The following is a 576716-nucleotide window of genomic DNA, read 5'->3' as shown; positions in this document are numbered from 1 at the left end:
CCAGATTGCAGACTACTAATAGTGCCCATGTTACTCTGATGCACAATCTGCTCAGGCACAAGGACACCAGTGCCCTGCCCGGAAACCATAACTATTTTCTTATCCAGAGCCTGCATTGCCTTCTGCATCTTCTGCTCTTCCCTCTCCAAGGTCTTAACCTTACTCTCCATATCCCCAGTGGTCATCATCCTCCGGCACAGATCAATATTATGCCGCAAGCCCAGTGCAAAAGCCAACATGGCATCAACTACCTCCTTCTCAGAAATTCTCTCCATGGCTTGTGACCATTGGTTGCAAATCACAAAAACAGGAGGTGCACCCATCCTACCTGGAGAAAAGGGAACTATTCCATCAGGTGTTTCTTCTGGTTCATAAAAAATACATTTCAGAAGCCAGCTGTTCAAGGCTGTGATATAGCCCTTCTGGGCGCCAATCCAGTTGGAGAAATTGGAAATCCAATTAAGGACTTCATGTTCAAGCTGCATCGCAGCTTCAAGATTAGCAATGCTAAACTTTCTGCTAGATACGATGGCATCTAAATTTTTCGCCTCTGTTATAGCTTGGCACTGATTCCGATGGCATTCAAGCATAAGTTTCCACATTCTAACTAACCTGAAACATAAAAGAAGATACTGCAAATTACTTCCAAAAGTAAATGTATAAACATCAGCAGAGAAAGAAATCAACAAATACATAGAAGGATGCAAACCAGAATCATCATCTAAGTCCCCTATCTTCTTAAAACAATTATCATTATCATTATTTACATTATTCAAACTATCTGGGTCTTCACCAAGAATAAATCAGATAAACATCAACTGATTTTCCTTGTCCTAGGTAGAATGCTTAAAAGTTCCATAGGTAATAATAATACACAAGGTTAAACATGTATGTGGGATTGGGATACTCCCATACGCTTCAACCATCAGATGTAAAAAGGACTGCTTTTTCTTATATAACTTTACAGATATATGGCTGTAAAAATAAATAAATAAACAACTTGAAATGATAAAAATAAACGAATCAAAATCCAAAGGTTTTTTTATGCATATAATTGGAAAAGGAGAAATGCATTCCTCATACAAAACCAGGTTTATCAAAAACAACTGTGATAGCAAATAATGGACCACTGGTTCATCCAAAGAATTGTGGTAAAAGGAAACAGGAAAGGTTCTCAAAGATGAGAAGAGATGTTCTGACGAAACCAAAAGTATATACAATCTTTCACCTAGCAACTCCCCGCAAATAAAAATGAATTTCCCCATTTCCAGCCCAAGGTTTGCCTTTTAGACTTCCCTCTAAGTACTCAACTGGCAGGGGTAAGCACATAGTAGACTAATCCTTACTCCAACTATAAGCTTCCAATTATTTAGGTGACTAGCATCATTGTACAACTGAGAGGCTTATAGAAAAATGTTATCTCAACCACATCAAGAACAAGCACCATAGGTTTCCAATAAACTGTCCTTGTTACATGGCAATTTTTAACAGAACAAAATGATTTTCTAATCTTTGTGTACATTGTATAATATTACCAAACAACAAGTCAGTGACTACAAGCTCTGTCCTGGAAACATCTATGCCGCATTGATAGGCCCGCCACTGATAAGACAGATACCCAACACATCCAATATGGTCTACGAGGTATTACAGGGTCCAACCCCAAACTACCAACTTGATGCCAATAATTGATCAAGTATGTTTTAGGAAAGGGTTCACTCCATGGTGTGGGCATTATTCCATATGACAGCTTAATTGGCATTCAACCCAGTTGGACATGTCTGGCGACTTCATTCCGGTGAGGTGGGATTTGATCCCAAGACTTGCCTACAACCAGCCGAGGCCCTTAGCAGGTCCTCTGCTCCGTAAAAGGAACCAAATATTATAATGCTAAAAAAGCTCACCTTATCACAGTGACTAAGGTTTCAAAAGAAGCTATACTGAACTATCATCCAAATTTCTCTGGGCGTTATTAAACTATCAAATTTATAATAAAAAAAATTTGACAAAACTAATAAGAGGATCTCTATATCGTAAAGCAATATATCTGGAGTCTCACAATCAGAGCTAGAGAGGGTTCATTATGGCACCAAAAATTCACATACCCATGAATTAATTCATTAATCTGAGGCCACAACTCTTCATCCCTCAACTTATTTATCGTGACCGATATCTTATCAACAACCTGAATTGCAATTCTTATTTTGGTAGATAAAGTTCTCACTAAAGTTCTCGTGGAATCAACTTTGTGAGCCTCAGCACCCTTCTCGTCCAATCTCTTGAGTCGCTGGCGTTTCCTATCATGTAATACCCGCATTTTTTCCTCAGCCTGAAGAAGCAAAAGTTGGAAGTGCATTAGCAAATGATTTAACAAGCTTGAGGAATACCCCAGATATGGTAAGCGACAAAAAAGTATTATAGTGCCAGACTACAGACTTGGATGGTCTCAACAAATCAACCTTGATGCACTTTTGAAACATATAGAGGAAGCCTTACAAAACTGCTTTAAAACTATAGAAGTCGACATAAACAACTAATCAAAAACTTAGAAGAAAAAGGTAGAAAGGCAAGAAGTACTACTGATGTTGTAGCAAACCCAGCTAATGAGCACATGAAAAGGACGAAAACAATATAGCTATTCACATGGTAAAGATAGGTTAGGAAACAATCGAGAAGGTTATAAGTGTAACCCGCATCTAATCACATTCCTCTAGGAAATAAGAAATATTAAAGCTGCAATGAAATACTCTCACATCCAATCAATCTCCTTTTCAGTTTAGAAAGATTAGCAAAATTCTGAGTCCCGAACCAAGTTTCTAGACTTCTCTCTTTGACCTGCAAAATCAAGTAAGTTTGGTATATATTCCAAAATTCCCTAATATATGCTATTTATAATTTTAAATGGTTCATGGAGATGAATTAAATGGTGGTGCTGGTGCACCCCCCCCCCCCCCCCAAAAAAAAAAAAAAAAACAACAGGCGAGGATGTCCTAATGCTAACCAACATAAGGAGGCTTTATGTACTAGAATGTACACAGGAGAATTACAATTCGATGTACCCTCTTATAAATAATACTCATGCGAGAAAGATATTGTATTCACTATGAGAGTACTGCTTATAAGCAATTGCTAGTCTACCACGGCAAACAAAGTAATCTCATATTGACACAATGAAGGTTTTGGTGGGGTGGCATACAAATAATCACAAGTAGAGAGAGAACCCATATAGTTATTCTTCAGTAACTTCTGCACTAAGAATTTGATTGCAGAACTCTTTTTATTTCCTTTATGTTGATCTTGCCATGTATACTTTTCTCCACTAAGCAGAACCAGAAGACTATGTTTTCAGCTCCCATACCTCCTATGTAGCCATCAACCTACTTCCCCCTCCCTTGTTTACTGTGTTAGTGTCGTTGTCCCTGCTTTTGCCCTCTTTAATTTTCTTCTCAGTGATCCCTTGCCTTGTTCAGAGGCTCTTGCATCCTTTCTTTTTAACTCATTATTTGATTTAGAAGGGAAATCCCTTCCTCAACTGAGGGGTGTAATTTTCTTGAGTAACCCACGAAGCCCAAAAAGAAAAAAGCAACTGCTGAGAAAGGAAAGGATCTCCCCTTTGTACCATAATATAAGGGTGTAAAATGGGACAGTTCTGGGTAATCGGTTTCAGTCCCAAGGGGCCATTCCTAGAACTGTCCCATTTAGCTAAACGGTTCCAAACCAGGGAACCAGAACTGATTATTAATTGGACGGTCTGGTTCTGATTCCTAAATGGTTCCGAGCACTGTTAAAAGTGTCCAAAATACCTTCTTAAGCATACAAATAATCAAATATATATCCTTTGCATACAAATGATTAAATATCAATTCCTAAGAAAAAAAAACACTCAATATCCATTCATACGCATATAAACTAATAATTAAAGAGGAAATCTCCATTCCAAAGCATACAAATAATTCCAAAATTCCACACTTCCAAATCAATACCCCAAATCATTCAAATAAAAATCTTCCATATCCAAGTCAACATCCCAAATCACCAAAATACATCCCAAATTCTCATAAACCTTATAACTTACCTTGTATATGACTTTTAAACGGGTCCTGGCGGTTCTGGTTCCAACTAGTTCCTAATTGGTCTTTTGGTTCTGAAACCATTGGGAAACCCATCCCGTTTATTAATGGGACAGTCTGGCTCCAAGTTTTAGCAGGACAGTTCCCAGTTCCAATCCCAAATTGACACCCTTACCATAATATTCTGAATAGATTATGTGAAATGATGATTCATGAATCTGTTTACATCCCCTTTAAGTTAAACCATATTAAAGTTACAAATCTATTCAAATTTTGAGAATAAAGGAGTCTCAGACAACATAATTTAGGATGCAATTTTTACAGTCCCAATTTTGATTTGATAAGTAATACATTCATACCGGAACAAAATCTAGAGCAAGTGTTCCACAAATAGAACAATAAATATCCACTCCCCCCCTCCCCCAATTAAAAAAAGAGGGAAAGAGGTAGCTGTAAGTCCATCTTTTGAGAGCTTACCCAAAGACCAAGATCACACTGAAGTTGAATATACATTAAAAAATAAGGCTACTCAAAAGGTCCTTTGTCTACAATCGAATAACAAGATAATGTCCCAAGATATAGAGCATGAATCACCAGAAGTGCTTAGAACGGAGTATAGCTTTTAACAGACACTGTATATCCCTTAAATCAATATGAAAAGGAAGAATATACCAGAACCTGGTGTTAATAGAAATAAAAACACTTCCGAGAAAGAAGAATACATCAATAGCCAAGCAGAATGTGTGGAAGTCATTTACTACATTGCAAACTTTGAAAGCTTTCCAACCAATTCAGTGGATTTACACCAACCCCAATTAATTGAGAAGAGAAAGGGTTATTCACAAAACCAGTAGCACTGATCAAGGAACAGCGAATCATACCTTAACTTCATCATAGAGTTTCTTCTCCCAAATGTTAAGCTTTTGCAAAGTAGAAGATAGATTTGATGACCTTGTCCCCGTGTCCTCGTTAAAGGCCAAGTAAGCAGAACCACTCTTCTCGGTGGAGGATGATGGCTCAGAGCTTTTAGAAGTGGAAGGCTGTGAAGATGCCGCTACCGACAGAGAAGGCGTAATAACGTGCAACATCTTGGAGGAAACTGCTTTAGAGAGATAGCAGCATTAAAAGATGCAGTAGCTCAACCGAAATCCGATAGCAATTAAACACGAGCAAGTGAGCAGGAAACTCTAAAGGTTATGAGAGTTCCCAATGATCCACGTACCAGGATCTGAACAACCTACACTAGCTAGGAAAACAAGAAATAGTGGCAAAGCAAGTGCAGATCAAGATGGTCCAGGAACAGTTTAAGTAATTTGTGACCCCAGAGACGAAGGAGGAAAAGAAGAAGTCCGGAGGGATGGGGGTAGCAAGGGGGTTCAACCTGTTGTACTGATGGGAATATCAACCTATCGAGGTTATCTGATTCATTGTGGCCACGAATATGAGAACAAGTCTGGAAATTTGAACAGAAAAGAAAGAGGGGAGAAATCTCATACCTTGATAAACTGCATTTTTCCTGTGATAAGGAAGCTTTCCAGCCTCGAGCATCCTGGATACCTCACTGCCGGACTCTGCAGCTCTCTCAAACTGAATCTTGATTTCAGCCACAACCTCTGATGCACCACGCAAACGAACACGGGCCTTATATGTAGCCACATTGCCCTGATCCTCAGAGCGCTCTTCATTAATAACTACATTCTTGTCGACCAAATGTGCATCATACTCCACCCCCTTCTCCACTGATGAGACACTGGGCCTCGTTTGGTAATGTGTGGCCTCCCCATCATTGTTTCCGCTCACATCCTCGTCATTGGTCACCTTCTTAGGACTGCCATCAACGAACTTACGGTCTCCATGGACTTCTTTGACAACTTCTTGCTGGTAATCTTCGTCCTCCAAATCAGGAATCCCTTCTTCCTCCCTCACTTCCTTGGAGTCGCGGCTGGGAGTGTACGGAGGGTAGTACCTCTCAAAAGTTCCGAAAGGGTTCAAGAAATCCCAAGGGGAGTTCCTCGGCGGTGAAGGTGGTGGCGGAGGAGGTTTGGAAGACGATGCGGATGAAGAAAGTGGAGCCATGGGCGGCGGAGGAGAGGAAGAACTACCGTAGGGGTAGAAACCTTCATAGTTAGAGTAAGCGTAGTAGGGAGGAGGGGCAGGGTTCTGGTTAGGATAGGGGTAAGGATAGTAAGAGGAAGAAGACTCGTCCATACGTACGATGTCGGGACTCATGGGCCGCTGCTCGTAAGAGACGGAGGGCGTGGGACGATTCCTCATATAATTCATTGTCATGAACCCACCTGGGAACGAAGAACCCAAGACTCCCTGATCCAGTGGATAACCCTGGTGATCCTCGTGAGTGGGCTGATAATGATGATGCAAGGGAGAAGAATGGCCGGAATGGTGGAGAGATCCGGAATCATAGTCGTCGTCGTCGTCGTCGTCGTCTTCTGAATCGGAATGGAAGTGAATATGAGAGCCTGAATTTGAGTTGGAATCACGAGCCAGAGCGGGAGCAGCAGCAGAAGCGGCTGAGGCGGCAGAAGGAGGGGGAAAGATGGAAGGCTGTGCTGCAACGGCGGCGACGGGATCACCCTTCCTTTGAGTGGGGAGTGGAAAAACAGGGGAAGGTGGAGAAAAAGTAGAACTGTCGAGATCTTGATCGAAGACACGGTGCAAGGAGACTCCAATCCCCTTGAGAGAGTGGATGTAGGCAACATGAGCATCGGCGAATGCGTAACGCTGCCGGATTGCCACTTCGAGAAAGTGGCAGCGCTCGCGGCAGAGAGCGACGGCCGGGAGGTCGTCCACCTTTGAGCTAGTGCAGCCCATTTCCCGGCCAGGGAGGTAACAGAGATATTACAATTTACAAACCCACCAAATATAAATAGAAATTAATTAGATTTAAAACAAAAAATGAGTGGGTTAGGAAGGAAGAGAGAGGATGAATCTCTCCCTCTATCTCAAGTCTCAACTCGCCATCACAAGTCACAAGCAAAGAAATTTGGCAAAATTAAAGGGGATGAGAGACAGAAAGAAAGCATGGGGTTGCAACTAGCAAGTGATTTGAGTGAGAAGAATTATTCTATAAAGTTAGGGTTTTGGGAAGGAAGAGAGATAAGGAAGACAGAGAAGAGGGGAAAGAGAATGGGAAGGACAGAGAGGGGAATCTTGCCAGCGCGGATTCTGTCGTCGGGTTGTAGAGCTGTAGCAGAGAGAGAGAGAGAGAAACACCGTCGTTTTAACATTTCTCCTGCAGAGCAGAAAGATTAAATGGAGGATACCTGTTTTGCTAAATTGCTAATTTGCTATTGCTGTTGCCATTGCCATTTCCTGCAGAGAACAGACCTTTCAGTTTGTACTTAGTACACTGTCGCGCAACTTCAAATGGAAGCCATAGATAGATAAGAGAGAGAGAGAGAGAGAGAGAGAGAAAGCAAGCGAAGGTTTAAAAAAAAAAAAAAAAAAAAAAAACAAAGGATTGGGCATGCAGATGCAGTGGGAGGAGGCGTGTATTGTGTTTTTTACTTTGTTGGGCTACGGGACTCTTAACGCTCGCTCGTTGCGCTTTTTGGACTTTCTTCTGGATCTGAGATTTATCAACTTTGATTTATAATACCATAAATACCCTTATGACGTCAAGTGTCCTATATAACCTTGATACCTCTATCTAACTGTGGAGACTGGAGACTGTGGTCCCATCCTACTACATTTGTTTTTTTACCCTTCTCTTTTCCCCCCACCGCGGAGCTCTCCTCCTACATTCCGAAGCAGGATTCCATAGCCTGCACTGGATTAGAATGGACGGTCAACCACGGAGCTTCTCTGTTGGTACCTGGTATGACCCACAACACGTGTATGAGGAGAAGTTGATCTGGGCCAGAGAACCGTTCTCTTTTTGGTTTGATGCCCAACTTATTTGAATAGTAAAAATTTTACCAAACCCCCCTTCCCTCCCAAAAGAAGAAAAAAAAGTCAGGAGGAAAAAGTAAAAACCTAGTGATCCTAAGTTATATTAATAAATAGCTTAATATAATAAATTAATAGGTGCTACTACTACTACTACTGTTATAGTCTCTTATATTAGCCTAGACAAGTTAGACTGGTCGAGCCGCCTTCCCCTACCCGAGGTTGTCGGGTTTGGCAGATAACCACTGGAAACTTAAACTAGGAAGGGTAAACAAAAATTGGTTTTCTATGATGGGAGAGGGCAGTTTCGGTATATAGAAGTGTTCTCATAAGACAGACGGGCTTATATAACTCTTGTAATTAAGAACTAGCAATTTTGATTCATTCACTTGTTCATCAAAATGAATTAGAATTCACAATTGGGATTAGATTTCACCACAGTTCTCATTATAAAAATAATAAAAAAATGTTGAGTTAGCATTTTCTGTGTTTCTATCTCTCTTCCTCTTTTTTTGAAATGATTCTCATGTCTCTCTTGTGTGATGTTTCGTCTCATCGTCATTGGTGCCACCCATAAGGATGTTACTACCCCATTTCTGAATCTTCCCCCAAAAAAACATTAGATATCAAAGTCTTTAAATTTAAGGGAAAATTTTCATACATGACTATGTAAGCTGCGGATGTGAGAGGGTAGGAATTTCCAAAGAATAATTAATGGGTGAGGATTTATGATTTTTCTAACTCTTTGTGAGAGGGGATACGATCGTGCATGCTTACACGGCCGTGTATGAAAACTTCCTCCTTAAATTTAATATAGAGATCCTTTTACCCAAAAGAAAATAATTTAAAAATAAAACATATTTTAAATGGAAAAAAAAGAGAATGGGAAAAGATTGGGCACTACCAGTACCACAAGCTAGTTGTGTTTGTCTCTCCTCCACCTTTGACATGATTCATCAACCCCTCCTATATGATGCTCCATTTGAATCCCTCTTGGTGACACCCACCAGTTTACCACCGGCAAGCAATGTGTTTATCAAATCCCCCCCCCCCCCCCACAAAAAAATGAAACCTAAATAAAATATGGGAGATCGTTTTCTGTAGGGGAGCGTGGCCCCTATGCACACATGAGGACCAATGAGAGGGATTTTCGATTTTCATAGGAGGTAGACGGTCATTTCACCTCCCCACTGTCTGTGCGTAGGTGATACACTCCCCCACGGAAAACTTTTCTTTATAAAATATGGACTTAGGGGAGAGAATCTTTACTATTGATTTGAACCCTTCTATTATAATGGATAATAGTAGTTTTGACTGAATACAATAAATAGTGAAAAATTAACGATGATATTAGAGTCCAATTACAAAGTCACATCATCCAACTGTGAAAGAATTATTCCTTCTATACAAAAGAAGAAATAAAATGTTAACAATAAACAATGAAAATGTGCTAATCCTTGAGTAAGCTAGCATCATACATCAATCACAAAACTAAACACAAAACGGGAAGAGAGTCTTTTCTAAAGAAGAGCTGAGAGAATGATTAATACTATTTCCATTCTTTACAAGAAGGTTTACTAGAAAGGTCAAGAACACCGACTATGTATATCATGGTTTGAGGTATCGGATCGGATCAATTGATTTTGGTCGGATTGGATTGGTATCGATTGAGATCGATCTTGATATCGATCCGATCCAACTGTACGGATAAGGATAAAAATATAAAAAAATTAATTTTTTTAATAAAAAAACCAAGGACAAAAACTGAACCCATATAATATATTATGTTAAAATTTTTTAAATTTAGCATCGAACCGAACCCACCACCCCACGAGTGCATGGGAAGATGAGACTGGAGGATCCCAACTCCCAAGGAAAGTATAAAAGTATTATTATGGTATTTTGTAAGATAGATAGATGTCATTAGGTAAGAGTGTTTGACGTGAGTGTCATGTAGTAAAACAGTCTTTCTCTTTCCCCCAATATGGAAAGTGTCTAAAGTGGTTGGATTGGCAAAAGATTAGAATACCATTTTCCTAACTAATCTCTACTAAACTTTAAAAGGCTGATTATATATCTTTAATTACCGATTCATAGTTTCAATGAAGGTAGTTACGACGGTTAACATAAGCATTTTATACAAGTAAAGTGCCCTACACGTTTTTAACAATAATAACTAGGCAAATAGGTGAGATAATTTAGGGGTTATATGTATATTTTGTACTAAGATTACGTCCATAGATTAAGCTTTAATTAGCTATTAAAAATACTAAACTTGACCGTCAAAGCTTGGAAAATGACCTTACCCTTCAATCATTTTTATGTATTAATCAAGTGAGTAAAAAGAATTTGTTTGTTTGATGGTTTTTTTATTTTTTCTCTTTCATCTTTTATTTTATAGGTTTTGATGTGGGGGCCATCCATTGTGAGATGTTCATATAGGACAATTTGGTCACTCATCCACTGATCGTTTGGGTTAGCATAACTCTTTTAATATTAGAAAATTAAAATAATGTTTCCAATACTTTGAGATTAGTTGAGCAATGTTGAGAAAAGATGGTTTAGGGAAGTCACATAAGTGTCCTTGATGCGAAGTTAACAAACCCTAATAAATTTGTTAAGGTTGAGATTTTATGGTCTATGCAAATTATGTATTCCCTAGAGGCCTTTTGGAGATAAAGAAAGATATTCATGGTTTAGGCCTTTTATCAAATATGATCTTAAACAGAGTTAATTTGAAGGTAAGGATACATGTAGCTAACCACATTTAGTTGGGATAACATTACGATTATTGTTAATTCAAATCATGTATGCTATGTTTTCTACGCCCAATGTTTGTCACGTGGTAGTTTGAATGGGATCAATTGTACTTGCCAAGGGGCGAAACAAAACATTGAAAAATCTAAATCTTAAATTACATTAGACGATAAATAATTGAGTTTGAAACTGAAATTTGACATTCAAACAATCCACATATTGTTTTTCTTGGAGAAAAGTTCCCTACATGGGACGAGAGGCCACGCCCAGATACATTATTGTGGAGTGGAAATGAGCGCCTGGCCCCATGAATGACGGAATTTCTACCCCCAACGTGCCAATGCGTTTTTATTAACTGCCACGCGTGCGTGGCCTGCACTCCCATTCATAAAATGGTTCCCCTTGATTCTTATATATATAGTTGTCAGAATTGTTACATCATCATTTTACAGGATACAACAAAATGAGCTGACCATGTCAATTTTTGTAAAGGTTTTATGATCTCGGTAGACTATATAACCTTTTTGGTTAATTTTTAAAAGAAATTAATGAAAGATAAGTCACCATTAAGCGATGTCATTATCAATTCAGATCCTCTACAGCGCAGTTGCCTGTAGCGATCTGTGCGACGCAGACTGGGCCATGCACACAATGACCACCTTACCCTTATTCTGGCAAGGCGTTTGGGCAGGGGTAAGACAGTCTTTGCATGCATGGCTCAATCTACGTGGCTCAAATCGCCACGGACAGCACGCCGTAGAAGATCTATATTTATCTGCCATGACAAATTTATAGTAACCGACATTGTGATCGCAAGGGTCAAAGGCACGTGACATTGAAACAAGATTTGTAAAAATGGAAGAAAGTAATAATTGTTGGGTGGGTCATTAGTCGGACAAAATTAAGTACCTAAGCCCTCATTCAAATGTCCAAATTTGGTAATGGGATGGGTAATTCCTTCATCCCACCATTTTACTTACTTTAAGATCGGTTAGAACCTATAATTTAATTTAATCTCAACCACTAAAATAGTGGTGGCGGTTACCATCCTTTCCACATTGTGATTTTTTGAATGTTTGAATCAGAAATCTCCAGAGTTTGGTAGTCAGGGTTTTGGAATCGGTATTGGTGTAGGATCGGTTGTATCGGTCTATCTGTATCAGTATTGGCTGTCCGATATCAATACATGATTGATAAGTATCAGCGAATCAAAAAACTGACTTTTTTATTCAGTATCGACTTGATACAGTTGCTATGGATCGGTATCAGCAATGACTGATACTGTGAACTAAAACCATGGTGGTGGAGTCCTCATCAGGGTCTTAAAAATTGGGATCGAATCGGTTGGATTGACCACCATCCTGATTCTCACCGATGTACATCAATTGATTCCATTAAAAAATGTTGAGTTAGGGCAACTTTGGGTCGATTCTGACCAATTTTGATCTGAGTCAAATATAAATAGGTTGGAATTGACCAGATCCCGATCCCAATTTAAGGGCCCTGATCCTCATTTGTAATTTGATCATAGTTGGGAAACCATGTTTTTCGACTCACGTAGTCATTTTCAAAACCTAGTGATTCAGGTGAGTCATCTTTTTTTTTTTTTCTTTTTTTTTTAATATTTTCTTTGTTCTCTTTCTTAAGTAAGGAGGGACGAGATTAAGATTGCTTCATAGGGAGAAGAAAAAAGATGCTAATATTGAAAACAACAAACCAAAATTTTAGGGTTTTATTTAGTTGAAGACCAAACGTACGGTCTGTGAATAATATATGACCCAATAAAACAATAAGGGAAGAAGAACGTTGCATGGTCGTGTGGCCCCTACACTAGTGTGGGGTGGGGCCAATGGGAGGGCACACAGGGGCATCAATTAGAGAGATTTTTCATCCTGTATAGAGCATAACGGTCATTCTAAGGGAGGCTGCGTTTGGGCACATGCTGCACACGATCAAGTAGCATTCCTTTTCCCAAAAAAAAATAAAAAATATCAACTTGATGAATTTCACATGACTTGGGCAAAAACACAGAATCAATAAAAATTCGGATTGACTCGGACCATCATTTCTTAAACTTGAACAAGTCTTCATGACTCCTGCCTATGTTCCATGTTTTTTTTAACTTAGACTCGAATAACTTGTCCGAGACAAAACCTGATTTCCCAACTATAAACTTGTGTTCATTTTTAAACAATCTAAGATTCTAGAAGGAAACTAACCACAAATTGTCTCCATTGTTTTTCCTTTCCCCTTCTGAATGTCTTGACATTAATTGAGTGGTTGAACCATACCATTCAAGGAAAAGAAGCAAACCAGAGAATTAAAACCACTATTAAATTACTTTAAGGGAAGGTTGGTGGTGGAGTGGATTTCCTTTAACATATTCCCACGTTTGTCCAAAATTGAAATGCAAAGTACAGGGATAAAAAGAAATTAAGCTTACCCTTTTCTTTTTCCTATTATTTTTGTTGGAACTTGGCTGAGAAGTCTATATAGTTTCCTACCATGGCAAGTAGTTTGAGATTGGAAACCAATATTAAATTGGTGGTTGATCTACCTTTCTCTCATTCCTTTCCTTAATTGGTGAGTGTCTCTATTTGGACCCAACTTTACTAGGTTCTCGATCTAAGATTACATATCTAAATTCCTAGAATTCAAAATTCTTCTCAACACAATTCTCTGATTCCAAGCAAGACTTAATAAGCAAAGTCAGACCCAAATTGTCTAGAAGAACTCCCTATCCAAACCACTGCCCAGATAACCAACGATTGGATTTACCACATTTTCCTTCCATGTGCCACAACTAACTGTGTAATCTAGAAGAACTCCCTAGACTCTGCAAACCAATAACCTCAAAGTATTTTTAGAAAACTTCTCTTTATCTTATTAAGAAACCTCTTGATTTCACATCAATGTGGTTATAGATTCATTATCATTCATCCAATGACCAGAGCACCTAAGTCCTGAGGCATGAAACGTGTTGCATCCTCATTGGCACTGTGGACACTAGACGGGGGGAGTGTGCTTGAGTTATTGCTTTTGGAGAAATTTTTTCTTTATCTACGATGAAGCAAACACCCATCCATCTAGGATCATTATTACTATCACTGGCATCCATCTTAAAGCTAATGATGACCATCGATGAAAAGATTTCTCGTTCATCGTGGTTTGAGGAAAACTCGGTCTATTGGTAAGACTCTGCATGAGATTTCTATGATTCTCATGGGCCTCAGTTTTTCATGATTTGGGTTGTGGACTTGAGGGGTCTTACATGGGCCCAAGGTTTGCATTGGTCGCATATGAGTTCATTTTAGGAAACCCTAAAAATCAAAAAACAAAAACAAAAAAAAACTGAAAACTTCAAAATCCTACAGGGAAGGAGGAGGGGGGGGGGTTTTATGTCAAAGGCAGATAAGATTGTTCCTTTGAAATCTGAGAAGAAAACTCCAAAATCTAACTGAGACAAGACATTCGGTGAATATTTAAGCAAGCCCAACAATGGAGTTGTGTAGGACAGGTAGCTTTCTCCTATTTGGGTTCTGTGAAGAAATCCTGAGCTAATACGACATTTGCTTCAATTTTTGTTTCTGTGAACAAGAATGCTCATGATTTGTCGTCACAGTAGATTCTTTGATTTTATACATTTAATAGACTTTCACAAACCGATGACAAAATGGAACAATGCCGGCCCTAAACAGTAAACACTCCACAATCTACTATTCTACTTGATCTGGTCCCCCCCCCTCCCCTTTGTTTTTACATTGGATTGCAAACTTGGATTTTTCTACAGTCCTGTGGTAGGTACTTTAGCCTCATTACCTCAAGAGCTAAACACACACTAGATAACTATTAAGAATGCGACCTAGAATGCATACCAAACGCTGCCTTAAGGACAATAAGAGCAGTGACTAATTAATCGATTAATTTCTCGAGTCCTCGAGATTGTCAATAAACACATGAGACACATGTCATGCAGTGGCGCTTGGACCCCAGTGCCATAGCTCCAATCTATTTAACATTGTTCATGGGAAAATCATGGACAAAATGTAAAATTGTGGTTAAAATATTGCACATTTTGGACAAAAACTTAAAATGTGCATTTCGATGGTCAAACATTTGAATTTTGTTCTAAAATTTCATGAAAAAACCTTAATTTTAATTAAACAGGTCAACACATATTCAAACTTCTAAATTGGAAAAAAAAAAAACTAAGGTTAACCTTGTGGGATTGGTGTGTGGTTTGTGTGATTACACTTTCAACAAAAAATTGAAAAAATAAAAATTGGTTACTACTGGACGTTGTAGCCTACAATATCATTTCTCTTATATATAAAAGAAGTTTGTCTAGGAGCGTGGTCTACACCAGCCCTCCCATGTGTCTATCTCTCTCACTCCCCCTATGAAACGACATCCATGTCTCTTGTTTGGGGAAGAGTGAGATAGACACAAGGAGCACTGTCATAGTCCACACTCCCAAACAGAGAATCACTTCCCTATTTGGATTTGAGGCTTTGAGCTTCTTGGTTAAAAATAAGTTTTCTTGGGGAAAAAGAAAACTGCTTGGTTGAATGGTTCCTGCGCCTAGATACATGAATGCATGAAATGATCATTCAACCCAAATAAAATAAAAATGCCCTTACGTATGTTCTTATTGGCCCCTATACTAATGCAGAGACTACACATGTGCATTCTTATTGGCCCCTACACTTGATGCAGAGACTACATGACCAAACATCGATCTTTTAGTCTTCTCCTAATACAATCTGATGACAACAATGACCACGACGAAAGAACTCCTTCATGGTTTGAAGGAAACTCAAAAACACAGACCAAACTGAATGGAAGGTTTGACACCATTTACTTGAGAGAGATAGGCATGAATCATTCATATAGATCGAGGGTGATGAGGATCCAGCTCCTCTCCACTAAGTGGAGGCATGCATTGAGAAGTGTGTAACACAGCCCAACTGTCAGATACCTCACCTCATTGGGCTCTCCACTCAGCAGAGAGGAGAGCAATCCGGGTGATGAACATTTAAACGTACAATGCCTTTTGGGTTGTGGCTTTGTCGGTGGGGGTGACAGTGTGACAAAAACTCCTTTTGAATTTGAAGTGCAAATCCAACTCAACCAATCTTGTCGTATCATCATCTTCCTTTTATTACTAATAATTTCTTCTCACTCCATAACAGATATTCGATAATGTAGTGGCACTAACCCACATGAACCAGTACTTAAAAGGAGTGAACAGGACTGGAGAGGAACCGTGACCAATCTTCTTTGGAAGCGCTATAAAATAGTATGTACGGTTATTTGGAACTTGATATGTATCTCTTTGTAATTAAAAAACAAAAATGGTTTCTTATAAAGACACTGTAAGAAGGAATCTGCACACTTCAATCAATGAGGGGTTGAAAAATGATATCATTCATATGAAATCCACGTGATCAAAATAGGAGAGAAAAATGTCGGTGTTGCTTCTTATAGTGTCTATCTTCAACCGGATCTGGATCCTCTACTTTCGAGTTGCCCCTACTGTCGTGCTCCCTAGACACAGCAAGGAGGTAAAGGCCGCCTTACCCCCACTCGGCCAAGGCGCTCGGGCAAGGGCAGGGCGGTCTTTTCACCGCTTTGCTGTTTTTGGGACGCACATGACAGTAGGGGCAACTCGACAATAGAGAACCCCGACGCCTCTTCAACTCTCACCAAACGTTTATTACCTTTAACCAGAAAAAAAATCATTTATTACCTAATTAATACACACAAAAAAAAAAATTGATCACGTGACCTCTCAGCCTCTGTGACTATGCACCTCGAAGCAATGGGCTTTTTATTTTCCTGATTCTTGTCTGGTTAGAGACGTCGTTAAGCCAACGTTCAAGTAAGTGGAATCTAAAAACCCAAATTATGATGATAGTCTACTTGTCCAAAGGAGGAGAGGGGGTAAAAAGAGTGTCTCACGACATAAGGTGAAGACAAGAGAATTAAACCCATGCCCTTCTGAAAGTCTACAATCTATTGGCAAGACATCAACTACCAACAAATTAAACAAGCAATTGTCTTCAATTTATGATAACACAATGAGGAAAAAAAATCCCCACATTGACATTAACCAGTTCCCACATATCAATTGATATGGCAATAGGGCATGCAAGGCTCCCCCTGCCCACACTAGCAGCATAGGAAACCGCTACCGTACTACTATTCAGGCATGGATTAAGGTATCGGGATTGGACCAACCATATCAGTGGTGGTCACTACCAGATCGGTAGCTAGTACAAAGACCATGGAGGGAAAAGTACTAAAACAGTATCGGAATCTTTAGGGGTGAGGGCAAAATCATCTGATCTGACTTGATATGGGCAAATCGGTATGCTAGTATTGCATGTTGCCCAATCAAGTTAAAGGGTGAAGCATCTTTCCCTCATAACATAAAATCTTATTCTGTATTTAGGCGAATCATTATTGCCTCCAATTCGCTGTCCGCTCCATTTCCTACAATTCCTCTCATAGGGGGTAGAAAAGACCACTCTACCTCCTTGCCCATATACATTGCCCAAGGTGGGGTCCACTCCCCCTATTGGAGAAATTGCAGGAAATGAAACGGACAACGAATTGGAGGTGATAATTTTCCGTATTTAGGCTTTAACAGACCATCCCATTTGGCTGTTGCCATATCCTCCCTATATATTTATTGGGACCATGTTTTCTGTCCGTGAGCATAGCTCTCACACCTGTGCGAGACCCACTCAGTGACCCCCTATTTGGTTCAATCCATAGGGGGTAGGGAGGGTATTTTACAAAAAGGAGGAGAAAGACATACAAGGGGGCTGGCAGAGGAGCTACACTCCCAAACAAAAACCATTTTCCCATATTTATTTCAAGTGTAACGATAATGAGTCTTCCACTCTTCCTAGGTACGTAACCAATGGTGTCTTAGGAAGATGATGATCATAATAAAGCAAACAAAGTTAAAATAATAGAGATAACAAATGAAGGACCGAGTTTCCGTCTACCCACTGTGAATGAGATCTCATTTACTACAAAGTGGAAGAGGGTAGGAGAGGGCATCACGAGGGTCTTTTGGAAAAATACTAAAACATTGTTGGTGTTTGTAATTCCTAGGATAGTGGATGATGTGTTCCCTGTAGATGGAGGAAAATTTTGTCCAAAAAATAAAAATATAAAAAGAGAAGTAAGCAAATTTGTCTTCTATTTATAGAGTTTTTCTTCAGCCACGATGATTGGAAATCCATTCACTGTAGGGTTCAAATGCATACGAAATGATATTAAAATATCAAGAGGGTATTTTAAGGAAAATATTAAAACCCTATAAAGGTTTGTAAACCCTAAGATGGTGTGGTGAAAGAAAATCTTTCTATACATGTTTTGGACTTATTAAGCTGCTAACACATGATCACAAGCAGAAGTTGCAATGCTCATCCACTTCACTTCACTGGGCTGATGGACCCCGCAGATTTTTAATGGTGTCCCACTTCTTTGCGCTCTTGTCTTTAATCAAAAGGTACATGAATCAAGTAAAGAGAATCCAATGGGCCCCCCCAGCCCATGTGCATGATTGGGCTTATAGTGAAAAAAAAGCCAAAAATAATTTAAAAAGACAGACGAGAGTGGTATTCTCTCCAATTTTACTTGGGGGCCCAATCTCTGCCAAGTGCCAAGATTGAAAGTGACATCCCAACATCTCATGAGGCCTTGTGTGGGCCTGTGGGGTTGGAGAGGTACATGATCAGTGTTTAGGGTTGGAGCAGAGGAACTAGTGGTGGGGGATTCATTTATTATGGATCTGTATGGTATGGGCTGAATGGTATGGGTTCATTTTAATCTCTCCTTAGTTTTTTTAACTCTCCAACCCCACAAAAATTCCAGTGGTTGAATCATGGGTTGATGCTAAATCGTACAATTTAATAATGTTTCTTCATAATTGAAGACAGCTACTAGTAAAGTTGGTCGTACTTGTAACACTCTCAGGAGGTCGTGGTTCAAAATAAAATATAGGGAAAATGTTCTCTGTGGGGACACCACGTCAAGACATAATGGGCGGGAAGTAAAATGATCGCTTCTGCCCCCAGATGTCAGTGAGCACACTCTCATTAGCTGCTGCGTGTACGTGGCCTTGCACTCCCCACAAAGGATGCTCTCTCATAAATATAATATATATGATTATAAATGTGCACAACTAACATTTATTTTTGAAATCACCAACCTGTTTCACCTTTTATTAAGTTAGTCTTTTTTTACTGCAAAAGATGTGCTTACTATGGGACCATATGAATCATTCTACAGGGCTGTTTTTTGTCTTGAATGTATATAGGCACATAGCCCCATCTTTCTTTCCCTTATCTTAGCCAATTGAAAGGATTTTCTGCATAGTTTGTTTTGATTCCATTAATAATGAGAGATTCGTAATGTCTCACATTAATCAATCAAAGAGAGATTCAAAAATTAGAAGAAATTTCGATTGTTTGGGATCCTTATTTTTTTCAAATTGAATGAATAGAGATAGTATCTGACTGACTCCCAAATTGCCTTTTTAAAAATCATTAGATACAAATATACATATATTTAAAGGGAAAATGTTATCTGTGCCTAGACATATTAGGGTGGGCGAAATGACGACCCCACTCCTTTGAATGGTAGAAATACAGACCAATCTGTCTACACACACAGTTTATGCTGCAGCATAGAGAACATCGACCCATATTTAAATGACTGATAGAGAATTCATGTAGTGGTGGGATTGCCGCATCCAGTGTTGATTAGAAATCTGCATGCCCTTTTTTTAACTATCATGTGGCAATTTAGATGGGGCTGAACATTCATAGGCTAGTGGACCTTAAGGCCTCTTTGCTCACATGCAAAATTTCATATTATTATTGTGTTTGGCACGTGATAAAAAAAAAATATTAAAAAGGTTCGCGGACTTGGGACTGTTGAAATTGTATACAAGACTACAGTAGAGGTGTCTGGACACACACGGGGTATGTCTACCTATCAGAGGGTATATTGAATTTTAGTCTAAAATTTAACACGTAACTAATCCACATCATGGCCTAAATATCCAATGGTTATAATTGTCACATCACTCTTCTATGCTGTGAAAAAAAACGACACCTGCATTCAACAATGGTTACTTAGACTATAAGGCATGATACCGAGTTGGTATCTCGTTTTCGTACGAGAACGCCTCACAGGTGCACAGATGAAATCCACTATCTGTACTCTAATGAGGCGTTCTTGTACAAGAACTCGATCCCGCCTTTATGATGCGTGGAATTTTTATCGTATGTGGTTCCTGACCGGTGCGGTTCCCTAGTGCCTCTCATAAGAGGAGGGTGGACCCCACCTGGGCAGAGTGTTTGGTCAGGTGCCCCGGGTGGGTCTCACCCCCCTCTTGTGAGAGGCACTAGGGAACCGTAGACGATAACGATTCTGATGCGTGTAGGCTAACCCTTTTTTGTTTTCTAGGGTACCAAGTAACTAATCCCTTGCAGGCAGTCCCTTTACGAGGCATCAATGGTGCCTTTGTACGGGTTTTTTCAAATTTTCTGTGGGTGGGGTAGGGGTGTAATCGAGCTGGTTTCTAAAAAATGTAGGGCAGCTCAGGTTTCTGGCCCAGTCCTGCCAAGCTTAGGGAGGGCCTGGCTTGACCCCTTTTTTGATGTTTTTCAATATATATAAATAAATTTTAATTTAATTATATATGTTATAGATGTAAGTCAAATTATATGAAATGGAGGATAGCGGACCTTACCTGGATTATTATCCTCTCCAATTCCCTATAGCTTGGCAGTGCAGCAGTGCTAGTATGGATGTCCAACACATGGCAGTTCGGACATCCAATGGTCTGAGCATAACATAGTCAATGAGCTCGAACCATTAGGATCGATATTCTGCATGTCTATCCAACATTATGATTATTTTCTCCGACGACGGCGACTACAATAACGATAGCGAATATGGTACTTCCGATCCCTTGTTTTCTCAGGCATATGGAGAGATGGATACCTCTACTTCTTATAGAACATGGATCAAACCCAGTATCTTAATACCTCCCTCTTGTAACCACTTCTCATCAAAGTGGTTTCGTGGTAGTTATCCAAATCCCACTCAACTGTTATTTGTAATTGATGTTGATGTGGGCCAATGCTTACATTCTTCCATTTGACCTATATTACCACATGTCAAGCAAACATGATAAAATTTTGATTTAATGTATAGTCATATCGAACTTAGCTTTTAAGGAGTATTGTACATTCGATTTTGAAATTTTCTACTTGTCTGTACAAAAAACATTTCCTTTCATGTATCATGATAAGGTGTCCTCGTCAAGACGAATCTTTATATGGTGGGTACAAAGTACAAACCTTATAGAATTAACATCATAGTTAATTTCAAGTTCAAACTTTTTAACCCTCATAGGGATCTCTCATCCCTTCAAATTATATATGCACGAACAAAATGACAAAAATTACAAAATGGCAGACAAAAAAATATAATTTGGAATTGTACATTCGTTTATAAGAAGAAATCTCTCACCTCCAGATCTTTATTTGCTCCAATTCCCTGTTCGACCCAATTTTCCAGTTTCCCTACCAAGAAAGATACAATGACCACCCTACCCCTGCTCAAACACTCTCCTTTTTATTAGTATGTATTAATGCGAAGCACAATGACTTCATCATTCAGATTTTGAATGAAAGGTTAATTAAAACAGTGAGAGACTTATCCTCTCTTGCGTTGTGGGTGAACATATGGAAGTGAGTAAGTGAGTGAGTAATTATAAGTGAAATATTGTTTGGAAATCACATGGCCAACACAATCATGTGAATCATGCAACACTGCACTCACAGTCAGTCATTCAGTTTGAACAAAATCTTCAAAGTCCACCACCACCATCACCCATCACTTTCCCCTTTGTTCTTCTTCTTCTTTTCTCTCTCTCTCTCTCTCTCTCTATCTCTCAAATCTTACCACGAGAGAATGTTGGGTAGATATCACATTCGATCTTAAAGACTACCAGTAGAGGACCCCGACGCTTCCTTCTGTGACCTTTTCTCTTTCCAATCCCCCCCCCCAACACCTCTCTTTTTGGGCCGTACTATTCCTTGATGGAATTATTTTTATTTTTGGTTAGCTTTACTCACCATGTATGGATTTTGTTCTATGATTTTTCAATGCTTCCCAATGAATTTGCCTCTTTAAGACTTCTCAAACTTCTTTTAATTACCTCTAATTTAAAGGTACATGACAATGAATTTTTCTCCTCTTAGGATCCCTGTCCGGTCAGGTTCGTAGGTTCATCTCATAAGGAGAATGTTAGGTAGATATCACATTCGATCTTAATATTATGGGAGGGGGATCATTGTCTAACTATGTGGTCTGTGCATCAACATGGGGACTAATGAGAGTGCATGTGGAGGCATCAAACAAGGGTAGGATTTTCTAGTTCATAGGGGATGAGGTGGTCATTTCGCCCTTCCTATGTTTGAGCATAGACTCCTCGCACTTTGACAGTCTTCTTTTCCCCTAATATTATTGGCATGCTTTGTATGAACTACACAACTTTTTTTATTCTAGGAAAAAGATTCCTAATTGGGCCAACCATAACTCCTCGTCACCAATGAATGCTTATAGAAAATGATCTGGACTGAGCATATATCAAATTTATTCATTTAATATCCTCCCATGTTTGTCCATACATCCCTACATTTATTTGTCAAGCCTTCAAGCAAGCTATATATGTTTGAGTTGAAATTTGACATGCAAGTAAAAATTGAAAGATCTACAGTTTCACAAACTACTATCAGCCTCATACGACTTATCGGATGGTAGAAATAAGTCCACCAATCAGAGATCCCTTCACCCCACTCCCATTTTGTATCAATTGGTCATTCAAATTATTTGTTTTTTTTTTTTTTGGGTGTAAGGTCATTCAATTGACTCGGATCCTGTCCAGCTTCGCATCCGAACACCCGGGCATGCACCCCAAGTGCCTCTAGCCGTTGGATGCACATTGGAGACCGGGACTGGCGCGCTGGAGAGGATCTCATTCCTCCCAAATAGGCCTTATGGCTAATTGTAAAGCATATGCAATAATAGCATTCTCTTGTTGGTTTAAGTGTAAAAAACTGAATTCTAAAAGATAAAAATAAAAAGGGAAAAAAAAAAAACTTCTTGGTCACACGTCCCTACACCTATTGAAAAGATAGAAAACCTCATGATTGGCTACAAATCTAATCTAATAATAGTGAAAATCAATCATCTTTCTTTTTGCCCCTAGTCTGCCCTAGATTATAGTCATATCGGAGAATGTTTCCTGCCTGGGGACGTAGCCTCAGGTGGCAACCCCTCTCTCTTTCTCTTCTCTCTCATCATATGAAATGATTTCTCTTCCCTCGTATAGATGGAACTGATAGGTGAGCCCTCATTGGCTATCGCCTGTCTGCATAGCCTCCGTAATCGGATAGAAAACACATTTTTCATAATCATATAAGATAAAATATATATATATATATATATATATATATATATATATATAGAGAGAGAGAGAGAGAGAGAGAGAGAGAGAGAGAGAACTACTAAATGTAACAATGAATAAAGATTGGAGGCAAGGAATTTAATGGAACAAAAATGGGTGATCGTCATCATCAAGAGAATGGGATCCTAGAACAGTTTAACATGCTTGACATTTTTCTCATTTCTCAATCTATTATTTGTGTGGGACCATTCCATGTGGGATGTCAAGATTGATCTTTTTGCCTAACAGAACTCTTTAATAAAAAGGTTTATAGAGAATTGACATAAAGTTTATCTCTATTATGCATCTTATGATAATGAAAATCTGCCAAAGGAAAGAAACCTAACAGAGAATATCCAAGCCTTCAATTTCAAGCATAAGATAAAAATGATCTAGTAAATAAACATATGGGTAAAAGATTTGTGCAACATCAATTTAATTTCAAAATTGCATGTTAGCATCCTTCATGAGAATTAGATTACTATTTTTTTTTGGTAAGTTAGACTTAGATTACTATTACAGCACACCTCCTATAAAATGTCTCATATGCCTCCCCCTATTTTTAATGTTTTCCCATAATGTCCCTCTTCCAAAGAATGAAACTGAATACTGTCCGTGTAACAAACTCTCCCCCTAAACATATATACATATAAGATGCATCTTGTTGTCACCAAATAGGTGAATTAAGAAATTATAATTTTACTTTTTTACCCCTTATCTTATTCCTAAAGGTTAATTAATAAATAAATAATTTTGTCATTTCACATGGATAATAACAATTTTTGAAAATGACATGATGATAATTGATAAATCACTTTCAACTTATTTTGAAACCCTTTTTGATCTGCGACTGGAATAACTTTCGAGAATAAGAGGATTAGAGAATGGGCAAAAAAAAAGTAAGATTACAATCTTGTTGTAACCAACTTTGGTGACAGCAACAAGATTCTCTTATGTATTTTCAATACACACATATTTATCCTCTATGTTTACATTTCATGATTGAGAATTTGAAGACTATGTCTCTTAATTTTTGGTTTTTATATTATAGAAACGTCTAATGTACCTTTCTTCACAGAAAATAATGAAAAGAGAAGTATTTTATGCCCAAAATAAAAGAACAAAAAAAAAAGAAATGTTAATATAGGGTGGCTGATAAGGGTCAGCATCCATATAGCGTGGATCTGCTTTTGGTGCTGATTACCTTTTTTTTTTGTTCTTTTTGGATTGGAAGGCTTAAACTGTAAACAATCATGAAAATAATCTCTTTATGAAACATTTGAAATGGTGAAAGATAAGATTTGAATTGAATGGAATCAGGGATTAAAAAATCTGATCGGATCGGTTGGATTGAGCCGGACCGATCCTTTTATGGAAATTGCCCTAAATACTACAAGCCGACTCTAGGGGCAGATTCAGGCCATTCGATCTGGATCTCAATAGGTATCGATCACCGTGATCAATACCAATATATTTTGATACGGTTAAAAAGTGTTTTTTTTTTTTGGGGGTGGGTGTAAAAAAAGTAGTTATTTGTACGAGAATCAACCTGATACAAATTGATACAACCTATTCGTATCGATATTGGTATCACCAACACTGAGACCGTGAATGAAAACCTTGGGTCCGATGGAAAGTAACAAGAAATTAATAGTGGCTTCTAGGTAAAGGTGTCAAAACCAAATCGAAAATTAGTCACCAAAATCAAACCAAGTCGTTTACATCAAAACCGAGAAAACATTTAACAAATGACTCGATTTTGGTTTAAAAAACAAGACCATATAGTTAAATGGATCAGTTTTGGTTTAGAAAATAAAACTGTTTAAACTTTAAACTTATTAAAATCAATTAAATTTTGATTTATATATTAAGGGAAAAGGCTAGGTATGCTAGCGGTATACCATATGTTAGCACCTATGTGTCTATCTCTCTCTTCCTACTTTCGAGGGGTAAGAGAGTCACTGGTGTGGTTTTCCATTTTGGTGTCGTGGAAAAACTCTTACAAATGAAAATTAACAAAAACTTTTCTCCTTGGCAGAACTTGTACCATTTCAGCCTAATCAGCAGTCTGATGGGTCGGCCCATTTAAACATAACTTGGCCCTTTCTTTTTTGGGGTCTGTCCTACTTAAGGGTCCATAGGCCAACTACAAGCTAAGGGGGAAGGCTAAGACAAGCCCACAATCTACAACTCAGTGGGGGGGGGGGGGGAGAGGGGGGAGGGAGGTGCCTTTTTGGCACAATATGCAATCCAGGAGAGTCGATCCCTTTCCCTCATGGGGGGCATGCACTCAACTGACAATGCCTCCAGCCAACCAATCTAGCGGTCGTTTGCATAACTTGGCCTTTGGAGTTAGGATGACTGTAAAGGTAGAATCATAGACAGAAGAAATGCAAAATCCCAACAGAACCAGTCCAAATTTTTTTCTTCAAGGTATTGGAGGTTCAGCAAGGCCTGTACTTGCCCTAACACCGGTCAGAAGGGTAGCTGGGCCTTAACTCATTAGTACTTACGAGTATCTGGCCTTGGAATGTGACTTCAGTAAAGAAGCTAGAGCCCCAAAACGGATCGAGTAATTGGGTGCAAACCGTGCAATCCTGTAGATAAGTTCAAATATGAGGACTGGTTTTGTGTTGTGCCAAAGTAGGCCCACCAAGCCACTAGTCTTCTGTTTGAAGTTGGGCTGGGCCAGGACAAAAGGGCAGGTGAGCATACCAAAAAAAAAAAAAAAGGCCCAAGTTGTACCTCTTCAATATCTCCTGGTTATGAACAATACAGCAAGGCAAGATGAAGGCAATAATGGGACCTGTTGAGAGCAGAACCAACCCCGAATTCACCTTCAGGATGGAGAGTACCAGTCTGGGCTGGTTAGGGATCAGGCCAGAAAAGCCCATATAACATATTCCCAGTTGTGGGCTTTCTTTCTCTGTGGATATATTGGGCTTTCGCTAGTCCAACCAAAAAATGATAGAAACACAAAAGATAGAAGTGATACACCCATTTTTTTTGAAAAACAAAGAGAAAGAAAAAAGGATACACTGATCATTAAATCATCATGAATGATTGATTAACATATGCATATATATCACATGATATGGTCAACGCATTCCAAAGAATTAATGGTTTAATTATGTGTTCTTCTTTCATTCATTAAATTAAACAAGGGCAAGACAACGCTAGCTAACTGGTCGCGTGGCCCTGTGCGTAGGGGCCAATGGAAGAATGTGCGCAAGCATCAGGGGAGTATGATTTTCGTCTTTTCATGGGTGGTGGGGGCAGTCATTCCATCCGCTGTGTCTAAGCGTAGGGGCGACAAGATCTGGTAGTGTTCTTTTCGTTATAAGGGAAGGGGTTTGTTGCCAGTTGCATGATCTTGCACCAACCTAGGCCAATGGAAACGCATGCACAAGCATCCAGAGGGAAGGACGGATTGATCATTTCACTATCTCATGTGAGAGGACAGTAAACACAGCCGGGCAGGTTTTTTTTTTTTGGTTGGGGGGAGAAGGGGAGGAAGTATGTTTACATATCTACCCCCTAATTATTATTTTTTTATGTGAAAAAACAAAGATCTACCCCCTAATAAGCGCAAGAATGAATGAATGATAGATTAATAAAAATGGTTTGAATTGACATAAAGTTTATCTCTATTAAACTTTGCATGTCTCAAATGGGTCTCGTGATGGGACCCAAAAGTACAATTCAGGAATTTCAAATTCTTCTTTTATCTTTTTTTTATTTTTAGGTGCACAATTCAAGGGCCCACCGGCCATCAACCTCAATAGGACCCCACAAGGAGGTAATGAGGGGACCCATAAGGGGTCAAATATGGTACTCAAAGGCTCCACTTCTTGGAAAGCAATTAAATGTGGACTAGATGTCGCTAAGGAGACTTGAACCACTGTTCAAGCGCCTGACACAATTCTCCCAAGGGAGTTGCGAACCATCAGGGCAAGCCCTAGATCGACCCTTTTATCTTTTGATGTACTCTATTATCTCCACTATGACGTTTTTTTTTTTGGTAAACCACTATGACATGTTTGGGAACAAGTTTTTTAGGTTCACCGTACCCCGCAAATATTAAGGTTTTTCATTGTATGAAGTAAGCCGTTGTTTGTTTTTCTCCATTGTTTCTTGATATTTTTTTTTTGGGTACGCATTACTCTTGGAGAGTGCCTTTGGATTGTACGAATATACCAATGCTATGTTTGGTTGCTTACCTCACAATGTGGAAAAGGAAAAGCAATAGAAAAATAAGATGTGATTGTTTGGTTGATTAGGTGAGAAAAGAATATTTGGAAAGTAAAGTAACCACTTTTGGAAAGAGGTTATCTCTAATTTTGTTTCTTGTCTATTATAAGAAAGAGCTCAACTCAACTCAACTCAGTCTTATCTCAATTAAAAAGGATCAGTTAGGTGGATTTTTTTTCAACTTGGATGTTTAAAATTTTCATTTTATGGCATCTTTGCATCATCAATTTTCACCATTTTCCTTTTTACTACAATTGTTATTAAAGTTACACCATATAAGGAAAAGAGCATAGAAAAATAAAATTGAGAGAGAATTGGTCACACTTCCTCTTTAATTCTCACAATGTAAGAATTAATGAACTATAGGGTCTGTATGGCAACATTCAAAAGAAACAGTTATAGTGTTTTTGTGTTTTTATTTAGAATAAATTTAGGATAAAACATGTATGTGACGTTTAGTTTGTTTGTTTGTTTGTTTTTTTTTTTGAAATAAAACGAATAAAAATAAGCTCACATTTGCCCATCATTAGAGAGACAGATTTGATGTTGTTTACAAAAAACACAAACAAAAATTTGTAACAAAAGCCAACTCAGTTAAACTGAGTCTCGAGCTTGGCTCTTTCTACTGTCACTACCTCCATCATCAAAGAACAGAAGATACACTTCTGTTAACATGCATTTCATATGGGTTTCTGTTCTTATTTAGTAGGAAAAAAATGTTTTTTTTTAGTTTTACCATAAAACATTTTTTGCACAATTGTATTCTAAATGAGTAAAAATATATTAAAAAAAAGTATTTTTGCTTAAGAAATGATAGTTTGGAATACAAATGTTGTCATACATAGCCTAATTAACTACTATTACACAACCTAATTAACCACAATTCTTAGAATATTATTTTTGGATAGTAATACTAATACGGATTATCCCGTATCCAGTCCAAATCAAGCAAAATTTATCGGGCAATATCTAGTCCAAATCGAACGAAAATTCCAAAAAAAAGACACCTTTTGGCAAATACTTCAAATCCGTATCGTTATTGAATACCTACATTACCAATATCATAAGAGAAAAAATTCCTAACGCAATTGATAGAGTGTGGAGTATAAAAACTCATTCTTTCAGAAGGTCTTGGAACAAGTTTCTTGATTCTCACTTCTCTTCCGCTCCCACTCCAATAGAATAAGAATAAAAAAGAAGAAACCAATATAATAAGACGGAAAACAAGACCTTTGATCCATGCATGGTTCCAACTTCCAATGGAAGTTTGAAGCGTGTAAGTTGCAGACATTATCACTATTTTGGTATAGCAAATAATTAGTAATCACGTGACCCGAAAAGAAACTAGCCCACTAATTAGGGAGTAAGGGAGGGGTTTCTACCCAAAAAAATAAAAAAAAAAGCCTACAAAGTCAGAGGCCCAGAATAAAGAACTCCATACATAACAGTCAGCTTTGTCTTTTTGGTTGTATTTCCGATGAACTTATAAAGAGGTACGTGGAGGATACCCCCATGATCGTCGGTCTGGCTTCTTTGCCACTACCTCAACGTGGAGGATACCCCATAATCGTCGGACTGGCTAAGGTTTGGATTCTTTGCCACTTCCTCAACATGGAGGATACCACCATGATCGTCGGCTGGCTTCTTTGACACTTCCTCAGTGTCTCATGTACTTGTAAGAGGTAATCACATGTCGCATTTCGTGATTCATAGTCTATACTGACAGATTCATCCAGATCTTCTACGGCGTGGGTTGTCCGTCCTACACATAGACACAAGGCAGTATGCATTGACCGCCTTACTCTTGTTCAAACGCTTTATCCGAGTGGGAGTAAGACGATCATTAAATTGCGTTTGCGCAGCACAAGACAATGCGTAGAAGATCTGTGTTGCTATACTGACTCCTCTCTTTGCAAGCAATGCTCTGATGATGACACTCGAGAATTCACAGACATGTACATAACATAAACTTTTAATTATTTTTATTTTAGAATATCTTCATATCCTTGGGAGGATAGAATGGAAATGTTGTGGGACTCGTCCAATAGTATAATGGGTTGCAGGACAAGGATGGGATTTTTATTTTTTCGATTAATTGAAGTTTTTTGTTTTTTTTTCTTTTATAGAACTTTGAAATTTGAATAGCATAGAGGTGAGATCATATATGGGTGGGATTTTCAGGTGCCATGGCAGTTGTTCCTTAGCTTTTGTAAGTTCACCATCCTTGGATTAAACAAACGTTGAACAAACAAGACTAGAGTGAGATTTTTTTTTTTTTTTTGATGAAAGTAGAAAAAAGAGATATATTAGGTATGGAGTTGGGGCAGGGTCAGAGTACAAGCGTTCCTTGCCAAATTTTTGGCAACATCCATACAAAACGTATTAATTAGTTATAAACCTAAACTGTACATGTTAAGTTAGATCAGAAATGTGTAGTAGACTATTAAACAAGTTCTATGGCCATGGGTATTTGGCTGGAATGGAATTTTGAAATGTTACATCAGTACTTTCTCACTCCACCTAAATCCCGATCAAATAAATGAATGGATTAGGATTGAGGAGGGAGATCACATGGGATTTCGCATAGTTCCAAGGAAGCAGCGGCGATATCTTAATTATCAGAGTTTACACTCACTCAATCACGTATTTTACTCGCTTAGGCACTAATTAATTAAGCAAACTTTAGTCTGTTTAAAAGATTATTATAAACATAACACTGCGAGTAATTAAGAACCAGGTGCAAATTTAAAAATGAAAACGTAAGAACCGTTAGGGATTTACTTGAGATGTTATCTCAACATGAGGACATCAAGGGAAATTAATTATCATGGCGAAAAAGAACCATTTATATATATATATGGGTATTTTTTTAACAGTGGTTGTCATTTACATAAAATTAAGACTATACACTGTAAAAAACTTCTCTTCACAGAAAGAAGAAGAAGTAGAAATTATTGAGTGAGGATGTTGAGCAGAGAAACTCTGGTGTTCATTAGACTCCTAAACACTTTCTCACTTCCACTTTCGATTCCTCCAATACAATCGTCCAACGCTTGCAATCTACTAATCAAACTCATCCTCACCTCCTCTTCATCTCCCTTTTTTCTCAACCACCTTAGGCTCTGCAATTTGGCTTCCTCGAACTCCCAAATTCCCTTCTCTTTCTTTATTTTCTGTGCCCTCCATCCCGTCATCCATGACCCAGATGAAGACGAAATTCCATTAAAGAGGGTTACCGAAACCGAAACCGTGACCTGGTTCACATCCCTAAGAACAGCTGCCAACTCAGAATCAGAATCCGATGACACCGACACCAATGCCGGCGAAGAGCACTTTCCGATACGTCGGACGATCGACGCAAGCTTTCTCATCTCCTTATCCTTCCTCTTACTTGACTTCACGTAAGAGGCTATATTGGATTCATCTCTCCTCCTTATGGATACCTGAGCTGCTAAATGTTGTTCCTTGAGAGACAAGAGTGCAGCTCGAAAGATGCCGTAGACATCAACGAAACGGAGGAAATCTTCTAGAAGGTTCTCGACCCAATCAGATCGACGGCGGAGGGACTCTTGTGTCTGGGGAAGATGTAGGAGATCGTCGAGGCAGTCTTGGACGTTCTTAAGGTGGCTCAACCCGTTACATAGACAGGCTGATGAGGAGAATCCAGTGGTGGTGGCGGCCGCCTCTGATTCTGATTCCCATTTCCTAAGCTCGTTGATCTTATCCTTCAGCTGGGAGATCAACGGGTGAGATTTGCATGGAAGGCTGATGGATCTAACGTGGTAGGATTTCTCCGGCGGTGGTGAACGTCTGGGACTTGGGGTGGAAAACGAGAGTGAGCGACGGAATCCGGCAACCATCTTTTTTTTTTTCGTTCTTCTTAATTTCGCTGTATACTGCTCGCTTCGATTTTGGTGAGAAATCGAGGGTGGTGGCTTTTATAAAGGGAAGGAAGATTAAAGGGTTAAGTTGGATCGTCAGATGAGTTGAGATGAGATCCTTGCCGTCAATTTTGTGTATGTGGGAGATTTTAATATTGTCCGCATAAAACAAGCAGTTCTGTTAATGATAATAATAGAAAGATGCACACGTGGGGGTTGGGGACAAGGGAGAGAAAGAGAGAGAGGGGTAAGACCGTAAAATGATAGAAGGGGGGAGGGAGCGATCCCGCGAATTAATCGAGAAATGCCAGCAATTCATTCATTCATGAGCATGTGGGCGCATTTAGAATGACTTTTCGAAGTTTGAGGAGCTTTCTTTGTTTTTCTTTGGTGGCCTGGGAGGCGGAGACAACGTGCTACGGACACCCTGGCATCTCTCAGTAATGTGGAGAAAAGAAGAGAAAAGATTCTCTCCACTCTTGTTTTTCAAACCTAAACACTCTCAAATCGGATGAGATGAGGTTTGCAAGAGAAGGAATAAGGAGGTTGACTTGAGAATAGAATTTAGCAAGTAGTTACCAAGTGTTACTAGCTGGTTAACACCTGTATTGACTTAACCCGGTGGATGGATCCGTGTTGGAAGGGTTGACGTGCTGGAGAGGATCCGGGTCTAAGTAAATATTACAAGAAGTGTGAATAAAACACTACCGTGCCAGGATAGTTGGAAGCAATGGCCAGTTGGCCGGACACCCATATTATTGGGTTTGGGTTTAATTTAATTTTGGCCACCCATGGGGATTATTATTTTTCAGTTACTCGGTAAGGGAAACAGTTAGCGGTTTAGCACTAATTAAAAGTTCTAAAATCCAAGCATTCTCATTGGCCCGCACATGTGGAGGGGTCACGTTCTCCCACACAGAGATGAAATGATCAGTCTGACCCCATGAAAAGTGGAAATTCCACCTCATATGCATTCTCATTGGCCCACATTTGTGGAGGGGTCATGCTCCCCTCCACCTAAAATGCCAACCCATAACTCTTATATTTTGTTGGCCATTGTTGACATCGGGTTCTGGTACCGTTACGAGGACTGAGAAACAATTACTATGAATAGAGAATTGTGCTCAAGGTGTGTAGTGTTGCAATGGAGTCCATAGATCAGGATCTTTATCCTCCCCAGTTCCCTTGGCCTTTTGCCTGAGTATTCCCAATGGTCCAAGCGATCCCCATAGCTACAGTCATTCAAGGATTTAAGTGAAAACCCAACTAAATCCAAGGTGAGTGGCCCAAGTAGATAAGAGGAGTCGAACACAGATCACATGTCAATTTAGACCATCACTCATACCAACTCTGCTACCAATTATGTTGTTTCCATTGTAGTCAATATCCTCCCCCGTGAAACTCTGTCAATAGCATGTAAGACAACTTGTCCGATTTCCATTCCGTGACCTCATCGCCGTTATCAGGGTTAAATTCTTAGCAGCAGCCCATGCACATTTTTTTTCCCCTTGATGAAAGGAGCCCATTCACATATATATTTTTTTCTTGGTTGATGAAAGCAGCCCATGCATAATTGATCGTTGTTTCTTGGTTGATGCAAGCAGCCCATGCATGGGTTGGGCCATTACCCATGCATGCCATGCCATGCAGGCGTGTTGCTTTCACCAAACCGGTTTTGATTACGCTGTCAAGCGCACGCCTTTAGTACCCTAGGGTTTCAAATATCGGAATTAATTAATTATAATCAGGCATACCTACAAATTATTCTTAGGTGGACACAACTGGCCCTAGCTGCTACCATGCTTTTAGTATCGGTGGTCCTCAATCCTCATCAAGGGCGATTCCATATTAATATTATAGGTGAATAATATGAATGGCTTAAGGGTAAAAAAGAATAAAAATAAGAAAAATAAAAACTTATTTTGATTAAAAAACATGGATAAATCTGTCTAATCCGGATCAATATCGACAAAGACCGGGAGCATAGTCGCTACCGATGATTCCTAAAACCCTAGCTGCTATATCTTAGAGAAAGGAAACTCTTTACCCAATTGGAGAATTATTCAAGTCAAGAAAATTCTTTTGCTCACCTCATTCATCCAAAAAAAGAAAAAGGAAAAGATTAATGTGATATAGGATAATGTGGGTCCAAATGACCAAACAACTTAAATTTAAGGCATCGTCACCTACCCCTTTATAAGGAACAACCCCCTAAAGTAACATATTTTTATTTTGTACTTCAAATTAATATATGTAGGATAAACCAAACAAAGACACCCCGGCCCACAAATACTTAGGTAGTCTTGTTGGAACTAAAATCGTGGAAACAATGACCCAAAAGAAAAATTATTAACTATAGAAAATGACGATAAGGATGATTAAAGCTTCAATAATGAAGAGAAAATTGGGCGGCGGAAGTAATGTTAAATTAACAGGGAAAAAGAGAGTAGTAATGAGTAATGACAAGCTCTAATCAACAAATTAAATGACTCCCTCTCTCTATTACTTATTTTATATGCATTTGGTGAACATACCTGTCAATCATGTAGACTCCCACGTCACGCTTGATAATGATCTTTTACAGGTTCTGCTAGGCTTCTCATGGCTCAAGATGATTTACGTCTTTGTCCTACTCTCTCTCTCTCTCTCTACCTCTACTTATCTCTATCCACATTCTGGGACTGGGAGGGACCAGGGAAGGGGGGGGGGGGGGGGAAGGGAATCCAGAGAGAATAGAATAGAGGTAATTAAAAACCGCCTACACTTCATGTGAAATGGGATGACTGTAGGGTTTTGGGCTTTGGGAGACATGACAGATATGTGTAAATTGAAATTGTCGAAATTAATTATAGAAGAACCCTAACTCAGTCCCACGTTTTTTCCCGCTAAAACTCTCAGTTTTTGACTTTTGATCCTCTCTTGCATAAATAATTTTGGGAATAACAATAAAACGGGTATATATAGTTATGTACAATAATTAATCTTGTTAGACTTTAACAATACTTTTCAAAAATCCATCATAATAAAACGAGTATGGTAATACTACGATGTGTTTAATATGATCACATTGTAGGCAAAATTATAATAGCATGTAGACAATGATTTTATAAGGAACAAACTTCACAATTAAAATAAATATTCTATAATATCCTTTATTCCCATTCAATGCTAAACTTTTAGTATGTACTATGAAAGATAATCTCCTAACCTGCTCAAATTTGAGCCTTAGATGTAGACTCGTTGGTTACCCATGAACTCAATTGAGAATGGAGACAAAGAAGAAGGGGGGGGGGGGGGCAATTGCTAGGGATTTTGTGTTTTAAAAGCTGCAATCGGGAAGAGGCCAAAGGGTGAGGGATTTGGGGTTTTGTTTTGATTTTTATTAAATGTAACTAACCCAAGTAAAGTAATATGAAAAAAAAAATTACAAGTATTGATAATTAATATTTGAGTAAAATTGTAGACTCGCCTCAAATGTAAAATGTGTATAATACGCAAGTACATGTCGCACTACGTGACCAGTTAGCGTTTTTTATCCCAATAATTAAATATGTTACGGCTATGAGGCATCCTATCTTTTCCCTATCTAGAATTCCAAATTCCACAAGTTGTGAAGAAAAAAAAAAGTAAGATCACTTATGGCTGATTTAAGGGTTTTAGAACCAGAAACCAGTGACAACATCGCCAATTCTGATGCAGATCAGTGCAAAAAATTCCTGAGTTGGTTTAAAACGATAGAAATCGGAGGAATTTAGGCATGAATATTTCGATTTAGAATGAAAAAAAATAATAATTAGAATCGATTGATTGACATGGTAGATTGGGAGATCCTTCCTCATGAGTCCGATAATCAATATTTGAGTTAAACGTTGGTATTTGGCGACGACTACACTGAGTGAGAGTCTAATAGTAAACAAGATATAGAATACATAGTGCCAAGAAAGTTGGAAGGTGAAGTCAGTTAGTTTTGTTTTGTTTTTGTTTTTGTTTTTTTTGTTTTTTTTTTTTAAATTAAGAATTAAGAACTTGTATAATAGAGGGATTTAGAGAATGGGGATAGGCCCCAAGGTGGTTTGAACTCATGATCTCTTATTTGAGGAGTTGGTCTTTTGTGACCCCTTGAGGTCACTTAGTTAGTTAGTTGTATGAGCATGAATGATAAGGTGCCACTGTGCAGTCCGCATTGGGGTCCGTACCCATGGATTATTATATTATTCTTTGCTATAATATTATTTTGGATTAATTTCCATGTAATCAGCCCGTGATTAGAGGGAATTGTCAAAAGAAAAAAAGACAAAATAAGTAAATAAATAAGTTTGAATACCAAAAATATCTCATATTGTAAAAAAATCGAATTAATGTTTATTATATTAATTTATTAGTGAGGGTTTCTTGCAACCAGTGCTTAATTACAGTGAGCAAAACCTAGATCTAATCATTTTTCAAGTATTAGGGGAAACCGTTCACTCTCCTTTATAACTCTATTAGCTACTACTAACGTCGGATTTGGTTTCAATTAGTTTTTATCAATCGAGTTATATTTAAACCAGACTGATATGATATAGTTAAGGCTGTGTTTGATAACTCTCCTAAAGAACAGTTTTCCTGTTCTTCTATGTTGTGAGAATAGGAAAACACCATAAAGATGTTGGTAAATTGATTCATTCTTTTATTTTCGTTAGGGGTGTAAATGAATAGCCGAAATCCGTTTTTGTATCCATTTAGCACTATCCGAATCCGTCCGAAAGTTAAACGGATGCGGATATGGATATGGATAGGTTATAGCTATCCGAAAAACTATATTTACATGTAAACGGATAAAATATCCAATCTGTATCCGTGTCCGTATCCGTTTAGCACTATCTAAATCCGTCTGATAGCTTATCAGATGCGGATGCAGATATAACACTATTCGAATCGAATCCGATCCGTTTACAGCCCTAATTTCCGTGGCACAGACCGGAGGTCAAATTGTGCTTAAGAATACTTTTTGCAAAACAAGTCAGACTTGTTTTTCTATGAAACAACACCCAAATTATTACGGACCAGTCCCGATAAAACAACTCATTCTCTTTCTTTGAGGTTGCTCGATTGCAACTTCGAGCTCTCTCTCTCTCTCTCTCTCTCTCTCTCTCTCTCTCGGGTCTCCCTGAGAACCGTGATCAGAAAAACTCTGAATCTTCGAGCTCCCTTTGAGTGTTGTTGGACTTCATCTTCGAGCTCCCTTCGGTTGTTGCTGAACTTCATCTTGTACTTCGGAAAAACCTTCAAATGTATGGAATAAGTTGAAAGCTTTTGATTTTAGGGCTTTTGTTTACAAACTTTGAGTCACTCTATCAGGTTTTAATTTTAAGGTTTTTGTTTTTAAAATTTAGGGATTTTAACAAGAACAATCCACGTCCATAGTTGTTCTCGGCTGCCACTTCATCAATTTTGAGTTTGAAGATATGAGCGCCAATCTCAATTCTCTTTCCTTTTTTGGTTTTCCTGAAATATTATATGTGGTTGTTATGTTACTCAGTTACTGTGACTGAGTTTTCCAAATTTAATGGAGATATGCTAATTGGGAACTTGGCCAAAAGCCTTTCAATAACATTATTTGGTTTCCAATTCTCTATAAATTATGTCATCTTTGGTGATGTCTTAATTTTATGGGGTTTCCACAAGTGTGTGTGTGCTCTTCACAATCGTTGGCACCTAGATAGACTCACATACCTGCAGTTGCAGATGTTACAGAAGGTGACGTGTTGATATCCAATAATTGAAATTGCCACATCATCTTACGACATGATAAAACTAGTTTTCTAGTCCAAGGATTCCATTTTTGAACTGCCACTTAGCAAACATGTGGCCATAATTATATAGTTCAATAATGGAGAAAACATATTTTTTATTTAGATAAAATTATTACAAAGTCACTTTGTTTTTTAATTAGATTAAGTTATATCTGACCTGAGCTTTCTGTAACTTATCAACTACTCCTTGCATCAGTTTCTAGAACCTCACTCAGAACATGTTTTGTGTTTATCTTTGTAAAAAAATCTATTTATGCATTGAGATTCAATGAGTCCAACAGTTGTGACACAATATTTTGTCCTTTATAGTAATACCATATGTATAACTTTAAGTTGGTAGTCTATGAAAGCTATTTAATAATGGATATCAAATAGTATGTTTTCTTGATAATGATCTCCATCGATGACTACCAAAAAAAAATCTCCATCAATGACATAGTTTCATGGTAAAATATGAGGTGTTTGAGGAGGTCATACATCTGGTAGAGGCGTTAGAGGCTAATGTGAACTTCTCTTTTAGGGAGAGCAATCGTGCGGCGGATCTCTTGGTTAATTGGGCCTGTGGTACCCAAGGTAATAGTGTTTTCATGTCGCAGGGGGAGCTTCCGCCTGGGCTTTCCAGCATTGTTAGAGAGGACAAGGCAGGTCTTCCAGTGTTTCGGTTTTAGGGAGCTTCAGCTTTCTTGGTTTCAGCTATAAGGGTAAGTGGCTTTGTTTTTCTTTTCGTGCAGGAGTGGTCTAGTGAGAGGTATTATCTTTTTGGGTTTGGGGTAAGGCAGGCTACGTCCCCCCCCCCCCCATGTTTCTTTTGATTTGATTTTCTAATAAAATTCTAGGGGCCAGCCCGGGTCCCAGATAATATTCAGATTAAAAAATAAATAAAAAAAATTAGAAGTATATCTTCAGTGAAATATGATTATCCAAAACATGTTTCATCCACTGTGTTATGCTATATGATTAACTTTTAATTCTTAACACTAATAATGTGTCTCCATCTCTTTGAAGTATTACTTTTAGGTTGTGTGTGGTATCCAACCCAATCATGCCTCTCACCTTTTCCATCCATAACCTGTTACATGTTGTCCAATAGAGACATTTCTTTTTTTGGATGGTTGAAGGAACTAGTGTGAGACTTGCCATTTAATCTAAGCTTAAGTATCTCAGTGCTTGTCAACTTTATAAGCATTGTGTTAGAGTTTGGATGATAGATTGCAATAAAGGATCTGTTGGAGATAATGACAGTGCCCTTGATTTAAAAGTCAACAAAAATCAAAAGAGCAAGTGATGAAGTAGGCATAGTTTGAATTTGATTAATCGATAAACCTTTTGAATGAAAGATCAATAGGGTGAGGCCTTGTTTTTCCAAGAATCAAGCCACATGTTCATTTGAGGTTTCTGAGACTTCAACATTTGTGTCTACTCTACCTTCAACTGAATTTATCAAGGGATTCTTAAAAAGAGCAATTACAGACTCCGAGAGTCATACAATGATGTTAAAAGATATCCTTGATGTTGTTACCAAGTTTGATTTGAACAGAGGTGGAGAGTGATACCAATTTTCAAAGGATTAATAAAACTTAATTTAATGGATGAATTTTTTTAATTATCCACATGGCATGTGAAATGACCTTTATATGTATTATATAGTGGCAAGAAAGTTGGAAGTTGAGATCAGTTAGTTGCAAGGGGCAGCGGCGATTGATAATGTGCCAATTAAGAGTTGTGGATTTTGCATAAGGTGTGTGTACTATGGATTATTATTTTGGATTAATTTCCTTGTAATCATGCCATTAAAAAAAAAAAGACAAAACAAATAAATAAACATCATTTAGTTTGAATACCAAAAATACCTCATATTGTATGAAAATCAAATTAATTTTTATTATGTTGAGTTTGTTAGTATGAATTTCATGTAACCAATGCTTAATTAGACTAAGCAAAACCTAGCTCTAATCATTTTCAAGTATTAGGGGAAACTGTTCACTCTCCTCTATAACTCTATTGGCTTCTACTTACGTCGGATTTGGTTTCAATCAATTTTTATCAATCGAGTCATATTTAAACGAGACCGATTTGATGCAATTTTTTTTCACACCCAAGAGATTGTTGGTATCAAGCATGAGGCAAAAGCCCAATGAAATTAAAGAAGTTCAAAATAGCTAGAGAGAACTTTGAGTAATTATAGAGCAAATATAAGAGACTTAATTATAAAAATTCTCTCTCCAAATTAATTTTTTTAATCAAAACTAAAGATTCCCATGACTAGCTAACTAGTTAATATAGTTGGAATTAAACTCGTGGAAAGAATGATAAAAAATGAAAATGAAGATGAGGATAATAATGGAGGTAAAAATTTTTAAAGAGAAACTAAAGTTAGTGATGAATAATGAGACTAGCTAGCATTAGCAAGCTCTGTCCAACAAATACATTAGTTAGATTAATCTAATTAATTAATTAATTAATTGCATTTGGTGAACATGTTAGTCATGTAGACTCCACGTCACGCTTGACCCAATTCGATCAAAGCTTCTAAATACTCATCATTAAGATGATTCTTTCATAATTTTAACACGTCTTGTCCTACTTAATAAAAAATTAATTAATTTTTGACTCTTTGTTTTTAAAATTCTATAATAAATGATGGATTCCTCTTGCCTTGTTTTCTTGAGCACAACCTGCATTTCCTAAGGCCATATATGGTGAAGAAAATGAATGAGTTGTTAAAAATGAGAACAGAAGCTCAGCTGGCTTCCTTTGAATCTGGATAAAAATCCCATCTAAATTGTGATTGGTTTGATCTGAACTTGGGAAATTTAGGAAGCAGGAAGGTGGGGGTTGAATGAATTGAGGGATGGGGCTCCTCTGTAGCACGATATGGTGTGTAGCGCACATTCGACGGCCTGCAGTGCATGGGCACGCAGTCCAACACCCCACCTATGTGTTGAGATTAAGATCTTATTCCCATCTTGAAATTAGGTTGCGAATATGAAAAAGGTTGGATTTTTTCTTCCTAAAAATCATATTGTTCCATGTAATCCATAAGAAGTTAAGGACCCAATGCAAAGGATTAATGCTTTGCCATGTTTAGAAATGACTGGTTTAGTGGTGATTAATTTTGACATCAAATAAAAATTAACTTAAACCTTGAAAATTTTTAGTTTTAAGACCATAAGTTCCCAACAACCCAAATCCTTTTGGAGAAATTACAAGAGAGAAAAACATGCAAGTATGTTTCCATATCTGATATATGAACACAAATAGATCGATGCCCCCTATATCATATTCATTTTGGCATAGGATTCAATGACGTATCAATTCAATCTAAGAATGAATCGACAGGATCTTCTTATATTAGGTCCAATTTTTTTTTTATTGATCAACTAAGTTTTATTTAGCTGACGTATTCCTTTAGAGTTTAAAGGAAAGATCTATAGGACTGTTGTCCGACCGGCTATGATGTATGGGGGCGAAATGTTGGGCACTTAAGAAATGTCATATAGAGAAGCTATATGTAGAAGAAGTAAGGATGTTAAGATGGATGCGCGAAAAAACTAGGAAGGATAGAGGAAGAAATGATCGTATAAGAGCTGATTTGAGAGTTACCCCAATTGATGACAAGCTCTGAAAAATGTCGTTTCAGGTGGTATGTCAATGTTCAATTGTGGCTTGAGGATGCCCCTGTATGGAAGAATGATCTGATCCTGATTAAAGGAGCTAAAAGAGCTAGGGACAGACCTAAAATGACTATAGGAGAGATTGTGAGGAATGACATGAGTAGTCTGGGTCTTGTACCAAGTATGACCTTGAATAAAGCCTATTGGAGGGTAAGGATCCATGTTGCCGACCCAATCTAACTGAGATTCTCCTGATTTCTTGGGCGGTGCCTCTCTCCTCTTATTTTTTATTCTTATTTTCCACTTCTCTTCTATTTTATCTTCATTTCTTCATTCGTTTTACTTCCAATCAATTTCCCCTTGTTTTGCAAGGATCCATGTAGAGCCGACCCCATTCAATTGGGATAAGGCTGAGTTTGTTGTTATTGTAACTAACTTCTATTTGACCACTCAAGGAGCAAGCGTTCATGGGCATTATGGAGTACCAATCAAACTATTCAATCTAATTAAAGACTTAGTCAATAGACACTGCACTAGTAGTGGAAGGGAATTAAGATGTCTTCATAGTCCTTCGACGGTGGTATGACATCGATGTTTTTGAGGGCAAAACAGTCCAATACAGACCGTTACCGATATCTAAAACCATGGTTGAAAGGTCTCAGCCTCCAGTCATGAACAGAGGTCTTCAAGTTGCGCCTGAAATTTGCATTGAGCCCTTGTTTTCCTGTTCGAACTATGCGACCAAGTATGGAGAAGTTTGAGTTCTCCTAAATAAGGTTGCAACAAGGTGGATGAATCTAGTGTGATGGGTTATAAACAAGCCCCAGCGGGCCCATCTACAAAATGGGCTCCTGTTAAGCATGCTTTAGCCCAGCTCATCTATAGTTTGGCACTTCAAATAGCCTACCTAAAAATCAAATTTTAAAATGAATAATAAATTAGCTTAATTTATCTATCCAAACCATTCCATCCTAACAAAAAGATGTTTAACAGTCAATCCATCAGGTTCGGCTTAGGTTGAGCCAGAAATAAAAATTCTTTGAACACAAAGGTACTAACCCATTGGGTCCGGAACCCATGCAACGTACTGGCCCATCTAATAATTGGGCTAAGGTCTCAAACACTATAGGGAACTTATAAAAATAAAGAAATGGACTGAGTTTTCCTTCAGCCATAGTCAAGGGAGAATCCCTTTACCGAGGCCTTCGAATGGTGTTAAGATGGTATTGCGCAAAAGTGGAGGTAATTTTGACGTCGTAAATAGGGGCAGAGATTTATGACCAATGATGGTTGTTCGGTTTCTTCATGCCTGGTGAAGAAAACTTTATCCTAAAGAATTTGGGAGAATTATGATACATCTGACTAGGGAGTAGGGGTGCCAATTTGGCCCGACCAACCCAGACCCACCCTGAGCCTTGAGAACGCCTATACTGAGCTTTTCAGCCCATAAGGTGGGCCTTAGCTTAGATTTTCAGGCCCAAGACTCGGGACTGAGCCCGGCCCAACCTGGCCATATATAATATGTATATACACAAGTTATAAATACATATTATATACACGATTCACTCACATTCTTTGGTTTTTTAATCACAAACATACACAACACCCACTCATTTTTCTTTTTTAAAAGAATCAAAGTCATCCTAAAGACTACAAGCCCATCCTGTTCCTGCCCAGCTCAGCCCAATCCATGTCAATCAGGGTTAGACTGGGTTGGGCTGAGCCTGGGCTGAGATATCCTAGCCCGATTTAAGGCTGAGCTGGATCTAGGCTGAGTTAAAAAAGTTGAGGGTTGGGCTGTTGTTTAATAAAACCGGCCCATCGCAGCCCAATCCATGTCAATCAGGATCAGACTGAGTTGGGCTGAGACTTGACTGGGATATCCCAGCCCATCCGGGTTTTGGGTGGGATTGTTTACCCCGTGAACTGGACTTGGACCCAAAAATATACACCTGAGATTGTACTGGGCTGGGCTGGGCTTCTGGTTGAAGGCCCCAGGTTTGGCCTTGGCTAGACCCATAAACTTTGTTGAGATCAGCTATTGGTATATACATATCACATAGGGGGTTCAAGTTAAACAGTAGAACTGTGGAAATTTATTGAAGGTTAATGGTTCCTATGATTTAAATGCGAAATAAGCATAGCCATAATGCAACTCAACCATTTAAAATTGTTAATCCTTATAAATTGAAATCTTTGAAGCTTCCAATGGTTGGATTTAAAATCAGATTGTATTAATGTGTTTGCTGTAATCTAAAATGCAAATGACTGAACATGATTCTTATAATAAAAAAATTTTAAATGATGAAATATGATTAGTTGAGTTGTATCATTTTAATCGGAATCTTTCAAAAGAAGTATACGTTTAGGGTAACTTAGGTATTTGATCATCAACTATTAGTCTAGACTAACACCATTTTTGTATGGGGGCATCGCAAACATTAGATAACATATATATGCTTAGTGGGGCCAAATTCGCTATACTTTTATGGGAGAGGGTGTCCCACGATACCAATGTAGAAGAATCTACACGCCACACTAATGGTAGTATAGAGAATGGTATTATCCACATGGATCAGAAAAAAGAGAGAATACCAATATGGATTCTACGACTTATCACATAAGTGGGCATATGATGAAATCTACACTATGGTGTCGTCTACTTCCTTAATAAGAGACTTATTAGACGAAGAACAGGCAAAATGCCACATGGATCAGAAAAAGAGAGAATGTCAATGTAGACTCTATAGTTCATCACATAAGATGGTGTATGATTAAATTGACACTATGAAGTCGTCTGCGTCCTTATTAAGAGACTTATTAGATGAAGAGGCAAAAACACCAAATTGCAACATCAATACACATAGCCCTTCAAATATGAAGCACTTGCTTGTCTAGTAGACAAGCAAATCATTGGCTAAGGATTTAGTAGAAAAATCGATAAACTCAAGGCAAATTTTTTGTTGTCTTACGAGGGTTCTTAAAATTTTTTGAGAATTTCTCTCCATATATATCTGGGAAAAAGAACTCTATTTAATCGTCTAACTACTACATCAAGACACAAGAACGCATAAGCATACCACCTTATCGCTTACCCCATGAAATAAAAAAAACACATCTATGTTGATACCTCTGCGTACGTTCTCATTGATCCCGTACTAATGCAAACACTACACGACCAAACAGCCATCTCTTGCTGGTGCGTATATATATAAAGCTTAGGCAATATTGCAAACACTACTTCAATTTGTATTGTTTGGTACTCACTATTTCAATTTATGGAGGCGCGTCAAAGACTTTCTGGTCAAAGGAGAACGACAAAAAAATTAAAGGAGTACGAAATAGGTGAGTTTTCTTTATCGAAGTTGGAAAGGTGGCCCCACAAACTGAAGGATAATAATGGATTTAAAGAGAAGTATATTAATTGTGGTTCTCTAGTACAGTGGTACAATGCCTGTACGTGTTGCAATCACCAAACCTCCATTAAAATAATAAATAATGGGGAAAAGGCTAAAAACAGGAAGTCGTTCTCTCTGGTCTCTAGTGTCTCCCCTCTCGTAAATCTACTTGAAAAAAATATTTTAAAATTGTAAATAAGTGGGCTGTGAGGTCGCCCCACTCGCCACTCCATCTAAAAGCCCTAAATGCCCCTTCTCTACTTCTCTATTTACAAAAACGAATCTTTGAAAGTTGGCTCCTCTAGTTGCGATCCAGTCCGAGTTTACAGATATCACCCGCCGGTGGGGCATCCCAATTAACGGTCCGTCTCTTCATCTCTTCTAAATTATTGACGCATTCCGTTAACTTTAACACCGATACTCGTTTCCTAACGGCCGCAAGCTTCTTACCGGCGACGCGGTCGAAGATTTTCTCCCAGCCTTTTTCCCAATCGCCATGGGCGTCACAAAGCTGAAGGGTCCCATTGGACCAGTCGGTCCAACTCCAACCCTTGTACAGAGTCCCCATCACGTCAGCCACGCATGGTCCGGAACAAACCGGTTTGCACGGCCTGCACTTGGCCCCACTGAGTGGACCGGGGCTGGAAAGCGAGGCAACCGGAACGCCGAAGCGCATTGGTGGGTAGGAGTACTTACGGTCGCTGACGATGCAGAAGGGAAGGCGTCTGGCGAAGTGGCTGACACCTTGGATGATGAGTTGGGATTTGAAGGCCGTCTCCGAGTTGAGGCGCCGCAAACCGGCAGCGTCAAGCTGCGGGATGAGGGAGAGACGAGAGAGGGCGACAGTGGAGGTGTTGAGGTCGCCGATGCCTAGCCTGTCATTGAGGCCGCCGAAGCTGGAGCCAGGGGGAACCAAGTACCGTCTGGGTTTGAAGTTTTCGGGACCGAGTGGGGCGGACCAGTAGCCGTCGACTCGGGTCCGGACGATCCAGTCGTATGTGAAGTTGTTTTGCACCTGATACTCCTTGATCATCGTAATGCACCCTTCTACCAGGTTGAAGTACTGTATCAATCCCTGCACAAATCACAGCCATAAGCAAGCAACCCATTAGTTAGTAGATAAAAGCGGGTTCATCGGTTTTGTTTATAGTTAAATCGTTTGATTTTGGTTCGGTTAAGTATAAATCTAAACCAAACCAAATCCTATTTGGTTATTTTAGTTACTCAATTTGAATCTAATTTCATAAGTTCTATAATAACATTGAGGAAAATCAAATTTATAAAATCATTGAGATACCCTTAAAAGGTATAAAGAACGCTAACCGATCATGTTTAAGGCAGAAATTCCAGGTGCCATGGTCTGGGCGGTCATTTCACTCCCAACTGTGTCTAGGTGACGTGACCGAATGGCATTTTTTAACCCAATATTTAAATTATAATTAATATATTCAATACCATACAATCACATTAGAAATCAAAACTCTCAAAATCAAAGAGATTTTCATTGAATGTAATTTTTTTATAATTAGTCCAATCAATGTTTGATTTTTATTTGATCTTTATGCACAATTTATTCGATTAATGATTTATTCTATTTCTATGAGCAAGAGATCACGGGGCCAATGAGAGCGAGCATAGGGGATGGATTATTATCCTCTCCAATTCCTAAAATGCGGCAATGCTAGGTGGGAATCTATTGAAATGGAAGTTTTAATTTCATAAGGGAGTTGAACAGTAAATTCACGCGGTCTTGTGTCTGGCCCAAAACTGAACTGTTTAATTTTGATTTGGTCCAAATTAAAACACTAGTTTTCGGTTTCGGTTCATTTTTTAACACACGCACTGGAAATGTGTCTGTTATACAATTATCCAAGAGGGGCATTTGGGGAATCTTAATCTCATTTCCTAGACGTCCGAGTCCAACAAACAAAAGGGAAGTGCAGAGAAGACCTATCCTAACAAACGCGTGCTTGGTAATAGATTTCAAAATTCATAATTCTGGCCCCACAATTGCATCCACGACTTGGGACCCACTCCCTTGCACAAAACAAAGACTAGGGACCCACTCCCACACAAATTTTGGCTAGGATTAGAGTTCATAATTGCAAGCTACGACTACTTCGTTATGAGTTACGGGGTAAAACGGAAAACGGAAAACGGAAAACGTAAAACACATCGTGTCAACGTCTGCTACAAAAGGACCGGAACAGAACTAACGTACGCCGGTGGAACATCCGAAAACTTGCGTTTCGATCGACACCATGGAAGAGGAAGAAGAAGATGATGATGATGAAGATGAAGAACCATCATGAACGGAAAGAGATGAGATTGAACAAGACTGGTACGATTGACACTTGACAGGCGCATATAATTAATTAAAGGATCTCTTGCAGAATGGTATTAAAAAAAGGGATAAGCGTGCAATTCTATGTATAATATAGGGGAATATAAAGAAAATTTTTTAAAAATCGCAAATTTCAGTATAATCTTCCGCAAAGAGATCAAGAGTAAAAAAAGACTGGAGAAGAGAAAGAGACTGAGCTACCTGAATCCCGTTGGGAGAGTTGCTGGAAGTGAGGACTCTGAGTTGTGCCTCTGTTTCGGGCAAGGGTTTGGGTTTGAAGATTCGAACAGAAGCAAGCCTGGGAGCCACCTTCAATAGCGAGAACTTGAAGGCATCTTTGTCCAAGGGACTGTGCAAGAAAAGATCTGCCTTGTTGTACACCTTCAGAACCTTATCTATGATCGAAGGCCCCGTGAGCTCGAACCTCCTGGCACCACCTACCAGACAGATCGCGATTTTTGACCGGTCCAACTCCTCTTTCCTCTTCCTCCTCTTCATCTGCTCCGCCGATTCTCTGGGATTGGGGGATGGGATCGGAGACGAAGGTGGAGGAGGAGTGACGAATGGGAGCGAGGATTGAGGTGTTTGGGGAGAAAGAAAGGATTTGAGAGGATTGAAAGAAGAGAAGAGGTTGTAAGGGTTTATAGCGAAGGAAGAAAGAGAAACGAATACGAGGAGGGATAGAGGAGTGAGGATCAAGAGGAGGAGACGCCAGTCCAGATCGGAAGCCCATCTTCTCAGAAAATACATGCTTTTCTTCAGGATCTTCAGCATCTCTTCCTCCACTTCTGTGTCTTGTTGGTTGGGAAGAAGCCTTCACCTTCCGTTTCGCCTTCTCCCATTAAAAACTCAGGAAACTAAATTGAAATTGAAAAGAAAGGTTGTTGTTTCTGGTTTGCCTTTCTCCTTCGCCTTCTTCTCTGTTTCTTTTTTGGAAAACTCTCTCTCTCTCTCTCTCTCTCTCTCTTTCAACCGGGAAGAAAGTAAAGCAACACGTATCTTTGCGTGAAAAGTAGACGAGCATCATCAATTCAATGCTTCGCAGCACACGGCATTACGATGCTTGATCTAAACATAATCATTAATATATGATCAATGAGAGCCGTGATGTAGGAGATTGGCCAAGTGTACGGTTCGTTTTTCTCTTACGTGACAGCCTCATGGTACACTTAGCTTTACAGTTTAGTTCCCCGCTTTAATAACCGCTGCCGGATATTATTCCTTAATACTCGTTTTTTTTATTAAAGAAACTGGATTAGTGATTTAACCATTTTCACCACGTGGCAGTTGAAGAAGATATTGTCTTGTGTTTTTTTTTTTTTTTTTTTTTTTTGCCCTTTATAATGGAGTGGGAAACTGGGAAGGGGAAATCTAGAGCCGGGATCGTTATCGCGTCAAGTACTTTATGTTGTTCTATCAACTCCACTGCCATATCTGGAATCCTTCCGGAAAACGTTGATAAGTCAAAATCAAATCCCTTATTTATTTTTTTTTTTTTTAAAAAGGGACAATTATTATCACTACCCTATACTTAACCTATATTTATTAAAACTATCCTACTTTAAACTTCTTTTCTAGTACTACTCAGCTTTTAAAATTTTACATCTCCTTCTACCCTCATGTTTTTAAATACCTAGATTACCCTTCTTTTTCACCTGGTAACCTGCTAATCTATTTGTCCAACAAAAAATGACTTTTTACCTATTTATCCATGATAGACCCCACGATTTCTCTCTTCTTCTCTTCCGCTTCAACGCTATTGGATTACCTATTTATCTCTTTTACCTCATCTATTTGATCCATCAGTCTTGCTTAAACATGCAGTGTCTATTCGATTTTCTCCTCAATTGCTCTTCATTGCTCTTCGCCAGTGACCAACGGGTCATTAGACCTAAATTGGATCTGAGATGTAAACTCCCCAAAGAATATATAATTAAACGAAAAGTAGCAGTTAAAAGACCAATCTCCACCGATGCAAAAACCACCCCAAAGAATGCTCCTACACAAGCAAGGAAGTCTAGTTTATCAACCTTCCAAATGTGGTAAAGGCCCTGCATATCTGGTCATGATGGCAGGAGCGTATCTCGCTCTTCTGTATCCAAGTCACTCATCCCACCCACCCAACACTGTTAAACTCTTGAAACAGAAAAAAGAATCACACCCAACAAAATAGATCTCTAAACTTGCTTCATTTCATCTCTCATCAGTCCACAAAAGAACCTCCTTTCTCCTTTCTCGTTTACCCCTCTCCTCTATTACTCTTCATTACCCTACCTTCCAGAGTCAAGCCCACACTCTTTGAGCTTCAACTCTTATGCATTACTCACAAGAAATCTCATATAACACAAAAGAAAATTAAAATAAAATAATGGCTATAAAACTCAACGCAGAGAACGAAGAAATAGACAAACCACAAATCCCCGAATAAAATAAAGAAAAAAATTAAAAAAAGACAATGAAAAAGTTCTCCATCTGTCCTTATTCCTTCGGCGATCTGTTTTCTCACAATTGGGGTCTCTCTCACTGATATGGCTGATGTGATATCGACCCGTTGTTTGCTAGCGAAGAGCAATGAAGAGCAATTGAGGGAACAATCGAATAGACACTGCAAGTTCAAGCAAGACTGATGGATCAAACAGATAAGGTAAAAGAGGTAAATAGGTAATCAATCCAGCCGCGTTGAAGCTTCAAGGCGTAAGCGGAAGAGAAGAAGAGAGAAATCGTCGGATCTATCATGGATAAAAAGGTAAAAAGTCATTCTTTTTGTTGGACAAATAGATTAGCAGGTTACCAGGTGAAAAGGAAGGGCAATCTAGGTATTTAAAAACATGAGGGTAGAAGGAGACGTAAAAGTTTAAAAGCAGAGTAGTATTAGAAAAGAAGTTTAAGGTAGGGTAGTTTTAGTAAATATAGGTTAAATGGAGGGTAGTGATAGTAATTGCCCCAAAAACAAGAAGAACGTTGATTGGTTCGTGATGCCCTGCGACTTTCTCATTAGCCCTCGCGTTAGTGCAGGGTCTTCGCAACCCAACAGAATTCTATCCACCTCCCTGCCCGGGCTGCATGGGTAGTGTCAGACTTGGTGAGGTGTAAAAAGACTGCCATACCCATGCTTGGGCAAGGCATTCGGGCAGGGATGAGGCGGTCTTTTCACGCCTCACTGTGTCCAACGCTGCACATGCAGCCCGAGCAGGGTGCTGGATAGGAGCCAAGTCCTATCGCGACCAGGCATATGAATTAGGGAGAATGAAATCTCCATCCTGCCTCACATGAGATCACTGCTTATGTATGATGGCCCCCCTTCAACTCCATTAGGTGTTTTGGTTCATTCAATAAGGAAAAGTATATATAATCGATCAAACTAAATAAGCTTATATGTTCAATCCAAAAATTTGTCATAAGATCTAAATTTCGTGGGACAGATAGACCTGGGGTTCTTTTATTCATTTCAAAAAAGTTATAAAATTTTCAATACATTTCTTTATATTTAAAGAGCCAAAAAGAAAACAAAAAAAAAAAAAAAAAAATTCTCTAATAATTAAGGGAAAAGGTTGGGTACACCATCAACTTTTAGTAAGCTAGCGACATACACCAGTCACAGGATTTGGCACAGGAGGGCAAGAATATCTTTTTCACAAAGGAAGGAGAAAGGATGACACATGATGGGTAAATTGAATCCCCTCAACACTACCATCGGGCCATCAGATAGGACTAGAGATATGAGTATTTTCGACTCTATACAAGATATGTGAGAGTTTATGATGACACAGGATCCAATCACAAAGTTAAAACACCATTGGTGAGGGATTCTTCCTTTCTGCACTAGTGGAGGAAAACTTTGTCCATTAAATAAAGGCCCTTAAAGAAAGAAAGATATTTTAGGTAGAGATGGGGGACCTATAATGATGGGCATCATCTGTTTTTTTAACTTTTCTGTTTGAAAATTATCTTCTACGACAGAATAAGAATATATATAGTATGTTGTTTTTATACGTTCAAATGTAACATCTAAACAATTAAAATTAAATTGTTAGGAACTTCCATTCCCTATTAAAAATCCTAAAATAACTAATAGTTATTAGACTTTAGGGGGTTCTTCCTACTTCTTATGTCATGCATTATATAATATCTATTTTGTCGGTTTCCTCAATTTATTATTTATTAAGACTAGTTGTTATTATCTCATTAAAATTTCCATCATTAGATGGCTGATAGTGATGCTAAGCTTGTCCTACAAATTGCACATATACTGTAAACTAAAGCTGTGTTAAGTATGCAATTTAGGTCGATTTTGTATTCTTGGACGATAAAAACAAATTCTTGAATGATAAAAATAGTTGTTTTTATCGTCCGAGAATACAAAATCGACCTAGAATGCATACCAAACACAACCTAAATCATTTCATTGAATCATTGGTTCTGGAATCGGCCCAAAATTGATGTTTTCATGCCCTAACCCTAGTTTCCATACAAGAATTGAACGACCTGGACCTTTCAATCCATTCGATCTGAACCTGATTCTTGAAACGTTGGTTGGTGTATGAATTATGGAATCGGCCAAACAGCCCTCTTAGATTGTTTAGCTTATCAAAGATATCTCCATAACCACACTTTGGAGGCCCAAACCAAGAACCGTTTCAACCTGGGTTCATTGGTCCAACAAGGGTTAGAAATAGTTTATTATTTTATGTTTTTCAATTTCTTACGTTTTTTTTTATTTTTATGAAAGTGTAATCACACAAACCACACCACACTCACACACCCGATGTGGGAGTAAACCCACACACCCCTTCTTTTTTTTATTGAAAGTGTAATCACACAAACCACACCACACTCACACACCCGATGTTTTAATTTCTTATGTTGCTTGGGTAAAATATGTAGGAATGGGTAAGTTAGTTATTTGATTTGAACTTTCTTTTATTTTCGGAGTTGGATTAGGAGTTAAAGAGTTTTATATTGCCATTAGAATTCACTGCATGTACCCAACATTGGACACAAATTGAGTATTGAAATTGTTGGTTTGCACAAGAGTGGTTGTGCGTGTGTTTTCTCTCCTCTCCCTCCTTGCAGCTCTGAAATCCTATCTCAGGATTATTCCTTCTCCCAACAGCCCTCCCCCACCATCCATTAGTTGGTACCTAATCATATTCATTTCCATCTCAAATTTGTGAATGCGTTTACAAGGTAAGGCCCTATTTGTTCAAAGGGGAGTATTGAATAGGAAAACCTAACGAATGGATTGTAGAAAATTTCATTCCTCTAAACGGTCAAAGGTTTGGTTGGCTCCATTGAGAGAGGGAGATGGAGTATTGAGGAGCACATAAAAGTAGACTTTTCCATTTCGTAAACAATGCAAAATTGGTGGGACTTTGAAAAGGGTGGAATTGAGGACACGGAACAGACAAGAAGTTGTCTAACATTTCCACCCTAGCTAACCAAACACACCTCAATTTCCTGTGGGAATGAAAAAATAAATACAACTTTCTCATTCCCTTTTCCTTGAATCCCAATAACCCCCCTCCCCCATCAAAACACCTCTCAACAAACAGGGACAGGGTTAATAGAGATACATTGGCAAGGGGTCTACTTCGATCTTAAACTGGTTCCTCAATTTCTGGCTTCTCATCAGATTGATGATAAAAGCATTGACATGGCTCAACCATGATCCTTAGAAAGGATTCAATCCAACCTTTCATTGATCTATTGAAGAGAAGCCAGATGCTTCATACTAGAGCACCTGAAACCATTATCTTCCATTATAACGGCCAGCCAGATGGTCCAACACACAAACCCAGGCAGAAAATAGGCGTATTCACCTCTCTGACCAACTGGAACCACCAGATTGTTGAGGTTCACGCCAATTTGAAAATAGGCGTATTCACCTCACTGACCAACTGGAACCAGATTGCTGAGGTTCACCTCAATTTGAAAAGATAGATCGACCATTTTCATTGGGAAGCTGTCAAGAATAACATTCTTCTTACATGAATACACTCAGATGCTACCCAACTGGTCATTTGCTTCATAACACCTGCTATTGTTCTTCTTAATCACTTTTCCTTCTTCGTAACATTGGATTTGAACATTTTAGATCATCACACCTGCCTAGAAACACAAAAGGTCCATAGTACCAGTTACAAGAAAATTTCCTGGGAAAGAAAAAACAAAAAACAGTAAATTATAGACTGAAACCAGGCAGTTAAATATGAAGGAATGGCTTGGTTCCTATGTCATAGAACCCATTCTATAGTACATGTCAAGGACGCCATAACATGCCATGAATACAAGTTTCATACAAAGGGGTCCCACATAAAAAATTAATTCAGAAACTAGCATGATAATCTTTTCCAATCATCCAATAAACATGGTAAGAAGACATGGTTCTCGTAGTCCAATTAAAATACAAACTTTTAACCAAGCAATCCACTGTGTAGGTTTGAGGTTGCATCCATCCAGGTCAACACAGAAATTCTCAATCCAATTGTAGAAAGATTTTTAATCAGCTTCAATAATGCCAGCATTTCACATTGCTTGCTCTCAGATCTCTTTTTTTTTTTGAGGGGGGAGGGGGGAGGGGGAGGGGGAGGGAGGGTGGGGGAGGTGGGGCAGTTCAAAGGCTGGACTTTTATCTCATGTCTCCGCTGTCAACAGCAGGGAACTTTACCACCGGGCCAAGGGTAGCACCTCAACTTGCTCTCCAATTAACCATAACCATATAAAGAGGATCCCAGGTCTCCCTTGGTTTTTGTTACCTTGTTCACCCCCCCCCCCTCTCTCTTGCTCTTTGGTAGAAAGCCCTAGTTCGGTTGTTAAAAAAATGGGGGAGGGGCATGCCGCCAGCTTTCCATAAGCTAGCAGTATGCACCAATCACAGGGCTGGACGCAGGAGAGCAAGGGGGTCTTTTCCAAAGGGGGGTAGAGGTTGACACATGTTGGGCACTCTGGTGGTGTGCCTAGTCTTTTCCCTAAAAAAAATATACAAAAAGGAAAATCCAAGATATCCATTTGAGAAAAAAGGTGTATCTTGTTGAAACCAAAATGGTGAACTGAGAAGTCATGACCACCTTTTCATTGGCCCTTGTCTTATTTCCAAAAGTTCTCTAAATTAGGGGTAAAAAAGGGTTTTCAAAATAATTTGAAAGTGACTTGTCATTATGTTATTTTCAAGAGTTGTCATTGCCTTGCATGCTTTTTGAGTATACATGTGGAATTACAGGATTTTATCCTCATTGAAAGAAGAAGTGTGTCGTACTAAAAGGGCAAAAAAGTAAAGTTACAACTTCTTTTTCACCAACTATGGTTACAACAAGATTTTCCCTTAGAAAAAAGGTTAGTCGAAGCATTACATACCTCCATAATCTCTCTTTCATCAGGATTACATGGCTTTCGAATTGTCCATATGAACAACTTCAATACAATGCTTACAAAAGGCTTTTTTCAAATGTAGAAGTCAGATTGCTTTGATTGCGCCTTCAGATCTTTCAATTTCTTCAAGATGTTTGTGAAATAATCCTGCAAATATTTCTCTAAAGTAATAATTTTTTTTGCATCCACCCCAAGAAGATCATATGTCTCAGTCATGGGAGCCGAGAAAACAGTATCACTTGAAAGAACCTAGGAACACCACCAGGCACTCGTTAGCCAGGTTTTTTCCCCATAATCCTCCAATAAACATTTCGACAATAGAAAAAAAACAAGGGGGTGGGGGGTTGCCTATATTACAGATATGGCTGTCCTATAATTGTGCAAGATCAGAAGGACCAATAAACAGGAAAGTATAAATAAAGAAACAATGACATATAATATCTTCAAAGAAAAAATAGTTAGATAATTTGTCAACAGATTTGGTTTATTGTATGCTGTTTGTTTGAATATGTTACTCTATTTATTTTTATTTTTTTTTGGGGGGTGGGGGGGTAGATCTCCATGTTGTTCATTGGATTGTCTCTCATGGAACATGCATTCCTGTACATACATAGGAAAAGCCACCTCTCCTAACTGTGCCTTATGCCTGATGAGAATAAGGAACTGGCTTAACATTAATGCTTCACCTTAAAGAAGAAAAGGGGTTGGGGGGGGAGCAAATAAACCCTCTTTGGAGTCATAAAATAATCCAACTGCTGAATTCTTCGAATTCCAACCCACCCCAAATTTAAAAAAGGGAAAGTGTTCTCTGTCCGGGAGCATGGCTCCTCCGTGCACGTGGGAGCCAATGGAGAACACATGGGAGCATCAAGCGGGGCGTCATTTGCACATTTCATGTGGGCAGGACGGTCATTTCGCCCCCCCCAATGTGTCTGGGCACAGGGCGCACACTCCCAAACAGAGCTCTTTTTCCCTTAAAACAAAAAAGACTACAAGAAGGAGAATAAGTAAAAGGGGCTAAGGAATTCTATAGAGGATATGGTTCTCGATGTTCCATTAAATTAATTTTTATGGGAGTTATAATGTTATCTTCCAGTAGTTCATGTTATAACCAGTTCTGCACATGTGAAGTTACCAGTCTGGCCTCCTCAGTATGCAGAGATTCATATAACTCATGGGCAGACACCAACCTAACAATAACATTATCACCTTCAAATTATTTTTTGTTTGGGCCAGTAAAACAGGAAAATAAGCATGGTAACTGACTTCCTTGGATTCCACATGAAGACAGAACACACGTTTTGGACTGTCCTTTTTCTACCATCACTAACTGCAAAGTTGCAGGCCCAGAATGTGTGACATTGCACTTCATTCTGCTAGAAAAGAACACCCAACAGCCTACCCCAACATCTTTTTCTTTTGGAAGCAGCTACTTGTCTTATGTATTGAGTGCGACTTTAAACAGGTTAATATGACAAACCAGGATTCATGGCTCAGTCATACTTGTCTTAGGCATCCAGCCATTAAACATATATATTTGACCATGCAATTGAAGGAACAAAGAGGAAAGAAAAAAAAAAATGCATGCTCTTAATACATTGAGTACTAATACCAAAAAGTGGAAAGGCAGGTAAAAAAAACCAAATCATCACCTCTGAGAATGCCAGCCGATCAGCGACATCATTGGTCCACTCAAAACAACGAGTCAGCTGGCGAGTGAATCTCAAGACTGAGACCGGGACAGTAGTTACATTTGCATCCTGCCCTGCAAGCCTCTCACATAGTGTTATCACCTACCAACCCACCCCCACCCCCAAAAAACACACACACACACACAAATCAGAAACAATTTGCATGGAAGCACTTGCTGACTTGCAACCATTGTGTATTGAAGAAAAACACTAAATACTATTAACAAGAACTGAAATAAATGGAGTTATGATCAAAATCATAGCCTAAAAGATACAACTAAATTCAATTTCATCCGAGAGCATGTTCGTTGGCCTTCAAATACCTCTTGGGTTGTCCATGCACGAGGCCCGGCAAATGTGAAAAGTTTCCGGTTAATTTTTTCATTTCGTAAAGCTATAAATGTCAAGCGAGCTATATCCTGGGGAAAAAGGACACCTATTTAGATACATATGGATAATATCACACAAGGAACTATATCTTAAGGAACTAAATGAGGACCAATGAATTATGCCCCAATATCTTAAGAAACTAAACAAGGACCTATACAGAATGAAACTTTAACCTGAGTGTCCATGTAAGCAACTCTAGTTGGGGCATCAGTTCCCCATACAGACTTGTCTTCTAGTATAGGCACTGCATACTGCCCAATCAGGCCCTGCACAGGAAGATTCATTAGTGCTTCCTACCCAAGAAAAGCACCACAGAGAAACAAGCAATGGGAACTAGAAGGTGAGGAATATTGTTAAAGAATGTGCTTTTTTATTTTTCCTTTTTTAAATCAGGAACAATAACTGTTGAAAAGCATAAAATATTTAGAGGGATTTGTTAAAGCCAATACAAAATTGTTTTAGGTTTATTAAAGGGGAAAATATTATACTGAAATGCAATACAAAAGGTTGGGGAAAAATTTTTCATTTCAAATTTCAGGATGTTGTTTTCCCGAAAGGGTGGTGGTTCTTGATCATTGATACACTTGGGGCCCGTGGAGGACTCTACCCCTATCATATGGCTGGATTCTCTCTCCTTTACGCATGCCCAGATGTGCTTCCTTGCCATGACCAACCAAGAAATTGACAAACAGCCGAAAATATAAAACAAAATTTATAGATAATATTTGATTCTCTAGAAAGATATTTTACGTTTAGAAGAATGGAGCCATAGTAGTAATAATTTGTTTACTTGGTGGTAATTATGTTTGTTCACCACCCACCCCCAACCCCCATTTAGGATTACTAATATTTCAAATTGGTCTCAGCTAAATTAGGTTTTGCCCCCGAGTTTGGGATTTCGTATGAACAATTTTCTTTTTCATAGTAGAAGTGTGCACGTGCAGTACCGCACATGCTTAGAGAGAGAGAGAGAGAGAGAATGAATGAGATGGGGAAGAAGGGAAAGAGTATGTTGTTTGAAAGGAAATGTTTATTTTTGTAACCAATCTAACTTTATTTTAAGGTAGATTTGGTTTTGCAAGTAATGGATATATTACTTTTAGTAAGAGGGTGGGAGATCAAATTACTTTACTATCCCTAATTTTGTCTATTAAAACTTCATTATCAAGGGCAATATGGGAAAAGAAAAAGCGCTGGCTTCACAAAGCAATCATGTTTTGCTTAATAAAGTAATATAGGTGCTCACATATGCATCCCTGCATCAGTATAGTTGGCTTATGAAATTCAAGAAATAATGTGATAATTATTTACTTTCTCCCAAAAATGTTGCATTATAACGCAAACCACCTATTCTAGAAAAGCCAGAATTGTCCAGGAATACTTTAATTTCATAATAGTCGGATCTCCGTGAAAATATAGACAGGCACAGAAAATTAACTGATATATATATATGTGTGTGTGTGTGTGTGTGTGTGTGTGTGTGTGTGTGAAACAATGAGCTTGTAAACTCTCTTACTTTCAGACTTTTGAGAAACATCAACATAAAAGAACATGACCAAAATTTCACTGGATGGCCTACCTGCATGAAACCACATAATCGGATGATAATGTAACTTAGGCCCGAATCCTGAAGAAACTTCTCAGTGCAGTACTTGATCTCCATCAAAGGAACTTCGGGGTGCTTGTCACAGTTATGAATAGAAAAGAATACATACTTTTGAATCCCCATTGCTTTTGCACATTGTATTAAAGCAACTTTACCTTCCCAGTCTACCTAAACAGAAATAGTGGATTAGAACATGCCACCGCCATTAAGAAACAACATGCGAGGAGAAAAAATATTATGACACACAACAATAGAAAACTACCTGTGGGCAATGGGCCCATAGAAACGGACCAATTCCAAACAAGATAATATCCTTGTTAATAAACTGAAGCGAACAATAATAACTCAATGTACCTCAATAGTATGGACTGTATAATGTTGGAGCATCTCCACAGCCCAATTGAGTGGTCCAGATATGCTCCACAAAGCATTTGATTAGTTTTTGGAGATTGGGAACATTGCATTGCAGAGAATTGGATAATTTCCATCACTTGTCTTGGGGCTAATTTTTGGAAGGTCAAAACTTTTTGCATGATATTGGTGTCATTTGAAAATGTATTGAGTTACTTATCCAATAAGACCAAGATCTTGCAATCCACAGAGTGTTGGGAAAGTTAAGACCAATTTGGTGATCGTGTATTGATCTGTAATGGGATTCTATTTTAGGAAGGAGTGCTAATTTAAGTCTATTGCTCTACTTAGTAGTTTTATTCCATTATTTGTTTAAGGAATAAAACACTCATATGAGTGCTATATTGTAATTAGAGTCATATTAGGAGTCTTTATTATTAAATAAAGTCAGTTTCCTAATTTTTTTAGGATTTTCTTTCAGAACCAAAGTCAAAGTTCATATATTAGGATGGGTACTTGAGTAGTCTATATAGGGCTGTAGACAACATTAATTGGTGTCTTGGGTTAATCAAATAGGCCTTAGGGTAATGCTTTGGGTATGGAATAAGAGTCATGGACGACTTCCCCTTATTGCTGTATTCCCAGCTGCAGCCTGGTGACTTGGTCTTCTCATTGCTGGCTTGGTATTCTAGCTTGCTGTTTATTTTTTATGCTATTCTATTTCACTAGTTCTGCTATTTATCTTCTTTTATCCATTAATCACATCGTGTCTAGATTTGTTTTGGTACTTTCAAATTCCCTTGGGCCCGATACCCACAGGCATAATAGAGAATTCACTAAACAAAATAAAAATAACAATTGAAGTTAGCGTAACAAATCAGGATCTGAAACCAGGACCTGCAAAGAGAGAGAACAATGGGAGAGAAGATGTGCTGAGCGTGGACAGGGAACCTTTATTTATAATGTTTAGTTACAGCAAATAGAGTCTAATTAAAACTCCTACTTAGAGTACAACGCAAGTTATAAACCAATAAGAAAACTAAAACAGAAACATAAGTATACCTAAACTCTTTAACTCAACATAACCCACAATAGGGACACTCCCCCTATCGTGAGTAACCTTTAACAGTTAGTAAACTTATTTGTTCTCCAATGATTTTGTAGTAGAAACACAACAAAGAAAAGAAGAAGTGAAACAAAACCCTCAAGTTTCATCCAGTTCCAATCACAAGACTGGGATGGTTGAACCATTGGCAACCCTCCCAGTTATATTTTTCATCATTATAAAAATAAACTATTAGTTGTTCCAAAAGGTTTGAACCCTTGATCCAAAATTTTTGTTAAAGATACATAACCACCATGGGAAGGCTTTAGTTGTGGCTAAAATTGGCTCTTTTCATCATCTATTTTAATAATTAATTCTTTATTGTTCTTTAAACAAATCCATTTGACCTGATAATGACCCATAGGTCAACTTGGTGATCCATCACCTGGTACACAAAACAAGTGGTGGATGATCCAGTTTTGCAACATTGATATCAATTCTTCATCAAATCTTCCTTTTTTTTTTCCTCGTTATAAGCAAACACATAAGTCGACTTGGTGACCCATCACCTGGTACCCATAGTTGTCATGGCATCTAAGCGACCCAAGGCGTTGGAGGGGGCTTGGATACAACATCACACCAACAAGGCGACCAAGGCGTTTGGACACCTTGACAACTATGCTGGTACCCAAATCAAGTGGTGGATGATTCAGTTTTTGCAACATTGACATCAATTCCTTCATTAAATCATCCTTATCATTTTCCAATTAAGCAAACAAATAGATCCCCAAAATCAATTTAACAAATCCTATTTGGATTCAATGTCAACCACTTACACTAGGACTCAAATACTCAAATTGGAGAAGACAAAAACCAATTGAAATAGTAAAAGTACACTTACCATAAGTAGTTAAGCTTGATATAAATAGTAAAATAAGTTACGAGAATATCAAAATTGCTTGATCACTAAACATAGTAAATTATCAAAGCACTCGTATCATGAAACCCACATACATTACAATATATTTGTGCATACACAACCAGTTGTACTATGAAGAAAACATAGTTGCTTGGAGCAGGACATACTCCCGTGTCAAACTAACTAAAGATGGAATAAATGTTTTATTTTTTTTATTTTTTTTATTTTTTGGGGGGGGCAGGGGGAAGGGTTGGGAATTCAACAGTCAGAATGTTTCAGAGGGTATTCAATACTAGAAACCATCTTCAGACAATCCATAGCGGAAGCCACAGGTAGTTGGTCGCTTGAAGCTAAATTGTTATACGTGGCATACGATCATTTGAAAACAATTTTTTTGCTCCTCTTCTCTGATTAATGGAGAATATAGAAATCAAAGCGAGGGGATAAAGCTCTTAACAAGAAAAGAGGCTCTACCCGATATTGGCCGATACACACATTACTTGGGGTCTAACTACCTAAATCCTGTCCCATCATTCAACTTTTATCTGGGGCCAAATTCATCAAATTATAAGCATTGGCATCCATTTTCACCTCTGCAATCCCCTTTTAATGTTTTAATTTGCACCTCATCACTTCTTCCTAGAATTTCAGTCATGAGTGAACCATCTTAGTTGACTTTCTCGTCTGCTGACCAATTGATTCTACCCCTAAGTTCTTGAAATTGCATCCCTTTCTAAATTCTAAAGAGACTAGGGCTGGATTTTCTGAGCACATGAACCGGTTAAAAATCTGAGCTAGGTTATTGCATCAATGATACAATCATCAACCCAAGAAACTTGTGAACTTAAGTCTTAATTTATATAAATGGCACACACGAATGTCAGTGCCACAATGGAGGAGAAAGAGTATATGTGCGTAATAATAATATCAAGGAGAGGGTTGGGGTGGAACCAATTACAAACAAAATCCGAGTAATTTACGACCGAAATCTGACAAAGCAAACTTCAATATTAATGAAGCTGAATGTTTTAACTCAGTCAGAAAGGGGGAAAAAAAAAATTCAAAATAGGAGACTTTATTGCAGTTACATTTTATTGATCCCTACACTTCAATGGCACAAGCAACCACACAAAAAAGATGCCCTAAAAAGATAAAAAGAAAAAGTATTACATTCATTGCTTTTATAATGGTTGATTCCTCTCAAAACTACTTTGCATTATGCATGACTCAGAAACCACATTTGAATAGAACCTGACAGAGAGAGGGAAATGCAACCATAATAGCGCTGGGATTGACAGATTTGTTTGTATGTGAAGATAAGTTCAGTCACATAGTTTTTCATTGGTCTGCTGGAACATGTGCGTAATAATAATATCAAGGAGAGGGTTGGGGTGGAACCAATTACAAACAAAATCCGAGTAATTTACGACCGAAATCTGACAAAGCAAACTTCAATATTAATGAAGCTGAATGTTTTAACTCAGTCAGAAAGGGGGAAAAAAAAAATTCAAAATAGGAGACTTTATTGCAGTTACATTTTATTGATCCCTACACTTCAATGGCACAAGCAACCACACAAAAAAGATGCCCTAAAAAGATAAAAAGAAAAAGTATTACATTCATTGCTTTTATAATGGTTGATTCCTCTCAAAACTACTTTGCATTATGCACGACTCAGAAACCACATTTGAATAGAACCTGACAGAGAGAGGGAAATGCAACCATAATAGCGCTGGGATTGACAGATTTGTTTGTATGTGAAGATAAGTTCAGTCACATAGTTTTTCATTGGTCTGCTGGAACATGGAGGGGGCATAATTTTCTGTGTCACCAATGATAATGTTCACTGTACATGAGAAATAGAGGAGCTTGACTACAGAAACTGGAATAGTCAGAAGTGGATATTCATAGAGAAAACATATTCACTTAATCAAGTTAAGCTTCATGAATAGTTGTTTAAAAGTATTAAATGCGCTAAAAATTACATATTGTAGTCATTTTGTACTTAGAATTTCATCTGCATAACCAAAAAAAAAGGCTTTTACATAGAATTTACCGTTTTTATAGGCTCTTCTGGGCGTCCTGTGGCACAATCAATAACTGTATGAATGCCAACCAGTGTTGCAGGTATTGTCTCTGGTTTGCTTAAATCAGCCTGCTCAAGCATCATTAAATTCATTAGACATTTCAGCAAAACTCCAACAGGTGATTAAATTAGAAAAGAGGTACAGGCATGCTAATGTCTTAAGTTAACCCAAGATGCTGTCACTGAAAAATAGCACAAATGAACTATTGCCAGACTATTATTGCACTCTACAAGACTACTGCTATGAAAATGCAAAATATGAAAAAAAATAAAGAAAAGAAAACTGCTATTAATTCATTGGTATGAACAGTTCAGTCAGACCAAGTATCGGCACCAATTATTTCTTCAGTAATGTTTAATTGCACAATCAAATCCCTGACAACCATAATGTAGTCAATCTAATCCGTTAACAATAGAAGTTCTAATGTAGTCTAATTAATTTAGCCATTAACATCATTACACGCTGAATGGGAACCATATCATTTGATCCCCCTTTAACCGTGGTTTCCTAAGTTAAACTTTATTGGTTGCAACGATCTTCAAATCCACCATTGCACACAAGAAGTGATCAAGTTTTGAAATATTCAAATCGTTGAGTTATTGTAGTGTGATTTTTGGGAACACATCAGGAGAAAAAGGGTTCTCCTCAAAGTTTGTCCTTCACAACATTTTAGCCCCCTAGGGGCCTCAATCTTTACTTGACAAGAGCCCCACAACACCATTTGATACAAAGGAGATAAAAGAGCAAAAAGAAAAGAACCATAAATTCCATCATGATATTAGTATGAACACTTCAAGCAAGCCAACCTCTCGAGAGCTTTGTTGCACTAATTACTTATCTTTGAAGCTTGAAACCTACATTGACAACTGTTGCACCCCAATCACGAAGGAAGTCAGCAGGAGCTGGTCGAGGCCTTACAAGACATCTTACATCATAGCCTTCATCCAGAGCCCACCTCACCACTTGCCTCCCTAGAGTTCCAGTAGCCCCAACAACTAGTATACTTGTAGACCTAACAGGGGTCCCTGGAGCCAGATTGGTAGTTATTGCTGTTTGAGCAGTACATGTTACCACTGTGGGTATGTAAGATCTTCCTGAGGAGAAAGAATGGAGAGCTAAATTTTAGATTTATCTTATATGAACCACATCAAAAAAAAAAAAAAAACAAATGGGAAGTCCACAAGAAAGAGAACACTTTAAACATTTTTTGAAGACTGATCTGAACTTAACTCTGTTTTCTTAAACATCTCATTCCTACATTGAAGGGAGGGGAGCAGTGAAACAATAAAATGTGCAAGTTGAAGTATCCTTTTTTCCTTTTTTTGGGTAGTCAAGTTTAAGAGTCAAAGGTTGAAGTTGTCTTCAGTCAATTAAATGCCTTTTTTGCACCTCAAATGGTATCAAGGGGGGACTAAGATTTTGTTGGAGGAGAAGCGTTTCCAACCCCAACATCCAAACAATCTAACTTCTAAAACCCAATAAAAGTTGTCACTTTCCTTTGCTTAGCTCCCCAATCCATCAAGTCCTGAAAGGGCCTGAGTGAGTCAATTAAATGCCTTCCCGGCATTGACAATCAAATAGAACCAGCATAAGGTTGGGTTCCAAGGGGGGTTCTCTTTTCCTTTTTTTTTTTTTTCTTTTTTTTTTTTTGTTTTTTTGGTGAGGGGGAGGGGGGAGAGTGGTGGGGGTGGGGAGATTCTAATCATAGGGAATTCAAGGCGAAGAAACGCAAAGTCGAGAGAGAGAGAGAGAGAGACAGAGAGTTACTCGCCTAGAGAAGACAAAGAAGTAAGCGTGAGGAGTGGAATTGCAGAGGCAAGATGATCGTATCGTGATAACGAGCGCCTCCAGCACAGCGACGCATGTCGGCTGGAAGATGACTTGGGCTGACAGAGTTGATGATGGTGAGGGGTCGCCGTCGCGACATGGGAAAAGAGAGCGATACTGCTACATCTTGACGCCATCGTCCCAACTCTCTTGCGCTCTGCGGTTATGGTGCAGGTGCGAAACTCCCAACTGCCAGAACGCGCCCTTTTCCGTGTCCAGGGGAAACTCTCACCAGTCTATTTCCTTTCTTTGCAGGTTAGTTTCAGACTAACAAGCGTGAGGGAGAGGCTAAGGACCAGTCGAACTCGATCTTGCCACGTCACTCTGGAAATGGATCACGCATTTGTTTGTCCAACTCATTAACTCCTTTATTTTATCAAAAAAAAAAAAAACTCATTAACTCCTTTACTTGCTAACATGCTCCAATGTGCTTACTTAACACACCGACGCGACAATCTCATTCACGATCACAGAACGGAAGGTCGGACACACTCTCCGTCTACTCACACGTAGGGATAGATCTCTACGTGCACATGCTATACTGTCGTATGGGAATATGGGATATTATCCACCAAATCTGTGACATATATATTTAAGCCTGCAGACATTATGATTCTCCTCAGACCTCGCATTGATGGGAGCCTTGTGCACTGGATATGCCTCAATTTCATGGATGTTAAGGGTCTCTTTCCAGATTTTGACTAGAACGAGTCACCTGAGCAAATAAAAAAAACATGAAACCTGATCAATAGTAATGAAGACTTGCCTAGGTTTAAGAAATGATCAGTCCATATCCAAGTTATTCTGAGTTTTCATCGATTTAGTATTTTTGCCCCAGTCATGTGAAACTCACAAGTCTAACTTTTTTTATTATCATTGGGTCATATACACCCTAAAATATTTGTCCATCCCTTGCTTTTAATACTAGTTTCTTTTTGGGTAAAATACATGTATCTCTTCATAATGCACCCAATATTCCTCGTACCCCCTAAAGTTTTAAAAAGTCCACGTACCACCTTTACTTTACCCCCTAATTTTAGATAAGTCCAAACCGATAAGTCCAAACCGTTAAGTACTAAAAACTTGATAATTTTACCCTTTCTTCTATGTTTATAAATTTGAAAATACCTAACTGTCCTGACCTATTTGTTCATAATATGAAAAGACATTTTTGCCTTAACCTAATTTGATAAGACCCTTTTACTCCTACTATTTGTTCTTAAGAACCTAATCCAATCTAATTACCAAAATACCTTCGTCTTCCCCAAATCTCATCTTCCCCAAAATCAAATCTTCCATTTCTGGAACTTCTCTCAAAATCCAACACAGACTGGTTTTTGTTCTCTGATTCCCTGTTTCTCTTCTTTATTCACTCTTTTTTTTCCTTTTTTTTTTTGCTACTGGCGAAACACGAGGGCGAGGGTGGGGGTCGAAGAAATTGCAGAGAAAAAAAAAAAAGGAAAAAGGAGGTGGGGTTGAGGTTGCAGTTGAAGGTGATGGAATGAGGTAGCAATATTAGTAAATACCCACTCTCAAGAATCATAAATAAATGTAAAGACTCATTAATTCCATCCAACGCTCTAATGCGTTTCCAGTTCCTCGAATCGATCAAATGCCCACACACGCGAAGCTTCTATTCTCTGTATCTATAATTAATTAGCTTCTTTAGTGGTTTAGCTTCCTTGAAGTGAAACTCTGAGCTTCTCTGTGAGCTGAACTTGGTTTCTTATTCTGTTATAGCCATTGCTGCTGTGACTGATTCTTTTACTTCTTTCTGGGTACTGGGTTCAATGGAGATCACTTTGTTTCGCTTCTTTTATTAGTTCTTGAAAATGTGGGTTTTGTTTGATAGGTGGTTGTGGTGGAAGAATTGGAGAAAGAATCATCAGAACCAGATCTCTGTGATTTTTGCTTAGTTTTTAGGACTCAGAAGAGCCTCCCCACCAGCAACATGCATGGGCACAGCAATCTTGGCAACGGGAGGGCTTCTTTGCCGGTGTCTTGTCCGACACAGACCTCCACAGAGTCTCCTCCGTGGGCAAGATTCCGCCATTGCCGCAACAAGAACACTGGATTTGATCACCTTCAACTGCAACCTCAAACCCACCTTCTTTTTCCTCTTTTTTTCCTCTGCAATTTCTTCGACCCCCACCCTCGTCCTCGTGTTTCGCCAGTAGCCAAAAAAAAAAGAGTGAATAAAGAAGAGAAAGAGGGAATCAGAGAACAAAAACCAGTCTGTGTTGGATTTGTAGAGAAGTTTCAAAAATGGAAGATTGATTTTGGGGAAGATGAGGGTATTTTGGTAATTATGCTTTAATAAGGGCATTTTAATAATTTGATTGGATTAGCTCTTAAGAACAAATAGTGAGGATAAAAGAGTCTTATCAAATTAGGTTTGGACAAAAAAATCTTTTCATATTATGAACAGATAGATCAAGGCAATTAGATCTTTTCAAATTTATAAACATAGAAGAAATGGTAGAATAGTCAAATTTTTAGCACTTAACGGTTTAAACTTATCTGAAATTAAAGGGTAAAATAGAAATGGTAAGTGAAATTTGCAGGGGTTAAGGGGTATGAGGAATATTAGGTGCTTTATTGGGGTACGTGTACTTTACCCTTTCTTTTTTCTTTTTCACTTGTGAAGCAATTATAGCCTTGCACTTCCTTCCCCATTCCAATAAAAAGAAGAATGAAGATATTAAAACAAAGAGGCCCATCTCTTTGACGTTTCAAGTGATCCACTTGGCGACAATTAAAGGGTTCAGAATTGCTTTGCCACGTACCTCAGGACACGTAATCTCACCATTTCCCCTTGTGATAAATCCATTTCTCCTTATTCGTTTACACTTATCCAGACCTAGATCTGAAAGATGAGTCAACACATACAAAAAGGACAAAATTATAACAGTGCTTTCTTTTTCCTGTTTTTTTTGGTAAAGATAACAGTGCTTTTGGATAATAAGAAACTTGAGAGTAAGAATTTCTAAAGGGATATTGTGACATTTGTCTCCGCTCCTCGAACGATTCTAAATTCAGTCAAGCTAATGGTATCTATTTATCTTGGAATCAACCAAATTAAACTGAGGCTCTTACAAAGTCGACCTTACTGGGGGCGATAATATTCCTTTCTTTTAGCACGATATTGTCACTTTAAATCATAGTCCGCGCGATATTAAAACACATTAGGAAATCATCATATATATGTGCATTTCATGGTACATTCTAGGCAATGTGAGACTATTTTGTGATTTCATGGTTCTACACGAACTCTCTCCTTGAACAAGACATGGGGAACATATATGCCCTTTATTTCAAAGAGTGGATGCTATCCCTTCTCATACACTATAGAGAGGGAGAGGCCCGAGACACTATAGATTTTAATACATTGGTCCTCTATTTTATGACAGATTTGAAAAGCTAGCAATAATTCTTCCTTAATATACGATCCCCCAACCTCCCATCCACCATCGAATGTTTCTATCGAAGGTTGAGGAGGGTCGCACCAATGCCATGGCCAAGACCAAGGTAATCGTGGCATACGTATATCTGATGAGGGAGATTTTTTCCTACAAACTGGGTACTTGTATTCGCAGGCGTTGAAATGGAATAATCCCCTTTCCCAATGGATTTGCAAATATACCATTAGGTTTTCATATTTTTCAAAATATCCTTTTAATTGGAGTGGGATTCCATTTCGATGCCTACGATTTTGGGCAGCAGGAAAATTCCTATTGCCTGATTTGCAGGGAATTTTTGTCCATTAGAGAAATGCCAACATGAGTATACTTATCTCCAAGTACATGGACATGAGGCCCCTTGAAGAAGGTTGTGGGATACGCCAACACTCTCCATCTCTATCTCTCCTCTTAGCCACTTGTATACGAATTGGGGTACCCACTACCCCTCTCTTGCATATCCTAATATCCTATCTCGATTGCTTAAGAACCCTTTCCCACTCCCTAAAGGCCTCATTTGTTTAGAGGGGATTTAGGTGAGATAGGAGAATTGGGATGAGAAAATGTCGATGTGACACTTCAAAATCCCACTCCAATCATATTTGGTTAATTTTGAGGGAAAAACTTACAAAAGTTTATGAAACATCATTAATTGTTTTATTTGTTGATGTGATACTTTATAATTTCATCTCTTTGTTGTCTAAAGTCCTACCAATTTGATGGGACTTTGATTACTATTCATGTGAAAAAAGTAATTTTATATGGACTTTATACCTAAACAAAACTACATCAACATATGAGTCTCATCTTTGCAACCATCGTACCCCACTTTTCCCTCTAAGTGATGCACTCTTCTACATCAGAGATAAAGAAAAGCAAAAGACTAAAGATGTCAAGGGTGCATTTTTCTTTAATCTTCAATTATTTGTCACTACGAGGTTTTAAAAAAAATTTTGTTGTCACGAGATGCTCCATCTCATAATAATAATTAATATATATTGATAATGATGGTAATGAAATAATTGATCATCATCATCATTTTTATCAAAAAAAATAAATCATCATCATCATTTTTATTTGACAAAAAAAAATAAAATCATCAGCATGTTTACTAGAATTTGATTGGTTAAGCTTTGAGCATAAGCAACAGCGCTGGTCCCGAGTTCCCTACTGAAGGCCGAGTGGGTCAATTGGGCAATATAATTGTGGGCCAACTAGCAAACAACTAACTCTGAACGGATTATCCCGCTACTGATTTAGGTAAAATTGGACCCAATGAAAAAAAAGAGTTTTTATAAATTTAAATTTAATAATTAAGAAATGCGTGTCTAAAGTCCTCTCCGTTGTTAGATGAATGATTAAAAAAAAATTAAAAATAATATTTTTTCGAGTTCCATTCGACCATTCTATTTTCATCACAAATTCTAAACCGATCGATCCGTCCCACAGAACATGCTCCATCTCAAACCTTTTCTCTGATAGGCCCGATTCACAACTCATCACCGACGACGAAAAAGATTAAAAAATAGAATCTTCTGGTCCAACGAGGCAAAGGAATAAGGAATCACCAACTCCACCCCCGCCCCGCCCCCCACTGAAAACAAAGAAACTCGCTCGCTCTCCTTTGGGCTTTGAGCTTCCAACTTCGAACCAGAGTTCTCTCTCAAGCACTGAGTGAGAGTTCAGCTCGAAGTTGTTTAACGTAACAGGAGGGTTTCTTCCTTCGGATTCATTAATCCTTCCATGGCATTGTCTTAATAATGGCGGCCGGTTCCAGAGGCTGGGCAACTGCTCCATTTGGCCTTAAAATCCGTAGGTCTGATGTTTCTCCTCTCCATCTCCATGGGTTTGATTTCCGGAAGAGGAGAGGCAGAAGCAGAGTAGGTCATGGCCATCGACTGAGTCGAATAGTCAGCTGTTGTTTCGACTCGGTCCCCTCGATTCGTAAATATTCGAGCTCTGACAACAATATGGACAAGACTGTGGTGTGGCGGTCCCAACCCAGGAAATGCTCTTGTAGAATCCGAGTCCAAGCCATACCTGCGGTGCCCTTTGCCTCGCCCTGGTACTCTCTTTATCTTCTTCTTCTGAAAGTTCTAATCAAACTGGCTCAATGCTAATATAGTGGATTAGGTGTTCTTGCCTTCGTTCGAAAATGAAACTATAATCTGAGAAATTCTGAGCTAGATATAGGTTTTCGAAGGGAGGAAAAGCTTTTCTTTTTAGTTTCCTTGCTTACAATGACCGACTCGGAACATCATTCTTATAGCAACAACTGTGAATGACAAGTATTAGTGGTTATCTTGATGGGATTTTAGATATTTGATTTATGCGGTTAGCTAAAATGTTCCCTTTATCGCCCCAAATCATACAGGCACCTGGAGTTTGGTTAGCTACGAGGAAAGTATAACAACCGATTTGAATTTTGAAGTGCCTGAAGTAGCTCCTCCTTTTATGGAGTGTAGAGGGTTTTGGTGATCCTTGGTCTTGAATGTAAGTTTGTCAGGATATAGGTCTCATTTCTATCTATAATGTAGTGCTAATGGAAATGAGGTGGATTCACTTTTTCCAAACTAACGAATCGTACACAGATCAGTAGATAAATAACAACAATGGTGGTGCTATGTCTTGTGCCCTAACCAAGGCACTAACCCCCTGAAAGAAGTCAGTCCTATGTCTTGTGCCCTTATCTGGAAAAAGTTTTTCTGAAGTTTCTTTTGTTGTTTGAGTTTCCATTACTGCAGGCTTCATGGTACTTCAAAACTAGAAGACTTCTATCCTCGGTGTAGTTCAGGAAACTCTGCACCACAGTCTCGTGATACTCCACCCAAAAGAGGTAAACTACAATGGCTAACCAGTTTAGTTGCTATGTGTATCTAGTTCTGTCATTCTAATTCCATGGTATGGTCTAATTTTAAATATAATTTTTATATATAGTGCTTCCAATAAGGTTGTAATCCTCATATATGTATTTCCCAAAGCTCATTAGGTGCTTCCTTATTATTACATTCCAATGAAATAAATATTATTCGTAATCATGGCTTTGCTTCATTTCTGATGTTGAATCTTATTTTACTCTGAAGAGATTGCTGTATGTACTAAATCTTTCATTATAGACACTGGCATTGCTAATGAGAAGGACTGGGGCATCAACTTGCTAAATGAAAACAACAATGAGTCTGGCACAGATGAAGATGGAACTACTTGGTACCGAGAAAGTAGGGAGGACCTCAGGGAAAATGGATTCAGATGCCGATGGACAACGATGGGAGGTCAAAGCCATGATGATTCCTCAGAATGGAAAGAGACAGTATGTTTTTGCTTTCTAATTACTCAACTTTATTATTTTGCTTTTTTTATGTAATCGAGTTCTATTTGTTGCTGATCTATTGGACTGCAAAAGATATTGTAACATTAAACAAGATCTGTGGACGGCAGTTTGAAGGTAATCGTTATATTTTTTCATTGCTTTGACTTCACTGATATTCTATTCTTTTCTATGACATTACTTTATACAATGATTTTGCAATATTTTCCTGTTCAATGTTTGAGAATCTCCATAATCCAGTTTATCATTATTTTGAGACTCAATAGATTTCACTTATGTGTCTATATGTACCCCACAAGTAGAAATTAACTCAGAGAGCCTCATCCTGATCCTTATATATGTTGGGAGAAGCTAATCAATCACCAAGAATCCTTGTGTATTTTGTTTATCCACTTTATGTTCTTCTATATACTCAACTCAACTCAGCCTTATCCCAACTAAATGGGGTCGGCTACATGGATCCTATTTCTCCAATCAGCTCTATTCGAAGCTATACCAGATTCCAGTCCTAAGCTATACATGTCTTTCCTCACCACTTCTCTTATGGTCATTTTAGGCCTACCTCTAGCTCTTTAAGCTCCTTCAATTTGAAATATAACATATCTCCGTACTGGAGCATTCAAAGGCCTCCTCCATTGCCCATGTCTATGCAACCTCAATCGAGTTTCTCGCAACTTACCATGAATAGGGGCAACTCCCAAGTTTGCTCTAATTTGTTCATTCTCTATTTTTTTTCTTTTCTAGTTTTACCACTCATCCACTGTAACATCCTCATTTCAGCCATATTAAGTTTGTTTAAATGGTTTTTCTTTACTACCCAACATTCAGCCCCATACGTCATTGCTGGTCGTATAACTGTTCTATAAAATTTTCCTTGAGTTTTAAAGGGATACGCCGATCACACAACACTCCGGATGCGCCACTCCATTTCATCGACCTTATTCTAATTCTTTGTATAATGTCATCTTCTATTTTACTTCTTTATTCATGATTGAACCTGAGTATCTAAAGTTTCACTCTATGTTGTTCTTAAAATGCCAAAGAAAAGTAGGAATAGCAACTCAATCTTGGGAACTTTTCAGAAGGAACATGAGCTCTTTGAAATTTTGAAATCTAGTAACAACATATCCTAATTGATTGTGGAAAAAAGAACAAGGTATCAATTGGAGTCGAGGAAATTTTTGATTAATTTGTATAATCATATGAGCAACTATGTTTTTTTTTGGGGTGAGTAGGTATTCATTACCAAAAGAGAAAGACAAGAAAAGCTCCCAAAGGGGGAAACAATTTATATTGTTTGTTCTGTTCTTCCAAATTTCATTGAAATAACCAACAACGTATTCTATTGTTATTGAAATCTACCATGGAAGAGTGGCATAAGCATTTTCAATCTTAGCAGAAACATTGTATAATAACCTTGCTCTTTTCAATTTCTCAATACCAAACGGTTGTCATTCTTTTCAATTTCTCAATACCTATTGGTTGTCAACCAACTCTGATGGGTAAGTTTTGAAGCATTCACCATAACAATTTCCATGAATGAGCAATTAGCATTTGGACAAAGTTGCAAAGAGCAGTACAATGGAAACAAGTTAAACATCAAATGGCAATTAATTTGAGACTAGACTTGCTTTAGGCTACGAATTTGCATGGAGGATTGAATTCTTCATGAACAGTAGTTCTTGACACATGCGGGTAAAGAATTTTGCCCTTTCATAGTTTGGGCTTCCTTGTCCTGTCACTAATGCTTTCAAAGAAGGTTAATGGAATTATCACAACTGCATGATCACGAAAGTTCATTTCTTTTCAACATTGTCAATCCATAGATGGTTGGTATATGTTTTTGCTAATTTCTGTTTTTCTTGTGCTATACCTTCTAAAATTGAAATTTAGTAATGATAATGTATGAGAGTTTTTTTTTCTTCTTCTTATGGATGAAATTCTGTTCTCGAAATGTTACGAATAGTGATATTAGTGTCTCTCTGTCTATGCAACTTTAAATTTCAGAACTTACATATATATGTAAAATTTTCAAGCCTTCAGTTGAGCTGAACTATTCATCATCCAATGAAACCTTTCTTTTTGGACAGTCACAAGCTAAACCTGTTTTTGAGTTTCTGTCTGAAGAATCAATCTCCATGTTAAAGTGTCTATTATACTATCCTCAGACTTCTTTGTTGAGTTGCTTGTATAACACTATAACCCCAATAATTATCTGTGGTCGATGCATTTAATTTCCTTTTTTGATTTGATTGACAGTGGTGGGAGAAGAGTGACTGGAGTGGATACAAAGAGCTAGGTATATATATGTACTTTTTCCTTTTTCTAGAATGTGCAACCTATTGTTTACCTTGACGTTTATGAAGATATGATGGTGATTGTTGCCCATGCTTGTCAGTTAGAACTGCTGCAGCATTTTAAAACCCGCTCCTTTGGATCCAAATATTTATGCCAGGTTGCTGTTTGAGTTGTCTTGGGTTCTCATTTCTATGGTATTTCCTTTTCCCTTTTGTTTGGGATCCATTTGTTTCAACATAAATTGGGTGGAATAAAGAAAAAGCCAAAATGATACTTTTTGGCATTTTTTCAATTCAAGTTGCGGGGCGGTGGGCGGGAGAGAAATGTAAGATAAGGGTTTTTTACAATTACCAACCCAAAATCTTTCATATGTACTATTACCCCCCCCAAAAAAAAATTTGAAACAACTGTTACCCTCCCCTGTTGCATACTAATAACGAAATGGCTCCCACCGTTACAGACCTGTAACGGCGGGGGTTAGTCGTGAAAGTGTGCCGTTGTCACAGATTTTTTAGGACCAAAATGCCCTTTTTGGGGTGGTAATTGTAAAAAACTCCCACCCCATCACCACCGTCCCTTCTCCTCATCCTCCTCCTTCTTCTTCTCCTTCTTCTTTGAGTTGCAGAGGCACCAAGCCAGCGTCAACGCCATCGCCTGGGCTCTGCACAGTTCCACGCTGCTCCCTTGACCAGATCCTTCACCACTTCCAGGCGCTGGCATTCTCATCCCCTTCAATAACGACTCTAACACTGTCATCTTCTGCGTATACGCTTTCAAATAGGTTTCGTTCTTGATGGGGTTCAGTTTCATGGTCGCATTGCCCACCTGAATTCCACTGTCCACCACTAGAGAGGGAAAAAAAAAACCCCTTTTTAATTTATTTTTAATGGCGAGGATCGTGGAATTTATATTTCATTGTTTGCTCAAAGTGTCAAATTTACCTGAAATGTGAGGCAGAATAGCCCCTGAAGAAAACCAGGGTCTTCTTAGGACTTACATTGGCATCAACCCATCTTGCCCAAGTTGTTAAAGCTCTTCGAAATGCCTCGACATCGTTCGATTCGTCATAGATATGGCTACCTTCTTGATAGTAATCCTTTCTGCAAGTTGTGAGTATTTATTTCCCTTTTTTTATTTAATTTGTTTAAAAAACAGAGGTTTCAATTCAGAATACCAAATCTATAAAGAACACAAGGAAAGGATTCTGAAGATATACCCTTTTGAAGTCTTCTCGTGAGTCCACCAGTGTCCTGTGTTGAAGACGATGTTATCTGCATTCTTGTATTTATCTAACGATCTCTCAACTATGTCGAGACGAAGTGTTTCCTTCTTTGATCCATTCGTGTGTGGCATTTCCCATTCTTGAACTAGGAAAGGCGATCGGAAGAACTCTACGGAACAGTTGAAATCCTATAAATCAATCCAAATCAGAATATTAACAAGAAATTCTGCAAAATTTAGGGCTGTCAACAGAGTTAAAAAAAATGTCTTTTTCTAAGAACTTCTAAAAATGGCTAATATATTCGATAATTAAACCCTAATTCAATGCAAGAAAGATGTCTTTTTCACAGAACTTCTAAAAATGGCTAATATATTCATCATTAAATTAAACCCAAGACCTTTGCCAATGTTCTTGCTTTGTGGCTCCATAGCCTGGAAGTGGTGAAGGATTCGGTCAAGGGAGCAGCGTGGAACTGTGTGGAGCCCAGGCGATGGCGTTGACACTGGCTTGGTGCCTCTGCAACTCAAAGAAGAAGGAGAAGAAGAGGATGAGGAGAAGGGACGGTGGTGATGGGGTGGGAGTTTTTTTACAATTACCACCCCAAAAAGGGCATTTTGGTCTTAAAAAATTCATGATAACGGCACACTTTCACGACTAACCCCCGCCGTTACGGGTCTGTAACGGTGAGGGCCATTTCGTTATTAGTATGCAACAGGGGAGGGTAACAGTTGTTTCAAAGTTTTTTTTGGGGGGGGGGTAATAGTAAATATGAAAGATTTTGGGGTGGTAATTGTAAAAAACCCTAATTTTTTTAACCACAGAACCATTATTTTATGCCAAAGACCATAAATTTTGATAGGACATAAAACATTTAGGCTCATTTTTTTTATTACCACCAGGCATGAGAAATTTAACTATCATCCCATAGCATCTCTGTAATGGTCATCTCCATTCATATCCAGACTTCTCTTTTTTCATGTGTTCATGACCATGATTTTACACTTCACAGTGGGTAAACAAGCCTTTGAAGTATATGGCGATGGCCAGATTTTCTGGCAGATGCTCCAACTCTTTAAAGTGGGTAAGTAGCCCATTGAAGTACACAGAAAGGGCCGTGGTACCCTGCCGATTTCCAATGCTTTGATCTGGGTAAATAGGCAGTTAAAACAAATGCTGATGGCCATGATTTTTGGCTGGTCTCCAACAGTTTGAACTGGGTAAACAGACTATTTAAGTACATGGTGAGGGCCTGAGGGCCAGAACAAAAGCTTTATGACCAATTTAACTGGAAACCCCCCTCCCTTCCTTTTTTTTTCTTTCTAGTCCATACTTCTGTAGCCTTATTTTACAACATTTCTTCTGCATTCTGAACAAAATGAAGCAAAGTTTTCAAGGGTAAAAGTTTTAACCCCAGAAATTCTAGCTCCACTTTTAAAAAAATAAAATTCACGGAGCCTTGATAAATCCCTATTTATGCTACTCAATCATTCTTTTCCATTTACTCAGTGCTCATTTCTGTCGGTCTTGACATTCCATAGGTGTGGAGAAATCTGGAAAAAACGCTGAGGGGGATTCATGGTGGGAAACATGGCAAGAGGTTCTTCATCAAGATGAATGGAGGTATGATCCAAACAAGAACTCCTTTGAAGGTGCATGCATGTGTAGAGGAGTCAAATTTTTCAACCATTAACGACTAGGATATAGGACTTAATTGACATGGGTCCACTTACTGTGTACGCCTAGATATAAATATTATAAGTTGCAACTATATACAACTTTCAAATAAGCAAGCAATCTAGTAATCTATATGCATTCATTATTTGCATCCAAATACCAACAAAGGTAAGCAATTATGAACTTGCAACTTGACATTCAGCATTCAAATGTGATGGTATACTAGAAAACTATGGTAATTAAAGGGAGGATCCAATATATCCCATATCTGTACCCATGTTTAACATGGATATTTTAGGTAGAATGAAGGGTCCAGGTAGTTAGATTTTAGGTTTAGGAGGTAAGAAGAGAGAAGGAAGAAGTTAGAGGAGGAAGAAGATAGCAAGAGAAGAGAGAGAAGAGAGAGAAGAGAGAAGAGAATATTTGGGTTGTAATCGATTGTGTTGGAGAGGCTTCTCCATACATCTATATTAATTCAATCATAACAAATAGGAAATTACATCCACCTCCCTAGGGAGGTACAAGGGAAATAAAGAAGAAAATCATAATTACATAATAAGGCAACTAGTAATGGGACTAGTTCCTAAACTACCCCTATTACATGACTTCTAACACTCCCCCTCAAGCTGGAGAATATATATCATGCATTCCCAGCTTGCTTAGGAAAGAACTAAACTGAGGAGAGCCAAGAGCCTTGGTGAAGATATTTGCCAACTGATCACCAGTCTTCACAAAAGGAGTACAAATACAGCCAGAGTCTAGCTTCTCCTTGATGAAATGCCTATCAAGCTCAATGTGCTTAGTCCGGTCATGTTGAACAGGGTTGTGAGCAATACTGATGGCAGCCATGTTGTCACAGTACAGTCTCATGGGTCCTTCAGTGTCGAATCCCAGTTCCTGAACAAGTCTTTTTAGCCAGATGAGCTCACACACTCCATGTGACATAGCTCTAAATGCTACCTCGGCACTAGATCTAGCCACAACATGCTGTTTCTTACTAAGTTACCTCCCACAAAGGTACAATAGCCGGAGGTAGATCTCTTGTCTGTAATGGAACCAACCCAATCGGCATCTGTGAAACCTTCTACTCTCAAGTGGTTGTGCCTTGCATACAACAGTCCTTTCCCTGGAGAGGACTTCAAATACCTTAGAATGCGATACACAGCATCCAAATTGCCACTCTTGGGAGCATGCATGAATTGGCTGACAACTCCCACTGCATATGAGATATTTGGCCGAGTCATAGAGAGATAGATAAGCTTCCCCACTAGCCTTTGATACTTCCCTGCATCAACAAGAGAAGGACCACAGTCCTCTCCTAGTTTGTGATTCTGCTCAATAGGAGAGTTTGCTGGTTTGCAGCCTAACATCCCTGTCTCTGTCAACAAGTCAAGGATGAACCTCCTCTGACATATGTTGATTCCTTTCTTGGTCCTTGATACTTCTATTCCTAAGAAGTACTTCAAGGGACCCAGATCTTTGATCTCAAATTGCTGTGCCAAGTAGCTCTTCAATTTACCTATCTCAGCTGTATCATATCCTGTGACCACGATATCATCAACATAGACAATGAGAGCTGTGATAGTACCATTACTTCACTTGGTGAAGAGAGTGTGATCAACTTGGCTCTGGGAATATCCATTCTTCAGAATAGCCTGTTGGAAGCGCTCAAACCATGCCTTTGGTGACTGTTTGAGACCATATAGAGCCTTCTTAAGGAGGCACACTTTCCTTTCAGCTGAAGGCATCTTGAAGCCTGGAGGAGTTTGCATGTACACTTCCTCTTCCAAATCACCATGAAGGAAGGCATTCTTCACATCCAACTGATATAAAGGCCAATCTTTATTGGCAGCCAAAGATAAAAGAACTCTTATTGAGTTATGCTTGGCCACAGGGGCAAATGTCTCCTGGTAGTCAATTCCATAGACTTGACTGTACCCCTTGGCCACCAACCTTGCTTTGTATCTCTCAATACTGCCATCAGATTTGTAATTGATTGTATAGACCCATCTGCATCCAACTGGGACACGTCCCTTGGGAAGGTTTACAAGTTGCCAAGTACCATTCTTCTCAAGTGCCATCATCTCCTCAGACATGGCTTGTCTCCACTTTGGTTCAGACATAGCATCAATGATATTCTTGGGAATGGAAACAGTAGAGAGAGCAGTAATAAAGGCAGGCCTGTAGGAGAAATTGCATCATAGGAAACAAACTGGGATATAGGATTAGTACAAGTTCTTTTCCCTTTCCTAATAGCAATAGGAAGGTCCAAATCAGATGGAGGAGAAGAAATGTCACCTGATTGAGAAGAATGAATCTCAGGATGTGGATCTGGATCTGAAGAGGACTCTTGGTAGGTTCTTTCTTATATTATGCAAGCCTGCACCTTTTTTGTATGTAATGTGATAATCTTTCTCCTTACCAGAACCACTTTCAACAACCAAATCTGTATTCCCCCCTGGTGGTTGGTCATCAATCTCAACCACATCTACAGTCCTGTGTTTCCCAATGTCAAGCATAAAAGGAGATGTAGGTAGAGGAGAAAGAAAGAAATCATCAGTAGCCTGTTCACTCCCACAATTCTCCCCCTGAAGAGGATGCTGAGAAGGGACAAAGAAAGAGACTGACTCAAGAAAGGTAACATCCTTGGAAATGATACATCGGCGGGAAGAAGGATGATAACACTTGTACCCCTTGGTAGTAGAAGGGTACCCAAGGAAGAGACACTTGAGAGCTTTGGGGTCAAGTTTAGTGCGGGCAGATTTGTTAACATGCACATAACAAACACAGCCAAAGACTCTAGGAGGAAGAGAAAAAGCAGAGGCCTTGGGAGATAAGATGTCCAAGGGAGATTTGAAATTATGAAGCTTGGTAGGCATACGATTGATGAGAAAGGAGGCAGTGAGAAGAGCTACGGACCAGAAGGTGTTGGGGACATGCATGCCAAACAATAGACTACGGGTGACCTCCAGTAGATGGAAATTTTTCCTCAGCAACCCCATTTTGTTGGGGCGTGTCAACACACGCTAGCTGATGGATAATGCCATGAGTAGTAAAGAAGGTTTGAAGGCCACCAAACATGTACTCTCCCCCTTTATCAGATCGCGCAATTTTGATGCGGGTCTCAAATTGAGTAAGGATCATTTGGTAAAAATTCTGAAAGGCATCACAAACATCACTCTTATGCTTCAAAAGTACAGTCCATGTGGCACGGGAAAAATCATCAACAAATGACACAAAGTAACGAAAGCCAAATAAAGAAGTAGTAGGGGAAGGACCCCAAACATCAGTATGCACAATATGAAAAGGAGCAACAGTTCTATTACCATGATAAGGATATGAAGACCGACAATGTTTGGCAAACATACATGGTTCACATTGAAAAACATAAGAAGAGGCAATAGAAGAAAATAAGTGAGGCAATTGTTTCCTCATTACAACAAAAGATGGATGGCCAAGACGACGATGCCATAACATAACAGAATCCACAGAACTACTATCATTACGTCCACACACATAGGAATGAGCTGTGGGCAAAAATGGATAAAAAAAGTAGAGGTCTTGCTCCTCATGTCCATTACCAATAATCCTCTTTGTCACCAAATCCTGAAAAAGACAGTGAGAAGGAAAAAATGTGACACAACAGTTGAGAGATTTAGTCAGATGACTCACAGATAAAAGATTCAGTGTAAGGTTAGGGACATGAAGAACAGAAGAGAGGGAAATCGATGATGTCACAGGTATATTACCCTTACCAGATATGGAGGAAAGGGAGCCATCAGCTACCCTAACCTTGTCCTTACCAGAGCAAATGGTATAGGAATCATAATAATGAGACATACCAGTAATGTGGTCTGTGGCACCCGAGTCAATGACCCAAGACTGGACGGCAGTAGAAGCTGAGGTGGAGACCTGCAAACCTGAGGATGATGAGGATCCAGCCATATTAGATGTAGAAGATGTGCTCAACTGTGACACAACCCTGCGAACCACTGCATCCATGAAGGTGGAGTCATCCTGTGGGGCATCAGCATCAATCGCCGCCGCGGAATGAGCTCGAGCTCCCCCTCTACGGCCACCACGACCACGCATACCAGGAGGACGACCATGGAGAGACCAACACCTATCCTTGGTGTGTCCAATGCGTCCACAATGATCACATTTAAATCTGTCTCGCCCAACTCCATTGGCACCAACTGTCTCCACAGTACTGGCTTCCTCACGGTTAGCCCCTGGGCCTCTACCGCATCCACGGGTGTCTCGAACAGAACTAGAATTGAGGGCTGACCTCTCAGATGATGCTGGTGGGGTGCCATAGTAAGCCGCCTGGTCTCTTCACTCTATAAGTAACTACAGACTTCACTAAGAGAGGGAAGGGGAGACCGGCCTAACAGCTGGAGTCTAACTGGCTCATAGTCAGGGTTCAGACCACCAAGTAAAGAGAAGACATGTTCCTTTTCAAGAGTCAGATACACTTTTGCTTCATCCTCTGGGTTGGTCAAATGAAGGTCCTTGTAGTGATCATACTCCTCCACAAGATTAAGGAACGCACTGTAGTACTCAGAAATAGTGCTGTCACCTTGTTTCAATAAGTGAATTTTTTGATGGAGCTGATAGACCTTGGCAGTGTCACCTACTCTGTCAAAGGCCACAGAGACACTATCCCAAATAGCTTTGGCTGTTTCCTTCCTTATAAACCTTCTCCCAATCTCTGGCTTCATGGAGAAGATCAACCATGTCATAACTGTAGAATTTTCAGTCTCCTATTTATCAAAAGTAGGTGAACTAGCTATGGGAGCCTTGATAGCACCTGTGATATATCCAAGTTTTCCCTTACTCCTAAGAGAAAGTCTCACAGAATGTGACCAATCTAGGTAATTAGTACCATCAAGCTTCACAAAAGAAATCTGTTGGTGAGTACTCTCATAAGCCAACCGAGGGACAACAGTAGGAGGCTGTGAATCAGCAGTGCCAAGCACTGATGCATTTGAAGCTGCCATGATGGAAGGGATTTGACAATAAACAAGAACACCAAAGACAAGTGGGGAGTACACACTCAACCCAAACAAGCAAAAAGTCCAATAAGCAGCCTAGGATAGCACACTGCTGAAGCAGTCCTAGCAGCAAATCTCTAAGATGACTTAAATCAAGCACTTCTAGTGCATTCCAACATCAGTCCAGCAAGCAGTCCCTTATAATACTGTACCACAAAGCTTGCAAGGAGTAGTATCAACTCCAAACAAGAGGAAAGGCCTCACAAAGGCTGTGCATACACATCCCTCAACCAAGAGAGCATCAAACTGTAGCTCAAAGCAAGAAAAAAGGGTAAACACTCTCGGGGTTACCTGGGCAGAACAGAGGATCCCACACAAGAAGCAAATCTGCTCATATGGCTTCTTCAATCAGCAAGAAAGATCATAGCCATCCTCAAAAGTGTCCTAGGGCGATGCAAATGAGCCTGACCAAGACACAAAAGCAATCCGAGAATAGCAGCAGCTGCAACCTGAACCTGAACCTGGCGGAACTTGTAGCAGCAGCAGCTGTGTGAGATCTAAACCTTCAAGAGAGCTTCAAAAACAGCTCAGGTATATCCTTCGATCATCAAAAGAGGCTAGAATGAGCTTATTCCATACCCTTTAAGCAAAGCTGTACACAGGAATCTCCTCTTTGGAATCCTTAGACCCAAAGGATTTCAAAGAGAAGAGAAAGAATGAAAACAGGGACTGAACACGACTCTCAAACCTTGAGCCTGCTCTGATACCAAGTTAGATTTTAGGTTTAGGAGGTAAGAAGAGAGAAGGAAGAAGTTGGAGGAGGAAGAAGATAGCAAGAGAAGAGAGAGAAGAGAATATTTGGGTTGTAATCGATTGTGTTGGAGAGGCTTCTCCATACACCTATATTAATTCAATCATAACAAATAGGAAATTACATCCACCTCCCTAGGGAGGTACAAGGCAAATAAAGAAGAAAAACATAATTACATAATAAAGCAACTAGTAATGGGACTAGTTCCTAAACTACCCCTATTACATGACTTCTAACACAGGTATCACAAGAAGGCTGTCATTAGTTGGGATACTTACCTTGGATCAATTTATGGCACATTATTGTTTTATATCCTTTTAATGTTACTAAATTCTTTTACAACGAGCTCCAGTTTGGTTTTTAAAAAAAGAAATATCTTGGTATAGTTTTATATTGTCATTTATTCGAAAATAGATTGTGGCAATGATTCAAGTCTTTCTCTAATTAGGATGCCATAATTCATAACATCTACGGTTTGGTTTTGCATAGTCTTCTGCTGCTGTTGTATGGCCAGCTTGTCAACTACTCACATTATGTAATGGCTTCCTTTACATCCAGTTTGCCCCTCTTATATTCTTAAACAGTGTGTCCACTGGGGTCAGACAAAATAAGCAAACAAACATCGAAACCTGAAGCTCTCCTTACAGTTTATGTCTATATTGTGAGATATGTTTCTAATATAAGCTAGTTCATGGAAGTGTGCAGGGCAAAAAGAATCAATTTTGAATATTTATGTGCATCAAAATGCCATCATACGTGTGATAAATGAATACAAAGATGCTAGGTTTTAATTATGCTGAACCCGTCCTGTTGCCCGGTTAAGTTCTTAGTTTATCATTAATACTTCTCTGAAATTATATCCTTGTTCTGCTTTCAAACTTCAGTAATTTGGCAAGGATAGAGAGAAGTGCACAGAAGCAAGCAACGTCAGGCACTGAAAATGCTGGATGGTATGAGAAATGGTGAGAAAACACTTAGGTTCATCTTGACCTCAATTTGTGTGTTTGAGTGCTTCTCTCTCTCTCTCCTGCATGCTGGTGTCTGTATCTGCACTGAAAATACATTTATTCTTCTTGCTAGGTGGGAAAAGTATGATGCAAAAGGTTGGACAGAGAAAGGGGCACATAAGTATGGTAGACTCAATGAGCAGTCATGGGGGGAGAAGTGGGGAGAGCACTATGACGGAAAAGGATCCGTTCTGAAATGGTTTTTGACACATTCTCTACTCTCCTACCATTAGATTTAATGTACTTTGTGCTAGTTTTTCCTACAGGTTTAATTTTCTGTTAATTTTTTATCATGACTCTGACCACAGACAAAACCAAAATATTTTCATGGTTTTGATTCTGACCAAAGTCACTGTAATTTTCTTATGGCTTAAGTCAGTTTTGACCAATTACACTGAGTTGGTTTCTGTTTCAGTACCTGTTGAGACTTGAGACAGGAATCTTTTGGCCAGAATCACTGAAATTTGTCCAAAATTGAAATGGTAACATCTCCTAGAAATGAAGAATTCCATGTTAAATGCAGGGAAGTTACATTTAATGATACTATCTACATAGAATTATTGATATTCATGCTGGCTAACAGTACGATGGGACATATATTCAGTGAAACATGTAAAAAAACTCCCCCAGAAAATGAAAATGAATTGCAGTAAATTCCATGTGTATTCAAAGTTCAAACAAATTAATAATAATAATAATCAGATATTTTATGGGTATTATAAGTATTCTCCTTATAATCTAAACCATGTACAGATGCAACGCAGGACAGCCCATTAGAAATTCAGGCTTAAATTTGCACTACATTAGGCTGGTCCTTGGGCTCAACCTTGTCAATGCCCAACCCCCCAACCCTAATTGCACCACCAAAACTTTATATGCTGTTATCAACTGTTAATCACATGGTTTATGATAATACCCTTTAGGCCTGTATTAGAACATAAATATACTCAAGAAATCGTGAATAATCCTTTTTGTGCAATAGAAATGCTATTATTCTTGGTTTGCTTCTCCATTTCTAAAAGATTTGATGACAAACATCTTATTTATGCTGATACTTTTTGCATAAGAATGCTCTTATAACAGTATTCCTTGAGCGTGCATTAGTTTCTTTTTCTTCCTTTTTTTGGGGTGGGTGGGGTGGACATATGTAGTGCAGATTACTAGTTGCCGTTATTTTGGACTTTCATTGGAGTTAAAACTTAAAAGTGCTAAGTTATTACTTCTAGTTATTTTATGCTTTTGTAATACTTTAAGTTTCAGAATCCAGGTTCATTATTGTATGTTAACTTCATGGTTCTAATCTCAACGAAACTTGGTACGAGTCAGGTTTCGACCATATTTCGTACATTTCGGTAGTTTTGACCATAGTTGTCAAGGCGGCAAGGCGACCCAAGGGGGTGGAGGGTGGCTAAGCGCTTAACCGACAAAGTGCCCAAGTGTTATTTTTTTTTATTTCCCCACTTTTCTAACATTATTTAGTATGCTACAATATATACTTTATATCATCAAAATTTAACATTAAGCCACCTCAAGTCATCAAAAATCAACATTAAGCCGCATCAAGTCATCAAAAATCAACATTAAGTCACATCAAGTCATCAAAAATCAATATTAAGGTACATCAAGTCATCAAAAATCAACATAGAACTAGAAGACAGCAGAACTGAAGAAGCAAGCTATTGGAAGTTTGAAACAATCAAAACATGCATTTGGTTTATACTGTTCTTAGAAAATATGATTGTATCTATAACTAATTAAATTGCTCTTGATTTAGAAAAATGTTCTTATTCTCTAAGAAGTTTGACTACTCAATTGATATTATTTTTACACGAGACTTTTTGTATTAGGTAGAGCACAAAACCAGATTTCCAACAAATCCAAGATTGCTTATATCTGATTTATATTGAAGAAGTTATGTTCCGGTCAAGCCTTATTTGGTATGCGCTAATGTTGTTAAAGTCGCTCTGAATGAAAATATTTTTTTAGATATCAAAACAAATGAATATTTTACCGCTCTTTTGTTTTTAGTAATGTTTTACCATATTAAGATTTATAGAATTTTTAGATTTGAGAAAAACCCTAGCATTTGAAAGTTAAAAATTTCACCTACCGTCGAAAATCCAGTTTTTGTTCTTGGACTAGGGGGCTTGATTTTTTATCCTTTTGGAATTTGATTTGTTAATTATTTTTATTGGATTCAAATAGGGGGGTATTTGTTATTTATTAATAATAACGAATATAAAAGCATTTACTTAAATGATATTTGACATAAATAAGTGCCAGAACTAGGTTCGATACCACTAAAACCAGTGCAAGGCACCTTGCACTAAAGGCGACAATCGCCTAGACCCCTACAAAACCGCCTAGATGCCAAGGCGGCGACTTGACAACTATGGTTTTGCCCCAAAAATACCAAGTTTCAACCAGATTTGAGCAGCCTAGTTTCAACCAGTTTTGACAGCACATGACATGTTGAGTTTTGCCCAGAAAAGTACCAGGTTTTGACCTGGTTTCAGTCGACACCAACCTCGCAAGATTTAGAACCTTGGTTAACTTTCTCAACTCAACTAAACCTATGAACTACTTGGGGGTCAGCTAAGAAAATACTATTCCATAATCCCTCTCTATGTATGCCCTTCTAAGTGACACAAAGGAACCAGGAACCCCTTACAGTTGGAGGGCAAGAAGGTGGGATCTACCATGCTTCATACAAAAACATGTATTTCCCTTGCCAAGTCTCCGTCGATGAACCCATGACAAAAGATCATTGCCAAGGGAGTACTTTCCAGCCATGAATTTATCTAATGACTGTTGCCTATAACGCCACATTTTTAAGTGGGACCTGACACAAGACTCTACCAGAAATGTCAGTTTAATAACAAACTGGTATTTTGGTTTAATATTTCAGTTGTAATTCATTGAAGTAATTAAATTTTTACTTATGTACTCAGAGGGATAGTACTGGAAGCATCTTGAATTCTCGTATCTTGAGTACCTAAACACCAAACATCCATCCAGAAGCACAAAATCCAGACGATCCCTCACACCTGTAATAGGTGAGCCCAATTGAGTAGGCTTTGCCTAGAAAAAGAAAGAGTTAATGTGTTTTGCTCTCTGGGTTAGTACATAATGATTTCTCCTCTTGTATTCCTACATCCAACATTCCAGATATTTGTGACAACTTCTTCACCTCTTAATGTGCAACTCAGTACCAGAAAATGCCTTCCACAGTTTTGACTGGACTGTCAATGTGATACAAGCTGTGAAGAGGGGCATTTCAGTTTTTTAATATCTTGGTGAGAAACTCTTCTCATCCATCTCCAATATTCTATGTAGGCCTGTCTAACTTATGCAGTAGGTTCAATGTCAGACACTATTTTCTTGAACACACCTTTATCAGTAACCTTAAAACAAAGATCCAACATCTAGTGGGCAACTATATAGTATTTGTTTAGGCAGTGAGAAGCCCCCGGATTGCTACATGGCCAAATTGACTGACTCTGTGCTTGGCTTCTGAATGCAAAATCCACTTGATTTGTTATTAAGATGGTAAAAGTTGATCACCAAGCTTAATTCTGCACTGACCATCAATATTTCTGTTAAACTTCTCTCAGGACAGATAAATGGGCAGCAACTGAACTGGGAACCAAATGGGGAGACAAGTGGGAAGAGAAGTTTTTTGCTGGCATGGGTTCGCGCCAAGGAGAGACGTGGCATGTATCCCCTGCTGGTGATCGTATGTCCATCCTCTTATCTTCTGATTGTCCCATTGTGAATATATAGACCATGTCAGTACCAAAACAAAAAAAATTAAACAAGGCATTATATAGACTCTCTAGTTCTTATGAAGTTCTAAAAATTCAATGTGCTCTTAATGTTTTCATTAATTACAAAATGTGATTGATCAAACAGTAATCAAGACCGTTTACAGCAATTGATATCCATTAATGAGGGAGGGGGGGTGTTATGTTCTTGGGCATATGATCTTGGATTAGGTGGTAGAAAACATAGAAATAAATGCTGAGAAAAGGAAAAGACTGAACACGCTATAAAGAGTTGTAAGAAGCTGGGATGTTTGTTCTTGGGGGTTGATCATTTCATGCACCTGAGATTAAGGATCTTGATTTATTTCTTCTTTCGTTAATGACTCGTCAAAAAGAGCGATTTCATTGTGCATTGTCCTTGCACTACCAAGGGGCTGTCGCTTGGTGTACTGGTAAATGCTTGGGCTCCCCCCAGTGTTGAGATGCAGGCTCACTTCTGAGGGCACCCACTTTGTGTAAAAAAATCCCAAGGTTAGGACTGATTCCAGACCACCCCTCTGGGGACCTTATTAAAGTGGAACTTGCACCAGGTTATTGCCCTTGCACTACCACAAGGTATAGTGAGATGTCAAAAGCCAAGGACTAAAATCAACTCAATGTCATATTTGCCTTACAATTCTTGGCTGCTGCTCAAATTTGCAGCTGTTTTAGGATAACTATTTGTTTGTGCTAACCACCACTATGTTTGTTTCGTTTTTCAAAAGTTAATGTATCTAATTTGAGATATTTTGTTCATTCGTGTGCTATATCATGTCATTTCTAGGTTGGACAAGGACATGGGGTGAAGAACACTTTCAAGACGGGTATGCAACTTGAACAGCAAGAACATATTTCCGAGGGCTCCTTTTAAGATGTATTTAGTATTGAATGTTTTTACTTGATTTTCACCTTGAAATGCACTTGGTGAAAATTAGTCAGCTGGATCTTTTTTTTTATTAACAGAAAACGGAAAGAACTCCACATATGGTGTTGAGTTCTTTCCCATGGACTAATGTGCCTGAGCTGTATGTATCAGGAAAGTACACAAATATGGTAGAAGCACTACGGGTGAAAGTTGGGATATCATTGCGGAGGAGGAAACCTTTTATGAGTAAGATCATTTTATTGTTTCCAGTAAACTTTTTCTCTTCTAATTGATATAATTTGCGTGTAAACCTGGATACTGCATTGCTGCATTGCTGCATATCTGCATATGGTGAATTAGCAAGTCTGTATGACAACCCAAAGAGAGATGGAAATGTAAAATCAGGATAGACAATTTCAATTAAGTCTACCACAGTTCTGTTTCTATTTTAGCGAAATCTACCGAAATTCAACTTAATATAGTGTTATCTTTTGATTGAAGGGCTGAGCCTCATTATGGATGGGCAGATGTTGTCGGTGATTCAAGTCAATTGTTAACAATCCAACCGCGGGAGAGGCCACCCGGGGTATACCCGAATATTGAGTTTGGATCCTCTTCACCGCTTCCACCAGATGAACCACCAGATACTCCTTCCCTCTCTTAACAGTGAACAGCTGCTTCTCAAGTTCCATGTTTCTTTCAGGAAAATAAGGGATTGCTGCTTGATCATGTGGCCCTGCACCAGCACGGGGTCAATGAGGACATGCGCAAAGTCATCAACATGGATGGAATTTTTTATTTCATGGAGGGTGGGGTAGTAATTTTGCACGCTCCTATGTATGGGTGTTGGCTCCACGTGACCTGGCAGCGATCTTTTTTGTGGAAAATGATATTTGAACTCCATTTTTTTTATGTTACTAGCCTCCTGTAGTAACTAGTGGAACCAATGGCTTTTCAATTTATTTATTCTTTTGATTTTGCGACAATTCTGAATTTTTTTTCTACCATAAAGCACTGTTTAGAAGCATTAATATGTACTGATGGAAACACAACAATACCTTCGGTTGCCCTAAGAATCTGGCAATGTAGCATTTAAAGCTGAATTGTTGCTCTATGTAGTTTTATGCTGAAATTTTTAGGATGAGAGCAAGTTTTTACTGTACCACTAGCTCAAACATAAGCTATGCATTAACAGTTCCCCCTCTTCCCCCCTTATTTATTGTTAAATGTTTAATAAGTGATTTATTAATGTTATGCTTAATGCCATTCTTTTCCTGAATTATATGATGTCCAACTTCTTTCGCTGCATCATTAACTAATTAAATAAAGACAGTTGTAATGATAGCTTTTTTATTTTTCTGGTAACATTTGGTAAGCTCAAGGTGTAATTTTATCTATTATTCCAAGTATCGTCACTTGTCATAGTAGTGGATCATCAAGAACTTTACGCCCAGGAATTCCAATCATTGAACAAAATTCTTTAATAAACAATTCTTTGGATTTTTGTTTTTCAGGGTGAATGTCATCATTAACCCCTGCAACTCTGGGTGCAGCTCGGGTTCACATACGAGGACGAGACCCACAAAGTGGATTTCATATCGTCAGCTCAAGCTCAAGGGTATACGAGATGGTTCTCGTTACATGAACCTGAGCTGAACTCTGCAACTCCTGCCTCATATTTTTGAATGTCCAAAATTCCATCAACGGTCAAATAAGGGATCAGATCCTGTTGATGAAGAGATATACCGTTTATCTGAGAGTTTTCCCTTATTTGGAAAGAGCTTGGCCGCCCACCTACCTGAGAAAAGCATCTCGTTGGACCTAGAAAACCAGAATCAGACATTCAGATCAGACCCCTTTTTCAAAGTTTGCCATTGGGTGGATACCCTTTTTCAAAATAGGGTTAACATGCGACCCAAAAAAGGAAAGTCCTAGTTGCTCTTTTGTTGATAATGCCCTCTTGCTCATCCAACAAACAAACAGAAAATTCCTCTTAACAGTTGCAGCTATTACTAATCAAAGATATAATATTGGCAAAGAATTGATGTAAAGTAGAACACTTGAGCACATATTGCAACCTTGAACTATTTTCTATTTCTAAATCATAGGAAAACATGACTAACATTCTGAACCAAATAAGCATTCTAACGTTCACAGATTCAGAAAAACCATACAACATAAACTCAACCCTACATCCCCTCCTGCTTCCTCCCTCTTCAGCCCCGTTTTCTGCAAATTTACACTAATAACCTTTTAAGGCATGTCTAGAATACTTTTTTTTTTCAACTATGAAACCATAGGACGCTCCATTGATGTACAAGGAAGCTCTGAATTTGAAACATGCAGTTTGCCTTCAAGGTCCTTGAATTTTAATTTGTTTCGTTTAAATATGTTGCTGTACAGCTCTTTTGCCATTGCTCTATATACAAGAGTATCACTCTCCAGGCTCCAGCTCTGGTCAAAAGGTTTTCTCCAAATAAGCAGAACTGTCAAAAAAAAAAAAAAAGGCCGAAGTCCCAAAGAATTTAATGAAAAAATGGGTTAGGAACAAGCAAAATTTTTTTTGTTTAGGTACCAAGCAGCTTCATCAATCTGATAGCATTTCTTCCAACTCAGGTTCCTCGGAATTAAGGAACAGATCATAGTCCAAATCTGTCCTCTCCCCTGGCCCATCCTGATTCTCACTGTAATCTGAATCAGAGGAGTCTGGCTCATCATCAGCAAATTGATTGCCAGCAACTACACCAAAATCTTTGATTGCTTCATTGCCCTTCCCACTTTTCTGGTCAACCTTAGACTGACTATGGGAAATTCGATCCCATTTTGCCTTTGCCTCAGAATCTTCACATATGCATGATGATGGGTTCTCATGAAATTCACCCCTGCCTGGCCTTACCTCATTTGGCTCTCCCATGAAGCCTCTCTGACGAGTACGAACACTAGATGCAAATGCTTCCCAAGTCATGTTAGCCCGACTCAGAAACAAAGAATACAGTTTTCTAGCATTTGGACGAATGGTACGTTTATGTCTGAAATATCTCCTGCAATGAGAAAAAGGCAAATGTTGTGTCATTACCAGTTTGGATAATTTGGGTACCCAGAAGAATAAAGATCATTTATCATTGTACCTCCGACCGGCTAAGATTTTGGCCATGTTGCCATTGTTGTTGGTTACAAATACATCACTCTCATCGCAAACAATAAAATCAAGTGCAGCCATGCGAGAGGAAAATGAGGAGAATGGTGCCAACTCCTCCTTGCTCGCTATAGTATCCTTTGCATGGAAATTTGGGAAGAGGGCTTTAAGGGGAGCCAATGTTTCTTCCCCTCTGTATATTTCACCAGATGCCACATAGATGTGAACATCACTGCCAAATCCCAGCGCTCTTAGCATAAGTCCAACCTCCTCTGGAGTGAGGGGGCATCTTCCATGCCTCCGTTCCTTGTCTGGGTTGTTCTTCTGCAACGCATTTAGAAAACATCAAAGGCATGATTAATATATCTCAAAGATTTGTTCACTAATGAAACAGAATTAATAAACTCACATGCAATGTTTTCCACCTCCTACGGATAGCACCAAGTTCTTTCTTTTCCTTCTCTCCTCCACCATAATAGCATCCAGAGAATGCAAGCATATCGGGTTCAAACCTGTCACAGGTGCATGATGCATCAACGAACATCCCCACTGCCTCCCTTATCTTAATGCAAATTATCAGGAGAGAATATGATATTTTGCCTTCAATGCTCCATTTGTTTTAAATTGTTTCTGACATTATGTCGTCGCTTCAATATTATGATTTCTAAAAGCTATTTTTGTAGAATAGAAGAAGTTGAATTTATATTAAATCTTACCCATATACCTGACGATGTTTAGCTAGGTGTAGTGTAAACTAATCTTCAGAAAGCATTTTTAAGGTTTAATATTATTACAAATGATGCATACAATAAAATTCAGTTGAGCACCTAATATTTTTTTTGGAGGGTGAAATTGAGCACCTAATATTCACTAATAATAGAACACAATGTTTAGTTACAGAAATTAACCATTACATTTTCTACAGAACTTTCATGATTAACTTTATTGGATGAAAATATTTTCAAGCACATCTGCCAAGCATTTCACTTTATTCTTTCTGCAAGGGGAAGATTTTAGGATATCTCTGTCTATTACTTCTCTGTCAGGTAAAGTGTTGCTCAATGTAAGTTATGGGATAAGTAGGTGTATTGGCATCAAGCATTAAGAAATAATCATTTAATTGCATAACCAAGTTGATACTTCAACAACCACTAGGGGGGGGGGAGGGGGGCAGAGAGAGAGAGAGAGCCTATGATGGATTACTGTTTTAATTTAATTTGTTATATAATTAACTCTAGCCCAAAGTTTCACTACCGTAAATAAATGCAGAAACATGGAATCTGATGTATTGGCAACATACTGAATCACACATGACTCTAAGTTCAACAGAACCATCTTACTCATCCAATCAGCAGATATTTTTATCCACAACATCCTTAACTGTTCCAAGCTTATGCATTCGGTCAAATATTACCACATCAGGTTAGTCCTGGAGCCAGCTTTTCCATTGAACAGTCCAAGTCACTGAAATGAAAAGGCTTGAGGGGAAGAACCAAAGTATGCCTTTATATAATTTCCTTTTTGTGTCGTTGCTTATCCAACATTGAGAAAACAGTGATATACAAGATGGTAAGACAAGGCAAGGGAAAAAAAAGAGGACAGCACCATGGCCATGGATGAAAATTACCTCAAGTGAAGGGTGATAAAATGCCTGCTTCTCATCCTCATCCTGTGGACCAATGCCATGCCCATTTCATATATAGGATCAGTAAACTTTAAAGCATGGTAATTAACTCTACATCTCAGCTTTTGTAAATCAGTATCCAACTTATTTGCAAGCCTGTAATCGAACTTGGTGAGCTGAACAGCCTGTGTCAAAAATAAAAGCACATAATATTTCAACTGAGGTATCAAATTCTACAGTACAACTCTCTGCAATAGAATTGTTTGTTTTAAAGGAAATTTCTCCGAGTTCACAACTGAAGGGTTATTTCTTGGTTTCGATCAATCAGTACCTTGATCATAAAAGGAAATCTAAAGTCTTTGAATCATATGAAGTAAACGTAAGGTCTGAAGCATTTTCTAAAATCAAGACCATGGGCTCCATGAATGTCTCAATGGCAAAGGTTTCCAAATAAAATCAAATCCAGGGATGGCTAGATGAACCATATTTGAATATGCGATGACCCACATTTGAGTGTGCATTGTATGCGATAAACCACATTTGAGTGTGCATTGTAATGGACAAGAAGAATCTCAAAATATGCAGAATTATTAAAAGCAATCCTACATTTGAAAATCCATTAAGGAGGAAAGGTACATCCTATGTCACTTAATGAATAATATCCACCTATAATCTATCATAAACCTATCACAACTGTATGATTGAAATTCAACCCACCAAAATTCACAATGCAGCCTAGGCCCATCCCCGTAGGTAAGAAAAGAAAACCATGGGCTCAATGCACAGCCCACCTTATCAGGGTCACATTTCTAGACCAAGCCTGGGTCTTCATGTGATCCAGGAACCAACATGAGATTTGGTCAATGGCCCATTGCCACTCAATCATTTTCTAGCATTTACTGTCAGAGAGATAACAAGAGAGAAAGAGGCGAAAGGACTTGCATTGTGGAAGAAATAATAGATAGGGTTGGGACATTCTTCACTCAGCCAACAAGTTTTATTGTGCTACAGGATCAATCTCATATGTTTCACAGGATCCTTCAGTTTGTTATTCCCCAAAAAAAAGTTAAAAAAAAATAACCAAAGGGTAAAGAAGAATATTTTCTTCTAGCACAACCCGACAACCATATTAGGAAAGAAAAATAATTTAAAAAAAAAAGGATGATGAAATGAGGATTCATGATATTCTGTGTTTATAATCTTTTGGAAGCAACTATTTACAATGTGCTAATCACATTTTATCCCTTCTTGTGCACAACCAAAGTCTGAAACCGCCCAAGGCCCAAGCATTGGAGCTTGTAGATGAGAAGAAGGAATAGTAGGTTGCCCAGCGACATCAAGAAAGAACAAGAGAGTAATGCAATATGAAAATTCAGATTATGGATCTCAAATGCAAACAGGTCTAATGATCAAATTTGTGATAAGATCTGAAATGAAGGGAACATTGCGTTGTTAAGGAAAGAAATCAGATTGATGGAAGGGGAGGGAAAAGATATAAGATCGATCTGTTTAGGAAAAAGAAGAGGGGAGAGGAAATCAGGTTTGGAATACCAATCCCATATGGCACTGCTCAACAGCGCCAAAACTCTTAAAAGAAACTCATATTCTTACTCAAATCATCTCTAATTGATGGAGGTGTATAATAAATATAAGGGTTTTTGTCAAATGCCCCCCTGATAAAGCCCATTTGTCCACATGCACCCCTACAACTTTACAAATTGCAAACTCCACCCCTACTTTCAAAACACTGTAACACTTTGGTCCAATCCGTTAGTCTGAGACGTTAGAGGTTAGTTTTAGGGAATCTAATGACCAAAATGCCCTTATGATAAAAACCAACCAAAATTAAAGAGTAAAGTGACCAAATTGCCCTCATCTTCCCCAAATAGTTTAGGGTTTGAAACTGAAAATCGAAAAAACACTAAAATCATCCAAAAAACCATTCTTCCAGTAATGATCTCTTTGAGATTGCAAATGGGCAATTCTCCCACTCTCTGGATTCTTATCGAGTTCTCTATCAGAAGGGGAAAGCGATTACAAGCTCTCTCTAGAACCATGTCATTGAATTACTTCTTGTTTCATTTTCCTTCTTCTTCTCCACAACCATGACTGCTTCAAGCTTCATCTCAGGTGATTCAGAACTCCACATAAATATCACTCTGACACTCTCTCAATAAGTTTAACTTTGTCTATGTCCTCTGTCTTCTGATTATTTGGTTTCAATTCGATTTTTGCAGAGACTGTCTTAGAATCTTACAGATCCACCGGCCGGAATCTCTTTCAGGCAAAAAAGAGTTAGTTTCTCTTTTCTTTAATTTTTATCCATTCTTGATTTAATTTCTCATTCTTCTTCAGATTATTCGAATAAGAACCTTATTTTTGTTCCAATTCTTGAAAAATGGAAGGATTAGAAATTAGAACTTTTCTGATATATTTGATAGAAACTTGTGGATATTTAGCCCAATATTCTTCTAAGTTTTACTCTATTATTATGTAATTAAAAGACAATTACAAGCCAGTGCAAAGGGCCACAATATCTACCCAAGCTCTGTTGTGGAGCCTTTAAGGAATTTGCATGCCCTTATGCAACTGAGTTGAATGACCTAACCAACGATTGTGCATCAACCATGTTCAGCTACATTAACCTTTATGGAAAATAACCACCTGGTTTGTTTTCTAGCGAGTGCGGAGATGGTAGAAAGGGCTTACATGCAGTGTTGCACCACCACCGGCTGAAAATGCCAAAGCAAATGAAGCTTGGAATTTGAAGACAGCACCGCCACATTTTCCAGTGCTTTTAACTGCAACATCGCTAATAATACTACTTGTTCAGATGTTATGAAACCCTACTGTGTACAGGCTTCTAATCAATGCAAAGGAGATTGCTAAGGATTTGGGGAAGATAGTTTTTTGAATGATTTTAGGGTTTTTTTCGATTTTCAGTTTCAAACCCTAAACTATTTGGGGAAGATGAGGGCAATTTGGTCACTTTATTCTTTAATTTTGGTTGGTTTTTATCATAAGGGCATTTTGGTCATTAGATTCCTTAAAACTAACCTCTAACGTCCCAGACTAATAGATTGGACCAAAGTGTTACAGTGTTTTGAAAGTAGGGGGAGTTTGCAATTTGTAAAGTTGTAGGGGTGCATTTGGACAAATGGGCATTTTCAGGGGGGCATTTGACAAAAGCCCTAAATATATAGACCTTTTAAAATTCCTAAATTGACTCCTGATTCACGTTAACACACTCAAAGTAATAAACTCAAAACTGAACTTTATCCACTATTTAAGTATTCTAATCTAACTCAAACACTTAACGTAATTACTAATCCCATGTACCCACTTTATAGATTAGGCCCATTACAATGAAACCCAAAAAAGTTAAAAGGCTCAACCTACAATATAACTATGTAACGGTCAATTCCAGCACATTGGACTGCCACCAGCACCTTATGAGCCTCCCAAACTTGGACATAGACTTCCTTATGGGATTAACGCCTAATGCAACTGCATCAGGGGGAGAGAGAGAGAGAGAGATCTCACAAATCAAAGAAACCACAGAAACAGAAGTTACTCAAGTGAATAGATCTTTTTTTTTTTCCTCCCTCTTGGTACAAAAGTGAAGAGATCAGTTCAATAAAATGTCCTTCATCATGAATTACTCATCTTGTCACCAGAGGTCAAGTCAGACTCAAAAGATTAATATGCTCATCTTCAGTTCATGTTCCATCCCTTTCGGAATGGTTATTTAACTCAACTGTACCATATCCAGTTATTCCAATTACATTAGGTTTGCCACACAGTTCCTGTTCCATCATTCCACTATATCTAGGATGTATCTTCTATCAAATAATCAACACCAATGCCTTTGCCCCCTCCTTCAACCTAAGTCATGTTAGGACTTCTCCCTCATCCTTTTTAACGCTTTCAACTTGCACTGTATCACTCTTCACTCATGCAGTCAACGGTCTTTGTTGTCACAGACTCAAACTCTGCCCTATAAGCTGCATATGTGGGTGTGCCTTTTTTTTTTATGATGGCACGTATTCTAAGCATGGACATCAACAATAAATGAAAGATTATTTATGTTGACTCAGTCACTCAGACTTTCAGAACTTTACAGGCCAGTACAAATTTTGGCCAGCAAGCCGAGTCTAACAGAACAGGACTCACCTCTGTGGCGGATGAAACAATGCAACAAATGACCCTACAGACAGACTAATGAACATAAAATTCAGCAACGCGGTACACTGTGTAAAACAACCCAGTTTCAGCTAAAAGAACCAGAACCCCAGAACGTGAAATGCAACAAACAAAAGTACACTTGCAAGAAGCTTCATAGAAAATTAAAGCATCCAACTTTCCAGAAAGTACTTACATGCTTTTTCAATAGGACTGGTAGTACACGATTTTGATAGCATCTTGCAGTGCACTTCCTTGGAACACGCATGGTATATGGAGTCCAAAGTTTCCCTCGCCTTCTTGGGAGCTGTTTTATGACTTTAACATCGTTTGAGAGGAAAGAAATAAACCAATCCACATCAAAGATCTCACTAAATTTGCTGCAGAGGACATTCTCTCACAAATAAATATACAATCTTTCACCCTTTGTATTAGCAAACTTGGAGCAAGTAACAAAGCTAACTGTAAAATGTTACACTATGAATTGTTTCGAATTGCTCATTAACAAACCTAGCATCCTTCCAGAAAGATTTCTGGTCCAGCTTAGGAACAACAAGAGTAGCGTTCAAGATGCGGGCGGCAACAACAGCATCTGTTATCTGCATAACATAATTGGTATAAGAATTTTGGCATCTCAAAGATTATTGAAGCTTTTTAGTACCAAGTAATTACATCATGAACAAAAATAAGTTCAATAGCTATAGTATAGCCTCAACAATGGCAAACGATGGAATTTGTGCAGTCATTATGTAGGAAAATGCATTGATTGATAGTATTGCCAATGGCAACACCAGTTGCAAGCTGTTACAGGAAAATGTAATCAGCATTTTTGCTGCAAATTTTCCAAGTGGAATTTCAAATTATTGAAACAGTTAAATGTGTGGCATGCACATTAGCCAGGGTTCTAAAAGTTAACAGGCTTACTGAAAGAACTCCAAACACACCATGAATTCATTTGAAACAAGTATTGTTTCTTTAAAGAAAATTTCCAAGGTTCACTCAACAATGGTCATAAAATTGTCTGACACTACGCTTTGAAATCTTGCTCGGTATTCAGTACACATCTAGCATTTGAATTTCAAGTAAAATTGCAAATTCATTAAAAAAAATCGCAAATGATGTTAATAAAGGGCACTTGATGTGCCTTTCTGTAAATCAGGGCCAAGGATTACATATTACATACCAATTGATAAGGAAGATAATAACATATATTATTCACCAAAAAAAAAAGAAGATAAGAACATACATTACTTGAAATGTTAATACTCAACACTCATGGACTCCAATAACTAGTATTTTTGGCAATTAAAGTGACTTCTGTGTTACCTAATGAAAATGAAACTTATGTTGAATGATATATTAACAGAATGAGTTCTAGACTAAATTGAAGAAGACAGAATCAACAGAAACTTATGGGACATGATGACAGGAAGCCCAAACAACCCACAATACCTAACAGCCATGCCTAGCTCCATCCCTAGTATTTTATTCGAGCTCCTGCCAGAAAATGAAATTACAAGTAGGCTCGTCGGTAAGAAATGGAAGTTTTACCAAACAAAACTTCTGAATGTTAGAGATTTCACCTTTTGGATGACTCAAGGAGCTGATCTAGATAAAGTACTTCCATTTCCTTCATTTGTGAAGTTTTTTTATTCCCATTATATGAGATCATTCATTCAGATCAATGTGTAGAGTGGGAAAATTCATTGGTTATGTGCTACTTAGACAGAAAGTTTCTAATTATGTGTATAACCTAACAAGAACCCCAACAATAGAGAGTAAAAAGCATCAAAGATCAGTCTCCAAAGTTGGTAAATGGTATTGCTGGTTTGAAGGCTAATCTCTTACTTTGTTAGGAACAACAAACTAAAAGATTACCAGTCATTTCTATGGTAGTCGTGATGCTGTTTAATATATAAACCACTTAAAGCTTCTTTATTTAAAAGGGAGGAAAAAAAAGAACCTACAAATAAATAATGCACAAACATTTTACATAGACTTGGACAGTTGATACCCCAAGGCAAATAAAGTATTCTTCCAAGCTCACAAAACCATTAGCAAACGTGACCAAGTCGAACCTGAACCAAACTGAGAGCTCAAGAATCTCACCCCTGTCCTTTGTTGATTTAAGCCTCCACTGGTTGCGATCGAGAGATAACGATTGGGTTGTGTGATAACTTCCGGTGCTGTACCATTGAATATAAGCAGTTCACATCATAGACTTAAACCAAACTTAATTTAGACATAAAAGGAAAAACACCATAACAGTGAAACACTTTACAAAATGAATCACAAGGAAGCCCAATTAACAAGCAAAGGTTAAACAGGGTCAACAAATATTGTGTATTCTACTATTGGAAGAACAAATTATTCTCTACAATCCCATAAGAAGACAAATCAAGATTCCATTAATTTCCAATAAGAACGATCCCCTCTGCTCTACTTCTACGAAGTATATACTCATCAAACCTGCAGAGTTACTGGATCTAAGAAATCTACAGCCTTAGGAACTACGAATAAGAAGAATAAAACATTTTTTGAACAGGTTAGATAGACAACGATATTGGATAAACAAAAGAAAACAAAACATCAGAAACAAAGAACAGAGACGCACTCGCAAACTCATTGCTGGCATTACTGCATCCGTAATAGAATCTGGACAATGTTGAACCCCAGATATCATGGCCTAAACTCCCTCCGTCCATCTAAAATGCAAAGCAAAAGAGAAGAGAGGGGAGAAAACAAATATCAAATCAAGCTAGAACTGAAAATAAGATCCAGACAAAGCGTAGTGATCACAACACTATAAACACGGAATAGAGTCACAGAAACCCAACCGGAACACGGAAAACACCACTCGAATTCGCATCGTCGTGAACTCCAATGTCATTATCGAACTGAACACCACAGAAAGAAATGAAAAGAGGAGAAGATCAAATAAGATGAAGAATGGCAAAAAAAGGTAAAATATGGAAGAAGAGAAGGGTGAAAAGTTTTACAGAGAAGCGGTGGAGGTAGCGGCGGCCGAGGGGGAGATTATCGACTGGAGCAGGAGCGAGAAAAGAGAGAAGAGCAAGGAAGATGAGGAGAGCGGCGGAAACGATTGAGATTGTCGGAATCAGGCAGCGGAGGTATTGGTGCTGATGTTGCTGCAGGTGGTGGCGCCGCCGCTGGAAAGCCATTTACCTTAGGGCCGTGGAGAGCTGCCCCACTAGCCACCAGCGCCTCTTTTTTTCTCACTTTCTATTTATAATAAGGGAAAAAATTCTCTATCCGAGAGTGTGGCCAACGCCAGCATTCACATGAGGAGAAAAGAGATAGACTCGTGGAAATGCGGGCATAAGCTATACTTCCGTACAGAAAACTGCTTTCTTTATAATGAATAGAATAATTCCTACTTCCCAGGCCCATCACAGTCTGTGTGTCTCTAGTCTCCCAAAGCCCAAAACATCAGTTTCGAAGACTCTGCGAGGATAAGTCAGCAATTAACAAACAATTCAATACTCTTCGTTCATTCTTAATTCTCTTTGTCTTTTTAATCTCTCCAGACTCCACTCCAGCGCACGTATATTACACGTTATAACTACATTTTAGATAAATATAAAGTTTTCATACACAGTTGTGTATGAAAACTACAATCTAAGATTAGATTTTTGTCCTCTCAAGTGTTGTAAACTGTCAAGTACACCTATGTGATGCATCGGATGGTACACCACATAAGGAGAATGATAGATTTTATCCTCTCAAGTGTTGTGCACCGTCTGATGCGCGCACTTGAGAAGATAAAGATCTAGATTGGAGCACTCTCTTCATCTCTCGCGTGGTGTTTAGGCTTTGTTTGGAAGCAAGGAGGGAAAATTTTTTAAATGATATAATTTTCCTAAGATTGAAATTTTATCCTCTCAAGTGAAATGCAGTGCCCAGTGCACCTATGTGACACATCGGATGATGCACCACACAAAGAGAATGATGGATTTTATCTTCTCAAGTATTGTGCATTGCCCAATGGAAGACTCTCGTCATCTCTCACTTGATGTATAGGCTTTGTTTAGAAGTCGAGAGGGGAAAAAATAAAATAAGATAGCTTTCCTAAAAAGCAAACAGACACGTGAAATAGTCAAACTATCTATTTTCTTCCCCTTATGTTCCAAACATAGACTTACTTCTTTTCATTTTTGGCCTCCACACGGGCCTTATAGTGCTCAATTGACACCTTTGGTTGAGATCACAATTTTTTGACAAGACATCCAAATCGTAATCTATTATCTTGGGTTGTTTCAATATGATTAGATTCTTGTATATAAAAATGACAAATTGATTTAAAGTATAAATTCGCAATGTAACCATGATGCAACCTTAATATGATATATTTTACCCCTAAAAAAAAACTTAATATGATACAGTTAATAAACAAGGTTTAAAAAATCATAATTGGATGCTGATCTCCATAGATTCCAATTTGAATCATTCCAAATTGGTCAGACTTGATTGGAGTCAGAATTGGCATTGATCGATTCCAAATCGAATTGGCATCTATCGAATCAACCAATCCTACCAATTTAAAAAACATGTAAAAAAATACAAATGTAGAGGTCCTTAATATGTTGAGTCATACCACCTAAGGGGAAGTAGTTTTCTATCCGGGAGTGTGGCGTACGCCAACACTCCCATGTGTCTATCTCTCTCCTCCTATAAAACAAGGGGGCAGAGGTGTCTTTTCATATGGGAAGGATAGAGAGAGATTCATGGGCATGCTGGCGTAGACCACACTCCCGGACAGAGAACTTTCTCCCATATCTAAAACTTGACATAGGGCTAAGCTAAAGTTGGACCTTCCTAATGATCAATTTAACCAAGAGAGATAATCTTCTACGAGTCCTCTAGAATAGTCCGTGTAGAGGTATAGAAGCCACAAGGCCTTCATAATCTGAATATAATGTCGTGTTTGGTATATATTATTTGAATACATTCTAAATTGATAATGCATTCCGAGATGCTAAAAATAGGATAACGATGGAAATGTACCAAGAGATGATCCAACCAACCTCCTCCCCCCCCCCACCCCCCCAAAAAAAAATGCAATTTTCATCCCTCTCTATCAACAAATGTGGTTGTTTTGGGCAATTGACGACAAAGAATAAATTATTGGACCAAATTTCCTTAAGCCACAATGAAGGGGAATACCTTGACCGTGATTTTCAGAGGGGTGGGAGAGGATATCTCGCAATAGTGAGGGGTATTTTGACCAGTCATAAATAGAGAGATGTTTTAAAACCCTAAAATGGTGGTTGAACTCTTCCGACATGATGATGAAAACTTTCTCCTAAATTATTTCTTCTTTTTAAAATGTGTAATGTCCTCGAGAATCAATATCTACATTTTGAATTTTCTCTACTTCTAAGGTAAATTTATTCAAACAGATACATTTGTATCTAACTATTGACAACTCAAATAGCACTTGCCATGTCTTCTACAACAGAAGTTCTTTCCTCTTACTCCAAAGTCATTGCCCCACATGGTTCAATGAATCGGGAGTGGATAGGCCAAACCAATCAATTCCAATAGAAATTGAATAATCTTTTCCTAGGGTTCAAGAGATTCTTGCTGATTCCCAAATAATTATAGCTGGGTCAGTTAACAAAAAACTTAAAGGTAGTTACTTATGAGTTCAGTTCCTTTGCACGTACACGTGTGTAGGTGTACGTACATGTGAGAGGCAACCAACTATTCTATTTTTACCATCTAATAAGGAAGAAGGGGTATTTATAGAAAACAAATAAATATACGATTGACTTTGCCCCACCACATGGTTAAATGCAGCTCAAGAAATTTGCCCTTTCTTTTTTCTCAACTCAATATTGATGAGAAAGACAGGTCAGTAGGTATAATAATTAGTGCAAATTTACTTGGAAAATTAATATTTCACTGTAACTCATTTGTAGACTATATAATGTGGGAAAGCGTCAAAATTTAAAACTAAAGTTTGTAGTTAAAACAAACACACATTTTTTATAAATAGAAAAAAAAAAAAAAGTTGGTGAAAAAGACATCCCAAGTTTCACCCTTTACTTTTTTGGTATAATGCATTTATTTTTTCAATAAGAGTAAAATCTATTTTTTAGGGGTTATAAAAAAAAAAAAAATCCCTCTTTCCAAATTTTTTTTTTAAAGAATGATAAAACCCTTTCATCTCATGCATGCTTGCACTACAAGAAAATGAGAGTGCTTGAAAGTGATATACAGGCATGACATTTTAAAATTATTTTAAAACCCTTTTTTACCCTCCCCTAGAAGAAAATTTGAAGAAAAGACAATCAAATAAAGGATTCAATTTCTCAATTCATAATTTTTGGTTACAACAAGGTTCCATCATACCTTATGTTATGTGTTGTGTTTCTTCAAGAGATTTGTTGTAAATTAGATTCTATTCGGCAAGAGATCGGTGCTTCGTTATGTAGTATTAGAATGGGGTCAATGAGAGCGTGCATAGGATATCAACATGGGATGAAATTTTTGATTTTATGAGGGATTGGGAGGTAATTCCGTGCACTCATTTGTCTTGGCATAGGAGCCACATGACCAAACAACGTTCTTTTTCCCTAATATATAATATACAATTGAGAGAAAAGAATGCTGCTACCTGCTAGGATGCATACCGCATACTAGCGCCTCCTTGTGTCTATCCCTCTCCTCCCATAATAGGGGCATATATATCATTTCATACAAGGAGAAGAGAGATAAACACAGGGAGGTGGTAGCATACACTACGCAGCTTGGCAACGTTTTTTTGCTTCTTTTCTTTTCTTTTTTCCTCCCAATTACATCATACCCTAGACCAGGAGGGACTGAACTAGGGTCAATTAAGGCCAACCCGACCAATTCCAGCCCTGATATAGCCCGGTCCTTGGTCAGGCTGAGCTAGGTTGAGCCCGATAGGGCTGGGCTTGGGCTCAATTAATGGAGTCCTTGGGTTGGGCACAATGATATCGTCGTCCTTTGAAGAATAAAGAGGGAAAGTAATCTCATCTTTGTGAGTACCGCCGGCCGAGCCGTTCGCTGAACCAGTTGTAGCCTTCCCTTCAACTATCCTCACTCCAGCAGTCCAGCATTGCTCTTGTTAATGGAGATCGATGGGAAGCATTAGGAACGAACAATAACACCTCGAATATTATTAAGAGGTAAGCTATTCACATTGATTTTGGGGCTCCAATGTCTTTGTTAGCAGTGAAGACAACCTCAACATCGCCATCTCCGTTGCCACTTATCTCCACCTATCGTTCTCGCTTAATTTATTCACTGAGCTTCCCTAGAAAGATCAATAGAAGATGCGTTCTGAGAACTCGCGCTTATTCTTCCGATGACAATAATTCCAGAGCCGGTGACTCGAAAACCCCTAACGGTACTCTGGTACTACCTCTTGTTCTCTCTGATCAATTTTTTTTGTTTATTTCATCATTTGCATCTTTCTTCTCGCTTAATTGTGGATGAACCGGAACTTATTACATTAAATTTTAATGAATTATTGAGGGAAGAAACAAAATTTCATCCTTTAGTCTGCTCGTCCGTCTTGAAATTCTGAGGATAGCCTTTTGGGCGATTCTTGGAACGAAACCCATCACAGGTTGAATGGTTGATAGGCATAAACTACCTGCCGTTCTATCAATTTATGTTTTTTCAAACGTTAAGTGCATTATTAGCTTCTTTTCTTCTGGGACTAGAGATTCCCCAGTTGGAAGCCACAGAGTGGTAAATCTTAATAACCTTATTTCAAACCCTCGTACCCTGAGTTGAGCATTTGTTATGTGTTTAGGAAACCCGTACCTTATCATCTGCACAAGTCACTGTTTTCTTTTCCATCTAAAACAACAGGCTAAAACTTTATGTTCTAATATACTTGCAAAAATTTAAATCAGTTTCAATCCTTGAACAAAATGGATCTCCATATTAAGCAAAACATGAATCAGTCAAGCTGGGAAAACCCTTTCCAGTAACGAGCCCAGTGCAGTAATAATCGCCCCTTGCTCCACACGACCTTCTGTTAGGCATGCTTTATCTTTAAAGTTTCTTTTGTTTCTTACTTTCTATAAACCCCAAACTATTGCAAAGGTATCAATATTCATAAAACCTGCCTGTAAATCCAAATCAATGGAAGACAGATTAACAAAAGGCACTTCTGTTGCTAATACTACTTTTTAGCCAGCCATGTACTTATGAGTGATTTATTTGTATTGCTTTAGCCTACTGGCCATTGACTGTAACTTAATTTTGTAAATCTCTAATTATTTCCGTTGCTTTAGAATAGAGACAGTGTATCAAGGATTGTTCTTCAAAACTGGAACCAAGGGGCTGACATGACATGTTTATTATTGCTTAATTATTACTTGATCATTCTATCATTCAACTGAATAGATTTTATTATTGATGTTTGGGGACATGAGCATTTTCCTTATGTGACCAGCCGAAGAGCCGGAGAGAAATTCTTTTGGAGTATGTTAAAAATGTGCAGCCAGAATTCATGGAATTGTTTGTGAAAAGAGCACCTCAGCAGGTCTGTTATCTTTGCTTATTGTTTCTTTATGGATATCTTTGTGTACTGTTTCTTTGTTCAGCATTGCCATGGATACAGTCTTTTCCTATGAACATGTTGGACTATCCTACATTTAGAATCACGGCAACCATTTGAAAAACAAATAGAAGAAGAAAGGAAAGTAGAGGCAGTACCATCCAAATCATGGGGAAGTTTCCCTAATGTAGTCCTATGTAGGTAGGAGGCCTACTAGGAGCCAAACAACAGGACCAAACAGCCAAAGGGGTTGCTGGTTCGAATGGACAGCACTAGGATTTTGGTTAATTCTAGGGTTTAGGAGGGGAATTTGGGAATGGGTCTTATATAGTTTTAATATGCAGGTCTAGGGGGTTATTATGGGATAACAATAATAGGATTTGGTTAAGTTTGAAAAATCTGCAGAATTAGGGTTACGGTTTCGAGTTTTAGGTTTTAGATTCTAGGCTGAAACTAGGGATTTAAGATGGGATTTTGGACTCAGGTTTTTGGTCGAGTTTTCCAATGAGGGGGAAGAACACTCGATCAGAATATGGAGGGGAATTGATGGGCAGTAGTGACTGATCTGGGAACCCCAGGGTTTTGGGGTTTTAGAGGGATGAGGGGATTAGGGTTTAGAGTTGTAAGTTGGGGCTGAGATGGCAGTCGAGTGGAGGGTCTGCTGTGAGGGGGTTGTGTTTGAAGTTTTAAAGGGCTTGACTGTGAAATTTGGGCTGGACAGACTCTACATGGAGTTAGGGTTATGGGGGTCGATTAGGGTAAGCTGGAGGAAGAAGAAGAAGATTGTTAAATAGCAGAAACTATAAAATACTCACTGGGTTTTGTAGATCTGCAGCAACAATAGCTTGAAGAAGCTTGAATGAAGAAGAAGAAGAACCTCCCGGTACTGGACAGACGCAAGGAGTCGTGAGAGTCCACTCACCCTAGCACCTTGAGATCCACAAGGCAACACTCACACAAAGGGAGAAATGGCAGCAGCAGCAAAGGCAGCAAAGCAACAAAATATTTTTTCAAAATAAATTGTGGGGGAGCCTCTCCCACGATTCTCTTATTAATAAGGGCCTAATGGCCAAAACAAATTACAAGTCAAACTCTCCTTCATCAATCGTGGATGGGAGTAGCTAGATTAAAATAACTTAAACTTAAAAGGAAAAGACTCATCTACCCCTAATAACTTAAGACAACTTAAAACAACTTAAATAAAAGATACTCTAGGAACCAATAAGAATAAAACAATCTCAGCCAATAGGATTAAGTCCTTAAGGCTGCTAAAAAAACTAAGTATAGAACTGAAATAAACTATCGTAAGGCTCCTACTAAAACCCTAGGTTTAGGGTGGCTTCCTTAATTCGAGGAGGCTTGGATCTACATCATCCCCCACCCCATCTTTATTCATCTTACTGATTCGTATTAAACCATATTATCGTCTCAGATTAGATGTGCTTACTTTTACATGCTGGGGTTTTTCTAGCTGAAATTATTCTTGCGGATACTGCTGTAGGTGGTTGATGCAATGCGACAGACAGTTACCAATATGATTGGAACACTTCCCCCACAATTCTTTGCAGTAACAGTTACCACAGTAAGTTTATTACAATATGTTTGACTGACTGATCTCCTCCTCCTCCTCTCTCTCTCTCTCACACACAGTTTTTTTTGGGGTAAAAATCTCACACACACAAGTGCCTACACCTACACCTGCATCTATCTATGATAGCGTATAACTCCGCATACATTATACTTTCAGCATGCGCTATAATTGTGAAGCACTTGGTTTTTGATTCAGGTTGCTGAAAATCTTGCACAGCTCATGTACAGTATTATGATGACTGGTTACATGTTTAGGAATGCACAATATCGTTTGGAATTGCAACAGAGTTTAGAGCAGGTTGCTCTTCCTGACATACAGGATAAAAAGGTGATGTATGTCTCTAATGTATTTGGAATCATGTTCTTTTACCATTTTTTTTAAAATACTCTAAACTCTCTACCCTAGACTTGGCATAATATATGGAAAGGGGAAAGGGGGGCCTGCCTGGGCCTCACAAGAAGGTTTTAAGTAAGCTTATTTTCCAGACCTTTATTGTTCTTTTACGACTTTGAAAGACATGTTTCTCAACCATCAATCTTAGCTGTGGATCATGACGAGGATATTCTGGGTTTAGTAATTCTTTTATTATTAATGTGATGAATGGTGTACATTGTTGGTATTGGGATTGATGGATTAGGTCATATTATGTAGATGCTCCTCTATAAGTAAAATGGTCAAGGAGTAGCTTAGATCAAAGAAACCCTGCTCTGGTTAGTGTTTACAAGGTCTCAGGACTTGTATCATCTACTTTTAAGCCCCATATTTTTTATTGGGGATTTCATTGTTATATTCACCTCCCAGATTAGGATATAGTGCTTAAATTATAATTCCAAAGGTATCAATCTAACCAAAAAAATTGTTTTAAATTTCTGCCTAAAAAGCCAGAAGGAATTAGGCATTTTTTTTCTGTAGTTAAACCTGGTGTCTACTGGTCACATGAATCTTATTTTGTACTTATCCAATGAAGAGAAATGTGATAAAATATCATGTGAAGCTACTGATGATCCATATCAAAGTCAGAATAAATTGAGGGGAACAGCCCCTTCCCCACAATAAAAAGAAATAATAAATTTGAGAACTAGCTGGGATTGAACTAAAACAATGCATGCCATGCAAATTTGGGGTTCCGATCCAATTTTATGTTTCTTTTGAAGTTTTCGGTATCTATAAAGACTTAAAAAGGCTTCAGTGTGGTTTGCTAGGGGATTGTTGTGGCTATGTAAGGAAAGAAAAGAAAATTTTATTCAGTGAGATGGAAATTGGTGTGCAAGCAGAAGCAGCTTGGGGGTTTAGGATAAGTCTAGCATTGATGAACTAGGCTTTCACTGGGAAGTGGCTACTCAGAAGTATGTGTTATTGGTGAAGCCTGATTTTGGTCCAGAATGTGCGGTTGAGATCTTCGGAGGGCCCGTGAGTTGTGTTGGGCTCGTCAAGATCTTCGAAACGGTATATTTTGGGATATATGTTATGTTTTGGTCCGACCCTGTCCGGTTTGGCAATTTCTGGGTCCAGGGGTATTTCTGTACTTCCTCGGGTTAGGGCTTATCTATATAATGTTCTTATCTCTGGGAGGGCTGTAAAAGAGGTTTTGTAACATTTCCAGAGAATAGTGAAATTCGTTTTGTTGCTCGGCCGTGGATGTAGCTTCCATTTTGGGGGGTGAACCACATAAATCCTGTGTGTTTGTGTGTACTTGTTCTTCTCTGTTTTTCGTATTTCTTCTGCAAATCGCCACTTCTGGGCGTTGTTTTCTTAGCAGAATGCATTGGTCGTAGGGGATGGGACTCCGAGTGACTTCTTTTCTTTGCATGGGGGGAGTGAGTAGATCATCTTTTAAAGTGGGGTTGGGAAAGAGATTCCCCCCCCCCTTTGGAGCATGATTTGGGCCTCGGGGAGACGGCAGTAGTATGACTTTATCAAGGGGATTGGGTGAAAAGCTGTATGTCCCAAAGATATGGGGATCAAGATGGAAGCTTTTGTGGTCAAGTGCATAGCGCACTTGGTAGCTAGTGGTGCGTAAAGGCCCATTGCTATCAGGAGGTCTTGAGTTCAAGTCTCCTGGTTCACATCCTACATCCCCCCCTACCTATCAAAAAAAAAAAAAAGATGGAAGCTTTTGCTTGTTATTGCTCTTGGTTTGAGTCTTCACCCTGTGTCATCTGGTAATAAAAGAAATAGTTTCAAGCTTGGCGACTAGATGCTACATATATCAGACAATGGTAAAATTGGAAGGCAATTGTCTTTTGCATCGCTAACTGCGAAGTGGAAGGGTTTGGAGGAGCTATTATCTTCTACTGTCTGGCATGAACAGGGACAACAAGAGAAATATGCATGTTTTTCACATCCTAGAATTTTATTTTTTAACTATTTTTATTGGATTCAAATAGGGGGTATTTGATTATTTATGAATAAAATCTTAAGTAAATGAAATAATTTTATTTTACTTAAATGATATTTCGCATAAATAAGTTCCTGTCCTGGTTTCGAGCCAAGTGTCTTCAAGTTTCGATGGGGATAAGTGAATTTATATAGGTGTTTATGTCGAAACTCGCAAAATTACCGAAATATAGCCGAAACAGTGTCAAAACCGAGCGAAACCAGATCAAATTTAAAGTCGACTCATATCTCGTCTTGGTAGGCTGTGAACCGAGACAACTTGCAGTTTCGACCAAGTTCTTCTTTCATGTCTGTAACTTTATTATCGTTCGCTCATCGCTGCAAACCGAGAGTCCTACTCGACAGTTCTTCTCTGGAATCATTGAGATTGTATTTACTAAACTTTCTAATTAATACATATGCCCTTTTGTTTCCCTTATTTCAATTAACTTAAAAGCATATTTTTTACTATACTCATGAATTCCTCTTTATATTTATAACTAAGGACTTAAGTCTTCTATATTATACATAAACTCCTTACCCTATTTACATACAACCACTTTGCGCATCTTCAAGGCACCTTGCTACCGCTTTGGCTTGCCTAGGCGCCATGACAACTATGCCTTGTAGCAGAAAATGCATGTCCATTGAAAGAACCTTTTTCTAAGAAATAATAAATATGAATAAGATGAGCTTAGTTGTAGCTTCCTCAACAGTTGAGTCCTGAGCACAATGTCAATAGCATAGAGGAAAATGCAAGCATCTATTGGATTAATGCTTTTACAGAGAATGTGGTTTTGGGCTTTATGAGAATGACTACAAGGATCTATTTGAGTATTTGTTCATGTGGCTGAAACTAGGTTATTTTGGGAAATGTGTTACACCAGGGGGATGATTGCAAACCTGCACAAAGCTAAATATGATTCACCACAATCCCATATACACGTGAGCAATGTTATCATATTCAGAATACTGAAGCCCCTGTTGACCATAGGTCAGGCGACTCGGGCCATGGCAAAATGAGGTCTGTACACTAGATTGGAACTTCCCTGCCCAATAAACATGAGGTCTGGAAAGGCAAGGGCAAACCAACTGGGAAGTTAGTCTAAGGTTGAGCCTTTCCCGAGTTGTTCCTGTAGATGTAGACTTTATGGAACTCTCACAGCCAGCGAACCAGTTTTTTTGACTAATGCTGCAAAACCTTTAAGGCTGAATTACTGGTTATTAACTTGTCCTTGGACAAAATATTTTCTTTCAATTATTACCAATTTTCTCTCTCTCTCTTTGATAATTCAACTATTAAAGCCTCTTCCATGTAAATGTTACTGATGAGCACTTCTCTCATTCTTGTGGCAATTGCCCTGCGAGCACCCATTTAGTTGCTTCATATGTTCAGCTCCCTCCCACCCACTTTTCTATGGAATCCTGTTTGTCTACTATTGTATCTGTTCTCCATATTACCTTTGTAGTTTTTGGAAAATCTTAGTGGTTTTCATGTGAGTGTAAGGTTAAGAGATTACATCCTGCCATATGGCAGCCTAGGTCCATGTGATGGAGGGCCCAACATCCATCTCACTTGTAGAATTTTGTCACAAAATGAGGAGAAGAAGTGGCTCAACCTTAGAAAGATGACATTTAGAACTGTTATATTCATTTTACTTGTGGCAATTTCATAATTTTTTGAAGTTTCAGGTCTGACTTTGAGCTACTTTCTGTACTCACTTGGGACTGCATTGTACTGATGAGATGGGTTTGAGGTTTTCTATCATGTGGGCCCACCCATGTACTGCCACATGGCTTGTTATCTCTTAATGCTCACTATTTTCACTAGGCATAGTGACCATTAAGGGGGCCCTTTTTTTAGCAAGTTTTCACATACATAACTCAATTGAACTTTACTTCAACTATCTCATGTGCCAATCCATAGTAGTTGTTTGAGTTTTCCCTGGGTCTGGTTGAGTTACATGCAAGTTTTCTCTATAAGAGGGGGGGGGGGAGAGAGAGAGAGAGAATGATTTTGCTGGAGTTTGACCTCATTTTCATATATTTTAATGGGATTGGGTTGTGGGCAAGGATGTGAAACTCGGTATTAGAGATGGGATTTGGCTGCAAGGTGCAGAATTTATATTTTGAATTTTGGTCAAATTCGACCGAAATCTGATATATTTCGGTTGGCCATTTTGGTGGTCAAATGGTCATATTTTGGCCCGAAGCTTCAGGGAAACCTAGTTAAGTATCTGTAAACATAATTGGACTGTTAGATTGTCAAAAAACACCCCCAAAATGATAGTTTGGCTTCAGACCCTAGGTTCCTAGTGCACGTCATACTCTGCTATACTCTCTCTAATATTAGCTTGTTCTACACATAATTTAGTTGTAGAACACAGAAAATTACATTAAAACAAATAAAATATGCATTAGGATGAAAAAACATAATATCGGAAAGCCTTTCATAATTATCAATAGCATCACATGGTACATATGACATACTGACATGGTACATTTTACTTGTTACATATTACATAAACAGTTTCTTAATATGGGGTTTCTTCTCTCTTCCTGTTGAAATTGTCAAGTCACAAAATGTGTCGAAATTTGGATTCATTTCGATTGAAATGTTAAATTTATAACATTGCTTTGTATTGTTTTGCCAAACATTACCGAAATCTCGAAACGAGATCAAACAAAATTTCGGTCGAAATCTGGTATACCTATAGTGTCGACCCTTGTTTCATTTCGAGGCTTCTCGAAACTGAAAAATTTCACGAAATTTCAAACTGTGTTTGGCTGTACTAATGCTGATGCGGCCCAATATTTGCCCAATCCTGTGAGAGGAATGAGCTTGTATTGGCTTGGTTGGTGTCAGCCGATCTGGCTAATTCAATCCCAATTCTGTAATCCTTGGTTTTGATCCAGACCTTGGAAAATATAAAAGCAATGAGAAATGATGTTGGACATGGTCTCCCTGATAATGATTATATGTATATTCATTCTAATCTGCAGCATAATCTGCTAATCTTTGTTGTTGAAATCTAAATAGCTTCATATGTGCCTTCATTTCAATAGTTCAATTGTTACTTGTTAGGTGACATGGCTCTGTGACTGTTGCAGGATTCACCAGATTATGCACCAGGCACACAGAAAAATGCTACAGGTGAAGTTATCAGGTGGAACAATGTTTCTGGTCCAGAGAAAATAGATGTTGTCAAATACATTGAGTTACTTGAAGGAGAAATTGAGGAACTAAACCGTCAATTAGGAAAGAGATCTGCCAATGGACAGAATGAACTGTTGGAATATCTTAAATCCCTTGAGCCACAAAATCTTAAAGTATGTACTTTTGGCCACTTGTTTTAATTTATTTTGGTCTTTGGAATCTGTCCTTTGTAAAATGCATCTGCATTTTGTTTTGACATCTACTGACTGATTCCTTGTATTGCAAGATGCAATTGATTTTCAGATTGAATTCTCTGCTTGTTTCAATGTGTTTTAGCTGATTCTGATCAAAGTTTGATTTTAGGAATTTCTTATCTTTTCTATGTGGATTTTAGAATATTTTAGGAATCCAAGACTGTTTGTGATGGAGAATTAACAAAATATGGTTGCAGCAATGGGTAGAACATCAAAAAGGAGCTTGTGGTTATTTTCGGGGTTTGTTAAAAGGAATTATACCTTGAACTATGAATATCTTTCTAGAGTTAATTAGTTGGACACTCTTATTGTTGGGTCGAGGTAGTCTACCATTTTTTCAGCTAGCTGTCTGATGGTTGGACTGTTAAACTGTGTCCAACCAGAGGCAAAAACTGACTGAAATCCAGTTTGGTTTTACAAATATTTAGCCTAACAACTCATGAATAGGTCTTCGAGGACCGCTTACAACTCATACTACATTTGGTGCAAATTCAGGGTAACAGGATGTGCCATTTAAGCAATCCTACTTAGATCTCGACAACAAAAGTTGACCTTATTGAATGCCAGCCAGCAGGAGCATTTCTTTCAGGTTTTTTTTTGGTGTGTAATTCTGTCCATCAATTTGAATCATCTCAACTGAACCAATTTTTACAGTTCAAGGCTGGTTATATTATTAAGCGTCAGGTGTAGTGATTGTTGAGGAAGTTATTTGTTCTTCTCATTTATAATCTGTGTTGATAATTTGCTTATGTGCCCAACTTATGTAGGAGCTAACAAGTACTGCTGGAGAGGATGTTATGTTGGCTATGAACACATTTATAAAGCGACTTTTGGCTGTTTCAGATCCTGGCCAAATGAAGGTTTGTCTAGTCCACCATCTTTTTCAAGTTTGCAACGGCAGCCATATCCTAATTTCATCGTCCACTCTTCATTCTGCATTCCTGGTTTAAATGAAAATAAATGAATTAATAAAGTTGATATTTTCATGATGTGACATATTCTGTTCTTGGAAGTAGGAAGTGCTCTAGGATTAGGTCAGAGAGGTCGACCAAAACCCTACAAGTAATGGGCCTGATTCTTAAATAACTTCACACCTTTTGGTATTTAGGTAAAGCCCTAAGCAACGCAATGAGTACTAATAGATTCTAGGTGCAAGTAGAATTAGAAGGGAGAGGAAATTAGGTGAAAGACAATATAGAAGGGAGAGGAAATTAGATGAAAGACAATCTTAATTTAGGGTTGTAAGCATGGGGGGGGGGGGGATCAAATAACTTGAGGACTATTCACTCGAATGAAATAACATTTAGAATGAAGCATTATTAGGAAATAACCTATCCATGCAGTTGAGTGGGATTGGGTTTCAAATGGAGGCAACAGACTGTAATATGGGATACTTGAGTTACTGAAATTGGAACACAATAGTACAAAACTAGAATTGTTATGAATTAATTAAGAATTTGATGAAGATTGATCATTTTCTTCGACACATTTTAATTTTGAGAAACTAATCAGAGATCTTAAAAGCTATGCAATCACGACATAGAAATATCACTAAGCAAGCATTTGTTTGCCTGAATTTCTGTTGCATCAAAATAATATTGGATTGATTGCATGCTCATGACTTTTTAATGATGGTTGCAGACAACAGCAACAGAGGCTAGTGCACCAGAACTTGCCAGGTTGCTTTATTGGCTTATGGTAGTTGGCTATAGCATCCGCAACATTGAGGTGCGTTTTGACATGGAGAGAGTACTCGGTACTACTCCAAAGCTTGCCGAGTTACCACCAGGGGAAAACATCTAGTAATGGGATAGTACAGTAGTTGCCTAAAATTGACTGGTGATTGTCGAAACACAGTAACTTAACAGTCCAGAGGGTGGTATTCAGTGATCAGTTACTGCCTTAGTATGTTGATACAATACCATATTTTGAAGTAGGCAGAGAAGGCAATTTGCTTGGGGATGGCTTCGTACTTTGGAAATTAATTGGTTTACTTACTAAGGTTTTGATGCAGTAAAGTCGTTTATTCCATTCTTTTGTGCTCCATAAACTCTCTGGCCCATAATATCTTACCTAAAGAGTTTGATGAAGTGAATACTTAAGAATTGGTTTTTGTGGTTATTGTGTGTCCATATGTGCATCAGTTGCCCTAAATGGATGGATGGGGTGGGCTGGTATGGTCATAAAACCTAGTTAGGTAATCACATCATCTAGGTCCATTTGGAACATGGAGAAGTCATTTTTCATGGTTGCATCATGAGATCAAATTACGGAAAAAATTGCAGCTGTGGGTTCAGCAGAGTTCGGGTCAGTTTTATATTGGGCCATCCACCTATTCTTTTTCATTTCTCACAATACAGTACTTTTATCTGTACTATTGAGTTTTCACAAAAGTTTAAAAGCAGGATAGTTTTAGAAAAGAAATTTAAGATAAGATAGTTTTAATAAATATAGGCTAAGTGTAGGGTAGTGATAATAATTATCCTTAAAAAATATTTGTGGGTGATTAGTGATAGTAATTGTCCTTAAAAAATATTTGTGGGTGATTTGACATTACGTGCTCAGGGGAAGAAGCTTACATCCATGGTCCATTCCTTTTTTTATAAAATCCAATGGAAGTTTCTTTGGTCAAAGGAGACCTTTGAATGGGATCTGCCTTCCCGCCCCGTCCCCTCTTTCTTCTTCTTCCCGTTAGTCATGCATTGATCTGATGCTTTATATGACTATCGTGTGTCATATTATCAATAGCATCGAGTCATGAATTAAGAAAATCTTATTGTAGTAAAAGTTGGTGGAAAAGAAATTGTATTTTTTTTTTTTTAGTATGTTTCATTTTCTTTTTTTCATAAATCTTCTCGACATGAAGGTGTTTTTTTGGATAGGGACATGAAGATTAGAACACTTTGATTAGTATGGGCATGGGAAGAGTATCAATAATGACGCAAGAGTCCAATCATAGGGTCATATCATATTAGGAAATGATCATTATCAAGACGAAATAAATAATAAAAATGGATGTCAGTGATGACGGTTGGAAGATGTTATAGAATGGTAAACCATTTTTAAATTGTTTTGAAATTTGATTTTTTCCATCTTTGAATTAAAGAACTTGAGGAATAAGATAAGAGACATCAAACAAGGGTTACAAGTTCTCATTTCACAACTTTGGTGACAACAAGCTACACCCTTCATATTTTTAATGAGGGAAATTTAAAGTAGATAAAATTAAATTTTCAATTAATTTTCAAAAGTATACATCTTTATACTGAACTTTTCATGCAGATAAATGATGCAAAAATATTCACAAAATTTAAGCGGCTGGCATCAGTTTCAAACATGGACATTGATGCAAGTTCTCAAACCAAATTAATTCCTACATATCCCCATGTAAGATCAGGAAGTAGAAACTTGTCATTGCAAGTCAAGGTTCTTTCAATCTTAAAATATGAAAATGAGGAGACAATCCTAGATTCCCACTATTGAATCTGGACTCTAGAGCAGGGTTTTAAGTATCCGTATCAGATGATCTGATACCGATACTTGGAAAAAATCCTTTCCAATTCCTTAAAAGTGCAGTACGGTGCAATTTGAGGTGGAGAGGTTGACACTTGACAAATGTGACATCCAACGATGCTGAGCTTGAAGAAAAAAAAAACTAGGTCAATGAGTTCAGTCCGTTGGATGTTGTGCTTGCCAAGTGTTGACCTCTCCACTCCGAACTGTACTGCTCTGCACCATTGAGGAATTGGAGAGGATTTAATTCCTTGATACTTGGCCTATATCAGATCAAAACATAGTATAGGCATCGGGTAAAATTGTAAAAATATAATATGACATTGATATCTTTGAGGGCAAAATTGTCCGATACAAACCGTTACCACTATCTAAACCCATGCTCTAGAGTCGGCCTATGAAAGAAACACACGTGTGTATATATATATATCTGACTGACCTAGTTTGTATTTGGGACTGAAAAGGCTTTTTGTTTGTTTGGAGTGTGAACTTAGTGCTCATCAACATCTTGTCCTCCGTTCTTCCAGAGTGTGTGAACTGTGAACCCTGAACTTGGAAGACTTTATGATTCTTTATATAAGAGGGATGAACCCACGAAGGAAAAGGAGAGTGGTATATGAAAGTGATATAGCTAGTCTGTGGGAATCATTTCACCGCCTAATTGCTAATTTGCTTTACGAAACTCCCTTAAAGGAGTGAGGATATAATAGGAAAGCACTGGTTTGGCATCCTTTGTAAGATAAGGAAGCAATTTCTGATAAGATCATAAGACTGAGTTGAATAATTCATCCAAAAATATTTAAAAAGAAAAACAGTCGTCTTCTAAATGATGACCCAATATAAAATATAAAATATAAATAAATAATTGAGTTGAATTGATTCGTATCATAACTAGCGTTAAAAAAAATTGTAATCAATTTAAAATAAGAGAAAAGTTAGGTACACTAGTGGAATACAATAAGCTAGCACCCTATATGTGTTTTTTTCTATTTTTTTCCTTTTGAGAGGTAATAGAGTTATTTGAGGGGGAAGGGGAGGGAGAGACACCGAGATAGACACATATGGTGCTAGCATACCCATCCGTATCTCTTAAATAATTTCAAAAACAAGTTCCTTTTGAGCTGACCAGATTGGAATAAGCCAAAATCAAGATCAATTTCAACTGAATTCGATCCGAATCAACCGATTCCACTAATTCAAATTCATATTCTTGATTTCATGCAACTTCAGAGCTAAGTTTTTTCGAGGGTTAACAAAAAAATATATTCTTAGTGTCTTACAAACATGGTTTTAGGTACCGATATCGATAACATACCGATACCATACTACTAACATAGTACGAATAAGAGGTAAATTTATAAATAATTAAAAAAAAAAAAAAAAAAACATTTTTAAGGAAAATCAGGAACAAATTTATCTGATATGACCTATCCATACCGATACCATAACAGTTTCCAGATTGAACGATACCCGTTACAATACCAATACCGTGCACTAAAACCATACTTAATGGGATAACCTTCACTTAGGTCAAAGGAACACTAGAGATGAAGTCAAGTCAAAGTCATGCCAATACCAATTTTCCAGGGATGAAGTCAAAGAAAGTCATCTCTTATCTTTCTTAAATCTTAATTCATCTTCATTCTTTCTTCCTTCCTTCTGGTAGGTTTGTGTGAAACTCTGCTGTTACCAATTTTCCCAGTTTTCACATTCTCAATCCCTTTTGACCTTTGCCTAACTTTTCTCTATTGCCGTTCCTCCCACGTGACGCTGCAGTAATCAATATTCAAATATCGGAATTATCTCAATTCCAATCTCAAAATCTGTCCAGACGTACTACTGTACCTCCTTACCTCCCCCGAGTATTAGCTTTTATAAGACCTAAGTGGAGGGAGGAGACCAGAGACTAGAGAGGGAGAGAGACACAGAAGCAAAAACGATCATGGCGATGAGGAGGAGTTTATCGCTGCTGCTTTTCAGTCTCATGACCTTGTTCTCCGCCCTAATCGTTCCATCGACGGCGGACTTAGGATTCAATTGCAGCATCCAAGCCACATGCAAGTCTGTAATCGACTACGTTTCTCCCAACAAAACAACCCTCGCCCACATCTCCACCCTCTTCGGCGTCGCAAACTTTTACGATTTACTTGGGGCAAACTCCTTAACAGTCTCCACCAAATCCAATTATATCGTAGAAGCTAAAGCCACCATCAAGATCCCCTTTCCCTGCAACTGCTCCAACGGTACCGGAATCTCAAATAGGGTTCCCTATTACAAAGTACAGCTAGGTGATGGCTTGGATCACATCGCTAGGAATGTCTACTCTGAGTTGGTGACGTACCAGCAGATTGCTCAAGTCAATAACATCTCCGACCCAAATGTGATCCAAACTGGGCAGGAGCTGTGGATTCCGCTGCCCTGCAGCTGCGTTGAGGTGGGCGGAGCTCAGGTCGTTCATTATGGACATGTGGTGACCAAGGGGAGCACCGTGGAGCAGATCGCCGAGGAGTATGGGACCGATCAAAACACCTTGTTGAAGCTCAATGGAATGGCCGACGCCAACGCACTTATCGCCGGCCAGGTCATCGACGTTCCTCTCAAAGGTCTGCGCCTCTGCCCTTCCTCTCTTCTCTTTACCTTCTCTTCTCCTGGCCCTCACTTTATTTCTGGACAAAGCTTTAGGATTTTAATCCAATGGACAAGGGATGTGGATCCAAGAGTGTAGCCTACCCAGCACTCTCACGAGTCTATCGGATTTAAATCATCTCCCATTCCTAAGGTTGTGGAGTGCGACATAAGTCAATGAGCTCGAACGATTGGACTGTTGAGTGTCCGATCTGACACATGTCAATATCTCCACCTAACACTGTTGCACTGCACAACTTTAGGGAATTGGAGAGGATTATGAGTCTATCCCTCTCCTTCCCATATGAAAAAATACCTCTATCCCTTGTTTTGAGGAAGAGAGATAGACACATGAAAATGTTGATTTCCAAACATAAAACTTTTTGGAGTAATCTGTGTGGGGGAGGCCAAGCACCATGTGAATGACAGCTCACATTTTGTTTGAGAAGGGTGTAAATGTGAGGGATCTTTATCACCTCCAGTTTGCTGACCGGCCCAGTTCCCCAGTTCCTCTAACAAAGGGGGGCTGAAATGACCTCTCTACCCATGCCCAAACACCCGCCCGGGTGGGTCCATCCCCATTAGAGGAACTGGGCTGGGGTCAGCAACTGAGGTGATAATTTTCCAAATGTGAGTCAATCTGATCATGTCAATATCTCCACTAACACTGTTGCACTGCACACTTTAGGGACTTGGAGAGGATTATGAGTCTATCCTCTCCTTACCATATGAAAAAACCTCTATCCCTTGTTTTAAGGAAGAGCAATAGACACATGAAAATGTTGATTTCCAAACATAAAACTTTTTAGAGTAATCTGTGTGGGGGAGGCCAAGCACCATGTGAATGACAGCTCACATTTTGTTTGAGAAGGGTGTAAATGTGAGTCCGATCTGATACATGTCAATATCTCCACCTAACACTGTTGCACTGCACAACTTTAGGGACTTGGAGAGGATTATGAGTCTATCCCTCTCATTCCCATATGAAAAAATACCTCTATCCCTTGTTTTGAGGAAGAGCGATAGACACATGAAAATGTTGATTTCCAAACATAAAACTTTTTGGAGTAATCTGTGTGGGGGAGGCCAAGCACCATGTGAATGACAACTCACATTTTGTTTGAGAAGGGTGTAAATGTGAGTCCCACAATTTATGTGAGAAGAATTTCCGATCCTGGACTAAGCTTTTCAGTTCGTGATCCAGGCTGGGGTTGTGACTTCTGAGCCCTAGGTAGGGCCGGGCTTAGCCTCGTACAGTGCCTAGCCCAACGGCCTCAATCCGACCTTATCTATAAAGATATAATGGGCAAGAGATCGTTGCTTGGTCGTGAAACCCTTGCATCATCGCAGGGACCAATGAGAGCGTTCATAGAAACATCAACACAAATGGAAATTTTTATTTCAGGAGGGATTGGGTGATAATTTTGTGTGATCGTGTCTTGGAAGTGGGCACAGGAGCTATGCCACCAAGCATCATTTTTTTTTCTTCTATATATATAATATATAATTATAAATAATAATATCTTACATACTATAAAAAAAAAAATAGGACTAACTCGATCTTGCTTAGCCCTAAAATGACAAAATAAAGATTACTAGCTCAATCAAGGCCAACCTATCCCAATCCGTTTATGGTCAATTAGGGCCTGAGTTGAGCTGGGTTTGAGCTGCGATATCCTAGACAATTACTGTCGGTGTTAGAATGTTTAGCTATTGTTTTGACTGTGGACCGTTGATTGTTGATCATTGACCGTGGATTGTTGAGGTTAGATCTAAGTTTTGTTACTGATGAAAAGACCCACTTTTCAAGTTTGTTTTGATATAACAATTCAGATCTTCTACGGAGCAGATGCCCGTAGCGGCTTGTGTGGCGCAGACTGGGCTGCACACGCAATGATCACCTTACCCCTGTTCAGGCAAGGTGTTTGGGCAGGGGTAAGGCGATCTTTGTATGTGCGATTCAGTCTGCGTCGCTCAGGCCGCTACGGGCAGCACGCCGTAGAGGAGCTGGATCCTTTATATAAATCCTGTTAATTAGTAAAGAGTCTAAAATTAGTATTAATGACATCCAACCTAAAAACCCAAGTTTAAAATCTCTCTTGTTTGGACCTGCTTTTATTTTGTTAACTAGTCAGATGGTGATTTGGTATGTTTTGTGTTTCAATTATATCCACAGTTTGTTCATCCTCAGTCAACAAAAGTTCAGAAGATTACCCAATGCTTGTTCCTAACGGAACTTATGCCTTGACTGCTTACAACTGCGTCCAGTGTTCATGCCAATCTTCTTATCACAATTACACGTAAGTCTTTACTACTTAATTATAATGATCTTCACCATCAAACCGTCAAACATAAACTAACTCTTCATCAATTTCCTACTACTCTTCCTGCTCCTTATAAATCAGTTTTAAGATATCTAATCTAATTTCGTTTGCTTCTTCGTCTTCTATTATTGATTGATCATTACTATAGATTACAATGCAAACCATCTGGGGTTGAACCAACCAATGTTACTCAATGCCCTTCCATGACATGCCAAGATGGTTCTCTCATTGGTAATACCACATCAACTTGCTCTACTTGCGCCTATGCTGGATACCTCAAAACAAACATATTCACAACCCTTGACAACCACACTTGTTCCGGTTAGTATTTTTATTCCTTTCTTTCATTACCAATCTTTGTACAGTTTTACTAGCTAGAATGGTTTCTAATCTGATGTGCCACATTACCTTCAGGTAACTATGCACCAGCAAGGATGGGTTCACAGGGTTCAAGTTGGAGGATTCTTCTCATCACTATTCACTTGGGCTTGCTTTGTTTTGGCCTTCTTTCTTAGATATATGATTTCCCTGTCTCCCTATGATTTTGTATTCGGGAATAAATATTGTATAAGCAGAATAGTTTTTATGAAAGAAATGATTCTTTCTTTTTTCACTAGAAAATGCTCATCAATCGTGGCTTGGCAATAAATCAAATTGGTTTCTAACTCAAGTCTATATATTAATGTTCATCCATGGTTCAATATACTGCCAAGTTGAGCTTGCTATAAGCATCGTTTACTTTACATGATTCAAGGTGCTGCCTTGTCAATGAATTTATAGATGAAATTAGATTGTGAATCTTCCAAGAGGGATTGATTTGCTTTTTAATACTCTGAATCACTTCTGAGAATTACTGAACAGAGAAAGAAAATCGCGATTGACAATATAAACATTAGTTTCTTTGAAGAACAATGATCGAAGAAACAATTAACTATGACAAACTAATGTTCTATGGAAGGTGGGTATGGGTGAGACGACTAGAGTTTGGGAAGATAATTGGATCCCGTCTTAATTTAGCAAATTTCAAATTCCAGTTTTCTCAGTCGCAAGGTATAGTATGACGGTATGGGAGTCTGAATTGATTGACCAAAGTAATTAGGTGTGGAATGTTTCACTAATTGAATCTCTCTTTCACCCATCTGAGAGAGCAGGTATTTTGCGAATTCCACTTGCTCTTTTTCCAATGGAGTGTTTGATATGGGGAGTATAAAGGGACAATTCAGATCGTCTACGGCGCAGTTGCCCGTAGCGGGCTGTGAGGTGCAGACTGGGCTGCGTGCGCAATGACCATCTTACCCCGCTCGAACAAGGCGTTTGGGCAGGGGTAAGGCAGTCTTTACGGGCACGATTCAATCTGCACCACTCAAGCCACTATGGGCAGCGCATCGTAGAGGATCTGGATCCATCAAGGGATGGTTCTTTCTTAGTTGAGTCGGTTTATCATTTTCAATGTAATCAGTAGAGATCAAGGGAGGTTTCTAATCCTTCATCATCAAGGGTTAACTTTTGGAGTAGTACCCTGACTTTGGTTTGGAAGAAAATTTGAAGACTATAAACAATTCTAAAAATCAAGAATTTTATTTGGTGCCTTGCCAGTAAACTGTAAGCTCACAGGAGGTCATGGATTGGAGATTCTTATCATCACCTTGTGCCATAAGGCACTTGTTCCCCCTCCCCCTTCCCACTCTTGTAGGTGTAGTTAAATCCCATGACAGTTAGATAGGAAAAAAATCTTCGGCAGTGCTTTAATCTGGTGGTGCACGGCTCATGGAAGATGTGACATCTAACAGTTCCAAGCTCGAAAAGAAAAAAAAAAAATGTCTAGCATCAAACTTGTACCATTCGATGAAACTTCTTCCACGTGTCAAGCTCTCAAGGCCACACGACAGAAGATTTTAATCCCAAATAGATAGGATAGACCGAAAAAAAATTCAGACAAAAGGAGTAGAGTTGTGTGAGTCGGATTCAGCCCCTCTCCTTCGACTTGCCTCACTTCCCTCCCTCCTACCAAACACAAACAGGGGTAATCCGATTAGGCTGTTCGCGCAGGGGTAAGGCTCTCAGTTTGCTGATGTTAAAGAGGAGTTGGACGCGTGTCACTATCAATTTTGCTCATGTATGAAGTTAGAAAAAAGACTTTTCTTTGTTTACCCCTCTTCTGGGCTGGAGATCAAAGACCAGACACCAGAGACCAGAGACCAGAGATTAGAGACGGAAGACACAGAAGCAGAAACGACCATGGCGATAAGGAGTTCTGCAGGCGCAGCGTTGCTCCTCAGTCTCATAGCCTTGCTCTCCGCCCTAGTCGTTCCATCAACGGCCCTAGGATTCAATTGCAACAGCAACGGTACCACCACATGCAAGAGTCTGATCGATTATGTTTCTCCCAACACCACGAACCTCGCCCGCATCTACTTCCTCTTCGGCTTCATCAAATTCTCCGACTTAGTTTGGGGCCTTTGGGCAAATCCCTTCGCACTCGCCAACCATTCCTACTATACCTTCAAATTCAAAAGAATCATGATCCCCTTCCCCTGCAGCTGCTCCAACGGCACTGGAATCTCTAATAGGGTCCCCTATTTACACTGTACAGCAAGGGGATTACAACCTTGATCACATCGCCAGGAATGTCTACTCTGGGCTGGTGACGGCCCAGGAGATTGCCCAAGTCAATGGAATCTCCAACCCCAACAACTTTATCGAGATTGGGCAGAAGCTGTGGATTCCACTGCCCTGCAGCTGCGAAATGGTCAACGGAAATCAGGTCGTCCATTATGGACATGTGGTGGCAAAAAGGAGCTCTGTGGATCAAATCGCCAAGGAGTATGGGATCCACGAGAAAACCTTATTGAAGCTTAATGGAATGTCCAACCGAAATGAACTTCAGGCCGGTCATCTCCTCGATGTTCCTCTCAAACTCGAAGGTCTGCGCCTCTGGCCCTACTCGTCTTCCACTAGTCCACTCTTCTCTTCTCTTTTGCCTTCCTAGGTCAGACTTTGAGATCTTAAAAATCCAATGGACAAGTGGTGTCTAGCTAGGACTCTAGAGTTCTTTACTCTGCAACAGCTTTCTTTGTGTTCGTGAAAATGCCTTTGGTTTTGTCTAGCTTTTATTTTGCTAACTAGTCGATGATTTGGTATGTTTTGTTTTCCAATATGGACAGATTATGAACACTTATAGTCAGCAAAGATGCGGAAGACTACCTTTTGTTTGTTCTTCCTAATGGAACTTATCCTTGGACTGCTTACAAGTTCCAACAGCCTAAAATGCAGATGCCAGTCATCTAACAATTGGACGTAAGTCTTTACTACTTTATGATCTTCACCACCATCACACATACATTTTGATTTTTAATAACTAGGGCTTAACTTTTGTCATCAAATTGGTGGAATTTAATTTTTGCAATCATGGAGGGTGGGCCTTGGTGCAACGGTAAGGGTGCTCTATTGTGATCAAGTGGTCATGGGTTCTAGTATGGAAATAAACTCTTTGCGAAAGCAGGGGTAAGGCTGCATACATTATGACCCTCCTTAGACCCCATAGTGACAGGAGCCTCATGCATTGGGTACGCCCTTTATTTTTTTGCAATCATGTATCATCTCTATCAGTATACATGGGAGGGTATGACATTATGTTGGAATTTTTCCAAATAATAGATGTGGGATTTAGTCCCACATCGGTTATGGAGAAGTGTTTCTTTTGGTTTATATATGATTGTGTGCTATTATCATATATTATGTTTGGAAAGGGTTGTACGGTGCATTTGCGAGTGAGGACGGTGATCGTCCGAGCGCGTACGCATGTGTGTGCGTGTGGCGCAATATGACGCTTTGATAGATCGACGGTGTCTGATCAAAGGGTGCTTAGGTTCGATCCAACCGTTGGATCGGTGGCTGATCAAAGTGGGGGTGCAACCCTTGGTTCAACGTTGAGCCCAATGGTTGCAGCCCACACGTCCAGCCATGAGAGCCCAGCCCAATAGACATGACCTGTCAGGGGTCAAGCCATATGAGCCAATGAGTGTGACCCATCCGAACAGGCCCTGTGGGCCTATAAATGGGCCACGAATTCTCTCAGTCCAGGATTATGAAAAAACTCTGATAGCTTCACAGTGTTACTGTCTCTGCAACCAGTAACAGTCCGCCTGATTTATCTTGGGAGGCAAGTTTGCTGTAACCATTTGCAGGAATAGGAGGGTGCAAATACTGTCTTAAGGACATAACGACTTCGTTCGACTCAGGCCATCTTTCTGTCCTCTTCCTTTTTGATTCCAGATTCTTAACACATTACATGGAAGGGGAAATGATTGAATTTGACATATAGCTAATCCTCTCTCTCTTTTTAATTCATATTATCTTTTATTGGTTCTATGATTAAAAAATCCTAACCTTTCTTTTCATTGACCCTACTCTTATCGTAGATACTGTTTTATCATTGAATGACTAACAAAGGCTACCATTTGTGGATCGACCCGTTATTATATGTGATGACAATTTTGATCCAAGTATAGGGGTGTTTGGTTGAGCATCTGTTTTATTTTTTAACTCTCAATTTTTTGTGGCCTATAAATTCTAAGAAGTGCTCATAATTCAAAAATCAGGGGAGCTAGTAAGGATTACAAGGAGCGCATGAGCATGATCAAATGAAGTAGAAATTTGGACTGATTGTAAAAATATGATATCTTAATTGTCTCAATGGAATAAAACTGGTTGATCGTGGAAACTATTTTCACTTCTGATGTTTAATGTATCTAAATATTCTCAAGAAGGATAAATCTCTTATTTCCGTGACCAATCGATTGGCCAAAGGGGTGAGGCTCCAAAGACTAAGAGACGAAGTTATGATCGACGTACATAAAACTTTGTTTTATTAATATTATTTTTCTTTGTCCATATCAATTGGTTTGTGTGTCTCTGAACCATCTCTGAAAGGAATGACTATTGGATTCTTAGGCATAGGAATGTGGAATAATTATCACCTTCAATTTGCGGCTACCTTCAATTCCTACAATTTCTCTAATAGGGGAAGTGGACCCCACCTTGGGCAGTGTTTTCGGACAGGGGGTAGGGTGATCATTTTCACCCCCATGTGAGGAATTGGAGGGGATAAGGAATGTGAGGATAAAAGAAGGGAACCATGCATTTTGGGTTTCTGTACCAAACATTTTTTTGTATAGTATCATTTATACAGCTCTTTCTCCCTTCAAATAAAATCCACCATTTTAAGAATCGTTATCCCCTCCAATTCGCTGCCCGCTCTAATTCCTCCGATTCCTCACATAGGAGTGGAAATGATCACCCTACCCCCTGCCCGAACACACTGCCCAAGGTGGGGTAGGGTGGTCATTTTCGCTCCTATGTGAGGAATCAGAGGAAATTGGAGCGGACAGCGAATTGGTGGTGATAATTATTCCCATTCTAACTTCTAAGCCACGGGATAGTGGTTTTGGCTAACTAACCATTGAATTAGTTATATACTTTTCCGCTAGTTATTAGTCAAATTTTTAACTCAAATTTAATCAAAAATATTCTTTCATGTATATCTATCCATGCATTGTTTTATTTTATTTTTTTCTTATTTTTTTAATCATTCGCATTATATCCATGCAGCCACTTATAGAATTTCTTTTTGTAAAATTAAACCCAGACTTTAGTAATTAGATAGTATATCCTAAATTAATCACCGTCCATAAGGCTTTGTTTGGTTGCAAGGAAATTAGAATTTTAAACCTAAGAAAGAAACTTTTGTAATTATTTTCTCACATGATTATATCATTAACTCAAAATTGTTCTATATTTTTTTTTCAACTAAAAAAAATCATTTCATATTTGTTTATTAAAATTGATTTTTTTAAAAAATTAAAATCCCTTGAATTTGAAAAGTACAATAAAAATTACTTATAAAAATATCATAAATATGGTAACAATTTTACAAACTTTATACAATCATGAGAGGTAATGATTAAAAACACGGCCAAATGATCTCTATGCCAGAGGCGCAGGCTGCGCCCATATACATGGGGGTGGGCGAAATGACCACCCTGCCCCGCTGAATGGCAGGCCCATGTATCTAGGTGCAGGCTGCGCTGCGGCACAAATAACATATGCCCTAAAAACAATTACTTTTTAGGTACGAAAATTTCATTTCCGCTCCCTTTAATTTCGATTGTGCAATACTTCACTTACATGTATAGGGATGTTAAACAAGTGAAATTAAAGTATTAAATTTACATTATTTTCAAATAAAACAAAGTTATTCATTGTTCAAAACATTTTAGCGTTTTAATTTTGGATAAAGGATTTCTCACTACCCATGAAGGAAATATTTAGTGATCGGCATCTATTTTTTGTTACATGAAGTGAATTAGATAATTGGCCAAATGTTCTCTGTGTAGCAGCGCAGGCTGCACCCAGACACATGAGGATGGGCGAAATGACCACCCTACCCCCCTGAATGGGCAGCCCATGTGTCTGGGCGCAGCTTGCACTGTTGCACAGAGAACTTTCGCCCTAGATAATTTTAGCAATTGAATGTATGGGGCATAACCGCAATAGCTTTCTTTTGGTAGACACGCAATAGTTTTCTTATCAAATCTAGTATCCCATCTCAACCGTATGCCTTGCCAAATATGGATCGCTTTATGACTTTATCCAAAATTTTCAATGTTCCAATTTGGCAAAAGTAATTTAAAGTATGCATTATGTGTTCCTGGAGCAATTAGTCGATGAAAAACGCTAAATATACTGCAAACTAAATCTGAATCATGCTGTGTAGGGCAGTCATTGTGGAGTTCGGATCCTCTCCATCGTCATTGAAGTGGATTCCTCTCCAATATCGCTCTCCTAAGGCCACGTTTCATATCCATTCACGGAGACTTAACTCTGTTTTCCTCATTCTTTTTCTTCTCTCCCTCTTTTTTAGGAATCCATAAAACGACATTGAAGAGGAAATAAGTAATTAAATCCAGAATATAATCTCAAATCTTTCTCTCTCTCTCTCTCTCTCTCACACACACACACACACCTTATGCGAAACAATCCTGCAACTCACATTGGTTCTGATGAACAACTACCGATTTGGTTTTGCATAACGATGGTGAGGAAATTATACTGTCGGAGTGGTTACTAATGCTGAATCGGGTATCGGTCACTTGAATTGGATTGGATATCGATCACCTGTAAAATTGACACAATATCGATATGGCATCGACACTGATCGGTTGTATCAGATAAGTTTACCCCCTAATTTTCTTTAAAAAGAAACAGGTTTTTTTTTACTATTATACCCTTTGTCCGTATCATCTCACCAATATAGTATCACACAATATCAAGATCATGGTTTGAAGAATCAGTATCGGATTGGCGCATCAATATCGGTTGAGACCAATACCGATTCTTAACTGATCCAGTCTCGGACGGTGGACCAGTACAGACAATGGTAAAATTTTAAATTAAAAAATATAATTTGTTTGAAGGAAGCAGGGGTGAACCTAACCGATCTGGATTGGTAGAGACCCTTATCGATCACTAAAACCCATGGTTTTACTACATGTTATTGGATCAGGTATCGGTCACTTGCAAAACTAATATGATACCGGTACAGTATCGACAAGGATCGGTCATATCTGACAAAATTACCCTTGATTTCCCCTTAAAAAATGATATTTGACTGTTTTAACCCTTGTCCTAACGTATCACCGATATAATATTGGCACAATATCGAGATTGACCACAATCGAAACCGTTACATATTGCCCTGATACGAATGCTATAATACCTCAGACCAGGAACTGAGTTGCAGGATTGTTTCGCATAAGGAGAGAGAGAGAGAGAGAGAGAGAGAGAGAGAGAGAGAGAGAGAAGATTTTGGACTTAAGAGAGAGAGACATTTGAGATCAGATTTACCTATTTCCTCTTCAATCACGTATTATGGATTCTTATAAAAGAGGGAGAGAGACGAAAAAGAAAAATATAAAAAAAACAAAGAAAAATGAAACGTGGCCATAGGAGAGTGTTATTGGAGAGAAATCCTCTAGCAGAAGATCTGGACTCGTCATTGTGTCCCTGCCTGTGTGAGGAAGCACATTTGGATCTAAAAGCAACTTCAGGACTTATATCGTGCATCGCTATTTACCCCACGAAAAATTTTTGCTGCTACACTTATACCAAAATTTCGTTCTTTACCCCAAGAGTATACCCACCAAACATAGGTTCCTATCTGTACAGAAACTTCCTTCGGACCCATGACGACAGGGATACCCGGGTGGTCATGTGCCCCTACCAGTGGGAGGAAGCACATTTGGGTCCTCTACTGACTCCTCTATCGTCACCTGCCCGTCCTGCTGTGTGAAGACGGGCAGGCGGCAGTAGAGAAGAGCACTCAAAGTCTCCAACTACCATGCAAAACGATCCTCGAAGGTGAAGGTGCTTCCACTATTTGTCAACCACAAATGTGGCACATCAGATTAGAAACTATTACTCTAGCAAAATGGGAAAAAAAAAAAAATATTTAGAAACTATTTTAGGATGATATCTTATTTGATGTTTAATCAATTAATCACGTTATTAAACGCAAAATGCAAAAACTTATTTGCTGCTGTTTGGATTATGGACTTTAAAATCCAATAACCCAAACAGACACTGGTTCGCCATGACTGCTATTTATAAGGATTCCCACCGTCTGAAAACTGAAAACACCGCAGCGAGCCAAATCCGAAACAATCGCCGACGTTGTGTTTTACAGTTCTGCAGGTCATCATTCGTGGCATCCTGTGGGATTTCTTCATGATGGTAGGTGATAGAACGCAACTATATACTCTTATGGTAGCTCCAAACAACCAAAGCAGTGAGGAGGTACTGTTCTGCTCATTTTTGTGTTCTTCTCTCTACGCCATTAAACCATTAGAGTTTCTATTTTATTGAACTTAACCTAGAGTTGGCTTTCAGAATTTCTAGGTTGCATCTCGAATGTGGTTCCTTATTTCTCTAAGTTTTCGGTATTTTTGGATTATTTAATGCTGTAAAATTTTCACTTATTTCGCATTCTGATTTTGAAATATGTCTCTCCCCTTTCGTTATATCGATCTGCTTGGTTAATTAATTAATTGGAGATTTCTGTCAGATAGTCTTTGGGTAGAGATAATTTTCAATTGTAATCGTTCACACGTCCGCTGCATAATTGCAGGGATATCTTGGACCTTGGATATGAATATAAAGATATAAGCAGTGTCTCCTACAATGGCATTTGCCCAATTTTCCTCACCGCAACCTATTATTGGACTGACAAGTAGAATCCGTGAAAGGAACCCGAGGAGTAAAATGATTTGGGCACTTGGTCCCAGTAACTCAAATGTGGTTTGCAATTGCCTCAGGCAGCAATCAAATGATAAGAGTAAAATACGCTCTGTCAATGCTGTTAAGCATTGTCTTCGTTCCACCAACTGTATGATGCTGTTCTCCTCGCCAGTCACAACTTGCAGAAAACGTGTTTTCCCCATGGTCTATAATCAGTATATTTCAGATTGTGGGATGGATTCTTCCAACGTCGAGGAGAGATTCAATTCAAACAAAGGGCAAATTCTTAGCACTTTGAGGGAGAGAATCTTGTTAGACTCCACAACTACCATGCACTTCCTCTTTACTGGTTCATAAATTTTCTTAGCATGCCTTTTTCTTGTTCTACTAAAACACACACACACAGAGGTAAATGATTGTTATTTATATACTTTGAATCCCAACTGTTCTGGGGGAGTCTTATCTGTGTATTTCCTCCAAAGGTTGTTGTGCCATCCTTGATGCTCCGCACACACAAACACTGGCACAACAACAAAATAGTTTAGAAAATACACAGGAAAAAGAAAAGGAAAAACAAAGGCGAAAGCAGCAAGAACCAAAGGGCTGGAACCAGCCAAAAGGACCCAATAGCAGTGGCCCCAAAAGAGAAACAAGCCTCCTCACCCCCCCACACCCCCCCAAAAAAAATAAAAAAAAAAAAATTTATCATCCTCATATTTTACTAGAGACATAATCCTGGGGAAGTAGTTATGATTCGCATCCTCTTTAGCAGAATTCATTCCTTTTTAAATTGTCATTCTGCATGTAGCTTCATGGGTGAGAGAAGTTTCAAAACAAATTTTGAGAGTGACATGGACCTTTGAGTGGCTGAATAGGCATTTCCCTCTTCACATCTCAATAACGATGTATTCTCGAGCCCGGAAAACAGGGTAGGTGCGGACCTACACAGATCACCAGTGCTCTGTAGAGATCTCCTGCTGTGGTTTCTCTGATCAAAAGACAAATAGACCGTGACGTACCCCCATAGGTAGGAAAGGTAAGATAATGTTTAGGGGAGGTTTCTGGAGGGTAAAGATGAAGAGACTCCCTTCCCTTTGATTGGCCTGACAGATTAGGTTTCTTCTAGACATTAGGTGATGGTTTACAAAGGTGTACCGTTATCATCATCTGATGTTCCTTGGTTTCCTGAAGGTCTTTGGTAATACCATAATGGTGGGAGGATTAGTGTTTGTTTTACCAGAATGGACCATTTATCCCTTAATGTTAGGGAATGTTGGCTACTCGTAGGAGAAGGAATAAAGTCGGAGGTTCCACACCACTGTTTTTCCCCTTCTACCCTCATGGATACCTCGGTTATTTGTCACGAGGGATGTTCTTGGGGTTGATTGTCGCGGCATGGGAATATCAAGTTTCCTCATGATATAAGAGGCCACGTTGCCTTTGAAGCTAGGTGGCAGTATCGAGAGCATTGGCTGTCAAGATGAGATATTGGCAATAGGATGCACAGTGCCCCGCTTGTGTCCCTGATCTCGAAACCACAAATATGAAGATCTTACTTCATTGCATCGATATTAATGCAAACTTGACCTCAGACCAGGGAGGAACCAGTGGGAGATCGATTGCAGCAGGATCAATAAAATAGGGAGAACAATACTGAATAACTGAATTTTATATTTTTCTTTTCTGATTACATATGAAAGAAGAACATAAAAAGGTATGGAAGAAGAAGGGGATATGGAAGGGGGATAGAGGACTCTCTCAATCCAGGGTCTCTCACCCACAGCCTCTCACCGTTGCTGCATCCCACAGCAACTGCCTCTCACAGCTTCAAGCCATAGCTCTCTGTTTTCTTCAATCTTCAATCGTGCCCTGTTTTCAGCCTTGCTCCTTATTTATATAGAAGAATGGGTTACAAAAATAGAAAGTGTTTGCTAACAAGTAGCTTACAACCAAAATAGAAACTTCCTATAAAAATCTAGTTGCCATACATCAAAATAGAAACTTCTATTTTAGAGAACAAAATAAAAATAGTAACAAACTGAAATTAGAAACTACCTAAGATTCTATTGCAATGAAATAAAATCTACTTCCTAAAACTGAAAATAGAAACTAAACTATGGCAGCATTAGGATAGAATCTTTCTCCACTTGATGGGCCCAAAAGATCTTCTAAAAAGCTTCCCCACACAAGGCAAATATGGGCTGTGACACTGTTCACGTGAACAATACCGTAAACAGTGTTTTGGTCTTTTTTTCTTCATATTTCGATCTACATCAGATATTGAGAGACACTTGATGGTCTTCTGTGCTCTGAAGAGTTGAAGTGACTGCTGTTTTGACAAGATGCTTGGATATTTTACTAATGTGCGTGGGCCTTCTATCTTCCTGGGCTGAAGATGTTTTAGAGCGCACAGATGCTTTCCGCTTGGATGGTTTACGTCCCATCACTTGAATGATTCACTAGCTAGAAGCCCATGATCCCTCAATCGGTGGAGATCCTCGTAAGGATGACTCTGCCTCTGGTGTAGGATTGATCTGGATTTGGTGTAGCAATCTCTTTAGACCGTAGATCTGATGATGGATTGGGTCATAGAGAAAGGTCTGGATTGTGCCACATGGTCCTCCTTTTATCGTCCATTTGTCACCCAATGCCTTGCTGTATGTCCAGTGTTCCTAAGACCTTTCCTACACCTTTGTTTAATAATAGCTGTAAATTGTTAGTACCAAAAATAAAAAGAATTTTTGGTACATCTTTTATATTTTTGTCCCCCTTAAGTTCTGACCATTACTTTGAATGGACCTATGTCATAGGTCTTCACATACCCTTTTTCTTCTTCTAGCAAGTTTGTGTACATCTTTCTTGGCGTTCCTAGTGCCCGGCTTTTGATAAAACCATCAAACGCCGAAGTTTTCTTTTTTGCTTCTCTCTTCGCATCTTTGTACTTCCTTACATTTTCTTGATACTTATGGGTTGTCATGCCTTAAAAAAAGTCAATTTTAAATAAATAATTAGTGTGTGCTTACTAATTATTGTGAAAGTTGTGATCTTTAGATTAACTCTTCATGTTTCATGCTTCATGCTTACTCTCTCGAGTACTGTAAACTGTACATTTTTTTTTCAAACTAAATAATTACTTGTGAGTTTTGATTATGTTTCTTATTGGCTAAATTTTTTTTCCATGGTTTCTTTTTCATTTGTTTCGTAGTGAGTTGGTGGGGACTTCTAGTAGCCAGTCACATTCTCAAAGTGTCAAAAGTGAGCTCATAATGCTTGCTTTACCAGCACTTGCAGGACAAGCAATTGAGCCATTAACACAACTAATGGAGACTGCTTATATTGGTAGATTGGGTAATTTCGGTGCTTCATGTTCAGTTAACCAAAGCTTATAACAATAGATAGCTACCTTTTCTGTTCTGGTTTATTTATCCTACTTGGTTAAGTAGGTCTTTATTCAGTTTTTGGCAACTTTCACTTTTAACCCGATTCACCGCCTACGTGCCCTTTACGCGCCGTCATTCCGAAGAACACTCCCCTCCCCCCCCCCCCCCCAACTTTTACTGTGATGAGCTTTGGACTGTTTTCTGGACTTCAACCAATTACATTACTGCTGACACTATCTTTGTAAACCTTCTTTAGGACTATTTTGCTTTGTATGATTAGTGAGCTTCTCAATTGTTTTTCTTAGAGACCATATTTTACTTGTCCCTTTTTCCTTTGATCTTTTTTTACTTTAATCAAGTACCTGAAAAATCATATCTTAATTATTTTGATTTGTTTTGTTTGTCATTTCATTTATTGATTATCACTTAGTTTGAACCCTAAAGTTAAATGCCATTGAGAGCGTTTTCTTCACCATTATGAAGAGGTCTCAACTCTCAACCTTTTTGTTGTGTTCAAAAGGTCCTGTGGAGTTGGCTTCTGCTGGTGTTTCCATATCAATCTTCAATATTATATCAAAGCTATTTAACATACCTCTGCTCAGTGTTGCAACTTCATTTGTTGCTGAAGACATTTCAAAAAACACAGTCAAGGAATCTTCTTCAGGTAAAAGGCAATAAATTGTTGAAGGGATGATTTTTGGTAATTTATTTCATGGCATAAAAAAGTAGTGGGCCTGCAGTTCTATTTTACCTGAATATGGGCTGATTGGTATACAAATGAAGGTTTCCAAGAACAAGGGAGTGATGGTAAACCACTTGGTGAACTGGTGGAGGAAAGAAGGCAACTCCCATCTGTTTCTACCGCCTTACTTTTAGCTGTTGCCATTGGCATCTTTGAGGCTTTAGCCCTGTACTTTGGCGCTGGGTTGCTTCTCAACCTTATGGGCATATCATCAGTAAGTGATATGTATTTTGAATTTTCTAAGAGGTCATCACATTCCGGCATTTCTCTCCCTCTCTTAATCACATTTACTATGCTCTTCAACCAAGTATCATCTGTCAACTGGTTCTAGTTTCTTTCTCCAGCATATTAATTTTTGGAAGAGCTCTGTTTTCAATTTTCCATTGCATCATCCCCCCCCCCCCCGGTCATTTTACATATATGTGGGACAGGACGGGATGTCTTTTACCTAAACTCATTTTCTGAACAGGCTTCATCCATGCGCATTCCAGCAGAACGATTTCTCTCCTTAAGGGCCCTTGGTGCTCCTGCAGCAGTTGTTTCTCTGGCTCTTCAAGGCGTCTTCCGTGGATTTAAGGATACAAAGACTCCTACATTATGTCTAGGCAAGTGTTTTTACCTTCAAAAGTTGTTAGACTATAGACTAAGGAGTTTGTCCTAAATTCGTTGACAGTATCCCTCGCCAAGAAGTGATGCATGCTATTAATCTCTAAAATGCTATGAGGACATGGGGGGGTTATGTCTCTCCTTAAAAGATTTCCCAATTATTACACTTCATGGGCCGGCCAGCCTCCATAGAAAAACAGTAGGTTTTTATCAAGTCTGGTGGTACTCAGTGATGTCAGTTGGATATGTGTTGGACTTTTTATTTAATAGGTTTAAGTTGCAAAGATCTAGTTTGTAAATCCATAATGGGGTTAACTGCTCCAAACTAATTTTTATTAGTGGTTTTTGGTGCTTTTAATTTTGAAGTCTAACTACATGTTGAGGGTTCAAGTAGGAGTCCATTAAAGTGTTAGGGTTCAAGTCACTTGACTTCAATTGCTAGTAGGAATAAGAAGCTTTGGAAATTAGGCCTGGCTGGCTGGTCTTTTGTTGAGTTCGGATACTGATTTTGAGAGTTGAATGAAGATTATTGTGCAGTATTCCAAGTTGATTGTTTTTTTAGATGCTGTTATCTGCTATTCTGCTTTTCCTGCTACTGTTACTGAGAATTTTATGCAATTTTAACACTGTTGGATTATTGAGTTTTCAGTTTCTTCTCATGATTTTCATATCTGCAGGTTCTGCACATACAGACCTGTCAGTTGGATCTGGCGAAATCGATATCTCATTCTACTTTTATATTTGTCCTGCCTGCATATATTATACATCATATTGGATCCATCAATTGCTATTTCTGGCCCACCTATCACCTCACAAACTATTATTTAGATTTTTATCTGACCAGTGACCAGAATTACATTCCTTTTTGTTCCCTCACTCAAAACCCTTGAGATTTCAGTATTTAGGCTGCTCCACTCTTCATTGCATCCCACAGATCATTGTGCTAGGATTTTGGGTTAGTTTTAATTTTATTTGGACACTTTCACCCTTAGTTCTATTCTAATTTCTTATTGCTATGTGAATTAGGGCTCAGCTTTCCTTTCCCTTGCCTGTAGGATTGGGGATTAAGTTTTCCTTGTTCTAGTAGAATTAGGATTATACTTATACCAGTGGGATCAGGATACTTTTCTATTCCTTGTGGAGCTAGGGCTCCTATTCCTGGAAGTAAGATTCCTGTTACTAGGACAATTGGACTCTGAAAGTTCTCTCCTTACATCACTATGTTATTAACTATAATCTTGAATGCATTTGGTTAAGACTCTTGGTTCAACCCTGGGTTTGAAAACCCCATTTGGAATCGCTTTGGGCCATAGTTATCACGGTGTCCAGTTGACCCAAGGTGTTGGAGGGGAACCTGGACGCAAGGTGACACCAACAAGGCGACCAAGGCGTCCAAAGCGCCTGGACACCTAAGCAACGGCGACACTTTGACAGACAATGCTATGGTGCAATTTAAAGAAATCTAGCCCAATTATAAGGAGATAATGACAATCTGGCAATTAACCAGAATTATCAAGGGGTCACTTGGTATAATAAAAGAGGAAAGGATACAAGAAGGAATTGCAATTATTTATCAGGGACAAACTTGGAAGGGATGTTAAAATAAGGACAAATTAGATAGAATAATCATGGGGAGGGTAATAATGGAGAGAAGAAATATAAGGGACGGGATTTGTGTTATGTCGATGAAGTTATCTTCAACCTCTCGACCCAAATAGAAAGGCGGATAGCAAGGTTCACTGTGAAGAAGATAACTCCCTCATTCGATCTCCTACGGTTTTGGAATTTTGGGGATTGGTTTTTAACCCAAAGTACGAATCCTCCCAACAAACGGGTTCCAGCAACAACAAAAACAATTGAGAGAGAGAATCTTGTATCAAATGGTCCTTGTCTGCACTCTAATCATTTGTAGCAAGAAAGAATCTTGCATCAAAGAATGTTTTCTTTACTCTTGTTCTTTCATATTGTTGCCTTCAATTACGTGCTCTATTTTCATGGCTTATATATATATATCAAATATTGCTTTCATCAAACTTTCTTTTGCTCTGATTTCCTTCCTACCAACTGATTGAGTTTATCTTTATGCAGGAGGGGGCAATTTTTTAGCTGTATTTTTGTTTCCCATACTAATGTACTACTGTCGCCTGGGTGTAATTGGTGCAGCCATTGCCACTGTTGCTTCTCAGTATGTTCTTCCACATTCTGTTGACTTTGTTTCTTTGCTCTTCTTCATTGTATTCAAGGTCAATAATGATCTTGCTATTTCCCATTTCAAATATTAGGTATATTGTTACCATTTTGATGATCTGGAATCTTAATAAGAGAGCTGTGTTACTGCCTCCCAAGATGAAAAATCTGCACTTTGGTGTCTACCTAAAATCTGGTAAGTGTTTATTATTCGGGAGGAAGGTAAAGTCAAGTCCAAAATTTATTTAAATTGTCCTAATTACAATTAAAAGAATTGGATTAAAACTTAAATCTCATTGTTAGATAAAATATGTACGAGGGAGGAACCTTAAGGTTTGTTTTTATACCTATTTGAAATTAAATTAATAACTTTTTTTTTTGTTATTTGTTAGTGCCTTATTACCTTTTGCTGACTCAATGAGAGACTTGAATGGCACATACTTCTAGGTAATGTTGACTTGGATTTGGGTTTCCCAATCCTTTGTGGTGATCCAATCTTTTTCAGAACATGCTAAAGGGTGAGTCAATTGAGGAGACATAATCCCTAGTGTTTCCATGTTTTGTGATTCTAACAGAAATCAAGGTCGTCATCTCCTTGGGCAGTTAAAATTCTCAAGGGAAGGTGACAACTGATTCTAACATATTATCATAATCCCAAAAGATCATCTTCAATTCAGTTAGGAAGTTGTTTGTCCTCGTGCTTAAGGGGGCCTTCTATGTTTTCTGAGTCATAGGCCTCTGACATGGGACCAGAGATTTTCCAGCAATTTTGTCTTCACATCAAGCCGCAAGACTAAGGGCATGCAGAATGAAAATGATGAAAGTCAATTTACACTTAGGATGCTGATACATTTGGTAGTTTGTGCTTGTTGTGAGTATCATTTGCAACCAAATTGATGTTTTGGTAGATGTAAAAATCTTATGTAGCTGAGGACATGTGGGTAGAATTGTGAACTTGGATCTAGTACCTTTGTCTTTTCTCTTGAGTTTGCTTAGCCCTACATGCCTTCCTGGGGCGTGACAGTCAAAAGTGTTAGAAGATGAGACAAATAGTTTAGAGCTGAAATGCTTGAATGTTCTATTAGACCATCCAAGCTTCTATTTATAATAGAAGCCTCAAAGAGGAAAATTACACAGGTACCCCCCTACTATGACTTACTCTAAATAATAAAAGGAAAATTATATAGTAAAGTACCCAGTATACCCCCACGGTATACGCCATACAATCCAACACTCCCCCTCAAGTTGGAGCATAGATATCTATCATGCCCAACTTGGATACAAAAGGATGAAACAGTTTTCCACTCAATCCCTTAGTGAACACATCAGCAAGCTGATCTTCAGACTTCACGTAGGAATATAAACAAGGCCACTCAAGCTTTTCTTTAATAAAATGTCTGTCAATCTCCACATGTTTAGTATGATCATGCTAGACTGGGTTGTGGGCTACGCTGATTGCAGCCTTGTTGTCACAGTATAGTATCATGGGCAGAGAAATAGGAACACCAATGTCTTGAAGTAGCCCACGAAGCCATAATAACTCACAAATACCTTGGGACATTGCATGAAATTCAGCCTCGACGCTTGATCTAGCCACACCACATTTTGCTTCTTGCTGCGCCATGTGACTAGGTTGCCACCAACAAAGGTGCAATACCCTGTAACAGACTTGCGATCAGAAGAGCCAGCCCAATCAACATCCGTATAGGCTTCAACTCGAAAGTGATCATGTGGAGATAGGAGAATTCCCTTTCCTGGTGCTGACTTTAAGTATCGAAGAATGCGAAGAATAACCTCCATCTGAGTAGAATAGGGATCATGCATGAACTGGCTTACCAAGCTCACAACAACAGGTTCAGGTGTTGTTGTGGCGGTGATCTCAACTTGCATTTTCTTTAACTGCCTATGAAAGACTTTGAGGTTGGGAACATCAATCAGCCTTTTAACCTGGGAAGTAGGCTCCCCCTGTGTTGAAATATCAATGTCTACAACATTGTCACCGTGGACAGGCAAGGGTGAAGGAACAGAAATAGGGAGAAAAGGTTCCTGGACAGCCACATCTTCACTATTACACTCTCGTTGAAAAGGTGGCGAGGAATCATAGGGAACTGATTCATGAAAGACAACATTCATACTCACCACAGTACGGCGAGCAAGAGGAAAGTAACACTTATAACCCTTACGTGTGGGAGAATAATGTAGTCCTAGAATAGGAAATAATCCTACTAGGAGCCAGGTAGAATCAAGCTCTGGTTAAGCCTGCTGTTTAGGGCTGATTAGGGGCTGTTTTAGGGAAAAATTAGGGTTTAGGATGGGAATTTGGGAATGGGGTTTATGGGGTTTTAATCTGCAGGTTTAGAGGGTCATTATGATATAAAAATATCTGGATTTGGTTAGGTTTCAAAATTCTGCAGATTTAGGGTTAGGGTTTCGGGTTTTGTAATCAAGAAAAACAACTAGAACTAGGGTTAACGGTAGGATTCAGGGGCTGGGGTTTAGGTCGAGTGTTAGGGGTTCTTGGGGGAAGGTTCGGTCCAATTATGAAGGTAATCTGTCGGCTGAGACAGTCTAGACAGAATTTGGGCCAATTAGGGTTTTAATGGGGAAAAAGAATTTAGGGTTTGTGATGGATGGATGGGATCCAAAGCTGGATCGAGTGGAGGGGACATAGGAAGGGGGCTGTAGCCTGATTTTGATGGTAATCTAATGAGAGAACAGGTCTGGGCAGAGTTAAGACTGGCTAGGGTTTATGGAATACAAATAGAAATAAAAAGAGGATCGAATGGGGAAGGGGAAAGAAGGATAAAACAGAAATTAATAGGTAGACTTACAGCAGATATCCACGGCAGTAAATCTAGCATTGAAGGATAGAACCACCTTCACAAAGAGCCTCCCAGCCGTCACGGCGTAAGGAGTCGCAGGATTCCACCCCACCCTTCCACCTTGATGTACCCACAAGGATGCAAACACTCTTGAAGAGCAAGGAGCAGCAGCAGCAGAATCGCCAGCAGCAGAAAACAGGGTTTTTTTTCAAATTTCAATTGTGGGGAGCCTCCCACGATCTCTTATATTTATAATAAGGCCATAGGCCAATTCCTACTACAAATTAAATACCTCTCCTTCACAAAAACGTGGAAGGGAGAGGTTTAAGTCTAATTAATTACTTAAAACAGTGTAATGACTTAACTACCCCTACTAACTTAAAAATAAAAGAATCTAACTTAGAACAATTAATTTAAGTGAAGATTCCATACTAGCCAATAGGATATAAGAACCTATTAGCCAATAGGAACATTTCACTTAAATTAGAGCCATTGAACCAATTGGATGCAACCAAATCTAAACCGGTTCAATCTAAAAACATAAAAATAACTAAGTATTGGGCTAATCCCGTATGGAACCTAAGTACCCCTAGTTTAGGCTCATTAAAGTGGCTTATTACATAAAAAACCCTTGGGAACAAAGGCCCAACATGGATATAACCCAACCCTAGGCCTATTTCTAAAGAAATAAGCCCTATTTGGTGATCATTCTGCATCAGAATACCCAAGCAATATGTACTGTAAACCACGAGGTTCGAATTTTCCAGGGGAATGTGATGTCACGGACATAACACACATAACTAAAAGTGCGGGGAGGGACAACAAAAGAGGAAGACCCCTCCAAAACCTCATTAGGAGATCGAGCACTCAAAAAACGAGTACGCATGCGGTTTATTAGATAAGCAACAGTGAGGGCAACATTACTTCAATACTGTGAAGGAACATGACGAGCAAACATGAGTGAATGGCCGACTTCCAAAAGATGGCGGTTCTTTCTTTCGGCCACCCAATTTCGGGTAGGAGTCTCAACACAGCTGGTTTGGTGAATGAGTCCATGACCAGCTAGATATTTCTGGAACTGGCCCTCAGTGTATTCAATATCATTATCACTCTTAAGAATTTTAATGGTAGCTTGATACTGGGTCTGAACCATTTTATGAAATAGTTGGAAACAACGGAATACTTCACTCTTATGTTGCATCATATAAACCCAAGTGATACGGAAATGACAATCTATGAAAGTAACAAACCAACGATGACCAAAAATGTATCTACTTTGAGTATGTAATCCAAGGTTATTATATAAAGAAGTTTTGCCTGTGGGGTTAGATTATTCCAATCTACACACAGCTCTTCCATCCTCTCGGGTCTCCATCCTTCTTCTCTTCTCTCTATTCTCTCGCTCTGGTGTGTTAGCTACTGATTTCATTACATATCCAAAATCGTTTGAGGTTGAATTTGCATCTGATCATCCATTCCTGCTAGTAGACGGGCAATCCATCCTGATCTGTGGATTCAAGATGCCTAGACTGATACAATCCCTGATCTAATACTTGAAACTGTGCTCAACATTTGGATTGGTATACCTGTGCAGATGCATTGGACTATTGGACTGCTGTACTGGTTTCGGGATTCTGATTGAGAAAGAAAATATTTTTCAGTCTTTCAATATCAAACTATGAGTGTTGAATGATTTTATGATTTCCATGGGGAGAAGAAAAGGTTCTAATATGTAATTTCTTGTTTCATTACTATGTCTGCAATATATATCTTTTATCGAACTATTATATACAAACACAGCCAGTTGCATTGAGTTGACTACTCGATTAAATTTATGGTGAAGTGTTGCATTGAGTTGACTACTCAATCAAATTTGTGGTCAAGTGTTGCATTGAGTTGACTACTCGATCAAATTTGTGGTTAAGTTTTTGGGATTTTAAATATGCCTGCAATGAGCATATTACAGTCTATTTTAGTAGTTGCTCATCCAGTCAGCATGATTAACAAAGTAGTTTCATTTCATTGACAAGTCCTATATTTGCTGGTTTGAATATATGAAACATCTTTCAATGCTCTGCCTGAGTTGTTCTTCCCGAATTCTTGAAAGTTTTAATGTCTTGCCAACATTCTGTTCACATAATATAATTTTTTCCTGATTAGGTGGTTTTCTTCTTGGGAGAACTCTAGCTTGTCTAGTGACCATGACTTTGGGGACATCAATGGCCGTTCGTCAAGGACCATTGGCTATGGCAGCTCATCAGATTTGTTTGCAAGTGTGGTTGGCAGTATCTCTCCTCACAGATGCACTTGCTACATCTGGTCAGGTAGTCTATCACAACTTCTTGAATACTTTCTCAGTTTCGTTCTCTCATAGCTTGTGTTTAATCCCCTCTCCACCTATGTTTTTGCTGTAACTCAAGATTTGTCATTTGAAGAAAACATAATATCAGCAGTGTGGCATAGGGGAGAGAATGTACTGGAACTTACATATTTAGCTTTTGTAAGATTAATAACTAAATTGTACTCATTTGTTATGATGTTTCATTTTTTTCTTCCTTTTAGCAGGAAACGGGGATTACTAACGCAGATTAGATGAATTTTATTACCTTTCTACCCTTGCTTGTTGGTTATGATTCATAATCTGTAAAAATACTATATTGGATATTTTATGTGTATATGTTTTGTTTTCTTGTTGTATGTCTGCAATGTAATACTATGACTTAATGAGTAATTTCTGTATATTGTGGCCTGAATTTCACTTCGTAATTAACAATTGCACATCTTTAATATGTATTGCTATTCTTGATTTCTTCGTAACTGTTTTTTGTGTAAGATTTTTGTAGCTTTTCCTGCACTGTGCTCATGTAAGTAATCTGAAAAATCCAACTCGGTAATGAAAGTTGGATCTACAGAAAATTGTCAAGTACTGCTGCAAATTCTACGCATGGTTGGATGATATACTGCAAAACTCCCGCTAACAGGGAGGCTGTGACAAATGACTCCGACAACCCTGTTACTCTCCATATGAAGAAACATGAACATCAGCCAATTAATTCCATACTGTTATCCGTGGTTGGTTTTCCTATAATGTTAACAAGCAGGTGCTGTAGCTTAGAAACATTCCAGTAGGCCAGGACTTAACCAATCCCCTTACCTTATTGTATTGGGAAATTTGTTTTTGCTAATTTTCCCCCTTTGCTTTACCTTATCAGTGGGAAACTTATTTCACCAGATTAAATTTGATCTTGATTAATGAACTGGGATCAGAGTAGGCCTGTGGGCTTTACTGCTACAGCTGCCAGGTTTAAGCCTACCTTCCAGTACCCATGCCCCACTTGACTCTTTTGGACTCCCTGTATGGTGCGGCTGGCTTTGGTGTGGGTTCTGATTCCATTAGCGCATGGTAGCCTCTAAATATTATTTCTCTTGGTTATTCTATAGCTACCTAGTAATAACAGGGGCACATGTATTGGTGTTGGGTATGGATACGTGCTATTTAACTATCTCTATATAAATGTATTTGTGTAGGCAATCAGCTAGGTGCGTCTATTATTATGTATTCTTTCCCTGCCAGTACGTCAGATTATCTTTTTCATATTTACATTGTAGAAAACTGCAGGTTCTGTTCATATGAATTTATATCTATGTTTTTGTGGATATTCTGTGATAATTGTATATGCGTGTACTATATTTTCATGTGGTTAATTCTTTTTTATTTAATTTGTAGGCCTTGATTGCAAGTTCTTTCTCAAAGGGTGACTACAGCACAGTGAAAGAAATCACCCGTTTTGTCTTAAAGGTGAATTTTCCCTTAAATAAATTGGCATTTATTTTCAGTTTATGTTGCATCTAGAGTTACAATGCATCTTACAATTTCCAAGTCTCTGAGCTTTCTAATGGATGCTTCTTCAGGTGGGAGTATTTATGGGGATTTCCTTAGCCTTAATATTGGGTGCATCCTTTGGTTCTCTTGCTACATTGTTCACCAAAGACGTGGAAGTACTAGGAATTGTCAGAACTGGGGTACTGGTATGTAATTTAAAAGCAGTTTGGGCTTTTCTTTTCCTTCCCCCATCCCCCTTATGTTCTGGGGTCAGTGGACACCTCTCTGATGCGCTACCATTTGAATCTGTAACAGTTTGTAAGTGCCAGCCAACCTTTCAATGCTCTGGCTTTTATTTTTGATGGTCTCCATTATGGTGTTTCAGACTTCTCATATGCAGCTCAGTCTATGGTAAGCGGTATTAACATGATATGAACTCTGATATCTTAAGATTTCTCAATCAGAATAAGCTGTGGAATGAGCATTTTGCATTAATTAATTATTTTTGTAGATAGTGGTGGGGGTAATATCTTCTGCAGTTTTGCTATATGCTCCTTCTATATTTGGTCTTTATGGAGTTTGGCTGGGCTTGACTCTTTTCATGAGCTTGCGAATGGTGGCAGGATTTATCAGGTAAATTTTGTATGCTTGTTACTCCCCTTTCTGGCGGCTTCTTATTTATTAATTGTAGCTTCTTTTCTTTTGGGGGGCTTGTTGTGTTTGTTGTATATATTCCAATCCAACAAAACCACTTTATTTATGTTTTAATTTTTTCAGATTGGCATCAAAAAATGGTCCATGGTGGTTCTTGCAGGAGGACTTCCACAAAAATGAGGTTGGGAAATATGATAGTTCAACTTTATTATCAATCATGATTGCCTGATTTGCTAGTATGTACAGGATCATTCTAACTATTTGCCTATATAGATTTGAATGCCTCTGTTAGTTTATTGCTTGACTGGGGTAAACAGATTTTTTACGATGTCAGGTTCAGAATTCTTCTTCCATCATGTTTTGTTTGTTATTTGCTTTCTCATCCCTTAGTTGTATTGGCAACAGTTACTAATGGAGAAGCCTATTAATTTTTTTATTTTCTTTTTGGGTACCATGAGAAACCTATAACTGATCATATTCATACATGGTCTCCAGACCCTCTAAAAGTGACTTGACTTCCTTGCTAAGAAGATAATTTTCTTCAGAGACAATATGCTTCACTTTATGAATAATTTTTTAGGGGCAAATGAGGGAACCCCCTTTGGAATCTGATAATAGGGGGAGGGCCATTTATGACATATCACCCCCTAACATGAACAATGATGTGAGGGGGTGTGCAATTTAATTTTTGAGCTGGCATTGTGCAAATCTTTTCCCCAATTTTTTAATATCAAAGTTGTTCCTTTTGTTTGAGTTCGTGAAACAAAATTCATAGTTACTTTGTTGGTGTTTTGTGTTTTGCTAGTTTGACTTTAAATCATTTAGAGTTGTAAATGCTGGATTTTTCCCCCTTGTGATGCATTTTTTTTTTTCTTCGTCCCCCCCCCCCCCCACACCTTTTCGGTGGTCGGGGGGGGGGGGGGAGAGGTTGAATGCTTTTGATCTTTGTATTGGGTTGAAATTCCTGACCCACTTTGATTTGCAGGTAGCAGGTTGAAATTGAAGCCATCTGGATGTCAGACATGAATTGCCAAATGCAAGTATGAAAAACCTTGAACTACATTTTATGATATGTTTTCCGGGCCTGTAGATGATTCTCCTCATCAATTGATCAGATCTAGTTGCGAAAAAGGCCATCTCTTTCTTGACATATGTCATCCACTTTTTTTACTTTGTTGACTTGGGAAATTATGCCTTTTTTGTTGGGGTATCCTGTTTTGTTTTGCTTTAAATATATTTTGAAAACCCTATAGGGGCTGCTGGCAAGGATCAGGACCTCCATTGTATGGGCGAAGGCAACACAAGATGCTCTTAGTTTTGTCACAAGCTGATTTCGACTCACTTCTGAGGAAATCATGTCATCTGATTATGTTTTGGTCTCCAAATGGGCATAGGTGCTGAATCCCTCCAAACAGGGAGGCACTGGCACCATCAGATGGTTAGGGGTGTTAATGGGTTTGATCTCGGACACTCTCCAGTTCATGAGGTAAGGGTGCAGACTTGGGGAGGGCACCAGGGAACCTATTCTCAATCCTAAGAATGGAAAAATCAACTGATGACCATTCCATCTCAGGAATGAACTGAGGTCCTTACCCCCATCTGATCTTCACACTTGACTTATCCTAATTTATGTTCGGTTGGGTCAGACTAAGTGGTGTTAGGATTTGGTTACGATATCATTTAATCAAAAGATTTGTTGCAACAAGTTATTTTGAGGGGGTCTACTTCTAGTAGAGAATTTATTTTTCTAGAACAAGCACTTTTGCCTGATTGTAAATTTCATTTTGAATAGGCCAACATATCTGAATGTTTTTTGTGGAATGATGTAAATGTCCATGAATTCTGTTTTGCGGTAGTGCTATGCCAGTCCATTGAAGAAAATAAATTTGGTTAGTTTTGGTCAGTTTGACCTTTTATTTTAATTTTGGAAATTTCATTCGAAACGAACCCTTTTGGCTGTTCACAACCATATCTGGAGTTGTGTTTTATTTATTGATAGTACTCCAAAAGAGGCTGGTTTGAATTTATGTTTTTGAATTTAAATGGATCTACTGGACTATTTAGTTCCGTCATTTTTTCCCCTCCTGAATTCTGATATTTGGGGCCTGAAAAGTTGATTTTATGTTTTTTTTTTTACGTTGATAGCAAGAATTGAGGTTAGCTATTCATTGTTTATATTAATTGTATCATATGTTTTCTTGCACAAAAAATTATTCTTTTAATACAATCTACTGATGATTTCAAGTGAAGGGATTTATGGATGTGACATTAAGAAGGCTCACTTGCCATTTCTAGGTTTGCTTTTAACCAAGCCTTTTGTTTTTTTACTTGGGCTCCTTTTGTTTCGATGTAAAGGAAAATTTTACGTGGTAAATATTACTTCGTAAATATAAAATTTTGCATGTTGAAAAGTTTTCCAATGTTTGTTTCTATAAAAAAAAGGATAAATTACACGTCACCCCCTGGTTTTCAAGTAAAACTCAGATCACCTCTTGATTTTTGAAAAAACTCAAATCACCCCTTCTATAGTAACGGTATTAGTCTGCTATTAGTTATTGGTGTGAAAGGATTATTTTACCCTTGTACTAAAACTAAATTTACAATATTACAAGGATTATTTTACCATTGTACTAAAACATTAGAATTAAATTTACAATACTACCCTTCCTTGATCTTCAACATTGGTCAAGGATAGTTTATGGATTTAAATTTATTTAATTGGTTGACATCATCACTTAACAGTATAAAACTACCAGTAGGGAGGAATTTGTCATATTGGGGTCTAAACCAGGGGGTGATCTGAGTTTTGCTTGAAAATCAGGGGGTGATGTGTAATTTTTCCACACAAAAACAAGCATTGGAAAACTTTTCAACATTTACAATTTTACAAGTTAAAATTTTGAAGTAAAATTTTATGCCGAAACAAACAGAGCCAAGGGAAAAGGTTGGTCCCACCGCCAGGGTATCCAGCATGTATCATCCTCTCTCCTTCCTCTTTAGAAAAGACCCCCTTGCCCTCCTTTGTCTAGCCTTGTGATTGGTGTATTCAGTTAGTTTACCAAATGTTAGCAGTATATCCAACCCTCTCCCTTTATTTATTCTATGAGGGAGAGTTTTTGTCCGAGAACACAGCTCTTGCTCCAATGTGGGGGCCAATGGGAGCGCACATTGAATCATCAACAGGGGTGGAATTTTTGTTTCTAATTGGGGCAAGGCAATCATTTTGCAGAGGACTACGTCTAGGCGCAGGAGCCATACTCTTGGATAGACTTTCTTTTCCTTTATTCTATCATAATTTTTAGTTTTTCTTCTGCAACTCCCACCCCACTTCCACCCGCACCCCTCTCTTGCTAGCCCCACCTCTGACCAGCCCTCCTACTCCCTCCACTGTTACCGTTCCTTGTTCTATGCCAACTCCGTTGAAACCTAACCCACCTTGTCTGTTCCTCACTCCCTTCTCCCGCTACCTAAGGGTGTCAAAATGAAACCGAAATCGAATACCAAAATCGGAACCGGTCGTTTACGATCGAATTGAATCGGACTGCAAAAAAATGGTGCGATTCTGATTTCACATGTTCTCTATCTGGTTCGGTTCGGTTTAGAACCGGATAACCGTCGGTTAACCTCCAATTTTGAACCGAATAGAACCGGATAGAATCCAAGAGTCCATAACTAATGTATAATACCTGTGGAGAGTTAGCTTGTTCAGTATAGGTACCAACTTACGATTTCTTCATTTATCTTTTATTACACTTAAGAAATTAACAAGAAAAATTTACATTCACTTTGCATAACAGAGAGGTGTTGGAATCTCTGAAGCAGAAAATTCTAATGGGTGGAAACGGGAACATCTAAGCTCATCTTTGTTGCGTTGGAACTCTTAGAAGAAGCTAAAGAATGCAAATTAAAGTGATGTGGATGCATCTTTGTAGAATGTCTATGGTTAATTATGGACGGTTGGATTGAGAATGGAGCTTGGAAGCATAACATTATAGAATATTAGATTATTCAATCATGTTGATGATTAGAACTTCTTTTGTTTGCTTGATTTTGGTGGTGTTGGAAACCTTATGGAATCATCTTTTGAATAAGATCAAGATCTTTTATTTAATGCTCGGTGTTAATTTTTTATAGGATTCTATGTTGATTGCTTATATTCTGATTTGTTTATGAAATGGGTTAATTGAATTAAAGGGTACAAAGGTGGAAAGTTGACTATTAATTATAAGGTTTTATTAGTGATATTCTGATTTGTTAATTGTATTCTAATTTGTTTATGAAATATACAATTTCTCCCACAAAACAAGGAAATGGATGATAGAATTAAAGGGTACAAAGTTGAAACCATATGTGAACTGGTAGGGCAAACCGCATGTAAACCGGTTGTTAGCCGTATAATAAAAACTGAATAGAAACCGCGAAAATCGCACCGCATATAAAACGATTTTGATTTTGGGTGATTCTTATTCGGTGCGATTTTGATTTCTACCTTGCAAAATGTGCACCGAACCGAAACCGCACCGTATAATCAAAACCGCACCATTTGACACCCTTACCGCTACCCCTTGTTCTTCAAGAAAGGATCAACTACATGTACCAATAGGTGAACGTACATCTCAGAGCCAATCACATTTTAATTTTTTTTCTATATAAACCCCTCCTCCCCTTGTAAATAGCAAAAATAGGACAGGTGGTTGGCTCTCACATGTACGTTCACCTGGTTGTATGCAGAGGAACCGAACTCATTTTCTTCCATGTTCATTGTCCTCAGCCCCAACCCTGTGCCCACCCCGCCCCTATCCCTCACTCCCTCCTCCCTTGTCCCACCATCCCCATACGCAACCCAGCCCTTGTTCTTCCCCCAAGACCCACCCATCCCTTATTCTTCTTCCTGCCTCACACCCTGTTCTTCCTGCCGCACCAATCCCTACAGCCGTTCCGGCCCCCACCCCATCACCATATGTGCTCACCCCCTATTCACAACTTTGCAGAAGAAGTAGAAGAAGATGAGGGATAAGTTAGAAGAGAAAGACTATAGAGGGATAAGTTAGGAGAGAAAAAGGGAGGGCAGTGTTTAATAAAAAAAAATTAAAAATATCATGAAGGGAAGACGAGGTAACCGGTATTTAGATTGCCACATGCCATCCTTTGGATACATTGGATCTTTTATCCCCTCCAGTTCTCTATTCGGCCCAATTCCCTAGTTCCTCTAACAAGGGGGTCTAGAATGACCATCCTACCCCTGCCCAAACACTCTGTTCGGATGGAGTCCACCACCCCCCTATTAGAGGAACTAGGGAACTGAGCAGGGCACGGACTGGAGGAGATAATTTTCTAGATATACCTCTAGAATAGTTATTCTGGATGTTCATCCAAAGGATTCATACTAGATTGTAACAACTAGTAATCAGTTGAAGCATTTTAAAAAAAATGGCAAGAAATCACTGCTTGGTTGTGTAGCCCCTGCACCAGCGTTAGGTCCAATGAAAGCTCGCGTACGAGCATCAACACATATGAGTTATATTTCAGAAGTTGCTGGCGTTAATTTTGTGGGCTCCTAATTTTTTCTTTTTCCCTAAAAAATCTCTCTCTCTCTCTCTCTCTCTCTCTCTTTTGCACACTTAAAAAAGATATACTATCTCTCTCTCCTCTTCCTCTGTTGCACACTTAAAAAAGATATACTAATTCTCTAATTAAAGGTTTCTATTATACATGGCACTTGGCAAATGCTCACACCCAGAAAATTATCATCTCTATTTATCTATCGTTCCATTTACTCCATTTCATTTAGTAGGAGGAATGGACCCCACCCGCACAGTATTTATTATACATGGCACTTCCAAAAATTATCGTCTCCATTTATCTATCCCTCCTTTTACTCCATTTCATCGAATAGAGAAATGGACTCCACCATATTTATTTTCTTGTCTTCTCCCGCATTGATTTGCTCAAATTCATTTCTATATGCTTCTCGCACTCTGTACGAGCCATCCATAACAAATCATAAGCCTCCTGCCTCCCTCTAGAGTAGGCCTGTAAACGGATCGGATTCGGCTCGGATACGGATTGGATGTAATCGGATTCGAATATTTCTTGGTCGAATTCGGATACCTCTAAACGGATTCGGATGTGGATCGAATTCGGATTTTCGACCATCCGTTTACACCTCTGCGTTCTGCAATCCGAACCTTCCTCCTCCTAGTGGATACAATTCACTCTCAATCCATAGGCCCCAACCTAATGAGTAGTGACACAAACCATTTTCCTATAAATAAAAACTCAACTCTATCGGCATTCGCCAGCCGGCAGCGACCAGAACGAGGAGGAGATATTCCCATTCCCATTCCCATACCATAATTATAACCACCGATGTTGCAGTCTCCAATCCAAATATTCCATCGCTACCATATGGCCATTTCTAAAACCATCACCGTATTACTGGTGCTGATAGCGCCAGTGGCCGTCGCAGATTTGCTCTACCGACTCGCTGAATTCGATCCTACCTCGCTACCGGAACATGGGTTATCTAGACCACCCATTGTGCCGGCGGAGCTATATGGTGGAGTGCTAGAATCGGTGGAGCTTATCGGGGAGGGTAACCTACCAGGCCCCGAAGACCTTGCTTACGACTCCGAGACAGGACTCCTATACACAGGTTGCAGCGATAGTTGGATTAAGCGTTTGAACGTGTCTAAATCGGCTGATGAGAAAGCCCTAGTTCAGGTCGAAAACTAGGCTTTCACTGGCGGTCGACCGCTTGGTTTGGCTTTCGGACCCAACAAACAACTTATCGTCGTTGATGCTTACAAGGTCTGTATTGGATTCTCTAATATTGTAACGTTAAATTAAATTAGCTCTATATCATACTTAAGCAGTGTTTGATATGTATTCTTGAAATACATTCTAGGTTGATTTTACATTCTCAAGAAATAAAAACAACTATTTATTTTTATCATCTGAGAATGCAAACCAAACGCTGCCATGATTAATATTCCAACGAAGAACCAGTGCATGATTTTTGCAGGGCCTATTGAGGGTGAGTAGCAGAGAGGGACAAGAAACTCCAAAGGTTGAAGTGTTGACAGACGAAGCGGAGGGATTAAAATTCAGGCTAACGGACGGCATAGATGTGGGAAGAGATGGAGTGATATACTTCACGGACGCATCGTATAAGTATAATCTTGAAGATTGTATGATGGACATGCTCGAAGGTAGGCCCTATGGTAGGTTGATGAGCTTCGATCCATCCATCAATAAGACCAAAGAGTTGGCACGCCATCTCTACTTCGCCAATGGGGTTTCCCTCTCGCCCGATCGACCAGGATTTCCTCATCTTCTGCGAATTAGTGTTGTAAGTCACAGTCTTGGAATAGATTCTATGGGTCTACAAGGCATTCTAAAATTCAGTTTTTTGCTGCTTTCTTGCTTCAGAATGGGTTGTATACCCAGATTCTATTGCAAGATACATATCAAACACAGCCTAACTGTTGATTTTACCACATCCATTGTTAGACATTTGAGAGCTGAGGAAGTTATGTAGAGGTGTACTTAGATTATTATGACTGACGATTGATTAGCTCACAACCTAACTGTGAATTCAGGTGCTACCTTGGTTTGGTGGGAACTGTTAAGGTCTCCAAATGTTAATAGCCAAGAACATGGTTTGAATCTCACCCAATGGAGGGGGAGAAGGGGGGGGGGTTCATGGGTTATGGAGTGGGGAACATTTTTTTTCTTTTAGAAAGAAAGAAAAGAAGAAAGGTTTTGAATCTTCAGCAAATCTGTATATTCGGAATAGATCTAAAATAAAATGGAATAGATGTATCTAGGGGTGATTCACTTTCAAGCGACCATTCCCTAGATACATACGTCATAGGATTTTATTTTATGGTTGAACTTGTAACAGTGTTGACACCTCCCCCCACCCCACCCAAAAAAAAAAAAAAAACAAAAAAACTGAGAATTGTTTTTGTATAATTATTAGTTACTAGGTCAAAGTATATTAGGGAGGTCTAAAAATTTGTCAGATGACATATGGGTTTGGATCGCAAATCCTAGGTCCTCTACTCATATGTCAAGTTTTTATTCAAATAAATAAATGATTAAGAAAAAAATTTGATAAAAAAATATATATGATATCTAAACCCCATCTCGCATTGGCAGGAGCCTCGTGCACTGGGTGCATGCGTCTTTTCTTTTTTTTCTTTTTATATTATATTTAACCACCCCAAGCCCCTCCCTCATGATAGTGGAACCCATGACCTCTTGGGACGCCTATTACCTATTGGCAGGGAAACTACTTAGCAATTATCTTCATAAATGATTGAAGTAGAGTCTAAAACTTGATGAGTGGCTTATTATCAAATGGTCAGAATTCTACATGGTAAAATTTTTAAGATAGTGACTAGTGAGGGAAAGCTTATTTTTGTAAAATCATGAAGTGCCATTGCCTCTAATTCCTAATGTAAGATTCCATTTCTGGGCAGGCGAAGATGTAGCAAATATCACATCCAAGGTGAAAAGAAAGGAAGCGTGGAGAACTTCATCGACAATTTGCCTGGTTTACCAGACAATATCCGATACGATGGAGAGGGCCGCTATTGGATTGCATTAGTCACGGTAATTCACTCATCCAGTTGTGGTACTTGAACAATATATAAATAGAGAAAGTTTTCCTTCACCACATAGTGAAATTTCACCAAACCATCTTAGGATTCACAAACCCCTATGGGTTTTAGTATGATTCCCAAAGTACCCTCCCGTGCACATCTAAAGCCCCATGGTGAATGGATTCCCATTCACCTTGCCATAAGAAAAACTTGATCCTCAATATATAATTATATGGGAAAAGTCAGGGCACATTGTGGGTGTACCGCAAGCTAGCACCCTTTGTGTCTAATCTCTCTTCCCCCCCCCCCATCCCATCCCATCCCATCCCATCCCATCCCCCCCCCCCCCCCCCTTTGAAATAACTCCCCAGCTTCTTATATGATGCCCTATCCCGTGCCCCATTGGTGTTGCCCACTAGGTTACCATACTTGGGTAGTGTGCCTATCCCACTCCCTAATTATATATAGAGAGAGGGTTCTCTAAGCAAGCAGGTACTCTACACCCTGTTATACTTATTTTATAAATATTAATTCTCTCTTTAAAAAGATGACAAGAGATCGTTATTTGGTTGTGTAGTGTCTGCACCAGCACGGGGGCCAATGAGATGAGAATGCACATAGGGCATCGACAAAGATATGAATTTTTATTTCATGGGGGGGGGGGGGGTAGAGTGGTACTTTTGCATGCTCTTATGTGTTTGGTGTAAGAGCCACACAACTAAGTAGCGTTTTTTTTTTTTTTCGATGAGGTGCATCAAAACGTAGCGTACATGGGAGGGCAACAAAGTCATTTCATGTTTGAAGGAGGAAGATAGACACAGGGATGCTAATGTACCCTACCTACCGGCTAGAAAACCTTTCCCCAAAAATTATCAAAAAATTATTTGTTTCTCTCCTATGAAATGGTCCAGAGTCCAGAGTCTAGAGTCTGCATACTTAAAACTGTACTTCTTCCTTACTTATTACACCAGTAGGTGCCTAATATTATATTTATTAGGGAAAAATAACCGTGCGAGAGTGTGGTCTACACCAGCACTCCCATGAGTCTGTCTCTGTCGGACTTAATTCCTCTCAGGTTCCTTGTCCGATTAGGTTCGTAGATTTCTCTCATAAGGGACCGGAAATGACGACCTCACCACCTGACTCAACTCCTCTCCTCTCCATTTGAGAAGGCACCTCTGTCCCCTTATTTTAAGGAGGAGAGAGATAGACACATGGGAGTGCTATAACAGACAGAAAACTACTTCCTTTTATATTATTTGGATTGATTCAGATTTTACAATAACTTATCAATGTGGTGGACTGGCAGGGAAGGACGGTCTTCTGGGATGCACTAATGAGATACCCAGCAGTCCGGAAGGCGATGTGGATGTTGGAAAGAGTGGTGAGACCCATTCTTATATTTGCAGGGTAACGGGGGACTGATGCCCGTCGATTTGAAAGGAGAAGCCATTGAGCTCTTTTCTGTACCAGGTTTGCAAGTCATCACCACTGGCCTCAAGATCCGCAACCAACTCTACTTCGCTTCTATTACCAACACCTTCATCACCCGTCTCCATCTCACCACCCAACTTGCTTAGAAATTAATTACATACCTAGTAATATAAATGTATTGTCATTAGGATATTTCCATAAATGTATTATCATTAAGGTATTGTTATCCTCTCATGTTACAGTACGGTACTGTAACGCATCACGCGGCGCTACAAAGGTCATGTGGCATAGCGGGCCCTACATGGTGTACATGGCCTCTGCAGCTGCCGCACGATGCGTTACAGCACCGTGCTGTAACAGGAGAGGATAAAAATTCTATCATTAAGTCCTTTGGTTCTCCTCTGCTGGTCACTCTCTCTCTCTCAAACTATGTGATGCCTTGGAAGTAATTTATGGGGAACAGACGTTACCCAGTCGTGCGCCTTGTGTGGTGACCACGTCTAGACACAGAACCCCCTTGAGATGTCCCAAAAAATCCACCTTTACATGGGGCAAGATGATCATTTTCAGGTACCCTAAGGTGGTTTTGTGTCCAAGCGTGGTCGCCGCGCTAAGCGCATGACCAGGTAGTGTTCTTTTTCCCCTAATTTATTAATGGTCAAAGGTTTTATGGACGGTAACACACAAGATGTGGAATGGAGACAATAGTGGGTTCGAAGCATGGTTTTAGTGCATGGTATTGGCAACCCGCACAACCGATATGATACCGATGTGGTATCGGCATGGATCGGCTGTATCGAATAAAATTATCCCTGAATTTTCTTTAAAAATGAGTATTCTAACCATTTTACCTCATGTTTGTACCATGCTACCGATACAGGCGATACAATACCTATACTTAGAACCATGGTTCGAACTGACCAATCCCCCCTCCCCTTATTTAAAGAATGGGAAGCATTTTCTGTCCGAGAGTGTGGCCTACACCAGCATTTCCATTTGCCTATCTCTTTCCCCCTCAAAGTAAAGGGACATAAGTGTCTTTTCATATGGGGAGGAGAAATATAGACTAATGAGAGTGCGGGCATAGGCCACACTCCCGAATAAAGTTTTTTTTTTCATTTTAAAGAATAGTTGGATCCCATATTGGACCGTACATGAACCCTTTTTCCCTTTTATTTTTTTATTTTTTGTTTTTAGAATTTGTTCAACATGTTACAATGTTATTGGCTAATACCTAAACTTGGTATTTATTGGGTAAAGAACACCTGGGGTGCCCAATCTTTGTTAAAAAGACTTTTAAGGTATCACCCCTGTAAATATACAATATATGGAATAAGAGTTTTTTATTGAAATTATTAAAGGGTAAAATGGATATTTTAACTTTAGATTTAGCATCAGAGGAAAAGTTGATATTTTGCCAAAGTTTGGGGTGTCCTCACTTCTTAGATTCTGATTTTTATACTTGTGAGGATAGCATCTCCGTTGGGAGTTCTTTAATTGCACTCTCTTTGGCAGTTACCAAATAGTGTGCTCGCATGTTCTTGATTATTTCCCACTCCAATGGTGGTGTTGGTATTGAGCATTTCACGGTTACAATTGTCCTTATCCCACTAACTCTAATAGTGGAATTTATTTTATTGACCGACCTTTGACATTTTGAAACTTGATTGACCTACCAGTAACATCATTGTAATGAACAGATGTAGAAATTGACAAGATCTATAGGGTAGGGCATGGACACTGGACAGGTTGCACAACACATACACCGTCCATTTGCTGCTTTATCTAATTACATTCTTATTGACATTAAAGCTGCTCGTCTGTCCAAATAGCTTGGATTGTTGGTAACATCAGAGTATGTTCGTGTATGCAAGTAGACTCTTATCACCAAAGTAATAAAGCATTAATCGCTAGAAAAAGTTTTACAACTCGGAGCTCGACCATTTTCTCTCAACTTTATAGTTTATCACCTTTTTACATACAAAATGCTACACAGATTCACATTTATATGTGGCCTTGTACTAATTAGGCCTGTTTAGAGGGCTAAATTAAGTCCATCTTCATTATTCATTTCCCGAAAAAACAAGTTAAGACCATCTTTGATTCATGTGAATTTTCGGGAATCAGAATACGATTTGATTCTCATGGCACCAAAACTTTGGCAAAAAAATACCTTTCCCAATAAACTTCATCTAAATTTGCTTATATCTATGGCTGCAAGCAATAGACATCGATCCAGGTCCAATGGTCCCTTCATGGTCTGAGGCAATGTAGGCTCATAGTAGGCGACTTTATTACTAAAGAAAATGCTCTTAGTTCACCTTTCTCAGATTTTCCAGAGCTGGCATCCATAGGGAATACCACAAACCGTTCTACTGGTTCCTCCTTATGGGAGAGGATTGGCACTGTAACCAAGGCTTAGAAACATGCAAACTGATAGGGATTAACATTGATATTATATAGAACATAATCCTCTATGATGTACCAGTTCTCCACAATGGTAAGTTCAAGCAAAACCTCACTTAAATTTCTTAGACTAGAATCTTGTCCACTTCACCCTGTTAACATTGGACTTGGGAGCAGTGCGACATTAATGTGAACACAAAGTTAAAAACACAGATTAACCTTGATTCAGTATTTATCCTGACAACCAGGGGAAAAAAAAGGGACAATGATGAATCTAGGGAAATTGAAACCGACTCGGTTTTCATGACCTAATAACAGTAATATTCACTTCCAGCCTTGCACCAGTGACAAACTATATTGGATACAATATATGTATAATAAAATTAAAAGTGAATAAAAATAAGGCCAGTGTTGAGGAGTACAACAATAACAAAACAAGCAAAATTTCTTCCTCTCAATGAATTGAGAAGTTGTACAATGGACTCAACCACATATTTGCTTACAAGCAAACATGAGATTGTCCCGTCAATCTGAACCAAAGCTTCATCCCCACCAATGACACTCAGATCTCGTCTGTGACCAGAGAGATCAGACCACACTTCCACAATCATGTAGTGATATGGAAACCACATCAGTGACAATGCTACCATCACCTATCAAGAACTGGAAATCTCTGTTCTGGCCACTTGGGGAACACACGTTTGTACAAGCTCATGCATACAGTATCGTGCTGTTGAACAACGCCATCAAATGTGCACTTCATTGGCCCTGAAAAGAGAAAATGTGAATGATTATGTTATAGCAAATACCAACAACCTCTAAGACAGAGTGATTCATGAACATGGCATGAATGATCCATCTCCACGTAGGTAGCTTAATGGTTCTAGAGTAGAATGCCCATTATTCAGGTCCAGGATGACATGCAACAAGGATGCAATTATTGCCTATAATTCTGACAATGGATGACTAGATGGTATTAGCAGCTCTAAAGAAATTACCTAATTCTCCTGCCAATTAGTTCTGCAATCATTTAAATATTTATTGTCACCCCTATGAACCTCTTACTAGATATGTTAATTTAATCTTTACGCTCTCTATTTTGAAAAACTTGATTTCCTTTGTAATGGCATATAAAAAGTGCAATAAATTTCACCTTTGAATACAGAAACTGTAACAAAACAAAAGGTTATATGGATCCATAACCATATTAGACACATTTTATCATATAAAGAATAGGAACATCCTCTCTTATCCAGCCAACAAAAATTGCAAAAAAATTACTAATAGACTCCCATCCAGACTACAAAAACTTCTCTCCTGAAAGAAACATTTTGTAATTTGCACATCCATCAAACCCAAGGACCACAAACACCTAAGATGTACATTTCTAAAACCGATACCGTACCGATTTGGTACGGTTTCGGTATGATATATATACAGTACAGAAATCGGTATGTATTTGGTACAAAAACGGTTTAAATTCGGTATTGAAATTCGCGCAGGTGGAGTAACCCACTCAAGTCACGCAGGTCAGCAGGTGGAGTAACCTAGATAACCCGAAGAGAATAAAAAATAAAGCCAGACCCAGACCCAGACCCATTCAAAGCCAATAGCTCAGTTCACAGGAAATTCAAAATGCCTAAGAATTGCTTGCTCGAACTAAAAATATTTCAGATAAACTGAGATTGAAGAATGGACAAAAAAATCTCAGGAATTAAAGCCAGAAAAATGAGCACCGTCCCAGGTTGTTATTAGGGCAAGTGGAGGTTGGGAGCTTCTACTTGCTAGGGACGATCGACCATACCTAGTTGCAATTCGGGCAGATGGTCACCGTATTCTTCAAATCCACCGGTGGGAAATTTAATAGCATATGGAGGTCGGAAGCTGCAACTTGTTAGGGACGATCGACCATACCTGGTTGCTATTAGGGAAAATGCTCCTGTTTTCTTCAAATCCATTGGTGCCCAATGTTGGTTTTCGAACCTAAAATTCATCGTCTCTACAAAAATTCTGATAAGTTTGGTCGACTCAACAACTCCCCCCACTAGAAAGAACTCCAACAGAGAAGGGATTTGATCGAGTGACTGAAGAGAGTGGAGAAATAATTTGCAGAAACATTGAACCTTTTTCTCTAATATCAAATTTATTGAAATACGGTACGGTATCAGTACATACCGAACAGTTTCAGCTCTAATACCGATACCGTACCAAAAGCAATACCATTTTCCGATACCGTACCATACCATACTGAATTAGTAACTGTACAGTTTGGTACGGTTTTATGCAATTTGTTTCGGTTTCGGTATACGGTTTTGATTCCAAATTGACACCCTTACAAACACCTCTCTTGACCCCTAACTCAAAACTGCAAGTAGTAAAATTTTCTCCTTTTTGAATGCTTGGGTGACCAGATAGCTGTTAGAAGGGGGTAAAGAATTTAATGTTTTTCCTTGCATGGCCCTGACATGTACAAATTACACCTTTTCTTTCACCCCAGCCCCAGGCCTCGGGAAAACTTTATCTAAGTAGTTGTTAGGCTACTACCTGAAAGTATGCTTGCTGAATGCTGATCACAACAATACGGTTGCAAAGTATATCCATTGACTTGCTGAAATGCTGTGTTTTGTGATGGAGATGAGGCTCTAGGAAAAATCTATCCCCAGCCACCATCCAGAAGAAATTTCACCTTTGTAGTCCCTTGGTTGCATTTATTATACCCTTGAATTTAGGTTAAATGAAAAGATTCATGACATGCTTCAGAATTCATAAGACAGTATCCAACATTGTGCTTTTACTACAACAACAACAACTCAGCCTTATCCCAACTAAATGGGGTCGGCTATATGGATCCTTTCAAAAAACAAAGTAGAGAAAAATGAGGTCCTCACAAAGGGAAAGGAAAGTAAGAGGAATGAAGATTAAAAATGAAGAAATGGGCTAAGAAAAGTAAGTAATGGGCAATGAAAAATGAAAGTAAGAGGAAAGAGGATAGCCCAGGGATTCCGGAAAATCTTAGAGACAAGGCGTCGATAACGTGGATCCTTGCCCTCCAATAGGCTCTATCTAAGGTCATACTTGGCACAAGACCCAAACTAAGCATGTCATTCTTCACAACCTCTCCTATAGTCATTTTAGGCCTGCCCCTAGCTCTTTTAGCTCCTTCAATCGGCATCAGATAACTTCTCCTTATTGGGGCATCACCAGGCCTCCGTTGCACATGGCCAAACCACCTCAGGCGACATTCTCGGAGCTTGTCACTGATCAGGGCAACTCCCACATCAGCTCTAATACGCTCGTTCCTCACTTTCTCCTTCCTAGTTTTGCCGTTCATCCATCTTAACATCCTCATCTCTGCAACACATAGCTTTGCTATATGGCACTACTTAACTACCCATCATTCCACCCCATATATCATAGCAAGTTGGACAACAATCCTGTAGAACTTTCCTTTAAGCTTTAAAGGAATGTGTCAGTCACATAATACTCTGGTTGCACCTCTCCACTTCATCCATCCTACCTTAATTCTTTATGAAACATCATCATCTATGTCACCTTCTTTGTGTATGATAGATCCCAAAAATCTGAAATAGTCACTTGGTGGTATCTCTCTCTCAATTTTCACCATGTCATCATCCATCATAGTGCGACTAAAGTTACACATCATATACTCCGTCATCGATCTACTAATCTTAAAGCCTCTTGTTTCCAAGGTCGATCTCCACAACTCTAACTTAGCATTAATCCTTGCTTTTGTCTCATCCACCAAAACGATATCATCGGCGAAGAGCATACACCATGGTACCTCGTCTTGAATGTTCTTAGTTAATTCATCCATGATAAGTGCAAACAAATACGGGCTTAGAGCTGCTCCTTGATGTAACTCAACCGTAACTGGGAATTCCTTGCCTTGGCATCCCACAGACCTCACACTAGTCACCACACCCTCATACATATCTTTAATTACCTCTATATACTTACTCGACACCCCTCTCTTCGCAAGAACATGCTGGATTAAATCTCTAGGGACTCTATCATAGGCTTTCTCCATGTCAATAAAGACCATATGGAGATCCTTTTTGCTAGCTCTACATCTTTCCATGAGCCTCCTCAATAGGTAGATTGCTCTTGTCGTGGATCTACCTAGCACAAAACCAAATTGATTCTTCGAGATATGAGTCTCTCTTCTCAAACGGGCTTCAATAACCTTCTCCCAAAGTTTCATAGTATGACTCATCAGTTTTATGCTTATTTCTATTTATAAAAATGCAATTCCAATTCTAAAAATCCTATTGGTTATGGTTAAAATGAACAAGGCTTGGTGTTGGACTCTAGAACTACTCATATCAGTGAAATGAAGGACTGGCATAGCTTGTGAATCTTACCATCTGGTGACTCCTTACTGCTTCTAACCACTACAAGAAAACCTTCTTGACAATTAGACTTGTTAACATAAATCTTTTTTTATCTTTTGGAGGGGGTGGGGGGGGTTGGGAGTAGTAAGGACTATCACAATGCACACAAGTTGGTTTCACTAACCAGAAACTGATGTATGATAACACATTGGAGGCATTACGGTGGAATCATCCATGATACTAAGAAATCTCTGCTGCCCTCTGCTGCCACCAGGAGCCACATGGCCCACATCTGTTGATTTATTATTATTTTTTCTCTTTTATGGGTGCTTACAACTTAAGACTCCCTGCCACTGACATGATGACAATTGCTTTCCCTTTAAGCAATTGAAAAGAATGTGTACAGTCAAGGGCAGGTAAGTAGTTAGGATATTAGTATCATTCATATTATTTGCTTTTAAGGCAGTCCAAACAAATGAGCATGTGAAACAATTAGGTATTAAAACATGAAATACCAAAGCCTATGAAGTGCACAGCATCATCCACCATCTTTTGGAAGATTAAATAGAAATATATAAGTGTCATACCATGTGTCCCAACAGGTTCCTTTACTCGACCACGGCGACCACATTTTGTCCATACTTCAACAGGCTGAATAACAAGTAACCACATCAGAAATCCCAACCATTTCTATTAGGTAATACTTTTAACAAGACCTATAGATAGTTAAAGAGAACAAAAATTTTTAAAAATAGGCAAGAATAGTTCTCTGACCTTGAACCATCTCACGTCCTCAGGATTATGAAACATATATCGGACTGTGGCTTTTAATTTCGACACTCGTTGGGGGTATCTGCATCAACCAAAGTTTGAGGTTTCAGTTAGTAGTAAGAACTGACATAATAACGTATCAAAAAACTAATAGTTGTAAATTGGTATCTACTAATTCATCAAAACCAAGTAGAGCAGGCCAATAATACTTAAAATTGTGCTCGAACAAACTTTTTTTTGTCCAAAAATATCTAGGGTTGAGAAAGAAAAAAAATCTGCAGCATTAAATATGATAAAAGCATCATTCTAACCAACAATTAGAATTTAAAAGCGTATGGACTGGCGGGTTGGTACAACTTGCCACAGTCGTGGACAACCTTAGTCAGGCTAATCCAATTCCTACATAGTACATACATATCAGAACCAAATTGACCAATTGAATCATACATGCCAATCATCTCAGCAGGCTTTTCACTCAGGTCAGAGATGTTACTGGTTTGGATCAGGCTCTATTCCACCAGTCCACCCAGGTTAACTAACCTCTCACATCGAAAACATTGGTTAGGAAAGATCATTAGATTAAGAACAGGACCTAAGAGGTTCCTATAACCATGCGTTAAGAACTTCAAATGGCACAGCAATATTATTCTTAAAACCAAAAAAAAAAAAATTCCAGAAGTCAAATGATGAGATGTTGACTTTTCTGAAACCAATTACTCCCTTGAATATCTTACTAAACTTAAAGCTCCACATTTCCTCAATCATTTAATGAACAGTTCATGAAGTGTGACTTAAATCTTAATTGACACGAGGGCCACTTCAGCAAAAGAAGAGGAAACCATCCTCCTTGCTGGTGGCTTTCAGTTGCAGAAGCCCACATGCATTGGTATCCAACATTCAAAAGCTGCACCTAGGAGATCGCCACAGTAGTAAAACAACCAGACTAGCTGATCCTCAAACACCATCAATTTTATCCTAGGTCTCGCTAGTGGAACTGTTGAATGGTAAGTCTCGTTACCTACATGCCACAAAATGCATGTCTGCATGGCATAGTACAGTTGGACACTTTTACCCAGTTTCATGAGTAAAAAATTTGACATCGACAGATAATTTACAAAAAAACAAAACTGATTATGGCAATGTATACAAATCAGTTACAAGTAGGAATTTCTAATCGAAGGAGAAGGAACCCACCCAGTTAAAATGATTTTCTTTAAAATTATCCTATCCGGGTCAATACTTTTTAATGATCCAACAGCAGCAACAGCAGTAGGACTAGCCTCTCCTTGCCCACACTTCAAGACTATCAGAGGCAGAGGAGGAAATGAAATTGGTGCATAAACTGAAGCAATAGAAAAACGCCCTGCATGTAGGAACCTCTCCATTTTGTGCTTGTCTGAATTCATATTATCAGAAGAAAATATAGGCCTGCAGAAAAAGAAAAAAAGAACCCCTCAATCATGACACTCTAACCAAATTGAAGAAACCAGAAAATGTATCTGATACTTGTGTCAGTATACATTACCTAGCAATAAATTGGCGGAAGCCGACATGAAATATCAATGATTCTTTAGCTTTAATAGGAGCACTATAACTGTCATGCTTCCTTATACTGCAAAAACATAAAGAAATATCAAAACTTTGAACAACAGAAGAATGAGCCTTTCCAAGCCTTGATTATCGGCATACAAATTTTATAAAAACAACCAAACACATGTTATTATAGATATCTTCAATGCAAGAAGCATGATCCTTTCAAAACCATCTCATTTAACTCTAGCGAGAAAGCAAGTAACAAAACAAATGAAGAAGATTTAAAAGCTCGTCCATTCAAACAGAATGTAACAACATTATAACCCAATCAATTAGCAAATTCCTCCCACAATTAGCTTATAATGAAGGCAAAACCTAAATACAATATAACAGCTATTCAAATAAGTTCTACATATTACCCCACATAAGGACAATTATTGAAAGAGAAAAATTTCCCAGTCCATAAGCAAGGGACTTCCTAGATGGACATTTGATCTCCTATAATGGGCACTACTTTGACATGTGACAAATTCAATGGGGCTGAAATTTTGTGAACACCTGTTCAGAACAGAGTTCCCCAAGCAACGAAGCATTGAAAAATTTAGGACCATGGAGGGGGTGCACGGACAGACATGGGAGTGTTACATACATATACAGGTGGCTTTTGTATGTTGGTTTTTTAGGACCTCATTCCCATGGCAGCCCCAACAAAGATGCCCGTCTTTGTTAGGTAGGCGCCATGCATTAGACAAATCACATGGTAAGGTCAATGACTTCCACTACCATGGTAACTAATATGATAAATTGCAACCAAGAATTATAATAATAAAAAAAAACAGAAGAAACGGACTACAATAAAAAGGCATACCTGAAATGCATGACAGATATCTTGGACTCATGCTGGAAAAGTCCACATGCTAGCATGGGCGATGTCTTTGCCAACACACTAAGTTTGGAAGCAACATCAACTTGCACTTCCTTGATAAAAAGCCTTATGTACGAGCCAACTGACACACAATCTTCCTTTATCCCTTGATCCATATCTAAAGCTTTGGATAAAATGAGTTTCCGTGTTCTTGCGAAATTATCAAAGGCAAAAATTCTCGCATATTCGGGAGGAAGAGACTCCTGCAATTCATAATAAAGGCATAAGGTAAAGCTCTTCCCTTCTAGAGAAACACATTACTGAAGAAAATCAATGGTTATTATGAAGATACTGACTTTTGGATCCCATGATGAAGTCCTAAAAGACTTCAGCCCTCTAAACTTCGCAAAACGTTTCCGAGCAGGAACATCCAAAGGAGTATCCACTTCATCTGGGTATTCTGAGCCATAACAACTAACATTTTAGTAATTCATTGAAGAAAGGAAAAAAAAAAAAAAAAGGTGGGAGAGGGGGGGTACTAGCTTTAAGTAGAAAGAATTCAAAATAGAATATAAGGTCAATTTAGGCATGCACTGTTAAGTGACCATCAATAACTAGAGATTTACGCAAGAAACTGTCTATGGGTGGCTGCAAGAATGCATGAGTGTGTTGAGGGAGAGAGAAGTACGCTAATATTTAGACATTTGGAAAGGAGATTAATACAAAGAAAGATGGATACCCAATAGCATCAAATTAGCTTCCAAAGACCAATGATTTGGATCTCAAGTCATTTAAATTCAAATCTAAAAGACTAGTGTATATTAAAAATAATTATATCTAAGATATCTCTAGTTATTAAGAAAAGGATAAGCAAACAGAAACTATTTCAAAGCATTTGGAATGAGATAAAAAATGAAACAATTTCCCAATAAGAAAACTATAAAATTAATACTTTATAGACTAGAAGAAGAGTACCCTCATCTTCTGCATGTGCATCTTTAATCTTCCGAATCTCATCTTCTATCTGCTCTCTTGTCAAGTTCTCACCTTCCTGAAAGGAGAAATAAGCATTTCATACTTTCACAATTCTGCGTTCACTCTACCAAAAAAAAAAAGAGAGAACTCTGTGTTCACAACTTTCACAAGTCTGCATTCGAATAAAAATGAGAAAATCCCAACAATGAAAACATGCCAAAATGTCTAGGAAAACAGAGGCATCTGAACACATACTGAAGCAACCAAAATGCAAAATCAGCAGAGCAGTTATCACTCTCAAACGAGTCCATATGTGGAAATTGAGCCCCGGGAATAAAGAAAAAGCACAATGCTATGACGACTGTCTTTTTGTTCAAGTTCGATTTATTTCTTTCTTTAATTACCAAAAAGAAAAGAAAATGTTACAACACAAATAGACTCTTCTTTCTCTATAACAGCACTTTCTATTCAGATCATGGCACTAGAATTCTCTCTTTAGTATTTTTGGAGACAGTGTAATGTCCTCTTTTATGTTCCATCTGTCATTAGGAAAAATTGTACAAGAAAGTAAAAGTAATGGACTAAATATTTAACAAATAAAACTTCAAAAGGTTTTTTGGTGACCCATTGACAAGGTTAGCTTTGAGTCACTTCATAATTTTAAATAATTAGAAAATCATTTGTCAGAGGTCAAAACTTCAAGAATTTTCTCCACATTTTTTAGTTCGGTTCAGATCCAGAACAAATTATTCATAAAGTTCGGCCTAGAGGCCCTAGACTGAAATTATTCATGAATTTTTGCTGAATTTGTCAACTATGGCCACTAATCCCAAACCAGAAATAAGGTTATTCAATCAGCATATTGTGAACTCACCCAAACCTGAACTCCAAATAAAAGAATTTTTACAAAGACATTTGTTAGAGATGACCAAGTGTGCAGTAGAATGAAGACTTACAAAACAACCCAACCACTATTAAGTCTTAAATTTGTAACTATAAAATTTAGTTCATTGAACCACTGAGAAACAATACACACACCCACACACAAAGCATGTATATGCAACTATACAATACTCACTCTTCGACAGTCAGAGATCATGTGAAGAAAACAGCAGTCAATTAAAATAAAATTAAGATATAAGCAAATAGATGTCAAAACACTCACAGTCATCGCCGTATCAGCTTCAGTTTCATCATCAGAATTTCTCAAGTCCAGTGAAACAGCATGATCTTCATCAAGATCTGAATAATTGCTTCCTTCAGGGCCAGAAAAACCATTTTCTTCTTTGTCTAGTACCATACCATCAACCTCATCGTCCTCACTCCCTGAAACCTCCTCATCTGTATCATCCACAATCCAGGCAGCCTGAAATATTTTAAAGTCAAGAAACGCTTATTATCATTCTGTTGGCAACAATTTCAAAATTTTAATAAACAAATGTAACAAAAAACCTGGTAGTCTGAAGTGCCTCGAGGAAGAATCTTCTTCTTTTGTTCTTTCTGTTTATGAATCCTATCAGCCTCAGCCATTTCTGCTTCTGTTGGCCATGTCTGAACAGAGAGAACACAAGCACTAATTACCATCATTGAATGGCCACATACTTAACAATACAAATGAAATCAAATTGGAGACAGATAAGGAAATCTGTAAGGAAAAAAAAGTAATTAATGAAAATTCAGACTACAATTTAGAGTATGCAATTCCACCTCTCGACTGGCAGATCTCTTCATATCTTCTTCACAACTAGATCTAAGTCATCTAAAAGAATTAAGTGACTTGGAAAAGCTATTATTATAAGTAGAATCAAGCTCAAAGCTAAAGCTCACAATGGATGCCGAAAGAAAACAAGTAGAACCCCATCAAGGTCTTGCACACTTTCTTTTTTTCTTTTTTTTAAAGTGGGGTATGGCAAGGACCAGCAAAGAAATGGGAAATCAGATAAAGCATATGAGGAACTTATCATAAAATAAAAGTGTAGGTCTCTGCATGTTCCAACTTTGAAAGTTCAAACATGTGAATTACACATTATACTGTTAAGATATATGTACATGATAACAAAATGTACACCATAATAACTGTATTCTGCACATTCCAAAAGAATAACTCCAAGAGAGTAATAAACGAAGAATTCTAGAATGAAAAGAAACCTGTGAAACAAATAACAAAAAAGAAAGACGCAATGTCAGAGAAGCAAAACTGCATTTATACAGAGAATGGATCTAAGTAGACATGACTTTCGCTGGGAAATCCTGTTGCGATGCAGTGGGGAAATTAGCTGTTGAGGCTGCTATCTCCCATATCAGGGTAGAGCGTAACCTTAGAAGTTAGACCTCCAAGGCTAGATCTTTCCAGCAGATTTGGAATTCCATTCTCCTTGAAGTCAAATACAAGATATCAGGGTCTCCAGCCCGGTGTAGATTCCCCTAGAAATAGACTTACTGTAAATTCTTGGGGACTCTCCCCTTCCATTTTAAAAGCCCAGGCCTCTCCCTTTATGTAAAGGTGTATTTGCTTGTTCTCTCCTTTGGTAATGAAATTTGTATTCACCCAAAAAAAAAAACTGCATTTTTACACAAGCTTGACTGATTGAAACCCCCATTGGCTAGGACAATGGCTAACCTCAATGGAAAGGGAACCAGATTTACATTTTTTAAGCCAACTGGCATATTACTTGAAAAAGCAAGTAGATCTCCAAAGACATTTCTTGATGATCATCACTACGAAGATAAAATTCTGAAGATGGCACAAGTACAAACAAAGAAAAACAGAGAAACTAAATGATGAACATAAACAATAAAACATATGAGGACATTTGGGGTAATTATTTTCATCACAGCAGTAAATTTTGCAGTAATATGAGAGGCCAATAAAAAATGTAAATCGCAAGGCCTTCAAAGCTCATTAAGCTTACTTGTTCTCCAGCAAGAGGATCTGGAATATTTTCAACAAGTAAAGGCTCTTGCTTCAGTGGATCAGGGACTAAAGAGCGGATAGCCTGCAATGATTTAACAAGAAACATTAGGAATGCAAACATGTAACAAATAAACTATAAGAAATGCCTGGAAATAACTAGTAAAGGGAATGAACAATAAGATTGTCAAACCAATAGCAGAGGAAAACCGCACGGAAAGACACAGAAAGTTCATTGATGACTTGAATATAACAAATGAAAAGTAGAAGAGAGTAAACATAAAACAAATTGGAAAGCATCGCAAAAAAAAACTCCATACAACTACAGATATCATCCTTGAAAGACTTCCTACCTTAAGAGAATTGCCTTTTAGAAAAAGACTTTGGGGGAGAGATTTCAACTCCCGAAGACATAGGAAACAAAGTCACAGACAAAAGGTACCAGTGTTTGACACAGATACAGAGTCCCTGATGACTACTGTGAAAATTATATAAGATTAGGGCAAGAAATCGCTTCCTGATCGCATGGCCCCTGCACCAGCATAGGGGCCAATGAGAGCGTACAGAAGGGCATCAACATGGATGGGATTTTTTATTTCACAGGGGACAGGGTGGTAATTTCGCACGCACCTCTGTCTGGGCACAGGATCCACGCGACCAGACAGCATTCTTATCCCCATAAGATTAACTGGAAAACATAAGTGTCCCTGTGCTGGCACCTCGGTACACACAAGAATTTCGAAAAATGGTGTGTACTTGTTACATAGTCAAGTAATAGTAACAAATCTTTTCATAGTAGAAGTCTCCACAAACTTGTTCCCCTATCTGGAGCCTGACTTAAAACCATGGACAAGATCTTTCTCCACAAGTTTAGCCAGATTCCAACCTTAACAGATGGGAGCTCATACTGGTCAACATCAGACATTGCCTTACAACCAGGAAATACTCAGAAATAACCCAAACCATCTAAAACAAGTGAACAGGAGATAAGGGAAGATCAAAATAACAATCCAATACTCACCCAACATATCACTGCCATTGATGTGGGATCCTCTAGTTCTGTACCAACGGTTTTAGAGCCTCTTTCTCACAAATTATTTCTCCGGTTTCTCATAAAGAAATTTAACAATTCCTAAAATAGAAAGAGAAATTATTTGGTAGGGATCCAGTGGTTTATGGAGGGGGGGAAAACACTTATTCTGTCAATTTTTTGGGCAAAATTATGGAGAACCAATGAGTATGGGTGGAAAAGCAATCCAAGAAAGGAAGGGAATGGGAGGGCTACGCAGTGGAGGTGGGGGGTGCAGGCACTGCAATCTTCTGTGATGGAGGGCTAGATAATGGAGGCAGTAGACACTGCAATTCTGTCACAGGAGATAGAGGGCTAGATGGTGGAGCTAGAGGGGTTAGGCCCGTTAGGGACTTTCTTCATTGGGTGAAAGGCAAGATAAGGGTCGTCAATCATTCCTAAGAATCAAAAAAAACAAAAAAAAAAAAACTGTAGAGAGTTTTGAGAAACCATTCATATGGATTTGTAGAGATTCTATCTTGAGAGTTAGTGGATGGAGAGAGAGAATTCTATGAAATGATTAGGTGGATCTGTAAAGCACAGTGATGGGACCAGTTCATCTCAGTTTGGATTTCCAGATCGGGGTCATGCCAGTCTAGCCATGATATTGCTACTGCATCAGAAATTACGTAAGAAAGAAGGCTAGATGTGAGTAGGAAATGGGTGTCAAGGATTCAGAGATTGCAATTGGAACCTGGAGTTCCCAACTCAAGGGTACCAATCACAAAAGCAGCAAAGTAAAGCAACAACTCAACTTCGAGCAACTAACTACTCAACCACCTGCTTGAGCCAGCCCCCTTGCTTTTACATAGGCTACAAAGCTTAGAAAAATAGAAACTCCTCGAGTTACCAATTCCCAAAAACATGTTGACTTCCTTTTCAACCAAAAAACCCATCTATGCTGCTAGATTTCTTTCTAAAAAACTAAATTCCAAGACCGCCATATAATCCTCTAAACTACTTCACCCCAAATTACCAACTCATAAGCAAGACTCCAAAAAGACAGAAGCTCACCTCTAACAAATTAGCTAAACAACCTTCATGTTTATTTTATTGCAAAATACCTCACTAGTGACAAGGAAATTACCAAAAAAAAACTGATATTCAAACTAACTAAAATACCCCTGGCACAGGAAACTTAAATCTGTCTCTCCCACAATGCAAATAGAACATTAACTTGGCAATGACCATAAGAAAGGTCTTCTAATCCTTTTACAAGAAGAAAATTGGGAAAATTGGGTTTCAGCTGTTTTCCATGCTCCTACAACAGAATAGTTCTCATCCTTCATGTTTATTTTATTGCAAAATACCCCACTAGTGACAAGGAAATTACCAAAAAAAAACTGACATTCAAACTAAATAAAATACCCCTGGCACAGGAAACTTAAATCTGTCTCTCCCACAATGCAAATAGAACATTGACTTGGCAATGACCATAAGAAAGGTCTTCTAATCCTTTTACAAGAAGAAAATTGGGAAAATTGGGTTTCAGCTGTTTTCCATGCCCCTACAACAGAATAGTTCTCATCCAAGTGTGAACAGTAAGGATGGGAGGCAATCGAAGGACGATAAGCAAATGACAGCCAAGTTGTCATAACCTACGATTCCGAGGATATTTACCTTGAGGAATGAGGAAGGGGTTACACGCAGATAAATGAAGCTAAGGTAACAAATAAGTTGTGCTCAACTCATCTAAATTTACACTTGTTTTGCCAATAAATAATGCACCAAAAGGAACTGAACAATACCTGCAGATCATGTAATTCATCAGAATCCATTAATTCTGGCCCCTTTTTGGCATTCAAGGGGAATGGATCTTTGAGAAGATCTATTTTGCAAAGTTGAAAATCACCTATTCCTGACAGATGGACCTAATTCGAAGAAGAGTAAGTACATAAAAGCATCATTGCAATTACCAAGATCATTGCCAAAAGCTAAACAAGAGTTACCAGCTGATTTACTGAGAGACTACGAGCACGAAGGTAACCAGACAGTACAAGGGTACACTTTCCCGGATTGCAATCATCACTTACCAAACCAACCTGCACATTAATAAAAACATAAGAGAAACAAAGAACAGAACTAAAATACCAGACATCAGATTGCAAAGACACCGAAAATGATGACATTGACATGTATCCCATGGTCCCTTTCTATTAAAAAATAGCTGATTAACATTTATAATATGTAGCGTTTAGATTCCCAAGAAACCATCTTGATATACATGGAACAGGTGTAAGATTTTAACTATGTGAAGGATGAATGCATGTAAGGTGCTCAATATGCTCTGTATGGACTCAGGATTTTAGGAACCCCCCCCCCCCAATAAAACAAAAAAAAACACACACACATATAAATATGACAAAATCAAAAGAAACAATAGATGGCTATTGTGAAAGAGAAGAAAATGATACTAGGAACACATTACACACAAGTCAACTTCCCTGAGCACAGGGATTAGTAGAAACTAAACCTAATAACTTGAGCTTAGTTTTGAAAATAAATGTGGGTATTTCTAATTCCCACCATATTTGAACGTATCCAGCATTTAAATGTAACAATGCGAATTCCCATAGAGATATTTGAATCCCTAAACCAGAATAAGAGGACACAAGTGGAAAGTAAGAACTTATTTCAGGTTCCAAGCCACACAGCCCCTTGATGTTTAAATAAGCCTAAGAGGAGAGTTGAAAAACTATTCAAGTTCATAAAATCTAACTTTATGGAATTTTTACCAACAATTACTCCAAAAATTTCAGTTGGTTACCATATTTCTAAGTAACTAGAACCTAAAAGGACCTAAACAAAAAGGATGACAGAACTTCAAACATGAAAAAGAAAAAAACTAAATGCACCCACGCAACACCATAGTTGTCAAGGAGCCCCCAACACGTCCAGGTGGGTTTCCAAGGGCTGAGCAGTCGCCCGCCTCATTCTAACTTAACAAGGCAGCACCTTGGGCGGTCAACTTGTTGTTCACTTACGTTTTTTTTCCTCCCTCCAAATAATGTAGTTTTTAACATTTTTATTAGATTGTGTACAAGTTTGTGTATAGGTGATAAGCATGGGATCATTTATTACCCAATAAATTAATTAATTAATGGGAGGGTTGGGCACACCACTGGCTTTCCTGGAGCTAGTGGCAGTGCCCAATGGAGAGGGTAGGATGGGGAGGGCAGGGTGGTCATTTCCATAAGGGGCATGGAACAAAAACTCGATCGAAACCTGTCGAAACCACCGAGTTAACTCGGTTTCCTAGGTTTCCAAGACGAGTTGAAGGGGGATTTTATAAAATCCCTGAATTCGACCGGGTTTCAATGGTTTCGACTGGTTTCGACCATATTTCAGTGGTTTCGACACATAACCATCGAAACTAGGGGAAACTTGGCTCGAAACTAGGACAAACAGGTCTTTATGCCAGAAACCAGGACAGACACTTAGTTATGTCTAATATCATTTAAGTAAATGTATTTGTATTTCATTTACTTAAGATATTATTCATAAATAAGCAAATACCCCCTATTTGAATCCAATAAAAATAGTTAAAAAATAAAATTCCAAAAGAAAAAAGAGTCAACCCCCCAGTTCAAGAACGAAAACTGAATTTTCGACGATAGGTGCAATTTTCAACTTTCTAATGCTGGGGTTTTTCTCAAATCTAAAAATTCAATAAATCTTAATATGGTAAAACATTGCTAAAAACCAGAAGTGTGGTAAAATATTCATTTGTTTTGATTTCCTAACAAATATTTACATTTAGAGCGATTTTGACAGCATTCGCGCACACCAAATTAAGTTTGACCGGTAGATAACTCCTTCAATATAAATCAGATTTAAGCAATCTTGGGCTTATTGGAAAGCCATCAAAACAAAGCCTTCTAACAAATCCAATATTGCTTAAATCTCATTTATATTGAAGGAGTTATGTTCCGGTCAAACCTTATTTGATACCATGTCCAAGAACAATATACAGTATCAAACTTGGATCTAAACCACAAGTAATATTTTTAGTGTTCTCTATGTGAAACTAATGCATGGATTGAGTTTAAAATGTCAAAAATAGGCAGCACAACAAGAATTAGGGCAAAAAAACAACTTATGGGCCTCAAAACCAAGGTTCAAGTTAGCCTGGAGAAAGTCCCAAGTTTCGACCGAGATATGGTCGAAACCAAGACGAACTCGTTTTCTGGCTGGTCGAAACCCGACTTTTAGAACCTTGATAAGGGGTGGGAGAGAGACAAGACTCAGGCTGGGCACAGTGCCAGCGTGCCCAGCCTTAAACCTTAATTGAGAAAGAAATCATCGAACTTCACTAGTTCACTTCTCTTGCTCTCCTTCTCTTGTTAACTTATGTCCTCTAAATAATGATGTTTCTATCTGAATGTTGTTGATGTAACGTTGTAAAGATGTTGCAAGATATAATGGCAAATTAATGCATAGATTCAGTCTGTATTGTTTTTGCTGTAACGCTCTAAGCATAATTATATTATTGTTATACTAGATACTATGGACGCATAAAGAAATACAAGAACGCCTAGGGGGGGTGCCTTGTCACCTAAGCGGCCCTCCAACACCTTGGGTTGCCTAGGTGCCTAGACAACTATGTGCAGCACACATACCATTACCACCCCCATGACCAAGCAAAATATAAAAAGGAAACAAGAAGGAAAAACTGGACATTTCATTGTGATCAACACAAACTACATAACCATAACGAAGGAATATCTTATTGAATGAAAGCTCTCAATTTATATGCTCTTGTTATCAAAGTTTTCTACTGCAAGAGCAAAGAAATCTCCTTATTTTATGTAGCCAGAAAGACTATTCCTACGAATTACATAGAAATGGGAATCTAGAAGGTATTGGTCCCCCCCCCTCTTCCAACTTTTTCCTGATGAGTCTTTGGAATGGATAACAAGGCCTTAATAAGCTGAACCAATAAGAATCATAACTGTGAAGCCCATATCTTAAGGGATCTTCAATACCTCCACCACATCATACCAAGTTACCAACCTCATCATCCTGCCAGTATATAATTTCAAGGTAGTTGCGTGATACACCAACACATGTTCAGTCTCCTTAAAACTGGCATAACGAAGTACCAGAAAGTCCTCTAAAGCACCAGAGGGAGAAAAGAAAAAAAACAAGAAATTCTAGAGATCTCTCCAGTTCTGACATTTTTTGTAGGCCAAAATCCAATTTCACATGCATTAATATAAAAGAATTGCATAAAACCATGGTTCTAAATCTCAGTCCCACAAGAAACCGAGACAAAACCTTGAACAGTATACACTATCAAACTTGGGTCAAAACCACAAGTACCATTTTATTTATGTGAAACTAATGCATGGATTGGATTCAAAATGTCAAAAATAGGCAGTACAGCAAAAATCAGGGCAAAAAAAAAAACTTTTGGGCCTCAAAACCAAGGCTTTGATTTGGCCTGGAGAAAGTACCAGGTTTCGGTTGAGATAGGGTCGAAACCTGGCATATCTAGGTTTCAAGGTTGGCTGAAACCGGCCTCGAAATCGAGATTTAGAACCTTGAATAAAACAATGTGAGAAAGTAGACTCCTTGCATTTCCAGTCCCCACCCTTGAATAGTTGCTCACCCCCGAGCAAATGAAAAATTGTCAAATCAATTATGTGAAACTCAAAAAAAGTGCTTTTTCTCCCTCAGAGACCACACAACCATGCAAAAAAAGGCAGCCTGGCCTAGAATTCTAATCTAAAGCACACCGATACTCAGGTCAAGCATATTAATTTTGGTTGTAAACCAGGCCAATCAAGAGAAGAAGCACAATGAGGAAGCTTGTCCTTGAATCGCATTCAGCTTTGGAGCAGTTGACACAGTTATTGGTTTATCTTTATCCACCTTTAAATGTTCTCACAGGTCAACATCCGTTGGATTAGGAGCCGGCTGATATCCTAGGAGCTCTTCCCACTATTTCTGAAACAAAAGCCTCACCTAATTGGCAAAATACCTCATTCCAAATTTCCAATCCGTTTGAAGGTCCTTCAACCAAATAGCATACACAGTGGTCTACGATCAGCTAGTGCACGAATCCAACACTTAGGTGGAGTAAAGCTTATCTACAAGCACCGTTGCTCAAGAGCGCGTGCAATAGTTTTTCAGCTTGTTCTGGCGCGCACCTTCCTCGAGTAGGGGTTTACTCTGCTGCTTGTATGTGTTGTTCCGGTGATCGTAGACCATCCTAGGGGCAGAAGGACTTTCTTCTTCACTTATGGATTTGCTTGGTTCCTTTCGAGGCGGAGCTTGCAGGGGTGTACCAGCTTTAGTGCCCGTACTTGGTGCTTTCTTCTTTCCAAAATAGTTGGGAAAACGCGTCTTTCTTTCCTTTCTTTTAGCTGAATTACTTGCTACGAACTAAATTAAGACGGGTCACTACTCACTCTCTCTCGGTGGTCGAGCTGATCATAGAGCACCGTTGCCCATTGCCTTGACTCTATTAGGTGTGCAGTAATTTGATTGTTGCATCGGAGTCGATTATCTTTTGTTTGTCATTGTCCGGCATGGACGGTATTAGAAGTTTCTCTATTCGTCGAGGAACGGCCTCTGGAAGGATTACTTTCTGCCGTCTATCTTTCCCTTCTCTCGCTTCTCTTAGCAAAGTAGGTTAAAGTCCTTGGCTTGAAAAAGTTGGGCTCAGCGGCTGTAGTCAGCCACTTACCTGTAGTTGTCAGCTCATTCTTGACAAATCCAATTGCGTGTTCATAATCTCAAGAAAAAGGATTCGAGCCTTTGCATGTCCGTCCCAAAAACTGATGCCTTGCCCCTTGCTATACTCCATATGGTCGGTCCCTAGGGAGAGGGTGAAGGTAGAAGCAGGGCTTGAAGAACAAGCTGTGGTAGTCATTGATTTCGTCGATAGGTCATTTTTTTTCTTTAACGTTAACTCTTGAACAGGGGGTCCTTTTTGTTTCCCTAATCGATAGGTCATTTTTTTTTCTTCCTTTTGCTTTTTTATCTTTATCTTTTCTAATTCATCCAATGAGGCTGCCTCTTTTTCATTTATATGTCCATTTTCTTTTCATCCTTTCTTCACTAATAATCCTCTCTCCATCACTATTTTTTTATCCATCCTCACTTTGTCCAACCCCTTCTGATTAGCTCTCATCTGTTTCGTCGTTTTCTTCCTCCTCTGAAGATCCGTCCAATAAAAAGGGCATACCCAATGCACGAGGCTCCCACCATTGCGGGGTCTGGGGAGGGTCATAATGTACGCAGCCTTATAATGTAGTCCTAGAATAGGAGATAATCCTACTAGGAGCCAGGTGAAATCAGGCTCTGATCGAGTCTGCTGTTTGGGGCAGATTTGGGGTTGTTTAGGGCAAATTTAGGGTTTAGGCTAGGGTTAGGGGTGAATGTGATATATGGTAATGATCAGCAGGTCTAGGGGGTTATTTTGATATAAAAATATTGGGATTTGGAACAATTTAAAATTCCTGCAGAATTAGGGTTAGGGTTTCGGGTTTTAGAAATTAAGAAAAATTACCAAAACTAGGGTTTTGAGTGGGATCTAAGGGCTGGGACTAAGGTCGAGTTTTCTAAACAGTAAGGGGAAGGTTCGACGGTAATATGGGCTGAATTGAATGGCTAATTAGGTCAGAACAGATTTTTTACTATTTAGGGTTTAGTGGAGATGAAGGGGAATTAGGGTTTAGCTATTGAAGATGAGGCAGCAGGCTAGGTCGAGTGGAGGGGTTGATGTAGTGATGCTATGTCTGAAGTTTGAAGGGATTTAACTGATAGGATATGGCTGGACTGAATTTAGAACACTAGGGTTTATGAAATTAAAACAGAAAATAAAGGGATCGAATGGGGAAGGAGAAGGAATGATAAAAAACAGAAATTAAACTCAAACTCACCACTGGAATCCACTGGCAGCAGCTTGAATGATGAAGGATGAAACCACCTTCAGAGAGAGATCCTCCCAGCCGTCATGGCGTAAGGAGTCGCAGGAATTCACCCACCCTTTCCACCTTGAAATCCACAAGGATGCACACTCAAAAGAGCAGAACAGCAGCAGCAGTCGGCCAGCAACAGGAAACAGTTTTTTTAAATTCAAATTTCAATGTGTGGGAGCCCTCCACGATTTACTATATTAATAAGATGGCTTTATGCCAAGTCCTAGTACAATTTAAAGTTTTTTCCTTCAAAAATCGTGGAAGGAAGAGATTTAATCTAACTTAACTAATTTAAAACAGTAAAAGACCTATTTAACCCTACTAACTTAAGTTAAAAGATATCTAACTTAAAATAACTAATTTAAAAGAAGATTCCATATTAGCCAATAGGATATAAGGACCTATTAACCAATAAGAACACTTCACTTAAATTAGACCAATTGAACCAATTGGGTGCAACCAATTCTAAACCGGTTCAATCTAAAAACAGGAAAATAAACTAAGTATTGGGCTAATCCCGTATGCAACCTATATACCCCTAGTTTAGGCTCATTAAAGTGGCCTAATACATAAAAAACCCTTGGGAACAAAGACCCAACATGTATATAACCCAACCCTAGGCCTATTTCTAAAGAAATAAACCCTATTTGGTGATGATTCTGCATCACCTTAACCCCACTTCGTGGATATGTTGCTTCCCGACTCGAACCCACGACCACTAGGTCACATGGAGCAACCTTACCATTGAGTCGTGGACGCCAAGGACTCCCCTACATAGGGGAAGCCTTCATTTTCTGCAAAACTTGTTTTACACCTTCAGTTTGTTCGACTTGCAAGTACACTAAACTAGCATTCAGAAGGGCTCGTCATAGTTCTATTTTGGGGTGTAACGTTGCGGTTGTTCCCTCGACTGACCACAAAAAACAATTTGCAGAGGCAACTTCCAATCATATCAATTTGGGTTTTTCTGCACCATATTAAGATCTGCCAATCCAGAATTGCCATCAAATCCTAGACTCCTCGAATACAATGGGATTTTACACCTGGTGAATCTTTCACTACTTTGCAAAAAAAAGGGGCCCCAAGGAGATTACTGTGTAGACCAATATCTACCAGTTGTACAGTGCTGTACATTTTCCTTTCATTCTGGTTTCTCTGGCTTTTGAGATACATGCCTTGTTTTAACTTGTTACTTTTCTAAACCACAAGATCTTGGCTGTTAAATTATCCCGCGGGGGGGGGGGGGCCAATGGTGTGGTAAAAAACTCACAAAAGAGGGACTTGTTGGGCCTCAGTTCTGTTGCAAACCACCTTTACCTCAATAATTTGCTTTACGCCCCACTTGTTTGTTCCACCTTGCATCCAGCAGTGTGGTGGTTCTATTTACCACCTCCTTTTCTTGTATAAATATTGTTTAAAAAAGAAAAAGAATAAGAAACAGATATTTAAAACCCCAGATAACTTGTACTTATGGAATTTATACTTTCCATTTTCAGCCTTCAACTATCGCACAAAAAATAACCAGATCCAGAAAAGACAAAGAAAAAGACTGAAATATGTTTATATTGGAAATAAAATGTCACAGTGTATTGCTCAAACAACACCAAAACCAACCACATTATATTATAGAAAAAGGAATTGCATACAAAGCCATCTGGAGCATAAATAATATGCATTCTGCTGCTTTCTTTTTTCTTTGGAAGCAAAGAAAAATGTATTCTTCTATATTATCCATATTATAAGAAAATATATGAAGACGTGTTTTCCCAAAAGTATTATTCAATTAGTCATTGTTCTTTTAACAAAGAAAAAAGTTGTGAAAACTAAACTATAACAGCTCACTAACATAGTTGTCAAGGTGGCGCCTAGGCGTCCAGGCAGGTTTCCTATGGAAGGACGGTCACCCACCTTTTCTAACTTAACAAGATGAGCGTCTTGGAAGGCCTAGGTCCCTGAGCGGTCCATTTTTTCCCTCTAAATAATGCTGTTTATAACATTTTTATTCGCTTCCGTATAAGTTTGTGTATAGGTGAGAAGCATGGGATCGTTTGTCACCCAAAAATATAAATAAAGAAATAAAGAAATCTCACTTCACTAGTTCACTTCTCTTGTTCTTCTCTTGTTAACTCACCATTTTTTTTTCTTCCTCTAAATAATGTTGTTTCAAACAAAATGTTGATGCTGTTGTAATGATCTAATGATGTTGCTAGATATAGTGGCCAATTAATGCACAGATTCAATCTGTATTGTTGATGCTGTAATGCTGCAAGCATAATTATGTTATTGCTATACTAGGTATTATAGATAAAAAAAAAGGCGTACCCAGTGCACAAGGCTCCCGCCAATGCGAGGTTTGGGGAGGGTCATACTCATAGTGTACGCAGCCTTAACCCCACTTTGCGGAGAGGCTGTTTCCAGAGACTCGAACCCATGAAGGAAAAAAAAAATACAAAGGGAGTCTAAGGTGCCTTGCCACCTAAGTGCTTAGGCGGCCCTCCAACGGCTTGGGTCGCTTAGGCGCCTTGGCAACTACACTCACTTAGAAACCTATAATAGCATAAAAGATACCTCTTGAGCCATAAGGAATGGTCGTTGGTTTCGCCAGTGAGGAACAGTGAGTCGTTGCTCTTTGAAAAGCCATAGAAACTGCAACAAGGATTAGAAAGGAAAACATTTAACACTGACTAGGATGTACAAGATGGAAAATGTCGAACAAGCAAAACATGTCAAATAAGAATATTAGACATCTCTGAAGAAATAGAAATTAATAATAAAATAAGCGAAACAGAGCTTTTCCAATTGCAGCAATAATAAACAACTAAGCCATTCACATGCCATATGTCTATGAGTCTATCACATTACCTTGTGCAACTCATCCTTTGTATCTGCCGGGTAAAACTTACAATCCTCAGGAAATTCACATGCAAGGCTAGACAAGCACATCTTCTTCAACTCTTGTTTCCTCTTAGGCTCCAAAGGTAGATCCTAGAAGCATTACAGAAAGCCGTTAACCTTCACAGTCATGATGAAATTCTCGGACAGGAGAACCAATTGGAGCTACCTTAACTATGCAAATAACAGGCTACTGAATACTCACACGGATCAATATAGCTGTACTTGGTAAACCAATAGCTCTAAAGACAGAAAGACATTGGCTTCCAAAAGAATCAACATGAAAAACTGACATGTCTTCTTCACATAAAGAGCTAGCTGATGTTACAAAAGCAATCAGGTCTGCAACCTACAATTTTGAAGCCACATTTGATGAGCCAAGACAACTCTGCACAAACCATTAGAGCTGGGAGAGAAAATCAATGCCCTGCTTCACTGAATGAATAAGTACCTTAGCCATTTCCATACATGTTAACAGGTCTCCATGCGGTGCTTTCAGGACCTTGCAAAAGAAATTTCTATAATTTAAGAATATGTTCAACTATACAAACCTAAATGGGATTAAATATAATTACAAGTTCTCCATCAAACAAAGATGACATGCTACATCATTCTGTACATTTAATATAACATTAACCAATTGCATGAAACAAGCTTCAATCATCTAATGGTTAAACAATATGGAGAAATAAGTCCCAGCAGGCAGGAAGTCCTGCCAAATTTTTTGATGTTTTAGTTAAGGAAATACTGAAATGCAATGTAAATACACTAATTTATTGTCAGTGAAAAGATAGGAGTTGTTATCTAGGAAAACTCTAAACATGACTTTCCCAAGTTTCCAACTGCCATACTACACTCCACAAATGACTGACTGGTCAAGTTAGAGTCAGCCATTTGTTTGAGTACCAAACAGAGCACCTATCTAACAACTAAACAAGCCAATTTTTTTCTGGAACAAGTAGGCAAGCCTCAACTAAGAAGTAACCGATTAATAGACATTACATTGATACAGGTGAGGCAGTCAAAATCAACAAGGAAAAGGTGTTCAACTTGGTAAAGGACCAAAAAAATGGTTCTGAGATGCATGGAATAAACAGTAAGATATTTGTACATATTTTTTACTATTTTAAATTAATTTCCGTCACATATTAGTGTAGATAATTCTATAAGTATTAGGGAGAGATCTATATATATAAAAACACACACGTGCGCACGCGACGCATCTCCGAAGACGACGACTACGGGTCCCATGACTGAGTGTGGGAGGTAAGAAAAACGTACAGATCTCCGCCGCGTTACATAGGAAGTTAGTATACAAAAAGGGAAACTAGTAACTGTCGCAAAGTTACAATTCATAGTTTACAAGAACACCTCAACAGTTACATTCATACCCTTTTAAACTCCAACCATGTTCATGTTCATTTTTAGTACATTGCTGCACTATTATATTTGGAATTTGTAATTCCATGTTGCAAGTTCACAAGTGCATTCATTTGTTACTATCTGTTTTCATTTCCAATTATTTCCAGCTATTAGAGAACATCAGGAAGGTTTGTATAACAGAATTATATTTGTTCTAGTTCTGTTAACAAAAACCAAAGAAACACGAATAGAAAACAAAACAGAGCAAAGATGACACAGAGATTTAACGTGGTTCACACACAAATACGATTTGCTACGTCCACGAGCGAAGCTGAGGATGATTCACTATGTAAATGGAAGAAGATTACAGTGAAGATCTCTCAAGAACACCAAAACGGCAGCAAGAACTCACCCAGAAACCCTAACTCGAAAATCCCCAAATCTCACTTGTTTCACTTGCTTACACAACAAGAAGGGTAAAACGTATAAATACGCCTTCAAGCAGGTCGATCCATCGGCCCAAGCCCTTCGCTACCATCACAGAACTCAGAAAAAATTCCCATACAGGTTGCCACCAAAAATGTCAAAGCGGGTCAATCTTCGAAACGGGTACAAGAATTCGAAACACACATAACAAGTTCATTGGATCCTAAGAACCCCTTTCTTTGATTATAACTTGTTCGAATGTTTTTATTACAAGAGCCTTACTGTGTGAACTCTTTTAGATCTGCCCAATAGACAAACTTCTTCAATATCAACAATAAATTCATTTCATTTATTACGTTGCTTTCTGGTTTAAAATTGAATGTTATTTTTATGTATGATATGTTCATGAAACCAGCCTGGTTGGCAGATCCATATTAGCCTACTCCCAATATCTTAAGATGTCACTGTCAAATTGATCTAATTCCCAGACACATCCACATTGTGAAAGATGTTCCACTAGAAATATTCTTGTTATTGCTTCGACTCATACTCCCCAAAAAGTGGATCCCGCTCTAATAGCTCCGAATAACCATCACCAATCCAATCCCCTGCCCTGCCCAAAAATAAAAATTAAAAACAAAAAATGTCAGCACCATTAAGCAAAAAGTTTCCTAATCCTAGAATTTTATGGCCTACAATTGTACAACTTCACTAGTTCCGTGTCACCAGCGACCCGGAGTTCGATTTTTTTTCTTCACTCTCCTTCCCAGGCTTCCACCAACTTCAGATGAACAAAGCATGCTACTACAGGATGGTTTGTTTTTTATTGGCTGATCCAGTGCAGAATGACCACACATTGTACCACAAAAGAACACCTAGCAGCTCTTGCATCCCAAGGACAATTGAAGGCAGCTCTACTAAAACTGAAGCAGTAACCTGACTTTAGGCCTAGGTTTTCTTTATCTTTCCGCTTTGATAGTGTTGTTACTGAAACACACAAAAACAATGCTACCAGTTAAGCCCGTCAAGACTTTATAACTGCCAGGAGAAGCTAAAGTTTTAGTGTTGAACTCAAAAATTGCTTTAACTTGGATCCCTAGAGAAGCCAACAAATTAACAGATGAGTTTACCCCCAACCAGACCCTTTAAGAACAGTGAACTGCATAACAGACCTTAGTTTCCAGTTTAACATATGGCACTTGTTTTCCTTTGATGGGTGTGTTCAGTAGTGTCTTCCTCTTTCTGTTTCTTTTTGATAAATTTATCATTACTAATTCTTTTTTTTTTTAATTTGACAATAGCAGATGATAATTACGCACAAATCAAAAATGCAAATCAATCAGTAGGAAGCAGAATAAATTCACAGAAATAACCTACCGTTGCTCTAAGTTTGTAATCGGGAGAAGCAACTGTGGCAGATGTGGCTTTTGTACCCTCTGGAGATAATAATGCCAAAATATCTTTTGCAAGTGCATCTAGGTTTACAGAAGCAGAAAGGCCAAATAGAACCTGTTGAAAACCAAAAAGTAAAATATGAAATCTCCTGTATTAAATAAATATAGAAATATATTCAACTAGGTCAATAACATAACATGTTAAACGCAGGGAAGCCTTCTGGAAGTGCCATTGTACAATTGTACAGCATGTCCATAAACAGGACAACAAGATAAAAAGACAATGATTTCATGGGGCATTGGTGCAACGGTAAGGTTGCTCCGTTGCGACCAAGTGGTCATCGGTTCGAGCCTCTGGAAACAGTCTCTCCGCATAGCGGGGGTAAGACTGCGTACATTATGACCCTCCCCAGACCCCGCAATGGCGGGAGCCTTATAGTTATATATATATATATAGAGAGAGAGAGAGAGAGAGAGAGAGAAAGAGAAATATTCTCTATCAGGACCACCCCCTTGCCCGAAAGCTTGTTTACCTAATATCACTTCCAAAATCAATTGAATAGCATATCTAGACTCTAGACCAAGAACAATAGACATCTTTATTTCTTTCCACACATATAGAACAATATTTGATCTTTCTTTGGTACTGACTATTGATAAAATTAGCTATTAACAACTTTAAATACGATTTTGGCATGACTTGGTGATCTCAACACTATTACATGGCAGGGAAGGGGCAGGGGCAGGGACAGGTGTCAGGATACATCACTGACACAAGGTGGAGCACTAATCAAAGCCCCAAAAAGAATTTTAGATCTCACAAGCAAACAACATTTCTTATTTGTAAAATTGATCTGATATCATATATCAATGTAAAAATTCAGTAACTTTTGTGGGAAGGGTGAAATTATTTGCATAAGTGTAACTAAGTTCTATCAATTTCCTTTACAAATTTTATTTAGCTTAAGGGTGCTCTAAAATTATTTTTACTTCATACAAATGAATTCTATAACTGTTAGGAAAGGAATCAATTTTTTTATGTGTATCTGTAACACAGTCATTGTGTTGGCTTTACATATTACATGTTCAGTCAGGGATAAGTTGAAATTAATAATTACATACTATAGAAAGAGATTCTGGTGTGCAGTGCAGCAGCAGCAGCAATAATAGTATGTGCACCTATGCTATATCGGTGTTAGAATGTATATCCACAAGTGAACCTAACAAGAACTGCCAAGTAACCCTACTTCCTAGCACCATCCAAGTTTTTTTCTTGCATTAAATATTTAATACCTTAAAGCAAGTAAACTATCTGACTTTAGCACATAGGGAAGGAATGTATGCGTGTGAGAGCCATGGGGAAAGAGAGAGAGAAAGAGAGTTTGTCATCATTTGATGTATATAATGAGCTCAAATCCAAAGTTTAATTGACCTTTAACAATGAGGTCAAACATTCAACCCAGTCTACACAAACAAATCAGATACAAAGTAATGTCTTCAAGTAAAACATTGAACACTCACAATAACACGAGGAGGGCTTGTGGAAGCACTTGAAGCCCTTTTCTCTTTCAAAAGGGCAGCCCGTTTCTGGTCCCGTACCTACAAACAAGTATGAACAGTTATAAGGCAAGACCTACAGCCAATTATATAAGCCCGTTTCTGGTCCCGTACCTACAAACAAGTATGAACAGTTACAAGGCAAGACCTACAGCCAATTATATAACAGTTCACATCAAATCCCCTTTCTTTTTCCTTCCATTTTTCCGGTATATAGAAAAGCATCGAGCATCCTTTTAAGGAAATTAAAAATAAAAAATATATATATGAGCAAGAGATCGCTGTCTGGTTGTGTAGCGCCTGCACCAGCGCGAGGCCAATAACAGCACAAGTAAGAGCATTTGACTGAATGAGATTTTGAAGTTCACTTGGGGCTGAGAGGTAATTGATCACGGTCAGTGTCTTGGCGCAGGAACCACTTCCTGCGACCACGTTCTTTTTCCCAAAATATATATGTAATAAGCTAACAGGTAATAACTAATAACATATGTCTTGCTTCCATAACTTTTTGAGAAAAAAAAGTGAAAATTCAAAATTCTCACAACCCTTTTAAACACGAAAACAATATGAAAATGGAAACACACAGGTGTTTTGATAGCAGAATATGTAATTCCACATAGTCGGCTAAAATATGTTACAGAGAAAGATATAAAGCCAACCATAGAAAATATTCATTACAGTTCAGGCCTTGTATACTACTTTACCCAATAAGAAACGTAGAAGTTCCAAGTAAAAGCAAAGCAACTATCACGGACTTTCGCTTTTAAAGGATTAAGTCGGTCACAAGGAGAGACTGACAGACAGACAGACAGTGAGAAAGAGAGAGAGGATGAAACAGATTGAGCTATATTATCAAAGGGGTGGGGGGGGGGGGGGCTATCGCTAAGTAATTCAAACCATTTTGTTCCGCTGAATCCGAGCAGCACGAGCTCCCTTTGTAACATTGCGATCCGGTTTTGAAATCCTGCTCTTATCTAAATCATCGCAACAAGAGAGAAAATAAATTAACATAACTTATGTAATAGATAAGGAAAAAGAACAACTCTTACGTCAATCAATCACTGATAGAAAGAAAGAAGTACAATTAAAAATTATTACTAAGAGAATCGATGGAATCACCAGTGCGAGAAGTTTTGTGAACTTGGCGAGACGCTTTCGAAGAGAAGCGGCTCTTGTGAGCCTTATTTATCTGAGGTCGGGGACCCGCCATGGGAGCTGAGGGAAGCAAGCAAGTGAAGTCGCAGAGAGAACACTATTTGCGCATGTTGAAGCAATATCGGGGAATGTTATGAATTAGGAAACCCTAATTCAGATAAGATATGGCGGGAAAGAAGCACCAGCTCGAAAACCCGAGTTCCAGAGTGAAGGTTTTCGATTTTTGACGCTGGTGTCGACTGTCGGCGACTGGAGTTTCTGATTGCATAGGAGAGGACTTGAGCCTTTCTGTACAACTCATTCCTAGGTTTCGCGGCAGTAACGAAAACGTATATTACTAAAATCTCCTTCTCTTCGTAAGTCATATGTCAAAATTGAACCAGTTATTCGATTGACGAACGGTTCGGATTGGTCAGATCGATCACGATCTTGTTGCTCTAAATCCGCCACATTAAGGCAACGTAGATCGCGAACCATAGCGGATCAAAAACGCGAATTCTGAAATTCCAAAAAGCATCCTGGTTTTCGGAAAATTATCCTCTCCGGTTCTCTGTCTAGTTGAGTTCCCTAGTGCCTCTAATAAGAGGGAGGTGGATCCCACCCAAGCAGTGTGTTCGGGTAGGGGATAAGGTGATCATTTTCGCTCCCCTATGAGAGGAACTGGACGAACTGTACCAGGCATGGAACCTAAGAGGACAAAGATCCCCCTAGTTTTCTGAATTCGTTCAGTAATTAAGCTGTTCAACGGTGGCCCCTCGTTGCCGTGCGTTCATTAATATCATAATCAACCCTAAGGGTGAATTGCAAATTGAAATCGAATCCAAACATTTAAGATCTGATAAATCATTTATAGCAAAATTAAAGATAACGTTTTTATCTGTTGTAGCTCGCCTTCTGAGAGCGAGTACGTTGCCTTTACCATGACAGATTTCCTAGGAAATTTCGGCTTTCCATGGGGGTGCAGTGGACATTTCACCTGTCCCTGTATCTGGGCACAGAGGCATTGTACCGCACACACCCAAGTAACGTTCTCTTTTCCCTTGATTTAGTTATTATTTTAAAAATGAAGTTATTCGGTTTTGAATCGTCAATCTTTTTTTTTCTTTTTTGTTGTAAGAAGTTTTGAATCGTCACATCTAAGATCAATTAAATCTATTAGAATCGGTATGCTATTGAACCCATTTTATATATTAAATCAAGGGAAAATGAACGCCAACCAGCTACACGTGAAATGACCAGTACACCCTTGGTCCTTTCCGCCTTTCCAGGGGGTGCATTGATCATTTTACGCACGAATGTGTCTGGGTGCAGATACACACCATGTTGCACAACCGGTTAGCGTTCTTTATCCCTTAAATTAATTTATAAAAATAAAAAAAAAATAATAATAATAATAATAAATTTTTATTAGTCTTTGTATTTTACTAGTGGAATTACATCGTATAAATTAATTTAAATTGTTTTTTTTAATTTCTTAAGTTTCAATTTGGGCTTAACGTGGTTCAAGCCCAACAGAATCATATATCTTTATGGGTCTATTAAATTATGTTGTTTTCCTAATTGGGCTCGGAACTATTAACTCAAACCGATAATTCGAACCAACAACGAAGTCAAATTCGGTAAAAACCATTTAACTCGAACCGTATAGAAACCATTTAGTAAATAGTTTTGATTTGGGATATTTGAACTGTTTTAATGTTCAATTCTGGTTTTTACCCTCCGGAACTTAAACTGAACTGGAATCAAACCGGTAAATCGAAATCAAACTGATTAACATCCTTAATCGGCTCTAATTTACATTTGATGGACCAACCTTCCCCGTTGATACTCGATGTCAAAACAATGGGGGAGGGGGTTAACCATGTGAACTCTTAACTCAAAACTAAAGGGTGTAAATTTTGTTATATTCGATTTTTAATTGATAAACCGTTGATTCTAAACTATTTAAAACTACTAAACAGAACAAAACTAAAACTAAATGAACCGAATAAGTAAACCGTCACATCGAACAAAATCGATTATGAACCAGGCAAATGAATAACCAAACCGATTAATCTAACTATGAACCATATAACAAATAATCATCAATACTCGAAACCGAAACAATAATAAACTGTATAATTGGAATCAATTACAAAACAATTTAGTAAAACCATAGTCGGTTTCACTTTTGGAACTTGAAACCAATTAATAATCAGTTTGATTTTGGTTTCCACACGAATCAAATAGTTTAAACCTGAACCGAACCGATTAACACTCTTACACAACAAATACTCTAACTCTCTCTTACACATTGCATCCCCTCTCTCATCGTAAGTTTTTTGTTTTGGTAAAAGTTTTTTTATTATATGAGGAACAAACTCTCATCGTAAGTCTTTTCTTAATCGTCATAGTAGTTGATTAAAATAAGAACACTGAAAAAACAATGTTTTTGATAAGGATTTATTTTATTTTATTTTTTAAATAGTGTATAACTTGAACGGAAGTTGTAAGAAACAGGGCCAAATATTTCAAGAATGTAAAAAAAATGAAAAGAGGCAATACATGTTTTAAATGTTAATATAGAACCAAAACAATGACAATATACACACGTAATTTGATAAATAATTACCCCTTTTTATGTTTACACATATTCTATGTATGTCCATGCATATTTACTAGTACTCTAGACATTACTGTGCACTCTTTTAACTCTAAGTGGAAACAAACTGTTCAAACTAAAATAAAAAAATAAAAAAATAAAAAAATGATGGCTGAGATTTATCATTATGACTTTCGAAAATGTCATCTTACATTATTACATGGATAATTATCTACCCTTATTATGTTATTGAATTGTTACTATTATTATTATTGTGATTATCGAGACAAATGTAATTAATGACAAAAAGTTTTATCAGATAATTGCCAAGGAAAGGAACAACTTGACCATCCACCTAGTTGTGCCATATGGAAGGTTGACGTAATAATTTCGACAATTGGATAGTTAAGGAATGATCTAGATTGGCTAACTCTTTTGTCCAACACTAAAAGAAAAACAAAAATCATTTATAGACTAAAACTTGACATGTGAGTAAAAAAATTGCAACCCAAGCTAACTTGTCACGTGGCAAATATTTAACCCATCTGAAAAAACCTTCCTAAGTTGGCCATCAAGAAAACCTCCAATGAAATGCTAACAAAAACCTTTGGGAGCCTTTGTTAAGCTAAAATTGTGTTCGATCTTTCCAAGTATACGTGTAATTAATTAGAAGTCATGGGAGTGTGAGACAACGTTGAGCTCTGCATCTGGAGAGCTTGTGAGGAATAAAATTTAGTCATTATATTAATAATGAAATCATGTGGCATCTTGTGGCTGTAGTTTAGTGGTGAGAATTCCACGTTGTGGCCGTGGAGACCTGGGCTCGAATCCCAGCAGCCACACTGTAAATTTTTTTTTTTTTTACTCAGGTGCATTGTGAGTATGTTGTCCACCTTTCCTGGGTGGGGAGGGCTTTATTGACTTTATACAATAAATTGACGATGATCCAAGAATCAAGATGGGTGAGTGAAGGAAAACTTTTCTCGTTATTATAGAATATTGCTTACACACATTTTTTGAGTGAACATACTTGAGGCTGGACATTAGATCCTCCTAAAGGGAAGCTTATAGGCAGAGAGAGTACTAAGATAAGAAAGAGGAGGGGGGTTGGGGAAAGAGAGGAATTGGACTCGACTTCATTGGTTGTTATGAAAACTTGATCGTGGCGGAAATTTGTTATGCATTAATCGGCGCTCGTACAAAATCAAAGCATGTAATTAAGACAAACACGGGAAAGTAAGCATGATTGCCTACATCCACAGAGAAATCACATAGGGCTCACTTCACACCTCACACGGGAAAATTACAACTCACACACACACACCTCACCAATAACACTATACATGGGACTCACTCAACAAGAAATCTCTCTCACAAATCACCAAATTAGAAGAAATACAAAGAGATAATATACCCAAAAGAGTTCTTATAAGTATAACCCAACCCAACTCAAGAACACCTCTCAAAGCTCTGTTGAGATTTATAGCTCTCGATGCTGTGTCTTGAACTCATCCCCCTTCCCCTATTTATAGATCATCGGAGTGGAGAAAATATCAAATGTGCACACCATGGTTGGTGGTTAGGGGCACGGTAAGTGTTGAACAATACGTAGATGGAGGAAGGTAAAAGAGGTAGTAGGAGAGAATACCACTCAATTACATGTACTCAATTACACCTTATTCCAACTAAATAAGTTCAGCTACACGGATGATTTTGTTTCACTATTCAATAATAACAACTATAGTAATTATAATAGTAACAAAAAATCTTCTTGTAACAAAAGTTGGTGAAAAAGAAGCTCTGTGCGTATATTCCTAAATTGCAGAGGTTTGCAAGACGGGTGTAATCACAAACATGTAGCAGCTCCAGCGTAAAATTCAACTAGAGCACCTTTTCTGTAATAAAGAGCAAGATATCAAGTCTTACTTTTTTACCTTTTTAGTGTAACACACCTCTGTTTTTTCCAATGAGGGTACAACTTTTCAGTTCATCACTTTTGGTTACAAAAAGATACACCCTAATAATAAATATGGTAATCACATGAACTATATTTAGATTGAGTATGAAAACAAGATGCACCCAAGTAATAATATGGTAATCACATGAATTATATTTGGGCTGAGCTCATGCGACCGAAACTGCAAGACATTGGTCTAGCTGGTCACTTACAAATGGGGACAAACCCCGGCCATGTGATCTAACCACTTCAACCACAGTAAGCAAATCTTAAGAAAGTTCATTCTCTAGCATTTTAAGAATAGTGTTAATTGAATGGGAGACATTCTCAATACAAATTAAAGCTTTAAAGTTTGCCTTTGCTCCCTTTAAAGAGGCTTCCCATAGCCTTTGCCTTGTTTCTGAGGACAAACTTCTGTGTCTTCCCAGTCGAAGTCTTTGGGAGATCCTCAAAGACCACAGTTCGAGGAGCCATATAATGAGGCAAGCGATCCCGACAAAACTCAATGATCTGCTCAGCAGTGGCATTCATACCTTCCTTCAACTTTACAAAGGCACAAGGTGTTTCTCCCCAATGATCATCAGGCCGACCTACAACAGCAGCCTCAAGAATTGCTGGATGACTGAACAGCACCGCTTCCACCTCAATTGTGCTTATATTCTCTCCACCAGAAATGATAATGTCCTTTGACCGGTCCTTTACCTCTATGTAACCATCAACATGTTTAATAGCCAGATCCCCAGTTCGAAACCATCCACCACTGAAAGCTTCCTGTGTTGCTTTCAAGTCCTTGAAGTACCCATTCATCACTGTGTTTCCTCTAAACATTACCTCACCCATGGTCTTTGCATCAGGTGGTACACTTTTCATGGTGACTGGATCTTTTATGTCAACCTCTTCCATTGCATTATGATGCAGGCCTTGACGTGACTTCAACTTTGCACGCTGATCGGCAGGCAATGAATCCCACTCAGGCTTCCATGTACAAATTGTACCCGGACCATATGTTTCTGTCAGGCCATATGAATGTAAAATATTAAAACCAAGTTCCTCCATCTTGAATAAGACATGTGGAGGTGGGGCTGCACCACCAGTCATTACCTCCACCTTGCAGGGTAGGGGCCTTCGGTCACTGGCTGGGGCATTGACAATCATGTTCAACACAGTTGGTGCACCAGACATGTTCGTCACCTTGTGAAGAGCAATACTATCAAATATTCCCTTTGGAGAGACATTTCTCAGGCAGACATTTGTGCCACCCTGAAGTGCCACCCCCCAAGTGAGGCACCATCCATTGCAGTGGAACATGGGAACAGTCCATAGATAAACGAGCATGGGACTCATATTATTAAGAAGAACAGCTGCAAATGAATTAATGTAGGCACCTCTATGGCTGTAAACAACTCCTTTAGGGCTTGATGTTGTGCCAGAAGTATAATTTAAACTAATTGGATCCCATTCATCTTTGGGCCATCTGATTTTGAAATCAGGTTGTCCCATGGCTAGTAGATTCTCATATTCCAAGTAAACTGAACCAGAGGTTATCGTGCTAATGGCAGGTTGCGGTTTATTGCTTTCTGGGATTAGGACCAGGAGGGGTGGCTTGGTTGTTGTCTTGGACAGAAGCTCAAGTGCGCCACGTGCAACTTCAAGAAACTGGTAGTCTACAAAGATTATTTTTGATTCCGAATGTCTCAATATCACAGATACCATGGCAGAATCATGTCGTACGTTAAGTGTACAGAGGACTGCCCCAGCCATTGGCACACCAAAGTGTAGCTCATACATTGCTGGGATATTCGGAGCTAATACAGCAACCTGCTCAATAATACAATTTTAATGGGGGCAAGCATCAATTAAATAGGAGTGAGAAACTCGTAAGATAAGTACAAACTTAAACTTAAAAAGAAAAATGGTTCTATTACCATCAAACAATATATTTTAGTCATAAACAAGAACGCTGGTGCTTGAAAAAGAAATGATTCAGCCAATTCATCCAAATATTTTTACCTTGTTTGAGTGCTTTGAGAGTGGAATCAAACATTAAAGTGCCAAAATGAAATGATTTGCATGATTCAGTTTGGTGAAGCAATAGTCAAACAGAACCTTACTTAAATAACCATTCATGTTCCAGTTCCGAGCATTAGAAAACCTACACTTTAACTTCTTTATGAAAAAAATAAATTTGCACGATATTATGAATTCTTTTTAAGCAGAAAAAAACCATTGGAATGAATCAAGAGATCAATTTGAAAATTAAAAAATTCTGGTTGCTTTGAGTGTTACAAGAAAAATGTGTTTCTCCTCTTTGCCACCCAGATTTCCATCTTCCTATGTACTGGTAACCAGTTAAGAAGAATCCATAATTTGTGCCTTCTCTTTCTAATGTTAAAGAAAAAGAAATTGACTAGGGGTGGAAATTAAGAAGCAAATTGTGGGAACTCAATCAATTTGCCCACGACTTCGCTTAAATCACTCCTGGAACGATGTTAAATAAAAAATAAAAAAAGTTGAGGGGCGTCAGTCTTTTATTTTTTCATGCAGTACGAAATATTACCACAAGATCAATAATGTCCGAATGGCTGAAAAAACATCAAGGGCAATTAAAGTTATTCTATGACAAGAGAAATGCCAGAGAGAGCCTCTACGAGTGGTCTGTATTAAACCACTTGTTGAATAGTGCAAAAAATAAAAAGGCAGCGAAGGCATCATATTATTTACTTTAACGCGGTACCAAATCATGGCACAAGATCAACAATGTCTGGACAGATGAAAATCCTGATGGAAAATCAAGGGAACTTTGTACCTACAGCCATGTTGCAACAACAGTCCCTCCCAGTGGATTTCATTCATAACCCCCTGCTGGGGCTTAGGACAACTATGAGCTACTGTAGCATATTTTAAGGTTCTCAGTTCTGAATGGAGGAATGCGCATTGTTGGCAAAATATGTGTATGGCAAAGATCAACACAGGAGAAGTTCATTTATAGTTCATTTTCAAGAGTTGATAATACCAGAAAAAAGCTCATATGGTCTTAATGTAATTCTATACTTAAGTTCCTGTACTTGTAATTTTTTGAACATATAAATTATATACAATATAAATGAATAAAAAAAAGGAATATCTGTTCTATATCTACCTTGCAGGTTAAATGCAAGGAAAATAAGAGGCTGGTTTTTTCCCCCCATACCTTCAGACTGAAGAAGGGAACCCGCCCCCTCCCCCAAACCCAAAAGAGATAAAAAAAAGGAGAAGAGACCTGCATACGGATATTATTATGTATATCATATATGAGTCAAATAACCATGAGCATGGACCCGTGCAGACCAGTGTTTTGAAGGGTCATCCATGATGCCGAGCACTGTGCCTGATCCATCCCAATTGCCTATCATCTCTATCATTTGAGGGGGTTTATTTGGACCGCTCTTTTTCCTCTTTTCTATTCAGCAGGATGGCATTGGGACAGCACCCAAGACATCAGATGCTGACCACAACCATGTTTTTAACAATTTTTTCTGTTTTAAATTATATACAATATAAATGAATAAAAAAGGAATATCTGTTCTATATCTACCTTGCAGGTTAAATGCAAGGAAAATAAGAGGCTGGTTTTTTCCCCCATACCTTCAGACTGAAGAAGGAACCCGCCCTCCCCAAACCCAAAAGAGATAAAAAAAGGAGAAGAGACCTGCATACGGATATTATTATGTATATCATATATGAGTCAAATAACCATGAGCATGGACCCGTGCAGACCAGTGTTTTGAAGGGTCATCCATGATGCCGAGCACTGTGCCTGATCCATCCCAATTGCCTATCATCTCTATCATTTGAGGGGGGTTTATTTGGACCGCTCTTTTTTCCTCTTTTCTATTCAGCAGGATGGCATTGGGACAGCACCCAAGACATCAGATGCTGACCACAACCATTTTTTTCTGTCATTCTGTTTTTAACAATTATATCCCCTTATCTAAGGTTAGGGACACCTTACTAATTTGATCAACAAGGACTATTCTATTCTTGCAAATTCTCCTAAATTGATGTAACCAAGAAATTTGATCATTTTTTTTTTTTTTTTGTTTGTAAAGTAGCAGAGTTATTACATGTTCCTCTTTCATCACTAGGTGATTCATGTTAAAAAATAATCTCTGTTGTTGGAGAAGAAAACTAGACATCTAATTAAATCCTTTATTTCACTGAAGAACAACAGAAGCAATGACTGTTGCTGGGCAAACTGAGATCAACACATTAGAAACAATTAAGCTGTAGGAGTATCAAATAATTAAATAAGTACAAATATTTAAAAAAAAAAAAAAAAAAAAGGCATGCCAAATCACCAATTTCTTATGCTATAATCCAATTTATATGAAGTTATGCACTATATTTTAAAAAGAAAAAATCAAAATGAAACTAATCCAAAAATAAAAAATAAAAAAATCCAAACTGATGAGAACAAAGAAACCCTCAGTGACAATAACGCAGTGAGGCTAACCAAAGAATTAAGAAAAAAAAAAAAGCCATAATGCATATCTTAAAACATTGGAGAGAAGTAGACATCAAATTCAAAGAATTAAGGGGGAAAAAAAGGGCGTGAGAAGAAAATAAATCATAGAAGTAAATAAAATCCCAGAATAACGAAACAGAAGGAAATTATTAATGAAAGAAAAAATGGTGAATAAAAAAGATTTCAACAACTTACGACGTCGAAAGGAGAAATTCCCATCTGGGTAAGAGCAGAAGCAAGTCTAAGGCACCGTTCTCGCGTTTCTCCCCATGTATATTTGATATCACCAGAGACAATCGATACCCTGTCTCTGAAAACACAGGCTGACCTCTCTAGGAAGCTTATGGGAGACAAAGGAACGTAATTCGCAGAGCATCGAACAAGGCCTTCCATCGATCTGACGGGCTCTAACTGCGTCTCCGGAAGGACTTGGAGCAAATAAAAAGAAAAGAAAAACGAGTATGCTTTGTTAAGATTTCCAGCGAAAGAGACGAGAGGAGAGCTTTATTATCTTCTGTTGTTGTTCGTTTTAAATTAACTAAAACATATCTTACCCAAAAAAAAAAATTAATTACAAAATATCTTCGGGATTATCCGTTACTTACCAAAAGACTGCAACGAGTGTGGCTTCAAGCTTCATTTCGACGATCTCGTGAAGGGTTTCATCTATAGCATCGTCATTGGTTGTTTTCGCCAAAAACGACGAAATTAGGCCAAAAAAAAAAGGACAAGTGTCACAGTCTCTGGTCTGGAGTGATCGGTTTTAGGAATCGGTATCAGATCTCAATGATCGGTGCCCCGATCGATAATGATTCGGATTGTTATGTATCGGTCTGGATCGGATTGGTTTCACCTCCAGCGCATCCTTGAGCTGGAGATCGTCCAGCACGGCAGCAAGCATCGATATGTGGCCAGGGTGTCAAATGGCGTGGATCGAGTTGGAATTGAGGAGTGAAATCCTTCTCTCCATCGCATGCACCATGCTCATGATCAACTGTGCTTCATCAATCCACGTCGTTCGAATGGCACCAAGGCCATTTGTGGCCTTCGGCTGCTGTGCTGGATGATCTCCATCTTCGGGTGCGCTGGAAAGGCACTGGACTGGTATGGATCAGACAAGATTTACTATTTGTCTTTTAATTAGAAAGATTTTTTTTTTTCTAACACTTTGCCTATACTGATCCACCAATATGGGATCGGCCAAGAATCCAGAATCTGACTCGAGGACTGTCGATATCAATCCGGATGAAACGATTCCCCCGGTCCACTTTGGATCTCTAAAACCATGACGCTGGAGGGAAGTGGGAGATTTGGATAGCGATTGGATTACATCGGATCGGATCTGTTTTGTACTTTTCCCAGTGTTTTTTTATGGAGAAAAAGAAGTGCATGATGTTCCAATTAATGCAGATTACAACCTGCCATCATAATTTCTCATCCTCTTATGCCTGTGTGGGGTCGCACGCTGGCCCGCACAACTGCCTGGCAGCAGAGAATCCAAATTACTTATATAATATGAGATGTGAGATCCATGCTGATATTCTTGTTCTCATTATAATTGAAGCTATCGTAGTTGCATTCTCTTACATTAAAAAACAAAGGGGTTACATGTAAATGCTCTCATCAGACAAAAACATAAAAAATTGGTTGCATACATGTAATGCTAACCATGCTTTTTTCAAGCATATTTTGTTGGGATGTGTAATAGGAGAAGGACCTACATGATTGTGGGCCTGTGATGGTGAGAGTGATTGACTTATTCTCTCTAGTTTTTTGTCACTTCCTTCCTTCTCTCTTCCTAGATAAATATTTTAAGGGAGAGAGTAAGAATTTATCTCACATATCTCTTCAAGATTTTTATTAAAAGAAGAAGAGAGTTTTTGTATAGAGTCCAGCTGTTGTTCAGATGGAATCCACTTTGTGGGACTCACATGGATGGATTCCATCTGAACAGTTGAGAGTCGTTCTCATACATTCACGTACATGAACGTGAATCCAACTCTTTGTATATGACTATCATCCTCATCGAATGGTTTGTAGGCATAGTCGTGCATAAAACCTTTTATCTTTGAAAAACAAAAAACAAAAAAATATAGAGGCCAGTCGTGCAACCTCCTTTTCACTTGTAGTGAACATGAACGTTGAGTATAATTAAATCTTGGATACTGTTTAGTTCATCATGTGATTGACCACAGAAAGATGCAGTATATATGAATAGTGAAGCTCGATCATATAGAGAGGTTTTTTGTTTTGGGTTAAATTTTTTTTTTTTTTTGTTAATAGCTAGTATAGAGAGATGTGTGCATAGAGGGTGTGATGCACAAAAACGACAAAAATGGTGCACACAAAATTGTAATGCACTCAAAGTGATGACCGTGTTTTCTTTGTCAAAATAATAAGAAAAGATGCAATGCAATTCTTTCAATGTCACCTCCTCATTGAGATGAAAATATTTTGTTTATGTGAATGTACTTTGTAAGGTGAGAATTATCTTATTGTCTAAGAAAGAGGTTTTTTTCCCCCTTGGTGTTTGCTAGCTTCTATCATTGATTAGAGATGATTTTAACCCCAATATTGGTATTTCAATTGTTTTAGTTGCATTCAATTCTCCAGGGAATGCAATTTTCAATTTTGAATTTGAAAAAGCTTCTCATCTATTTCATAGTTTCAGTGAAATTTACTTTTTTATTTTACTGAAATAAGGTGCAAAAATCAAATCAAATAATTTCTGAAATAGAAATCATACCAAATATGGCCTAAGGGTTGATTTGGTATGATTTCAATTTCAATTTTGGATTGATTTCATGAAATAGTCAAAAAGATTTTTGGACAAGAAATTTTATTTCACTGCACATTGGGAATTTACCTGGATTAGTCAGGTCTCATGTTTTTCCCCCTTTTACATTGGAAGGATTTTCTATGTTAAAATCAGTGCGCCCTTTTGTGGTTGATTTGATTTATTTGCATCATGTATGGTTGGAAAACTAGGTTTTGACTCGGGTGAGTCATCCAACCAAGTAAAAAACTTGTGAGACTTGATCATTGTGTAGACTCTACCAATATAAAAAGGGGCGGGGGCGGGGAAGAACGCTACCCGGTCAAGTGGCTTGCATGGCTCTTATGCCTAGACACAAAAGTCCCCTATGGAAAGACGGAAATCTCGCCCAGGACACATAAATATGTATAAGTTAGTAAAAATAGAAAAAAAAATTGAGAGAAGTAATGAGAAGGGAAAGAATGGAAACTTAAATAGCTCTACTTGGTCGCATAGGTTGTGTGGTTCCTGCACCCAGATACAGGAGCACACGAAAAGACTGTTCAGCCACAGTGACATCTAAAATTCCTTCCAAACCATTGCCTCTATCACTCTCATTGGCCCCTCGGACTGGTTCAGGGGCTACACGATAGTTAGGAAACTAATTCCACTATCCTTATCCAATTAGTTTCCTTCCAAACCATTGCCTCTATCACTCTCACTATGGAGTTTCCTTTTAGACAATCACCATTAAAAACTAGCTTAAAGCCTTACACAGTGAAGAGGCAATAAGAAATCACAGGGTCCCATATAGCATTTCTCAGCGGTTGATTAGGAGTGAAGTGAATTTATTTTCATTGGAAAATAGAATGAAATGAAGTAAATGGACGTGAGTGCGTTTAGCCAAATCTGAAGCAAAACCAAAAAAATATTCTACATTACTCAAGTGACTACTCTCCATTTTCTGCTGAAATACACTTAGTTGGAGACTAACATGTTTTTCTTATCACTTTACATCAAATTTTCTTCAAACCTGATGGTCTTGAGTCCTGATCCCAATTGGAAAGTGCCTTCAGTATTTTTCTTGTCATTTCACTTTACCAATGAAATTGCTTACACTTTCACTTCTTAAGGCATGTTGTGGTTTAAATTTGTTGTTATTCTTTCCTTCTAAAAAGGCTTCCCATGGCTTTCGCTTTCTGCCGAAGAACATACTTTTGTGTCTTTCCAGTTGCTGTTTTTGGCAGATCTTCAAATACAACAGTTCGCGGAGCCATGAAAGCTGGCAACCGTTCCCGGCAAAAGTGGATAATCTCTTCGGCATTCACATTAGTTCCATCCTTCAACTTCACAAAGGCACAAGGTGTCTCCCCCCAATGATCATCAGGGCGTCCAACTACTGCAGCTTCTAGCACTGCTGGATGACTAAATAGTACTGATTCAACCTCAATGGTGCTTATATTCTCTCCACCAGAAATGATGATGTCTTTAGACCTGTCCTTCACTTCTATGTAACCATCAGCATGTTTCACGCCAAGGTCTCCTGTTCTAAACCATCCACCATTAAAAGCTTCTTGTGTGGCTCTTGGATCTTTATAGTACCCACTCATCACAGTGTTACCTCTGAACATCACTTCCCCCATAGTTTTTCCATCAGGAGGCACACTCTTCATGGTGACTGGCTCTCTTATGTCAACCTCCTCCATCCCAAGATGGTGCAGTCCTTGGCGGGATTTGATCTTTGCCCGCTCATGTAGGGGTAAAGAATCCCACTCAGGTTTCCATGTACATAGAGTAGCTGGTCCATAAGTTTCTGTCAGGCCATACAAGTGAGATACATTGAAACCAAGTTCTTCCATATTGGATAGGACCTGTGGAGGTGGTGCTGAACCACCAGTCATTACTTCCACCTTGTGCGGAAGTGGCCTCCGTTGATTGACTGGGGCGTTCACAATCATGTTCAAGACAGTAGGTGCACCACCCATGTGTGTCACCTTGTGAACAGAAATGCTGTCAAATATGCCCTGAGCAGAGACTTTTCTGAGGCATATGTTAGTGCCACCTTGTGCTGCTAAGCCCCAAGTGAGGCACCATCCATTGCAATGGAACATAGGCACAGTCCATAGGTAAATGGGCATCATGCCCATACCATGAAGAAGTACTGTTGAAAGCGTATTGAGGTAGGTGCCCCTGTGGTTGTAAACAACTCCTTTGGGGCTTGATGTAGTACCTGATGTATAATTTAATGTAATTGGATCCCACTCATTGTTTGGTCGTATGATATCAAATTCGGGTTGGCCACTAGCAAGGAGACCTTCATATTCCAAGTCCTCAGAAGTGACACCTTGAGAATCAAGAATAAGGACCAAGAGGGGTTGCTTTGCTGTTGTTTTGGAGAGAAGATCAAGTGCTACATGAGCAACTTCGAGAAACTGGTAGTCTACAAAAATAATCTTAGCCTCAGAATGTCTTAGTAGGGCCGATATTGTAGCTGAGTCATGCCTTGTGTTGAGTGTACAAAGAACTGCCCCTGCCATTGGGACACCAAAATGCAGCTCGTACATCGCTGGGATGTTTGAGGCTAGTACAGCAACCTGCACAGATAATTCATAAAGTAATAAGAGAGAGACAGAGATTGCAAGAAGATCTGTGGCATAAAAACAAAGTGAAACAAGGAATTTCTGATAAAACTATTCCGGTGCTAATATTTATGTACTGAAAACTGTGATGCAATTTTTTTGAAAGACCAAAAGGGGGGTGGGGGATGGGGGGAGGAGAGGAAACATTTCAGCAAGCACATTCAAGGACTTGCTTAACCAATGCACTTTGGAAGGGAAATTAGAGTTGCATATGCTAGAAACCTTGTTATAAACCAAGCTAAAGATTCTCATAGAATTTTGCATGATTGTCTTTGAGGAGGTCGTGCTTGGCGCGTTGGTCAAGTGCTCACTTGCTAAACGCTTGGTCACGGGTTCAAGTCCTGGAAACAGCCTCTCTGGAAACAGGGGTAAGGCTGCGTATATTTGACCTTCCCCAAACTCTGGTAAACGTGGGAACCTTGTGCACTGGGTATGCCTTTTTTTTTTTTTTTTTTTTTTTGGGTCTTTGAGGAAGCCCTGGCTATGATCATTGAGGTCTCCCGATACAGAGTAGCTATATATATTATTATGCCTTTCACTTTGGCACACTTCACAGCACTACAACGGTATCCTACAAAAGCTCCTTTTATTCTACAATATCAAAACTGGGCATAAGAAAACGAAGATAAAAGGGACAACATATGAAGGAAATCTTTTATCACTTAAAACTGAAATCCTTCCAGAGATGTAAAGTCTTTCATTATCATTATGAATTAGTAGACAAAGTGAATACTGCAAAATCAGCCTTGCAAGGAGTTAACTATGATATTTGGATATGATCCACAAGAAGAATAAAAGGCAAAGAAGAAGAAGAAGATAAAGTTATGTTTCAGATTAATATAGCCAAATCAGTAATTTTATATGATATCTTATCTGTTCTTCTTTAATTAACTTATTAGGCCTAAGCAAAGGATTTGAATCCTAAGGTCCAAGAAGCTATTTCGTTTCCCATTCCAGTGAAGAATTGAATCATTAGAATCCACTTCAACAGTAAAACCCATCAGAAAGCAAAAGACACAAGGGGGAAAAAGGGAGAATATTTCGAAGGCAAATTAAACAAGAAGTGAATATTTGAATCGCATCAGAAATTAATGATTATCACGTAAGTGAATTGCATCCGAAATTAATGAATCTCTCAAGAACTTACGATATCGCCGCGGGAAATTCCCTTCTGGATGAGAGCAGAAGCAAGTCGAAGGCATCGTTCTAGAGTTTCTCCCCACGTATATTTGACAGTACCATAAACAACAGAGGTTCTATCTCTGTAAACCCGAGCGGCTCGTTCCAAGAAACTGATCGGAGACAGAGGAACATAATTAGCGGAGCATTGCTCGAGACCCTCTTTTGATTTCAAAGACTCTCCCTTGCCGTTCTCCGAAATATGCAGAAGCTGATATCTCTGGAGCAAACATCGACGCGATCTCAAAAGCGAGATAAACCGAAATGGAAAGGATTTCGACAAAAAATTCATATTGGCCGGAGAGAGACAGGGAAGAGATTCCTGGTCAGATTACTCCAGTGGATTTCAATATACGAATGCAAGATTTAACTCTCAACCGCCTTACAATTCGTCGGAAGATCCGGCATGCAACCATGCTCTTGAGTTCGAATGTACTAATTCTTAAAAGAGTCCAACCGATAAACTGATCCAATAGCGACTTTGTCCTTACTGAAAAGCCAAACCGTTGACGTTTTTACATATTCGTGTCCATTTATTGGATGGATTTCGATAATATTCTATTGGTTTTCGAATGAATTCGGATAGTTTTCAGATAATAATTTTTTGAAAAAGGATCCTCTTAAATGGATATGAACGTGGGTTAAATATGAATTTTTGATTATTCGTTGACATCTTTACCGTTTTTATGATGATGGTTCAGGTTGAGACTTAAGAGTACCCTTTCTTTTACTCTTCGTAGTTTTTTATTTTCTCACATCAATACAGAGAATATTTCAGATATTTTATTATCGTCAGATTGCTAAACGAATCAGATAGGATACGAACGCAGATCAAATACGGATTTTCAAATATCCGTTTATACATGAAGGCCTCCATCCTTATCCCAATGGTCCTACAAATCAAATAAATATTAAAAAATAACAAGACACAAATTGGGTTTATTTCAATAAATACCACCCTTCCACGGACTCGGCTCCTATCCAGCACCCTACTCGGGCTGTATGTGCAGCGCCGAACATAGTAAAAATAGGATGCAAACGGTAAATGTTGCTCCATAGTGACCAAGTGGTCATGGGTTCGAGTATGGAAACAACTTTTTTGTGAAAGCAGAGGTAAGGCTGTATACATTATTACCCTCCCCAGACCCCACAGTGGTGGGAGCCTTGTGCATTGGATACACCCTTTTGGTATGATTTGGCAATTGTCTTAGGATTTCAGTACCAGACTGATTATCACTCTGTTTAAGACTATAACCGATGCCATACGAAGCTGTATTGTTGATTTAAGCTGCATTTTCTCATTGACTGACTTTGTAATTTTTTTTCCAGATTCCATGTACTATCACAGTTTGATGACAACAAGAGAAGTTGCAGGAAAAGGTTGGCTGGCCACAATGAACGGCAGAGGAAGAGCCAGTCCGAGTATGTGGGACGCTCAACAGCTCCTTGTCCAAACATACATCAACCTGAGAATTTGCAAATGGCTTTTCAAGAGAATCGGAGTGTTAAGCATTTTCAAATCAGGTGACCCTTACATGGTTATTTCCTCTAGCATCTCATATATATATATTCCTCTTTCCAAACATCTGATGAAGGGGTGGTTAACCTACAGTACTGGGATGTAATAGTGTATTAGTCTTAACATTGCAAAGATAATAACCCAATTGTGATGTAACATTGAGGATCAAATGCACGTAGGGAGGTGGATTAAATTGGATGATATGGCTATTGACTATACATTTAACCAAACCAGTGTTCTTTGTAGTTGATGTTGAATTGAACTTTTCCTATGGGGATTTAAAAGAAGATTGTTTATTCTCTCTTGGGATTCACTGTTTTCATTTCTCTGTAATAATAATGCAAATACTTGCTTGGTCCCTTAGATCACAACCTTTTGGTCTATCCTGGGTATCCAGATGTTGATCATGTGTGCATGCTTAAAGCGTTCCTCTGCGATGGTGTGTGAAGAAGAGCAAGTAGAGGTGTGGTCAATATGGAACCATTGGCCATCAACAGGTTCATTGCTAGGGCATTAGGATTCATTCTCATGTCTTGGCAGCCAAATAAGATGAATTTTAAGCTTCTATTTTGTTTTTTTTTTTTTAAATGAGATGAGCATCTAATCTTTGGTATACTCTTAAGTATACATATTCTCAGTTGAAAATATTTTGTCTTCATTGATTTCTTGAGTATGACCCAACCAAGTTTCCAGTAGAAAGATAAAATTATGAATGAACAAGTTAGATCTATAGTTTAGGAATACAACTGATGCATGATAAGTCGGGGGAAAGTCATTTGAGGTGGTATGAACATGTGTAATGGAGATTTAAATGGGAAGTGATATGATTCAATTTTGAGGAATTAAAAGAAAGCAGGGTTAGGCTTAAAATGTCTCTTTGTCTTTCCATCAGCCAGGTACTCCTGGGATCCAGATCTCTTTGCCGGCAGATCCACGGGTGGAAGCTGGCAGTCTTAGAGAAATGTAGGAAAAGATATGCAGAGCTTAGAATCGGTATCAAATAGAGGTGAATGGTGACAGAGGATTCATGCTGTGCCCATTTAATTAGGGTGAGGCTGAATTAAGTTGAGCTTCATTCCCAGAACCTCCTTTGATGCTTCTCTTATTTTACTGGATTGGGGTTGCTTGCAATACTTGCTGAATTACTAAGGATCAAAACTCTCATCAGGAGTGCAAATCCTCTATTAGACTCACGGTTTTAAGAATTAGGAATTGGTCAATTCGGATCAGCATCGGCTGTGATCAATTCTGAGTTCTGACTGATTCCAACCTATTCTGATCGAAATTGGCACTGATGAATTTAGATTGGAATCGACACTGATCGATTCCATTTGTTGAAACCTTAAGAAGGCCAGGTGATATAAGGATGGGGGAGCTAAAATCTGGCACAACCTAAGAAAGTTAACAAGTAAAAACAACCTATGAAGCAAAACAATCTTTCGCAAGATTGTCCTGTGTCCTTTAGCATCTCTCTTTTGCCCGGAAAAAAAAAAAGTCCAAGTGGGAAGCATGAACAACTCACCTCTAAGGGAAGGGTGCACACTGATGCGAAAACTAAGAAGAAGAGGATGAAGGAAAAGCACATGTATCCTAAATAAACACAGTCAAATCATTTTTCTTTGAATTAGTTTCAAAATCACTTTTTATCTTTCAGAAAACTAAGGAAAAATTCCCTAAGAAGCACAATCATATATCGCCCTAGTTACAGAGATTCCATTAGAGTATCCAAGTCCATAAGAAAAACCCAAAACAAGATGAACAGTGTTGTCATCAAGCATTCCTTTCGAAAGCAAATCTCCAAAACTCCAGAATAAGATGGCAAACCATCTGCAGCTTTCAGCTTTTTCGAACCCTGCGGACTTCAACTACTTTACGATCTCCATCACCCGCAGGCCTCTTGGCGTTTATGGGTATGTTGGGCTTCTTGTTCTCCTTGGCGGCCTTAGTGCTGCTCCGCAGAGAATATCTAGGAGTATCGATTCCCCCAATCGAGAAGTTTGCAGGGACCGATTTCCTCAACTTCTCGTATTTCTTTGAATCCCTCCTTTTCCCAGATTCAACGACAACACCAAGACCACAAACACTACTCCTAGAAATCTCCTCTGTTTCACCAAACTTCTTCCTCTTAAGCCTCTCATTCCTTCTAGCAGAATACTCGTCATAGAATCTCCCCCTCTCGAATAAAATACTTGGATTAGGACAGACAGTACTACCTGCTTCTTGGTTCCCGAATTCGTGTTCAACCATATTTGCCAAGGCCCTTAACTCGCACGAAATGGACTGATCTTCAGATCGCATGTACGATTCTTCCATATCCCACGAGCGACTTACCATCTGGGATTTCGTCGCAGAAGCTGTTGCAAGTTAAATAACAAAGATTATTAAAATATCTACTGAGATGTCGATTTAGGTATGAGAAAAATATTACTGAGTTGTTTTTCTTGAATGACCTAATGGGGCTTTGGTGGAGCGAACACTGGAGCGCAAGATCCTGCTGGGAGGACGAAGCTTACTCGGAAGTTCAGCGAGCGGGGGCTTGCGATCGGAAGGCGATCTCATTTTAGACATGGATGACAGAAAATCGTAGAACGCTGCAAAAACATCTCATCTCATTAGTTGATTTGGAGAGAAAACAATAAAGATCGGTGACGAAGATTTCATGAAAATTTCTGGGTTTCGCAGCGAAGACCAATTGATTGGAGAAAGAGGGTTGAGGGAGCGAGCACTTACTTTTGTGTAGATCTCTCGCTTCTTTTGAAAGTTCTTCTGTGAGTGAGGTTCGCTTAACTTGTTTAATTCCTTCACTGTTTCCTTCTTTCCATAAAGTATAAATTGGGAGCGTCTCCAAGTCCAAGACTCCAACGGTCAAATTTCAGTCCGAAAGCGCCATGTGGTGTCAGTGTGTCACCTCATAATGAGGAATCGGATTCCGATTCCCGATGGGGCCTATTCGAATTTTGAATCGAAGTTCGAGGAATCAATCGGTCCGGAAAGGTTTGGCTGAACCAAGTTTGATTTGATAGTAAGGCAAAGGTCGGTTTGATTTCAGTCTAGATCTTAGTTAGTAAGTTTGGGAACGGCAATTGAACGGGAACAGATACGTACGATAATTAAACGGATTAGACGGTAATAGTATTTTTTAAAAATCCGATTTCATAAAACATATACGATAATAATATGGTATACATTTAATACGGGTATAATACGGCATAGACGGTAATAATATTTTTTAAAAAATGGACATATGTTCATTATATAACATGCATTCATCACCTAATAAACAAAATAATATCATGATTTATGAACTAAAATAAACACAATAATATAATATGCTATATAACATCTCTAAGATTATCATTTAGCATACCAAAATATCAATAATCTACAAGAAATGAATGTAGATTGTCTAAAAATGAGATGAACAAGTTGATTACCTTATCATTAAATCATTCTTCCAACATTACATTTCTTTTTATCTACAATGAGATAACCATATATTTTTAACCAGATGTGTTCTTGTGAAGGAGGATGAGTTCCCACTAATTAACCAACATAAGACAAGAGGGAGAATTCCAGATATGGATCTCCACTGTACACATTAGCTACAAGAGACAGAAAAACAAGAATAAAATAAAATAGAGATTGAACTGTTCTCGCCAATATCACACCAGATTCATTTGCTTCACTACTACCATCAAAGTTCAAAGACCAGAGAAACAAGAGGAGAGTACAAGACTTAAGTGCCGCTTTGTTGAACGGAGATGGGGAGGATGATTGGAGATGGAGGGCGGCTACTGTTGCGGCAACAGTGTTGCCTGCTACGGTTGGATGTTCAACGTAAATTGAAAGGGACGAAAGGGAAAATGAAATCGTTTTCCTAAATTCTAATCTTTTGGGTATTTTTTTTAAAAAAAAAAAAAAAACATATAATATGCATATTATACGAGTATAATACTCGATCGATTAAAAACATGTTTTTTTATAAAAATATGGGAAAATACGGGGATGAGAGTATTATATGTTAAAAAATTCGGGTACGCATATTATACTCGTATTTACTAACTAAGGTCTAGATCAGTTATCTCTTGCAATTCCTTGTCCGATCCAATTCCCTTGTGCCTGTAATAAGAGGGAGGTGGACCCCACCCAGGTAGAGTGTTCGGGCAGGGGTGGAATGGTCATTGTGCCTCCCCTTGTTAGGGAAATTGGACTGGGTAGGGAATTGCAAGGGATAAAGATCTGGTCTCTTACCGGATTGACTTAATTGGTTTTTATCGATCCATTATTGGTTTTTTTTTTTATCGATTTGGTTTCGATTTTTCATATATACGAATAAAAAATAATGGAAAAACATGTTTTCTTTATAATGTTTTTCCCATTTTTTTAGTAAGGTTTTCCCAATTTCGACTCGGATTGATTTTTCTGATTGATGGTCCAATTGGTTCAAGTTGAAAAATTGACATGTCCAACTGATTCCTCAAACCATATCCCCCTCGGGCGGGTAATGCCATTGAAGGCTCTGACCCTTGAAGCAAATCAAGCAATGGGGAATATGCTTGTTGAAGAACAAACTAGACCTTGTCTTTTGCATCATGGATACATAGACTCTCAAGAAGACCCAAAAAAAAAAAAAAAAGGAAAAAGATTTCTATTCCGGAGTGTGGCCTATGCCGACACTGCCATGAGTCTATCTCTCCTCCTCATATGAAAAGATACCTCTACCTCCTTGTTTTAAGAAGGAGAGAGATAGACACATGGGAGTTCTGGCGTAAACCACACTCCCGTACAGAAAAATAAAGGTTTATTGTATCCACACATTGGATCATGTTTTGGATTCTCATTCTCACATCGAAATCGGTCCAACCGACCAATTGACACCCCTACCTCCAAGTGTGACCTTTAATGAAGGTAGAATCCAAAGAAACCACTATAAATGAACTCAAGAAAAAACCCAATCTGATTTCATATTTTCATTGAAAACTTTGATCTCCAAGATCGAGAATCTCATTGAAAACCTCTCATTTGAGGTTGATTCACTTGCTGATTAGATGAATTTTGAGGGATAATCTAACCATACTTAATCAGCCCATTTGCCAGTTTCCTCTCCAGTCTGGTCTTAGAAACACTCTGTTCCTTGAGTCAGTCTGGCTTCCGAGTTACTAAGTTGAATCAATTCCTTGGTAAGGAATTCTGTTTAAATTGTTGATTGATATTATTAATACTTGGTTTTAGAAGGGATGAGAGTTCCTAGGCTATGCTTCTCCTCCTTGGGTGTGAGGGTGAGGTCATGGTCTTGTTTGGTATTTCATAGATATTATTTCCTACAAAGTTGATAGAAGAACATCACCGAGAAATTTGAGATGATATTTATGATATATGTGGATGTTACTACATTTCATATGTTGAATTTGGAAGAAATGGACATCAGAAGTTTCCCTCATATAGATTTCAATAGATTGTTTTATGGTTTATAGCATTGATGGATCCCCAAGGACTTTCACTTCTCATGTGACAAATGGGATCTTTAGCTTAACTAAGTTTACATTTTATTTTTTTTTGGGGGGGGGGGAGGGAAGGGGGGAAAATGTTGCTACAAGGCTAGCAGCCAAGGAAACTTCCCCTTTGGGTTCATAAATACTCTCCTAGGTTTTAGTATTTTCTAAAATTTTCTTTAAGATCCCATTTCCTTGACTGCCAGCCTTGTAGCAGGAACATCGCAAAAAAATTTCGAAGCTGTTTCTTTCCTGTAGAATGTTATTAGTCTTTTTTTTTTTTTTTTTTTGGGTAGTTTTTACTTTGTTCTTGTTTCTTTCTTTGGTAAAAAATTTTAGCGAGAGTAGAACTATTTTATTGTGCATATCTTGTATAACTCACCCTGGTCCAACTTTTAGTGGACTCCACTCTTTTTTTCATACATCTGATCTAGTGACTCTATCACTCAGATAATCTTGACTTTGCTCATAGTAATATGGAGCCTTCGGCTAGCACTATTTCTATTAATTAGGTATGGGCATGGGCATCAGAATACATTTGAGTCATATTCTTTGTATAATCCTTGTTCAATGCTAGCAAATGACTTGGCATATAATTGTACAGCAGAATATGTTTTTTTTTAATTGATGAGGTCAATTTGATAATCTCTATCTTTTAATTTCTTCTATCACCACACCCTGCATGACCTCATCTCCATGCCTCTGCAACTCACTCTCCCTTCAATTCACAGCCCCAACCGCCCTCCGCCCTATAATTCCCTGACTCCAATCTGCCCTCCGGAGTCCTGCCCCAACATCTCCATCGTTGCCCCACCACCACCACCATCATCCCCGCCCCAACTGCCACTGCCTTCCTTCCCACCCCACCCCCTTCAACTCCCCGATTTTATGTTTACAAGGTTGAGGAGCGGATCGAACAATTGAATATTAAAAATTAGCCTCCAAATTTACATGACATTATGTAATTGAGGCAGGGAAGGTAATTGATTAGGGCATGCAGGGACAGGAAGGGCCATGGCAGGGCAAGGGATGCAACAGGTGGTGCATGGAGTGAGGGAGACAAAACTCTACCCCTGATTCCACTATGAGTACCATTTGTATCGATCGAAACTCCCATGCGAGCTAACCCTCTGACAAAAACAAAGACGATCAAGCACGGATTCAGGCAAAAAGCTTACCGGAGAGAAACAATCGGAAGAAAGGAGGACCAACTGTAATTGTTTCGCTTCCTTCGTCCCAAAATGGCTGGAATAAATTCAAATTAGCCAAGAAGGATTCAACTCCAAATGCTACCCCTGGCCCACCCCAACCCCACCTCTGTCTCTGCCTTCACCATCAGCCTGGTTCATTTAACCATATAAATATTCTGTTTGCATCTTATATCTTTTTTTGTCCAGTGGCCATCCTCTGAAACGGAGAACAATGATGAGCAGGAAAAGAACACCATAGCCTGGGCACTACTAAACTATCGTCTTTAGGAAATGATAGGACTGGCAAACTCACCTGATGCTCCAATTCCATTCTTAAAGAAATTCCCGATGCAACTTACAACCACAAAAATCATCCCACTAATCCACCTGAAGACACCTCCAAGGACCAGACGGGTATCCTCAACAGCAAATAAAAGCTCTCAACCATTGAAGTCCTTTCCACCTGAAAGCCGTGGTGTTCACCTCCAGAAACCCCCTGCATCAAGAGCAGCTCCTTACTCGACCAAGGCCTCCTCCTGTTCTGCCCACCGACAGCTCCTAGTCCCCCCCCCCCTCTCATTAGTCTTACGCTGAGCCTTCTCTCCTCGGTTGTGAAATTACACCAAAACCCTCCTATTTTATTGGCACATCATTGTATCAATGATAAAAGAGTCCGGTTATGAATGAATTCTGTTTGTAACCTGCTTGGTTTCAGACGCAACCTTAAAAAAAAAATATACCCAAATAAGCACAGAATACAACAATGGCAACGGCAAAAAACAAAATACAGTAGTCCTCTCAAGTAGGGATCACATAACCAAAAACCACTACCTTGAGAAGCGACTATATGGACAGGATAGGGGCCCAAATGCAAGTACTGTCTAACCACTCCACCTTTAGGCAACTCATCAGCAAAAGAATTGGCATATCTAAAGCTACACCTAAAAGAAATGCTTCTACTAGCAGAGAAAAGGAATTTGGCCCTTCTGAGTTACAAATATCTCGATCTCCCAGAACCTAGTTCAGCCATTTGATGAGCAAAGCTGCATCCCTGGAGTCAAAACAAGAGGTTGAAAAGAATATAAATTCGATTCAACTAAGTTTTATCCCAACTAAATAGGGTTGGTTACATGAATCCTGTTTCATGATTCAGATTTATTCAGAGCCATACTTCTTGTTAATCCTAACTAATGCACATCTTTTCTCACTTCTTCCAAAGTCATTTTAGGTCCACCCCTTGTTCTTTTAGCTCCTTCAATGTGAGCCATATCATGTCATTTTAAGTCATACAGTTAAAATGTGATCATTTGCATATGCTTCAAGTTCAAAAAATAAAGTAATGTCTCAAATCTTAGAAGAACAAACAATGAGTGCATCAAAGTTATCAACTCGAGATATGATAAACATTCAACCTTTGAACAGTCCAGATGTAATTGACTTCAAAAACCAAAGATTCAGTCACAAGAATCCCCAAAAACAAGAAGAGATAAAAAAAAAAAACAAAAACTACAGGGTATGTTTCTTTTAGCAAATGACAAAAAAAATGTAGATTAATATGGTATATTGTAAGGGAGAGGGATAAGCAAACCGCCCATGTATGGTAAGCTAGCGGGCAACACCAACGGGGGTGTGAGACGGAGCATCATACAGGAGGGGCAAGGGGGTCATTTCAAAGGGAGAAAAGAGAGACACATAGGGCACTAGCTTACGGTACACCGGCTGTGTGCCCAGCCTTTTCCCATATTATAAATATCTGAACGTTGTTTTCTTGGGTACTTACAATGCAAGAGAAAAACCAAATCAGAAGAGAACCAAAAAGAACTCTAAAGAGAGGGAAAATGAAGGGGCCACTACGGAAGAGAACTCCAGGAAGTGCAAGAGGCAAACATGAGAGCCGTAGGAAACACGGATATGAGCCATCCTATTCAGGTCCTGTCAGAAGTATATGAATTTGAATTCCTGAACATCTCATGTGAAAACACAAAGATCCAAGAGAACTGATGCCAATTCAGGGTCAGGGTCGATCTCACTGTTACTCAAAGTGTGAACAATCTTCAGGCTATCTGAGAAGCACACAACTCTGGACACTTCAGCCTTTTTAGCCCAAGTGAGAGCCTCTATGGTGGATTCAATCTAGCTTCATCATAGAATTCAGAATCCTACCCATAGCAGAATTGTAGAGCTGCACAACCAGCAGACCAAGGTCTGTGATACTCCCCAAACCAGTACTCAGATCAGTCCCAAATTAATAGTATAACTAGGTCTCCTGGATTCATTCAACCTCTCGAAGTTTGTCCCCAATCCAATGGTTGGATTAAGTTATGGCCAAAGGATGAAATCAGAACTAGCTTCAGATTTAGAAACACCATTGTAACTCCTCATCCACATGGCAAAATAGCACCAGAATATAGACAGAAACATTACTCCCTGAGTTAATCATCATATGAAAAAATTCATTCATTCCAATGGCTGGATAATTCTGAACAAGTCACTAAAATAGCAACCCAGGTACAGATTTAGTTTCAGATTTAGAAGCTAACAATATCCACTCAGCCCATAAGGCAGAATACCCCAAAATCCCTGTCGAAGGGAGGCTAGTACCAGCAGTTGAAAACTTCAAAAAACTTATCTTGAGCTATTGAACAGATGTGATACTGCCGCAGGCTAAGAAAGGACATAATAAGGAACCACAGGCTTTCTCCTTGAAACCAGAAACTCAGATGTAACAAAAACATGTACCACAGTGAACTACCATTACAGTTACAGCAACCCTCAAACAGTAATAAAATACACAAAATTACCCAAGTAATGGCCCTTCAAAATTTAGTCCCAAGTAAACCCACAAATCCAAAATAGAAACAAGAGGCAGACTTAGAAAGTTTATGAAATCAACCAAACTAGCCAAAGGAATTCTCCCAGCTTTGGATCGAAGGACGCTTGTATAGGGTAGAAACACTGCTGAAAGTTTCAATTAATTCTGACGGTTGTGCGGGAAGATATGACCACCCAAAATAGAAACTAATCATCTGCAGGCCACACCATCCACCAGTTTGGGGAATATTATCCTCTCCAATTCTTAAAGCTGAGCAGTGCGGCAGTGCTAGGTGGGGATGACGACACGTGGCAAATCAGACATCCAACGGTCCGAACTCAACATAGTCAATGAGCTCGGATCATTGGATGTCTGAGCTGCCACATGTCGGCATCTCCACTGCCGCACTGCCGCCGAGCTTTAGGGAATTGGAGAGGATAATTCTCCTTTCCCCGGTTTGGACTCTAACTTGGATCAAGTGTAGGGACTATAGAGAGAAGGCTTTGCTGTTAGTTTGGTAAAATTCTGATGGGTAGAAGTGAAGTTATGAGGGTGGAATGAAATTAGAAGGTTATGGAGAATAGGACAATTTAGCCAACAGAACAGGCCAAAATTTGAATCGAGTTGAGGAAGTGTTGGTGTGATGCTATGCTCCACAATTCAACAGGTTCTGTGGAGTGGTTGGGGTGCTATGGAATTAGAAGGTTGCAGCAACTGGGTGCCTTGCAAGGAAGCAACAACAACTTCAGTTGAAGAAGAGAGATGTATTCAGATGAAGATTCCCAACAGCAGCAGCAACAGCACTCGATTGGTCTTCTTGGCAGTGGATTGATCAAAACAACTCTCAGGCTTGATGGAGAAGAAGAAAATAGAAAGTGGGGGGATAGGTGGATTAGGCTCTCACAGCCAGGCTTCTTCAGCCTTTCAAGTCACAAACAAAACTTGAGAAAGGAATCATAATTTGCTAAAGCAATCTTTCACTCAACTGTAAAAATCGTGGGGGAGGCATTAACAGCCTTTACAAAATAAAGAGGGCTGTACTTGCACCTCAAGTAACAAGAAAATAGAAACTTAACATAATAAGCTAGTAACATGAAAATAGAAATCACTCTAAATAACTGGGACTGAAATAAAAATAGCAACATAATAAAAATCTTCACTCCTAATTCCTAAAGGTGCAGCCGAAATCTTCATGTGGTCCCCACCAGAGATGCCATTTGGCCAGCATTGTACTTCAAAATTTTGTCAATAAAAATTGGCATTATGCCCCCATGATCTGGGTTTGGGAGACCCAGCAACACCCAGCCCTATTGGCCTGGCCCAACACAAAGTTGGTTGGCCCTATGGCCCATTGGGTTGGTCCACCAATTGGTGAAGTGAACCAGCCCTTCTCCCATGAGTTCCCTTAGTGTATTTCTTGCCAAACAGCTTGGCATCTGCATCACAAACAGTAATAAAACACACAAAAAATCACCCAAGTAATGGTCTACGTAGGACTGAAATTGCAAATAAAACAAGTAGTAAAAGAATGAAGAAATGAGAGGAGGGAGATGACAAGGCCTCTCACATATGGCATTGGTCAGTCTCACCAGCCAATAGGATCTCACACCCCCCACCAGTCTCTCACAGCAAACCAAGCATCAAGCCAGTCTTTTTTTTTTTTTTCAATCTTCAAGCCGTGGGGTATGGTAACAGCCCCTTTTTTATTAATAAACAGCAACTAGGGTTTCACCCCTAGCGTAGAGAAGGAATCCCCTACAATGTAGCAACCCATTAAAATAGAAAGTAGCCTAATAGAAGAACTAATTTCTAGATACATCTCAAAATAAAAACTGGATACAAAATAAAATCTAACTTGTAGCTACTTAACAAAAATAGAAACAAGCAACTATGTAGTACTGGCCACTACCTAATAAAGTAGCAAACAATAAAATAGAAACTATCAAAATAGGAAGTAGGACTGTCCCCTACACGTAGGTTACTTTAAAGACCAAATAATGAGCTTAAGACTGGCCCATTAAGTGGATCAAACCCAATACAAGGGCCCCAACTTGGGCTGCTCGATGGGCTAGGCTTGCTTGCTGACCCCTCTTCTCTTCTTCCCTCCTCGAACTACATCACTCTCTGATCGATCTACCAATCAAAGGACCCATTACCTGCATGAAGGAAAGCTCCAAGGCCGGAAACTTTATTCTGTATGAATACTAAACTCTTTCAAAAGGATTGCATGAACAATTGAACACAATAATAATCTAATTACAAAAAGAAGTTTCCTGTGTATGCAATGACATATTAGGATGCACTTACCCTATATTCTTTTCAAAATCATTTTATTTACTTGTTCTATGTATTTTGTATTCAAAAATGCATATTTTAAAAGGCTTTTAACTGTTTACCATCCTAAGTGTCCCCCCCCCCCCTGCCTCTTTTTTCCACCCCGAACATGCATATAGTTCACATATAAGACACAACTTCATCAACTACACAACAAAAACGCAACTCTTCATATAACCTACCAAAGCAATTTGGGTTCAAATGACTTTCATCGCACATTATGTAGAACCATACTAAGCATTAGTCTGAGGACAGAATAATTCTTCTATCGATAACTGGAATGAACTTCCTCAAAAAATTAAAAGGCAATGAAGTGCACTAGGCACTAATTACTCCATCTGCCAAGATAAAATACAGAACCCCCTCTGCAACAAATAATCAACAATGCACACATCAAGCCAACTGTGTCTCATCCTCTAAGACTTTCCCAGGTGCATTGACACAGATACCTTCCATCCTGATCTAGGGGCCAAAAGAAGCCTACCAACCTAGAACTTATTCACCAGCCATTTCTAATTGACTCTGTGTTTGTGACTTGTTCAATTTACAAAATGATTTCCTCACAGAAGAATAACTCTATTTTGCCAAACCATTTCCAAACGGACAAAAATGTTATCAAGGGAGTTCAGCGGATCAAATACATGATTATTACTTTTACTACTCCCTTATATGGCTAATATGAAACCCACCAACATCAAATGCTACCTTCTGCACAAATTATATATAACAAGCAAGTTTTATACAAAACAAAAAACAAAACAAAAATGAAAACTAAGCGGATCCAAGCTTGAAAATGGATGAAGTCTTGACAATTTATATCTAACATTTTTCTAACAAAAATATAAAGTGGGATTCCATAAAACTAGAGGAACTCCCAAAAAAGGATTCGCATCATTATGGATTACATTAATGCTTCTCTTCAGGAAGTAAAATTTTCAAATACAAAGAAAAAGGAGGGAAAGATATGCTGAAAAGAAAGAAAGAAAAAAAGAAAATGTTGGAGCCTACTCACATAATGAATAGAAATAGCATGACTTCTATGTCCTAGATAATACCATCGTTGGTTTTCATTCGAACATCAAGCTGATCTCAAAAGTAAATACATCAACGTAGACCAGGTTCAGATAAACAAGCGTCCCTACTGAGTAGTGACCTTGAACAGCCTGTAAGCCACCCACTTCATTTGTACACCATCAAAAGCAACCTTTAAACAAAAATTAACTATCTGCTTCAATGGGATTGACTAACAGGATTACTGCCTAACCCCATTTTCTGTCCTAGCAGTGTTAGCTGGTCAACAAACTCTGCTCCTGTAAGAACTTCTGTTGTTCCATATATAACATGTTTGGCAGGCTGCTGACGGTGAGCAAACTCTTGCAAGCTCCCAAAGTCCACATAATTTCCACCACCTATCATGAACACAATTGCCTCTTTGAATGGTCCTTTCAAATGATTGCCACTGGCCCCCAAGCTTGACCTTGGGGCACGAGGATCAAACAGGAGGAACGATTCAATGTCAGGGTTTGGCTTCCCCTCCATTAGGGCTTCTACAGTCCTTGTCAATGCCAACTGCCAATCACCTGACAAGAGATTCTTTACACCTGCTGTCACAGCACTAAGTGATTGTCCATACAGCTTCTCGGCCCAATCAACAATGTTATTCTTGCTTGCAGAACTTGCCGAAGCCAAAGAGGCATTCAGTGATTTGATCTTTTTTACATACTGAAATGCACAAGTATCCACCTCAGATTCTCTCAGAGCAGCTTCCACTGCTTCCAGTTCTGACTGAGGGGTAGTTTCCGCAGAAAGAAGGAAAATTATAGCGAACCGAAGCTTATCAACTTTAGAGCCTTTTCCACTGAGGACACTAAGCAGTTCATTCCGGTCAATGCTTCCTCTCATCAGCATGTCATTCTCCTTCTTAACATAAGAATCCAATGACCTCTCCTTGATCTCACCCAACAGCACAGTGGCTATATTGGTGTGCTTATCAATGACCTGCTTCCTCTCTGTAAGTTCAGGCAGTGAGTTCACAGCACTCATTAAATGTTTTGTGTTGCCAATCAAATCCTGACCATCAAAATCAGCCGTATCTTTCCCACCCGTCCTCTTGTTCACCTCATCCACATCCTTCTTATACTTATTCAACTGGTTCTCTATCTCTACAGCAACTTCTGGGAATTCCAATGACCCATTTGCCACCCAAAACGGGTCTGACTTATCTAATTCATACGAACGAGGACCCCCCTTTTCCCCTGGCACAGTCAACCTGTTAAGCTTCAAGCCAAGAACATCATGGACGAGAGGACGATACCTGAAATCATGCTGGATTCCAACCGAAAGTTCAAAATTCCGGTCGAAAATACACAGAATTGGACGCTGGAAAGAGCTCCCAAGATTTCCCCCTTCTGTGAACAAATTGTTCTTCGATATCAGATGATCACGCAGTCGAGAGTCGAGTTCAGATGCAACCATCTCCGCAGGTCCACCTCGTGGGCACCTTATGATGGGAACTACAGCGAGTGTTGCCAGGACACAGAACAATCCACTCACAATTTTCTCTATGATCCCCTCAATCTCACGATCCCCTGCAGAGGGATCATTCAGTTGGACGTAACATGATTTCTGCGCCAGCGAAAACATGTTGTCCTCGAGCGTTACGAATTCTAAGTACTGGTCGTGCACCTTCGAGATCCGTTGAATTGAATCGGACTTCACGGCTCCGGAGGCAAGATCCTCGAGCAGTGGCCGAGGGATGGAAGACGAGAAATTCAAGTGGAAGTTCTCATAGAGCGGAACAGATACATCTGCAATGATCCGCTGAATGTTTGATGGACTAGGCTGCACGAAGTAGACTGCAGGGACATCGGGGACCGATTTCCTCTCCTTGTCGATGAGAAAATACAGAGTCACTCCGTATTTGCGGAGTTCTTTGACATGGATCAAAGGCGAGAGAATGTCCTGGCAGAATCTATCGTATACCAAGATCTTGTAAACCTCCTCGTCCACATTCCCGTTCGAATTCAAGGGCTGATTCAGATTCAGCATCCGAATGATACAACCTATCCATTAAAATGAATTGGGAAATTCAAAAAACTAGAAGCAGAGACGATAAAAAGAAAATTAGTAACGATTCTTTTCTTTGTTTCGAGTTTAATCTTTTGCGCTGGAACTGAAAGTATTGAAGAAGTAGAGAGAAGTCTTACTGGTCTGTTTCTGGCGAAGATTGAGCGCCATTTACACCTTTAACAGAGCTTTCTGGGGCGAGAATTTCTCGCCTTCGCTGCACCAGAGACTTGTGCGTTTCTGCTCAGGATCTGGATTTCAGTTCGGTTCTTTTCGGGCAAAGAGAAAGAGAGAGAGAGAGGATGAAGCGAACACACAGAGAATACGGTAGTAGCCGACAATGTCACCACCGGTCGTAGGTTAATATAATAAGTCATCTTATTTGACTCGTTGATTTACTGTTGGCTTGTAGCGCTCGATCTCAACCGTCGAATGGGGAATATGACGTCATAAACCTCATTCAAAGCATTAATTTCATTCATCTCGTCATCCGTCCAATTACATTTTAACCCTAAGGCTATTGGAACTTGGAAGCCAATAATAGAAAAAAGGGCAAAAAACATACTGAGGAAAACTATGATGATACAATGACTGATTTATTTATATATCTCTCTCAAATTTCAAATTTTTTTGGAGTTTCTCTTTTCTTTTCTCGGCTTCCAAACATAGTCAAAAGTAAGAACTTGATCCAAGTTTCACTCATATCAGACCTATTGATCCAGAAATAATTGTATTCTCCCTATTTTACCCTTATCTCTTAGTTCTTGTTTTAATAATGAATCGAATTCTAATGTTTGTAATTTGTTACTACTGATATTCATAGGCCATGTTCCAAACACTGTTGAAATTTTCGGTTTTGATTGGAACAAGTCATCCAAGTCGAGTCAAAATTTTAAAAAATCTGGTCAAAAGTCATATAGACCCAACTAAGATAAAAAATGACGAGACTCAATCGTAAATCATTCAAGGCAAATAATATTTGGTATTTTTACTTGAGTCATGACAAATTTGATACGTTTAATCATTTTTTAAAGAAAAAATTACACTATCACATCTTGAGATTTATATTAAATACAGAGCAATCCCCTGTGTTTCTAAATTATACAATCACACCTCCTGAGTTCTCACTCGGTAATCAAGTGTTACGGTTTCCCCTAAGTTCTCACTGCGTCAGTCAAATGTTACCGTTTTGGTTAAATTTGCCTTCAAATGATTAATATACTCTTTTTAGGATATGAATTTACCATTTTGCCCATTGGTCAGATTTCACTAATGGCATTAACCCATCCACCCTAACTTAACCTGAGTTATCTCTCCCCTCTCACTCCTAGCTCTCTCTCTCTCTACTGCAACTCTCGGAGACGACGGCAACCAGCGTGAACTCCCTCACTGCCGGCCCTTCACCGCTCCTCTCCTCTGGGACTACGATGGTGACGACGACCTCCTCTCCTCTCGTTGCAATCACTCATGCCTTCGATAAAAACCTCTGATTTGGGGGTTTCTTAGAGGATGAGCAATCATGGCGGATAGAGTAAGATCGGTCAAGGAAGGAAACAGAGTTAGGCTTGGAGGAGAAATCGAGGTCGTCAAGGCCGGCCATGAGTTCCCAAGCGTTGATGACTGAATCAGGAGATGGGTTTTCGTGGGTTTCTGATTCTAGGATCAGGGTTTTGTGCTGATAATGATCGGATGAAGGTTGGTCTAGGGGAAGGAGAGAACCGTAGGTGGTGAAGGTGAGCGAGACCAAGTGATGGGTATCGCCTTTCTTCAGAGAAGGATGGAAAATTCAGAAGTTTATTACTTTCTCAGAAGAGTGATTTTGACTTTTGTTTTCGATAATCGTAGTTTGTTTGTTACTTCATAAGCCAAAGCCTGAAGACCCTCTAACCCTCCATAGAAAACGAATTCCAAAACATATTTTATGCTGCTAATACCGAATCCCCTTTTAACTTCACAGATTTACAGAGGAGAGAGAGATCTACTCATCATCTAAAATCTACGACTTGGTTTTCAAGTCCTCAAAGACGCTGCCCTCCCGAGGCCCGAGCTTCTGCAGCTTGCACTCATGTTTTCCCTTCCCCCATGTCGTCATGTCTCCATGTGACAGATTCTCGGGCCCTGAACTTCAGCTTCCACTGCCCCCAGATTCTTCGCTATCTCTCTCGATCTCGAATTCAAGTCTACATACATCGTCCACTAAATCCTCCACGCTTGCTATCTCCTTTCCTCCAATTGCCTTTCAAATTTTAGTAAATTGAATTTATATTTTTCTTTCTTTGTTCTTCTATCCTCGATCCTGATTCATTTTTTCAATTCTGTGTTAATTCGGTTCCCTCTAGATTCGATAGTGAGATAATGACTTCTCAAACCTTATTTCCGTTGTTTCCTCCCTCAAACCCTTGCTTGTACCCTGCAGGATGTTCTTTCTGAACCATATTCCCATCGAGACGAATGGGATGCACTCATGCACTTCTTCCATCCCAGAGTTACAGTAAAGAGAGAGAAGTAGGAGTGAGAGAGGAGAGATAACTCAAGTTAGGTTAGGGTGGGTGGGTTAATGCCATTACTGAAATCTGACCGATGGGCAAAATGGTAAGCTCACACCCTAAAAAAGGATATATTAATCATTTGAAGGTAAATTTAATCAAAACCGTAACACGTAACTGACGAAGTGAGAACTCAAGGGATGCGATTATATAATTTAAAAACACAAAGGTCATTCTGTATTTAGTACAAACCTCAGGGGGTGACAATGTAATTTTCCTTCTTAAAAAACACCCATAAAACCGATTCTAAATTAGTAAAAAACCCTCGACTCCCTTCTCTTATTTATTGATATAAACTCAAAATGCATTGATGTGTGATTCTTTGATTTTTTTTTTTTCTTCTAGTTGTCCCATATTTTTCTGTATTTTTATGATTTTACTAATTTATACATATTTTTTGCACTAAAAAATAAAAAAAAACGAGACTTGCCTTGATGAGGTTTGACAAGCAATAGTATACTCAGATAACATTCCTCTCACATCTAAACTGCCATGCCCATCTTGACCACATCATCCAATGCAACTGGGATGTGGTTCATGCAGAGCATAGTATACCATTATTATTTGAGCTTATGTACAACCAGGGTTAGGTAACAAATTTCCCTGCAAATTGAAAAAAAGAAACAAAATGAACCAGGTTAGGGGAGACAATCCTATACTGTCCTCTTATATATACAAGGAGAGAACAATATGTACTGATTTTAGGATCAGAATAGAGTTTACAAAAGGATGGAAAGCTCAGTCATCTGATGACACATCCCCCATCTCAACTTCAACATCCCCAGTTTTATCTGAGCCAATATCATCAATTAAGGTTGATTCTTCAATATGCTCCTGTATCGCCGCATCTGCTTCTTCGGCACCCTCCTGCAAAGCCACATCTGCTGCCACTATTTTATTTCCATTAGCCAGCTCCTCAGTATCACCATCTTCTAGATTTTCCTCAACCCTATAATAAACCTTTAAAAAAAAACAAATTGAGAACAACATCATCCATCATCAGAACATGCCTGTAGTTCCAATAAGGGCGCAAATAACCACAATTGGCATAAGCCAGTGTACCATCACACCTCCCATTCTCAGATGAAGCAGGAGAGGATTGGAACTCTGGCTTTTTTTCCTTCTATGACATGGCAGATAATTTTATTAATCATGTATACATTATCCATGGGATCTTTGGCAAGGGAAACATCCTGGGCAGCACTCACTGTCAATTCTAACATATATATATAGTGTGTGTGTGTGTGTGTCTGTGTGACCGCAACTGCATGACTTTTGTAGGTCTTCTACAGATAGGCTAGAGTCCCATGTTATCTGGAAACGACAAAAGGATAGAACTACAGTGCAACAAAAATTCCATTTGTTTCAATAGATTAGCTCCAATGAAGTGTCAGACACGGGTAAAGTGTCACAATTTGAAGTCTGAAGGTAACAGAGAGCAAGACCCAAGTATTTCTCCATACAGATGAGGGCAGAAAACTTTTATATCCGAAAAGGGGGATGAATTCATAAGCAGAATGGAGGGAAGAAGCTTACCACACAAGTGCGGGGTGGTGACAACACCTTGAAGGAGTTTGGACGATTGTTGAAATTTGTTTCTGGCACCCCCGGTGCTCCTTCTGGGGATGTGAAATGGTCTACATCATGACCCACCTGTGGTACGAAAATGCTCAAGTATCAACAAGAGATACTAATATCTGAGTAACTTATTAATAATAAAATCCGATTAGTATCCACAGACTGAATATGCAGATAAGTAGCGTTATGACTTATGAGTTATGACTAGACAACTAGCAAAAAAAATTATGAGAGAGATTATCTAAACATCATGACTACTAAATCCTTTATAGTCAGGCTACTAGATAGATAAGCCCATAAGAGAAAGGATGAGAGACTAGAAAAATAGGATCACTCAACCAGGTGACACTTAGTACTTTGGACTTGGAGATTCTATAAACAGTCACAATAACATCAGAAGACTGCTTCACCCAATGGTGTCAGGTGATTTCCTAGTTACAGTGAGATCTGAAAGTCAAAAATTAAAACACCTATTGCTTATCAAATAATAACAATATATCATTATTTCATAAGAGGGATCTCACTCTTCCCCGTCCACCGAATTCTGAAGCATCACTGTCCAAGGCTACTCTATACTTTCCTGGCAAATCGCACCCAACTTTATACCTGTATGTATCAGAATTTAGGATTCATAAGACAAGTTCAGATACATCAGTCACATGTCATCAGAAATAAAAGAAGAAATGTACCCATCATATGTATTCTCTGGATGAAAATTGAACACAAAAACTAGATCTCCACGCTCAAACACAATAACCTGCAAAGGAAACAAATAACCAAGGTTTAAAATACCAACAGTTGTAAAAAAATGTCGAAACCAGTACTCAACACTTCATTAGTCATGTTTAGACACTGTATGAGTCATTGAGCCATTCTGTCATTAGATAAATCAAACAACAATGACAACATTTATCAAACAAAATCTAGCAATGAAGAATTTTGGAGTCATTAATAAAGTTCATTTACTAGTGTTAACTCTCGCCTTGTTCTTTTGACTGAAAGATATTTGATTTTCATAAATGATCATTCTGTAGAAAAATTCATGTTGATTTTATTAGAATATATTAAAAGACTTTTTTTAAAAAAAAATTAAAGGAGGAAAAAAGGTGTGTGAAATAACCAGGAGCATTCCCACCTTGTCTTCTTCATCAGTGCTGCTCACAATCTGTTTTGTCGATGCAAGGAATGAAAATTTATCATCAAGCAAATTCATAGCTCTATGAAATTCATTCATGAACTGGATTATCAAGCACACAGAAGATTAGTGTTAGAATTTATTTATTGGAGACAAAAGGAAAAGTTAGCATGCAATTGTCAATATCAGGAATTAACAGGACATGTTGCCTGGCATATTGGACCTGTATCCTTAGGTGATCAAACGTGCAGAGGAGTAGGAGCCATCATTTTAAGATATTATCCAGCACACACTGATAACCAAAATAATTTTGTACACAATTAACAGATCATTCACAATATTTCCCCCTCTGCTATCATGATTTCAGCAAGCCAGATAGTTACAGATATCAGTGAGTCAATTTCTGGCCTGGGATATACCAAAGTTTTGACACTCAGATCCCCCAAAATAGAAGAGCCACAATTCCTCTGCAAGTGCATTTGTGCATATAGGATGTAAGGCAAGAGGGCAGACATTTCCTCATGTCACTGACCAAAGTAAAACGGATGACCGCATTCCATAAGGTCAAAAACAGCTAAAAATAAAATATAATTAAGGTCTGGTACTAAAGCCAAGATTCCAAACCTTGAATCTCAAGTGATCTGTATCCACCAAGCTCCACTGTCGTCTGCATTTTTCATAACTCCAACCATTGCCTTCTCTTGGGAAGTCAATCCAGTCAGGATGACCAAACTACAGAATTCCATCAGAGAAGAAATAAGGTTTGGTATAACAAATTTTAAAAAAAGTTGGCAATTTGTGAGCAGGTAGATTAAGAGTCAGATAGGTTAAATGTGTTTCTTTCTTCTAAACGAGAAAATGATGAACCCACCAGAAGTAAGGCACTATGCCCTTCTCTCTGGACTCACCTCCACGATCTTTGTAATTTTCTATTAGTTTTTCTGGTATGATTTATCACCACCTTACCTGTTTACACACACAGACAGGCACTATGCCCTTTGTTGAGTTATGTACCTTGAGGGGCATTATGGGGTTTTTCCCCTATAGCCGATTCATAATTAGAGTCGGCTATGAGGGGGTATTATTGTCATTCTATTCTCTCTTTTATTATAAATAAAGAGCTTGGTGATCCTATTGATCATTCAAGCATTCAGTTCTAAAGCTGCTAACATGGTATTAGAGCCAAAATTCTGACCTAAAGACAGTTTTTTCTTTTTTTTCTTCACATTCCCCTCTCCACGAATTTTTTTTTCTTCTCCACCACTCTTGGCTCTTCTCCACCACCCCTCTCGGCTCTTCCAGCTCCTTAAGGGCAGCACTATGAGGCATCTCGGCCTTTCCCACTTCCCAGTTTCCTTACCCTTTGTCCCTTTCCCCTTCACCCTTCCTGGCTTTCTCGCGGCGCCCAGAGCGGCAGAGCCTCCTCGCCTCCTCGGATCTCAACTCGACTAAGCAGTGAGCACTAGGTTTCACTTGAAGCAAGCACTACAGCTACAGAGTACAGACAGAGTGTCAAACGGGCATGTGCTTTGATTTGTGAGCTAACGGTGAATTTCTTCATTCTTTCTTTCTTTTTTTTTTGGGTCTGAAGTGTGCAAGATGTTCTACGCCCTGTTCTAGACTCTACTTCCAAGCAACCCACTCTTTTTTATGGTACAACGAGGTTAGATTCAATTTCTCTTGCAGTTCCTTCTATTTGTTTCATTAGATTTTGATGCTCTATTAATGTCTACCCTGTGTTTGTTATTATGCTTCACTTGTTTGGAGATTACCTAACTCTGAATTTCCTTTTCATGTGCCCTTCTGAAGGTTGTACACATCTTATATATGCCCATATGCCCAGCGTGCTTGGATTGCACGGAACTATAAGGTTGATATTCTGTAATTTTTCATGTTTATATTGTGTTCTAGTGTTCTTACCTGCTGCAATGGATTCCTAACTAGAAACTTTTTCTTTTTTGTTTGATCTTTTGGGGCACAGGGTTTGCAGGAGAAGATACCGTTTTTGTACCGTATTCATACCAATTTTATACCATACCGAAACCGTACCATAGCGGTACGGTAACGGTATTGAAAATAGGACTCCTAAACGGTACGGTATGGTATAGGTATTGGGTACCTATTTTTTGTACCGTACCGGTTGACATCCTTACTATGAGGAGATCTCTTGCAGACTTAGATGCTGCCCTCATTCCTGCCTCATTGAAGATGGTTGAAGAATACAGGTGTGACTAGATTCTGCCGGCAGATTTCCTCCCTCTTTGAAGATCGATTTCTCTTTTTTTTTTGGAGATTGCTTCCTGCTGTTATTGGTACACCTCCATTCCTGTTTGAAGACTGCAGAATGGGATCAAGATCAAATCAGATTCAGCCCTGCGATTTCTCCAAAAACAGGTTTTTTTTACCTAATTTTGTCAAAAATTAGGGTTTCTTATTTACTCATCAGAAGCAGCTGATTTTTGGAGGACTTCTTCCCAACTCCAGAGGGAAATTCAACCCAAGTTTCAGCAAATTCTGACGGTTAATTTTGTGGGAATTTCAAAACCCGTATATCATATGCTCTTGACATCATGTCTGATCTCACACAACAGCTGAATCAGATGGTTCTTCTCGTCATGAGTACTTTCCTTTTGTTTCTCCCACTAAATTGGATAGGACCAATTACCTGATGTGGTCCAGATCCACTTACCTTACCATTGCTGGTCTTGGCTTCACAGGACATATTATAGGCAGCCTTATTAAACCCGATGAAGAGGGCCAGCACAGGATCGATGGCTATCTCATGACTCCATGGTAATGTCTTATCTTCTGAATTCCATGAATGCTTCTGTAGCCCCTGGTTATCTTCTCTTGGACACTGTTGCCTCGATACGGAAGGCTGCCAAAGAAACCTACTCCCAAGTTAGGAATGATGCTCAAGTATATGAACCGAGGAAAAAGATTCATGATACAAAACAGAATGAGTTAACTGTATCTCAATATTACACACAGCTTGGTAAGTGCTGGCAAGAACTTGATCATTACTCGGATTATCAGCCCACCATTGCCAGTGATATTGCTGCCTATCGCAAACATGTTGATAAGATTCGAGTTTATGATTTTTTGGCTGGACTCAACGTTGAATATGATCCGATTAGAGTCCAAATTCTCAGCAAAGATCCTTTTCCTACCCTGGAACAGTCTTATGCATTGGTTAACATTGAGGATCGATGACGTTCAGCGATGCTCCACCCTGCAACTACAGACCGATCAGCCTTACACACTGGGACTGGTTCAAATCCTACTACTATTGACACTTCTAAAGCTGTTAAGGAAGCTGTCAAACGTGAACATTGTGGTAAGCTATGGCACACTAAGGCCACAAGTTGGAAGTTACATGGGAAGCCTGCTGATTTTAAAGCAAATAGAAAGAAGGGTGGTGGTAACAAGGGCCGTGGTCAACCTACTGCTAAGGCAAATCAGATTGAGACTACTACCCCACCTCCTGCAGATACTGGTCTTTCTATGGAAGAACTTCAAGCTTTCCGTCGGATGTTGAAGGCCTCTTCTGCCCCTACTGCCCAATCTTCTGCACCTACTGCCTCTTCTAGTTCTATTTCTAACTTTTCTTCAGGTATTTCTGTTAGAAGTCAGTGTGCATCGGCAGTCTCCAGCCCATGGATCTTTGACTCAGGTGCCAATGACCATATGACAGGTTGTTCTACTCTATTTCATAAGTACACTCCTTCCTCTGGAAAAGAAACTATCTGTGTTGCCAATGGGTCTTTTTCTTCTATCTCTGGAAAGGGCTCTATTTCTTGTCCCTCTAGTCTTACTCTTAAATCTGTTTCACATGTTCCTTCCTTCTCTACTAATTTATTGTCTTTTAGTAGCCTTACAAAGGATCTAAATTGCAAATTAACTATTTTTCCATCTCATTGTGTCTTACAGGATCTGGTGACAGGGAAGACGATTGGGGTTGGTAAAGTGCATGGTGGTCTCTACTTGCTTGATGGTGGTTCCCAGCATTCCACTACTGTTCCTACTCACCTTTACCAGTTACATTCTGCCTCATCTGACTTATATCAGTGGCATCGTAGAAGGACATCCCCTTATTGGGACTTTATCTCTTTTATTTCCCAAACTAGTTCAAAATTCTAACAAGGATGACTTTTTTTGTGAAGCCTGTATTTTGGCTAAACAGACTCGTTCTATTTATCCTTCATTAAATAAAAGAAGTATTTTCCCTTATCATATTGTTCATTCGGATGTATGAGGTTCTGCTCGGAAAGCCTCTATTTCTGGCCACAGATGGTTTGTTACTTTTATTGACTATCATAGTGGCACCACCTGGGTGTATATGATGCAACACAAGAGTGAAGTGTTTTAGTGTTTTCAGCTTTTCCACAAATTAGTCCAGACTCAATTCAACGCCACTTTAAAGATTCTCCGCAATGACAACAACAGAGAATACATGGACGTGTAGTTTCAGAAATATTTGGCTTGGCTGATCATGGAATCCTTCACCAAACCAGCTGTGTCGACACACCTCCCCAAAATGGTGTAGCTGAGAGGAAAAATCTCCACCTCTTTGAAATGGCCCGTGCCTTGATGTGACCCCAATGTCCCATCTCAATACTGGAGTGATGTTGTGCTTTCCACTGCCTATTTGATCAATAGGTTACCTACTCGGGTGCTGTCCTCCCGTGCTCTGGTTGATGTTCTCTAGGGTGCCTCCTCTTTTCTCATACCTCCCAAGGTTTTCGGGTGTGTATGTTATGCTCGCAATCATCATCCACATGGGAAGTTGGATCCTCGTGGCATCAAGTGTATTTTTTTGGATTACTCTGTAACTCAAAAAGGGTACAAGTGCTATCATCCTCCCACTCGCCGTATGATTGCCTCTATAGATGTTGTCTTTCATGAGTCTTCACCATACTATTTATCGCCACATCTTCAGGGGGAGTTAGACTTGGCTTGTGAAGATGTGCCGACTACATTACTTGCTGCACATTCATCACCACCTGTTGCCCAACTAGTGCCGACATTACCTGCTGCCCAACCATCATCATCAACCACACTATCTGTTGCACCTATTTCTCCTGTTCCTCTTCAGGGGGGAGAAAATACCGGATCAGGTTCCTGTTCAAGAAGGGCCTTCTTCAGATGCAATTTAGGGGGAGCAGCCTACCCCTGGCTCTGTTAGAAGACAGGTTGAAAAACTTCAGGGAAGACTTGATTGGCCAAAGAAAGAAGCAAGTTGGAACCACCACCCCTGCGGCACCTTTACTCATCCCATCGCCATCCCTTGAGCAAGAGTCTACTAGTCCGTCTGGTAAGTCCTCTTCTTCTCTTGAATTACCTATTGCTGTCCGTAAAGGTGTTCATACACCCAACATCCTATATCTCATGTTGTTTCTTGTGATTCTCTTTCTCTATCATGCTTTTGTGTCTTCTCTTTCCTCTATTTCTATTCCTCAGAAGTGGCAAGAAGCATTTACTAATGCAAAGTGGAAAGCAGCCATGGTGGAAGAGATGAATGTCGTAAGAAAAAATAATACATGGGACCTTGTTGTTCTTCCTCCAGGAAAAAAACCAGTTGGATGTAAGTGGGTGTTTGTACTCAAGCAGAAGATGGATGGTACAGTTGACAGATACAAAGCTAGATTGGTGACCAAGGGTTTTACCCAGACTTATGGGATTGATTACCAGGAGACTTTTGCTCCTATTGCAAAATTGAGCACTGTTCGCATTCTCTTGTCCTGTGCTGTGAATGTTGGGTGGGATTTGCAGCAGCTTGATGTTAAAAATGTTTTCCTTCATGGAGAGCTTGAGGAAGTATATATGGAGATTCCTCCAGGTTTCTCATCTGAAAAAACTCATGGGAAAGTCTGCAAACTGAAGCGTGCACTCTATGGGTTGAAACAGTCTCCAGGGGCTTGGTTTGGCAGATTCACAAGGCCATGATTTTAGTAGGATATAAACAAAGTAATGTTGATCATACTTTGTTCATCAAACGGTTTGGTGACAATGTCACTATCCTCATAGTTTATGTCGATGATATTGTGGTGACAGGGAATAATGGTGCAAAGATCTCTCGTCTGAAGAGCTTCCTAGGGCGTGAGTTTGAAATAAAGGATCTAGGGACATTAAAGTAAGCTTTCAGGATTGAAGTTGCAAAGGGCATCTTTCTCTCGCAAAGGGAATTATGTTCTAGATCTTTTATCTAAGACTGGTTTGTTGGGTTGCCATCCCTGTGATACACCAATGGAAGCTGGTACTCGACTGAAGGATAAAGATGGTGAACTGGTTGATAAAGGCCATTATCAGAGGTTAGTGGGGAAATTAATTTATCTCTCACATACTAGATCAGAGTCATCAGACATTGCATTTGCGGTGAGTTTGGTTAGTCAATTCATGCATGACCCCTATTCTTCACATATGACTATTGTTTTTCGCATTCTTCATTATTTGAAGTCAACTCTGGGAAAAGGGGTTCCTTTGTCTCCCCATGATCATCTTCGTATTGAGGCATATACTGATGCAAATTGGGGTGGTTCTTCTGATTGGAAGTCTACTTTAGGATATTGTTCATTTGTAGGAGGGAACCAGGTCACTTGGCGCAGCAAGAAACAAAATGTTGTGGCAAGGTCCAACGTTGAAGCAGGGTTCCGGGCTATGGCACAAGGAATCTATGAGTTGTTATAGATTAAGGGGTTAACTTCAAGACCTTGGTGTTACTGTTCGTCTCCCAATGATGTTGTATTGTGATAATAAAGCTGCAATTAGCATTGCCCATAATCCAATACAGCATGACAATACAAAGCATGTGGAGATCGACAAACACTTCATCAAAGAGAAGATGGAAAGTGGACAGATTTGTATGCCTTTTGTGAAAACTGATGATCAACTTACTGATGTTTTCACTAAAGGCTTGTGTGGGAAATTATTTCATCCTATTTTGTTCAAGTTGGGCATGTGAGATATCTATGCACCAACTTGAGGGGGAGTGTTGAGTTACGTAGCCCGAGGGGCTTTATGGGGTTTTTCCCCTATAGCCGATTCAAAATTAGAGTAGGATATGAGGGGTATTATTGTAATTCCTTTCTCTCTCTTTTATTATAAATAAAGAGCTTGGTGATCCTATTGATCACTCAAGCATTCAGTTCTAAAGTTGCTGACACCCTTCTCTTTGGTATGATTTGAACGGAAACACACACACACACCTCTGGACTCACCTCCACAATCTTTGTAAATTTTCTATAGTTTTTCTGGTATGATTTACACGGAAACACATACACACCTTTGATCTGGACTCACCTCCACGATCTTTGTAAATTTCCTATTAGTTTTTTTGGTATGAAACACACGGAAACACACACACGTGTGTGTGTGTGTGTGTGTTTTGTAAGATAGAGCTAGCTTATCAAGAAAAGAGGGCAGGGTACATCTACAAAAACAAAATCCTACCAATACAACACACATAATGCCTAAGAACATAGTACTAGGTTTTGATTTTGAACCTGGTTTCAACTAGGCTTGAAACCGAAATGTTTCAACCGTAACCAAAATTTCGGTCAAAAGCTGTACTTTTCTTTTTCAAGTTTTGATGGTAGGTTTAGCGGCCCAAATGGCTAATTAGGTCCTGAAATCTCTAGGACACCCTATTTTAGGCGCCCTTCTAAACATAGTGAAATCCTTAAATTTTAAAAAATCACACCCAAAATTGTAATTTGACTTCAGAGTCTATGTATTAACCCTATTTTTCACAATTTTGTTGCAAGAAAATAAATTTATTCTAGAAAATTTTAAAAATATTTTAGAAACAGAAAATAAATTCCGTCTCCGTGAAGTCATATACCGGACTAGAGATTGTATCATTTAAAAATTGAATGCCAACCACCAAGTATTTATCCCATTTTTTTGCAAAAATTAGTTTTAGGGAAAAGTGATACCTCCAACTTTGGATCTTGCACAAATCTTCCAACAATGCAGCAAATCGGTGCTTCCACTACGTTCCTCTACTGCCCAAGCACTGGTTCCAACGTTGTATGGCAATGATTTGGCCAAGAGAGCAAGAAAATTGGGGTCTTCAAGATTCTCTGTCGAAACCAGGCGAAGTGCATGTACTAAGTGACATGAACAGTTTTGACCGAAATACGGCAAAACTGTTCAAAAGACTGAAATTTTGGCGTTTCACCGAAATTTCAGTCAAAATCTTCCATTTTTATGGTATTGCATGCTGTTTCGTTTCAACAGCATGCGAAACCGAAATGTTTTGCGAAATTTCGCGAAACCTTGTACCATGCCTAAGAACCCCACTGTAGTGCCATCTGTAAGAGATTATAGGATCAGAGCTTCTAGGCAAACTAGATGTTCAAAGAGGAACATAATGGTCTATCCAACCTGTGACTTTGAGAGAATCAAATAATTAGCAAACCAGAAGATGATAGAGAGAGAGAAGAACAAGAAGAACTAGGCCAGCGATAGATTTAGAGAGAATAATCTATCGCTGGTCCTTGGGACTTTATTTATAGAACTTACAAACACCAGTAGAATAATTACAATCAAACTAGGAAACCAAAATACTACCCATCTAAGAGAATCCAAACTATCCTAAAATAAACCAAATACCCTCGCGATAACTCCTATCATGATTACATGATGTAAAGAATCCCAGAATCTGTAACCAGTGCCTGGCAAAGAGAAAAGAGAAGATAGAAAGAGATGGAGAGGAAGAGAGAACAATGGGAGAAAAGGGCTGTGCGATAGAATGTTACTTCTATCGTACCAGCCAACACATATTTATATTAAGCCAAAACAGAATTACAATAGGAATGTAACTCCTACCTAATTAAGCCTAAAGCCTAAAACAAGAAACTTACTTAGACTAGAAAACTAACAACTAAAGACATAAACTAATAAAGGAAACCACGATAGGGGGCCCCCTATCGTGTTACATATCTCTTAACACATGAAAAGCCCATTACCGCTAGATAAGAGTGGATCCAATAGGGGTACACGACACCCTATGAACCATATCTCAACACTCATTCCAAGCTGGAGCATATGTATCTCTCATGCCCAGTTTGGACCAGCATTTTCGAAAAGCAGGACCAAAGAGAGACTTGGTGAATACATCAGCTAGCTGATCCGCAGATGAAACAAAGGGAGTAACAATAAGCTTCTTCATAACAGCACTTTGCACAAAGTGGCAGTCTACTTCAGTGTGCTTGGTCCTCTCATGAAACACCGGATTTCTGGCAATGTAGATGGAGGCTTGGTTGTCACAACATCTTCATAGGTTGAGTGACTGGAAAACCCAACTCTTGAAGTACAGACTTCAACCACATCAACTCAGCTGCAGTATGAGCCATAGCTCTATACTCAGCTTCACCACCAGAAAATTTGTCTCCTAGGCATGCACAAGGTTACATGTAAAATATGAGATTTCAATATTTTAAGGTGTAATTGTTAGGGTGTTGGATGTAAAATAAGGGATTTTGATTTTTTTTATTCCTTTCCTAACATTTTTATTTGTTTGTGTACAGAACTCCTGTACAATGCACTACATGGAATCATCTTTTATAAAACAAAACCTAAAGAGAATAAAAGGGTAGAACACGATTGAAAAGAGGGCTGAGATCCAGCGACTCCTCTGACCAACAACAGCTCATCTCTCCTCTGCTCCTCCGGTCGGCAGCTCCAACAATGACTCCCACGAAGGTGCGAGCAAGGCGACGGTGAGTCAACCTGTGACGAGTCCGCCACGATCGGTAAGTCATCCTACTCCTTCCTCTTCAGGGGGTGGCTGCTGCTTCTTCTTCTTTTCTGTAACTGCTACTCCTCTTCCTCTTCTTCTTCTTCTTCCTTCTTGGGCTGGAGTTGAGTCACCAGGGGGTCGGGGAGTCGAGTCACGGCCTTGGACCCTCTTCGTCTTCGAGTTCCTTCTTTCTTCAACTTTTATTTCTTTCATTTGTTTTTTAAAATACATGTGATGATACAATGTATGGGCCTGGCAGTGTATCTAAATAGTGTACATCATCCTACCAAAATGCTAGAGAATGCATCAATTTTTTTTAATAAATAAAATCAAGGCATGCAAACAATAAGGCATTCACATGACCAGGTGTTAGAAAAACGCCTTGTCGCCAAAGGCAGCACCTTGACAACTATGGTGTGTGTGTATGTTCAGGGATAGTAGTTTTTTTTTTTTTTTTTTGGGGGGGGGGGGGTGGTGGGGGGGGAGATTGGTTACCTCATTGCCCATAAAGTTTAGATAACCATCGCCTCCTAATGCCATCGTTATAAAATGAATCATCTGCAAAGGAATACAATGTCAATGAGAATGTGAAGGTACAATATCAATTAGAAAACAACATCTGACATACTAGACTACTAATGAGATTTTTCAGATTAATATTGAAAAGCATAACGCACAAAAAAAATCAAATACATAGAGATTGTATATATAACAGTAAAAGTGTAAAACCAAATCATTTTAAGGCATCCATGGTTGCAGTACAGACTACAGACCATCAACTAAGCAAGTCTATCAACTACAATATGCAAACAGCAATGTAAATAGTTAAAGCACAAACCTTGTGAAGGGCAATCCCTCGCTCAATAACAGGAGAAGCTTCCATCAAACAAGACATGCCAGTATACATTTCTTTATCCATTAAAAGAAATGCAATGGTCTTGTCACCCACAATGGCCTGTCAATAGAGAACAATTGTCAGGAAAAGAAAATGTTATTTGATTTGATAAAAAGGAAACATCAAACCCAAGAAGAAAGGTTCCTTCTTGGAGGAAATTTCATATATTTCATACCTAGCTTTTTAAGGCTATTGAAAAGACGTAATCCCCCCCTCCCCAATGGAAGGAGCATTTCCTTTAATGTTGCTCCATACCATAATGAACCTATCTAACCCTCGTCTCCTTTACCATATTACAGCACTGACCATACAATTAAGTGATAGGGAGAGCCACCAGATAGCAGGACATTCACAAGGAGAATGAAATCAAAATACCTGATCATGACTCTCAGCATATGATATGCATTTTTCCGTGTATCTCCTGTTTGTCAAGGTCAATGATATTTCTTTCATTGACCACCCCTCATCCTTCTTGTTCTTCAAGTAATCAATCCACTTGTCAGGGATGGCCATTGCCAGACGGTAATCAAAACCGATTCCCCCCTCAGACACAGGTTGACCCAAACCTGGCATACCTGAGACATCTTCAGCAATCACAGTTGCATCTGGCAATATGTTGTGAATCAGACAATTGGCCAGCATCAAATAAACAACAGCATCAACATCAGTCGCTTCACTGAAATACTCCTTATAATTCCCGGAAAATGCCATATTGATTCCATGGTGATGATACAACATTGATGTGACGCCATCAAATCGAAACCCATCAAACTGGAACTCCTCAAGCCACCATCTCAAGTTGGAAAGAAGAAAGCGAAGAACTTCCCAGTTAGCATAATTAAATAATCGGCTATCCCATAGCTTGTGGTACCCTCGATCACCAGCGTGAAAGTAGGACTCTTGTGAGCTTTGGCCGACATCATAGCCATTAAGACCATCAGTCACATTGTTACTTGCATGGCTGTGAACAACATCCATCAGAACCCGCAAACCTAAGCTGTGAGCTTTGTCAATGAGATATTTGAGGTCCTCAGGGGTCCCAGATCTACTGCTAACAGCAAAAAAGTTTGTAACATGATAACCGAAGGATCCATAGTAGGAATGTTCCTTAATAGCCATCAACTGGACAGTGTTATAGTTATTTGACCGTATACGGGGCAACACATCATCAGCAAATTCTCTATATGAATTTACGCGGAGTTCTGAGCTACTCATTCCAACATGAGCCTCATATATACGCGGGGCCTCGGGCTTTAGGGGACGAGGATGTTTGAATTCATACCTGCATGATCAAATGAAAGCAACAAGCATATCAACTGTCTGTGTTTGAGTAGTTTGTTTTTGGAAAATATTCACTGACCCCACTGGCATAAAAGAAGCTAAGCCTAACAGTCATCAAGTCCTTAGTGACTTTCAGTAATAACAATAAACAATAAAGCTTTCATTTGAAACTGAAAGCTCCAGGCGGGAGTGCCCCCCTGATATTGAAACTCTTTTATGAGTGAGATCCTTATGCTCTTTTTTATTCCTTGTGAAAACAGAAGAAAAGGAGGGCGGGAAATAGATGAACAATAATTAGCACCTTTGTGAAGGTGGGGGGTCCCAGTACACTCCATCATATGGTGCTGCAAATCTGGTGGGGTCTACAGTGGCATATTTTATCCATGCAGGAATTCGATCAACCCAAACTCCATTCCCATGCTTGAAACGGAACTTGACCTTAGAATTGTGTGGAATGGCTGGATTTCCACCAGAATCAGAAATCTTGATAGTCCAAACACCAAACTGGTCCTTCTCCATTCTGTGGTTGGAACCATCCCATCCATTGAAGTCCCCAATAACTTGTGCTTCCCTACATTATGTAGTTCCCCCGTCAAATCATAAACATCAAGGCAATTAAGTTCTTAATCTGAATGTATCTACTTATATTTTGCAAATTTCTACCATAAGCAGCAGTGATGCTAGTACACAATTTACAAGTCGGCGAAGATTATCGATGTTCAATGATGATTGATGATATGAAGGTGACTTGGGAAAGATTGTATTTTGTGCAACTAAACCTAATGCCACTTCCTCCATGTACTGAGAGGAGTTACAAGCAAAAAAAGGCCACGCAAAAGAATAAATAGGACTAGATCAAAGAATTTACTGTGCTGCAGGAGCCCACTCACGGTACACAATGCAATCTTCTTCTCTGTTAAATCCAAACTTCAGATAACCTGAGGAAAGGGGGAAGGGATGAAAAGAAATTAGTAATCAGAGGTATTGGGTGTCAACAATACTTTCATAGATTACCTAAACTGGTGACAATAAAGGAGATCAGAATGATCCTATTTGTTGGACCAAATAGGAGGCCTCCCAGCCCAGACAGCAACCAGATCAGATGACATTAATCTTCTGATTAATCAAAATTAATGGTTGACCATCACCCTCCTTTTGGCTACAAAGTGAATGCATTTAACATCGAACAATCTTGTACTGAGCAGTGAAGCAACACGACTAATCAAACACGTGGACTTGGGCTCCACATGTTCAATATCGTCCCAAGAACGAACAAAATCCACATGAATATTACATAACTATGGGAAAAGAAAACATGTATATTCTGCATTGAACTTGACCTTGAGCAAATTCTTCAAGACTTCCTTCATATTTCCCAATGAGCTCCTTCTGCTCCACATACCTCCCTGTTCTAAATCTCAAGTGATCTTTATATGGCTCCATGCCTTGATCCAAGCTCAAGATACCAATATCTTCTTCAACATTCAACGTTGCTGAGCGCTCATCAGTTAAAAGGGATGATATTGCAGAATTGTGCTCAGACTATTAAAGCAAAAGAAAATATCAGAACTTATTTATATTGGAGCTAAACAAACTCAAAGTCATAGCTGACCTAAATTAACTTCTTTAGAAGAAAAGAGAAGGAAAGAAATTACTCCCAGAATTTAAATGCCAAAGAAGTATTCTTCATGAAACCTACAATCTAAAAGTCATCTTGGAACTATTTCACCTACTGTTTCTGTTAATAAGGAATTTAACACACAAATGCAAGTATTCATTTCAGCATTTGAGGTTTCAAAAAGTCAGTAGTCTACTATGCCTCCACCATACATAAAGCACATCAAAGGTTGTTGGGACCCATCATTCCACAGAGATCTATCGGGTGAGAAGTTAACCCATCTAAATGAACTTCATCAGCCAAAACTATAGATGATGCCATGATGCACCACAAGTTTTTTACTTTCAGGATAAATAAATAATTAGGATTTCTAGGGGATTCCCAAGTCCCCAAAGCCATTTCCTAAGTTTGAAAATGAAAAAGAACAGTAATGGTCAGTTAAACAGGTCAATGTCAAGCAGGATGAGATAACAGTAGAGGGACATCTAATGGAGGATCCCAGATAGGTCCCAACTAAGTGAATTGTGCCACAATGTGGCTGGCAAAGGAAGACACAGCAGCTTCTTCCCTTGGGATCCTGTTGATTCAATAGAGAATATTTTTACCAGCAATTATCTTAAAAAGCAAAAGGAAATCTTATAGACCTGAAAACCAGAAATTATTTTACTGAAATGCAATACACAAATTTGGAAGATAGGAGGACACAACCCCCCATACCATACCATTGCCACAGCCAATAAGCTTCTTTATCTCGTAAAATCACAAATCACAAAAAGAAAAATAAAATACAAAATAAGTTCTAAAAGTCTATTTACCAGGATTTTTTTTATCTAAACAAACGGAGCCTTCTCTCATAACTCGTGAGTTCCTTATAATGGGATACGAAAATCTGAGTTTTGCTTGGTATTAGATATCAAACCATGACAATCAATGAATCACATTATTTGAACCAATGGTTTGAAAAGAAAACATTCCACACCCGCTAATGTCACACCTCGCATCAACAAGACAATCATTCATTCATCAAACTAGATAAATTTTATGGATGGTTTCATTCATAATGTCAGCAATATTAACACACCTTCCCATTTATTGAAAGCCTCCGTTTAGAAAGGAAATAGCACTGCCCATGTAATTTGCTGCACCCACGAATAACCGAAGTTGATTGTGGTTTGATTAGGTCCAAGTAGTCTCTTGAGGCCTGAGAATTACAGAAATAACTTTGGACAAACTATTAGCACACTAACTTATGTTCAGCTATATTCACACATATTTCAAGAGTAACCAACAAAATAGCAATCATGCAAACTTTGCAATTATCACCATCAAGCTGAAATACAGGATTCTTGGTGATTGTAATTTAAAAAATAAATAAATATTTTGTCCAATAACAATAGAGAGGTCATGAAGTTGAATAATGGACACATAACAGTGTATATCATGTGCTTTGTAAAGTATTGAGTATCTTGACTATCTTCTGTACATAGTTTCCAACTGAAAAGGAAAAGGTTGATTTTTTTTTATCTGCAATTCAGGAGCAATAAGATGAGTCTTCTCATCAGATTTATTGTATACCATTGCCAGCTAGGATTTAAATACTGGTATCATGGATCAGATTGATCCCAGGCAGTACAAATCCAGATTGTTCTGTGTCAGACAATCCAAACAAAAAATTAAGGCCCATCCAAGAAACAATAGCCTAATATACACAATGGATCAGCCAATCCACTGTATATAATCGATTGCATCGGTGCCATCTGATAAAAATCCGGATCAGACCCATGTTCCAGACCAATCCATTGTCAATCTTCAAAACCATAGTTGCTAGTAATCCCATGGAGATGGATTGTTATTGATTCAATTCTTTTTGTACAATTCTGCAAGATCCGGAGTCCAAATGCTTACAACAAACCTAGTAACACTTTGTAGGTGTACTAATAACCATCACAAGAAATAAAATGCATCAACAAATAAATGTTTTTGAGGCATATCACGTTATACTAATAACTAAAAGTTGGGGAATGATGTTTACACTAACCACAAAGAACTTGGTTCTTGCATGGTCACCATTTTCAGTTTCCGACTTTCCGTATAAATTGATCTTATCATACTGACAGTTGGATGTATATTCCACCCCTTGGATTACCCACATATGATGTTAAGGGAATCATCTGAACTATATGACTGACCATGTATTGAACCTCTACTCCAATATCTTCAAACATTAAAGTAGATGCCGAAGTTTACTTTTCAACCATTTCTCAAAACTTCATATCACTACGTGGGAAATCCATTTGGGGTGAAACTTACCAAATGGATTAGATGGAGATCTGGAGAAAATGTCAACAAAATCTGTGCATCAAATAAACTACCATGAGGCAGATACTTAAAAGTGATGTAGGGATCCTTCTTTACCAGATAATTGAGGAAACATTAGCCTTATATATGTAGACGCCGTAGACCTGTTGTTAGGAAGGTGCTACCGGACAAGCATGCCGGATTAAGCACGGCAGGGGTATCAACTGCGAAATGAACCCCATGCAAATAGGTCCATACAGCTGTAAGCCCACCACATGGCAGTGTGCCAACCGTCCATCATCCAACTCAGCATTGAATTCAACATTTTCCTCTGTTGTTGACATGTTTTAGACTGAAACAACACATTTCTACCAACAGATCTTTATTTTGCAAGGTTACGGACACAACTTTTTTGTTAGTTTGATTACTTTTCTGTAGTTCAATCCAAAACCGACTACCCAAGTATTGGAATAGCAAAAACAAAACCATCACTCCAGACAATAAGAATCAACATGATTACCTCAATATCACGACAACAACAACTATCCACTTGAGCTGAACTTAAACGACGAGTATTTAATCAACATAAAATTATAAAAAATATATATATATTTGAAAAACGATAACAAATAACTTTTTAACGACTTTCAAAATAGCAAAATTAAAGGAACTTAATCCAAAAGATCATGAGCCAAGACAAGCATGATCAGATACCGTCTAAACTTAGCCAATTACAATGATAGCCATTCGCCATTCACGCCCGTTATAACACAAAAACCGCAATGCGATCCCGTATATACGTTAATTTCACGGGAAGGATGGGAAGAACGGAAAGAAGTTGAAGAGCAGGTGACTTCGTTAACAAAACATAGTAAAAATCTCAAGCAGAATTTCATTTCAGACACAAAGCTATAATATAACCTGATACAAAGATTGTGCAGCACGAATTGATGTAACTCGGCAGAATCTCCCGACCCATTCATAGGAAGAAACGTAAGTACAACATCAAACTATAGATTCAAAACAACAGCTCATAATCGACCAAATTTCAAAGAACAACTCTGAGTTACCTTTTCGAAGCTCTTCCGGGTATGCAATGAAGGCCCAATGACAGATCTGTGAAGAATAACAGCAGAACTGTACATCTTCCCTGTCTCAGGTTTCACCTCTCAACTTCTCTCTCTCCCTATATATCTCTCTCACACTAGAAGAAGCAGAGTAAGTAGCTTTGCCCAAATTTTGATTAGACCGGTTGAGCCAATCACATCGTACACGTTTTCATGTCTCAAATCTCGGACCGTGAATGATAAGCTATAGCCAAATACACATTAAAAACATACAACCTGTGAACTATAACACTTTTATAGAAAATATATGAACCGTTTTAATATTGGAAAACTTAAACCTGGACCACTGGATGCATACTGGAGGTTAAGATCCTCATCAAGCGGTCCTTGTTGAAATACTAGTGCAATAATTAGCCTGAATCTCTGATTGAGCAGAATTTCACTTGGCGAGAGAGAGACACGCAAGGAAAGAATATTCGCGCGTTTCGTTTTAGGCTTTTTTAGGGAGAAGCAAAGCATAACGTCGTTCAATTTAGATTCCGATTCCAATATCGATTCTGTCTAAATTGGTCAGAATCGGACGGAATCGGAATCGGCTCCGCTTGGCCAGTACCTGTACGGAAATTAAGGTTATAGTATCTTTTTTAGTTTTTATCTTGACCAGTTCCAATCTGAACCGGATCCAAGTTTTTAAGCTTGGTTGGCCTCAACTGATCCACTCCCATTTCCTTGAACCGAGTTTCGAATTCAATTTTTTTCCAAAATCCTCCCCTCTAGCCTCTATTATAGATTCTACCCTAATGACATGGACTAAGGTGAGAAGCTATGGATTCAGATCCTCTACTATCGAGCTGCCTGATAGGATCGTGCTGCCCAGACATGGTGAGGCGTATAATGACCGCCTTACCCCCACTCGAACAAAGCGCTCGAGCAGGGGTAAGGTGGTTATTGCACGCCTCGTCGTGTCTAGGCAGCACGGTCCTGCCGGGTAGCTCGGCAATAGAGGATCCAAATTGGAGAAGCTATCGGGTGACATCTTGTCTATGAGAGGATAAATTTTCAAACCCCTTGTTGTCCCTTTGTAGTTTCATGTCCTGCCCTCTCGCCCTGTCCCTGTTTGGCCACCAGTGGGTCTTTCTCTGGCCTCTGTGTAGGCTTAACAACCAAAATGAAGGGAGATGCCAATATATGGGAATCATGGAAGAAGAACTCGACCGAAACCTGTCGAAACCACCGAGTTAACTCGATTTCGCAGGTTTTCGAGACGAGTTGAAGGGTGATTTTAAAAATCCAGGGTTTCGATCGAAATTCGATGGTTTCGACCGAGATGTTGGTAATTTCACAAGTTTTGACACTTGTGCCCATCGAAACTTGGGGAAACCTGGCCCGAAACTAGTACAGATACTTAAATATGCCAGTTACCAAGCCAGAAACCAGAACAGACACTTATTTATGCTTAATATCATTTAAGTAAATGATTTTGTATTTGTATTTCATTTACTTAAGATATTATTCATAAATAAGCAAATGCCCTCTATTTGAATCAAATAAAAATAGTTACAAAATCAAATTCCAAAAGGAAAAAAAGTCAACCCCTCCCCCAAGTTCAAGAACAAAAACTTGATTTTTAACGGTAGGTATAATTTTCAACTTTCTAATGTTGGGGTTTCTCTCAAATCTAAAAATTCCATAAATCTTAATATGATAAAACATTGTTAAAAACCAAGAGTACGGTAAAATATTCATTTGTTTTGATGTCCAAAAAAATATTTTCATTCAGAGCGATTTTGACAACATTCACGCACACCAAATTAAGTTTGACCGGTACATAACTCTTTCAATATAAATCAGATTTAAGCAATATTGAACTTGTTGGAAAGCTATTAAAACAAAGTTTTCTAACAAATCCAAGATTGCTTAAATCTCATTTATATTGAAGGAATTATGTTCCGGTCAAACATTTTTCGATATCATGTCCAAGAACAATATATAGTATCAAACTTGGATCAAAACCATAAGTAATATTTTTAGTGTTCTCTATGTTAAACTAATGCATGGATTTAGTTTAAAATGTAAAAAATAGGCAACACAATAAGAATTAGGGCAAAAAACAACTTCTGGGCCTCGAAACCAAGGTCTGAGTTAGCCTGGAGAAAGTCCCAGGTTTCGACGGAATCTCGGTCGAAACCGAGACTTACTCATTTTCTGGCTGGTCGAAACCTAGTCGAAACTCAAGTTTTAGAACCTTGGGAATATATACATGGGATGGTCAAGAACTCAAGATTGCTTATTCACCTCACCCTTCCATGTATTTAAATAAGGGATTCTGAAAAGGGTCTTCGATTATTCAACCTGCATATGACCTGCCAACTAGGGCTGCAACAGGGTCGGGTAGGGCTGGGTTTTATAGAACCCTAGCTCAACCCTAAGTCCCCTTAGCTGGGCCCAGGCCCAGGCCCGACCCTGACTCAGGGCCAAAAAAATCCAACCCTGACCCGCACTCAGGATAGGGCCGGGCTGACCCTAATTGGCCCTGATCATGGGAGGGGGAAGGAAATGCATGGGCTGGAATGGGCTAGGGAGAATATTATCAATTTTATGCAAAATAACACTATAATAAAATGTAATATATCACGTATTGTCTTCATATATAATATATTATATAAAAAAATATGGGTGACGTTTAAAATTTATAATATATATTTTATAGTATAACGTAAAACAGGGTCGGGCCGGGCAGGGCTAGGCTTAGCCCGCGGCCTCACCCTAGCCCAACCCAACCCTTACTCAGGGCCAGAAATTTCCAGCCCTTACCTGCCCTCAGGGCCGAATATCTCAGCCCAAGCCCTGTTCGGGCTCAGAGCGGGTTCGGGCTGACAGGGCCAAACTTGCACCCCTACTGCCAACCATTTCAACTAGAAAAACAAATCATTGGACTAATCCAATTTATGAACAGGAGACTTTACCAAGGGGACAATCTGGTTATGGGTACTGGTCCGGGTTCGAATTAGTTCCACCATTTTTAGTAGGGGATTCCTGAACCATTTGGTTGTGGGGTCTTCGATTATTCAACCAAATAAGAGGATCTAGCTCTTATCTAGGGAGTCCATCGTCCAGGGTTGGCATGAACCTAGTCAACCTCGTCGTTGGATACTCCCTGGGCGATAGGGGTCGCTGGAGAGGAGCTCGACGCCACATAAGACCAGCCAACATTTCAATCGGAAAAAACAAATCATTAGACTGATCCAATTTATGAGCAAGAGACCTTAAAAAGGGAACAATCTAGTTATGGTACTAGTCCAGATTCAAATTGATTCCACCTTTTCACAATATTAGAATTGGACTGATTAACTAGTTGTTCTCGTACCTTGGAACCATGACCAATTACTAATTGGTCTAGTTGGTCTCAATTCTTAATTGGTCCAAAGACCAAAACACTAGTCAAGGTAAAGGTTGGGCATGCCGGTGTTGTGCCCAGCTTGAGTCTATCTCTCTCTCATCCCTTATGGAAATGACCCGTACCTTCTTCCATCCCACCCAATCCATTGGGCACAACTGTTAGTTCCCAAAAAGCTAGCGACATGCCCAACTGCTCCCAAAAAATTAAATAAACTCTATAAAGTAGAAAGCTTGTGGATTCAACGACTTATTCTAACATAATTGTTTAACCCAAGAGAATGAAACAACAAATGAAAAAGGGATAATTACGCGTACCCTAGTGCACCCAATATTCCTCGTATCCCCCTAAGCTTTTGATAAGTCCACGTACCATCCCTGCTTTATCCCCTAATGCCATTTAAGTCCACATCAGGTATTAAATGTTATAAAATGATCAAACTACCTTTTCTTCTATCTTTTTTAAAATTTGAAAAGACCTAATTGCCCTGGCTTATTTATTAAAATTTAATAAAACCAAAATACCCTCATCTTCCCCAAATGATCATCTTCTTTTACATACCCACCACCACCGCCACCGCCACCGCCCACCATTACACCATCACCATCCCACCGTGAAGCCCACCTCCACAAGTAAAGTACGAAGGAGAAGAAAAAAGCGTCCTTGCTCCTCCCCAAAGCCGAGCTCTTTCGCTTCGTTGCTCACAAAATTTCCATAAAAATGTAAAAATTGAAGGGCGAATCAACTCGTGGGCTTGTACTTCTGCAGAGCTTGAATTAAACTCGAAGCGTTTCTTGTAATCTTTTCACTTTCATCATCCAACAATCCCAAACAAATATCTTCAACCCCTTCCCTCCTAGCCTCCGAACCCACTTCGAAATCAAAGCGGATAGGGCGTGCTGTACGGACCGTGAAGTTCCGTTCCTTAACACTCCAACCAAAATTGGAACACAACCATCAAACCTCACCATTTCTTCTCTGCCTTCCTTGCATTTAGCCAAGAGACTCAGAACTTCAAAAGCCCTGTCGACCCCAGGATCAGCCATTTGGATCAAAATTGGCACCGCCCCACATTCGACGACTCTCTTCTTATTGTCGGGGAATGAACAAAGGGCATAAAGAGCGGTGGCTGCTTCTTTCTTTTCTCTGCTACTGCCATCTCGAAGAAGCGAAACCAGAGCTTTAATAGCAAAAGGGTAGGAACCAATGGTGGCCTTGTTAACTTCCACCACGGCTAGACTCGTCAACATGGTGGCTGCAAGAGCCCTGCAGTTGGGTGTCCCACCCTCACTCTGCAAAACTCCAACCACACGCTGAATGGCACCTCAGCGACCAAACCCACCTTGTTGGCTTCGAATTTCGATCGGTGGGAGAAGGATCCGTTCTTCTCCGCGGCTGAGGAAGATCAGGAATCTGCTGACAGGTACTTCAAAATTGGGATTTTCTTGTAATTATCTAGGATTTTGATTAATTCTCTTTGCATATAAGGATGATTAAAATTCTAACGTTCTCCCAATCAAAATTGGGATTTCCTTGTAATTAGCTAGGGTTCTGACTCATGCTTTTGTTTCGTTCATGTTTTGGAGGAGAAAAAATGAAAATTGAAGAGCTCTGTATTTTTGTCTGAAACGTGATATGTGTTGAAGAAAATGATTGCATCCCCAGGGCATGGAATCTTGGCCCTGGACGAGTCGAACGCAACCTGTGGTAAGCGATTGGCGTCGATTGGGCTGGAGAACACGGATACCAACCGCCAGGCTTATAGAACACTACTGGTGTCGGTTCCAGAGCTGGGTAACTGTATCTCTGGAGCCAATCTCTTCGAGGAGACGCTGTACCAGTCCAATCGACGCTTTAGGCTGCGTGGTGCGCATTCGTGGCCATGCAAGATGTTCTGTTATGGGAAGTTTGGAAACAATCTCCCTGTATCTCTTGTAGTTCGGTACGGTGGTGATGGTGTTAATGGTGGGTGGTGGTGGTGGTATTGGGTATGTAAAAGAAGAAGATGATTTGGGGAAGATGAGGGTATTTTGTTTTTTTTCAAATTTTAGTAAATAGGTCAGGGCAATTAGGTCTTTGCAAATTTTAGAAAAAATAGAAGAGAGGGTAGTTTGATCATTTTATAGCATTTAATACTTTGTGGCTGGTGTGGACTTAAATGGCATTAGGGGGATAAAGCAGGGGTGGTACGTGGAATATTGAGTGGTGGTACGTGGACTTATCAGAAGCTTAGGGGGGATACGAGGAATATTGGGTGCATTATAGGGGGTACGCATACTTATCCCAATGAAAAACCTAATCAATCATACATAGGGGATAAGCTTCTAGCTCAATGGTATGCGACCAGACAGATGGGTCTAACATAAGTCCAGGGAAGATCGAGAGTTCGACCCTCCTATCCCCCACCTTTCTTGGTAGTGGTATAGTAGTGTAGTAATAAGTGTGGTCCAATGGCCCCCTTGTGGGTCATTATCTGAACATGCGGTGTGCTACCCCTGCGCCTAGACATAGGGGTGTTCGAAATGACCATCACACCCCCAAGAATTTTTATTTTTTATGAGGGCACGATGGTCATTTAGCATGCCTATGTGTCTGAACGCAGGGGCAACACACTGCACACACCCAAATAGTGTTCTTTCTCCCAATAAATAATAACCACTCATACATAAATCTGATTTCGATTTTGGAATACAAACCACTGACCACTCAAATGGTTCGGACCAGAACCGACCAATTAGTAATCGGTTTTGCTTGTCATCCGTCAGTTCCGGTCCAAGATTGACACAAGGTCCAGACTTCAAAGAAGAGAGGCAAACCTCTTTTTTCAACTTTTATATGTGATCGTTCAGTAGTTTGGGTTAGGGCTGGTAGGGTTTTGTGGAAGGAAAAACCGAGTAGAACTGTAGAATCAGGGAGGAAGAGAAGGTAGGGGAGAAAGCGATGAGCCGGAGCTTAGGTATACCAGTAAAGCTACTGCACGAAGCTGCAGGCCATGTAGTGACGGTGGAGTTGAAGAGCGGAGAACTCTACAGAGGGGGTATGATTGAATGCGAAGATAACTGGAATTGCCAGCTCGAAAATATTACCTTCACCGCCAAGGTACTACTACTCCCTCATTTCTTTGTCTCATTCTTAACTAGGGTTTTGGTTTTTGTTTTCTGCTTTTCTTTTCCAATATGTTATTTGCTCCCTTTATGTACAGCTTTGGTTTACTGAATAGCATCAGTGAACTCTAGATGAACAGCTTAAACCCTAGTGAGCGATTAAATATCTTAAACCCTAATGAAGACTAGATTTCTCCTTTGAATCACACGAGTTTGGGAACTAGGTTAACGAATAATTCCCGCATACTAGTGATATTGTACCCCCCCCCCCCCCGGCGTTTCCGTCCAGTGCTCCGCATAAAGCTTAACGCTTTTTATGCAGAATTATGTGAATTGTCTGTTTGTGTGTTTGTTTTTTTTTGGGGGGTGAACACAAGATTGCAATTCTGAACGTGATTTTCGAAATTTACTTACGACATCAATTCAGTGAGATAAGGGAAACAAAACAAAACAGTGGACATGAGGAAGTGCATGAATTGGAGTCCTGTTTCAGGAGGCGATCATATATGTTGGTGTGGTATTTCCCTTTGCCTTTGTGGGTTCATTTTAGTGGTTGAATGAGGAAGTGCATGAATTGGAGTCCTGAACACTCAAAATTCTACAAGTGCTCAGGATCCTAATGAAAATTTTTTGTATGAGGTAATGTGGTGGTGTATTTTAGAACATTTTGTTACTGTTAGTAATCTATTTTTTTTTCATGATATTTGTTGTAAGACATACTACAGGGAAGAAAAGGATATGAAGACAATGCTGCTTTATTTATTGCATATTCGAAAACTCCTTTGTGATTTGGACATTTAATGTACTCCCAAGAGTATCTGTGTAAACACGAGACACATATCGACAACGTGGGTATGGGTATGGGATATGTGTGTCAGTAGTTGAAAATTAGATGAACTGTGAAGGAGATAACTTCTCCCATTTTAGCCAACTCCCTCCAAATCCAATTCTGGACACATTTCCCTGTACCATTTGTTTTGGGACCCTTGACACAACTGTACCAAACTGTGGCATGGATACTCTTCCCATCAGCCCCTGTACAATTATTCTTCTTTTCATTTATGTTTAGGGCTTATCATTTGTAGCTGATGACATTGACTGGTCTGTAGGATGGGAAGGTGTCACAACTTGAGCATGTTTTCATCCGAGGTAGCAAAGTCAGGTAACTTTATTTTTTGTCTTATAGTAGCATTATTTATTAATGATACGATTGCAATGAACAATAATTTGAGTGAGAAATCCCCTCAGGTTTATGGTCATACCTGACATGCTGAAGAATGCTCCGATGTTCAGGCGGCTTGATGCTAGGATCAAGGTATTTATGCCAGACTCATGATTGATTTCGTTTTTGTCAAGTTCTTTTGTTATGCTCAATTATCTCTCCCTACTCTTATAGGGGAAGGGCTCAGCTCTTGGAGTTGGTCGTGGCCGTGCTGTTGCAATGCGGGCTAGGGTGAGTCAATCCTTTCCACTTTAATTATTTTTTGTTGTGCTGTACCAGTTCTCTTTTGAGAGAGACATGTAGCAACCCCAATAATCCATGTAATCTATATCATTTGTCAACCCCATAAACCAATGGAATGAAGGTTGCTAGTAAAGCTTTGAGGATTTTAAAGAAAACGAATCAATTACCGAATGATAGGAAACCTATTTTATTTTCTCTTACTTTCATTTTCCATTTCTCTTTCCATTTCTCACTTCTCTTATATCTTTTCTTCATTGTTATTCTTCAGTCCTCTTACTTCCATTTCCCTTAGTGAGGACCTCAGTTCTCCCCACTTAGTATTGGAAGGATCCATGTAGCCGACCCCATTTAGTTGGGATAAGGCTTGAGATGTTGTTGTAGGAAACCTATTTTATTTGTTAAGAATGTAGAAACCTAATGATTGAAAATGCCAAAAACATGCGTTTCTTGCTTCGACCAATAAAATGAAGGTTGCTCGTAGAGCTTTGAGGATTTTAAAGAAGCCGAAAGCGAATTAAGTAACGAATGATAGGAAACCTATTTTGCTAAGAATTTAGAGTTCTAATGGTCAAAAACAACTAAAAACACCTGACAAAAAAATTCATTGCTGAGTACTTTATAGGAAGTGGGTATTTATATTTTTAAATACATTCTTAAATTAATTGATCAAATCTTAAGACAGCATGAGACTCGTGTTACCACTTGATTACATTGTTTAGTTACTTTCACCATGCACTTTCTTTACCCTTATTCTCTTAGTGTGTGATAACACATCCAATCATGCTATGCACTGTACTGGCTCTTAGGCAAACCGAAAAATTGCATGTAGAAGCCTACCTCGATGAGGCACATCCATTTCATGAATCTAAATCCATACCAACTTGAATCAGTAAAGCTGCCAAAAAACCATCCATCCATACCCTGTTTGCAATTTTCTTTGGTTAATACCCGGTTTGTTATCCTTTAACTGTTCAATGAAATTGATGGAAATGTTGCTTACTTTGATTACATAATTCACTGAAACAGTTTGTGGTTTGAAGGTGGTGTCTTAGTTTACTAGAGTACATAATCCTAGGAGGACTTGAACATTTGCTTCATTTGTTTGGTTGCCTCATTCATGGCATGTTAACAGGGAAGGAATAAAAAAGGAATTGTTTTTTGCAAGCCAAATTATTAGTTTTTTTATTGTGAACCTAGGGAATTTGTTCTATTTTCGCCATAAAATGGAAACGTTTACATGATAAATATACAATGAGAAGGCTTTCGGTTGGTTTGGTGTCACTTCTGTTGGAGTGATTCTGTTTGTTGATTCTTCAGGTAGCTTTTTACACCAAATTTGATTCCCCATTCCGTAACTTTTGGATCATTTTTTCCCCTAACAAATGGAATTTGCTTCCCACCCTGATAGTCACTTTTTTTTTTTGGGTGGTGTTGGGGTTCATTGTAAATCTCTGTTTCTGTAAGAAAGGAGTGCTTGCAAGCAGGATACCAGACTTGGACTTATCTGCCATACTCCATTTTGGATTCTCTGTTGCAGATTTGGGTCACTTGAATGCAAGCTGGAGGGCCCCAAGAACTATGATTGTTTAAATTGTAATAGATTGTGGACTGAGACATGTTTATTTGCCTTGTGTTCCCTCTGCAGGCTCAGGCTGCTGGGCGTGGTGCTCCTCCCGGTAGAGGTGTTGCGCCACCTGTACGGAGATAATCTCTTGTTTGGACAGGAATTGTAGTCACTTTTTTTCGTCGATGGGCAGTACTTACAAGTATCCCTGTCTTTCATGGCCCAAGGAGAGGTGGTGCAAGGAAATAGTTTATTCTTAGTATGTTCTTCTGTTTACCCTTATAATGCAATGATCTGGACACTTAACTGAAATGTTTATGGAATAGTGTACTGAACTACTGGTGTAGGGTTGAAATTTGACAGGACCCAAGTTACATTTTTTCCCTGCCCCCTCTCTAAACATTGGACATGCATGTACATTCGCACATTCAAGATAGGGGAAATCACCAACTGCTGCCTTCTTGTGATGGTGTTGATTGTTGAACGTGCTTGGGAAAAGTTGGGGATTTGCCAAAGGTATAAATGCCTTGTGGTGGGTGGAAATAGATCCCACCCAGCCAAGCTCGACTTTTGTGGTCTTGTTGAAGTGCTCATTTTTTAAGCCATCCCTGACAAACACCCTAGAATCGAGCTTGAGATCTAAAAACTCTATGATCTGGTGACCAAAACCCTAGCGGCTGGAATCGGTATTGGCTGTACGGTGCCTCCACCCCCATCCCCATCAGAGAGAGAGAGAGAGAGAGCGAGCGAGCACTAGCATAGCCTCTGCGTTTTGCTCAATAGAGACTTTACCTTCATGATATAAACCTGAAGCAATGCTGTTGCAAGCTAGTTATCTCCAGGAACCGAGCAAGTAATTTCGAAAACATCTGTGGAAACCTGTCTACCAAGGAGTCATGCCTCGCATCATTTTAGACTTTTAGTAGGTTTAAGTATAAACCTTGAGTGGTGGCCTCGATCATGGATTTAGGAATAGAGATTGTATTGGTTTTATTGGTTGGCTTATGATTGGCCAGAAACTACATAGTATTACCAATCTATCCTCACGGATTGGGCTAACAATGATCTAACTTTGATGATTCTACTTTGGAAAGTTCCAAGTCATTCTTAGTCTCTTGGTGCGGTTTCCTTTTCACGAAGCTTGACGACTCAATCCGCCTGGAATGGATTGAGAACCTTGTAGCAGAGCCCAATCCGTGAGAGGAGGGGAGCTTTGTAGCAAAGGGTTATAAAATTGGATCGGAATCAGTGGATTCAAGTCAACTTAGAATTGACCAGGATTGATTCCGATTAACCCCGATTCTACATGAACTTGACTCCAACTGAATTAGACCAATCCTGGGAGAGTGATTTCTGGTCGATTAAAATTAAAATTGATGGAGATGGATCCTTTTTTTCTTGGCATCCAAACGTAGCATTAGTTTATTAGGGAAAGGATTCAACTCATCCGCAGCCTGGGGTTGAACGACCATCATATTGCACTCAACTAACCACCTTGTAGCAATGAAAATATAAAATGCGAGACAATATTTACCATATGATTAAACAAGAAATAATGCAGAAGAGGTAGCCACAACCACATAAATCAGGCAATGTTGCTGCTTGCTTCCAATTGGACTATGCTGAATAGCGAGTGAAAACATTAGATGTACTTCTCGAGGCCGTCAAACAGCAGTTGACAATGAAGATATCCTGATGGGCAAGGATGTTCTAAAAGCCAGAATTAAGAAATATGGATTAGTCATGTGATATAAAATAACAATATGAACCATGACTATAACCCCCCTCCCTTTGAACAGACCACCTACAGCTTACTAATGAAGACTGGAGCCAGACGAGTCACAGTCGATGTATGCATCCCATTGCAGCAAACTTATCCCGGCAACTTTTAACACCGCAAGAAGCAGGTATGGCTCAAATGGACCTCACTCTCATCATCCACTCAAGAGAAAGTGAATAAATAGTTTGGTGAGGGAGGCAGGCAGTAATACTTCTTCCCGAGGATCAGATATGTGCCCTACACCTGTAATTGCTTATGTGCATGGCTGCATTCTTGTCCAAATTTCATGGATTGACATCACCGTCTCCTACTAACTAATCCTTGATAACCCATCTGTTCCCACGGATTTGAAATCCCGCATAGTTAAGATCACTGCTACTTTCTCCCCCACTCTCAGTACTGCTGCTGTATACTTTTTTTCGACGATGTTTCTTTGATCTTGATACACCACTATCACTGAAACTCCCATTTAGGAGAGGGTCATCGATCCCACGGATCACTCTTCGTGTTGGTGATGATGAGCCGATGCAACTATCATCCTTAGTTCTCTTCTCCTTTTCATGTTTCTTTATGTGACGAGAGAACTTGTGCAGTTTCTCATTGAACCGTGTAATCCCCTTCTCCACAGGCTCCACAGCCTGGTTTACTGTGAACTTGACGTCCTTCACAATCTGTAAAGCAGAATTCACATTCCTGTTAAGCTATCTCTTCACTAGAAGAAGGATATGAAGTACAAGGCTAAACTGACAAACAATGCAGCACCAAGTGAATGTAACTGTCCTGCGATGTTAATCCCTGAACCTCCCCCCACCCCCCCCCCCCCTCCAGCCAAAAAAGAAAAGAAAAGAAAAAAGGATCAATTTGGATTCTGGTGAGGTTAGGTCATGACAAAAACAGAAATAGAAATAATGTGGTGATTTTGACCTATATTATACTAACACTCAATGGTTTTAGACTATTCCAGTAATCTAAGACCAAAACTAACTTTCAGTTTCAATGCCAATTGAAAACATAATATTTCAACTTAAATCTAAAAGGTAAAGTGGATAAACTCTTGGCATGCAAACCAGATGTGTCAATAAGTTGACCTAAACTTTTTATTTATTTACATAAGAAACAAGAAACTGTAATTCTGACAAACTTATATCATTAGTGGGTGGCTGGGATAACGTCAACCCTCAATTCCATAAAGTCAACTGATTTTATTGACTCCTTTTTTTGTGTGTGCTTTTCTAGTGCTTTTAAAAAAACAAAGTACATTAAGCTTCTGCTGTACTATTGTTTCAAAACTTTGAAATCTAAAACTGCTTGCCTTCAAACTTTTTTGACCAAGACCTCATAGCATAGGCGGCTTCAACAGTTAGATGAGAATATATATAGACACACACATATACAGGCACATGGTCAACTTTAAGATTCATTATCTGTCAACCAAAATGCCAAGGCATTTCCTGGACACCTAGATTCAAAAATGCTTGGCAGCATGTTGCAGATATCCATAGCATGCATAAGCCTCTGGCATGTCCTATAACAACTCCTGGCCAAAAGAACATAATATTATCGAGGAAGTCCAGAGCATTCCATCATGCAGTCCAAGGATGGTCAAACAAATGCAACGCTACAGATATGGATCTAAAGAAGTTAGTTGGTTGTGACTGACTAATGGATCAGTCCACCTGAAAGTATCCTAAGAAGGTCCTCTCCCCCCCCCCCCCCCCTCCCCCAATCTCAAAATTAAAGACAAAAAGGGAGGTGACCAATGCCACATTGGCACACATCCACCTTTACAAAGAAGGGTTCCCACACATCCATTGTAGGAAAACACTTCTTTTCCAACATACCCTCAATTTGTTGTCACATGGACAGGATAATTTGGTGTTCTAACTATTGGATAGATAATAAATTCCCTAGATAGGCTAAATGTCAAATTTGGTGGTCCATCTCTACCGTTGGGCTGACCATGTATGGTCCCCCTTGATTATTACAGCATTATGAAAAACATTGACTATGGAATTTAAAACATGGTTAAATGATGATGATGACAGCATGTCCAGTGAATATAGGCATAAACCTAACATCCACACGGCAATTATAGTGGGTATGTAGGAGCCCTAGTGCCCCACTTTTAATTTTCCCTTCTTGCTCCTACCTCAATTTCACTGAAGCATATGCTTGCTAATGTGGCAACATACTTGATATGGCATTGGCCAACTTAGTTGGGATCTTTCTGTCTGATAAATTTGAGAAGGGGGGACCTGGGAAGATCTTGAGAAATTTAGCTATAGACTCACAAGTCCTAAAAATACAAAAAATGGGCTTATTAGTACTTTCCCCTCCTTTTCCTCCCTCTAGGTCTTCATCCATGACAGACCACCCAATAAAATGCAGAGAATAGAACATCAGGTAAATTTTGAAGTAGACACCTGGGTAGCACAGTGTGATTGGTGGACCCACCAAATTATAATTAGTTTTTCCTATCAATAGTGCACAGAAGTTTCAGACGCATTGAAGATTATTAGGAAGAAATTTATTTATTTCCCCATTGTTTTGTCTGCTACCATAGTAATTATACACTTTTGCTTTACTTAAGCATGTATGTGTTACTCAAAGAAAATATCTTCCAAAAGCTACACGGATCTCTCACCACTTTCCATGGGTAACAACCACACAGGTGTCTGAGTCAGACAATTTGCAACTATTCAATGTATAAAGTGTAGTAGTGTACTGCTACCATAAAAAAATAATTTTTAGTTGATCAATGGATAGCTTAAATTTAAAGATGTAATTCTTTTCATAGCTATCTTAGTAAGGTAATTCACTCAGTCAAAAGATAAAAATATGAATGACCAAGAAAACTTACATATCCACCACCCCCAATGACAACATCCCGAACGCTTTCTCTGATAGTCATTCCACTCTTGACATCAGGATCTGGCTGGGGTAGTCGTAATTTCGTGGGGCGCTCACTGTCCCTGATCTCATCAGGATCAAGAGGGTCCACTGATGCATAGTCTCCAAGAACTGAAACGATTCCCTCAATCCGATCTCCCATAAGCACATAAGGCGTGGCTGGGAAGACATAGAGGTGAACAATAGAAGCAATTGTCATCTGTGCTGGAAGAACATGTATACCTGTTAAACTTCGTTATAGCGTATTAGGGTCACAGCATGGATAAATTCTAGATGCATAAATGCGAGAACTTCCGATTGAAGATGTTAACCAATCAACCATGTTTCTCATCTAACTGCACTTTTAGACTTAGTTCTTCTATTGTCTTATCCAGAATTGCTCCCCCAGATTACTCCCTCACTTTCTTGGCTTGTGGAGGAATAAAATGGATAATTTTGACACATTCATACAATAGATGACCCTCTAGATTTGAGTGTATAAGGTGCTTTGTGCAGATCACCCCAGTTCTAACATGCATCCTACATTTCCTTCTGACTAACAGCCATTTTGATTTTAAAATCTCCACTTACAAGATGAAAGAAAAATAATTTTTCTCCTTAGACATGCAGTATTAAGATTCTAGACAGAAATATTCACATAGGTAACAAGTGAGTTGATGAAAAGTAGCATAATTACACAAATTGCCTATGAAATATGAGACATGACCGAGAAGACCCATATTTCAACTTTAGCATGACACATTGTGCATAATAACAAAAGATACCACACTCTACGATAAGTTCTTAAAAGATGAAATAAGAGCTGATTCATTAAGGATGTCCGTGTCCACTCCTTGGAAAATTCTCCTGGACAATGATTACATTTGTCATTGCATTGAGGTACACTTTTAATATTATTAAGAGCTGATTCAATAACTTCTAGTACTTTCTATTTCTGTTTTTTTTTAGTTTACGGTAAGCATGGTTCATGAACTCGGTTGAAACCAATGACTAGGTGGTACAAGTCAAGTTTCAACCTGGTTTCGCATATTTCGGTAGTTTCGACCAAAAAATACCAAGTTTCGACCAATTTTGACCAGCCAAGGTTCGAGTGGTTTTGGTAGTTTAGACAATTTTCGACCAGTTTCTGTAGTTTTGACTAGTTTTGACAGCACATGATGATGCAAACCCGAGAGGGTAAGCAAGCAAAGATCGAATCAGGAAGAGGGTTCTGATCTGAATCTGGTTTGAGTGGGTTATGAGCTGGTATGATGGAGGCTGATGGAGGGTGGCTGCAGGGAATGGATGATGGAGATGATGAGGATGATGATAGTTGAAGATGAAGATGTATAGGTGGCAGCCTAAAGTCCCACAAGTTGCTCAACCGTCGAAGTCCCACCGAGGTCACGATCGAAGGAGTCCTACCTTGATCCCACTTGAGTCTCACAAGCAAAAGTTCTCAAAGAGAGCAATTTGTTTTCAATTCATGGTTGCCTTTTGAGAGCAGCCAGGATTTGCATTATATAGAGATAGAAATCTTGAATACAACACAATATCATTAAAGAGACTCTTAGAATCCCAAAACTCCTTTGGAATTCCCCATACATAGATAACAAATCCTAAACATAGAAATCTGCCCCCAAGACATAGAAAACTAAACCCAAAACATTGAACCACACCCTCTATACATAGAAAACATAATTCAAAAATTAACTAACTCTTGGAAGTCCAAAAGACACACTAAGAAATTCTAAAGGACTCTTAAATAGGCCTAGGAAATATGAAAAGACTCTTTGAAAACTAACAAGGACTTCATAACTACTTTCTAAGGACATAACAGAATTTGTTGAAGCTGTTGCCATGTGGACCCCACTTCCCAAAAAGCACGCAAGGCTAGGCATTGGGCTGGCGGCTGCACTTCTTCTTAGCCCTTTTTTCTCTTTTCTTTCTTTTCTTGGTGTGGCCGTAACAGCCGGATGCCCCTGCATCACATGACATGTCGAGTTTTGCCCCGAAAATACCAGGTTTCGACCTGGTTTTTTGGTCAAAACCTGGGCAATCTCGCTTTCCTGACTGGTCAAAACCAACCTCGGCACCGAGATTTAGAACCTTGACGGTAACATTATATAAGCATGTAAGGTTCTCATAGCCTAGAATGATTTTATGAGTGAATGAAGATGGATTTTGCCCCATTGTTCTGTGGGGATTCAGTTCCAGCCCCTACTGTGGTGATTCCGAAGTCATATCCCTTTTTTTTTTTATTTTTTATCTTTTCTTTTCCCTTTCTTCTTTTCTTCTCCATTCAACTGAGTTTACTTTCCTGTTCTCCCAATCCTGCAGCTGCAAATTTTATCCTCCTCTGAATTCTGTTTGTCTAATGATTCAAAATTGTCAAGTGATTCTAGATTCCATTCATAATCTGTTCATCTTTTGTTCTATGTTATTGCCTTTGCTTTCAGTTCTGTCCATATCCAGAACATCATTAACGTCTGAATAGTTGTTCTTAAGTTTCAGGGATCAATCAATGCTGTTTCAACTCAACCATTGATCGCTGAAAGCTGCTTGCTAATCTGCTCTATTTGATATCAGTTTCCTGAACCTTTCTTTGACCTGCGAATGCTAGTTTCTTTGTACTGTTATGCTGTGACTGCTTTACTTCAGTTTCTAATCAGATCCCCCTGGTCTCAGTTTCTATTTCCATTAGTAACTATTTTCTGGTTGTTAATGATTACTACTTTCTTTCACTGCTGATTCCGTTTCCTATTTCAACCTCTGTTTCATCAGTTGCTAATCCTGTCCTGCATTTAGAAACCCATCAAGTAGCCCACAAAATCATTCTATCCTGAGTTTATAAGCCACCATGTATGAAGATTCTGCATGTTTACCAAAGAGTCCCCAAAGGCAGCAGGGAGAAGAATTTACTACAATAGTGATTGATTGAAGCCCATGTGTCTCTTGAGAATTTTGGGAAGAGCGAGATTTCACCGGCTGACACTGCAAGAAGGTGAATCTGGGAGGAGAACAAGGCCAACAAGTTCTTCTCAGTTAGGATTTACTTAAGATGAAGTAACTTGTGATTATGCAAACCCTTTTATTTTGTTCTAGGATTTGATGATTGAATATTCCTAGTTCATTGAATGTAATAAGTGTGGGGAATTACTCTGGTTATTCTTGTAATAACTATCAAGTGGGTGGTGCTTGATAGCTTTCAGGATTGTAGCCCTTTTTCTTTTGTGGGTGCAAAAGATTGTAACAGGGGTAGGTGCTCCTGGGTCGTAGTAGTAATCAAAATAGTGGTAGTGTATTGAGCAATATATGAAGCCCTTTTAGGGTATTGCTCCATAGACGTCAGCACATTGCCAAACCACGTAAAAAATATCAGGATTGTAGCCCTTTTTCTTTTGTGGGTGCAAAAGATTGTAACAGGGGTAGGTGCTCCTGGGTCGTAGTAGTAATCAAAATAGTGGTAGTGTATTGAGCAATATACGAAGCCCTTTTAGGGTATTGCTCCATAGACGTAAGCACATTGCCAAACCACGTAAAAAATATCTGTATCCTATGGTGTGATTGTATGGATATATTTGGAGTATGTTTGATGCAGGATGAGTATGCACACCAGGTAGACCTTGCTACATGTTTGTGAATGCATGTAGTTGAGAGGCAAGGTGTTGCATACAACTATGTGAGTGATTGGTTAAAAAGGTTAGTGCCAACCAATTTGTTTTACTGTAACTCTGTAAGTCGTGTGATTGCTATCCTACCCCCTCTAAGTGACGTACGGGGACCATCAGATTGCAAGGTACAAAAGCAGAAGAGAGGAAAGTCCCACCAAGCACATACACAAGCACAAATGGTGGATGAGACAAAGGAAGATGGGTGGAACTGAGGAAGAAAATCGAATGAGCAATATGAATATGATCAGTTATGAAGTAACCAAAGATCTTGTGGTAACAGATAAACAAAAAACTGAAAATATTCCTCCATTAACTGCATGGACTACTGGTTTTGACTTCAGCCCTGTAAATCCCAGAGAGCACAGTTATAGCAATGATCCTTCAGGTAAGCCATTCAGAATTGGAAGACAAGCAATTAAAATTCATAAGCAATGGAAATCATAATAGAACTACAAAAGAATAAAAGAAGAGATCCAAGGAATAACTGTTTGTGTGAGACCACACATGTATGCCTGTGTACAAGAGTGAGAGAGAGAGAGAAAGAGTACCTCTATACAAATGATGAAGTCCTGAACACTTGATTTGAACTCCAAGCCTTGAGCTATTGGACTTTTGAACAAACCTATGGCATAGAAGAGTGCAATTGCCACACCTTGCCACCAAGTCAAAAAGACAATTGACTTGAAGACAAGAAACTTTGCCAATGGTTTAATGTGCTCCAATTCATCCTTTGTAACAGTATAAAATTGAACTAAACAGTACAAAGCCCATGACTGGCTGAAGTTGAGAACCACTGCCATATATGGATACCTAAAAATTGGAAAGGCAGGCTATGTCAATCATAGATAAATGACAGAGAACAACATTTCATCACCACTGAATGTGGAAACAACATATGTCATTTCTATGCAACAACAGGTACAAGCACATATGGGAGAATGATGTGATGTTGTTCATATTATCAGACATTTATCCACCCCCGTGTACAGAGATCCTATTCACTTGAGTAAGTTCCAGTTTATTTGCATCTTTGCATCTGGATGAGCAAGTCAGATAAATAATAAGGTAAAACCATAATTAGCTGATGGGAAATCAAACATGAGTTGAATGCCAATCATGGAAACAACCTCAGGAGCAGCTGGAATCTTGTCATCAACTGTTACATTTTATTTATTTGCTTTAACTACATTATTATAACTCCTCAGGGCTTCCCATGCATTAATTTATTGATTAGAATTTACAATTAACAAAGTTTATGCTATTTCACTTTTTGACTCAAACTAGAATTTCTAATTTGACTCCGTTATAAATTTTGCCACTGCCATGAGTATTTAATCCCTTTGCTAAGTAAATATGAATACTAATTTAAAACATAGACTCTAAATCCTAATCTAAATCGACTTCCTAAATTAGAATTCCTGTCACAAATTGACAAACTGAATCAACTTTCAGACAGCACCAAAGTCATGCTAAAAAAAAGAGTTTTGGCCATACACAATTATGACCTAAGAAAAGTGAATGAAGTACACAATTTCCTGTACAATGCTACCAAATTACAATCTTAGTCTGCTGGTCTGTGGAAGAAAACTGACGCAACCTAGGGTTCAGTAACCCTGATTATAGGTAGTTGTGGGCCCACCAAAGCAATAAGAATTCGAATATAAGGAAACAATGGCAATTCTGTAAATAGTTTGAAGTTCAGAACCCAATTAAGGAAGGTAAGAAATAGCAGGGGCAACTGAAATTGTTAATGAGATTTGACAACACAGTAACCTACTGATTACAACTGAAAAACACTCCAAACAAAGATCAAAACTTCAAAGAAAAATTTCTGCAACTCTGATATGGCGGTAAAACAGGGATCAATTTCAAAATGGATTTGGCAACTCTCAAGTCCAGCAAGCTCTAGGAGCCAAATTTGATAGGATGGGGTCGCCCTAAGGTACTAATTTTAGCCCCTCAAATTGGACAGTGAAAGAAGATGATATGAGAGAGAATGATTCGGTTCTGTTGAGCTGCTACTGCCGGCCAGAACAGGTAGGAAATAAGGAAAATGAAACAAGGAAGCAGGAAAAGGGGAAGGAAGGGAACTGGGAAAGAGAGAAACTCACCAGATAGGGAAGGAATTGAACTACAAAGAGAGAGAGAGAGAGAGATGGTCACCCGACCAGCAGCCACACCATGGCAACAGTACGTCCAATATTTATCATTCAATTCAACTAATCTTATTAATCGTTCACTACATGCATGTATATAAAAGGATAAAAAAATTCCTAATCTTATCCTGAAACAGATCAAAATTGTAACTCAACTTTGTCTCCTACAATTCTACCAACATGAATAAAGAAAACTACAAAGTAACCCCTAATTAACCCTACCTATAACTGCATCAAAAACCAAGTCATGTAATTAACCTCTTGGACACTCGCATCAGAGCATGGTATAGATGCTGCAATAATCCTCAATGCTGAAAATAATACAACAACAACAACCACAGCCTTATCCCAACTAAATGGGTTCGGCTACATGGATCCATTTAGTTGAAAATAATACTCACAAATAAATTGGATTGGTCTTCTAGGTGTAAAGCATAGTGTCCAATGCTCTTCATTACTTTGTCACTATATGTACTCAATCTGAAACAAGTTTATATAAACTTTAAGCATGGAGCAAAACACTATGCTTTATACCGTCCAATCCTCTTCATAGTGTCCAAGCAGTAGTACCTCGAAGATCACATCTAAAACTGAAAACATATGCATACAACATCGCATCAATTTTGCAGGTCCTGACTGAGCAATTAGTCCAATCAAAATGCGCAATAGTTGTATATAATTAATTCCTTTATTGTACCACATGTAACATTTTCTTTCCATTTTGGTGGTACAGCTTAAGACTCATAAGAATCAAGGCTCCGAGCATACTTGGAAAGGCATCTACATGCTTCAAACACCTCAGACTAGCACAAGTACACATAAATGTAAAGGCTCCAGCCAAATAATTCAGTTTTACTGATTGGAAAATGAAAAATAGATGATTCTCAATGATTAACAATGATGAATTAGAATTGTCAACCCAATTTCAAAGCACAGCATACCATAATTTATTTATCGAAAAAGGCATGTCAGTATTGACTGACATCTTACCACATTCCAGGCAAACAAAACAAGACACATAACATTAACCAGATTCATCTAACGGATGCATGAAGTCTTAGATTGCTTAGGTGTAAGAAACAATACAAAAGGCAGTACAGATAAGATGCACATAAGCAACCTCAAAACCCTCTAAAATGGGGCATCATGGAGGAGGGAGGGGAAAAACAGCTCATGAAATTGAGAATATTATCTAGAGCCCACTAACGGGAAAGTTGCCCAACGCCAGAATGAATTTATACTCAACGAAGATCCTTCTAAGGTAGTAGATATGGACAATAACTTACCCGCACCCCCATTTAAACTCTCCTTCACAGTATACACCAAAGGCTTGTAGGATAACCGCTAAAATAGCACTTACAGTTTTTATTATCATCTGACAAAAGAAAAATAAAAAAATATTAACAACACTGCATTATTTGCTCCACTGAAATATAAATTAAAAGAATGAAAAAAATGGGGTCTGCCAGAAAACAAACATACATATTGAACAATTCCAATCTTTATAAGCTGGTAAAACCATTGACCAAGTTTCCATGGTTTTAAGAAATAGTTCATTGGAAAAGGATGCTTTACAGTTCCCTTTTCAGAACTATTTTCTAGTAAGGGTGTTTTAGAAGCTGCCCGTCCTTGCCGCTCCATAAACTCAATTGTCCTCTCTTCCCCACCTATGAGGATAATAAAATTAGTAAATAAGAAAGAAAAAAAAACCTAGTAAAGGCAATAACACTACTGCAAATCATATAACCCAAATAAAGAAGAGAAAATTAGGTGCTGTTCTACAATTCTACCATGACGCAAATAGAGCTGAGGAAATGAAAACCAATCCTTTCTTCTGTCTAGAGAACCGTGGAATATACACTCACCATCGATATCGACATTTTACAAACCTAGAAAAGCAATTGCAGTGCTGCTATATGTTCATCATTTGTCATATAACCCTCCATAGTTACTATACATGATACAGGCCTTTTGTTTTAATACGTTGCAGATTTTCATGGAAAAAGCACAGGTTTTCCTTATCGTAACTTCTCAAGGTGGATAGCACAACAGATAAAAGGGGTAATAAAATCATTTGAGGAGCCCAAGCATAAGCTAAGAGATGAGATTAAAGTCACGATTATTGGAAGCAGTTTGGGCACATTTGTTACCAGTATGTGGATGGGCATTTGTGACTAGGCTTTCTGCATATATCTAGCATGCAAGTAATCCTTTTCTGCATGTCAAGGTCCAAAATTTGGATCAGGGTGGCCTGTCTGACCCTCAGTTCTCTCAATCATCATAGTGGGGAAGAAATTATAATGCTAAAGCAACTGAGACGCATAAAAATCAGCCAAGATTTAGATTCCTAGTTCCAGTCCTCCTGCCCAGTTCAAACCCATGGCTATGAAAATTTTTATAGATGAGCAGGCATATACTATACATGCACAAAAAACATATATATGTTTGTATGAAGATGTGCACATAAGACTTCTCCACATGCTTCTGGCTTCCAACAATTTACATCCATATGTTTAGGAACAGTAAGATCACAGGAAACCCAACTCTCTTAACTCGAACCACTTTGGCAGGTACAGAAGGCAACTACATAGAGCCATTAAAAATAAAATAAAAGTTTCAAAGAGGAGAAATTTGATTTCTGAAAGCAATGTGTCATCTTCTAAACCAAGAGAATGAGGGAAGGTTGTCACCAGATTAAACTGCACATTGTACGAATGTATACCTATGTTTTGAAAGCTGAACAATAGTAAATACAAGGGAAAATTACACTGCCACCCCCTGAGGTTTGTACTAAATACAAAGCGACCCCCTGTGTTTCTAAATTATACAGCCGCACCCCCTAAGTTCCCACTCCGTTAGTTAGGTGTTACGGTGTTGGGTAAGTTTGCCCTCAAATGACCAATATACCCCTTTCAGGGTGTGAGCTTACCATTTTGCCCATAGGGCATCCCTAACTTCACACCCCCCTTCCCCTGTTACTCGAATCAGAAAGAGGGTTTAGGGTTAGAATCGTTGCAGAGAGGGAAGAGATTAGCAAGGTAGTTAAGAGCGTAGTTGAGTGGGCAGTCAAGTGCAGCACGAATGGAAGTGGAGATTAGGCCGGCCACGACGGAATCATCGTAGCGGTACACTTGGAATCTCAGGTATGGAAAGGAGTTGGATATGGTGCTGCGCAGATGGCCGGTGTCGGCGGAGGCAGAGGCCACGAAATGGAAAGCTACGTTCTAAGGGCAAGAAGAGTGTTGGAGTACCGATAAAATTGCAGCCATGGATCCTCTCAGGCAAGCTGTCTCAAGCGTCATTGCCATGTGGATGGTCAGATCGGAGCACACGTCTGATCCTTCCCTGTAGTCGCTGCTCTGGGGGCATTCTGGGGAATTGTAGAACTCTGGGGCTTCTCTGAACTGAGGAGGAGAACTTGCAGAGACGATGAATGAGAGGCTTAGCACAAGATTCACAAGACAGAGTGTGTGATACCTATACAGTGTTGGTTTGGGCATGTTTCAGAACTTCTCTCCCCTTTCACTTTTAATCCTCTTCAATACGTCTTCGATGGCATCAAATTTCTTGGCTTGGGCGAGCCTCTCAATCACAAGGGTGAAAAGTGCTTCATTGGACTTGTAATCCTTACGTTTAGACACTCTTTCCAAGATATTAAGAACCAATTCAGAATCTCTAAGGGGCTTGAAAATTTTTAAAACTTCATTGGGTGCTAACCAGTCTTTATGATTCAAGTGATCCAACACTTTCATCTGATCAATAGATGCAGTAGTAGAATGATAAGAAGAAAGATTACAGCTTGATAATCTGTTAATACCCAGATCGACCAAAAAAGCTAAACGGAAGATTGATTTGGGTATCTTATGAACACTGTGAGAAACCAATCGATGAGCCATTTTTGGATTCAATGGTGATGATATGCAAAGCATAAATTTCCAGACAAAGTTGATGAAGCATCAGTGTCTCTGCAACGATTCTCTTCCTTCGAACCCTAAACCCTCTTTCTAATTCGAGTAACTGGGGAAGGGGGGTGTGAAGTTAGGGATGCTTTATGGGCAAAATGGTAAGCTGACACCCTAAAAGGGGTATATTAGTCATTTGAGGGAAAACTTAACCAACACCGTAACACCTAACTAATGGAGTGGGAATTCAGGGGGTGCGGCGGTATAATTTAGAAACACAGGGGGTCACTCTGTATTTAGTACAAACCTCAGGGGGTGGCAGTGTAATTTTCCCTAAAAACAAATGATCAGCTCATGTTGGAGTGTTGGACCAACACAGTCAGACAGGAAGTCAAAGCCAATTACCAAATTATATCAGTAAATGTCTCATCAAAAAATAATTGAAATGTGAAATTAGACATAAATATAAGATCTATATATTTGATCAAAGTTTATCAAGTAATCAGATCAAAAACTTTCTATTTGGGTGGACTTGCCCTTGACCTCCTCTTGCCTTTCTTTTGGAGGGCCTTTGCACTTATTATTTAACTTGTTAGTGAGGGGGTCATCATCTAATCAATAATAGAAAATAATCAGGTTGGGGAAGAAAGATTTCTATGTTCATATTCACCGTATATGATTCTTCAAAAATGAAAAAAGAGAAGGTTTTCTGCGTTCGTCTTTGAAGGGTGGGTTCAGGAAGATTAAGCTATGCTGTTCTCAGGCTACTTGCCCAAGCCCAAACCTACCCAATTATAAAATGGAAAAGGGATAGCAAGCTGAAGCCAGCACATTACAATAAAAACATGTTAATTGCCAGACAAGACTACGAAAGAATGGATGCTGCTGATTTGGGCAATCTGGTGGTTTCAGTTATCCATCAAGAGAAAAAAGGTGGCTTCAGATGGCCTTGTGTGGGCAAGGCCTCAAGGGGTATAGTGGTATACTACCTCATCAGGTAAGGAACCCATGCCACAGCCCAAGAATGGTCCATTTATTAGATGTCAAAGGTTCAGGCAGGCCTGACTCAAAATTGCCACCCTCTTATACCATTACATTAATGTGCATAGACATGGAAGAAACCAACAAAATTTGAAAATATAAATCAAAGATTGAAATTACTTTAAAAATCACACCTAATAAAGAAGAGATGAATCAGAATAAAATAAAAATGAAGCAAATGAGAGAGGAGGATATGGAATAGAATAAAAAGTAAAAGCAAGTAGACATGATTTCCACTATTCAGCAATGGTGCATGTTGCTATAAGGACCTGCTCTTAAATCCTAGAAACCACAGAAACTGTGATTTCCTCTTTGAATTGAAGCTGGTCTAATATTAAAAATGTAGACAAGATGGAACAAACAACATCTTGCAGAAGAACTAATAAATAGTTTCAAGTATTTAGATCAAACACTCATACCCAAGAGTTGGGGAAATGATAAGAAACTGAGGATGATAGGATAGAATCATGACTTTCTCTACTTTTTCTCTTGCATTGTTTCTAAAATTTAGAAACAAAAAAGTGCATTTTCTAATTTCACAGAAAAAACATATTTATGATCATCCTATATCAAGGATACATTTACTCGAGTTAAATTTCACTATATAGATAGATTTCACCTTCGTCAATAATATCTGTACAAAATCTATACTTAAGACTTTATTTTTTGGAAAAAAATCTATACTCATGTATTTACTTAAAATTCTGCTCTGAAACTTTAGGGTTTCTATTTTAAGCATAAATAAATAAAATAGTTAGATGCATAACAGAACCATCCAAAATGGTTTTACGATTTTTTTATCTAGTTTAATTATCTACCATACTCGTTTGTCAATAATATTAAAAAGAGAAAATTACTTGGACACCCCCTGTACCATGGCCTAATTACTTAGTCTCCCCAACGTTTGAAACAATTACTTGAACACCCCCTGCAGTTTACCATTTCTTTCAAGTCCTGTCCATTAGTTTAGTGATGATGTCATCAGTTAAATTTTTTGTAATGCCTAAACTACCCTTAAAGGGTAGTGAAGTGACCCTTTTACCCTCTTCCCCCTTCTTCTTCTTCCTACAACCCAATTTCAGATTCAAACCCTAATCGATTTCAGAAAAAAATCTCTTTTCTTAAATAAATTTCAAATAAAAAAACCCAAAACCCTTAATCGATTTCAGATTTAAACCGTAATAAATCTCTTTCATGGCCGATTGATCAATAGTGATTCTGAATTTAAATTTGGAAACAATCAATTCGCCCTTGTGTAGATTAAAATTAATGTTACTTCCAATATATAGAAAATCAGGTCAAATAGTTGTAGAAAAAAAACATCATTATTGAGCTTCAGTTGAGCAAAATGGTTTGCTTCTGTAATTACAGGTTGATTTACTTATATAAGTTATAGGAAACTCATGATTAGAGCGAAAGAGGTTAGAGAGCTGTATAATGAGTGGTGGAATCCGCCTTCCACCGATTGAAAGAAAAAAAAAAAAAAGAGAAGAAGAAGAAGAAGAGCAGAGAGGGCGAGAAACCGAGAATCCCTCCCGATGTACCCATCATGCGTTGATGGTGCCGGTGGTGAGGTTCGGTCCTCCCTCTGCAGCTGAACTGTAGTTGCAGGAAAAAGAAGAAGAAAAAGTTAAAGAAGAAAGAAGGAGAAGGAGGGTAAGTTGGTCATTTAACTTCATAAGTTTAAGTTAAATAACTCATAAGGGTAAAATGGACATTTCCATTTAAACACTAACAGCAGACTAACACCGTCAGGTTTCGCGGGGTGTCGAGTAATTGTTTCAAACGTTGGTAATCGTAAGCAAAATGGCCATAGTACAGGGGGTGTCCAAGTAATTTTCTCTATTAAAAATTTGCAATAAATGGCACAAAATACAGTATATGATGTCAACATTATAAGAAGAGATACATGTAAAGTTTATTGGCAATCTAACATGTGGCAAGATTATCTTATTTCAGAAATAAATTTTCAATTCTTTATCAAAAAAATGCTAAAATAAAATAAAAACAAAGCAGTTGTTGACCATATAAAAGGGAAAAATTACCATCTATTTTCCATGTGGAAAGGCGAAGTGCCAACTCCAACATTGGATAAATTGTATATAGTCTCAATTCATTAGTATTCAAATTTTAGAGCCAAACTGATTTGGAAAATTGTGTCCAACCATGATCGCATTTGGGTCAAGTGGATATACTCGAACCCCCTCAAAAATGACTCCCTTTGGACGGTTCCCCTACCCTTCAATGCTTCCTGAGTCTGGTGCAAAATCCTTCTTCTCTGTTCCATCACCAGCCATCTCCTCGAGGATAGCCAATCGAGCTTCCAACTATCTTTGGCTTGATCACTGGCACCCCCCTGGGTGTTCTCTTCTTTGTGGTTGGTGCTCGTGTGGTCTATTTTCCGGTATCAACAAATACTCCACCATGGCCTCCATCATCTTCCATGGTTCCTGGTCCCCTTCCCTTCCCATCCATCCAGCCCTCACCCCTATTTGGTCTTCCTTTCCCCCTCTCCCGGCTGGCCCCCTTCCCCCCTCTGACTGTGTGTCCTGATCTCCCTCCTCAAATGGCCTCTTTAGCTCGTCCTCTACTTGGGACTTCGTCCGATCTAGAGCCCCCTACCCTTTGGCGCAAGCTCGTCTGGTTCAAGGTCACATCCCCCGCCATAGTTTCACGGTCTAGAGAGTCCTATCCCATTGCCTCCCCATCCAATCCTTCCTCATCCACAGACATATGCATGTCCCCCCCCCGCCTGTGTTCTTTGCTGGAATGGTCTGGAGGATATTGACCACCTTTTTTTCTCTTGTCCCTTCTCCGTTTCTATTTGGAAAAAAACCTTAGCCAGCTGTTGGCCCCGCCCCAGAAGACCCTTAGCTTTTTCTAGGGAATGACTTTGGTTAGGCATGACCTTCTTGGGAAGCTCTATATGTGACATTGCAGGGAAGCTTGTTTTCGGCACTTCTATCTATCACCTATGGATGGAGTAAAATCTCCGTAGATGGACCTCCAACTCTCGTTCTCTCGACATGATTTGGAAGGTCATCTATTTTGATGTCAGCTCCAAGCTCCATTTATAATCTCTCCCCCCTGGTTCGTGACTCCCCTAGGAACAGGCACATTGTTGTTTGCTAGGGTTTACCCGCTTCCTTGTTGCAGCTCCCCTCCCCCCTAGGGCGTGGCCCTGCTTTGTCCTCCCCCCTTTCTGTTCTCTCCCTCTTGTATATTCCCCCCCCCCAACCTTCTTGGGGTTTTGGTAATATAATTTTTATTCACCCAAAAATAAATTTAGACCCAAAGTCAATCATACACCTGCTATGTATTGGCATTTTTCTCTTCTATTTTAACTGTCTATTTGTTCTCAACAAATTTCCAAAAGTTTCAACTTTTTTTTTTATTCGCGACAACAAAAATATTTAATTAAAGAGAAGCAAAAGAATTACATGATATGTGCTTTTGAGTATCAGCTGCTGTGCAACATATACAAAACATTGAAAAAAGAAAGTATCTCGGCAGAAACATGTCACAACTCCAATATGGTTTGCCAACCAGAGCCAAGATCTTGAGGACAGATACCAAAGAATTTCGTTGTAGAACAAGCCCATTCCATCAATATTTGGAGAACTTCAAGTAACAATTTGATTTATCCTGTTCCTTATCATAAAAAACGCTTCTATTTCTTTCCTTTCAAATGATCCAGCATATAGCACAAGGGATCATCCTCCAAATCACTTTCGCCTTAGAGTTAAGGTAATGTCTGGCCACTTTGTGAACAAATATTCAAAAGCTTAATTTTTTTAATGGACTTTTACAGCATTGTTTCATAGAAGAGTCAACTCCATTAGGTCTGAAACTTGACAAGCAAGCAGGGACCCTGGGCCGCACCTGCCCTCAAAACTGGCCCAACCTGATCTGTCACAAGGAAGATATTAGGGCTGCAGTGGAAGGCCTTCCTATGTCTTCTGAGCAGGAAACCAAAGCTCTATGCTGTAATATATAGTTGCTATATATTTGGGGAAGGTGTTCTCTGTCTGGGAGCATGGCCCCTGCACCAGCGCAGAAGTATTTGTCTGGGCGGCATTTCCATATTTCATGGAGGGCGGGGCAGTCATTTCGCCCCCTCTCTGTGTCTGGGCGCAGGACATACACTCTCGGACAGTTTTTTTCCATATATTTATTAGGTCACTTCTATGATTAAATTGTAAAATCAATACTTTATTAATTGAAGAAAAAAAAAACAACATAGATGTTGAGTTCAGTGAAAAATTAGGTTTCTCACTTTTATTAGGGACAAAAAAGGACAAAATAATATCTTTGTTTAATTCAAGTTGAATTATGGGCCTTCGGTCAAAATTTATTAAATATATTGAAATTTGGCAATAACACATGGTAAAAGTACAAACCAAAATGAACCAGAATTTGTCAAAACCTATAGCTGATTTTGACCTGTATATGATAAAAAAACTCAAGTGCATGTCACAGTTGCAACCGCTTATCCCAAAAGCTCAAGCTGTTAAGCAAGGGCCACAACAATGTATATCAACACATAACACCCCCAGCACGTGCAGGCCCACACACACAGCTCTGCACGTGACACCATCTTGTGGGACCAAGGGGGCACAACCAATGTGTAGGGGCGTAACTCAAACCCCTCGCACTTACTAGAGATTGAACACCGACCTCTTGGCTCTGATACCATGTTACAACCGCTTATCCCAAAAGCTCGAGCTGTTAAGCAAGAGCCACAACAATGTGCATCAACACATAACAGTCACCTTCCAGCAAAATAAAAAGTTTCACTAGATTCTAATCACATGGTTGTACAAGATGAGATTCCTTGGTGTATGCTTTTTGCTAGTGATATTGTGTTGGTGGATGAGACAAAAGCAGGGATTAACGTCAAGTTGGAGTTATGGAGATCTACCTTGGAATCAAAAGGTCAAAGATAAGTAGAACAAAGACAGAGTATATGGTGTTCAACTTTAGCCACACTATGACGGTTAATGAGGTGGTCAATATTGATGATAAAGAGATACCTCATAGTGATTATTTTAGATATTTGGGCTCTATCATAAATAAAGAAGGAGATATAGAGGATGATGTTTCCCAAAGAATTAAAATAGGATGGATGAAGTGGAGAGGTGCAACCGGCATATTGTGTGATCGGCATATTCCTTTAAACCTCAAAGGAAAATTTTATAGGACTAACATACGACCAGTTATGATGTATGGTGCGGAATGTTGAGCAATTATGAAGCGGCATGTAGACAAATTAAGTGTGGCGGAAATAAGGGAGCTGAGAAGGATCTGTGGCAAGACTAGGAAGGACAAAGTTAGGAATGACCATATTAGAGCTGAGTTGGGAGTAGCCCCTATAAATGAGAAACTACGAGAGAGTCGTTTGAGGTGGCCTGGTCATGTTCAAGGGAGGCCTTGGGATGCTCCAGTTCGGAGGAGTGACTTGATTCAGATTGAAGGATCTAAAAGAGCGAGGGGCAGGCCTAAAATGACCCTAGGAGAAGTAGCGAGGAAAGACATGCATAGTTTGGGCCTTGTCCCAAGTATGGCCACGAATAGAGCTCATTGGAGGTCAACGATCCATGTAGCCGATCCCATTTAGGTGGGAGATTTCTGAGTTTTTGTCATTGTTGCTGTGCTCTTTCCTTTTACTATTATGTTAAAGTGTTTTTGTCTTTGCAAGGATCCATGTAGCCAACCCCATTTAGTTGGGATAAGGCTGAGTTGTTGTTGTTGACTGTAGGCAGTGTTTTGGAATACCATTTAGGCCTTGGTCATTTTCGAGTTCCGAAATTGCAGTTTCTGATATTAGTGATTGAGAGTTTGAGTGTTCTTATTTAGTGTGTTGGGTTAGAGGTAAGGTGGAATATCCCCCTCTAACTATTGGTTTTTTCCTTTACAATTAATAAAATTTGAGAGGGCTGCCCAGGATCCTAGATTTCTTGCATGTAAAGAAAAGAAGAAAATATAAGGATATCTACAGCAACTAAAATTGCGGATCTATCAAAATTATGGAAGGATACCAACAAGAAGGTATGAATTCAATGATAAAAGTTCAATGAGAATGAATCACATGAATGCAGCAGAACTGAGGAAGATAAACACCAAGTTTCAACAATTCACTAGATAGAGACATACCCAAGCATGCCACAAGGTATCTTCCAAAACAATACATGGCGAAAGCCTCATAGCTATCACGTAGGACTCCACAATCGACACTAATTGAAGGGTTCACCAATGACACAAACTGCAGAAGTGAATAATCATGTCAGGCAACATCATGTGTCTGGACAGATGCAGATGATAGCAGCCAAATGAAAGGATAGATTTCAAACATTATACATGATAAATAATGCTTGCAACTTGCAAGTAACTACTGTATAGTAAAATCTTCTTATGAAAATTAAAAGTTAATTAATGTGTATTCCAAGTTGAGAAAATCAAGATCCAGATCAAACAATGTTACTGATTTTGCAAACATTTTCCATACGAGTAAATAAAAAATATGGAAGCAACAAACCAAATATCTAAAAATAATAATAAAAAAAAGAATATGCCGCGACCTTGCATAAGCCCTCATAAAACAACAATCTGACCCATTAGAACATAAAACAATACTTGCTTGTCGAGCATACTTATTCCAGAAAGAATATAAGCGAATTTATATTCAAGTAAGAAGTCTAATGAGCTGAATACATGATAGTAGATGAGTCAGGCCATATATTGTTCAAAAGAGGAGAAGCTACATCTAGGAAACAGTGCACTCAACAAGAACATATATTCTCAGTATTTACATGAAATTTTGACAGACTTCATATGTTCTCAATTAGGAAAAGCTTACTGATTCAATGGAGTAGCAAGGGACCATTAAGATAACACCAATCAGAAACTTCTGCTCCTGTTACGCAAAGAGCAAAAAACTGTTAGCCAGTAACATAAATTAGACAAGTAATTAAAGGATCTGTGCATAGCTCAAGATAAACTTATGAAGAACGTTGAAGCAATACCTCAGGATTCTTATATGCCGAAAGGTGCTCGAATATGAGGTACATTGAAAGTGAAACAGTGACAAGCACAAGGGCACCAGAAACTAGTGCCGCCCATGTGGGCGTGGAGGAAGCTAGGAGAAAGAGATTGAGATGCGCTGTTATCCTCATCAGCAATTGTGAATTTCAAATTCACTAGATTCTTATGGGAAGCAACCATACTGGGATTATTAATTCCCTAAATAAAATTTTTCCCACAGTAGGAATGGCACGGTCCAACATAGAGCCCTGTGGACATGCATAACAAGTGAACAACCCAACCTTAAAACCAAAGTTGTCTAGGTGTTTCAGAATGCAGGCCAATTCTGTACTGATAAAATATTTCAAAATATAACGGTGAAAAAGAGAATGAGTATTCAAAATGAAATAACAATATCATCCATAATATTATCCATCAAGTCAACTAAGCCTTATCCCAACTAAATGGGGCTGGTTACACGGATCCTGTTTTGCCATTTAACTTTATTCAAAGCCATATTTAACGTCAACCCTAGTCCAAGCATGTGTTTCTCACCACTTATCCATGGAAAATTATAATCGTAACTACGGAATACAGCAGGAGGCTTGTTGTGCATCGGTAACTTCAAGTGCACCAATGAAAGGCAGGAAAATATATAAGAGGAATTAGGAAAGAGGGGACTGTAATCCCTGAGCAACACAAAAGGAAGCAAGGACTAGATTGGAGATCTAAGAGAAAACGAGACATAAGAATCTCACAACAAACAATCTGCTCTATATCAACACAGACATGGTACCCAAAGAGCAAGAACCCCCCCCCCTTTTTCTCTCCATGCCAGCAAAAAGGAGGCCAAAAGAAAAGGCTTCTAAAATGATTAACTTTTAACTCTGGAACTTCCTCGCAAAAGATATTAGTGTGTATCGAAACACCTCTAGCAAAAACACAAAATCCAAGGCAAAACAGGAAAGGGAGCTAATAATCCTCTATGAGCCTTTCTCTCTCTCTCTCGCCTTGTGGAAAAGAACTAGGAGGAAATTTTGTACAAACTACAAGTCCAATGCTAAAAGTCACTTTCAACATACCGAAACTGAGCCTGAAGTATCCAACTGTCAATTCAATAAACCTCTTCTAAACAACTCCTTTTTCAAGAAGTGGGGGTGATGCAGGTTCATCATAGAAATTGGCTTATTTCTTTATAAATAGGCCTAGGGTTGGGTTATATACATGGTGGGCCTTTGTTCCCAAAGGTTTTCTATGTATTAGGCCACTTTAATGAGCCTAAACTAGGGGTACATAGGTTGCATACGGGATTAGCCCAATACTTAGTTTATTTTTTTGTTTTTTTAATTGAACCGGTTCAAATTGGTTGCATCAAATTGGTTCAATTTAAGTGATCATGTGACTTGGTTAAGTGGTCATGTGATGTAAGTTGGGCTGGATTAGGACTCTATAAGTCCAGCCATGTTTTGAGTCTATTTCTTTTAGTATTTTAGTTTCCTAGTTAGTTTAAGTTGCCTAATAGGTTAAGGATTGGGTTGTGCCTTTCCTTTTTAGTGTAGGAGTCTAATTTTGAGTCTTTTATATAAGGTTGTAAGGGGGCCAAGTATGGAATACGAGTTTGATTAATAAAAATTAGCTTTATGCTTGCTGCCATTGTTGCTGCTCTTTGTGAGTGTATATCCTTGTGGATCTCAAAGTGGATAGGGTGGGTGGACTCCTGCGACTCCTTGCATCGTGAAGATCGGGAGGTTTCTTCAAGTTATCAAGCTGCTGCCATTGTCTCTGCAATCCAGTAAGTTTGAATCTGCAATTTGATTTCAGACCTTCTTCTTCTAATCTGTCCAGCCATTCCCCTTCATTAGACCTAATCGACATCCCCCTCCATCCATCAGACCCTAATCTCCATTAAACCTGCAACTCCTACCTCAACTAGGACTCCTTCATAACTTTAGTTCTGTCCATCAGTTTCAAACCAAACTTCCAGCATACACCCCCCACACTTCTCCCTACACTCGATCCTAAACCCAGCTCATAACTCCCACTCTATCCCCTCCATTCCTTCACTCCATTAAATCCAAAACCTGCAACACAATTCTGTCCAAAATTGCAGAATTTTAAAACCTTCCCAAATCCTATTATTTATATACCATAAAAGCACCCTAGACCTGCACATTAAAACCCCATAAACCCTATTGCCATTATCCAACCCTAACCCTAGTTTGGACCTAGATTTCTAAACCCTAACCTAATCGGCCAGCCCTTGTATGTGACCCCATTACCCTGGCTCCTAGTGGGATTACCCCTCCCTAGGACTACATTAGGGGGTGACAGGGAACAGCAATGAAAAAAAAAATGTTAACAACGAAAGGATGGAAAAGAAAGGTTCAAAATATTCTTATCCCTCTACTGAACTCCTTTAAATAATTTCTTTATGTATTTGTCCTAGAAAATGCAATGATAAACCTTTAAAGAAGGCATCCCAACCAGAGGATGAAGCTTCTTGATTGAACACCTAAGCCTCCCAATGAGGAATTAACCCTTTGGGAGTCCAGGCAACAGTTCAAACAAGAATTTTGTTGGAGACAAAACCTACAATGCCACAATATTAATTTTTTTCAAGGGGATTTAATGGAGACAAAACCTACAATGCAAACTTAAGCCCCAGCTTGGGGAGATAATTCTATAGAAGTTTGAGCAGGGAAGTTATTAAAAAGCTTGAAACTTAAGGATGCCAAGGAGAGGCTGGATAAGCTAGATAAAATGGTAAAGTTGATTTGTCTCGTGAATTAGCAGGTTCTTATGGTATCTTCTGGGATGAGCAAAAAAATTTCTTTGCTCCGTGTTGGAAATAATTGGGAGAAAAATACAAATGCAATTGCTGAATTAAGGGCTATGCAGGACAGTACAAGCATGCCAAGGCGATCGCCATTATAATGTTACCAGTATAAAGAGACTCTCAAACTTCCAAAGATACATGCAGATATTGTTTTGATAGAGCAGTATACGTCCACGTGTATCATTCCAACACTTTGTAGCTTGGATTTTGGTTAAATCTGTACTCTTATGGGATTCAATTAGTGGGTCATGATTGTGTTTCCATATCCTGTGAGTTATAAATGGAATGATTACTCAGTCTCATACTACTACTTGCTTGACATATGATACAGTAAGTTTAAAAACAATGTAACTTCTTTTGATGGTTAAACCACCCCCGCTCTGCCAGGGTGGGAGGGAAGGAAAAAGAATCACTTGCACACCACTCTGATTGTTACCAATAACATAACCATTACCAAAAATGATTAAAAAGGAAAACAAGAAAAAAACTACCAAACAGAACGTCCATGTCACGGTTTACCTCCATAAAAGTGAATAACCCTTACATGGGAACCATGACCCAACAAAATATGGCTGAGTAGTAAACGCATTCAATTCAAGACTGATCAAAATCAACAAAATCCAAGCCAGGTACACCAACCAACCACGCTGAAGCCAAGCAAAAGTACCCTGCAATGCAGCTTCGAATTTCAAACTACGGACCAAAGCAACAGAACCAAAATAAAGCCAAAGCCAAAGCCAATAAAGTTAAAAAGAATAAGGGATCGTCGTCAACAATAAGGGCTTCTCCTTATCAAACCTGCAAAACCAATATACCCTACATTCGATTGCAATAAAGCTACCATAGAAAATAACAACAAGACGAAATAAATCTACAATCAACAAATGAAACCGGAAAAGGTGGGAGGGATAGACTCGAACAATTAGCCAAATTCTCAATTGAGGCAAAAAATGGATCAATACACAAAGAAACCGTCCAAACATTCCTCAAATATAAGAAACAACATAAACAAGGAGCTTCCTGACAGAGAGAAAACTGACACACTCACACTGCGTTTGATATACAGGAAGAGGAAGAAGAAGAAAACCAGGTTGGGAGAGGTGAGCAGATATATCAGTTCTTCTGAAAACCAGGTTGGAAGAGGTGAGCAGATATATCACTTCTTCTTCCTACGCGCCTTGGCTTCCTGAGAATAAGGATGACCAACGGGTACCACCAAAAAGAAACGAGCCACTGCTACTCTGAACCCTTGATGACTCGGATCGTCGTTATCATGTAGAACCAATTTTGGCGGAATTTTTTTTATTTTTTTATTTTTACGTAGTAGAGATTATAGAATGTAGCAATCTCTACCATTGCAATGTTGTAGACAGCTTATCTATGATTCAATTAGAATCTTCGATTTTAGAATTCTTCGATGGGTAGTGATGTATTAAAATACAGATAAGAGGGTGGCCCACCCACTGTGTCCCGTTACTCCCGTATACTATGAGAGAGGAAAGACAACGATTGCCAGCCAGAGTTGTCAGAATTCAGAACTTTTGCCAAAAAAAAAAAAATGAAAAACGGACTCTGAGCAGCTATGATCATTAGGCAATGGTAATTTAAGAGAACCAGAACCAACTACTAGTCTTCTGCTGTTTTAAAATGTGCATTGGAAAAAATAAATAAATGGGAGAATGTTCTCTGTATCGCCGCGCAGGCTGTGCATCCAGGCACATGGGCAGTTGGCGCAGCCTGCGCTGCGGCACAGAGAACAACACCCCAATAAATAAATAATACAAAAAGTTCTATGTACCGCTGTGCATGGTGTACGATTGCACATAGGACCTTGGATGGAACAAGAGCACGGTATCAGATCGGGTATCAATCAACTTTAAAACCAATACGATACCAATATGGTATTGCCACGGATCGATCGTATCGAACAAGTTTGCTCTTAATTTTCCTTATTAAAGACTGAGGATTTTTTTTAACTATTTTACCCCCTTATTCGTATTGTATGGACATGGAATTGAGATTGATGATTAGTGATACGATACGTTTCGCCTATATCAAGTGATCCGAAATCGATACCCAAAATCATGAACAAGAGCCTTTGTCGAAATGACAGAACACCCCATTTTATACGAGTTGTTGATGGGATTCCCTTGCCCTAGCAATGAGAGAACACACATGGGCATTTATGGAATTTTTTATTTCATTGGGGTTGGATGGTAATTTCATACACTCCTATTTCTGGACGCATGCCATGTGCAAACAAACTTTGTGGCTTCATCACGGGGCCAATGAAAGCACACACAAGGGCATCCGATAAGAGTCAAATTTTTTATTTCACGAGGTTGGGCAGTCGCCCCACGCATCCTAGCAGCCTTCTTTTTCCCTACTAATACTTATCAACATCTACCCGGCCAACCATTTTACAAACATGTATTGTCCTTGGAGCATGAATTAAAACATAAGATGGAGATCCATTGTAAGAAAAAGTTCAAGTGGTTCTTGCCAAATTAGAGAATGTAGATTCCATCACCCAAAACTCCTCGAACCTAAAGGTTGTTGGAGACGAAGAGAATGCATATTCGTATGAAGGACAATGGCTGGCTTTATGATCTGAAGTTGTAACTTGGCAATGGGAAACCAAGGAACTTGGAAATGCATTCCTTGCCATACACTTAATAGGTCAATGTCGACAATATATAGAATGAGGATAGAGATCAACTTTGCAAAAAAAAATAAATCTAATTTTCCATCAAAAGATATCAGAATTAGGATCACACGTATACGAAATATTCATACCAATTAATGTGTGTCAAATAAAACCAATATCCCAATATGTGGTCACTTGCTATCATTGAACTTAGCTAATTCACGATACCAATAGTCGACACTAATCTTGTTTTAATAAAACAAATATGAAGCCTATGTCAGCTTACCAAACAGGAAGATAAGGAATCCGGATCAGCTACCCACATGGGGACGGGTGGGGACAGATCCGACCCTTCCATGGGGTATGGGTCCCACACCCCCATGGAGGATTCAGATCTGTCCCCACCCGTCCCCATGTGGGTAGCAAATCTGAACTCGAAGATAAAGGCATGCCTCCAGGTTTTTCTTTTGAAGAGATACATGAGTTTCAATCACCAAAAAGAAGTTGTAGATCATTGACAAAATCAGATTGCTCACGTAAAGAGGACCACTGAGACGAATGCTTCACAAGGTTGGAGCTCATGTAAATTCTAGTGAAATACCAAGAAAACTTAGAAGAAGCAAAGGTCACATGCGCATGGAAACACCATAAACTTCTCCAAAGAAGATCAATGTGAAAAAAAAAACTCTTTCAAATATGTATGATACCATTAGCAAACATGACAACATGTTGCACACTTGCACCACAAAATGTTTGCAACGACACTGTCCCCTGTATATGAACTGCGTGACACTCCCTCCCGTGCATCCATTGACTTGATGTGAAAGATGCAATACACATGAGCAGCGTGTAGATACTTCCCGTTGATGTATTTATATTTGAATCTTATTAGATTATGATGCTAATATACTAATAAAAAAGACATACCCAATGCACGAGGCTTCCGCCAGTGCAAGGTCTAGGAAAGATCAAAATTTACGTGATCACTTGGTCACAATGGAACAACCTTTACCGTTACACTAAGGCTCGACCTCATGATGCTAATATAGTAATATATATTACTATTTCATATCAAACTTTTCATTTAGAGGATTCACTACTCTAATGTAGTTCTAACTTAATTTGAGACAGTCCCACTGATGGATCCATGTTATCAATAGCATTTGTTGATATCTTTAAATAAAATTTCACATAAAAGACCTTCTTCCATTTATTATAAATGGTTTACAAATAGATTGAAATTCCTTTGAAAGAAAGATGCCAAGGAACATTTCAAATCTGGTATGGAATTCCCTTGTAATGGAAAATGCTAGAATTCATTCAAATCTCTCTTTCATCATATTAATCACTTTTACGGTCAGAAAACAATTTCCTTTTTAACATTTGACCAATTCAATGTTTCTTTTAACAGAATTTTTTTTACTGAATTGCATAAAACCGAAAAGAGATTGTATTGACCTAAAAAGATGAAATAATTTTGTTGAAATAGAATGAAAATTTTGAAAAATTACTTCCATTTCATATTGTATGGTTGTTGCAATGAACCATGCAAAACCATATGTTTCCACTAGGTTGGATGAACCCCACTAGAGGGATGGGTTTTCTTTTCTTTTTTTGTGGAGACTATATAGGTGGATTTGATAATTACTTTTCATTTTGAATTTGGAGAAAAGTTTTCTTCGGACCAAGTAATCATAAAGGTGATTGACTCTATGATTGGACTCCTGGAATAGTAAACATCATCATAAACTCATACGGTCCTGCCCCTTAATGAAGGTCCCAAATATATATTTTTTTTAAAAATTCATGTATCTCCCCTGCTTTCAAAATTAAGTAACAAAAACACCCCTTTAACTGTGGACGTTAAACGTTAAAATTATGTTTTAATTGACCAAAATACCTTCATCTTCTTCTTCAACTAAAGGATCAATCAGGGCCAAGCCCAATAAGGATCAATTACGGTTGGACTGAACCCGATGGGGCTAGGTCTGGGTGAGACACCCAGGCTCCCAGCCTGACTTGGGGCTTGGGCCGGGGCCTGGGCCTGGATTAAGAGAATTTAGGGTTGGGCTCGGGTTTTTAAAAACCCGGCCCAACCTGGCCCATTGTCACCCCTAGGTGTAGTCTGTCTCCATTAATCAGCCTGCTAGGATAGGTTCTTAATCATAATATGACCCATAGAAACAGTAATGCCAACACAACTCAAAGGAATAGATTGATGAAGAAATAGCCCCTGCAGAATTTTTGGATCCTTGTCATATTCATCTGCTTTTGCATGGAGAGATAAAGTCACTACATTGCATATAAGATTCCTTTTTCTTCACTACCAAATGTGACACATTGCAAGGGGATGGGAAGTTTTGAGGAAGGGGGAGAACATACTATGTTCTTGAGTTGTCTGGTGGGTTCTATCCTTATAACTGTCTAAAGAACTGTACACAGGAAAGGACGGGATAATTCCGCTTCGATTACACTGATCAAGCAGGCATCATTTCAGTTACACTACCGGAAGTAACCATACAATTCTAAGAAGCAAATGCAAAGGTTCCATGGGTTGGAATCTCCTGTGGTTGGACCTGTCAAGATAACTCTAAAGAACCTGAAGGGAAGCAGGGCAGTGGAACCATGCACAGGCCATGATGCAAACTGACAAGGCTTACATATTGCCTGATCATTTTCGTGTACTTTCAAGTTGGTCCAACTCTTTCCATCCAAAGAACCCTGAAATAGTTCAGAAAGTTTACTTTTAGTTCTATGTGCTATTTGTTTTCTGAATAAGATCCTTACAGAAGCAATATTGATTTTTCACCTGAAGAGCCCAATATCTCATGTATGCGGTTGAGCCATCCTGCCTCACTGTGTAATTGTTGCACATCAGCTGTGTTGACCAAACAATCAAGGAGAGAAAGAGAGATTATTAATAAGAAGAGGCAGTCAGTCAGGCAACAGTGATACAAGTTTGGTTTTTAATTTCACAAATTTAGGAAATCTTGGATCATGGCAACATCGTAATGAAATTTGAATGGCCATTTAATATGGTAGCTGAAGAAACTATAGGGCATCTCCAGTATCAGTATTTATTTCCAATTAGTTGAAGAATTTACGAGTGGATCCTCTGTTTTTTTTTGGGTAGAAGGATCCTCTCTCTGTTTATCTTCCTAAATATATAACATACAATTTTTGTTGTCTCCATAATGATTATTTAGTTCCTTTTGAGCATTTCTCTTTGCAGTGTTTTTTGAAAGGTCTTGTTCCATCTTTTTTTATTTTTTACCCTGTTCCTGTTTCTGTCCTCAATCTCTCACTTTGCTAGTTTTCTCATCCCTCTTCCTTAATAAAATTTTCAGTTTTCGCCGCTAAAAAAACATTTATTTCTTTTTCATTTTTAAATGAATGAGTATTCTTGAGAAAAGAGAGACTTGTCTTCTATTTTAAGAAAAAAAGTTCTGGTTGTAGGTACTCCATGGGCATCTTTTTATGGGTATTCTGTTTTGAAATATTCTCCCTGGACTATGTGAAGATTTGTTTATTCATGGATGTAGCACCGAGGGAGTTTGCACTGCTTTGTAATATTCTCCTCAGATTGTTCCCCCCCTCCCTCCCCCTTTCTATTGATGATCTCTTTTTCCAATTATGTTGCCAATGGTTCCAATTAGTAGTTCTCACAAAACAACAACAACAGGTAACAGAACAAGGTTAAGCTCTCATGATGTCTTCAATTGTTTTAACTACAAGGGTAAGAAAATTTGATGGGAAGAACAACTTTAGGTTATGGCAGGTCAGGGTTCATCTGGTGATTCAATAGTGTTTATACATGGTTCTGGAAGGGAACAATAGTTAGCTGGTTTGACATAAAGAATAAGGACTATGAAGAATTCAATTTGAAGCCCTAGAGCTTTTATAAGGTTGATTTATACACCTTTCAAGTGATTTTGGTGATGATGATCACTATGTTTTTTACGATGGTTTGATGTAATTCAAACAGAGTGGAGATTGTTGGTTTTGTGGCCTGAATGACAAGTCAAGCCAGTTCCCACTACTACAAAATGGGGGGTGTGTTTCATTGAGTATCGTTTGCTCTATCTAATAGGATTAGGAATTCCATCTTTAGGCATGTGTCTGACTACACATACTGTATGAGTTGCGACGGTCAAGTGTGTGGCTTTTATGATTTTAAGAGAGGTGGTTTTCCACAAAAGGGAAAGGGTTAACTTCCCTTCGGCCATAGGATTTGGGTTGCTCTCTTAGATGTTTGATCTTTACCTTTTCTTTTATGAAGCTTCAATGAATTGTTTTTGGCACAGTTGTGTAGCCTTAGCCCCTAGCTCAGAACTACATAAATCCTTTCCTGTGTGATTTCTCATCCTGCCTTTGCTTTTCCCTAAATATATTTGTATTTCCATTTGTTCACAGCATCACATTTCCATGAAACTATACTCATTCAAAAAGATTCAAAGGAACAAAGAGACCATCAGACCATGCATCATTTACAACCCCATATCATTCTTGGCACTGCCCCTTACTTTTAGGGGCTGCTCTATGATATTAGACACAATGGTGTGCTCCACCAGTGGTTCATGACTCCATGAAAATAGGAGTTATCGTTCTCTCTCATATCCTTGGGACTCTCTTGGCATCAGGTTATCCTGCAGTGACCTAATGGATTGTAGGTTTCATAACCTCCAGAAACATCAGATGGTGTGTAACACAGATTTATTTGGTAAAAACCAGACACATCAGATAGAATGCAATGCAGCTTCACATGCATATGGTGTAAAAATTATGGCATTTTTAAAAATTATGGCATTCTTAAAAAAATGGAAATGAGATCAATTGTGTATGTTTAACATGTTACTAGTAGGTTAGTTGTATCATGTCACCACTCATTACAGATCTACAAGTGATGGTATTATGTTACTAATCATTAGACTTTTTTCTTTTGAGACGCTATAAACTTTACAGATTTGTGGATCATCTCTGCATGCAGAAGGTAAGAGATGAGATATTGATGCTTCTGTTTCCTAGCTAAAGCTACTAACTGGATGATTAAAATTGTGGTGCTATGTATAGAGGCAAACCTGGTGATCCTGGCCAATGTCAACCATCCACCATGCACATTTCTGTCCATCCTCAATCCGAGGCCCTGCAAAAGAGGTTCCCTAAAGCAAGCGAAGGTTAATCCAATTATGAAACTAAATAAGATCAAGATACTATGTTCCTTCTCAAAATATTCACGGTACCTGGTATGACCTTGAAACTAAGGCCTTGGGGTCTGTGTATCTTGAGGCAGGACTGCTGGCAGTTACAGTAATTGTCTGTGACAGGTAAAATTCCGGATAGATGAATTATTATACCATGTTCAATAAAGAAGTGTTACTGTTAATATGCAAAGTAAAGGAAGTAAAGAATTTCACCTTAGCCAGAACAGGATTTACCCATTGATGTTCACCATATAATGTGCCGGCAAAGTAAATAACCCCATTCTTATCACCATCACATATGTATAGAAGCTCCTTAAAACTAGACCGCCTATGCTGAAATCTTACACTACAATGGCAACGTTCAATTATCTTAATACAAATGAAAAATCAAATGAAAGAATGAAGTAAATTCATAACAGTGCAAGTTGATGATCAAAAGAAAAGAGAATGTTTGTTTTTCCTGGACTTCTCTCTCTCAGGATTAGAGAATCATCCAAATTCAGACTCAAGTACCAAGCAAGGCTAGTCACATCTTTTGGATGGTCAAGAATAGGGGGAAAAAAAGGTGGTCCAATTGCATCAATGGAGTCATTGCTCTGTTCGTAGTTGAAAATCAAAGATAGGGTCTACAGTACAAGCTTATTTTTTTCCCAGAGCCCATCCAGCATCCAAAGTACCATCTGGTACACTTTTTGTTGAACAATATATATTTTAGCTCAGAAGGACGTGGGGCAGAAGGTATAGCACCCTAGGTTCAGATCTTCAGATAAAGACAATTCATTGCTTACTTCTGAACCTATCCCAAAGAGGGGGGGGGGGGGGGAGGGAAGAGGGAAGAAGCTTACTTCTGATCACCTGCTGATCTACCAATTCCACATTTTGAATAGTTAATGGCCTCCATCACCTACAGTGGAGAGAAACCATTCAAAATCAAGCAGGGGGAGAAAACCTGACCGGGTGGGGGGAGGGGGAGAACATGCTTACAGATATGTAATATTAAAGCAAAATCATCAACAGTCTTACTCACAAGCTGTTCAAATACAGGAAGTTGACTGCAAAGGTTGCTCTTTTCCAGCTGCAACAAAGTCATAACTTTCAGTCAGAAAACTCAAATGAATATAACAGATCATATTAAATATGGTCATTAAGACATGCTAATATATGTAAAGTATTACACAGAAATACCTTCTGAAGTAATGACAGTGGCATTAATGGGAAACGTACATAGAGCAACAAGTCATTAATTGTCTGAAGCCTCTCTCCGAAAAAGAGTTCCAGCGTTGAAGCTTTCAAGAGCTCATCCACCACTTCCCACCCACATATTTCTTGGGCTTGCAAGCACCACAACAAGATAGCATCCAGGACTCTTTCTTCAGATGTTACAGTCAAATCAGGATGCTGCACACCAAAATGCAGTATCTCGATTATATATTAAGAAGAACCACGTTTTACCAACAGATTCCTGTAAAATTCTTCACTCTTCAGTACAATTTTTATAAATAGGACATATGCCTATGATGTACATACTTATTAATAATCTTGTATTGAAAGAAAGAAAAATACAATAGAAGAGGTCCACAAGAAGTACAGAATCCCTAAACATAAGGAACAGAAACAACAGGTCATTTCTATAGTAGAATATCTACTTGAGTTGATGGAATGACGAAGGTCTCATCCTCGAATATGCAGTTCTATCTACTTCAGTATTGTAGGTAGAACATGGTTACCAGATGGAGAACCTTCACTAGAACGATAATTCCATATTTCCTATACTAACTGATTTGTTCTTCTATAGCTCTCCTCTACTTTTTACAACCAAAATTCATTATGTCATGCTACAAGATGTGAATCAATCAGCCCTGGATTAGGTGACCTATACTCAGATGAGATGTGTCCCTGTACCAATATGTAAAATCTTGAGTCAAACACCAACAGGGTGAATACTAACACTCAAAAAGGAGAACCCACCTGAAGAATGTTCCTAAAAGTTGCCTCATCTAACAACACGAAGTCAGTGCTGGCAGTGGTGCAGTAATCGAAATGCATTGAGAATTTCCTCTCGCATGTTTCTTCAATAAGTTTAAATGATGGAACTGATGATATGGCTTGAAGAATGGAACACACTGAGTCCTGAAACAAATTTCAAATAGTCAGTTTCAGAGACACCTTTCCAACTATTTTGCAAAAACCATCTGCGGCCTTGTCGATTAAACTTGTGCATAATACAAAAAACTGTTGTTGTATGAGCTTCTTCCAGTAGAACTCCAACCCTGCAGATATATGTACATGAAAAGTATCAATATCTTATAGTTCTTCACCATGAAAGGGATCTCTTCTTTTGTTTTCGGAAGTCTGAAGTAAGCAAGGAATCCTCTATACTCAAAACTGCAAGTCACTTGTCTTTTTCTTTTTAATTTATTTAAAGATATCTGTATGTTCTGAAGTGCATTGCAAGAACTACAAAAGGAAAAATTCAATCCAAGTACAACTGCAGCATGAAATCATGTTACTAAGAACGACAAACTACCTCAGAAAGAGAGACTAAGAGAGTCTTGCAGCATTCTTGACGAAGAGGTACAACTCCAAATTGATCTGCCAAAAGAAGTTGGCGTAAGAGACCTTCCAAGTCCATGGCATCTTTGATATCAAGTTCCCCACTGTACATGAATTCAAGCATGACAGTGAAAGCTTCTGGTGAGACATCCTTTAAACAGATCTCCGAAGCACTGCTCTCACGCATTCCATTTGTGAACATCTGCAAGTGTCACAGTTTCTCTTAAAAGTTAAAACCATCGAAATTGTAATGAATCTTGCCTCCCTCCCTGCTTCCCCCCCCCCCCCAAAAAAAAAAAAAGAAAAAGAAAAAGAAAAAGAAGAGAGGTGGAGTTGGGGGGGGGGGTGGAGGTTTAGAATATATAAAGGAAAAGAAGTACTGAAAAGAACATTTGAAAGAAGGTCCTGTGTTCAATGCATTCATATGTAGCAAAATAGATGAATAATTCCACCCAATATAATGCATTATTATATTTTTATTTCATCTGTAGATTAAAAAAAATAAAATCTTGAGTGTACAAGGAATGTGATAAACATATGGTTAGGACCAGCAAGTAATCATAATAGCAGTATGAAATCTCGAGATTGTCTTAACAGGAGTCACCCATGAGTTATATCAGAAGATGAACAATTCAATTTTGAACTGATGAAAGATAGAACTGTACATGAATGCATGTGGTCTACACATACACCCTTGATTATCAACTTTTCCTCATTCCTTCCATCTTTTGGTTTCTCTGCTTTTTAAGGTTCTAAATGAACACCCTTGAATATCAACTTTTCTCCTGTCTTTCCTCCTTTTGGCCAAGCGTACTTATCAACATTTTTCTAATTAAACTTTCTCAACCAAAGGATCCACTGACATGAATCTCATATACAACATGTTGGTTGCTATGGTTCGATTTTACTAAGATGACTAGTGCATTCTCTAAATAAAAATGTTTAAACATTGTGAACAGACATAAAATAATAGAAAAATAAGGAGAAGATGTATAAATTGCCTTACCTTAGTAAATGGGGCACTCCACAAACTAAGGATGACTCTATGAGAATGAGCAACAAGACCATACCCGTCGATATAAATGTCCACATCACTGTACTCTCCAGATGAAAGCAAATGCTTGAGCTTATTGACATTAATAGGGAGCTCAGAAGGGAACACTGTACAGCGCTGAGGTCGGGTACTTGGATGTGAAATCTCCACTTTCTTACCCGATTCAAACAATTTCTTGTTTAGTTTAAAGCGTTCAATAATATCTTCACACTGCTTAACCAATGGCAGGACTTTAAATTGCAAGCTCAGATCTCGCAACGAACCAAGTTGCGACTCCGAAACCTGAGTCATATAGCAAATGCAAATATCATTAGGATGCAAAATCACAAGTTCCATGTGCTTTTATCACACATACAAGCAGCCACCATGCATTGCTTTTAGCGCTAGGCAATCATATATGATTGGGGGGCTTGGCTGTTAGTGCATGAATCTCCTGAATTGATTGTCTAATTCTTACAGGTCCCTTCACTAGAATCAACTGCAGTATATCAGTTTCCCCAAGGCAAAATGTACAGTTTAGGCATTCACATGTAACTGGACTGACCACTCAATGATTCTACCTAAAAGATCTCCATTGTCAAAAATCAACCTAATTGGATGACTGTTACTGCGTAGTAAATTACATTCTTGTCAGTTACTGGGAAAAAAAAAAACATATCCCAAAAAAAGATGGAGTCATCCAATTGGGTTGATCATTTTGACCTAGACCTAGGAAATCTTCTAAATATGAATGCAGAGAATGGGATTAAGAACTCTTGCTTCTCAAATTTTTTTTACAGAAAATATCTCTCACATTATCAACAAACATAAGGTGTACCCTCTAGAGAGGAGTTAGAGAAAAGAGAAGATTCACTCATATCTGACAGCCATCATTTTCTTTTGTGTATGTGAGGGGAGGGGGTTCAATTGAAATTTCATAAATACATGAAAAAAGGAGACAGTGACTCACTTGGGTCTGGCCTGTGTAGATGTACTGAAGAAGAGCATGAAAAACTGAAAAAGCTACACCTGGTAGGTGGATAACATCATCATCATCTGATGAATTGGAATGAAAATTACCAGATGTGCTCAAGATAACTTTATGTGCAGGAACCGGCTTTTCCTCCTTTCCAATAAGAAAGAGCATATCTGATAGTTCCCAGCTCTCTAGGAAATTTTTGAGTCCCCACTCCTCCAAACTGTTACATCCACCTTCCAGATCCTGTTCTTCATCATTGTCCCCTCCAAGTTCATCATAATCCCTATGTTTCCACAGGAATATATGGTTCTGCTTTAAGGGCAACACATTGACATTCCTATAACCCACAATTTTGTCCCAGCTACTAAGCCCAACGTATTGGATGCTACAGTTAGGGTTCGCATCAAGCCACTGGAAGACAAGGTTCTGAAATGGGTATTGGCCCTTGCCAATACTAATCAAACCATCATAGATACTGATCCAATAGCTCTGAAAAGCTGAAGAACAGCAAAGCCCAACACCAGCTACATCAACCACTGTCTTCCCATCTACCTCAATCCTCAATCGCCGATTCCTATGGCTACCTAGAACGACAGTGTAGTTTGGACTATTATCCCTTCTGTAGTGATAGTGCTGGCTACCCACATGCTCGCGGAACACAACTGTGACATCATTGTGGGCGAAAGCTTCAAAAGCCACACAACCACGACCAGCCTCCCTGAATCTCAATTCCTTCTGCCAAGCACACTGAAAGGGCGCTACTGTGAGAAACTTCTGCTTCTTCTCTCCCATCTCTCCCAACAGAAAGGTCCTTTCTCAACTAAACTTCACACGCCTGAAAAGTATCAGCTACATCCAAGAAGATCATAAACTAGATCAAATAACTAGCTCATCCAATGATAGAATATTTCTTATCAATAAATGGTTCTAGCAAAAGAGAAAAATCCATTCCCAACTGATTCTGAATGGACTAATTCCTCACATATGCTCACAGAATGCACAGAACCCGATCAATCAAAGACAAAAAAGGAAGAACACAAAGATACAACCGTGAAACAGAGAGAGATTGTTTATCTTCTCTATCAAATCTCTCTACCTCCCACAATCCAAAAATCGCTGTAACAAAATTCGATCTACTTCAAATTTATAGATAGTTAGCAGTGAAGAACTATCAAATCACTCTCACACAGAAAAAAAAAATTGAAAAAAAAAGCCACAAATTAAAACCGAGACCAGGAAGTTCCTAGAAACACTCACCCCAATACAAAAAATCCAAACCCACCGAACAAAGATAAATATCAATCGAACAACTTGCACTCCTCAATCCTACACCACATTTTTATCCAGGAAAAACACCGAGAAAATATCTAGCATCAATAACAAAACTATATCCAACGAAATATTTTGATTTTTATCGAAAGAAACAAATAATCTTGATGTGGGTACGGTTTGTTACTCCGAAGTACCCATCAGATTTGGACGAAAACCCACCTCAGATTTCTGTGATTTCTGCCTGAAAAAACAAAAAGAATCCACAGTAAGGATGTGCTTACCTGATGGTGATGTTCATGGGACCATCTCTCTTATCTGCAAATCTGGCGCATGAAATGAAAATAAACGAATGAATACGAGAGATATTTTATAACAAGAAGATCATTAGCAGACACAGAGATTACTGAAGGAAGCAGATTAGATCATTAAAAAGATGAACCCTTCTCCATTAACAAAAAAAAAAGAAGATCAAATAACTTTCCTTAACGTCCTTTTTCTATTTCTCAATAACAACCCTTTTTTGTCTTGTCCCGGCATTACTGGGTTTGCCCAAACCCAGGAAGGAATGGCTCTTCTGGATTTTAATCAAATCAAGATTTATGGTTACCAACTCTCAACTTTTTTGGTATTGACACGTGGACATTTTTCTACCCAGTGCTTACACGTTTCAGTGTCAGATTCTAATGAGTATGGAAATTGGAAATACGTATCCAGCTGCTTCCTTGCCAGTGACGCCAGCTCAGTCTGACGTTTCTGAGAGAGGACACATAGATTCCTCTGTTTCGTTATCTCCTGTTGCAGAACGACAGTACGTGACAAGGGAGGTCTCAATGCTGTCAATTGATTCCTTTTCGGGTTATCGGATCTAAACCTGAGATCCAACAATATTAACTAAAATGGATAGAGGGCGGGACTTGGTGCAACGGTAATGTTGTTCTATTGTGATCCAATGGTCACGGGTTCAAATCTAAAATAGTCTTTTTGTGAAAACAGGGATAAATCTGAGTACATTATGATTATTCTTGAATTGGTGGGAGCCTTGTGACTATTGATTATGAACCATTAGAAGACCAATAACTTAATCGATAGGTTTAAAATCAGACCAATAACTGGCAATAGTATTTGGTTGTAATAGCGGAGCTTGACTAGCGACATTAACTGACATTTTATAGTCTAGTTAGCTCATTTAAGTCAAGTTAACCAAATTATGGCCCATTTATAACCTGATTAATCAATTAACTTGTTTAAAATCTGATTATCACACCACAACCTATGAGACTCAATTACCTAAATGATTGGTAATGGTACTCAATTATCGATTAAAATCCTCTTCAATTCCCTAAAAGTACGGTGTAATATAGTTTGGGATTGAGAGCTCAATACGTGAAAGATGCTAAATCCAACAATGCCGCACTCGATTGACCCAATTTTTTTTTTTCTCAAGCTACGCACCATTGGATTTAACATCTTTCACATATGGAGTTCTCAGCTCCGAGCTGCACTTTTAGAGAAGTGGAGAGGATTTTTTTCCCGTCGATTACCTAAATGATTGGTAATGCCGTAATGGTACTGAGCCCTTAAATTGGTGGAGACCGACTAGGGCCGACCAGTTGACACCCCCAAATCGATAGTAAATTTGGTAAATGATATTGTGAGATTTGCCCTTAGATAGCTCCTCCGCTCATTAAATTAGTTGGTTGACCTAGCTACGTTAGTCATGAATGATCCGAACCATTCGTTATTCCTATTTCAGATGGGTGACTTTACTCCATCAATCAAGGCCTTGCAGACTTAGTCACTCAGGTACTACTGACACCGATCTGGGACCGAGTCGCCTTGTGATGATTATTGATGGTATCAATTGAATCGGCCGAGTTCATCATGGATCCTTATAAAATTGGGATCAGAAGAAATGAGACAACGATAAAAGTTTCTACAAATCTACCGGCGGCATAAAAAATGGGGAATCTTTTTCTAACAGTCAGTTCGGTTTGTCGGGTTTTGCTAGTGCTGGCTTGGGTTTGACACCCCTACATGAAACTAAGAGTGCTCAACGGTCTATTTTAGTTAGAATCGTTTAATTAAACAATCTCAATTTTGAAATCATAATCAAATCATTTATTAAACAATTTTACGGTTTGATTTTAACACCCTTACATAAAACCTTTTTCATGATTCCTCTTGAAAACCCAAAAAATTGCTTCTTCTCAGGTTGAATAGAGCACCCTTTTACTTGATCGTAGCCATGGATCTCCTGGGGCATTAAAGCCCTGTTTGTTTAACAAAGAATAATAAGATGAGAATAATAAGGGGGGATAGTTGAGTTTTTCATAAAATTAAAAAAACAAGTGTTTGATTGCCTCGGATGGAAAACTAAGCAGGCAATCATCCATGAATTAAGAAAACCTGTCTGCCAATATGACAAGTCATTTATCTCAAAGAGGAAGGGAAATGAATCATTACATGTGGAGTCATACTTTCTAAATGCACAATCACAGGAAAACCCAGAGATAATAATGGGTTCAATAAGCTAAAGTGGATTTGGCTGGTTACAACCTAAACCAGACAGGTCCATTTTACACAAACCAAACCCAGCTCCCAGCCTATTAAACCCAGAATTAACTGGTTCGGTGGGGACATATTGCCATCCCTATTTAATATTCTGGTTCCACTTCCTCCCCCAAGGCCAGACAGAGATCATGATGTATAAATGAGCTAGCTACTCTTATGCCTGTTTCTTTTCTCTGTAAATACACCATAAATAGGTATATCAACACATTTGATGAGACCAAGTCACTGAAATCATGCATTACAACATTAGTGACAAGTATATACTGAGTGTATGCCTCTTCAGGGTATCCAGTCACTCTTCTTTTGTGACTTCACAGGTTCTTCAGTCATCCTGCAAATAATGCATACTTTTTGGATTAATAAAATTAATGAAAGAAAGACTACCAGGAAGAACAATTGCACAGAATGACTAACAAACATCGAATCAAAATCGTTTGGAAAAGAAATTTCTGTAAAACATCTCTACAAATAATAATGACACCAAAATTTAACACTAATCTGAAAAGTCTAGACCCCATAAACAGCAATATTTAAATGATCATTAAGTACATTGCTACATAAAGATGAGCAAGCCCAGGATGAATGATCTCAGAAGTACCATGGATCAGAAAAACCACCTGTTGTGGACTACCCAGTCAACTTAAAAGTTGGAATGACCATATGGGAATACAGTCAGTAACTTAATGTAAAAATAACATAAGAATCCAGGTTAGTCTTCAAAGTAAATGAATCTTGTCACCCGCGCTTATCGTAAATGTTGCACAAGAACAAGTGAAATCACCATATTCTCTGGAAAAGCAGGGAGCCTTGGTAGGTCAGCACATACAAGGTCAACATAATAATCATAGAAACAAGAGTTCTCAACCATTCATCTGTTTCTTCCCCTCACAATCTAAACTAAGGGGAAAAATGGGATGATTTAATCATCTGATCAGGTCATTTTGTTAATTAGATGGTTGAATGATCTGGCCAGCTATTTCAACTCTAAAGAGCTACCAGGTAGGAGTCATAGGACTAGATTGGTGGATACCAAACCTCCCACATACAGGTGCCATTTCAAGGGAGACAAGGAGTTCTTATGAACATCTGAAGATTGTTTCAAAATATCAATCTACAGGAGTAATTTTATGGCAAAACAATTAAAATGCATCCTTCAATGGCACTCAAACTGTGTTAACATGTTGTGGATGTCAGCCTCTACTCATATCAAGCTTTAGCCCAATCAAACATCATCACTTATCAGAATAAAGGTTTGAAGAATGACTAGAAACGCTACCCTTAAAAATACAAGGGGAAAAGTCCAATATATGTTAGCTAGTGGCCCATATGATTGAGGTAAGCCACTACTTGGCATGCTTCCAATTCAAAAGACCCTATCATTCAACAGTCAAGTCTCAAGATGACCAAATTAGGCCCTCCATGTGGCAGATACATAGATCAATGAATGAAACTTCTCTTCACTGGCAGTGGAACATTTTTCCTATTAAATCTTCTTTAACATAAACCTGTTTTTATCATGTCTCAGGCACATTTTCATAAGGGTGCAACTTGGTATCACCAAAGTAGTGAACTAAAAAGTTGTAACCTTCTTTTAATTGCCCCTTGTCTAATTCCCAAAAGTTATTTAATGCAGAGGTAAGAAGGGTTTTCAAAAAGTTGAAAGTTACTTAATACAGTATTTAATGCAGTATTTATTTGAAATTACAGGATTTACCTTAATTGGGAAAAAAGAGTGTGTTATCTTAAAAGGGAAAAACGTAAGGTTACAACTCTAGTTCAGCACTTTGGTTACAATAAGATTTTCCCTTTAATTTGAAAAGATAAAGTGGATGAGGAACAGAATAAGGTAATGAGCAAAACCAAGTTTTCAGAAAGCTATGTAGCATTAACAATACTGTGCTCCTACTGGTTTCAGCCCACAACAATATGTCTAAAAGATGAGTACAACATATGAATCCATTGCTAGACAAATCAAATAAAATCTGTATTATGTCTCGACTCTGTTGAGACTCCTTAACATCACCTGCTATAGCAGGTAGTAGAAAGAAACCTATAGGTGAAGGTGCAAATGGACTTCAGGGAACGTACCACTGGATTTCCCATCTTTAGAATTAACAGCTACATTCTGGAAAAAATCTTTGGTAGCATCTGCATGTATGGTAAACAACCATTAATAAATATCAGATAAAAGCAGATAAACCCACAAAAATATCTTATTTTTATAGTTTCCAACTGTAACAGAAGTAAATCTTGGATTGCTATGCCAGGATTCCAAACACAGCTACCTCCGCCTCATCCTACCTGTGCTTAAATTCAGGGTACAAACAGAAAGATAGGTACCCATGGTCAACACAGATATATCTGAGACTAAGGTGACTTTATATACTAGCCTAAATTTTCCAAGACCTGTAGCCATGATTCCCCAACTGTACAAATACTGCAGCATCATGAGTAGGGAAAATAACCAGGTAAAATTCAGGGCATTGTAAATCCAATTAACGCTGATTAAGATGGTTCAAACTTGTGCAACAAAGACCAATAAATGGAACAGAAAGGAGTGGTATAGAGCAGCTTGGAGGTGTAAAAGGAAAGGGAAGGCTTAAATGTACTCGGTTGAAGTGGATAACAGTTATGAGTGGTGGTATGCTTTAAATATCGATGACTGGACAGTATTCATATAGCCACCCATGTAGTTGGTAAGGCTTCATGATCTGAGTTGAGCTGTAAGGTCCTCACCATTCTATCAGTGTTCCAAATGTCAGTGGAGGTAGGAAAGAAGTCAGCAATGTATATCCTGATCGAAGTGTTTCTCAAATATATGGAACCTTTATAATGTTTAAATTGGTACCATACTATATACATACCATGTTTCATTGTCAGAGATGGATCTTGTTCTCCTACACATCCAATCACCTTTGCTGGATTTCCTGCCACCATGCTTTAGAAAGAAAAAAAAGGAAGTTTCATATCTTCTGTACTGTTGTTGGTTGATTGCAAATTTTTCCACATTTCTAAAATATAGGTGCTCTTATGCATTGCAGTATAATTTCTTTACTACCTGTGTGGAGGAATATCTTTTAGTACAAGGGAACCAGCAGCAATCATGGCACCTTCACTTATTTTAATATTCCCAAGTATTGTCGCGCTTGCTCCAATAAGTGCTCCAGGACCTATTTTCGGATGACGATCACCAGTTTCCTTCCCAGTGCCTCCTAAAGTTACACCCTGTGAACAAATAACTGCCCATAAGTAGATCCTAATTCAATAAATGATGACTTTGCAATATCTCTTTCGGTTAAGGTATGAGAACAAAACCACATGATTACATAAGATACAAAGAAATTGAAGATCTACACTTTACAGCTTACTCAAAAAATTATCAAGCACAGCAATACAGAGTGTGAAATGAAATGGTTCACATGTGGAAGAGTTTTTTTTCATTGAATATTAACAAATCTATGAAAAGAAGTGAAAGAACAAACGACTAGCATCAGTTTTCATCTTATGTATGTCATGTTGACTGGTTGAGAAGCAAGTTGGAGCTGTCTCAGCCACACAAAGCATTGATAGCATATAGTGATAATGAAACAAATTGTGTATCCTAATATGTATTACTTTCCAGAATGAATTGAGCTAGAATTATAATTGAGAACAAGATACAATAGACAAGATTGTGATCTAAGAAAATTGTTTCTTCTATGGAATCATGTTAAAAGTGCAAGGACAAGTTTTTTTTTTTTTTTAATTTATATAATAAATAAGGACAACCTTTTCATCTTTTGTCTCCATGTCACGTGGTCAGGGTTCCATCATGTTGACCCACACAGCAATTAAGAATGAAGAATATCAACCAACTGGACATGACAGTCTCATTCAAAGGTGTATTCTTTTAGATTCCATTCATGTTTGTTGTATTATTTATACAGTAGGTAATACATAGGTCCTGATTGGAATGATCTCTAATGGGAGGGTAAACTTAAACAAGCATTATATAAGTTATCACATAGGTTCTGTAAACTCTGGTATTACTATTTTGACCTATTTCGATCTTCTGTTGTCGTGTGTATGAGTTAATCCTGTGTACTGTATCTGCGACCTTGGCGGTTTGGGAGCGTAGTTGTATGCTCCGGTTGCATTTCCCGTGGTTCAGGGATGGGGGTGTAACAGTCTCTCATCATATCCTCTTGAATAAGCATAGCCCATTATCTTCAATAATGGTGTTGAAGGATAAGTTGAAGATGGTCTTTGCAACAGGTGTCATCCAACCAGATCAATTTAATAACTAGAAAGAAAGTTGGCTTTAGGATCTGGCCTTAAATTGAATATTTTCAAAATTCTCCAACTTACCAGGATAGTTGCTAATTTCCCTCCTCCTATAACATGACTTTATAATTTGATTTATTGGTCAATGTAGCAGGATTCATGTAACCAAACAATAATTTTGGAAAAGAGTTAGACGAGGTAAGTTCAATATTGATAACAATATATGTGTTTGTATTTTAATAGGTAGAACAATATATTGCTCTATTCATTTTTGGAACATAAATCTGGGTTTAGAACCATCTTCACCTGCCCCACTGCCAGTCCACTGAGGGGGGGGGGATGGAATCAATTTAGAGGAAGAACTCACAACCTAGGTATCCAGGACATTAATATGGATACTGGTGTCTGACATAGCACCTGTGGCAAAGATTATATGCTAATTAAAAGCGTTGGTGTTGGTTTCCACCAAAGATATGGAATGGCTAACATAACATTTTGGAAAAATTACGTATCCTTGTCACATAGCCAGCAACCCTTCATCAATCTCCCATCATGCAAATTTCCACCCTACACCCTGGGGGAGGGATGAGTAAGAACAAAGACAATAGGAATGAAATAGACTACAAAGATATTTGGTCTTCTTGTATGTCTCATTTTAGTTTATACATCATCATGCTTTCTTGCAATATCAGCAGAAAATGGAAAAGATAATAAATAGATAATCATATATATATAGAAAAAAAAGGGCATGCTTTGGCAATTAACGTAAGGCAATCACATTAATAACACCCATTATATAAAAGAGGAATGAGATTGAACTTGCCTGCATTAATGAAACTCTATTTCCTACAACAGCAGTCTCACCAATTACTACACCCGTACCATGATCCAATAGTATCCCTTCTCCAATTTTCGCAGCTGTACGAATTATGTTAAATAAGTGTTGATTATTAAATCTTGCAGTGAAATGACACTATAAATGAAGAGGGTAAAAAGGTTTTTAAAGGCGAAAATGAAAATTTCCAAATTTCCATCCACAAATGAAATGGGACATCAAAGTGCACAATTCTAAAATCCAATATGTCCTCAAACATAGTAGCTCCTACATTTTGGAAGACATAATACGTAATAGAACCAAAGCCAATTCGCTTGCTCAACTAACTCTGTTCAGAAGCTTTGCCACTTTCTTTGTCATGAATCATGTACAGGAACAACAAAAAGAAAAGAACAATAAGCATACCTGGGTGTATATCAACTCCAAAAACCTGAATATAAAAAATGAGAAGAAAGGATATTAACAAAACAGATATCAGAACTCTCCATCATAAAATAATAATAACAACCAGTAAACTCACTCTAGTACCATGTAGATCAACCATTACCTCGCTTATGCGGCTTTGCAATGCCAATGCCAAAATTCTGCGTCCTTGATTCCACAAAGCATGTGCTACGCGGTATGATTGCAAGGAATGGTAACCCTATAAAAATTTAGAAACATTCTCATATTGGATACAACATAACAATTTTCAAGCATGACTTGAAATTCATGCAATACCCCTCCGTTTACATAACACCCACATCATAGGAACATTTCCTCTCACTTTATTCCTATTTAATTTAACCATATTTTTTTTCTCTTGTCTCTTATTTTTGTTTTGTTTTCTTTTCCTTTTTTCCATTTGTAATTGATAAGTAAGGAAAAGTAGGAATATAGTATCTCTTTGCTATTCCACTATGACTTTTAATGTTGTCCTACACACCCCCATCCTAAAATGCAATTTTTAAAAGGTTACAATGTAAATAATGTAATCAAAACTATATCATTCTTACTAAAAAGGAGGCAATCAGGAAAAATGTGGGGCTATATTAGAGTCCCTTGAAGCTAAAAGAAAGTAAAAATGATGGATTGGTACACAAACAATAGCAAAAGAAAAGATAACAATAAATAAAAAATAAATGCATGTTGAATACCACATGCTACATTACTACAGAAGAGCTAAGACTTTTCTCCAATTTGTCTCATAGTATCATTGAAATGGAACAAAATAAATGCAGATCAAATGTTCTCTTCAGTAGCTTTAATGGACGCTTAAAATCATGCAGCATGTTGAATATCATATGCTACAGTATGACTGAAGAAATAACACATACCTTAAGATACAACAATGCCCAGCAATATGACAGACAAGAAGGATCCCTATCTTTAAATGCCTGTTGCAGAAAACTTCAAAAATCATGCTTTCACAATCCACCAAGGCTATCAAATAAGGACTCTTTAGAAAGCACCGGTGAAACTCAGATGCTTTGAAAATGGCAATGAAATCACCTGCACATCCAGGCGAATTGAGCGTTGAATACCTCTATCATGCATCATTACAGCATCGAATATGTCTATTAGTTGCGTCGCCAAGAGTGTGGGGTTTTGGAGCCTATTGGCGAGGACGAATCCTAATGCTCTCTCCAAACAACCATGAGACAAAATACTGGCATACAAGAAGCTACTCAAAATTGGCTCCTTCTCTGCCTGAAATAATTACAGTATAAATATTTGTCTACATTTCCCTAATCAAGTGTTGCTAACAGAATTGAACCAATAAAACTTAGCAAGGGACAAGAACAATCAAATAAATTATTTGATTAAGACAAAATAGGCCTCTTCTGAATGTTCTGAATTCCAAAAGTCATAATATGGATGAACTGGAAATCTCCGCAGTGCATTCAATCATAGGAAAGGAATTGAACATGCCAAGATTAAGAAATTGAAAGTACATGAGATCCTTGTATTCATCTTGCCAAAGTAAGATAAAATAACAAACATTTGAAACATACCCCGATAATTCACCCTCTTAGAGAATCATAGTAATCATCTCAGTAGAGGACGGGCCTTGGCGCAACAGTAAGGTTGCTCCATTGCAATCTAGTGGTCGTGGGTTTGAGTCGGGAAACAGCCTAAATGCGAAGCGGGGGTAAGGCTGCGTACATTATGACCCTCCCCAGATCCCGCAATGGTGGGAGCCTCGTGCACTGGTATGCCCTTTATTTAGTAATCATCTCAGCACCACTCAGATACATTTGATGTTTCCACCATGAAAACGTGGACCAGATCTTTACTCAAATCCCAAAGAACTCCACATTCAGGACCCATTATCTGCAGATTGGTGAAATGCTCCGCACACTTTCTAATATCACATATGAATCTGAATCTGGCTACGGCAGTGTCTCTGTCTCATTGGATTTAATTTTTATAAGCAACAGTCAGACTGAGACAGCGGTGGCACAGCCAAAGATCATTCACTTTGCTACAGGAAGTCGAAAGACTCCAATCAAACGGAAATCTTGAACATCAAATTTCCTCCTCTCCCCCCCCCCCCCACCCCACCCCCCACACTCTAAAAAACTATTTCACTGTCTAGCATAATAACAGACAAAGAGATATAGAATGAAAAATCACAACAAACAAAAATGCAGTTGAAAACCCGTGAATTAGCAGAATATAATAAACCCAAATCTCATAATTGAGAGCACGTATCTCTCAAAAAACATTTAGGATAACAATTCATACCGTACACAAATGCAGTTGAAAGCCCGTGAATTACAAAAAAGAGACAAAACCCATTTCTCAAAGCAACTTCCGTAAGAACTTTCAGATACTTCTGAGCAACTTCCTTCTTTATAGAAGAAGAAAGAAAAAAAAAATTTAAAAGGCGACAAAGGGCACTACCTCTGACTTCGCCTCTGCTCTCATAGCATCCCAGATTGGGTCAAAGGTAGAAGAGGCAGAGTTATTGATTGAAGCCACCGCATTAATGTCTAGCTCGGCGTACCCAAGAGCATAAACAGGAAAGACCCTTTCCAGTCGATACTCCATGAATTTCGAAGCATAAATCTTCGGCTTTTCCTCTTCTCTCTTCTCTTCTTCGTTTTCAATAAGAGTAAAGGTAGAAAGCATTTCACAGAGAGAAGACCTCTCGTCGCTCAAATGGGCCATCCCAACAACTAGGGTTTGGTTTCGAGCGCGAGAAAAGCCTGGACTATTATCTATGAATCGAGAGGTAACTCATGCAACAGCGAAACTGGCGTTTCTTCTCGTCCAAATGTTGTTCGGAAGAACGGTGAGAGCTGATGACGAAGTTGCTAGGAAACCTATTCACTAGAATCACTTCAGTTAATAACAACTCCTCCGTTCTACATCAACTACGTGGATGTCGCTATATATAGTCTTTACCTAGATGCCCAAATTGACCAAATTACCCTCACAGCCTTTGTTCAACACTTCAACTGTATATGGCATGCAAAAGATTCTTGCATAGTATATAGTGTATACCCATATGGTATATTTTTTTAAAACAAAAAATAGAAAAAAAAAATCGATTTTAAAATGAATTCTAAACCCAAAATCTATTCCAAGAGTTCAAATCACGTATTAAAATCGTCTGCAGTATCGGTGGTGCACATCCAGCAGCACAACAAAGGCCATGTGTGCCACCTGATCTCTGTTGTGCCGTCGGATGTGCACTATCGCCCCACTGGTACGGCAAAGGATCCTAGTCATCAAATCACTGAGTTAGGTACAGAAGAATATATGATTTAAATGATTTTTTTTTTAATAAGAATCTAAATAATCGGATCATTATCACCTCCAATTCTGACACCCTCCAATTCCCTCCAACCCCTCACATGGGAGTGAAATGACCACTTACTCATTGCCTTGGGAAGTGTGTCCAGGCAATGGGTAAGTGGTCATTTTAGCTCCCATGTGAGGAATTGAAGGGGAATTGGAGGGTGTCAGAATTGGAGGAGATAAAAATTCCTAAATAACCTTTACGCCATGTGAAAAGGTAATGTGTCATTTTAATAATTGGATAGAGAAGACAACCTAGATTTGTGTAAGTCAAATTTCAAAACATATTTCAATTAAATACTTTTTTATATATTGGGCATGCATCCTCGTATATATCCATGCACATCTAGTCTAGTCTTACTCCAATCACTATTGAATCTCTTTTGACTAAAGTGTTTTGTTTTGCCACGTGACAAACTCTATTTAAGATAAAACTTGACATATGAACAATGGATCTTGGGACAGGTGACAAAAAATTCCAACTTCAATTGACCTATCACATGATAAATATTGGCTAGCATGCCAATATACAAACCAAGAATTTGTCTCTACTCGGTCAATTCGAGAATCATATGCCTAAACAAAGAAAAGAAAAAGTTATAGAGCCAGGGTTTTTAAAACCATGAATGGATCGCCTAGATCTAACTATTCAAATTAGAATCAACTGAGGTCAATTCCAATTATGGTTGATTGGGATTGGAATTGGTTGAGTTTGGTCCTGATTATGGCCAATCCCATTCCAAAACCTACGCGGTTAGTGCAACTTTGGACCGAAACCAATATGGATTTCAATTTCGAGTTTTTAAACTCTATTTAGGGTACTGTTGGAAAACAAAGTTTTCTGACTCAACTTGCTCTCGATAAAACTTGGTTACTCAGGTGAATCAAATTTGGTAAAGTCGAGTCACATTTTCTTATTTTAAATACAATACAACAAATAGACATTAATTATTTAAAAATAAAAAATATAAAAAAATGAAATTTTTTATAAATTATTAAATAATAATAAATCTATGAATTTTGTTGTTCAATAGACATTGAAGACAAGTCCCTAAAAAACCAAAAGACATTGAAGATAAACATTATGATATATACAGTTTGGCTGAATTCCATTCTGTGGCTGAAGGAAGTTTCGGTGTCTTCAGCCACGTGTCCCCTTTCTGCTTCTAAATAGATTTGTTTTTTACCAAAAAAAAAAAAAAAAAAACTTGGCCGCTTTCTCTTACAGATCCCATCTATTTTGATATACCACAAACAAACAAACTACCTTTTTTTAATTGTTTGAAATTAAAAAGACTTGGTGAGATACAAAGTTACAAACAGTGTTCACGGTTCACCCGTTCACTGCACTAGTACCAGCAGACGAATGGTGTCAAATCTGAATAAATCTATACATCTCTTTGTCTTCTCTCATGAATTTTTGGCAGAGCATCTAACCATAATGACGACTAGATTCACTTTTATACAATCCACACCATTATTCCTCGAGGCTCGAGCTATGGTCACCCCTCCCTCCCCATGATTGCTGGCTGAGGGACTTGGGATGATTGGTTGAGGAATTTTAGGCTGATGGAACCATATATCCATTCTATAACTCGGGCAAGGCCCCACAAGTGTAGGGGATCTAGGGTATACCAATAGAAAACACTAATAAAAAAAGGGGAAAAAGTTTTTTGTCCGGGAGTGCTACCTATGCCAGCATCATGAATCTATCTCTCTCCTCCCCATGTAAAAAGACATCTCTGCCCCATTGTTTTGAGGAGGAGAAAGATAGACACATGGGAGTGCTGGCGTAGGCCACACTCCCGGACAAAGAACTACTTCCCGAGGGAAAGTGACTTATGACAAAAAAACTGATTTCTTAATAACAATGATCTTAAGGTTTGATTTGGTTCATTCTCTCCTCCCTTGTTTCCTTCTCTTTTCCACTGCGGCGGGTGTCGTGGTAGATTTGCCAATGAAGGAAAAGAAAAAGGTATCACCAAAGATAATATCGGGTAAAATTGAAAATATAAAAAAGGTACCGCAAAACATACCATTTAAGAAATATGAGATATTTCAAACATAGTATTTATGAAATGTGAGGTATCCCAAAAGTAATTTCTCTAAACATTAAGTACCCTAGTTCTAGGAATAAGTCTGAAATAAACAATGATTAATAAATATTCTGCTCAGCAATAATTACTTGTATGGTGATGAAAAATATGTCAATTTGAACAGTAGGAGCAGTAGGCCTAAGTGGTTGGCCTACTTATGAAAAAGGAACCAGTTCCCTTTAATGTTATGTGACTGGCTTCTCCAAGTGGTTTAAAGGGAATGTGAAGAATATGCCTTCAGGTATTCCCAAGGATATAAGAGGATAGGTATATATTAATAGGGGTCATGTTCTCTGTGCCGCAGTGTAGGCTGCGCCCAGACACATGGGCCTGTCACTCAGGGGGGCAGGATGGTCATTGCACCCACCCCCATGTGTCTGGGTGCAGCCTGTGCCCCCGGCACAGAGAACATTCTCCCATATTAATATTGGTTTAAGGCCTGAGTCAGACAGAAGGTTACAACCACAAGAAGCAAAATAAATTGCAAGAGATCACATGGCCTAAGGTCAGACTAGTACTAATCATCTACATAACCTGCTTTAGAAGCCCTGTGACCTTACAGACACAGTCCCTGCAGGCCAACCACTTAGACCTAATGCAAAGAGGCCTGGATTTTATTTGCCAAAATATAGGTGTGACCAGGCTATCTCCATGGCCTGTATGAGGCTGGAGCAAGCCCAAGTTGCTTATATGAATTGGATTGTTTCTGGGAGGTTCATGGTTCCATGGGTTTAAGTTGTTATTGGCCTTTAAACCGATAATTAAATTGTTTATTAGGAAGTCTTTCAAGTATTTGAGTAGCAAAATCATGTTAAGAGTCGATGAAAAGAGTTATATTCTTCAAGTCTTGAAGGTTATAAGAATTTGGAGTTGGCTATTTGAAAAGGAAGAAATGGACCCAGTCAGCATTCACAGAATCTTAAAGACTATGATGACTTGGTTTTTGTTGGAAGTGATGGTCTACTTGGCTTCTTCAGCAATGATGAGGCTGTAAAGCTTTTCATACCTTATATTTTGCGCAACCCATTTGGTGATAATGCAAAGTTCTAGCTGGAACTGCTTGTATCAAGAGCAGCTATAGTGCAGGTACAGTAGGACATTCTATTCGGGCAGAGGTTTCTTGAATAGTCCATTCAGATAAGCTTAACTACAAGCTAAGGGGAAGGCTAAGACAAGCCCACAATCTACAACTAGGGGGGGAGGGGGGAGGGGGAGAAAGGTGCCTTTTTTTGGCACAATATGCAATCCAGGAGAATCGATCCCTTGACCTCCTGGGGGGGCATGCACCAACTTGCAATGCCACCAACCAACTGAGCTAGCAGTTGTTTGCAGATAAGCTTATTTGAACTATCAAAATACTTGCATCATATTTCTAAATTTGAAGTCAACATTAACTTGAATTTGAAGTTGCAAACCTAAATTGCAACTTCAATTCCGCTTCAGTTTTTTAGTCTGATGGTGCAACCCTTGACAACAGGGGGGAAAAAACTATAAAGAGTTATAAAAGGTAAGGAGTAACTCCTCACAATTCGGGCCTCATCTGACGAATTAAGTCAACCCAAGGAAGACTGCTTGTGCAATCTCATTAATCATGATTGTAAATATATAAAAATATTCATCTTATTGGTATTGCAGGCATGAAGAAAATACAAAAGATCATTCATTTCAGCAACTTGGAAATTTATAAATGACTCATTATGGTTGCATGAGGGATTAGAATCCAAAATTTTCTACACCCTTTCCTCTATTTTTGTGCAGGATTACTGGCATCTATTATTTGTTTGTTTTAAGAAGGTGGCACATTCCTCTTCTTTATTGTGTATTTTTGTACGCTAAAGCTTGATTTTTGTAATTTCTTCACACCCTCAATCTTTTTAAAGATAGTTGAATCCTAACATTACATCTTCTTTGACACAATTGTTTTGATTCTGCAAGTAGTTTGGAACCACTTACAGACTGTTAGCCAAATATACTAAGTAGTTGCTTTCAAAATATAATTTAAACCCACATATACTGCCACCAAATTTGGTAATAATAAGTGATATTACTGGGATTGGTCCTAATAAAAGAAAACTGCTGGTTTGCTTCAAAATTTATCGTAATTAGCATGGCATTATTACTTGACACAACAATAGTCAAATAAGTTAATACATATGGTTTTTTAACTGTAAGGCCTGCTAAAGTCTAGTTTTGGGGATTAAGTTCTCCTTGCACCACCAAGCAAGGATTATTTAATAACAATCCTAGGATTATTTCAGACCTTGAAGAGTAGTGGCATTTCAAGATTGATGGGTTTTACTGTGAAGCCTGCGAAAGACTAGAGACTAGTTTTGGGAGCAAACAGTCCCTACACACCAAGCAAAAATGCTAGCATGTAAAATCATAACAATCCTATCCTAGGTCTCTCTCATGAAGATGATGTGTACACTGTGTGTGTTTCAATGGTAGGAGTCCAAACCACCATAAACTTCCTGAACAAACTTCTATCAGCATGGCAGTCACATGCGGCTTTCAAAATTAATTTTGGCAGCTGGGGAAGTTTGAACTCTGATGAAGAGCCTGAACACCACTAAACCTTATTGATTCTTAACTACTCAAAAGCTAAAGATAAGGGCATTCAAGAGCTGGCTATTTGATTCTTACATTAGTGGTATTAATGTAGCAACATAACTTCTATCATGAAAGGAGAAGAAGGTTGGAGGGAACCAAAACCCCAATAGAGCTTTTTCAACATCAGTCTTGAGTGCTACCATTTTTAAGGATCACAATACTGCTTTTGCTGGATATTATGTAACAAGGAGTTTCTATGGTAGCAGGATCACATTACTGCTTTTGCTGGATATTATGTAACAAGGAATTTTTATGGGGGCAGGATCACATTTTGCCCTTCAACCTGGTCTTCAGTTTGGTCTAGACACTGGCTTCAGTGAGAAATGGAGATCAGATGGCACTGTTCAGAAAAAGTGCAATATGTTCAACAAGATGATGTTTGCAAATTGCCATGGCCAACAAAATTGAGAACAACACTTCAAACTAGCTAGCTCATCTATTTGGAACAAAAAGAAGTCAGAGAGTGCACTTAGATTAGATTGGTTATCTATGCATGTCTCAGTCGGATACAAGAAGTCAGTCAGATTGTACGGCATATCCATGTTATGTATCCCATCTTTTTTGATCACCAGTGTCAGGTTCATTACTTGCAATGAATAAAATCTCCAACTTCAAGAATTTATTTTGTTGGGAGTCATGTCATGTTATCATTTTCCTTCATCAAGAAATTTTCCCCTTATTATTCCACCTTAGTTGTAACAAGAAATGCCACCTTTAAGCGATGCATTAACTGTAGTTTCTGTTGTCTCAAACTTACTTTATTATCCCCAAGAATTGAAATTTCCCTTCTAGATTTTCAAGTAATGAAATCTTCGCTTTGCATTAACTGTGAAATTTCAATTCTCAAGAACCAAATTGATTTGTTGAGGTCATATACAAGAAAAAAGAAAATTGAAAATAAGCTTACTGTTTACTGCATTATGACCATTCAACAATTATTTATTAAAAAAGCTCTGTTTAGCTGGTGGGGTGTAATGGCAATTTCAATTCTCAAGCACCAAATTGTTTGTCGAGATCAGATACACAAGAAGAGAATTGTACATTATTCAGATAACTGAAAAGGAAAATTAAAAAATAAGCAACTTTGGTACTGGCTTTGTCAACAAAAGCCCAGATTGGCAACTTCTGTTGCACAGTGATGCCAACCCCAGAAATTCAGTTCATAGAGTTAATATGATTAATCAATCCAAACACAATCGATCACCCAAAGACCCCCCCACAGTGATGCCAACCCCAGAAATTCAGTTCATAGAGTTAATATGATTAATCAATCCAAACACAATCGATCAACCAAAGACCCCCCCTTTTAGTTTAGGGTCTGGTGTCTAAAAGAAAAACAGCAGGTTCCGACTTTGCTGCATAACCAAACTTAGATGTGCTATACTTCCTATATACCCCAGTGAGCTTCCCTGTTCCAGCTTTCTGATGGAAACCAATTATCAACTTTGAGCATTCCCTACAGCACAGGAGAAGCATAACTTATGGGCATCTCTCTCAATATCATTAAATCTTGAAGTTTATTCAGAAAAGAAAAGAGGGCCAACTTACAGGAGCTGGTCTTCTGTGTAGTTAGTATGCCACTCACTGGTCTTTGTCCATTGTCTAGACCCATTAAGAGTACACTGAGCAGTGTAAACTGCAGCTGCCGCCAACAAAGATGGAGGGAACCTGAGCATTTCACACTCCACCAGGCAAAGCTCGATGACGAAGAAGGAGAGAAGCTCAAGCTGGCCCAAAAGTCATAATGAGGAACGATTCAAATCAAGATTTTTATCTGGAAATCAATAAACAACCTAATTGATCACAAGGAAAGCAATTACTTTCTGAATCTAACCTTCCTGTCAGATTGAGCTGCTTTAAGGAATCTCCTCATGAACGCATATGGGGTTGGAACAGACATGTTGAACTGTAGTGTGTTCACCATCAATTTCTCCTGTGACCATGGAAAGAGGGTTGGATTCAGAAAAATAAAAAAGATCCATCCAGTTGATCAAGAGAGAAGGGGAAAGAGAAAAAAGCATACCATGTCAAGAACTTCTTTCCTTGTGTAGGCCTTGTCTGATATTAGAATTAAATCCTCCACAACAGGAACAGAAACCTCTTCATACTTGCATGCTAAGAGCATGGCTGTCACTCCAACTAACTGGAGCTTCTTCCTCACCACTGTTTGCTGTGCTAAGAATCTGTCTATGAGATTTACAGTGAGGAATAACGTCTCATCCATAAGCTCAAACTTGTAGTGCACCTGCTGATTTGATAAAAATTAGCAATCTTGGGTTTCCTAGCAGGAAAAACCAGATTCGGTAGCTAAAAAAGCTGCTTCAATAATCTAGAAACATAGGTAGAAGATAGCCAACAAATTTCTAGGAATCAGGCAATTAATACCTCTATTAGCCAATCAATGAGGATAGCCCTCATTTTCTCGTTGATGTCGAACTGCTGCGCCATATAGTTCCTAGAGACACAGCTGGAACTCTGTACACAGAATGTTGATCAATTAGTATCTCAAAATAAATTGTCAGAATATGTTGGTAATGCTTAGCATATTTCTGCATAATTAGACCATCCACTGCCAATTCTTAGGCTCCCTTACTGACCCTTTTTGTCATTGCAATCTAAACTGGATGCTAGATGCTCAAATAGGTATTCAGTTCATCAAGGAGAAAGGAAAATTTAATCTTATGTGAACTGCTACAAGTTTTCAATGATGTAAGAAAGAGAAGAGTGTGAGTTCACCTCAGCTTTTCTGTAGTGAGCATAAATGTCCTCAATATAATCAACAACTGCAAGTGGATTCTTAGAGTCACAGCTGTCAATATCTGTAGTAGGATCCACTGATATATCCTCCATTTCAACCTCTTCCTACAGCAAATCATCACAGGGATCCCTTTAATGGATGTCAAAACTCAATCCAGAAATTAAAAAGAGATCAGTTAGTTCAAGAGAAGGCCTAACGTACCATTTGATCGATCTCATCCAACATTGCTTCAGTGTGCTTCACAAACATCGGAACAGGAAAGTCATTAGTCCCCTCAAAGTCATCCACATCAATGATAGTACAATCTTCTGATTTAGTTGCATTTGTGAAAGATGAGATTGGCCTAGTTTCCTGTTAAAATAAATATTCCAAGAAAAAAGTTCAATTCAACACTTAATTAAAACGTGAAAACTGTAATTCTTGTTTTTTGCTACAAAGGAGGTACCTCAAGACAAGGCTGCTGCTGCTTGTTTGCAATTTCTGCGGCAAATTTCCTAAACAGACCGCAAGAAATCCATCACGAAATCCCGATAACAAAATCTAATTGGAAATGCAAAGTTTTCTATTTGAGATCTTCTAACCTTGTGATTGGCCTATGCACTGGAATAGGTGGGTTCTTATCACAGATGATCTGTCTTCTGAGTGATATAGATATATTAGAAAATAAATAAATAAAACCAAGAAAATATCAGAAATTGATGAAATATCAGTATAGAGGTTTAGAGGAATTACTCTGATAAGCCTCTTTTGTTGACTGCACATGGGTATGGAGGAGCTCCCACTAAATTCCTATTAATGTTGCTAAGAGCTCTTCGGTTGTGTCCAACCTCTGGGACGAACTTCCCACCCCCCATTCGGAGACCACCTTTGAATTTAATAAAAAAATTGCTCAGTTCACAAATCAAGGTTTTACAAAGCTAAGTATATGGTTTCAGGAAAGGAGATGTTCAATCAATGCTCCCCGTAAAGAGTTTCAAATCTGATCGAATTACCTTGAAAATGGGCCGGCCTTATTAATCCCGGATTATTCTCATCCGATCCAGCCATGATTTATCTACAAGAAAAACCACGAGAAGAAACAACCCCATTCAGATCACCATCACATTTCATAAAACCAAAAAAGATCGACAAAACCCTAGACGATCAAAACCCAGGAAAGACAGTCAAGAACAAAAATTAACAACCAAACCCAGATCGCAAATTCAATGAAAGATAATCATAAGAACAAACAATGATCTACCATTGACTGACCTACAACCCTTCTAGTTCCACTCTGTGGGATTTCGATCGAACAAGCTGAAACTCCAAGGTCGATGATCGTCGACCGGAATTCCCAACTCCGAACGCGAAGAAGAGAGAGACTACGCAGTTGACTCCATTGAGATAAGCAATGGAGGCATATATCATCGAAGTCTCCTCTCTTCTTTCTCTGATCTTGAGGTCTTGGTTTGCTCAAGAAGTGAAAACAAAAAGAAAACGATATGCATATCGAAGGGGATACGGAAATGACGGATATATTGTCCGCAGATGCCCTCTTTTTTTAAATGCAACGGCTAGTAAATGCTTACCGTTGGATCTGAAGATGAAAAGTCACGTTGGTCTGTGTAGTCTTAACGGTTACCTTAGCATGTGCTTTCAAATTTTTGATCTCGTCTCTCTCTCTCTTCGTTAGGGTTACTACGGGGTACGCGTCACGCCGTCGCTGTTTCTTTATGCTCTTTCCGAGTGGGGAACAGGGAGCGGTCTTTTTTCCACTTATTTTTCCTACTTACCAAACACGCAAAAGACCAACTGCGGCGTAACGTTCATTTGCAACTAACATGAAATGCCCAAACAGTCCTTTATTCTTGTTGATTTAAAACTAGAACATCCAATGAACCTACAAATGATGGTTTTAGTACGAAAAAGGAAATACAAGATGATGGTTTAATAAGTCAACCAGTAGAAGATTATGGCCCCGTCATCTACTCTTTAATTAGCCCTATATGGGACCCACACAAATCTTATTAGCCTGCATGGTTGTCATGGTGCATGACTAAACGATCTTAGGTGTTGTACAAGAGAAAAAATCAAAGCGACACCAACAAGTTGCCAAGGCGAAGCCTTGACAACTATGGTAGATAATTGGATACCATTAAATGAAAGTCATGGGATTTATTGATATTGATGGCTCTTGTGTATTCTGTGGGGATGACCGGGAAACATCTTGGCACCTGTTCCTATCGTGTCTTTTTTTTTTAAAGAATAGTCTTTTTTCATGTCAGTGTTTTCTATAACCTGCTATTTCTTATGGGATGCTCGTAATTGTTTTTTATCTTCTAAGCAACAACCTAACCTTACTAGATTTTTGCATAATGTTGATAAAAGGATTTCAGATCTACATTTATTGTCTTACTCTGCTATCATTGATGATCATGTACCATACTCCCCCTCTCCCCCCCCCCTTTCCTCCCTCTCTTTAGAGGATTGTATCTCTCTCGCACCATTCGATGCTCTTTTTTGTTGATTTGTGATGATAGTTTCGTCAAAGAAATGAGTGAAGCAGGATGGGCCTCTTTTACTAATCAAAAGTTTATCACTGCTTATATGGATTTTGGGCATGCAACGACAACTCAATAAGCCGAAGCAAAGGGGTTACTCCAAGTCTAAGGCTTGCAAGGAATAGACACTTACACCACCGATGGCATTCCATTTGAACTGATTGTGCAAATTTGGTGCAATGGGTGGAGCAAGACACCTTTTAGTGGCCATGGGATCTCTTCATTATTTTGTGGGGCATTAAATCTATTTTGCGTAATTTTACTAATGTATGTATTATCAAAAAGGGTAAAATACACGTATCCCCTAAAATGCACCCAATATTCCTCATGCCCCCCTAAGGTTTTGACAAGTCCACACGCACCCCCTGAAAATTCCACATACCACGCCTACTTTATACCCCCTAAAGCCATTTAAATCCACACTAGGCATTAAATGTTAAAAAAGACCAAACTACCCTTTCTTCTATCTTTTCTAAAATTTGAAAAGACCTAATTGCCTTGATCTATTTGTTAAAATTTGAAAAGACCAAAATGCCCTCATCTTCATCTTCCCCAAACCATCACCACCACCACCATTAACACCATCACCACCGTGAAGCCCCACCTCTAGCACCACCTCCAACTCCTCCACCTTTAGCAATTCTACCACCGAGTCTCCCTCCCTTGCCAGTTTCTTCTTCTTCTTCTTCCTCTTACTGCAACACCATCCGCCACTTCTCCATCCTCTAGCAGCTGCTTGTACGTGAAGGCTTCATGTATGTTTCCATGATGACGTGTTCTTTTGTTTCCACAAATGCCCTTTTATATTACCTTTAAAAATGTTTAGAAAGACATTTGTGGAATGACACAAGTTGTCACGAAACCTTTTGTGAAGAGTAATAGGCCACATGGAGGAATTTCAAACGTTGGATGAATAACATCGGATACATATCAACTCCACAGCTTACAACAACCATAAATGATAAAAACCCATCAGCTATCTAGAGAACTTTGGGCCTCAACTTTGGCCCGTGTAGTGATCTAACCTTGCACCAATAAGATGTGATAGAATGGTTTCCTACATAGGAGGGACAACAAGGTCATTTCATGTGAAGAGGTGAGAGAGAGAGCGAGAGAGAGAGAGAGAGAATGTACTAGAGTACCTTCCCCTAGCGGCTTTGATAATCTTTTTCTTTATATATATTATTGGAGAGAGGGTTCTCTGAGCAAGCAAGTATATTACACCTCTTAACATTGTTTTTATCTCTTAAAAAATTAGTCTATAATAATACACGTGAGGAGGCGAATGTACACCCTAGGCTCAGAGAGCCATTTTCCATATTATTTTTTTTTGTGAAAGTTTCTCTTCAATGTGGATGAAGAGAATATAACTATTGGGACCAAAGGTTAATAGGTATCAGTATCGGTGTTAATATCGCTTTTAGCCAATATCGATACAAATCAATTGGAATCGGTCCATATCGGGTGTAATTTAAAAAAAATATATGATCCCCTTTTACATCGATACACCTGATATGCATAGGTCTCAGATCGATATCGGGCTCTGATATATGTATCGCCTGATACGATATTGATACTGACACTTAATCCTTGGTTGGAACATCATCATCCCTCTGTCCCCCTTTTATACGAAGTCTGAAATATCCTTAACACTATTTTAGGGGCGAGCAACAAGAACTCATATATTAAGAGATTCTCTAGCTGTTGGGTGAAGGAAAACTTGGTCTTTTATTTTGCTTTAGTTATTATTATCATAGACAGATAAACAGATAACACAGTCCAAATTTAGCTAAAGTGGGGCCACTACACGGTTTCTACCGTCTGATAAATGTATCAGACAGACCAAGAGTAAAGTTCATGAAGACGCGTTACACTGGATCCATACTCTCTTTCCAACAAGAATATAGCATCTGTCCAACAGCGTGGTGACCGTTATCCTATAACTGATTTTCAAATAAGGGGGTTTTCTCTTCTATGGTTCTTCGCTCTTGTCCTCTTCAACCTCTTCACCTTTCAAAACTTAATCAAGAAGAAAACACCTTAGGAATGACAAATTAGTTCTTTCTTGAGGGGTGGAGTTAGGGTTGGAGATGGAGGAGCAAAAGGTTGTCGAAGGAGGAGGAGGTGGAGGTGGAGAAATCATAGACAAAGGGAATATCTCGAATGTGTCAACTGTAATAGAGGAAAGCGATGTGGTTCAGGAATTGATGGATGTGATTGAATATGTAAGCTTGTTCACAGATTTCCGGAAAACACAGAAGAAGGAATGCTTCAATCTTGTGAGGCGTATGAGGCTTTTGGTTCCTCTGTTAGAAGAGATCTACGAAGTCGATGAACCTGTTACAGATTCTGTAATTGAATGTCTTTGTGAATTGAAGAAGGCACTACTTTTCGCCAAGAAATTGTTAAAGTTTTGTCATGATGGAAGCAAGATTTACCTGGTCAGATTTGATTGTCAGATTTCTCGAAAATTTAAATGCCCTAACCTCCAGATTTCTATTTGCTGATATAGGTTTTGTGGTTAATTTCTCTGTTTCAGGCATTTGAGTCTGAGTCCGTCATGGGAAGATTCCGCGCCACTTATGAAAAAATAACTCAAGCTTTGGAGGCTGTGCCTTATGATGAACTAGGTATCTCTGATGAAGTGAGAGAACAAGTAATTTATCTACCTCCCTCTTTTATTTTTTTAATGATTTAGGTCTTTCTTAACAAAATTTCATCATGGACTGCATGGAATTTTATTTTTTTTTCAAATTTTGGTTAGAGATAAGTTTTAATTTTAATTTAATTTGTTATGGAATATTCACTTTTAATTAGGTGAAATACTTCATTCTCTCTCTCTCTCTCTCTTAATCTGTTATTATAATTCACACAATTGACAAATGGGTTTGGTGAGGATTGGATTTTCTCATGTCTTAATCCAACTCAGAATGAAGAAAATCCTTGGGGAAGTAGCCAGAGCTTCAACTTAGCGTATAAATTTTTTTTTCCTGTTAGGGTTTTAAATTAGAGCTATCATCTTCTTATTCATGGTAGGAAGATTTTCCTTCAAGTATTGCTGCTTTATTTCAATTGAATGATACTTGTACCTTATACATGGTAGAAACACACACATTTATTCTTTTGTTATGGATTTAGGTTGAGTTAATGCGTACACAGCTTAAAAGAGCAAAGAGAAGGACAGATACTCAAGATATGGAGCTAGCAATGGACATGATAGTTGTGTCCTCTAAGAAAGAAGATCGAAATGCAGACAGTGCCATACTAGAAAGGCTAGCACACAAGTTGGAATTGCATACTGTTGTGGATTTGAAGGCAGAAACCATAGCCATAAGGAAACTAGTCAAAGACAGAGCTGGACAAAATGCAGAAGGTAGTCAACAGATCCTAGATATTCTACGCAAATTCAAACAAGTTGCTGGGATTGAAGAGCACAACATGTTAAATGAATCTTCTGTGCCTAAAACACTTGAGAAGTCTCCATCTTTGATAATCCCTCATGAATTCCTTTGCCCCATTACGCTTGAGCTCATGACAGATCCTGTTATTGTGTCGACTGGACAGGTAAACATTTTTGCACCTGATGGAGTTTTTGTTATCAGCTATAAGGTTTCCTTTGTTTCCAGATACCATGTAAATGGAAGATTCTCAAAAATTATTGTTTTTTTAAGTGAATTTTTGAATGGAAAAGGTTTTTAGAGTGAAAATCCAGTATATTTCCTTAAAACTACAAATGTTTCAAGCAAAAACCCCTTGAATTTCATCTATTCATTAATTACCAACACTGCTATAATTTTTAAATATATCAAGCATTTGTAGGACTTCATTGGACTTTAATAGTGTGACATTAGATAAGTGTTGTTAAACTTCTCACCTCTAATTATACAAGTTATATCCACGTCTAACATTGCGAAATGGCATAGTTGTAATGGTTCAAATAATGTGTATTATTGACCAGTTGTTTTTCTCTTTCCCTCTTATACAGACTTATGAAAGAGAAAGCATACAAAAATGGCTGGATACAAACCACCGAACTTGCCCAAAAACTGGACAGATTTTGATTCATTTGGTTCTTGCACCTAACTATGCTCTCCGCAACCTTATTCGACATTGGTGTGACAAGAATAATGTTGAACTACCGAAAAAAGAAGCAACTGTTGGCTTAGATAGCTCCGTTGGACTTAAAGAGGAAATCTCTTCTTTGGTCCAAAATCTTTCTTCAAGTCAACTAGAAGTCCAGAGAACAGCTGTGACCAAGATTCGTTTTCTGTCTAAGGAGAACCCCGACAATAGAGTTATAATTGCAAGTAATGGAGGAATTCCTGCTCTAGTTCGGCTTTTGTCTTATCCAGATTCAAAAATACAAGAGCACACTGTAACAGCTCTGTTGAACCTATCAATTGATGTGGCAAATAAGAGATCGATAACTAGAGAAGGAGCCATTCCAGCTATAATTGAAGTGTTGCAAAATGGAACTATCGAAGCTAAAGAGAACTCTGCAGCAGCCTTGTTTAGTTTATCAATACTTGATGAAAATAAAACGGCGATAGGAAATGCAAATGGTATTCCACCTTTAGTAGATCTCTTACAAAATGGCACAATTAGAGGTAAAAAGGATGCTGCTACTGCACTCTTTAACTTATCTCTCAACCAGGCAAATAAGGGTAGAGCGATTAAGGCAGATATTGTTAAACCATTGCTTCAATTACTCAATGATAAGAACTTGGGTATGGTTGATGAAGCCCTCTCAATCTTGCTACTTCTTGCATCACATCCGGAAGGTCAGAATGCTATTGGACAACTCCCTTTCATTGAAACTCTTGTTGAACTCACTAGAGATGGAACCCCCAAGAATAAGGAGTGTGCTATATCAGTTCTGCTTGAGTTGGGGTTGAACAATACCTCTTTCATTTTAACTGCTCTTCAATTTGGTGTGTATCAACATTTGACAGAAATCTCGAGGAGTGGAACTAGCAGAGCCCAAAGAAAAGCAAATTCCCTTTTGCAGCACATCAGTAAGTGTGAACAAGTTTAGAAGTAATAGATTTCATGTTTTGTTGTAGTTTCCATCTCAGATTGAATAGTATTAGCCCTAGTGCTTTTCTACAATTCTGTTTTGGAGCCTACTTACCATGCATATTTATTGGAGTACACATTCAGATTCCTTTGCATGTTACTTCTAAATGACTTTACTAAGAGCAATGTTAATGTATGTGTTTATGGAATTTATGTTATTAAGCAGAAGTTGATTGATGTGTGATGTGAAAAACCTTTAAAGCAAGTGTGTATACAATAACTATATGATATTATATCCTTGTAAAATTTCTTTAAAGCAGGTATATATGGTGGGCAAAGCATCATCACTGATATTTCAACCTGTAACTATCAATGGTGAAGTCAATCATATTCGGGTTGGGAAAAGGGGTCAGATATATGTTGCTATTTTTACTGCTTCTATCCATGGTTGAAAATCCAAGTTGGCATGCCATGTGTCAGAGTCAGGGTGCCAGATCCCAATTTATATCTTTTTTGCTTTATCAGAATCATGAAAAAAAAAAATAAGGAAGAAAATGTCATTGGTTTTCTTATGAGCCAAACAATCAAACTATCAAGAAGTTACAATATGATACATAGAGGGGGGAAAGGATAAAAACTTCATTTGATTCTTAGAAAAGACATTAGGCCTTAAGCTTGACAATAGAACAATGAATCATCTTAGGCCTTTCTTTAGTACTAACAAGAAGGCTTGCAGCCAATCCAGCACAATTGCCATGTTGCAATTCAGAAAAGCTTTAAAGTCCAAAATTCGGTGGGAATGCTGTTGTTCACATCATCATATAGTATTTTTTGGGAGAAAAAACGCTACCCGGTCATGCGCTACCACACCTAGACACAACTGCTTTGGGACGCCTGAAAATGGCCACCTTGCCCCATGTAAATGCAGAAACTCTAGGCTCCCCAAGGTGTTTATGTGTCTAGGTATGGTTGCTGCGCCTAGCGCACGACTGGGTAGTGTTCTATTCCCCTATTCTCAAAATAATCTAGAGAGACCAATCTGACTTGGAAATGATTACTTAGAAAATTGTTTGAAAAAATTAAATCTATTTGGAACCATTTGATAAACGTGGACAATTGAAGGACAATGAGTAAAACCTCAAAATTGTTGGCCATAAGACTTGAGTTTTCAATCGAAGGGGACAATGCCAAATCTTCCATCCCCCCCCCCCCCCCGCAACATTACCTTATACTCTTACTAAATATGGTAATCATATTTTTTAAATGGAATCTTTTTTGCCTTCTTAAATCTAATACTTTAGTTGCTAAGTATAGTAAATTGAATAGCTTAGATTTAAAATATTTTGAAATTAATTACACAATCAATGTTAGGTAACAATTACAAAAATTCCTTTTTAAGATTTGATTAGATTTCATTTTTTTTCTTCATTTAATTCCCTGGCAACCGGATGGAGCCAAAAGAATGAAACAGTTCAACCTCAACATTTAAACATGTAACCACCTTCATATCCTTAGTGCCACAAAACATCTACACTCAAATCACTTGCCACTTAAGTTTCCCTGGCTGATTCTCTAAATCTCATCACCTAAAAAAGGACTCCACTCATCTCCCCCCCTCCCCTTTTTTTGCAATGGCCACGAGTTTTCAATCTTCTACCTTTTTATGTGTATTGGATTTTAATTTCAATGATAAAAATTTGAGAAAAAGGCGAGCTTGTGACCGCAGTGTACACGCCTCCCTCATAGACTCTTTCATCTCTCTTTATTTAATGATGTGAACTATTTTGTATACAAATTGACACCCATTAAATCTCGACTATGTGTGGTATACATTTCCATTATGAGAATATGCATTCTCATTCTCATCTGAGAATGCGTACAATGTTTGGGTACATGTTAGGTTAAAATGCATTATTTTTTTTCAGAATAGTGAAACATTTCATCAAACACTTCATGAGTACCAAAAAATTGAAAATTAACATCACCTAATTCAAGAACGAAACGGAGATTAATAGGAATAGAGCCCATTGCTCGGGAACCAAAAAGAAGGAAATTTTCCATTGCAACTCAATAAGAAGATAGGATCCATGAGTCCCCACCTAATTCAAGTATTCTAAAGAAAAGAAAGGATCAGAACATATGAAACTCTAATAGAAGCAAAAAAGAGCTGCTAGAGCTACTGTATGTGAATCATGAAAGGGATCTTTCGAAGATAAGACTTGTGTCTGGTTTTGGCTTTGGAAGCTTGGTCAAGCATTCACCGGTAACAATAAAAAAAAGAGGCTTGGAGTTGGAGCGTAAAGGCGCTCAAACCAAAAGCCTACTGAAAAAGGAACGCAAGAAGCATCTGGATTCTCGAGACTCTACAGAGTCTTCTACGGTTCTACTTCAAAAGTCCACACCAGAAAATTAATACAAAAGAAAAAGAAGGTTTACGAAGAGAGAGACGATACGCATCATTCATAGGAAGAAACCAAGAGCACTCTATTTAATTCCCATTCTCTATCTGTGTCTGTAGCTGAAGATTTGCTTTAGATCTGTGCAAGTTTCTTGGCTGATCTCGTCCTGCTCTTGGCGTCTCCTCAATTAAATCTGGAGTTTACTTTGCCAGTTCATGGTTGAGACCGAACAGAACTCATCCCGTTCTTCATTGGCAGACGAAGAAAGCGAAGGAAAGGCACAATTTTTTCAGACTCAAATTCAATCAGATACACTCTCATGTATTAGCATGCATATATCCATATACATCTATTGATACTCTAACCATTGTTGGATCTCTCCTATTCTTCAATCTATTGTTTTGACAATTGGCGAACTTCGTTTAGACTGAAACTTGATATGTGAACATGTGACCTTAAAGATCCACTTATCTAAAAAATTACAACCATATCCAACTCGCCATAGGCAGAAGCACTGCAAAACAGAACTTCTTCACCAAAATTATTATTAGTTACTTTGCACACAGAAGTTGCAACTCAAGGTTGATACTTCAACTAAGGGCTGGAGCAAAAATTCAACTAAGATCACATAGTTAATTTCAATTTATTCATTTGCATGGTGAGTTAATGTAGGTAAAATTTTGAAACTGGCCAAAGAAATATTTCACGGTGAGGGGGATTGTCCCAAATTATTATTTTTAAGTGGAAATTGTTCTGCATATTTCAGCTTGAATAACTGAAATTGATCACCTAATGTGAGGATGACATGGCAAATCCAACGCTTATAAACAGAGGACATATTACAGATACTGTGACTTAAATCCATGGTTTAAACTTTCCATATGTCAATTTTCACAATAAAAAATTTTTCTGTCTTAAACGAAATTCTATTTTTGCAATCTTAGTGCATGGTTGGCAATTGGGACTTTGGGTTGGATAAGGACATACTTAATTCTATAGTGTAGTTTCTTTTTTAAGTTAATCTATAATCTATTTCACCCCCAAAAAAAAATCTATAATCTATTTGGTTTATTTTCATAAATAAAAAGGGAAAGAGAATGCTAAACTGGTTGCGTGCTTAACATGGTTCTTGCACCTAGACACAAACTAATGCCTTTGTGTGTGAAAAGACCATTCAGCCCCCAGTGAAAAATAAATTTGCATCCAAACCAACGACTTGTCGACTTTAGGCACACTTTCATTGACTACCGCACTGGTGCAAGGGCTACACGACCAGTTAGCAATCTCTTACCCATAAAATATGTAATGAATCTTCAAAACTTTATACTACCACATGACCAATTCTGATTAAATTCAAATTGAAATATAAATCATGATATCAGGGAGCCTACTCGTACACAAAATTTGGATCATAACTGATCTACCATGCGATGGAAATTAGGTCCGACCACTAGACCAGCTCACGTGGACTTATTATCTGCTTTAATGTCTTAACAAATCCATCAACCAAGGTGACAGGAATCAGTCCAGCAAAACTCTTACCACACTAAAAGCAAATGCAGTAATAGAATGAAGCGCCTTCAAAACATCTCTAAAGTCTAAACACAAACATACACCCTTCTTTTTTTTTCCTGCTGACATCCAAAAAAAATATCCTAGGACCATGCAGATTCCAAAAATTTTCCAATGGATTAACAAAACTAGCATTGAACACTATCACCAGAACTGCCCTTGATGCCAAAATGTCTGCCAAAAGCCATGAATCCATCACTGTATCTTATTCTCATCGTCCAGAAGAACATGGCCACAGATGATTGCACCGATCAGGTCGTGTATGGTGTACTTAGTCTACTTGGGTCAATTTAAACAGGCAGAAGACATCCCAGGACGTACCCCTAAGGTATGGCCCTACATGTAGGGTGCACAATCTAACCTGAGGGGTACCTATAAATTTGCTCATGTATCAATAAGATGCAAAATTTAAATGCCTAATTTCATGTTAAGAGGAGAGCACAATAATTTACAACAAAATCCATACAAGATCATTGCTCACCTGAACAAACTAGAAAGAGGCCGACACTGTTTCTCCTGCTGATTGACCATCTCCTGCTGTTGACACCTGAACAGACTAGAAAGAGGCTGACACTGTTTCCCCTGCTGCTTGACCATTTCCTGCTGTTGATCCAGATTATACAGTGGAAGATGAGATTTTTTCTCAACTACTTCCTGTTTTTCAAGGCCATATAAATGTGACTGGTCTTTTTCCTTTTTATCCTTGGCCGACTCTGGATGGTGATCAGCCTTTGCCTTGACCACCTCTTGTTGGTGTACTTCCCTCCAAGTTGCCTCTTGACAAAGTTTTTGCTTCTTGGAAGCCTCCTGATGGTATTTCTGCTGCTTCTTGACTACCTCTACAGTATATATATTTTCCTCCTTGACGGCCTCTATGTATTTACGTTTATTTTTCTCCTTGACGACCTCCTGATGGTGTTTTTTTGCCTTCTCTTTGACTGCGTCCTGAGAGCATATCTCCTCCTTGATGGCCTTCATAATACGCTTTTTCTTTGACACCTCTTGAGAATGATTTTCTGTCTCTTTGACAACCCGCTGACAGCATTCTCCCTTCTCACCAACCAAAAGAAAGTGTTGCTCTTTCTCCTTTGCCACAGGCGACTGCTCTTCTAGACCAGTAAGTGTTGAAAGCCATTTTTCTTCCACAGACTGTTGTTGTTGTTTAATGCTAGTAAGTAGTATACAATGTTCATCATTAATGGCCCTTGGCTGATGTTTTTGGGTGATCCCACTACTCATTGTTTCCATGATGACTTTCCCTAGAACAAATCTGATCTCATTCCAATCTCCCCTCCCGAGCATCTCGCAGTGGACCTCAAAGTTCTCCCGTTCATTCTTATAAGATTCAACATCATTCAATAGGACATCAAAAATTCCAGCAACAACCTCACCCATCCTCTTGGAAATGAATACCTGTAGGAGCACCAAATGATAAATATATACCTTAAAGGGCATACTTGATAAGCAAATGGTGAATACCCCCTCAAATATCATCCTAAAATGCAGGTGGTTGTGTGTGTGATGACTGATGGGTGAGCCTACAACTATGAGCCTTGGTTTTTCAGGCAATTGGAATTAAAAACAGCCCTTCATGATGTGATCCCAGGGTCAAAATACCCTGTTGGGTTTGCTATGGTCCACCCAAATGCCAAATACCCAAGTTATAAGGAAGGAGTGGCAAATCTGTAATTTACCAACAGTTCTCAAAGGGGAGTAGCAAACTTGTAAAAAAAATTGAAAGGGCTATTAGGTAACTCAATAGGAAAAAAATACAAGTGGGGATTATGTTTATTAACTAGGTGTAGACTTGGAAATAATTCAAAAAGGACAAAAGGGAAAAGAGAGAGAGTGAGGAGCATTAAAGGAAATTAAAGAAATAAAACAATGAAACAAAAGAAATCATGGGGGAAAGGGGGTTGTCTTCAACCTCATGATTTCTCAACCATATACGAAGCCAGAAACCAGCGGAGAACGGACTTCTCCTTACGGTTGAGAGAACTCTCTCAACTTTGATCCAATCAAACCGGAATTTTAGGGCTTGAATCTTGAATATTGAATCACAACTCTTAACCCTCCTTTTAGGGCTTGAATGTTGAATCACAACTCTTAACCCTCCTAACAAGGCAAGTATCAAGTTGAGAAGACATACAGATCCGGAAGGACCTGAAATCAGGTCTGGCAGTAGGAGAAAAGGTCCAAATCTGAAACTAATGATATAACTCACAGTAAAGGGGTTGGTTTGGGATAGGGCCCTTGGTTTTAGATCACCCAGAAATCAAGATCAGACCTGACATAGAAGTAAGAGACAAAGAACAGTAGCTAATAACTAAAGGCAAAAGCATTGGAAGTTTTTAAGGAGAAATTTTCTCTCCACCAATAAAGAAGAGAAGAAAAATAAGCAATAAGAAGAAATGTCCAGACACACTCATTCATTTATACCTCTGGTTAAACCCCTCTGCAAGAGGGCGGGCCCTGGTGCAACGGTAAAGGTTGCTCAATTGTGACCAAGTGGTCACGGGTTCGAGTCTGGAAACAGCCTCTGCGAAAGCAGGGGTAAACCTGTGTACATTATGATCCTCCCCAGACCCCGCAGTGGCGGGAGCCTTGTGCACTGGGTACGCCCTTTCTTTTTTTGTTAAACCTCTCTGCAACTAGGAATTAAAACAAAGAATCCCACCCACTTAAACCTACTCTAATTTGAATAAAAAGACAGAATACCCCTAACACCAAAGGCTTGCAGTCAGAAGACTCAGAACAGTGGGAAGAAAAATAAATGCTTCCTATCCATGCTACTAGTAAAATGCTCCCAGGTGTGTTTAAACCCAAAATCACTATTGGGATCTTGGATCTGTTCTGCTGGATCAATTCCACTGGACCATAGATCCTCCAGGATGCTTGTGTAATGGGATGTATCTAGATGATGCTCCTGCAATTCAGTGTGTGTGTGCGAGAGAGAGAGAGACACGGACGGTGGGTATTCCGTCTGCAGAGCTTTGTGTATTCATAGATACAGAGTATAAACATACCAACCACACACACACACACAAAAACTGACATAGGAGTATAGGCCAAAAACAATATATATATATATATATTGCTTCAATTTCTACCGGTTTGCTTCCCAGATAACTCTTCATCTTGCTTCTATTCCACCCAAAATGTGAAGTTGAACCCAAGCCTAAACCTTCCAGAGTTGGGTTGTTGGTTAGGATTGAGTAAGTTCAACTGCATTTAGGTTGGGTTCAGCACCCTAGCTTGATTCTTGGGTTATGCTAGGTCAAGTTGCAGCTTTGCATTCCTGTTGGTAGGCTTGAGTCAGTTTCTAACCAATTCCCAAACCTACAGATTTCAGCCTTATGCATAATGAAAGTGAAGTTCAAACCCCCTGATTCAACCAGAATGCAGGACGCAAACATTTACTATTCATCACTCAGGCACTTGAAACTCTCATCAGTCATGCACTCGAAACTATAAAACTAAGACAGGTCTACTCTACCTACATCCCAATGTACAGCAAATTGAGTTCCTTACAAGAATGACAATAACCAATTGACGCACTTGCACTTACCAAACCAGAACATGGGAAAAGAGGGTATCTGGCCATTGATTTGAGAAGACACTCTGGATCAGTCAAAGAATCCACAGAAGATTGAACTAGTGATGCTAAATGACTGACTTCTTCTGCAAGTGTTTGATCTGATTTAGTAATACAATCCTGTAAAATCTCAGGTTTAAACTGAACGTGTTCTAAAGCATTTTCTCTTGCGCACTTCACTGCTTCTTTCCAGCTCCCGTGGTACAAAACAGAGCAAAAAGCCCAAACTACAAGAGCATCTTGAGGCTTGTCTACTAGTGCCAGGTGAAACGCTAACAATCCAATCCTGTTCCATCAACATAAACAATAAATGCACAGCCATACCTCAAGTAATAAGATAATGATTAGGAAAGGAAACATAAAACCAATAATAAGGATGCAACATCAATCAATAAAATAATTATCCACACTAAATATTAATGATGAATAGGCCAGTAAGGATGGAATGATCTGAAGAATTGGATCTTTTAACCCATTTTTCCTAATAAAGTGTTCATGCTGTACACATCAATTTTAATATTGAGTCAAATAACCCAATGTATCCAAAAAAAATATTCCATGTCCAAAGATATGAGAAAAAATATAACAAAATGAATATGATGTGTACTCATTAAGTCATAACATTATAATATCTTTCGCTAAAAGATACCATTTATAAATTAAGTCTATACACCTCAGATGCCATCATGGCTGTTAATCTATACTTTGATATTCACCTGTTTATATGCATGTTAGACATCTAAATTTCTGCCATTCTCACTTTGTGCCAATGACAGTATGGTATTGGCCTCCATAGAGTTTGTAAACAAACAAATTGGCAAGTGATAGAAACATAGAAGATACGTACTCTGTCTATTGTAAACTTTCTGCCATGTAGTAGTTTTGTAGTTTTGTTAGCCTCTACTTGAGTAATTGGGGAAATTTTTCAACCCAAAAGCATTATGAATCATGACAAGGGCTATTTTTGACCAAGAATATCAATATACAAATAATGAGCCATATGGTTGAATACAAAATACGATGTGTGGCCAATCTAGAAGGTCCCCAAGTCTATATTGACTAAGTGGCTAGACCATTTATTAAAGTAATCTATATTGGCCAAGTGGCTAGCACAAGTAATGGAATTGTCTACATTGACTAAGTGGCTAGACCTCTTTAATAGAATCGGCTAGGGGCTTGTCCTAGTCCAACTCCACTTCTGTTTTGGATTTATTATATAAAGGAACTTGCGTGAGAGGGTTCATCACCTTACCCATGATTCTGAAATTGAAGATTGTTGCTGCAACTCATCTTCTCCATAGAGAAGTCTTGTGTTTGATCCAACTGACGTCTTGCGGTGTGAAGCCCAGGTGGATCTATTTACAGTTATTTCCCTATTGCTACTGCTGGTTTATTGTTTACTGTTACCTAATCTCATATTCAGCCATTAGCAAGTAAGTTGTTCTTGAATTTTGTGCAACTAGAACCTAATCTTCTAGTAGTTCATATGTTAGGTTCATTTTTTTAGATTAAGCAAATCAACCACCCAACCGTTCTGAATCTTTTCAACTTTTGACATAATGTTCCATACCCTCATACATGAATTCGATTTGACTTTCAGCATATTCTGACCTGCTAATTTCAAATTATTAAAGTTATTCCTGTTCTGCCCTGTGTTGAATCTAGAACTATTTTCTGACCAGACTCATTGATGTTGCATCTGAAAGTTATGTTTTAATTTGTGCATTGACTCCTGATTTTGTTCATTACCTATTTTAGACATGCTATTTCAGATATGCTATCAGTAAGTATATAATTGATTACTTGCCACTGTTCTTATATATTGATAATACCCCTAGAGCTATCACAACTAGAACTCACCCTTATCTGCTGATCTGACCATCCGATTAGGCCCAGAGTTTCAGTAGGTCTTCCCCCTTCCCTTTAGTGAACTCGACTTCAGTCTCATTACCTTTTTAATGACCTGATTTGCTACAGTTTGCCTTCTCCTTAAATCTAGATTTTATTTTCTGTGAAAATATCCTGTTTGGCTACTGTTTTGATCATTCAAATTCAGTACTACATTACCTTTTGGCGGTAAAGGTTGCTACATCGTGACCAAGTGATCACGGGTTCGAGTCTAGAAACAGCCTCTCTGCGAAAGCAGGGGTAAGGCTGCTGACATTTTGACCCTCCCCAGACTCCGCAGTGGCGGGAGCCTCATGCACTGGGTATGTCATTTTATTACCTTTTGGCGGTAATCTTGTCGAAAGGAGAACTTATGTTGGATATGCTCTAGTAGGTACTTTTGCTTCAGCTCTTCTTTCATCTCCTCCCACATTGGGTGCTTTGCCACTAATCTCAAGCTTTCTTTCATAAGTTCTCCACCATTCACGTGCTGCACCAATCAATTTCATTTGAGCCAACTTCATCTTCCTTGTTTCAAAGAGTTTGAACAAGCCAAAGTAATCATCCAAGCTTACCAACCAGTCATAAAATATTTTTGGATCATGTTTCCCATTGTACTCATTTATTTCAAGCTTGACCTTCTGTGCAGGACTGTAGGAACCCTTTGTGGATCTCTTCCTGTGAACCTCTGGTTGTGGTTGTTTGCTGTAGAATGTGTCGGTTATGATGCAGGGCCATCGGCAGCCCCTGCCAAGCCCAGTCCAGGCCCAGTCAAGCACCTCAAGATGTACCATCTTAGGCCCAGGCCTCCTTGGCCCCCTGATTGAGCCTGCAGCCCAGGAGAACCAGACCAAGCCCAGGCCTTGCGTGGTCAGGCCAGACCCAGCCTGAGTGCAGCTTTTTGTAATGGCCAATGTGTGGCCCAGTTTTTATTTAGTCTCCTATTTTTATGTCTTTTCACATATCTAGGTAGTTAAGTGTCTTTTCATATTCCTAGGTAGAGTTAATGAGATTGTTTTAAGTTCCTAGATGCCTTTTAATTTCCTAGTTAGAAGTTTGAAAGTTGTAGTTAGTTTATTTAATGTTTTATTGAGTTTATTTTCTAGGTGTGGGGAAGCTCAAAAGTCCTTTTGTACTCTCAAATGTATCTAGAGGCTTTAGCCACCACATTTTCTCTATAAATACAAAACGTAGGGAGGGTTCTCATAACCTCCAGAATTGAAAAAAAAAAAAGAAAAAAAGAAATGCTCTCTTGTGAGACTTTGCTGTGGATCTCAGCGTTTACATCCAAGGTGGATCTCCTTGATGGCGGCCTAGGTGGGACTCCTACGGCTGGTAGACTGGTGGGACTCCAGTTCTGCATCTATCTGACTATCTTCATCATCAACACCACCAACCTTCATCATTCCTGCCCTTATTCATCATCACCAGATCTGATCCTGGCAGCAGACTTTCTTTGTCTTGGGGTGCTTGACTGGGCCTGGGCTGGGCTTGGCAGGGGCTGCCGATGGCCCTGCATCAGGTTATCTTGCCTCACTTTCAGCGGTGCATAACTGCTTTGAATAGGTGTCTTCTCTGTTCAGTGGTGGTCTACTGAAACATCTCCAAGAACCTATTCAAGGTTTTTGGTAGTGGGACCCTTTTGGTAGAAATTAGTTTCTATTTTGTCTACTTACTATTTCGGTTCTCCTAGGAGAATATGCGCTATATCCGGTTTCTTTGGTTGGGGTATTTGTTGGAACCAGAGAAATGAATAACCTTCAGTTATTAGTAGCTATGTAATTTGTCTTTTATTTACTTTCTAAAGTTAGTTTTTAAGTAAGCAAGTTAAGTTACTTGGTGGTAAAGTCTCAGTTTATCCTTGTAAGAGACTTCTAAATTGTTTCCTTCTTTTTATTATTCTCAGTTTTGGAACTTGGAACGTTTCTACTATACATGTAATGGACCTCTTGAGTCCTCTCAACGATTTAGATGCATGGAAAATTTTTTGCTTTGCGCAATGGAACTGTGGGAGACAGTGAGGCGAGAGATGTTTGTGTGAAATACCCTAGGCTGAGATAGCCATTATCTCCTTTCCCACTTCTTCCCCTTATTCTCTTTTCTGTTTTATTCCTTGTTTCTATTTTCATTAAACCTGCAAGCTGGTTCTATAGCTGGTGTTAGAAGGCTATATACACCCTGCAGCTCCCTGGTTTTGGAGTTCTCTGTCAGAAACTTCATACCTTGGTATATCATAATCTGGCCAGCAATCTCAGGCCATATTTTGGTAAGATATTACCCTTCATATTCCTTCCATTCGATACTGATTACAGCCCCATCCACTGGCTGCATCTGGCTGTGATTGTCAGTTGCCATTTTCTTCCCTTAGATTCTTATTCTGTGCAAGAAGTGTTCCATTACTACTTACTAATTCTGAGATTTAGCCTCTTTAGTGTTGTTGGAACTACTGTTTAGACCTATTTGTCAGTATATTGATCCTTCCTGTAGGATAGTCTTCATCAACCTATCCCTACATTAGATTATATGTATTCAAAGATCCAAAAATAATAATAAAAAAAAAGGGCAGAGGCTTTCCACGATGCAAGTGTCGGATGTTCGGATGTCACACCAATAGGTGCGTTTACAGTTTTGTATACAGGGGACCCATTTGGTGTGGGAAAAGAAAGAGTGTCAGTGTAAGGTCCACTGGTCAGAATGTGAGACAATGTGGGAAGGAATCCCCACACTGGCGTCTTGGGGATCTTTTTCCTATAAGCAAATAGAATCCTTCTAATATCTAGTATTCTAAAATAAGGGGAAAAGTTTCCCATGCAGCCGAAGTACCATACACCCTCTCACATGGATTTTTTTATTACTATCTCTGTCCTCCTCTTAACCATGTGGGCCGCATGTTATTGGTGTGGTGTAGGAGATTCTCCCATGCTGGCAACATGGTAACCTTCTCCCAAGGAGTAAACTAACTTAGAAATTGCTATTAGGACTTTTCTCTTAATAAAACAGAAACTAAATCTAATAGGACTCTACTACTTAAGACAAATAACAGCCAAAGAATAAGCCCCACAAGATCCCTATAACAAGTAACAACGACTATTACATAAATCCTAAAGGAATCTCTAATGGGCCCAACCACTAATTAAATATTTATTTTTGTAAACCACCCCCCCCAACTCTTAAACCCCCACTTTTGAGCCTTATAATTCATACCGTCACAAATAAAACTCAAAGAATTAAAAGCCCATACCCAATAGATATTAAAATAATCCTAATTTCTGGAACGGCCCTGCATAACAGAAATAATGGAGAAGACAACCAAAAATCCCATAAATGTGATCTAAATCTTAGTCAGCCTTTACAATTAACTAACACAAAGTCTGAACTGCCCAATGTGAGAAATGTCAAACCTTGTTTAAGAGAAACAAGAAAGCACATTAACCATTTGGAGTACAAAAGTGTAAGAGCACCAGAGACCTCTTTTTTCCTCCTTTATAGATGAAAAACCTTTCTATTTGGAGGCATTACAGAGCTGATGGGCCTATTGAACCACCAAGGAAGTTAAAGAGTGTTCAAGCAGTAATTCTCTCCACAAAACAATTAAGAAAGTTTGGAGACAGTACAGATGAAACAAGTCTTACTACTCGGAAGGGAAGAAATAGACAGTGACACAGTGTTAGTCATTGTTGATAACAATTCACCTAGAAAGAGAACAAAGAAAGACATGAAAAAAACAGTTAGAGGCATCAATAGCTTACCACAGACTGCAATCAGAAGGACGATCACAGGCCAATAATTTATCCACATTGAAAAACAATTTCTGCAAAACAGAGCCAAACATAATCACAGAGAATGACTAAGGAACCTGCTTAACAACTGGAGGAAGTAGTTACTAGATCAATTAAAACTCAGTGTTACTCAATCTAGAGGAAACTTGGGAAAACAGAATCATATCACAAAGAGAAGATGCTTCAACAAATCAGGGGCATCCAAAGAAGCAAAAGTTGTTTTGTGAGCATAAGTTATATGAGGGACTTCTCAAGCATTTGTATTATATCCTATGCACCGCCGGAGAAAATGCATCTCCTCCACCCACCCCCCTCACACACAGAATACAGTTTAGCAATGCTATCTAATATTTCTACACTTACCATAAGCATGACTGAATTTTGAGCAGATTGATTATCAGCTTGTTGAGCTAGATATGCCGCCTGGACCAACATATAACAATAAAAATTAGTAAGTTAAATGGTAACTATAAAGTACTAACTGAACAGTGACTTACATGAACAGGAAGCAGAATACCAAGAAGTTTGAACCTCCAAAGCAAAATGAAAGAAGACTCAGCAGCTCCATATGACAGCATAAAGTTCAATTCCATCATTAACCTTTGCTGAAGAATCAAGGACAATATTTCGTTAACTCTAAACTATAATTAGTGGCAAAAATAATTTACAATAACAGCCAAATGCAGCTAAATCAGCTTGAAATCAAATTGGACCCAGATCAGGGTCTGCTTCATTGGCAGCATCATAAAAGAGGTCTTCATTAATCCATAATTGCACTTTGCACCTAAGTTCCACAGGCGAAGACCTTCCAAGTTTCCTAGACCATAAACCTACTTCCATTCAATTAAGTAGAAGTTTATAAAGCAAAGACCTTACAAGTTTTTCATGCTATAATCCCGTGCAATTCAACTAAATAGGATCCTCTTCCACTCTTCTCATTCCTATAATAAAATTACTCAAATGGCTGTAAGAGAACATGGAAAGACAATAGGGATCCCACAGTCAACACCGAGTAGTAGGCATACGGCTCAGTGAGTTGATCTTATCCAAAATGCCCAAACAAGCCTTAAAAGAGTGTAAAAGAGTGTACCTTGTCCAAACTCAAAATGGATGAACCAAGATTTTGTATTGCCTCTGCAGTCTCCTCAGAAAACGACAAACCAAGTCGTGCCGCAATTCTTATTCCCCGCAAAATTCTAGCTGCCGGCCACATTATCCATATTAACGCTCTATTTATTTGTTCAATACTGATTTTTATTAGCAACTCCAAGTGTCAAGATGCAAAATAAAACCATAACAGAAGATGGAAAGACCAACCGCAATCCTCCTTAAATGACAGTTGAGCTGGGATAACAGTTCGGACCTGAGTATGCATCACATGAACAAGATAAGTATCCATAAAATATTGTATATATTTCTATTACATAAAGCACCTTAAAAAGTGAAATTATAACTTTATTTACAAAAACTTAAAAAAGTTACCTTGCCGGTTTTTAAATCCTTCAATCCATCAGCATAATCATAGATTTGACTTACAAACGGGTCAAAGAATAAACTGTTTCCATCAAATCATAGAAAGAAGCTCAGGTGAGTTAGGCACCACTTAAAATCTCATAAATTCCAGACTCAACAACAAGACATATCCTAACAGCTTTATCATCAGGAAACTAAAAAATCATTACATGATGTGGCAAAGTTTCTGGAAACAATCAGATCCTGCAGAAAGATCTTAAACTATATCAGTAATTGAGGAGAACCAACAGAACGACATAAGATACCTATTAATAGTGAAGTCCCGATGCAGGCAGTCCCTCCAACGAACATAATCTTTTTTATCACAATTGGTAAACATTTGAGGGAGAAAAATCATTTCCTCCTCTTTGGCACGCTCAGCCACTGTTTCAAAACTAGATACCTGGAACAGGGAAGATCATACTGTCAAATAAGAAAATGAATCAAGATTAACTATTGAAAGCAATAATGGAAAAATCCCACGGGAGCTTATTAGTAAATGAACAAAACCAATAAATTAAAATAGGGATGGCAATGTATGGGATACACCAGGCCTACACACATCCCTAATAGTTAGGGTATGGTGTTGACCCTTGCTATGCTATGGTCAGGTATGTTTTGGGAAGAACCCTGAGCCCCTGCCCCGGTAACCTTGTAAAACTGGTGAGGCCAAGTCATGCTTCATGGATGGGAAAGGTTATGTTTGAGCAGTGTTTTAAGAGGGTCATGTTTGCACTGGTGAAACCTTACCAAAAAACACCCCAGAACCACCCTGTTTTCGCCCGAAAGTTGAGATCACAAACCTCAATCACAGAACCGTGAATATTCACCAAGCATATAGGAAATCTCCTTCCAACGATCCAGGCACGATTAAATTGCTTCTTTATCTGAAAAAGGAACAACATACAACAGTATGAAGTACTTGAACCACAGAAAGAAACAACTCAAAAACAGAAACATAACAGTACATCAGAACCTGTTTAAGTTTAGCCGTGGTAATCACATCAAAATCTTTTGGTGTTCTTCTTAGGACCAAGTCCCTCACACATCCACCCACTAGATAGGCTTCAAAACCTGCATGTCATGAACTAGTAACGCACTAATCCATAGCTCCAAAACAGAAGCACAAGCAATGCCAGCATTTGTATGCAATGGAATCAAGAAACATAGGTTTCACCTATAATAATAACTTACCAATCCCAGATATTAAAGTAATATCCATCCATCTTATCATTTTATCAATGACAAAACAAATGTGATAAATCACATCAAATATAGCATTGGAAACAGAGGTCTAATCTTTTTAGTGATGTCTATTAAACTTATAAAACTTTGTGAATAGAATACATGTCCTACAGCATAAGGTGCTCCAATTTTTCAAAATTTGAGGCAGCAGCCGACAAACATACTTGGTATCATGTTTTATATTAGGAAATTCTACAACCATTTTGATTATGATTTGCAGAGCAGTAAGCCAGTAACACAACCCCTGTCGAAGAGTAACTCCGGATCTATTATTCATAAGCTAAACCAAGTTTCCCCACTATGTTTGATGTACATGGCAAGCTCCTAATGAAAGAAGTTTTGTTGAAAGAAAGTTTTACAGACAATCAAGTAGTCACCATAAATACTATCCTACTGGGTATTCTTTCTGAACTCTATGCACCCTTTGGAAGAAGGAAAACAACATTAGATCTTTAGAGGAAATTTTAGCTCTTCCAGGGTAGATTGTCCTCATGAACCACATCATCCATTAGATAATTGCTAGGAAATATTCAGGTAATACACTGGTACAACCACTCAAGTCTTCAACAAGGATAAAGATGAATATTGGAATTAGAGACAGAAAATGGACTAAGAGATAGAAATGACACTCTTTTACAAATGGAAACCCCTAGATTTGATTTTCTCAGGTTTGTTTGGCTTCAAGGCTCCAAGAAATAGGAGGGTGGACTTTCACTGATGGGGATTCTTATTTCCAATAATCTATAGGTTATTATTTTACCATAAGACAAAGACTGATTCATTAGGATCAGTGATTTCAATCAATCACAGGAGCAACATTCTGAATTCGAGTGAAAACGAGCCCCTGAAATTTCTGAGTGTCATAATAACTAAAAATGATTCTCTGCATGGAAAGAGTACTTTGTGATTATACTAGTGTATCATACTCTTGTAGACCTGGAAATCTAAAATACTTCTCTTCTATTGATAAGGAACACAGAGCACGCATCTTCAGAAAGAAGAAGAAAGAAAAATCACTACTAACAAAATGCAACGATTACAGTAAAACAGAGTGAGACAAAAAACTACCTTTGCGTTGAAGAATTTTCAGAACTGTCCATGTAGATGATGGAATCATGGGCCTGGATATCCCGAAACTCCTGGAATCGAATGCTCTCCATGTTGAATTATCAAAGAGACCTAAATTATTACAAATAATAAATGAGATAGGAAAATAAAACAGGTAAACATTTTATCTCCAGCAATTTTTAGAACGAATAATCTCTACGCCCTTAGCCCGGGAACGGCATTTCTTGTGTGCCGCTTAAAAAAAATTAAGAAACTCAAATTATGGCTTCAAAATTTACTTTCGTTGGCTCGGGCAACAGAAGCGAACCGTCCATGAGACTGAGATTTCTCCTTTCCTTCCCCCGACAAAGTACAATTCCGTCTCTGAGAAGTACAAATATCAGATAAAATTGAACTAAACTAAAGCTAAACAAATGTTCATAAAAGTGCTTGAAGAAATGCCCCAACGAAAATTGCTGCCAGAGCGGGTCGAAACCTTTAAATTTAAGAAGACGGCTTGCAGGCGAGGTAAGAATCGATTATTTCTGCCGGAGATTGCCATAAGAACTTGAGCATCATGGCCGAAACGTTGCGCATGGCGCCATTTTATTTTTTTTTTTCTTTTGAGGGGGTTCTGTTTTTTCCCTCTTTTTTTCCTTTCCCTTCTTTTTACATAAAAATCTAAATATAGTTTTGAGGGGCCAAAAGGGGTAAGAGCGGCCGAACGAACGCGAGCAAGGAAGTCTCGGTTAGAGGGCGAGAAACAGGCCTTCTATACGACGGACGTGAATTAGACATTGCTGGTGGCAGCGCAAACAGCCCTTATAGACCCCACTACAGCAATCATTGGATTGGAATCTTTAACAGTGTCTTTTCTTTATGAAATTTATTTAGCACATTGGCTTATTGAGCAAAAATGGAAAAAAGAGAAAAGAAAAATACACCCATAAATAGCCATAAATGACTGCGGTCTATCCCTAATTACGATTGATTGATAAAATTTCCATTGTTCTCTTATATCTTGAGTTGGCTCATGTCCTTGTATGAAGACGGTTCTTGGGACATGAGTATCACAATGATACCTGTGTCAACCATGGTTTGAGGTATTTGTATCAAATCGCTTAATATAATCAATATTGCATAATTTTGCATATAATCGATACCTAATCAGTATTGTACCGACAAAATTGGTACAGGTAAGGGTTGAAATAGTTAATAAAACTTTTTAACGGAAAATCAAAATTTAACTTACACGATATGGCCGATCTATGTTGATATTGTATTGGTATTGTATTGGATTTGAAAGTGTTCAAAATATCCAATCCAATACAATGCACTAAAACCATGGCACCCACACACAAGAAGAGAAATGATCACCCCGACCCTCCTGTTGGATGCCTTTGTGTGCCCCTTCATTGGCTCTTACACTGGTGGAGGGGCCACGCAGCCTGACAACAAACACTCCCCCACCTCCAAAAAAAATTATCTTTGTTTTCAATACTTTACCAACCGTTCAAACCATGCACATTGGAGTAAAGGTGTTACTTTATGACCAAAACCGAAGGCCGTAATCAAAATTGGCTGTTTAAGATCAAACCAAAAAGGATATGATTTGGATTTGGTTTTAAAATTTGAAATTTCATTCGGCTTGATTTGATTTCTTTTCTAGGTTGAAAATCGTAAGTACAAACCATATAAGCCAAACTCCAACCACATTGCACTTTAACCATACTAAACATTAAAGGTAGAACCCGAGTTCTAAACTTTCAACTTTTACTTCATCTCTTCCGTTTCTGACATCGGCTATTAACTCTCTTCACTTCTCTTCCATACCTTTGCACATTTGCTCATCTTGGGGGATTATTAATTAGGAAAAAGGAATGCCACTCAAAGGCGTGTATCTACACACACAGCCTGGTGCGAAATAACAGAAACACTGCTGCCTTTTCATGGGGGTGAAGCAATCATTTTGTGTCCGGCTGTATCTAGCACAGATACAAGTCACAGCACATGAGCAGTTGGCATTCTTCTCCCTATTAATTATTATTATTTTTGGATAAATGTCTTCAAGGGCTTAAGTGCTTCAATAACTATTAATCAACCACGAAGCATTTTAAAGGCATTTGATTTTTAAAGGCATTTGATATTTAGAGTATAAGAAAAAGAGGACTCTTGTTTTCGCGAAACCAACACCAAGAGATACGAGAGCGCAAAATTATTGCTTCACCTGACATGAAATAAAAAATCTCATCCATTTTGACATCTTGCAAGAGCTCTCAAAATGACCCATGCACAGGCAAGTAGTGATCTTTTGCCCTTAAGAAAAGTTAATGATGTCTTTGCAATGTCATATAATTATGTAATGGATTTAATTGGGAACTCGAATCAGCTAACTGTACATAAAGGTTTCACGTACATTTTCGTGACTACATGTGTCATTTTGCTTCCATAAATGTTCTTTCATGCTACCATTAAAAATGTTTAGAAAGACATTTACTGGAAAAAAAATGACATATTGTCACAAAATCGTACATATAAAATCATTACTCTCCACATATGAGGAACTGATCCGATCTCATCAATTGGACCTTGGTATGTATATAGTGTTGAAAAGTACCATATTCTGGCATTATGGGATTGTATCTACACAAGAAAGAACTGAATACAGAAGAGCCAAGCCAGACTTCACATGAGCACCGTATTGGTATCGGATTCACCGTATCGGCCAATCTCAGTATCATCTGTGAGCAATACTGATACATATCAGTATTATCGGTAAAAAATGGACCGTTTTTTGAATTTTCACCCCATACGAGTGCACTAAGACCCTGCACATGAGAGATCTCCTGCACGCACATTTAGGGTCAGGTATTGGTCTGCACTCATCGAATCATCCATGAGATGGGGCTGGGCCTTCAATGAACCACCTGATAGGCATTTTAAGTTCCAACCATGATTGCAGGATTCATCCAAGCTTCAGGTCCTATGTCGAAGGTGGTTAAACAAAGCATACAGAATCAAACTTTGCAAGCAAAGAATAAATCATGCAACAAGCAGCAAATGCAAAAAATCATTAATGAATGATTAAATTTAGCAATTAACATGAACAGAAATCGTCCCAGTATGAATGCATACCAAACACTGCCAAAGAGATCTCATGCTTAAAGAGAGAAGGGGGACTAATAGTTTAGCCTCATAACCAGCTGTGCTTTAAACCCTATCACCTAGTACAAGACTAAAAGCAAACATGAAACACAAGTAAACCATCCCATAAGCAGTGATCTTGAGTCCTCTAAGACTAAGTCTAAGTGGATTGGAAGAATTCAAAAGCCAAGAGTTAATATAAGTTTTTACATTCAAATTGGTAATAATTAGTGGTCCATCTGGTAGATTGGATTCCCCATTCAGCAACTAATCCCAGATCTTAATAAAACCAAAGTCTTTGGAGAGAGATCGCGATTCCTTTTTTTTTTTTCTTTTTTTTTTTTTTTGGGGGGGGGGTTGAGATTGTTTCTAGTTTCTACATGCTTCAGATAATTAGCTGGAAAAAAAAAATGGAATTGACGGCTTACAATCTTTTTCAACTAAAAGTTTATTAGCTTATTGTATTCACCACTGGGACTTTATGGAATGGACCTTGGGTAATAGGGTATATGGCACACACTGAAATTTTACTTCGAAAAAATCCCCCTGAGCAGTCATAGAATGAAGTTACATGGTAAAAATACATCATGAATACATTGTTAGATTGGACCTCCACATTTTACAATTTAGAAGATTCCAATTTCATTCATCATTGTTACACCCACCATAAAAATCTATACCAAATCCCACAGATGGATTAGTATCCTATAGCAGAATAATTAAAAATTATTGGGGAAAAGGACTCTGTCTGGGAGCATGGCTCCAGCGCCCAAACACATGATGGGGAAAAGTGACCACTCCGACCCCCATGAAAGGCTGAAATCCCACCCCTGTTGATGCTCCTGCATGCGCCCCCATTGGCCCTTGCATTGGCACAGAGACCACGCTCCCGGACAGAAAACTCTTCCCCAAATATATTTATTTCATTATTATATGTCATACCCTTTTATTGAAAAGAAAAACGATCAAGAAGTGGGATCGACTTTCAATCGACAGGATGGGAGTACCAACACAAGAAAAGCAAATACAAAAACAAGGAAAATCTTAATCTTGAGCATGCAAGGATTTGTAACAGCATAGTATGAATTGAAACCTGTTTGTTGCAAATGTCCAAAGCATCTCAATCAACATTCTCTTATTTTGTTACTTATGTGTGCAACTCTTAAGTATCCTCAAGTGCATTCATTCTTATTCTATCACCCTAGTTTGGCCACTAATCTATATCATCACCCTATTTGATCTACACTTCAGTTTCTTTGTCAGCTGATACTCAACACCATGAAGCATTGCTGGTCTTGTAAGCATCTAATGGAATTTATTCTCTTAGTTTCAGTGACATGCAAATGCTCATGATGATGAAAATCAAAACAACAAGAAGAAGAATAACATAACACCAAACAACAAAAAATAACAATAGCATTAATAATGGAATTGCTAGTTTGTATAGATGGGTCTAGGGCCACCAATAACTCAATGTGTTGCATGTTCAAGGATCAGGACCCACCACTGAATGGATCTCATATCTATAGCAAAGATCAGCAGGAACAGTGACTTCAATGATTAATCCCCCCTGCCCCAATGTAATTGGTCCAATGGCCCCAAACACAAAATATTGCATACAAAATTGTCCTGTCAACCTAAACTTACCATCAAAATAATTGAATGTTTTTATGACAGGCTTTTGCCCGGTTGACCTTGGTATTCCACCTGTAGCCCAATATCTTCATTAAAGTAAATACAACTACTCTCATGACATAAAAAGCGAATGGCAAGGCACTAACTGAACACTCATCACAGGAACTGAAACCAGAATTTCAATGAGATAAAAGGAAACAGATAAAAGATTCAACAGCATCAAATTTAGTCCCAACATATGTCATTGCTATAAGAAAAAGGGGGGCGGGGGGAACAAAAGATGCAGGGTGATGAATAGAACATATTAGGACATCCAAAACAGTGAAAAGAGAGAGCCTCTAAAGGTATACTTTGCAGAAATTATGAAGGATGAGTAAAGACTTTCTGTTGCTTCACCAGTCCCCTAAGAGATTGACAGGCTATCATGAGAAGCAAACTATCAAGCATCACAAGCTTCTGGCTGCAAACAACAGTTTGAATATTAACTGTCATTTTAGATTTTGTCCAATATTATAATGTGGCATAACATACCAACTACCAAATCAATGATGAGCCCATTGAAACTCTCTCTCTCGAACAGGAACGGAAATAAAGAGAAAACAGGGCAGGAGCAAAGGAACTATTAAGACAGACAAGTAACTCAGAATTTAAATCAGAAATCAGTAGAATATACTAGAAAACATCAACCACCAAATTTTACATCAATCTGAGCAAGAATGAAAAGAGTTAAAAAAAAATAAACTTGATGGAGGAGAATTGATTCTAAAACAAGGTATCGCTAATAACAGTGAAGGACTAGAAGTTGAAGATAAGATTTTGAAGAACAGAAAAGGAGATTTAAGAAATGGAAACTAGAATAAGGAGGGAAAGTAAGGAATCCACCAAGGGGTACTTGAGAGTCCACTCAAGTTGGCTATGAGTCCATACAGCTCTCAATTGCAGAAAACTAAACTTACTACTTGAAAATTCGCAGGGAGGCCAATGGCTAGTACATCTATGTATAGATTTGAGAAACAGAATTATTCTGATAGTTCTAGGACTCAAAATTAGACTTGGAATAAGAAAAAATACATAAAACTAAATTTCAGAACCCCATGACTTGACTGCTTAAAAATCCCAATGAAACTAAGAAACAGAGGACACCAGTTCGTTCTCCTCTTCTTTGTCTCTGCATCACCACCCCTCCAGGGTTGCTGCGAAAGCAGGATTTGCATCAAGTTATCGTCCTTTTCTTTGTGAAAGTAGAGCAGTTGGTAAAAGGGCACCCAGAGTGGCAGCACATGTAACATTCCATGGATAGTGTAATATACTTTCATCTCTTTCCATTTGAAGAATTATTTGCAATTTGGAAGAAAGAAGCTAGATTTTTGAGTAAAATTCAACTCCAAGAAGAATATTATGAATACAAACCCCAGTATCCATGTGTTGTTCAAGAAATGATGTGTTAACGGTTAGTCTTTATTAGGAACTAAATTATGGGTCTCGGAAGCATAAGCAGACAAAAAAAAATACTTTTAAAGATATGAAAGTAGCTCTAGAAGACAGATCTTTTTCTTTTCATTTCTTCTTTTTTTTTGGGGGGGGGGGGGTGTGTGAGAGAGGGGAGGGAGCATTTATAGGAACTGTTTACAACAATTTTGAATTGGCTTCAACAGTTGTTCAGTTTGGCTCCAATAATCATTGTGGAAGAGATTGAAAGTCTTACATGAGGGCTGTTGAGTGGTGGAAGACGACTGGCTTACTATGATGAACGGAACTTTTCATATAGCCAACTATTGTCAAGATAAAGGGCAATAAATGACAAATACTGGATTCAAGAGTACAAATTAACTATTGAATCAGCTCATGAGGAAACATAATCTTATGCCAAGACAAGTGCTTAAAAATTGTCTTTGTGTAGTGGACGTTTCTTTCAATAGGTAATCATTGAGAACTCTTTTCACAAAAGGAATAATAGACCCATTAGCTGGTTGTCTTTGTGATTTTATTCAAGAGTCAAGACAATCATGAATTCATGATATAGCATCACGATGAATATCGATGGCTTGAGCCACGTGTTTTTGGTGCAGCATGTGCAGATGTTACTTGAATTAGTGCAAAACATGATCAATTAGACAATCATATCAAACTTATTATTAATCAAAAAGCATGACTCAGTAACGTTGCATTAAATCAAAGATAACAGATAAGAAAATGAAGTTATATTCATTATAGACCCAAAAGCACTATATACAGAATCATTTTGCATTGAAGAATTTCAGAAATGCCGATGTAGATTGAGACATCATGAACAATTCCATGCAAACAGGTCACCATTTGATGAATTTCGATGTTAAAAAGCCAATATGAGCTGCATCACTAGAAGTAAATAAACTAGACAGCAACAGTCAACAAAATCTCCTGCAATTTTTAATGGAGAATGTGTGTTATAAAGCAGTATTCGGCTAAACAGAGGAGAATACCATAAGTAACAATAAATAAATTCAAAGATCAAATACGACATATCCGTGTGCATTGGGTTTTGGTAATCAAGTTAAAGTTTTATTGCATAGGAAGAGCTACTCCCATACTTATTCCAGTGAGTGAAAAAAGGCTTAAACCATAGATGCAACGGAGTGAGAATTACTTTTTCCATCCGCCGGGTTCAAAGCGTTTTCGCCGGGAAAATATAAAATTGACGTTTCTGCTTCTTTTCCCGCCAAACAGTATTTGGTCTCTACTATCTAGGAAGATGAAAAAAATACGAATAAGCAAAGAAAAACAAACAAAATAGAACAACTGTTTGACTGGAAGAAAGAACAAACCGGACCCAGAAGAAAGAAACGCGGGAGAGAGAGAGAGAGACCTGTAAATCGAAAATATAATCACAGGCAGGTGAAGGTTCCATGGTTTCCGAATTTCTGATTCAGGAAGCAATTTCATCAACTGAAGGGTTTCCCGAAGAAATGATCGACCATTGGATTGGATAAATGATCATATGATCCAGTTTAGAATTCTCATCCATAATCCATGGCATGGATTTCATATTAGTTTAATTAATTAAAACCCTTTTTTATGCCGGAGCCGGACCAGTAGTGCGATCTGTTTAGCGTTTAAAATATAAAATCGAAGCACTGATAAGTCTCAAACTCCTCGAAAGTCCAACCTTTTCCCGAGAGAGAGAGAGTGTGGGGAGCACTCACGAGAAAGACGGACGCTCCGAAACCGTAAAACGCCATTAATTCACGTTGCAGAAAACAGTGCTTTTTGGACACTTGGAGCACCAAACTCAGAACATTTCAGAAACGTCTCGTTCCATCCGTCGCTCACCCTTTGGCGATACTCTGCTTTTCCTCTTTCTCTCTCTCTTCTTCCACTACAACAATAACCCATCAAAGTAAATAAAAATTGACCACAGAATTGGCTATAGACCTATACCCGAACCGCAAAGAAGAAATTATCCAAAACAAATTTCAAAAGAAGTGAAGTGAAAAAGAAAAAAAAAAATGAATGCAGAATGCACAAATGTCACTCGAATCAGCGCCTGCAATCACCAACTCCGTTCTAAAAATAGGAAATTTCCTCTGAATCCGAAACTTTTCTCTTTACCACCGCCATTTCCAGATTGCCGAGTGTCCATCATCCACCGATCGATCTTCGCAGAAGAAAAAAACCAAGAAATTAACAATAGCACCAACAACCTAAAAAGGAAAAAAATAAAAACGAAAATGAATCAAATTATATATCAACATTTACATTTATAAACTCTAGCCCTAACCTCCCAGTGGCCTGTGACGGAACAAAGCGTTTTTCAGGAAACTGAGGCGAGTGTACGTGCGTTAGTGTTAATGTCAGTTGTTCCCGGAAAACCTAAGATTGTCACAATGCGGGGAGACAGAACCGACGATGAATCGGATCGGAGCGAAGCGAGTCATGAGCTCGAGATCGACCTCGTTGCTGCCACCAGCTTCGGAGCCAATCGCAAGAAACGGATGGCCAGGCAGAGACGAGTTAACCTCCTCAACCCCTTGCCTTTTGCCTCTCTGCCAACCTCGAACTCGCACGTGCTAACGCTGCCCGCTCACTCTCACTCTCAGGACTGTTTCACCCTTCCTGCACGTGTAATCCTCTGCAAATTTTTCCATGATTTTCTGCTCTTTTAACCTGCTTTCCCCCTGCTTTTTTTTTCTCGTTTTCGATTTTTAAAGACCAGTCCCTAAATCTAGATCGGTTTTCTTATTGGATCTGAAATCTGAAGATGGTTTCTTGCTTTCTATATTTATCTGATTGAGTTAGCTTTCAGTTTTTCCCCTTAATAGTAGGGTTTTTTTTCTTCTTTAAACAAACTGTTTATTTTTATAATATTTCTCTATTTTTCGATTTTTCGATTCCGAATAGATGTGCCTTTGGATCTGCTTATGTTATGCCTGTGACTGTGACTGTGACATAACACTCAAAAAAAGGCAGAATAATTTATTTGTAATTTATTTGGTGAGTATTGAGCTATATGAACTTTTGCAGCTACTCCTTTTGCACTAGTTTGTATTTCTTGATTCCTTATGTTATATCTTTGATCTGTTTGTTTAAATAAATCAACATCTTTTGTGTTCTGATATTTTAGTTTTCTTAAGCATTTCTTAAATGTTTTATAATATTTTATAATAAATAAAAATTTTATTTCAATGCACGAAGCTCCCGCTACTACGGGGTTTGGGGAGGGTCATACTGAATGCTTTATGACATTTTATGGATAATCAAGTAAATAACTCCAGTCCTTTTTGCCATACTACAAAAACAGATTTTTCATTTCGGGTGGCTTTTACAGGTTTTTGATGAAGAATGAATAAATTATAACTAATTTATAAGTAGTTTTGATAGATGATAAGTTGAGAGAAAGTCATTCGAGGTGCCATTGTTGTGTGCAATGGATCCCTTTGAATGCACTAGTAAAAAAGAGTGATATGATTCAGATTTGAGGCATTAAAAGAACCGAGGCAGACATAAAATGTCTCTAGGGAAAATGGTAAGGGAAGAGATATATTGCTTAGGAACAAGGATTCAAAACATGGAATCAGGGATCGAATCGGTCTCCACCGATTATGATCAGACCAAAAACTCTAGAATTGACCCTCAAATCTGAAAACTCAATGATTCTAGGGTTTTAGATCAAGAATTGGCTGAAATCAGAATTGATCCAAATCAACCAATTCGACCAATCTGATTCCGATTTTTGAAACAATTGGGACTGATAATAAGAGCATAAACCAGCCTAAGTAATCACGGGTTCGAGTTTGGAAATAGCCTCTCTGTGAAAACAGGAGTTATGTTGCGTGCATTAGGACCATCCCCATACCCCGCAATGGAGGGAGCCTCGTGCACTGTGTACGCCCTTTTTTTAGGACTGGTAATAAGAATGGCTTTCAATTGAATTTACTGGCAAAAGATAATTCATGTAGCAAACCCTATTTAGTTGGGATAAGGCTGAGTTGAATTGGTTCTTTGACTATTAAAACAAAGGTGCATCTTGTTGTCACCCAGGTGGTGAAGTGAGAAATTGTAACCTTCTTTTGATTGTTGAAATGACATGATAAGTCACTTCGCCCGCATTGGTTGGTCACCAAGATGGTGAGTGAGAAGTTGTAACCTTCTTTGTTGAATTTAAACAGCCAATGCGTAAGATTCCTTCCCCCCCCCCCCCCCCCTAACACAGGGTGATACATCAGTTGGTCAAAAAGATAGGAAAGAAAAATTAGATCAGTTTTTTTGTCGCCGATGATTTGATCATAGTTGTGCAACAGTCCTTTGATGATTTATCAATATCTTAAAATACAACTACTCCCTTTTGGGTTCTTTTGAGCTGTTCTTCTACAATTAATTTGTAAGATTTGCTGAACTTTGTAAGTAAACTCCAAACAAGATTCCCTAATTGGGTGATAAATAAGTTGCTCAACAAGATTGAAAACACTAATCACATGCATGGTTTGTTGTATTTTTAATTGTTACTGCAGCTGTTTTAAGTTAATGAGATTCTAAACAGCAAAATGGCTGTGGGGGAGGGGGGGGATCAACTGTTATTATTTTAGCAACTTAGTCGTAATATTAGCCAGTTTCAAGATTGCCTGGTCACAGTATAGCTTTGTGCTATTCTTACTTTGATTTGATTATTTCGTGATGGATCTTTTAATTGTAGGAAATTGATGCAAGGAGGTTGAGGTTCCTCCTCCAAAAGGAACTTCGAAACAGTGACGTGAGCTCCCTCGGGAGAATGGTACTCCCAAAAGTATGCAATTTAAGTTCTTTTAATTTATAAATGATATTCTTGGAATCACTTGGTTCAGGTCAGCATCAAGTGTGTGATGATCGGTAGGTTCATGGAACAGATCTGATACCCATGTCCCCAAATCCTCTGTTCTTTCCCTGTGACCTACCAATCATGACTCGCTTGCTGTGTTCCACAACTTGCCCCTCATTGTCTACTAGAACTCACTTGGTATTACATGGTGAAACTGGATTACAGAGAGCAGCAGAAGCTTATCTCCCAGCTCTTGATGCTAAGGAAGGGTTCTACATCGACATGGACGATATGAATGGTCAACAAGTGTGGAACTTCAAGTATAGGTTTGAGTTAATCTGCTTTGTTTTGATGAAATAATCTTAGAAATCAGATGTTTCTAGGGTCTCAATATTTATACACTGCATGGGTAAAGCTTATGGGCTGCAGTACCTTAGTTCTGGGATTGAATCCTGCCTTCATGACCACAGAAGTGACATCCAAGAAGGTTTCATTGCTTCTGTAACAGTTTTAATGCTTGATCCTTATACCTCTGCTTTAATATATACAGGTTTTGGCCCAATAACAATAGCCGAATGTACGTACTAGAGAACACTGGTGAGCTCATCTTACCCATTTTTTACTTGGAACATAGCAGTTTACTTTTGTTCTCTCTCTTTTTTGCTGAAATTTCCTCCATAAAGATTAGAAAATGGTGAAATTTTCTCAGGGGAGTTTGTGAGGACTCATGGCTTGCAATCTGGAGACTTCATTATGCTGTACAAAGATGAACAAAGCCAGAAATATGTAACCTGTGCTCTCTGAATTTTTTTTGCTTGGGTCATCTACATCCATTAAACTTAAAAAAAATAAATTCCTCTTGACTACTACTAACTTGTAATCCATATTTATTGGTTTTTAGGTCATTCGAGCTCGGAAGTATTTGGATCAAGACATTTTTTGTGATTACACTATGAATGGCTTCTTTGGTATCAACACTCGCAATGATCGCTCTGTTCCTGACATCGAGGTAAACAAATCTAGTTTCCTCCCAGTAAATGTTGCAACAGCAGATGATCTAGGCATGTCACTCCTCGGCGACAACACCTTCTTCGATGAGTTCCCACTAACTTTTGAATCAGTGCTAGACTACCCAAAACTTGAACCAATTGAACCAATAACAAGCTTTGGATCTGTCGATAATGTATCTTTCGATGACTTCTTATGAAATAACCAATACCACTACTGCATGACTAAGGAAATATCCAACTATCTATTACCTATATAACTGGTGGGTAATTGCTCATTTTGTTGAACTGAAAGCAATACTTTTTTGTATCTTTGGCACTTGTGCAATAAATAAATATGAACAGCTAAAGAGACAATGAAATTACATATTTTCTTTGTCTTGCATATCTACTGTAAGTGGAGCCCTTTATCTCAAAGTCAGCACTTAAATTTCCAGTTGTCTTTTATCAAAAAACATTGGAATATTTTTCTTTATTCCTGTGTTAAATCTTTGAATCACTGTAACTGGAAGGATCATACCATTAGAATGACAGAATAAGCTTCCGTTCGGCAGAAACAGATTTTAGAGAAGCAAAAATTTTTTCATTCTTCATATAATTAGTACAAGAATTTGTAATTTGTAATCCCTTTTACATATGGTTAATTGCAATTAAACTGTACTATTTTAAGTTTTTAGTGAGTTATATTAATGATAATTTCTTGGTTAGCTCTAAACATAGCATCTAAGGTGTTTCCTAAATAATTCTCACCCTTTTCTTTCCATAACACCATTTTTCTTCCTAGCATCATATTATGATTATGGGTTAATACAGGAAATCAAACTTTAATTACTTCAAAATTTTCGGAGGCATAGTCAACATCATCATCATCTACTAGCTCAATAAGTTTAGCCCAATCCTATATTATCATATGAGATATAAAAGCTTTGAAAACCAGGGTTTCTAAACCATATCAGTATTGATGGAATTCATCGATTTGACTTGAAATCAATCACTGCATATCCCAATTAACTTTGATTCTTCGCTTTGTCGAGTTAGTCCGAGTCTGGTTGATTAAGTTTGATTAATTTCTAGATTATTCTAGCCAATTTCTGGATGATTTGAATCAGAATTATGGAGTTTGATCCCTTACCTGATTCCAGGTTATTAGACCTTGTTGCAAATCTATGCCTATGCTTCCTATTTCTAGTGTGTAAACCTAAACAAAAAATATTACTGTTGTCCTTATTGCCATTCTCTAGGTACTTCAGTACTTCTCCTCAATTTGGATCCTCTACTGCCGAGCTGCCCGGCAGGACGGTACTGTTGAGACACAGCAAGGCGGTGAATGACCGCCTTACCCCTGTTCGGACAAGGGGCTCGGGTAGGGGTAAGGCGGTCATTCCCCGCCTTGCTGTGTCTCGACAGTACTGTCTTGCCTGGCAGCTCGAAAGTATAGAAAGCCATAAACCCACAAATGAAGACCTTCAAAAAGAAACATTGCATATTTGGGCAAAATATGCCCCCTCTCTCGGTAGTTGTAGAATTCCCCCCTTCCCCCTCCCCCTCCCTCCTCCCTCCTCCCTGATAGTGGTAGATTCTCTTGTAGTTGGGCTGCGTGCCCGTGCGTTGTAGACCGTCGGATGGTGTGTTACATTCTGTGTCGCGCTACAGAGGACCCAAATCCAGGTTGTATTACTATTACATAAATCCATGCAAGCCCCAATGGTTTTCTCTTTTAATATTTTCACAATCATTGGATTTTATAATTTACAGATATATCACTGTTTATTTATTCATAACTCACATATGTTGTTGTGATCACTCACTCCATGAAAGCCTACAACAGTAATAGACATTTTTGTCAAAACCTATTAACAAACCCAAGAACAATAACCTCTGCTTCAATGATGCAAGTATCTTTCAACAGATAACCCTTTTCTGGGTTATTGAGATCCCTGAGTTGCAAGAAATTGTGCCAACCCCAATTAGTGTTGGAAGTACTGTGCCATGAATTATCTGCATACATTAAGCATCAATAATATCAGCCTGTGCAGGAGGGCAGGGTGGTTATTGCGCCCACCCCCATGTGTCTGGGCACAGCCTGCGCTGCGGCACAGAGAACAGTGCCCCAAAAAAGAATATCACCTTTACGTTCAACATGTTCTCCATTAATTTGATCGACTACGCGTAAGCAACGGCTCACGTACACTTGCTGATTAGATGTAAGGTTTGTCAAATCAGCTAAGTTCAGATACATGGAAAGAGCAATGTCCTTCCAGTTGTTGTATCCTCTTGGATAAAGTTTAATGTTCCTGACAACAAACATTGCATGCAAATATTGTGAGGAAACAATGGGAAAAACAGATGTAAGAATAAAAGTGAAGTAATAAATGTTAGGGTTCACGCGAAAGGGGGAAAGTAATAATCCCACATCAGATAGGAATATCCCAATGTGGAGACTTATATATGGTCTTAGAGCCAAGGTTATTATTGCAAAGCTAAGACATGGCATGGCCAAAATTGTGATAGAATCAAAGCGTGAGAATTGGTGTGCCTCCGATAGTTCCTACATCGGGCTTCGGTGTGAATAATACGATATAGAGTATTGAGGTAATCCCACATCGGTTGTGGATGCTCTAACTATCAAGTATAAGAACCACAAGAGGCCAACCCACTTTGAACCAATTGATTTTAAGATGGAAGCTTAATATGGTATCAGAGCTAGGTACTTACAATGAAAATAATTATGACGAAAAAGGTTTTTAGTAGACATACCATTTGTAATCTCCAGCAAAGAATGCATCCGAGTTATAGACTTCACTCTTCATAAACGAATAGTTATGGAACTTCCAAGTGAACTTACGAGCAGTGGAATCCTTTATCATAGACAATCGCTCACCTTTGCCAGAATTCTTGATCACAAAAACCTCTGCTCCAAACACACAAGTGTCGTCGACGAGGTAACCTCTTGTTGGGTCATTGAAGATTGAAATTGGGATGAATTGATCGAAACCCCATTCAGTCTTCGATCCATGAAAGCGTTTTACTCCTCCATTATTAGCATCTATATATATATAAAAAGCCCAAATTAATTAATAGCTCCTAATTAACATTGACGAGAGCCAAGATCCTCTTACCGTAGCACAGGCTGCGCCCAGGCACATGGGCTTGTCACTCAGGGGGCAGGGTGGTCATTGCACCCACCCTCATGTGCCTGGGGCAACCTGCGCTGCGGCACAGAGAAAGCGCCCCATATTATTTATATACCTTGGACTGTCAAATACTTGTCTTGAATCTGATCAAAGACAAAGAGCCTGAAAATCACATTGATCTCCCAAGCAGAGGGGAGTGAACTCGTTTGTGCTAACACCAAGTAAAGAGAGATGTGATTTTTCTCTTCTCTGCTTTTGTTTCCGTTTGGATGTACAGCCAGTTTCCTGCAACAATCGTATGGTATTATTGTCTTAAAAAAAAAACATTGTAATAAACTATTCAAATCAGCAGCAGAGTTTAAGGAATCAGAATCGGAATTGGTATGGATCAGCCTCGACCGATATCGATTTGGATCGCTCTGTATCGGTCTCGATCAGACAGTATTACACATGTCTTTCATTCTTCGGATTGGCCAAGAATCAGGATCGGGAGCCATCGATAGGCCCGATACCAATATGGATCGTGTGATTCCTCCAATCTGCAACCGATTCCTAAAACCATGATCCGCAACACCTGCAATTGTTGCACCCAACTCTGTTTTAAGTCTTGTCCAATTTAATATTTTTTTATGACTATGTTTCCCCCTTGACCTATAGAGGACGGTTCACTCACCATCCTAGGGTCACAAATTTTTCCCAGGGTTTTTGTATATTCTAAAATACTCTCTAGATACCCTTTCCTACCCCGCGGTGAATGGAATCCCATTCACTGTGGGTAGAGGGAAACTTGGTCTTTTTTCCTTGGAAGGGAGACATTTGGATTGTGTTTGTTATGCATTCTTGGAATAGATTCTGAGTTTAAAACATATTTTGAAACGAGAAAATAGAAAAAAATTAAGTTTGAAAATGCATTGTAAACTCATAATCTATTCCAAAAAAAGCATCCAAACACAGGCTTAGATTGCCCAGGTAGTCAGTCAAAAAAAAAGGTAAAATGTAAGAACGAAACATGCCATTGGTAGCCTCCCGCTTCAAATTCGAAGGACTCATGCTTGTCTATCGAATTCTTTGAAAATGCAGAAAATGAATTTATCTTGAAAGTATAGTGAGTAGGTGCAGCATCTCTGAATGATCTCATGATTCCTGCAAATTGTTTAAGAAATTAAGAACACACAAGAGATTAAATCGTTACTGTCAGAGAGAGAGAGAGGGATCAAGATCTTCTACGCCACGTTGCTTGTAGCGGCCTGTATGGCGTAGATTGGGCTGTGCGCGCAATGATCTCCTTATCGTTTTTGAACAAGGCGATTGAGTAGGGGTAAGGTGGTCATTGCATGTGCAATTCAATCTGCGCCGTTCAAGTCACTAAGGGCAGCACGCCGTAGAGGATCAGAATAAGAGAGAGAGGACATACGATTGTGATCGTCTGACAGAGATAAAGTTTCCATTATTTCTCCCGAGAATGCATTCTTAGTCGCATAATGGTTTGATTTTATGAGGGTAATTTTTATTCTATGTTTTCTGCCAAGGAACTCCAAAGCATTGTTTTCATCATAAGGTAGTTTTTATTCTGTGTCTTCCGTCAAGGAACGCCCAAAGGATTGTTTTCACAAGGAGGAAAGAAAGGTTTTATTCTGTGTTTTCTTCCAAGAAACTCCCAAAGGATTGTTTTCATAAGTAGGAAAGTTTTGTTCTCTTACATTACATTCCTTTGGCCATCCGAACCCGAGCCACCCTGAGCCTAGGCAAAGTGTAGGCCCGAGGTTGGGTCTGGATTGAAGTCTCGGGTTGAGCCTAGGCTGGCTTAGACTGATTTTGATTTTATATAACTATATATTAATTAAGGTCGGAGTTCTCTCTTTGGGGAGTGTGGCCCCTGTGCGCGCTTATTGATGTTGATCATATCTCATTTTTCTACTGCATAATGCATATAAGAACACAAATGGCGGAAAAAAATTTAGCTAGTCAAAAATCAAGGTCAATCAAGGCCAACCCAATCAGAGCCGAACTAGGTTGGGATGAGCCTAGCAAGGTTGTGCCTGAGTTGAGATATCTCAGACTGACCTCAGGGCAAGATTGGCCTTGGATTGAGCTAAGAGGACTCAAGGTTGAATCGGAATTTTAAATAAAAAAAAAACAGCCCATAAACCCGACCCTTTTTCGCCCCTAGATTACATGTTTTTTTTTTTTTTTTTTTCTTGCTTGCTTAGTTATGGCCGGATTAATTACTTTCATATGGATTCATGGCCGTTGTGATTGACTGGTATTATTTCACATTAAGTATTGTGGATCCCAATTAACCTCGATTCGTCGTTTACTGGAGTCTAATCTCATTAGCTAGTCCAAGTATGATCAATTAAGTCCGATTGATTATTTCTGAATTATTCTAATTAATTTTGAGATGATTCAAATCAGAACAATGGAGTCTGATCCATTATTTGATTCCAAGTTATTAAACTTTGTTGAAAACTAGTTGACATTTTCAACTCTAGTAACGTGCATTGTCCATTGAAAAAAAACCAATGAAGTTTTTCTATCATTCCCCCCTCCTTTTTACTTACCTTACATTTACTCAAACTCTCACATCTGATTCTGATTTTCGATTTTCCATTGATATTGGTGGGATTGTTGGCAATGACTGGGGTGGCATTGCGGTGCATGGTGAGGAATTACAACCACAAGGGATGGTTCCGTGGGTCTCATTTTTGATAATTAAATGGAAATAAATGCTAATATCGTTAGGAGTAGAATAATTTTTTTTTTAAAGAGAGGGAGGGGGAGGGTAATTTGGTTATTTTTAGGTATTAGGGGAGGAGAGGGAGGAATTTATTTTTTGGGGGAAATCATATGTGAAAGTTTGCGTATGAAAGTTCCAGTAAATGTAGGGGAATGATAGAAATTTTTCAAAAAAAAAAAAGGTATGAATAGAGCGTGATTGGGTCATTGGGATGTTTTCCAAATTTGATACATGACTAACTCATATGATGTACAATTCATCCAACAACAAGTTCGTCAAAGCCCCGCATGACTTAAATTCCTAAAAATGCAACGATTCCATAATAAATGTATCTTCCTTGAATGCATGGATCTATTTATATGTTCCCTAGTTTTAGAGTTTAAACCTAAAAAAACTCTATAAAAAAAAACAATGGGGGGAGAGGAGAAATTTGGCTGTTTTTAGGTATTAGGGGAGGAATGGTAGGAGTTTTTTTTTTTGGGGGGGGGGGGGGAATCATATTTGAAAGTTTGAATACGAGAGTTCAAATAAATGTAGGGTAAATATAGGGGAGTGATAGAAATTTTTCCAAAAAACAAAGGTATGAATAAAACGTGATTTGGATGGGTTCCAAATTTTATACATGACTAATTCATATGATGTAACATTCATCCAAAATATGTATGTTTCTAGCTTGCCCATGAAACATAAATGTTTCTAGCTTCGTAAATTTTATAACAAAATATGTAGTAGTTCGCAAAGAACAAGTTGTTGTCCATCATAATATTGTTCAAACTCTCTTATCCGTCCAGGAATATATTTTTCCTTTTTTCATTTAAAAAAAAAAAAATTCATCCAACCAAGTTGGTCAAAACCCCACATGACTCAAATTCCTAAAAATAAACGATTACATAATAACTGCATCTACCTTGAATACATAGATCTATTTCTATGCTTCCTACTTTAAGAGTCTAAACCTAAACAAACTCTATTAATGTTGTCTTTATTGGCATTCTCTAGGTACTTTTCTACGCGCCCCTCAAATTTGAAAGAATAGAAGCCATAAGCCTGCAAGTAGGGGATGAGTTTCTACCTCAGTGGTAGGTGGTTAGACAATTAGGTCTAGCGTAAGTCCAGAGAAGGTCCAGAGTTTGACCATCCTATTCCCTCTCTTTTTGAATCAATAGTGGTATAGTAGTCTAGTGATAAGTGTGGCCTTACTATATTGTATAATACTTATTTTCTTCTGTTTCTATTTAATGAATTTTTTCGTTTGAAAGAAGGAAAAAAGTGTGACCTAGTGAGCCTTTTGCTGGCCCCTTGTGGGTCTCTATCTGGCTCCTTGAGTGCTTGTGGATCCTTGCCTACCCACAATGTAGGGCCTAACAATAAATAAACCTACAATTGAAGATCCCAGAAAAAAAAAATAACAAAATATTATTTTAAAAACCTTTTTTTTTTTGGGTAAACATTTAAAAAACTAAATTACTTTATAACTTTAATGGGTCAAGCAACGCAACCCTGTAATTGAGCTAGATTGCTCCAAATTGATATTTTATGGGAAATTAGCTACAATGATTTAGGACTATTAAAACGTTATATTTCTTTCTTTTTTAAAAAGCTAGGTCATTGTTGTGGACTTGGCTCTTGTGCAGCTGTGGCGGGAGTTGCACTGTGCAGCTCGAAAACCACCCCAAATACAGGGGGGAGCTGGTCCCACCTGGGCCCCACATGTGAAATGACCACTTCCCTCCTGTATTTGGGGTGGTTTTCAAGCTGCACAGTGCAGCTCCCCCCACAACTGCACAAGATCCAAGTCCATTGTTGTGCATGGGCATTGCATATACTATGGAATCCCAGCCTACATTTTTCCATTCTTATGATAATTAACAAATGGGTCAAAAAGGCATTTTTAATGGTCTAATCCTGGCTCAAAAGAGAGGAGTGAAGCTAAAAGAAGTTTGGTGTAGTGATAATTCCTTGCCTGGACTTCTTCCAACTCCATCCCGATCTCCTTGGCCATACGAACTGCTTTGCAGACCTCAGAACTTTCTATGGATGTTTTCTTTAGACAATTAGATGATACTGGGTTGTTAAGTTGACTAAAATCTAAAGCACGTGTAGCTACGAATCAGAACGTCCCAAGTATGACTGAACATTGTAATAGTTTCCCTTTTCAAGCTTAATTTATCTCATTTTATCATCAAAAAAAGAAAAAATGGGTCAAAAAGGATATCTCTTTTTTTTATGATATCTTCTTTTTTATGATTAATCTCTCTCTCTCACTCACTCACTCACTCACTCACTCACTCACTCACAGTGTGAAATATATTACCAAAAAAAGTGTGACTGTGAAATAAGATAGTGAAGAGGTCCCATCTCTAATAATTGAAGTCTTCCTTTTGCCCTTGTTCCTACACATACTTGTGATCTTAATATATGTTTTGGTGTTCCATTCCCTGCTTTAATTTATCTTGTCTCAGTTTCTAATGGACACCATCTACATGAGTACTTGCATTAATTTTATATCTATTAAGAAAAAAAGAAAAAAAAATACATTCCTTTCCATATTCATCAAATGGTCATCATTTATGAGAAAGTCATGTTTACAATGCATTATTATATATATGAGGGGATTGTTGCCAAACTGTGTAGCCCCCTGCACCAACGTGTGGCCATTGAGAGCATGCAAGGGCATCCAACAGAGTTGGGATCTTTCATTTATAGGGGCCGGAGTGGTCATTTCACCTTTTTTGTGTTTGGGCGCATGTGCCATGTAGCCTGACAGCCTTCTTTACTAAATTAAGTTTAATAAATCTCAACTTTTGAAAATATAGATAAAAACAAGGGTCCTTTTAGGCATCACCATACCTGGTGAAGTATATCGCTTCACTATTTGCAACTTAATAGCACATGGGTGTTAGTCTATCTATAGAGATCCCTTCATATATCTCAATGGCCAAATTTTAATCGAAAGAAAGAAAGAAAAGTTTTTCAAACTCTGATTCAAAGTTTTAGTGAAATTACTAAAATACCATCAGATGGAGTTGAATATAAAAATACAAAATGACATCATTTATAATTTAGTTACTTCCTCCGCTCATTTTAAGCTGAAATTGTACCAATGAGATACTTGCCTTTTCCTCACTTACAAGGGTGTATGTAATATCATATGACAAATAATGAAACGTTATACTTCACCAGGCATGGTGATAGAAAAAAACCTCTAAAAACAAATAGTTAGCTGAAAAATACATGTTTTTTAATTGGACAAAATTTTTCTCCACTCATAGAGGATGGTTCACCCACTATCCCAGGGTTCACAAACCTCTTCTAAGGTTTTTGTATGTTCCAAAATATCCTCTCAATACCCATTCCCGGCCTCTCCCGCCCTCAATGAATGGGATCCCATTCACCGTGGGTGGAGGAAAACTCGATCCTTTTTAATTTGGCTCCAAAATTTAAAACAAGGTCAATATAATTTGTATCCTATATATCCAAGGCTTTGATGCATCAACATTTTTCATTTGCCATAATTAGGTGGATTGTATAAGAAGCCTTCCTATTGATGCATCATCGTTTTTCATTTGTCATAATTAGGTGGATTGTATAAGAAACCTTCCTATATGGGTGTGCAAAGAATCTTTAGCCACTTATTAATTATAATATTAGGTTGGCCAGGGAATTAATATTCACAAAAGTTGGTGTGAACTCTGTGGAATTCACAAGATGCCAAGTGGCAGGTAATGGTAATGACGAGTGGGTCCATGTTGTAATGGATCCCACATACATTTAGTTAGTCAAGTTGAAGCCATAGTCGATCCAGGGCTTGCCCTAGTGGTTCGCTACTCCCTTCGGAGATCTACGTCAGGAGCTTGATTAGTGGGTCAAGTCTCTTTAGCGACATCTAGTCCACATTTATTTATTTTCCAGGCCGGGCCGGCCCTTGAATTGCACAAAAAACACAAAAAAAGTTGAAACCACATAAAAACATGCAATAAATGTAGAGCATTGTCGAAGTTCGATCAAATTAAAAAATATCATTAACCTCTAATATTTAATAATTTATATCAATGACATCTTTGGAAATTTTCATAGCATTGGGCATCATTTTAACTCACATAGGGTTGTAATTTGACTTTTTGAGATGTGGAGAGAGAGCTTCCTAATATAAAGGTTATAGTTCTACCCAAAAAAATAAAAAAGGAAATTCATTGATGTGGGGAAGTGTGGTGCCTACGCCCAAACACATGGGGAGCAAAAAGATTGCCCCACCCCATACGGAACAAGAAATGATGCCCCTTTGATGCCCTGTGTGCTCTCCCATTGGGCCCGTGTGCAAGAGCCACATTCTGCACAGGAAATGCTTCCCAAAAAACAATTCTAAAACAAAATCGGTGGCGCTAAAATAAATCATATTCAAAATTTAAATTAAATTATAAGAAAATTGGAGTCGAAAAGAGATCTAAATGGGCAAATGATATATTAGGGCTCTAAAGAGATGGGTTAGTAAGTAGCTGCCTAGGCATTAGATGGGGCGAAATGACTACTCTACTCCATGAAAGGTGAAAATCCAATTCATGTTGGTGTTTATCGTGTGCTCCCATTGGCCCTTGTGCTGACGTAGGGGCCATACTCCTGGACATAAAACTCTTCCCTTATAGAAAAGCATCCAATATTATATGTGAGCATTCACTATATCCAAACTTAAACAAGGTAAAACAGAACTTGATGAAAGAGAGATACTTCACGAAGGTTTACCTCGTAGACCAGAGTAACTTTGAGGTATCCAAGATGGTGATAGACCTCACCAAGGGATTGACAGGTGGGAATGAGCTAATTTTGGAGGAGATACTTCACGGAGGCTTGTAATCGATGTGTAGCCATTTGAACTTCAATGTATTCTCCTTTGTTTCAAGATATTTCCAATAGTGTCTGCCCATCTGACCTTCTCTAGACAGGATCCGGTTCCTCTCCAGCGTTCTCAGTCACTGCAGGCACTAATAAAGGATAGTTTCACTTCAATATCATCACTTCCATCAGCCACATTTGGGTTTCAAGGAGTGTGTCGAGCAAATCACAATATTTATGAGGGAATATTTTATGTATAAATTTGGCGTAAAATTGACAAAAGTTATTTGTTTTCTCGTAACAAATTTTCAACTTGTAAAACAAATAGTGGAAATTTTAATGTTACAATAAAATTCGTTTTTTTTTTCCTGACTATTTTATGCTCAAACAAATGAAGCAAAGGGAAAGGCATCTATACGCTAGCGGTGTGAAATGGAATCTTGCATTCTAGCATCTCATTGACTGTTAGAAGGGCCATGAGACATCTTAATTACTCGATCCACAATTGTTGCATCACCCGTGATCCACCGTCGCTCCTCCACCTCCACCACAGCAGTTGAGGGAAAGGTCCAAACACATCTTCTACCTAAGAGTGGTTTTGGATGCATCTTGCATAAATGTTCGCTCATGGTCTTCTTCATCATCATTTGTCTGTCAAAAATCCCGAAAGGAGGGAGTGAAAGATAGAGACACTGTGCATGGAACAGAAATCGACAAGATAGGGAGGTACCGTGTTATGTACAAATCGGTAGCATGTTATGTACAAGTCCCATATCGGTCCCGCAAGGGCTTGGATGTGGGCATATATTATATTGGGTTCCCTCCCCTTGTAGACCGGTTTATGAGGGTGAGTTCTTCCAATCGTATCAATTGGTGCTTTCATTGATCCGTCCTTTGCGGTTGGCTACTTGGGAGGGGCGACCTGGTGCCAGAGTGCGAGCTGTTAGGAAATGGCTACCTGCCGTCGAAAAAGGGTCCTGGAGCAGGGTAGAGCCGCCTAGAAAGGGCTACCTGATCCAAAGTGGGCTGACGAGGATGTCGGCCATTAAAGGGTGGGGTAATGTTATGTACAACAGTCCCACATCGGTCCCGCAAGGGCTTGGATGTGAGCATATATTATATTGGGTTCCCTCCCCTTGTAAACCAGTTTATGTGGGTGAGTTCTTCCAATCGTATCATACCATGGAGACTCTGTTTATGGCTGAAGAGAGTTAGTGGTGATCAATGAGCATTTTGATCATCACACAGCTCTTATGGACTTTGAGTCAGAAACGTTGGACCATGGCTAAATTCTCAACCAATCAAGTGCTACAAATAGTTAGGTGAAGAGACACTAAGGTTGTGTATGGCACTGTTTTTAAAAAATAGTTATTGTGTTTTACTACAATACATTTGGAACACAACTTGTATGTGACGTCGATCTGTTTCTTAGTTAGTAAGTTCGCGTATAATACGCATATTATATGCGAACCCAAACGTTTAAATCAAAAATACTTTTATTGCAGCATTTTTTTGTATTTTTACTAAAATACATGCTTTTTAAAAGTTAGAGTATTAAACGCGAATAATACCGTATTATATGTGTTTAATACTTTTTAAAACTTAACAAAAAAAAATAATAAAACTAAACTTAACCTAAACGAGTTTGTTTCACTTTCCCTTCCCATTCTTTTGAACTTCGAACGAACCCTACTGGGCTGCTGCCTGCTGCCCCCCCCCCCCAAATCTCCAATCATCTTCACCACAGGCAACGGTGAAGGCGAAGGCGACGACGACGGCTTCTCTTCTCGTTTCATTACGGTTCGGTTGTTCCTCCTCTTCTTCTCCGTCTCTGTTCAGAAGGTTTGACCTTTTTCCCTTGTATAAAATATGGGTTTCGTTTGTATTCCTTCGGCTGCTATGTAAGTTTGTGATTTTGCTTTCGAAAATTATTCACGGATTGACTCAAGACTTAGCAGCTCAGCTAGTAATACTTCCCTGAATTTTCTTCTCTAAAGCCCTGCAAGAGAGAAAGAGAGAGAAAGAGATTTGGGGACATATCTAAAAGGAACGAATTAGTTGAGGCTATGGGTGATTTTACTGCAACTATACCATCCATTTAAAAGCAATAAATTAACTAATCAGGTGGTTAAAAAATTTGAAGATTGAACAACTTTCTCTTTGATGCAATTTGTGGTTCACTTGTTAGGGCTCTGTATGTTAACGCTTCTGTTTTTTTTTAGTGTTTTTGGGTCCGACACACTTTTATGTGTTTCTGTGTTTTTTTAGCGTTTCTGGCCGGGTCCTAAAATGCTGTATGGTAACCTTGAAAAATAAACATTTCTGAAGTTTAGAAGAAACAAAAATCTGTATGGGTCGTGTTTCAGGTGTTGCTTGGATCTTTCGATGATGGAGGAGGGTTTGATTGAGAAGAAACAAGAACGAAAGAAAAGAAGAAGAAGAATGAAGAGTTGCAGCCAGAGACTAGCAATGTTCACACTCGCAACGAACAGGGTAGTGCTTCTCTTCGCAATAGCAGAGGTTAATCGATATGCTCCGTTCTTGCAGGTGACGATTGTGAAGTGTGAGGACAAAAAACTCCTATTTGTTATGTTTAGTAGATGATACTTTACAATTTTGCCCTCATTAACTTAAGTGAAATTCTTGTTTCTCCGAAAATTTGAAGAAGTGCTTCTCCCAGGTGTGAAACACCAATTTTGTGTTTTGCAAATGTGTGCTAAAAGTGTGCCAAGTGCTCGGTTCGTTTAAAAAAAACAAAAAATCGAACTGGACATACCATTCAGATTTTAAGTTCAAAAAAAATGAAAAAACACCAAAAACACTAAAAAAGAACGTTACTATACAGAGCTTAGGTGGCCTAAATCAATGGGAGAGAGAGAGAGAGTACAAAAATTAAGCATATTATATTGTGTTTATTTTAATTGATAAAATCATTGTGTATCTGTTATTATTTTGTTTATTAGGTGATGAATGTATGTTACATTATGTAACTTACATAATGAATATATGCCTCTTTTTTTGAAAAGTATTATTGCCGTCTGGGCCATATTAAACACGTATTAAACGTGTTTCGTATAATTGTCATATGCGTTTTATTACGTCAGATTATTGAAAAGTATTATTGCCGTTTAGTCCGGTTAATTGCCATACGTATCCGTTCCCGTTCAATTGCCGTTCCCGAACTCAGTAACTAAGATCTGTTTTGATGATTTTTTTTGAATGAACCCGATAAAAAAAAAAGGTGTAAGTTTTTGGATTAAGCTCCTCACCTACAACCTGCCCCACTTCCCTCCCTCCTACCAGACACAAACAAGGGTGGATTCCACCCCGAACAGGGTGTTTGGGCAGGGGGTAGGGCAGTCATTTAGCCCCTATCTGTGTCGATTACACCATCTAACGGTTAACAAAGTGCGTGAGATTCCATTACACATCATTTTTCTTTTAATTAATCCAAGAATATTAGATTTTACAGTGACCAACGGTTCTGATCCGGTAAAACCCATATGTTAGGGTTATTGAGCTCATTTAATTCCCCCCCCCCCCATCAAACGGTGCCTATCACATGGAGTGTCCTCCAATGAATCTCGGCAGTAGAGATTACAGATAAACGGGCATTATTAGCGGCCCACCCACACCATTTATGAGTGAGTGTATGACGTAAGAAAATGCGTCAATTTAAATACATCATCCATTACGTGTCATGCCATTAGTGAAGATGATCTGGGCCCACAGCAGGTAGACTTGGAGCCGGATCCGAAGGGTATTTCCCCCATTTCTCAATCCAAAACGTCATCGTCTCAACAAACTCAATTTCCCTAGAGCTTTTTTAGGTCTAATGAACCGTTCTCATTCATCCATGTTCATAACCCAATAGATCGGTCCTCGACCCGGTCATGGGCATCAATAAATAACACCGCCACGGCGCCACCCACTATATTAGGCAGCTTATCACAACGACGGTGACGACTAGTAGTAGTGGAGTCCCCTCCTCAGCCATGTGAATTTTCGTTGGGCATGCGAGTGCGACTGAGGTTTCGAGGAAAAAATCATTTGCAGTGTTCTAATCGGGGGGTGCATTACAATGCAGGCATGAGAACTCAACATGTGGAAGATGCGACATTCAATAGTGCTGAGCTCGGGAAGAAAGAAAAAAAAAAAAGAAAAAATAAAAACTGCTTTACATCTAGTTCACACCGATGGATGAAGCTTCTTCACGTGTCAAGCTCTCAATGCCGCATTGTAATTCACCACCAGATGCCTGCACTGTAGAGAATTTTAATCCAAGTTTCGAAACAGTGTAGTCTCAAAATCCCCTAAAATCAGCCCTTATATCTGAAAACTCATTGATTATAGGGTTTTGGATCATGAATCGGCTGGATCGAATAGATCATGATCAGTTTTTATTCTAATAAGTTGATTCAACCAATCTGATTCTTGAAATTGTAATGCAACATTGTTTCAGTAACCACATGATCCCCCTCCCAAGGTTTCAAGAATCGGGATCTTATTGGCTAATTTGGATCAATCGATTTTGATTCCAACTAGTTCATCTAATATAATCTTTATATAGAAATTAGTCTCAATGTATATTGATTTGAATCGGATAAGATTGGTTAGATTTTCAATTATATGTTTAAAAATCTTGTCCTCGTCTTTGCACCAAAATTAAAAAAAAATTGAAATTGAATTATGGGAGAAAGAACTATACTTAGTTGTGTGGGCAGTGTATATTCCACACAGTCAATCTCTTAATCCTTGGATTGGAATCATGGAATAATTCAATCAAAAATAGGTTTGTAAACAAATCCTAAAAATGGTTTAGAAAATTGGAATCGAATTACCAATTACACTCGAATCAAAAGTATCAATTTCAATCAAATCGGAATCGGGAATCAGCCGATGCCAATTCTGATTGATGCCTACTTGATTTCTTGGGTTCAGGCTGATTCCCTATTGATTCCTTTTGAATCAAAATCGGAATCGACAAAGGCCAATTTTATTGCGGATTCCGTTTACTTGAACCATGATTCTAGGCCATTGGGTGACCTTGTTTTGTTAATTACTATTGGCTTCCTTTGCAGTTTATCCGGTCCATCCAATTAATTGAACCAACATTCCGGTTGGCCCAAAATAAGCTTGGTCTGCGATAAGCATGTTCCATGAAAATTGAGAAAAATAAAAGGGCTTACAATGGAACTCAATAAAACTTTAGGGACCTTATTGTATATAATCATAATCACTTTACAGTACATATTTAGACTATCGCCTATAGACTATTATTTGAGAGTATAAAAGCCAGCGAAAATAGTAAAAAGCAAATAAAGACCGAAAAAGAATTTTCCCGTTTAAGGTGGAATCAGGCACCTACGATTCTATTGTTCCGTTCTCTTTCTTTTCCTTCAATCCATCTTCTCTCTTTCTAAATTACTGAAAAAAACCTAACAAATTCATTTATACCTCAAAGATATATTCTTCCCTTACCTTCAACTCTTTCTCTGATTCCTAATCCTTCTTCGTTCCTTATTTGTTCTATGTTATTGTTGGTCTTTCCCTAGCTCATCACCTTCTTCTTCAATTCCCTTATTGGTAGATCTGATTTCGATATTTATACGTGAGTTAGGGTTTTTTATTTTTTCGCTTTTCTCGATTTTTTGTTTGTTAAACACCCCCCCCTTTTTTTTTTGTGATAAGCCTCCCGTTGTGGGGAGGGCTAGCATGGGTGGTGAATCGGTTGATAGTGATTCAGGCAAGGCAAACGATTCGAACGTTGATACTGGTGTTACCGTTCATATCCGATGTTCGAACGGTTCAAAGTTTTCTGTACGGACTATCCTTGAATCTACTGTTGGAACATTCAAAACTGTTCTGGCACAGAATTGTGATATTCCAGCAGAGCAGCAGCGATTGATTTTCAAGGGTCGCATCCTGAAAGATGATCAAACCCTAGAAAGCTATGGTATGTTTATTGTTCTGTATCTTCGGGTATCCGCACTACCTAACTAATACCTGCTCATCTCATTTTTTTTTTTTCCACCTTACATATATGTCCTGCTTAATTCGACTAGGGTTTTGTTTGATCTCATTGAATCTGGTATTTTTGGCAGTCTGATCAGGATAATTTCCGTCCTATTTTGTTGATATGATCCTTCATTTATTTATAACTTCAAAACCCTGTATCAGTGAATGCTCATGCATGATTTTGTTAAGCTCCGGTGCCCTAAATCTACATGTTCTCAGAATTTAGGTTTAATTTTTTCATAGTCTGAGCTAGGACGTACGTAGTTATTTTTCTTTGCATCTGTAACTTGAGGTGGTCTAAAGGAAGCTACAGAAATTTGAAAGCAATACAAACGAAGATGAGAACAAGGATTCGTTGCCTGTAGACTGTGAAGAACGAGAATACTCCCTTCATATGATTGGACTTATCAATATTAGTGAGCAAGGTGATACTCCCTTTATGTGATTGGATTTATCAATATTAGTGAGCAAGGTGTTCAAAACATTCCCAATATTCTAGGCTTGTTGGGCATGGAGACAATGTCAGAAGCTAGCTTATGTACATCTTTAAATTAGCCATTAAATTTATCGACAACTGGCCAAATGTTTATGGGATATGGGCGGGGAAGTCAGGAGGCTGTTTGATTATGTGCCTTCCCTTCATTGGATGTTTTCTCTCTCTTGGCTGATTGTTATAGTTGGAAAGTAGTGGCTTTAGTTTTTTTGGCATCCAGATTTGTAAAGGGAGACTTTGACCTTCTAATCTTTCATTTCCTCAATTTGTATAATCTGCCTTACAACTGCATCTTTCATCTCTATATTTCTCTTCTGTCTGTGTGGTCATATTTTGGTTCCGTATGTAATTCCTCTTTTTTGTGCAGTGTTTTTAAAGTGAAAAGTGCGATCGAGGTGCTTACCTTTAGCTGAGGCACGTGCTTGATTGAATTGAATTGCCACATTTTCAAAAACAAAGAAAATGTTAAACCATTTACGAATAATTTTAAATTACAAAAAAAAAAGTGTCAATATGTGACGTTGTATGGTAGAAACAGAATGAAAGGAAAACCAACTTAGTACCACTATTGAACCATCTGTGAATGCAAATAAGATAATGGTGTCATTCCCTTGAGTGAAGAGTGCTTCCTGTTGAGGCTGCTCTGTTTGAAATGATACGGCTTAGAATTTGGTTATTTGATCAAAACAGCAGCCGGGAATGAATTACTTGAGGCTGGGGAAGGAAAAAGCGGACAGAATGCAGAAAGATGGAAAGAGAGGAAGCATTGAAGGGGAGAAGACAAAAAGATTATTTGCTTCGTTGTGGAATCATTTTATATGCCCCCATCAACTTTTTGGTTGAGCCCGTCACCTTCGTGGTATTTTTCATTGGCCCCTGTTGCACGGTAGGGTTTCTGTAGGCTATCAATTGTCAAATGTGTAAAGAAAGAAACCTAAACTAATGCATGGATCAAATATAGGTTAGGAACATGTGCACTAAAAGAAATTCCCTATATTATAACAAAACAATGAGTAGATTATGCATGGTAGGAGCTACCCATCACTCAGGCTCCATGGATGTCCCGCCAGCCTGAACTTCGGTGCAAAGAATAGCACATTGGCAAGTGCTTGTGTGAAGCTTTTGCCTTACTTGTCTTGTGCTCTTCAACCCCTAGACTTGGAGTGTGGTGGTAACATCTACAGCTTAGAATTATTGACACACACCAGTTTTAGTTCTACAATTTAATTTTTTCAGTAGCTTTACTCTATCTAGCTTGACAAAGTTTCGAGGTCTCAAACAACGAGAGAGGGTTGTGTAGAAATTGTTTCCTGGTAATTAATGGGAGTTTATATGTTCCTTAACAATCTTAGCGAGATCTGATGCAAAACAGTTCCAAAATAGAGAATCGGAATTGACTCGCAGTAGCAGGATCACCCAGAACTGAGAAATATAACAGCTTAGGGAGAAAATTAATAGTTTGAGACAGAAAGATCAGAAAACTCTAATTTTTTCTGGTCGAATGCAAATCTGAACCAGGACAGTTCTGCAATATATTGTACAGACAAGTCCTAGTAGCACTAGGAAAAAAAAGAGCAGGATCTCTAATTCTAATATTCTAGAAGTACAAACTCAGTAGAATTGAACAGAAATCCAGAAATCAAATAACCACAAATATGAGTACCGAATTTTGAAGTAAATCTGCGTAGTTATGAATTATGATTACAGCAAGCTATCAGAAAAAAACTTGACAGAACAGGGGTGCCACAGGTGCTTAATAGTTGGAATAGACGGACATGTTGCTGAGAAGAATAAAACAGAAGAGCAAAGATAGAATAGGACAGGAATCAACCTGAAACCCCCTTAGAATCCACTGAAGTTTGAAGGAAAACCTAGTATTATATGTTCTTCTAGGAGAAGCTACCTGTTCTATGTTGAACGACATTTAACCTTTCCAAAGATAATAAAGTTGGCTGTTTTGGCTCTTGCTTCTTCTCAACCATGTGTTGTTCTAATTTGGCACTGGGGAGAGCTTTAGAATTTCTCTGACTCCTCACTTGCAGCTTTGTTGCTCAGACATGAAGATAAGGGGATGGAGTTTTGATTAGTGCAGGGATCTGTTTTTTGGTCCTATGAATTTAAAAAAATGGGAAGGAACTCACAGCCATCTAATAATATGCTGATTACTATCATATATTCATATCTTGTGAATCTCCCACAATGAAATTAGTTTGGGTTGGTAATTGGGGAGGTGCTAATTGTTTATTTACATGGTGGGTATCTTCCGAAAGGAGTTTGTGTTATTCTCTGCCGGAGGGTGACTGTTGCTTTGTTCTGGCTGCTCTGATACACATTCTTGTTTTCTCAATGCCGCTTCTTTAAAGGATCATTGTCATTGTCCCTAATTTTTTGGACCATATCTTTATCATAATACCTTTATTGCAGAAAAATGTTTTGTCATTATTACTAGAATCTGTGTGTGTGTGTGTGTGTGTGTGTGTGTATGAGCTTGTGTGTTCTGCCAGTATTTCTACATTTTGGTGGATTGCTTTCTGTGAGACTGACCGTTGGCACACAATCTCAACGAGGAATTGACCATTTTACAGTCTATGGACACTGACATGTAATGGTCAATATCTTCATTGAGATGGCCGAGGAAAGGTCAATTTAATTTTGGAGCTCACTTTCTGAGATTGCCACTTGCCTCTTAAATGCCATAAGCAACCATTATTTTGAGGAGGTTATGTTTCCACATCATAGTGAAGTATGACACTTAACCCCCTTTTCTTTCATTTAATGCCTATTGGTGTTCCAAAAGTCCCTTTTCGTAGTCCTGGAGAGGAAGATGCAGCTTGGGTTGACGTATGGTGCGACTTGTCGAACATATTGGGTTATATGGGATTACCCTATTCTCTCCCTCGATCGCGATATCCTCTGTTTCTCACATAGAAATAAAGTTAGGTCTCACTGCCGGAACTCCCAGAGCTCGGGGAGCTAATGTAGGAATGCTGGCATTTTCGTTCTGTTTTTTGTTAAAAGAAGAAGAAACTTTTGTCCCGATTAGACTTTCTATATGTTTGGTCTATTCTGCTGGATCTTAGTAGGCTTTTTTTCTTTAATGAAGTCTTATGAAATGGAATCTTCACATGACTTAAATTGCCACAAAAAAAATAAAATTCAGTGGTTTTTATTTGTGGGAATAATCTGGAACTTTAGGAGGCATATCTGGATCCAGACATGGGTCTCATTGGCGTTTTTCTTTGGTTGTTTGGCTTATTGTTGTCCTGTTTTTGGTACTATAGTTTCTTAACTGTATTCTTGTTTGGTCTTTTTGATGTATTTAGTAGCACATATAGGTGTTATATATGATTTACCTATAGAAAGTGTGAACATTTATTAGTTATACAGATATAGATAGAAGTTCTGGGAGAAATATTATAGTTCCATTTTTTGTAAATATTTATTGCAACTGTATTTTTGTCTACAAGTTACTGCTTTGCCTGACTATAATTTATTTCCAAAATCACTTTAACCCCATTTGAAAATAACCTAACTGCATTTTATTTCGTTAAATCCTGTCTGATCTACTGTCCACACACTGCCAACAAAAGCTGACTTTTTACTTGGGCTTCGTTTGTTTCCATGTAAAATGGAAGAAAAGGAATATTTCCCTGTAAAATAGGATTTTCCACTTGTTCTTTAATTTAAATAATAAATAAAAAATTGAAAAAGTTAGATGTAGAATATCATGTGTGGAAAATTTTACGAGAAGCAAACAGGGCCCATATGAGACTCAAGTCTCTTCTCAAATAAATGGCATTGACGATGCAGTTTCTGGTTTGCTATTCTACTGATTCTAGTTTGCCATTCTATTCTATTTAAGGAAATGTAAGCAATTCAAAACTGAAGTATGATCAAAATTTACTATAAAATATCCGCACCAAGCAATAATTACAAAACATTCTCATGTCATGTATAACGTAAAGATAAATAAAATAAAATGAAATTTCTTATGCTAATGCATCAGCTAGTCCATTGGTCCCAATCTGCTTTCAAGTTTCAGCATGATGTGGTCTGTTGGAGTCTTCATATAAACATCTTTAGGCCCTATCCAATTGTTGACCCTTGTTGACAAAGGTTGAATGCTGCCGTGGCCTGCTGGGGAAATTGGAATTTCGTTGCAGCTGATCTTTTTGAACTTATTTTACAGAATTTAATCAGCACCGTTTTACCCATAATTTTCTATCTAAAACTTAAGACTTCAGGATTTTCTCCTTTGCTGTCCTATGTGATGCAGGTGCACTACCTTGGACTGATCCAAACCCGTTTGGGAACCCAGTTGGAGATGAACCGGGTCCAGTTTGGGTTTTTGGATTTAGTAGAATTTTAGGAATCTATGTTATTTGGGGAAAATAATGTCTTTTTGGTTTATTTTATTCTGTTAGCTATGTAGGATATTTGGTTTCTCACTTTGTTCTTTATTTAAATTAGTTTCCTTGTTAGAGAGTTATTCTCATTTTTAGGAGTGTTTTATTTCTCTTTATATATGATGTAATCCCCCATCATTGGAGATAGATTGAATAGAATGGAATAGTTGAATTGTGGTTTGTGTGGCTGTGCGTGTGCACTCTTCTTTCCCCTTTATTCTTCCTATGTGATCCCTTCTCTCCCCCTGCAACCTGAGCTTCATCTCAGATTTCTTTCTATTTCCCACCGATCCTCCACCAATTTTGGTATCAAAGCCGAAGGATCTATCATCCTCCCCTTCCATTGATCTAATTTCCTCCCTCTAATCCCCTTTCTCTTCTCTACCTCCTTCCTATTGTCCTTTTTCTCCTCTGAAAATATCAATCGATTCCCCTAGGACTCCTCCAGTAAAAACAAAAGAAAAAAAGGAGAGAAGAAAGTGCGAGAGACACAGAATAAAAAAAAAAAAGAATACATACCTGGTTCAGAAGTTTTTGCAGTGGCTTCCTCGTTGCAGTCGAGCTCGAACACTTCCACAGTTCCACCGTCATTCATGCACTCCTAATTGAAATCGAAGTCCCTGCTGGCCGCCTCAGTTTCTCCGTCTGGTTCGATTGCACAGAAGACTCCAAGAGTCCAAGTTGCAGTCATTAACCTGATAACACCTTTTCTACTCCTCTCGCTTCTGATTGTTACCTTATATTTTCTTTTAACCAATTTACCCCTCCCTATCCTCTTTATACTGATTAATTCCTTTTTATTAGTTCCAAGTTTGATCCTACTGCCCCACTTATTCGTTTATTCCAATTATTCCCATATTACCCCTCCCCACCAATACGTTACATCAGACTTCTTTCTTTTCTTCTCTTTAGTTTGCGTTACAATAAATTACAATTTTACCATTGTTATCATAAACCTACTGTATCATGGAGGTTGATCAGTATAAAGGTTGTCGTAAATTGCAAACAACAGTTCGTGATTTGAAAACAGGTTGTCGGGAGCTTTCCGAAAGTAATAACACCTTCTATGATAATGTGTCAAGCATGATACAATCTTCAGAAGGCAGATTAGATGTGGAAGAAAATGTGGACAACGAAAGCGATGATCAAACTGAAGTACACGGTCCGGTCAAGGTTGCAATTAAAGAATTGATTGACGGTTCGTGAAACCCCACGATCAGATTCCCATCTAAGAGTTGTCGTTTGCTAACGACCATCAGAAGATCGTGATGGTTGATCATCAGATGATCTGGATCATTGTCCCATCAAAGTCGGTATTTGTGGATGCTGATCGAATGGTGTTGATTCTCTCGTTTTACAAAACTTGTGGCAAGTTTTTCTTAACAGTGGGGGAATTGATGCAAGTGCGCTACCTTGTGCCGATCCTAACTAGTTTGGGTACCTAGATGAACCCGGTCTAGTTTGAGTTTTTGGATATAGTAGGATTTTAGGAATCTATGTTATTTGGGGGGAAATAATGTCTTCTTATTTTATTTTATGCTCTTAGCTATGTAGGATATTTGGTCTTCCAATTCTTCCTAGTTTCCTTATTTGAATTAGTTTCCTAGTTAGAGAGAGTTTTATTTCTAGGAGTCTTTTATTTCTCTGTACATTTATATATGATGTAATTCCTCATTGTTGGTGATAGATTGAATAGAATGGAATAGTTGAATTGTGGTTTGAGTAGCCTGTATGGCTGTGCGTGTGCACTCTTCTCCCCCACCCCTTCTTCTTCCTATGTGGTCCCTTTTCTCCCCCTGCAACTCTGAGTTTCATCTCAGATATCTTCCTATTCCCTACCAGCCCTCCACTTCTATTTCAGTAGGTAGGAAAGAACATGTGAAATACACGAGAATGTTGCGACGTTTATATTCTCCCTTTTTCCTCAATAAAGAAGAATTTTTAGGTGTGGAGGTCTTGTGGATTGACATGGTTTTCACTAGGAAGCTATTTCTAGGAGAAATTATTGGTGGTGAATGTGGGTACTCATGTTCCTTTTGATTAATATGTTTGGGGAAACTAGTGGTCGACCCTTCATCTTCTTGTTAACATACACAACATTTTCCTTGCTTTACTGTTAAGCATTAAAATGTCTGGTGACTTGTATCATACCTGTAAAAGAAGGCATAAACATGAATTGAATTCATTATGTATGCTAAATTTATGTTGTTATAGAACTAATTAGGACCAAGTAGAAAATGGAATCAATCACTATCTGTTTTGTCCGACTTTATATAGTAACGAGAACTCATGCATCATTTTACTAACTTGATTAACTTAGAGTTAGTTATGTGATGTAGGCAGAGATCCAATGGATCAGATTTGTCTACGGTGATGGCCGTAATAAATAGGATATAGGGTGAACCTAGATCCAAGGGATCAGCTTTAGAGGGTAATAGTAGTACATAATGTTATCTAAAATATCAGATTGGATTTGGGATAAAATTTAGTTAATTGGGGAAATTTATAGGGCTGGATTGGATGGGAGAGAGAAGGTGTCGATGGAAACTTGATGGGAGAGAAAATAAGAGCTGAGCTGTGTTCTGAACGATTTTCAGTGGAGTATAACAGCCATTGATTTAAAAAGAAGAGAAGAAAACTAAAATAAATGATAATAGGATGAGATCTGATCTAAACAAGAAATTACAGATCTAAATAGAATCAATATGATAAAAACAATAGAGAGAAATATTAGGATATAAAATAGGACAGAAAAGGAGAAAGGAAGAGATTATGTTAGTGAACCCACTCAACAATAGCACAAAGCTTGCAAGAAAAATCGCCTGTCATTGATAATTTCTTGTATGTCACTTATATAAAGTACCTACTACAGACAACTAACTTGATACCTAATAACTATGGCGCTTCAGTCAATGTAACCCTAAAAGCCCATCAAGCCCAAAAAATGGAATCAAAACGATCTCTGGATTGATCAGAAGATCCTGTCAATTGGCTAGAAGGGCTAAGCGGAGCGAAAAAGGTTTTCCATGGGATAGGAAATGAAAACTATTAGCCCTACACGAGGTTTGTACTTTCTGATATTGTTACAAATATTAACAGGAGATGCATCAATAGCTCTTGGTTTTCAGTTATGGTGAAACCCGGGGGGGGGGGGGAGACAAGCTACCTTTAACTATGAGCCTCTTTCCCTTCTTCCCAGCTCCCCAAAAACCTTCATTTCTCGTGAGTTTCTCGAGTGTGACCTTTCCTCTACTAGAAAGTCGCACATTTGTCCAAGGATTGGGAGAACCGGGAATGGTTGAAACGAACAGCCCAGGGTCAGACTACTCAAGAAGATCAGCTGGCCCGGTTGTTTCCCTTCCTGTGGCTTTCTCAGATTCTGTATCCCTCTCTCAGGCGCTCGTATAGGTGCCCTCTAAAATTTCTTATCCCGTTGGAGGATTCGTGTCTTATCTTGTGAATCATTTTCCTCAAAACATTGAGCTTGCTTCATGTCAGTTCAATTTTCTCATGAACCTGAATCATTCGCCGAAGCCTCCAATCATTCTTGCTGGAGAGACTTAGTCTCATTGCCTGCAGTGAAACAAGCAATGCTGAAAGGGGTTTTACAAGATCAAGAATAAAGCAGATGGATCGGTAGAGAGATACAAAGCGTCATTAGTAGCTAAACAAAAATATTGAGTTGAAACTTCCGAAAGATTTCTACCGGTTTCTAAAATGACCACAATTCATGTCATTCTTGCCTCGACTGCAATCAAAAAGTGGTCCTTAATGACATGATTAATGCCTTTCTCTACAGAGATCTGCAAGATTTTCTATTCAGCCTCCAACTCCAGGCTTCTCTACTCCTAGGAATCTTAACTTGGTATGCACTATCAAGAAAGCTCTCTTTGGGCTAAAGCAGCAAACATAGGCAGCAAGCTATGGCAACAACTGAGCATAGTTGTCGCGTCTGGGCGTCCCAAGTTGCCTGGATGCTTAGGCGACGCCTTGACAACTATGCAATTGAGAAAGCCCCTAACCTCAGTACAAAACAAACGGCTAACCCCTCTCCTTCATCTCCGTAATAATTACTTGATGTGAGGAGGTGCCATCATTCTCCTCCCTCAGGGACAAAGGAAAAGGTAACGCAAGGTTGATTAGCAGGGAGGGTGCATTTGTTCTAGTTGGCCAAGCGGCCATCCCCCATCTTCCCTAGCGAGGGATTAGTCATTCGGGGATCAGTTGATTCGCCTGCTAATGCTCCAGCTTCGTTTTCTACTTCGCTGCCTCTCTTTTGCCCAATTACCTATTCTGGGTTCTCCGGTGATGCTTCTTTAGTTTTGTTGCTTTGCAGTCCTTGTTCGGAATCATGGCTTTCCACCCCTGCTGCGAGATAGAAGGCCGTTCTAATTAAGCCCACGGCCAATAAACCAGTTACAAGTAACTACTACACTTCCACTGCAACAGAGAACCTATGTATCTCCTAACCGACTTAACTGATAAAAAAAAAAACTTCATAGTATGTTACTTGCTATCTAATGACAACTTTCATCACCAGAAAGTACCAAGCTTGCGTCTGGCGGACCAAAAGTTGTAGAAAAGCTGTTGCAAGTTATTCGAAAGTCATCATCAATATTGTTTGCTGAGCATCAAGCAATAATAGCAAGAATGTAACAACCCCCTCCAAAAAAAAAAAAAAATAATAAATAAAAATAAACACACACACACACCCTTAGGTGCCATTAGATACCAGGAGTAAACCATCCATCGCACAAAACAAGGAATCAAAGGATTTCTTTACAAATTGTAGTATCCAAATTTAAAGAGCAGTTACATGCACAGAACACCTCCATATCATCATGCTTGCTGGACTCGCACTCTGCAGACATCCAATATGGTTGGTTGCTTACAGCTACTACCAATACGTATGTGAAGAGAGACAACAGAATTTAAAAATTAGGGAAATGTATGTGGTAAAAATGTGGATGGGTAGAAACATCAAGTAGAATCCTAATGTGATAACTGGCAAGAGCCATAGAAGTAATAAGGATAAAAAGGCATCCAAAAGCAGTGCCAATACCAATCAATACTGCTGGAAACTAGGGGTACTTCAGTACCTTACTTCTGGTTTTTTTGGGTTTTTCTGCTATTATTTATATCTTCAGTCCTAGTATGTAAGTTTGTAGCAAGTAAGGGGTTAGGAGTAATTTCATAAACTCTTAACCAACTTACCTTTTATTAGTCAAACTCTATATTATAAAAGGGAGAAAGTTCTCTGTCCGGGAGTGTGGCCTATGCCAACTCTCCCATGAGTCTATCTCTCTCCTCCCTATTTGAAAAGACACCTTTACCCCCTTGTTTTAAGGAGGAGAGAGATAGACACATGGGAGTGCTGGCGTAGGCCACACTCCCGGACAGAAAACTACTTCCCATTATAAAATTAGAAGGCTGCCTGCGATAGAACTATTCTAATCTATCGCAGGCTGCTCTTCCCTTGCTTGCGGCATCTCTCTTCTTCTCTTCTTCTTCTATTATTGGTTTGATAAGTCAGATTCTGGTTTGCAACAAATATCAATACCCAAACACTTCAATCTAACAGGAGTACTTCCCTGATCATTACCAGCACCAAAATATATGACACTTCAATCCAGTAGGAGTACCATGAATAGTGCCCAAGCATGATAATGCTGTCCAGGTTAAAAAATAGGTCTGGTTTTTGAAGTAGGGGGTGCACGAAATTTAGTTATTTATTTATTTTTTATATCAAGTAGTTAGCTGTGGATTCCATGTCAAGAGTTCAAGTTTAGGAAATTATTCTTAGCTGTCCAGGAGTCCTAATTTAAAAAATATTAGGTTTTTAGGACTCAAGTTCTAGATCTAGAGATTGTCATTGGGATTTTTCCATAAATAAGTATTCAACTCCCCACGAATCAATTGGATCTCATAAACAAAAATTTGAAGTCAATATGTAACAGATGTATTTTCTTTGGGCCTAACCTATTTTTTTTTATTTCTATTTCGTGACTAGCTCTAATGGCTAGTCAATTAATAATTGTTATTGATGTTTCGGTTTTAGTAAAAAAGATCTGCGACTAATGGATTGATTTGATTTTGGTTGTTGCTAATTTTGCTGAAGTGCTTCTCTCATTCCTCACGTTAGCTCTCTCCTCTTTAAAGGTAGATTCTTTCAAATCCTAAACGTTTTCCTAGGAATCCTAGGCATTATTCTTCTTTTCTTCTACGCTCTACTTTCTGTTTACTTATGTAGCAGCTTCTTCAACATATTAACTTTACCATCCACTATCTACCCTAGTAATGCAGATTAATGGTATTCTAAGAAATACCAAAGGAGGGAAAAGAGGCAACTTAATCAGTTATCCCAGTAGCTCATCCGAGTTGACTCAGTTCTGAACTCGGTGGACCAGCCTAACCCCCATTGTGGGATAGTTGTGTGGTCTTTATTTGTTTGTTTTTAGTTAATTCCAATTCCTAGTTGAGCTAGAGTCCCACCTAATTAGAACACTATCTATTTAAGTGATTTAATTAGCTTAGACACTTTGTTTTAAGTCATTGGAACTCTATATTTAAAAGTTTTAAGTGCTTAGACTCACCATATAGTATTGCCAACCAGGCGGGCTTTCCTATTTAGTTTTTTATTCTTATTTTATTATTGTAGTGGGATTCTTATCCCTTTTTGTTTTATAACTAAAGAAGCTGTTGGGCAGTGGCCCACGATTTAGACTTCATTATGAGGTTTTGCTTCTTGAGATCCTGTGGTGATTCAGTTAGGTTATTGTGGTGAGGCAATAACTGGATGGTGGTGAATTTATTGTTCATATCCCTATTTTCTTGTATTCCTCTACTCTTTTATTTCTGAATGCAGATTTTCCCATCGGTTTCTAAGATTCCTATCTGCAGTAGGAACGAACCCTTTATCTCAGAATCCAGTCCTTGGATTAACCTAAGCGTGTTAAATTGGAACCGGAACTGAACCGAAATTAAAACCCTATGTTTCAGAAAAACGAAACCGCACCGAATAATTTGCACCAAATTTAAAACCCTATGTTTCAGAAATTTGGGTTTTAAATTCAGTTCGGTTCTATCTTAGGAACCATTGGATCGAATCGAATTTCTCATGTTAAATCCCTAGTTATTGGGAATGTGGGATTTTAGCTTATATTTTGATTATTTATTATGGTTCCATTTGAAATTTGAATAGGGTTGAGTGGGGTGGGATAATTCATAATTGTATGAACTGGTCCCACATGTCGGTGGGTTTAATGACTGGAATGGTAAAGTGGTTGGGAAACTAAACTTTACCATTTCCCCATGGTTTGGTTGCTTGATGCAGATAAGTCACTTAGAGGGCTTATTTTAGTGGAAATAAGCCTTGGGACGGGTTATGTATGTATTGGGCCTTTGATTCTATGTGTTTATTTTGTAATTAGCCAATTTAATAAAGCCTAAAATATGGGTAGAAAGTAGGAAAACAGGATTTACCTCATTAGTTTAGTTAGAGTCGTCTTTTGAGTTTGTTTTCTTTATTATTTCACTTTCCTAGTCAATTTAGGATACCTTATTAGTTAAAGATTGGGTTAGACCTTTCCTTTTTAGTGTCTAATTCTATTTTTGACTCTTCTATATAAGTTTGTAAGGCAGGCCGGCATTTTACACGAATTTGAATAATAGAAAAGTTTGCTTATGCAATGTTGAAATCCTGAGATAGGATACGTGAGAGGTCTAGGGTGAGATACCCATTCCCTTCTCCCATCCCCTTCCATCGGTTCTTGATTCCCAACCCTAAGACTGTTCGATGTCTGTTTTCTCTCTGTTCTGATCGTGTTCTTCCATAAAGTGGGGATTCATTCTACTTTGAAAAAGATTATTCAGCCTATTTGCAGCTTCAACAGGTTACTAATTTCTGGGATTATATTTATTACTTCTCTTGTTCAATTGTGGTTACCAATTTGAGATCTCATCGTTCTCTTCCTTGTTCACTGGAGGTTTCCTATTTGATCCTTCCTGGGTTAGACCTATTCTTGTTCTAGTCTTGCATCATTGCTTTTGCTCCATGGCGAGGGAATGTTCCCAAGAGTGCTTTGTGTTGCTGCTGGTGCACCAGTTGCAGGCTTGCAGCAACAACATCACCTGCACATCCAGCCATTTGCCACTGGTATTCTTACTTAGTTGCTGGGAGATGGACGGGAGAAGGCGAAGGGGGTTTCCCCATCATCAACTCTTGCTAGTATTGGGTTTATTTATTCATTCTTTTCTCATATAATTTCACATGGTTTATTAATGTTGAACTCAAATATCTCACACTTCTCTCATGCAATTTCATATGCTTTATTAATCTTCATTTGCTTGGTGTTGGGGAGTGAAGCTGGTGATAGCCCATTCGCAGAGGACTTGGAAATTGTCTCTCTACTTGCCTGATTGAAGTGTTGTGCTTGAAGAAGGGGTGAAAAAGGCATGGTATTGTAGCTCTAGATAGGAGAAGGACCCTACTAGAGGCCAAGCAACAGGATCTAAAAGGGGGCTGCTAGTTCGAATGGGCAGAATTAGGGTTTTAGGTCAATTTCTAGGGTTAGGTTTAGGAATATGGAGATGAATCTTATATAGTATTAATGGGCAGGTTTAGGAGAAGCTAATAATGTAGGTTTGGATGATGTTTAACTAAAAATTTGAATTTCAGAAAATTAGGGTTAGGGTTTCGGGTTTTGGGTTTTAGAATCTAGGTTGAAATTAGGGTTTTAAATGGGATTTAAGGGCAGGGCTTTGGATCGAATTCTGTACTAGTAGAGAACAATACTCGACCAAGGTTTGAGGGCTGGAAGTGTAGTTTCTGAAAATCCTAGGGTTTTGGGGTTTAATGGAGTTGGGGGGGGGGATTTTAGGGTTTGAGAGATGAATAGAGACAGAACTTAAGGTCGAGTGTAAAGGTTGTGGAGAGGGAGCTGTGGTTTGAATTTAGACTGAATCTAATGAAGGATGAAGGTTGGCTGGAGTTAAGGAGATCTAGGGTTTTGAGGGGATTCAAATAAAAATAAAGGGAATCGATTGGGGTAGGCTGTAGAGGATTAGAAGAGAAGGATAATTGCAGAAAATTAAACTAACTTACTGGATTGAGCACTGGAGAAGGATGGAACCACCTTCAGAGAAGATCCTCCCAGCCGTCACGGCGTAAGGAGTTGTAGGATATCCACCTACCCTTTCCACCTTGATAGAACCACGAGGATGAACACTCTCAAAGAGCAGCAGCAGCAACTAGGTAGCAAACGATTTTTTTTTTAAACTTCATAAACTGTGGGGGAGCCTCCCACGATTTAATCTTTTATAATAAAGGCCATAGGCCAAAACCTATTACAATTTAAACCAAGGTACTAAAACTCGGGTCTCGGTACCAACTCGGCTCTTGGAAAAACTGAGACGAGTCGAGATCTCGCCGAGTTGGTGCATTTTTTACCCCCAACTCGAAGCCTCAACTTTGGGTCAACCTGAGATCTGGACCCGAGATCTGAGATCTCGTCAAGATATATCAAGTTCTATTGAGTTAGGTGAGGTATTTAAGTGGTAGGTGGGTTAAAAAAATGGGTCGAAACCGAGATCCAAGATCTCACTGAGATATTGCACTTTTGAGACTCGTAGGCAGTATCGCCTCGGCTTTTCCAAAAACCGAGAAACTCGGCGAGATCTCGCGAATTCTTGAACTATGATTTAAACACTTCCTTCATAAATCACAGAAGGGTGTAGCTAACTTAAAATAACTTAAAAACTGAAAGTAAAAAGACCTACTAATCTATGGCTCCCAACCTAAGCCTACTTTCATGGCTATTTCTTCTTCTTGTTCTTCCTTCGGGTATGGACACTTGGTACTGCATCACATGGCCAAAAAGCTGAGCTTCATGCCTCAGCCATTTGCCTGGAAACCGAATACTGGACCAAAACCGAGCCGAGCAGGTTCGTTTTGAGTACCAAGGTTCAGAGCCAAATCAGTTCTTGGTTCGGTTTCAGTTCACACTAACACTCCCTTTGACCGAATCAAAACCGAACCGAATACCCGGAGCCGAACAGATTGGCACCCTTAGCTTAACCTAAGAGTTCGTGGTTCTGCTGTATCATCCTACAGTGACCATACTTGAGCCTGATCAGATTCTTTGATCTACTGTGGTTTAATTTCCTCAATTATACTGCTGTTATTTCTGCTTTTGAGATACTTATTGAACTCGAACTCTGTCAGATCTTAGAATCTGACAATCTGATCCTGCTGGAATTTTGTATCCACGTATTTGTTCAAAATCTTATTCACATCTAAGCATTTGATTCTGTTTTATTGGATTTTTCTTTGAATCTGGTTCTGGTATATTACTTTTGTTTATGATCCTGGCTTGTGGTTGGTTTGCTGAAAACTAGTGTTTGGTGGATTTAAACCTCATCACTTAGCCTTGGAGAAAGTGTTCTCTGTTCCTTGTATTTTCTGTCCACCAAGTGAAGAACCCATCTTGCCCCTGTTACCCTATTTTCTCTGAACCCTGACCCTATTTTTAGCCGTCATTATGCTGCTACGACTCTTTTTTGCAGCCTGCAGCTCTTAGTTCTCATAGTCAAGCACTTTATTGGGCTGTGGTTAAGTTGATTTTGAATCCTTTTAAGGTTACTGTTGTGGAATTTTAGTTCTACATTAAATGCACAGTTTCTCATGGCTCTCCTACATCGCTACTTGATGTAACTTGGATTCCTAGAATACTGTTTTTGGGTCACTACGGACCCACAAGAATGATAAATAAGTCAAGTTATATGGTAGTGGCAGCGTCATAATTTCTGAGATAGTTAAGACCTCTAAGAGTAAGTAAACAAGTAAAAGGATTAAATTGTAAATAAAATTTCAAGAGATTGGTCTTTATGGAATTTAGAATAGACAGGAGGACAGAAATATGTTTTAGGAACTAGGGCTTAATATTAATTTATTTTGGTCATATCAAAAGAAGGTTTCTTTTTCCCCTCGATTGGATGAGGAAGGCAGAGAACAGATCTGGCGTCCACGTGAAAGAATTCACACCTACAGGATCCACTCAGGCTGAGAATTCAGGGGTAGATTGCTAGACCACTGATCACTAATCCCCACCTAGTAAACTACCAGACCAGCAATCTGAAATTTGGAAGAGATTCTCTGAAGTTTTCCCAGACGGTATTGTAGCTGTCAGTTATGATCTCAGCCTCTCAGGTTAGCTGGTAGCAATTCACAGAAGAATTTCAGATTGAAAGAAGGTTTATCAAACTCTCTCTTTAGGGGTCCTTGGAGTCGCTGAAACAGTGTTAGTCAAGGAGACAAAGAAACAACAGCAAGAAGGAGAATATAAGAAACAAGAAGAACTTACCTTGGATGGAAGGAGGAAGAGGGGGAAAGGAACAGAAATACCTGTATGGAAAAATAAGAACTTTATCGGTCAAAGAGAGGAAAGAGAGAGGAACTCAGGCTCATACCAGTACACGGTAGCTCTCAGCAGCTTACGAAACTTGAACTTCATTCATTCTCTAAATCTATCGATGGATTGCAAGCATATATTTAAGGGAGGGGGGAAAAACCATTCCTAATCCTTATCGAAATCCAAAGCAGAGTTTGACGATAAATTGGACTCAAATATCCTAATCGATAAACAGCTTATTCTAATGAAATAGATTTTAAGTTACAAAATAACCCAAAGAAATAAATTCCTGTAGCCTACATTCAACTGCATCACTACTATAATTTTTTTGGGGACGACTTTACTTCCATTCCTAACTGATTGTTCTCTTGCAAGAGTGACTTGCTAGCAGTTTGCCATCTATTGGGGGGTTGGCACTTCATTATTGAATTTTTAACCCTTTTATGTTAACATTCGGGGTAGCCTCATAGCTTGGTTGCAGTTGCCATCTGATGTTTGTCATTGAGTCATGTCCATTGAGACCTTGTGGTCGTAGGATTGCATCTTTCAGAACTTTGCTGCCTTGTGTCATTTGGAACTCGTTCTTGAAGACAGAAATTCCCAAATTCAGGGGTTCTTTGGGCTTTAAGGTTGTGAACAAACTAACCACATTTCTTTTTCTGGTCTTCTTACTTGGAGAGTAAGGAAGTTAATATTGTTGTGTTTTGTGCATCTTGGCATGAAATTCCCCCCCCCCCCCTTTCTCTCTCTCTCTCTCTGGGTGTGGGACTGTGGGTGGGTTTGTTGTGTTAAAAAAACCTCTAGAATTCATGAGTTTCCAGTTAATGTGCCAGCTCCGTACCAGTGCCAGTTCAATATTGAGTATTTTATTTCGTTCTTGTTTTTGGTTTGATATTGAGGATGATACAATCTAATCATCAGCTGATGTCTAATTTTTTTTTCTTCTTGTTGTAGGCTTGCAGGAAGATCAAACTGTTCACTTGGTTCGTGGTTTTGCGCCTCCTTCATCTACCAATACAACTGCTACAGCCAATGTTGGAGGTGGTTCAAACACTACTCCTGGTGTTGGAAGGGGTGTTGGTTCCAATGAAGCTGCAGGCTTTGGAGGTGGTCTTGGAGCGTCTCTTTTCCCTGGACTTGGTGTCAATGGGCTTGGTGGCAGTGGGGCATCTGGATTATTTGGAACCGGACTTCCTGAATTTGAACAAGTGCAGCAACAACTGACTCAGAATCCAAACATGATGAGGGAAATAATGAACATGCCTGTCATCCAGAACCTAATGAATAACCCTGATTTAATGCGCAACTTGATTATGAGCAATCCTCAAATGCGTGAAATCATTGATCGGAATCCGGACCTTGCCCACATCCTAAATGATCCTAGCACTCTTAGACAGACATTAGAAGCTGCAAGAAACCCTGAACTCATGCGGGAGATGATGCGGAACACTGATCGAGCAATGAGCAACATTGAATCTTCTCCTGAAGGATTCAACATGCTTAGGCGCATGTATGAAACTGTTCAGGAACCTTTTCTGAATGCTACTACCATGGCTGGAGACACTGGAAATGATTTAGGCTCAAATCCATTTGCTGCCCTTTTGGGGAACCAAGGTGGCGGCCAGGCCAGAGACCGCTCAACCAACCCTACAACCGCTGGTTCGGAAACGACAACTGGTTCTCCTGCTCCAAATACAAACCCACTTCCCAATCCATGGAGCACGGGTGGTAATTGTCTGTTCTTTCCTACTTTCAAATTTCTCATTTGATCCTCACCATGCTAATAAGTTATTTATTGGAAGAAAGGGAAACATAAAAAAAAGCTGTGCCGGGGGCATAGCAGATCCTACAAAAGAGGACCAGGGTCTCTCTTTGAGGAATGATGATTCCTGATGCTAAAGGGTTTTCAGCCTTTAACATTTCAGCTAATGAATCCTTTATCTCATAAAGATGGTATCTAATTTAGCGTTTGAATGCATACAACTAAATAAACCTCTATTGCTTCGTATTCATGCAAACTAACCTAATGTACCATTTTTAAGATTGTTCTCCCCATATTTGAATTATTACTAAAGCAACGAAAGTGTATAATCAATGTAAATATGCTTATATAGCTCTTGTTTGTGATGTACTTGAACCTTCTAGCCTTATTACTCTCTAAAATAACTGCCTCCATTCTTGGTGCTTTTAATATCTAGTTCCCAACCTTCCCTCATTTGTTAATTAAATGCTAATCTTGCAGGAGGAAGTGCACAGACAAACACCACTGCTAGGTCGACTCCTGCTGGGGATGGAAGGGCACCAGGAATTGCTGGCTTAGGCGGGCTGGGTCTCCCAGAGATGGAGCGTATGCTCTCTGGCACGCAGGATGCCTCTTCAATGAATCAATTCTTACAAAATCCTGCTGTTTCGCAAATAATGCAAAGCCTCCTCTCTAATCCTCAGTACATGAACCAGGTAGTTAAAACTATGTTGTATTCTTATATTGTTTGCATAAATTTTTTATTTTTCTAACCTTGTTGCTCAACTGTTAGATTCTTGGTCTCAATCCACAACTGCGCAGCATGCTTGATTCCAATTCTCAATTACGAGAAATGATGCAAAACCCTGAATTTCTTCGTCAGTTGACTTCTCCTGAGACCATGCAGGTAGCATCATTTTTAGAGAATAACATCTGTTCAATCTGTGTTTTGCTGTTGCATTAGACATTAATCCCTGTGTGTGTATGTTAGACATTTAAGTGTTAACATAGTGTCCTTGGTTTAGCATTTAAGTGTTAAATTTTCAGATTTTAAGAATTTACAAAGTCACTGCTAGTTTAGATTGATGGTGTTTGTACTTTGTGGCAGTCTCAGTGGAAGCTTTACAGTTGGGGTTCTTGAATTGCATACGTCCTTTAGATTGATACTTGTTCCTTTTATTTCCTGCAGCAAGTTTTGTCTTTGCAGCAATCACTTACATCCCAGCTTGGTCGTCAACAATCTGCACAGTAAGTTAGCACACGTCTTTTGTTTTTAACCCCCCCCCCCCACCCCCATGATGAACATGTGAAGAAAACTGCTTTTCTCTATCTTTCACAGAAAATTATAATTGATGCAAACTGAAGTTACAATTTTCATATGATTACCTGAAGTTGCAATTTTTACCTTTTCTCTCTCAACAGCTATAGTTTGCCCTGTTTTACTTATGGTGTGAGGTGTTTTTTTTTTTGGCAGGGAACTGGGTCAGACTGGTGGGGCCACAGGTATATTGAAGAAATTCCTCATTTACCTTTACTTTTCTTGTAGAAAATCGTGCTGTCTGAGATTGTTCAATATTTTCCTCGTAGTTTGTAATTCTCAGTTTGTTGAATAGTTTCATGAGCATGCATCAATGGAGACTGTCCATCCATTGATATACCTGGAAAATCTTTTAGCTCAAAAGGCACACATATGTTTCCATAAATTATTAAATAGTAAAGATAGACACTGATCCCATAGGAGAGGTATATTTCTTGTACCATCTGAGCAGCTAGATTTTGGTCTTTGACCCCCTAGATTGAGTCCCTTGGTTTAATAGCAGATGCTCCTCATGAGCTACGTTTACATGAGAACACACTAGTACCGTGGCAGTGTTGGTAGTATCCCATTCAAATGTGTGGCTTAGGAGTTAAAATTTATCTATTTATTTTTATATTATCAAAATATCAAGTTTTTGTTTGTGTTCCTTTGTGGTCCCTGGGTGTTGTCGTCGAAATGATCTCGCAATTATAGGAACACCAAACAACATGGGATTGGACTTGTTAATGAACATGTTTGGCGGGCTTGGAGCAGGCAGTTTGAGCATGCCCAACACATCTGATGGTATCAGTTCTCCCAATTTTCTTTTCATAAACTAATGTACGTTGAGCTTTCCCTGCATTTCCGTTTACATGATTGACCCCTTCAGACTAAATTCTTTTGTTTCTGTAGTGCCACCAGAACAACTTTATGCTACTCAGCTGACACAGCTTCAAGAAATGGGTTTCTTCGACACTCAAGAGAATATCCGTGCATTGAGTGCCACTGCAGGGAATGTCCATGCAGCGGTGGAGCGACTCCTGGGGAACCTGGGTCAGTAATTTGTTATGTTTCTTGTTTCATATGTAGTCTGCTTTGCTCATGTGGACCTGTAAGATTAGCCAGTTTGGACCAGGGTCTTCTTAAAGACAGCAGCATATGCGGGCTCATCTATATTCCATTTTGGGCATGAATAAGTAATTCAAAATATATATTGGTAAAGAGTCGTAAACAAAGATGTAGGCTATGAATTATTGGACCATTAGCCCTTCTGCCCTCCTTTTGAGAGATATCTGAAGACCTGTGATCGTTTTTTGTACATACAAGCTTTTAAGGTTTGTCTTGTGAATTGATTATCTAATTTATTATAACTTTCTGTTGTTCGGATTACTTTTCCTTCTCATAACCATTTTGCTTATTAAAAATATTGAAATTTGGTTGTGGAACGTTTCTTCCAATCCCCCTTGGTTGTGCTTATTATTTCAAAAGGTCTCAAGTGGGAAGGCATGGTATGTTGATAAATATGCATGGCCAGCAGTTCTTTTACGAATCTGATTTGCACCGTCATTCTACTGAGTTAGAGTATTATCTACTCTACACACCTGATGATGTTGGAAATCTATAAATACTGGTTTTTGAACTCTGTAATTGATACTTTGTTTTCTTTCCTGGTAATGGTTCATGTTGAGTTCACCGTAAGCTTTCATGGAGAGATGGAGGGGTTCTGTCCTGTAGGGCGTGGTTTAGATTTGCTGTGTGTGTTTGGTGGGGGAATTTGTGGGTTAGGATGCTTTGAGTGGCAACAAATTTCCTGGTGAAACCAAAAATATGTTGAGGTACCTTTGTAAATTTGAATAAGTTTTGGATTTATATATAAAGTTAAACCTTGAAGGAGAAACAGAGATGGGATGTTATGGACTATCTTTTGATCGGTCCGAGATTTGCTGTTACAGATAGATAAGCGTCAGCTCTTCCATTTTTTTTGGCCAAATCAAGTCCTTCCTATGACCTTCTCTGCATTTGTCAAGGGTCACCACAGAACGTTGCAGGAGGCATTGCTGGTGCACTCCGACGTAGATATTGGCTAATACATATCAGTATGCGGGTACCCAATACGGATCTGGATTATTGGCCAAAATGTGATTTTGTTTTAGAATTTTCACTCATACTGAAAAAGGCTCTTTTCATAAAATATGTGGCTTCTCTCTTCTTAGTAAATATATTTTGGGCGAAAGTTGTGTAGAGGAGTGTGCACTCTGCATCCGACAGAGGTGGGCTAATTGATAAAGATGGAAATTTCATGAATTTGATTGGCTCCTCTCCTTGGAGGGCACCCACCAGATGCCCAATGAGTCCCCAAAGGCTTGGCTGTGCTGGACACATCCTGATAGCTGACTGAGCTTGCAGCGAGATGTTTACGGCACAATCCAGTCGTTGGGTGCCTCATTGGGCACTCATTGGGTGATGCTCTCCAAAGAGAGGAGCCCAATCCAAATTTCATACACCCTCGCATAGAGGAAAAAAAATCCTCTGCAATGCCCTAATCTTGCGGTGCATTGTAGTGCGGGCCTGAGAGCTCGACACATGAATAATGCGACATCTTATGGTGCTGAGCTCGAGAAGAAAGAGAAAAAAAAATTGCTTTGCATCGAGTATGCACCATTGGATGAAGTTTCTTCAACGTGTTCAACTCTCAATCTCGCAGTGCAGTGCCCTGCAAGATGTCCACACTATAGATGATTTCAATCCAATAGAGACCTCTTCCCTAGACTTTTTTACCATATAAATCTTAATTAAACATTTCATAAGTTTATACTTTATACATATGATATACTAAATGAAACATTCCATTAGTTTATATATAAAATCCGTCTAGATTTTACCTATAGAAAAAACAATCCGTTCAGACTAGAACATGCATACATCATTGCTCTTTTGCTCCTTGCAATCCCTAATATACCCCTCGTAGTTCCGAGTCTTGTGAATTCCCTACAAAACCATGGTTCATATAGGTTCAACAAAGTGAGATTAAAAGAACAGTAGTGAAGCCCATCCTGCCTCACCAGATGATATCATATAGCTTCCATCATAAATTACAAGACTTGATTCTCCTGCTCATAAGCTATGGTAAACATCTAGGTCTCACACAACATCAGCCTTACACTGAGGGATTGGAATAGGTAAGCACAAGGATGAATTCATAATCCCATTTTGAGATAGTTTTAACAATCAAAGTTGGGTTAGGTTTTTGTTGGCTTTGGCTCCATTTTGAGATAGTTTTAACTACCAAAGTTGGGTTGGGTTCTTATTGGCAGAAAAGAACCTTATTAGCCGATCCGCACTCGACACGAGTTCAGATTTGCTCCCTACATAGGGACGGGTGGGGACAGATCTGAACCCTCCATGGGGGTGTGGGACCCATGCCCCATGAAGGGTCAGATCTGTCCCCATCTGTTCCAATGTGGGTAGCTGATTTGGACTCGACACGACACATCCAATCCAAATAATATAAAGGGAAAATTACATGATTAGCTACTTTTGGGTTTTTATTTACAAAACTGTCCACCCTATGTTTGAGTTAACAAAAATAGACAAAAATAAGTTAAGGTCTACAAAACTGGACAAAATAGCGTCTCTCCCTCCTACGCTTAATTTTTTAGACATTTTACCCTGTCATTGCCTTCTCGCCCAGGCATCCTCCGTTCCTTGCAACCCTACCCTTGTCCCAGCCACCGCCATTCTCTGCTACCCCAAGTAACAGAGGAAAAAAAAAGAGATTTTTTCAAAGGGAAACTACCGAGGAAGGAAGGAGAGTCACTGTTTTGTCTAGTTTTGTAAAACTAAACTTGTTTTTGTTTAGTTTTGTACTTTTGTTAACTCAAACATAGGGTGGACAGTTTTATAAATGAAAACCCAAAAGTAGCTAATCATATAATTTTCCCTAGTATAAATGGAGATAGCAAGGGCTCGAGAGTAGGTAGAAAAGAACAATCCTTGGATAAAAATACATCAAAAAATGATTCACACAAATATTTAGGAGGGTGTTATTTATTTAATATATAAATCTAAATATAATCGGTAAAGTCTCGCTACAAAGTTTCGGAGGGAGACTATTTTGAACCAAAATCAAACTATTTAACTAAATGGGTAAGGTTGTTAAAAGATGCGGTTCGGTTTATTGTGTCAGAGATATAAACCAAAACCGAATCATTTAGTAGACGGTTCCATGTAATGAAACAAAAATTAAACCGTTATACAAGTTACTTAAAAAATGTCGCAACCAATAACTTACTTTTATAGAGAAAAACATAAGCAATTTCATCAATGTGAGAACGAGGCCATGAGGCCATGAGGATGTCAAAAATGTAGGATGGTTTTATTTATTTAATGGAGAAAAGTTCTTTGTGGGAAAGTGTACCACCCATGCCCATACATAAAGGGGGGTGAAATGACCGCCCCACCCCCATGATGCCAACACTCTCATTGGTCCCCTCATGTGTAGGAGCCACGCTCCCCCACAGAGAACGTCAATCCTTATCCTTATTTAATAAAAGAACAACCCACTGCATGAAGCTCCCACTACTTTAGGATCTTGGAGGGGCAAATGTACACACCCTTATTTAATATATAATTTTTAAATATAATTAATTAAAATGGTTTTATTTTTTAAATCAAAACCAAACCTTTTAACTAGACGATCTCATTTTTAAAATCAAATTCGATGTAAACGTATCGGTTCAGTTTTGGTAAATGGTTTTATTTTGGTTTTGACACCTTACTTGGTTGGCTTTAAAATTTTCAAAATCTATTCTCGCTTCAAAATAGATGAAACCACTAATTTTTTCCCCTTTTAAGTTTTTATGATTTATGAAACAAAATAATTGAGCACACGGTTTCCCGCCAGTATACTGAGGTTAATAATATTAATCGTGTGATTAATGGTTAATCGTCAAAAAACTTAAAGCAATAATTAATTACAGAAACCCAAAACAAACAAATTTCAGTTTCTTAAACGAACTGAAAAACTCCTTTGGTTCCGTTGGAGCCAACATTTCATCCTCCTTACCTTTTCACCATTCTTCCTTTTTTTCAAATCCCTCGCTCTCGCTCTCGCTTTATTGCCGTGTCTCTCAATTGGAGTCTCTTCGATCGGATGCAATGCTTAGAGGTGATACTCTGAACAAGTTTTTTCTGCAGATCTCTTTGTTTATTTCGATTCAAAATTCCTTATTGTTTTCGACTTCATCTCCTTTCCTTTCCCCCTTCTTAATGCATTCTGCCTTTTCACCCCCTTGGTTGGTGGATTTTTCTATTTTCGTTGATAGAAAACTTGAAAGAATTAGCTGGTAGGAAGTTCTTGTGGGCTTGCTTTCATTCCTCTTTTCCATTTTTTCGCTAAATAATTACGTTATTTTTTGGGTTTCGATGAAACTTCATTTGGGAGTGATGGTGAAAGGATAGTTGGAGAGTAGTGTCTTTTGCGCTTTCTGCTTCGGACTAGAGGAGTAATTTAACCCGTGTAGTCTCCGTTAAAATTCTATTCTGTGTTTCAGTTCGTTTAATATTATAAGACAGAATTTTTCTTTTCTTTTTTGTTTGGATTGGGGTGGGGATTTGTTTTGCTTGGTTTTACTTATTGAGTAAGCCGGAACTCGAAGTTGTAGGTCTTGTTGAAATTTTTTGTTTGGAGAAGTTACATGGTGTTACTATTTCAAAATTTATCTCAGTTCGTTAGAATACTGTGAATTTTTTTTTCCAGAAGATTTGCATAGCTTGGTTCTGCAAAGGTGTTCCACGTGAAATTGATTATCAAATTTGGAAGTCTTGAACTATCCAGATGCATGATTTATAATAGGAAAGGACTGGGTTTGGAATCCTTCCCCCTTTCATTCTGGGTGGAGGGGTGTTGGGGGTTCATTCTGTTTTCTTTGATGAATTGGAGCTCTCTATTTTCATGATGGGTTTTTTGATGAAATTGTTATAAAATTTTGCATTTCACTTTCAGTACTATGGTATGTTGTTCAACACTCCCTTCTGTCCCCCCCCCCCCCTTTTCTCCATAATGTCTGTTTTGATGCATCGATGTCATTTTATATAGTAAGGTTAGAGCTTCAGTAACATCCATATAATTGCATGGGGTAAAAAATGTTGTTGAAAATAGTGATCAGTGCCTTTTATGGCGAAGGAACTTGTCTGATTATTCAGATGTGGTTCTTGATGATATACTGAGTGCACTCTCCTTTCGAATGTATCTTGATTGTTTTTTATTCCTGTTTTTCTTATCATGAAAAAAGGTATCTGGATAGTCAATCAATCCATTGATAAGATTAGAGACAAGTTTCAGTAACCAACCCATGTCATGGGACTCCAAAATTGTATGTTACCATCTTTCTACAATTTGGCTCACAGTCATGATAGGAGGAAGTTCCGAGAGTATCTTAGAGGAGTTTTGAGGGTGTGGAGGACTTGGAAACTTATTTCAATACTAAAAAGAGAATGGAGAAAAAGATTCTTCATGTTTGCTTGTATAATCTTCTTGGGATTTGTGGTATCCTTGTGTTTTTTTAAGCCTAAACAAAGTTATGTTTATTTTAATTAGTATACACCAATGTTAGTAAATCCTAGAGTTTCAATGGGTGGCCACATTTTTGAGCTTCAGCATGAACATTGAACCCTCCACCGACTGTCTAATTAAGGGAAATGCCTACTTGGACTATGTAATTATATCAGAAACAGAAAACCAGCACTACCAAAGCAGAAGAAGAGAGAAGAAGAAGTAAGGAAGAAAGGAGAGAACAGACTGCCACATGGAAGAGAAACAAACCATACATCGACAATCTTCTTGATGCAGGGAGAAATTGGTTCACAAGGTTCTTGTCTAGAATCTGGTCCACATGTTGGTCCAAGACAGCACCAAGCCAAGCCTAGCCCATCATTTTCGGCCTAGGCTGGCCAGGGCAATTCTGGCCCTGCGATTCTGCTGAAGTGTATCTAGTGGCCTTATTAGAAAGCCGCTAGAATATCTCCTCATTTTTAGTATTTGTCTTTTTGTATTCCAAGGCATGATTATGAGCCTTTTTCTATTTCCTAGGACTATTTGTTAATTGTTAGTCTTTTCAATTTCCTAAGTAGTAGGCTAGAGTCTAATGCTAAGTTTTGATGTTTTGCTTAGGTCTTCTCAATTTGACTTGTTGGGAATTACCTTGTCTTGGAATTCCAAAGGTCTCTTTATTATATTTTTTGTAGTTTTAGAGAGGCATTTAGCCTCCATGCCTTGGCTATAAAAGAAAATCGTGGGAGCCTCTCTTGGCAACCATGAATTTAAAATATAAAAAAAAAACTCTCTTTAAGAATTCTTGCTTGTTAACTAAAGTGGCCAAAAGTGGATCTCTTTTGGTGTGCCTAGGTGGGACTCCTACGGTGGGCAACTAGTGTACCTCTAGTTTTCCAAATGTATCTTTTGTTTTTATCATTAAAATACATCTTCTTTCTTCTTCCCTTCAAAGCCTCACCCCTTACTTCCATTACCAACACCATCAACAGCCTTAGAGTCTTATAGCCTATTCTACTTTGGTCCTACACAACTTGATTTCAATCTGGTGGTCCTCCAGAATCGATCCTGAAGTGCAGATCCCTGAGGATCCACCACCAAATTGTCTCCTCCCCACACTTTATTTATAGATAAAATAGATAAAAAAATTACAATACTGTAAGCCACAAGGACTAGAAGACACTTCAGTCCTTGCTGTAGTAGATGACTAATTAGACTAAAACATAACAGCTAGGAACAACTAAAAACTGATTACCGCAGCAGAACATCACAGTCTCTCTCTCCTGTATCCTCTTCTGGAATGCCTCTAAAGATATCGACCATTTTTTCTTTGGCTGCCCTTTCCCCTCCACGATTTTGACTGGCCTTCTTGCTCGTTGCTGGCCCCGCAGGCGAAGGATTTTTCCATTTCAGCGTGAGTACATCTAGGTTGACGTGACGTTTGGAGGTTCTTCGGTTTGTGACAGAGTGGGCAAGCTGGTGTTTAGCGCTGCCATCCACCATATTTGAATGGAGCAAAATCTCAGAAGATGTACTTCCAACTCAAAATCTATTCAGCAGATTTGGGACTCCATTTCTTTTGATGTCAAATGCAAGCCTGCAACTGTGCCCTTCAGATGTGTTGACTCCCCCAAAAATCGTCTTATTGTTTGCTTCTGGAGCCTCCCACACTCCTTCTAATGTAGGATTGCCGTTATATTTTTTCTTTTCTTTGGGCCTGGTGCCCTGTATATCCTTGCCTTCCGGGGTCTCCTCTTGTTTCTTCTTCTTTCGTAATGAATTTTTATTCACTCCAAAAAAAATTTTGATTACCGCGGGGTCTGACATAAATGCCCGGTATCTTTATAGATTATGACACCAAGCAAGCATCCATAAATGACTGAGAAAACTGTTTTACATTTAGTAGTCTTCAAGAAGCTGTTTGAAGTGTCTTGAGGTGTGTCACATATTGCCAATTGGTGTTCTCTATCAAGAGGCCACCCTATTTCTTATTTTAACAAGAACCAATACAAGGCAAAAAAAAAGTAATCCACTTAGGACCTTATGTGTATGGGTTACACACGGCCACACCTGATTTATTTTATACTCAAGAGTTTATGGCTTTAAAGTACATTAGATGTGCCCAACATGCAAAACAAGTCCCTCTCGTCAAGAGTTAGCATTTGTCCTCAAATGTCACTTTGAGGTGGAGGGCAAGGTTGCAAATGTGCTTGGGCATAGGTTGCTTGATTGTCTTCTATGTTAATACCGATGAATGGATTCAAAGAGTTTAAAATGGTTATGGCTCTTTTTGGTTGCAAGGGAAATTAAAGGGAAGGGTAGTGAAGTTATTTGTCTTTAAAATGAAAACTTTTGTAATTATTATTATCCAACATGATTGTATAAATTATTTAAATATCTTACCATATTTGTAATGATATTTTTAGATATACTTTTTATTTTGCTTTAGTAAAGTGAAATTTAATAACCAAATATGAAATGATTTGGAATTAGTATAATAATCATGTAGGGATAATCATGTTGGATAATAATTACAAAAGTTTCCTTTTTATGATCAAATAACTTCACTTCCCTCCCTTTTCAATTTCCCTTGCAACCAAAAAAAGCCAATGCTAATTTGGATTTTTATCCCGCTATTGCAAAATTATAAGCAGGACCGATTACACTACACTTAGATCTAGCCTCAAAGGTGGGTATTTATTCTAAGGTACTTGTTTATGTTTAAACTTTTGCAGGGGGATGATTCTTTTGGCCTCGATTATAAGAAGATGTTTGAGTGATGATTTAGTGGTGTATGCTTGTAGATCTCCAAACAGGTGGGATAAAAAAATGTAATACTGCACCAATTTATATTTGTGGTCTATTAGTGTTGTGAAGGTCTCAACTTGGGCATTGTTTTAGGACTAGAGAGGCATGTGGTTTTGATTCTTTTCTTGTGGTAGCCTTTGGATTATTAAGGATGTCACATTTCTTCCCATGCTTAAAGACAAAAAAGGCTTCCAAACTAGCTTGTGCAATTGCTTGTTTCATCAAATACCTTGAATTTTAGCTTAGAAGCTAAATATGCAGATTTTATTAGGCACCAAAGCATCAACAACTTGACTGATGGACAAGCTAAAGTAGTTGACTGCATAGTTGTCATGGCGTCGCCATATCGTCGCCATGGCGTCCTGGCTCTGGAGATCTGTGCATATCGACCTACGCCATGGCGTCCTGTCTCTCTTTCCCTCTTCGATGTCTTCTTCCTGCCTCTCTTTCCCTCTTTGATTTCTTCTTCTTTAATTTTTTGTTTCTTCCCCAACCTTAGACCCACTCCCTGCTTCCCAAAATCTCCTATTTTAGCCTTGGTTTAGTAACCTGCAACTAAGACATCCGCCAGATCTGATTTCAGATCTCACCATTCGGTTGCCAGTAGAATTTTGGGGCTATTTCTCGTTGGGATCGGCAGACCTTGGTGCTGCGATTTTGTTCCAGAAATAGCAGGGAGAATTCATAAGGAGTTTCCTCTGCTGGAACTACTCCAGTTCACTGCCTCTCTACCTCTCTTTCTATCGTGTTATTGCAAGGTTGAAGAAGACATTAAGTCTTTAAAATTGCAAGTAAGGACAACTTATATTATTTATATAAAACCCCTTATATTATCTATTGTTATTCTGTTTAACCCATTCAGTTTTCTCTTTAACTCCATTAAATTACAGTTCTGCCACTCCTTTACAACTTCAGATTTAATTACAATTCTGCCATTGCTCTTATAAATCTTGATTTATCTACTAGTTTGCCATTCAACTTTGCCATTCAACTTTGGATTTAATTACAATTCTGCCATTGCTCTTATAAATCTTGATTTATCTACTAGTTTGCCATTCTACTTTGCCATTCAACTTTGGATTTAATTACAATTCTGCCATGGTCGACATGATCGCCATGGCGGGCGGCGTGTTGATATATCGATCAGACACCCCTCCACCGACTTGGATCGCCATGACGCCGTCACAACTATGGTTGACTGAAGTCTGCACAATTATTTTTTTCTTGGTAGGTAGTAACGTGAAGGCAAAACTCAATCTCAGGTCTTGGCAACAACATGCCACACGCTTTATCAGCTGGACCAGCTGGCACCATCAAGTTTTATACTTCAACAGGCAACTGACCTTGTAACATTGCTAATTGATCCTAGATTGAGCCCTGATACCTAGGACTTTGGTTGGCACATTCATAACATCCATGAGGATGTCAAATGAGAAATTGCTTTAAGCAATATGCGATGTAAAATTCAACATTGTCTCTGTCTAGGGACCGAAAATGCCAAGGAGGTGCATAGTTGAATTTAGGATTCCAAGGGAGGAAACAAAGTGATGATTCTCCATTGTGACTAAGTGGTCACGGGTTCAAGTCTCTGGAAACAGCCTCTCCGCGAAGCGGGGGTAAGGCTGCATACATTATGACTCTCCCCAGACCCCACAGTGGTGGGAGCCTTGTGCAGTGGGTACGCCCTTTTTAACAAAGTGATGGTTCTATTTAGGCGTTAACAATTTCCAAGGGGCACACTATAAAAACTTTGTAAAGCGACACGAGGTAGAGACGGAATTTGTGATCCATAAGTTTTAGAAAGATTCAATATGGTCTTTGTCTTAGGACCAACAATGCCACAAGTAGTTAACTGATGTCTGAGAAATTTTCATGTAGTAAAAGAGGATGCATAATTATGAGACATGATAATGTTAATGTGGTGTTAATGCGAATGTGGTCACATAAAGCAGCTTGGTTAGCAAAAAAATTGGTTGACCACCATTTAAGATTGTTATGGATCTGATGCCTTTATTGCTTATTGGCATTGAGTATTGCTAACTGATACTAGATTGAGCCTAGCATTATAAGAGCCATGAGGATGTTAAAAGAAGATTTGCTTTGGGGGGCAATGTGGAATTTAAGATAATTCCAAGGGGACAATAAAGTGATGATTCTTTTAGGGCTTGAATAATTTTCCAAGTGGAACATTCTAAAAGTTCAATTTCAGGGAAGCTGGGGCCTGTTGTTTATATGATCAATGGTGGAGGGCCGGTTAGGATGGAAGGAAATCTTAGAAGGGGATATCAGAGTTGCAGGGAGAGGGAAAGAGATCACACAATCACACACTCTCACAGAGTAAACCCAATAAACTTCTAGTCAATTCACTGTGTCCATTGTTGGGGTAATGCAAGTCTTTTAAGGGAAAAATAACTAGACTCTTATTCTAATTACAAAACTGAAATAACTTGCAACTCAAACTCTATCAAACTCCTATGTAATCAACCCAAAACAAATAAAAGACTGAAATAAATAAACTACTAAATAAACTGATATACTACTTCCAACCCTTGTTGGACCAAAAACCATTGGACCGGTCCTGTCTGGATTTAGATATCCAAAGCCCATCAGGCCGGTCCAATCAGCCAAGTGATACTGCATCAATCATCAAATATTCATCTTGTTAGGTAAACTGAATATTGGCCTAACTATTCATGTAGAATATTTGAGCTGTTGTTAATATGGAAACCATACTACCTATGAGCAGATTTGTGACAACCGAGCTGCAGTTTTACATTTCTATAATTCAATTTTTAATGAAAGGGAAACATATTGAGGTGGACTAGTAAGACTAATCCTCTTCTTGCTTCAATTTTTACAACTTGTTGCTAATCTAGAGATCCAAATATTTATTACTAGTCATTTGTGGGATTTATTATTGTTATTGTTGTTGTTTCCTACTTGAACTACCAATGGAAGCTTATCTTGACGGCCCTTGCCATATCTGCCATGTGGCATGTCAGATGAGGCCCAACTATTGTGGACAGGTAGACCCCTACGTTTCCCACCCATATGTCAAGCTTTAGTCCGAACAGAGTTTGCCAAGAGCAAATGGAAGGTTTGGAAAATCCAGTACTATGGGAGAATGTATAGTAGTGGTTGGAGTACCGTAAGTGTGCATGGACATAATTTGGAGGGTATTTGATTGAATTTTGGTCTGAAACTTGACACGTTGCCCATCTGAATGTTGACCTATCTATCCAACGGCCAGAATTACCATATGACCCTGCCTTGTGGTAAAATTAGTTGGACCATGGGCCATATTATGGCATTTTCCCCTATATTGATATTTTTTACTGTTATTTCAATTATTATTATTTGTTTTCTACTTCCCTCCCTTGTACTTTTTATGAGGTAGAGGTTTTTGTCCCATTAGACTCTTACCCTTTTTGTCAAACTAAATCACCATTAGGGTGGGGGGAATATTTCACTCTTTCTCACATCTTCTATACTGCCTCTCTTGGGACTATTTTTCTGAAAGAGGTGCGTGCTTGATAGCTTTTGGTTTCTATGGGGGAAAGAAAAGCTGAAGCTTTGGAGCCTTTGTGCTTCTAGAATCAGAGCTGTTGATCCCTTTTTGGACATTAGCGTGTAATGAGTTTGTTGGTATCAAGACGAGAAAGTGACGAATCTAGATCTGATTGGAACTAATGATTAGAGGAAGGTGTAGATGAATTGCAAATCGTTAGATGGGTTCAGGATTCAATTTGGGTAAAAAATATAAAATTATAACTAAATCATCTAGCAAACTGGAATGCTGTGACACCCTGTATATACCCATTGTACTTACATTTTACTATATTGCTTTGTCTATTTAAATAATAATAATAATGAAAATGATAGCCTTCAAGGTGAACCTGATACCAAAAAGAAACTGCAAATGTAAAGTCTCTATTTGTTTCCTATAATAACATTCGATACATTTTCTGGAAATTTAGTCTGTGAGGGTTAGTTAGATCAAAGCACTTACAAAAAATTATGTACTTAATCTGAATATCGGTACTCATGCAAGCTAGTTTTCTGGAAAATGCATTTTTTCGTTATAGACTGTATATCATTATCCCTAAAACAGGTAGACTAAAATCTTCTGTCTTCTTCATTATATCCTGGTTTCCAGAATTACAACAAAACAAAAGGAGCCAAAGTCTAATCCTATGCCAAAGCTGAATTCACAGAGTTCCTATGCCAAAGCTGAATTCACAGGGTTCCTGTGATGAACTGTGTATTTACTCACAATGTGAAACTTTTTTTTTTCTTCTTCTTTTTTCCATTTTCCCCTCATTTTTAAAGAGATCAAAGGTTTAGGTATAGAGTTGTAAATAGAAAGGGAAGCCAAAAGCTATGAAAACCTAGTACACTAGTTTAAAATAGTCCTGGGTCACTCAAAAAGACTTTATATTGTTCCCTTTTTTCTTGAAATAAAAATTGTTATGAGTTGAACAATGACAGAAAGATGAAGAAGGAACCATGAGTACTAGGAAAGTGATGATTAGGCCACCGTGCAGGTTAGTGATTACTCATGGAAGGTATTGGAAACCCACTTTTGGAGGAGTTGCCATATGTATCGAACTTGGTGATCCACCTGCTTGGAAGCCTTATGAGGGTGGTACCTTAAAGGAACACGAGGATGTAAGTGTATGGCTTGGCAACTGAAGACTGAAGGATTCAGTTTGAATCCTAGAGCCGTTGTCTAAATGTTTTGGTCTCATCTGCTGCTTAGCTTGCTAATTTGGTTCAGCCATTAACTCTCGAAGTATAAAGACATTGCTGTAAAATCTAACTGGCTATTGCTAGATTTACAAAACTATAGGACATTTTTATGTGTAGCATACCATATTTGACTTGTATGCTACTGAAGCATATTTTTTGCACTTGCTTGATGTATGATCTCAATGGATCTTTTTCAAAAGGCTGAGGTAACTATTTGTATTCTTGTTGCTATATCCTGTTTGCAAAATCTTTGTTCAACGGCCTAACCTGTTTATCTTATGATTCATTCAAGACACTGCACTTAACTCCGCTTTATGTTTTGTTGATCCTGTTTTCTTTTGTTCTGTTATTTACAAAGGTCCTTTTATTTCTTTTAGTGTGATTCCATCCATGAATTTTGTAGGGATTTTCTATGGCAGCTTTTGACATAGTGGAGTTGGTTCATCTTTATTTTTAACCGTTAGGTTTCCAAACTTGCATGATTACTTTTTTTTTCATAGAATTAAGCAACAAAAATTGTTTTTTGTCAATCAGGATCCTTGCATTATCCTTTTATAGTCAGTCCTTATGAATATTGGTGTCAATAGGTAGGGTTCAGGGTATGTCTAGGAAGATAACTGTATTCTACGATTTCTACCTACATTGGTTTCACATAAATCCTCAAGAGGTTCAAACAGAAATTAATCTAAACATAGAAATATAGAAATTAATCCGACCATAGTTGTTGATCCTACTCAAATCTCCCTCTTTGGTAAGTTCCCTAGTAAATAGATTGTGACCAGATACATCGAAGACATTGATACGGTATGTCACATTACAGATACATCTCATTATTTTTTCTCGTATATTCCTAAATACTCTGGTATTTAACGTGTACTTAATCATAGTTTGACAACTTTTTTGGTTTGTAACAGAATTGGTGTCCTCACCCCTAGGACAAGTTTGGATGGCCATGATTTACTATGTGTCTCATGTTCAAGGGACTCGAATCTACCACAGAAAAGGTCGCTCCTGAAAGGTTGTCCATATCAGAAATAACCTTGATCGGTTGGCCACCAGTTAAATTATTGATTGGTATAGGTAGATTTTGACAAATGCGATTAGATGAAAAAATTCATATTAAAAAATCATTATAAGTTGGATTTAAAGTACTGGCACTGCAATTTGATTTATAATACTAGCACTTTACTTACTATATTCAGTTTAATTATTTTAATAATAAAATGCTTAAACCTCACTGTATTCCGATGTAGCCAGGTAGCGGATGCCTAGCAGGCACAATGGGCTGCCTAAATTGAACCTGGACTTATATGGGTTTTCTGTATTACAAATATAGTTCTATACACTACCTGATATTGATTGCGAATACAGATTTAGACCTTACATCTGACATTTGGGAGCAAATCCACCAGTTATTCATTTTAACCCATTAATGGGTTTCTAGTCACACTCAGGGATAAGGAACAGAATCAGATTTAAAAGAAATCCAGTAACTTGACTGCAATCCCTCGGTTAGATGCTCAAATATAGAGGAATTGATGTGTTCTAGGGTAGATAAGATAAGGTTAATAGAACACAATTCCCACAGGACAGTAACTCAGTGAATAATAAGTAGAAAATAGAAATAGACAAGAATAAGATTGAATCAATAACTGAACATCCAACACTTGGATGGGGCTGAAAATTAGATAGAACAGTGCCTAGAACTTGAGGATCATATACTCCAAAGATCAGCTTGAACCAATGGTTGGATCAGCCAATCCTGATGATGAACAAAATTTATAACTAGAAAGATAGAATTTAGTTACTGAAAACGCACAGAGATTACTCTCAAACCAGAGGTTAGACGGACCCCCTACTTCTGGTCGAAGGAAGAACTCGTAGGGGGAATATTTGATTAAAGTTTGAGCCCTATCCGATGGCTGGATTAGAGGAAACATTATGACAAAGCCACAGTTAGAATAGGGTTTAAAACAGAAACGCAGGGGAAAAACAGAAGAGAATCCTGCATAAAAATGACTAACAGAGAGGTATATTAAAGATATAATAAGAAAGACAAAGAGGGAAATAAATTACCTACTGATGACCACAATAGAAGCAAAGAAGGTTGCTGGAAATTGACAGAAACAGTAGGGTAGAAGAAGAAAAGAGAGAGAAGATAGAAAAATAAGAGGGGAAAGAAGAGATATGACCAGGGCTTCCCACCACTGGCCTGCAGCAGGCTTCACCACCCACCAGCCAAGGAACCACCACCTTGGTTGCCACTGCTTAATAACGACAGGAGCTGCTGCCTCTGAAGAGGAAGACTCGACACATTCTTTTTTGCCAAAACCATGGGATAGGATCCCCTTCTTTATTTATGTATTTATAAGAAAGCAATTACAACTTACAAAAGTAGTAACCCAAACCATGCGTGGGAATACAGAAACTTAATTAAATAGAAACTAAACTATGCCAGCAATAAGATCGTCACTCAACTAAGCTATCTTTCCTGGGGTCCACAAGATCTTCTAAAAGTTCTTCTCCATGCAAGGCCTATGGGACCCACAAATCTTTCAAAATATCTCCCTTAATTACTGCTGGTCGATGGCTACATGGGCAGAACATCGGCTTGAACATATGGGCCCAAGTATGAACCTGACTATGACTTACGTTGATGGAACTGGGATTCTTGAAAAGAAGGTCAAAACAGGGCATCTCAAATCAGTGAAGTCAAGTGGGAGATCAGCTTGCAACAGGATTACAAGTATAGGGACAGAACTCGAATTGAGGGAAAACCAGATAACTCTATTTAAACATCTCAGATATGCATGAAATTCTGGTTGAATGGTCTATTTGTCAAGGAGAACAAGGTTGTAAAAATCTTATGTTGATCTAATCGTTATATTGAAAGATATAGGGTACTCTTAAAAATAGCAGGTTACCAAAGGTCCAAAACCAAGTCAAAAAAGAAACATGACTAGATTTTGTCAATCTTGATGTTAATAGCTTCAAATTAAAAACTACTAAAATTAGAGGCTTGTCAAAATAGTAACTACCAGATTTAGAAAGTAGAAACAAGAACACCAGGTTAGAGAAAGTTTCAGAATAGAACAACAACGGTCTCTCTTTAAATCGATGGGAATTCTCAGATCTGAAGCAAATATCGACTCTAGAACTGGAAATAGGAAATTCTGAACAGTAACTGAAAGAAGACTGGACAGAACATTATGTAATAGATAAGCATATCAGAAAAGCAAGCAGAAATTGAGAAGAGAGGGAAAAGACTTGGGCAGGATAGAAAATTTCAGATTTACCTTTTTAAGAAGAAAAGAGAAGAGAAAAGAAGATATGAATCAGGAGGCTCACTTGATCCTACGAGTTGGCATCCCATCAAACTCAACCTTGGGATCCCACCAAGCTGCTTCACTGCATCTCACGGCAAGGAGCTCTGAATCTCACAGAACTAACAAGCAAAAGCTATGTTTAAAATTTAAATCTCAGAATTGTGGGGGAGTTGTGTAGCCCATTCTCTTTATTTATAAACTAAGAAATAACAGAATTAGGAAACCCTCCATGTGCAAGCTAAGAGAAGTCCTAGATATTGGCAGCATATGTCCAGAAATCAATTCAGCAACAGGTATTTGAATTACTAACTAATCAGAAAGAGAGAAATTTACAGAAAGTAAAATTGCAGGGTGTATGGGATAGTTTATTCTGACCTGAAACTTGACAGAAAAAAAAGACATAAAAAAGGACTGAAGAACCAGTTCAGGAATCCTCCTAAACTGAAGTCCTGTAATACACCAGATTCAGTTACTGAATCCACATCAGCCCCACTCAGAATCCACTAAGTACCACTCCTGAATCCACAGAAGCACAGGTCTGAAATACTCAAAACCGGCAAAGCAACAGCTTCTATTCCCTTGAAAATTTGATAAGAAGGGCAGTAGCTAATGCAATCTGGTTAACCTAAAAGTAGGTTCAGATGAAAACCACAGGTAAGGATCACAGGACACAACCTTAGGACCAGAGTAGTAAGATTTTCAATAACTCGAGATGGACTGATCTGATGGCCTTGAAAACGTGGTCAAGTAGTAGCACTATAGATAAGAGGAATAATCCTTCAAAGTTTGACCAAGATCCAATGGATGGATCTAGAGATATGGCAGTGATAAATAGAAACTTCCAAAATAGTAGCTTCAGAAAATAGCCACTCAGATTTAGAAACTCAGAAATAGAAACAGAGACAGAAATCGGATTGGTGTCGCCTTGATTTTGGACCCTCTCCAACGTCTTGGGTCGCCTAGACGCCGTGACAACTATGCTAATAATACCCCCGGGATTCGAGAAAGAAGTCCTCATTTAATACCTCCTGTAACCAATAAAAGCCTCACTTTTCCCACTTGTCCCGTTTGGCCAGTAGTTGCCGCTAGGAATGGGTATTCAAATCAAGGGGAGCAGGAATCTAGGCATCCGCGGATGAGTGATCCACCTTTGCATCATCAGCTAAATCCGCTGGATACAGAATGGAAAGTAGAATGAAAACCAGTGCTGAAACAGAATTAGGCCTGATTTGGTATGATTTCTATTTCAATTTCATGGGATGATTTCTATTTCAGAAATTGTTTGGTTTGATTTTTGCACCTTATTTTAACGAAATAGAAATTAAATGGAGTAGAAATTCTGAAATAGCTGAACAGCTGTTTCAATTTTGAAATTGAAATTGATTACACTCTTGCTCTTTAATAAGCACAGGGTTTATTTGATAGGCAAAACAGTAATTTCATGTTAAAAATAAAACACCATCCTCCTCCTCCTAATGGTCTTACCACCACCTCCTCGCCACCAGCACCACCACCGCTACCATCGCCACCACCACTGCCTACACCGCCACTGCCACCACCCCTTCCTATCCCCGGCCCCAATATTACAATCTTGCTCTTTAATAAGCACATGTTTTTTTGATGGGCAAAGCAGTAATTTCATGTTAAAAATAAAACACCATCCTCCTTCTCCTAATGATCTTGTTACAGATTTCTTGTTCTTGAGATATTTCAGATTACTGTAACCAAAACAAATTCAATTTCATGACCAAAAATCTATTTGTTGACTATTTCATGAAATCAATTTGAAATTGAAATTGAAATCATACCAAATCTGGCCTTAGTAGTCAATACCTGTGCTTAGCTAATAAAGTTCAGGAAAATGGAAACTTGCAGCAGCAGGAAAAAACAGTTCAGAAAACTAGAGTTTAACAATCAGAAAAGCAACAGATTTTTCTGAATCCATGTACTGTATTTAGTTATGAAAACACAGAAAACATAGCAAAACTATGATCAGATTACTGATAAATCAAGGGAAAATGAGAAGATGAGAAGGGATATGACCTAGAATCAACACTAGGCCTGTGGGAAGGACATCACCACTAATCTTAACCTTCCTATTGCTTCAACACAACAGAGTTAGAGTTGCATCACCACAATCCAAGGAACATCTCCACCACTGACCCAAAGTGGGGAAAACCCGATTTCACAATAACTCAATTCGTAGGGGAGGTTTGTGGCCCTTCTCCTTTATTTATAACTTCATAATAATCACAAAAATAGGAAACCCCTATGTATGGTAGGAGGAATCCCTTAAAACTTAGGTCTAAGCTATTCTAGAACATTACAGAATAGAAACTAACTACTTAATCCCATATAGGACCTAAATCCCGATTGTTTCAAGGGAAAGTCGGGAGACAGTAACAATTAGATCAAATGGGTGATGAAAGTATGTGATAGATAGTTATCTATCTGGTATTTGGATTGTATATTTTTATGCCTTTTGCTTATGAAGAGCACCAAAAGAAACAATAGGTCTTAGTACTATTCCTATATGTTCCATTAGTAAGATTCCCTTGCTATTTCCAAGGGAGTCACTCTGTATCCTAAATCCATAATAATTGGGCTTAGAGAATTGGCCCATTACAATAGAAAACTAAAAAAGTACTAAGCCCATGGTCCATATAATCCATTGGGCACTCAAATTTAGTCAAACTTAAACAAAACTTAAATTATAGCTTCAGTTGGACCCATATTTGTCAAGGTGACTAGGTGACTCAAGGCGTTGGAGGAGTGCCCGCCTAGATGTGCGGTATATTACTTACTATATGTAATATAGCAATGATTATTAGATATAATTATGCTTATATGCAATATAGAGACTATGTCAATGCAATATGATATAATTATACTAATAATAACCTAATATGAGAAAATCAACATATAATAAACGAAGTATGGGATATAATATAAGCACATTCATCAAAAAACAAAGCAATAAATATAAACCAACTTAAACTTGTGAAGTGTCAACAAGGCGCGATGTCACCTTGGACCCAAGAAAGAGCCCGGACGCCTAGGCAGTGCCTAGGCAACGGTTTGACAACTATGGTTGAACCCAACAAACTAAACCAAATCCATAACAACAGGCCCATCTTCTCTTCTTGCTGGAATTCTGCGTCAGTAGCCCTTCACACTAATTTATAGAATTAAGTAAAGCTGTCTCAGACTCAACATAGGAAAGGAAATACAAATCACAAACTGACTCTAGCACCCCTCCCCAATGACCAGCTCTGCTGTGGAGGAGTCCTAAACTGACTAGGACTTCGGTAAATAAAAGAAACTGACTTTAATAGGATTGGTTCTTTAATTTCCTAATCTAGCCTGAACTAGAATAGAGAATGACAATCAAAATAGGAAAAAAGGACTCAAAAACTTGCTAGAAATTTGATTCCAGGAGGAGCCAGGAATGCTCAAGCCACAGGCCAGATTCTCGAAGAATTATGGAACCCCAGGCTGTGTTAGGCCCCAATTCTGACCACAGGGTCGTCTTCTCCTTCCTTGGTTACTACTGCTGGTGCATGGATTCTGCATCACCCATTGACACCTCAACTGATGAAAAGCTGTCATGGTGTTGGTCTCTAGTTTGGTTTGAGAATGTGTTGATATTCCACTTTTTCCATTATAGTCAATGTGTACATGGCTTGAGGTGATGTTCAAAAAACAGTTAAACCTTTTCATTTGAGAATGTGATTACAGTTAACTCTCCAGCTTAAAAGCTGTTTACATAATTCATGTCTACTACATTTTTTTTATTTTTGATCATAGAATTTTGCAATAGCTAAATCTATATAGGGAAAATGCAGAAGGAAACCTGGGAAGATGCTTGCATTTTGGACATATTGAGGTTGAGCTCTAATCTTGGACGGCTGCAAAGGATCTTGAGAATTTTTTGCAAGAAGTTGATTACTCCTGATGGTTCAACAAATGATTGACCCTAAAACCAATGACTTGGGGTTGTCCAACAAAGAACATGGTTTGCCCAGATCTGACAAGCAACAGTTGTCAGTAAAGAAAACAGCACTGAGAGACTTGCAGAATGATAACATACTCAGACCAAAACCTCCTCTTGGAAGCTCTCATTTTCTAAAGGATAGAGGACAGACTATGGCTGCTATTAAGGTTTCTGGAATCAAGAGAACCACACCTGAATGCCCCACAAGCCCCTCTGGTCATCAGTCCTCAAGCAATAATAATGCAAATGGACATCTTGTGTACGTACGAAGAAAATCTGAATCAGAAGTAGGAAAGAGCAGCACTTGTGAAATCATGGAAAATACCGCTGATTGCCCACCACCGAGGCAGCTTAACCATGGGGAACAAGTAACTTCACGGCGACAAATACAGACGGACGACTCCAAGATTTCTTGTTTTCCAGCATTTGCACCCATTCCAATGGCTCCTCCTATGGCTTTTTCATCAGGTGGACCTACAGTTTCTCTTTCTCTTGGGAAGAGTGGTTATGGAGTATCACTAGAAGAGCCAAATTATCCAGCGGTTTCTACTGCAGGGCCATTTTTAGCTAGTCCTCCAGCAAGTAATCAGCCCTGGAGAGAACGGTCCTTCAGGCTGCAGACATTCTTAAGGAACTGTGACCATTCAAGTCAAGAGGAATACATCCAGAGTAATCTTCTTTGAATTTCAACAGCCTTTAAGGTTCTGTTTAATACGGTTCTATCAATTCTTGATGTGCTGACTTATCTGTTTATTTGTTTGGTTAGTGCTTCGATCCTTATCTGCTGCTGGTCGTAGCAAACAGGCTGTTGAGTTGGAGAAAAGAGCAATCCACCTTTTGTTGGAAGAAGGTATAAAAGAACAAAACTCCATCTTTTTGACAGAAACAATGGAAATAACTTTTTTTTTGTTTTTTTTGTGGTCAAGTGCCTAGCGCACTTGGTAGCTAGTGGTGCGTAAAGGCCCATTGCTACCAGGAGGTCTTGAGTTAAAGCCTCCTGGTTCACATCCTACATCCCCCCCTACCTATCAAAAAAATAAAAATGGAAATAACTTTTTCTCTGTCTTACTGTTCTTCTAATCGTTCCTTCTCTAGTAACCAAAGGATCATGGAATAAGAAAAGGAAATGCCAAAGGCAAAATGCCTCTGGAAGATAGGCTAATGCCTAATATAAAATAAATGCTACATAAAAGGTGGTAGGTTTGGAATTGTAAGCAGAATAACGTTACATGTGCTTATGTGTACTGCTTTTAGAATCATTATATTTTACTTCTATAGAACATTTAGATTAATGAAACAATAAGATTAACACTGCTGGCCCTTGAACCTCACCTACTGTTAGTACAGGTGGGCACCTCCTTTTTCTAGCTTGCAGTACTGTTTTTGACAGATTACTCATGTTTTGGATAATGAATTTGTTCTCCCATGACCTTACTTAATTTAAGGAATATCTAGGCATGACTTACCCATTTAGTGGTATACCCCAACCTAAGTACTCCTGTATATTAATTGGTTTTTTGCTTCCCCGACTGGCATATCCATCTGGCCTGGTTTAGGTCACTCATTTGTCTTTTCCTTTATTGCAGGGAGGGAGTTGCATAGAATGAAGATTCTGAATGTATTGGGGAAATGTTCACAAAAGAGCAGCATATAACCTTTTACTCAACCAGTGCAATCAGAAAAGTGAGAAGATGCCATAAGCAACGACACTAACAATGTTGCTTCCAACTCTTTCCTATGGTAGAAGTTCAAAATCAGTGGTATGAGCTTTTCCAAGCGTACTGGATTATCCCTTGAGTTTCCCATATTCTCTGTAATATTTGGTGGTTGTGGTGCACCATTTATTCTCCTCTCTTAGTGCTAGAGGAGCTCAAACTTGAGCAGTAACTGTATAACTGATAATAACAAGAAAGGCAACTCATATTGATTCAGAAGGTTTACATTGGAAGTGCCCCATCTAAGGTCATTAATATTTAGTGATGTAAACAGCACAGATTGGATATAGCACTAAACTCATTGCATTCGCATCCGATTAGCTTCTAAATGGGAATCGGATATGGATTTTCGACTATCCATTTACATTCTGAGAAGAGAATTTTAAATATTATATTTATAAAATATTATTATTTAATTATATTTTTATTATTATATCGGATAATAAAGCTTTTGAATAGATTCAAATAGTTTCCGGATACCAATTTGTCCAATACAAATTCCCCTGACCAGATACAAACACAAATCGGATATGAATTTTTTATTATCCATTTACATCCTTATTGCTGTTTAGTAAAATTACCAAAATACCATCAAATGGAGATGGAAAAAATAACATATGGACAAAATTTTAGCTACTTTTTCTGTTCATTTTAAGATGAAATAGTACCAATAGGTCCTATAAGTGGCCCTCAAATCATTCTAACACCTAAGCGCAAATCTATCCAATACAGGCGATCTAGAATGATATCGAAATGGTATCGACGGAGACCAATACGATATTTGAAATCTGAAGATTTGAGTTCAAGGTGGAAGGGGGTGGTCTTCTGAAGAAAAATCATCAAACTCACAAGCGACATAAAAAATGTTTTTTTCTATCTAGTTGTTGCATGGTTTGAGGAATTGGTATTGGATCGGCTAATCCGGCCGATTCGTATCAGTATTCTCCACTAATACTGATTTATCTAGATCAATATCGGATCAGTACCGATACCAATACCGATTACTGAAACCCTAGACTGTAGAGACTATAGAGTATAAAATTCGGAATCATAACCATACACCCCTTGTTAGTTGTCATAGGTCACGATGGTGTGGTTGAATAAATCCATGTTTTGAACAAAGAATCGACTATGTTGAATAAATCGGTATCAGAATCAGAATCAATCACAGCCGATTCCAATCCAAATCAACACAACCACTTGGTTTTTTAACGGAAAAATTTTATCCACAAAGCGGTTCCACTCCAACTTCAAGGGCGTGGCATTGTAGTCCAGGTGTCATATTTTCATTGGCCTTTATACACTCCCCCACTAGCCTCTAGCCTTCCTCTCTCAAATAACTGAAAATAACCGTCCTATTCAAAGCTTTCCTGTTTGTAGACTTTTGGAGGGAAACGCAAATAACCGTTAAAACTATAAGAGAGACCCTCTTCCCCATCGTTAAGCTTTTTTTCAGTCTCCCTCTCTCTCTCTCTCTCTCTGAGTGGATTTCCTTCATTTTATTAAGCTTCCTAACTGATGAACAACGACAACACAGACTTCCCTAGTTCGTCGAGGCAAGAAAGCTTCGAAAGTTTCAGGCCTCAGATCACCGTGACCGCCGCCGGTGACGGTGGTGCCGGTCCCAGTGGTTCCCAAGAGGTCAGCCGGAGAAAGAAGAGAAGAAAAATGTGCCGCTTCGCTGCTGATCCTAACGATTCTCCATTGCAGAATCCCAAAACATGGAAGAAGCCTGAGCCAATTACTCCAAACATCGCCCGCCCCTGCAGCGAATGCGGCAAGCAATTCTCCTCGTGGAAGGCTCTGTTCGGACACATGAGATGCCATCCTGAGCGCACTTGGCGAGGGATCAATCCGCCGCTCAATTCTCGACGTTCGACGGAAATCCCTTCAGAGAATCTCTCAGAGAATTTCACTGAAGAGGATCATGAAGTGGCAACTTGTTTAATATTGCTATCTAATGGACCTTTTGTAACTGCAACTGCTATGAATACGCCTTGCTCTGTAGTTGATAGAGGCTACAGGGACTGCAATGAAGCACTGGTCTCTTCAGATATTGATGGGGTAGCGGGTCCTTCAGGATTGAATTGTCGATTCGAGTGCTCGAGTTGCAAAAGGGTTTTTGGATCTCATCAGGCATTGGGTGGACACAGGGCTAGCCACAAAAATGTTAAGGGTTGTTTCGCCATTGGAGATCATGGACATGACAGGAGTGGAGAGGGAGAGTTGATGTTGGCTGGAGAAGACAAGCTAGACATGGGTTTAGGGCACCAATCCAGCATTTGTATGAGGGAGTTCTCTTGTGGGCAGAGGAGGTGTCACTGGGAGAAAGGGAAAGAAGGGTCACCACAACAGGGATTGAACTTGAATTCTTCCATAAAGAGGGAGGATTGTGGTGATGATCTGGATTTGAATTTGCCTGCGCCATTAGAGAAGAATGGGTCTTCTTCTTCTTCTTCTTCGTCGTCTTCGTCTTCTTCAGGGCTTGTTTTGGACCTGAGATTGGGAATATGAAGAGATGATCTTGAAGTTCTCCTCTCCCTGGTAAAGGGGTTTTGGGTATGTTATGTGAACCATTAATGCTCCAATTTTACCAGATATTTCCACTTGAAAAAAGCTTCCTCCTTATGTTCAGTTTCTGGTTCCAAAACTGGGAAACAGAAACATGACTCCTATGTACCATGGTTTAACACTTCTTTCCATCTGTTAGTAATGAATTAACTGATGAATTGATATCTACTCACTGTTTTGATTTGTTATATTAACAAGAAGCCTGAAAAATATTAAAACCATATTAAAGAACATTTTGAGTTTACCTTCGCGCATTGGTCGATTGGTGTCATATCACCCTCACACATTGATTATACTGTTGTCACATTTAAGTTCTATACGTGTACGAATACACATCAATTCTCGAGCCCACTATTGTCGGGTTTGTCTCAATAGTATCAATAGAGGTTATTTGCCACACAGCATCTAACAGAGTTGGATTCAAGGAAATTTCATTGGATTGAAGATGTAATTTTAAGATCTAAAACCACTTCTCATGTTATGGTCATGCCCCATAGTGAGGACTCATAGTGCCAATTTGAAAAGGACTGAGTTTTTCTTTACCAACATAATGAAGAGACAATCTCTTAATCCATGGTATCTAACCCTTGAAATTAATTAGGAAAATTATTTTGGACATTCGATAATAAGAGATGAGAATTAACAATGAAACTCATGCGCCAAGAATCCAATCACAAAGTCAAATTATGGTGGATAAGGAAATTCTCCTTTCACTATTTTAAAATGACTTGGTCAATTTTCTTTAGCATATGAGTGTGTGGGAGACGAAATATGGAAATGCCTTGATCTCTCATTGCTTAGAACACCTGAGAAGGGCAAGAGGAGTGGAAGCACGTTAGTCCATAATATAATATCTATCAAAGAATTGACTCGTTTAATAATGAAATTTCTTATTTCAAGGTTTCAAATAATTTGTAATCTTATTTTTTCTTATCCTTTTAGAATGACAACTTTTTAATGAAGATAATATTATCATTTTACATGCATACTCAAAAAATATGATGACAATGGCATCTTTGGATAATGACATAATGATAGACATTTTTAAAAAAAAAATTTAAAGCCGTCAAAAACTTTTGGGATAAGATAATGGGCAATCAAAGGAACGTGTCTAGTTCAACCTTCAAAATACAACGATAAAGGTACCATCAGACCAAGGATTACGATATCGGTATCAAACTCCGTCGATACCAATTTGATATTGATCCAAATCGGCCGGTATCAGTTTGGACCAGTCAATTTTACCCTTTCTTTTCATTAAAAATTGATTTTTTCGATGATTTAACCCTTGATCCAATATTGATACCGATACCTTAATCCATGATCCACACACACCCTATATGGGTGTGTTTAGAATCTGACACCTTCATTTAATTGTCCTATTGTCTTATTCTTTAAAATATTTAATGTAATTTTTAAAGGAAAAAATTGGGCACACCACCCGCATACCGCAAGCTAGCGTCTGCAATGTTTATCTCTCTTCCCCCTTTTGAAATGATCACTTCCAGCTTACACATAGGAGCCGTATGTATATCCCTCTTCGATCTCTTTTTTAATCAGGGAAACCTATCATTTCAAAAAGGAATTGTATTAAATGTCGTATAGTATGACTTTCAACTTTATACAACCACCCCTTTTTTATCCCTACATTAAGTATTGGTACAAATCTATTGCCACATTAGGGTGTGTTGATAAGAAAATCCCTTAAATAAAGGTACATTTTATCAGTCTTAAGCAGCGACCTCTAGTTGGATGCTCTTACGCGTGCTCAACTTCAACTAATGGCATATAGAAAGGTGTCTTCTTTGCCGCTCTAAAGTGAAAGGTCGAATTAATTTAGTCTCCCCAAGCCAAAAGAACATTTTTTAGTTCGTGCAATCAGGCAATGATCTCCCTCCCTAGTGTTTTATTGGAAAAAGAAGTTCACGATACCAACGTGTAGATTCCTACACTCGCCCTCTCCCATTCCACCCATGGACCCACACTCTTTGTTCACCCTAATGGATGATTCAATTACCCACCCCCTTCCATAGTGGAAAACTACACTCTAGTGTTATAGCAATCCCTCTCCCATTTTTATTTTATGAAAAAACTCTCACCTTCTCTCCCCTCTCTTCTTGTTAAATATGATTTCTCCCTTCTCTCTTCATTGAGTATATTGTTTGATTTCTTACTATTGATTTAATATAAATAAATATATAAAATCCTCATTTTTAATTAATTATAAAATACTTAAGTTTTGACTTTATTTTGCATCCACTTTTTTTTTTTCTTGTTTTGTAATTCTATTTTGGGAAAGAAAACCCTATTTAGACATGTGCAGTGTGTTATTCCTAAGCCTAGACACATTGCTGCCACCATGTTCCTGATAATTTCCACCTTTCCATAGAGGTTGAGATCATTTCGCACACCCTTTGTGTCTGGGCACTGGAGCAACGTACTGCACACGCTCAGGTAACATTCTTTCTTCCTTCTATTTCTTATATCTTTAGATCTTAGAAATTACCCATTTGGCTTTTTCTATTTTAGATGTGACAAGTAAGTGGTGACGGGGACGGAGAATAACCTTATCTTTGCAACCCTAATCAGAGCTTTTCCTTTCTTGTGTTTTTTTACATTATCGTCCCAAGTTGAGGCTGGAATGCCTCAGCCAATATGGCGGAGAATCCTTACAAAGTCCAAACGAAGCCTCCGCTCCACCCTAATTAGAATTTAGAACACACGTTTCAAGGATTTTTCCATTTACGTGTCGTTCGATTCGTGGTCCACGTCATCTTCCGCCATAAGTGCCTGCAAGCCCTTTTTAGAAAAACACAAAAACCAAAGATAAGGAGATGAGGATGCATGGATGCCTGCCGTTCACATTTATCTCTATCTTTCCTTCCAATTTTTTTTAATTTTTTTGGTTGATAGCTTTCCTTCCAATTATAACCATATAAATTAGGTGGAAAATCTTGATGGTGGGGCCTCACATGCAAAAAAACTTTCAAGTTATCGTGATTCATTTCACGATATATTAACAAAAATCTCCTCTATGTTTTTTTTTTTTTTTTTTAAAGGTTGTAATTTCATTTTCCTTTTTTGCTTTAAAAAAAAGGGATGTTGTTCTCCTTGTCGCAGTGCAAGCTGCGCCAGGCACATGGGCGTGGCATAATGACCACCCTGTGCCTCTTCACAGGCTGCCCATGTGCCTGGGCACAACCTGCGCTGCAAAACAGAGAATATTCTCTAAAAAAAAAATTTCTTTTGATCCTCAATAGATTAGCAAAAACTCCTATACCTCTATAATGAAGAGGACGATTGATCAAATTGCATGCACCTACTTGGTTTGGGTTTTTCTCGCTTGTTGCTTTTTTGCTTGTGATCTATAACCACACTAACGATGGTTAGGGGGCAAATCAACTTGATGCGTTGTAGCTCTATTGGACGCCTTCACTTCTTCCTTCACTTGCTGAGTTTTGGACTGTCGTTTGCTTGAGCCTTCCTATAAGAAAAAGCCTACTGTTATATAAAGGCAATCTAACATCGTCAAGGTATCAGTATTGTATTTGCTGATACATATCGATATTGGGTATTTATCATGGTTTTTCAGTTATCAATATTAGATTGATTGTATCAGCAAATTCATATTGGTAATGGCATATTGACATTTGGTCGATACCAAATCGACATAATGGTTTATAGAGAGTGCAAAGTCATTGAAAATTGACATTTAAAAAAAAAAAAAGGCGGAACATCCGATATAGGATAATACAATTCATTGGTATTGATATTGGTATCAGTATCGATATCAAACGTGGCCAATACAGATCCCAATATATACCAATATTTAAAAGCATGGTACCGATACCTCAATGGTGGTATTGGTACAGTAGAGGGTAAAATGGCTTTAAAAAAAAGGTATCAGTATTTTGAGGAGTAAAACGGTCTAGTCAAGCCTTACACGGTCAGTATTGATTTCTGTTTAAACCAATACCTAAGACCTAGATGGCAAAAGTTTTTATAGACCGGTAATTCTAGAGGGTATCTCCAATCAGCCCCAAGTTTTGTCAAATGAAAGAGTGATGGGGAAATTCCGAGTACACGGATATTTAGGACATAAACCTCATATTCAATTATATACCCTTTGTGTGTTTGCATATTCTGTTGTAGCTTTAATCATTCATTTAAAAAAAAAAATTATCATCTACACAATTCAATTTTGGCTGAAATTTGACATGTGGAAAATCATGGGGGTCAATTTACAAAACTGAATTATTTAGTTTGTCATCTAACAAAGATTTGTGCTAGGATGAAAATACTCTCAAGATCAATTAGACTAGAAAAAACTTCTCACAATTAAAACTTAAGGAGAATTTGTAAAGCCGCCAGGTCAATTGCACCTATATATCTGCCCATCTCCTCCTCACATGAATTAACATCTATATTTTCCTAAATATGATACCATTTTATCATACTTTATTAATGTGCTCTCTTATACCGCTTGCACAAGAATCATCTCTCTAAAATTAATATTTCAAGTCGCAAAACAATGATTGATGGGAAAATGCTACTTGATTCTCGATAAGTAGATTGTTTTAAGATATGATATGGAGTATTTTGTCAATAATTAATTAATTAGTTTTTTTTTTTCTAAATTATGAATATCTTACCTTATTAGAGATAATTTACTTATTTTAAATTTTTGATAAAGTTTTACCCAACAAAAAAAAACAGATTTACCTTATCTTTAAGAGGGTGGACCTTGGTGCAACGATAAGGTTGCTCCATTTCCCTCTACTCATGGTAAATAGAATCCTATTCACCGAGGGGCGGGGAGAGGACAGGAATACATATCGGGAGGGTATTTTGGAATATACAAAAACCCTAAGAGGGGTTTGTGAACCCTAGGATGATGGGTGAACCATCCTCTACGGGTGGAGGAAAACTTTATCTTAGAAATGACTGGTATGATTGTGCGGTTCCCCTCACATGGGGCTGAAATGATCATTCTACTCGTTAGACCGGATACATTGACCGGATGAGGTCCACCTCCTTTTATTAGAGGCATTAAGCCGAAAAAAGAAAATTTAAAGACACGGATTCGCGAGAAATTGGAATTCCGAGAAATCTATCGTTAACTCATTGGTCCTAATTTTAAGGTTAATCGTCTTTAAGAGTTGGAGCAGGTCCACCTATTTATTTATAAACAAATCCTATTGGAGAGCGCGACACGAACGAAGGGAAAGAAGAGCTTTTTCTGTTCTTATCCGAAAAGACTTCAGAGTAGAGATCTTTTTTTCTCGCCATGGATCCTTACAAGGTACTTAAGTTTATACAGTGAAGTTACGAATTTTACTTGCGTTTGGTCGTATAACAATAGTCATACTTTGTTTCCTCGACGATTGATGGACTGGTTTGTTTCTTGTTTAGTTTCTTGCTTATATGTTTGATGAAATTGCTTTGTGGCTTATCTGTTCCAAATTCCGATGCAATTGTAGTCAAATTGTGTGGTTTTGAATCCTAAAGGGTTAGTTTATCTTTGTTTTCTAATTGTTGTTTGTTGAATTTGACACCTCGATTATTTGTTTCATGTCAGCTTTACACATCTTCCATTTACAGTATTTTTGAGGAGTGTTCTTTTGATTTATGTTTATCTATCATTTATCTCATATCTTTGTAGGGTTTTAATTTGATTTATGTTCTCTATAGTACAAATTTCAGCATTGGATTCTGTCTGTTGAGCAGTTGTTCCATGTTTATTACTCTTTTTTTTATTTAATGTTGTGTATATCATTTTATTTTCTTTAATTCTATCCTGTTTCATATTTTAGGTTTTATTTTTTTTTTCTTTTACTGTTATACTTTTCTCATTGTGTTAATTTTATGTGGTTCCATTGACTTGTTGCAGCATCGCGCATCAAGTGCTTTTGATTCCCCTTTCTGGACAACAAATTCTGGTGCACCTGTTTGGAACAATAACTCATCTCTGACTGTTGGAACTAGAGGTTTGGTTCAGATCAATGAATTGATTTTTTTTTTTTTAATATAGGATCAGAGGAGATTCTTTATATCATTGTATGTGTGATAATTGGATATCTTTTAGTAGCAGATTTACAGTTTTATGATCAGATATTTGAGCCAACTTCTCTATGTGACAGGTCCTATTCTTCTGGAGGACTACCATTTGGTGGAAAAGCTTGCAAATTTTGATAGGGAGCGTATCCCAGAACGTGTTGTTCATGCCAGGGGAGCTAGTGCCAAGGGCTTTTTTGAGGTCACCCATGATATTACTCACCTGACATGTGCTGATTTTCTTCGTGCACCTGGAGTCCAGACCCCAGTGATTGTTCGGTTCTCTACTGTTATCCATGAACGTGGCAGCCCTGAAACCCTGAGGGACCCACGAGGTTTTGCTGTTAAGTTTTACACCAGAGAGGTAATTAGTTTTATGGAATCCTTTCTTCTGTCGTCTCTTCAACCAGGGTGGATATTCTTATAATTTTTCTAATAAGTTGCAAGTCCTTTGATGGAACTTATTTTTCTTATGTGAGCCAATGATTATCCTTTTCTCTTTTAACTTTGGTACATTAGCTTTGGCGGTTGAACAAGTCAGGAATTAGTAGGCTGTAGCAGATGGTGGCCCAAGCTTATCATGTTTAAAGCTTCATGCATTGCTCTGTCTCCCACTTCATTGTAGCTCTTGGTTTACTGAGTTCTTTACTGTTACTAACATTGTCACATTGGTCAGGCCCTAATCAATTAAAATCATACCATAGATGCACATATTACTCACAGTGTCTACTGTTGTTATTGCTTTTCTTTGCTGATTTCTTTTCCTTCACCAGTAATTTGTCGTGCTTTGCTTGCACGTTTCTTTTTCTTAATAATTGTATGCTTGAATTAATCCCCCCCTGCATATTCTTTGTGGGACCTGTTTGATTTCACATACTGTAAAGTTATGCTGCTGGTTTCAAGTGAAGAATCCTGTATTTGAATTTGTCAAAACTGATGGTATTGATGAATTTATAGCGTCAAAGGTCAGATGCAATACTATACTAGGCAACCCAGATGAAAGAGTCAATGCCCTTTGGTAATCCAATCTAGATTCTCGAAAACCCAGATGGGACTATGGGAGTGCATTACTTCAATTGCAACTCCTCTTTTGACACTGATGAATACCTGTTTAGCTTCTTTTCCAGATAACTTGTTTGAAGTGCTGAATTCCCCTTGAACATCTCCTTTGAAGCCATTTATATACGGTCATTATTGTCTAGATCTCACAGCCAAATAATTGCTTCAAGTCTGCTGTTCTACAAAAATATTGAGATTGCACAGTTAGAGGAACCTTTGTTCTCCAAACCATTAAGATTTAGATCAAACTTTACCTATTAGGCTATTACGCTCCTTAACACACTAACAAGCTGGAATTTTTATTTTGCCATTCAGTACCTTTGTGTTTGTGTGTAGGTTTCTTTCTACATTTACATTTATTTTCTAGTTTAGATCATTTTCTGTCCCAAAAGGAGCATTATCAACAAGGAAGTCACCCAAATTGACCTTCTAAAATTAAAGAGCAAATGACTCTGTACTATTGGAACAGAAAAACATAAATCCTTTTTTTCCCTTTAAACCAAAAATATAATGGATGGTTTACATTGCTGAGTGGATATCCAACTAATTGATGCTTTTTGATGGTAAATATTCACATTTTTTCATCTTTTTTATTTGTGATGCTCAGGGTAATTATGATCTAGTTGGAAACAATTTTCCAGTGTTCTTTGTACGTGATGGAATTAAGTTCCCTGACATGATCCATGCCCTCAAACCCAACCCTAAGACTCACATCCAGGAGAATTGGAGGATCCTTGACTTCTTCTCTCACCATCCAGAAAGCTTGCACATGTTCAGCTTTCTCTTTGATGATCTTGGTATTCCACAGGATTACAGACATATGGAAGGTTCTAGTGTCAACACTTATACTCTCATCAACAAGGCTGGGAAAGTGAATTATGTACAATTCCACTGGAAACCCACTTGTGGGGTCAAGTGCTTGTTGGATGATGAGGCTGTAAAGGTTGGAGGAACTAATCACAGTCATGCCACCAAGGATCTCTATGATTCAATCCAGGCTGGTAACTACCCTGAATGGAAGCTTTACATCCAGACAATAGATCCAGATTATGAGGATAAATTTGATTTCGACCCACTTGATGTAACGAAGACGTGGCCAGAGGACATCATTCCCCTTCAACCAGTAGGTCGCTTGGTCTTGAACAAGAACATTGATAACTTCTTTGCGGAGAATGAACAGCTTGCTTTCTGCCCTTCTATCGTGGTACCTGGTATATACTATTCAGATGATAAGATGCTCCAGACACGTATCTTCTCCTATTCGGATACACAGAGGCACCGCCTTGGGCCAAACTATCTGATGCTTCCACCAAATGCTCCTAAGTGTGCACATCATAACAACCACCATGACGGTTTCATGAATTTTATGCACAGGGATGAGGAGGTACTCCTTTCTTGCTTCTATTGTTCATTTCAGAAGGAATCTGCTAGTTGAATCTGAAATCATGTTCATGCATCTCGGGTAGTTATATAACTATTTTATTGATGTTCCCCGGGTTTGTTGTATAACAAATGAATGGCCCGAGATGCTATGGTTTTTTCTGTTTAATATTGTGTCAAAGTGATTAATTTTCTGATGAGGAGTGATTTCCAGGTCAATTACTTCCCTTCAAGGTATGATCCTGTTCGTCATGCTGAGAGGTACCCCAACCCATCAGCTATATTGACTGGGCGTCGCAGTAAGGTCAATATCTAACTTTAGCTTGGTTTCAAATTTCTATTGTTTCAGGTCTATTTTCTTCTTTTCCCTCATAATGTCACTCCATTAAAACTAGTTCTTTTGTTTTTATTTCCTTCATTATGGTGATGAACCTTTTGTCCTTTTCTAGGTAGCACTTTTGGTTTCTAAGTATTGTGCATTGGAAGAAAAATGTCCAATAGTTGGCTAATTAGTATTCTTATTCTGAAAACAGGTTGTAATAGAGAAGGAGAACAATTTCAAGCAGCCTGGAGAGAGATACCGATCCTTTGATCCCGCTAGGTACTGTGCTTGCACCACTCTTATGAATATGAATGAATAGTCAAATTCTAACATGTAAGAGCGGACTTGGGAGTTGCCCCGATCAGTGACAAGCTCCGAGAGAGTCGTTTAAGGTGGTATGGTCATATTCAACGGAGGCCTAGGGCACCCCAGTAAGGAGGAGTGATATGATTCCGATTGAAGGAGCTAAAAGAGTTAGGGGCAGACCTAAAATGACCATAGGAGAAGTGGTAAGAAAGGACATGCATAGTCTAGGTTTTGTACCAAGTATGACCTCGAACAGAGCCTATTGGAGGGCAAGGATCCATGTCGCAGATCCCATGTAACTGAGAATCTCCTGACGTGCTGGGCTGTGCCTCTTTCTATTTATATCATATCTTTCATTAGTCGTTCTCTTTTATTCATTTCTCACCTCTTTCCCCACCCCTCTTTTCCATACTTTTTTCCCCATGTAGGTTTGAACCCTTTTTTTTCTCTACCTTTTTTTGTTTGGATCCATGTAGCCGACCCCCTTAAGTTGGGATAAGGCTGAGTTTGTTGTTATTGTTGTTGTAGTCAAATTCTAACATGGTCTGGCCTTTTGTCTTTAATCTGTTGGCAGGCAAGAGCGTTTTGTTTGTCGATGGGTGGATGCATTATCTGACCCAAGGGTCACATACGAGATCCGCAATATCTGGATCTCATACTGGTCTCAGGTGAGACTCATTTACATATTAATTCTCACTCTTGCTGCATGTACTTTTTTTATAGAAGCAGTAGCAGTTCTACTTTTACCCTTCTATGTTGTGCTAGGGAATAGTGGAATGAGAAATAAGAAGAAAGCGAGACCAAAAATAACCTAGTATGGAAGGAAACACGTTTTCCCCTATTTGGTAACTACTTTGAAAAGGGAACAATGAAAAAAAGGAAGGAAAAATAGATTGTAGTTGTTTCTTAGGATTCTTGTTGTTGACTTGAATATTGGATTTTAGTTGGTTCTAAGGATTCTTGTTCTTGACATGAATTCTCTCTCGCTTTCTCAGTTTAGGCAGTTTTGTAGAAAACATGTGTTGGGAATATCTGCTTTAGACTTTTGATGCATGAGCATCCATAGAAGGTTCATAATTCCAATCTGCATGTAGATACATTGATGTTCAGTTTGTAACTTGCATCCAATCATATGATTTTATGGTGTTCGCTTATTAGACCTTTCCCACTCATTGAGTAAGACATTTTTTTTAACGAAAATTATACGTTAATGAAATGAAATGTTTTTTTTTTAATTTTTTTATAAATAGTTTACATATTACATCGAATTTTGTTATGCTATTGGTCTTTTTTTTCTTTTTATATTCTATGTTATGGCTTTTTACATCCAACCAGATGGAGGGTTATTGCACTCTCTAAGTCCTAACATTAATCTTGATTTTTTTATTTGCAAATTTTGTCAAAACTTGTCTGTTTTTACATGACACGCGATCAACCAATCACTTACTGATTTTATACTCTAATTCTTTTTTGTTGTGGTGTATTTCCACAGGCTGACAAATCTCTGGGTCAGAAGCTTGCATCTCGCCTCAACGTGAAGCCAAGCATGTGAAGGATTGGTACATAGATATGGGAAGTTTAAAGAGTTGCAGGGAAGGGAAAGAGATGAAAGTGTATAGAAAGATGTCAAGGGTGTCTTGAATAGAGACTTGATGTTAATTCTTTAATTGACATGTTATGATATATTAAGAGATCATCTCATATGTGTTGAGACTATGTTGTCCAACTGATGGTTTATGTAATAAGGAGATCTATATATAGTATATGATTATGCAGTTTACAAGTATATGATTATGCAGTTTAAAAATGCAGAATTTTTATATATCTGTGCTTGAGAGTTCTTTCGTTGTTCATCGTGCTAGTAATCTGGTGTGGTTCATGCTTTTTCTGGTTTTATATAGTGCTGCCAAGAACTCTTACCTCATTTCCGCATTTTTTATTTTTGGAGATATTTCCCCTGTTGAGGATGTTACAATATCCATGATTTTTTTGTGTGGTAGTTATTGGTGTCACCAGTGTTGTGATGTTTTTAGAAGTTACAAGACAGTTTTAAATGAAAGCATGGGTGAAACCAACCATTCTGACCAAGATGAAGGTGGGAATCGATCACTCTTTGGCATCTTTTGTGGATTCTACTCAAGCTTTCCTAGTTTAGAGATTGTTTCTTAGATGTTAGTGATAATAGGAGGCTAATAATTATCTTGGTATATCATCATCTGGGGACTAAATTTTATAAAGACTTAGGTCTCCTAGTCACATGTCAAGTTTCAGTTCAATCGAGGTTTTTCACACGACAAAATATATTTGAAAAACTGATATTCGTACAAGGGATTGCTTCCCTTAGACGTACTTATTTTTTTAGCAAAGGAAGTGAATTTGAATGTGAAGCAACTAGTGTTGGTCTAATAGAAGAGACCATGATCTCTTAAAATGCAAGTGTATTTCAGAGATTGTTCTGGACATCCTTTGTAAATAGTAATCCAACAAATTAGGACTCCCAAGGAATGAATGCAACCCATATCATCTCCCTCCTCGTTAGAAAGGGGTCTTGTCCTCAAGGCTAAAGTCTGGAATTTTTATCCTCTCCTGTTATAGCATGGTGCTACAGTATGGTGCTATGACGTATTGTGCGGTGGATGCAGAGGTCATGTGCAATCATGTGGGGTCCGTTGTGTCACATGGCTTTTGCAGTGCCGCACGATGTGTTACAGCACTGTGCTGTAACAGGAGAGGATAACGATTCATTTCTTCATAGCCGTCCTTCATTGCTTCCTGCGATATACCTTTCGTTCCTAATAATGTGTATCATGTATCTTTTTTATGCGCGGGAGCCTTGCACTGGGTACGTTCTTTTATATATCTTCTTCATGCGCAACCTCAAGGATAACACGCAAATCCTTAAATTGTTGGTCTTAATCCATAGTTGCTGCTCCACAGAGTCAACTGTAGCCAAACCAAGAAGGGGAAACCAAAAAAAAACTAGAGATAGTAGGCTTTACCGAGGAAGCCTTGACCTCGTCTCATCCCTGTGCTCTGTTACCACTTGATACATGGATTGTTTCTTAGACAGTATCTATTTTTGGCAAAGGAAGAGAATTTGAATGTGAGGCAACAAGTGTTGGCCTATTTCATGGATTTTTCTGGACATCCCTTGAAAATAGCCACTCCTATGGAATGCATGCAACCCACCATTTTTTTAGATATATATTTTTTTAGGAGGGGAGGAGAGAGAACTGGGAAGGGGGAATGTAACAGCCAAGAGAACCTACCTATTTATTTATAAACAAAATCCTATTGGAGAAGCTGTAAAGTCTCCACACGAACGAAGAGGAAGAAGAGCTCTATCTGTTCTTATCCGAAAAGACTACAGAGTATAGATCTTTCTTTCTCGCCATGGATCCTTCCAAGGTACCTAAGTTTATACAGTGAAGTTACGATTTTTTACTTGCGTTTCGTCGTATAATAATCTTCGTACTTTGCTTCCTCGACGACTGATGTAATGGTTTGTTTCTTGTTTAGTTTCTTGCATATGTTTGTTAAAATTGCTTTGTGGCTTATCTTTTCCAAATTTCGATACAATTTTAGTCAAATTGTATGGTTTTGAATCCGAAAGGGTTAGTTTATATTTGCTAATGCTTTTAATCTGATTTTCAGATTGTTTTCTACTTCTTGTTTGTTGAATTTGACTTCTCGATTATTTGTTTCATGTCAGCTTTACACTTCTTCCATTTACAGTATTCCGATTGATCCTATATCTCATATTTTTTAGAGTGTTCTTTTGATTTATGTTTATCTATCATTTATCTCATATCTTTGTGGAGTTTTAATTTGATTTATCTTCTCTATAGTACAAATTTCAGCCTTGGATTCTGTTTGTTGACCAGTTGTTCCATGTTTATATATCATTTTATTTTCTTTTCTTTTCTATTTTTATTTCTTTAATTCTATCCTGTTTCATATTTTAGGTTTTTTTTTTTTTTCCTTGTATTCTTATACTTTTCTCTTTGTGTTTTATGTGGTTCCATTGACTCGATGCAGTATCGCCCATCAAGTGCTTTTGATTCCCCTTTCTGGACAACAAATTCTGGTGCACCTGTTTGGAACAATAACTCATCTCTGACTGTTGGAACTAGAGGTTTGGTTCAGATCAATGGATTGATTTTTTTTTGTTTTTGTTTATATAGGATCAGAGGGGATTCTTTATATCATAGTATGTGTGATAATTGGATGTCTTTTAGTAGCAGATTTACAGTTTTATGATCAGATATTTGAGCCAACTTCTCTATGTGACAGGTCCTATTCTTCTTGAGGACTACCATTTGGTGGAAAAGCTTGCAAATTTTGATAGGGAACGTATCCCAGAACGTGTTGTTCATGCCAGGGGAGCTAGTGCCAAGGGCTTTTTTGAGGTCACCCATGATATTACTCACCTGACATGTGCTGATTTTCTTCGTGCACCTGGAGTCCAGACCCCAGTGATTGTTCGGTTCTCTACTGTTATCGGTGAACGTGGCACCCCTGAAACCCTGAGGGACCCACGAGGTTTTGCTGTGAAGTTTTACACCAGAGAGGTAATTAGTTTTATGGAATCCTTTCTTCTTTCGTCTCTTCAACCAGGGCGGATATTCTTATAATTTTTCAAATAAGTTGCAAGTCCTTTGATGGAACTTATTTTTCTTATGTGAGCCAATGATTATCCTTTTCTCTTATAACTTTAGTACATTACCTTTAGCATTGAACAAGTCAGGAATTAGTAGGCTGTAGCAGATGGTGGCCCAAGCTTATCATGTTTAAAAGCTTCATGCATTGCTCTGTCTCCCACTTCATTGTAGCTCTTGGTTTACTGAGTGCTTTACTGTTACTAACATTGTCACATTGGTCAGGCTCTAATCAATTAAAATCATACCATAGATGCACATATTACTGACAGTGTCTACCGTTGGTATTGCTTTTCTTTACTGATTTCTTTTCCTTCACCAGTAATTTGTCATGCTTTGCTTGCACGTTTCTTTTTCTTAATAACTGTATGCTTGAATTAATCCTCGCTGCATTTTCTTTGTGGGACCTGTTTGATTTCACATACTATAAAGTTATGCTGCTGGTTTAAAGTGAAGAATCCTGTATTTAAATTTGTCAAAACTGATGGTATTGATCAATTTATAGCATCAAAGGTCAGATGGAATACTATACTAGGCAACCCAGATGAAAGAATGCCCTTTGGTAATCCAATCTAAATTCTCAAAAACCCAGATGGGAGTGCATTACTTCAATTGCAACTCCTCTTTTGGCACTGATGAATACCTTTTAAGCTTCTTTTCCAGATAACTTGTTTGAAGTGCTGAATTCCCCTCTAACATCTCCTTTGAAGCCCTTTATATACAGTCATTATTCTCTAGATCTCACAGCCAAATAATTGCTTCAAGTCTGCTGTTCTACAAAAATATTGAGATTGCAGTTAGAGGAACCTTTATTCTCCAAACCACTAAGATTTAGATCAAACTTTACCTATTAGGCTATTACGCTCCTTAACACACTAACAAGCTGAAATTTTTTTCTTGTCATTCATTACCTTAGTGTTTGTGTGTACGTTTCCTTCTACATTTATATTTATTTTCTAGTTTAGATCATTTTCTGTCCCAAAGGGAGCATTTATCAACAAGGAAGTCACCCAAATTGACCTTCTAAAATTAAAGAGCAAATGATTCTGTACTATTGGAACAGAAAAACATAAATCCTTTTTTTCTTTTAAACCAAAAATATAATGGATGGGTTACATTGCTGGGTGAATATCCAACTAATTGATGCTTTTTTATGGTCAATATTCACGTTTTTTCATCATTTTTATTTGTGATGCACAGGGTAATTATGATCTAGTTGGAAACAATTTACCAGTGTTCTTTGTACGTGATGGAATGAAGTTCCCTGACATGATCCATTCCCTCAAACCCAACCCTAAGACTCACATCCAGGAGAATTGGAGGTTCCTGGACTTCTTCTCTCACATCCCAGAAAGCTTGCACATGTTCAGCTTTCTCTTTGATGATCTTGGTATTCCACAGGATTACAGACATATGGAAGGTTCTAGTGTCAACACTTATACTCTCATCAACAAGGCTGGGAAAGTGAATTATGTAAAATTTCACTGGAGACCCACTTGTGGGGTCAAGTGCTTGTTGGATGATGAGGCTGTAATGGTTGGAGGAACTAATCACAGTCATGCCACCAAGGATCTCTATGATTCAATCCAGGCTGGTAACTACCCTGAGTGGAAGCTTTACATCCAGACAATAGATCCAGATTACGAGGATAAATTTGATTTTGACCCACTTGATGTGACGAAGACGTGGCCGGAGGACATCCTGCCCCTTCAACCAGTAGGTCGCTTGGTCTTGAACAAGAACATTGATAACTTCTTTGCGGAGAATGAACAGCTTGCTTTCTGCCCTTCAATCGTGGTACCTGGTATATACTATTCAGATGATAAGATGCTCCAGACACGTATCTTCTCCTATTCGGATACACAGAGGTACCGCCTTGGGGCAAACTATCTGATGCTTCCACCAAATGCTCCTAAGTGTGCACATCATAACAACCACCATGACGGTTTCATGAATTTTATGCACAGGGATGAGGAGGTACTCCTTTCTTGCTTCTATTGTTCATTTCAGAAGGAATCTGCTTGTTGAATCTGATATCATGTTCATGCATCTCAGGTAGTTTTATAACTATTTCATTGATGTTCCCTGAGATTGGTGTATAACAAATGAATGGCCCGAGATGCTATGGATTTTTCTTTTTAATATTGTGTCAAAGTGATTAATTTTCTGATGAGGAGTGATTTCCAGGTCAATTACTTCCCTTCAAGGTATGATCCTGTTCGTCATGCTGAGAGGTACCCCACCCCATCTGCTATATTGCCTGAGAGACGCAGTAGGGTAAATATCTAACTTTGGCCTGGTTTCAATTTTCTATTGTTTCAGGTCTATTTTCCTTCATGATGATGATGAATCTTTTGTCCTTTTCTGGGCAGCACTTTTGATTTCTAAATAGGGTACATTGGAAGAAAAATGTCCTATAGTTGGCTAATTAGTATTCTTATGCTGAAAACAGGCTGTAATAGAGAAGGAGAACAATTTCAAGCAGCCTGGAGAGAGATACCGATCCTTTGATCCAGCCAGGTACTGTGCTTGCATCACTCTTATGAATATGAATGAATACTCAAATTCTTACATGGTTTGGCTTTTTTGTCTTTAATCTGTTGGCAGGCAAGAGCGTTTTGTTTGTCGATGGGTGGATGCATTATCTGACCCAAGGGTCACCTACGAGATCCGCAGTATCTGGATCTCATACTGGTCTCAGGTGAGACTCATCTACATATTAATTCTCACTCTTGCTGCATGTACTCTTTTTATAAAAGCAGTAGTATATCTACTTTTATACTTCTATGTTGTGCTAGGGAATTATGGAATGAAAATAAGAAGAAAGCGAGACCAAAAATAACCTAGTTTAGAAGAATACACCTTTTCCCCTTTTTGGTAACTGCTTTAAAAGGGGAACAATGAAAGGAAAGAAAAATAGATTTTAGTTGGTTCCAAGGATTCTTGTTGTTGACATGAATTCTCTCTCTCTCTCTCTCTTAGTTTAGGCAGTTTTGTAGAAATTGTGTGTTGGGAATATCTGCTTTAGACTTTTGATGCATGAGCATCCATAGAAGGTTCATAATCCCAATCTGCATGGAGCAAGGTTTTAGATCTCGGTTTCGCCACTGGTTTCGCCAGGCCACAAAACCGAGATCTCGGCAACATCTTGTATTTTTTTTTTCTCAACTCGATGGTTGGTTTCGGTGGCCATATGGCCAAGATAGTTACTGAAACTTGACTTTCACCCTATTTTAGGCCTTCTAAACACAGTGGAATCATTGTTTTTACACATTCAAACCCAAAATGGTACTTTGTCTACGGACCCTAGGTTGGTAATCTACGGCGTGCGTGAGATCTACCCTAGGCTATTCCACACAATATTTAGAACTCATATAATTAAAGTAGAGGTGTAAAGCAACTTATATAAGCATTAAGAATTAAAATACATCAAACCATAAACCGTTTAAGCATTAGGCATCATATTCATATTTCGTTATTGTACATAGTGATGGTTCGATAGTTTGTTCATAATTGTTAGAAACTTGGAAAGAGACATAGTCACATAGATTAAATAAATACAAGTTAGTACTGAAACGAGTGTCGGGCCAGATCATCATAATGACCATGTTGTTGTTGTTGTCGAGTCAAGCTCAATCAATAGATCGGTGGACATTGTATAACATATAATAATTTCATAGTCAACAAAACAAAGTTAAATCATGTTTTATGAAAAAAAGTATATTTTAGAAGGAATGTTTACCTAAAAGTGTTCTTGAGATGCAATGCAACTCCCAAGAGAGATGTTGAAGCTTCAATCTTTAGTTGGAGGTGAGATTTGCCCAAAAAATTCACAAAACTTCCACTTTGTATGAGTTTTCCCTTCACAGCAAACCAACAGAGGCGAGATTTCAACTCCAAGGGGGGATTTTATAAGATTTAGGTTGGTCTGATTCAACCGAGTTGAACTGAGACTCAGATATTTGGCGAGATCTCGGCCGAGATATTGGAGTATTTAGGTATTGGTTGTGATCTCTTCTGGAGATCCATCGAAACCAAGATATTAGCGAGATCTCGCCAAGAACTTGTTCCATGGCATGGAGATACTTTGATGTTCAGTTTGTAACTCGCAACCAATCATATGATTTATGGTGTTCGCTTGGTAGACCTTTCCCACTCATTGAGTAAGACTACTTGTTTTTAACGAAAAGTATGCGTTAATGAAATGAAATGTTTTTTTTTTTAATAAATAATTTACATAGTACGATTGAATTTTGTTATGCTATTGGTCTTTTTTTTCTTCAAATAGTTTATGTTGTTGCTTTTTACATCCAACCAGATGGAGGGTTATTGCACTCTCTAAGTCCTAACATTAATCTTGATTTTTTTATTTACAAATTTTGTAAAACTTGTCTGTTTTTACATGACACGCGATCAACCAATCACTTACTGATTTTATACTCTAATTCTTTTTTGTTGTGGTGTATTTCCACAGGCTGACAAATCTCTGGGTCAGAAGCTTGCATCTCGCCTCAACGTGAAGCCAAGCATGTGAAGGATTGGTACATAGATATGGGAAGTTTAAAGAGTTGCAGGGAAGGGACAAAGATGATAGTATATAGAAAGATGTCAAGGGTGTCTTGAATAGAGACTTGATGTTAATTCTTTAATTAACATGTTATGATATATTAAGATCATCATCTCATATGTCTTGAGACTATGTTGTCCAAGTGATGGTTTATGTAATAAGGAGCTCTATATATATATGATTGTGCAGTTTAAAAATGCAGAATTTTGATTTATCTGTGCTTGAGAGTTCTTTCGTGTTCATCATGCAACTAACCTGGTGTGGTTCATGCGTTTTCTGGTTTTATATTGTGCTGCCAAGAGCTCTTACCTCATTTCCGCATTTTTTATTTTTGGAGATATTTCACCTGTTGAGGATGTTACAATATCCATGATTTTTTTGTGTGGTAGATATTGGTGTCACCAGTGTTATGTTGTTTTTAGAAGTTACAAGACATTCAAATGAAAGCATGGGTGAAACCAACCATTCTGACCACAATTTGGATCCTCTACTGCCAAGTTGCCTGGCAGGATCGTGCTGCCCAGACACGGTGCTGTGTGCAATGATCGCCTTACCCCCACTCGGTCAAGGCACTCGGGCAGGGATAAGGCGGACATTGCGCGCAGCACCGTATCTGGGCAGCTCGGCAATAGAGGATGTGAATCCGACTGACCAAGATGAAGATGGGAATCGATCACTTTTTGGCATCTTTTGTGGATTCTACTCAAGCTTTCCTAGTTTAGAGATTGTTTCCTAGATGTTCGTGGTAGGAGTTTTTCCTATGTGTCTACTTTAAAAGCCAATACCTATCATGTATCATTACATGGGGACTAACTTTTAGAGATCCTTAGGTCTTCTATTCACTTGTCAAGTTTCATTCCAATCAAAGTGTATCACACGGCGATATTTAGTTTTGAAAAACTAAAAACTGATATACGTACAAGGGATTGCTTCCCTTAGACGTAGCTCACTCCTTATAATACGAAATCACCCAACAATAGGTAACTACTTACAACAAGTAATCCAACAAGTTAGGACTCCTAATGAATGCATGCAACCTATGCAACTCATGTAATCCATGCAACCCATGGACACACATCAAAAACCTAGGGACATGGAGGGAGTGAATAGTAGTTGTTAGAGTACCATGGATTTTCATAAACATACATGGAATGAATACCAATACATATACATAGAGGTATTTGATTTAAGTTAAGACTTTGAAATTTGATACTGTGACTAATCCAAACCATGAACTCTCTATCCAACATTCAAAATAGCTACATTGTTATCTACATGGCAAAACATGTAGGAAATATTTCTGCAATGGGGCATGGATGATTAGGTCCATTCGAGATTTCCCCCTACACCTTTGGTTTGGTGGTAAGGTCTTGTGTTGTTGATAATGAAATTGTTGGAAAGTTTCAAAATATCCATGGTTCAAAAGTGCATAATAACTTGTCTTTTTGTGCATTGTTTTTGTCCCACATGTGCATTTTGCTTTGGGAGTTTTAGTCCCACATTACTTGGAGATGGGCAAGTGGTGGAGAGGAATATATATAGGATGGGGTTTTATAGGGGTGTAAGTCCTTTAGAGGAGAGGCCTTCACCCTTGTGTTAGAGGTGTCCGTGGCACATGCACAGGGTAGAAGGGGGGGTAGGGGTGAGGTTAAGGGCATATGGGCGGGGCGACATGAATTATTGTACATGAGTGCTCTCAGTATGGCATTGATTAGAATCTTTGTTTCAGATTCTATTAGATTAAATCCTCACCCTTGAAGTTCATCCCTTCAAGGGAAATACCCATTCAAAAGGTTGCCTTGAAAGGACACCATCACCTCTATGAATAGATGCCCAACAACTACTTGCTTCATTGGTGCCTTTATTAGTAGAGTGCAATAAGGCACCCCTTTCCTCCTCCCCCCCTTGTAGTTACAGGTAAAGTATTATTGGGCAGTTAGATAAGATAGATCAAAAAAAGGAAAAGGGGAAGGGGAAGGATGCGCAAAAGTACTGCACTACCTCCATGGAAAGGCAGAAATCCCTCCCATGATAATGCCAGTGCGCGTGCAACCTCTAGTGGGTGGAGGGAATTATCCATATTAAAAAAAAAAAATGAACACTTATACAATTTAAAGAGCACGGCGAAGTAAATGCAAATCCAACAAAATGAATGGCAAGTGCAAGTGTAATCCTATTTCTACCATGTGGCATGTCAACTAAACATGCACTTCCTCACCATTGAGTGTCAAATTTGGGGCCGTAATACAACTATCTGGCCTATCTTATATTTTAGTTTCTTCCTTGAATTTTAATCATTATATAATATGTTTGTATTAGAGATGTAAACAGATTAAATATGAATAGGATGTAATCGAATCCTGACATTACATGACCGGATAGTGTTACTTTTAAATGGATATGAATGTGAATCAAATCCAGATTTTTGATTATCTGTTTACATCCTTGACTTGTATAACCCAGACCTTCCTCCCTTAATACATAAGATTTGCTCTCATATTATGTCTCTCAATTTTCTTAGCTCTTTTCCTCATTCTCTACAACCTATCGAATATTCAAGAACCTTAAAAATCATTAGTTACATATATTGTATATCTATTCAATTCGGGTAGATTATGTTTCAGATTATCCAAATTCGGATCCAAAAACCCTAGTTTGTATTTTCAGTGATTTTTATTTGTTTTTTCAGATCCTTTTAGACCTACCACGTGGTAACTATGACTAGTGGATTCCACTTTGGATCAACTAAAAAAAGTAACTTAAAATTTCATAAAATTTACAAAAAAATGCCTTGAACAAGTGGCAGTTATGTGTTATTCTAAAATTGATTCTTTAATCTCATAAAAAAAAAAGGGGATTTCAAATGAAATTCAGATCATCCCCTGATTTTGAAAAAACTCAAATCATCCATTGGTTTAGACCCCAATATAACAAATTAGTCCCTACCATTAATTTTATGCTGTTAAGTGATGATGTCAGTCAATTAAATAAATTTAAATCCCGAAACTACCCTTGATCAATGTTAAAGATGAAGGGTAGTATTGTAAATTTAATTCTAATGTTTTAGTACAAGGATAAAATAGTTTTTTCACACCAATAATTAACACTAACACTGTAGAGGGGGTGATTTGAGTTTTTTTTTAAAACCAAGGGGTGATCTGAGTTTCATTTGAAAATCAGGGGGTGACACGTAATTTACCCAAAAAAAAATTGTGATTATTTAATACCAAAAAACAACGAATAAACCACCAACGTGTTTCAGATATGATTCGCAAAACCCTATAAATGAAAGAAGACCGTTAACGTGATTTCTCACAACGGGGCCCACTTGTGAAGAGCAAAATGATTTCAAGATTCTAATCTAACGGCAAGGGGTATCGCTTTAAATCATGTCATCACCTGATCTTGCTAAGATTTTTTTTCATCCTTTTCCCTCTTTTTTTAACTTTTTTTTTTTTTAGTTAAAAATAGGAGCCGGCTAAGCACGAAACCACGACGACCTCGTCTTCCCTCGCAATTTGATTCACACAGATTACAGCGTTGCATGCTGTCGTTAGGGCTATTAAGCGCGGGACCCCCGGACCACTCATATCTGAGTTTCAGATCCAACATTCCCGATCCAAGCTCTTCTATTTCTCCTCGTCTCCTCTTCTCTCTTAATATCCCTTCAAGACAATCCCAACTTCTTTCCCGCCTTACTCGCCTTCTCTGCAATAATCCACGACGAGTTTCCTGGGTGAGGAGTTCGCATTCACTTCTGCCTCAAGGTATTTCCCGTTTCTCCTTCTTTCGTTTGTTTGAATTCAATCTTGTTATATTTGAAAGCGAAGAAAAAATCACGAAATGTGATTTTCTGTTAATATTCGTTTTTTTTTTTCCTTTTTAAAAATTTTCGTGTATTGGATCATGTGATCTGGTTTGTGTTGAAAGTTTTGAAGTTAATTATTAGAATTGCTGGTTTACGTTAATCTTCAAATTCAGATCATACGTTTATATGTGAGGATCTGTAGTTATTTATTATGAAGCTAAATTGGAGGTGAGAATGTGTGATCTACGAAGTCTTTTTATATGTTTGCTTTCTTTATTTGGCTATCGCTCTTAGCTGATGTAGTCTTATGTTAATACCTGGATAAGTTATTGTATTGGAGCGATTCTGAATTATTTATTCTAATTATGACTCCAAAATGATATGGAGAAATTGGATTGTCTGTTTTGTGCTTTAAGACTTCTTCACTTGATTTTGTATCTTCTTGGCTCATCCAATGTCATGTTAAGCTGAACCTTGCTTGGGATCCTGCATGATATACGTATCTTTGAGCGCTTTAAATTCTGCTTTTCCACCTAGCAGTTTATGGAAGAGACAGAATCTTACACCTGGATGATCTGTACAAATTGTATTATATTTCTGTTTAAGCCCCAAGAGAAACAAACTTTACCTCTTATTTGCAATTCAGAAACGCGACAAGAATCTTTATTACATCTCTCATAGGTAATGCAATATGCTAGTTGATTTTTATCCCTTCATGTGTCCTTGATTGATAATTCTTTTGAGTTTCCAAGGAAAATAGTTAGCCTTAATGGTAATAATGGTTATTTTTATTCATTTTTTCCCCAAACTATATGAGAATAAACCTTTCTAGGATCTCATGATTCTCTTCATTCCTTTGTTCGAGTCTTTTACTATGATTCTGTTACCTGAAAGTTATACTCATGTTTACATGTTTCTATTTCCCCCCCGTCTTGATTTGTGTTCTAGTTACAATGGAGAAGGTTGATTCCACGCTTAAGCTTCACACCCGGATGCGACTATGGGAATTCCCAGATCAGTTTGTTGTTGAGCCAACAGATGGGTCTTCTAGTTCTTGTTTAGCAATCAGCCGGGTGGATGGGTCGATGAATCCGATTGGTTAGCTATCTGCTTGTGTCTTTTTTTAAATTGAAGCAGCTAATGAAATTAATTCTATTTTTGTCATTTTTTGTTGGGTAAATTCAAGATAGTTGATTGGTTGTCTTCTGCAGATGAGATTCCTCATTGCAATTCTGTTCGGGCTCCAAAAATTCAAACAATTTTTGGTGTAATTGGAGTGTTGAAGCTCTTGGCAGGTACGGCATTTCTGTTACAAATCCAAAATATATCAATTTCTGCCTATGGTAATATAGATTTTCTTCTTCTTTTTTGGCAATCCCTATAAAGATATGTATCATCAGCATAAATTTGTGATGCTCATGTTAATTTTCGTTCATTTGTTTGGCCATATTTGGTCTGATACATGAACCAAACTCATGTCTGAACAGAGCTCTGCACCTACTAAGTGTGCATCAATAGATTTCATTTAGTGTTGTTAAACAGTATATACTCTCAAAAGAAGAAAAAAAGGAATGAGAAAACCATTTCACAAATACTTGTAAAATACCATGCTTTATTTCTTCTCAATTCTCACATCATTTTCTATAAATAACTGCCCTTGCCAATATTATCTACCTGCATGATTGAGCTCTAATAACATGTATTTGCCATGAATTCCTGGCAGTAGTAATGGGTTTCAATAGATTATCATTTCAAGTTCACATGCGGTCTTAGCATGATGTGAACAGATGAAAGACAATTCATGAGTAGTGCACAGAGAAATTTGTCTTCATACAACTCAATATGTATTCTAGTTTTGTAATTATGTTAGTGAAAGTCAAAGATTTAGGAATATATTATGTGTACAGTTGAAATTTGGAAAGGATTACAGAAATAATGGAAATCTACATATTTTAATGAAACATTAGGGGATGTTATTTTGAACTTCTAGTAGCAATTATAGTATAATTATAAAAGTATTTTTCATTTTTCATAAAGTTTCACTTACTGTTGTGAGAGCTTAAACTTTTGTAGCAAGAGTTATCGAGTTTGATATCAAGAAGGCTGCCTGATTAAGTAATAGATCCAACAAATCTGTGTTATAGATTGAACGATCTACTTCATTACTCTTCTAACTCCCTAAATTGGAAAAGGATTTGTTTGATAAATATGTGAGAATGGAGGGAGGATCTGCAAAACATCTACAAAAAAGTACCAAAAAAAAAGAGGAAAATCTTGATTGTACAAGATAGAGATTCAAAGTACAAAAAACATGTGTTCAAAAGCACAGAAGTTAGCTATGCTTATATACATAGTCCCATCTCCTTTGAGATCAGTACAAGATTCTCTTTTCTTGATAAATAACGGTTTATTAGATCAAAGAAAGAACAAATGCTCAAAAGACTAGAAGAATCTACCTCTCTCAATGGCCTCAAAATGTCCCAGCTACTGAACCATCCCATAATCTAATAACTTGTCCTATGCCCGAAGTCGGGGGTTTCCCAAAGAATACCAAAGAACTTTCATCAAAGTCCTACTTGACCATTCCTCCTGTTATGGCCAAACCTAACAACATTGAAGTCACCCCCAAGGCCCAAGGGAGAGAGCCCACTTGGAGAGCAATATTGTGAAGGTTAACCCAAAGGTCGTTTCTCTCTAAAGAACAGTTAGAGGCATAAATCGCCATGAAGAGAAAAGGGTGATTTCCATGGGAATCAGAAATTTTGAAATGGATATACTGGGAAGAGGAAGACAAGAGATGGAACTGGAATGGAAGGACCCCAAAGGCATCATATATGACTGTTGGGATGGTGAGAATAATTTGAACAAAAGGACTAAGAGGGAGCAATGGAGGAGATAACACATGGAATATTCTGTTCTTTGATTCTAGTTCAATAAGGCAACAAAACCCAGAATCATAGTTGTCACGGTGTCTAGGCAAACCAAGGCGATGGAGAGGATCCAATTCCAAGGCGACACCAATCAGGCGTCCAAGGTGCCCATCTAGGCGACCAAGGCGCCCAAGTCGGCCAAGGCGCCTGGACGCCTAGTCAATGACTAGGAGGCGCCCTGACACTATGATTCCAGAATGCTGAGCTTTGATGTGGGATCGGACTTTGGACTTCTTGAAAGAGGAATTTAGATCTTTAATGTTCCAAAGAACACAATGATTCATTTTAAACAATGGATGAGGAGTGCAACAAAGACTCACCAGAGCCAGGTTGAGCAAAGGGGAAAGCCAAATTGGCTTGGCGAGAAAAAGCAATAACACTAGCATGACGGCGGTGATGGAGACGATATTGCTAGAGGGGTGGGGAATTAGCAGCCGAGGGTGGAGAAAGGGAAAGAAGGGGGCCTCGGTGAGGAGAGGGATTGGCCATAGTGGGGATTTAGGTTGACGAGGTTGGATTCAGAGTGTTGCGGTGGGGGATGAAAACTTTAGCAACATGGGAGTTATCGGGTGGAGAAGGACGGTGATGTGATGAGCCAAGTGTATGGGTAAAAGCTGATCCCAGGGAGGGGGGCAAAGCCTGAAAGGATAGACCAATTGTGGGGGTGGGATGGGGTTGGGAAGACGGATGAGAATGTGAAAAGATATTAGAGGTGGACCTAGAGAGGGATGGAAAATGGGCTTAGTATTGAGATGGGCTAGAGGAAGAGGATTGACGGTGGTTAAGGGGGCCAAGATTAGAAGGGCTGGGTTGGGAGATAGGCCCAAGGCGATGGAAGGACACGAGGGTTTAAAATGGCATCTCTAGTGGGAGGGGCCCACATGAAGGGGGAAAGTTGGAAGGGGTAAAAGAGGTGGGAGGGTGTGGTTCGAAAATGCTCTCGAAGATTTAGAGGCAGAGGTAGTGGCAGAGAGGGATGGGAGATCGCCTTCAACCTGTGAGGGAGTTATAGACGAAGGGATCGAGGCGACAACAGAAGGAAGGGTTGAGGTTTCGAGCAACAACAAAGAGGAGGCTTCGTTGACTTAGGACAGAAGGGAGCCGGTGAAAGAGGAGGAGAGAGTGAAGTGACAGAGGCGACAACAACAAAAGGGGAAGTGATAGGACTGTTGACGACAGAGCTAAGACTTGATATTTATTTTGTCCAGCAGTCCCAGTCGAATGAGAGACTAATGGTAGGAGGGTAGAAGCAGTTGCAAAATCATGGTTGCAATGGGAGGTCAAGGCGGAAGCTCTCTGGCGATTGGAGATACACAGGCGGCGACGTCGTCTACCCTGAGTGGGAGAGCAGCTTCCAGCGGAGAGGGAGGAGCTAGACTGAGTGATGGTGGGCGGGGGTTGAAGGAGGGTACAGAGAGGACATTAATGTTTGGAGGCCAAAAGAAAGGTTTCCCAGGCAGGCAAGAGGAGAGGGAGGTTTAGCAGTGACCAGAAGTTGGGGAGGAGGGTCCTTAGAAGCAGGTGATTTGGATGGCAGAGTAGCAGTAGCGTCACTGCGGGAGGGGCATTTTCCAGGAGGGTGACCGAAGACCCTACATTCCAAACAGTGAGGAGCCATCCAGTTGAAACATATGACTTGCTTAAAAGAGAAGCCCTCATCATCAACCACTGAGATGAAAGACGGGAGAGGAGCTTCAACAGTGACCTCCATACAAATTCTAGCCAATAGCGAATGCTAGGCAGTCCATCCTCTTAGTTCTTCTATCATAGTATAAAGGTCTTCCCAACACAGAACCAACTGTGCTCAAACCTTCCTCACACCAAAAGTGGAGCGGGAGACCAGGGATGGTCACCCAAAGAGGGATGGAACTAAGGTGAGCGCTGTTGAGGAGCAGGTAGCGATCTGATTGCCATAACAGAATTGGCTTGCGGCCAACATTCCAAGGGCCACCTTCAAGAGCACGAGCCTTGTCCATTTCTTCCGAGAATTTGAATATGAAGACTCTGTTGTCCATGAGGTAAGTCTTGAGATTACCCTGCAACTTCAATTGTTTTGAGAGTGAAATCTTGACAAGGTTGAAAGGAGGGCGGCTGCCTATAAGATGACCAACAAGGCGATTCCACCACTTCATTACTTTCTGATCAAGGAGACCGGAGGGAACATGCCACCTTGGAGGTGCCGTCTAGGGAAGGGGAACAAGTGTAGTGGAAGGCCCTCCCCCAAAAGCGATTTAGATTGGCCGAAGAGGGGGGACCAGGTCAAACCACACGCAGGAGGGTAGGGGGAGTCGGGGGTAGGGATAGGGGGGGAGGGTGGTGACAACACCACCATGGCCCGGGGGGGGGGGTTCAGGGGTATCAGCCTTCAGGTGAGGGGTTCAAAGATTTTTTGCATTGTTTATATTTTATATTTGCCTTTATATTGTGTGCCTAAAAGGGCATAACCAGTGCACGAGGCTCCTGCCACTGCGGGGTCTGGGGAGAGGGTCATTATGTACGTGCTTAACTATTATAAAATAAAATTTGATGCTTTTATATGGTGGAATTGATGCAGTATAACTTGACTGGTTGAACCAGCGTGATAGGTTTTGGAGACCCAAACCCAGACATAACCGGTCCAATGGTTTTGGTCCAACAATATTAGTTTATTTATTTCAGTCTTTTATTTATTTTGGGTTGACTACGTAGGAGTTAGATAGAGTTTGAGTTTGAAGTGAAAGTTATTTTGCAGTTTCATTGTCTAACTAGGAGTCTTGTTATTTCTCTCTTTAAATACTTGCATGTAACCCAACAAGGCAACAATGGACATAGTGAATTGAATAGAAATTTATTGGGTTTACTTTGTGAGAGTGTGTGACTTGTGCAATCTCCTCCTCCCCCCCCCCCCCCTTCTTCTTATGCGATTTCCCCTCTCCCCTGCAACTCTGAAATTCCCTTCTTCCCTACCGACCCGACCAGGAATATTGGTTGTCATATAAAATTTCATGTCCTTTGCAGGTTGGATAATAAACCAATTTTTTATGTCTAGCTTGGACTCTTCAAGATGTTGATGGCTTGACCTGGTCTTTATATTTGAAAATAGGGTCCACATATGAGCTTGTTAGGACCTATGGCTTCCATAATATGAAAGAAGAAACAAAGGTTATGGGACAAATCAAAGTTTGAATAATTGGGTTGTAAAATAACCTGTTTGAGAGACAGTAGAAGTGCCAACAACTGCTTTCAATAGGTAATATATGTTTGAAACAACAATAGTTTCAGGGATGAAGAGAAGTAAAAGGGAGGAAAAAAAGAAAAAGGAAAACATGTATGTACAAATTCAAGTTATAAGGAAGCCTACTGCACAGAATACTATTTTGTGTTTATGACTCTAATGGAATATTATTTTATCATTGAATAGGTTAAATGAGGATGTATGGAAACCTAAAAGTCTGCTGATTCAATAAGTCCTTATTTTGTGGGTAATCAAGCTCTAAAATAACTAATTAAATGATTCGTCCCACTCATACATGTCTAGGTATGGCAACATTCACACTCAGATATCTGCAGACATTCAAAATTTTTAAACTTAACTTTCATGTTGTAGCTTGAAACCATTATCAGTAATACTTTTACAGCTGGAATTGCAGTCTGTTTAGTTACTTTGGCCTTTGTCTGTTCTCTGTATTTGTAGGATCGTATGTGCTTGTGATAACAGGGCGTGAACAAGTTGGATCTTATTTGGGGCATCCTATATACAAAGTTTCAAGCTTACAGATTTTACCATGTGATCATTCTCTTAAAAATTCCCCTACAGATCAGGTAATGGAGTTACAATTTCCTAGACTTGTTTCATCCATGATTGGTCTATTTGAAACTTAGTCATTTTACTACCTTTGACAGAAAAAGATGGAGACTGAGTTTTCTGTGCTCCTAAATGCTGCAGAGAAGACTTCTGGTCTGTATTTCTCCTATGATGTCAATTTAACACTCAGGTGAGCCATTTGTCTGTCTTAGTATTGATAATTGATGTGAGAGCAAGAGAGACTCTCAAACCTGCAAGAGAAAGAGGAACGCGAGAGAGAGAGAGAGAGAAGAGAGATTGCGAGAGATGGAGAGAAAGGAGATTCGTGATTTGCTCAAGACCCCCACGCCTCCTATTTGTGCATTACATATAGAGAAGCTCTAGTACACGCGAAAGAACAAAAGTTCCCCTATATACCTATATACATTACAAAAAATTTGGAGTTTTGGAAAAAGTGAACAGTACTTCTCTTGCTAATGACACCAGCAAATATGTCCTCTCCCTCAGCTGTGGATGAAATCTAGCTGACAATTTTTGTGTCAAATGTGGAACTGACCATACATTCTTATGCTTTCTGGTGCCAATTTGTGTATTACTTGGGTCATTAGGAAGGGCTTGCTTTTCTACCTCAAAAACAGACACCGTATTTTTTTAACGTGTTAGTCCCAATCACTTCTGTTTTGCCCTCCTCTGCCTAAATGACATACAACAATCAGCTTCATCAGATTTGAAGTGTCAAAATTCCTGTTCTGGTACTTCTATGGAAAAACATTTCATAATGAACTTGCTCCCAACTGACAATCTATGGTCAGAACCTTCATTCATGAATGCAACCTAAATCCGGTCACACTGCATTAGTTATTTTTAGGGGAGGGGGGAGGGGGGGGGACCTGTCAGACTGCATAAGATCTGAATGTCTGCATTTGTATCAGAATACATCAGACTCATGTTTTACTCACTATAAAATTGCAACTGTTGAACTAATTATTCTGAATTTTCTATATTTGAACCTCCTTCCTTTTGGGAGTTGTGTTCATGGAAGCATTGAAACCCTTTACCCTGTGACATATACTGTCATACAACTACAGCAACGGATCTTTTCTATATTCTTTTTTGAGGGGGTCATTGTAGCACTTCTTCTCCCCCCCCTTTTTTTAGTTTCTCTCTCTTGTTCTTATGCCATTCAACTACAGTGCTCAAAGATTGCATGACTTGGGTGATGAGTCAAAGCAGCTTCCTCTTTGGAGACAGGTAACTTAATAATGATTCACTTTATTGCATCAAATGCTTGCTCATTTCATTTTTCTGTATTTGGTAAACTACTTTCAAGCAAAGGCATCCTACTTTATGTTGGTTTCTTCATGTGCAACAAAGGTCATCTCTGCATTGACGAAATTCATCCTTATTTGTCATACAAATGCTCTTTTTTACATTAAGAAATGGCTAACTTCTGGTATTGTTTTACCACAGGCAGATCCTAGGTACCTCTGGAATAACTACTTATTGGAGATGCTAATAGATTGCAAGGTCAGATGCATTTACAAAGCTATATTTATATTGCACACATTTCTGCCAATAGATTATTCTACAGTTGTCAATTCTGCTGACTCCATTTTTTTTTTATAATCTCTTCTGTGCAGCTTGATCCTTATGTGCTTCCAGTTGTCCAAGGGAATATCCTTTTTTGAGTTGCTTTAATTTTTGTTGGATGTCATGTGAAGCCAACAGTTCAAAATTTACTTCAAGTATTTTATATTGAGCCATTTGATTTGAGGTTATACCTTGACTGCTGATCAGGTTTTCATAACTTTCAAGCAGCAATTGGCAAAGACATAATTGATGTTAGTCTGATTGCACGGAGATGCACTAGGAGGACTGGTACACAGAAGAATGAATACCTTCATTTATTTTGTTGGTTTTAAATTGTTTGAGATTATTTTGGTTTACTACCTGTTTAGATCAAGGAATTCTATTTTGGTCTTTGACCTGATTCTGGTCATGGTTGAAATGGAAATATGTCCTCTGAGATCACATAATTTTTACGCATTGGAAATTTTGTGGACCATGCCCGATCCTTTTGATGCTGTATGACTAAAAATCTATTAACATTACACCTGGAAAAAAATTAGACATGATGACAAAAAACTATCAAACTGATTTGATGGCTTAAGAGCTTTGTTTCATGCTCTGTGCCACAGTTTTGTATGCTAAAGCTTCTTTGAAACAAAAGTAATAATCAATACCATCAAAAGCCCTCCATAATACAACAATGCATGTATCATGGAACTATGATGCATTGTTGATGTAGATAGTCTTGAGGTCCAACCGTTTTGGGTCATGAGGTAAGGTTGATTGGGTTATGGCAGAAGGCTTCCAGGAGTTGATGTATTATTGTGGAAATCATCCTTTTTCGGCTGTCAGTTTTGGCAACTGCTTCTGTTTGCAAGTGGCTGGTGTTGCAAGGAGGTAATTTCAGAGGGTGGTCAACTGCCTCTTGGAATGAGATAGCTTTTTGGAGGGATGATGTTTGATGGTAATGGGGTCATCTTGTTGTTACTTGTTAGTCATATTTACGGGTGGTTTTTTTTCTCCTTACTCCCTTCTTTCTATCTTTTCTAGGATCCATGTAGCCGATTCCATTTAGTTGGGATAAGGCTGAGTTGTTTGTTTATTTCCCGTCTTTCTCTCTCTCCATTGCTCTGTGCTATTTTTGCTTTCTTTTTGTTGTACTCTTTCATTCTTTTACAATAACCATATTTCTCCCCCCCCCTCCCAAAGAAAAGTAAAAGACTAACAGAAGGAAACTACAACCAAGAGAGAACAAAGATAATACTCATTACTTTATTGCGTAGTATTTTGCTTTAAAGCAAGGTTTTAAAACTCGGTCTCGACCAAGTCGAGTTTTCCGAGATCTCAAGATCTCGGCGAGACAGTGTATCAGTTTTTATGTTTCGGTGGGCATATGGCCATAGTTGGCTCTGAAACTTTAAGGTAAGCTTGTTTTAGGCTTAATAAACATATTTAAAGGGATGAGTATATTTGCGATCTACTCAATGGAGATAGGCTGAGTAGAAATGACTCAGACGATTACATTATTCAACAAGACACCACATGCCATAGATATGTACAAAAGGTTAGTGTGGTAGAAGTTAAAGAAGCCTTAAAAAAGATGAAAGTAGGCAAGACACCAGGCCTAGATCAGAATCCATTAGAAGTGTGGAAAACCCTAGGAGGTTGTGGGGTATATTGGTTAACCATTTTGTTTAACATGATTATGAACATAAGGAAGATGCAGATGAATGGAGGAGAAGCATTATAATCTCGATCTACAAAATAAAGGTGATATCCAAAGCTGCAATAATTATAGAAGCATAAAGCTAATGAGTCACACTATGAAACTTTTGGAGAAGGTTATTGAAGCCCGTTTGAGAAGAAAGACTCATATCTCGGCAGACCAATTTGGCTTTATGTCAGGTAGATCCACGACAGAAGCTATCTACTTATTGAGGAGGCTCATGGAAAGTTATAGAGATAGCAAAAAGGATCTCCATATGATCTTTATTGACCTGGAAAAATCCTATAACCGAGTCCCTAGAGATTTAATGTGGCATGTTTTAGTAAAGAGAGGGGTGTGGAGTAAATATGTGGATGTAATTAAAGATATGTATAAGGGCGTGGTGATTAGTATGAGATCTATGGAAGGTCAGGGCAAGGAATTCCCAACTACAATTGGGTTACGGTAGGGATCAGCCTTAAGCCCTTGTCTATTTGCGTTTATCATGGACGACCTAACCAAGAGCATTCAAGACGAGGTCCGGTGGTGTATGCTCTTCGACGATGATATCGTTTTGGTGAATGAGACAAAAGCAGGGATTAAAGCTAAGTTAGAACTATGGAGATTAAACTTGGAAACAAATGGCTTTAAGATTCGTAGAACGGAGACGGAGTATATGATGTGTAATTTTAGTCATACTATGATGATGCCGATATATTGCGAATAGAGGAAAGAAAGATACCGCAAAGTGATTATTTTAGATATCTGGGGTCAATCATAAATAAAGAAGATTGATGAAGTACAGAGGCGCGTCCGGAGTTCTGTGTGATTGACGTATTCCTTTAAAGCTTAAAAGAAAGTTCTATATGTTGAGGTTTTGGTGTCTTGATTTCTGATGATGGACTCCTGTGTGGAGCCTCCGGGGGTCAATCATAAATAAAGAGGATTGATGAAGTGGAGAGGTGCGTCCGGAGTTCTATATTTTTTAAGGACTATATGGGTATTTCGGTAAATTTCCTGTATAGGGTTTCGCTATAAATCTATAGCGAGAGTTCTTTCTTTGTATTGCAAATCTGAGAGAGGTGTGAGGAACGAGCGACTGTAACCCTATCCTCCATTGATAGTAAAACAGATCTCATCTCACCGTGGACGTAGGCAACCTTGTCGAACCACGTAAATCTTTGTGCGCATTGTGTGATTGTGTTTACGATTTCCATTCTCTGCATTGTGTTAGGTTTTACACTATAGGACTGTTGTACGACCGGCTATAATGTATGGGGCGGAATGTTGGGCAGTTAAGAAGTGTCATATTGAGAAGCTTATGTAGCAGAGATGAAAATGTTAAGATGGATGTGTGGAAAATGTAAGGAATGAATGTATTAGAGCTGACTTGGGAGTTGTCATGATCAATGACAAGCTCCGAGAGAGTCGTTTAAGGTGGTATGGTCATGCCCAATGGAGGCCTAGGGACGCTCCAGTAAGCAGGAGTGATATGATACCGATTGAAGGAGCTAAAAGAGGTAGGGCCAGGCCTAAAATGACCATAGGAGAAGTTGTGAGGAAGGACTGCATAGTCTAGATCTTATTCCAAGTCTGACCTCGGATAGAGCCTATTGGAGAGCAAGGATCCATGTAACAGACCCCATTTAGCTGAGATTCTTCTGACTTGTTGGGCTGTGACTCTTTCCTCTTACTTTCGTATTTCATCTTTCATTTCATTTCTCATCTCATTTCCCATCTCTTCATTCCCCTTTTTTGTTTAGACCTCAGTTTTTCCTACCTTGTTTTTGTTTGGATCCATGTAGCCGACCCCATTAAGTTTGGATATGGCTGAGTTTGTTGTTGTTGCTGTAGTCTGCATTATTGTCACAGTCCTAAATGGACTGCATTTGGTAGCTCTATTAACCGAGCCATTGCAAGAAAATTTAGTCATGTGCCCCACTGTTTTGTATAAGCATTCACCAGGTGATACAAAAGATTAGCCAAGCTTCTAATTCTGTGAACAACCTCTGTTTGCAGATGGGAAGGAATGAGAACTTCAAGTGTGTATTCCACATATGTCGTAGCATATGCCAAAAGTAACTAAAAATTTCTTATTTCAATTGGGAAAACAGTTTATAGTAACATCACTTTTTCCTTAAATAAACCTCATAATATTGGTCACATCAGTGGTCTGTTTGATGAGGGATAAAATTGCCAATCTTGTAAAAGAAATTTATCACAAGATGTAGAATCTTGACCTCTCAAGGTCTTAGATAAGTGTAGCACAAAATCCATCCTACCATGGCTCATTTCGAGCTGCAAGTGGTGCCTAGGCCTTCTTACAAGTATGGCTAATAGAGCTGATTGGAGGGAAAGGATCCATGTAGCCAACCCCATTTAGTTGTGATAAGGTTGAGTTGAGTTGAGTTTGGGTTTAATAATTTAAAATGGACGTGGTGCCATTGATTTCCAAACCGTCAGACTGGAATTCAACTTAAAACCAACCTCTATATATTGACGTAAATGCCCTTTAAATGACAATCCAACCGGTGTAAGAATCAATAACACCTGCCTATATTATTGCCTTTTCACCATTTTGGTACTTGGACTGAAATCATGCATAAATGATCTCCAGATTTCATTCTATTCTTAGTGCTGATGGCAAGGAGGCACATATTTTGTGCATCATGATGTTACTTAGCTCTTATTTTGCTGTACTTGTTTTACTTTTAGGGATTCTTTTCCTAAATCTGCACGTATCAACAAGAGGGAGAGGGAGGAAGGTTGTTGGAAATCATTTTCATAAATTTGTACATTGAATATTTGTTTCTTGTTCAGATGTCAGTTGTTAATGTTTACGAGTCTACTTGATAAATAAACTACAAGTTTGAGTCATTTCTTCTTTTTGATAGGTGATGGAAGTCAAGTTTGGTTTCTTAGTTGTAGATGATAAGTTGTTTTGGTCAATAAATAGCCTCACTGCTTGGCGCGCCCTTGCTAGCTGCCTTCCTACTCAGGCCTTCCTTATTCATCGGCATATTCAGGTCCCCCCCAACTACTGTCTCTGTTGGAATGGGACTGAAGATGTCGATCACCTTTTCTTCACTTGCCCCTTTGCTTCCTCCATCTGGTCCCTTGTTCTTCGCCACTGTTGGCCTGGTCGGCGCACTCCCCTTCCTCTCAGCAGGGAATGGATTTGGATTGACGTGACTTTTGGAGGGAAATCGACTTGTGACTCGGTTGGCAAGCTTGCCTTTTGTGCCACTATCTCCCATCTTTGGATGGAACGCAACCTTAGAAGATGGACTTCCAAATCCCGGTCCTTTGACTCGATTTGGAAGACCATCTTTTTTGATGTTTCATCTAAAGTTAGATCCCTCCCCCTTTGTGATGTGTTGGATTCCCCAAGGAACAGGCTCATTGTTGTCTCCTGGGGCCTCCCTACTTCTATTTTGCGCCCTAGCTAGCCCCTAGCTTCGGCTTGTTGCCCTTGGGCTTGTATATTCCCCCTTTTTTCTTCGTAATTTAAATTTTTATTCATCCAAAAAAAAAAAACTTTGAAATAAGAAACAGTTTTAAAATAATTCCATTCAAATATAATTTAAGTACTTTTTTTTTTAAAGGTACACGAATGTGGAGAAGAGGAGCTGATTCAGATGGTTATGTTGCCAATTTTGTGGAATCTGAGCAAATTGTGCAAGTGAATGGATGTACAGCATCATTTGTGCAGGTGACCATAATATTTCCTGCATAAGAAATTTTTTGTCATGGATGAATTTCTTTTCCTTGTGTTTAGTGCATGTTTGGGTAAACTTTTGGTGGCAGCTTCTAGGAGCCAGCATCTGGGCATGTGTGGGTTCAAAAGCGTGCATCCATCATAATTAATTCATTTTTTATTTTTATTGTAGAAGCACAAGAAGCCCAGAGCCCTTGGCTTCTGGGCTTCTTGCTCTACAGACGGTGAAGATTCCAAGTGAAATAATGTTTTGGATCGCCTTTTTAAACCCTAGAAGCTTATCCTAAGTGCCTATCATGCACTTAAAATGCTTTGCCTTTTTTTTTTTAAAAGTTTAGTGCCCCCTCTTTCACTGAATCTAGTTAGGTGTGAAATGGAGTGGTCAGTTCCATCATCTGATCTGATTCAACATCCTTCTCAACCAGATTTGGGTATGAAAAGCAGTTTCATTTAAGATTTCCAATAGATCCGGATTTTGAGTATTTTGGTTCTTAGTTACTTCTTGGACTTGATCTTGGATAGGTAGAGTCTCGTCTTATACAGAAAAAGGGGGGGGGGGGGAGAAGAAGATGAAATTATCTAAGGTGTGACATATTTCTGACCTCTCTAGATCTGGATCAGCTGATATGAAATCCAGATTTGATTTTGGCCACATGAATCCATTCCAGATTCAAACCATTTGATGCTCCTAGAATTATGTCCTAGTTTACCTGGTATGGCCACTGAATCACTCAGGATCAGCATTTTGTATGGAACATATTCAGAATTAAATTTGAAATTTTGAATGCATCATTAATCATTTGCAAACTGGAAGTACAATATGGAAAACCCTTAAGGCTAAAACAGGCCATGTGCAACTGAATTCAGTCTGAAATGGTTCATAACATTCTGTTGGAAATAAAGACCGATCTAATAGAAAAGAGTTTATTATTCGAGTCTTAAGGGTGGCCTCTTTGCACAAAAAGGCCAAAGGTTGGGACTGACTCCAAACTCACCCCTCCCAGGACACCACATAGGCGTGACCAGCACTGGGTAATGCCCCTTTTCTAGTGCTAGAAATCTTTTTTTTTGTTTTGGGGTGATATACAGCGGAAAAGATTCTATTGATGATAGAAAAAGAAAAAAAGGAAGATTGTCAGGCCCAAACCTCCGCATGGAGCAAGAAGCTCCCCAAAAACCAGAGGATACAATATAGGTGCAATGACCCAAATCTCCCTACCGAGTACTGACACCTTCTCTAGCAAGCTGGTCTGCTATTACATTTGCAGTTCGAGGGTTCCAGTTGACCAAGCAATTCATCTAGGAAACCAAGTACTTAATGTGTCTAATGATATGATTATGCACAAAATTGATGGTAAAATGTCAATATCTGATTTCATTTGCAGGTTCGAGGGTCTATTCCCCTACTTTGGGAGCAGATTGTTGATTTGACATATAAACCTAAATTTGAGATTGTTAGACCTGAGGAGGCTGTGAGTATTTTGGTGTTACTTACTATCAATTGTTGTTTGTTAGTCTCTTTCCATGCACAGAACTATTTTACTGTTCAATAACCGGTTCATCTTTTAATTCAAACTGTATTACACTGTTGAATTTCTGCCTTGCTGGAGACTGATACTATTTATTCTATGCTTCTTGCAGTCTCATGTTGTAGAACGCCACTTTTTTGATTTAAGAAAAAGATATGGGTGTGTCTTTGCTGTTGATCTTGTTAACCAGGTAAAAATAGATTAGATTCTCTCTCTGTGGCTTCCCCAGGGTAGCTGCATCAGTATATCATTATTGAATTGTATGGGAGGGTGCTTAAAGTATTGGTATTGGTGGGAGTATTTGTAAGACAATGTAAAGAGACATGTCATATAAACTCTTATGGTTTACCTACTTTAGCTAAGAATTTGATTTGTCAGATGCAGGAATACTAAACAGGTATTGGCAGTGACTTGAATATTGTAATGATTTATGGAAAACTATGATAATTCATAGGTCATAAGTATTATAAGTAAACAATCAGTTTCTGCTTTGACAGTGGTCATTCACTATTTCGGTTTGGCTGATGTTTCTCTAGATCAGCATGTCTGTAGAGGAATCTCTTAACTGGTGGTGTTGTTCTGCCAACATTAAGAGATCTTTATCATATAATTTAAATGTAAACTATTGATAATTGCAAATTTGCATCTTTTAGTTGCTGCGATTCAAATAAATTATTTTAAGAAGGCAGTTAGTAACTTTTTGTGGTGGAATTGAAAAATCCTGCACTTATGTTCTTTGAGCTCACACTTTGTACTTATCTGATTGCACCTTTGTTGCAGCCTGGGATAATGTAAGGACCATTGCATTACCATATCATTAGCCTTGGTAATATGACTAATTTATTGTCGCAGTTGTAATCATTGTTGTTATTAGTATTTTAGAGGCAGGGGCAGTGGAGTTCTATAAAGTGCACATTGAACGGCTTACTCATCAAGCTCTAATAATTACCTTACATCAATCTATATTATATTCTGTATATGTTTGTTGAAATTAATGTCATAATTATTATTGAAAAGGGTTTCAGAGTGTCGAATATGATTCTAACTTCACCTGGACTATAGCCTCTAGAGTTCTGATATGCTCATTGACACACATGACACTCATACATGACTTTACACGTGTGCACGCACTTGTATATGTGGTGAGGTTGCATATGCATCTTCGAAATGCTTGTGATATGCTCATTTCTCAATCATCTTTATCTTTCCTCAGCACGGAAGTGAGGGACGCTTGAGTGAGAAATTTGCCAATGCAATGCAGCATGTCAGTAGTGATGACATCAGGTAAATCATTTCCTTGGGACATGTAACTGTAATTTATTTTTTTAATATTGCACTACTCACTGCTTAGACCTACTGACTTCTGTAGATATATGCATTTCGATTTTCACCGGATTTGTGGTCATATTCACTTTGAGCGTCTATCCATCCTTTATGATCAAATTGAAGATTTCCTCACGAAAAAGGGGTATGGTTTTCCATTTAAATTCCAAGAAATTCGGACTTTTATATGTTTGATGAACAGGACAATCTCAACATGATTTGTCAACCAACATTAAGAATATAATAGTGTTGTCTTTTATATGTGTAAAAACGGACCAATGAGTACATGCTGTTTATGAATATTCTCACATAGCTTATAGATGCTCATTTTGTTTTTCATCCTGCTTTATAACATGTCACTGGAATCCAACATTCCATTAGATAGTTTATATTTAATTTTTATGGCACTATATAAAGTTTAGATAGTTTATATCCATTAAGCTTGTGTTGGAGAAACAGGCTGTCAATATAATTAGCGCTTACGCACCCCAAGTAGGATTGGACGAAAGTAGTAAGCTACAATTTTGGGAACACATGGTTGGATTAGTGCAAGGTTTTAGTCAACGAGAAAAGATTATTATAGAGTGTGATCTGAATGGACATGTTGAGCAAGATCATAGAGGCTATGAAAGTGTACATGGAGGATATGGTTTTGGAGAGAGGAATGAGGAGGGAATCTCAGTTTTAGATTTTGCTGTGGCTTATGATTTATCCATTGTAAACACTTTGAAAAGAGAGTGGAGCATTTAGTTACCTTCAAAAGTGGGCATCATAGTAGTCAAATAGATTTCTTCCTAACTAGAAGGTCTGATATATTGTTTTGTAAGATTGTAAAGGGGAGAGCCTAACCACATAACATAGGATAGTGGTCATGGATATGTGCCCCACTACGCAAAATCTTAGCTTAAAAGGAGATACCTTAAATCATTTACTGATAACGCAGTCGAACAAGGGAAGTGGGATTTTAAGGGAGACACTAATACAATGTGGAATGAGATGACTGCTTGTATTAAGAAGATTGCTAAAGATGTCCTAGGAGAATCGAAAGGAAGATGTCACTACTTGTATTATTTATCTTGGTTTATCTTGGCTAACCAAGTTTAATAACATTATGAGCCCAAGGAAATTGCCAGATGAATGGAGGAGAAGCATTGTGGTTCCGATTTACCAAAATAAAGGTGATATTCAGAGCTGCAATAACTATAAAGGCATAACACTAATGTGTCTTACTATAAAATTATTGGAGGGGGTTATTGAAACCCACTTGAGACAAGAAACTAGCATCTCTCCCACTGGCTGATGGAAGACATCCCCAGAATGCCCCCCTTTCGTGCCTATCTCACTTGTTTACAACTCGTATGGGTCTTTTAGTGCTGACCATTGCGGAGAACAAATTTGGTATATGCCTGGAAGATCAATGATAGAAGCTATATATTTAGAAGACTAATGGTAAGATTTAGAGATTGCAAGAAGGATCTCCATATGGTCTTTATTAACCTAGAAAAGCTTATACCAGAGTCCATAGATAATTAATCTAACAAATACTAAAGAAGAGAAGTGTTTCAACTTTCAAGTAAATATGTGGACATAATTAAAGATACGTATGATGGTGTGGTGACTAGTGTAAGAACTGCGAGGGTCAAAGTAGTGAATTCCCAGTTACAATTGGGTTATATCATGGATAAGCTTTAAGCTCTTATATATTTGCGCTTATCATGGATGATTTAACCAGAGACATTCAAGATGAGGTTCCTTGATGTATGCTTGAATGAACTCTTATTCTATATGTACCTCGCTTTTTTCTGATGATATTTTTTTGGTGGAAGAGACAAAAGCAAGGATTAACGCCAAGTTGGAGTTATGGAGATCAACCTTGGAATCAAAGGGTGTTAAGATAAGTAAAACGAAAATGGAGTATATGGTGTGCTACTTTAGTTACACTAGGACGGATAATGAGGTGGTAAAAATTGATGAGAGGGAGATTTCGCTAGGTGATTATTTTAGGTATTTGGGCTCAATCAGAAATAAAGAAGGTGATATAAAGGATCATGTTTCACAAAGATTTAAAATAGGATGGATGAAGTTAAGAGGTGCATTCGGAGTGTTGTGTGATCGATGTGTTCCTTTAAAACTTCGAAGAAAATTTTATAGGACAGTCATATGAGTGTAGGACCAGCTATGATGTATGGTACGGAATGTTGAGCAGTTAAGAAGTATTATATAGATAAACTCAATGTGGCAGAGATGAGGATGTTGAGATGGATGAATGGCAATACTTGGAAGGATAAAATAAGGAATTATCATATTAAAGCTAATTTGGGAGTAGTTCCGATACACGATATGCTACAAGAAAGTCATTTGAGGTGGCATGGCTATGTTCAATGGAGGCCTTTGGATGCTCCACCACGGAGGAGTGATTGATTCAGATTGAAGGAACTAAAAGAGCTAGAGGTAGACCTAAAATGATCCTAGGAGAAGTGGTGAGGAAAGACATGCATAGCTTAGGCCTTGTAATGTAAGGCTAGATAGGAACTATCCAGCCCCATTCAGGATCATAGTTACAACCAAATCTGAACACTGGTTTGAACAATGATACAAAATAGGATTCAGGTCTGAGAACAGTAGGTCATAAGGTTTTCTAACCCTAAACTATACCCCACAATTCGGTATAACAGTCCCAACTCAATAGGTCAACAATCAGCAGTAGTACCAAGGGTGCCGCAGATCAGAACTGGGTTCTAACAACCAGAAAATTACACAATCCAGAAATAGTAGCTATGTGACTCAGATGGGATCTATTCTCCCATTGAGTTTAGGCCTCCACAGGGTGAATAGCTTCTGAAAATCTCAGTCCCAAACTATGGGTGGTTGCTGAGATATTGCAAGTTCACAGAATTAGAAACTTAGTGAAAAAAAATCAAACCAGCCAACAGATCAGCCTCAGATTTGGATCGAGTGGAGCTCCTGTGGGTCTGAAATAATCCTCCAAATCTCACCCCTGTTGGATGAAGGGGTACTGAGATCAGAGACTCGAACCAGCAACAGAAAATAGAAAGTAGATGTAGCTGCAGGTTCTGTACTGTCCCCTTCAGGTCAGCAGTTGATTCAGCACTTTTGTGGAACTCTTAGGCTTCAAGGATGTGCTAATAACTCCAGAAACAAGTCTCGGTTACCTTGTTGCAGATCAGTAAATTAAACAGAGAATAGGAGGAAGGAGGGAGATCGAGTGGAAGAAGAGAATAGGGAAAGAAGAAGGATAGGTTGGGTTGAGTCTCACTCTTCCCTGGCCTCTCACCCTCACATAGGTCTCTCACCTTACTGCATCTCACAGCATTGTATTGCGGAAAGCAAAACATCATTCATCTTCATTAACTCGTGTGTGAGGACCAAAGGTCCATTACATTATATAGGACAAACTTGCCTAAAATAAAAATTCCAGCAATGGGGGTTAATAACTTATTCCCCAAGCAATTACATAGTTGCAAGTTAAAACTAATATAAAAGGAAACAATGGACTGAAATAGAAACGTCTAAATAAAAAGCTAAGCCTACTTTCCAAATCTGAAATTAGAAACTAAGCAAAAATAATAAGTTGATGATATGCTGGATTATTTCCTCTCCATGCTATCTGGTATTGGCCCCCACAGGATCTGCAATATGGGATGTGACACTGTTCACGTGAACAGTACCACGAACAATGTATTGGGTCTTCAATTCAATCTCCACCAGCTGTCATGGGCCCACTCTAAATCTAAAAATATCTCCTTCAGCTGCTGGCTTGATATGGATGAAATAGGACCAACTCGATAGCCCCAATTTATGGGCCAGTTGTGAACCAGTTTTGGAGCCCCAATCGAGAACTTGGACTACATCACCTTGTATCAAGTATGACCTCGAATAGAGCTGATTGGAGGGCAAGGATCCATGTAGCTGACCCCATTTATTTGGGATAAGGCTGAGTTGTTCTTGTTGTTTGTTGTATTCTTGCCTGATGGGAGATCAGTAAACTTGTTCCCGCGCATTTGTGGTCTCCTTGTACATAAACAGGGTATTGCATATGGCAAGTGTACATAAAATATGAAAGAATATTGAGTTTTTATTGATGTTAGCCAGCTTCTACAACCGCTACAACTTAAGTAGTTGTGGCCAGATGCCCTCAGCAGCTAGGACTAGGCTTATTCAGCTCAAAGAATTCCCACAATTTATGAAAGGAAATAGAATGATCCCAACAGTTCGCTTTGCAGATTCATTCTAATTAATGGAGAGATACAATTCTGACGATAAATCTTACGATAAAGAGGAACATCTTTCACTAACAAACTGACACTTTCCTGGATGGTCGAAACATGAACCTAATAAAAGTCGACTAAAGACTGAAAGAAATTATTAATATTCTCTAGAGCTCTCTTCATTTAGAGAAAGCATGTAGGATTCGAATACAGTCGCAATCCCAGCATGTAGGATTTGAACACAGTAGCAATCCCTTTAATTTCCAAGGCTAAAATCGAAGAACAACCAAAATAAAGGTTTCAATCACCATTAGAAACCTAGGATTTTAAGCTACAGCCCAAGCTGTAAAGATAAACCCCCAAGGGGGAGAGAAGACTTGACACAGTCAGGGTATCAATTTATTTTACTAAAGGGTAACTTACAAGTCCAGTGAATTACAATTCCAGGGAATTACAATCCTAATATGGCATATTACACTTATAACACTAATCAGGCCTACTATGAACTTAAAAAAGACAAAATTTACCTTAAACTCTTAAAATTGGTCGAGACCAAATACACCTTAAAATGTTAAATTATTCTAACTTACAGAGATAGTACTCCCACAACAGATTAACACCCATTCAGTAAATCGGTCGTAACTCTCTCCATACAACTCGTAATCGCAAAATCTTGGCCTTGTTGGATAGGTAACTTAAAAACAACACTTAAGAACAGGAAAAAAAGAAACTTGAAGGTTGCTCTTGGGCATTATTGGGTGTGAGCTTGGTGTGGTGGACTTACTGTATCAACCTTTGTATTACGTACCTGGTTCATGCTGAAAATGCTCTTAGATTGGACATCCATGAACTTTTTTTACTTAGTTTGTCTATGCTTGGGCCTGCATTCTTTATATTTTAAGACTTTGATATATTACATGAACAGAGTTATACCCTGATGTATATGGATTGTGTCTAAAACCCCTACGGGTTCTTCCTTCTTTGTCATCTTGGTTATTGGCAAGTTAGTAATGCACCTTTACATATGTCTATTGACTTTTTTGTTACCCACTTAAATGAAAGGGAAAAATTTTTAAAGGGACTATTGAATTTAAAAAGAAGCATATAGTTGATTAAGGGATGGGGTGCACTTGTTTAAATAGTGAACTCGACTCACTAAGCCATATCCCATCCACACATAGTTATCAAGGTGGGAAGGCGAGCATGACGTTTTAGAGGGAAAAAAAGCAAGGCAAAACCGCCATGGCGTCCAAGGCGACCAAGGAGTCTGGACGCCATGGCGATGCCTTGATAACTATGCATCCACATGAGTGAGTCCTGTCCTGCCATCTAATTTATCATTGATTTATTTTCCATGACATAAAATTAGTTTAAGATATTTCTTGCATGAGGGGGGGGGGGGTTCATTAGGTGTAGATCAAAATTATTTCGTCTGACTCAACAATCGAGCCTACTGAATCACCACAGCCTGGCTGGAACTGAATCACCATTACTAATGCTCTGAATCACCACAGAACTTTGAAGGCAACAAGCCAAATATTCATTAACTTAAAGCATATGGGGCGGTAAATACTGTGAATCCTTGCAATGTATTTATAACTGAATTTTCTAGACTTTCTGACTCTAAAATTAAAATTTAAAAAAAAAAAAAAAAAAACGAGTGAGGAATCTCCCATGCGTGGACTGCAATAGCAGTGTCCTGAAATGATTATGACTCTCGTAAAGGAAACCAAAACAGGCTGGAACTTATAAGAAGCGTTCCTGATGCAGATTCAAGGTTCAAACATCAGTACATGCTCAGGTAAAAACTCAGTCCAAGAACCAGACCTGAAGCCCCATCGGTTCAGCACTTCTTGGTCCAAGTTTTAGACCCGTTTTGTCATAAAATTGAACCCACGATTCAGGCCTGGGTATTGTCCTTTTTTTTTTTCTTTTTTTTTTTTTTAAACTACATGTGTGGGCTTCTTTAAGTTGTATTTTCTTTTGTTTTTATTTTTGTAGAAGGCTGCACAGATGTCACAAAGTCTCAGCTTTGGTTTCTATTTTATTCAGTATTCTAGAAGCCTTTTTTTTTTTTTTTTTAACATTAGAACTCTCTTGCTTGCACATGAGGAGTTACTATTTTCTTGTAGTGTTACAAAGCCATAAATAAAGAAGGGGTCTACTACCCTCCTCCCTACGATTTTGAAATTACAAAATAAAGGGTCTTCTGTGAAAGAAGAGTGCTCTTGTGGGATGCAATGGCAATCTTGTTGAGATGCTGGTCGAGTTCTAGTTGGGACTTGGGAGGCCTAGTACATATGTTTCTTCTATCTTTTTTTTTTTTAAATTCAAGGTCAGATCTTCCCCTTCTCTATACCTTGTGTATACCAGATTTTCTTTTCAGTTCCGTGTTGATCTCATTTCTCTATTCTGTTCACTAACTTCTTTTGGGTCTCTCCTCAGTTTTCAGATCATGCTTTAGTGCTGGAATAATAACCAAAGCATTCCACCGATTCTATATGCATTGGCAGTACCTTGACATTGTGTTGATTTCCATTTTTTTCTGCTAGTTTCTATTTCTTAACTCACTAATTGTTTTCCTCAGTTACTAAATCCATTCTCCATTTCTATTTTGGTTCTCACTTCCTACTCTTTGATATAGTTGCTGATCTTCTATAGTTAGTAATTGTGAAACTCTGTTTCAGCAACTTACTATTTTGGTGATCTTTTGATTTCTCCAAATCTGACTATTAGATTAACTCCAAACTTTGAAATCTTAATCTATATTTGCTCTAGTCCATTCAATTGGAATTTGGACCAAATCAGAGTCACCTTAGTCCTATTTCTGGATTTCTCTCCAGTTTGACCATTTATTTGCCGTATGGTTCTGGGTTTCTTTTTGAATCCTAACTTGGACCTTTATCAGGTATTCAGGTCTAGGATCTTCTTCTTTTTCTTTTTTTTTTGTGAATAAAAAATTCAATCCAAAGCCCCAAGGAGGGGAAGAGGGAGAATACACAAGGAAAAAAAAAAGGGGGGGGGGAGCTATACAAGAATCGAGCCCTAAGAAGCTGGGCCGACAGAGCGAAGAAGAGAAACATCAACGCCCCAGAAAGCGACAATATGCCTGTTCCTTGGGGTATCAGCAACAGGAATATGTGGAAACATGTGAAGTTTAGAGCTAACATCAAAAGAGATGGCTTTCCAAATCATATCCAAAGAGCAAGAACTGGAGGTCCATCTTCGAAGATTCTGCTCCATCCAAATGTGAGAAATAGCGGCCCCGAACACAAGTTTGCTGGCGGTATCACAGATTGTATTACCTGAAAACACCCTACTCAACCAAAGCCTAATGTAAGACTAGAACCTGAATAGGTCTAATCCCAAGCAGGATCAAATAAAAAACCCTCCAATAAACAAGAAATCATATAGGGAACCTAGAGAACAATAACTAAGAATAAGGGAAACAAGAGAACAATGGGAACTCAAATGAGGGAACAATTTCCTTGGTTGAAGTAACAAATAAAAACCCACAAATTTGTAACATGTTGAAGCAGCTATGATCTTGATGTAATAATCTTCAAGAAATCAATGTGACAATCAGTTGAAAGAAAACCCAGCAGCTTGTAGCACTCTTGAACTCAATTTGAACAAAATTAGGGTTTGGATTCAATAAGTGATGGAAGGGGATGAGGAAGGGGATGGGGATCTCACCTTGGGCATCTCACCCAACCTATCTCAGGATTTTAACAAAGGCTAAAGCCAATATTTCATTAATCAAATTCGTGTTCAATGTTGGCCTCCCTTACAAACTTATATAGAAGACTTAAAAATAGACTTAGACACTAAAAAGGAAAGGCCTAACCCTTTCCTTTTCCTGCCCCCTCCTGGGGTATGGTAATACATATTATTCACCCAAAAAAAATTGACTAAGAATAGTGAAATAGTAAAGAAAACAAACTCAAAATAGGACTCAAACTAAACTAAAGAAGTAAATCCCGTTTTTCTATTTTCTACCCATATTTCAGGTCCATTAAATTGGCAATTACAAAATAAACCCATGGGATCAAAAGCCAAACACATTATAACCCAACCCAAAGCTTATTTTCAATAACATAAGCCCTCTAAGTGACTTATTTACATCAATGCCACTCCCTTGCAAAAGGAAGGGGTCTTTTGCTACGGTACCAAATAGATGCCAACATAGTTGTCAATGCGTTGCCTAGGTGCTGCCTAGGCGTCCAGGCACTTTGGTCAACTTGGGCGCTTTGGATGCCTTGGTCGCCTACTTGGTGTCGCATTGCTTTTTTACCCTCTCCAACGCCTTGGGTCACCTAACCGCCGTGACAACTATGGAGGCCAAGACCTTCTTCCATATAGATAGGGCTAGGGGGCAAGAGAAAAAAAGGTGGTCAATGTCCTCAAAACCGTTGCAACAAAGAACACAGGAGCAGGAAACATAGATGTGGTGGCGAAGAAGAAAAGATTGGTTGGGGAAGCAAAGGTTAAGGTCTAGATCTTATTAGTTCCTAATGGAGATTCTAACCACCTAAAGAAAGGGTTTAGAATACCAAGGACTATTTCCAGAATCGCAGGAAAGTAGGAACCAGATTTGAGAGAATTCAAATATCAGAAAATCCAAGAATCAGAATGAGCCAATAATCAGATTCTGAGATCCAAAGAATCCTAATCAGTCTGAGGAAACGCATTACAGAAATAAACAACCAGAATGGGAGAAAACCAGGTTCTTAAGTATTGGTCAGTATCGAATCGTATCGGCGTATCGGTGGATATCAATACGATACTTATCGATACGATATTTATTTTCAAAAAAAGTTTGTTTTGACCGATACAGAGCCGATACATAGGTCTGAGATTTGTAGTTATTCTTTGTTTATTCTTCGATATGGCAATATCCAAATATGGTCATCTGTCAATCTTCTTATTCATGCTTGTTTTCTTATCTGCATATGTTATTCTTTGTGTGTTTTTCTTACTATGTTGTTGTGGACACCCACAAGTTTTTTGACAATATACAGTGGAGCATCATCTTTATTTCCTTGTACATTTTCTATAATTATTCTGTATCGCTGATTTTTTTTTTTTGTGCTACTCTATAATGTATTGGAACTTAACAGGTACTTTTTGTTGAATGAGAAAGGTGAGAAAGAACAAGAGCAACTTGGGGTTGTGAGAACCAATTGCATTGATTGCTTGGACCGTACAAATGTTACCCAGGTAATTTAAATTTGTGCAAGGAATCTAAAAGTGGCTGATGATGAAGAATGGTCAAAGGGATAGTATTTGTTTTTCATATTGATGTCCATTCTCGGTTCTGCGAATTTTTTGGAGTTTCTCTTAGTGGTGAAGGTTTCCATTGGATGACAACCCAGGTGGAAATTTTAGTTAACCACTGGGTCTTTGCATGGTAGAATTGTTTTTTTTTTTGTTTATATGCACAGAATGGGTAAAAAAGGGCGTACCCAGTGCATGAAGCTCCCACCATTGCGGGGTCTGGGGAGGGTCATATTGTATGCAGCCTTACCTCTGCTTTCACAGAAGTCTGTTTCCAGACTCAAACCCGTGACCACTTGGTCACAATGGAGCAACCTTACCATTGCACTGGCTTGGATCGACCCAAACCCATTTGGATATCCATGTGAATATGAACCGGGTCCATGGGTTTTTTAGGTTCAGTAGGATATTTAATTTCTTAGGGTTTTTTATTAGTTGGGATTTTATATTGTAATCTTTTATTTTAAATGGACTACTTAGTGGTAGAGTCCTTTCCATACTTTAGTTTTAATAGGCTAATTAATGGTAGAGTTGATTTAGGAATATAATTTTCAGTTTTAGTAAGCAATTAGGAGTCTTTATTTTCTGGGTTTTATAAATAGAGGTGTAACCCAAGGATGGAAGCAGATTGGAATGAATTAATTTGTTTGGTTGAAACCTCCATGGTTGATTGCTCGTGTGAGCTCTCTCTCTCTCTGTCTCTCTGTCTCTCTCTCTCTCTCTCTCTCTCTCTCTCTCTCCTTCTTCTATCCTTTTTTGTCTCTTCCCTATTTTGTTGGTGATAATACCAGACCAAGTTCGAAAAAAACCTTGCTGACTACACCTTACACCCATCGCCTGGTTCTGATTTTTTAAGTGTTGGCTTACCACTTTGGAGCGATGCAGTCCTACATGATTTTATTCCCAGAATTCATCTCTTGTGGTGAGCCCTTGCACCAAAACCAAATCTGAAGCCCTATTCACCGCCAGATAAGGATTACACGAGTTGTGTCTTACTTTCACAGATCATTTGAGTTGATTAATGGCAGCCATCAATAGAGCTTGAAGCTTTGACTCTTTTCCCAGATTCCTAGAGGCAGAAGCCCTCTGAGTTGCTGGGATTTCCGGCATTGCAGGTCCTTCGTGAGGTTGAAGAAGACAATAGCCCTTCCCCATGTTTCTCGATTTGCCTAATCTTTATCTATTAGCCTTTTTTTTTCATAGTTTCCAAAAGTACTCTTTTCTTTTATCCATATTACCCGCTCTCCCTTATTTATATTTGATTCCAATTTTGCCCCCCATCACTATGAAAGTTTTGTTCATTTTTTTTGGCTTATTTGCTTTCTTTTGGATTTCCATTAATTACAAAATTTCCATCAGCCTTGATTAATTAAATTCTATTATTTGGATGGGCCCATAAGCGATACAATAAGGGTTTTGAACCCTGGATCTGCATTAAGGCCTGCAGTGGGTAATGTTCTGAAATTGAATGCATATCCTTGAAATTCAAAAGCCGGAACAACTTAGAAAATTTGAGCAAACCAACTTGAATCAGGACTCTTAAGAATCGATTGCAGAATCTTACTGAAACAGAACATAATTAGTAGAAATAATTCAGCAATAGAATCAGAATAATGTTCTAAACTCAGATTTAAGTTATCAGAATAAAAGAGAGAATTTTTAAGAAGTTACTCAGATTTGAAAGCTGAAAATTCGACAAGAAGAATGGTTGAAAACAGAAACTTGAAACCAGAACTTAGGACTAAAATTCAGAAACAGAAAACTGAAGAAGAATAGGATAGAGACTGAAAAGATATGATCAAGAATCAACACAGAACAAAAGGCAAAAGCCAGTCTTTCATTACTCAAATTCATATGTAGGGCTGTAAGCCTCTAACCCCTTACTACCTTATATAAAAGACTCGAAAGAAAATTCAAACTAAGCCTAAAACTCCTCCAGCCAATAGCTTACCCTGGAGGTGGTCTTAACTAACTAGGATACTATAATGAAGAAAACAACTTGAAACAAGGCTCAACTCATAGTTCTAATCCAGCCTAACTAAAACACTTTTATAACAACTAAAAATAAAAGAATCTGACTCTAATTCCCCACTACTTACGTAATTATATAAATCCTGTATGCCTTCCTCTCTCTCTCTCTCTCTCAACTTCAAAGCATGAATCTATTCCTGTCTCTCCCTACATTATCACTTTGTGATGACATTGTAGACCAGGGTGGCAGGGTCATAGATTCTACTATGGATGGACCCTATTTGGAAACCATTCTTTTGGAATACTTATTTAGAAATAAGATTGGATGATAAAATGTAAAATAATTTATGTTGGGATCTTTAATAACAGTTACAAAATTATTTACCAAGTCTGACTTGTTTCCGTGTCAGATTCTGACAACTGCAGCTGCATTCCTGGTATTTCTGTTTGTTGCTGGGGAGCCAAAACAAAATGAAGAACCCTTACACAGAATCACCAAGACATCAGAGTCGTACTAAAGTTGCCCGGTTCTCTAGATTGAATAGATTTGAGATTGAAATGAACTAGTCTCAAAAGACAGAAATGGAGTGTCTTTGTGACTCTTGAGTTCTGATTCTGTTTTAGTTGTAATTGCTTCATGCTTGCAGTAACCTTGTTTGTTTCTGCTTCATGGTCACAACTCATTAAAACTTATTAAACCAGGTTGTAAACAAGTCCATGTTTAGTTTCATGTTCTTTTTTTAGTTTCCTCTTTAGTGGGTGCTATTATCATGTTTGCAAGGCAATATCTAATTTCCTTGTAATGAAGGCATTGGCCAATTGTTTATGTCTTCACCATTCTGCTATTGGTTTATTGATGTAGGACAGGTTTGGGAATCCACATCAAATCACAAACCAGTCCTATTCTAGCCACGGGTATAATTTATTGGGGTTTACAGGCTGCTGTAGTTGAAAGAACGAATGGAATGCTCTTATGAAATGAAAATGGAGGTTGGGAGAAATATGATGGAATAAACAACAATGGATTTGGGGGATCAAACAGGGATGGTTTACTGTAGATATAGAGTTTGAAAGAGAGGATGAGTGGATAGAAGAAGAAGATCGTCTTGGCTTCACACCATCTTGGATTCACTTGTTAACAAAACTATCTTGGAGAAAACGATGGAAGAAAGAAAGGAGCAAAAAATTCAATGGGAGGGTGGGAGGTTTTGAAAACTTAGATCAGAGTTGGCTCTGATGCCATGTTAACAAAACAATCTTGGAGAATAATGCTTGAATGATCTATGACCATCCAAAGCTCTTCTATTTATAATATTGAATAGAAAGGACAGAAATACAAATAAGCAATGTAGGACTAAACACCACATAATAGAAAAAATAAAATAATGTCTAGAATAACCCTACGGTTCTAACATCACTCCATGAATTGCATAGAATCACTCATGCTTTCATTCCTTCCTTGTTTCCATCTCCAAATACAGTCTTTTTAAACCCAAAATGTTTAAAAAAAAAAGAAAAAGAAATAACTCCTAATAACTACTTCTCCTACAATAACTCCCTTACAACATTAGTACATAACAGTTCTAGCCCCAAATAAAAATACAACAAAATAATTAAAAAAAAACTACACATAATGTTGGTCATCTACCCATAATGAAGTGACATGTGGCTGCATAAATCCTTGAGTGATGTCCTCATCATTTATCCTTGAGAGTTTTCATGCAATGTTGAGAGATAACGGGAGAATTGGAGGAAGGGGGGGGGGGGGGTTGGCTGTGTCAAATCACATTTTCTTGTGCTTTCTTATCTTTTTTTCTTTTGTCATCCTTGGCATTTAAAAGTCCAATCTACTATGATATGGGTGCTGTATATGCCCAGTTTATATACACTTTAAATTATCATTTGTAAACTGTTTTTATTGCATTTTGTTTGACTTGCACTAATTTGCTATAAATCTCGTTGGTATACTGAACTGTGGTCAACAGAGCATGATTGGTAGAAAATTGTTGGAAAGCCAACTACAACGGATGGGGCTTTTCAATGCTGATGAAACTATTAGCACACACCCAAATTTGGACGAGAAATTTAAAATATGTGAGTTCTCTACTTGTTATTTTTAGTTACTTATATCTGATGAATACGGTGTTGACCTCCTTACGGTGATCAATACACCTATTACTGTTGAATTAAAAGGTTTTCCTAGTCATGTGAAAAGGGGCTTTAAGTGATCTTTCCTATTTCTTTCTTTCAGTATGGGCCAACCACGGTGATGATATAAGTATCCAGTATTCTGGAACTCCTGCCTTGAAAGGAGATTTTGTCAGGTACTTGTGAATTTTCAATTTTTAAGCTTTACAAGTTATCATAAAATGGCACCCGGGTTGAAGATGCACATTGATTGATTTGGTTTGGGATTTGTCTTATTGATGGATTCTTGATACCGTTTCATATCCAAAGACATTAGGATTTCGTGAGTGTGCATTCAAACATGATGGTAGGCATAATTCTGTTGTCCATTTACTGTCATTTCGGGACCACTTGTGTTCCAATCTTAGAGTTTTTATCCTCACAAAGACATTAATGAAGTTATTTCTCTTCAGTCTGCACTTCCTGTTCCTGTACTGATTACTTTGTATGCAGATATATAATGGTATAATAATGATGCATGGTCAAATTGTGTTTACTTGGAAGTAAATGCAATAATGAAAATATGTTCACATTTAAATCCAAAAATATCCAGTCCTAACCTTTTGCCTTAAGTTTGGTTACATATTCATGTATGCTAATTGAGGAGCTTATGATCTTCGGCCTCAGGTGTGAATACTCCATGCCAGCATCTATCATTGTTATAGCAGTTTTTGTTCTTCCATGATTCCATTTGTTGTTGGATATTCACTTAATGGCAAGATTATTACCCACTCTTTCCCCATGCGGTGGGAATGGGTTTGGGGTGTTAGGAAACTTAGAGAAATAGGGGATAAGGTTAGATGTTCATTCAGGTTATTTCCCCTTTTACACTTTTGATCAGTGAGAAAAAAATATATGTCATACTTCTTTAAGTGTAAACTAAAAAGGCTATTTGGGGAAGCTAATTCCAGGTGCACAAACCAATGTTCAATGTTTCGCTGAAATTTCGTGGAATTTCACGAAATATTTCAGTTTTGCAGGATGTTGAAACGAAACTCCATGCAATGCTGTTCCAGCCATATTTCGACAATATGTGCGGTTTCGGTATCACAAACCTTTAATATAAAATATGGGTCGATGTTCTCTGTGCCGCAACGCAGGCTGCACCCAGACACATGGGGCCAGTATGTCTGCCATTCAGGGGGCGGGGCAGTCATTTCCCCACTTCCATGTGTCTGGGCCCTGCGCCCCCGGCACAGAGAACATCTGGCCATAAAATATATAGTTTCAAACAAAATGGGTCGAAATTTCGATCCATTTCGTTGGTTTCTCTGGTTTCAACTCTTAAGGTTTGTGGAAACTTGGTTTTTTGTGGTTTTTTTTGCCAAATCACTTGATTCACTTCCATACAAGTGTGGAACAAGTATAACATTTGGTAATTATGAAATAGTTTATAATTTTATGGTTTTTCGTTCCTAATGCATATTTTAGTTGTTTTAATTGAATTATGTGTGTTCTAGTACTAAATTTTGTGTGGAGTAGGCCATATTAGAGAATGAATATAGCAACTTAAAGCGTATACTATCAATCTAGGGGTCCGAACTTAAACTACCATTTTTTGTGTGTGTGTTTTTTTAAATCTAAGAGTCTCACTATGTTTAGAGGGCCTAAAATAGGGTTTCCTAGAAGTTTCGGGACCTAATTTGGCCATTTGGGCCTCGAAACCTTCCAGATTCGACCAAAATTTTGTGTTTTTGTGAAATAGTCGAAACCGAAACCTGGAAACCTTGCCACATACTCAACATACCCCCAATACCTCCCCTCCCCCCCCCCCCCCAATTTTGCGGAAAGTTTCACAATTTTGTGTAGCTAAATGTTTCTATTTTCATTGTCTTCAGTACACCCTATTTCCTGGAATTAATTACTTCACTAATCCTGAATTTTTATATTTTGTGTCAAAAGTGGCTAGATGTCTGTTGTCCAGCATTGTTCGTTTGCCTGCTTCTTGGTTACATATTTCTATGTTTTGATGGATGTTTGATTTGTTCGGATACCTAGGTTTGGCAAGCGAACGGCTGAGGGAATTGCCAAAGATGGGTGGAATGCCCTTGCCCGTTATTACCTGAATAATTTCCGTGATGGGACAAAACAGGTTGGTACAGTTTATTTACCTATTTGTATTGTATCTGAGATTGTGATGTGGAAGTAGTGGGTTATTTTCCCTTGGTTTTCAATCCCATCATCTTTGCTCAATCATATTTTACTTCATGGACCATGAAGATATGTACTTTCTAAGAATGTGATGTTGAGTAGTTTATGCATCTATCCACTTCTTCATCCAGGTGGGTAGTATGGAAACCTTTTTAATATATTATTGAGCTACTGAATTTTATCAAAAAAATGAGAAGAAAGCAAGTAATAAAAGACAGTTGGGTTTAAGCCTCTTCCATAAGCTAGGGAATAGCAACACAGGACATAAAAATAAGATCTAAAAGAGGATTGGACAAGGGGGTTTGTCGATCTGTATCCAAAAACCAGTCTGGATACTCCTTAGCTAGCTAACTCAACAACAAGAGAACTAATGAACCAAGGTCCATGGTCCACTAATGCAACCCCAGGTCCCAGAAGCCTACTTTTTGGGTTGCTATGGGCCTGCAAAAATGATAAATATCTCAAATTAAGGGTTTAATGACAACTCTGTAAACATTCGGAAGTTCAGGACCCTTCGATAAAAGGAAAACAGAATATGGGACATAAATGTAACTAAAATTGAAGGGATGAAAATTCTGGAATTTAAAATTGGAATGGGAATTAAACAGAAATAAATTAAGAATGAAAAGGACTTTTATGCAAATGCAATAACTTGTTCAAAAGAGATCCGTTCGAGCTGAATTTTCAGGATATAAATCCCGACTTCCAGACTCTTTAAACCCAACTGGATACCACCCAAAGGATAAATTACGGAATGAATATGAGAACTCTGAAATCATATTTGGCAGAAGTCACCAGATCTGATTTGAACTTGAGTATGGAACTTACGATAGGAGAGGATTCAGGAGGCAAGACTTTGAGGTTTTGATTGCCTAGGGGAGGGCTTCCTTCAATCCAAATCACTGGGTGAAAGGGACTGAATTGATGGAACTCGATCCAACCAATGGGGGCTGCAAGTACTACACATTCATGATACACTGAATATCCACATAAATTATATGAATGCAAACTAATGCGATTATTATACCCTTAACAACATTTATGCTAATAAATATGCATATACCATAAACTCACATATAATTTACATACATCCGATCTATCAAAAGAATTACACAGCTATTAAATAGTAGGGTAAATTACAAAACACCCCCTGAAATCGGAACGAATCTCAAGTCACCCCCTCTTATCTGAAAATACTCAACCGTCCCCCTTTACAATAACGGTGTTATCTTCAGTCAAACCAAAAAGTGAAATGTCATATTTAACCTTAACCCATCCCTTTGTAACCCAACCCTAACTATGGTTTCAAACCCATCTTTCCTCTCTCTCTCTCTCTCTCTCTTGTAACTCTCGGAGACGGCAGTGGCGATGGTTGTTTCAAGCAAAACGAGCTGTCCGTTCGCCTGTCATCATCTCCAAGCTAGAGGGAGGGAGGGAGGGATGGAGAAGGTGAAGATGACAAGCCCATTTAGACTGTCATCTCTTCTTCGTCTCGAGAAAGACCCGAAATTGGCTCTCCAGTTATTCCAAAACCCTAACCCTGACATCTCTCAGAAACCCTTCCATTACAGCCTCCTCCCCTACGATCTCATCATCTCCAAGCTCGGCCGTGCCAAAATGTTCAATGAAATGGAGGAAATCCTCGACCAGATGAAAGTGGAAAATCGGTTCTCTCCCAAAGAGGTTATCCTCTGCAACGTCATCACCTTCTATGGCCGTTCTCGCTTGTACGAGCAAGTTCTGCGAACCTACAATCGAATCTCCTCCTTTCGCTGTCAGAGAACGGTGAGATCGTTGAATTCTCTTCTCAATGCACTCTTGAACTGTAGAAGACTTGATAAGATACGAGAAATTTACTTGGATATTGATCAATACTCATCTCCTGATGCCTGTACATATAATATTCTTATCAATGTGGCCTGTGTGAGTAATTCCTTGGATGTTGCATGGGACTTGTTCGATGAAATGCGGCGAAAGGGTATTCAACCAAATGTAGTTACTTTTGGAACTTTGATTTCTGCCCTTTGCGAGAGTTCGAAGTTGGAACATACTTGTTCACGGCAACATCAATGAGGAGGGGAAGAGTAATGGGAGGAGGAAGGCGAAGGAGAAGATGAAATTAGGGCTTGATAGAGGGTTGGGTTCGGATAGTTCTTCAGAGAATAGGGAGATTGCTCTGAGAGAGTTGCAGGTCATATGAGAAAGAAAGTGGTGAGAGGAAGAAGATCAATTTGGGGGGTTTTTAGATTTCAAGGGAAAATAGTAACTACACAATGGTCAAGGGTAGTTTAAGGTTTTAAAAAAATTTAACCAGCTGACTTCATACGTTAACAGCATAAAACTAATGGTAGGGACTAATCTGTAATATAGGGCTCTAAAGCAGGGGGTGTTCTGAGTATTTTCAGATAAGAGGGGGTGACTTGAGATTCGTTCCCTTTTTAGGGGGTGTCTTGGAATTTACCCTAAATAGTATTTTGAATTTTTATTTATTTATTAAATTCTCTGAAAAGTACAGTATATTGAATAAAAGTGTAAGGAAACATAATAATTACAGTGGATCAATCAGTTTGATTGCAAAATCCTTTATTCTCCCGTTAGCTTAGAAATCCTTGCAAAGTGAATCACAGAAACATTAACCCCAAGGGGGTTGCTCAGTTGGCAAAGACCAACACCTCAAAAGTAAGAGGTCATAAGATCAACTCTCCTTGGGGCCTCCCCCCCCCTCCAGTAAAATATATATATAAGCTCCCAATTCTAAAAAAGAATCACAGAAACTTTAGATTTATTTCTTGGATTATGAAATTTTAAAAAGGTTGGCATATCTAAGCCAAAAAATTATTAATCTTTTGGTTTAAATTCCTGATTGATACAGCAAACAGTTTGTGAACAACTTGTTTACAAGCAGCCAGCAATTCACACTTTATTTTTGGAAAAAAACTTTTTTTTTTTCTCTTAAAATGAGAAGAATAAAAAAATTGTATCTAAACTAAATCAATGAATAAATTCATTATTTCATTCAGAAAGGATGAAAGGAGACTGGCAACAAATCTCACGTCAAAACACCAAAAGAAAGAAAAACTCGAAATGTTTTGGTCTATCCCCTAGATGCAAAGATGCAGAAATCGTTGTTCTCTTGCATCTCATTCGTGGATTGACAAAGCAGTAGGTGTTAAAGCCCTCTGATGAAGTTTCAAGGCAGAAAAAAGAACTAAAAATTTGGCTCAGTTTCTCTTTTAATTCAGCTGGGGTTGAAACTGCACAGGTTAGTCAATCAATTCAGATTAGTTGGAAGTGATCCAATTTATCAAGCACATGGACGATCCTATATATACTCTCTCCCACCCTCCATGCCCCGCCCACTAGAGGAAAAAATGAAGAAACTCAGATAGGTCTTATCTGATTCTGTTCTACAACAGATCAAATCTTGCAATATAGGATCTGCTCGTCATTTGAGAATATGGTTGTCGGTGAGGTGGACCTAGTGAACTAAGCATATGCTACCTGTACCCTAGGATGTACGCATTGTTTAGGTCGTGCTTGGTCCATGTCCAGGTATGAAGTATATTGGCTCCAGATGTGGCAGCTGAATTTGAAGTTTGCTAATCACTGCCTCTTACTCTTGAGTCTTGACATTTAATAAAAAAATACAAATATTTTTGAATTTTTTTGTAAAAAATTTAACCAAGAAAGCTAAAAATGGGGAAAAATCAATGTTGTACTTTGGAATTTTCTAGTTTTCATCTAGTTATTTTCTTGGGTACCCAAATAATGGATCCAAAAGGGACTCAATTCTAATCAGGCATATATGCATTGTCAACTGTGTTACCTTATAATAGAGCAGATTGCATAAATTAGATCCAAATTTTGCCAATCAGGGCTGCTATTGATCACTTTTGTTGATTGAAAACCTACTTTTATTTTGTCTGATAATTAGAAAATGGCAGGGGGGGGGGAAACTTCCTTTTCTTTTCCTTTTTGTTGTTGTTAAGATATCGTGGCTTACACAAGTGGGCATGTTACAACATCAGAATATAAAAACCAGCAGCGGGGAGAGACAAGGAGGTGAAGAAGGAGAGAAGAGAAGAAGAGAAGCTGTTGAGTGAACTCACAGGCGATGCACTCTCTTCTCTCCCAGATCTTATTTATAATAATAGAAGAGGAAGATTACAATGAGAACTTTCCTAATCAGAATAGGAAAGAAATAAGAAGGAAAAATCTCCTAGAAAAATAAAAGCCCAATTACCTACTAAAAACAGTAGGAACAAAAATAGAAACTAAATAGTCCACGATAGAGGGACTCCTTCTATAGTGGCTTACACAAGTGGGCCCCGATATCTTAACAGTTGTGAGAATTTTATTTTAATGAAAGCTTAATTTTGTTTTCCTTTTTGTTATGACAGTAAAGTTTCCGTTGACATCCATCAATGCTTACTTTATATGATTTTGTGATTTATGTCCCCATAATCTTCCAAAAAAAATTCTTAAAAGTGTTCTTTAATTTGATTCTTTATGATATTTGTATCTAAATAAGCTGATTGTATTTGTTGGATGCATTTCACTCTTCCACATTATTAGCATAATTTGAGTTGTAAATTGCATTGATGAATATTTATTGAAAATGTTTACTTTGTTCCCTTTTCCCCCCATCTATTAGTTTCTGCATGTGCTTCATATAATCATGACTAAAATTTCTGTTGTGCAAATTTGAAGGATGCAATTGATCTCCTGCAAGGACACTATATTATATCTGTTAGTCGAGATATCACTCCACCTTCGCAAAAAGGGAAACTTGAGGATATAGCAGTAAGTGCATTTTATGTGGCATCTATTATTTCTTTCTATTTCTCAAGTTCGTGATTACCTCCTCCCCTTGTGAGGACTCAAAGATGTCCTTTAAATCTCCTCTCACCAAAAGAACCTATTGTTTACCCTACTTAACAATATTCTTTCTTAAAACAGACTACAGAATAACACTTCAAAATTTGGTCACCCAGATTCAGATTTTTTTTGGGGGGGGGGGGGGGTACCTATACCTTACAAGAAGGCAAAGTCACTTTTGTCTCAAGGGAAAATGAGATCCGCTAACTCTATTGCAGATGAATTGGCGAGGGCAGAGTGGGTTGGGATTTCTTGTATACAGAGCCTTATACTCTATTGTGGGGCCTTTCTTAGGGTTTAGCCATGTGCCTTATGTCATTGTTGTTGCTTGCTTCTTGTTTTCCATCTATAAAGCTTTTACTTATAAAAAATATATTTGTCACATGACATACAAGCTCATTAAGATGAATAACTTTGTATTATTCCTCACTGGATTACGGTTTTGACATTAGTCTTCTAACGAAGATGAGAATGCAATGCTTATCTTGCTTGTACTCAAAAATTTTGATGCTTGCTTTCAGCTGTCCTCTTCAAAGTGATGATGACCATTCGACATCTGATTTCTTTCTATCTTTAAACCCCAAATAGCTTGATTAGCAAGTGTTGGTGGCCCATAAGGTGTACCCAGTGCATGAGGCTCCCGCCACTGCAGGGTCTATAAATTCTCGGATTGGAATTTGTGGTGGGGAATCCAATGTGTGTTCTTGTTTGTTAGCCGCTTTTAAATTGTGGCAATGCTTGGTATATGTTGCACACCTGCCACTTTGGGTCCTATACTTCAGTCTTCTCTTAATCTCTTTCATATCTCAAGCTGATTTAATAATCAGTAACCTTAATGTTTTTATCCCTGTGCATACACATCACCCCCTTTCCCCATCCTGGTGTCCATATCGCACATCTTGACATATCATCAAATAATGTATCATGAATTGTATAAATGGATCACTATTCATTGTCGGTGTCTTCTGTGCTACCTATCAACCTCAGAATGCAATCATGTTGTATGTGCTGCATATACATTTCTTCCTCTTTTCCCCCTTTTTTTAATGGGGATTAGTGAAGGGTTTGAACCTGTGATGTGATATATTAAACCACATTTACCATACCCAGTGAAATTTATGCCTTTTTTCTCTGCGGTTTATGTACATTAAAAGTCTTCCCCACGTCCTTCTGTTTCCCCAAGGGGAGGGGGTACTGGATGAGTGTTAGTTGTTAGAAGTGAATTTTGAACCTACATCTATTATATTAAACCCTCAAACTAATTATAAACATCAAACCACTGGATATATTGTTGATCTACCCAGGGCCTAGATTTCCATCTGAATGTGACCCAAATAGAAGTTTCTGAATTACCACCAGACACGCATGTGTGTGTGTGTGTGGACCCTGGTTTGTCTGGTTGCGGATAGCCGGATATTCTGTTTATTTATTTCCTCTTCATCATTATGTTTGCATTATTTATTCTTTTGAGCTTAGTACATGGCAAAGTTAAGTAGTTCCTCTTGTTACTTTTGCAGTCTTTCCCACTGGCTTTGGTGATAATCTTGGCTGGGCTATTCTTTGCGATGATGTCGCTGAGGCAAGGTTAGTTGGTTTCTCTGCTTCTCATGAATTCAGTAGCTAGTTCAGGGCTTGCAAGTGCTAGAATTCTGTTTGGTGTATACCCTACTTCACATTAGAAAATTTAACTAACTTTAAGCCGACATTTTAACCATGGAGGTTCAGCATATTTTATTTTTCTTTTCTTTAATCAAATTTTTGAAGTTTTATTTTCTTTTCTTTAATCAAACTTAACTAGGAAAGGATTTTGGCCTTAGATTGTGAAGGTCAATTGTTTGACTTTGAGAAACAGGAACATGGTTTTCGCCTCCCTTTCGCCCCCCCCCCCCCAAAAAAAAAAAAAAAACATAGGAGGGAGAAAAAATTCCTTTGCAACCCATTATGTATAAAAAGATCATATTTTGTGATATGCCCCAGGCTATTTTTCTGTCGCTCACCTTGAAGCCTATTCCTCAGACACTATTGACAATGGTGGTATATCCAGCTCATGCACCTGCACAAAAGACATTCTTGACAAAGCCAACACAGTGAAGTTAATTGCAAAATGAAAATATATTCTGCTGGGGATCAGATACTGGAAAAGGGGTTGAGAATCCATGTCCAGGAGTCGGTGGAACCATATGGCAGAGGGGACAAATTCATCTGTTTGTGTGGACCATACCATTTTCCCTGGATATTTCAAAACAGAAGGGTAGAGAGAGAAAGAGAGAGAGAATGCTGGAATACTCTATGAAGGCTCAATTCAGGGTTGAAGCCTCATTATCATCAGCATCTCAACCAACAGTGGCAGTGAGCTGTAAACTTTTTTTTGGATGAATAAAAAATAAAGTTTACAGCTCACTGCCACTATCGGTTGAGATGTAAACTTGACTTTGTGGTATTTCCTTAAGAAATGAATTCAGTCAGAGCAGGCTAGTTACCTTGGACTATCCTGTAGGGTGAAAATCGGCAACTGGCTCAAGTTAACATGGAACTGTTTTTGAGAGTTACAGGAAGGCCCATGACAAAACAAAAACATAGAAATTTAGAATGAGGAACAGGAAAGTGGCAGGGATTCCTCTAGCTTTAGAGGTGGATTCATGTGGAAAATCTCTGATTTGCAAGCTGCTGGTGTTGGAGACAGGTATCTGTATCTCCATAGCCTGTAGGTATCCAGTTTCATTGTTTAGCTTTCTCAGTATCATCATTTAGCCCACATTTTCACCTCACCAGCTGGCCTAGAGGAAACTGTTAACCAACCTCCCTCCTTAAAGTCATCAATGCACCTTCCCTCTTTAATCCCATGTAAGCCTTACCCTTTTCCATTGATTTTTCAAAAAGCCATTCAATTGACTCTGCTGGTTTCTTAATCCACCAAGCCTATGCTTGATTGACCCAACCTCCCTCCTTAAAGTCATCAATGCACCTTCCCTCTTTAATCCCATGTAAACCCTTTTCCATTGATTTTTCAAAAAGCCATTCAATTGACTCTGCTGGTTTCTTAATCCACCAAGCCTCTGCTTGATTGATCCAATCGACTTGCTACCGCCTTATCCCCATTCCTAATCCCGTAATTACTTTGTTCTAAGATCCTGCAAGTCTTCCCTGAAATGAGCTCTTTGACAGTCATCAAGCAACTATATTCGTGTTCTAAACATCGCCCCAAAAGAGAGCGGGGGGGGGGGGGAGTTAACTATTTCAGTCTTCCACATTCCCTGATTTTCTTTATCTATGTCTGACTTCTATGAATATCCGATCATCACGTCTAGTGCGCTTATGGACCATCATTGGCTTAGCCACAACCCAAATGGCATCTTACACTGGGGTGGTATAGTTCTCACTCCAGCAACCCCTCTTAACCAAAAAAAATATATTATATTTGGATATTGATAAATTCTCAAATTTAAATATTTTTCTTTGATGAAGGAGAATGTGCAAACTAGGAACAAACTGCAAATTTATTATCTATGGGAGTGGATTGTCTAATTGTTCCTTTCTAGTGGCTTTGCTGTCTTTTGTTCATGTCTAGTGGTAGGGTGTGTTTGGTTAAGGGTTGGTGCAGTAGTTGCAACCTGCTACCCTGTCACTTAAACAAGTTGATCAACCCTTGAACTCCTTTTTTATGCAATCTGTTGACTTGTCAATGATCTGTTTGACCCTCATGTTGAACTGTTAACTGGGACAGTCCAATTGTTAACAAATCTGCTGGATCTACATATAGTACATGCTGGGTAGTGTTTAGAATTATTTTTGACAGCTCCTAGGTAACACATTTGACCACCGTGGCAAAGGTTGGTTGTGCTAGAAGTGGCTCTTTATATAGGACTTTTTTAGACTATTCCCTAGATATCCAAGGTTGAATTAACCACATCATTCTTTCGCATAGCAAAAAAAAGTGTGCTTGTTAAGGAGATTCTATCCTAGACGACAGTTTGATCTAGTGGTTAACCCATGGATCGGCCCAGTGATCTGCTAGATGGTACTAAAAATGGGTGAGCCAATGAACTCAGTTTCAGAACTTGGATTTGACTGTTTATGGCAAGCAAATATTTCAGACATGTTGGAATTAGGATCCGTTACTGTCCCGAATCAGCATTCATTTTTAACTGCGACAAATCCAGTTGTTATGTTGTGATACACATGCTATTTCTTCTGTATTTTCTTGTTCACGTTTTCTCTGGAGGGGATAACATATACTTGCCTACAATGGGATCTAGAATCACTGCTCTTGCTTTTGTCTTCCCTGCAGTTCGAACTGATATTCGCAATTTGTTCTTTTCGGTCTTCTGGGCGAGTCTGAGTTTGTGTCTAGCAGCATTTGTGAGAGCCAATGGCCGGATATTTTGCAATCGGCCTCGTTTGCACAAGCCACGATGTTGAGGGACCAAGAATTCTATCCTGTTTGTGACATATGTTGTTCATTGTGCAATCTGCTGCCTAATTTATTTATTCTTTAGTTCATTTTTTGTAGCATGATCAGCTCACACTGTTGACTTTATAACCAAATTACATGGTCCATTTTTTTTGGATTGCCCATCCCCATCAACACTGAAATAAAGAAGCTTATTGCTGGTGCCGCTGATTTTGTAACTATACAATCTTATTCCTGTTCTTATTTTCTTGTCCATTAGTAGGCAAAGTTTTACCTGCCCATAAACCAATTATTAACTATTTTCTTTTGATTCTCTATATATACTTAATGAGTCAAACATTTGAAAAGCTGACCTATGTTATCTTAGATTGTGGCTTTGCTACAGAGTTTGAAAAGCTCTCCTGCTCACAATATAAATCGGTTTGAGACAAATTGCACCACACGAATCAGATATTCTTACTCGACAAATTGCACTGCACATGAGTTGGATATTCCTGCTCATATCGTCATTACTTTTATTTTGCTTTTCTCTAGTATTTGGATTGTATAATTCAGATTTCGGCCAGAATTAATTTTGGGCACTTGATAAAATTCATTCATGTTGTCCAAATTAGACTCTGGGTGTTTTGGTGATTGTTGTATGAACATCATCCCAAAATTTGAGTATTGTGGCCATGTGATCTTCCCAATGTTTGGATGATTATTCAACGGAAACCCAAGTGAATTCTTCCCTGCTAGTAGTGAAACTTACCTTTACCCCAAGACAAGCTACATAGAAGTGGTGGGTACGCAACCAACGCCTTAGTGAAGGTCCTATGTTCCTCAGTTGGGGCCATTAGAGGTGAAATTTGAACTTGAACACACCAGTCATGCCCTTATTGTCACATATTCCTGAACCAACATGAAGGCTGTGTTTTGTATGCATTTGTTGGAACAGATTACGGGTCTAGTATGCATTCTGAAACATTTTTCTTCTCTATTTTCTCACTTAAGAATGCATCCTAGGTCCAGAATCTATTCCAAGAATGCATACCAAACACAACCAAAGTCACCTGTACCACTGACAACTTGGTGATCTGAAGGTTTGGTGTTGTGTACCCAGAGAATAGATATTGAACCCCTGTAGTATTTTTATTCAGAGCTATCTTAGCAATTGATATGTGCTCCAAAGTCCATCAATGGTTGAAGTGAAGGAAGTCCTTTCAGCCATCCCTGCATAGAAGTTTGGTTGGCTATAACTGTCATGGGATCCTTGAACACGAACAATGCTGCCAAAAGATCAAGTCTCCATGAAAGACTGGAAATAGATTATCTGCGCGGTCAAGCTTGGTTATATTGACCATGCACAAGACCCTTATCGTTGTAGTTCATGGTAAAGATAAGTCCACAGATCAGACAACAGACGATGGCTTTGCTGTGGAGTCTAGAATGGAAAGTGGAAGGATACTGAGTAGGCTTAAGAACAAATTGATTCATCAAAATCGCATTATGAGCCAGAAATGTCAGGGAAAGGAAATTAGGCAGGCATGCAGGAGTTGGCTTTATACTTGATGATGGACTGGGTCTTTTCTAGCTGATCATATCTACTGAGCCATCTTCGTAGGTCAAAGAGGAAAATTATCTCCTCCAGTTCTTTGCCTGGCCCAGTTCCCCAGTGCCTGTAATAAGGGGGGTGGAGCTCACCTAGGCATAGTGTTCGGACAGGGGTATGGTGGTCATTGACCCCCCCCCCCCACCTTTATTACAGGCACTGGGGGAACTAGAGGGGACAAAGATCCGGTCAAAGATGGTGTCACGAACTTGACAAAGCATGAAGAAATTAAGGAATTGGTGGGAGCTGGGTCTGTATGTACCTGTACAGGCGTGAAAAGGGACCCTGAACGTCTCCAAAAAAGGATACTTTCCTTTTGAACCTACATCTATTATAAGTCCTATGAATACTTATACGCTCAACCTCACTTTCGTTTGTAAGCAAGTAGCAATGTGGGACTAAACTACAAGGAGTTTCCTTACAACTGCTCCATAGCTCATAAAAGCTCCACAAGTGCAGTGAGAGAGAAGGGGAAAAGAGACAAGGGATACAACAGGTTACTTATATCTTAAAACTTAAAATCCAACAAGATGTTGCACTTGCTTTCTCTTGGGTAAACTTCAAGAACTCATACAAAGATACTTCAAGAAGTAATACAAGGAGTAAGGAAGAGAGGAAGAGAGCACTTCTAGAATGTTTCTAACTCCACTCAACAGTCATTTATGTCATCTATATATAGAGGGAAAGAATCCATTGGACACACCCGTTCAGAACACCCCAAAGGAGGTGACTGCCACACTTAAGGTGCAACACTTGGCCGTTGCCAATCGATCGCCTAGGCGATCCAGTCAACTGACTCCTCCCAGTGGTCACAATGATTGAGCTATGCTGCTCTAAGGAAACACCGACCGGCTCATGTCAGTTGACCAGGAGACAGAAACCATGCATGGCATGCATGCACTTTGTGAGGAATGAAAACCAAACAAAACAAGATGAGTTTTGAATCTTAAATTCGTTTTAAGAACCTTTAGATGCGACATCTTGTGATCGGACTGGTCTCTCCCGGCCCATAATCCTATCCTAAATGCTAAATGTCGATAATGGACTCGGTCAACTACAGATAGGCAATGCAGCATATGGGAATAGCATTGCAGGTACGGCTGGAACAGGGTCGGGTTGGGTCGGGTTTTGTAGAACCCTAGCCCAACCCTAAGTCCCCTTAGCTGGGCCCAGGCCCGACCCGACCCTGACTCAGGGCCAGAAAAATCCAACCCTGACCCGCCCTCATGGTCGGGTCGGGCCGACCCTGATTGGCCCTGATCATGGGGAGGGGGAAAGAAATGCATGGCCTGGAATGGGCTGAGAAGAACATTATTAATTTTACATAAAATAACAATATAATAAATTATATTATAACACTTATTGTCTTCATATATAATATATTATATAAAGAAATGTGGGTGAAATTTAAAGTTTATAATGTATAAATTTTGTCAATATATATTTTACAGTATAACTTAAATCAAGGTCGGGCCGGGCCGGGCCAAGCTTAGCTCAAGGCCTCAACCCTAACCCGACCCGACCTGACCCGCCCTCAGGGCCAAATATCTCAGCCCAAACCCTGTTCGGGCTCAGGGCGGGCCAGGGTGGGTTCGGGCCAACAGGGCCAAACTTGCACCCCTAATTGCAGGTTTATACAGGTGAAAGGTAAGAGCTCTTTCTAGGTGTATTGATAAGATTACAAAAGTAACAAAATCTATAACTAGTCTCAACTGGTCTTATCTTGGATCTTCAGTCTTGAATTATACACTGCAGGGAGCTACTCGATTGTACATTTGCATTCAATCTACTCATGTCCACATTGGGGCAACCATATGGCTGACCTGGTCTCCTCTCCATTGCCACTGTTTCTAGTGCTGACATAGACACATACACTAGGAAATCCATGAACCAGAGTCTTCTTAAATTCAAAATTAAATAATTGAAGGTCATTATTTATGTGTCCTTTGGACTCGGACGATCTTATTATTCTTACAGACAAATCTTCAACACATACTTTTCAAGGATTGCAGCTCGTTCCTTCAAAGCACTCTTTAGAGCATTTTTCCACACTGCCAAATGAACACAGTTAACCATTTTGACTTGGAACTGCTGATTTGTATAGATGATCTATCAGGTACTGGATGTTGATCTTGATCCACTTTCTCCTTAGCACATGCAGTGGTCTTCTTGGTGCATTAGCACATCCACGAATCCCCCCTGTGAGAACAGGCACACCCTTCCTTTACAGTAAGTTGTAGATAACGCACTAAATGTGCATCTGTACACCAAAAAAAAATAAAAATATGTCGTGTGGGAGAAAACTTGCATCCTTTTTTCTTTGCTGAGTGAGATATCTTTATCTTCTCTGCCACAGTGCCACTCCTATTCTACACTGGAACAATGTAAACCTGAGTAACTTCCAGAAAATTAGATGAGTCTTCTCAAAAGATATAATATGGAAAACATAGTTTTCAAATCTCACCATTCATGCAAGATGGAGGAGAATTCACGAAACTGGATGTCAAAGTTGATGCACTCACAGTGGAAGATGGTTAGGCTGGCACCCAAGAACATCAAGCCAGAATTAATAAACACACCCAAGTACATCATCAAATTTGCAATTAGGACTATGATTGCCTGCTCCATTTGAGTATAGCATAATGCTTGACACATTATTTGAGCGCCACCAGTGAAAAATCTATGAAGATCAGTTGAGAACCAGAGGCACTATCGTTAAAATATTTTATCAGCAACCTAGCTCAACTAAAAGTATTTTTCCTTTTAATGCATGCAAGAGGCAAGACCCATAAATACATCACTGTTCCTTCAAATGTAACTAACAATGTGATATTTTGACATAGAGATAACATAAGATTGTGACATTTAATTCCCACCCGTGAAAGAAAATCTCCAACACTCCATCCTCAGTTCTTATCAGAGTTTCGGGATAAAATTATGATTTCAAGTTGTTCCAGATGTTACAAAGAACAAATCCAAATTTGATTGGTAGAGCATATCAACTTCAAGAACTAATAAAACCTAACAAATTTGGCCAGCCTTACAGAAAACTCAAAAGAAAATGCAAAAACAAGGTGGGAGAATGTCACTGTTTGAGTAGAACAAGGAAATTTAATAAGAACAGACCTGGGATAAAAGCATGCTGAGAAAGGACTCATAAGAATGAGAGATAAAGGATTTCAATGTATTGAAAATGCTCAGTGAAACATTATTGAGACAGGATCAATCCTATCATATTACTCCAGATGAATAAGCAAAGATATCAACCAATATATAAAGGTAATACCACAAAATATGTTGAGTAAGCTCTGTGCAGAGATAGAGCTATATATGTACCTACTGATGCACGCATCAAAAGTATGTTTTATACTTCGCACATAAAGATACCTTCGTCCCATCTCATCTCTTAAAGGAAGGTAATCGAGAACAACAATCTAGGAGAATCATGAGTTAGGCCAAGTGAGCAACGAAACGGTCCTCCTGTGAAATCCACCAGATTGGACCTAGTTATGCATGTGTTACTCAAACATCTACCAGGGGTGGGCAAAGGCAGCCATTGGTTATGACCTGTCCGATCCATAACAACTGCATTTCATGATCAGAGCAGGTCTTTCGCTTTTATGGCCCCGGGAGAAGGTTCTATTGTATACATGGTTTGAAACTTTACTTCTGGCTAGTACAGAACTGTGAACCTCCACGCCAAACTCGAGTATTTATTCCAGAGAACTAAATTGTTACCCAGTATCCTCCCAGTAGTCAAGCAAGTCATTTTTCTGGGATTGCAAACTTGATATACTTCCTTGACCCCAGCCCTTTTGTACCCTTTTAAGAACTTTCAATGCTATTCCACTCCCATCATCTCTGCAAAAATAAAGTAAATATTCAAGAATTTAGGAGTGCAAAAAAAATATACAACTATTTTTTTTAAGTTAAAAAAAAAATGGATATATCCACCATATAGACGGTAAGAAATGCTTAAAATAGCATAAACATCTTCATTATAACAGGTGCGGGGCTTCTCTCCTAGGATGATCATAACCATAATCATCCATTATACGCCAATGTTGGATGATCAGAAAAGAATATGATTAGTTTCTGAAATGAAGTACCTATAGTGGACAGTTAGTCTAACTTTATGGCTGGTCAATATTGGCCTAGGAGATATGCTAGGTGGAAATCTTCTTGCATTTGGACCATGAGTAATGCTATCAATGTTGTATGTCACTCTTTGGTTCTACATTATGGGAACTTTAGGTTTCCTCTCAACTAACTTTGTTAAAACAAGACATCTGAATGATATCGAGAAACGGTTAAGAGAAAAGCTTAAATTTTCAAGAGAATAAATGATTAAAAAAGTATCAGTACAAAAGTGCATCAAATGAAAAATAAGTTTGCAAAGCAATCATAGGATTAGTAATACCAAAACAGGAAAAACAAATGGAAATAAACCATACAGAGCATTCTAACAGCCATACCTGTGTAACATAGTATGCCAATCACTTCCAGAATTCCCGCCTTCTTTTGGTTTCCAACGGTTCAATTCCTTCTCATTAAATCCTTTTCTATAAACCTTGTTTGCTACTCTTCCTTCTGTGGCCAACTCCATCATCCTCTCTGCAAGTACATCAGCTTCGTGTTTGTTTCCACCTTGACCCAATCCATCAATCACTGGCATGAATGATGCAGGATCAAACCCATATCCCTTATCAATCATCTTATGAAGAATGCTGCAAGCTTCCTCTAACTTCTCTTCCTTGCAGAGTGCCTCAATAAGATCTTTGTATGAAAAAGCTCCCACGTCAAAACCTTTATCTATTGAAGCATCAAATAGTTCCTTGGCCTCTGAAATTTTCCCTCCAACAAGAAATTCATTAAACATCAAGCCATATAGTGCTCCCTTATGGTAACATATGCTTAGAGCAATTTCAAACACCTCTTGTGCTGCCCCAAAGTCACAGGCCTTGCAAAAAGATTTGATCAACAAACTGAATGAAGAAATATTTGGGAAGATACCCTCCCGCAACATTTCATCCAATAGGGAAGTAGCATCCTTTGTCCTCCCTCCTTCACAAAGAGAACTAATTAGGTTATTATAAGTGAAGACATTGGGAGAAACCCCTCGTTCTCTCATCTCATTCATCAGTCTGTAGATTTCATCTATTTGTTGTTTACTCCCAAGGGCCCATATCAGTGAATTGTATGTTCGAATACTCAAATTGCAACCCTTTTTTTCCATGTCTTGAAGAACCCGAAATGCTGATGATAGCTTACCGTGCTGGCAAAAACCATGTATAAAAGTATTGTAGATAACTGAATCGGGATCCATGTTTTTCCCCATCATCTCTATGAATTTCCTTTTAGCTTCATCTAGTCTTCCAGCCTTGCATAAACCATCAATTATGATTGAGTACGTAATCAAATCAGGGACACATTTCTTCCTACTATTGGTGTCATCTACAAGACCAAGAAATGAGTTCCCTAGATCACCAAGGGCGGCACTTCCATGCATCCACATCCCACTAACAATCTCAATTGCCTTATCCAATCTCCCATTCTTGCAGAGACCATCAATCACAATATTACAGGTCACGATATCTAATTCGTATCCTTTCTCATTCATCTTCTGCAGCAATTTCTCTGCTTCTGAGATCCTTCCCTCTTTCCATAAACTCTGCAACAAGATATTGCAAGTACAAGTGTTTGGATAACATCCATTCCTCATCATCTCATGGAGTATATTATTGGCTTCAGAGACCTTACCTTTACTGCAATATCCATGGAGCAAAGTACTATATGTTACTGTATCTGGTGAAATCTCATTTCTAATCATCAAGCCCATAACCATTCTAGCATCCAACGTCATTCCGTTCTTGCACATCCCATCAATCATAATATTGTAAGAGTAAATATTTGGGGTTATACCCTTCGCCACCATTTCTTTAAACACTAACTGTGACTCTAACAGCTTCCCATTTCTCACTAGACCCAACAACCATATATTGTAACTCTCCACTTTCCTAAAGGCATCATTTCTTTTCATAGATTCAATCAGGACTTCAGCCTCCTCCATCATTCCCTCCTTGTAGAACCCTTGTAGAATTAAATTGAAGGTAATTAGATTAGGCCTAGGCAAACCCAAAGTGTCATCCGTCTGCATATCTCTGAAAATTCTAGAAGCTTCTAGGATCTTCCCTGCATCACAGAGCGCTGAAATCCTGGCATTAAAAGTAACAACATCGGGAAAGAGACCGTCCTCTCTCATCTTCTCTACCAATTTCTCAGCCTCGACAACCTTACCCTCCCTACAGAAACTAGAAATCAGAGTGTTGTAAATCACTCTATTAGGAGCACACCCATAACTTGGCATCCCATTCAAGAGCTCCAATCCACGGAGACTAAGTCCAGCTCTGCAATACCCACGAACCAGAATCCCGAAACTGAACTCATTCGGTTCACATCCTTTGTCACGCATTTTATCGAACACCTTTTGAGCTTCTTTTACACGACCAGAATCACAGAGAGCTGAGATCAAAAGGTTGAAAGTGTATGTTTCCGGTCGAGTCCCGGCGACAAGCATGTCCTTGTACAACACAGATACACATTCGAGCCGATTTTCACGGAGGGATGATTCGAGCAGCACGTTGTAGAGGCGAACTGGTGGAGATTCAGCCGGAAAGTGGCTTCGAAGGGATTGAAATTCAGAAAGAGCCTTGTCAAGGAGACCACATTTCACAAGTGCTTGAGCAAGAGAGATAAGAGAAAGGCGGGCTGTTTCAGGAGGCTGAACGAGGAGAAGCCCATGGAGTTGATCGATTTCCGGGATCATTTTGGCGCAAACAAGAGTGCGTGCAATGGCGGGAATGAACTGAGGTATAGAAGATGTCGAAGAAGAAGGAGATGAGAGGAATTGTTTGAATAGGTTCCATGAGAGGGATGGATTGTGAGCGTTCTTAAGGAATGCTTTGGCCAGATTTGAGGTTTGGTCCATTAATTTAACGGTAAAAAATCGATATGGTTCCCAGTTTGAATTGTTTGAATGATTCTCATTCTCTTGTTAGCGACAAGGTTTCTCGAAAATATGGCGGGAGAAGGTGTGAGGATTGGACATTGGAGTCCCACATGAAACCCACACAACTCAAATTTCAAATTCCGCGCAACACTGAGGCTGAGGGTGTCGGATTTGGCTCCTGTCCTGCAGTGGCGGGAGTTGGAGCGTCCAGCCCAGCTAAACGACAACAAAAACAGGGGTGGGATGGTCATTTCACAGGTGGGTCCGCCACTATTAGACAATAGCCAAATCCGAGGGTGCCCTACTCTGCCTTACAATAGAAGAGGGAAAATTACAAGATTAGTCAATATTTGGTTTGGATTTACTAAATTACTCACCCAATGTTTTGTTTGCCTGGTTGCTACCCTTACACCAATGCGAGAGCTAATGAAAGCACGCACAAAGGCATAAACATGGATATACAAAACTACCCTAAATAATGCCCTCCACCTTCCACCTATTTTTGTTAGACATTTTTACCCCTAGCTTTCTTCTTCGTTCTTCCTTCTTCGTTTTGATCACCAGCTCCCTCTTTTCTCTTCTGAAATATCAGTATAAGTTGATAGGTCTGGTTAGTGTGGGAGGTGTGATCAGTTACATCAATACACTCTGGAATAAATTGATGGTGACTCTGCCAAATGCACCTCTCCACAAGTACGTAAGGTTTTACAGACACTTCGTGATGGAGCTTAGCAAGGCCCTCACTGGCCATGAACGTCGTCCCACATGACACACATGGCACCTGCAGCGCTGCCGTTACAACAGTGGATAAAAATCCGTCTTCCTTTGTCAGAAGAAAATGAAAATGAATAAGAAGATAGAAGGCTGTTGATGAGGGTATTTTAGGTTGTTCCTTTAGCTTTTTTTTTTCTTTATTTTACTCGTATAGGGATTTAATAAATCTTTTCAACATTGTAACTTGTGATTGTAAAACACAATTTATACCTACCAGTTTTGTAAATCTTTTTACTATCTATTAGATCTAGGCAACCACCTTAAAAATAAGAGAAGGGGAGGTGGGCTTTCATAGTATGCAATGCACTTGAGTTAAGACAAGTTGATCAGAGCAATTGAGTGTTTCAATGGTTGGCTCTATATTAGAAGTCGTCGCCATTTCAGGAAGAGAAATTACAATAATATAATAATAAAAAACAGACGTACTGGAAGGAGATGTAAGATAGAAGGTTTTTGCAAGCGTATTGTAGGCGTACTATACTAAAAAAGTAAATTATTTCAGACCAAGTCTTTGGCAGGTATCCTGATAATGATTTTCATAACATCCGAATAAAAGGCAGTTGGTGGTTAAGAGGGTTCTTTATATACTGTAAGAAGATTTCCTAAGTCCCAATATTATACAACAAAAAGGTTTTACGGACAAGAAGATGAGCACATATATTCCAAGTTTTACCTACTTATACATAGGATAAGACATGAAATGTAAATGCTTGTGGAAGCTTGAAACCTATTCATGATTCAGAAAACACAATAAACATTTAAAAAAAAAAATTCACAAAACAAGGATTAATGTGGTACGACGTTTACAGATAAATAATAGCAGTTTCACTAGCAATACACATTCTGTTCCTCACTGCTTCTGTGTTTACAAAGAAATTCTCAAAACCCTAATAATCACCGGCATAACAATTTATAGGTAAACAAAGTGATACAAATTTTCCGAATTACCCCCGTGTAAATCGTAAAAAACCTTTATGGGCATTTAATGGACTTTAGAGGCAACCCCACAACCAAATATGCATAATACAAGACACCAACCCTCATTATAGATGTCAATATATATATATATATATATTTGATGAAATGATGTCAAGATAATTATTACCCTTTATTTTGTCAAATTGTTATTTTAGGGAAATATGGACCACTAACCATGTTTGAACATAATTGAATGAATAAAAGAATACAATCATAAAAAGGGGGCTTTGAATAAACCATCTATATTGTGTAAAAATAATATCTTAATTTTTGAAATGGATGTTATCCTCAAATTTTTGTATTGTATTTTAGTAAAATTATTTTCTCTTTTCTTTAGGCCCCCATTTGATTAAAGGAGACTTAGGTGGAGTGAAAGAATTGGGGTGTAAAAATGCTGTTGTGGCATTTCAAAATCTCATCATAATCTTGTTTGGTTAATTTTGGACGATATATTTACAAAAGCTTAGGAGACATCATTAATGGCTCTGTCTGCTGATGTGATATTTCAATCCCATCAAATTGATTGGAATTTAATTATTATTAATGAAAAAAATAACTTTACCTCAACATTTTCACCTCAATAAAACCCCATCAATTTGTGAATCTCATCTTCTTAATAATCTCAACCCATCTTCCTCTCTAAATAAACGAAGCCTTAAAGATTTCCCAGTATGTTAAAGTGGAAAGATTGCATTAATGGATGGCGTATGATCGATTTTACAAATACGAGCAATGGAGAAAGAGAGTGTCATGGGTTGTTAAGGAGGAAAGCAATGGTGAGAGAGCCTCCCACGTTCGTGTTGTGGGAAAACTTGTCCTATATCTTAGATATTAATTTTCAAAAAATTCCACGAAATAGAAACGGGTAAGGATTCAGTGAGCCTCACACAGGTGATTTTACCTTAATTTGTGGGAAAAAAAATGAAATTCTGTCTGGTTGGCTGATCATGTAGCGTGGCTCATGTAATGTGGTCCATGTGGTACTTGCACCTGGACATAGGAGTACATAAAATTATCATCTTAACCAGTAAAATAAAAAAAAGGTGCGCTGTTCTCTGTGCCGCAGCATAGGTTGCATCTAGGCACATGGGAGTGGATGCAATGAATACCTTGCCCTCAAATCATTATCCCTTCCAATTCGTTGCCCCCCTCCAATTCTTCCAATTCCTCACATGGGGGTGGAAATGACCATCTTACTCCCTGCCCAAAAACATTGCCCAAGGTGGGATCCACTCCCCCCTATTAGAGGAATTGGAGGTGCTCACGAATTGAAAGGGATAATTATTCCCCTACGCCAACACTCCCATGAGTCTATCTCTCCTCCCCAGGTGAAAAGACATCCCTACCCCCTTGTTTTAAGGAGAAGAGAGATAGACATATTGGACTGTTGGCGTAGGCCACACTCCCGTGTAAAAAATTGCTTCCCAAAAAACAAATAGGGAGAGAGTTCTACATTACTTTAGTGCTTTTGATTTTTGGATAAATAAATAAGAATTTTTTAGAGTGTGACAAAAGGGGCAGGGGCTTTTATGACATATCACTTCCTCACATCAACAAGGATATGTGAGTGAATGTGTAAATTCATTTTTGAAGTGGCGTTGTACAAAATCTTTTTCCTAAAAAATATCTTCCACGCCTGTACGGATAAAATTGATGGGTGAGTCACCCGCCGGTGAGGATCCCTTATAGTGTCACTCTTTTCCACACGCACACGGCACACACCGTTTATTTATTCATTCGCTTCGTCCCACAACAGAAAGTGTAATAAATATATGAAAGGACAAAAGAGATTTCAGTTCCTATTTCCCGCTATTTGTTCCCAAAATATAATATTCAGGAGAGACCAATCAAACACACCTGCAACTTCTTCCGAAAAGTAGTTGCAGAGACTTGCATTTCTTTCTTCTTCTCCCATTAGAAGAAGTTTTCATACTCAAACCTTCGCTTGTTCCCAAACTCGCAGCGCATCCAACAGGTATGCTCTCTCTCCATATTTTTTTTTCTATTCCCACTCTCCTCCGTTACTCGAACCTCTACTTGAAGATAACTTACTATATGTAGTATATCTTTCAGAAGTAATTTATTAATCACTTTCTTGGATCGTTAAGCTTCCAAAAAATGGATATCAGTGTTGTGAAGGAGACGAGGTGAGGCAGTGATACGAGACTGAGTCATGACTCCTGAGGTGTTATACTGAAACACCACTCTTCTAAAGTCTTGGTTTCTCGGTCGCTCAACTTCTCCTCGATAGCGTTGCTGTAACCCTAGTTTTGTAGAGTTTGCATGTTTGGAAGCTCTAGATTTCACCGCCTCAGTTAGTGTTTCCGTCTGGAAAGTGTGAAACAACGGAACTCCCATGCAGATTTAATCCAATGTCGTCAAAAAGTTTTTTGTTCTGAGATTATGGTTTTTGATCAACTCCATCTTTATCCCAGTGTCGTCTGGTTGAGCAAGTCCTTCCGTGGTTGGATTTTCTCACCTGAAACTGAAAAATGGAAAGCCAGGTTAGCGTTATTCCTGTGAGATGTGTCAAAGTTGGCAGGTCCACGTTCAAAAAATCGCACCATGTTGAAAGTCCGTTGGTTAGCATGGTCTGTGTGTTTTGCCATTTCTCCGTCTTCTCAAAAACTCAAGAGTTGTCTAGTCATAACGAACTGAAGAAAGATAATGAGTGCACGGGGGCTTACTATGGGACATTGACAGTTGACATCCACACATTGAACTACTCTGACACTATTGATGCCAATCTTAGGATAGCTCGCCCCAAAAAACCAGTTTATATGGGGAGGGAACTCAAGAGCATATCAACCCCCACCAAATCCTTTACGGAAAGATGTGGGATCGGTCCTTTAGTCATCGTTCTTGCATTTTTACACTCTCTCATCTTGTTTTGCTTCTTACATTGGCAACAGCTCGTTCTCTTGTCACTTAATTTGAAAAGCTAGTATTTATGGGAATCAGTTGCTGAAAAAATTGGCTTATGTCAGAATGCTAGTGTTTTCTTTGTGTTTTAGGGTTCCTCCATTTATATCTGTACTTTTGTTTTTCCATTGTCATTATTTCAGTGTTCTACTTCCTAGTTTTATTTGGTTGGTCTATGTCTTTCTTTAGTAGTTCTTAAGTTGGAAATGGAAATGCTTAAAACTGTAATTATGATGAAGTCTGTCAAAAATATGCATAACTGTCAGTCTGTCATGACGATCTCTCTGTGCAGTTTCTGCCCCCGTTTATCAAGGAAAAGGCAATGATGTGGGAAGAATTGGATGAGGTTAATTCTACTATTTTACTGTCGTTCTTTTATGTTTCCTTTATTTTTCTTATTATGGCTACTCTTGTTGCAGCCTCATCCTTTAATTTCAAGTAGTATCTCCACTAAAATATTGGTCTTGCAGGATCTTCAGCCTGATTTAGATGGCATAGAATTTAATATTGATAATGATGAAGATCTGGATGAAGACATGGGCCTGTTTGATCATGTTTGTGCCTTTTGTGATAATGGTGGTGAAGTTCTGTGGTATGTTCTATTATCATCTTATGCTAAATTCAACACATGGGGGCAAAGAATTTAAGATTGATGGGATGAAGATCTGGATGAAGATATGGGTCTGTTTGATCATGTTTGTGCCTTTTGGGGTATTTTATTACTTTATAGTAAATGTGAAGATTATCTATAGAGTGTATTTTTATCCTAGAGAGGTTTCTGGTTTGCTCCTGCTGCTTCCTTTTTTTTTTTGTCATATTTTAAATTTTCATTGACAAACGTAGCTAAATATTTCCATTTACTTATACTACTACTCTTCTTTTGCTTCTCAATACAGGTGTGAAGGGCCTTGCATGAGATCGTTTCATCCAACAAAAGCTTCTGGTGCTGAATCATTATGTGAATCGCTTGGTTTTTCTGATGCTAAAGTAGAGGTATGCAGCTTATTTCTTATTACTTTCTTGTCCTTTTGCTTGCATAGTTAGATTTGGTTTATACAGTTTTCCTCTTCTTTAGTATTGTTGTACGTGCAGGCAATGCCCCTCTTTTTGTGCGACAATTGTAAATATAAACAGCACCAATGCTTTGCTTGTGGGGGGTTGGGCTCTTCAGATAAATCTTCTGGTTCTGAGGTATTTATGTTCCATCAAACCATCACCTTTCTTAAGAGGGAAAGGGTTGTGTTGTGCGTATATTTACTGCTTGAGCATTGCAATTTTTCGTGAAATAAATACAAATGTGTCATGTTGGTCAAATTGCATTTTAACATTGCTAACATAACCAGGAAGTTTGTGCAGACTTCATGGTTCAGCTTTGTACTTGTTTTATTTGAAAAATATTTGCAATATTTTTCTTCCACTTTGCTTAGGATGATACCCTATGCAATTTCAAAGATTGAAGATAGACGGATGTTTGTTGTGTATGTAAAGCTGCTAATCTCGAACCAGTGAGATCTAATGGGAGATCAGCTTGCAACAGGATCATGGTTAAAGGAGTATGAACCATATTAGGAGAAAAATTAAATAACTTAAAAACCAGAACAAATCTGATGTGCATAAAATTATGGTTGATTGCTCTAGTCAGTCAATAAAACACGATAGCAATAGATGATCTAAATCTGACAGACAGATCCAGAGATATGCAAGTAACCTACTTTTTTAAGAAACTGGATACTCAGAAAAAGAAGCAGAATCAATAGGTTGGCTTTAGGGATTTCATGACAGTATCAAAGAGAAATCTGATTTAATGATCAAGCAATAAATTAAGCCAGAAACAATGAACAGATCTCAGTCCTGAAGAATCAAACCAGAAAGTTGAGTTTTGAAGAAATAGTGTTCCAGTAGGAAACTTGAAATCGATATTAGGTTCTAGTCTGGAAAACATAAATTCAAATCTGAACTGATATAAGAAGTGAATCATCAACATAACCAGAAACATAAGCTTCAGATTCAAGAAATCAGAAAAGTGAAGTAGTTGATCAGTACTAGGATATTTGAAATTGCAGGGAAAAGAAGTAGATGAACTGACTTGTAAATCAATGGAAGAAAAGAGAAAAGAAAGGAAGATATGATCAGGAATCCTATTGGAATATGTAATCCAGAATACCGTGGGTGTATTCTGGTCTTTTTGTCCAGAATATCGTGGGGGTATTCTGGTCTTTTTGGGGTAGTTTTATTCTTTTTATGTTATTAAGTGTAAGTCGGCTATGTGGGTTTTAGTCCCACATCGCCTATTTTAGTCTCTTGTAACTTTTCCTTCTATTATAAATAGAGGGGCTTACCTATCAATTAATACAAGCAATTATTTTCTCATTCTCTCTTTTCTAGCCCACGATTCTACCATCAAATCCCAACACTACCCCAGCTTGTAATCTCACCAGGGTTCACTAGTGAATCTTAAAGCAGTTAAACACTCTTGAATCCACAAGAGTCAAGAATCTTGGTGAGATTACAAGAGACTAAAATAGGCGATGCAAGCCTAAACCCACAGACCAAAACAACGCAAAGCTGCTTCTTCTTTATTTCTCAAATTCGTTGGTAGGGCATAGCATTTACATAAATTCCAATAAACTTCGGAGTATGGCTCAAATTCAGCCTAAAACTCCTCCAGCCAATAGCTTACTTTGGAGGTGGTCTTAGTGGACTAAATTCTGTATAAAATAAGAAAGAAACAACTGAAACAAGGCTGGACTCATAATGACCTAATCCAACCTAACTAAAACACTTTAATAACAATTAAAATAAAGAAATAGACTTCTTGAAAACCCAACAACTTAACTAAAAAATCCTGTATTTCTACCTCTACCTATATTTTAGGCCCATTAAAGTGGTCTATTGTTGCGATGACAGTAGGTCGAGCTGGCGAAGGGTGATGTAGGCATGTCCATGTCGAAGGAAAAAAACAACACAAAAAATGTAAGCGAACTTGGCGCTTGGCTAGGTGTAGGATTGAGCGAAGGAACCAGTAGGGATAAGATGAAAATCCTTTGGACCAAAGGCCCAACATATTTGTAACACAACGACGTTTATTTCCATTAAAATAAACCCACTTTTGTTGATTTATCTGTATCAATATGAAGCTTTTTTTTTTTTTTTTTTCTTTCAAAAAGAGCTACATCAAGATGGTATAATTAGAAGAAGCAACTTCATAAGTGCCAACAAGCAACAGTACCTGAATAGAAGAAAACCAACACTACCTTTGGTCATGGGTTGTGGTTTGGTGTAGTGTTTGGTTATCCTTGCTCTATGGTTTGAGATTAGAAGAAAAGGAAGACTGAAAGATGTTGAAGTAAGAAGTTTTGAATCAAAATTGAAAACAGCCCCAAAGTGGTAGCAATCATACAAAAAAGTGGAAATTATTTGACATATTGAAATAAGTAGATTAAATTCTACTTAGTAAATAAATTTCTTTTACTCCTAATCCACAAGGCACGGTGGAGTTATAATATAGTGATAGAATTAAACTTAAAATAAATTGCTATCCATGCTATTGACAGCAAGTGGTGGAGTTCTAATATTGCTATATAAGGTTAGCTTGATAGCATAAGCATTTATCTTGAACCTATATATATTAGTTGTAAAATTCATTTTGGGTGGCTGTTTTATTGTGCTCCTAAAATGAAATATTTGTTGTTTCAGTAGTCTGGTTGAATTTTTGGTGAAATTCATTAACTGTTTACCTAAGTTGAATAAAACATTATAATCATAAATTTGCGTTGATCATTTGGTAGATTATGAAATGAAAGCCTTAAATTTTCCTGTGTTTATTATTTAATCTTTACTGGGCTCTCCTAAATTGAGTTCTCCATTTTTGCGCAATCCACTTTAAATTCATCTCATGATCCCTGGTTTTCATACCTATAGTCTCAAAACCAATTCAAAGGTCTTAGCCTCTTAGGTTTTTTGGATGAAAACTGATGAAATCAATCTTGGGAATTGGGAGAATGACTTGTGTCTAATGTGATACAGGCCAGCTTTATTTATAATATGTAGGAAAATATTCTGAGTACAAGACCAAAATACCCCTATAAGACAATTCTATCCTTGTACCCATATTACAACACTCCCCCTCAAGTTGGTGCATAGATATTAATCATGCCCAACTTGCTAACAATAGTACTAAATAACTTAGTGCTTAATCCCTAGTAAGAACATCAGCAAGTTGATCATCTGAAGGAACAAAGGTAATGCCCATCTGACCACTGTTAAACTTCACCTTGATAAAATGTCGGTCAATCTCCACATGCTTTGTTCGATCATGATGAACAGGATTGTGAGGAATGCTGATTGAATGCTGATTGTAGACTTACTGTCAGAGTACAATCGCATTGGCATCTCCACACAAATTCCAAGATCTTGCAATAACCCTTGGAGCCAGAGAACCTCACATATACCCTGGGCCATTGCCCGAAAGTCAGCCTCTGCACTAGGACAAGCTACAACTGCTTGTTTCTTGCTCCTTCAGGTGACAAGATTTCCTCCCACATAAGTACAGTAGCTAGAAGTAGAATGCCTGTCGTCAGGGGATCCAACCCAACCAACATCTATATATGTTTCCACTTTCATGTGACCATGAGGGGAAGCCAAAATCCATTCCCAAGTGCAGCCTTCAAATACCTCAATATTTTATAAACAACATCCAAATGGGTAGAGTACGGGTCATGCATGTACTGGCTTACCGGATTTACTGCAAAGACATTATTTGGACGAGTATGAGACAAGTAAATAAGTCTTCCCACCAATCTCTGATACTGCTCCTTGTTCACTGGTTCTCCTTCTTTTGGCCGGAGATGACAGTTTGGTTCAACAGGAGTTTCGGCTGGCTTACATCCCAGCATACATATTTCAGTTAATAGATCCATGGTGTACTTTCTTTGAGATAAAGAGATTCCTTTGTTAGAATAGGCAACCTCAATACCCAGGAAATACCTAAGTTTACCCAGATCTTTGATCTCAAACTCAATGCCCAAATTTTTTTTCAACCACTCAATTTCCTCCTAGCTATTCCGTGTGATAACTATGTCATCTACGTACACGATCAACATAGTCACATGTGTGGTAGTCTTCTTAATGAACAATGTGTGATTTGCATTGCTTTGCTTGAACCAAATGGAGACCATTGCTTTGTGAAACCTACCAAACCACGCTCGAGGAGATTGCTTTAACCCATATAGAGCTCAATTGAGTTTGTAATGTAGCCTTAGATAGGAATAATTCCCACTAGGAACCAGTGTATTAGGATCCCCAACAAGGCTGACCGATTGGGTTAGGGTTTAGTAATTTAGGGCAAAACTAGGGTTAGGGTTGGATGTTGAAGAAAAGGTTTATAGGGTTTTAATGGGCAGGTGTAGGGGGTTATTAAGGGTTAAAAATAATAGGGTTTGGAGAAGTTTGAAAATCTGCAATTTTAGGGCAGAATTATCTATCGGGTTTGGGTTTTGGGCTTTTAATGGAGTATGGTGATGGAGGGGTTAGGGTAGGAATTAGAGGCTGTAATTTGGGTCGAGTGTAGGAGGGGGTGAGAAGGAGGTTTGATGGAAGTTTGGGGATGATCAGATGGCTGGATGATAGTTGCTTGAAAATCAAGCTAGGGTTTAATGATGGAGTTGCAGGTTTAATGGAGGGAATGGAAGGCTGATCAGTGATCTGATTGGGGTCGATGGAAAGAGGGGAGGTTTAGGTCAGAGGGCAAGGAGTAGAAGGTATGAACAGAAACTTAAACAAACTTCCTGGTTTTGAAGAATTCAAAGGCAGCAGCTTGAAAATTGAAGAAACCTCCCGATCTTCTCGATGCAAGGAGTCGCAAGAGTCCACCCACCCTATCCACCTTGAGATCCACAAGGATGTAATACTCAGAGAGCAATGGCAGCAATAGCAGCAAGCTTGACAGCAAAATTTGATTAGTTGAACTGTGGGGGAGCCTCCCGCGTTTAAGCTTTATTTATAATCAAAACTGAACCAAAATCCTACTCAGATTAGGAGTTGTAATCCTAATCTGAATTCTAATTACAAACATAACAATCAGACTTGTAATCCAAATCTGATTTAAAAAACAAAGCAATCCTCCTAAAAGAAATCATGGAGGGAAATAAAAGTCAAATAAAACAGCTGAAATAATTAACGGCCAAAAGACTAATTTGCCCTTAATTAAAGTACTTGAAAAAAACTAAGTATAGAAGGCTCCAACGAAAAAACAAAACAGCAGCCTAGGTCAAGGCTTCTTCTTCCTAGTGCTTGGACCTGCATCAGCTTGCACACCTTTCCCTGAGTCCTCTGAGAATCAAAACCTGGTGGAATGTCCATGTAGACTTCTTCAGCCAATTCACCATGCAAGAATGCATTTTTTACATCACCTTGAAATAAGTCCCATCCCTGATTGACTGCATAAGACAGGAGCACTCTCACAATATTCATCTTGGTCACTGGAGCAAACGTCTCCTGATAATCAATCCCATACGTCTGGGTAAAGCCTCTAGCAACAAGCCTGGCTTTATATCTCTCAATGCTTCCATCAACTTTATGTTTAACTGCAAATACCCATTTACACCCTACAACTCTCTTTCCAGGTGGTAGCTAAACCAAATCCCACGTGTTATTTTTACCTAGAGCTCTCATCTCTTTCTCCATAGCTTCTTTCCAATCCGAGTGTGCTATTGCCTCCTACCAAGAGTTAGGGATAGAAACAAAAGACAAAAAAGCAAGAAAGGTCTGAAAACTAGGAGACAAAGACTCATAGGAGACCACATTAGATATAGGATGATGAGTACAACTACGTTTACCTTTCCTAACAGCAATTGGAAGGTCCAGAGTAAGATCACTAAGAGGAGTAGAGAGTTGCTTACCAGTAGGAACAGAGTCAATAGGACTTGGAATCGTTTCAGTCAATTCTGTGGGCGAGATGGTTATAGGCCTATGCTGCTCTTGTTTCCTCTTCCTGGCAAACACTTTAAGTGGGTTATCTCCCTGAACCTTATTTTCCTGACCTGGATGAACCGTGGTTCCTACCGGCACTTGAGTCTCCCCCTAAATAGGAACCACAATTTGGCTTTGATCTTGTTCCTGACTAGTAACCCCATCTTCAAGAACAAGAACTTCCTCTTCTTCCCATGGCTGCCTTATAGTAGGAATACACTGAAGGACCGCTTCACTTTGAACAGACTCCCCTTGAAGAGGGACAGGATAGAACAGATTCCTGGAAAACAACATCCATGGACACAAAAACTTTCTGGGAAGAAGGATGATAACATTTATATCCCTTTTGGGTGGCAGAGTAGCCCAAAAAATATACAATGGAGACCCCGAGGATCTAATTTCCCATGGACATGATGATTGCAAACAAAAGCAACATACCCAAAAACTTTAGGAGGAATAGGAAAAGTGACATTTCCAAGGAGGGACTTTGATGCAGGTCCAAGCACAGGAAGGAAGAAGAAATAGTCCTAAGGGACTGATTGTTGGAGCCTTAGAAGAGTTTTCTTTTCTATACTTAGTTTTTTTTTTTGAGCTTTTAGATTGAACCGGTCCAACCAATGGTCCAATTTAAGTGACTCTTTCTTATTGGCTGATTTTGTTTTATTTCTATTGGCTCTTAGAGCATCTTTTAATTTTTGTCTAAAACTATGTTTTATTCTTCCCCTCCACGATTTTAAGAGGGTGGAGCTGTTTTTTAATTAGGAATCAGATCTGGGATTCCAAATCCAGATCTGAATATGTGTAAGGCCTTTGGCCCTTTTTCAGATTATAAATAAAGCAATCGTGGGCAGGCTCCCCCACTATTCTGCATTAAAAAATTTCTGCTTTCAAGCTTTGTTTGCTGCCATCGTGCTGCTGCCTCTGCTCCTCTGTGAGTTCTTACATCCTTGTGGATCTCAAAGTGGTAAAGGGTAGGTGGACTCTTGCGACTCCTTGCATCGTGAAGATCGGGAGGTTCCTTCAAGATCTCAAGCTGCTGCCATTGTTCCTGCAATACAGTAAGTTTGAACCTGCACTTTATTTTATAACCTTCTTCTACCTAGCCATTATCCTTCCCTTAGACCTAATCCACATTCCCCTCCATCCAACAAGCCCTAATCTCCATTAAACCTGCAACTCCTACCTCAACTAGGACTCCCTCATAATTCCAGATCTGGCCATCAATTTCGAACCCTACTTCCAGCCTATATACCCCAAACCTCTCCCTACACTCGACCTTAAACCCAGTCCATAATCTCCACTACAAGTCTACAACCCCTCCATTCCTCCACCCCATTAAACCTAAAACCTGCAACTCGATTCTTCCAGGATTGCAGAATTTTAGAACCTTTCAAAACCCTATTATTTATATGTCAATAAAATACCCTAGGCTTGCACATTAAAACCCCATAAACCTCATTACCATTATTCAACCCCAACCCTAATTTTGCCCTAATTAGCCTAAGCTGTTCCAATCGACCAGCCTTTTATCCTTGACATTGCTGAGTTCGCATACAACAGTTCCGTGAACAGGACCACCGGTCGTACCCCTTTCGAGATTCTCCTTGGGATACAACCCCACTGTCCTATTGATCTTATTCCCTTACCCCCTCAAGCTCGGGTAAGTGTGGAAGCAGACGAATTCCTCCGCCATATCACTGAAGTGCACGCTGATGTTCGACGCAAGATAGCACTCAATATGGATCACTACAAGACCACTGCTGACAAGCATCGCCAGTTCGTTGAGTTCAAGCCTGGAGACATGGTCATGGACTCATGGTACGGGTGAACCCAGAGAGACACCAACCGGGTGTCAACAGCAAACTCCATCCAAAGAAGATGGGTCCATACAAGGTGCTGAAACGTATTGGACCCAATGCTTATGTTCTAGAGTTGCCTGCTGATATTGGCATCAATGTATTCAACGTGGCTGATCTTTATGTGTACACGGGGCATCATTCAAATGATGGTGATTCGGAGCACATGTTGCGGCTGCCCCAACTGAGGCCACCTACTGAAGATGTGATCGAGGAGGTCCTAGACGACATGCATAAGACCACTCGACATGGCACTGGGTATCATTCTTTCCTTGTCAGGTGGAAAGGTCGCCCGCGCCAGGATAGTACTTGGATCCATGCAGATGACTTCAAGAGGCTTGACCTCGAGCTGTATGATCGATACATGGCCTTCACCCATTCATCGGAGATGAATGTTTCTAAGCCGGGGAGAGCTGATGCAGGTCCAAGCACAGGAAGGAAGAAGAAATAGTCCCAAGGGACTGATTGTTGGAGCCTTAGAAGAGTTTTCTTTTCTATACTTAGGTTTTTTTTTTGAGCTCTTAGATTGAACCGGTCTAACCAATGGTCCAATTTAAGTGACTCTTTCTTATTGGCTGATTTTGTTTTATTTCTATTGGCTCTTAGAGCATCTTTTAATTTTTGTCTAAAACTATGTTTTATTCTTCCCCTCCACAATTTTAAGAGGGTGGAGTTGTTTTTTAATTAGGAATCAGATCTGGGATTCCAAATCCAGATCTGAATATGTGTAAGGCCTTTGGCCCTTTTTCAGATTATAAATAAAGCAATCGTGGGCAGGCTCCCCCACTATTCTGCATTAAAAAATTTCTGCTTTCAAGCTTTGTTTGCTTTCATCATGCTGCTGCCTCTGCTCCTCTGTGAGTTCTTACATCCTTGTGGATCTCAAGGTGGTAAAGGGTAGGTGGACTCCTGCGACTCCTTGCATCGTGAAGATCGGGAGGTTCCTTCAAGATCTCAAGCTGCTGCCATTGTTCTTGCAATACAGTAAGTTTGAACCTGCACTTTATTTTATAACCTTCTTCTACCTAGCCATTATCCTTCCCTTAGACCTAATCCACATTCCCCTCCATCCATCAAGCCCTAATCTCCATTAAACCTGCAACTCCTACCTCAACTAGGACTCCCTCATAATTCCAGATCTAGCCATCAATTTCGAACCCTATTTCCAGCCTATATACCCCAAACCTCTCCCTACACTCGACCTTAAACCCAGTCCATAATCTCCACTACAAGTCTACAACCCCTCCATTCCTCCACCCCATTAAACCTAAAACCTGCAACTCGATTCTGCCAGGATTGTAGAATTTTAGAACCTTTCAAAACCCTTTTATTTATATGTCAATAAAATACCCTAGGCCTGCACATTAAAACCCCATAAACCCCATTACCATTATTCAACCCTAACCCTAATTTTGCCCTAATTAGCCTAAGCTGTCCCATCGGCCAGCCTTGTTAGGTGATCCTATTACCCTGGTTCCTAGTGGGACTGCTCCTACCTAGGACTACATCAGACTTTTATTATCCAAGACACGAGAGGGCATCCTATTAATAAGAAAGGTTGCAGTGGTAACATCATCCTCCCAAAAACGTACAGGGACATTCATAGAAAAAAGTAAGGACCTAGCAACCTCAAGAAGATGACGGTTTTTCCTCTTTGCCACTCCATTTTGAGGTGGAGTATCAACACAGGAGGTTTGATGGATAATCCCATGGTTAGAAAAATAAGACTGAAAGGTCCCAACAAAGTACTCAGTGCCATTATTTGACCGAAGAATTCAGATTTTGGCATCAAATTGAGTAGTAACCATATTATGAAGGGTAAATTACATGTCACCCTTGGTTTTCAAACGAAACTCAAATCATCCCCTGTATTAGACCCCAATATGACAAATTAGTCCCTACTGTTAGTTTTATGCTGTTAAGTTACGATGTCAGCCAGTTAAATAAATTTAAATCCCTAAACTACCCTTGACATCCAAACATAGATTTTGAAGGGTAGTATTGTAAATTTAATCCTAATGTTTTAGTACAATGGTAAAATAGTCCTTTCACACCAATAACTAATAGCAGACTAACACCGTTATTGTAGAGGGGGACGAATGAGTATTTTAAAAAACCAGGGGGTGATGTGTAATTTACCCTATTATGAAAATGTTTAAAAATATGGAACACATCACTTTTCTGTTGCATTAAATACACCCATGTTGTCCAACTATAACAATCTATAAATGTCACAAACCAACGATAATCGGAAGATGGAACCACATGGGTAGGGCCCCACACATCAGAATGAATTAAACTGACTGGAAGCAAGCTATGTTTATCTGAAATAGGATAAGTATGTCTGGTTCGCATTACAAGAATGCAAGCATCACAGTGAAAATTGTTTAAATTACATGACTTAGAAAAAGTAGGAAATAAAGTAACAAACTAGAAAGAGTTCTTAAAGGTGGGTGTCCCAATCTGCAATGCCAAGTGTGCCAATCAGCAAGAGCTTTGGAAGAAGATCCTGGGAGAGAAGCCACGGTAGATAATGCAGTGTGCTCTAACAGGTACATGCCACCTTCCATCTTACCACATGCAATCGTACTGCCCGTTTCCAAGTCTTGAAATACACAGTGAGAAGGAAAGAAAGTTACTTTACAGTTTAGCTCACGTGTGTAATACTAATAAAGGATAACAGGTTAGTAGAAAAATGTGGAATATGGAGAACAAAAGATAATGAAAGAGAAGGTGAACATTTAATAAAGCCCTTTCCTAAGATGGGTGAAAAAGAGCCGTTAGCAACCCGAACCTTATTATTACCGGCTAATGGATAATATTGGGAAAAAAATGAAGGAGAACCCGTCATGTGGTCAGTAGCTCTAGAGTCAATGATCCAAGAAACCCGATTTGACAGAGGAGCTATGACCACAAAACTCCATACCTAAAGTGGAAGATGTAGAATGATTGGAAGAAGGGGCAGCAGTGGCAGAGGCAACACTGGCATGGGCCGAAGGTGCTGAAGTAGTAGTTTCCAGCCTAGACATCAAATGACGCTGGTGACTCAGCTCATCTGTAGAGAGAGGTGTATCAGACGAAGTATCTTCAGTTACAGATTGATGGGCAGCACTTCCTCCAGATCGTGGTTGACCACGCTGATGAGATTTGGGTGGTCGACCATGTAGCTTCCAACATCTATCCTTGGTGTGGCGTTCCTTACCACAATAGTCACATTTCACAGGAGATTTACCAGGCTGAGCAGTGCCACGAACAGGAGCCCCACTAGACCCAAGGGTAGAGGCCAAAGCACCCTTGGTAGGGGCCGTATAAAGAGCAGCACGCTCTATAGGTGGAGGATGAACCATAGCTTCTCGCCTGCTTTCTTTTGAAGGCACAATTGCATAGGCTTGTTCAAGAGTAGGAAAAGGATCCTTATTCAACACATGAGAACGGATCTGTTCATACTCCATATTTAGCCCGACCAAAAAATATAATCCCAAAGGTTTTCTTCCCACTTGCGATAAGCTATAGTGTCAGCCTGGCATGTAGCAGTACATTTCCCATAAAAATCCAAAGTCTACCAAATATCCCTCATGGTATTATAGTACTGGCTGAGAGTAAGATCCTTCTGTTCCATCTTATGAATCTTCCTACGGAGTTCATAGCACTGGGCAGCATTGCCAACTTTAGAATAGGTTTTTTTGGCAATACTCCATACATCGGATGCACTCTCTAGTAGAAGATAGCATTGGGAGATTGAAGGTTCAATAGAACTGAGAACAAAAGACATCACAAGACACTCATCGATGTCCCATTTATCCTGGGCCTTACCAGCAGTAGTAGGACGAACAGATTTACCAGTCAGATGTCCCATCAAACCACGGGAACCAACCGCAAGCAAAACAAACCTCGACCACATGAGGTAATTGTTCCATTAAGCTTGATAGAGTTAGTCTGGACAGTAGGGAAAGCCTTTTCACGATGCACAGAGGACGCTCCTTGTCCAGAAGAGATGGCTGAATGTTCGTCATCAGACATGGCTGTTGATGAGAAGGCAAACTCACAAATCGCACTTATAAAATCACCACATAAAAAAATCCCCCAAAAAAGGAGATTTAATTCATAAATAGAGGATGGAAAAAGACCATTGGTGGGATACACTCACCATCAAGGGAGAACGAGAGAGGAAACCTGGGAAAGAAACCCTGCCGGTGGTGGAAAAAGGTGGTGAAGGCGGAAAGGTGTGGAGAGGTGGAAGATGGCGGAAGGTGGCTGTGCCGGTAGTCTCGCGAAAGAGAGAGAGAGAGAGGGTGAGCAGAGAGGAGAGCGAGGCGGTAGTGGTGAGGGTGGAAGTGGTGGTGGTGCTGCGGTTTGGTGAGGGATAGCGGCAGCGGTAATGGTGTGCTCAAGCATTAAGGCACGAAACCCTAGGTTGATTTCTCTTGGCTCTGGATACCATGATGAAATCAATCTTGGGAATTGGGAGAATGACTTGTGTCTAATGTGACACAGGCCAGCTTTATTTATAATATGTAGGAGAATATTCTAGAATGTGTTCAAGACCAAAATACCCCTATAAGACAATTCTACCCTTGTACCCATATTACAACATAAACCTCCCTTTATTTGTTTTTCAATCTTAAAGTGAACTCCCATAAATTGATTTTGTACTCATGTGAAAAGACTCCCAATCTGAAATGAGCACAATAGGCTATAACGGAATATAAACCCAAAGCAACAAAACTAAAAGAATTTCAGTGAATCACGTGTTTCATATACTTTCATTTTGGCAGCTGAAATGAAATATTTAATATATTTTTTTCCAAAACAAATATATGATTGATAATTTAGAGTTTTATTGGGACTAAGTGAGAAAAACAACTAAAGTGTAAAATATGGGATTATTTGCATGATGTTTTTACATCATTTTATGATATCCCAAATATCTTCCAGTTTTGTGTACTCCTTATCATTTAATAGAGTTTTCTGTATTTTATCCAAAAAAAGAAAAGAGGACATCTGGTACCTTTTTTTTGATAATTGACATTTAATGGATTTATCTTTATATATGTTCACGTTTTGTTGCAGAACTCTTTCCGCATCTGCTCCACATGGTCTTGTTTTATCCATGATGTTTGCTTTTAATCACAATTAATTTCTAAAAGCATAATTTGGTATAAACTTTATATTTTTTTTGGACCACCAATTTCACTGTCCTCACATGCCTTATCCATAATTGAAGCACATATAGGTTATTTCTAGTACTATGCCTTACCCACGATTGTATCTCATATGCATTTGGATAATTGGATCTGCATCTCAGTGTTCCTTGGCCAAATATTTCAGGTCTTTCTATGTTCTTCTGGAACTTGTGGCCATTTCTATCATCCCTATTGTGTTGTAGAACTGCTCCATTTGGAGGATAGAACTTATGGGGAAGAGCTTCAGAGACGGATTGCTGCGGGTGAAACATTTACTTGTCCCATCCATAAATGCATTATTTGTAGACAGGGAGAAAATAAGGAGGTTGAAGAACTACGGTTTGCAATTTGTAGACGTTGTCCAACTGCTTACCATAGGAAATGCTTGCCTAGGTACTCCCCATTCTTTTTTACATTTCCTATTTGCTTTTTGAGAAATTTGACTAGAAAAAGAAGTTTGATATACTGAAAAGTAGGTGTTTAGTCTGAAGAGACTAGAGTGCCTTTCATTATATATGATATTTAGATACTCATGGACATGGGAATTTTATGGAATTATAGTGAAGGGATACTATTCTAGGGATCATCAGTTGTGCCTCTAATTTAAGAAGAATGCATGGTTGGTAGGTGTATTATGTCAAGAACAAGGTAAAAAAGATAAATATTGATGCAATACAGTTGTGATGCAGACAGATATTCAAAGTATATGAATCTGACATGCAAACAGGTTTAAGGTTGTACTGTTATATGTGATGAGCTAATAACAAATCTTAACAATGATTACAAAATATATTATGTAATTAGAACAAAAAATTAACAGGGAGAAACAATTTGGTTGAAGAACAGAGCACAAAATTGATATTAAGTTGGATCTGAGAGAGAAGAAGAGAATGGAGCGAAGAGATACTGGCCGTTATGGGACTGTGAACAGTACCCACAAACAGTACGTGAACAGTACCTGTGAACAGTAAAGAGAAGTGAGGAGAATAGATGGGTAGGGGAGAAAAGCTCACAGCTCAACTGTGTAATCTGATGGGGCTTAAATCCTTACTCAAGAGTTGTGTTTGAGTGAACTTCAAACAACTTTAAACACCTAGATATAGTCTAACAGAGATAAACAACTACTAAGTAACATAATGGATTTAATCAGTAACACTAACTAGATTAGCATTAATGAGACTACTCTAGGTAAACTACTGGACTAAAACTATTTTACCCCCAAAGACTAAGAGGGCTCAACGCCCCCACATATTAGAATGCTAATTTAAAGGACTAAATTCATGGACTCCCTATGGACCTAAAATTTAAGCCTTATAATTGTGCCCATTACAAATAAAAACATTTAAAACAAAAGCCCCTAACCAAGTACTATCAAAACAGGCCCTAATCTTGCACCGTAACTGCATTAGGTTGTTTAATAGAAGTTTATAGGGTTGCTTGTAGTAATGGGGTTGGGTTTCTGGACAATATTTGCAGTGTGATGTTTTGGATGATTTGATTTATGTTTTTGGCTGGTTGCTTCTCTTCATTGTTGAGAATAGCTTGTACGTCAATTGTAGTATGTTTCAGTCCAATGGGGGAAAAAGAGCCACAACCCCCCCCCCCCCAAAAAAAAAAGAAGAAGAAGAAGAAGAAGAAGAAATTTCCATAGGAATCCACCTAAAATTAAATTAATCCACCTCAACATCATGAATCCACATTGCAAGAGCATCAAAACTGGAAAATCTTTTTGCTCTTGGGTGCTTGGTTTTGTGCTTGCCTTCTATGGACTCCCCTCTATCTTTTTTTATTGTTTCCAGCTTTTCTTTGGCTACAAGCTCTGCTCCTGTTGGTTGTATTCCTATGCTCTACTACGAGCTTTAACAAAATCAGTGGTCTAGGGGTCCTATCATGATTTGGACCATAAAGACTCATAGTAACTGGTTTTCGAAACCTTAGACTCTCAAACAGAAATAAAAATGACTAGATCACCCAATGTTTTATATGACTTCAAACTGTAGCTTCATATCACTGATATACCCCTGTGACCATTAGTCTAAGAGTTCTGAAAATCTATTGACAAGAAAACATGTATTAACCCTATTCTGTCAGCTGAACACTCCACTGTGACATATATTATGACCCTGAAATGAAACCAGAAGTCAACAGGCAGTTGACTTCCCCCTTCTCTCTGATGGAAGTTGTTTTTTCTTCTTGAATTTTGACCTCTCCCTGTATTCTGATCCCCAGAAATTTATCAGGGAAATCTCTTTTGAAGCTTTGGAGGAAGAAAATATCATGCAAAGGGCTTGGGAAGGTCTGCTTCCATATCGCATTTTGATATACTGTTTGTAAGTATTCACTTCCATATGTAGCTCTGTATTGCCTTTTTTTACCCTCCAGAACTTTTGATTGTTTCCTTGCAACTGTTTTGACTAGGAAACATAAAATCCGGAAGGACATTTTAACTCCAAATAGAGACCACCTTATATTTCCTCATTCTGAAGAAAGGGATAAAAAAAGTTCACAAAACTTGCATTTAAGTAAGGGGAAAGTTGTGGCTGTGGAGGGAAATGTGGCTTTTGAGGACCCAGCTGCAGGAAGAATTACTGGAAAGAAACGAAAACATGTTGGAAATGTCTGCTCTGCCTTAAAAAATGGTGGGTCTTTGAAAAAAGGTGAGAAATCATTTTATGGATGGCGGGTTGATTGCTTCAAGAAACCTAAAGTAGCTGATGCCTCCCGAATGTCTTTGAAAGACAAAAGTAGGTGCCTCCCAACGAGTGTTAACAATTTTTTTTCAGCACGTCAAAGCAATGAATCTTCAAGAGAAAAGCAGTCAAATTTACTGTTGAAGAAGTCAGAATCAGCAAAGAAAATGCAGCAAGAATTACCAAGGAGTTCACTGAGGGAGCGTATTACCAGTAAGCTTGTGATCAGAAATTCCAGTAGCTTTAAGTTAAATTTACTGCTGAAGCAGTCAGAAGCAATTAAGGGAAAGAAGCAAGAAGTACCTTGTCGTATGCTTGGAAAACCCATTCCCAGTAAGCCTGTGATAAGAAATTCCAGTAGCTCAAAGCCATTAGTAGATGCTGACATGATAAAAAGGTGAAACTACTTGCTTTGTCCATGATTTGACAGTTGCAATCTTCTTCTTTTCTCCTTAATGGACATTCATGAGAAACAGTGCTTAAGTTGCAACCCTTGGTTAGATTTTAAAGTTGGGAAAAGGCTGGGCACTCCGCAAGCTAGCGCTTCTTGTGTCTATCTCTCTTCCCCCCCCCCCCTCCCCCTTTTGTAATGACCCCCTGCCCCTCCTGTATGATGCCCCATTCTACACCGATTGGTGCTGCCCGCGGGCAGTGTTCCTATCCCTCTCCTTTTTGTAATGCTTATGATTTGGGCTTCCTTTTCATATTCTGAATTTTTGTGTTTTAAGGCAGAATTTTGACTTTAAAACAACAGTCGGCATCCTCTGTTACATCCAATGAAATCGAGAAAAAGCCTAAATGTCTAACTTCTACTTACTTCTCAAGCTCTGACACTCGCAAGTTAATAACACAGGGAAGGGTGGAGGCTTTGGTTCGGGTAAATTATTTTTATTTCAAGTGGGAACTACAGATATTACTAAAAATTCTCTTATGTGGATTTCTAAACTGTGGTTGTTATAGTTATTCTATCTGTATTTGCAGGCTGTTCGAAATGGTTTAGAAACATTGGAAAAAGGTGGCAATATTGCAGATGCAAAAGCTGTTTGTGGACCAAAGATTATTGACCAGTTAATGAAATGGCGGGTATTTCCTCATTTTCAATTTGTTCCATAGTTGTCAAGGCGACTAGGCGACCCAAGGCATTGGAGGGGTAACGTCCTAGGCGTGCATTAATGCCTATATGTAATATAACAATGATAATTTTATATATATATGTTTATATGCAACATAGAAGCCATATCAATGCAATATGATATAATCATGCTAGTAATGGCCTAATATGAGAAAACCAACATATAATAAACAAATCATGGGTTAAATATAAGCTTAAACTCGTGAAGTGTCAACAAGGCAAGCTTTCTCCTTGGACCCAAGAAAGAGCCTGGATGCCTAGGCGGTGCCTAGGCAACACCTTGACAACTATGATTTGTTCCCTCATGCCCCGTCCTTCACTCCTTCCAAATGAATCATACAATGTTAATTTTATGTTACACATTGTATGTTATCCTCTTCTTAAGCGTCCTTTGCTGCTCAAGAGACCTGAATTGTCTTGGCAGCTACACATCATTCCATTCTGTTGAGAGCTAGAGCCTTTTCAATATGCTGATGAGGCCAATTTGTAAAAACTTTGCTGTACCATATGGAGAAAGAGTTCATGTCCTAGATGATACCTCATGTTTAGCCTTGTAAAATGATGAACTTCCCAATCTGGATAGCCCAACTGATTGGCCACTTCCTGGATTAACCATGTCAATGGTTGACAGTTCCATCAGCCAAATGAGATGTGTACTCCACGATGTATTAAACCTTCTCCGCATATTGTTAGCCATTGAAGTTTAGTTAGAACTTGACTGGAAAGGGGACTTTCTTTTCACTTCTTTTTTTTTTTTGGGGGGGGGGGGGGTGTTGGTGGTGGTGTTGAACTGGGCTGTAAGTTACATGTGGAAAGGGAGATATCCATATTAGATGTGTACTCCATGATTTTTTAAACCTTCTCCGCTTATTGTTAGGCATTGAAGTTCAGTTAGAACTTGACCGGAAAGGGGACTTTCTTTTTGTTAGAGTGTGTCTCGGTTTGGGGGTCCATGGGTTTCCATGGACATTTGTACCAGGGGATCATAACTAAGTAGTTTAGCTAATGGTTAATTATCTTTCCTATTGTAAATTGACTTGTTAGGCTAGTTAAAACTTTTATTTCTATTTTACTTTATCTTTGTAATTAAGTCTTTGACTCTTAGTGGGCTAATACTAAGAGTCAGGTTACTAATCTATATAAACTGCTGCTCACAATAGGGAGGTTATTCCTCTATCGTCCAGCTTTCTCTTCCACCTCGATTCTCTCCATTCTCTTCTTCTCATCTCTGTCTCTAATTCATGGTATCAGAACTCCTTCAATAACCAGTAGCAACATTCGATTCTGTATTTAAAAGTCTAGAAAGTTCTTATTCGAGGATTGCAGCAACCTATGCTGCCTAATATCTATTTCAGGCCCTAGTTGATGGTGATAAACTAGGGTCTCTACTACCTATTTATTGGTTCAGCTTGCGGCAGTTCTGGATATTTTTTTTGGAGGATTGTCAAGATCTTCAATTACTTATCTGGCCAGCGGATCATTCTCAGGTTTTAAGGGTTGATAACCATCATTGGAAGTCTACTTGATCTGGTCCTGAGCCGATCAGCCTTGGTGATTTTATATTATTGCTGTTCACCATCACTCCATGTGATACCCTGTTTTAGGGTAGGTTTCAGAAATTTTGATTCTCAAATTACTTTTGATCTATTCAGCAGATCTTCTTGTGATTTTGAGGCATTGTTTTCGCTCAATATTAGCTTCTTTGATCCAGGTTTGGAGCCAATCTGAGCTCCTGATCTTTGGTAACATACTTTCTCCCTATCAGCCTGCGATACCCTGGTTTTTTTTTTTTTTTATCTTTCTTTCCACTGCATTGATTTCTACATCATTTCCAGATCTGTTTATCAGATCAATCTTGGTTTATAGGGCATTGTTCCCTAGTTCTGGTGGATCCTTCGATCCTTATTTGGTGGTCATCTGCCACCACCTCTCGCTACTATTAATTTTCTCCCAAATTTTAGGTTGTTTCAAGGAGTTCCTTGCTATTTGGTAGAGTTCTTTTCATGTCATTCTCACCTATCCACTCCTCATAAGTTTTCACATCACCAGGTTCCTTAGAGTCAACAGATCAGGTGTTGCAGTTGGTGCATGATGGGCTGATGGCTGATCCCAAATCAATCACAAACAATGTTAATGCCCCGATCACCACAATCAAACTCATTGGAGTTGCTAATTATCTGCCATGGGCTCAGGCCGTCAAAGTTTATATTAAGGCTAAAGGGAAGCTAAAGTGTCTCCAATGTGATCCTCCGTCTGTTGATTCTAAGGAACCTGCTGATGTGAAAGCTTATGAGGAGTGGATACGTGAGAATGACATCCTCCTCATCTGATTGTGGAACATTGTTGATCCTGCTATTGCAGACAATGTCATGTTCCACACGATTGCAAAAGGAATGTGGGATTACTTGAAGCAAACCTTCTCCCAAGAAAATAATATATACCGTGATTATGATTTATATCACAATTTTTAACCTGAAACAAGGCTACTATTCCTTGAATGAGTACTTCAGTATCTTTAAGGGTATGGCAGAAGAACTCAATATTCATTTGCCTCTCACTACTAATCTGGAACAATTGAAACTACAGCGAGAAGAATTTCATGTTGCGAAGTTTATGACTGGTTTAAACCTAGATATCAGTCTGCTAAGAGCTAGCTGCTTGCTGGGGAGAAAGTTCCTTCACTTAATGAATCCTTTGCCCGTCTTTACCAAAATGCCACTCCTTCACGAGTTGATACCTCTCCTAAAGACAGCTCTGCCTTTGTTGCTGGCCATGGTCGAGGTTCTAACTTCTCTGGGAGAGGACGTGACCCATGGGGAGGTTGTGGCCGTGGTGGTCATAGTACAGTTCGACAATAGGGTGACCTACCCAACAAACAATGTTCCTTTTGTAGTAAGTTAAATCATACTATTGATACATGTTGGGCTAAACATGGTCGATCAAAGTGGGCTCCACAATTAGAAAATTCCGTTATTTTTTATGATAACTCTGAGAAGGTGCCTTCTGGCGATACAAATACTTTATGCTCTGGAGCTTCTTCATCAAGTTCCTTGTCTCGAGATGATTACAATCAATTACTAATCTTCTTTAAAATCTTCAGACATCCATCGACGCTTCCTCATCAATAACCACTCTGGCCCACATAGGGACATCCACTTTGCTTACTACCACTTTATCTACTTCATAGATTATTGATTCGGGTGCTTCTACCCATAAGGCTGATAAGTCCCAAGTCCTTCCTTCACTTCAGAAAATTGAACGTCCCTCTAGAGTTTTACTTGCTAATGGCTCCTCTACACGTGTCTGCTTCTGGGTGTGTCTCTTTGCCCTCTTTCCTAAGTTAACTTCTGTTCTTCATGTTCCTAACTGACCTTTAAATCTTTGTCTTTTAGTCAACTAACAAAATCTTTGAATTGCTTAGTCATCTTTTATCCTACTTGTGTATTTCAGGATCTCCAGACAAGGAAGATGATTGGTGGAGGGCGAAAGAAGGATGGCCTATATTATTTTGATGACTTCAGTACTACAATTGCTTCTGCCTCTCCGATTTAGTAGCATTATTGGTTAGGGCATCTTTCTCTTTCCAAGCTACAACAAATGGTTCTCAATTGCAAGAAGATATTTCGTCGTGAGTGTGAAGCTTGTGAGCTTGGAAAGCATCACCATACCTTATTCCTGCCTCGTAATGCTCCTCGTAGTTCTTCCTTGTTTTCCTTAGTTCACTCTGATGTGTGGGGGGTCCTTGTTGTGTCAAGAGTCAGTTAGGGTTTGTCTATTTTGTTATTTCTGTTTACGATCATTCTTGGATGACGTAGTTATATCTGTTAAAGGATCGTTTTGGATTTTATATACTTTTAAACAATTTTATTCTAAAATTAAGACTCAGTTTGACATGTCAATTAAAGCTTTTCGTTAAGATAATGCTTTAGAATATATCCGACGTGAAACATTTGACTTTTGTTCTCCTCATGGTATGATACATCAAACTAGTTGCTCTTATACTCCTCAATGAAGTTGTGTTGCTGAACGGAAAAACCGGCACTTGCTGGAGGTTTCCCATTCCTTAATGTTTCATATGCATGTTCCCAAATATTTTTTGATTGATGAACCTCTTACGGCTCGTTATTTAATAAATTGCATGACATTTGTTGTTCTTAGTAATAAATATCCTTTTTCTGTAGTGTTTCCTGATGCCTCTCTATTTGGTTTACCTCCCCGGATGTTTGGGTGTATCTGTTTTGTTCATAACCTTTGCCCTGGTATTGATAAGTTATACTCACGTGCTACCAAGTGTGTGTTCTTACTAAGCTCACACTCAAAAAGGTTATAAATGTTATGATCCTATTACACGTCAACACTTCGTCAGTGTTGATGTTACCTTCTTTGAATCTACACCATATATCTCTGTTGAGAGCCGTCAGATGGATGTAGATGTTTTGATCTCTCCACCAATCTCTGCTCTCATTCCCTTAACTGACTCTCCCATTATTAATTTTCCACCTAAGTTGTTGCAACACTAAAAGCATCGTCCTAAGTCAACTTTGACGGATCAAACTGATCCTTCACTACCGCCCTCTACTTCATCCGACCCTTTGTTTGAGGATCTCCCTTCTCATAACTTGCTAGTTGCTCTTCGTAAAGGTACACGTACTTATACTCAACAGTTAAATATTGCATATCATGTTTCTCAATTTTTATTGTCTCATCTTCCACCTTTACTACGCAACTTTGCATTGTCTTTATCTACTGTGTCTATCCCTACCAAGTATCAGGAAGCCTTGTTGTATCTTGGTTGGAAGCATGCTATGGATGTTGAGATGGATGACTTGTTGAATCGTTGAACGTGGTCTCTTATTAATCTATCCTTAGGAAAGGTGTTGTTGGGTATACACACTACACAGTTAAGTACCTTCCAGATGGTTGAATTAAGCAAATGAAGGTTCGCTTGGTTGCTAAAGGATTAACTCAGACATATGGCGTTGACTATTTTGAGACCCCTCAAATGGCACGTCTTAATTCTGTTCGTGTTCTTATCTTCTTGGCTATGAATCTTTATTGACCTTTGTTTTAGCTAGATATTAAAAATGATATTTTTTGGGGCAGGCCTTGGTGTAACGGTAAGGTTGCTCCATTGTGACCAAGTGGTCATGGGTTTGAGTATGGAAACAACCTCTTTGTGAATGTAGGGGTAAGGTTGTTTACATTATTAACCTCCCTAGACCCCACAGTGGCGGGAGCCTCGTGCACTGGGTACACCCTTTTTTTATTAAAAACAGATTTTTTTTATGGTGATCTTGAGGAATGAGTATATATGGAGCAACCTTCGGGGTGTGTTGCTCGGGGGGGGGAGAATGCATCCAAGGTATGTCACCTTCACAAGGCTATTTATGGGTTGAAATAGTCTCCTTGTGCTTGGTTTGATAAGTTCAACAAAGTTATCTGTGGCTATGGATTCACTTAGTGTTTCTTTGATCACTCTGTGTTCGTTCGTCGTCGTGAGGACAAGGTCTTCATTCTTGTTATGTACGTTGATGATATTATAATTTCAAATAATGATTCATCTGGCATTGAAGAAGTCAAAGCATATCTCTACTGGCATTTTCAGATGGACACATGAATGCTCAAGTATTATTGGGAATTGAATTCGTTCATTACAAAAAGGGTGACAATTTGTCTCAGAGGAAATATGTTCTAGATCTTCTATCTGAGATTGGTATGTTGGGTTGTAAGCTTGTTGATCACCTTATGGATCCTAATCTAAAACTTGGGGTGTGTGATGACAAAGAGTTCGTGGATAAACCTTAGTACAGAAGAGTGGTTGGGAAACTTATTTATTTGTCAGTTGTTCGGATATTTCTATTGTCGTTTGAGTTATTAGTCAATTTATGGATAGTCCTAAACATGCTCAGTGGGATGCTGCTTGTCGCATTTTGAGATATCTTAAAGATGCTCTTGGCAAAGGTTTATTTATTGTTGTCATAGTCACACTGATGTGGGTTACTCTGATTTTGATTGGGCAGGTGATGCCAATGATCATAAATCAACTACTGGATATTGTATATTTGTTGGTGACAATCTTTTTTCTTGGAGGAGTAAGTAGCAGACTACTGTGGCTCAGTCAAGTGTTGAGGCTGAGTATAGAGCTATAACTCATATTGCAGCGGAGTTGATGTGGTTGAAGTCCCTCCTACAAGAATTGGGGTTCTCAGTTCCTAAACCAATTAGGATGTATTGTGATAATCAAACTGCAATTTATATTGCTAGTAACCTGGTTTTTCTTCATTTTTATTCTTCATTCCTCTTACTTTTATTTCCCTTTTGTGTGGAACTCAGTTTTCCCTACCTTGTTTTGCAAGGATCCATGTAGCCGACCCCATTTAATTGGGATAAGGCTGAGTTATTGTTGTTGTCGACTCCGGCAATCAACTTGATGATATGTTCACGAAGATGTTATTTTGGCCTGTGTTTCTTGGTGGTTGTTCCAAACTGGTTATAGGAGATATATATACTCCAGCTTGAGGGGGAGTGTTAGAGTGTGTCTCAGTTTGGGGGTCCATGGGTGTCCATGGACCTCTTTACCATGGGATCATAACTAAGTTTTTAGCTAATGATTAATTATCTTTCCTATTGCAATTAGATTTATTAGGCTAGGTAAGACTTTTATTTCTATTTTGCTTTATCTTTGTAGTTAAGTCTTTGACTCTTAGTAGGCTGTTACTAAGAGTCAGTTTAGTAATCTACATAAACTGCTGCTCACGATAGGGAGGTTATTCCTCTATCGTCCAGCTTTATCTCCATTTTTCTCCTCTCTGTCTCTGATTATCCGAGACTTTGGTACTATTTCACTTTTCACTTTTTTTTGGGGGCTGTGATGTTGAACTTGGCTGAAAGTTACATGTGGAAAGGGAGGTATTAACGGAGTATCTGTTTCAGGCTTCCACCTGACCATTTGGAAGATTTTTAGGATAACTCATTGAAACTTCCTGGAAAAGTAGATGCTTACTGGTAGCACATAAGATGTAGTTTGATTCTTGTGTCCAAGTCCCTGTAGTACTGATGTTATTAGCATCCTCAGGATCTGTTAAGGATATCTATTACTTTCTTAAACTATGATGAATGAAGCATTCTGCTGGTTGTTTGTCCATGTTGCTGTAGGTGACGCTGAACACCTATATTGCTCCTTTTCTCCATGGTATGCGCTATACATCATTTGGTCGCCATTTCACAAAAGTGGACAAGCTTAAGGAGGTATGCAGAGAGCAATTACGCTAAATAATATTAAAAATGTTTAATGCATCTCATATTTTCAGATTTTCCAGTGCATTGTTGCTTCAAGTTCGCATTGCGAGCACTTGCAGGGTTTTGGTCCATCAATGTTTCACAATGATATGTATTAACCAGTTGAATTTTCCATTTCATCACTACAAGATTTTAGGTCAACTAGGTTACTGCAGCTTTATGGTGTTCGTGTCTGAAGAATTCCAGCTTGTCATCCTTTTCACTGTTTTTATGGTTATTATGGTTTTTGAATTTCTCTTTCTTCCTAGCTTTAAGGTATTCATGACTAAAGATTCCAGCTGTCATTCTTGTCACTACTGTTATTGATATTATGGTTTTTTGAATCTCTTCCTATATTTTCTTTATGGTATGTGAATGATCAGCTTGGTGAGGAATATTAGTGACACATAATTTTTCTTAGCAGATTGTTGACAAGCTGCATTGGTATGTAGAAGACGGTGACACAGTAAGAACTTATTCTCACTTTTGTTTATCTATGTAGCTACATCACAGATTCTGTTACGCAGTATTGAGCATGCAACAAGTATGAGCAATGCTTTCTACAGAAAATCATTACTAAAAATGATAATTTTTCCATCCTTTTTCAAACCCTTAAGTGTCAGTGAGTGAACTTCTGAGCAGATTGTTGGTTTATATTAATTTTATTGTTACTATTATTTTGTTGATTTTACTTTGATGTGATATTCTTTGTTATCACTTATCATTGTGTCCATCTTACTACCAGAAAGCCTGAGTACTAATGGTCTCTTTTGAACAGATAGTTGATTTTTGTTGCGGCGCTAATGATTTTAGTTGCTTAATGAAAGAAAAGCTTGAAGCCACTGGGAAAATTTGCTCTTTCAAAAACTATGATATTATACAACCAAAGGTAAATTTTACCTTTCCTTTTTTACCTCTGAGCTTGTCAAGCACTGTTGATTGGGTCTGTCGATCTTGCCTTGTTACTTGGTGGTCTTTTAATTTGGAAAGTAGTCGTTTGGGATATATAATTTATTGTTTGCATGCTACTGAAAGGATGACAACTCTGCATTCAAGGTGCATAAAATTATTTTTTTGGAGGTTTGAGTTATGGATCTACAATGAATTTCTAGGGCACCCATCAAAATCATGATGCAACTTGGACGTGATTTTTTTTGGTTGTTCATTGTCTTGTCATTATGTATCTTTTGGCAGCTTGGATAGAGTAGAAAATATTCAAAATACGAACTCTAATTCAACTCAATTTAAAAAAGACTTGGGCCAATTATTTGTTAGTGTAGAATTCTGTGAATACTGGCTTGTCTCTGTGACAATGGCCATGCCTTTATTTATAATCTTAGAATTTTACAAATATGGAATGACTTGCTCAACACTCAACTAGCACATTTAATATGTGCATAATGAACCTAGACACTATAGGTACAAGGACAATATTACCCCTGAACCCATATTACAACACTCCCCCTCAAGTTGGAGCATACATGTCAAACGTGCCCAACTTGCTAACAATAGGACAAAATAGTTTACTACTAATTCCTTTGGTAAGAACATTAGCCAGCTACTCACTTGACTAAATGAATGGAACACAAATAACTCCTTTCTCCAATTTCTCCTTCATAAAATGCCAATCGATCTCAACATGTTTGGTACGGTCATGTTGGACCGGGTTGTGAGCAATGCTGATTGCAGACTTGCTGTCATAGTAGAGTCGCATTGGAAGATCAACAGTCATTCCCAAATCTTGGAGAAGTCCCTTGAGCCAGAGGAGTTCACATATACCCTGAGCCATAGCTCGAAATTCAACTTCAGCACTCGACCGAGCCACAACTACCTGTTTCTTGCTTCTCCGCATAGTTAAATTTCCTCCAACAAATGTGCAATATCCAGAGGTTGACTTCCTACTTCTTGCCCAATCTGCATCAGTGTAGGCTTCTATCCGAAGATGACTATGTGGTGAATACAAAACTCCTTTTCCAGGAGATGACTTCAGGTACTGAAGTATTCTGTATGCAGCCTCAAGTGAGAAGAGTGAGGATCATGCATGTATTGACTCAACGCTTACAGCAAATGTAATATCCGGTCGGGTATGTGAAAGATATATCAACCGACCAACTAATCTCTGGTAGCTACCCTTATCCACCTGGTCACCTTCCTTACTCTTCAAATGTGTGTTGGGCTTAAGAGGAGTATCTGCCGGTTTACAACCAAGCATCCCTGTCTCACTCAATAAATCTAGGGTATATTTTCTTTGGGAAAGAGATGTGCCCTTGGCTGAATAGGCAACCTCAATCCCTAAGAAGTACCTTAACCGGCCCAAATCTTTGACTTCAAATTCGGTGCCCAAATAAGTCTTCAGCTTTTGGATTTCTTGTGCATCGCTGCCCGTGATAACTATGTCATCAACGTAGACAATCAAAATTGTCACTTGCTGTCCCATTCTTTTAACAAAGAAAGTATGGTCAGCATTGCTCTGTTTATACCCATACGCAATCATAGCCTTATGGAACCGGCCAAACCAAGCCCTTGGTGACTGCTTCAAACCATACAGAGCTTTCTTCAACTTGTATACCTTTCCCTGTGTATCTGGGGAAGTAAAACCAGGAGGTATCTCCATGTAAACATCTTCCTCTAGGTCTCCATGCAGGAAGGCATTCTTCACATCAAGTTGTTGGAGTTTCCAACCTTTATTCACAGCACAAGAGATGATGACTCATACGGTATTCATCTTTGCTAAAGGGGCAAAGGTTTCTTGATAGTCAATTCCTTGGATTTGAGTAAGCCCTTTGGCAACTAGTCTTGCTTTGTATCTTTCTATCGAGCCATCAGCCTTGTGTTTCACAACAAATACCCATTTACAACCAACGGGTTTCTTCCCTGGTGGAGGATTCACCAAATCCCAGGTTTGGTTCTTCTCAAGGGCAAGCATTTCTTCGTTCATTGCATCCTTCCATTTCTATTCAGCTATTGCTTCCTGCCAATTGTTAGGGATGGAAACAGAGGATAAAGAAGATATAAAGGTGATGCAGTTGCCTTAGCCTGGCTGGACCGGCATGACCCACTTTGGAAGCCCAAACCAAGGACTGGTCCTAAACCGGTTTTCTGGTCTGGCAAGGGCTGGTAGTTTAGTTTAGGATGCAATATTTGTTTTATTTCTTGGGTAGATTACGTAGGAGCTTATTTGGTAGTTTCCTTTTCTTAGACATGTCTTATTTTGGTAGTTGTCCTTTTGGTTAGTTTCTATTTTATGAAAGGGTATTTTCCTTTAAATTGATGTACTACGATAGAAGAGTCAGATTTGAAGATTTGATTAATAGAAGTTATTTGTGAAACCCAGTGAGAGCGTGTGTATGAACGTGAGTTCCCTTTTCCCTTCCCCCTCCTTTCTTCTAATTCTTCTACTGTTCCCTCTGTGAAGCCCTCCGTAGCAGGCACCCACCCTGGTTCTGCATTATCTGGTATCAGAGCCCAAAGGATCCATCCCCTTCCTGTCCATCTCTCTTATCCCATTCTCCTTCCTTGTATTTCTTATCCTCCCAATTGTCCTATCGTCACACCAGTAACCCCATCCCCTTTCATCTTCTGCAGAACCCATACCCTTCTTTCTCTCCTTCAACTCCACTGAAACCCCAACCGCAACAACCCCTTTCTTCTTTGCTGTAACAGAGACCAAAAATAAAAAAAAGCACCAAAAAAACCCCATCCATTCTCCCCAACTCCATCGTTTCAATTCCACCCCATAGGGTTCCGCCAGAAACCAGAAACAGAAAAGAAAAAAAAAATCGAGAAGAAGAGAAACAGAGAATCGAAGCAGAAGAAAGAAATTTACATACCTGGTTCAGAAGTTTGCTTCCTCGTTGCAGTCGAACTCAGAGCAGACGAAGTAGAATCCCCCACCTGTCGGAGTAGTTGACTTCATCAAATCTGCAGTCTCCTCCCCCGGTTCTTCTCTCGGTCAAAGGTTGAAGACGAAGTGTCTTCTTCTCCTCTTGCAAATCGATAAGTTTCCCCATTTACTTTGTTTCCTAACATATCCCCCACCCACGATTCTTTCTTTACCTTTTTGTTTCCCTAAACTGCCCCTCTTTTTCCATTTACCCCTTCTATCCATATTCTAATTTGTTTCCAGATTTACCCTTCTCCTAGACGTTATACTTGTGCTTCTCATTGAAATCTCCATATTTACAATTCTGCTATCCACTTATAAACTTCCGTTTATTTACTGTTTTGCCATTACTCTTTTGAGTGTTTCTTCTTTAGTTTAACCATGGTAACCAACAATGAACTTAACCAACAGCTCAATTCTTATAATGCTGAAACAGATGCCAAATTGGACACTCTTACCACCACTGTTAATTCCATTCAAACAATGATGGAATCTATGCAAGCTTCGATTGATCGATTGGTGGCTTCTGAGAAAGGAAAGAGTCCCATGCTATCTGTGGATTCTTCGAATTACACCCCACCACCACTACCACCATATGGGGCTGGAGAATATGAAGGAGTGGACAAAGCAGCAAAGTTGGACGTCCTTGATTTTTATGGGGACCACGACCCAGAGCAATATCTTGACTGGGTTCATAGCTTGGAAATTTTCTTTAGATGGTACAGTTTACCAGAGGCCAGGAAACTGATATTTGCCAAGGGTAAGTTGAAACGCACGGCCCGAGTTTGGTGGATCAAACACCAACAATAGAACTGTACTCAAGGGCTTGGCCAAGTTACTACATTGGCTGAGATGCGCACTGCAATGGACCGAAGATTCCAACCGGCTGATTATAAGCAGCGTGTACACCTCAAATTTGTGCAGTTGAGACAAGATAGTTTGTCAGTTGAGGAGTACGTGGCCAAGTTCTATTACTTAGCCACTCGAATAGAGTTTGAGTGGGACGAGGAAGTCTTATTGGTGCAGTACCGCAATGGCTTACATCCACAAATCAGTGCCGCAGTTGCCGCCAGTAGACTACCTACTATGGAGGAAGCAGTTCAAGTGGCCTATCAGGTTGAGGAAAATTTGAGGAAACCTTATAATCGAAGAAATTTAACAGACACATATTCTAGAGGTGGTAGTTTTCGCCCACATCAGTCTTCTTTTCAGGAGAAGTCAGCTTCGGTTAACAAACCACAGGCTAGTGATTCTTCTGTGGCACCTACATGACCTGTTCGTCCTTACTCCCCACCTCGGCGAGGTTCAGATAGACCTTATTCTCCATATCGGCGTGGATATGATAGAAATTCGGTGATGCCGAAAGCAGCTATTCAGTGCTTCACGTGTAAGGGGTATGGCCATATAACTGCTCAGTGCCCTAACCGTTTGGTAGCCCACATTGACAAAGACAATTTTATACCATTTGATCCAAAGAAGCAACGGCCCACAAGGACAGTCAATCTAGTGGCTGAACATGAGCGTGAGCCTAGTGAGGTTGATGATGATGGTTTCCCAACGGGTCCAGAACCGAAAGCCTAATAAGGAACTGGTTAGAACCGGAACCGCTATGACCTATTTAACATGCCTAAATTACTTATTTATGATCAGTTAATATTTAATAGTAATAACATATAAGAGTTATATTGTAATTATAAAGAAAAAGTAAGGGTTATCAATTATTTTGGGCTTAGTTGAGTGTTTCTATTCTTAAGAATTGATGTTTGATTATTTTATGCTTAGGAGTATATTCAATTATTTGTATGCTTGGGAAATTTATTTATATACTTGGTAATTTTGTACATATTTTACTGTTTGAGATTTTTAGTGCTTAGAACCTTCAAAGAACCAGAACCGGACCATCCCATTAATAAACGGGACTGGATCCTAGTTTTGGGACCCTTTAGTAAACGTGATGGTTCTGGGATTGACCTCCTTGGGACTAGAACCGGTAAGGAACCGTCTCATTTGACACCCTTAGCTAGAGTAACACAAGGCTTCATCCTCGCTCTTCAGTGAGGCATTGACCATGTAGTTGGGCTTGAAGATTGGACGCCATGATACGGGATCGAGATCGTCTTCGGACTTAATTGTCAGCAAGGTTTAAAGTATCGGTATCGTGCATCGTATTGGTAGGGTGACTTTAAGAGAGGTATCGTATCGAAGATATGTGTCGCACTAATGTAGTCCTAGATAGGTAGGAGACCTACTAGGAGCCAAACAACAGGATCAAATAACAGAAGGGGCTGCTGGTTCAAATGGACAGCACTAGGATTTAGGTCAATTTCTAAGGTTAAGGTAGGATAATGGGAATATAGTTTATAGGATTAAACTAGGCAGGTTTTGGGGAGTTTAGAAAGCTAGGTTTGGTTAGGTGTAGATGAGAATTCAAAATTCTAGAAATTAGGGTTAGGGTTTTTGGTTTTGGGTTTAGAAATTAGGTCAAATTTAGGGTTTTAAAAGACAAATAGGGGCAGAAGCTTGGGTCGAGTGTATGGGGTGTTAAGGAGAGGCTGTGGTTTGAATTTGAAGTAATTCTAATGGTCAAATATGGCTGAGCAGCAAGATCTAGAGTTTAATGGAATTAGGCTTTAATGGAATTCAAGCAAAAACAAAGGGGGATCAATTGGGGAAGGGAGTAGAGGATTAGAAGAAGAAATTAATTAACATGTTGCAGTAGAAATCTACTAGCAACAGCTTGAACAGAAGTGAATGATAGAACCACCTTCGAATTGGGATCCTCCCGGCCGTTACGACGCAAGGAGTCGATCGGATTCCACCAATCCCTTTCCACCTTGATAGAACCACAAGGATGCACACTCACAAGGAGCACAGGAGTAGCAACAATGGCAGCCAACAAGCAAAAGCTTTTTCATTAATCAAATTCGTATTCAAGGCTTTGCCCCCCTTACAACCTTATATAAAAGATTCAAAAATAGACTTCTACTCTAAAAAGGAAAGGCCTAATCCTATCCCTAACCTATTAGCTAACTTCACCTGACTAGGAAACTGAAATAGACTCAAAATAGAGTCTTAATCCTGCCTAACTAAACAACTAAAAGAAAAAGTAATAAAATCACTTAAATTGAACCATTGGTTGAACCGGTTCAATTTAAAACACCAAATAAAAAGCGAAGTATGGAAATAAAACTAAGTATGGGAGCTGATCCTGTATGCAACCTATTTACCCATATTTTAGGCCCATAATAGTGGCCTATTACATTAGAAACCCATGGGATCAAAGGCCCAACATGTATGTAACCCAACCCTAGACTTATTCCTAATAAGAGAAGCCCAGTTTGGTGACAAATCTGCATCAACTCTCCTCAACTTGAAAAAATTCGTCCTCAAATTTTGTAGTGATGAGGGGGAATCAACATGTGATTAGCAGCTTTGACCATCCCTAAATAGAATTCTGGTGAAGCAGGGACATTAGGAATAAAATCTTCAATGCGTGGAGCTCTCTCTTCGAAGAACCATGGTGGCATAACAAACTCTATGTGTTCGACCTCTGAATCAATATCAACTGTATATGTCGTGTTCATAAAGTCTTCAGCAGTGGTAACCTTCTTACCTAGGACTTAAGGACAAGCTGTACCTCTTCAAGAATAGCATTTTGAATGTCGATGATTTTTTGTGGAGTGTTCTCAACCACCACTTCATCTTCCATGTCCTCAGCCTTGTATACTTTGCTCTCTTCAGTGTAGACCTCTTTAGTAGTTTCTTCTACCATTGTGTTTTGGACCTCCACATCAATTTGATGGCTGAGCTTCTCAACCATGATCTCAACTACTGGTGCAGCTTGGTCTACTTGAATTTCTTTAGCTATAGGTTCTTGAATCTCTTCAACACAAACCGCCTTAGTAGAATTTTCTGTTGGTGCATCCGCCATTGGTGAAGCTTCAAGCACAGTTACTGTTACTTGCGTTGGAGTTGATATGTTTGGCATTCTTTGTGGTTGAACAGTCGATGTGGTCACCTTTGGTTGTAACCCTTTTAGAGTAAAACAATGGTATAGACGGTGTCGATCAGGTAGGACACATGAGTTGTTTTCAGGTTCAATCTAACCTTGTCGCTCGTCCAACCAATTACAACCTATTGCAATAACGCTCCTTGGAGATGGTACCGGCTGACACCAAGCACCGTCAGAGTATGAGGAACGCTCAAATTCAACAAAGACTTGACCTGTAGGCATGATGCAAATCTCTCCTGATTGGGACAACATATCCACCACGGATTGTGAAATAATGTTGTTACGTCACCTCTCATCAACAATTAATATGGCTATGCTCCCATTGGGTAGACGAACTCGGGTCTTAAAAACAAATGGAGGTGGGTCTTTCGAGGCTTGGTTGGAGCTTCCCTCCGCCATAGCTCTGATACCACTTAATGTAGTCCTAGATAGGTAGGAGACCTACTAGGAGCCAAACAACAGGATCAAATAACAGAAGGGGCTGTTGGTTCGAATGGACAACACTAGGATTTAGATCAATTCTTAAGGTTAAGGTAGGATAATGGGAATATAGTTTATAGGATTAAACCAGGCAGGTTTTGGGGAGTTTAGAAAGCTAGGTTTGGTTAGGTGTAGATGAGAATTCAAAATTCCAGAAATTAGGGTTAGGGTTAGGGTTTCCGGTTTTGGGTTTAGAAATTAGGTCAAATTTAGGGTTTTAAAAGACAAATAGGGGCAGCAGCTTGGTTCGAGTGTAGCAGGTGTTAAGGAGAGGCTGTGGTTTGAATTTGAAGTAATTCTAATGGTTAAATATGACTAAGCAGCAAGATCTAGAGTTTTATGGAATTAGGGTTTAATGGAATTCAATCAAAAATAAAGGGGGATCAATTGGGGAAGGGAGTAGAGGATTAGAAGAAATTAGTGAACAAGTTGCAGCATAAATCCACTAGCAGCAGCTTGGATAGAAGTGAAGGATAGAACCACCTTCGAATTGGGATCCTCCCGGTCGTCACGACGCAAGGAATCGATTGGATTCCACCAATCCCTTTCCACCTTGATAGAACCACAATGATGCACACTCACAAGGAGCACAGGAGTAGCAACAATGGCAGCCAACAAGCAAAAGTTTTTTTCATTAATCAAATTCGTATTCAAGGCTTTGCCCCCTTACAACCTTATATAAAAAACTCAAAAATAGACTTCTACTCTAAAAAAGAAAGGCCTAATCCTATCCCTAACCTATTAGCTAACTTAAACTGACTAGGAAACTGAAATAGACTCAAAATTGAGTCCTAATCCTGCCTAACTAAACAACTAAAAGAAAAAGTGATAAAATCACTTAAATTGAACCATTGGTTGAACTGGTTCAATTTAAAACACCAAATAAAAAGCTAAGTATGGAAATAAAACTTAAGTATGGAAATAAAACTAAGTATGGGAGCTAATCCCGTATGCAACCTATTTACCCGTATTTTAGGCCTATAATAGTGGCCTATTACATTAGAAACCCATGGGATCAAAGGCCCAACATGTATGTAACCCAACCCTAGATTTATTCCTAATAAGAGAAGCCCAGTTTGGTGACAAATTTGCATCACGCACGCTACAGATACGCGTGGAATTGGTCAAGATACACATGGAAATACATTTTTGGAGCAAAAACAATATAACATAAGCAATATATAACATGTATCCTGCATAAACACTAAAATGGAGAATAACGTAAAACTAGACAAGTGCATTAAATTGTATTTGAGATATATGAATGTTGATTTAACCAGAGTGCAATTTGTTTCCTTGATTTGATTCTTTTTTCAGCAAGGAATCAAAGCCCAGAGCATGAAATTTGAAAGAAGAGGTCACAAAATTGAAGTTTTGGGTGAAAACTTGTTCGTCCAGGACTCCAGGTGTTGTTGGTGCTTTATGGTTTCTAGAATCACGATTCTTAAGCCACATGTGCCTTTTAATGCACATATCGCAATGCATCGATAGTATAACATTATATTGCGCCGTATCGGCGGACACAATGCGATATGTACCGATAATTTAATCTTTTTAACCCCTAAATCAGTCGTATCAAGAGTATCGATTGTATTGTATCGTATCGAGCTGTATCGGCCGATACAATGTGATATTGATCGATACCATTTAAAAAAAAATGGTATGTATCTGTCTATATCGTATGTCTCTTATCACTTTACTTTGAATAGGATCTAAACCCAATGTTGAGGCTAAGGTAGTTCAAAGCGAGCCCGATTTATCATTAGCCAGCCCAAGTTGTGTCCCTATCTCGGCTAGTGATCAGTTTTTATTGATGGTTAGTCTGGAGTATCTGAGACAATTTTAGTTTTTATATTATGGTTATTTCAGCTGGAAGACTTCTTTTTTTATAAGTTTACATCCTGCATGCTATTATTTTGTGTTAGCAGAATTGATTAGGGTTGTAATGCTTGAATGATCAATGTTACCAGACAAGCTCTTCATTTATAATAAAATGTCAACAGAAAAAATTTCATATGTGCCCCCACTCTAATCGAGTTGGTGGAGGGGGAAGAACCCAAATATGCCCCCACGACATACTCTTACAATTTCACACTCCCCCTCAAGTTGGAGCATAGATATCACACATGCCCAACTTGAACAAAAAAGGATGAAAATTTTTCCCTCTCAATCCCTTAGTGAACACATTAGCTAATTGATCATCAGACTTCACGAAGGAAACACAAACCAATCCACTTTCAAGCTTTTCCTTGATGAAGTGTTGGTCAATCTCCACGTGCTTGGTGCACTCATGTTGCACTGGATTATGAGCAATGCTGATCGCAGCTTTATTATCACAATATAACATCATTGGAAGAGTAGGAACACCAAGGTCTTAGAGTAAACTTCGAAGCCATAATAGCTCACAAATTCCTTGTGTCATTGCACAGAATTCTGCCTCAGCACTTGATCTAGCCACACCATTTTGCTTCTTGCTACGCCATGTGACTAGATTGCCACTAACAAAAGTGCAATACCTTGTAATAGACTTTCAGTCCAGAGAACCAGCCCAATCAGCATCAGTGAAAGCTTCAACCCAAAAACTATCATGAGTAGATAAAAGTATTCCCTTCCCTGATGCTGACTTCAAGCAGCGGAGAATATGAAGGACAACACCCATATGAGTGGAATAGGGATCGTGCATAAATTGGTTTATCGAGCTCACAACAAAGGCAATGTTAGGTCGTGTATGAGAGAGATAAATCAACTTTTCTACTAACCATTGATAACGACCCTTGTTAACTGGTTCGCCATCACATTCCTTAACCAGGTATTAGCTTCCAAAGGTATGTCACTAGGGTGACAGCCCAATAATCCCGTTTCAGATAGGAGATCTAGGATGTATTTCCTCTGGGAAAAAAATATACCTTTTAACGACCGGCAACTTCAATCCCAACAAAATACCTTAGCTTTCTCAGAAAACAATCTAGTGACAAGGTTACCATCCTCATCGTATATGTTGACGACATCGTGGTCATTGGAAATGACTGTGGTGAGATTATTCGTCTCAAGGATTTTTCGGGACGAGAGCTTGAAATAAAGGATCTGGGAAATATGCCAAACTAAGCTCGAGGGGACTGTTTCAGCCCATATAACACACGTTTCAACTTGCAAACTTTGCCATTGGTTGTATTAGATGAAAAACCAGGAGGAACTTCCATGTACACCTCATCAAGTTCTCCATGAAAGAAGGCATTCTTCACATCAAGTTGTTGAAGATACCACCCAAAATTTACAACACATGACAACAAGATCCGCACAGTATTAAGCTTTGCCACTGGAGTAAAAGTTTCCTGGTAATCGATTCCATATGTCTGTGTGAACCCTTTAGCAACCAGCCTTGCCTTATATTTGTCCACACTACCATCAACCTTTTGTTCGACCACAACCACTTACATCCAAGTTCCAACCGGTTTCTTCCTTGGAGGAAGAGCCACAAGATCCCATGTATTATTTTTTTTCAAGGCCTTCATTTCTTCTACCATAGCTGTTTTCCACTTTACATCTGCAACAGCCTCCTGGCAATATTGTAGAATGCAAACAGAGGAAATAGAGGAAACATATTAGAAATGCTCTCATTTTCTAACATTTTAAACAGTTCATATTCATGTACTAATTTATCAATCTTGGATTCTTTTACTTGTGAGGTTCCTTCATATGAAACCATAAGTGTATCCCAAATTTCTTTAGCCGTTTCACACATGGCTATTTTATTAAATTCGGAATCAGTCAAGGTATATTGTAGGAAGGTGATAGCCTTGAAATTGTACTGAATTTTCTCCTTTTCAGCAGGAGTCAATTTAGAAGTTTCTTTAGGTACACTTTCACCATCTACAGTCTTATTGAAAGAGTAAGGTCCATGTTCAATTACATGCCGAACTTTAAGATTATGTGCACATGTGAAGTTACGGAATCTGTCTCCATTGAACAAGGGAGGTCTAGAGACATTTAGTCCCTCAAGAGGATTGGTGTAATGCGATACCATAGATTTTTGTCTCAATCAAAATGAGCTCCCGCTCTGATACCACTTGTTGGATAACCTTGAAGGGGGTGAATAGGTTATCACTAATGAATTTATGTCCTTTTTAACATTTCTTTGAAAAATAAATAAGATAGAGAGAAAGAGAGTGCGCAAATAGAGGACACAAAGAATTTATAGTGGTTCGGCTAAACTTAGCCTACGTCCATTCCTCTCAACCTTGAGAGAATTCACTAGTTTCTTCCTTTCAGTACAGTAAGTGGGAAGAACACCTTTACAATCTTTTTACACGGGACAAGAGGATCCGAATCTTTTAAGGATAAGAGAATCCGAATCTTATAAGGACAAGAGAATTTTTGCAATGCCTAAGTACAGTCTAGACCAATGCAACCAATGCTTTATAAACTTAAAAGCATAAACTAAATACAAGAGAAATAAAGATAAAAATACCTAGGCAAGGAGTGTGATGTGTACTCCTTGCAAGTGCCAAATGATGCGAATGTATGTTTGCACAATGAAGATCTTCTTATAAGAGTTAAGAGTGTGAGCTTAGGAAGATTCTTTAGCCTTTGAAGTCAATTCTTGAATAATGCGGACAAGACTTCAATTAGAGAGCAATAATCACTTTTCACCTTTTTCAAAAGTAAGATTTTGGACTGTAATTGATTGATGAAAAGGTCTGACATGTTCTCTATTTATAGGCTCATTAATGGCCTAAAGAACATGTGCAAAATGTGTTCTAACGGATCTATTTTTCACCAATCCGGTCGATCTTAAGATTGATCCGGTCGATGTCCGGTCGATCGGATCATCGACCCACTTGATCCGGTCGACTAGATCATCTATGGGAACGTACCCGTGCAGCTACTGCTAGACCCGGTCGATCCATACACTGAGATCCGGTCGACCGGATCACAGTCAAGGCTGGATTATGACTGTTTGGCTGAGGTGATTGGTCCGGGACTTTTTCCAATCAATTTGGTCCTATTTAAGGGTCATGGAGGGGTTCATTTACAACCTCCTAAGGTCTCTAAGTAATGCATACGCTCATTTATTTATTTCATGCAAGTGCAATTACAATCATGCAGTGAGTGTTCTAAGATTGCACACGAGCATCTTCGTCATTCTTCAATCTTCAAGAACTCTTTTGATGTCTTCTATGCTTGTCAAGCTTTGTCATGCTTTCATGGTCAATTCTTGAACTTCTCTTTATTATCTTTTCTTACTTTGTGTCTTCAAGTTTGATATCTTATTTTCCTACCGATATAGAGACACACACAAGACCTTGTCTACTTGTTTGTTATCATCAAAACACTTATGGATGTGGGGTTAGAATATCCCAACAGAGTGTTCTTTTAGGGTAAGGGAGACTTCCCTAAAAAACTCAGCTACTTCTGAAAAGGATAGCCCCTAAATCAATAAAAGTCAGGGTTTTGGAAAACCTTGAAAAGTTGAGATCGATAGAGGGGAGAGATCTTCTGCTGTTGATGTCCAAAGTGATAGATGCTGTCCAAGGTTGCTGATATGGATCTCCAACAAGGGAAGACTCGATCTTCAAGAGAAGTGAAGACTCCAAAATAGCAAAAAAAAAAGGAGCTATCGATCAACAAAAGGCTTTTTTAATCATTGATTGATTGAGGTAAGGTGGAGGGCAGCAACTAGATCATTCGATCACCTCATTAGTGCTGCCCTTTGAGAAGGGTGAGAACCAAGTAGAGAAAGAGATTGATGGAAAGAGAGAAGTGAGGAAGAGAGAGACGATGGAAGGGTGAGTTATTCTGTAACCTATATCAGAATTTTTGGCTCTGATACCATGTTAGTAGAACCGATTAAGGCTGTAATGCTTGAATGATCAATGTGACCATCCAAGCTCTTTATTTATAATAAAATCTCAAAAGGAAAGATTACATATGTGCCCCCACTCTAACCGACTCTACTAGTTAGAGTCGGTGGAGGGGGAAAAACCCAAATATGCCCCCACGGCACTCTTACAATTTAACATTCTGTTTGTTGAATGACGTACATGACTGCTACATTGTGAATATATGTCTGTATTTTTGCTCCCGAATTTTTTAGGAGGAACCATATTAAATGCATATTGTATTATTGCCGTTTTACGTCGGATTTTTAAAAATATAGTGGAAGTTTAGGTCTGTTTAATACCTGTACGTATCCCTATCCGGGTTTTTCTTTTTTTTCCTTGTAATGGGTTTTTTTTGCCTTGCTTATTTACTAACTATGCCCTTATGTATGTGTCTTTTTGGCTTATTTTCCGATGGTTCATGTTCAAATAAACCCAACGAATTTGACTTTTTCAAAGAAAATTTGAAGTATCATCGACCTGTGTAGAAGTCAAATTGGTCCAAAAATTAATTCATGACTCGATAACGATGTCAATAATATGTCCACAGTTTGTGCTCCAAGAATAATGCCAGGTGGGCAAAATAAGTTGTGTGTGGTAATGGCTTTCCAGTTCCCGCACTTTTGGCGTAGGAAACCCACTCCCTATACTGAAATGCAACCAAAATCCAATCTAACCTGGTTCAAGTTGGACCCAATCTGAGCTTGGTTGGGGTCCAGTAATTTTGAATTTCTTTGGTCTTAGGATGGTACCTCAGATTGATTCTGGGCTGAAAGTGACAGAACAAATTACTAGTTGAATGAGGTTCCAATGTTAGGGCTTGGTTTGGGCTGTTTGCCTCTGATCTGGCCAAGCTTCCCATTTCCAGTTGCTGCAATTAAGGCCAGTGACTGCGTAGTGGATCAAAGTAGGTAGCTACAGTCATTCTTGTAGTTGATGATGTTATTTTCCACCTATTGAGATTTTTTGTTGCCATTCTTATTTTCTGTGAGTTTTTTATGTTCTCTTTAGAAAGCCAATATTTTCTTCTCGTACTGCCAGTCATTTTATATGGTGAAATGCCTTTGGTTCTTATCATTGATGTTTGTTGAATTGTAATTCGTATTCCATTGCTTTTTGATCTGGTGTAGGAGGTGGATTAAAATTTAGTTTTCATTTGTATTATTTTTAAATATCGAGTATAAATCTTGATGTTTCATGTGTTGCTTCCCGAATAGAATCTATGTTTATCACTGACTCCCTTTTTCTCTCTCGTACCATTTTGAAATTCCCATAAAGCAATGGAAAAGACACAGTTGTCTTCGGTTATCTTTGCATGTTTTTTGTGCTTAAAGAGCATTCCTTTTTATTTAGACGATCATTTTTATGATGCTAATTTATTCTTTCCAGAATGATTTTAGTTTTGAAAAAAGAGATTGGTTTACTGTAACTCCAGAGGATCTGCCTACAGGGTCTAAGTTGGTAAGAAGCTGTTTCACTGAGCTAATTATCCTTGACAGTAGCAGTGCATGTACACTTTGTTATCTATTGCCCAAAAGAACTTAATAGGTTCTTTTTCTTTTCCTATTTGACATTTTGAGTAGATCATGGGGCTTAATCCTCCCTTCGGCTGTAAAGCGGCCCTGGCAAACAAGTTTATTTCCCAGGCTCTCAAGTTCAAGCCGAAGCTCCTCATTCTCATCGTTCCAAAGGAAACAAAAAGGTATATCCACACTTCAGTTGCAGACCCTCCTGTCATGTATATATCTTCTCATTTCTTTCACCTTGACCAGGTTAGATAAGAAGGGGCCTGGATATGATCTGATCTGGGAGGATGAGAATAAATTCTCAGGCAAGGTATCAATACAGTTGGAGCAATTCTCATACTTTATATTCTTTCCCCTCACCCTCAATAATCAGATGGATGTGCTTTAGCAGCTAAAACAATCAACTTCTTCCTTTCCAGTCCTTTTACCTACCTGGATCTGTTGATGTGAATGATAAACAAATGGAACAATGGAACTTGAAGCCACCACCGCTTTATCTTTGGAGCCACCCTGACTGGACTAAGAAGCACCAGGTTATTGCTCATAGACATGGGCATAGATATAAGATGGATCCTGACGTACCACTGATGAGTACTGGTAGCATTCCTGAGGTGCCAGGGCCCAGGCCTGGATTCCATGCTGATCCAATGGCCTACATGATTGGATCAGGACACCCTCCCTGCCCTGACTGGACTAAGAATCATCAGGTTTTTGCTCACAGATATAACATGGATCTGTATGTACCACTGCTGAGTACTAGCATTCCTGTGGTGCGAGGGCCCAGGCCCGGATTCCATGCTGATGCAATGGGTTACATGATTGGATCAGGACACTCTCCCTGCCCTGACTGTACTAAGAATCCTCCGGTTTTTGCTCACAGATATAACATGGATCCGTATGTACCACTGATGAGTACTGGTAGCATTCCTGAGGTGCGAGGGCCCAGGCCTGGATTCCATGCTGATGCAATGGGGTACATGATCGGATCAGGACATCCTCCTTGCCTTGACTGGACTAAGAATCATCAGGTTTTTGCTCACGGATGTAACATGGATCCGTATGTACCACTGATGAGTACTGGTAGCATTCCTGAGGTGCCAGGGCCACTGATGAGTACTGGTAGCATTCCTGAGGTGCCAGGGCCCAGGCCTGGATTCCATGCTGATGCAATGGGCTTCATGATTGGATCAGAACATCCTCTCCCCTACCAAAACGGTTCTCATAGTGAACTTGGTTGAAAAGGATGAAGGTCCGTGGTGATACAGAGCCAGAATCAACAGCATATTCTTGATTTGTGTTTCTTAGATACTGAATTAGCATTGGCATAGTTACCCATGAACTCTTTTGTCAGCATTGAAACACTCAATTCCTCATTTAGAACTATGAAGCTGATGGTTTTAATTGTAATGTTAGTTATGATTTCTTGAAATGATCTGCTAAATGTGACTGCATTTCAACAGAGCAACCAATCACAATTCTGTGACAGCTATGAAGGTGATTGCTCAACAACCACTAACCTGTGCAAACCTTACTGAGTTTTTCCTGTTAGTCTCTGGTCCTCTGAGATGGCATAGTGACATTTTAATAAGAAATTAGTATGGCATTTAATTTTGTTGGTCAACATTCAATATGCCTTCTTGAGTCACCTGAGGTATAAGGTGCAGTTCATGAATAAATGTGTGGCTGCCAATGTGACCCCAAGGGTCATTTGCAGTCACTGAAACTCTGGATAAAAGCATCGGTAGATCCCCTGAAGTGGCTATTTCCGGTTTCTCCCTCCCTCTTCTGAAAATGGTTTGCAAGGCTAGCCCTGGATTGCTCGTTCCAGGGGATCTGATCTCGTGTGAGAATTATAGTCATATGGTGTGTAAAGGTAGCTAACCCCTTCCTTTGTATGGTGGCCTATAGTGCACATCAGGCTGGCTAGGCTGAGGAACAGTCAAAGCCCAATCTTGGTAGGTTGGCCTTTGTAAGGAGGCTAAACCCTTCTAGTTTAAAGCTAGTCTCTGTGCCCCACTCATCTAGGCTTGGCCTGGTCTCTTGGTCCGAGACTTGCCCAACTTCAGATGGCCTAGCTTCGACATGACCTAATATGATGAGCCCAAGTTTTCTTTTCATTGTTCAAATACTTGGCCTTAAATTACAGGAAAAAATCCTCTGCAGTGCCCTAATCTGGCACTGAACTGCAGTGAGGACCTGAGAGCTTGACATGTGGAAGATGCGACATCCAATGATATCAGTAGAGAAACGATGTTGAGTCATTGACTCCTGGCTGATCTTGTATCGATGGATTGGTATGAATCAAGAGTTTAAAAAAAAAAAAAAAGAAATCCATTTTTTTAACAAACAATGGTAGATCCGTTCGATCTAAACCGATATGGGCCGATCAGCGATACCGATTCCTAAATGCCTGGTTCCAATAGATAGAGAGGGCTTGTGGATGTAAATTTCAAGTAAATAGAGTATTGATTCACTAAACAAAGCAGCGTGGTTCTGGTTTTCTTTACTTTCACATGGTAAAGAAACAGAAAGCAGGGGGGCTTGTAACAAGTCAAGTGGAAGTTGAAGGGAAGAAACGATTCTGAAGTTGGGTGTGTTTTAGAAGAGTCAAGATCACAATGAACTTTTTTTGACCACACACGTCAAAAGGACGGGCGTAACAAGTCAAGGTGTCAATTTCAAACTCCTAAAGCGAAACTTCTAAGGAGGGGGCGGAGGGGGATCGGGCTCTTCTACGGCACGGTGTTGCGTTGGAAGATATTCGGCGGCACACCCCAGAGCTCGACATGTGGTTGAGATGGCGAGGATGGATGCGCACCACCGAGTTGGAAATCCTTTTCTCCACTGCATGTGTATCCAGTTCGGTGGTGGTCATTTTCTTCCTTTCAAGGGGTGCAACGGTTTTTACGCGTGCCCTTATGTCTGAGCGTAGGAGCAGCGTGTGCTACGCGATTGGGTGGCGTTCTTTCTCTCTAAAGTCAATATGGCAATTTCTTAGAAAAAAACAAAAGGATTCATGAACGGTGGAATCAGAATAGTCTAGAATCGATCTGAAGAAACCTTAGGCCAATTTGCATCTTCTTCGGTTTCACCCGCTAGACCCATCAATGGATTTTGGGATTATCTCACTAATCCCACCACCAAACCGGATCTAAATTTTGTAAAACTGTAGATTACTAGATTTTATGTTCTTCCGCTTAATGGATGTGCAAGTAAAGGGTGCACTCCATGGGGGATCTCAAAACGACTAGGTCTTTTCGTGGCTCGGCCCCATGGTCTCAAGAATCAGGAATTGGATTGGTGAATCGACCGATTTGCATTTGGATCGGCATTGAATGGCTCAATCTTTGATTCCACTTTTTAAAATGGCATCCCTCCCTCAACCCAAGGTTTTAGGAATTGTAATGGGATTTGTCATATCGGTATCTACTATAACTGATACCAATACTTGATCGATACTGATCCATCAATATGGTACGAGTATGAATTTTTTTTAATGAAAAATGTTGCCTTTATTTGATATTGGGCCGATACTGCCTTATCCTATATCAGTATCGATATAGGTGGCAACCGATACTATGAACTAAATCCATGCCCTAAAAAAATTATGCTTAGTTTATGGAAGGGCTTATCCTCCTGGCAGTCTTTATTTTTCTGCACTTTCGATGCCATGTAGATAGTCATAATCATATAGCCTTCAATTTGGATCCTCTATTGCCAAGACACAGCGAGGCGGGGAATGACCGCCTTACCCCTGCTCAAGTGCTCGGGTAAGGCACTCAGGTAGGGGTAAGGCGGTCATTCCCGCCTTGCTGTGTCTCTGCAACACGGTTTTGTCGGGCAGCTCGGCAGTAGAGGATCTGGATCCTATACCCTTATCATGGTGTATTCATCACAAAAAGTACGAAAATCTATGTTGGAAGATTAATCTTACAACGATTATTAACAAGCCTACAACCCCCTTATACACTTGGAAGTATTTCCATCTAATGGTTCAAACTTTTGAGATAAATTAGTATCATAGGAGGTTTTCACCGCCAACCAATCATGTAACTAATCTCCACTATTTCCTTCTCTGAAAACATGTTTAAACACCACAGCCTCAAAACGACAAACCAACATACAAAAGTCCTCCAAAATAGCTGCAATTTTCCAAGAAGCTAAGGAAGTCATGGAACCAAAAAAAAAAAAAAGAGAATAACCCCTTGAAGAAGTAATACTGGGATCGGGATCCTCTCTGGCAAGGACCTGGAGTGCCAGTGAGGCATCCAATGGTGGGGCTGCTCACAGCGCGATGAGATGCGCACCAGCATGGGGCCAGACACACATCCCCGTGCTGTGAGCAGCCCCACCGTTGGATGCCTTATTGGGCACTCTCCGGACGGTCTCGTGAATGGAAAGAGGTCCTCTCAGGCGCATGCTGGAGAGGATCCAATTCAACTCCTCTACTTCCGCCTGCCCCTACTGTCGTATGCACCCCACACACAAGCAAGGTGGAATGTACCGCCTTACCCCTGCCCGAGCGGGGGTAAGACAGTACTTTCTACCGCACTTGTGTGTGGGGCACACGACAGTACCTGGCAGGCGGAAATAGAGGAGTCGGATCCGGAGAGGATCTGGGTCCCTCGTGAATAGCTTGATTGATCAATCAAAAAAAAAAAGACAAAAAACAGTAGTTATCAGATGGGGTTCGCGCAATCTCAGTCCCACTCTCACGACGTTTCATGCGAAGCTGCATCACAAGAAATGACGAAGAAAAAATAGATGACACGGTAGTAGTAGTAGTAGTGAAAAGATGATGACACGGTAGTAATAGTAATAGTAATAGTAGTACAAGGCACAACCAGGCCACTTTGCTTGCTTTAGAATTAGAGTTCAGAATTGGAAAGAGAACCATCGTTCACACTTCAGGAATAACCATTTGCCTTCCACGAAAAATCCTCCTGACTGATGCCCTGTTCTGGATAAAGATCTCGCCACCACCGGTTTAAACACAAGAGCGCGCGAAATGACCGACCAACTGGGTGTAACAATCCCGCAGCTTATTTCTACTCATCGTTATCATACTATAAAGCTCCCCTCCTTCATTGGCCCCATTAGTAGTTACGCTTCAATCCCGGAAGGTAAAACCACAATCAAACATGGCTTTCTGCAACCCAAATGTACAGGAATCCCTCTGCTCCTTCTTCCTGTTCTTCACTTTGCTTCTTGCTTCTTCGTATTCCTCCTATGCCTTGAGTTCCATCAGCACTAGCACCACCAGCGTTACTGTAGACCAAGCTATGGCTCTCCTTGAATGGAAAGATAGTCTCAACAACCAAAGCCAAACTGTTCTCCATTCATGGAAGCTACTTGATCCTAATGCCACCAATTCGTCTCTGCAATCTGACCTGTGCAGTTGGTATGGAATTTCTTGCAACCAAAGGGGAATCATTACTGAAATTAACTTACCAAGTATGGGTTTGCAAGGTATGGTTAAGAACTTCCCCTTTCCTTCACTTCCTTCTCTTATGCGTTTGAATCTCAATAATAATTCACTTTTTGGCTCTGTTCCATCCAACATTGGGAACCTTTCTGTAATCAACTACCTTGATCTGTCAAAGAATCATCTCTCTGAATTAATTCCATTGGAAATCTGTTCACTCACCGGTCTTGAAATCTTGTCTCTTGGTGATAATTGTTTCCATGGATCGATACCTTACGAAATGGGAAGATTGAAAAATCTTACTAGTCTGACCTTGTTCTCCAACAACCTCTCTGGTTCCATACCTACATCTCTTGGTAATTTGAGCAATCTACAGCAGCTCTCTCTGTACCAAAACAAACTCAATGGTTCAATCCCTGTTTCTTTAGGTAATCTGAGATACCTTACCATTTTACGCCTCCTTGAGAATCAACTTTCAGGTATCATTCCTCTGGAAATAGGAAATATGTCAAGTCTGAAAAACCTAGAATTGGGAGATAACCATTTCTCAGGTGTTCTTCCACAAGGTCTATGCATGAGTAGATCACTTGTAAACTTCTCTGCACCTAACAACCATTTCACAGGCCTGATTCCAAGGGGATTCAAAAACTGCACAGGCTTAGTTAGAGTTGAACTTCAAAATAACCAACTTGCTGCAACCTTATCAAAAGACTTTGGTGTTTATGAGAAGCTGAATTACATTGATTTGAGAAACAATCAATTAAATGGTGAACTTACTTCATCAACCTGGTTCCAATGCAAAAACCTTCAGGCTCTACTGATGAGTGGGAATAAGATTACTGGTAAGATACCTCCAGATGTTGGGAAGTTAACTCAACTTCATGAGCTTGACCTTTCTTCAAATTACCTGGTAGGAGAAATTCCAAAGGAATTTGGTGAGTTAACATATTTGCTATATCTCAATCTGAGAGGAAACCAACTTTCTGGGAGTTTACCTTCAGAAATTGGAAAGCTATACAGTCTAACAACTCTTGATTTGTCAGGAAACAGTTTGAGTGGACAAATACCAAAAGAAATAGGGAACTGCTCCAACTTATTATATCTGGATTTAAGCAACAACAGATTGAATGGAAGCATTCCATTTCAAATTGGCAATATTATTTACCTTCAAATTCTATTGGATCTTAGTCAAAACTGGCTCAGTGGAGAGATGCCGTCACAGTTCACAAATTTAGGGAAATTGGAAAAGTTAAATCTCTCCCACAATCAACTCTCAGGTACTATTCTTTCTGCATTCTATGGAATGTATAGCTTGACATCCATTGATATATCTTACAATGAGTTTGAGGGTCCACTCCCTAAAAACAGAGCCTTTCAAAATGCTACAATAGAAAGATTAAGAAACAACACAGCACTGTGTGGCAATGTAAGTGGTCTGCAACCTTGCGAACATTCATCCTTGTCGAAACCAGATAACAAAAACCTGATTATTGTCATGGTTGTAGTGTTAAGTTTGCTATTTCTTCTGTTTGCATCTGCTAGTATTGCTTGTGTTGTCCACCAAATTATTAGGTTAAGATATGTAGGGAAAAAGCAGAGAACACCATCACCTGGTTGGAATTTATTTTCAGTATGTAATTTCGACGGAAAAAATTTATATCAAGAAATTATTAAAGCAACAGAGGATTTTGATGCCAAATATTGCATTGGTATGGGAGGATCAGGAAGTGTATACAAAGCAAAGCTGTCGACGAATCAAGTAGTAGCTGTCAAAAAGCTTCATCAACCATTACAGGATGAGTATGAGGAGGATGCCAAGAAAAAAACATTTAGCAGTGAGATTCGTGCATTGACAGAAATGCGACACCGAAACATTGTGAAACTATATGGTTTTTGTTCAGTTGGACAACATTCCCTTTTAGTTTATGATTATTTTGAAAGAGGAAGCTTGGCTAAGGTCCTCGAGAACAATGAGCTTGCATCAGAATTGGATTGGGAAAAAAGGATTGTTGTTATAAAAGGTGTAGCAAATGCTTTGTCTTACATGCACAATGATTGTATACCACCAATCATTCATCGTGACATATCGAGCAACAATATTTTGTTGAATGTAAAATATGAGGCATGTGTCTCTGATTTTGGCACTGCTAGACTTATGCAGCCTTATTCATCCAATTACACTCCTCTAGTTGGGACACGTGGATATATTGCTCCAGGTAATAAATTTGATACTTTCCTTATAATTGTTGAGTTAGACAGTGAACTAGATTTTAAGTTTTAGAAATCTAATTGAATTTTTGTTGTACTTCATTACATGTCTTCCAGAGCTTACCTACATGATGAAAATGACCGAAAAATGTGATATTTATAGCTTTGGGGTACTAACATTAGAAGTGCTGATGGGAAGGCATCCGAGTGAACTCATCTCTACGCTATCATCATCATCGTACCTATTACAACCACCAACAAAGCAAGTGTTAATAATGCATGGTGTGTTGGACAAAAGGCTTTCCCCTCCCACGTTTGGCATGGAAATGGAAAAAAAACTCTGGAGTGTTATCAGGCTAGCAAGCTCATGTTTAGCCATTAATCCTCAATCTCGGCCAAACATGCAAATTGTGTCTCAGAAACTAAATTTGCATGAATGAGGTATTGGTTTATTCTACATCTTTTTCCCATGAAATTCGAATTTTCAAAAAGAAATCAGTTCCCGTGTAAATGTTTGTTTGATGATAGTTCTATATCTACTTAAATAATGAATTCTTTGTTGCTTTGTATTTGTGGTGGTATTGTGTGGGCAATTGTGCACATCCTTTTTTTGGGATCGAGCTCGTCTTTGGTCTGGGGTTGAGTGGCCATCATGCTGCTTTCAACTCACAGGTCGTCACGTGGATTTCATGCCAATCCAATGGTTGATAGACGAGCTCCTCAGTGACCTAGCATTTTTGAATTTTGGGCGGCAATTTTGAATTGAGTTTGTTCTACGTCTACCAACCATGGAATTGACATGAAATCCAAACGATGGCCTGTGAGTTGAGCACAGCACGATGGCCGCTCAACCCTATTCCATGTTCATGTTCTCACAATTCTTCTTAGGGTTTTTTACAATTACCACCCCAAAATCTTTACTATCTACTATTACCCCCCCCCCCCAAAAAAACTTTCAAACAACTATTACCCCCCTCTGATGCATACTAACCACTAACTGACCCCCACCGTTACATTTCCGTAACGGTGGGGGTTAGTTGTGACAGTGTGTTGTTGTCACGAATTTTTTAGGACCAAAATGCCCTTTTGGGGTGTAATTGTTAAAAATAAAAAAAAAAAAAAAAACCATCACCGTCCTCCTCCTCCTCCTTCTCCTTCTCCTCTCCTTCTTCTTCTTCTTCCTCCTCTGCAACCCATCACCGCCCTTTACTGAAACTTCAGCACTACTTTGAGCATCTGATCCCTGGTTGCTTACCTCTGGTTTTTCCTCCTCCCTTCCTTTCATGATGGGTTTTGAAGTGATCGATTCAAATCCGGGTGGTTACTAAGCTCACCACGCAAAGCAGCCTCAACCCTTGTAAATCGATTTCTTCGAAGGAATTCCAAAATTGAATCTACCGAGTCAGCCATTACCAACATCCACTACCAAGTACCCACCTACAAGCGTATACTAAAAAGAAGATCTCGTGACACCTGAAAACACCAATGCAAATGAAAAACAAATTTTTTAATGAACATAAACCAAATTTGAGAAAGAAATAGGAAAACTCTGCTCTGTCCATTCTTAAAACACTCAAACAAACCCAAATCCACCTTTCTAAGTTCAAGTGACTCCGAAAACAAATAGAGTGAAGAAAAAACTCTATTTTTTAGGTACTGGTAATTCTGTAACTAAAACCCTGTAGAACAGTCGCCAGCTGAAATCCCCAAATCTCATTTCAGAAACCCTAAAGAGATTTTCTAAACAAAAGCCAATAAATACCAATCCAGAAATGCAAAGATCTGAAACTCTATGTTGTTGGGCTTGAGGATCCTTGTCGTTAATGTCTGGGGACAAAGAACCAAAGTTTCTACTGCTGCTCAAGAAGGAACCTAAACTACCTCTTCGCGATGGGTTGAAGAGAGAATCAGAGGAGAGGAGTCCGAACTCTGAGCGGGATGAATCTTCGAATGGGTTTTGTTGTTTTGGGACGGAGAACAGAGTATCTTTGTGTTTCAGGTTCATGGTAGGGGAGAGCATGGATAGACCCTGCGGATCTTGCATTCGATCACCCAAACTTTCTTTGTTCAGCAAGGACGGTGATGGGTTGCAGAGGAGGAAGAAGAAGAAGGAGGAGGAGGAGGAGGAGAAGGACGATGATGGGTTTTTTTTTTGTTTTTTACAATTACCACCCCAAAAGGGCATTTTAGTCCTAGAAAATTCGTAACAACGACACACTGTCACGACTAACCCCCACCGTTACGGAAATGTAACGGTGGGGGTCAGTTAGTGGTTAGTATGCAACAGAGGAGTGTAACAGTTGTTTGAAAGTTTTTTTAGGAAGGGAGTAATAGTAGATAATAAAGATTTTGGGGTGGTAATTGTAAAAAACCCTTCCTCTTTTTAACATCGTCTCGACACCTTTGAATCCTTTCTATCTCTCATCGTCGCGATTTTCTTCCATCTCAGTCATGGAGACTGCGCCATTGCCAACGCCTCCGATGGAGAAGGGAGCTGTAGTTACATACTCTGTTTGACACTACCAGCTCGAGCAACTTTGCAGCTTTGATTGGAGCTGCAAACTAGGGTTCCCAAAACGGGGAGAACGAAGAGCTACAGAGAAGACGAAGCAGACAGGGAGAAAGAGAGAGTGAGGATTGTGGAGGAGAGAGAAAAGAGACGTGAGCGCTTGAGTGGGAATCGCTTTGGAGGAGAACGAAGAGTTCCAGAGAGGAAGAGAGTGGCGACAACGAAGCCAAATCTGAGCCGAGCGAGGGAGAAGGTGTAAGATCAGTTGCTTAGAGAGAGACAGTCGAGAAGTCCAAACTTCCCAGTTTTTAGCACAACTCTGCAACATCTTTTTTTTGTGTCACAAGCCTTTCTTCTTCACTCTGATCATTGCAGAATCAAAAACCCAGACCTAGCTTCTGCTTCTTCAGAAAAAGTGGAAGAAGTTGTGGATGATGCAAATTCTTCTACTTCTTCAGAACAAATGGAAAAAGCTTTAGTTGATCTCACCATTAATGCGAGAGAACAAACTCCGCTTCTGTCATAGCAGCTTGTTTGGGGATGCCCACAAATTGTTTGATGAAATGTGGAAAAGGGATTTCATTGATTATTAAAAAATAAAGTATTTTAAAATTAAGAATGTACCAAACTTGAATATGTATCCACACAGTGTTTTCATTCTTGGTCAGTAATGCATTCTACAATCTGAGAATGGGAATGCATACCAAACACAGCCTTTATTTCATTGTTCAAATATCTTTATGGACTGGGCGTATAAACTATGGAACATCTATGAGACTATTTAATTTTTCCACCTTTCTTTTATGTGATTTTCTTTTGGGTAAATTACACGTCATCCCCTGATTTTCAAACGAAACTCAGATCACCCCTTGATTTTTAATAATGACCAAGTTACCCTTATTGCAATAGATTTTTGTTTTCTTTTTTTTTTTTCTTTCACCTTGTTCTTCTCTGCAACTCAACCGGACCTCACCCTAACCCTAGCACAACCAGATCCGCCAGAAGAAAGCGAAATATTAGGACAAAGAAACGAAGTCGCTGCGAGACGTCCGTCGCAAGATTGCCTGCCAAAAACCTGATAATGGGGCAAGTTACGATTCTGAAGCGTGGTGAGATGTTTTTTTTAGGTGTCGGAGGAGGATCGAGTACCTGAAGTGGTCGCGGAAGAGGCAAAATTCGATGAAGTTTTGGGGATTTGTATTCCAAGAAGGTTGTGCGGAGGAATAATGATGTTGCTGACGACGGATCTACGGCGGATACTTTACTTCAGCTGGATCAGTCGTGATCTCTCGGTACTCCGTTGATGGTGCTCATCCAGGTGGTGTGGTGTGATCGTTCAACAGGATGATCGTTTATTGGAAGAGCAAGTGAAACAATGAAGAAGAAATCTGCTTTACTTTTCAAGCAACGCTCAGTCTGGATGGATTTATTGATAGAGGCCGTGGAGGGATTGAGTGAGTCGGAGCTAGGGGTGTAAATGACTAGTCGAAATCCGTTTCGTATACGTGTCCGTATCGTATCCGTTTAGCATTATCTGAATCCGTCTGAGAGTTAAACGGATGCGGATGTGGATAGACTATAGTTATCCGAAAAGCTATATTTTCATGTAAATGAATAAAATATCTGATCCGTATCCATGCCCGTATCCGTTTAGCATTATCCAAATCCGTTCGAAAACTAATCGAATGCGAATGCGGATATAGCACTATCCGAGCCGAATACGATCCGTTTACATCCCTAGTCGAAGCTCCTCTGCTTCATGAAATAGGTGTTTTAAAGGTGTCGTGACAGTTGAGTTATTTCATTATTCCATGTTTTAACGGGTTTTAGGTGTAAGGGTAATAGAGACATTTTAATATTCTACCCAACATCATCTATCATTCTGGGTTCAGCAATGATTTTTAGAAACGCAGGTGTGTTCTCTAAGTTAGGCATAATTACAGAGGAGGTTTATGTAATTTATTCTTTTTTTTTTTGGGTGGGTGAAGGGTGTTAAGGACCAGACAACGATGTCTTGCCTAATGTATAATTAGGAAGCTCCTAATTTTCTAGGTTGGGGTTGGATATTTGAGCTTAATTGTTGAATGGGCCGATCACCAAGGTTCGTAATCTTGTTATCGGTTGGTTTGGATCGGGATCGTCCAAACTTGAGCAAATATGACACTTTTGCTCCCATACAGGTGGATCAGATCAGTCGAGATTACGGGATCTGGTGAGGGTCATAATACAAGTCAGAATGACCTTAAGATAACCTGAACATATGCTAAGAAAAAAAAAATAAGAATACGTTTTAGGCCTAAAAATTTATTCCAAGAATGTATATTGAACACAGTCTTAATTAAAAGCCAAATGTTCTTTATGTCAATGACATAGAATGTGCCCAGACACATGGGGGTGGGCAAAATGACCACACACACACCCCCCATGGTTTTAGTGCACGGTATCAGAACAGGTATCGACAATACGTAAAATTGATTCAATACTGATATGGTATCGGCCTGGATCGGTTGTATCAGACAAAATTACCCCTAAAATTCCTTTAAAAAATGAGTTTTTTTGACTATTTTACCCCTTGACCATACTGTGCTATCGATACAGTATTAACACAGTATCGATATTGGTGACTAGCAAAACCAATATGTAACACCCGATATGAGCAATACGATACCGATACTTAGAACCATGCACCTTTTCCCCTCTGAATGGTCAACCCATGTGTCTGGGCACAGCCTATGCTACGACACAAAGTGAAGAACGTCAGCCCATTATGTTATTAAACAGGTGACGGAACAAAATAGTATTTTTCGGTGCTCATACGTTATGCAATAGCAACCGGAACATCAACAACGACCAGCCCATCTCTCAATTCTATATTTTGCACCAACCAAGTCCAAGAAAGATGATCATTACCAAAAAAACAAAAAGGTCCAAGAAAGATGATGAATTTAATATCACTTCATAGAAAGAGCACGAACCAAGGTATTTCTCTTTTCTTCCCCTCTCTACATTTATAAACTGTTTCATCCTTCCTTGCATTGCTTCAATCTTGTTTTACTTTCACAGTCCAAAAACTAGTCCCCCAAAAAAAAAAAAATTTGCAGGAGATAACGGCCAGCACAATGAGTAGCAGTGTGATATTGGAATATTTAGGGAGTTTCTTCAGAAAATGTTTCTTCCAAATACTCAAAGTGGGTCCCATTCCTAAACACGTGGCCTTCATCTTGGACGGCAACCACAAGTAAGGGTGTCAATCAATCGGGTTTATATTTTGACAAGGTTCAAATCAAAATTGAATCGAATAAAATCAACTAAAATCAAAATCGTTTTTTGCATTTGATTCAATTTTACTTTTTTCTATTTGGATTTCATTATTCAATTCAAAACCGGTTTACATACGGTTTGTAGTGTCTGTTTTGGAAAACGGATTGCAATTCTGATTTACTATGTGTTTAATTAGACTTCTTGTATACCTAATTTGAGAGTATTTACCGATAAGTATAGAATAACTAAGGCTGTGTTTGGTACGCATTCTTAGAATGCATTCCAGGTCAATTTTGCATTCTTGGGTGATAAAAATAGTTGTTTTTATCGTTTAAGAATGCGAAATCGACTTGGAAAACATTTCAAAAATGCATACCAAAGTAGCCTAAATCTTACTATCTCTTTATATACTTATACATTCAAACATTATAAAAAAACCACCTTAAAAATATAGTCCCTTAAAAACAAAAACCATTTTGTATTTGAACATGAGATGGTATAGAAAATTATTCAATCATTTCATTTTCGTTTTATGATTTCAATCCATTTATTCATTTAAAGCCGTCAATTTGGTGTCAGTACCTCCTTGGTATCACATAATTATAAAATATTCTTTATTTTGCAAACTCTGTGTCTCTTAGGTTCTTAAAGTAACATGCCCCATTCTGGTAGTTTAAGTCTAACAGTATAAATCGGATGAACACAAAATACCTGTAAAGAAACTGAACTCATTTCACCAAACGATTTGGAAGGAAGAGTTGCAGGTGGAAGCGAGTTTTGTCACTTATTGAGAATCGAGAGTTTGATGCTAGAATTGAAGAGAAAACGAGAATCTGTTGACAAGGTATCGTTGTTCTGTTGTCACTGCGTATTCTTCTTCCGAATCTGAATGGAGAGCAACTGATGCACATACTGGATGAACACCATAAGAATTTCAGAATCGCCTCGTCTCGATTAGAGTAAAATCCCTAGACTTTTCAACTGGGATCGAGTGAATTTAATAATTAACACCACCCACGTCCCTATTTTGGGGAAACAATTTGGGGAAGAAGTTGCAGGTTTTTCCAAACCCTAAACGATTTGGTCCTAAACCCCAAAACTTTTCCCTCTTTTTTCTTTCTCTCTCGCTGAAACAAAAATAACAAAGAAGGAGAGGAGGTCAATGGTTAGGGTTCAGTCATGGAAATATGGTTCGACTAAGGGTTTGAAGATAAAATTGATCACTGAGATTAGGAATTCTGAAAGAACAATAAGATTAGGATTTCATCGAATGTGCTTTCTCCTCTCCCCACAGCTTTCACATTCTTGCTTCCTCCATTTCCATCTAAACAGAGTTTCTGGATTCCAATTGTTAATCTTCCATGGTGTTCCTTACAAGGATACCTGCCACTCATAGAAGATGAGTTGCAAGGTTTCTTATCTTCATTGTAAGGGCATTTTTGTCAGTTCACCCTTCATTTGTAACGTTTTTAGTTCTACACTAACGGAATGGGGGCATGTGTTAATTTTTAAGAACCTCAAGGGGACACATAGAATTTTTCAAACTTGATGAATATTTTTATAATTATGTGATACCTTAGGGGAGATACATGAAAAAACCTTTTTTTTTTAATTTTTTGAATCGAACCAAACCGAAAAGAGAACCTACTTTACCAGAATCAAATCATTTCTCTGCGGATCTGATGAAGTCCAATTCCATTTTGACACCCTTAACCGCAGGTACACCAAGAAACATAATCTGAGTATGGAGGAGGGCTACAGAGCAGGTTACAAGGCTCTCATGTCCATCCTCAAGTACTGTTACGAGCTCGGCATCAACTGTATCTCCATCTACACCTTCAGTATCGACAATTTCAAACGTGGACCCAATGAAGTCAAGCTCGTAATGGACATTTTGCAAGAGAAGCTTCAAGCTTTACTCCAGGAAAAGACCATCCTCTGCAGCTACAGCATCAGGATTCTTATCTGTGGAGACCTCAAGCTTCTTGATGAACCTCTCCGAGTTCTTGCAAAAGAAGTCATGGCAATTACTGGTAACAACAAGAAGTTGATCTTCTGCATCTGGGTTGCCTATACTTCAACCAATGAGATAGTGCGTGCTGTTAATGGATCCTGCAGAGAGAAGAAGATTATGGAAAAAGACCCAACAGATGATGATGATGATGATGATCAGATCATGAGTAGTAGTAGTAGTAGTAGTAGTAATGTAAGTGTGGAAGATATAGAGAGGCATTTGGATCCGGTCATATGTCCTGAGCCAGATTTCTTGGTCCGCACTTCTGGGGAGACTCGGCTTAGCAATTTGTTACTTTGGCAGACTACCTACTGCTACTTGTATTCTCCGGCCGTGCTTTGGCCGGAGATCTCTTTATGGCACATGGTGTGGGCTGTCTTGAATTTCCAGCGCCTCCACCCTTATTTGGAGAATCAAAAGAAAAAGCATAAGAAGATGGAGAAAGAAGAGTAATTGCTGTAACTATAAAGTCTGAATTCTGGTCTGAAAGGTCCCAAACCTGGAAACAACTTGCAAAGGTGTGGGCTTGATGACATGAGTCTGACTGCAAATAATGGTTGTGAATTGGTTTGGACTGATCAATTCAAATTCCAGATGGTGAGTTCATGGATGGTTCAGTTTTTTTTTTTTTTTTTTCCAGGTTATTTATCTCTGGACAGTGGAAAAGTTCAGGTTAATTTGATGTTTTAACAAGGTCTCAAAGTACTATTTGACTTGTAATTTTTGAAATTAAGCCTTGTAGTACAAATGTCTGAAATCATCTGCCAAGTCAAGTGCCCCAAATTGCAATCCGTGATTACTGGGTCATCACTGAATCCAGAATGATTGGGAGAATAACAATGGATTGGGCTAATAAGTTGACTGTTGACCACATGACTTAACTGAAGCTCACAAAACAAATGTGACCCATTCAACAATTAAGCTCAAAGATCCAATTCCAACCTAGATAATGAGGAAGTTTCTTATTACTAATAAATAAAAATGCACCAATGCTGCACTAAAGACTGGGGGAGGGGGAAGGGGGGTTGGTTTATGGTTGTAGATCAGGGTTTCAAGAATCAGGATCGGATCAGCTGAGGCCAGTCCCAATTCCGATCAATCTGGCTCATCCGAACCTTGTATGGAAACTAGGGTTAAGGCATGTTTTGGCTGAAGGTTCAACAGAGACGTAAAAAAGATTACAGAAAAACTTTTATCATGGCTTGTTCAAGTCATTCTTTCTTCATCCAGAAAGTTATTGTTTGGAACCAACACCTCATCAAGAAAGAAATGTTCAAAAAATAATCTCCCTTTGTGGAATATTATAGTACATCTCATACAATCAGAGTACCACAGTCCACCATAAAGGCAAAAGTACAAGACCATGTACTAACTTCAAAGAGAAGATATGAGAAAAAAAAATTGGGATCCTTCTAATATTAGGAAACAATTTCACAGACGAAAGCATTCATGGGCAGTTGAAGACGAAGTCATCTTGTGCTCACGTGCATACCACCTCTGCCAACGCCATCGTGCTTCGGGTGAAGCGGGGAACGATGCTGCTGTTGCTGGTGCTGACCTGCATGGTGATGAGCAGTAGTAGGATGTCTAGAGCTGGTTTTGGACTCTGGCTTGGGCTTCACCTTAATGGCTTCAATCTGTTCTAATTTCTCCACAACTTCTTTCATGGATGGACGACTTCTAGGATCATTTTCAAGACAATTCAAACTCAGTTTCCCAGCTAGTAATGCACCTTTCATGGGACATTGGTCTTCCATCTGAGCATCTATTATGGTTTTTAACTTTCTTCTGTCGGATAGATTTGGCTTTGCCCACTCAATCAAATTATGCTGCCCACTAGGACGGTTCGGGTCAAGTGCTCGTAGCCCCGTTAGCATCTCAAGTAGCACCACTCCGAAACCATAAACGTCACTCTTAACATAAAGATGGCCTGCTCAATAAGCGCACATGTTTGTTTTTTGTTTAGGTCAAATGCATCTCGGCTAATTGAAAACATATCGTAACATTACAGCTTCATATTATGCAATGAAAAGTAATAGATTTCTACCAGTTCCTTATTTCTATCCATAATTTAGGTAGTTTATGCTCAATTCAGAAAGGGAAACCTAGATGGACCAGCAAAAAGCTTGACTTCCACCACTTAATTTTATTGATTGAAATAATTCCACGATTTTATTAATTGTATTATTATTAACAGCATAACACAGACTCCTTATTGGAATTAGAGTCAACTGTCAACAGCTTTTCTTGTATGTCCTGAAGAATAGCATTACTTTGAAAACTATCTTTACCTAATAGACCAAGCAATTAACCCATCTAGCCACTGCCACAGACAAAATCAAGCAGGATGAGAGAGTGATGTGCTCCATTTTCATTTCATTAACCATATGAATTAAGCATATGCCTAAGATTAAACCTTGGATAGTCTTAGAGCCAGAAAATTTGATATCATGGCCCACAAATATTTTAAACTTGGAGCTGGCTTGGTCAAGTTCTTTCAGCCTATTCCATTATGAATTTGAATTACAATAGGCTGGCCAACAGCATGTCTTATAGATTGGTTTATCAGAATATGTGGAGGAAAGCATAGCAGGACAGGGGGAAAAGAGGATCCAAAGATAGGTCATGGTATTACCTGTGGCAACATACTCAGGTGCAGCATAGCCATAGGTGCCCATAATCCGAGTTGTCACATGTGATTCACCTCCCGAGGGCCCAAGTTTCGCCAACCCAAAATCTGAAATTTTCGCATCGTAATTCTGCACAGAAAGAAAAAAAGATGGAGATCACAGTTAAAGACTGTTCTCATTCATAATTAAAATCGCCCCCACTATCCAATATAGTTAAAAAGGTTTTGAAGCACAAGGCTTTACCCCATCAAGCAGAATATTGGAGGCCTTGAAGTCTCTATAAATGACTTGCCTCTCTGGAGCGTGCAAGAAAGCCAGGCCTCGAGCAGCCCCTATTGCTATTCTAAGCCTTATACTCCAAGAAAGTGGCTGGACAGCCGAACTCCCTGCATCAGAATAGTGTAGCATTTAGTTAGCCTAATGGGATACGTTTGCTTGTAAAGGAATTCCCTGCATTTTACAGCTCCCCTGCAACCAACTTTGGATCTTTGATCAAAGAATAGTCCAAAAGCCATCCGGATTCCAGATCAATAAATAAAGATAATGTTACTCAGAAGAGAGCTAGGGATTTGGAAGGACTTCTTACTTCTGAAAAGGTGGTTCTCCAAGCTTCCTTTTTGCATGAACTCATAAACAAGTAAGAGTTCTTTATCCTCCACACAGTAACCCAGGAGCTTTACAAGGTTAGGATGAGAAAGACCGCCCAAAAAATCCACCTCTGACTGAAACAAATTCAAAGTATATCAAATAGTGAATGATAAAAGTCTCCAAAATCCAATTTCAATCTCCTCTTTGTTGCCACTGCCATGTGCCAACCAAAACTTCTAACAGATTCTTCAAACTGAATTGATGCTGTAAGATTGACATTGCCAAGAAAATATAGACAGAACAGGCTTACAAAAAATTAAAAGGAATTTGATCCCCCTTTTTGGGAAGCCATGGAACATCATCACAAGGAAAAAGACCTAAGCGCCTTAAGATCAAAACATAAGCCCTCAAAACCACTATGTTCTTTTCTTTTTTTTTAAAGAAAAAATGATAACTAAGAAGTTTAAAAGAGAAAGCTACACATCAGACCAAAAACCAAACAAAATCCCTAGGAAAAGAGAAAGAAAAAGGCCAAATAGTCACTAGTATGTTTGATTAACTAAATGCAATACATTCACAGGAATTCTAAGGTTAAATCAGGGGAACCATATGCCCATTATCTTATCATATACGTTTCCACCTCACATTCCTATTTTATTCTTTCCTATCTCTAACCCAATTAGAGGAGTCAATCTTGCACGAACCAAATATTTCTCCGTTCTAATCCAACTATAATCAAGTGCAGTTCAATGTGAGAGTACTCCCATTTTCAATCTTTTCCCCTCACACTCTCTTATGTTAAAGGGCAATTTAAGACTCAATTCTTGAAGCAAAATCCTCCAATCTGTGCCACTGCACCCACCATTGTCAACCATCTAAACGCCAAACTACTTATATATGATGATCTGAGGGGGTAATAAAGCTAAAGCAAAAGAAATAAACTTACAAAGATCAAACAAACAGGAAAGAGGAAGAAAGAATCTGAATTTTGAATCTATGAAAAAAAGTGTTAAAAATCTATATGGGAAAAAGATCCCTGAGCATTCTCTCTCCTCCTAACATTCTGGCTCGTCCGTCTCTGGCTCTCCGGTCCCCTACTGAAACTATCTCCCACCCTCCCCATTGGCTGGCTCCCCACCCCACCCCACCAGCTCAGAAATCACTCTAAAAAATTATATCATATTCATCATTTCATTGAAGGAAAGTGATTCTTAATTAATTAAAAATTAATTAGTGGCGTGGCCAGTTGCAACCATTAAATTAAAAAGATTAATCAAATCCAAATAAGTCCATCTCATCAACACGAATAAATATGCAAATCAAATTAAAATTTAAGATAAGAACATCATTTTAAATTCTAATTAGAATAGTGAATGAAATGAAAGAATCTGCAATGGAGACTAGGGCTACAGGGACAGGACTAAAGTTATAAAAATGATGAACAAATAAGGCTTACCTGCCATTCTTTTAATCCTTGCATGCTCTCTGGATTCAATTTCTTTACTGCCACTACCATTCCACTACCGATCTTCGAAGGCGTATAAGTCCTCTCATCAAGCCAACCCTTGAAGACCCTTCCAAAACCACCCTCCCCAAGCATCGAATCAGGTTTGAAGTTTCTGGTGGCAGACTTGAGCTCAGAGAAGCTGAAAACTCTTAAGTTTGGTGTGTTTGGTGTGGGCAAGATGTGACCATTGGGAAACGACTCATCCAGGCTTCCGCACGCAGAGAATCGGCTCTGATTAACGGTACTGCCCGAAAACCCACTCTCGTTGCCGCTGTTATTGGTTGATGTAACTGTTCGAGAAGACAAGAAAAGGGAATTCCTGTGAGAATCACTTAAAAAGTTCCAATTCTTCAAAAGAAAAAAAATTTGTTGAAGAACCCATTTGAGACAGAGGAATCAAAATTTCAGAAGTAAAATAGAATGCAGAGACAAAATTAACGATCGTAACTTGCTTCAAAAGATTTTGAAAGGTACAATCAAACAAGAAAACGAAATTTTTGTCCCAGCACAGTTGAGGAATCGAAAAAAGTGGGGAAACCCATCTACGAAATGAAAGTAAAAGGAGCTCAATAGTTTTTAACACCTCGAAAACACAAATAATTCATGAGCTTACAAGTAGAAGAAGGTCTGGTTGTGATTGGGCTTCGGTTATTAACCTGAGGTTGAGCTTTAGCTTGAGGAACCCAGCAATTCCCCATATCAACAACAATCTTTTTCCCCTCTGAAAGGGGTAAGAGGGAGAGAGCCACAAAGAAAGAGAGAGAGAGATAGAGAAAACAGAAAAAAGAGAGTGGGAGAAGGAAGGCAAGAAGAGGATGAACAGACAAAATAAAACGTAGATTGTCTTCTTATTGAAAGAGTCTTGGTTCTGAATTTCAATTTTTCTTATTTTTTTTTTTCAATCTACCCTTTTTTTTTTTTATTCATTAATTTTACTTCAGTAGTTCTAGTTAAGAAGATTAAAAAATAACTTTTTGAAGACTTTTCATTGGTTTTCTAGTCAACACCCATTGAACAGAGAGACGAGTCTCCTCCATCTCCTTCTACTGTTCAGGGAGACAACATCACCCATTCAACCTCTCTCACACAGAGGAGAGACTTCTTGTCAATTACCCATTTACACACACACACACACGCAGCAGTAATTCAATTTTGAAGAAAGAGTCTAAAACGCCTGACCTCTTCTTCTGCTATTTAAATTTTCAAGTCATCAGACCAGCTCCTGCCCGCTCCAATTCCCTCCAATCCCTCACATAGGAGTGGAAATGACCATTGTACTCACTGTCCAAGGTGAGGTAGGGTGATCATTTCTGCTCCTATATGAGGGATTGGAGGAACTTTGAGGGACAGCGAACGAATTAGAGGGAATTTGAGGGGCAGCGAATTAGAGGTGATAAAAATTTTGGGGACCATCTCTCTCTCTCTCTCTCTCTCTGATTGTCTAATGTTAAATTGGGTTTTGGTTTTTGGACTCAGAAGTCGTAACTCGTGATTCCTTCTGTTTATTTTTTTGGTAGAAGTCGTAAGTCGTAATCCATTTTTTTCTATTATTAATTTCTGATATAAGTGGGACCTCGCTTAAACATAATTGTGCCCCCCCGGAAACTCTCGATATCATCGTCATCGATGTACTACCAGCTTATAAGCAAGATTTTAAAACATGGAATCGGTCTGAGAGTTTTAATCCGGATAGAGACATAAACGGATCAGATACAAATCGGATGTGATCAGATTCGGATATTCTCTGTCCGAATATGAATATCTCTAAACGAATACGGATTCGAATTGAATTTGAATTTTTAATTATTCGTTTACATCTTTAACTTGTGTAACCCAGACCTTCCTCCACCCCCAATGGATACGATTAACTCTCAATCCATGTCTCTCAGTTGTTTTAGTCTCATAATTTTCATTTTCTAATTCTTTAGAACCTATTGAATCTTAAAAAACCCTCAAGATTGTTAGTTATTAAATTTTTTTATTACTAGTTGGATATCTATTCGGATCGAATACTTTTTTTTCAAATTATTCGAATAAAAATTTGGATACCTCTAAACGGATATGGATACCTCTAAACGAATACGGACGTGAATCAAATTCAGATTTTTTGAATATCCGTTTACATCCCTACATCTGGATCTGATCGGAATCGACCCAAATCGGTGCGCAAAAACCTTAGAATCAGTTTGTAAATTCAAAAATATAAAATTTCTAGGGTTTTTGGGTATGAATCAACTATATTGGATCAACGGAAATTAGGATCGATCACAGCTGATTTCAATCTAAATAAGTCGATTCCCAATTCTAATAGAAGTTGTGAAGAATGTCGGTTACAGTTCCAACAAAAATACAGCTACACACAATAAAGGGGGTACCCAATGCACAAGGCTCCCGCCACTGCGGGGTTTGGAAAAGGTCATAATGTACGCAGCCTGACCATTGCTTTTCGCAAAGAGGTTGTTTCCATACTCGAACCCATGACCACAGCCACACACAATATTTCCAATAAAACTTTTTTCTGTGTGTGTGCGTCATAAGGATGAGAATTATCCTCTTGACCAACAAAAAGAAAATAATCAATAATAATAATAATATATATATATATATATATATATATATATATATATAAAGCCATTATAGATCTAATATCCCTAATAACAATTGAAACCTCGAGCGGTGGATGACCTAATTCACCCCACCCATGACTCATCAAGCCACACGTCATAGGCTTACAACGAAAAATTTTCTGCTTCATTTCCTGTCCGGTCCATTTCCCCAAGTTCCTCTAATAGAGGGGAGTGGACCCCACCCTAACATTGTGTTCGGGCAAGGGGTAGTGTGGTTATTTTCACCTCCCCCCCCCCCCTATTAGAGGAACTTGGGAAAATGAATCAGACAAAGAAATGGAGCAGATAATGATCCGACTCACAACACTCCTAATTTGTTGGGATTTTTTTAGGGATATGTTGTGTTTACTAATCACACATGAATATTTAATTAAAAGGTTGATTACATTCTATAAATAAGGATATTTATATATAAGGAAAGTTATCTGAAAACAAAAGTTAAAAGACTTGGTCTTTTTTATTTTATTTTTTGGTAGAAGTCAAAAGACATGGTCATATTGAATTTATATGTCCATCAAATCCAATTTAAATTAATTTTAATAATAAATTGATTTGAATTTTTTGCGTCAAGAAATCGTCGAGCGGTCCTGCGAGTGTTGTCACCTGCAGGTGGACCAAGGGGTCAACAGAGAGAACCGGTGTGGTCCCGGCCTGGGGCTCTCCGATGCCAAAATTAGATTTCCTGGCGCAAATAGATGAATAGTGATTATTCAATATGAGATTCTATGTCCCCTGATGGGGTTGTGTACCTTGCCTTTTATAGTAGCGTATGGCGGTGTGGAGAGTCCCAATTTGATGGCGATTGTGCCGTTAAGTGGATAGAGGCCCTGGGTAACGGGGCTCTATCCTAATTGATCATCTCCCCGCGGGAGGGAGTGTCCTAGTGGTATCAAGATCCTTGGTGGATAGATACCCGCGTGTGGTGATAACATCCTTGGTGCTTGAATCCGTCTGGGTGACGTGACTTCTAAGCGGTGGCCTAGAGTCCTGGTGGTGACATGAGTCTGTAGTGATACGATTGGGTCATAGATGAGTAGCCCCGATGTCCGTGCATGTCACGTCTACTTCCACGATGTCGTGCCTGGGTGAGAGGCCGTGCCTGGGTGAGAGGCCGCGCCTGGGTGTGGCCGCGCCTAGGTGAGGTCGCACCTGAGTGGTGGCCGAGCCTGGGTGAGGCCACGCCTGGGTGTGGCCGCCCCTGGATGAGAGGTCGCGCCTGGATGTGGCCGTGCCTAGGTGAGGCCGCTCCTGAGTGGTGGCCACGCTGAGTGGTGGCCACGCCAGGGTGAGGCCGCGCACAGGTGTGGCCGCGCCCGGGTGAGACCGTGCTCGGGTGAGAGGCCGCGCTCGGGATGTGGCCGCGCTAGGTGAGGCCGCACCAGTGGAGGCTACGCACTCGGGTGTGGCCGCGCGGTGAGGCCGTGCCAGTCTTTGGGACCCCGGTTCGTTCCCCTTGGTTCTGGAGCGGGTCGCCCTGTGACACGTGGCGGCCACTGATTGGCCAGTGAATATTGGATGTATCATTTGCCCCCCACTCCCTTGGGATAGGATGGCCAAGAGAGTAGATGCCTTTACATAGTGAGGGGTCCGCTGCGAATAGATTTTCCTTGCGGGGCTTGCCTGTAAATCTAGTAATGAGGTAGGAGAGGTTGGGTGTTCAAACCTTTCCTCCTGCACTTTTTCATCTTTTGTTTTTTGTAGACATATGTCCTTCTCCTTCACTTTCTCTTCTTTCACTTCTCATTCCTCTTTCTTGTTTTTTGTCCTCTTTTTGGTGCCCACCATGTGTTTGTCTTTGGGTCACCTAGACTAGTATCCATTTTTGCTTGATTTTGGGTCCTTGTGTTTGCTTTGTGCTTACTTGGTGTCTTGTTTGCTGGGAGGGCTTCAGTGGTGCTTGGCTTGAGTGCCTTGCCTCTGGTGGTCTCTGTTACTTGATCGTGCCAGTGGTGTGGCCGCGTCGTCGTGTGCCTGCCTCCCCGTGCGATCGCCTTCCCCTTGAGGTAAGTTCGACCCCTTCTCTTTCTTTTTCCTTTTTTTTTTTTTTTATGCAGGGCTGCGCCTAGGTGAGGCCGCGCCTGCGGGTGTGGCCGTGCCTAGGGTGGCCGCGCTTGCGGGAGCGAGGCCGCGCTTGGGTCACCGCGCTTGTGGGGCTTGAGGCCGCGCCTAGGGTGGCCGCGCCTGCGTGAGGCAGCGCCTGGGTGGCTGCCACCTGCGGGTGTGAGGCCGCGCCTATGGTGGCCACGGCGTGGGTGTGATGGACCCTCATGCTTGTCCACTCTCCTTCTTCTTGTCTGTGATGGATTTGCTGTTTATACTTTGCAGGTGGTCTTCATTTCATTTTTCTTGCTAGCTTCTTGTCTGGGAGATCGTTGCTCTGAGCAAGTAGCTAGTCTGCTTCATTATTTATCCATGTCATCACCTAATGACTCTGATCCGACTGCGATCGTGGTTGGATCCCTTGAGGAGTCTTCTTCCCCCACGGATACTTTTTCTTCTTTGCCTTCCCCTGTTGCTAGTGAAGGGGAGGAGGAGGTTTCTGGAGATTCCACCCCTAGTAGGGGCCATAGGGCCTCCAGAGCTTCTATTTCTGTTGGTGACCTTAGGAGTAAGTTGGCTTTCATTCCTAGCGTCTTGACTTCTTCGGACTTGGCAGTTCGCATTCTGAAGAAGACCAGTGATTATGACTTCTCAAGGTTCCCTGAGGTCACTACGCTGCTACCTGAGACTGCTATAGTGGCTCGTGTCTCTCCTGAGGATGATGTTGTGGTGACAGAGGAGGGTGCAGTCTTACCAGAGGAGAGTGTTGCTCGTCCGGCTGAGGCTGATATGATGTCTCCTTCTGGATCAGAGGCTGCTCCTCCACTAGATGCCCCCTGATTTTATAGATGTTCTTTCTAGATGTTGACTTTTTGGATGATAACTTTTGGATTGTGATGCTTGCTTTTGTATGTACTTGACTCTTTCTTTAGATGTTGATATGATTTGATCCTTGTCGCTTTGATATTGATCTATGCAATCTCATGTAGTTGGCGGTCCATAGGGATGCCTTGTCTCGGTGGTCCCCGGACCTTAGTGGCATGACGCCTCAGTGGTGGCATAACGCCTTAGGCATAAAGCCTCGGTGGTGGCATAACGCCTTAGGCATAAAGCCTCAGTGGTGGCATAACGCCTTAGGCATAAAGCCTCAATAGTGGCATAATGCCTTAGGCATGAAGCCTCAATGGTAGCATAACGCTTTAAGCACAGAACTTCAATGGTGACATAAAGCTTTAGGCATGAAGCCTCGGTGGTTGCATAAAGCCTTAGACATGAAGCCTCAGGGGTGGCATGTTGCCTTAGGCATGAAGCCTCAGTGGTGGCATGACGCCTTAGGCATGAAGCCTCAGTAATGGCATGACGTCTTAGGCATAGAGCCTCAGTGGTGGCATGTTGCCTTAGGCATAAAGCCTCAGTGGTGACATGACGCCTTAGGCATAGAGCCTCAGTGGTGGCATGACGCCTTAGGCACGAAGCCTCAATGGTGGCATGAAGCCTCAGTGGTGGCACGTTGCCTTAGGCATAAAGCCTTAGTGTTGGCATGTCGCCTTAGGCATGAAGCCTCAGTGGTGGCACGTTGCCTTAGGCATAAAGCCTCTGGGGTGGCATGACGCCTTGATGTAGTGGTAGTGATTCGATTGAGTGGTAGAAGAAGACAAGTATTCCTGCAACATCTCTTTATTTTGAATGAAATTCAAATTGACCTTGAAACAGTGATGTCGTCTACTGCTACTGCTACTGCTGTTATCACTACCACTACTGCTACTCTTGATGGCTACTCTTGATGGAGCTGTTTGCTTCTACTGGTAGTTCTTCTTCAGATGTTCTGAGTTCCAGGTACGATCTACCTTCTTGCCCCCTGGAGTCTTCAAGCGGTAGGTCCCTGGGCGTATCTGCTTGGAGACTATGTCGGGTCCTTCCCAGTTGGGTGACAGCTTCCCTGCCTTCTGTGGCTGTGATGCACTTGCCCTCCGTAGTACTAAATCTCCCTAGTGGAATAGCCTTTACTTGACCCTGACATTATAGTACCTAGCAGTATGTTGCTGGTAGGCGACGGTCCTTAGTAGTGCTCTCTCACGGACCTCATCTATAAAGTCTAGGTTCGCCCGTAGTCCGTCGATATAGGTACGTTCGTTAAAGTGCAGAACCCTATAGGACATGGCACAGACCTCTAGTGGCGCCAATGCTTCAGTGCCATATGCTAGGCGGAATGGGCTCTCTCCTGTGGGTGTCCATACTGTAATTCGGTATGCCCACAGGACACTTGGTAGCTCTTCTACCCACTTGCCTTTGGCTCCCTCTAGCCTTTTCTTGACTCCTTCCAGTAATGTTCTGTTGGTGACCTCCACCTGACCATTGGCCTATGGGTATACTACCGACACAGGCCGATAGTCAATGTTGTAGCTGTGACAGAATGCTTGGAATTTGGGGTTGTTGAATTATTTGTCATTGTCGGAGACGAGGATCTGTGGTACCCCGAACCTGTAGATGACGTCGTCGCGGACGAACTTCTCCATCTCTGTCTCTATTATCTTGGCCAAGGGTTTAGCTTCGACCCACTTGGTAAAGTAGTCAATCGCGACGACCAGGTACTTTCTGTTTCCCGGTGCTGTGGTGAAGTTGCCTAAGATGTCTAGTCCCCACATGGCAAAAGGTATGGGGTTGAGGATTGATGTCAGCTTGGTGGCGGTAGATGGGGTACTGGGGCGAACAACTGACATTGCTCGCACTTCTTGGCATATTGGATGGCCTCCTCTTGCATTCGTGGCCAGTATAGTCCCTGGCGGAGGATTTTGTAGGCTAGGGCTCGTCCCCCCATGTGGCTTCCACATATCCCCTCATGGACTTCGGCTAGGGCGTACTCTGCTCCCTTGGGTCCTAGGCACTGGAGTAGTGGTGTTGTTGCCCCCCGCTTGTACAGTACCCCGTCTAGGATGGTGTACTTTGCAGCTCTCATCCTGATCTTCCTTGCCTCGGCCTTGTCTTCTGGTAAGACATCGTTCTGGAGGTAGTTGAGTAGAGGGTCCATCCAGCTAGGTCCCTCCTCGATCTCGTTAACCTGCTTTTCCTTATACGTTGGCTCATGCAGGATCTCAACATAGACTGCGCTAGCCAAATTTCGGAGTTCCTCATTGGCTAGCCTGGATAGGGCGTCGGCGGCGGCGTTCTCATCCCTGGGAACTCGAACCATCTCGAACTTCACGAAACCCTCGATCAATGCTTGAGCACGTGCAAGGTATGATGCCATCCTATCATCTTTTGCCTCATACTCTCCATTCACCTGATTCACCACGAGTTGGGAGTTGCTCCGGGTGGATAGGTGTGTGACTTGGATGGCTCTGGCCACCCAGAGTCCAGCTAGTAATGCCTCGTATTCTGCTTCATTATTGGATGCTTGGAAGGTGAATCGGAGAGCATATTGGATATGAAATCCCTCGGGGCTGGTTAATATGAGACCAGCGCCGCTTCCCGCCGTATTACTCGACCCGTCCACGAACATGTCCCACGATCCGTGATCCTTCTCTTCGGGCTCCCCTGTTTTTAACTCGATCTCAGCAGACAGGGTACACTCTGTAATGAAATCTGCAAGAGCCTGGCCTTTGATGGTTGTCCTTGGTTGGAACCTGATGTCATGCTCACTCAACTCCACCGCCCATGCTATCAATCGTCCGGAGACGTCGACTTGTGCAGTATCTTCTTCAGGGGTAGGTCTGTGAGGACTATGATGGTATGGGCTTGAGAGTATGGTCGTAGCTTCCTGGCTGCAATTACCAATGCATAGGCTACCTTCTCGATCCTAGTGTACCTGGTCTCTGCATCGATCAGAACATGGCTGACATAGTAGATGGGCCTCTAGACTTTGTCTTCTTCCTTCAGCAGTACTGCGCTGACCGCGACAGGGGTGGCGGCCAGGTAGAGCTGCCACTCTTCGTTAGGTTCTGGTCGCCCAAGCAGTGGTGGGCTCTCTAGGTACTCCTTCAATTCTCCAAACGCCTTCTGGCACTCTTCCATCCATGTGAAATCTTTAGGGCTTCGGAGGTTCTTCAACGTTTTAAAGAATGGTAAGCACTTATCACCTGATCGTGACACGAACCTGGAAAGGGTGGCGACCCTTCCATTCAACCTCTACACTTCCCTGACCGTCCGAGGAGGTGACATCTCTTGGATGGCCTTGATCTTGGATGGGTTGGCTTCTATTCCATGGACTGAGACCATGAACCCCAGGAATATTCCGGACATTACACCGAAGGTTCACTTTGCAGGGTTTAGCTTCATCTGGTTCCTCCTCAGTACTGTGAATGCTTCCTCTAGGTCGATCAGGTGTTGGTTGGCGTCGATGCTTTTCACGAGCATGTCATCCACATATACCTCCATGTTGCTCCCGATCTGCTCCTCGAACATCTTGTTGACCATCCTCTGATAGGTGGCCCCTGCATTCTTTAACCCGAACAGCATGACGTTGTAGCAGTAGTTCTCTTTGTCCGTCCGGAATGCGGTGTAAGACTCATCATCCTCATACATGAGGATCTGGTTGTATCCGGAGTAGGCATCCATGAAACTCAGCATCTCATGGCCGACGGTGGCGTCGATCAGTAGGTCGATCCTGGGCAGTGGGTACTCATCTTTTGGGCATGCCTTGTTCAGGTCAGTGTAGTCGACACACATCCTCCACTTCCCACTTGGCTTTGGTACCATGACCACGTTGCCGAGCCAGGTTGGGAACTTCTCCTTTCTGATGAACCCTGATCGGCTTAACTTCTCGACCTCCTCCTTGATTGCTGCTTGTCGATCGAGGGCAAAGTTACGCCGCTTCTGTTGAACGGGCTTCCTGGTTGGGTCGACATGTAGTCGGTGTTCCGCTATGGAACGTGGTATTCCCGGCATGTCGGAGGTCGACCATGCGAAGACAATCATGTTCGCTTGGAGGAGGTGTCCAAGCCCTTCTTTCTGTTCCTTGCTTAGCAGCGAGCCGACCTGAACGACCTTGGAGGGATCGTCCCGGCTGAGGGGCCATGGGATGAGGTCTTCCACTGGCCTTCCCCTTCTCTCTGTCAGTTCATCTCTCTGGTCACTGACCATGCTCTCTAGGCACAGTGCCATTCCACGGGTATTACCATTGTTCTTTTTCATGAAGGTGGCGTAGCACTCCCTTGCTTTCTTCTGATCTCCTCGGACTTCACCTACCCCATTCTCGGTGGGGAACTTCATCTTCAGGTGAAGTGGTGATATGACTCCTCTCAAGGGTGTCCCTGATGAAGGATACCACGGACTTGACTACCATGAAATTCACCATGATGGTTACTTGTTGAGGGTGTACCCCGAAGGTGACGGGTAGCTCTATGGTACCTCTGATGGAGGCGGTAGCACCTGAGAATCCATGGAGGTAAGTGGGCTCTGGTTTGAGCTGGTCGTCCCCGAACCCGAACTGTCGATAGGCGTCCAAGGAGAGTACGTCAACAGACGCTCCTGTGTCTATCAGTACCCTGTGTACAGGCCGGTTGGCTACCTCCACCTGTACTACCAGGGCATCTTCATGAGGGAAGTTTAGTCCTTCCAGGTCTTCATCCGAGAAGGAGATCACCACCTCGGTCTTGGCTATCTTGCTTGGCTTCTCTGCCACTCCCACAAATCTGGCAAGAGCTTTAGATTTTCTGGTGGACTCTTGCCCCGTCCTCCAAGTATAGTGAGGATAGGAGGTCCCTTGGTGCTACTAGGTTCTGTTGCATCTCTCCGCTCTTCTGGGCGGTCTCTCTCTCGATCTGTTCTTCTTTCTTCTCGTCTCGGTTCCACTCTGTCTCCGTCGCGACCTCTATCTCCTTGGCCTGAGCGGTTGTCACGTCTCCCCTTCACATACTTGTTCAAGCTTCCTTCTCTTACCAATTGTTCTATCTCTCTCTTCAATTGATAGCACTCCTCTGTGTCGTGCCCATTCTCTTTGTGGAAGAGATAATATTTGTTAGGGTTTCGCTTCTCTGGTCCTGCTAGCATGGGTCATGGCCAATGGAGTAGGTCACGGTCCTGGATCTGCATGAGTATCTGGGACCTGGTGGTGTTCAGTGGTGTGAACTCAGGGGTGCTTGCCCTCTCACTTCTCTCTGGGCGACGGTCTGTCCTCCTAGATGGGCGGTCGCTCTTCTCTTGTCGATGCTCTGTCCTCGACCTCTTACCCTCTTTGCGGTCATTAGGTGCTGACCTCTTGTTGTCCTGTGGCTTGGCCTCGATTATTTTTGTTCTAGCTTGTAGTACCTCGGCCATATTTGCAAACTCGTTGCACCACTCCAGGAGCTCTTTCATAGTCCTGGTCTCATGACGTGCTAGGTCCTTGATCAGGTCCAGATCCCTGATGCCACCTGCTAGGGCTGCATGTTGTGTCTGGTCATCCAAGTCTCGAACCTCCAGGGACTCCTTGGTGAACCTGGTAACGTATTCCCTGAGAGATTCCCCAGGGTTCTGTACCACGTTCAGTAGATTGACGGTGGTCTTCTTCTGCTTGACGCTGCTTTGAAAATGGGTGATGAACTGTTCGCATAGCTCTGCGAATGAGCATATAGATCTCGATTGTAGCCTGGAGAACCATGATGTGGCTGCTCCCTTGAGGGATGCAGGGAATGCCAGACAGGAGACCACGTCCGACCCACCATACAGCGTCATCATGCCATTAAAGTAGTTGATGTGGTCATTAGGGTCAGTGGTACCACTGTAGAGTTCAAAGGTGGGTAGTCAAAACCTGAAACGTAGTGTGGCTGACATGATCTCTGCCGAGAATGGGTGTTGTCTAGGTATGGAATGTGTCTCGCCTTTGGTATGCTTCTTCAACCCTTCAAGCTTCTCATCCAGGTCGCAGAGTCTTTGATCGAGCTCCTCGTCCCGTGTTTGTCCCTCACGCCTGGCCGGACGTTTGCTGCAACCCCGTTCACGCTCTCTCCTAGATGTCCCCTCCTGCCTTGAGTGTTGGCGGGATGGTGAATGGTCACGTCGTGATGATCCCTGTCGTGAAGGTGAGGGTCTTTCCTCTCTGTAGGTCTGGCTTCGTCGTGGTATGTGACCTTCTTCAAGTCGTCCGTCGAACACAGACCTCCGGACCGATCTCTGCGGGCTAGACACCCTCACCCTGGGTGTTGGCGTCCTCCCACGTTCTGACCGTGGCGAGAGGTCTCTTGTTCTCCTGGGATGCTGGGAAGACTCCCCCCGTTGTGGAGTGGGCGTTGCCCGTTGCGCAAGTCTCTCTGATCTCATGTCCCTGGGAGATGATCTCCTAGGGTTCGGCTCTTGTCGAGGTACGGACTCCACCCTTGCTGATGGTGAAGTCCTTCGACGGTGAGACATCGCATGCTGTGTCAAGTATTCTCGAAAGAGTCATTGTTCATCGAGGATCTGTCGTTGCAGGTCGTTGATCTGACCCACAGTGGCTGGAGCATTGGGGTCAGGTATCACCTCCACCACCACATCGTCTGCCTCATCATTATTGGGCTCATCGACCACGAACTGGTCATTAAGGGGGATCTCTTCCTCCAGAGGGACATGGTCCTGGTCTTTGGCTCTGCGGCGAGAGCACTCTGGGGGTGGTGATCCATTCCTTGCTCCGTTGTTGGTGGTGGTAGTCTTCCTTCATGCCATTGAATGAATATGGAAGCGAGCTAGTAGCTGTAATGGCTAGCGGCATTCCCACAGACGGCGCCAATCTGTTGCGTCAAGAAATCGTCGAGCGGTCCTGCGAGTACCGTCACCTGCAAGTGGACCAAGGGGTCAACAGAGAGAACCGGTGTGGTCCCGGCCTGGGGCTCTCCGATGCCAAAGTTAGATCTCCTGGCGTAAATAGATGAATAGTGATTATTCAATATGAGATTCTATGTCCCCTGATGGGGTTGTGTACCTTGCCTTTTATAGTAGCGTATGGCGGTGTGGAGAGTCCCAGTTTGATGGCGATTGTGCCGTTGAGTGGATAGAGGCGTTGGGTAACGGGGCTCTATCCTGATTGATCATCTCCCCGCAGGAGGGAGTGTCCTAGTGGTATCAAGATCCTTGGTGGATAGATACCCGCGTGTGGTGATAACGTCCTTGGTGCTTGAATCCGTCTAGGTGACGTGACTTTTAAGCGGTGGCCTAGAGTCCTGGTGGTGACATGAGTCTGTCGTGATACGATTGGGTCATAGATGAGTAGCCCCGATGTTCGTGCACTTCACGTCTGCTTCCACGATGCCGTGCCCGGGTGCAGGCCGTGCCTGGGTGAGAGGTCGCGCCTGGGTGTGGCCGCGCCTGGGTGAGAGGCCGCTCCTGGATGTGGTCGTGCCTAGGTGAGGCCGCTCCTGGGTGAGGCCGCGCCTGGATGTGGCCGCGCCTAGATGAGGCCGAGCCCGAGTGGAGGCCGCGCCTGGGTGAGACCGCGCCTGGGTGTGGCCGCGCCTGGTGCAGGCCGCTCCTAGGTGAGGCCGCGCCTGGGTGCTGGGACCCCGGTTCGTTCCCCTTGGTTCTGGAGCGGGTCGCCCTGTGACACGTGGCGGTCACTGATTGGCCCGGTGAATATTGGATGTATCAGTATTAATTTAAATGAAAATTGTTTGCAACTAGGGAAAGAGTTGGACAATCTCTACATATGGTTGTCACATTGTGTGTTAATGAGAATGGTGATTCCAAACACAAATTTGATTACTCACAATTATATTTATCGAATTAAATCAATTGAGAATCTTGAATGGAATACTATTAGATGCATTAAGAATACAATTCTTATATATGGTTTAAGATTATCTAAGAAGTCTTGCAATTAAATATTATGTGTTTTGGTGTACTAATGGTTGACATCTCCCTGACTATATACCAATACATTAGATTCATGATGTTTATCTGTAAATAAAAAAGATGTTCTCCGCATATGGTGAATATCTTGAGAGAAATATCTAATTGTGATTGGATTGAAATTTTGAGCTCGATGACATGTTTTGTAAATAGTTTATAACATAATAGATTAGCAGGTTACTAGGTGAAAAGGAAGGGCAATCTAAGTATTTAAAAAAAAGGCGGTAGAAAGAGATGTAAAAGTTTAAAAGTAGGATAGTTCGATAGTTTTAGTAAATATAGGTTAAGTGTAGGGTAGTAATACTGTACTAGTAATGCCCCTAGATTACAAAAGAAAATAAAAGAAAACAAAAAAAATTTTAATACTTAAAAAAAACCTTTGACCACATTTTTATATGATGTCAGACTTTCAACTATCAACTTCAAAGAATGGGGAAAGTTTTTCTTCGTCCTGTGGTGAAGGTAATATATTTTTTTTGGTAAGAATCGAAATCATCCTTTATTGTTGTGCAATACTTTCACAGCACCGATCGAAAACCTCGATCAAGAGATTCTCCTTTCACCGTTGGTCAAGAAAAAGTCAACCCTTTAAAGTAATTTGTAGATTTTTTTTCATTAAAAGAAAAAAATACTTAAGAGGTTTCCACCTACATGTAGAAGGCTACATGGTTTCTTACTTTCTCGTGGGAATATAAAATGGAAATAATGCAATACAACCAAACTGATAGACGGTAGTGGATACCACCTATATAAGTCACATGCCAAAATTGAAATATTACTTTAATTTTATGGCCCAAATCACATTATAACTTTTTTCTGTGTTATTCTAAGGTTGGAAGAATGTTGTTTTCACTCAATTTTTACAAAGAATGTGTTTGTCTTTTTTTATACCCACAAAGGTGTTATTTGTTTTTTTATTTTTGGGAAGATGTTATTTGCCTTTGGACTGAGTTTTCCTCAAACTACTGCAAATTCCTTCACCGATGGGCATCATTGTGCTTTTGCGGATGAGAAAAAATAATGAAGTATATTTTGGGTCTCCAACAAAAAAGACAATAATAATGACCCTAGATGTGTGGGTGTTTCCTTCGTCATGTGTGATAGAAAACTTTTTTTGTTTGTGTTTTTGTCAAAATTGGGGTGAGACTTAAATTCCTAAAATTTGGAATTAAATCGGGCGAATCGATTCAATCCTTGTCGTTCTAGAGCAGGCGATCCAATTGGTGCTTTTAGGGTTTATGTGGAATCTAGCTGATTCCGATCAATTATCAATTGATTACGACTGATCTGGAACGAAATCGGATTGATTCGGCTAGCCCCAATTCCATGTTTTAAAATCCTACCCCAAAACTGACTTAAATTTTATTGAGGAAAATTTACCTCCACCATGAGAGAAGAAAAACCCACGATTTCACGATCATTAATACGCCTTATAAGGGACAAGTTGGAAAGTACCCCTACCTACCTCATTATGACATCTTCATCCCTCATCCCTCTGACATTAATGCCCATCATGAAGGAATACTTCCAAGGGTGTAAGTTTGACCTTATGAACTAGAGCCCACCCTGAGCTCGAACAAGGTTTGGGCTGGGTTTTTCAAGCCCAAGGCCGGATCAAGCCTGGACTGAAGCCTCAGGTTGAGCCCTAGCCTGGCCTAGCTGACCCTGATTATATAGTTATATATTAATACTTACATATTTCGTTTAAGGCTTTAACCCTTGAGGATTATTTTAAAAAACAATTGACTCGATGATGTCTTATTTTTATGTCTTTTTTTAATACATATACGAATACAAATGACAAAAAAAACTGCTAACGAAGGTCAAATTCGAATCCAACCTGGCTCGGCCGTGATAAAGGTCAATTAAGGCAAGACTGATTTGGCATCTTAAAAAACCCGGCCCAATCTGACCCTATTTCATCCTTTACCAGGGTTGTAACAATAGGGATGTAAATGAATAGTCCAAATCCATTTCCATATCCATTTAGCACTATCCAAATCGATTCGAAAGCTAAACGGATGTGAATACGAACAGGCTATAGCTATCCTAAAAGCTATATTTACATGTAAACAGATAAAATATCCAATCCAAATCCGTCTGAAAGCTAATCGGATGCGGACACGGATATAACACTATCCGAGCCGAATTCGATCCGTTCACATCCCTAATACCACCAATTTATTTCTTTAAATTTATTTAAGCCATATATGTTCCAATAAAAATTTTAAAAAAAAAAAGGCAAACTTTAAAAAGAAACAAATTATTAAATGTAAAATCTGAAGTGTCGAAGCAACTCATGAGTTGAGTTGACTCTGACTCTGTTCCTTTAAAATTTAATGCACGTCAGTGTGCGCTCCGCCTTCAAATTTTTAATAAATAAATAAAAAAAAGTTACCATACTCGGTTTCAACGACCCAGTCGTGAGTCGGTGGGACTCGGAGACGGATGGATTCCATTATTAATAAGATTTCAAGCTTCCAGGAAAACACGTAAAGCTGGATTAATTAAAAATAAAAATAAAAATAAATAAGAACGAAAATGGAAATTTCTTGTTCTGAACCTTTTTGCCTTCATATAGGGAGACATAATAGAAGAGAACCTTCCCAACCTGACTTATAATATGGGCAAGATCTTAACCGTCCAAACATTGGAAATCCCGAAATTGAAATTTGATTTGTTGGTTCACGTTTTTCTATTTTTTTTTTCTCTTTCTTTTAATTTTCAAAGATTCCAAATAAAACTCTACTAAAGTCAACTCGGAATCTGGTTTATGGGGATATTGTTTGGACTTTTGGGTCCCTCACAAATTAAGTTTTTTGGTTTATAGTCAATCGAATATTTTTGGTCTATGGACTTAGAGGGGTTGAAGTTGAACGCTTGAACTTGAACCCATTTGTAGGTTAGGTTCCAAGTAAATGTGTAAAACTGGAAGCCTTCACTGACATGGAAGTTTTGTTTTTTTGATAAAAATAGAACTATTTATTAAAGCGTGTCCAACATTTGGAATCTAAATTACAAAGATCAGATAATCAAGGAATGGAGATAAGCCAATTTGTCCTACACGTTAAATTTAAGTCGCGTCTATAATACTCAAAAATGAAAAATAAAAAAAGAGTATTTTCAGTTTTTTTCTTTTTTCTTTTTATGCTTGAGGTATCAGAAATAAAATGATATAATATCTAAAATTTGAAATAGTATCAGAGTCAAAGTGAAGATTCAATGATAGAAATTTTTTTTTTTAAAGAAGATTTTAGTTCTCACGTATGTTGTATGCCCGTATGGTGAGGAAGATTATTGGGGATCTACATGAAAACAATGATTCCCATTAGGTGTCAACAACTCAATATAAAAACTTATTTTTTGGTAAAAGTATAAAGACTTATAAGGTCTTAGGCAGTCTTTTCTTAACGGGTAACTTTGTAAGGGTGAACTCTACCCAGAATCCCAAGAGAGAAAATATTAGGATTGTTAGACGGGCAATACATTCAAGATGGAAGAAAGTGTTGTTCAAAATTCAAATGGCCTTAAAACCATTCGATCTTTTTTAATTGTGGGTAAGAGATGGATGGCCAAGATGGACGCAAAATCCATTATGGGTGGTAAGCAAAGTTCAAGGAAGAGGAATCGACAATGGGATAGATCTTCGTTGATTTCGATTCAACCAGAATTGTTCTAAACCCTAGAACTTAGTCAATTTTTTAATCATGAATTATTGGAAGTGTTCATCTAAACCATACATGATAACATATGTAACAAGGGGAATGGATTACTTATCTATATCAATGGCTACAAATCGCTATTGATAACATTAATCTCAAGCACCATACATGTTGTCACGAACTCGAAAAACTATGAAAATACGTAAGGAATCAATAGGGTTGAGTCGCTACCATCGATCATTTTCTTTAAGATTGTAGACGGGGGCTTCCTACAGTGCAAAATCAGATTCTTGCGAATTAGGCTCCAAGATAATACAACCCCTGACAAGCCCATACAATAGAGAACTAGACATTACACTCGCTTATTGAGCCACATTGGGATGCGCTTGTGCTCAACAACAAGAAAAAAAGAATTTCAATAACTCACACAAAGATACTTGAAAACAAGTAAATCAAACATGAAGTATAAAAGAGAGTAAAAGAGCATTTCTAGAATGGATCTAACTAGTCTCAATGGTCACAGTAGTAACCTCTATATATAGAGGAAAAAGTGTCCCTTGGGCACACCCATTCAAAACACCCCTTACTTCAGTTATAACACTTGATCTTTGCAGGTCGATAGCAACAGACTCCTCCCAATGGTCATAATGACTAAGAAACAATGCTTATGAAAAACACCAACCGACACCCGTCAGTCAACCGACTTCTCCCAATGGTCACAATGACTGAGAAATGATGCTCGTCAAAAACACTGACTAGCACCGGTCGACCGTCGATCAATTAGGAGACACTATCTATACATGCATAAACTTGTGAAGAATGAAAATCATACATAATAAGAGGAGTTTTGAGTCTTAAATTCATTTTAAAAACCTTAAAAATTGAACGAAAAACGGAAGAAAATGGTGGTAAATAAATTTGTTCACCAAAAGACTCATTTAAAGGAATTTCTTTTGTGAAACTAGTTCTCAGCCTCAAACCAATATGGTGTGTCATGTGTGGCCCCATACAATCAATTGCAAGGTCAAGGGCTATTCGTGAATTGTGTGGATGAAATTGGTTTATAAGCCCCCGCAAGGTGGAGGCTCTATTGAGTCTTGACTCTTGACCTTCTAAGTCTTTACTCTGGAGAGGTTTGGTCTGGTGGGTCCCATATAAACATGGTACATGCATCACTTAGCTTCATTTTCAAATGAAGGTAATTTCCCTTCATCCACTGCCAAGGAGGAATTTCTTCACCGATCGTTGTGGGTATTGTGTTAGGGACTTAGAACTAATTCTTAAAAACTAACATTTAAGTAGAGGATGTTCGAGTATTTATGTCTCATTCATATCCAATGTGAAACTATTTTTTCACATTTCGCATGAAACCCCAATATATTGCATTTCGTACACAATGAAGAGTAAGGGTGTCAACATAATCGGAAACCGTTGGACCACCTCAAGAACCAATCAAACTTGAAATAATAGCCCTTTTGTCTTTAAACAAAGAGGGAGGGTTTTCATGTAATCTCAAAACCCAGTATTCGGTTCTCCTCCAGAATCCAGTCATGGTAGGATTTTGAAGATCCAGCCCAGCAAAAACAAGAGTGTTTGGGTCATTTTATAGGCGAACCCCCTATGAAATGACCAACCCACGCCCCCCTATTTTTATTGGAGGAGAGCCAGGTCCCAAAGAGGTTGGGTTTTGGGATTTGGGAATTGTAAATGCAGTTTTATTCCAATAAAAGGGTTTCAAATACGACCGTATACCAAGCACGGCCATACGTGAAACCTTTTACCTCAAAGGAAAACGAAAAACCTTTCTAATGAAGAAAAAGTCTGTGTTCTTATATGTCAAAGAGGAGGTTAACTGGATTTATATGCTTATTTTCTTCTTCATCGTCATCATCCAACATCCATCAGTTCGGTGTCATTTGAATGCTATTCCGTTTTCAGCTTCAAATTCAATCCCACCAATTCATTTTAAGTCTTTAGGGTTTACTTTCTGGTTCGCATGCTCATGCTCATGCTCATGCTCCTTAAGGGGGAACCAAAGTTTGGTTCAATTTCTTTGTATGTTTAGTTGAAAAAGGGTCTGTTTCCACATACTTAGTAATATAAAATATAAGAGAAATGTGATACTTGGTTCTTTCCCAAAAGTTCCAGTTTTCACTTTCAACACGGCGTGTTCTGTTTTCTCCAACTTACCTTTTACTTTACTTTTGGCAAAAGGCTTATGAATGGGTTTAACCTTTTGAATTATTCAAAAGGGTATACCTAAGCCAAATGGAAAGCTGATATAGACATTTTAATAATTGGGTATCTAGGGAATGATTTGGATCGACCACTATGTATGTTGGCAGGTGGACCTCATGGTTTTAAAACGCATCATACCAAGTAAGAGATGTCATAACATATATAGATGATATCATTTTATGCACCGACATTTATGTAGCTTGAGACATCCAGCTCTCCCCCCCAACCCTGGCCAACCCACATTGGGATCGTGGAAACCTTCTCTCATAAATTAAGGGAAAATGTACATTGTACTAGGGGCGCATAGACACATGGGGGTGAGCAAATTGACTGCCCTGCCCCACTGAATGATCGAAATGACTGCTGTGTCCTGCCCCATGTGTCTGGGTGCAGCCTACTACGCTCCAGGGCAGAGAACATCACCCCATAAATTAATTAGTCAAAACAGTCAAGAAAAACAAATTATCATATCAGAGGCCAGTTAGAGGAATTGCCCAGTTGTGGAGTTCTAAACTGCTAACTCTGGAAATTCTCAACAGCATAGGGGTCACAGCTCCATGATGAACCAGTAGTGGTTCCATAGCTTAGCTCCGAAAAGGCTCATGGCCTACAATTTCTCACACCCAGACTTGACTTCTCTTAGTATGTGCCAATCATGGTTTTAGTGCAGAGTATCGAAATGGGTATCGGCAACACACAACATCGATATGATATCAATACGACATCAGCCTGGATTGGTTATATCGGACAAAATTACTCCTGAAATTTCTTAAAAAATGAGTTTTTTGACCATTTTACCCCTTGTCCATACCGTGCTACCGATACGGTATCGATATCTGGCAATACGATACCAATACTTAAAACCCTAGTGCCAATGCCATTGAGGCCAATAATCTTAAACTCAGTCACTCCTCAAGTTTACCAAGTGATAAAAGTCCAAGCCAACATTTCAAGCAAAAAGTCTCCACTGTTCCAAAGATGAGAAATCCTAAAACCTCAAGATGACTTCAGCACAGCTATCTTGCATGGGTAGCAAAAAATGAAGAAATGGGTAGTGTCCTTATCTCCTAGATCAATAGTCTAAACAAAGGTCAGTCAATATATAAAGAGGTCCATGGCTTAGATGACTTCAGCACAGCTCAAAAGGTGCAAGCATCTATTGATAGGTTACGCTATACATAGATAATGAAACAGGAAAAGAAAAACATGAGCTCATTGTCAACTTTTAAGCTATCAAGCTATGAGGATATTCCATTTTCCTAGATGAAAATAGCAAAGCTTCATGGCCTTGCAGTAGGGCTATATATGTCAGCTAAGGGATTCCTTGCTCCATATGCCTTCAATTTTTGTCCATCTTCTTGCAGTTTGTTCAGGACAGCAAAACAATTCTACAACTAACAGGATCATGATCTATAATGTTGCACGCAGAGAGCTTTGATATCTCAATAGTTCCTTTTCCAACATCGCAGAAATAGAAAAGGGAAAGAAGAAGAATGGAAGAAAACAAAAAGGTTCAAGTCTGCTTACTGATATATAACCATGTAAAAGAGATGTAATAGGCCAAAATTTCTCTCTACCAGTTTCTCCCCATCTCAAGTAACAGTTTGACATCCCTCCACCCAATTTTAGAAGCATTCGTGTGCAACAGCAGACACATATCAATGCCCAAATAGAGTGCACCAAAGACCTCCAGTATAGATTATCTCCTTATCCCATCAAGCCAAGCCACACAATAAACCCATACATATACATATATACACATTCTTAATGCATTCACTACATAGAGATACTGGTAACAAAGTTTTTTCTGTGGACATGAAATCAACGCAGGCCACACGTGCACGTACACATGCAAAAAAGAACGGAAATGAAAACACCATTAGTGAATGCACATATTAGTAAAGGAAATATCATGCATGTTCTCGTACCTATTAAGCAATAAATATGTTCTTTTTATTTCCCTGATACAAAAGAAGTACTGATGTTGAAACTACAGATTCATGCATGCTTACTTTCATAGATAACTAACTCTTTTGAACATGCACAGATTTGGGGGGCCATTGTCATTAGTTTAAGAGCTCAATCAAACTGTAACCAATGTTGATCATGATATTCTGATCTAAATGATTTAAGGAAAAAGGTTCCGTGCACAGCCGTGCATCACACGGTCCTGTCCACCCTCTCACATGAGGCCGTCGAAATGACAAACCCCCTCCCCCTATTTACAAATTGTAACCCATTCCCTCTCTCATGTGGCCGTGCATGAAAACTTTCCCCTAGATAAGATTTCCAATTTTTCCCTTCATTGGTTGAGTTGAAAATGGTATTGAAAGGAAATAACAGGACCAAAGTATAATACCCTACTAAATGATATTAGAACCTCAAAATCAATTTCATATTGGTGTATTCTCCTTTTTCTTCTCCTTTCCTATTTTGTCTATCCCTTCTCCTACCCTCCCCCTCCCCCCAACTTTGTCCTGCAATGATAATTCATACACAATGCATGTATGCAAGCAGATAGGATGACAGGAACTCTTCTTACCTTACAGCATTCCTTTGAACAGCAACAGGGCTACATTCTCTATTTCTTCTTAGTCCATCCCTCCTGTAACCAACTGAAGCAACAAATCCTATACAAATTACATGGTGCCTCCAGATCAGATCTCTCATTCTTCTTCTGCTTCACAACCTTTAAATAGACTTTCTAGCATCTGATTCTCGAGAAATCTTTTTACTATCTTGCTGTGAAGGTGATGATGGAGGACTGTGTTTCAGACTGATGTGTGCCTCTGGTTTGTAAGGTTGAGATGACAAGTATTCCAAAGCAACAACAACATCCCCCATCAGAGGCCGAAAATTCGGCTGCTCTTGAAGGCACATCACAGTTATGGAAATTGCATGGTGCAAAGAGCGAATGGGAAAGCGGCCTTGCAGCAGGGGGTCAACCAACTGAACGAACTTCCTCCGATCTTTGAAGTAGGGACGGGACTGAAAGGGAGGATTCAAATAACAGTAAGAAAATAGAGTTTGGATGTATACAGCTAGTTGATGCCATTGTATTCAATACTCTAGCTTCCTGGTCACATTCAACATTTATTACTCCCTCTCTGGAGGTTCAAGTGTTACAACTGGTAATCCTGGGGAAAATCGTGGAATGGTCAAGATTCTAAAGAATTAGGAATTTGCCCAATTGGAACTTATTAGACAAGAGGATGTTTACATTTTATATTATTCAATCCCTTATTCAACTATAACAACTGATCAGCCTTGAGAAAGTTGTTGACTAGACTTCTGGTCAAGTTTCCAAATAGGAAGTGAAAACTTGCCCAAAATGAAACTTACTAGACATAACAAAAGTTACAAAGTAAAAGGTTAAAATAGTTCCAAAAGGATGAAAAGCCCACTTATCCAGAAGATAGCTGAAAAACCTAACCATCAATACATATCAATTCCCTCGTAGTTATCCAGGATTTCTACAAGACTGCTTGTTATAGAAATAGGGATCAAGCGCTTAAAAGACATGGGTTCATGTAAAAAGGAACAGGTATGTGCAAGATATAAAGGGTAAACTCAAGATACCCATTTTGGGTTTGATTCTCACTCTACTTTGTGGATCACATATTATGTCACATTCCTTTAGGGATCCCTGAGTATACAGAAGTGGATGCTCACTTGAAAAGGTGAAGTGAAAGTGCAAGATAAAATACAAGAAGGTGCTTAGCACCAAGGATCATGTATAGATCAAATTGGGTTTACCCAACTTGTGGACTGGATCTTGGATGGCCTAAGCAGAAAAAGCCATACAGACTGCATAACCTTTTCTTTTCAGGGAGAAAGTGTAAATCTCACCAGTCATATGTGTGGCCTCTAATCAGACATCGGACATGAAACCGTATATTTAATTGCCATCAAATTATAAGCTGTAGATGTGAAATCCAAAGAGGAATACTATACATTTGGATACTTTCCACTGTTGCAGTTCCAGATTGACTACATATGTCAACCATTCATATGGTTTAGGTTGAAACATATATAACTATCATCATGCTTGGGAGTTTTGGCTGCCGTATATTCACTCAAAATACAACTAGTTCAACAATTAATAATACTCCACACATGATAATAACTTTATGAGATCTGTCATAGTCAGATATCACAAAAAGGAAAAGAACAAATGGAGAAAAAAGCTGGGGTAACTCACCCAAGAAACCAGATTCTGCTCTGCATGTGCCTTGGTGCAGTCAATTGCCATTCTTCCTGTGATCAATTCCAACAGAACCACACCAAACCCATAAACATCGGACTTGAGCGTCAGCTTTCCACTCATGGCATATTCTGGGGCACAGTAGCCATGTGTCCCCATCACCCTTGTTGAAACATGAGTTTTGTCACCAACAGGACCCAATTTGGCAAGACCAAAATCAGACAGCTTGGGGTTAAAGTCATTATCCAATAAAATATTTGAAGACTTCAAATCACGGTATATAACAGGTGGATTTGCCTTGCAATGCAGATACTCAAGGCCCCGAGCAGCACCAATGGCAATCTTCATCCGTGTATTCCATTCCAATGACTCTTTGCCAGGGTCCAGATCTGAAACCAAAGCAGAAGTGGGTGTTTGATGAAAGATATGATAGAGCTTCATTGCATGTCATCAGAAGGCACCATTTCTTCAATAAGAGAATTAAAATCTCATACCACCCACTTCTTTTTCCAAAGCAGCTCCATTAGCACATCAAGTTATGTTCCAACCACCATTGTTCAACGTAAGGCAGTTTACATGACAACTTTGGAACTATTTGAATATTATATTGTGCATTCATTTTTTTCTTTATCCAACTTGGAAACATGGGAATTGTCCCTTTTGATAGAACCTAGGTTCACAGTTGGTCCACCTGCTAGAACTAAACTACAAAAATATATATCGTCTCATGTAATCAAGGTTTACAGCAATGATATTGATCTTCCATTTGGTTTCATACATACGTCAAGCATATGATGGCCATGAACTAAAACCAATAAAAGTTTTGAAACCTAAAATACATAGACACAACTACAGGTAAGTTCATATTTTAGGAAAAGATTATAGAATAAAAATAAATTAATGCCTTATTTTACTGATATAAAAAGTCTTTTGGTACAAGACGAAAGTTATAGGAACAGTCCATCATGATGCATATACACACACACACATGAGAACCAGAGAGGAAAACATACAATCATGGAATTCCAATATTCACCCAAAAAAAAAAAATATTCGATAGACAAGTTAAAAATATCAGATATCATCATTTGATCACTGGGCTGTATAGCTTACAATTATAGTACCTTTCCATATATCTTCCATTTGAACTAAACAAAATAGTTTTGCTAATATAATTCATAACATAGGGGAGTTGGAAGTATTATTGGTTAATAAATGCAGTTCAAAATATATAAAATGTTTTTTTAGTGTTTGAGCAAAATGGCTGTGATGAGCTGAAATGCTTCAATATAACTTTAATATCCATCTAGAGTTAGTTGCTTGCTCTTGTGGATAGGTTTGTTGTCAGAAGTCAGAACTTTTGCAAATAGACAACTTTAAGTGAAAATACCATAAAAATCAGCGCTTTCAAATTGTTAGGACAAGGACTTCAATTAGAAATGGAATAAAAGGCCAATCAAACCCTTGTTAAAGTCCATAACAGTCTCTGTTTGTAAGTAAATAAAAATGTACAGTAAATAGAGTGGGCCCTTTAGCATCATAGCATGTACCAAGAGCTTACAGGGGGGAAATAAAGAGCATCCCAGTGCACGAGGTCCTCGTTACTGCAGGGTCTGGATGGGGCAAATGTATGCAGACTTACCCCATGCTTCGCAGGAGAGGATGTTTCCAAGTTTTGAACCCACAACCAGGTTGCAATAGCGCAACTTAACGTTTGCAACTCTGATCTGTGCTGAATGTATGATCCACTGCCTTCAGCAGCAGACCTGAACATTAAAAATTTACTAGACAGCACTCTTTTGTTCAAATAATCAACATAAGACCTATCTAGTGGGACAAGGTACACATTCGATGCAGTTTAGACACATAAATGCCAAAGGTATTTGTGGGACTTGCCTAATAATGGTCCATTTGAGTTTTGGACCCACCATGAAGCTATGTGGCTCATAAGTCTACCAGGAGCTGGATCTACAGTCCAAGTTCTAGGCCCCAGTATAGTGAAGATATGTTCCAAAGAGTGGAGTTCATGGAAATAAAGAAAGGAAAAGGGTGTTCAATGGAGAAAGAGAATCATCTCAGGTAATGGAAAGAAGAGTCTAATAATAGTTTGCCTAGTGCGTTCCACTTCTCCCATTAATGGGGTTCAACCTAGTGACACTTTTCCAGAATGAGAGCTACTAATTGTAATGGAAAGGCTGAGATGATGGATTGGCTCTATGTTGTAACGTGAATGCCCTCTTTTCTTTGTCTTTCATTTCTTTCATTCTTTAAAATAAATTATTTTATTAGGGGATCTAATGACTGAAATTTATGTCCATATCCATATGGAGATCTTCTATCCCTTCAGAGGGCCTCTCAGTTGTTATGGACTTCCTACAGAAACAAAACTCTGACACTGAACCCTCTGCATGATGAGTTCAAATAAATCAAATTAAGAACTAATGAACTAAAAACAACCACAGGACAGAACCACAGTGAACTAGCTTAAGAAAGCTAAAGGGGTAGAAAATAGAAGGTTCGATATCTACCAAACCAGCCAACCGATGGGGCTAAAATTAAGGTCGAAAGTTGGTCCTATCTTGCTGGTATCGTATAAATAAATCCAATGGTTAAATGAGAAATAATGGAGGTGGACAGAAATTAGAAACTTAGTGAAGACAAAAAAAATAAAAAAGTTACTAAAACATGAAGAACTCCCAAACTCCAAATCTGATGGTGCTGCAACTTTGGACAGATGTAGTCCTAAGAGAGAAGAACATCATATCCAAAATTGGGTTTGATCCAATGATAGGAAAGGCTGCAATCTTTAAGACAAGACTGAGAACACATGTGGACAGAAACTGACATGCATTAACAGCAACTTATAAATAAGATTAGTAGAACAAGGAGAGAATATAAACCAAAATAAAACCAAGAGATTGGAAGCAAAGGTTTAGGAATCGAACTCAATAGAAGAGGGTTTCAGATCACCTTGATCAACATCCACACACTCGCCTCGTAGCTTGCTCAAACTGAGAACATTATGGAGAGAAAAGAGGGGGAAAGGGGGGGGATATGACTTGGCTTCACCAGCAAAGCCTATGGGAGGAGTCACCCCCATCCAACGTAGAATTAACCATCTAAGGTTGTTGCTGTTTCACCACAGTAGCATGTAATCTCCAAAGAGAACAAAAGTATTCCATTAGCACAAAATTGTTGGGAGGGTCTCCCTTCTCTTGTATTCAAAAAATTAAAAGCATGAATAGTCTAAGAATAGTAAGTCTTAGCTTCCAAGAAGATCAAGTTGCTATAACACAAAAAGGAAAGAGACAAAACCAAAATAGAAACTACTAAGTTTCAATTTGGGCTTTAGAATTGGCCCAATACAATAGCAGATGGCCAGAAGTCATATTTGATGATACTTATTTTGTTCAGCTGATTATGCTATTTATATCATTGGCCATTTTTACTTCTTCGCTAAGTGGAGATTCTTTCCTTGCTTATAGACAATGAATAAAGAGGTCAGATATATATTTCAGGAGAACAGGGAGCTGGGCCAATTAAATTCACTTTTCTCCTCTTTATCTCTTACATTTACTTCTTCTTTTTTTCCGTCTGACCAAGCAGATCTTACAACTCTTAAGAGTCTGGTTTAGCATTTCACTGGGTTACAATGAGATTTTATCTCTAATCACTTTTGTGTGTGTTTGTATTTACGTGCACATGGTTGTGCATGTGTGAGTTTTTTTTTTTGGAACGGGGTGTGTGTGTGGAAGTGGAAGGCAACCCTGAACTGAATCGATCAAGAACATTAAAAGAAGAATAAATGAAGATAATATCAATTCAGGATTTCACATTTTTTTTTACGAAGATGGAGTTAAATGGAGTTTCTTCACTTGAGAGTTTAATGTGGTACCCTCTAAGTTTATGTTCATGTACAAGTGCAACAAAAGAAACAAAAAACATTGCAGTAAATAAGAGAGTGAAGACTACTCAACAAACAAATCAGTTAGATATCCAGGAATATTGAAAATAAAACTACCAAAGGTGGAAGTATGTCTGCTCCTACCGAACAAATGATCCTCTAAACATCCCATTGGCATGTATTCGTAAACTAAGAGCCTTTGATCTCCATCAGCACAGTAACCAATCAAGTTGACAAGATTGGAATGGTGTAGAAGGCTCAACATGAGAACCTCCACAATGAATTCCTGATTCCCCTGAACACCATTTTGATCAAGTTGTTTGACAGCAACAATCTGCTCATCAAATACAAGACTCAGAATAAGATCCACTATCCATAAGTAAAATTCCAAAATATCAAGAACCAATTCAACCTGAAACAGTATCATGGAAGTCTACAGTTCGATCTGTGTGAGTAACTCAATGTTCTTTTAGAAAATAGTTCGAAGCCATAATGAGGAACCATAATTCGACATAAAAACTTTAGATGGTGAAAATTTCTTTAGCACTTTTCACTGATGAAAAATAAAGGAGTGGGCGTCAAAGTCGATGGACTTGCCTGGCCTGTGTCTAAGCGCCCTTTATAAACCCTTCCGAAGCCCCCTTCCCCTATCATATTATTAGGCTTGAAGTTTCGTGTTGCAGTTGCAAGTTCACGAAATGTAAAACTACGGGCAGCAGTTGATTGGAAGCTTCCTTCCCTGTTACGTTCTGCATATGCAAGCAGAATTTCAATAATAAAGTAGAAATCACTATAAGTAAAGGCTCAGTGAAATCCCCAAAAACACATTCTCGGAATCAAATGTGGAAAGAGAAGAGAAGAGAGAGAGAGAGACCAGAAGACTCAAGAGAATAGCGAGAGTTGGGTCGAAGGCCGTTACTGTCTTCAATTTTGCTTATGTCCTTTCTGCTAGGACTTATACAAGAAAAGCAACTCATCTGTATAAAAGAAAACTGCAAATAGGAGAGGAGAAATAACAAAGAGAAACCAGACCCTAATCTAAAACACCCAAAACCAAACGAAAAGAAAATTGAAAACTCAATTGCTGCTGCTGCAGCGACAATGTCAAGGTCAGACTTCAGAGAACCCAAACCCACCAGACAGAATCTCCAGTTTCATCACGAAAACCAAAGATCGAAAAACAAAAACCAATGAAAAACCAAAACTTTAAACCGAGATTTTCTTAATTACGCCTATACAAGTATACCACTACTATGAACAATAGTGAATCAGACAATGCAGAAAATTAAAAAAGGAATAGAAATCGAACCAGAAAAAAAAAGATTTTTTGACTAAAATTTTATAGAAATCAGAACTAAAATAGCGCAGAAGGCGAAACCGCGTTTTTTAGTTTCTAGTACAATCAGATTTGGAGGTGAAAGAAATGGTAGTTGACGGTGTCCCACGTATGGTTTTCTGCTATTTTCGGAGACGGTTTTGAGCCCCAGTTTTGATGCCAGATTCATCGGCAATCTCTATCTCTCTCTTTCCTTCTTCTCTTCTTCTTTTTCTTTCTATGGGTCTCTCTTCTTTCTGTTGTGGGCCTCTTTCCCTAATTAACATGGATGATTGTTGCAGGTCGCTCTCCATCAATCTCTCTCTCTCTCTGTGCTTCGTTTTCCTTCGTTTCTGCATTTAAACATTTCCGTTGGATGTTAAGAAATTACCTTATTACCCTCTCTTTTTTCATCATCGTCGTTGGACCGAACCTCCCAAAACTCCAAACTCGGGCTGGTTCTGAACCGGTCCCAATGTGCAGCCTGTTCGAGAACTGGCTCCCGGCTGAACCGTCTATTTTGGTGATTGGTTCACAAAATCCAAATTTTAGTCGATCCAGCTCCGTCAATCTCTTTCCAAGAACTAGGGTTAGAGCATATTTGGGCCAATTTTGATCGATTCTTCACTGCTCCAAAACAATTTTGATCTCCCGATTGCATAATTTACTTGTCAATTTATAGATCGAAATCAAAGCATAAGTGCCTTAAAAAATTATGGATCGAGTTTTCCTTAAGCCACGGTGAAGGGTAATCCCTTGACTACAGTTTTTTGATGGGTGGGAGAAGGTATCACACAACGGTGGGAGGGTATGTTCGACTATTCATAAATAAGGGAGGATGTTTTAAGACCCTATGATGGTGGTTGAATCCCTCCCAAATAGTGTTTCTATGCTTATTTGCTTGTTTCAATTCTCAAGGTGAAAATTGGTCTACATTGAACCACCTATTCCCATATGGGTGTCAAAACGGTCGGGTTGGAATCGATATTTGGTGTGCAGTGGCCCAAATTGAAGTTGAGCCACGTTTCAATGAAAATTGGTCTCAATCAGTTTCCATTTTGGTTTGGTTTTTATTAGATTGACTTAGTAAACTCTTATCGGTCCATCATCAGGTTGGTATCAATTCGATTTCGATGTTCTGATCGGTTCAGGTCGGTTTTGGTTTTCTGTATCGATTTCTAAAAATCCAAGTCCAAAACCGGATAACAGTTTTGGTGTGATCTGATTTTGGTCATGTATTCGGTTCAACCGATTCGGATTGGGATTTAACACCTCTTAATGCCATATGGTAAAATAGTATATATTTATTTTTAGGGGAAAGGTTTCGTACACGGTCGTGTAAACCGTGTACGAAACTTTCCTTGCTTTTACTTTTTGCAAATTACTTTTCATTCACAATTTTCTCTCCCTCCTCTATTCATCTCTCTCGTCTCTATTCACCTCCTCTCTGCAACTGCGTGCGAGACCGACGAGGGCCTGCCGGAAGACTAAAATCGAACCACCATTCCCTCGTCTCTATTCATCTCTCTCATCTATACCTACCTCTGACTTTTATGCTTTTCCACAAAATTACTTTTCATTCCCGTTGTTCTCTCTCTCCTCTTTGTTCATCTCTCTCGTCTCTATTCACCTCCACTGCAACCTGCGTGTGAGAGTGAAGAGGGCCTGCCGAGTGCCGGAACAGTAAACTGGGTTTATTGCAACCCAATTGCATTGTATAGATATTCATCCCATTACAGACCCTAAAAATTTAAGAACAAATAAGATACTAAAAACTGACTATATTCAATGATTTTTTTTTTCAGCTTCTGCTTTTTGAGAATTTTGGACAAGGATAGATTCATAGATAGGCTGGATATGGCATAGCTCTCTCTCAAAAAGCGAAGTATATTGTGTATAAGGACATGTGAGAAAGCATTTAACACAGGGAAGAAGATGCATTGCATTGCACCCTTCCTTGGTTTTATCAGTAAATCATTCACTCATTTATAACTGAATCATCAAATTCCACACACAAATTGTAACTCCTTTCGCACGAACTCCAATCCTCCTCTTATTCGCTCTCCATCCAAATTTAAACCCTGTTTTCCTCATTCTCTCCTCAGATTTCAGAATAGCCCAACAAATGGATGCTAACATAGTAACAGATCTCAAGTCGGAGGAGCAGCTCTTCTTCGAATGCCTCTGGAACCCAGAACCTCTGGAGCTTCAAAGGTGAACACGAAAATTTTATTTTACTTCTCCGTAATTTCTATCTGTATTGATCTTATTTACTTACAAGTGTAGTAATCATCTTTCTGAACTTGTAGATGCAGTGCAAAAGAAATTACCCATAACTTCGATTCTCTTGCTCTTCAGAACAGTCTCTTTGATGCGCATTACGAACCCTTTGTTGGTTCATCACTGGCAATAGATTTGATTTCATCCCAGCTCCCGCCGCTCCCAAATTTGAATTTGGAATTTCAATCCGTTGATGTTTTCGACTGGTTGGATCGCTATCTTTCTCCCAATGGAGGTTCGATTATGCTGTTCCACCACTCGGCAGGCCCTCTTCACTCTCACACGCAGGTTGCAGAGGAGGTGAATAGAGACGAGAGAGATGAACAAAGAGGAGAGAGAGAACATCGGGAATGAAAAGTAATTTTGTGGAAAAGCATAAAAGTCAGAGGTAGGTAGAGATGAGAGAGATGAATAGAGACGAGGGAATGGTGGTTCGATTTTGGTCTTCCGGCAGGCCCCTGTCGCTCCCGCACGCAGTTGCAGAGAGGAGGTGAATAGAGACGAGAGAGATGAATAGAGGAGAGAGAGAAAATTGTGAATGAAAAGTAATTTGTAAAAAATTAAGGAGGGAAAAGTTTCGTACAAGGTTTACACTACCGTGTACCGAAACCTTTCCCTTATTTTTACAAGAAATTTAAAATTAAAAAGGAAAGTATTTTTCTGTCTCAAAATGTGGCTTACGCCAACACTCCTATATGTCTCTCTCTCCTCCTCCTCCTCTTCAAAATAATGGGGTATAGTAGTCTTTTCATATAAAGACAAGAGAAATAGACAGACTCATGGCAGTGTTGGCATAAGCCACACTCCCACAATGATGTTCATGGTACCCTCGCATTTGGAATGATGTCATGTTAAAATATAATTCTTTTATAAAGAATTCTCAGTAATGGTTTTAATTTGGAAAAGGAAAATGTGACAACTAGATAAAAAATTCTGACAGCTCACCAAAACTTTCTAGGAGACTATAAGAGAAAAAGGTGGAGGGGACCCTTGGGGGATCATTATCTCTTTAAATTTGTCTATGTTGAATGATACACATCAAATGTAATTTATAAAAGGACCTGGTGGTGTTTCTTATGCCCTCTCACAAGGAATCGTGAGATGATGCCTCTGTCCCCTCCCCTGGGTAGATATCTAAACATGTTCACCCATTGGCCCAAATACTTGTGTAGAGAACATGCGATCAAGTAGAGATCTCTTACCCTTTATAAAAATAAATGAAAAAATATTCTTTGAGTGGTTCGTCAGAGAGGGTAAGCTAGCACCCTCTCTATATCTCTCATACTTACATAAAATGACCTCGTAACTTTCTTATGTATAAAATTTTGGACAAAGTTTTCCTCCACCCATAGAGGACGGTTCACCTACTATCCTAGGATTCACAAACTCATCTTATGGTTTTGATATGTTCTAAAATACCCTCCCAATTCCTATTCCCGCCATCTCCCGCTCCTTAGTGAATGGGATCCCATTCACCATGGGTAGAGGGAAACTCGGTCTAAAAAAAAATTATTTTATTAAATAAATTTTCTTATTAACAACTTTAAAGGTGTCAAATAGTTGGTAATTTTTCTTTTTTGCCATTTTAATATAACATACTTCTTTTTTCAATGAATGTAAATTTTATCATTTCATATTCGAAAAATGTGCAAGGCAATGACAATTCTTAATAATGATATAATGATAAATCA

At 38.9% G+C, this 576716-nt stretch overlaps 35 protein-coding genes, 5 long non-coding RNA genes, 1 other non-coding gene and 2 pseudogenes across 63 annotated transcripts in view; 22 read left to right on the top strand and 21 right to left on the bottom strand.

The window, feature by feature from the left end:
* Nucleotides 1-7013, bottom strand: part of LOC122658774 (protein ALTERED PHOSPHATE STARVATION RESPONSE 1) — a 7371-nt gene extending 358 nt beyond the window's left edge. Inside the window, exons 1-5 of one of the 2 annotated variants that reach the window (XM_043853887.1) lie at nucleotides 5567-7013; nucleotides 5142-5169; nucleotides 4952-5111; nucleotides 2106-2329; nucleotides 1-612 (exon numbers count right to left, since the gene is read on the bottom strand). The exon at nucleotides 1-612 is cut by the window's left edge and continues 358 nt beyond it. In XM_043853887.1, coding sequence (XP_043709822.1) covers nucleotides 1-612; nucleotides 2106-2329; nucleotides 4952-5111; nucleotides 5142-5169; nucleotides 5567-6899 — 2357 coding nt within the window. In that variant the 5' untranslated portion in view covers nucleotides 6900-7013. Of the gene's footprint in view, nucleotides 613-2105; nucleotides 2330-4951; nucleotides 5170-5566 lie in introns of both variants that reach the window. The other variant, XM_043853886.1, reaches the window with a different exon arrangement.
* Nucleotides 7014-30476: 23463 nt separating this feature from the next.
* Nucleotides 30477-31400, bottom strand: LOC122658283. Its single transcript, XM_043853205.1, has one exon. It carries the CDS (start codon nucleotides 31383-31385, stop codon nucleotides 30477-30479), a length of 909 nt encoding a protein of 302 aa, XP_043709140.1. The 5' UTR covers nucleotides 31386-31400.
* Nucleotides 31401-44484: 13084 nt separating this feature from the next.
* Nucleotides 44485-47544, bottom strand: LOC122658559. The gene is made up of 2 exons (XM_043853571.1): nucleotides 46759-47544; nucleotides 44485-45288 (listed from the first exon to the last, which is right to left on the bottom strand). Exons 1-2 carry the CDS (start codon nucleotides 47329-47331, stop codon nucleotides 44515-44517), a joined length of 1347 nt encoding a protein of 448 aa, XP_043709506.1. The 5' UTR covers nucleotides 47332-47544; the 3' UTR covers nucleotides 44485-44514.
* A 5975-nt stretch (nucleotides 47545-53519) lies between these two features.
* LOC122658565 lies at nucleotides 53520-54091 on the top strand. Its single transcript, XR_006332461.1, has 2 exons — nucleotides 53520-53577; nucleotides 53890-54091. It is a non-coding gene; the product is annotated as an uncharacterized LOC122658565 (long non-coding RNA).
* On the bottom strand, nucleotides 53879-64050 carry LOC122658561 (protein HIGH CHLOROPHYLL FLUORESCENCE PHENOTYPE 244, chloroplastic). 2 transcript variants are annotated; one of them, XM_043853574.1, is made up of 8 exons: nucleotides 63786-64050; nucleotides 62873-63108; nucleotides 61984-62082; nucleotides 57523-57780; nucleotides 56180-56272; nucleotides 55940-56035; nucleotides 55578-55718; nucleotides 53879-54174 (listed from the first exon to the last, which is right to left on the bottom strand). In XM_043853574.1, exons 1-8 carry the CDS (start codon nucleotides 63976-63978, stop codon nucleotides 53998-54000), a joined length of 1293 nt encoding a protein of 430 aa, XP_043709509.1. In that variant the 5' UTR covers nucleotides 63979-64050; the 3' UTR covers nucleotides 53879-53997. The 2 variants fall into 2 exon arrangements, with proteins under 2 accessions (XP_043709509.1, XP_043709510.1); XM_043853575.1 differs by having other exon boundaries at nucleotides 57586-57780; nucleotides 63786-64048.
* Nucleotides 64051-69007: 4957 nt separating this feature from the next.
* On the top strand, nucleotides 69008-88366 carry LOC122658560. 2 transcript variants are annotated; one of them, XM_043853572.1, is made up of 12 exons: nucleotides 69008-69364; nucleotides 70044-70135; nucleotides 70416-70609; nucleotides 72887-72926; nucleotides 75686-75767; nucleotides 82511-82588; nucleotides 82707-82832; nucleotides 86248-86369; nucleotides 87221-87260; nucleotides 87473-87547; nucleotides 87803-88002; nucleotides 88183-88366. In XM_043853572.1, the coding sequence occupies exons 1-11, from the start codon at nucleotides 69060-69062 to the stop codon at nucleotides 87963-87965; spliced, it is 1317 nt and encodes a 438-aa protein (XP_043709507.1). In that variant the 5' UTR covers nucleotides 69008-69059; the 3' UTR covers nucleotides 87966-88002; nucleotides 88183-88366. The 2 variants fall into 2 exon arrangements, with proteins under 2 accessions (XP_043709507.1, XP_043709508.1); XM_043853573.1 differs by lacking the exon at nucleotides 88183-88366 and having other exon boundaries at nucleotides 87829-87895.
* A 1281-nt stretch (nucleotides 88367-89647) lies between these two features.
* On the bottom strand, nucleotides 89648-99469 carry LOC122658558 (O-fucosyltransferase 6-like). The gene is made up of 10 exons (XM_043853570.1): nucleotides 99249-99469; nucleotides 99081-99140; nucleotides 98858-98948; nucleotides 98353-98429; nucleotides 96754-96842; nucleotides 96440-96623; nucleotides 92065-92246; nucleotides 90847-90949; nucleotides 90430-90761; nucleotides 89648-90342 (listed from the first exon to the last, which is right to left on the bottom strand). The coding sequence occupies exons 1-10, from the start codon at nucleotides 99423-99425 to the stop codon at nucleotides 89889-89891; spliced, it is 1749 nt and encodes a 582-aa protein (XP_043709505.1). The 5' UTR covers nucleotides 99426-99469; the 3' UTR covers nucleotides 89648-89888.
* A 3891-nt stretch (nucleotides 99470-103360) lies between these two features.
* Nucleotides 103361-114079, top strand: LOC122658564. Its single transcript, XM_043853578.1, has 7 exons — nucleotides 103361-103650; nucleotides 104702-104791; nucleotides 106308-106388; nucleotides 106593-106724; nucleotides 111885-112103; nucleotides 112952-113044; nucleotides 113826-114079. The coding sequence occupies exons 1-7, from the start codon at nucleotides 103453-103455 to the stop codon at nucleotides 113985-113987; spliced, it is 975 nt and encodes a 324-aa protein (XP_043709513.1). The 5' UTR covers nucleotides 103361-103452; the 3' UTR covers nucleotides 113988-114079.
* A 3592-nt stretch (nucleotides 114080-117671) lies between these two features.
* LOC122658562 (lysM domain-containing GPI-anchored protein 2-like) lies at nucleotides 117672-121187 on the top strand. Of its 2 annotated transcripts, none has more exons than XM_043853577.1 (4): nucleotides 117672-118300; nucleotides 120499-120622; nucleotides 120795-120967; nucleotides 121061-121187. In XM_043853577.1, the coding sequence occupies exons 1-4, from the start codon at nucleotides 117682-117684 to the stop codon at nucleotides 121159-121161; spliced, it is 1017 nt and encodes a 338-aa protein (XP_043709512.1). In that variant the 5' UTR covers nucleotides 117672-117681; the 3' UTR covers nucleotides 121162-121187. The 2 variants fall into 2 exon arrangements, with proteins under 2 accessions (XP_043709512.1, XP_043709511.1); XM_043853576.1 differs by having other exon boundaries at nucleotides 120795-120968; nucleotides 121053-121187.
* A 1890-nt stretch (nucleotides 121188-123077) lies between these two features.
* LOC122659969 lies at nucleotides 123078-123866 on the top strand. Its single transcript, XR_006332590.1, has 2 exons — nucleotides 123078-123570; nucleotides 123811-123866. It is a non-coding gene; the product is annotated as an uncharacterized LOC122659969 (long non-coding RNA).
* Nucleotides 123867-129780: 5914 nt separating this feature from the next.
* Nucleotides 129781-145791, top strand: LOC122660136 (protein DETOXIFICATION 45, chloroplastic). Of its 5 annotated transcripts, XR_006332629.1 has the most exons (17): nucleotides 129783-130251; nucleotides 133146-133288; nucleotides 133841-133984; nucleotides 134104-134276; nucleotides 134532-134667; nucleotides 136757-136853; nucleotides 136951-137051; nucleotides 141838-142001; nucleotides 143405-143476; nucleotides 143590-143706; nucleotides 143816-143911; nucleotides 144012-144133; nucleotides 144278-144335; nucleotides 145140-145194; nucleotides 145408-145458; nucleotides 145549-145567; nucleotides 145643-145791. XR_006332629.1 is itself a non-coding variant. In XM_043855318.1 (16 exons), exons 2-15 carry the CDS (start codon nucleotides 130142-130144, stop codon nucleotides 145149-145151), a joined length of 1545 nt encoding a protein of 514 aa, XP_043711253.1. In that variant the 5' UTR covers nucleotides 129895-130037; nucleotides 130126-130141; the 3' UTR covers nucleotides 145152-145194; nucleotides 145408-145626. The 5 variants fall into 5 exon arrangements, 4 of the variants coding, with proteins under 4 accessions (XP_043711252.1, XP_043711251.1, XP_043711250.1 ...); XM_043855318.1 differs by lacking the exon at nucleotides 145643-145791 and having other exon boundaries at nucleotides 129895-130037; nucleotides 130126-130251; nucleotides 145408-145626; XM_043855317.1 differs by lacking the exon at nucleotides 145643-145791 and having other exon boundaries at nucleotides 129781-130251; nucleotides 133841-133966; nucleotides 134098-134276; nucleotides 145408-145626.
* A 4771-nt stretch (nucleotides 145792-150562) lies between these two features.
* On the top strand, nucleotides 150563-154351 carry LOC122658282 (annotated as a pseudogene).
* Nucleotides 154352-156960: 2609 nt separating this feature from the next.
* On the bottom strand, nucleotides 156961-185892 carry LOC122657903 (pre-rRNA-processing protein TSR1 homolog). 2 transcript variants are annotated; one of them, XM_043852701.1, is made up of 21 exons: nucleotides 185758-185892; nucleotides 185536-185612; nucleotides 184603-184680; nucleotides 183065-183196; nucleotides 180351-180401; nucleotides 180105-180248; nucleotides 179870-179992; nucleotides 179576-179653; nucleotides 171029-171121; nucleotides 170828-170950; nucleotides 168012-168095; nucleotides 166552-166650; nucleotides 166265-166465; nucleotides 165100-165175; nucleotides 164481-164584; nucleotides 164128-164387; nucleotides 163252-163338; nucleotides 162921-163154; nucleotides 161730-161808; nucleotides 161543-161606; nucleotides 156961-157371 (listed from the first exon to the last, which is right to left on the bottom strand). In XM_043852701.1, exons 1-21 carry the CDS (start codon nucleotides 185846-185848, stop codon nucleotides 157253-157255), a joined length of 2397 nt encoding a protein of 798 aa, XP_043708636.1. In that variant the 5' UTR covers nucleotides 185849-185892; the 3' UTR covers nucleotides 156961-157252. The 2 variants fall into 2 exon arrangements, with proteins under 2 accessions (XP_043708636.1, XP_043708637.1); XM_043852702.1 differs by having other exon boundaries at nucleotides 185536-185615; nucleotides 185761-185892.
* Nucleotides 169323-190779, top strand: LOC122657912. The gene is made up of 3 exons (XR_006332390.1): nucleotides 169323-169332; nucleotides 169458-169463; nucleotides 190653-190779. It is a non-coding gene; the product is annotated as an uncharacterized LOC122657912 (long non-coding RNA).
* On the top strand, nucleotides 189145-189216 carry TRNAH-GUG. Its single transcript has one exon. It is a non-coding gene; the product is annotated as a tRNA-His (tRNA).
* LOC122657905 (butanoate--CoA ligase AAE1-like) lies at nucleotides 190676-201740 on the bottom strand. Of its 2 annotated transcripts, XM_043852704.1 has the most exons (3): nucleotides 201407-201736; nucleotides 195031-195060; nucleotides 190676-192149 (listed from the first exon to the last, which is right to left on the bottom strand). In XM_043852704.1, exons 1-3 carry the CDS (start codon nucleotides 201698-201700, stop codon nucleotides 190677-190679), a joined length of 1797 nt encoding a protein of 598 aa, XP_043708639.1. In that variant the 5' UTR covers nucleotides 201701-201736; the 3' UTR covers nucleotide 190676. The 2 variants fall into 2 exon arrangements, with proteins under 2 accessions (XP_043708639.1, XP_043708640.1); XM_043852705.1 differs by lacking the exons at nucleotides 190676-192149; nucleotides 195031-195060 and adding an exon at nucleotides 198729-200184 and having other exon boundaries at nucleotides 201377-201740.
* Nucleotides 201741-204576: 2836 nt separating this feature from the next.
* Nucleotides 204577-205605, bottom strand: LOC122657909. Its single transcript, XM_043852708.1, has 3 exons — nucleotides 205378-205605; nucleotides 204658-205281; nucleotides 204577-204625 (listed from the first exon to the last, which is right to left on the bottom strand). Exons 1-2 carry the CDS (start codon nucleotides 205493-205495, stop codon nucleotides 204764-204766), a joined length of 636 nt encoding a protein of 211 aa, XP_043708643.1. The 5' UTR covers nucleotides 205496-205605; the 3' UTR covers nucleotides 204577-204625; nucleotides 204658-204763.
* Nucleotides 205606-215542: 9937 nt separating this feature from the next.
* Nucleotides 215543-218064, bottom strand: LOC122657904 (SEC1 family transport protein SLY1-like). Its single transcript, XM_043852703.1, has 2 exons — nucleotides 217962-218064; nucleotides 215543-217817 (listed from the first exon to the last, which is right to left on the bottom strand). Exons 1-2 carry the CDS (start codon nucleotides 217990-217992, stop codon nucleotides 215986-215988), a joined length of 1863 nt encoding a protein of 620 aa, XP_043708638.1. The 5' UTR covers nucleotides 217993-218064; the 3' UTR covers nucleotides 215543-215985.
* A 2988-nt stretch (nucleotides 218065-221052) lies between these two features.
* On the bottom strand, nucleotides 221053-240133 carry LOC122657900 (1,4-alpha-glucan-branching enzyme 1, chloroplastic/amyloplastic-like). Of its 3 annotated transcripts, none has more exons than XM_043852696.1 (14): nucleotides 239985-240133; nucleotides 237698-237817; nucleotides 236339-236540; nucleotides 235867-235936; nucleotides 235300-235569; nucleotides 234093-234999; nucleotides 233661-233777; nucleotides 233318-233380; nucleotides 223705-223812; nucleotides 223081-223182; nucleotides 222635-222702; nucleotides 222470-222551; nucleotides 221904-222020; nucleotides 221053-221327 (listed from the first exon to the last, which is right to left on the bottom strand). In XM_043852696.1, the coding sequence occupies exons 1-14, from the start codon at nucleotides 240057-240059 to the stop codon at nucleotides 221106-221108; spliced, it is 2523 nt and encodes an 840-aa protein (XP_043708631.1). In that variant the 5' UTR covers nucleotides 240060-240133; the 3' UTR covers nucleotides 221053-221105. The 3 variants fall into 3 exon arrangements, with proteins under 3 accessions (XP_043708631.1, XP_043708633.1, XP_043708632.1); XM_043852698.1 differs by having other exon boundaries at nucleotides 237698-237836; nucleotides 239985-240102; XM_043852697.1 differs by lacking the exon at nucleotides 237698-237817 and having other exon boundaries at nucleotides 239985-240111.
* LOC122657911 lies at nucleotides 224647-225079 on the top strand. The gene is made up of 3 exons (XR_006332389.1): nucleotides 224647-224743; nucleotides 224890-224950; nucleotides 225062-225079. It is a non-coding gene; the product is annotated as an uncharacterized LOC122657911 (long non-coding RNA).
* Nucleotides 240134-244005: 3872 nt separating the features above from the next.
* Nucleotides 244006-245742, bottom strand: LOC122658281 (annotated as a pseudogene).
* A 457-nt stretch (nucleotides 245743-246199) lies between these two features.
* On the top strand, nucleotides 246200-249970 carry LOC122657910 (small nuclear ribonucleoprotein SmD3b-like). Its single transcript, XM_043852709.1, has 5 exons — nucleotides 246200-246477; nucleotides 247592-247644; nucleotides 247731-247797; nucleotides 247879-247935; nucleotides 249593-249970. Exons 1-5 carry the CDS (start codon nucleotides 246319-246321, stop codon nucleotides 249653-249655), a joined length of 399 nt encoding a protein of 132 aa, XP_043708644.1. The 5' UTR covers nucleotides 246200-246318; the 3' UTR covers nucleotides 249656-249970.
* A 1193-nt stretch (nucleotides 249971-251163) lies between these two features.
* Nucleotides 251164-272489, bottom strand: LOC122657906 (protein LAZ1-like). Its single transcript, XM_043852706.1, has 8 exons — nucleotides 271976-272489; nucleotides 271810-271866; nucleotides 271107-271215; nucleotides 261493-261677; nucleotides 261297-261385; nucleotides 258403-258664; nucleotides 254152-254400; nucleotides 251164-251962 (listed from the first exon to the last, which is right to left on the bottom strand). Exons 1-8 carry the CDS (start codon nucleotides 272123-272125, stop codon nucleotides 251606-251608), a joined length of 1458 nt encoding a protein of 485 aa, XP_043708641.1. The 5' UTR covers nucleotides 272126-272489; the 3' UTR covers nucleotides 251164-251605.
* A 7440-nt stretch (nucleotides 272490-279929) lies between these two features.
* Nucleotides 279930-288352, bottom strand: LOC122657901 (BTB/POZ domain-containing protein At2g30600). Of its 2 annotated transcripts, XM_043852699.1 has the most exons (13): nucleotides 288172-288352; nucleotides 287214-288064; nucleotides 286217-286546; nucleotides 285185-285412; nucleotides 284626-284787; nucleotides 283843-284055; nucleotides 283685-283732; nucleotides 283503-283561; nucleotides 282871-283003; nucleotides 282697-282771; nucleotides 282535-282615; nucleotides 280266-280334; nucleotides 279930-280177 (listed from the first exon to the last, which is right to left on the bottom strand). In XM_043852699.1, the coding sequence occupies exons 2-13, from the start codon at nucleotides 288012-288014 to the stop codon at nucleotides 279959-279961; spliced, it is 2418 nt and encodes an 805-aa protein (XP_043708634.1). In that variant the 5' UTR covers nucleotides 288015-288064; nucleotides 288172-288352; the 3' UTR covers nucleotides 279930-279958. The 2 variants fall into 2 exon arrangements, with proteins under 2 accessions (XP_043708634.1, XP_043708635.1); XM_043852700.1 differs by lacking the exon at nucleotides 288172-288352 and having other exon boundaries at nucleotides 287214-288160.
* A 2913-nt stretch (nucleotides 288353-291265) lies between these two features.
* Nucleotides 291266-299487, bottom strand: LOC122657907 (serine acetyltransferase 2-like). The gene is made up of 10 exons (XM_043852707.1): nucleotides 299050-299487; nucleotides 297655-297852; nucleotides 297480-297539; nucleotides 296711-296806; nucleotides 296569-296593; nucleotides 296152-296246; nucleotides 294124-294290; nucleotides 293930-294003; nucleotides 293154-293213; nucleotides 291266-291396 (listed from the first exon to the last, which is right to left on the bottom strand). Exons 1-10 carry the CDS (start codon nucleotides 299314-299316, stop codon nucleotides 291392-291394), a joined length of 1047 nt encoding a protein of 348 aa, XP_043708642.1. The 5' UTR covers nucleotides 299317-299487; the 3' UTR covers nucleotides 291266-291391.
* Nucleotides 299488-305664: 6177 nt separating this feature from the next.
* LOC122660538 (G2/mitotic-specific cyclin-2-like) lies at nucleotides 305665-308470 on the bottom strand. 3 transcript variants are annotated; one of them, XM_043855897.1, is made up of 11 exons: nucleotides 308406-308470; nucleotides 308146-308278; nucleotides 307995-308051; nucleotides 307859-307907; nucleotides 307615-307767; nucleotides 307392-307517; nucleotides 307041-307130; nucleotides 306679-306903; nucleotides 306490-306588; nucleotides 306204-306382; nucleotides 305665-306111 (listed from the first exon to the last, which is right to left on the bottom strand). In XM_043855897.1, exons 1-11 carry the CDS (start codon nucleotides 308458-308460, stop codon nucleotides 305967-305969), a joined length of 1311 nt encoding a protein of 436 aa, XP_043711832.1. In that variant the 5' UTR covers nucleotides 308461-308470; the 3' UTR covers nucleotides 305665-305966. The 3 variants fall into 3 exon arrangements, with proteins under 3 accessions (XP_043711832.1, XP_043711834.1, XP_043711835.1); XM_043855899.1 differs by having other exon boundaries at nucleotides 306679-306900; XM_043855900.1 differs by having other exon boundaries at nucleotides 306679-306900; nucleotides 307615-307764.
* Nucleotides 308471-312074: 3604 nt separating this feature from the next.
* On the top strand, nucleotides 312075-315138 carry LOC122660537 (U-box domain-containing protein 15-like). Its single transcript, XM_043855896.1, has 4 exons — nucleotides 312075-312394; nucleotides 312493-312609; nucleotides 313092-313517; nucleotides 313939-315138. The coding sequence occupies exons 1-4, from the start codon at nucleotides 312161-312163 to the stop codon at nucleotides 314986-314988; spliced, it is 1827 nt and encodes a 608-aa protein (XP_043711831.1). The 5' UTR covers nucleotides 312075-312160; the 3' UTR covers nucleotides 314989-315138.
* A 4174-nt stretch (nucleotides 315139-319312) lies between these two features.
* Nucleotides 319313-332697, bottom strand: LOC122660147. Of its 4 annotated transcripts, none has more exons than XM_043855329.1 (16): nucleotides 332502-332697; nucleotides 332305-332389; nucleotides 332027-332137; nucleotides 330690-330787; nucleotides 330517-330600; nucleotides 329980-330116; nucleotides 329684-329756; nucleotides 329519-329564; nucleotides 329292-329401; nucleotides 328699-328806; nucleotides 328565-328624; nucleotides 328172-328233; nucleotides 322509-322821; nucleotides 319595-320353; nucleotides 319488-319525; nucleotides 319313-319421 (listed from the first exon to the last, which is right to left on the bottom strand). In XM_043855329.1, the coding sequence occupies exons 1-16, from the start codon at nucleotides 332565-332567 to the stop codon at nucleotides 319418-319420; spliced, it is 2154 nt and encodes a 717-aa protein (XP_043711264.1). In that variant the 5' UTR covers nucleotides 332568-332697; the 3' UTR covers nucleotides 319313-319417. The 4 variants fall into 4 exon arrangements, with proteins under 4 accessions (XP_043711264.1, XP_043711265.1, XP_043711263.1 ...); XM_043855330.1 differs by lacking the exon at nucleotides 319488-319525 and having other exon boundaries at nucleotides 319313-319459; nucleotides 319595-319692; nucleotides 319780-320353; XM_043855328.1 differs by lacking the exon at nucleotides 319488-319525 and having other exon boundaries at nucleotides 319313-319459.
* Nucleotides 332698-339346: 6649 nt separating this feature from the next.
* On the bottom strand, nucleotides 339347-340472 carry LOC122657852. Its single transcript, XR_006332377.1, has 3 exons — nucleotides 340361-340472; nucleotides 339967-340124; nucleotides 339347-339500 (listed from the first exon to the last, which is right to left on the bottom strand). It is a non-coding gene; the product is annotated as an uncharacterized LOC122657852 (long non-coding RNA).
* A 58-nt stretch (nucleotides 340473-340530) lies between these two features.
* Nucleotides 340531-344431, top strand: LOC122658280 (B3 domain-containing transcription factor FUS3-like; the record flags this gene model as incomplete). The annotated part of the gene is made up of 6 exons (XM_043853203.1): nucleotides 340531-340884; nucleotides 342954-343043; nucleotides 343281-343381; nucleotides 343606-343652; nucleotides 343765-343841; nucleotides 343957-344431. Coding segments are annotated over 6 exons (975 nt in total), but the record flags the coding sequence as incomplete, so codon positions are not given.
* Nucleotides 344432-345862: 1431 nt separating this feature from the next.
* On the bottom strand, nucleotides 345863-348648 carry LOC122658279. The gene is made up of 7 exons (XM_043853202.1): nucleotides 348611-348648; nucleotides 348210-348339; nucleotides 347312-347481; nucleotides 346820-347108; nucleotides 346190-346356; nucleotides 345925-346060; nucleotides 345863-345881 (listed from the first exon to the last, which is right to left on the bottom strand). The coding sequence occupies exons 1-7, from the start codon at nucleotides 348642-348644 to the stop codon at nucleotides 345863-345865; spliced, it is 945 nt and encodes a 314-aa protein (XP_043709137.1). The 5' UTR covers nucleotides 348645-348648.
* Nucleotides 348649-360253: 11605 nt separating this feature from the next.
* LOC122657328 (ubiquitin domain-containing protein DSK2a-like) lies at nucleotides 360254-381513 on the top strand. The gene is made up of 8 exons (XM_043851996.1): nucleotides 360254-360719; nucleotides 378043-378816; nucleotides 379331-379545; nucleotides 379623-379736; nucleotides 380019-380077; nucleotides 380304-380332; nucleotides 380841-380930; nucleotides 381039-381513. The coding sequence occupies exons 1-8, from the start codon at nucleotides 360479-360481 to the stop codon at nucleotides 381185-381187; spliced, it is 1671 nt and encodes a 556-aa protein (XP_043707931.1). The 5' UTR covers nucleotides 360254-360478; the 3' UTR covers nucleotides 381188-381513.
* A 3637-nt stretch (nucleotides 381514-385150) lies between these two features.
* Nucleotides 385151-403273, top strand: LOC122657331. Of its 3 annotated transcripts, none has more exons than XM_043852001.1 (4): nucleotides 385151-385293; nucleotides 401405-402222; nucleotides 402320-402403; nucleotides 403140-403273. In XM_043852001.1, exons 2-4 carry the CDS (start codon nucleotides 401514-401516, stop codon nucleotides 403205-403207), a joined length of 861 nt encoding a protein of 286 aa, XP_043707936.1. In that variant the 5' UTR covers nucleotides 385151-385293; nucleotides 401405-401513; the 3' UTR covers nucleotides 403208-403273. The 3 variants fall into 3 exon arrangements, with proteins under 3 accessions (XP_043707936.1, XP_043707937.1, XP_043707938.1); XM_043852002.1 differs by having other exon boundaries at nucleotides 385175-385293; nucleotides 401367-402222; XM_043852003.1 differs by lacking the exon at nucleotides 385151-385293 and adding an exon at nucleotides 390874-390942.
* Nucleotides 403274-404786: 1513 nt separating this feature from the next.
* LOC122658278 (zinc finger protein ZAT3-like) lies at nucleotides 404787-405782 on the top strand. Its single transcript, XM_043853201.1, has one exon. It carries the CDS (start codon nucleotides 404787-404789, stop codon nucleotides 405780-405782), a length of 996 nt encoding a protein of 331 aa, XP_043709136.1.
* Nucleotides 405783-411062: 5280 nt separating this feature from the next.
* Nucleotides 411063-416740, top strand: LOC122657330 (catalase). Its single transcript, XM_043851999.1, has 8 exons — nucleotides 411063-411141; nucleotides 411730-411826; nucleotides 411980-412257; nucleotides 413560-414336; nucleotides 414547-414636; nucleotides 414866-414933; nucleotides 415535-415628; nucleotides 416453-416740. The coding sequence occupies exons 1-8, from the start codon at nucleotides 411127-411129 to the stop codon at nucleotides 416510-416512; spliced, it is 1479 nt and encodes a 492-aa protein (XP_043707934.1). The 5' UTR covers nucleotides 411063-411126; the 3' UTR covers nucleotides 416513-416740.
* Nucleotides 411112-424397, top strand: LOC122657329 (catalase-like). Of its 2 annotated transcripts, none has more exons than XM_043851998.1 (8): nucleotides 411112-411141; nucleotides 418999-419095; nucleotides 419254-419531; nucleotides 420819-421595; nucleotides 421806-421895; nucleotides 422071-422138; nucleotides 422226-422319; nucleotides 424093-424397. In XM_043851998.1, exons 1-8 carry the CDS (start codon nucleotides 411127-411129, stop codon nucleotides 424150-424152), a joined length of 1479 nt encoding a protein of 492 aa, XP_043707933.1. In that variant the 5' UTR covers nucleotides 411112-411126; the 3' UTR covers nucleotides 424153-424397. The 2 variants fall into 2 exon arrangements, with proteins under 2 accessions (XP_043707933.1, XP_043707932.1); XM_043851997.1 differs by lacking the exon at nucleotides 411112-411141 and adding an exon at nucleotides 418291-418368.
* Nucleotides 424398-427698: 3301 nt separating this feature from the next.
* LOC122658785 (phosphoinositide phosphatase SAC7-like) lies at nucleotides 427699-469863 on the top strand. The gene is made up of 21 exons (XM_043853901.1): nucleotides 427699-427952; nucleotides 428942-429091; nucleotides 429205-429288; nucleotides 434597-434724; nucleotides 434806-434897; nucleotides 435901-435958; nucleotides 436178-436234; nucleotides 436348-436381; nucleotides 436505-436585; nucleotides 441587-441693; nucleotides 443085-443171; nucleotides 443341-443418; nucleotides 444442-444512; nucleotides 444598-444696; nucleotides 453901-454000; nucleotides 458014-458122; nucleotides 458280-458352; nucleotides 460214-460307; nucleotides 465077-465169; nucleotides 466762-466828; nucleotides 469533-469863. The coding sequence occupies exons 1-21, from the start codon at nucleotides 427730-427732 to the stop codon at nucleotides 469661-469663; spliced, it is 2016 nt and encodes a 671-aa protein (XP_043709836.1). The 5' UTR covers nucleotides 427699-427729; the 3' UTR covers nucleotides 469664-469863.
* A 4764-nt stretch (nucleotides 469864-474627) lies between these two features.
* Nucleotides 474628-478282, bottom strand: LOC122657343 (pentatricopeptide repeat-containing protein At2g17140). Its single transcript, XM_043852014.1, has 2 exons — nucleotides 475722-478282; nucleotides 474628-475107 (listed from the first exon to the last, which is right to left on the bottom strand). Exons 1-2 carry the CDS (start codon nucleotides 478232-478234, stop codon nucleotides 474981-474983), a joined length of 2640 nt encoding a protein of 879 aa, XP_043707949.1. The 5' UTR covers nucleotides 478235-478282; the 3' UTR covers nucleotides 474628-474980.
* Nucleotides 478283-483224: 4942 nt separating this feature from the next.
* On the top strand, nucleotides 483225-525055 carry LOC122658277 (protein ENHANCED DOWNY MILDEW 2-like). The gene is made up of 18 exons (XM_043853199.1): nucleotides 483225-483275; nucleotides 483400-483521; nucleotides 483826-483922; nucleotides 484022-484120; nucleotides 497083-497330; nucleotides 499178-499267; nucleotides 499356-500024; nucleotides 500360-500504; nucleotides 500609-500710; nucleotides 507915-508007; nucleotides 508462-508503; nucleotides 508816-508926; nucleotides 523681-523752; nucleotides 523875-523993; nucleotides 524064-524127; nucleotides 524237-524395; nucleotides 524750-524802; nucleotides 524896-525055. The coding sequence occupies exons 1-18, from the start codon at nucleotides 483252-483254 to the stop codon at nucleotides 525053-525055; spliced, it is 2469 nt and encodes an 822-aa protein (XP_043709134.1). The 5' UTR covers nucleotides 483225-483251.
* A 3903-nt stretch (nucleotides 525056-528958) lies between these two features.
* LOC122658276 (probable leucine-rich repeat receptor-like protein kinase At1g35710) lies at nucleotides 528959-531523 on the top strand. The gene has a single exon (XM_043853198.1). It carries the CDS (start codon nucleotides 528959-528961, stop codon nucleotides 531521-531523), a length of 2565 nt encoding a protein of 854 aa, XP_043709133.1.
* Nucleotides 531524-538920: 7397 nt separating this feature from the next.
* Nucleotides 538921-539687, top strand: LOC122658275 (dehydrodolichyl diphosphate synthase 6-like). Its single transcript, XM_043853197.1, has one exon. It carries the CDS (start codon nucleotides 538965-538967, stop codon nucleotides 539685-539687), a length of 723 nt encoding a protein of 240 aa, XP_043709132.1. The 5' UTR covers nucleotides 538921-538964.
* Nucleotides 539688-540459: 772 nt separating this feature from the next.
* LOC122660355 (probable serine/threonine-protein kinase PIX13) lies at nucleotides 540460-544736 on the bottom strand. The gene is made up of 6 exons (XM_043855626.1): nucleotides 544573-544736; nucleotides 543909-544249; nucleotides 542451-542586; nucleotides 542108-542250; nucleotides 541870-541993; nucleotides 540460-541164 (listed from the first exon to the last, which is right to left on the bottom strand). Exons 1-6 carry the CDS (start codon nucleotides 544655-544657, stop codon nucleotides 540704-540706), a joined length of 1290 nt encoding a protein of 429 aa, XP_043711561.1. The 5' UTR covers nucleotides 544658-544736; the 3' UTR covers nucleotides 540460-540703.
* Nucleotides 544737-564818: 20082 nt separating this feature from the next.
* LOC122660092 (probable serine/threonine-protein kinase PBL21) lies at nucleotides 564819-572525 on the bottom strand. 2 transcript variants are annotated; one of them, XR_006332618.1, is made up of 6 exons: nucleotides 572305-572525; nucleotides 572028-572179; nucleotides 571575-571764; nucleotides 567524-567915; nucleotides 565865-566310; nucleotides 564819-565129 (listed from the first exon to the last, which is right to left on the bottom strand). XR_006332618.1 is itself a non-coding variant. In XM_043855269.1 (5 exons), exons 1-5 carry the CDS (start codon nucleotides 572405-572407, stop codon nucleotides 566014-566016), a joined length of 1134 nt encoding a protein of 377 aa, XP_043711204.1. In that variant the 5' UTR covers nucleotides 572408-572525; the 3' UTR covers nucleotides 565864-566013. The 2 variants fall into 2 exon arrangements, 1 of the variants encoding a protein (XP_043711204.1); XM_043855269.1 differs by lacking the exon at nucleotides 564819-565129 and having other exon boundaries at nucleotides 565864-566310.
* Between the last annotated feature and the right edge of the window lie 4191 nt (nucleotides 572526-576716).

Source organism: Telopea speciosissima, chromosome 4 (assembly GCF_018873765.1).
Source record: "Telopea speciosissima isolate NSW1024214 ecotype Mountain lineage chromosome 4, Tspe_v1, whole genome shotgun sequence".
NCBI lineage: Eukaryota > Viridiplantae > Streptophyta > Magnoliopsida > Proteales > Proteaceae > Telopea > Telopea speciosissima.
Note: the sequence above shows the minus strand (reverse complement) of the source record. Positions and strands in the feature narration are given on the sequence as shown.

Coding starts and splice junctions, on each gene's coding strand:
- LOC122658283 (XM_043853205.1), bottom strand. CDS start 31,385: ATGGTTGCCGGATTCCGTCGCTCACTCTCGTTTTCCACCCCAAGTCCC.
- LOC122658559 (XM_043853571.1), bottom strand. CDS start 47,331: ATGCTGAAGATCCTGAAGAAAAGCATGTATTTTCTGAGAAGATGGGCT. Junction 45,289..46,758: donor ACTCTCCCAACGGGATTCAG/GTAGCTCAGTCT, acceptor TGATTTGTGCAG/GGATTGATACAGTACTTCAA.
- LOC122658561 (XM_043853574.1), bottom strand. CDS start 63,978: ATGGCGTCAAGATGTAGCAGTATCGCTCTCTTTTCCCATGTCGCGACG. Junction 57,781..61,983: donor CAGAAGAGCCTATAAAAACG/GTAAATTCTATG, acceptor ATTTCTGTTTAG/GTAGACTGGGAAGGTAAAGT. Junction 56,273..57,522: donor TGTTTCTCAAAAGTCTGAAA/GTAAGAGAGTTT, acceptor CTTCCTGTGCAG/GGCCTGATTGGGCAGTATGC.
- LOC122658560 (XM_043853572.1), top strand. CDS start 69,060: ATGGCGGCCGGTTCCAGAGGCTGGGCAACTGCTCCATTTGGCCTTAAA. Junction 70,136..70,415: donor TGATACTCCACCCAAAAGAG/GTAAACTACAAT, acceptor CTTTCATTATAG/ACACTGGCATTGCTAATGAG. Junction 82,589..82,706: donor GCTGGATGGTATGAGAAATG/GTGAGAAAACAC, acceptor TCTTCTTGCTAG/GTGGGAAAAGTATGATGCAA.
- LOC122658558 (XM_043853570.1), bottom strand. CDS start 99,425: ATGGCTTTCCAGCGGCGGCGCCACCACCTGCAGCAACATCAGCACCAA. Junction 98,430..98,857: donor TGCCAGCAATGAGTTTGCGA/GTGCGTCTCTGT, acceptor TCAATGGTACAG/CACCGGAAGTTATCACACAA. Junction 90,343..90,429: donor AAAATCTTAGCCGGTCGGAG/GTACAATGATAA, acceptor TTCTCATTGCAG/GAGATATTTCAGACATAAAC.
- LOC122658564 (XM_043853578.1), top strand. CDS start 103,453: ATGTCTTTGTTAGCAGTGAAGACAACCTCAACATCGCCATCTCCGTTG. Junction 103,651..104,701: donor AAACCCCTAACGGTACTCTG/GTACTACCTCTT, acceptor TTATGTGACCAG/CCGAAGAGCCGGAGAGAAAT. Junction 104,792..106,307: donor TGAAAAGAGCACCTCAGCAG/GTCTGTTATCTT, acceptor ATACTGCTGTAG/GTGGTTGATGCAATGCGACA.
- LOC122658562 (XM_043853576.1), top strand. CDS start 117,682: ATGACCTTGTTCTCCGCCCTAATCGTTCCATCGACGGCGGACTTAGGA. Junction 118,301..120,498: donor CATCGACGTTCCTCTCAAAG/GTCTGCGCCTCT, acceptor TTATATCCACAG/TTTGTTCATCCTCAGTCAAC. Junction 120,969..121,052: donor GACAACCACACTTGTTCCGG/TTAGTATTTTTA, acceptor ATGTGCCACATT/ACCTTCAGGTAACTATGCAC.
- LOC122660136 (XM_043855315.1), top strand. CDS start 129,884: ATGGCATTTGCCCAATTTTCCTCACCGCAACCTATTATTGGACTGACA. Junction 133,985..134,103: donor AGTCAAGGAATCTTCTTCAG/GTAAAAGGCAAT, acceptor ATACAAATGAAG/GTTTCCAAGAACAAGGGAGT. Junction 137,052..141,837: donor TGGTGTCTACCTAAAATCTG/GTAAGTGTTTAT, acceptor TTTCCTGATTAG/GTGGTTTTCTTCTTGGGAGA.
- LOC122657903 (XM_043852701.1), bottom strand. CDS start 185,848: ATGGCGGGTCCCCGACCTCAGATAAATAAGGCTCACAAGAGCCGCTTC. Junction 185,613..185,757: donor TCACAAAACTTCTCGCACTG/GTGATTCCATCG, acceptor GCGATGATTTAG/ATAAGAGCAGGATTTCAAAA. Junction 168,096..170,827: donor ATGAATTACATGATCTGCAG/GTATTGTTCAGT, acceptor AAATCATTGCAG/GCTATCCGCTCTTTAGTCCC.
- LOC122657905 (XM_043852704.1), bottom strand. CDS start 201,700: ATGAATTTTTTGTCGAAATCCTTTCCATTTCGGTTTATCTCGCTTTTG. Junction 195,061..201,406: donor TTCGACTTGCTTCTGCTCTC/ATCCAGAAGGGA, acceptor GCTTCTGCTCTT/ACCCAGATGGGAATTTCTCC. Junction 192,150..195,030: donor GAATTTCTCCTTTCGACGTC/GTAAGTTGTTGA, acceptor ATTATTGAGCAG/GTTGCTGTATTAGCTCCGAA.
- LOC122657909 (XM_043852708.1), bottom strand. CDS start 205,495: ATGTCTAAAATGAGATCGCCTTCCGATCGCAAGCCCCCGCTCGCTGAA. Junction 205,282..205,377: donor CTCCACCAAAGCCCCATTAG/GTCATTCAAGAA, acceptor AACTTGCAACAG/CTTCTGCGACGAAATCCCAG.
- LOC122657904 (XM_043852703.1), bottom strand. CDS start 217,992: ATGGCGCTCAATCTTCGCCAGAAACAGACCA. Junction 217,818..217,961: donor TCTTCGCCAGAAACAGACCA/GTAAGACTTCTC, acceptor TTTAATGGATAG/GTTGTATCATTCGGATGCTG.
- LOC122657900 (XM_043852696.1), bottom strand. CDS start 240,059: ATGTACAGTTCTGCTGTTATTCTTCACAGATCTGTCATTGGGCCTTCA. Junction 223,813..233,317: donor TAAACTTTATGGGCAATGAG/GTAACCAATCTC, acceptor GGAATTCTGTAG/TTTGGTCATCCTGACTGGAT. Junction 221,328..221,903: donor CACCACCCCGCACTTGTGTG/GTAAGCTTCTTC, acceptor TTTTTTTTAAAG/GTTTATTATAGGGTTGAGGA.
- LOC122657910 (XM_043852709.1), top strand. CDS start 246,319: ATGAGCCGGAGCTTAGGTATACCAGTAAAGCTACTGCACGAAGCTGCA. Junction 246,478..247,591: donor ATATTACCTTCACCGCCAAG/GTACTACTACTC, acceptor ACTGGTCTGTAG/GATGGGAAGGTGTCACAACT. Junction 247,798..247,878: donor GGCTTGATGCTAGGATCAAG/GTATTTATGCCA, acceptor CTACTCTTATAG/GGGAAGGGCTCAGCTCTTGG.
- LOC122657906 (XM_043852706.1), bottom strand. CDS start 272,125: ATGAGGATAACAGCGCATCTCAATCTCTTTCTCCTAGCTTCCTCCACG. Junction 261,678..271,106: donor ATACCTTGTGGCATGCTTGG/GTATGTCTCTAT, acceptor TTATCCTCATAG/GTGGGGAAGAGAGGACAATT. Junction 261,386..261,492: donor AGATTGGAATTGTTCAATAT/GTATGTTTGTTT, acceptor TTCTTTTGTCAG/ATGATAATAAAAACTGTAAG.
- LOC122657901 (XM_043852699.1), bottom strand. CDS start 288,014: ATGGGAGAGAAGAAGCAGAAGTTTCTCACAGTAGCGCCCTTTCAGTGT. Junction 283,733..283,842: donor CACTGTCATTACTTCAGAAG/GTATTTCTGTGT, acceptor ACTTTGTTGCAG/CTGGAAAAGAGCAACCTTTG. Junction 280,178..280,265: donor TGAGATATTGGGCTCTTCAG/GTGAAAAATCAA, acceptor GAACTATTTCAG/GGTTCTTTGGATGGAAAGAG.
- LOC122657907 (XM_043852707.1), bottom strand. CDS start 299,316: ATGGCCCATTTGAGCGACGAGAGGTCTTCTCTCTGTGAAATGCTTTCT. Junction 297,853..299,049: donor GAGCAGAGGCGAAGTCAGAG/GTAGTGCCCTTT, acceptor TAATTATTTCAG/GCAGAGAAGGAGCCAATTTT. Junction 294,291..296,151: donor ATAGAGTTTCATTAATGCAG/GCAAGTTCAATC, acceptor ATTTGTTCACAG/GGTGTAACTTTAGGAGGCAC.
- LOC122660538 (XM_043855897.1), bottom strand. CDS start 308,460: ATGGCTGGATCGGATGAGAATAATCCGGGATTAATAAGGCCGGCCCAT. Junction 307,908..307,994: donor GTGCATAGGCCAATCACAAG/GTTAGAAGATCT, acceptor CGGTCTGTTTAG/GAAATTTGCCGCAGAAATTG. Junction 307,518..307,614: donor TGGATGAGATCGATCAAATG/GTACGTTAGGCC, acceptor GATTTGCTGTAG/GAAGAGGTTGAAATGGAGGA.
- LOC122660537 (XM_043855896.1), top strand. CDS start 312,161: ATGGATGTGATTGAATATGTAAGCTTGTTCACAGATTTCCGGAAAACA. Junction 312,610..313,091: donor CTGATGAAGTGAGAGAACAA/GTAATTTATCTA, acceptor TTATGGATTTAG/GTTGAGTTAATGCGTACACA. Junction 313,518..313,938: donor TTATTGTGTCGACTGGACAG/GTAAACATTTTT, acceptor CCTCTTATACAG/ACTTATGAAAGAGAAAGCAT.
- LOC122660147 (XM_043855329.1), bottom strand. CDS start 332,567: ATGGCAATCTCCGGCAGAAATAATCGATTCTTACCTCGCCTGCAAGCC. Junction 330,788..332,026: donor GAAAATTCTTCAACGCAAAG/GTAGTTTTTTGT, acceptor CATGACATGCAG/GTTTTGAAGCCTATCTAGTG. Junction 329,402..329,518: donor GTCATTTAAGGAGGATTGCG/GTTGGTCTTTCC, acceptor TGTGGCCGGCAG/CTAGAATTTTGCGGGGAATA.
- LOC122658279 (XM_043853202.1), bottom strand. CDS start 348,644: ATGGAAACTTTATCTCTGTCAGACGATCACAATC. Junction 347,482..348,209: donor GAAGCGGGAGGCTACCAATG/GCATGTTTCGTT, acceptor CGATTGTTGCAG/GAAACTGGCTGTACATCCAA. Junction 346,357..346,819: donor TTTGCTGGAGATTACAAATG/GTATGTCTACTA, acceptor GTTTGTTGTCAG/GAACATTAAACTTTATCCAA.
- LOC122657328 (XM_043851996.1), top strand. CDS start 360,479: ATGGGTGGTGAATCGGTTGATAGTGATTCAGGCAAGGCAAACGATTCG. Junction 379,546..379,622: donor ATCCTCAGTACATGAACCAG/GTAGTTAAAACT, acceptor CTCAACTGTTAG/ATTCTTGGTCTCAATCCACA. Junction 379,737..380,018: donor CTTCTCCTGAGACCATGCAG/GTAGCATCATTT, acceptor TATTTCCTGCAG/CAAGTTTTGTCTTTGCAGCA.
- LOC122657331 (XM_043852001.1), top strand. CDS start 401,514: ATGGTTCAACAAATGATTGACCCTAAAACCAATGACTTGGGGTTGTCC. Junction 402,223..402,319: donor TCAAGAGGAATACATCCAGA/GTAATCTTCTTT, acceptor TTGTTTGGTTAG/TGCTTCGATCCTTATCTGCT. Junction 402,404..403,139: donor CCACCTTTTGTTGGAAGAAG/GTATAAAAGAAC, acceptor CCTTTATTGCAG/GGAGGGAGTTGCATAGAATG.
- LOC122658278 (XM_043853201.1), top strand. CDS start 404,787: ATGAACAACGACAACACAGACTTCCCTAGTTCGTCGAGGCAAGAAAGC.
- LOC122657329 (XM_043851998.1), top strand. Junction 419,532..420,818: donor TGAAGTTTTACACCAGAGAG/GTAATTAGTTTT, acceptor TGTGATGCACAG/GGTAATTATGATCTAGTTGG. Junction 422,139..422,225: donor CGATCCTTTGATCCAGCCAG/GTACTGTGCTTG, acceptor ATCTGTTGGCAG/GCAAGAGCGTTTTGTTTGTC.
- LOC122657330 (XM_043851999.1), top strand. Junction 414,337..414,546: donor TTATGCACAGGGATGAGGAG/GTACTCCTTTCT, acceptor AGTGATTTCCAG/GTCAATTACTTCCCTTCAAG. Junction 414,934..415,534: donor CGATCCTTTGATCCCGCTAG/GTACTGTGCTTG, acceptor ATCTGTTGGCAG/GCAAGAGCGTTTTGTTTGTC.
- LOC122658785 (XM_043853901.1), top strand. CDS start 427,730: ATGCTGTCGTTAGGGCTATTAAGCGCGGGACCCCCGGACCACTCATAT. Junction 434,725..434,805: donor AAAATTCCCCTACAGATCAG/GTAATGGAGTTA, acceptor TACCTTTGACAG/AAAAAGATGGAGACTGAGTT. Junction 436,586..441,586: donor GAGATGCACTAGGAGGACTG/GTACACAGAAGA, acceptor TTTTTTTTAAAG/GTACACGAATGTGGAGAAGA.
- LOC122657343 (XM_043852014.1), bottom strand. CDS start 478,234: ATGGACCAAACCTCAAATCTGGCCAAAGCATTCCTTAAGAACGCTCAC. Junction 475,108..475,721: donor TGGCATACTATGTTACACAG/GTATGGCTGTTA, acceptor TTATTTTTGCAG/AGATGATGGGAGTGGAATAG.
- LOC122658277 (XM_043853199.1), top strand. CDS start 483,252: ATGATGTGGGAAGAATTGGATGAG. Junction 484,121..497,082: donor ATAAATCTTCTGGTTCTGAG/GTATTTATGTTC, acceptor CAAATATTTCAG/GTCTTTCTATGTTCTTCTGG. Junction 500,505..500,608: donor GGGTGGAGGCTTTGGTTCGG/GTAAATTATTTT, acceptor CTGTATTTGCAG/GCTGTTCGAAATGGTTTAGA.
- LOC122658276 (XM_043853198.1), top strand. CDS start 528,959: ATGGCTTTCTGCAACCCAAATGTACAGGAATCCCTCTGCTCCTTCTTC.
- LOC122658275 (XM_043853197.1), top strand. CDS start 538,965: ATGGAGGAGGGCTACAGAGCAGGTTACAAGGCTCTCATGTCCATCCTC.
- LOC122660355 (XM_043855626.1), bottom strand. CDS start 544,657: ATGGGGAATTGCTGGGTTCCTCAAGCTAAAGCTCAACCTCAGGTTAAT. Junction 544,250..544,572: donor AACCAGACCTTCTTCTACTT/GTAAGCTCATGA, acceptor CTTCTCGAACAG/TTACATCAACCAATAACAGC. Junction 542,587..543,908: donor AAGGATTAAAAGAATGGCAG/GTAAGCCTTATT, acceptor AATTTGTTTCAG/TCAGAGGTGGATTTTTTGGG.
- LOC122660092 (XM_043855269.1), bottom strand. CDS start 572,407: ATGAGTTGCTTTTCTTGTATAAGTCCTAGCAGAAAGGACATAAGCAAA. Junction 572,180..572,304: donor CTATTCTCTTGAGTCTTCTG/GTCTCTCTCTCT, acceptor TTGCATATGCAG/AACGTAACAGGGAAGGAAGC. Junction 567,916..571,574: donor TTTAGAGGATCATTTGTTCG/GTAGGAGCAGAC, acceptor CTTTGGTTTCAG/ATCTGGACCCTGGCAAAGAG.